The sequence below is a fragment of the Podarcis erhardii genome (assembly GCF_964252035.2).
Source record: "Podarcis erhardii genome assembly, chromosome: 13".
Classification (NCBI taxonomy): Eukaryota; Metazoa; Chordata; class Lepidosauria; order Squamata; family Lacertidae; genus Podarcis; species Podarcis erhardii.
Genome location: NC_138502.1, coordinates 37,819,028 through 38,354,694, shown reverse-complemented (window position 1 = coordinate 38,354,694; position 535,667 = coordinate 37,819,028). Strand labels below are relative to the sequence as shown.

Genomic DNA, 535,667 nt, shown 5'->3' with positions numbered 1-535,667 from the left:
CTCGACCTGAGACCCATAGTCATTAAAAGAGGTGAGGAGTCGCAGAAAGGTTGATGCCCTCTTTCCTCTCCTTCCCGATTCTCACTCCACCACTCACGCCAGCGCTTCCATCGCCCCAAGCTTCCCACATGCAGGCTGGATCCATCAGCCAAAGTATCTCCCATTGCTGTCACAAACTTCCGACCCTGGAATTAAGAAAAGGAGGCTGCAGTTAGTCTGTTGGGAGTGACAAAATGTAGGTCAGAAGAAGTTGAGTTCACATGGCACCAGCTTCCAAGTTACTCCTTTTCCCGTTCGCACAATGGATTTATTCTTCTGGGTTTCTCAGCTCCTTGCCCCATCCGACCCCCCCAGCCCCACCTGTCCTCTTTCGGTTTTGCTGGATTCTGGGAAGGAGAGATAGGTGCCAGGAAGTAAGCCTGGGAACATATTTAGAAGGGGACAGGCAGGGCTGTGTTGATTTGGGTGAAAAGCAGGTCTTGTTGAGGGCAAGGATGTGATGGAATGAAGACTCTTGTCACACGCAAATAAAATCAAATTGTCTCAACCCACAGATTTGCCTGGCTTCTCTTAGTCATTCATTTGTCTCTTCTTTTTTTGCTCTTAGCCCAATGACAACTTTAACACAACGCCGCAAATTGCTATTGCTGGTGAAATGAGAATGTGGAAGCAAATCTACCTATTTCCGGAACTGTGCTAGGTACAGAAAGGAGCACCTAAAATAATATGTGGGATGGATTACTTTTTCCAGTGAGGAAACACACTAAAGTGTTGGGGGGGGGGATGGATTGGGAAGAGGCACTGTAGAAGTTTATAAAATCATTCTCGATTTTATAGCCGGTCCAGTCCCCAGAAAGTAACAAGAGGTAGTCTTAAATGCTCAATTTTAGTGGTTGCTCGACTGCTTTTATGCCCATGATTGTAAATCTAAAGAGAGAGATTTGGATTTTTTTACCAAATGTTCAATAGGTTCAGAATGGACAGGATGAACTGGACAAAATAGTACTAGACAGAGTTGACAAAGGGAAATGTTGAGGCAGCAGTGACATCTAGGGGCATTTTGTGGGATTTCATCATATCCAAACACCCTGAGCATTCTGTTAAACAATATTTGCATACTTCTGAGTATTTGAAACTAATATAATATAATATAATTAATATAATAATATACATTACAATATATACAGAATTATTTACTGATTAAAATATTTATAAAGTATCAGGGAGGTGTGCAGTAATATAAACCATTTAGAAAAACTTTAAAAGCAATACAAAGCCACCACAAAAACAATTGGTTACCCGAGTATTTTTTTAATTTAATAAAATATGCACAGGCCTTACGGCATAAAAAAAAAAGGTATTCAGGAAGTGGCTGAAAATAATAAAAAAAATGAGATTGCAGAATGCCTTCACAGCATCAGTGACACAGGGGTATGCATACCCCTAAACAACTTGTGAATGTTTGTACTTTTGTCCATTTACTGTATTTATTTTCCCCAGTTTGAACTATAAAATGGTGATTTTCTTGAGTCAAAATGGGGGTACCCCTAAACATTTTTTTTAGAAAAAAGCACTGATCATACCTATATACAATTACTGTATTCTTCCATGTATAAGTTGAGGTTATTTGATTAAAAAATTATGCTAAAAATGGGGGTCGTCTTATACACAGATAGTGGAGAGGTGGGACAGGTGATTGGTGGCTGCCGCGAGCAGGAGATTGTCAGCGGTGTTTGTGTGGGTGAGACAATGTCCGATGGCTATAGGTTGCCACGGCAATTGGGCGGGCGCTTGGCGCTTGGTTTTGGCGTGCAGACGATTGGTTGTTTCGTCGATGTGCGTGTGATTGGCAACCCCCCCAAAAAAGCTCCACAAGTCTGGGAAATCCCCCCGAAAAAAGCTCAGCAACTGTGGGCAATCTCCCCCCATTTTCTCTATTTGTACTCCCAAAAAAGAGGTGGCATCTTATACACGGGGGCGTGTTATACAGTGGTACCTCAGGTTACAGATGCTTCAGGTTACAGACTCCACTAACGCAGAAATAGTACCTCGGGTTAAGAACTTTGCTTCAGGATGAGAACAGAAATCGGGCGGCGGCAGCGCAGCAGCAGCAGTGGGAGGCCCCATTAGCTAAAGTGGTGCTTCAGGTTAAGAACAGTTTCAGGTTAAGAACGGACCTTCAGAACGAATTAAGTTCTTAACCCGAGGTACCACTGTACACAGAAAAATACGGTACATCTTTATTGCAGGTGGTTGGTGGGGTAAAGGGAGGGAAGTCAAAGGAGAGCAACTTGCCTAAGGTCCTGTAAACGAATTTACAGCAAAACTGAGAATCAAACCAAGGACGTCTTGTTTTATAGCCTCAAATGCAACCTTTTGCACATTTACTCAGAAGTAAAATAATAATAATAATAATAATAATAATAATAATAATAATAATAATAATTAAATGTCAAATGTTAAAAACAATACAGCATTACATATTAAAAACTTCCCTAAACAGGGCTGCCTTCAGATGTCTTTTAAAGATAGGATAACTGCTTATTTCCTTCACATCTGAAGGGAGGGTGTTCCACAGGGTGGGCGCCAGTACCGAGAAGGCACTCTGTCTGGTTCCCTGTAACCTCACTCTCACAATGAGGGAACCACCAGAAGGCCCTCGGTGCTGGATCTCAGTGTCCGGCTGAACGATGGGGGTGGAGACGCTCCTTCAGGTATACAGGACCAAGGCCGCTTAGGGCTTTAAAGGTCAGCACCAACACTTTGAATTGTGCTCGGAAACGTACTGGGAGCCAATGCAGATCTCTCAGGACTGGTGTTATGTGGTCCCGGCGGCCACTTCCAGTCACCAGTCTAGCTGCCGCTTTCTGGATTAATTGCAGTTTCCGGGTCACCTTCAAAGGTAGCCCCACGTAGAGTGCATTGCAGTAGTCCAAGCGGGAGATAACTAGAGCATGCACCACTCTGGCGAGACAGTCCGCGGGCAGGTAGGGTCTCAGCCTGCGTACCAGGTGGAGTTGGTAGACAGCTGCCCTGGATACAGAATTGACCTGCGCCTCCATGGACAGCTGTGAGTCCAAAATGACTCCCAGGCTGCGCACCTGGTCCTTCAGGGGCACAGTTACCCCATTCAGGACCAGGGAGTCCCCCACACCCTCCCACCCCCTGTCCCCCAAGAACAGCACTTCTGCCTTGTCAGGATTCAACCTCAATCTGTTAGCCGCCATCCATCCTCCAACCGCCTCCAGGACCTTCACTGGTTCTGATTTAAAGGAGAGGTAGAGGTGGGTGTCATCTGCATATTGATGAACACCCAGCCCAAACCCCCTGATGATCTCTCCCAGCGGCTTCATATAGATATTAAATAGCATGGGGGAGAGGACAGAACCCTGAGGCACCCCACAAGTGAGAGCCCAGGGGTCTGAACACTCATCCCCCACCATCACTTTCTGGACACGGCCCAGGAGAAAGGAGCAGAACCACTGTATAACAGTGCCCCCTGCTCCCACCCCCTCTAGACGGTCCAGAAGGATGTTACGGTTGATGGTGTCAAAGGCCGCTGAGAGATCCAGCAGAACTAGAAAACAGCTCAGTAAGTCTCAGTGAGTTCAGTGAGGCTTATTCCAAGACAAGTAAAGCCACCCCTACTGCCCTGCGATCATGGGGTGAAGGAGGTTGGGATAAAAATGTGCGAAACAAATCTTTTTGTTTTGTTTTTCCAAATAATATTTATTCAAGTTTTAAAAGGTTACAAAAAGGAATACAGAATACAAAAACAAAACATATCCAAGAAAAAAAATAAAAATAAAAAATAAAAAAGCAAAAACAGCTAAAAAGAAAAAAAAAACCATCAAAAAACGACAAAAGAACAAGTTAAACCTTGATATAACTCCCTTTCTTAACTTATCTCCTTGACCTCCTCACACCTCCCCTCTTTGTATTCTAATTCAAATAGATATTTCAGCAAATCCTTCATCTTTATTTTTATCTTTATAACTTATCTTAATATACTGTAATTTTCCATTCTCTCATTCACCTATTAGCCATCCACTTTTACTTTATTTAATCTTATTTCTCCTTAAAACTTATATATCTGAAATTATTCTCTTAAGACGTTTCCCCTAGGGTCACAAAGATTCCATTCCACGATTTTCCCATATCTCATTAAAAGAATTTTTTTTAAAAAAATATCACAATATATACACTTTAAATTCCCAATTTTTCTTTCACCATCTCCCCTCCCTGGTCTCGGCCCCTGCCAACAGTTCTCCAAAAGTCCATCAACCCGGAGATCTTAAGTCCGAGGCTCTTAACTCTCTTTCATGTCCCCTCTGCCGATCTTTTTGATAGTCTTTGGTGTTAAAGAACAAATCTCGGGGGAGCTCCAACCCAATGGTAGTCAAATTCCTTCTTAGCGAGTCTGCCAGACTTCCATAGTTAAAGGCAGGGCCCATAGAATATTCCAAATCTTGTTTCACACTCCTGTGCGAAACAAATCAATCTTTGTCAGCTTTGTAACATTGCTGGGCGTCTTTGCCAGCCTGCATAAAATGGACCATTCTGGTCTCATGGCCATGTGTTCCTCCTACTGCTTCACTCCCAAGGATGACAGCCAGCTTGTTCAACACAGACTTGCGCCTTTTTTATTTTGGATAGTGATTTTCTACAACATGTGCTCTGTTTGGATCACTCGCTGCTCTATGACATCATCGGGCTGGAACCTCTCAAACAACAGTTGCCACCCAAGTGGCGGTGGTGGTGGTGAAAAACATGGCACTGGTGGAGAACCATTGATGTGAACTCTCGTGGCCCTGCTTCCACCAGCTGTAACACCTGAGCTGCCTTGGGGGAAATGGAAGCCCTGATCTCCACTCCATCCCCATATTTCTGGTCCTAGCTGTACCTCCCCATTAATGGTTCATCTCATCCTAGGCCCTCAAACGCCACCCAACAAGATTGCTGATCCCTACGGCTTCTGACCAAGTGAGTTGTGGTTCTGAGGGACTGGAAAAGGTAGCAGTCTTCCCTTGGTGCTCCTCCTGTTTGATTCTTTCCCCCTTCACTCGCTCTGGATGAAGGGCTATTGAAGAAGTGCTCATTGATTTCTTTTCCACCTCCAGTGAAGAGGACCTTGTTGTGTGGCCTTCATCTTTTCGGTTGACCTTTGACTTATCCCTGCTAATGTGGAAGGAGTACATCTCCCTGCTGTGGTTCCTGGAAAATGGATGACATCATCAACAGAGTTAGCAGGTAATAGGGGCTCTTAAATGTTACCCTGTGGGATGCAGGCGGCACTGTGGTCTAAACCACACAGCCTAGGGCTTGCCGATTGAAAGGTCAGCAGCTCGAATCCCTGCGACGGGGTGAGCTCCCGTTGCTCTGTCCCAGCTCCTGCCCATCTAACAGTTCGAAAGCATGTCAAAGTGCAAATAGATAAACAGCTACCGCTCAGGCAGGAAGGTAAATGGTGTTTCTGTGCACTGCTCTGGTTGGCCAGAAGTGGCTTAGTCATGCTGGCCACATGACCCAGAAGCTGTACGCCGGCTCCCTCGGCCAATAAAGTGAGATGAGTGCTGCAACCCCAAAGACATCCGCGACTGGACCTAACAGTCAGGGGTCCCTTTACCTTTAGGTTTACCCAGCTATTGATATACTCCTAACTAGGGTGATCAACTTTCTTTTTGATAATACTTTTTATTAGTTTTCTATTACAGTCCAATAATAGCCTCATTATAACAATGTCAAATTATAATACAATTACTAATACAATACCAATCATTCAGATACCAAATTATATAATTTGCGTGGCCGCCCACATGCTAGAATTGATGGTTTGATGATTTTCTTTATTTCTGTGCTCCAAAATCTTATTCATTTCAATTGCACTCCAGTCAAGATAACAGTCCCTTATCCAACAACTGCAATATGAACAACTTCCATTTGTATTAACACATTAAATGATTTATGAAACTACAGGTGAGGCACTCAAACTATATCCTTATATAGGAGCTCCTGCCATCCTGGTTGTGAATGTATATGGTAAAAAAGGTAAAGGACCCCTGGATGGTTAAGTCCAGTCAAAGGTGACTATGGGGTTGCGGCGCTCATCTCGCTTCAGGCTGAGGGAGCCGGCATTTGTCTACAGACAACTTTCTGGGTCATGTGGCCAGCATGACTAAACTGCTTCTGGCACAACGGGACCCTGTGACAGAAACCAGGGTGTATGGAAATGTTTACCTTCCCGCCACAGCGGTACCTATTTATCTACTTGCACTGGCGTGCTTTCGAACTGCTAGGTTGGCAGGAGCTGGGACTGAGCAACGGGAACTCACCCCGTCTCAGGGATTTGAACCTTTTGTTCAGCAGGCCCAAGAGGCTCAGTGGTCTAGACAAGCAGTGAGGTAGCGGGGAATGATACTATGAGCAACTATGAGTATATACAGTAATTCTGACCTCACTCACACACGAAAACAAAGATCACCACAGCCAATCACAAACAAACAATCACACCCTAGGCCAACCCCAACCTCTCTCACCACCAAAGGAACACAAGTGAACAACACAAGCATGCTGACACCAAACTCTACATACATTAAGCATAATAGAAACACCGCTACCCGACCCCACCCCATCCATCTCCCTTCCCTCCACCCCCTTTCTTTTTCTTTCTTTTTTCTTGTCTTCTCCCCCTAATGCCTCAACAAATGAAACAGATTTGTAAAAATGTTACATGGAGAAAAAAAAAATACAAGGCATTACACTCACACTGTAAAACAAGAAAACCCTAAATAAAATATTGGAAAAAATAGAAAAAGAAACGAAGACAAAAATGAACAATTCCAAGAATAGAGGGGGATTATTTATGACAAATCCCAAGAGTCCCTACGTACTTCCTTCCACTTGTCGCTTATTAAGGGTTATTTATGACATTTTTTGATCCTGAGTATTACAAGGATAAAGAAAGAACCGCTTCTTATGACCTGTGAAACATGAGGTTAATTTTGGGAATAAATTACAGGTCCCTTACTCTATGTGCTGATCTAGATCAGTGGTTCCCAAATCTCCCCATCTCCCTGAGGGTCTTGGCAGACCACTTAACAATGCGGTCTGTCAAGTAATGTGCTGTATGATTTCTAACTGTATTTTGACAGACAAGCTGTGGACTGTCTGAATGAAGCTTATGAAACCAAGGGTCGCCTATATTGCCTATACCCTTGTTGTAGTTTTTGTTGTTGTTGCTGGAGGGTTTTTGCTCATTCGTGGTATCCTCACCGCTAATGGCGTAGTATTGTGTTTTCATTCATGTTTGTCACTGGGCTTATTTTTCCTTCCCTGACAGTAACCAACAAGACAAAAACGAGCAAGCTGAGGAGGAGAACAAACTCCAAGAACTAAATGAGCAGGTCAAAGAGATCAGCGAACTTCAGGAGCCAAATTTCAAAGGCGATAAACTCCCAGAGGTATCTGATCAGGAGAACACGCCACAAAACTTATTTGACCAGACCGAAGAGAGCAGTGAACTTGCGGCGTCAGATCTTGAAGAAATTAAAATCCAAGATCTATCTGAGCAGCTTGACGAGTACAAGCCAGAAAACCTAATCGAGCAGGCTGAAGAGAGCAGTGAACTTACGGAGCCAAATGTCGAGGACAATAAAACCCAAGAACTAGCTGAGGAGCAGGACCAGGAGAACAAGCCACAAGGCCCAGATGAGCAGGCCAACGATGATAATCCTCAGGATCTAAAGGGCAGGGTTGAGGGACGTGCGAAAACATCACTGCTGCACCTCCCTGGTAAAGAGCCCTCCCTGTATCCTCTTTCCAGGATACCAGATTTTTATTTGGCAGAACTGCAGGATGGACTACAAATCTCCCCTGCCTCTCAACAGGATAGACTACAAATCTCCCCTGCCTCTCAACCTCAATTGGATGAGTAAGTAACATTCTGGCATTGTGGCAGAAAACTTGTGCTTCACATTAGATTCCTTAAGTTGTCCCTAGCACTGCCAACTTCAGCATCCAGCACCATCCTTTGAGTGAGGAACGTCCCAGACGGATTTACATTAATTTCTTATAAAGAGAATTATGTGAAAATGATGTATAGGTGGTATTTAACACCAGTTAAGTTGGCAAAAATGTACAAAACAAGAGGAAATAAGTGTTGGAAATGTAAAGAAGTAGAAGGTACGTTTCATCATATGTGGTGGCAACGTAAGATTATTAAAAAATTATGGGAAATGATATATAATGAATGGGGGGGGGGAGTTAAGAATAACCCTTGTTTTAAAAAACCAGAAGCCTTTTTATTAGGTATTACAGGAATGGATCTACCTAAAGAATATAAGAATTTGTTTATGTATGCAACAACGGCCACCCGGATATTGCTAGCCCAACATTGGAAAGAAGAAGTCCCCACCAAGGAAGATTGGCAAATTAAGTTAATGGAGTATGCTGAAATGGCTAAATTAACCAGGAAACTTAGAAATCAAGATGACAACAAATATAAAAAATGGGAAATGTTTATTGCATATTTACAAAAGCAATGTACACAAGTTAATACATTAGCAGGATTAAAACAACAACACTTGTAATGTTATAGACAAGGTTTAAAATTGGAGGTAATCAGAGATAAAGACTTTGTTGAGATGCATGAATGAAAATAATACAAAGGAACTGGGATGGAAGGGGAAGGAAGTTGGGGGATTCAAGTAATCCCATAATATGGATTCAATACTGACTGTGTATATAGTTGTTTGAAATGTTTTAATTTATGCTTCTTTCTTTAATGCAAGGTTTTTGTTTTTGTGACAAATATTTTTTTATATAATATTTTTATCTTGTTAACCATTGCTCTCTTTTGGTAAAAGTAACATGAAGGGCTGGTATTCACATCTTGGGGTGGGACGAAAGTGTTCTGGGTGCCAGCGTAAAATGGCAGAGCTATAAGCAGCAAACAAAGAAGGAGAAGAGGTGACGGTACTCTGTTCTGGTGAATACTGTCAAGGCCATCTTTAGCATATGCGCCACCAGGGTGCAAAGATCTGCCCAGCGCCCCCAAATTTAGTTAATTTCGTGTGAATGGCGCCATTGAGAATGACAAGTGCCACCGCTGAGTCTGACAAATGGCGCCGTTGTGAATGACAAGCACTGGCGTGGCGTGGCTTTGGTAACTGAGTGCACAAAGTCTAAAGTCCTTTAGTGAAACAGTAGCTATACATTTCGGTAATACCTAGGTATATATGTACTTTGTTTTTCTAGCTTGATCAAAATTATTATTTCATAACAGGTAGATAGTTAAGAGCTTAGGCGGATTCAGCAGCAGGTGCCTGGTGCCCCCCAGAATTCAGCGCCCAGGCACCTTGCACCCCTGGATAAAGATGGCCCTTAGTACAGTGGTGCCCCGCAAGACGAATGCGTCGCAAGACGAAAAACCCGCTAGACGAAAGGGTTTTCCATTTTTCGAGGCGCTTCGCAAGACGAATTTCCCTATGGGCTTGCTTCGCAAGACAAAAACGTCTTGCGAGCCTTGCGATTTTTTTCGCTTCCTCCCCCCCCTTTTCTAGCCGCTAAGCCGCTAAGCCGCTAATAGCCGCTAATAGCCGCTAATAGCGCTAATCCGCTAATCCGCTAATAGGGTTGCTTCGCAAGACGAAAAAACCGCAAGACGAAGAGACTCGCGGAACGGATTCTTTTCGTCTTGCGAGGCACCACTGTACTATCACAAAAAGAGGTTTTAAGAACTCCAGAGACCCTGCATGAGCTCAGCCAGTAGCTTTGTATGGGTGTTAAATAGGATGAGGGACAGAACCATAGCTGTCAACTTTTCCCTTTTCTTGCGAGGAATCCTATTTGGAATAAGGGAATTTCCCTTTAAAAAAGGGAAACGTTGACAGCTTTGGACAGAACAGATCCCTGAGCAGCCGCCACCCAGCTCAAATGCCAGGGGGTGAGCTAAAATTCCTCTTTTCTGGGCTGAACTGTAAGCTGCTGAGCGAGGACCTGGGAAGGAAGCCAGTGGGATGAGCGAGGACCTGGGAAGGAAGCCAGTGGGTCAGAGCTGCAGCAGAAATTGGGAGGAAAGAGTGAGCCAAATAAAACACAGGGAAAGCTAAGCAGGCCTCGTTGCTCAGGCATCATCTAATTCTAACAGGAAGCTAGTTATAATCCTGTAAAAGAGGCTCAAAAGGCCACCCATTCTTAACTTCTTAGGCAGACGCTCCAAAAAATAGCAGAACCATCCAAGAATATTGTCCGCAGTTACTGATACCAAATGCTGCTGAGAATCCAGAATCAGCAGCGTCATTCCTCCCCTGCCTTTCTCCTGAAGTAGGTTGACTAGGGAAGAAGTTGGCTTCCCTACCAGAGGATTGCAAGCTATGGGGTAGGAAAAGAAGGGTGTTTTCCTCCTTTCAGAGTTTCCTCAATTGCAGCCTAAATTCACTAACATCTAAGATGACCCTCTGCTCAGGCAAAGCATTGCCCTCGCTATAAAAAGACAGTTTGAGAGGAATAGTTTTTGTTATGTATTCAGTGGTCTGTGTTTGCCTGAGCTTGAGTCTGGACGAAGGAATCTGAGCACCTGCATTCTGATTCGATCCATGATGTCCAATCACAGAACATTTCAGAATTTGGGCCTCTGCCACTGGCCCTTGAACTCTAAGTCATGATTCGCAGCTTGGAAGTTTAGACAGCCAATCACACTGGGAGTGGGAGTGACCCAGGCTTTCAGGAATGTATATAAGCAGTTGCTTTGCCCCTGTTTCCCAGTTATGTAGTTCAAGAAAGGTTCTTGCTGCTATCAATGTGTCTTGCCTCGTGGGAACCCACCAACACTTCAGTATTCTTTTTCTTTCTTTTTTGCTTTGCAAAAAAATAACAACATTTGGTTTTACATATTGGAATTTACAATCATGCCACAACACATTTAAAAGTACAAGATTCCCACGAATCTCTGGATTTCCCACCTCCCCCTTTGTGGGTCCCGTTTCTGCTGCGTCTTTTATAATAATCCAATTTTTTATAACTCCGTTATATTCATAGTTCTCGTTACATTACAAGTGTTATTAAACTCACGCTAACAATTTTAACTGTTTACAGTGATCTAAGGTAAAGTATAAATTCCCCCCATTCCTTATTAAAGCTTTGATTTTCCTGATTTCTGATCTTTCCGCTCATTTTTGCCATTTCGGCGTAGTCCGTCAACTTAATCTGCCATTCTTCCTGTTGAGAGGAATAGTTTTCATTCATGCCTGTGACTGGACTAATTCATTCCTCCTCCCTTGCTACAGAATTCCACAACACCAGGCTAAAGATGGCAAACTCCCCGACCTGAAGGAGGAGGTCGAGGAAGCTTCAGAGGATCTGATGGAGAAACTGACACTACAGCCTCAAGACAAAAAATTAAAGCCGCCCTCTATTACCACCATTGTGGATTTAAAACCGCAGGCCAAAAAGAAGCTGAAGGATTCCCTCTCCTACGTCTCTGCTAGATCCACTTATTCCATGTAAGAAGAAGTAGAGAGCTGGGACCGAAGATGGCCTACAGTTCATGTCTGAGCTCAGAAACCCTCCAAGTGTCCCTATTTTCCAGGGACAGTCCTGGATTTACAGACGCCGTCTTGGTTTCTGATTTGATCCTGGGGTGTCCCACTTTTCCTTAGGATGTCCCTGCTTCCTTCAGTGGAATGTTGTAGGATATGGTAGGCTGTCCCTCTTTTCGTCAGAAAAATGTTGGCGGGCATGGAGTTAGGCAACTCACTGAACCGAGGAGATAAGTAGCTACACTACCTTTAGAAGACATCTGAAGGCAGCCCTGTATAGGGAAGTTTTCAAATGTTTAATGTTTTATTATGATTTTATATCTGTTGGAAGCCACCTGGAGTGACTGGGGCAATCATTATTATGGAATAGGTAAAGGTAAAGGGACCCCTGACCATTAGGTCCAGTCGTGAGCGACTCTGGGGTTGCTATGCTCATCTTGCTTTAATGGCCGAGGGAGCCGGCGTACAGCTTCCAGGTCATGTGGCCAGCATGAGTAAGCCGTTTCTGGCGAACCAGAGCAGCACACGGAAACGCCGTTTACCTTCCCGCCGGAGCGGTACCTATTTATGTACTTGCACTTTGACGTGCTTTCGAACTGCTAGGTTGGCAGGAGCAGGGACTGAGCAAAGGGAGCTCACCCTGCCGCGGGGATTCAAACTGCTGACCTTCTGATCAGCAAGTCCTAGGCTAACCCACAGTGCCACCCACGTCCCTATGAAATAGGATGTCCCTATTTTCATCAGAGAAATGTTGAAGGGTATGAAGCTGTAATACCCTCCTAAAGAAGGCCGTCTTCTTCTTTCAATGATATAGATACACCAAGTATTTATCAGAATTAAGTTCCAAAGTGTCCTATTTGAAGACAGATGGATAGAAGGAAGGAGAGAACATTCTCTGATGTGCTGCTATTTTCCATAGGCGATCTGTACGGAATTTGCCAGTGCCTGCAAAGGCCCCACTTCAGAGACCCCCTTCTCCCAAAGTAAAACCTCAAACTGTTGATAAAGGAACTCAGGTAAGACGAGTATTGACTTCTGCCAGACCAGTGAGATCACGTGGGTCTACGCAGCCAATCCAGTGCAATGGGCAGGCGGGTTGTTATTCCGTAGTGATGCATGGCATCGTGGCATGTTCACAGTTCAGGAAATCAAATCGCACAGCTCAGTGCGGCCAATAAAGTGGCAAACAATATGCAGTTGAAATGCCACTGGCAGAATTTGAACACATATTGATAATGCTGGGTAATAAACGGGTGCTGCTTTTAATGGCCCCATAAGCAGCTGCCGCGGTGGGTCCAGGCCCCTTGCATAATTCTTCTCTGTGGGGATGTGTTGGCTGCTTGAAAAGTTTGAAGCATAGCCCCCCAACCTGTGGTGAGGCGGTGCTCCCAACCATCCCACTGTGGCAGAGCTGGGGGTCCCATGGTCCTCCACCAGCCAGAATGGCCAATAGTCTGGGATGCCTGGGATTTCCCAGTGACAATTATTCACACATAAGAACTAGTCACACCATCTAGTAATATGCAGATTGGGCTTGCCGCATGGTCCTGGCCCCCTTCTACTCCTCCCATGTGTTCACTGTGTGCACAGTTGTTGTGGGAATGTTAAGGATCGTAGGAAAGGATATATTGAATAAGTATTGTCCTTCCTTTACTCACACTACTAAGTGACGTAGCAGAGCAGATTCCCCTCAATATAGCTGGAAGCTAGTTTGCAGATTCGTTTGAATCTCTTAGTTAAGATTATTTCCTGGTGTCCCCTTTAATCTCTCTTAGAAGAATAAGGACACAAGAGTTGTTTCTGAGTAAAGTAACAAAAAGTTTACTCACATTTCAGTTCACGATTTGATCCCCGAAAGGCAGGCTTTACTTAGTGGTTACATAAAGAAAGAGACTGTGAGTTCATCTCATATGGAGACTGAACTCATGTGCTGCTGGCTGAGAGCCAGCAGACAGCAAAATTGCATTTAGATAACAAAATGGCTGCAGGAAAGCAGCACAGCAGCAAAAGAACAGCAAGACAGCAAGATCAAGACTGAGAAAAGGGCTGCATGACTCGGCCAAAGCCACACCATCTCCTCACATGCAGGGGGAGAATGTTCCAGACCAGTGGAACAGGAAGTTACACTGACTGGATGTCCCCCTGCCTATGTCCACTCTAGGGAGATAAGGAATGTTGTCTTTGACTGCTCCAATGGATGACATCCCACAGTTGTCTCCTGAAAATTGTTACTATAAGGACCTCTAAGATTGACGGTAGTAGCCGCTGTCAACTAACAAGAGTTCTTCATATATTTCAACAGCGGGATAGTGATCAACATTGTTTGTCATCTTGGAATTGTCTTTTCTCTTGGATTGAACAGTGCAAGCTGATGCTCATGCGGAAATTGCAGGTGCTTCCGAGGACGCCGTCCCCTCAGAGACGACATGTACAGAGAGCAAAGCCCCCAACCGCTGATAAAGCGACCCAGGTGGGAGCCGAAATCTTTGCATATAACAAGGTGGATCCGGGGCCAGCCTATTGCAAGGCAACTGCCTCAGGCAGGAGGAACCACAAAGGTGTGGTGTGCTCCTTGGAGACTGGATCTGTCACCTCCTCAGCAGCACCCCCATACCTTCTTCCCAAATAAGAGGTGCTCCTGGTCTCTTCTCACCCCTAGGGAGAAAATGATGAGGGTTGCCCTCTGGGATCTCCTGGGCTCTGCAACCCCCAGCCATGTAATTCAGGGCAAGTCCCTTTTTTTCCTACAATGACCTTTGATTTCCTCTTCAACCAGTGGATAAGGATGATTTGATTCCCTCTCTTGTTCCTGATGTAGATATTCACCTTTCTTTCCTGGCAATGAAGGGCACCATTTTGTGGTTCACCCCAGGTGCCAAAATGTATTGGGCCAGCCCTGGATGGCTCTAACCCTAGAAGCCCCACCTTGTTAAGCTGCCTTCACTCCATGCTCCCCTCAGTGTCCTATAGCAGGTACCTTCCCATTGTCAGTGAATTAAACCATGGGACTGGTGCTGTTCTGCCAACAGAAGAACAGCCCTGGCTTTCCTAATGGCTCGTCACCTGCCTTTTGTTCTCCTAATGTCTCATCTCCCAGGCAATTACCTCATCAGGAAACTGGCCTGGTTTATATTTTAACATTTGCTGAATCCAGGGGTTCAGTGTCTGGCACCCAGAAACTCATAACAATGTTGCCAACCTGTTGTACCTTCAATTCCCGTTACCCTCCCTCTTTTACATGCAGAAAGCAGGACAGGTAAGTTATTTTTGGAGAGAAGACGGAACTCAGGCTGCTTCAGTGATATCAGAGAGCCACAAGAACTTGTTGACACTTCCTTCCAGGAAGAGCAGTGTTAACTCATCTGTCCTAAGAGCCATTTTCTTTTTTACCCTCTTTTGTGGCAGAGTTTATTTGCATGCATGATATAGTTTGCCAGTCATAGGTTCCATACTTCATTATATATTTTTTTCAGCTTAAGGAGCAATTCAAACCAAGATCTATTGGGATGAGTGAGTTTGGATCTCTGGCTCAGTCAGCTTATTCCCAGCATAGCTTGGGCTATGCCGGGCAGAGGGCCTTCTCGGTAGTGGCACCCTCTCTGTGGAACCCTTCAGATGTATTGGAAATAAACAACTATCTGGCTTTCAGAAGACATCTGAAGGCAGCCCTGTTTTTAATGTTTGATGTATTATGGAGTTTTAATTATTCTGCTGGGAGCTGCCCAGAGCGCCTGGGGAAACCCAGCCAGATGGGTGGGAGAAGAAGAAGAAGAAGAAGAAGAAGAAGAAGAAGAAGAAGAAGAAGAAGAAGAAGAAGAAGAAGAAAAAAAAGAAGATGATTCCAGGTCAACAGACATTATGCTGATGTAACTCCCTCTTTTCAGCTCAGCTGGGACTCGGCCACTTCAGCTAAGACTAGTGAGCCTTTTGCTGGTGTAAGCCCTGAAAAATGGGTATTCTGAGGGAGGGGCAGGACTGGGCATGGGAGGCTGGACTTACGCTGGATCCTGATTTGGTTCAGCTCAGTCATGTGACTTCAAAACAGGGCAGAACCTACGGCAGTGGAAAGGGTGCTGTTAAGGTCTGTTTTAAAGGCTTGTTTCAGCCCCCTCTGCCAAACCTAGGCTACATCAGCAAGCAGTAGCTTTCATTCCTGAATGGAGGTTAAAATAGGGGTAATTTATGCTGGTTTAGCTGAAGACAGCATAAGTTCCGCTGCTTTCTATATACTTATGATCACACTGCAGGACCATTCATCACTTTTGGCAATGCTAATTCGCAGTTAGGCATGCCAGAAGGTATTAGTTTGCATTCCGACCTGAGTTTGTCCCACACAGACCTTTTTTGCTCTGCTGCAATTCGGCTTCTGATGAAGAGCACAGTCTTTGTCTTCCTGTCCACTATGGCGGACATTTACACAATTAATCACATAATTAATTGTGTTAATATTACATCATTCCACACCATTCATTACAGTGCAAATGAAAATCAATGCAGCTGGAAAGGGGAATTTGTAATAAATTACAAATTGTTTGAGGACTGAAATAGCAAGAGCAAATGCTGATACTTGCTGAATCGATTTCCATTCTGGACACAGGACAAATAATTTCTGCTCCTGCTTCTGTTGAATTCTCCGACTTCACTAAATGCATTTCGTGATGCAATACTGATAAACTTACTTTTAGAATATTTATCTTCCCCAACTAACTAGAAGTGCAACAACTTCAGCTGCTGTTTTGATAAGACTACACACAGAGAAACACCAGCTTCCCAAAATTTCTCTCTAAGCTTTGGTTGTCACGTTTCAGATGAGATATCTTAAAGCCAAGAGATTTCTCCTTAATCTCAACCCCATCACTCCTTAACTATCTGAGATTGCTAGGTGTAGCTCTGAGCATTTGCTGTAGCCACAACCCTGCCCTCCTCACCAACAGATTAACTCCAACTATGGGAGGTTGGAGAAGAGACCGCCTGTTTTGATGAAAAAGAAGAAAACAGGGGAAACAACAATTAACAAGACTTTTCCAAGAAAGACCAGGCCATCCATCTTGCGAAAAGAAAATGACAGCTGTTATGACAAGTAAGAATCCCTGGAATAGTTAAGACCAGTGCTTTTTTTTTCTGGGGGGACGCAGGGGTACACATACCCCTAAACATTTTGTGAATCTTTGTACTTTTGTCCATTTGCTGTATTTATTTTTCCCAATTTGAACTATAAAATGGTGGTCTTCTTGAGTCAAAATGAGAGTACCCCCTAAACATTTTTTATTTCTTGTTAGGAAAAAAACACGGGTTAAGACAAACTTCTCCACCCTTCCTCCATCAATTTATTTGGACACTTTCTCTGTATTGTTTTTTGGCACTTGCTAAAAGTGAAATTGTTTAGGCAAGCCTTCCCAGATATGTAAGAGGCATGCAAGGAGGTGGGTGGCAGAATCAACTACCATTTAGATGTAAACCTGGATTTATTTTTAAGGTCAGCTTGTTTTTTATTTTTATTGATAACTTTAATGTATATTTTATATTCAGTGTAAGCCTCTTAGAGGTTTCTACAATTAAGAGGTATACCCATATTAGAAACGAATGCCTATTTAATTCTATTGCAACTCATCTTCTCCCATATTTATGCAAGTCTACCAGCTCGGCTGTTCAGACTGGGAGACTCTCAAGTTTAGTGGTGATTTCTCATCACTTTGCCTCTGATCTTGTCAATTTCCTCAATCGAAGCAAAAGCACTTAAGCAGTATAAGAAGAGGAAAAGCCCTGCTGGATCAAAGGCCATCTAGTCAAGAATATGTTCTCCCAGGGGCCAAAGAAAGATGCTCATGGGAAGCCAATAAGCAGAATTTGAACACATTACCACTTGTCTAAAATCTTGTTTGAGGTGAAGAGTGTAAGAAAATATTTCCACTGGTTGGTCCGCCTCTTGCTCCTTTATTGGAGGGACTCAGTCACCAGTGGCAAACTTGAACAGTAAGGTAGGTAAGGAGGCACCTGGCTTTGGGAAGGAGGCGGGAGGGCTCTGGCAGGGTCCTAGAGCCCTTCCACCTTCCCAAAGCTGGGAAAGTGCAAACTAGGCTTTGGGAAGGAGCAAGGAGGACTCTGGGACCCTATCTCTTCCTTCCCAAAGGCCAGCGCCTCACCTACCGGGCTTTGAGACGGTAGCTCCCATTCCGTGCTCACCATTCGCAGAGCCCTAAATCCGCCCCTGCAGTCACTCATGGAAGTCTGAGTTACTGGTAATTAAGCCACGCGGGTGGTGCTGTGGGTTAAACCACAGAGCCTAGGACTTGCCAATCAGAAGGTTGGTGGTTCAAATCCCTGCGACGGGGTGAGCTCCCGTAGCTCGGTCCCTGCTCCTGCCAACCTAGCAGTTCGAAAGCACGTCAAAGTGCAAGTAGATAAATAGGTACCGCTCCGGTGGGAAGGTAAACAGCACTTCTATGTGTTGCTCTGGTTCACCAGAAGCGGCTTAGTCATGCTGGCCACATGACCCAGAAGCTGTACGCCAGCTCCCTCGGCCAATAAAGCGAGATAAGCTCTGCAACCCCAGAGTCGGCCACGACTGGACCTAATGGTCAGGGGTCCCTTTACCTTTACCTAGGCAGTGGAAGACAGGAGTGCCTGGGGTGCTCTGGTCCATGGGGTCACGAAGAGTCAGACACGACTAAACGACTAAACAACAACAACATATTTCACCCGGAGCGGTGGGGTTTTGCAGTCCTGTGCTTGCTCCCACACCACTTCTGGTAGTCCCTGCAGTTTCCACCCACATAATGAAGAGTTGAGTGCAAGGTTATATGCTCTGCTAGCAATTCATCCCCAGGCATTGCCAGCATGCTATGCAACCCATAATCTGTCCTAGGTGGGATCTAGAAACATATTTTTTTAAAAAATGCTGTGAAAATGCTTTTTTAAAAACACGTTTTGAAAAATATATGGAATTTGCCATATATATGAAAATATATGGAATTTGCCTCACCATCGCCATCTAGGGCCAATTTGTATAATGCACTCAAAACATTGTATTTGCAACTGTATGGCTGAGTCGTCTATCACATTGTAGACGGCAGCCCTTCACTGACATTAGGCTTAAAGGAAGGAGGGCCAGATTTAGGTTTGATGAGGCCCTAAGCTACTGAAGATAATGGGGCCCTTTATATGTCGAGCTGTCCTTTGTCAACAACAAATTGTCGCTGTTTTTTGTGTTGAATAGATGCTATATGGTGATTTATGGACCTAATACAGGCATGGCCAAACTTGGCCCTCCAGATGTTTTGGGACTACAACTCCCATCATCCCTAGCTAACAGGACCAGTGGTCAGGGATGATGGGAATTGTAGTCCCAAAACAGCTGGCGGGCCGAATTTGGCCACCACTGACTTAATAGGTATCTAAAGCCATTTGCACATGTTGCCATGCAAACAGTCCATGCAGAATGTAGGCACCCTATATATAGAAATGAGCAAACCAGTGATATTTCAGGGAGCAGGCTAGCAGGCGGGGCCCATGACTTACATCAGAGGAGCCTACACAACACAAAACACTGTTGCTGTGTGTAGGTTTTCTTTTATTTGTTTTTTATTTTATATTTTGGAAATGTACAGCCAGTGGGTTTTTTCCTTTAATTTTTCTGGGGCCTCCCAAAAGAGTGGGGCCCTAAGCTACAGCTTGTTTAGCTTATACGTAAATCTGGCACTGAAAGGAAGCAACCATGAATTGATGGCAGCCATGTTGCTCCAGGTACCATGTAAATGGGGTGGGGTGGGGTCTTTAGGTGGCTTCTAAGTAACCACTTAGGGACGCGGGTGGCACTGTGGGTTAAACCACAGAGCCTAGGACTTGCCAATCAGAAGGTTGGTGGTTCGAATCCCCGCGATGGGGTGAGCTCCTGTTGCTCGGTCCCTGCTTCTGCCAACCTAGCAGTTCGAAAGCACGTCAAAGTGCAAGTAGATAAATAGGTACCGCTCCGGCGGGAAGGTAAACGGCGTTTCTGTGTGCTGCTCTGGTTTGCAGGAGCAGCTTAGTCACGCTGGCCACATGACCCGGAAGCTGTATGCCGGCTCCTTCGGCCAATAAAGCGAGATGAGCGCCGCAACCCCAGAGTCGGTCACGACTGGACCTAATGGTCCCTTTACCTTTACCTTAAGTAACCACCATTTCTGCCTTCCACAGTATCTGCACGGAGGATTCCATGACTATTAAAAAGGGCAAGTGAGTATTCCAGACCCTTCTGTCCTGCCTTGACTTGACTCCCGGTTCTTTTATCTCTACCTTCCCTTGTGCATGTCAGGAGCTCCTCCTACACTCGAGTAGGACCCTGGCAGAGACACATGCCCGACTGGCATGTTCTCTCCCTCCTGGCCATTCTTTCAGGAGCTTCAAAAGCTTTCTTCAGCCCGAACATCACAGCGACCGATGCCAACAGACATCGGCACACTTAGGGATCCGCACAGTTTGTACAAATTGCGTGACAGACCTCAGCAACTCAGCATTTTGGCTAATTGACTTTATTTACATATAAACGCACATGGAGCACTGCAACATGGCTCCCTCTCTCTCTAGCATCAGACAGCAAAGAGAAAGAACAAAGGAGAATAGTCCCACTTCACAGAACACAGTAACACAAACATCCTGTCTCCATCACTTGCCACTCTGTGTAGTCAAAACATACACTGTCATGTGATAGACAACAATCCCATGACTGCAATCATGGAGCAGGAATTCTAACAGTGCAGGCCTGTTGGGCCCACCAGCTTTCCTCTGTTCTTCCTTTCTGCCATCTTGGTTCTGCCTCTTTCACAGCTTGTCTCCCTGTCCATTTCCACAGGAATGCAGGAAAATGCAGCTGTCCCTTCTGGGGATTGAACCTGCAACTTTGGCATTATCAACACCATGCTCTGACCAACTGAGCTATGCCCACCGTCTTCCCTCAGCGGGCTCAAACCACACTTAACTGAAGCCCAGAGATTCCCAAGGGGGGGAAATGGGATTAAATTGTGGTTTTACATTCAGTTCCATCCTAAAGCTGTGGCAGGAATCACCAATGTGTTGTTCACAGGTACACAAGCACCCACACAAATAAAATAAATACCAATTATGTTACAACTGGATATGTTTCCAAGCGCAATTCAATGTGCTGGTTTTGACCTATAAAGCTCTTTATCGCTCCAGACGCCAACACCTTAGGAAATGCCTCAACTTATAGGAACACTCTTGTACTCTAGATTTTCAACTGAGGTTCTTCTCCAGGTCTGCCCTCTGAGGGAGGCTCAGAGGGTGGTGACCAGGGAGAAGGCCTTTTTAGTTGTGGCTCCCAATCTGCAGAATGCTTTCCCAAGCAAGGTCCGCCTGCTGCCTTCACTGACATCTTTTTGGCACTAGGTATAGACTTATCTCCCCACCCCCACCCCCAGACATCTGATAGAATGAAATGATGTTATTGTAGTTATTAGTTTGATTCTGATCCCTCAGGGATCAACAAATGGGTCAAAATTAAGCAAAAATCATTTTAGTAATTCTGCATGTGTTTTGGCAGGAAAGCTAAAGCTGTCTACAATTTCCACATAACTGTTTATGAAGGGGAGAATGAAATGGATTCGATGTGTAAGGCGGGACCTAGATGGGAAGGTAATTCATGTGTTTTTTTCTTTTCTTCATTTTTGATAATTTTATTAGTTTTCAATTGCAATCCACTAATAGCCTCATTATAACGATACCAATTTATAATACAATTATTAATATCAATAGTTCAAATACAATTATATAATGTAGATAAGGTGGCCCCCCCATGTGCAATAATTGATTATTTGCTTTATTTCTGCATTCCAAAATCTTATTAATTTCAGTTACACTCCAGTCAAAATAGCAATCCCTTATACAACAACTGCAATATGAATAACTTCTAAACATGTTGACACATTAAATGAATTATAAAACTACAAGTGAGGAACTCAAACTATGTCCTCGTTCTTCCTGTGTGTGGCAATTATTCTGTCTGTAGGTTTTTTTTCTGTCCTTGTGATATGTGATGTCTTTCTTACCCCTGGTTATTGCTGTTCTCCAGGTAATTAATGTGTTCTTGCCCTGACAAGAGAAATCTGTGTGGCTGAAAAACCTACAGATTTCCTAACAGAGAAACATTTACTCTTATTTTGATTTATAACTGTTAAGTTGTGGGTGAACACATCAGACGACACAGCGATTCTTCAACAGCTCTTGTTTATTTACAGGCCAGAACAGAACAGAACTGAACTGAAGGGTTCAGTCAGCCTGCTTATACAGAGCTCCAGTACAACGTAACTGTAACAATTTTCTAAAACTATCCAATCACTGAATGTCACTTTCGATCCCTTATTTGCATAACTATCTACAGTATCCCCCTGCTGCCCCAGGGTGAGAACTTCAGTACATAACAATAAGCCTACACAGTCCCAAGGACATAGAGTGGGGAATAAATCTCCACCTTTTGTATTTTTACCCAAATGTGCTTGGAGAGATAGTGACAACATGAAAGCAAATCAGAGCTACATTAAAGTGTACGGTGCTTTTATCTTTTTAATTCAAACATCCTGAGATGTGGTAAGCTTCCTGACATCACAAGCTTCAACCATTTCCCAGACCCATTTAAGTGCCACCATTTTGAAATGCAAAAAGTACACAGAGTGATAATTGTGTAATTCACAGTAGTAAGTCTTTCCCCTCTGACCTCACTGTTTACCATTCCCCTCTGCCCCCAAATGCTCTGGGTCTGGATCTGTGTGTATGTACACACACACATTACTGAAACTCAGGAGAGCATTTCATGCGCGTAACCCACAAAAGACTATGTGATAAATATGTTAGCGGGTGGCGCTGTGGGTTAAACCACAGAGCCTAGGACTTGCCGATCAGAAGGTCGGCAGTCCGAATCCCCGCGACGGGGTGAGCTCCTGTTGCTCGATCCCTGCTCCTGCCAACGTAGCAGTTTGAAAGCACTTCAAAGTGTAAGTAGATAAATAGGTACCACTCCGGCGGGAAGGTAAACAGCGTTTCCGTGCGCTGCTCTGGTTCGCCACATGACCCGGAAGCTGTACACCGGCTCCCTCAGCCAGTAAAGCGAGATGAGCGCCGCAACCCCAGAGTCAGTCACGACTGGACCTAATGGTCAGGGGTCCCTTTACCTTTACCTTTAAGACTGGTGATTTCAAGCCCCATTGATTTGGGTGGGGCCTAAACACAACCTGGACTGGATCTAAGCTGATGCATTTGAATACAGCACAGGTTTTGTGTTCTAATTTGGGGGGGGGGGCATTGATCCATCTAGTTCATTATTAGCTACCTTGATTGGCAGTGGGTCTCCAAGGATTCAGACGGGTCTCCCAGCCCTGCTTGGTGATGCTGAGATGCTGAACCTGGGGCCTTCTGCATGCAAATACTCTACCACTGAACCAGGATGTGGATGGCGCTGTGGTCTAAACCAATGAGCTTCTTGGGCTTGCTGATCAGAAGGTCGGCGGTTCGAATCCCTGCAATGGAGTGAGCTCCTGTTGCTCTGTTCCAGCTCCTGCCAACCTAGCAGTTCAAAAGCACACCAGTGCAAGTAGATAAATAGGTACTGCTGTGGCGGGAAGGTAAACTGTGTTTCCATGCGCTCTGGTTTCTGTCATGGTGTTCCGTTGCGCCAGAAGTGGTTTAGTCATGCTGGCCACATGACCTGGAAAGCTGTCTTTACCTTTACCTTTAACCTTTTTCCTCTACCACTGAACAATGACCCTTCCCCCAAAGTTTTTTGCCTCTTGTTCTTTTTCACAATCAGTTTCAGAAACCAATGCACTCTCATCCTTACTTTCCAGAGTCTGCATCCTCTTCAGGGCTCTCCAAGGCCTGCACTGTTTTCAGCACACTTAAGTCTGGAATGATTCACACCAGCGATCTCCTCTTGACTTTGCACACCTTGGGCATCCTAGTGACCAATGCTGAAATGTGTCGGACACTTAGGCATGTCAAGGTGACCGGTATGTGACAACCTTCATCCTCAGATCTATGGTTTTCCCTGGCGGTTGTTTTACCTTCGTCGGATGCAATCTTGGGGAACTCTGATATGCCCAGATGCCCTGTTGAAATCCGACTGCTATATGAAAACAGCTACATGCACTGATTTAAGGGGGTCAGATCCAGCTCCTGCACAGTTGACGGTGGGGTGAACAGACTGAAGGACAATTTGTGTTCCACAAGAACAAGTTTCTTTATACCTTGGCCACCGAGACCATATAATGCTGGTCCTGAAAGACCTACATTGGCTCCCAGTACAGTGGTACCTCAGGTTACATATGCTTCAGGTTACAGACTCATCTAACCCAGAAATAGTACCTCGGGTTAAGAACTTTGCTTCAGGATGAGAACAGAAATCGTGCTCCAGTGGCGCGGCAGCAGCAGGAGGCCCCATTAGCTAAAGTGGTGCTTCAGGTTAAGAACAGTTTCAGGTTAAGAACGGACCTCCAGAACGAATTAAGTACTTAACCCGAGGCACCACTCTATGTTTCTGAGCACAATTCAAAGTGTTGGTGCTGATCTTTAAAGCCCTAAACGGCCTTGGCCCTGTATACCTGAAGGAGCGTCTCCACCCCCATCATCCAGCCTGGTCCAGTTCCGAGGGCCTTTTGGCGGTTCCCTCCCTGCAATATGTGAGGTTACAGGGAACCAGGCAGAGGGCCTTCTCGGTAGTGGCACCCACCCCATGGAATGCCCTCCCATCAGATGTCAAGGAAATAAACAGCTATCTGACTTTTAGAAGACATCTGAAAGCAGCCCTGTTTTGGGAAGTTTTTAATGTTTGATGTTTTATTCTGTTTTTAATCTATTGGGAGCTGCCAGAGTGGCTGGGCGGAGTATAAATAATAAATTATTATTATATCATCATAAGCCTAAACCGGAAGACTTTACAAATAGCAGGGTGGCAGATAGAGAAACAGCTGAGCTGCTAAATGACCTGCAAATCTCCATTTTGAAAGTTCTTTCGTCTCCCAAACTTCATGAAGTGTGGATGTAAATGAAACTCTCTCCTGAAGGGAGAGTAAACATCTTAAGGCCAGTGAAGGATGGAAAGCAGGCTGTGGGGAGAAACTGCTTCTAGGTCTGCTTGGATTATTTCATATTTTCTAAGTTGTTGAGCCTGTGCTGGACAATATATGGATAATTTGGATGTATCTGTGATGCTTATGTTCTGTTTTTGAAGAGTTCTGCAAGTCAAAGTTTGAATAATATTTTTCTGGGCCTGGACAATGTTTTCTTCCAAAGGAGCCAGTTTGTATGCTTCCAATCACTTCAAACTGCACAGTATTAATTTCTGTAACAGAAACACCTGAATAGTTGCACAAGACTAGGTTTCGATGTGATGCGCCTACACATACTTCAACTCAGCTTCTGTGTCTTTCTCCATTACAGCATCTGGGACTCTGGATTTCTCTGAATTCTTGGAAGTTGTGAACAATACCTCGCCTTTCACAGACACAGAGGGTATGATAAAGGAAACTGAGGGAGCGAGGGGAAAGATGGCCGCTTTCCTATTGTTGCTCTGTATGTCACTCTCTGTCTGCATTCCTGTCAACTGTTTCTCTCTCCTCCTCCCTCTCTGCACAAACTAAAAGTGTTATGTACTGAAGTTCTCCCCCTGGGCCAGCAGGGGGATACTGTAGATAGTTTTCACTCATGTCCACATATGCAAATAAGGGATTGAAAGTGACGTTCAGTGATTGGATGGTTACAGAAAATGGTTACTGTTGCGTTCTAGTGGAGCTCTATATAAGCAGGCTGGCTGAACCCTTCAGTTCAGTTCTGTTCTGGCCTGTGAATAAACAAGAGCTGTTTGAAGAATCGCTGTGTCGCCTGATATGTTCACCAACAACTTAACAAAAAGATTTATCCATTGTTGCAGTTGCTGATGCTGCTTTACAAAAACATACTTTGTGCCAATCTGGGGGTCTGGCCTTTTGGGGGTCAGTTTTATTTCAGTGGCAGAGCTGAAGTTGAAGGCTGAGCTGTGGGTTTCTCTGCCCAACACCAGCTTACCTGGATGGGACTGAATTTAGGTGGGATAGCAGCAAGGTGGGGGGTCACCTCAGCAAATTGGTAGGAGCACCATATTGGCTCCATTGATCTGCCCAGGCAGCCTAAACACCAACACCACCTGGCAATTAAAGGTTGAAAGTAATTTCTTTTTTCTTTTTTCTTTTTTGAATTTGCATTTTATTTATTTGTTAACATTCTTACATTACATCGGTAAACGTCATATTACATTACAGGACTTACTATAATGTAATTTCCAACATGTATACAAATTAATATATAAATTTTATATACCTAGAAAGAAAAGGAAACAAAAAAGAAAGAACAAAGAGAAAAAACAAAAACAACCCCCCCCCAATCATATACATACCAACACATTAGACTTCCTGTCTTTCCCATTGTATATTCCTTTTTTACAAATGAATGTACTCTTATTATTGTATATTTCTTTACATATTATCTAATACATTCCTATATCAATATGTGCTCTTAGTCTTATTTCTCAACTCAGTCTCACTCCAATGTCAATCAAATGCTAGCACAGCGAAACTTTACTGTATTTTTGAACATATGTTTTATATCTATCCCACTTTTCCATAAATTTTTGTTTTGAATTGCTTCTCAGGGTATTTGTTAACTGCTCCATTTCAGCAAACTCTTGTAGCTTGTAATGCCAGTCCGTTATTGTCGGGGCTTCTTGTCCCTAAAGGTTGAAGGTAATTTCAGGCTCAGTAATTGTTCTCCTTTCTCTCCCATGTGCATCCTTTAGATTTCCAGACTATTCTTTGGATTTTCAGGAAAATAAATAAAGGTATGGTGGCTGTTGATGACTTGGAAACAGTCTTGATAGGCCTGGGAGTCAACTTGAAAAACGAGGAGATACAACAGGCGCTACGATGCACTGAAGTTAGTGAGTATCTCAGTGCGCACCAAGAGAACAAGTTGCAGAAAGGATATCGCACATGGTAGTAGCCTAATAATAATGATAATAACAATAATAATATATTATTATTTATACCCCGCCCATCTGGCTGGGCTTCCCCAGCCACTCTGGGCGGCTTTCAACAAAATATTAAAATACCGTAATGCATCAAACATTAAAAGCTTCCCTAAGCAGGGCTGCCTTCAGATGTCTTCTAAAAGTCTGGTAGTTGTTATTCGCTTTGACATCTGGTTCCACAGGGAGGGCGCCACTACTGAGAAGGCCCTCTGCCTGTTTCCCTGTAACTTCACTTCTCACAGTGAGGGAACCACCAGAAGGCCCTCGGTGCTAGACCTCAGTTTCTGGTTAGAACGATGGGGGTAGAGACGCTCCTTCAGATATACTAGACCAAGGCCATTTAGGGCTTTAAAAGTCAGCACCAACACTTTGAATTGTGCTCGGAAACGTACTGGGAGCCAATGTAGGTTTTTCAAGACTGGTGTTATATGGTCTTGACAGCCACTCCCAGTCACCAGTCCAGCTGCCGCATTCTGGATTAGTTGTAGTTTCCGGGTCACCTTCAAAGGTAGCCAAATAAAACTTGTGGAGGTGTCTGTTGGTCAGTTCTTCATCCAAACTGGTGCTGGAGCTGGAAAATTTGGCTGGTTTTCCATTTCTTTTGACGTCAACAGAAGTTCTTGTTTGATGCTTCATATTCAGTTGTGATTCCTCTCCAAGTTCTCTTCTCACTTTTAAACCATGAAACAAATTCTAGGCTTGGAGGGGTGCCACTCCTGAGTCCCAGCCCTTCCCTCTTGTTTTGCCTGACTTGAAAATATTTGCTTATTTAAGACACATGCAACAACACGCCCTTCTGCAAAACCATGACGAAGGCAAATATGTCAACAATTATCCATGGATCACTACATTAAAATTAAATAAAAATAAATGTGCCCTCCAAAATTAATTATTTGAACAATCATAGGCAAAATTTTAAAGAAACCTATTATCTCAAAATGTCTTTTTTACATGATAAGCTGAAACGAACTAGACCTTTCTCAGGAAACATACATTAACATACATTTTGTTCCGTTTGTAGAGAATGGGAATGTGGACATTTTGAGCTTCCTTCAGACTGCGTGGGGACTGCAAAGAGGCTTTGAGGAAGAAGGTGGGTTGCCTAGTGCTTTGGCTAAACGATATCATTTTGACATAGTATGGTTTCCATTTATAACTTTTATAGCCAATGATACTGAATTGGGGGGTTTGGACTAAATGATCCACAGGGTCCCTTCCAACTCAATAATTCTATTAATGTACATACCTACAATGACTCATGCACTGCTGTGGAGGGGGTATTTGCCTTCCCATCATGGAGTCTCCTTTTGTCTGCCCTAGGACTAACGAGAGCACGGGCCCCCAAGATTTTGACTGCCTGGGGGCCTCCACAGGGTTTCATCTGGCACTGCTTGGGGGAGGTAGGGTGCATGGGGGAAAACCCAATTGCAGTAGCAGCAGTCCTTGCTCTGGCTTCTCCTAGAACAGGACAATCTAATCTGGCCCACAATATCGATTTTTATTTTGGTTCTGTGATAGGAATTTTGAAGTCTTAGATATATGTTAAATGTTCATAAGTGTACCAACCAAGCACGTACATAGATCAGCACAGGAAGACCGACCTGAAACCATTTTGATTCCCAAACTGAGCAAATGTTTTCTCTGCAAGGTCAAAGTGGGAAACCTCCCCATTGTCTCTTTCCTCACAAATCCTGTCTTAAGGGCACATTTAAGATATGAATAGGATGTGAGCCTGTGACCTGGCCCAGGAACTAAGTATTTATCATTACAAAAGACTGGCCAGGCTCCCCAGGCAATCCAATCAAGCAAGCAGGGTATCCAATCAAGTAACCTGCCAGACAGGAGATAAACAACGACAGGAGAAAAACAACATTCAAATTTCTGTTTTAGACCACCTTTGTAGGTATGATGTTTCTGGGGGTGGTCTTGATCTACAGGGTGGCAATTTCAAAAGTCTATATAAGGCCTTGCGCGCCATTTTTCTGGGTCCCTCCTCCTCCTCTCCTGCGAGTGAGGGGAGCACCCTGTTGCAACAGATCAATAAAGATCAAGCTTACTAGCTGCTTTGCTTCTCAATATTCTCTGGTTGGCCTCTGTTGTTTTCTCCTACCAATAGGGAACCTACGTAAGGACTCTATATGGACTCTAGGATACCCCATAATGGAAAAAGGGCGGGTTTTGTTTACAACAGTTCCCTGCGGCTTGTTCATCCTTCCCATACTTGTTGCTGTTTCCAGTAAAGATGTTGCATGTCATGCTCTGAGGATCAGCTTTAAAAATCAGTATCAAGGGGGTGTTTTGGAAGTCAGAGATGTAATGACATAGCACCATGTTTGTGGAAGCCTTCACGACGAATTATCTTTCTGCTTCTCCTCAACAGGTTTGCAATATGAATGCGACGCCATGGACGCAAGCCCTTTCCAAGATGTGACTGAGCTTGTCAATGCAGATGCTAGATGGAGAAAGAAATACTGCGATGAGGATTTCATCGCTGCCAAGTGCCTAGTTCCCCTGATGACAATGTCATGTTCAAATAAAGACCTTGTTTTTGCCCCGCCAAAGAGAAGGTTATCCTGGAAGTCTGACCAGAAGAGGCCCAGCACTGTCATCTCATCAAAAGAGGGAGATAAAGGCAGTGGCATCAAGCTAACAAAATCCCAGTTGGATGCTACTGACCTGAGAAGTACCAGATCTACATCTTCTGTGCATAACACAGAGGGAGGAGATAAAGACCATGACACCATGGAGGTGACAGAGGCACAGACAGGCGCTATTGACCAGACGAACACCATCCAGGAAGAAGAAGAAGAACAATAACAACAAAAAGAAGTAAAGCCATGACATCATTGAGGAGACAAAGTCCTCGTCAGACTTTAAGCCCTCAAGTAAGAGTGCTTTGCATCCTCAAGGCACCTTTCTATCCAAGTGAGTTTATCTGAGAAAAGATCTTTGGTTTCCTGTTTGGCAGAAATTCTATTTAGAAAAACTCCCCAAACCAGATACAGTTACTCCTCCTGATCAAGTACAGGGGAATCTTTGGAGTATTTCTCATTGCTTCCTTGTGCCATGCCATGTTATGCGCCGCTGAAGCCTATTTCCAGAATGGAAGCCAGGATCGCATGGGGAGGGGACTCGATGAACGACTCGTTGGCAGACTTGAATAAAGTCTAGCGGACCTGTTTCTCCAAACCATTCTCTTCTGCTTCTTAAAAATAAACAAAAACCTTAGCCTATTTATCGCTGCTGCTGCTGTCATCTTTTTGCAAAGTGCATTTGAAACCAACACAGATCGACATCAAGACAAGTGCCAAGGTTTTTGAAGCCTCTAGATTACATCTCTTTGGTGATCACTCGTAGCCGAGTAAGATTATCTTCCATGAATATGGTCTTAACAGTGTGTCCATAAGTGATTGTGGAGGCCAATCCTTCCATAGTGGGTGTTAAGTTATGTTCACCCACAACTTAACACTGGCGACGAAGGTGGGATTTCTCCAGATCAGCTCTTTACTTGCAAGCTGGACAGAACTGAACAGCAAACAGCTCAGCCGGCCTGCTTTTGTAGGCAGCCGGCTGTCAACATTGTAGCAACAACAACCCAGAGTTTCCCGCCTAAAATAACTGACGTGGACCTGAGTGAAAACTATCTACAGACCTGAGTGAAAACTATCTACAGTATCCCCCTGCTGGCCCAGGGTGAAACTTCACTACATAACAGTGGGGACATGGGTTTCTGGGCGGGAGTTGATCACGGTGAGGATTTGCCAAATTCCCTTTCTTCCTGAGTTCCTGCTTCTTCAAAGTCCATGACGCATTTGGTAGAGGCTATTCTCCAATTGGAGTGCTGTCAGGTCAGTGTTTCCCACTTGTCGGTGTTTATACTACGTGTTTTTAAAATTTGTCTTGAGGGCGTTTTTAAACTTCTCAACCTTTACCTTTACATATTATAGTGGGGGTTTTTAACCAGTGAAAGGGGAGATGGGAAAACAAATCACCCCATAGTCCTCTGTCCCCATGTCTCATCTAAGCAAACCAAGCCCAATACTTCTCTTCTTTCCTTTTAACCACTTCAGCTTACAGGTACCTATGGTAGAATTGTTACACTGCAACTTGTTATCTACTGAAGTTCTCACCCTGGGCCAGCAGGGGGATACTGTAGATAGTTTTCACTCAGGTCCACATATGCAAATAAGAAATTGAAAGTGACGTTCAGTGATTGGATAATTACAGAAAGTTGTTACTGTTGCTTTGTAGTTGAGCTCTATATAAGCAGGTTGGCTGAACCCTTCAGTTCTGTTCTGTTCTGTTCTGGCCTGTGAATAAACAAGAGCTGCCTGAAGAATCGCTGTGTCGTCTGATATGTTCACCCACAACTTAACACAACTGAAGCACAGTTCGCCATTCCCCATAGCTCTGCTGGCCAGAAACAGTTTCTTCCAAGACTATCCCAAATTCTTGGAATATTGTAGAATTGTAGAGTTGGAAGGGACCACGAGGGTCGTCTAGTCCAACCCCCGGCAATACAGGAATCTTTTTGCCCAATGTGGGGCTTGAACCCACAACCCTGAGATTAAGAATCTCATGCTCTACTGACCGAGCTATCCTAATGGATGGCAATGTAAGACCACACTTTTATATTCTGCATTCAGTCTGGATCTGCAGGATCAATTAACAACAGAGCTTAGAAGTCCCAATTCAGCCATGTAAAATATGTGCTGGAAGTGTGTAAAAATGAAATCTGTTGTTGTTGTTTAGTCGTTTAGTCGTGTCCAACTCTTCGTGAGCCCATGGACCAGAGCATGCCAGGCACTCCACTGCCTCCTGCAGTTTGGTCAAACTCATGCTGGTCCAACCATCTCGTCCTCCGTCGTCCCCTTCTCCTTGTGCCCTCAATCTTTCCCAGCATCAGGGTCTTTTCCAGGGAGTCTTCTCTTCTCATGAGGTGGCCATGAAGATCCATGAAGATCCCTTCATGGATCACTGCCTTGCCGTGGCGAAGGGGCTTGAATAACTCAGAGAAGCTATGAGCTATGCTGTGAAGGGCCACCCAAGATGGACAGGTCATAGTGGAGAGTTTTGACCAAACGTGATCCACCTGGAGCAGGAACTGGCAAGCCACTCCAGTATCCCTGCCAAGAAAACTCCATGGACAAAGACAACAGGCATATTAAACAAAAATGAAATCTACTCACTCTAATTGAATACAACATGGTGGTTAACCCTAGCAAGCCTACTGTGAGGAGGAGACAGCCATGCTGCCCCGATTATGCAAGTCTTCACAGGAAGCCCCAGCAGCAATCAATCAAGTCAGTCTGGAGGCCACACCTCTCTTGTTAGCATGCAGAGATAAATCAGAAAAAGCCCTAGTGGGAGGTGCAGGCATGATGAGAAATCAGGAAGAGGAAAGTTGAGAGAAGTGGGATAGGAATTGTTGGGGTGTGTTGTATCCCACTCACAGTGTGGACAGTTTTGCAGAAAGAGAAATAAAAAAGGGGAGCCCTCTCTAAAGAAAATCCAAAGAAAGGTGAGAGAAATACCAGCTACAGAACATTGGCAAGAAAAACTGGTGGAATATGCTGAAATGGCGACGTTAGCTGAAAGATTTAGAGACAAGGACAATAGAGATTTTAAAAAGGACTGGGAACCATTTATGTTGTATTTATGGAACCAATGTAAAGAAATGGACTCACTAGTAGGTGTTGAGTAAACACTTACATTTAACAAAAACAAATACAGAAATTACAAAGGTGATGATAAAATGATAAGAACATAACAATACTTAATTTAAAGAATATAATATTAAGACATAATAAAGCAAGCAGGAGAAGTTACCGGTACTATGAAAAAAAACCCAGAAGGGAAAGTTGAGGGAAGTCGCCAGCAGGCTTGGGGAGAATCCGGGAACTGAATTTGTTGTTAGTTGATATGATGTTCTTATGATAAAAATGTAAAACTTAATAAAAAAATTTAAAAAAAAACAACAAAAGTCAGAGGAGAAGGTGGGTTGGAAGGGAGAGCCCTCACACTTTGTACAAATATGAAGGCAACAAGAAGAGATTTCGAGTCGGGGTCTGGGACAAAAAGTTTTAGTGGTGAACCTATAAGAGGAGATTATAGGTTCTTATAAGTAAGAAATTAGGGGTAGGAAGCACAATAAAAGACAATTCCAGGGGAGGAATCGATCTCTGGTAGCAACAACCCCACCCAGTAGACTCTGAAGTTAGAGTATTGTTATATAGATTTATAGGTGCTAGGATTTAATTAAGGTTTGGTGGTATCGAAGCTAATAGCCTAACTCATGTGCATTTAAGATGTGTGATAGGACCACTTCCGCCTTAAGGAGGAGGTGGGGTTGCGGGCTTCACATCCCCTCCACGCGCGGTGGGTGGAGGCCAGCCCCGCGCGATTGGGGGGATTCCCGGCCGCGTCACCCTCTGGCCAGCCAATCGGCTGGTTCGGGGGCATGGCCTGCCCTATAAAGGCAGGATGTGGCCGGGGATCTCCCTCTTTGCCGCCCGCCAGCTGTTCCTGTTTTTTCCTCTTCATGGACTCGTCAGACCTCGCGCTTTCTTACTTCAACGTGAACGCGGGAATTATCGCTGGACTACATTCCGTTCCTCAAGAGGCTTCAGAACCAAAGTGTGATCTGATCTTATTCCAAACCAAAGTAGCACGCTATCTGAGGCATTCCTAGCAACACCATGTCTTTAGCCTTGTTATGCTAATTTAGCACCTGTAATGAAAAACAGCAATAATAGTAATACAGTGGCACCTCGGTTTGAGAACAGTCTGGTTTAAGAATGATTTGGTTTGCGAACTCTGCAAAACTGGAAGTAATGTCCTGGTTTGCAAACTTTACCCTCGTCTAAGAACAGAAGCCGAACGGTGGAAGCGCACCGGCAGCAGGAGGCCTCATTAGGGAAAGCGCACCTTGGTTTAAGAACGGTTTCGGTTTAAGAACGGACTTCCGGAACGGATTTAATTCGTAAACCAAGGTACCACTGTAATAAAAAGAATTGTTGTATGAGTCAACTGAATTTCTTATAAAACTACATTGGTATTGTTATAATGAGGCTGTTATTGGAATGATATGGGTGGGGGCTATTGGGTTGTTCTTATTTTTATTATGTATATTGTGGTTTTATATCTGGATTATTCTGTGAACCACCCTGAGACTCCCTGGGTATAGGGCGGTATATAAATTCCAATAATAATAATAATATGGTTTGCATTGGAGGTATGCGCCAAGCTAAATCTTTTATTGTTAGATGCAGAAGGAAGAGTTTCCTCCACTGAAGGAAGGTGCGGCCTTCATAATAATAATAATAATAAATTTTATTTATATCCCGCCCTCCCCGGCCGAAGCCGGGCTCAGGGCGGCTAACAACACTAAAACAGTGCAACATTATAAAAACATTATAAAAATTAATTAATTTTGTAAAGATTGCCAAGGAAGGAGTCAGGCTGTGCCCTGACCAAAGGCCTGGTGGAACAGCTCTGTCTTGCAGGCCCTGCGGAAAGATGTCAAGTCCTGCAGGGCCCTTGTCTCTTGTGACAGAGCGTTCCACCAGGTTGGAGCCACAGCCGAAAAAGCCCTGGCTCTAGTTGAGGCCAGCCTAACCTCTCTGTGGCTGGGACCTTCAAGATGTTTTTATTTGAAGACCGTAAGTTCCTCTGTGGGGCATACCAGGAGAGGCGGTCCCGTAGGTACGAGGGTCCTAGGCCGTATAGGGCTTTGAAGGTTAAAACCAGCACCTTAAACCTGATCCTGTACTCCACCGGGAGCCAGTGCAGCTGGTATAGCACCGGATGAATGTGATCTCGCAGCAAAGACCCCGTAAGGAGTCTTGCTGCGGCATTCTGCACCCGCTGGAGTTTCTGGGTCAGTCTCAAGGGCAGCCCCACGTAGAGCGAGTTACAATAATCCAGTCTGGAGGTGACCGTCGCGTGGATCACAGTGGCTAGGTCAGGGCGAGAGAGGTAAGGAGCCAACTGCTTAGCTTGGCGGATATGAAAAAATGCCGCCTTTGTTATAGCTGCAATCTGCGCCTCCATGGAGAGGGAGGTATCGAAGATTACACCCAAACTCTTAACGGACGGTGCTGGCACTAATTGCACCCCTGCAAGAGATGGGAGTTGCCCCCTCAATCCCATATCGTCCTGTCCCAGCCAGAGGACCTCTGTCTTCGAAGGATTTAACTTCAACCGGCTCCCACGTAACCATCCAGCCACAGCTTCCAAGCATCTGATCAGTGTGTCTGGGACCGAGTCAGGATGGCCATCCATCAACAGAGAGAGTTGGGTGTCATCAGCATATTGATGGCAGCCCAGCCCAAAACTCCAGACAAGCTGGGCGAGGGGGCGCATAAAGATGTTAAAAAGCATCAGGGAGAGTATCGCACCCTGGGGCACTCCACACACCAAGGAGTGACGGGATGACAATTCCCCCCCCCCCCAAGCGCCACCCTCTGTCCCCAACCAGAGAGAAATGAGCGCAGCCATTGAAGGACTGTGCCCTGGATCCCCACGTCGGCAAGGTGGTGGTCCAAGAGTTCGTGATCGACCATGTCGAAGGCTGCTGACAGGTCTAGAAGAATCAGCAGCCCCGGCCCGCCTCGATCCAGCTGCCTGCGGAGATCATCTGTTAGGGCGACCAGAGCCGTCTCAGTCCCATGACCAGTGCGGAAGCCGGACTGGAATGGATCCAGAGCCGATGTTTCATCCAGAAACCTACCAAGCTGTTCAGCAACCGCTCTCTCAATCACCTTACCCAGGAATGGAAGATTCAAAACCGGGTGGTAATTGGATAGATCTAAGGGATCTAATGATGTTTTCTTTAAAAGCGGGCGCACCACTGCCTCCTTCAGTTCCCCTGGGAATGTCCCGGTGCCAAGGGACAAATTGATGATATCCCCCAGGGGGGCCTGCACCTTGTCTGGACACGCTCTAATCAGCCAGGACGGGCACGGGTCGAGAGGACAAGTGGTGGGCTTTCCAGCTCGGAGGAGTCTGTCCACATCGGCTGGGGATATCCGGTCAAAGTGGTCCAATACTGGACCCGAGGACAGTCGAGGGGCCTCCAGTTCCTTTATTGTATCCAAATTGGCAGGGAGGTCATGGTGGAGCAACAGGACCTTCTCCACAAAAAAGCTCGCAAATGCCTCACAGCTGTGTGTCAAATTGTTATTTAAATTGGGCTATCCTTCGAGGGACGTTAAAGACCGAATTATACTAAATAATTGCGCCAGGCGAGAGCTAGCGGATGCAATGGAGGCCGAGAAGTAGGACTTCTTAGCGGCCTTCACTGCCATCTTGTAGGTTTTCATAAAAACCCTATAAGATGTTCTTGAAGCTCCGTCACGGGCACCCCACCATACTCGCACTAGCCGTCTGCGGTCCCGCTTCATTTTCCGGAGCTCCTCGGTAAACCAGGGAGCCCGGTTTCTGCGGGGTCGCAGAGGGCGCTTAGGTGCAATCTCATTGATGGCTGCCAGGATCTGGGTATTCCAGCCCTCAACAAGCTCAGTCAATGAGTCGCCAGGGGGAGAAAGGTCCCACAAGGCTTGACGGAATCTATCAGGGTCCGTCAACCTCTGCGGGCGAGCCCATATCGGCTCGCCACCTAAGCAGGGTGGGGGTGGAACGTCAATCCTGGCTTTCAGAGTGTAGTGATCAGACCATGGCACCTTCATCGAAGGAAACATGATCACATCTATACCGACGCCAAAGATCAAATCCAGCATGTGGCCTGCTTGATGTGTGGGGCCCGAAACAAACTGGGAGAGCCCTAGTGTCGCCATGGAAGACACCAGGTCCAGAGCCTGTGAGGAGGGAGTGGCATCAGCATGGATGTTGAAGTCCCCCAATACCAATAGGTTAGGGAACTCCAAGGCCCAGCCGGCCACCGCCTTCAGCAGGCCTGACAGGGTGGCTGCTGGTGCACTAGGTGGCCGGTACACCAGCCAGACAGCCAAGCTCACCTCGGAGCCCCACACCAGGCCAACACATTCAATGCCGGGGATCGATGGCGATGGTAGAGCCCTGAAAGAACAATCTTCCCGGATTAATAATGCCACCCCTCCCCCCCGGCCCACAGTCCGTGACTGGTGGAGGACGGAAAAACCCGGGGGCGCCATCTCTCGTAAGGTAACAGTGTCCCCTTCACGCACCCAGGTCTCCGTCACACAAGCCAGGTCGACCCCCTGCGAGATGAAGAAATCTCGCAGGGTGGCGGTTTTGTTGCCTATAGACCTGGCATTGCACAGCACCAGTGACGGAGGTGAGTAATCCTTGCTCACCCTACCCTCGTCTCTCGGGATGGGGCGCAGATTGGAAGGGGTACGAGCATATCCGTATCTCGATCCCCTTCACCTATGACATCTGCCCCCACTGCCATACCTCCCTCGCCCCTCCACAGTAGGAATCCCAAGCCTCATACTCGCCTCCATTTACAAAATATAAAAGCAAACAAACAAAAAACAATTACACCAAAACAAAACCAATCCCCACCCCACTCAAACAACCATCCCACCCCAACCCAAAATAAAACGAAACAAAATAAAAATATATGGATAAAAACCACCATTTATGGTGGTACAACAAAGTAAAAAGTAAAAACACTTTTAAAACACTTTTAAATATATAAAAACATTTTAAACATTTGCTGCTGCAGCACCAGTGTCCTTAAAGTTGTGGCGGTGGTGAGTGTGGGCCCCGCCCCCCGGGCCTGGTGGAGAATGGGCTTGCAGGGGGAAGAGCCCTCCCCACAAACTCACGGCAGAGTGGCAGCAGCAATGTCCCGAGGCCTCCTTGGAGCCTTATATGCTGAGGTGGAGTATGGGGCCCGCCCCCAGGCCCAAGATGGAGAATGGGCTTGCAGGGGGAGCGGTCCTCCCCAAGACTCACCGGCAAAGCGACAGCATAGAATGCTTCTCTGCATCCACCTTACTCTGATCAACTGAATATGTAGACAGATATAATAGAATTTTAGAATTGTAAGGGACCACAAGGGTCATCTAGTCCAACGCCCTGCAATGCAGGAACCTTTTACCCAATGTGGGGCTTGAACCAACTGAGCTATCCCAGCTTTGATAATGGAAAAGGCATTAAGCTAGCATTTTTGTAAGGAAAGGTTGCTTATAGGCTAACTCTGCTTCCCTTTGCCTTTGTAAATAGACTATTTATTGTCATCTAACTAGCAGTCTAGGTCACTTGAGGCGGGGGATGAGGTTCAGGGTAGAAAATGTGATGGCATTTCTAAACAGGAAAAAGGGATTGTCTTGGCAAGGTAAAATGGTTAAGCAACATGGAAGATGTTTAATCAATGGATACTGGTTCCTTTTTCCCAAAGCACAATGAGGTCTTCTTCTTTGGAGGTTTTCCAACAGAATCTAGAAGATCATCCATGATGTTCTTGATGTCTTGGTCTTCAGTGGGTATACGCGTTATATGGAACTCATAAAGACCCTCCTGGCTCCATGATTCTATAGCTACAGGTTCAGAACAACGTCAAGTAGCCGAGTCTCTCTTTCACCTCCCAACTCAGGATGTTATTTTCTACTACATGGGTCACCTTTTACTCTGTGACATCACTAGATTGGAACCTCTCCATGCAACAGTTGAGGTCAAAGTAGTGGGAGAGAACTTGGTGTGGAGGAGGGCTGCACATCCATCATCTGAGAGCCAATTCCACCAAACTCTCTTGGCCCTCCTATCCCTTTACTCGGCACCAAACCTAAGACCTTCTTCATGGTGCCAGCAGAAGATCAGAAGTATAAGAACTTCCCCTTGCTCATGTTGACTATCCTGGCTGTGTTACATCCTTTTCTTTCCATTCTGGCTGCCCAGTAATTTCCAAGAGGTTTGCTAATCCCTGCAACTTCTTGACAAGTGGATTAGCAACAGAGGCATTTTGTGTAAGTATTTCTGTATGCATCTACGAAGGAGCAGATTCACAGCTTGGGAATACTCCTGGATCCTTTGCTGTCACTCAAGGCCCAAGTGGCCTCTGTGGCCCAGAGTGCCTTCCATCAGCTTCGGCTAGTGGCCCAGCTATGCCCCAATCTGGACAGGGAGAGCCTAACTACGGTTGTCTATGCTCTGGTAACTTCAAGCTTAGATTACAGTGGTACCTCAGGTTAAGTACTTAATTCGTTCCGGAGGGCCGTACTTGACCTGAAACTGTTCTTAACCTGAAGCACCACTTTAGCTAATGGGGCCTCCTGCCGCTGCCGCACCGCCAGAGCACGATTTCTGTTCTCATCCTGAAGCAAAGTTCTTAACCTGAGGTAATATTTCTGGGTTAGCGGAGTCTATAACCTGAAGCCTATGTAACCTGAAGCATATGTAACCTGAGATACCACTGTATTGTAATGCGTTATACGTGGGGCTGCCTCTGGAGACAGTTCAGAAACTTCTCTAGTGCAGAATTCAGCGGCCAGGTTGCCCACTGGACCAAGACGGGTTGAGCATATTACACCAATCCTGGTGCGACTGCACTTCCTAACAATTAGTTTCCAGGCCCAATTCAAAGTGCTGACCTACAAAGCCTTAAACGGTTCAGGACCGAAATACCTCAAGGACCGCTTCTTTCCATATGAACCTTCCTGGACCCTGAGTTCATCTTCTGAGGCCCTCCTTCGAGGGTGGCAACACGAGAACGGGGCCTTCTCTGCAGTGGCTCCTCGTCTGTGGAATGCTCTCCTCAGGAAGGTTCGCCTGGTGCCTTCATTATACACCTTAAGGCGCCAGGCAAAAACGTTCTTTTTTAACTGGGCCTTTGGTTGATCTGATGGCTATCCTATACCCTTTTAAAATGTGGCTGGTTTTTTGGGGGGAGGGTTATTGGGTTATAGTTCTTATTTTGATTTAAAATATTGTGATCTTTTCTGTGAACTGCCCTGAGATCTCTGGGCATAGGGTGGTAGAATGAATGAATGAATGAATGAATGAAATCTACTAGTGGACAGCCATTCTGGCTGAAGGGCTGGCTGCTACCAAAAGCTGGATTATGGCTTCTATTCTATCCAAGGGCAGCCCATCATATTTCGCCACCTGAGGTGAAATGGAAAGCTTCCACCCCCTGCCCAAGACTCGGTTACCAGGGTTGAGTGGTGGCGGCGGCGGCTTCTGGGTTTTGGTAGCATCTTGTGAGAGATCTGTGAGATCTTGCGGAACTTGGAAGCCTTTGCCACTTCCCCTTGCTTCTCTGAAGGCAGCGAGCATGAGGGGTTCTGCCACCTATAGATAAAGTGGGAAGCAAGGGTAGTTTATGTTGAGCTGTCATAAGAGGCCCAGAAGATCTTGTTGAATGGTCTCTTTTAATTTGAAGGTTCATTATTGTTCCACAAGATGTGTACAGTAGTACCTCGGGTTACATATACGCTTCAGGTTACATACGCTTCAGGTTACAGACTCCGCTAACCCAGAAATATTACCTCGGGTTAAGAACTTTGCTTCAGGATGAGAACAGAAATCGTGCTCCGGCAGCGCGGCGGCAGCAGGAGGCCCCATTAGCTAAAGTGGTGCTTCAGGTTAAGAACAGTTTCAGGTTAAGAACGGACCTCCGGAACGAATTAAGTTCTTAACCTGAGGTACCACTGTATTTCTTGAAGGGCCAGAGCATATAACGTGACCTAGTTTTACAGCTGTGAAGCAGTATAGCAGGTGCTGTTAAGTTGTGTTAATTAAGCTGTTGGGTATAGTATATTAAGAGCAGCATCTAGCTCTCTCAGTATCCTGGTGGATGGCTTGGTGTTTGGGTCATGCTTATTGATATATTGTAAAAGGAGTTTTTGTTTTTGTTATTAAATCCTAGCAAAAGAATATTTTTGCGTTCCTTGTAATGTGTGGTCTCCCCAGCACACCTTCTACAGCGTAACTAATCTGTGAATAGCCAACAGATCCTGCTAGGTTTTGCAGGGCAAAACCTTGCCAGAACCCAGAAGCTACTGCCACAACTTCTGCCCACTTCTCTGGTGGCAGTGGCATGCCTGCAGGGCACCCATGGGGCACCACCTCTTGGATTCCATCGCCTGAGGCAGTTACCTCAGTCTGCTTCATGGACGGACTGGTCCTGGTTCCATCACCAGAGACCCAGGGGCATCTTCACTTTTGCGTTGTGCCTTACTTTTTAAAATTGTTGTTATCTAGGATTCATTGCACAACAACACTGATGTAGAAGGAGCTGCGCTTTCCACCCCAGAAGAATGGAGGCCCCGCTCAGCCCTGTGAGCAGGTGACTTCAGCCTCTTTAATATTGGTTTTCTTTTGCCTTTGGTTGTATTTTTATCATGGTTAACAATTTCAACAATGTTTTTATAGAATAAACTGCGAAATTCTGCAGCATGTTTGGCAAGGCTTAAAAAAAAGAATCCTAAGTATTCTTTCAGTTTGAATTGATATAGCTTATCCCTACTCCAAATTGTCCTTATCCCCCCCCCCCACTGCAACAGTAGTTGATGTTTATCAAATGTTTATTCAATAGGGAACAGTACTCTTCACACGGTCAGAGGTACTCGGGTTTGTGTTATTAGTCCTTGCATGCTCCAGAGCTGATCTTTGCCTGGCGCTGAAAAATAGACCTCAGACCTGCACCGTGTTTCAAACTGATCCCATAATGGAACATAAAGCAATGGAAAGGCTTCTTAGGGATGGAATATGTTGGCTACAGCTGAAATGTAGTGTTAATTCAAAACGAGACTTTTTAAAATACATGAAATGTACCTTTCGAAACCGTCAAATTACCCAACCACACCACTGCAGGCAGCATCCAATGTACTACGTTCTCATATTTCAGATGATTGAAAGTCTCAATTGTTATGTACTGAAGTTTTCACCCTGGGCCAGCAAGGGGATACTGTAGATAGTTCAGGTCCACATATGCAAATAAGGGATCGAAAGTGACGTTCAGTGATTGGATAGTTACAGAAAATGGTTACTGTTGCGTTCTAGTGGAGCTCTATATAAGCAGGCTGGCTGAACCCTTCAGTTCAGTTCTGTTCTGTTCTGGCCTGTGAATAAACAAGAGCTGTTTGAAGAATTGCTGTGTCGTCTGATATGTTCACCCACAACTTGACACCAATAATATCCCATGTTGAGATAGAGCAGAACTATTCTGCTGGTGGAATCTGTTCCCTAGTGAGGGGTGGCAAAACCAGAGGAATGGTACATACACAATGTAATCCATGTCTGCGTCTGGAATCATTTCTTCCTTCCATTGCAGCAAATCCCAAGATCTAAACAAGCCAGCCGAGGAGAACAAATCCCAAGATCTAAACCAGCAAGCGGAGGACAACAAAACTCAAAATCTAAGTGAACACACCGAGGACAACAAATCCCAAGATATAACTGAGCATGGGGAAGATGACAGCAAATCCCTGAATGACCGGAGCGAAGGTGGCAGCAAATCCCCAAACCCAAATGATCTGAGTGAAAATGACAGCAAGTCCCAAGACCCAAATGATCAGAGCGAAGGCAAACCCCAAGACCTTACTGAGCTGTCCGAAGACAGTAAATCTCAAGATCGGAAGGATCAGAGCGATGAGGAGCTCGTGACACCATCCAGGACGTCGGAGCCGCAGTCCCAAGATGGGAAGGAGAATTCTCAGAATCGCAGCTCTCTGTCCTGGGGAAAGACTGCGACAGATTTGAAGGATGATCTTTCCAGCTCTCTTACTACGGAGCCGAGCACAGCTGCTCACCGCTCCTCGCGTGGCTTCGACAGGTAAGCGGAACAACGCTTCCCTCCTTTACTTGCAGCTCCAAGTCGAGTCTTTCATGTTGGGTGAACTTTTCAAATGCCCTTCGGTCATACAGCTACGTGGGGCTTGTCTTTTCAGTTTTGTGGCCTTAACCTTCAATTGCCAAACACTTTTAGTAGAAAGGAATTTCTATGGTGTAGTGGTTAAGAGCGGTGGACTCGTAATCTGGTGAACCGGGTTCGATTCCCCGCTCCTCCACATGCAGCTGCTGGGTGACCTTGGGCCAGTCACACTTCTCTGAAGTCTCTCAGCCCCACTCACCTCACAGAGTGTTTGTTGTGGGGGAGGAAGGGAAAGGAGAATGTTAGCCGCTTTGAGACTCCTTCGGGTAGTGATAAAGTGGGATATCAAATCCAAACTCTTCTACTATGTCTTTCAATGCCCCCGAGAATTGATTCTATCTAACCTCTAATGGATTACGCATCAATATTAGGGGGGTTGCGTTATGGTCGTGTTACCCAGTTGTACCATAAGTTGTCATTCCTGAGGTCCTCCAATCCCACTATACCATAGCGGTCACATCTGTGATGGGTCTCGATTTCCCTTTCCTTTTTAGCAAACTCAAAATCTTAAAGCAGGGAGATTGGGACGAGCTGCAGAGTTCACAGGACGAAGAGCTTCCTTTCTCCTTATGGAAGACAGATGATGAATGGAGGGATCACATACCTACCCAGCACACTGTAGAATGCAAGCTTTCCTACCACAACCACTGCTGCTTAAGCGCAACTGAGTAAGTTGATACAGCAAGTTGGAGTTGAAGGCAGACTCTGGGTCTGAGAGCTTGTCCACACTTCCTTTTGTGCCATGTTTCTACACACAAGCCTTGGGATTTCTTTCTTTCTTTCTTTCTTTCTTTCTTTCTTTCTTTCTTTCTTTCTTTCTTTCTTTCTTTCTTTCTTTCCTCCTCTCCCTTCCTTCCTTCCTTTCTTAAGGCAGGGAACCAGGCAGTGGGCCTTGTCGGTAGCGGCACCCACCCTGTGGAACGCCCTCCCATCAGATGTCAAGGAAATAAACAACTATCTGACTTTTAGAAGACATCTGAAGGCAGCCCTGTTTAGGGAAGTTTTTAATGTCTGATGTTTTATCACTTTTTTATTATTATAATTAATTCTGTTGGGAGCCTCCCAGAGTGGCTGGGGAGGCCTGGCCAGATGGGTGGGGTATAAATGATAAATGATTAATAATAATAGTAATATAATAATAATTCCTTCCTTCCTTCCTTCCTTCCTTCCTTCCTTCCTTCCTTCCTTCCTTCCTTCCTTCCTATCTCAGTGCTTTCCATGAGAAAACCTGCAATTTACCACTGAATTGGAATAAATGGCAGTGTCAAGAACTTGAGTCATAGACAGGGCACTTCCCCCCCTACATAGTCCATACACAATCTAGATCTAGTGCATACATACACACACACACACACACACACACACACACACCCTGAAAAGTGCTTCTCAAGAAACTGTTTTCACTGCCAAAACAAAAGCTCACCATGGATTGATTCTGCAATACCCTGCTGTTTGCCCATGTGAAAGCAGATGTAGGGGATCCTGGCAAGAGTGCAGTGGCGTAGCGTGGGTTGTCAGCACCCGGGGCAAGGCAAGTAATTTGCGCCCCCTAACCCATGGATTTGCGCCCCCTAACCCGTGGATTTGCGCCCCCTAACCCTAACCCCCCAGATGTTGCGCCCGGTGCGGCCGGCCCCCCCTGCATCCCCCACGCTACACCACTGCAAGGGTGTATGCGTATTGACACCTGCCCAGCGGGTTGGTGGGGGGTATATCAAGATGGCAAACCAGCACTTCCTTCTTCATTCACCTAGAAGCATGTGCAGGGAGGAAAAGGAATTGGTAATGTTATGTAGTGAAGTTTCACCCTGGGCCAGCAGGGGGATACTGTATATAGTTTTCACTCAGGTCTGTAGATAGTTTTCCCTCAGGTCCGCGTCAGTTATTTTAGGCGGGAACTCTGGGCTGTTGTTGTTACAATGTTGACAGCCGGCTGCCTATAAAAGCAGGCCGGCTGAGCTGTTTGCAGTCAGTTCTATTCCAGCTTACGAAATAAAGAGCTAGTTGGAGAAATCGCTGTGTCGTCGGCTATGTCAACCCACAACTTAACACTGGCGACGAAGGTGGGATTGATGGACATCAGAGCACAGCCAGATGCGGCCAGCCTCTGAACTGAGCTAAATCACTGAGCTGAATCACAGAGCGAAATCACTGAGCGAAATCACTGGACAGAACCAATTCAGAGCTGACTGTTCTGGCTAGAGCACTGTGTTCCATCCATCGCCCTTCACGCCGGCATCGGAATCATGGCTTCACTTGTGCCTCTACCGCCGTTTGCGCCAGCCTCTGAATCATGGGATTCCTACCTCGCTCGGTTCGACTGCTACCTCCAAGCCAACGAGCTGACAGCAGTATCAAAGGATCGTAAGCGGGGCCTATTCCTCAGCCTCTGTGGGCCTGAGGTGTTTGAGACGGCCCGAGCATTGGTTGCGCCCGAAGCAGTCCAGGCAACACCATGGGACACGATCCAAGAGAAGCTCCGCAACCTCTACGCACCAAAGCCGTCCAAGATTGCTGCCCGCCATGCGTTCTACCACCGGAACCAGGCAGAGGGGGAGTCAATCAACAACTACACCACCGCCCTGCGACAGGCTGCAATGCACTGTGAGTTCCGAGACTTAGACGATGCCCTGATGGATCGAATCGTCTGCGGGGTCCGGGACATCCATCTGCAACGGCGTCTCCTCGCCAAGCCAGACCTCACGCTGCAGAAAGCCATTGAGGAGGCTGTGGCCTCAGAAGCTGTTGAACGCTCCGCCCAGGAGATCCGCAAGTGCAGCAGCCCGCGTCTTGCTAGGGAGCCAGTTCCGGTGCATCATGAAGAGGCCAGCAGTGATGAGGCATCCTCCAGTGAAGGCGATGATGTGCACCAGACAAAGCGGGAGCACAGGAAGTTCCAACAGAAGTCCAAGGGCCAACCGGAATGTGCCGGCTGCGGAGGCAACCATTCCCGTGCCAAGTGTCGATTCAGAGACGCCATCTGTAGGAAGTGTTCCAGAAGGGGCCACATCGCTAAGGTCTGCCGATCGGCTCCGTCTGACACCCCCCCTTCATCGACTCGCAAGTCCAAGCCTTCCCTCCAGTCTGCCAAGGAAAGTTGTTTCGCTCTCACCAACTGCCGCTGCCCGTCTGGAACCACGATTGGCCAAACCGACTCGCCTACGCGACGCAAGCTGAATGTCACGGTGCTCATTGAAGGAGCTCCATGTGACATGGAGATCGACACCGGGTCTGCCCTGTCCATCGTGTCGTGGAGCACCATCAAAAGACTGGTACCCAGAGTGTCCAAAAGGCAACTCAACTCTCACCGCGTACACCTGAGAGACTACCAGGGAAACGACATTCCCGTGGTAGGCGTTGGCCGGTTCCGGATTGCCTTCAAGGATTTTTCGGGCCTGCTCCGGTTGGTGGTGGTCGAAGGTCAGCGGCCAAGCCTCCTAGGGCTAGACTGGTTTGATGCCCTCGGCCTGGAAGTCACCGGCATCAACTGCATCTCTAACGCAGAGACTGAGGGTCTGGTCAAAGACTTTGCCGAGGTTTTTGACGGCACCTTGGGGCAATATACAGGTACGCCCATCTCCTTTAGCCTTGATCCACAAGTCGCCCCCATCAAGCTAAAGCCACGCTGGGTTCCCTTTGCTCTCAAGGCTAAGGTGGACGAACAACTGGACAAACTGATCGCCCAAGGAGTTTTGGAGCCGGTTGACCACGCCAAGTGGGAAACCCCCATCGTCACGCCTGTCAAGCCAGATGGGTCGGTGAGAATCTGCGCTGACTACAAGTGCACGATCAACAAGGCACTTCAGCAGCACGCTTATCCGGTTCCTGTTGTCCAACACCTGCTGCATTCCCTGGGTGAGGGTAAGGTCTTCGCTAAGCTGGACCTTGCCCAAGCCTATCAACAACTGCCAGTCGATGATGCCACTGCTGAAGCCCAGACGATCGTCACCCACCGGGGGGCATTCCGTTGCCGCCGGTTGCAGTTCGGGGTGAGTGTGGCTCCTGGCATCTTCCAAAGCCTTATGGAGCGTCTCCTGCAAGGGCTTCCGGGCGTGGTACCATATTTTGATGACGTCTTGGTGTCTGCAGACTCACACCAGCAGCTGTTCGAGCGCCTCCGTGCCGTGCTGACCAGGTTCCAAGAGGCCGGGCTCAAGGTAAAGAGGGAGAAGTGCCAGATCGCCGTTCCACAGGTAGAGTTCCTGGGCTATCTTATCGATGCCTCCAGCCTTCACCCGACCACATCCAAGATCCGCGCTATCCAGCAGGCCCCCACCCCAAAGAACAAGACGGAGTTGCAGGCATTCCTGGGGCTGCTGAACTTTTATAACATGTTCCTGCCCCACAAAGCCACAGTGGCTGAGCCTCTTCACCGACTCCTTAGTACAAAGACGCCTTGGGCCCTGGGGTCATCGGGAGACGGCGGCCTTCAACGCGGTTAAGGCTCTCCTTTCATCAGACAGTGTGCTGGTACAGTACAGTGAATCCAGGCCGCTGGTCCTTGCCTGCGACGCCTCACCTTTTGGCATCGGTGCTGTCCTTAGTCACCGTTTTCCAGATGGAAGAGAAGCACCACTCGCCTACTTTTCCAGGACACTATCTCTGACGGAACAGAATTACAGCCAGCTCGACAAGGAGGCATTGGCACTTGTGGCTGGAGTGAAGAGGTTCCATGAATACCTCTATGGCAGGACTTTTGACCTCATCACTGACCACAAGCCACTCCTGGGCCTCCTCGCCGGTGATCGTCCAACTCCACCGATCCTCTCGCCACGCATGCTGCGATGGACTGTTTTCCTGGCTGCCTACCACTACCGGCTCATCCATCGCCCGGGGAAATCGATGGGCCATGCCGACGCCCTCAGCCGTTGCCCTCTTCCAGCATTTGTGGAAGACCCGGCTCCAGCTTCATCGCTCCTTCTGATTGAGGATCTTCCGGCAGCGCCTGTATCAGCTGCCACTGTGGCCTCCGCGTCTGCCCAGGATCGCACCATCAGCCGGGTGCTCAACTGGGTGTGGAGGGGGTGGCCACAAGGGCCTTTTGCATCAGAGTTCCAGCCCTTCGCAACCAGACAACATGAACTCTCAGCTCATCGCGGCTGTCTGCTGTGGGGAGACCGCGTCGTGATTCCCCAGGGACTCCGTCAGCGCGTCCTGGAGGCTCTGCACGTTGGCCACCCGGGAATTGTCAAAATGAAGGCGTTGGCTCGGTGTTACGTCTGGTGGCCTAATATGGACGATGCCATCACTGCCTGGGTGTCCGCCTGTCAAGCGTGCCAAGAGTCGAGGCCTGCACCACCGGCAGCTAAGGGACACACCTGGGAGATGCCAAAGACACCCTGGTCGAGGGTGCACATTGATCTGGCTGGCCCCTTTCACGGCCGGACCTTTATGGTAGTGGTGGACGCCTATTCCAAATGGCTGGAGGTCGCCCTGATGCCCTCCACCACTACCGAAGCTGTCATCCGGGTGCTGCGAGGCCTGTTTGCAACGCATGGGTGTCCTGATGTCCTTGTCTCTGACAACGGACCACAGTTCACGTCAGGCACGTTTGAGCGGTATCTTTTGGGACTGGGCATCCGCCATGCCCTAACGGCACCCTTTCATCCATCCAGCAACGGGCAAGCGGAAAGAATGGTGCGCTCGACAAAAGAGGCACTGGCGCGCCTGGACCGGGGAGACTGGCATGAGCGGGTCGCCGAATACTTGTTCGTGCAACACATCACCCCTCATGCGGCCACAGGGAGGAGTCCTGCTGAACTGCTTATGGGCTGCCGCCTCAGGTCACCACTCGACCGGCTACACCCGGACTTTACCGTGGCTGAACCCCCAGGCTGTGCCAACGCGCCATGGTCATTTGTCCCAGGAAACCAGGTCTTTGCCCGGAACTATGTGGGGGGACATTCCTTGGGTGCCAGCCACAGTAGTGGGAGTCACTGGACCTCGCTCGTACCAGGTGGCACTCGAAGACGGATGCTTGTGGCGACGGCACATAGACCAGCTTAGGCGCAGGGTTGGGGACTTGGACACTACCGAGGTGCCCCCAACTGCGCTTGCGGCTCCAGAAGAGACACGTACAGATGGCGAGGCCCCACCTACACCTCCCTCGCAAACTGCCAGCGTGGAGCCGAACCAAGCCGCTTCAGAGGGTCTGCCAGACATACCACAGACTCAGACCACTCCACTTGCGGAGGCTCCACCCACAGCAGCGGATCCAGGGGAGTTGGTTCCAACGCCACCTAGGGTCGCACCACAGCCTCAGCAAGAACTGTGTGGCCCTCCGGACTTGGCTACCAGTCCCCGGCGGTCTGGCAGAGTTCCCAAGCGCCCAACTTATTTAAAGGACTATGTTGTTGGACATGTATCACTGTTGGTCTAAGTATGGGAAATGTAACCGATATGCTTTTGTGCCTAATTGAACCATTACGCGTAGTGCTGTATATAAGGAAACCATTACGATTGTAACTAACGCCTTATCTCGGTGGGGAGGGGTGTTATGTAGTGAAGTTTCACCCTGGGCCAGCAGGGGGATACTGTATATAGTTTTCACTCAGGTCTGTAGATAGTTTTCCCTCAGGTCCACGTCAGTTATTTTAGGCGGGAACTCTGGGCTGTTGTTGTTACAATGTTGACAGCCGGCTGCCTATAAAAGCAGGCCGGCTGAGCTGTTTGCAGTCAGTTCTATTCCAGCTTACGAAATAAAGAGCTAGTTGGAGAAATCGCTGTGTCGTCGGCTATGTCAACCCACAACTTAACAGGTAACCTAACCAAAGGGAGGGATTTCAAATGCTGGACCGAGAAATCTTGGATTGAGAGAAGCTGTATTTTTTGCAGTGCAAATGGGTTAGCATGCATGCAGATTCAGCCTTCAGCCTATGTGTTTCCAAAGTCCTGCCACTTCTTTTAAACACCCCCCCCCCAAAGTCCTCTAGTCCGTCTCTGAGGCCTGGGAGACCTTCTGTCAAACACGGCACGGCACTGGGAGCCAGTGTGGTGTAGTGGTTAAGAGCGGTAGACTCGTAATGTGGTGAACCGGGTTCGCTTCCCCGCTCCTCCACATGTAGCCTCACTCACCTCACAGAGTGTTTGTTGTGGGGGAGGAAGGGAAAGGAGAATGTTAGCCGCTTTGAGACGCCTTGGGGTAGTGATAAAGCGGGATATCAAATCCAAACTTCTTCTTCTTCTTCTTCTTCTTCTTCGTCGTCGTCGTCGTCGTCGTCATCTCTGAGCTTGGTTATATGCTTGGTTGGAATCCTGAGCTGTATCAGCCCTGAGGCAAGCCCTCTGTGGCCTTCGAAAGAGAAAGAGAAATTCAGGGGGCAGCCTAAAGGCAAACTCCGCCCCCATGATTTATTTCCCAGTACGTTTCTGAGTACAATTCAAAGTGTTGGTGGTGACCTTTAAAGCCCTAAACGGCCTCAGCCCAGTATACCTGAAGGAGCGTCTCCACCCCCATTGTTCTGCCCAGATACTGAAGTCCAGCACCAAGGGTCTTCTAGTGGTTCCCTCACTGTGAGAAGCCAAGTTACAGAGAACCAGGCAGAGGGCCTTCTCGGTAGTGGCACCCACCAGGTGGAACGCCCTCCCACCAGATGTCAAAGAGAACAACAACTGGTAGACTTTTAGAAGACATCTGAAGGCAGCCCTGTTTAGGGAAGCTTTTAATGTTTTATATATTACGATATTTTAATATTTTGTTGGAAGCCGCCCAGAGTGGCTGGAGAAGCCCAGCCAGATGGGCGGGGTATAAATAAATTATTATTATTATTATTATTATTACTTTATTACTTTATTACTTTATTACTTTATTTATTTCCTTCCTTCCACATTTCCTGTTTCCCACAGGCAGATGATCAGGCACAGCCCAGTGAACCCTACAAAAGGACCGTGTTACCAAGGCTTCTTTCTGAAAAAGCGGCGTGCAAAGTTCAAAAGATGTAAGGTGTGTGGTGTTCAGGTTTGGAGTCCCACTCTGTTCTGGTCTCTCCCCCAACTGGGTTGTACTGGTGGTGGTGGTGAAGGAGACATGTCAGTGTGATGTTGTGCCAGCACATCTTCTACATTACTTCAGCCCTGCCTCTACGTCCCCACCGATTTCTCCCAGGTGAAAAATGGGATGGAATCGAATTTTCTTCACTGACCTAAGGGACTGAGGAGGTCAGCAGCTGAGGCCTTCAGGCCTGCCGGTCTTTAAAGCTAAGTCCATATTGCTGTTCCCCTATACCAGGTCTCGTCCTCAGCCGAGAGGATGCAAAAGGCTGGCAGGAAGGAGGTGAAAGAGAGCAAGATATTCATCAAAACTCAGCCACCAAGGACCACTTCACCCAGTTTAAGGTATCTGGGCAGGTTGGAATATGCACTGCACAGGTGTTGGACCAAATTACTCTTGCGGTCCCTTCCAATTCTATGATTCTATCTGACGCAATATGACAGACAGGCGTTTAACAAATTAATTCACCAGTGGCTTTGACAGCCACTATTAGCTGTGAAGGAACTTCCACATTCAGAATAAGTATTGAATAGCAGTACCAGGGTAGATTTCATTTAAATCAGGATTTAAATCACTAGACAGTTAGATTTGATTCAAATCACTAGTCAGTAAGACTTGATTCAAATCTTTTTTCTTTTTTTGTTAGAGAGATTCATTCTTGCTGGTATAATCTTAATATTTACAACTGGATGAAGGTTTCATTTTTTGGAATAAATTTTCAGATTAGTTTTTTTTTACAGTTATATCAAAAATTACTTATTTGGTTATACTATTAGACATACATAGATAATTATGAAATTATTGTGAGGTTTAATAAGTTAACTGATTATATCTGGACAACTATTCTGCTGTACTTTATTGGAAGGAGAAAAATAATCATTTCCTTAATAACAATTTATTTAACTAAAACAATAGCATCATAGCATATGGATCCATGTTTGTTAACTGATGTGGTTAAACAATTTTTTTAAATAAAAAAACTTAGACTGAGTTTTAGCACACATTAAAAACTTAAATCCTTATTTCCGGATGAATAGCCTTTGGACTATACTGTAACTTAAATAGAAAACTATCTTTAAAAAGATTTTTCCTCCAAATGCATTTTATTTTAAAAATCCAATTTAAATTTTAAAAATCTGATATATATATTTTAAAAATCATTGATTTTTATCCACCCTGATCAGTATGAATATCAAATTCTTCTGGGATACAATGCATAAGGGATAACTGAAAAATCATTCTCAGCTTGTGGGCATCAGGCTAATAATCACTATTGGAAACAGAACGCAGTGCAAAAAAGACTGACCTTTTTGGCTTAAAGCAAAAAAGACTGACCTTTTTGGCGTAAAGCAACAGAGCTTGAGTTCTGGCATTTCTAAGAGTGAGTCCCAGAGACATTTGACTTCAGGCCAGTCTGCATATTATGGGCACTGCAGAAGATTGCTTTTCCATTTTAACTTCCCCCCTCTTTCCAGGATTCTCTCCAGGGCATGTTCTTCCTACAGTGGTCCCTCGCAAGACGAAAAGAATCCGTTCCGCGATTCTCTTCGTCTAGCGGTTTTTTCGTCTTGCGAAGCAAGCCCATTGACGGCTTAGCGGATTAGTGCTATTAGCGGCTTAGCGGATCAGCTGATAAGCGGCTTAGCGGATTAGAAAAAGGGGGGGAGGGGAAAAAAGTCAGAAAAACTCACAAGACATTTCGTCTTGCGAAGCAAGCCCATAGGGAAATTCGTTTTGCGAAGCGCCTCCAAAACGGAAAACCCTTTCGTCTAGCGGGTTTTCCGTCTTGCGAGGCGTTCGTCTTGCGGGGCACCACTGACACGAAATCCTAACCGAAATCCCCCTACCAGGCCTACTTCAATGCCTCCCTCTTGCTCCCAGTGTTTTTGCCTGGGTGGAATGTGTTTACTGAACTCTCAAAGTGCCTCTTGGGGCGTGTTCACATTACCGCCTTAGATCACAGTGAAGTTGCTATTTTCTCCAGTGCATTTCGCAGTGTTTATGTCTCAGCTGTTCCCATCAATGCGGCTTAAGTAGTGTCAGATTTAGTTCTGTTTGGGTACACACCAACGGGCACTGATTGGGCAGGGGATGCCTTAAAAAAGGTGTTCACACCTTGACTGGAGATGAATTAGGAGTGGCTTAAGGAATTCTTTTTTAAAAAAAAATATTAGTTTTCAATTACAATAATCCATTGAAAGCCTCATTATAACAATGCCAAAACATAATACCATTAATAATGCTAATCATTCAAAACCCAAATTATACGATAAGGGTGACCCCTCATGTGTTAGAATTGATGGTTTTATGATGTTTCATAGCAGGGGTTGTGAACACAGCCTTAGTGACCTGGATAGAAACTAGACTACTGTAGAATGTATGAAAGAATGTTCTTTCATATGTGGTGGACCTGTAAATGGGTTATTGGGAAATAATTCATAATGAATTGCAAAAAACAGAGTCCTTTTTCTTTGGGATAATTCAGACAGAAATTCCCAGGTGTCAAAAAGGTTATTTATGTATGCCACTACTGCGGCCCATGTTTTGTTAGCTCAAAAATGGAAAACTAGTGAGGTCCCAACCAAAGAAGAATGGCAACTGAAACTGACAGGATATGCATAGCTTGTAGACCTAACATATAGAATAACATATATAATAAGAGAACAAGAAGAACATACGTTTAAAGAAGATTGGAAAATGTTTATTGAATATATGGGGGGAAATTGTGTACACTTGAAAACATCGACACCATTAAGATAAATTCAGCAGTGTGATTAGGTTTTGATGGATGTAATAATGGAATACTGAATGGTTTAGTTTATGTAAAATATGCAGGGATTTATGCAAAAAGTATCACGGAAAGAGAAGAAGGGAAGTCATTGATATTTTAAGGTTCTTTAAATGAATACTGTAAAATGTAAAACAGAAAACTTAATAAAAATTATTTTAAAAAGAAGAAAAAAGAAACTAGGCTACTGTACAAAGGTAAAAATTGCCTCTAGCCTCCCCCCATTATGGGGATGTTCATTAAAAGGCAGCCCTGATGAATATGTAGTTCTGTGTGGTCTGAAAAAGGTTCCCCATCGTTACAGCAGGGTGACCCTATTGGCAGCGGTGGGACTCACCATGTCATTTTTCAAAGTTTGAGCGAATTTTCTACTTTCTCAGTAGGATGGTAGGTAAAGGTGCATATTTTATTTTGTCACGGTTGCAGTTTTATTTCTTCGTTCTCTGTTGCAATGCCCGATTGAAACAGCAAAGATTGACTTGATGTCGTGCAGACTGCTGGAAATAAGTTGTTGGAGATTGTTTAATCCTGCATCTTGCATAACGTGAAGCGTCGGCCAAGGCATCTTTCGGACACCGGGCGTGAGAATCTCCATGCCAGGACTACTGCTTCTAGAGAGGCAGCAGACACTGGCAAGGAAAGATTCTGCAGCAGCAGCAGCAGCAGCAGAATGGAATATTCCATTACTGGCCAGCTAGTTGAGGCCTCTGCCGTCGATAAATCTGAGTTCATCACTGTAAAAGGGAGGGAGGGAGAGACCCAAAGTGTTGTATTGATTAGTGCATGCATGTCTCTTGGCAGGAGGAGCAAAGTTTTGTACAATCTCTACACGACCTTCTGTGATGAGGGAGAGCTGTTTGACACCTGCCTTGCCCCAGGAGCAAGAGGTAATGCATGAATTGGAGGAATTGATGGCAATCAGTATCCGGATGATACCCAGCTCTACCTCTCTTTTAAATCAGAACCAGTGAAGGCGGTGAAGGTCCTGTGTGAGTGCCTGGAGGCGGTGGGAGGATGGATGGCGGCTAACAGATTGAGGTTGAATCCTGACAAGACAGAAGTACTGTTTTTGGAGGACAGGGGGCGGGCGGGTGTGGGGGACTCCCTGGTCCTGAATGGGGTAACTGTGCCCCTGAAGAACCAGGTGCGCAGCCTGGGAGTCATTTTGGACTCACAGCTGTCCATGGAGGCGCAGGTCAATTCTGTGTCCAGGGCGGCTGTCTACCAGCTCTACCTGGTACACAGGCTGAGACCCTACCTGTCCGCGGGCTGTCTTGCCAGAGTGGTGCATGCTCTAGTTATCTCCCACTTGGACTACTGCAATGCGCTCTGCGTGGGGCTACCTTTGAAGGTGACCCGGAAACTGCAATTAATCCAGAATGCGGCAGCTAGACTGGTGACTGGGAGTGGCCGCCGAGACCACATAACACCAGTTCTGAGAGATCTGCATTGGCTCCCAGCACGTTTCCGAGCACAATTTAAATTGTTGGTGCTGACCTTTAAAGCCCTAAATGGCCTCAGTCCTGTATACCTGAAGGAGTGTCTCCACCCCCGTCGTTCAGCCCGGACACTGAGATCCAGTGCCAAGGGCCTTCTGGCGGTTCCCTCATTGCGAGAAGTGAGGTTACAGGGAACCAGACAGAGGGCCTTCTCGGTAGTGGCACCCACGCTGTGAAACACCATCCCTTCAGATGTGAAGGAAATAAGCAGCTATCCTATCTTGAAAAGACATCTGAAGGCAGCCCTGTTCAGGGAAGTTTTTAATATTTAACGCTGTATTGTTTTTAACACTTGATTGGGAGCCGCCCAGAGTGGCTGGGGAAACTCAGCCAGATAGGCGGGGTATAAATAATAAATTATTATATTATTATTGTCAGCAAAAAAAATCTGGGCAAGGGGCACTTGAATTTCTTTTGCCTATGGTTTTGTGAATGTGGGTTGTCGCCCTGCGCACGCGCATTCTCCTTTCACTGATGATGTTGCCAAAAAGGCCAAATTCCAGGGAGCGCTATAGAGAACACACAAAATTGGCATCTAGAATTTGAAGACATTCTGGATCCGGCAAGAGGGTGTGGGGACAGGACAGTGGTGAAGGGAAAAACCGGATCCACAGTGTTGTGGGTTTTTTTTCAGGACTGTCCAGGGCCTGCTCCATTTTTGGTGCCATCAAGAAGGGAAAGATAAACATCAGCAACCTCCTCCTTAGTTTGCACACGCTGGGAATCCTGTTGACCAAATCCGAGATGTACCAAGCTCTCAAGTTCATTCCGATGGATGGTGCGTGCTCTCACTCCCAAGCCTGTGGTTTGTCGGCAACAGTAATTTTGCATTCCTTGGAAACAAATGGGGAGGTGGGTGTTTGGATTTTGTGGGGATACGTATTGTTACTGGATTGGGCGTTGGGCTGAATGACCTCTTGGGGGCTGGGCCTTCCAACTTGGGGATTCTTGACTAGAAGATTCCTCCAAATGGGTTTTATACCGGTGCAAGTTGCCTGAGGGACATGGGTGGCACTGTGGTCTAAACCACAGAGCCCTAGGGCTAGCTGATCAGAAGGTCGGCGGTTCGAATCCCTGCGACGGGGTGAGCTCCCGTTGCTCGGTCCCTGCTCCTGCCAACCTAGCAGTTCGAAAACATGTCAAAGTGCAAGTAGATAAATAGGTACTGTTATGTACTGAAGTTTGCACCCTGGGCCAGCAGGAGGATACTATAGATAGTTATGCAAATAAGGGATCAAAAGTGACATTCAGTGATTGGATAGTTTTAGAAAATTGTTACAGTTACGTTGTACTGGAGCTCTATATAAGCAGGCTGACTGAACCCTTCAGTTCAGTTCTGTTCTGGCCTGTGAATAAACAAGAGCTGTTTGAAGAATCGCTGTGTCGTCGTACCGCTCCAGCGGGAAGGTAAACTGCGTTTCTGTGCGCTGCTCTGGTTTGCCAGAAGCAGCTTAGTCATGCTGGCCACATGACCCGGAAGCTGTATGCCGGCTTCCTCGGCCAGTAAAGCAAGATGAGTGCCGCAACCCCAGAGTCGTCCGCGACTGGACCTAATGGTCAGGGGTCCCTTTACCTTTATCTTTAAGTTGCCTGAAGTGTGGCTAGTCAGAATTTGTTAGTTGCCTTGGCAAAGTGGCCCAGAACCACTCCGTTGTTAGGGATGCTTCTCAATACCTTGCCTATTGGATAAAGAAATTGCCAAAGGCTCTTCTGGCCGGGGAGTATGGGAGCCATTTTGAAGATGGGCATGTGTCTTTCTTCCCCTCCCCTTTCCTCTTCCTTTGGCTGGGAATAATGTCATGAAGTGGTGTGTGTAGACTGGGCAGAGACAAACAGAGAGCTGGGATGGTTCTGGAAGCATCTTACAGATGCTGGTTGACTGCCCTGTAGGAGCAGTGAACTTTGAGACATCTGACAGAGCATTCAGTACTGTTCCTCCACTTCTGATCAACCTGTCTATTTGTAAGTGAACACAAAATCTAAACAGCCTCAGCCCAGTATACCTGAAGGAGGATGTCCACCCCCATCGTTCAACCTGGACACTGAGGTCCAGCTCCGAGGGCTTTCTGGTGGTTCTCTCACTGTGAGAAGTGAGGTTACAGGGAACCAAGCAGAGGCCCTTCTCTGTAGTGGCACCCACTCTGTGGAACACCCTCCCTTCAGATGTCAAGGAAATAAACAGTTACCTGACTTTTAGAAGACATCTGAAGGCAGCCCTGCTTAGGAGGTTTTTAATGTTTGATGTTTTATCGTATTTTTAATATTCTGTTGGGAGCCTCTCAGAGAGGCTGGGGAAACCTAGCCAGATGGGTGGGGTATAAATAAATTACTACTGCTACTACTACTACACTCTTCTAAGCCTCCATTGACTTTCCAAAGGAAACAAAATCTGCATATGCACTGCGCCCCTGAAACCTTTTACTGCTCCGAGAATGTGCACAACAATTTGAAAACAGCTAAACCAAACACAATTTACACCTTTGCACAAACAAACTAAAAATTGATTTTTTTATCCAAATTTTTCAGCTTCACATTTTAGCTTTATTAGAAATACTAAATAATAATTGCACAACCATCAAAATATATTTTGTAGCATCCAAAACATTTTTCTTCAACCTGTTCCACTCACTTCTGACCATCAGCACAAATATCTGTGCACTGACACATGAATCTTCCCTACAGGGGGGGAAATAATCCTTGAGACTACAATTTGATATTAAAAATTTCATTGATGACTTTGTGAGAAATGGATCAAAAAAAATTCATGTGATTTTAGAAGATAAATGGCAGCATCTGGAGGCACATGACTGAGGTTCAGTTGCGGAGCACATTTTGTGCTGCGTACTCCACATCTCTTACCAATTTATCCTGCCTCTTTTTCTCAAAATAGTGCATGGGAATCTGGATTTTGCTGACTTCCTGGACATTTTGAAGACCACCCCATCCTTCACAGAAAGAGAGGGTACGTGGAGGGGAAATTGTGGGAATGTTGAGGAAAGTAGGAGATATATTGATTAACTAGGGCCTTGTGGGACGCGGGTGGCACTGTGGGTAAAAGCCTCAGCGCCTAGGGCTTGCCGATCGTCAGGTCGGCGGTTCGAATCCCCGCGGCGGGGTGCGCTCCCGCTGCTCGGTCCCAGCGCCTGCCAACCTAGCAGTTCGAAAGCACCCCCGGGTGCAAGTAGATAAATAGGGACCGCTTACTGGTGGGAAGTTAAACGGCGTTTCTGTGTGCTGCGCTGGCTCGCCAGATGCAGCTTTGTCACGCTGGCCACGTGACCCGGAAGTGTCTCCGGACAGCGCTGGCCCCCGGCCTCTTGAGTGAGATGGGCGCACCAACCCCAGAGTCTGTCAAGACTGGCCCGTACGGGCAGGGGTACCTTTACCTTTACCTTTAGGGCCCTGTGGGACTTGACATCTTTCCACAGGGCCTGCAGGACAGCTGTTCCACCAGGCCTTTGGCCAAGGCACAGTCTGACCCCCTCCTTTGGTAATCCTCACAGAACTCTAGCCCAATGGTTACCATTAATTTGATTCTGAATTGATTTTAGAATGAATTGATTTTAGGATGCATTTCAATTAATTGATTGTGATTTTATGTAAACTGAGTTACTTTTACTGTTAGCCACTTTGATCCTGGCTTCGGTTGGGGAGGGCGGGATATAAATAAAAATTTATTGTTATCATTATTATTAAATATTATCCCATCTCACTCACGCTAGTGAGCAAGCAGCAGAGCACATTCCCTTGCACATTGCAGCAAGCAAGTTGATGGATTCGTTAGAATCATTTGAGTTAAGCACTCCAGTCTGGCTTGTCCAGCCTGGATTGTTCCTGGTAAGTTTCCCCTTTTATTTAAAACAATAATAACATGACAGTCTTGTTTCAAAGTAAGAGTAAAGTTCACAGTTCACAGCAGTATTCTGAAGGCAGGTTTATCTTGTGGTTTCAGTTACATTTGTAGAGAAAAGAAGTCTGAACTAGGCATCAGACTTTCTACCTCGTGGCTTCCATCCTCTGTAAGGATGAGCTGTGTGCTGCTGGCTAAGAGACAGAAGACAGGGAGGACTTCCTGTCATACCTGTTCTGAAGCATCCTCCCCCTGTATGTGACCAGATAGGGCCCAAGCGTGAAATTTCCTAAACTACTACTTGGCAGGGAGAACTAGGGCAAATATAGCTGGGGGTGGATTATTCTGCTTGCCCGAATAATCCCCCCACTGGAATATATTGGAATTAAGTGGTTCTCTTGTGCACACTAATAGACTTTTTATTCCTTCTTTTCCCCTGCACTTTCTACAGCTCTCAAGAACGCTCTGTTCATTTTCAAAAACATTAGGAAAGACATGGTGGCCATTGATGACTTAGAGACCATTTTGGCTTGCCTGGGGGTCACTCTGAGCCCCAAGGTTATACAACATGCAGTGGGATCCGTCCGAGTTACCTGTAAGTATCCACCAATTTCAGTGTGTGCTGCAGTAGGACAGGGTGGGTTGTGTGAATGCACTGAATGTTTCGCTGGTGGGCTGCAAATTTCAGCCAGGCCTCTGTAGTCCTTGAGCTCAGCAAACGTTCTCCTGATCCAGGGTCAGAAAAGAACTTTGGAAGTTCATTAGTGTTAATTTACAAGACCTCAAACTCTCTTCCAGCTCAGATTCATGCCCAGTCCAGAGAGGAACATCTGGCTTTCCTGGCCTCGCCTCTTGAAAGTAACAGAGTTACATCCCTCCGTAGTATTTAGCACCGAGCCAAAATTTCCATCTGGAATATTTTTCTTCTGCAACTGGAAAGTGAGACGGAGAGGGCAAAAGAAAGAAAGCGAGGAAGGGGGGTTGAATAAAATCTAAAGTTTTTAGGGTTCAGAGAAAATAGAAAAATCCTGCAGTTTAACATAAAAATATACGAAGGTCTACTATCTCCTCCCATAGAAGCCTGCCTGCATCTAAAGATCAACTACAGAGGCCCTCTTGTTGATTCCAAATCCACATTTGCTTGGAATAAGGAAGAGACCTTTTTTTTTTACCGTTATTGCACTCAAACTTTGAAACTCACTGCCTGGGGAAGTTTGTTTCTCCTCCCCCCCTCCCCTTATTGGCCTGCCACAACATTAAAAGTATGGTTTCTTAAGTATGCTGAGAGTTGGTAAAGGTAAAGGGACCCCTGACCATTAAGTCCAGTCGCGGACGACTCTGGGGTTGCGGCGCTCATCTTGCTTTACTGGCTGAGGGAGCCGGTGTTTGTTCCGCTGACATGTGGCCAGCATGACTAAGCCGCTTCTGGTGAACCAGAGCAGTGCACGGAAACACCGTTTACCTTCCCGCTGGAGCGGTACCTATTTATCTGCTTGCAATTTGACGTGCTTTCGAACTGCTAGGTGGGCAGGAGCAGGACCGAACAATGGGAGCTCACCCTGTCGCGGGGATTCGAACCGCCGACCTTCCGATCGGCAAGCCCTAGGCTCAGTGGTTTAGACCACAGTGCCACCCACGTCCCCTATTCCCTTCACAGAGCTACCATTCCCAAAGTTTTCTGGGAAGAGGGTTGACTCTGGAATTCACAGCTCTGTGATGGAAATAGGTGCCTCCTATTTCCTGCTGTCAGAACCCTTTACAAACAACACTTCCCAGAATTCTTTAGGGGAACCTGTGGCTGCTTTAAGTGCAATGGCACTGCCTTTACTATGTAGTGCAGATGGTCCCGGAATCTGACACCCAACCCTGCAAAATACAGATAGCCAAAGGTTAACAAGTTCCCAATTGCAAATCAGTTGCATCAACACCAGCTGCTGAAGAACTCTCCTCAGCCTGCTGGTCTGGAAGATCAGCAGGACTGGACAACACTGGTGGACCTCACTGGGAAAAGTGGAACTGTGGCTGAGAGGGGCCTTCTCCACATTGCACCAGGCTTGAAAACAGGAGCCCTTAAGCATGTGGGTTTAAATGGGGAGAGGCTTTCCTTTGCAGGACCCATTTCCTTTCATTCTGTTACAGGGGACGGGAAAATAAATATCTCAGAATTTCTGTCACTTGTGAGAGGACCACGAGTTTGCCATAAAGGACTAGGTAAGTGATCGTTGCCCATAAATTGGACTGGGGTCTGTCTAAAGGAATTTCGCAAGGCTCCTCTTTGAAGCAGAATAGGCATAGCGATTGAAACAAGTGTTTTCATAGGACTTTCACGGTGTTCAAAGTACTTCAGAAACATTTGCTTCTTGTAGAAAAATCTGTGGACATACATACGTTGCCGGAACGCAACTCCCGCCATTTTTGAACATCGGTCCTGCTGGGTGGGGCTGATGGGAATTGGAGTCGAACAACATTTGGAGAGCCAAAGGTTCTACAGCCTTACAGCGACATTGTACAACTGGTTGGAATTATTAACCTGACATAGTAGAATAGGATGGGGGGGGGGGAGAGAGAGAGACAGGACTTGAGGGGGAAAGAAAGTAACATACTTGGCTTAGTATGTGTAAAAGATTTACCCACTTTTAGAGTGTCATGAAATTCTACTCAATATTGAGCCAGAGCAGAACTTCAACATATAGTTAGCAGAGTAAAAACTTAAAACACGTGGCAGGATTCCCCAAAAATTGACCAGAGGCAATTACCGTATTTTTCGCTCTATAACACGCACTCGACCATAACATGCACGTAGTTTTTAGAGGAGGAAAATCTGTAGGCATGCCACCCGTAGGCATTCCCTCCATAACACGCACAGACATTTCCCCTTACTTTTTAGGAGGAAAAAAGTGAGTGTTATGGTGCAAAAAATACGGTATATTTCATCCAGCAGAGCTTTACTGCTACTGAAGGCAAATGAGCAGAATGGTCACAAATCCAATACATTCCGGATTGGCACTGTCCGTAAGAAATCCAGTTGCAGTAGTCTTAACTTAAACTTACAATAACATCTGTATTAGTCTAAACCCGAATACTATGTACAGAATATCACATCAGAAGGAAAAGAGATAGAAAAAGAGAATGAAATCCTGGCTCCTTCTGGCCTTACTTTTATAGTCAGCATGACCTTGAAAGAGCTAAGAGAACCAGTTTAAACCAGCCGTACTCTGCTTCTCTGAAGGAATAACCCAAATATCATGAACCTTCTGCTTGTTTCTTTCACGCAGAGAAGCTTCCAGAACCCTCTTGAATTAATTAGAATAGGAAAGATCTCTACACATCAGAGCAATACTTTCTGCACTAAGAAATGCAAACTGACATAGAGAGGCATACCTTCCTTTGTTTTCTGTACGAGTCACTGATCTGGACTTTTATGTCCTAAAAGGAGGTAACCCTAGAGCAGTGACTACTGGAAAAATGCAGTGGGTAGGTTCCGTTAACAGAAGATCATTCTCCTGTGTCTGCATGGAGTGTAAATGGCCTTGGCTCTGTATACTTGAAGGAGCGTCTCCATCCCCACCGTTCAGCACGGACACTGAGGTCCAGATCCAAGGGCCTTCTGGTGGTTCCTTCACTGCGGGAAGTGAAGCTACAGGAAACCAGGCAAGAGGGTCTTCTCAGTGGTGGCACCCACCCTGTGGAACGCCATCCCGTCAGATATCAAGGAGATGAGTAACTATATAACCTTTAGAAGACACCTGAAGGAATCCCTGTACAGTGATACCTCGGGTTAAGTACTTAATTCGTTCCGGAGGTCCGTTCTTAACCTGAAACTGTTCTTAACCTGAAGCACCACTTTAGCTAATGGGGCCTCCTGCTGCTGCCGTGCTGCCAGAGCACGATTTCTGTTCTCATCCTGAAGCAAAGTTCTTAACCCAATGTAATATTTCTGGGTTAGCGGAGTCTGTAACCTGAAGCGTATTTAACCTGAAGCGTAGGTACCACTGTATAGGGAAGCGTTTCAATGTTTACTGTTTCATTATGTTTTTATATTTGTTGGAAGATGTCCAGAGTGGCTGGGGCACATTAATAAATTGTCATTATCATTATCATCATCCTTCTCATTATTAGCCCAGTCCTGCCAGAGCACTAAATCTTGATGAGCTGCAGCAGGCAGCCTTCTCTGTGCACACACATTTTCGGTTCATAGGAGACTGGTCATTTTAATTTTATTTACTTCTCGCTGAACTCTTAAGAGCTCTCTCACGGTACATTGATGCGCCCCTGCCTGCACACAGTTTAGAAGTTGTTGTGCAAAATGTTTTTGTTTCAGAAGTACAGTGGTACCTCGGGTTACAGAAGCTTCAGGTTACAGACTCCGCTAACCCAGAAATAGTACCTTGGGTTAAGAACTTTACCTCAGGGTGAGAACAGAAATCGTGCGGTGGCAGCGGTGAGCCCCATTAGCTAAAGTGGTACCTCAGGTTAAGAACAGTTTGAGGTTAAGAACGGACCTCCAGAACAAATTAAGTTCTTAACCTGAGGTACCACTGTATATAAGGGTTATTCTGTAGAGGCCTTGTTTCAGCTGAAGCTGCAGAATCTGATAGGGTCCTCTTTGCTTCTCTCTGCTACATCTGTAGATGAAAGCTCTACTTGGGGGTCTTCCCGGGGCTTTTCTAGTAACACGGATGATTCAGAGACCCAATGGAGAATGCTGCCTGCTCACCAGCCTCTCTTCTATAATCCTGATTACGACGCCGCTCTTGCCCAGCTACGGAAAAGGAAAACCAAATCTCAGAAACCTGCTGAGGCTGAGCAGACCAAACCCAGTACTGCAATTCCTGATATCCGTGTGGAAGAGAAGACCATTGAGTGGCCAAAAGTCGGACGAAGCTTTGGCTATACAAGTCAAGACACTCTGTTTCCTCTATCCTCCACCTTATCCTTGAAAGATGATGCCAGGATTTCCGCCCAGAAGGCAAGAAAGATATCATTGAGCGCAAGCCAAGAAGAGGACGTTCCTTTCTCAGTGATCAACTATGACGCAATCCAGAAGCAGAAGAAGAAGAAGAGGCTGTCCTTCAACAAGGATCTTCCAAGGAGGTATGACTTTGAAGAGATCTTCCAAACATCGGATTCCGAAAGTGAAGGCAAACCATCAGAAGCAGTATCCGACCAGCAAGGTGGGTTCTGAAATGCTGTCCATTCAATGCAATACATGCTTGAACTTGCACATTTTGAATCAAATGAACTGGAGGGGTGGGTTGTCATTTACAATATGGGATTTGTCTTCTAATGAATACAGTGGACACTCGGGTTGCAAATGTGATCTGTGCAGGATGCACGTTCACAACCTGCAGTGGCGCATCTGCGCAAGCGCAGGTTGTGATTTGGCGCTACTGCGCATGCGCAAAGTGCGATTTAGCACTTCTGTGCATGTGCTACCACTGAAAACCAGAAGTAACTTGTTCTGGTACTTTTGGCGGGTGCGTAAACTGAAAAAAACGCAACCAGAAGCGGCTGTAACCCAAGGTATGACTGCAATAGGGAGCCAGGGTCAAGGACTGCACATTTTTTTAGCCTGAATGCTGCTAAGCCGCTATTCTGCATGGCTTCTAGGGAAGCCAGATGCTTCCACACTATAAATTTAGTGCCGTGCTTCATTCACTCACTTTTATACAGGGCATCTGCACGAAGCTTTCATCCAACCATTGTTATCCTGTATTTCCACTGTGGTTCTGTTCTTTCCTCTGACTGTGCGACCCATCCATCTTTCCAAAGCATTTGGGTGATGCATCAGTAAAAGAGACCCAATAACATCTCAGCACACATTTCTATGTACACAGTGGCGGAGCTTCATGCTCTGGCACCGGGGGGGCGGCGGTGAGCAGGCGGGGACAGGGTTGGCGCACATCCCGGGGGTGTGGCGCACCGCCCACAGGGGTGTGGTGCCCAGCACGGGCGGGGTGGCTGCCATGATGGCACCCCACTGGGATGCAGTGCGCTTCCCCCCCCACACACACTCCTCTTCCTCCGCCACTGTATGTACACATCCCATTACGTTCTTTCCAACCGCTCAGCGTGACATGGCTGCTGTTTGCAGAGCCAACAGAAACTCAGCAAACTTTCATTATAACCTTTGGTGACGGTGCAATTTTTAAAGCCCATTTTTGCTTTCTTAATCTTTTAATTATTATCAAAGTGCTTTTTTCATAAAAAACCTAATAATATTAATATAAAGTTTTATAAATATAGGAAAACCAAACAACCCTATTTCTGATCACTGCTGAAATGGCAGTAACTGGAATGGTTTAAAAAATAAAAATATTCATGTTGTGGCATTATTGTGCTTATAGCATCATGGGTGCTTCCTGACAGCGGATTAATTTGCAAGTGGACCATTGAGATATTGCATATGGGGTTTATATCTCTCTTGAGTTTTACCCAGAAAGGGTAAATCCAGATTAAATTAGGGACAGGGATAAGTTATGGCGTGTAGATCAGAGTTTTCCAAGCTGTGTGTTGCAGCATGTTAGTGTGTCGGTTGCAATGTGTAGGTGTGTCTCACAAATGCTCCCGGTACTTCTCCCGGAACTGGAAAGAGAGCAGGCAGCTCTTTACGGTTTGCTAGTAGAACTGAATTATTGTGCCACGAAATGATGCACGTCTAAAAAATGTGTCGCCAGCGTGGAAAGTTAAGAAACCTCTGATGTAGATGCTGCAAACAGCCACGGTGGTGGCAGCGACAATTTGCAAACCCGAGAAGCATTAATCCTACCAAACCTGCCCCCCAGATATCTGGAACCACACTCTTTAATATCATAATGCAAAACAACAACAACCACCCCATGATGGTGTTGTGGTGCTGTTGCATGATGCTGTTGTGGTGACGCAGGTGGCGCTGTGGTCTAAATCCCTGAGCCTCTTGGGCTTGCCGATCGGAAGGTCGGCGGTTTGAATCCCTATGACAGGGTGAGCTCCCATTGCTCTGTCCCAGCTCCTGCCAACCTAGCAGTTCGAAAGCACACCAGTGCAAGTAGATAAATGGGTACCGTTGTGGCAGGAAGGCAAACTGCATTTTCGTGCGCTTTGATTTCCATCACAGTGTCCCGTTGCGCCAGAAGCGGTTTAGTCATGCAGGCCAAATGACCCAGAAAGCTGTCTGTGGGCAAATGATGGCTCCCTTGGCCTGAAAACGAGATGATGGGACAACCCCTTTGACTGGACTTAACTGTCCAGGGGTCCTTTACCTTTACTTCCCAGAACACTGAGCAAATTCTAGGGGCTAGACCTCCCAGGTTTACTTTCCTTCGGACAAGAGACCACTGGAGACCAATGTCTTTGTAGTTTTGCTTTATTTTCAAATATATAAGTAGAGTATAGTAGAAACAAATAAACACTCCTAAAGCAGGCAGAAAATCAGCGAAGCTTGTTTCGGATTCCATAGGCAGTGCATCTCAGACTGCATCACTTACAGCCAATCAGAGTTCCCTCTCTCCCTTTGCCCTTCTCTTTCTCCTTCTTTGCTGACTTCAAAACAATCAGACTGTTCCTCTGCCTCCTCACACTAGCCCAAAATCTGTTAGGTGCAGGCCACCACCATTTACACATGTTCAATATGTGCATGACCGTGCATACATGCAACATGCCGAACCCGGAGGTGACCTGAAAACATCACAAAAATGTCGCTAAAAAGGGGCAGAATGGGGCAGGGGCATAACAGGGTGTTTGTAAGCTTTTACAATGGTGTTTCAAATATGTGTGATTTCATATACGTGTGGTGCATGGGAACGTAACCCCTGCATAAATGGGGGGGGGCAGTTTTGCCTGTATTACATGCCAATAACTAAAGACAGAATTGTAGAGCTGGAAGGGACCTTGAGGATCATCTAGTCCAACCCCCTGCAATGTAGGAATATGCTGCTGTCCCATACAGGAAATCAAACCTGCAACCTTGGTGGTATCAGAACCACGCTCTAACCAATGGAGTTATCCAGGTATTCCCATCAATTCAAGGCCCATTTAACTTTCTTTTCTTAATCCTCACCCACTGAGGAAATAAAAGCTAGCCATTTCCTCTCCCCCTTCCCTTCTGTTATCGTGATCAACTTAATATGTCATTACCAAACTTAATATGTCATTACCAACCAGAGTCAGTAATGTTATGTGTGGCAGAGGAATAAGCTGTGTTAAAGATGAGGAAATGCAGAGCAAAAAAAGTTATGCCTCTTCACTTCAGAAAACAAGCAACGACACGGCAGGGGGCTTTGCAAAACATTTGATCACGTGGGCAGCCAAGATAACCTTACAGTGGCGTTTTCCTGACAATTCTAGACATTATACTTGCTATGAGAAACACTAGTGTCGTATTGTACTGGAATCCAGCATTGCCTGAGCTCTGTGAGTGCAGCTTCCTCCCGATTGAAGTGCAGAGTGTTTGAGGACCAGGACATTCACACTGAAACCAAAATGCTTATTTACGAAGCTATTGTACTACCAACCTTACTGTGTGCTTGTGAAACGTAGACCACTTGAAAATGACACCTCCAACTCCTTGAAAGATTCCGTCAATGGTGTCTTCAAAAAGTTTTAGATATCACCTGGGAAGACAGGCGAACTAATGCCAGAGTACTGGAAGAAGCAAAGATCACCAGTGTCAAAGCGATGATTCTTCAACATCAACTTCGTTGGACTGGTCATGTTGTTCGGCTGCCTGATTATTGTCTTCCAAAGCAACTACTCTAGTCCAAACTTAAAAATGGAAAGCGTAATGCTGGTGGTCAACAAAAGAAGTTCAAAGACTCTCTCAAGGCAAATCTTTAAAAATGTAGTATAAACACCGACATCTGGGCCTGCGAGCGCTGCAACTGGAGAACAGCCTTTACCAAAGGTGTCAAGGGCTTTGAAGACACTCAAACTCAGAACGAAAGGGAGAAATGTGCTAAGAGGAAGGCACGCTTGGCAAACCCTCACCAAGATCAAGTCCTGCCCAGAAACCTACCCCCCCCCCCCCCCGCGGAAGGACATGTGGATCCAGAATTGGCCTCCACAGTCACTTACGGACTCACTTTTGAAAACCGTGTTTATGGAAGGCAATCTTACTTGGCTACGAGTGATTGCCAAATAAGAAGAAGAGTTGTACTGGTATTTCTCACAGCAAATGCACAAAGCAGAGACATCTAAAGCATTTCTGTGTCTGTGAATCTGTTTTGTACCCTGGACAAAAAAGGGCTCTCAGAGATGCGTTTAATGGTGTACGTGCACATGGAAGGGAGTCCCACACTTTGCATGTTTGCTGCAGGAAGCACTAGTGCCTTTTCACACATCACACGGGTCAAACACATCAATAGGAGTATAGCATCTAGATCAAGGGAAGTAATAGTGCCACTGTATTCTGCTCTGGTCAGACCTCACCTGGAGTACTGTGTCCAGTTCTGGGCACCACAGTTCAAGAAGGACACTGACAAACTGGAACGTGTCCAGAGGAGGGCAACCAAAATGGTCAAAGGCCTGGAAACGATGCCTTATGAGGAACGGCTAAGGGAGCTGGGCATGTTTAGCCTGGAGAAGAGGAGGTTAAGGGGTGATATGATAGCCATGTTCAAATATATAAAAGGATGTCACATAGAGGAGGGAGAAAGGTTGTTTTCTGCTGCTCCAGAGAAGCGGACACGGAGCAATGGTTCCAAACTACAAGAAAGAAGATTCCACCTAAACATTAGGAAGAACTTCCTGACAGTAAGAGCTGTTTGACAGTGGAATTTGCTGCCAAGGAGTGTGGTGGAGTCTCCTTCTTTGGAGGTCTTTAAGCAGAGGCTTGACAACCATATGTCAGGAGTGCTCTGATGGTGTTTCCTGCTTGGCAGGGGGTTGGACTCGATGGCCCTTGTGGTCTCTTCCAACTCTATGATTCTATGAATCTACATTGGCCTCTAAAAGTGCCCTCACCAGAGAGCCTCAACCAGTTTTGACTTCCTAATGAGTGTATTTGCATGATCCCTATGTTTGTAAATACAGGCCGGTCTTCAGTTATTGTTCAGCTTTGTTTGAAGTGCACCCTTGAAACCTCCTGGCTTTGCACCTAAGAACAATTGCAAGTATCCATTGGATCATCCCGACTTGGCCCACATAGCATGAAGTGAGTGCTACCCTCAGTTGGTGCAGAGTTCAGGTTTCAGTTCTGTGTCAAAGTTGCCTTTTCAAAGGGTGCAAAACACCACTCCTCATGAACAATCGCCTTTTCATGCGAAACAAAGCCAAGTGCTACAAGAACATAAGAAAAACCTTGTGAGGGCCTGAGACCCGGGCTCGGCCTTGGAACCAGAGGAGTCTCAGTCCGCACCGGATCCTTTGCCTCAGGCGGCATCTGAACCTAGTCTGGGGCCTGATTCTGAAGAGCCCCAGTCTGCACAGGTTCTCCTGCAAGAAGCACCAGCTGGGCCGAGTCAGGGGCCTGAGCCTGCCCTGGCTACAGATACGGGGATGACCTTGTTGCCTTCAGCTGGGCAATCACTTACAGCTGCTCCACTACCAGTTGGGTCAGGAGAGGCTGAGGCGGCCTCTGGGTCCAGTAACCCACCGACATCTCCTGAGCTGCAGAGACTGAGGTCTGAGAGAAGGAGAGACCTGAGTACTCACAGAAGGAGTGCTCACCTTCGGGCGAGACAGGGAGGTGAGTCACCGGGGGATCAGGACCGGCCGTTACCCCAACAAAGATAAAAGGCTGTCGGGCCCCGCCCCAGGTTGCGGGAGCAACATTGCTGTTTGCTAGAACCTGCCTGAGACCCTGTGCCTGACCTTGCCTGGTTTCCTGCCTCATGTCCTGCTTTGGCCCTCGTGGAACCCTTGGATTGGTTGGTGAAGATCAGCATGGACTTGCCCATGGAAGGATCTTGATTAGCACTGGCTAACATAATTTGGAATCCCAGTCTATATTTGATCCAAGTTCTACATGGATGCTCCTCAGGACGTGCCCAAAGGGTATTGTTTTTGTCTGTTACCTTTCCATTAAAATAATAGTAATGCCCAAGGAACCTAACAACAAAATTCAATACGTTACAAATAAGTAACATCACGATAAAGCCATATAAAAATATAAATGGAGTATATAAAAGGGTTGGGGGGGGAGAAAAAAATGGCACACAATTAAAAACATGGTGAGTTGTATTCACTTAAGTTGTAATCAGAACAGACCTATTGAAATTAATGAATAATGGCGAACTTAGGTCCATTGTTTTCAGTGGGTCTAACCCAATTAACTTAAAATACAGAGGAAAAGACAGAGAGGGGAACTGCCTTCTAATATATAGCCTTTTGCTTTCTGGTTGAATACGTGGGCTTAGAAAAATCTACAGTGGCACTGAAAAGTTTTTATTATTTTAGAAATTTGCCTGCCGTATCCCAAAGATTTGGAGTGAATTGCAGCCTGCTTCCCTTTGCTCTTGCTGACAATTGCGTCCCCACCTATGGGGGCTGGTGCCCAATTTCTCCCCTGCATCTCATCCACCCTGAATGGCCATTTTAGAGACCCTAAAGTAGCAGTGAGCAAACCCACAAGCTGCGTGTGGTCCTCTAAGCCTCTTTGGCAGCCATACTCTGAGCCAGGCATAGGCAAACTCGGCCCTCCAGGTGTTTCGGGACTACAACTCCCATCATCCCTGACCACTGGACCTGCTAGCTAGGGATGATGGGAGTTGTAGTCCCAAAACATCTGGAAGGCCGAGTTTGCCTATACCTGCGTCTGAGCCTTCGGTGCCTGGGTGGGGCTGGAGAAACACTCTCACCACCTAAGGAGAGAGAGAGAGAGAGAGAGAGAGAGAGAGAGAGAGAGAGAGAGAGAGAGCAGGCTTTGGAAGGCATGGCTCCAGGGCCCAACAGGAAGTGGTCATCTTTTGAAATCCCAAAGAAAAAGAGCTGGAACTGATTCTTACTTGAAGCGGGCATTTCTGCAAAGATTGTAGGTTTTGTTGGTGTTTCCTAGCACTCCTCTGCTGCTGAAGGGGTTGAAATGGAACCACAGCAACTTCTTTTCTCGCGGCCCTTTGCTGTCATCTATTGCCTTGGGAAATGTGTCCACAAGTTTCTAATGGCGTTGGGTGGTGGGCAGAACACAACCTTGCATTCCATTGGCCAGCATTCACTAGGGATGACAGCAGAATGGGCCTCTTGTTATGTAAAACTCTGCTTACCTCACATAGCGGGTGGAGAGTTGCCCCATTACTTTAGAGGGCCCTTGTATATATAATTTTGTAAATTCATTATCACTTTTAAAATTTGTCATCATACATAAATCATAATCATTTTACTAATAGGATTCTCAGAATCCCTGAACTTCCCTCCAGGGTTTCCCCAGATATTCTTTTCAAACTGCATCCATATTTTCTTAAATCTGAATTTTTGTCATAGTTCTCGCTTCATTACAAGCGTTTTTAAAATCCTGCTAATGTTCTCAATTGTTTGCAGTCTTCTTTCAAGTAACTTTTAAAACTTCCTCATTCTTTTCTTTATTAAATTTATTGTCCTCTTGATCTCTGATTTTCCTGGTCATTTTTGCCAATACCCATCGTCTTTATCAGCCATTCTTCTTTTGTAGGTAGATTGTCCTCCTCCCATCTTTGGGCAAGCAGCATCCGTGCAGCTGTTGTAGCATACATAAATAATCTGTTCTGATCCTTAGGAATTTCTGGACCTAAAATTACTAGTAAGAAAGCTGTAGGGGTTTTCTTGTTTTTGTTGTTGTTGTTGTTGTTGTTGTTTTTTACAAAAGTTATTTTAAACATTTTTTTCAACTCGTTATAAATTATTTTCCAATATACTTTTTTTTTTTTTTTTGCATGTCCACCACATCTGGTGTAATGTGCCTTCCTTCTTTTTACACTTCCAACATGTATTTTTGGAATGTTCTATACATTTTTGCTAGTTTAGGAGGAGTTAGGTACCAGCGATACATCATTTTCATATAATGAGTTATGACGCTTCAGGTTACAGACTCCACTAACCCAGAAAGAGTACCTCGGGTTAAGAACTTTACCTCAGGACGAGAACAGAAATCGTGCTCCAGTGGCACGGCGGCAGCGGGAGGCCCCATTAGCTAAAGTGGTACCTCAGGTTAAGAATGGTTTCAGGTTAAGAACGGACCTCCGAAATGAATTAAGTTCTTAACCTGAGGTACCAGTGTATATTATTATGCTTTGTAGTATGTTTGTATTATCATGCTCCGTAAAATATCTTCTTAATGTTGTATACCACCCTGGGATCTTTTCATAAAGGGAACAACAACAAAGACTGTCTCTGTCTACATGATCACCACCACCCAAAAGCAGACACAGAAATGGTGGGAATCTAGGTGAATGTGAAATCTTGGTGGGGAGAAGTAGGCCTGAGAAGGGATAATTTAGAATACTGTACAATGGTTGGCAGAGTTAAGCATACCCTTCCCTCTGTCTCTCCTCCTCTGCTCAAATCCACCCCCTTGTGAAGCTGCTTGTTCTTTAAAGAAAAACAGAGCCAGGGCTTTGTTACTTGGACCTGCGTGTAAAGGTATGGATGGATGGTTAAGTCCAGTCAAAGGCGACTATGGGGTTGCCGCGCTCATCTCCTCTTCAGGCCGAGGGAGCCGGCATTTGTCTACAGACAGTTTTCTGGGTCATGTGGCCAGCAGGACTAAATCGCTTCTGGCGCAACAGGACACCGTGACGGAAACCAGAGCCCATGGAAACACCATTTACCTTTCCGCCGCAGCGGTATCTATTTATCTACTTGCACTTTGACATGCTTTTGAACTGCTAGGTTGGCAGGAGCTGGGACAGAGCAACGGGAGCTGACCCCATCACACGGACCCTCACCCCATCAACCACCGACCCTCCGATCGGCAAGCCCAAGAGACTTAGTGGTTTCGACCACAGCGCCACCCGCGTCTCGCTGGTTCTGTGTATAGCATGTAGTTTGCCCCTAACTAGAGTCTCTCTTCAGCCTTGCAGAATGCCTTCGATATCCTCAACACACTTGCAGACGATTACATGAAAGGCAATGAACTGCACTCCACCTTTCACAAAATGGGAGTGAGTGTGAATGAGAAAGAGTTCCAGGACGTGCTGCAGAAGGCGGGTTTGGCAAGTGAGTCTCTCCAGGGCCCTTTGGGCTTCGCCTGAGGCAGGCTTTGGGCTGGTGTGGCAAGTGTGCGGTGCTCCTTTCCGTTCCAAACTTGCCTGAGCACCTCAACTCCCTCCCTTTCTTCCTTCTGGTTTTTATTTATTTTTTTAAATCTAAAAATCTGTGTGTGCTGCTGCAGTGGCTCTGTTAGTCTGGCAGGCCTCAAAGACCATCAGCCAGCAGTATAATTTATTTACTTTGAACTACTAAGGGAGGCCACCTCCTGTGGAGGACTTAGAGAGAATTGCTTTCTCTCCCACCACCCTTAGCTTGATTGTGGGGCTGGGGCGGCAGGTCCAGTCTCTGTTCACCAACCTTTGTGCTTCTTTGGGACCCGGACACAGAGAATGGTGTTGGGTGATGAAGGCAGGTTCATACAGTTGTCTGCCAATCCCTGTGAACAAACCCTCATGATCTCATGCTTAAAACTTGACATTGCAGAAGATGGGATGGTGAACTTCTCCAACTTCGTGTCTGCCTTGGGGAAAACAAGCCGCATCACTGAATTCGCAAGTAAGCAGACCAGATCTTCCTGCGTAAGCTTGGGTTAAATGTCTTTCCAGGGGGACGAAGGATGCTTGCTCTCACCCCTTAGTTACACCAAGAGCCAAGCTATTGCCAGTAGTGGAATATCCAAGCCCCACAGAATGATTGCCAGGGGTCGTTTTTTTAAAAAACCAGGGCAGATGTTTTCTCCAGCACTGTGACAGTGTGGGGGAAGACAAATCCTTAGAAGAAACCAAGTAAAAAAAAATTTAAAGAGGCTGATGATGAATCCTCCAGGACAAACAAACGTGTTTAGATCACCCAAAGAACTTCCTTTGCTAAAAGGACTGTACAGTGGTACCTTGGGTTACATACGCTTCAGGTTACAGACTCCGCTAACCCAGAAATAATACCTCAGGTTAAGAACAGAAATCGCGTGACGGCGGTGCGTTGGCAGTGGGAGGCCCCATTAGCTAAAGTGGTGCTTCAGGTTAAGAACAGTTTCAGGTTAAGAACGGACCTCCAGAACAAATTAAGGACTTAACCCGAGGTACCACTGTACTTGTTCTTGAAGGTATAGCTGATGTAGGATTCTGCTGCTGACATCCCATAGTCTAGTGGGAACATAGAGGCATGGAAGCACTGACCTGAACCCTCAGTATCTGCCCCTCTTCACAAGTGAAAAAAGCAGGATGGGGGGCTTCGTCCCGTTTGCAAGGGGGCCTGCTGAATTTCCTCAAATATTTTCGCCCCATGCTTACCTTTGGTTGCTGCTGTGGTGATGCTTCCGTTTGTTTGTTTGCTTATTTATTTACTTAAAATTGAAAAGCTTGTTCCCATCGCTGCATGTGGACTCCAAAGCTCCAGCATTCCCAGCCAACACCGTTCACGGACGGTGGTTGTTGCAGGCCAGGAATATACAGCCCTCTCTGGGGAGTGAGAACCAACACACTGTGCGCAAGGTGTGTTCTTGGGATAAAGTTCTAGGCTGAAGTTCAGCTGAGACATCAGGTGTCCATGTCTGCAGTGTTGAAAGGTGCCATTCAAGCCATCGACAAGATTGAAGGAGGCAAGGTGGCGGTGCACGACCTCCCGGCCTTTGCGAAATGCATGGGGGTCCACCTGTCTGACCACGATTTCAAGCAAGCTCTGAAACACGTATCTGTGGATGGTAAGTACAGGAGGAAATACTTTTTCATCCGTACTGCTGGAATACCCAGCCAGCACTGCAGCAGGGAGGTTTTCTCTGTCTTGCAATGTCTTCTGCAACCGCCCAGTCTACATCAGGGGTAGTCAAAATGGTGCTCTCCATGTGTGGTTGGACTACAGCTCCCATCACCCCCCATGCCACCTGGGACCAGTGCTCCCCCCCCTAAAAAAATGTTTAGGGGTACTCTCATTTTGACTCAAGAAAATCACCATTTTATAATTCAGATCAGGGGAAATAAATACAGTAAATGGACAAAAGTACAAAGAACGTAGGGACATGGGTGGCGCTGGGGGTTAAACCACAGAGCCTAGGGCTTGCTGATCAGAAGGTCGGCAGTTCGAATCCCCGCAACGGGGTGAGCTCCCGTTGCTCGGTCCCTGCTCCTGCCAACCTAGCAGTTCGAAAGCACGTCAAAGTGCAAGTAGATAAATAGGTACCGCTCCGGTGGGAAGGTAAACGGCGCTTCCATGTGTTGCTCTGGTTCACCAGAAGCGGCTTAGTCATGCTGGCCACATGACCCAGAAGCTGTACGCCAGCTCCCTTGGCCAGTAAAGCGAGATGAGCACCACAACCCCAGAGTCGGCCACGACTGGACCTAATGGTCAGGGGTCCCTTTACCTTTACCTTTACAAAGAACGTGCATTGCCTCATATTACACAGCTGACAGCCCACAGTAACTTCCACATTGGCATGAGGCCGTGCGCACAAACATCTTCCCGACATTCATTGGTAAAACACCACACATCCACATTCCATGCTGCTTCACACATTAAACTCTCGCTTCCGTCTTGTGACTCAGGAAACACCATGACAGGAAGTGAGGCCACCATCAGGAGTAGCAATGGAACTAATGATTCACCATGCTAGGGAAGAAACTTAAAATTTATTTATTTATTTTTAGTTTCTTCTCCTGTTAGATTCACAAAATATTTAGTGGTAGGCATACCCCTGTGTCCCCCCAGAAAAAAGCACTGCCTGGAGCTAATTAGAGTTGTAGTACAATAACATCTGGAGGACCTTGGTCTACATCAGCCTTTCTCAACCTGTGGGTCCCCAGATGTTGTTGAACTACAACTCCCATCGCCCCTAGCTAGCAAGGCCAGAGCTCAGGGATGATGTGAGTTGTAGTCCAACAATATCTGGGGACCCACAGGTTGAGAACCGCTGGTCTACATTAACCTCCCATTCTGCCCCAGAGAAACATTAGCCCAAAATGATGTCCAGCTTGGCCGTTTTGCTTCCTAGAACTGTTGGAAGGGGCATTGGAGTTCCTGCAGGATACAGCTGTGGCATTGCTGACAGATGGCCATTCTGCCTCTGCTTATATACCTCCGGCAATGGCGAGCCCATCGCTCTTGAAGGCTGTTCTTCCATCCAAGTGCTTTTACTGCTATGGCAATTCTCCTAGAGTTTTGCTAAAAGCTTACTTCCCTGCAGTTTCCACCCACTGGGTCTTGCCCTCCCCTGTGGAACATCTGAGAGCAAGTCTGCTCCACCTTCAGCAAGACAGCACTTCAGATATTGGAAGGTTGCTTTCACACTCCCCTTAATTTCCTCTTCTCCAGGCTTAACAGCTTTTTCAACCATTCCTCTTGGGATTTAGTTCCCAGGCCCCTCATGGTCCTCGTCACCCTTCTTTGGGATGTAGTCCAATTTCTCTGTGTCCTTCAACTTGGCCCACACCAAAGCCCTTTCTCCAAATTCCACCCCATGACAGTCAACTGGGGAGGGAAGCATGTTATATAGGTATTATATTCATCGCCCCACCCCCTTTTCCTGTCCCCTCCTACTGGTTTAAAAAGGTAAACTTTTTTAAATATATACTTTATAAATTTGATTTGTAGGTGATGGAAAGGTAGTTGTGAAAGACTTCATGAAAGTCTTTATCAACACTCCACACTTCTCTGATCTGACAGGTAAGTGAGATTTTCAGCTGGGGAGGGACAGAGGATATGAGCATAGCTGTCAACATTTCCCTTTTTTTAAGAGAAATTCCTTTATTCCGAATAGGATTCCTCTCAAGAAAAGGGAAAAGTTGACAGCTATGGATATGAGGCACCATCGATGCTCTGTTTGAGCTGGGATATCGTAATTCAGTTCACCTATCTGCTAGGGTTTGCAGTAGTATAGTTACCAGTTGTTGTTGTTTAGTCGTCCTAGTCGTGTTTAACTCTCCGTGACCCCATGAACTAGAGCGTGCCTTGGAAACTCTCACTTTCTTCTCAAAGCTACTCCTTTTTTTATCTCCATGGAGTTTTCTTGGCAAAATACTGGAGTGGTTTGCCAGTTCCTTCTCCTGGTGGATCACATTTAGTCTAAACTCTTGGCTATGACCTGTCTGTCTTGGGTGGCCCTGCACGGACCTTTTTGGAGTTATTCAAGCCCCTTCGCCACAACAAAGCAGTGATCCACGAAGGGGTAGTTACCAATTAATTATTACTAATTCAGTGTTATTTATTAAGTAATATTATTATTAACTAACTCATCAATTTTATCCACTGGATGACTTGCACAAAGTGACCTTGGGCCCAGTCACTGTCTCTCAGCCTAACCTACCTCACAGGGTTGTTGTGAAGAGAAAAATGGGGTGGGGAGAAATATGCACATGACCCTGAGACCTCCTTGGAGGAAAAAGTGCTATATAAATGTAATAAATGAGCAAATAATACGGTAAGGTAAAGGTAAAGGGACCCTGACCATTTGGTCCAGTCATGGCCGACTCTGGGGTTGTGGCGCTCATCTCACTTTATTGGGCAAGAGAGCTGGCGTACAACTTCCAGGTCATGTGGCCAGCATGACTAAGCCACTTCTGGCAAACCAGAGCAGCGCATGGAAATGCCGTTTACCTTCCCTTCGGAGCGGTACCTATTTATCTACTTGCACTTTGACGCGCTTTCGAACTGCTAGGTTGGCAGGAGCAGGGACCAAGCAACAGGAGCTCACCCCGTTGCGGGGATTCGAACTGCTGACCTTCTGATTGGCAAGTCCTAGGCTCAGTGGTTTAACCCACAGCGTCACCCGCATCCCTTTAATAATACAGTAGGCCGGCACTTAATCCAGGGCCATCTTAAGTATACCCAGTGCCATAGTGTAAAGCTCCCTCCCGGTGCCCCCAACCCCATTTCCCAGAGTTGTCCACCTTTTTCCTAGGGAGAACAGCGCTGCCGGCGGGGCTGGAGGAGGTGGGCAGTGGCTGAAGGGCAGTTCCTCCGGTGGGGAAGAGGCAGAGGCTGGATGCGGCGCCTCCTGGCTCAGCTGGCCACTTTGTGCCATGGTGGCCATGGCAGATGGAGGCTCCGGGTGCGGTACTGCTTCAGCGCGGCATGGCGGAGGCAGGCGAGCTGATTCCGGGAGGCGCCACGTCCAGCCTCCACCTCTTCCCTGGCACCCTCCAGAACTTGGTGCCCTGGCGCCCCGTGCCACTAGCCTCTATGGGTAAGACACCCCTGACTTAATCATTACGATTCAGAATATTCCTGTGGATACAAATTATTTCAAGACTACCTGGGCGGGAGGAGGACTTTAGATTTGATATCCCGCTTTATCACTACCCAAAGGAGTCTGAAAGCGGCTAACATTCTCCTTTCCCTTCCTTCCCCACAACAAACACTCTGTGAGGTGAGTGGGGCTGAGAGACCTCAGAGAAGTGTGACTGGCCCAAGGTCACCCAGCAGCCGCATGTGGAGGAGCGGGGAATCGAACCTGGTTCACCAGATTATGAGTCTACTATTCTTAACCACTACACCACACTGGCTCTCTGATGCACGGGCGGGGGTTTGTTTTGTTTTCTTATAGAATCATAGAACTGTAGAGTTGGAAAGGACCACAAGGGTCAGTCCAACCCTCTGCAATGCAAGAATTTTTGCCCAACGTGGGGCTCAAACCCACGTCCCTGAGATTAAGAGTCTCATGCTCTACCGACTGGTTTTGTTTGAAGTAGAGCTGCATTTTTCAGCAAACGGTGCCATTTTCCCCAACAGCCTTTTTTAGCTGAAAAATTATGTATTTTGCAAGGGAAAAAAACAGATTTTCTTTTTTTTTTTTTTTAAGCAAACTATTCTTCAGATATTTGATACAACGCAGCGTTGTGCATCAGATTAAGTTGTGGGTAATATAAGGACACGGGTGGCTGTAGTGAGCTGTGGGTTAAACCACAGAGCCTAGGACTTGCCAATCAGAAGGTCGGCAGTTCGAATCCCCGCAACCGGTTAGCTCCCGTTGCTCAGTCCCTGCTCCTGCCAACCTAGCAGTTCGAAAGCACCTCAAAGTGCAAGTAAATAAATAGGTACCGCTCCGGTGGGAAGGTAAACGGCGTTTCTGTGCACTGCTCTGGTTCGCCAGAAGCGGCTTAGTCATGCTGGCCACATGACCCGGAAGCTGTACACCAGCTTCCTTGGCCAATAAAGTGAGATGAGCGCCGCAACCCCAGAGTCGGTCACGACTGGACCTAATGGTCAGGGGTGCCTTTACCTTTACCTAATATATAACTGCCTCCTGTAGCTATTAACCAGGGCAAGGACACGTTTGCTAGCATCTGTTCTTGATAACTTTTTGCCCCATTTCATTCCTGTGGGGGAACCAATTGAGTAAACACCATAGGGTAGAAAGAGATAGACGCAGGCAACAAGACAGTGTTCGTTCCAGTCAGCATAAGGTTTCCTAAAAATTAGGGTGTTTAGAGGCAGGTCTTTCAGGACCCTGGACAGAGCTCAGGGCATGGAGATCTCCTCCCATGACAAGCTCAGGGTTCATTCACACTTTCATTTGTGCCTTGATTTTTAGGCGGGGGTCAGGTTTGTCCTGCCACTGTCCCCAGGAAAACCTACCATTCGGAACAGACATCCATCTGCAAAAAAACAAATTGACATTCGTTCCAATTCAGCAGTAAACCGCAGTTTTCCCCAGGGAGAGTAGCAGGGCAAACAAACAAGTCTCAGTCTTGACTCAAGATGATTTGAACGGCTAGCACCACCCCATTCTCCCTAGGGGCCCAGGATCAGGATGTCAAGCTCGGGGGGGGGGGCACGTCTTGGGCTCCAAATCAGTGGTGGGACTAGGGTCCAACCCCCACTCCGATCAGTTCTGCTGGCCGTGCACCCTCTGCGTGTGGGTCACTGCCGGACTTCAAGGTCTTGACATTCACAAGTGTCATAAGTGACGGAAGACTGGTGTGATGGCCTTTTGTTGCCTTGGAAGCCAGATCCCAAATCTTTGTGTATCTGTGTGTGTGTGTGTAAACAAATATATATATATATATCACATCACACACACACACACCACGCCTATCTGGCTTAAGGTTACCAGATATTTTTCAATGAATCCGGGGACACTTCTCAATTTCAATAGGAATGATAGGATTTTGTCAGGGGACTGATTTGTAAATCCAGGGACTGTCCCCGGGAAACGGGGATGTCTGGTAACCTTAATCTGGCTGGGTTTCCCCAGCCACTCTGGGCAGCTTCCAGCAGAGGACTAAAAACAGAATGAAACTTCAAACATTAAAAACTTCCCTAAACAGGGCTGCCTTCAGATGTCTTCTAAAAGTCAGATAGTTGTTTATTTCCTTGACATCTGATAGGAGGGCTTTCCACAGGGCGGGTGCTACTACCAAGAAGGCCCTCTGCCTGGTTCCCTGCCACCTCACTTCTCGCAATGAGGGAACCGCCAGAAGGCCCTCAGAGCTGGACCTCAGTGTCCGGGCTGAACGATGGGGGTGGAGACGCTCCTTCAGGTATAAAAATATCCACTGCTTCTACATCAGATACCCAGTGAGAGGTTCCCCTACATCTCCAGATGACTTCTTGCATGCAGCTTTTCTCTCTCCCCCCCCCTCCCTCTCATTCCAAGCTACAGTTTTCTTTCCCTGAGTAGTTATGCAGCTGCCTCCTCTGAGGACATCTATTTTCTGTACATCTGCTTACAGTATGATGGAATTATTCAGTTGCACCAAAAACATGGACACAGGATTGGAAGAAGGCCAGGCCAGGCCAGGCTAGGCCATAGCAGCCTTCTTTGTAGATGAGTGCTTTAGACCAGGCACATGCAAACTTGGCCCTCCAGATGTTTTGAGACTACAATTCCCATCATCCCTGACCACTGGTCCTGTTATTTAGGGATGATGGGAGTTGTAGTCCCAAAACATCTAGAGGGCCGAGTTTGCCTATGCCTGTTTTAGACTCACTGAAGACATTCCTTGTTCCATTTAGTTCTAAAATACACTAGCAGATCAGGAAATGCTGGATTAGATTATCCTTCTAGCTCTTTGCTTCTTGGAAAGGCCTCAAAGTGGGTGCAGAGGTTCACTTTTAATGTTTTGGCCAAGGGGCCATTATACCAGTTGCTGGTTAGTGTGAGTAAAACTCAACATTGCTTTACCTCTTAGTGCTGAAGGGCATCATCAAAGCCGTTGACACCCTTCAGGAAAGCAGAATCTCCCTGGACGAACTCAATCCCACCCTCAAGAGCATGGGCATTCGCTTAAACCCACACGAGTATGAACAGCTAATCACGAGGACATCTTCTGATAGTGAGTATTACTGGGTGAGGACATCTCTTGGGAGGGTGAGGCCTTGGTCGTGCCTTCTCAGTTGCCTGCTGTTGCCTGGCAACGGGAACCACGAGGTGCCTCAGGCTGCAGGTGTGTGAGGGACATGATATAGAAAAGAAGAAATCTTTAATAGAGAAAGAGTCCAGTGGGAGAAAAGGTCCCAGGACTTGCTATCCCATCGTTCGATGAAATCTCTTTCCCCTCTGCAGAAACTGGGAAAATTGATATTGGGCAAGTCTTGAAGAAGATATCCAAATTGCGACGCTTCACAGAAATGGAAGGTGAGGGGGAAGGCACAGGTTAGGAACACGGTAGTGGTGGGTGGGGAATTACGCTATTAGAGGGGGAAACCTGTGTTGAAGTTTTCTTTCAAATCCAGCTTTTTGAAAAGAACAGATTTGGAGCCTGTTTTGTATCATGCCTCTTGCACCCCTACCACCAGGTGTCTCTTCCCTGGCTTCCAGGCCTACTGAGGGACACAGAGTACAACACAGTCGGACGGAAAGGCTTTGTGACTGAGTTTTTAAGGAAGGCTCCTCCTCTTTCTTTCTTTCTTTCTTTCTTTCTTTCTTTCTTTCTTTCTTTGTTGTTATTTTCCGCACATCTGGCTGGGTTGCCCAAGCCACTCTGGGCGGCTTCCAACAAATAAAAACATAATACAGTGACACCTCAGTTTTCAAACATCTCAGAAGTCAAACATTTCGGTTTTCGAATGGCAAAAATCTGGAAGTAACGCTTTTCGGAAGTTGAACGTGCCACACGGCTTCCATATTGAATTTTCCGTAAGTAAATGCTTCCAGAAGTAAATGCTTTGGTTTCAGAAGTCGAATGATCTTCTGGAACGGATTACGTTCAACAACCAAGGTACCACCATGAAATGTAAAACGTTAAAATCTTCCAGACACAGGGCTGCCTTCAGATGTCTTTAAAAAGTTGTGTAGTTCTTTTTTTTTTTTAATAATATTTATTAAGAGTTTCCAATTATGACAATATAAAAAAAACAAAACATCCAAATTTAAGATCTTATTTTCCGTAACATCTTTCCAGGACTTCCCCTCCCCTCCCCCTCTTATATTCCAATTCTTACAAATAAATTCAGCAATTTATTATCCCAAATTTTAACCTTATTATCATTAACCCAATTTAAAAATATTTTCCCATCTCCTAAGATCGACCTATTCCCTTCCGCGCGTGCCCCCCTTTAATATACATAATAGATTAAAATATAATAAAATAAAATATGATTTTGCAGCCTTTGGATTCCAAATTTCCCTCCCCCTTTTCCTGGTTGCGTTCCCCATATTGATCAACATCTGATGTCTTCCTGGAGCTCCCACATTTATTTAAACCATATTCCTTTACCAGTCTTCTTTAATTTTAAATGTCCAATCTTGGAAGGAGTCTATCTCAAAAAGGCCCATTTTTTCCATCCAGATTTTTATATACTTGGGAGTAAAACTCCAATTTTATTTCTTAAACCTTTCAAATCTGGATGTCCCAAATGTTCCCTCTTCCAACTTTGTCCAATTCTTATTATTCTTGTTGTTCTTGTTAATCTCTCTCCTCTTTCTTTTCCTGTTTTCCTGCACAAATGTTCTAATTCCAAAAGCTTCTAAATTCCACTGCAGAGGCTCTGTTATTCAGGAACGAAACATGATGCCAAGTCCCTTCCATTTTTCAATAGATAAGTCTATTGTCTACTTTAGTGTGTAAACCTCTGTAGCCAAAATAATGTTCCATTTCTGCAGTTTCCCAGGAGATAAAAGGTTCTGTCAAATTCGATGCCAACAACTTGTAATATCCCTCGGCTCCTCTAGGTGGATTGTAGTAACTCAGTTCCCTTCCAGATCACGTCCACCAGTCAAAGTAACTTATTATTCCTTGTTTTAAACATTTTGTATCCAATTTGTAACAAATATAACCGGCAAAGTCCTCGTAACAAAGTTCTCATTTTTGTTCTTCTGCTTTGACAGCTCTTTGACAGCTGTCAAAACCTCTCCTTGTCTTCTCCCGGCGCTCTAACTAAAACGCTCCCAGGTTCCGGGGGGGGGGGGTTGCTTTTTGAATAAATTCCACTTTTCTCCTCCAGCTCAATCTTATAATTTTCCATCGCGAAATTTCATAACTTTATCAAAATAAGGTTGCGCTCAACCTTAGATGTTAAGTCCTTTACTTTAGCTCCTCTACAACAGGGGGGGGGGGGCTGACTTCCTTTTTATGCCTCCCCCGCTCGTTCCGAATTCTTTAAAAATTTCTCGCCTTTTTTAATCCAAGTTCCGATTACTCACGGGTTATGCTTTTAAGTCCAAATTTCCAATGGAAGAAGTCAGCGCTCTCCGTCGAATGGCATGCGGCTTCGCTCGGCAGGGGAAGCGGAGGACTCAAAGCACCCCCCCCGTCACCCGTTCCGTAGCCTTTAAAAAGGCTCCTTCGCGGGTCGGGGGGGGGCTCAAAAGGTGCCAGCCGAGTCACCATGTCCATGGGTTTTAGCGCCCATGGTTTTTAAGGGTCCCCGCGTCGCCGGCGCGGCAGGACCCAGCCCCTACCGAGCAGGCTCCCTCCGGAGCTCGGAGGGAGTCCGCCATTCGGCGATGGCGCCAACCCGGAAGTCCCAAAAAGTTGTGTAGTTCTTTAAGCTCCTTGACATCTGATGGGAGGGCATTCCACCGGGTGGATGCCACTACTGAGAAGGCCCTCTGCCTTGTTCCCTGTAACTTCGCTTCTCGTAGTGAGGGAACTGCCAGAAGGCCCTCAGAGCTGGACCTCAGTGTCCGGGCTGAATGATGGGGGTGGAGACGCTCCTTCAGGTATACTGGGCCGAGGCCATTTAGGGCTTTAAAGCTCAGCACCAACACATTGAACTGTGCTTGGAAACATACTGGGAGCCAATGTAGGTCCTTTAGGACTGGTGTTATATGGCCCCAGTCACCAGTCTCGTCGGCACATATTTTATTTTGTTTCAGGCCTAAAAGTTGCATTTTGTCACTCAACAGTTATATCCAGTTCTACAATACTAATGACTTCCTGCTCACCCATCATCAGTGTTTGTCATCAAAATTTCAAAGAGTTCCATTTTATAATCCCACCATATCCAGTTTTATCCTCTTTAACAAGTTTCTTAATATGTTTGGCTATTTCCCCCCCTTAAGCTTCAAAACCCTGCTGTGGCCTTCAGATATGGAAAATACCTTTTTTAAACAGACTAGAAAGGGTCTCTGGTCCTCCTTAAAAGATTCTAAAATTATGCCTCTTATTATCAGTGCCGACAGTTTTGCCATCTTCTGTTCTTCCTCCCTGTAGTTCTGAACAATGCCATCAAGACTTTTAGCCAGTTCCAGGATGAGAAAGTGAAGGTGTCAGATGTGGAGGCCTGCTTCAGAACCATCGGGGTCCATTTAACTAGACCAGAACTAAAGCAAGCCATAAATTCTGTGGTAGTTTCCGGTGAGCATTCATTCTTACACATGTTACTCATTTTGCCAAGGACGTCCCGAGTTCACAGGACCCAAACCCGGGAGAGCAGGTGCGAGAACAATTCCTTCCTCTTTCAGTGCAGTCGTACCTTGGAAGTCGAACGGAATCCGTTCCGAAAGTCCGCTCAACATCCAAAATATTTGGCAACCAAAGCACAGCTTCTGATTGAAGTCTGATTGATTCTGAAGCCCCGTCAGACGTTTGGGTTCCAGAGAACATTTGCAAACCGGAACACTCACTTCCAGGTTTGCGGCGTTCGGGAGCTAAACGTCTGAGTACCAAGGTGTTTGAGATCCAAGGTACGACTGTAATTTGAAAGCTACTTCACATGTGACATTTTTCATATGTGGCTTGTGAGTAGGGCAGAATGCACAGCTGCAAGTTTTAACTTTGATTGATGGGCCCGCTTCTGATTGGTGAAGCTGTGTGACATAAAGGCTGTCAGATAAGTTGGTTCCTCTTTGGGGGAATCATAGAATCTTAGAACTGTAGAGCTGGAAGGGGACCCAACGAGTCATCTAGACTAACCCCCTGGAATCACAGCGAAAGAATCCCTGGCAGATGGCCACCCAGCCACAGTAATCCAATAAACCTTCAGAGCCCAAGCCTCTTTCCCCTTTCGTCCGAGAACAGAAGGCTTGGGTCCTTCTTTCTGCCGAGCCAAGAAGCCCTGCTCATCCCTGGAGCTTTCCTGAAGATATAATAGCATAAGGACTCCAGGTCATCTTTAGTCTCTTTACGTTAATCCAGCCATTCTCAAGCTTAGGTCCTCAGATGTTGTTGGACTACAACTCCCATCATCCCTAGCTAGTGGGACCAGTGGTCAGGGATGATGGGAGTTGTAGTCCAGCAACATCTGAGCACCTGACCTTGAGAAAAGGCTGCATTAAACTTTATAATGAGACGCCTTGTGCTTTCCTCAACCCATGCGCCTTCCCTACAAATGTTCCTGGCTCACCAACAGGTGTCCTCTGCTCAGTAAGAGGAATTGTTAGGGATGAGAACTGGGCCAGGCTCTGGCCTGAGACTGGGCTCTGTCTGCTGCTTCCTCCCTTCCTAAGCCCATCTTCCCGCTGCAATTTCCCCCTTCTCTCTACCTCTCTTCTTGGCTGCCTCTGACTCTGAGGTGGGTGGAAGGCCAGTAAGGTATTGACCGCCACCGCACCAAGCCACTTGTGACCCGATCATGTTTGCACCCAGTTGAGATGTTCTGGTACAATTACAGAGAATGGAAAATAAATATTAGACGCCCTATCCTTTTAGGTTTTAGAGTGAGTGACGTAACGTAGAACAGAGATACAGTAGGTAGCCTCTCAGAGGGCAAGGAATTATACCACATTTATGGGTAGGCCCATCTCACCCAAGGCTATTGTGATAGAATTAACCACCCCAGGACTCAGCTACACTTGTCAATTGTATATTGTTATGTGTTATAAACATGTGACACCAGGTGGCGCTATAGAGCAGTGATCCGTCACCAACGGGATTTTCCATTAAGAGCTTTTATAACGTGTTTTTCTGTAGCATTTTTAAAAAACATCTGTATAGATCCAGCCCCAGTGGAGGCTGATTGTGAAATGAGGTGAGAGGAGTAAGATGCAGGGATACAATCTTTAGTGGGTGGGTACTTTACGTGTTACGGTGCTTTTAGACTAGTCATAATATTCCAGAAACATTATCACCTTGCGCCTACGACAACCAGTGACTGTAGGGCAGTGTGATTCTCTCCATATTACAGTCTGCTGGGAATGCTTGTGATATAGGCTATCCTCTCAGGAGATGGAGGTAGATTGCATGACACTGTTTGGTCTCTCTTAACCAGGCACCCCCAAACTCGGCCCTCCAGATGTTTTGGGACTACAACTCCCATCATCCCTAGCTAACAGGACCACTGGTCAGGGATGATGGGAATTGTAGTCCCAAAACATCTGGAGGGCTGAGTTTGGGGATGCCTGCTCTTAATGATTCCATAACTGCTCTGCTTCTTCTGTAGCTGATGGGACTGTGGTTGTCAAGGAACTGACCACAGCAATGAAGTCAACCAGGCGGTTTGCAAATTTTTCAGGTAAGATCTTGGGCATACACAAATGTGTGTAGAGAAGGCACACCTTAGAATGTTTGTTCTTTCATATGTGGTGGACCTGTAAAAGGATAAAACAGCATTGGGAAATAATTTATAATGAATTGAAAAAAATGTTTTAAAGCACCTTTCCCCCCAAGCGTCCATTTGGTTGGGGAGATGATGAGATTTTGGGATCTGGGTGGAGGTGGGAATCTTCAGTCGTTGCAACCGTGTCATTGGGGCAAGATCTACTGGGAAGCAGGGCCGGCTTAGCTATAGGCACTAAGGGTGCGGGGCACCCAGGCCTTGGGCTCTCAGGGGCGCCAGGCTGAGGGTCTGGGGCCGAGATTTGGAGTCCGGGCATGGAAGAGCCAGGCCAGCCAACAGCTGCTGCTGAGCAAAGCACAGCCCGTTGGAGCAGCGCAGGCTTTTCTGCTGCGGACGATGAGGCGCTGCTGGGATTGGCAGGCCGTCGAGAGGCCCGCCCAGCTCACACACACTGCTCACACAAGGTGCGTAGCTTCCCTCCCAAGCATTTGCGGAGATTGCTCTCCTCCCGCCACCAACAGTGGCATGGGAGAGAATTGTGTGCCCCCCCCCAAAAGCTCCACAACTCTGAGCTGCCCCCCTAAAAAAAGCTCAAGAACTTTGGCCTCCCCCCCCAAAAAAAATTGGGGTGCTGGGCAGTTCTTTGCACCCCGGCGCAGCATATACTAAAGATGGCCCTGCTGGGAAGATTTCCAGTGCTCACTAGGCCGGAGCTGGGTTTGTTTCTTTGAACTAAGAGTCGCCCTGTAAGTTATTACAGTGGGACCTCGGGTTAAGTACTTAATTCGTTCTGGAGGTCCGTTCTTAACCTGAAACTGTTCTTAACCTGAAGCACCACTTTAGTTAATGGGGCCTCCCGCTGCTGCTGGAGCACGATTTCTGTTCTCATCCTGAAGCAAAGTTCTTAACCCGAGGTACTATTTCTGGGTTAGCAGAGTCTGTAACCTGAAGCGTCTGTAACCTGAAGTGTATGTAATCCAAGGTACCACTGTACTGACTTGACCCCACAGCCCACCCTGACCCAGGGTGGGTTTTTTCTTAGCAAGTGGGCCGCAAAGGGTGTCTCCAAGCGAGAGCCTTCACTCTTAACGTGACTTTTAAATGCTGCTGCTGATGTTCCCTTCTGCAGGCGTCATGGAGAACATCTGTGCTCTCAAGTTAATAAAAGAGCACAGCGTGGGGGAGTCTCCGGCTGTGGAGGGCACCACCAGCCGCTTGGGCCTGCGCATGGCTAACAGGTTGATTGCTCAGGTGCTGAAGTCGGTACGTATGACAGGTAAGTGGTCAACCGAAGTGAAGTGGCTAGCCATTGTAGATAAGCTTTGTGTGAAAATCGCCTCTCAGTAACTATCTGTTGATGCTTTTGAATTATGGTGCTGGAGGAGACTTTTGAGAGTCCCATGGACTGCTAGAAGATCAAACCTATCCATTTTGAAGGAAATCAGCCCTGAGTGCTCACTGGAAGGACAGATCCTGAAGCTGAGGCTCCAATACTTTGGCCACCTCATGAGAAGAGAAGACTCCCTGGAAAAGACCCTGATGCTGGGAAAAATTGAGGGCACAAGGAAAAGGGGATGACAGAGGACGAGATGGCTGGACAGTCTTCTCGAAGCTACCAGCATGAGTCTGACCAAACTCCGGGAGGCAGTGGAAGACAGGAGTGCCTGGCGTGCTCTGGTCCATGGGGTCACGAAGAGGCGGACACGACTAAACGACGAAACAACAACAAACTACCTGTTCCGGGAGTCAAGAATCTTTCTCAGCCAAGGGGCCACCTTGCCTTGTGGGCAGCCTTCTGGCAGGTTCATACCAGTGTGGGCAAGTCTAGAGACAAAAGTGGGTTATACGTAGGGCTGCCTCTGAAGACGGTACAGAAACTTCAGCTGGTGAAGAACTCAGCGGCCAGGTTGCTCACTGGAGCAAGACGTTTGAGCATATTACACCAATACTGGTCCAGCTGCACTGGCTACCGATTAGCTTCCGGGCCCAATTCAAAGTGCTGGTTTTGACCTATAAAGCCTTAAATGGCTCAGAACCGCAATACCTCAAGGACCGCCTCTTTCCATATGAACCCTGATGTTCCCCAGATCCCTGGCTGGGGACTGGGAGGGATAAACGCCCAATGCCTAAGCCAAGGTCTCCCTACATCTGAATCTTAAAGTTGTGACCAATTTTAATCCCATAACACAGTGTTGTGTGTCTTTATTCCATGCGGGAGCTTACCTGGGGTTGGGGGGGTGCTCTCCGCCTGTCCACGCAAAGGTTTTATTTACAAAACAAAGTTGGTAAGACAAAGGATGTATCAGGAGGTAATATTCTTTCAGGAATCGGTTAACTTGTTAATTTCACTAAATATAAAGGTGTTGCAGGCATTAAAACAATCTATGGCTTTTTAAATGTGCCTGTGGGGGAGGGTTTGGTGTTTGTTTGTTTTTTGTTACGTTATATATTTCATATTTGTATACCGTAAAGTGCCCTGTATGTAAATTTAATGAATAATAACAGTAGTAATACAATGGAACCTTGGTTCTTGAACTTAATCCATTCCAGAAGTCTGTTCGACCCCCAAAACTGTTCAAAAACCAAGGTGCGGCTTCCAATTGGCTACAGGAGCTTCTTGCACTCAAGTGGAAGCTGTGTCGGAAATTCGACTTCCGAAAAACGTTCAAAAACCCGAAACACTTACTTCTGGGTTTGCGGCATTCGGGAGCCGATTTGTTTGTCAACTATGCCATTTGAGAACCAAGGTATAACTGTATTGTGGGCATCTCTTTCAAGTATTGCAGAGCCCCCATCTGTTTTGCCTTTTAGAGCAATTATTATTATTATTATTATTATTATTATTATTATTATTAATATGGCAACGTTTTCAATCAATCCCCTTCTTACCACCTTTGTAACTTGCAGAAGCTGGGCAGCCACATTTCATTAATTTCTTGAGGGTTTTGACGAGGAATGATCAACTCAGAACAGTGGCAGGTAAGAACGTCGTCACAAGTGGTCGTTTAATGAACGTGGCACAGTGGCGGGTCATGGAGCCTGGGCCCGCAATACCGCTTACCATCAATGGTGGGCGACATTGCAGCACAGTGGCATTCCGCTGCTCCTGCAGTGTCTCTTGCTGGGTCCCGAGACAAGGAGAGGCGTAGTTCCCTCTCCAGCCAGCCAGGGAACATTTGAGTTGGCCAATAGCGGCCGGACCAAGGGGTGGGCACTTTAGGGGGACAAGGCTAACTGGTTCCCTCAAGGACTTCACTCAGGTCTGTTCCCAGAGTAAAGAATCCCAACCTGGCACTTTGGACTTGCTGGATCTCCCACCTACCCTCTTTATAGTTATAGTTATATAGTTTGTTTTCTGACCTTGCTATGGATGATGATGATCAAAATTTATTATTTATACTCTGCCCATCTGGTTGGATTTCCCCAGCCACTCTGGGCGACTCCCAACAGAATACAGTGGTGCCCCGCAAGACGAACGCCTCGGAAGACGAAAAACTCGCTAGACGAAGGAGTTTTTCGTTTCCTTAGCCGCTTCGCAAGACGCATCTCCCTATGGGCTTGCTTCGCAAAACGAAGCTTGCCCCGCAAGCTCCAGGGATAGCGGGGAAGCGCAGCGCGTCTTCCCCGCTGTCCCCGGACCTCTTTTGAAGCAAGGGGCAGCGGGGAGAAGATTGCTTCTCCCCGTTGCCAGCCCCGCAATCTCTGGGGACAGAGGGGAAGCTGCGCGCCTTCCCCTCTGTCCCCGGACCTGGTAAAAGCAAGGTGCGGCGGGGAAAAGATTGCTTCCCCTCTGTCCCCAGAGATTGCGGGGCAGGCAACGGGGAGAAGCAATCTTCTCCCCGCTGCCCCTTGCTTTAAACAGGTCCAGGGACAGAGGGGAAGGCACGTGCCTTCCCCTCTGTCCCCGGACGTTCTCCATAGGAACGCATTGATTGATTTTCAATGCATTCCTATGGGAAACCGTGCTTTGCAAGACAAAAAACTCGCAAGAAGAAAAAACTTGCGGAACAAATTAATTTCGTCTTGCGGGGCACCACTGTACAGTGGACGCTCGGGTTGTGAACATGATCCGTGCGGGATGCACATTCGCAAACCGCAGCATTCGCAACCTGCAGCAGTGCGTCTGTGCATGCATGGGTTGCGATTCGGCGTTTCTGCGCATGCACAAAGCGCACTTTAGCACTTCTGCATGTGTGCGACCACCGAAACATGGAAGTAACCCATTCAGGTACTTTTGGGTTTCGGCAGGTCCGTAACCTGAAAAAACGCAACCTCAAGCGTCTGTAATCCGAGGTATGACTGTATTTAAAACACGATTAAACATCAAACATTAAAAACTTCCCTAAACAGGGCTGCCTTCAGATGCCTTCTAAAAGTCAGATAGTTGTTTATTTCCTTGACATCTGATGGGAGGGCGTTCCACAGGCGGGCGCCACTACCGAGAAGGCCCTCTGCCTTTTTCCCTGTGACCTCACTTCTCTCAGGGAGGGAATCGCCAGAAGGCCCTCGGAGCTGGACCTCAAGTGTCTGGGCTGAGCGATGGGGGTGGATTACAATCGGTTGCAGTATTTGGGACCAGGGAGGAATTTGTCCTTCAGGTCTGTTCACATCATCCCTGACCATCAATGATGTTGGAGGACCACAGGCTGGTTACCCCTGGTTTACACTAACTGTCATGGCTCCCGCCCAGAGGCTTATGGGTGTTGTGTGTGGGAATGAGTGCTGGGGAATTATTTGGCATCAAATATATTCACTGAAGGGACGCAGGTGGCGCTGTGGGTTAAACCACAGAGCCTAGGACTTGCTGATCAGAAGGTCGGCGGTTCGAATCCCCGCGATGGGGTGAGCTCCCGTTGCTCGGTCCCTGCTCCTGCCCACCTAGCAGTTCAAAAGCACGTCAAAGTGCAAGTAGCTCCAGCGGGAAGGTAAACGGCGTTTCCGTGCGCTGTTCTGGTTCACCAGAAGCGGCTTAGTCATGCCGGCCACATGACCCAGAAGCTGTACACCGGCTTCCTCGGCCAATAAAGCGAGATGAGCGCCGCAACCCCAGAGGCAGCCACGACTGGACCTAATGGTCAGGGGTCCCTTTACCTTTATATTCACTGAAGAAGAGTTCCCGGCAGTGTTCAGAACCCAGGAGAAGGAGATGGCCGTTGAACCTAAAGCCACTACCATCAGCTAGCATTGTGGTATAGATCTATGCCCTGTAGATAGAGCTTTGTCACCTAGCTTAACCTGCCCTCTGGGTTGCTGTCTGCCTGATCTCTTCCTTTCCCTTCCTCTTGAACCCTGCAGCCTTGACGGATGGTTTTGAATCCCTTGCCAAGGTGGAAAATGGGAAGATAGGCATGGAAGGATTGCAGGTGGTCCTGAACAGCTTCAACATCTTCTTGTCCCCAAAAGAGGCATTGGACGCGTTGGCCCTTTGCAATGTTGATGGTAAGTCGCTTTTGTGGCCAGTGGGGGTGTTTGCGAGGTGAGGCTGGTTTGGAAATTATTATTATTATTATTATTATTATTATTATTATTATTATTATTATTATTTATTATTTGTACCCCGCCCATCTGGCTGGTTTTCCCCAGCCACTCTGGGCGGCTTCCAACAAAGATGAAAGATACACTAAAAGGTCACATATTAAAACCTTCCCTGAACAGGGCTGCCTTAAGATGTCTTCTGAATTGTCAGGTAGATGTTTATCGCTTTGACATCTGATGGGAGGGCGTTCCACAGGGTGGGTGCCACTACCGAGAAGGCCCTCTGCCTGGTTCCCTGTAACTTGGCCTCTCGCAGTGAGGGAACCGCCAGAAGGCCCTTGGAGCTGGACCTCAGTGTCCGGGCCGAACGATGGGGGAGGAGACTCTCCTTCAGATATACTGGACCGAGGCCAGTATATTCAGTTGCAAAAGGGGCCATGCCATTGCTCCTAGAACAAGTGTCTTTTTGTCTTGTGTTATGGAGAGTACACTAGTGCCGTTAATAAAGACATGCAAATAGCCGCTTGCCTGGTGGTTTATGGCAAATAGGAATTGCCTACAGGAGAGTGGGCAAGGAATACTTTGTAATATTTCACCCACCCCCCACTTTCAGGCAAAAAGACAGTGAGTCTGAAGGACTTCTTCAAAGGAACAATCTATACTGCAACTTTTATTACTCATCCAGGTAAGCAAAGACATGTCTGAAAATAGCAAATATGGCTTTGAAGACTCACAGGTGCAAGGTGCTAAGATTGTGGTTGGTTTTCTCTTCTTTTCATTTTTTTAAAAATTAAAAGTTTCACACTTTTAAAAAGTTTTTTAATCAAATATTTTCTTGTGTTACAAAACAAACAAATGAATGGGGGAATGTCTTCTCTGCTTTCAATTCATAGAGTCTTTTCCCCAGTTCATTTACATGTAGTGTGAGATACTTTTGCCATTGACATCTTGCGCAAAATCTGAGGCTAGGTGCCTCCACACACCAAGCCATACCCAGAAAGAATTGGCTAACATCACAAAAATAAAACTCTGCCACACTAACATTAGATATCATGGGGGTACTGACAGCGTCAATTGGAATGCAATCAAAACAAGAATTAAGAAAGGAATGGAAGTGTGTTGAAGAATATATTGTACAATATTACTCCAATGGAAATCTTTGGATAAGTACTGATTTGAGTTCATTAAGCTAAGATGCAATGATTCTAGAATAGAGGATTGATTAATGTGATGAATAAATATGAACACAATGATAGAGTTTTAATGTAGCGAGAAGGAAATCATTCACGTGGGTGAGGGAAGTCACATGGGTATTTGGGAAAATGGTGAATCGGGTATAGGGTTAGATGTGGGGGAAAAACCTCAAGTTGGTTATGAATATTCAATTTATTTACGGCTATTAGCCCATAAAATATGTACAAACATAAAAGCACAGAAGCATAAAAACCAATACATCTAACAACAGAAGGGAAACACCACGATGCAAGGGTGGGTCATTGAGCAGTGACAAATAACAGCTTGGGGCCCGGAAAGATCCAAGGGACGGTTCACAGAAGGGAGAACTGGAGACGAGATCCGTCATGCACTCTCATCATAACTGTCCGATTAGTTTTGTTGTTGTTGTTGTTGTTTGGTGGTTTTTGTGTGTGAGATACCCGCATTCAGGAATCTCGCCACCTGCAGAGTTACAGAAGGATCTGTATCCTGCAAAAGCAGTGCGGCATGTGACTCAACAGGCCTGCCAACCAAGCGCAGTAAAGCAGGACCCAGGAATTTAGTCCTGGCTATGCTATGTAAGGGACAGTTGAACATTATATGTGGAAGAGATTCAACTGTTTTCCCGTCACACTCGCATAGCGGAGACACCAAACCCTTGGAAAATCTGTGGTTCAGCAGGTTCGATGGAAAAACATTGAACCTTGCACGAATAAATGCAAGTCGGTGTGGTACAGATGAAAGAGATGACATGTATGATGGAAGGCCAAGTGATGGGGTTATTCCGTGATACCTGGGGGAGCAGACACCCCCACCCCTGGAGAGGTTGTGTTGATTTTCAATGTCTGCTAATCTTTGCTCGATAAGGCTTTTGGCTGAGCGTAGGTTCATCTTTAAGGAGTCCGCTGGGGAAATTCCGATGCTCAGAAGTTTGGCATGGATTTTTCCTACCCACGGGTTAACAAAGTCATCCCGCCAGAGGCACTGAAAGAGGTAATGGTCGGGAAGCCTATGCCAGCTGGACAGCCAATAGCCAAAGACTCGCTTCCAGATGACAGTCTCTAATGTTGCAATCCTTAACTCCAGATGTATGGCTGCATTGCTCACACACATGGGGAGTTTCAGGAGGTGACGGAGAAACTGATTCTGCAATGTCCCCAGCAATGTTAAATTGGACCCTGGTTATGACTTTCTGTGATTGGTTTTCTTAAAATAATAATAATAATAATTGAAAGAATTTGTGGAGTCTGGAACTCGCAGCCCTTCTTTCGAATGTCAGAGATTGAACCCTGAAAGGAGAAAGGGGCAGGCTGCAAGAAAGGACTGCAGCTCGGGGTAGAACATCTTCTTTGCGTGCTGAGCAACCCAGGTTTGACTGCCGGTCCCTGGAGACAAAACTGAGCTACATGGTCTGACTCCTTATAACTCGGCTTCCTGTGCTGACAAAATAGGTAGTGGAGAATGTGTAAGGGACAATAGAGGGAATAGGAAAGGACTGGCGAAGGCTTTGCTGTTGACTGTAAAAACATGACTTGCCATGTTCATTGGATCAGACCAAAGGTTCATATTAGTGTAAAGGTAAAGGGACCCCTGACCATTAGGTCCAGTCGTGACCGACTCTGGGGTTGCGGCGCTCATCTCGCTTTATTGTCCGAGGGAGCCGGCGTACAGCTTCCGGGTCATGTGGCCAGCATGACTAAGCTGCTTCTGGCAAACCAGAGCAGTGCACGGAAACACCATTTACCTTCCCGCCGGAGTGGTACCTATTTATGTACATGCACTTTGACGTGGCAGGAGCAGGGACCAAACAACGGGAGCTCACCCCATCACGGGGATTCGAACCGCCAACCTTCTGATCGGCAAGTCCTAGGCTCTGTGGTTGAACAAGGCAAATCTACCCTTTGTGGCCTCATTGTGCAGAGCTGTTCTCTCATGTCATATTGACTTTGGAGTGTGTTTTTTATAGAACTTCAACTCACCTGTATGGCTCTGAACAAGCTCAAGGGCAACCATTTTAATCTCCATGCTCTTGAGTCGACCCTGAAGACCCTGGATCTCCCAGAGGCCAATGAGTTACTGCAGGAAGTGATGAAGACCGCCAAAGCCGACAGTAAGCCTTCTGGGTGGGGTCTGGGTGGGAAGGTGGTATTCTCTTTTGAACAGTCTCTTGCAGACTTTTTGCTTGAAGAAAAAGACAGTTTTGCAGGGGCCAAATCTTGATTAGGTTGGTACAGGCTGGGATGATTTGCGCTTTTTTTTTCTGATTTACACTTCGCCTTTTAGGTCACAGCAGGGTGAATTTCAGCGAATTCATGAGGGTTTATACGCTCTTACCAGAACTCCTGGAAGCAACGGGTAAGGACAAACCAGCCATTTATTTTATGGCTCTCTGCCAACTGAGAGATCTTTCCTTGTTGTGGTACCTAGAACCGTTCATCAGGTTCCGGGTCAGCCTTGCCAAACCTGGTACCTTCCAGAATACAACTATCATCCCTGCCCCTTGGCTGGAGCTGGTGGGAGTTGTAGTCCAAAACATCTGGGGACCAGGAGGTTTGGGGAAGGCTTTCTCAGAAAACGTGTTTTCGTCGTCATTCCCTAGCAATCTCAAGCTCAAAGCTGATGCTCAGTTCTGTGATTCCGTGCCCTGATAGTCGACTTTATAAAATGCAAATCAGCCATAGGAGGTTGAGAGTTCGTCTCATGGTTGTGTGTGTGTGTGTGTGTGTGTGCGCGCGCACACGTGCTTAACCCTTTCCTATCAATAAATGGCCAGGCTACTTCTCCACCTGCAGGGAGGAACTCCTTTGTTAGCCGCAGATTTAGGCTTGCTTCCAAATGAATGAAAAACAGCTAACTGCATCTTCATCCCTCCTGCCGTTGGCAGTGCTGACGGATACTATGAATGCCATGAGTAATATCAGAGGCGACCAAGTCCAGGTGGATGATCTGCCCAAAACCTTGGGCAATGTGGGAATCAAATTGACACCAGAGGAACTGCAGCAGCTGCTCCACTCAGTTCCAGTCACAGGTGAGACCAGGACACTTGCTTGGAGCCATGTCGTTTCTTTTTGCATTGTAAGCCTGTGGGCAAGGACTGTCATTTTCCCTCCTTTTCCCTCGCTGATTTAATGAACCACATTGCCGTCAGTATGTCCAGTGCCGGATTTACGTATTAGATAAACAAGCTATAGCTTAGGACCCCACTCTCTTGCGGCCCCCCCAAAAAATTTAAAGGAAAAAACACCTGGATGTACATTTCCAAAATATAAGATAAAAAACAAATAAAATAAAAACTACATACAGCAACAGTGTTTGGTGTTGTGTTGGCGCCTATGATGTAAGTCATGGGCCCCGCCTGCTAGCCTGCTCCCTAAAATATCACTGGTTTGCTCATTTCTATATATAGGGTGCCTACATTCTGCATGTGCAAATGGCTTTAGATACCTATTAGGTCCATAAATTACCATATAGCATATATTCAACAGAAAAAACAGCGACAGTTTGTTGTTGACAAAGGACAGCTGGACATATAAAGGGCCCCATTACATTCAGTAGCTTAGGGCCTCATCAAACCTAAATCTGGCCCTGTTCACATAGAATCTAGGCTGATATCTGCAGACCTCTGGCTGCTACAGGTGCCACATAATACACGTTCCACAGTTATAAGAAATCAATATTTTAGTCTGACAGCACCTACGCTTTGGAACGCCTGCCTTTTGACACCATTGTACACTTTCCGGTGCCTCCTAAAAGCCCAGATATGTAGAATGTTTATATGTGTTTTAACCTGCTTTTAGCATACTGTTGATTTTAATTATTATTATTACAATGTTTTAAATAGCTGTTTTTAGTTGTTCTTAACTGATGCTTTTATTGTTTTGCTGTTTTCTTTTTCTAAACTGCTTTTGGGGCATTTGTTGTTGTTTTTTAAGAAATCGGGCGGTATTTAAATTTTATGAAATGAATGAATAAATAAGAACGAGATTTCCCACACGCATAGGTATAAGTTACCCCTCTCAACTTCTCTGCTATTCTGTTCCTTGCAGGCGACAGGACTGTAGCCTTTGATGAGATTATTAGGACTATAACTGGTACGCAGTCTATCTCAGAATTTGATGGTAAGACCACAGAAAACAATATCTTGATTGCCCACAAATATGTTGAGTGAATGTGCAGAGGAGGGAAGAGGTTAATAATAATAATATAGTAGCACCTCGGGTAATGTAAACTTCGGGTTGCGAAAGCGGCAAACCAGGAAGTGTTTCGCCGCACGCGCATGCACAGAAGCGGTCTACCATCGTGTGCGCATGCGCAAAAGCAGTCCCTCTGGTTGCAGAAACCTCAGGATCCGACCGGAGCTCCGGAACGGATCCCGTCCGCAATGGGAGGTGCCAGAAGGGTACGTTTTTAAGGTTTTACTGTCCAAATTCAATTCCAACTACAGTGGTGCCTCGCAAGACGAAATTAATCCGTTCCGCGAGTCTCTTCGTCTTGCGGTTTTTTCGTCTTGCAAAGCAAGCCCATTGACGGCTTAGCGGCTATTAACGGCTTAGCGGCTATTAACGGCTTAGCGGCTTTAAGAAAAAGGAAACAAACTCGCAAGAACTCGCAAGACGTTTCGTCTTGCGAAGCAAGCCCACAGGGAAATTTGTCTTGCGGAACGACTCAAAAAACGGAAAACTCTTTCGTCTAGTGAGTTTTTCGTCTTGCGAGGCATTCGTCTTGCAGGGCACCACTGTATTTTCTTTGCTACGTATTTTGTGGTGTTAAATCTCAGCTGGGGCTCTCTCACCCAAAGAGTGTTTGCCCCCAGATTGGGTCTTGGCTTCCGGGATTCCAACATTTACAACAGAAGGGATATGATACCTTGCCCTTACTGTTACCTTACCGTCGATTCATGTACCGGTAACTTTATTGCAATAATCAGTGTGCAGAGAAGTAGAAATACATGCTTCTGAGAAATTGTGACATGTGCTCTGATGCATGGAAGGGGTGTGTGGGTGTGTTGAGACTGTCTCTTCCATCCTTGCATCCCTCCATATCCCCATAAGGGCATCCTCCAGGGTGATACAGGCATGCTCTGCCATAGGGTTGCACTGTGCGGCTTGCAACCGCTGGTCTTTTCAGGTGAGTTTCTCCCCTCTCGGCTTTTCCACCACCTCTGCCCCTGTGCGGTCAGTCTTCCCTGCATCTCACAATTACTTTATCGCCCCTGGTGAGTTCCATCATTGACCATCCCCTCTTGTTTGCTCAAATGGGGGTCAATGCCAGCTGTTCGCCTTTCAAGGATGTGCCCCCTCCCGGTTCTCGCTGCCTAAAACCAGCCTGTTGCAAATCATCTTACGGTTGTCTCCGGACTGCCGGTGGTGAAATGGGAACGAACATAAAAACGAGCGCTCTTGATCCTTTACCCTCCCAGCTTTAAAGAAGGCTTTTAACGCAATCAGCGAGCTCTGCAAAGGGAAGATCAAGAAGGAAGAGCTGCCAGTTGCCCTGGAAATCCTGGGTATCCGACTATCAGCCGAGGAACTTCAGCTAGCTCTGACATCTGTCTCCACTGATGGTGAGATTTTAATTAATTTTCTATATTTGCCCAAAAGCCTCCATGACATCATTCCTAACAGTACAACCAACGTGGTTGTATTTCCTTGTTTCTCCGGCTAATATCCTAGGGTTCCATCTCCATTTAATCTTCTCCCTTCAGACTTAAGAAACTGAGTGCAGGGTAGGACTCTGTGAAGGGGGCAAGGGCACGCAAATAGGAGTAGACTAGGTTGACAAAACCTACAACAGAGAGCACTATTGGCAGAGGGCCCAGTGAAGTAGCGTGGGAGTCTCTGATGCTCCAGAATTGCTGCAGCTAAGCAGGTGTGGAAAGGAGACCACATGTGAGTTCAGATACAAGTTTAATAAGTAAACTGTTGCAGGAGGGACAACACCTGTATTGCACCATCTAAGGGTCCTTCTAGGGGACATGGGTGGCACTGTGGGTTAAACCACACAACCTTGGCTTTGCCGATCAGAAGGTCAGTGGTTCGAATCCCCGTGACGGGGTGAGCTCCCATTGCTCGGTCCCAGCTCCTGCCAACCTAGCAGTTCGAAAGCACGTCAAAGTGCAAGTAGATCAATAGGTACCACTCTGGCGGGAAGGTAAACGGCGTATCTGTGCACTGGTCTGGTTCGCCAGAAGCGGCTTAGTCATGCTGGCCACATGACCCGAAAGCTGTACGCCGACTCCCTCGGCCAATAAAGCAAGATGAGCGCCGCACCCCCAGAGTCGGTCACGACTGGATCTAATTGTCAGGGGTCCCTTTACCTTTACCTTTAAGGGTCCTTCTAGACTGGCTCTCTCACCATTCAGCCTACCACAATCATGGACATTTTGCTCCGGCGGGAAGGTAAACGGCGTTTCTATGCACTGCTCTGGTTCGCCAGAAGCGGCTTAGTCATGCTGGCCACATGACCCGAAAGCTGTACGCCGACTCCCTTGGCCAATAAAGCGAGATGAGCGCCGCAACCCCAGAGTCCCTCGGCCAATAAAGCGAGATGAGCGCCGTAACCCCAGAGTCGGTCACGACTGGATCTAATGGTCATTTTGCTAGCACAAACAGCACCTCCCTTTGGGTGGGGCACATCAGTTTTCTCCAGGGCCCAGTATCCTCATCACACCATAGAGCTTCACTTCGCCACTGGGATTCCCGGCATCTTCAGTGGAAACAGCACACACAGCTTCAATTTCCATCTGCAAATGCTTGGACATCACTCCAGTCCTTGGTGGGAAAAGGTCTTTTTTTTTTTAAGCCATGAGCTGATGTGTGGTTGATTGAAGGGGCTGTATCCCCTTTCGTGGCAAATGCCAGCTGAATGGCACCTTTCCTATGTGATCACTTGTTTATTTGTCTGTTTGTTTCCCCTTTTCTCTCAATCCGTTGAAGGTTCAGGGAGACTGGATGGGATTGAATTTCTGAAGGTTTGGTTCAATTCCCCACACTTTTTTGAATTCATAGGTAAGCATTTGGAAAGTGAACTTGGGCCTAAGCTCCATCGAGGTTGTCAGGCTGTGAAAGTGTAGCCTTTTTAGGCTTTGCCCTCGGGTGGGAAGAGCTTTGCGCCCTGGACAGGGAAATGGGAATCAAAACAGACTCTCATGGAATAGTTTCAGAGAAAAAGCTTTATTCTACCATACGGGCTGGTAGAATCATAGAATCATAGAGTTGGAAGAGACCACAAGGGCCATCGAGTCCAACCCCCTGCCAAGCAGGAAACACCATCAGAGCACTCCTGACATATGGTTGTCAAGCCTCTGCTTAAAGACCTCCAAAGAAGGAGACTCCACCACACTCCTTGGCAGCAAATTCCACTGTCAAACAGCTCTTACTGTCAGGAAGTTCTTCCTAATGTTTAGGTGGAATCTTCTTTCTTGTAGTTTGGAACCATTGCTCTGTGTCCGCTTCTCTGGAGCAGCAGAAAACAACCTTTCTCCCTCCTCTATGTGACATCTTTTTATATGAAGGAGCAAGTGTGATAGATTCACAAAACAAGCACGAGTTCACAGCCATTCTCACAGAGCATATATTCCCCTTCCAGTTCCCTCCCCTTTCTCCTCCTCCTCAGGAGTCCTGCCCCATGTTGAGTTTCCTGAGCATGAACAGAAAGCCCCTGTCTTTGGGACTCTTGGCGCCCTTCCCAGGAAAGGGGGATGAGAAGCCAGGGGGGTCAAGGAGCCTTGCAGTTCAGCATGTCCAAGATGTGTTGCAACTAGAGTGAGATAAGAGTCAGTTCCCAGGCCTGAGTATTCTTGGCATTGACAGAGTCTATTCATTAGCCTTTTTGAAGCTCTCTCGTACTGATAAAAGTAACGTTTTGCCTATGCAACAGCATCTTGTGAGAAAGCAGAGAAGAGCAGAGAAAAGCTGTTTTGGGTTTTTAGAAGAGAGAAAGGGAATTTTGGACAGTTTGAGGCCTAGGGTGACTTCGGGCCTAGGTGGGGCACCTGTCCTCACCTCCTTCATTAGCTCTGCCATCGGGAGGGCAGGTGACAAACAAGTGGGGAACGAGGAGAGAAGAGCCTTGGCTCTGTCAGTTTACTGCTCCTTCCTCCTCATCCCTTTGCTTCCCATTCAGCAACAGTGACATTATAACGGCCCTGTTTCTCAGCCTCTGCTCCTCTTCCGTACAATGCAGTGAGTGATCTGAGCCTGGAGTCAGAGGAGAAAATTCAGAGGGTTTTGTTTTGTTTTGTTTTGTGCATTTAATGAGAAACTCCCAAACTTCTTCAGCCAATATCCAAGCCGAAACACGACGATCCACAATGTGCACTTCTCTCAATTTTTCAATGCCGTTCTTCAACTGAACCTATGTACAAAAAGGGGGGTGTAATAGGGGGAAATGTGCTCTCTTTTTTTGTAAAAGTTATTTTAAACATTTTTTTTAGTTCATTATATATAATTTCCCAGAATGCTTTTATTACCTTACACGTCCACCACATATGATAAAAGGTCCCTTCTTTTTCTTTACATTTCCAACAGATATTTGTACCCGTCTTACACGTTTTTGCCAACCTACTAGGGGTTAAATACCAACAGTACATCATTTTCCTATAATTTTCTTTCAACGTACAGCATGCCGTGAATTTCAAATCAGTTCTCCATAACCTCTCAAAATGCTGACAGATTTTCATGAGGATTTTTAAAATTACAAAATGGCAAACTCGTGTAGAAATGTGGCGAGTTGAATTACTCAGTATGGTGAGTAAGGGGACTGATGGCAGCCCTTCCTCCCTCCCTCCCCATTCTTGTCCTCCTCCAGCACTGCGGGATGCCATGAAGCATGTTGAAAGCATCAGAAACAAGAAGATGACAGTTCAGCAGCTAGAGGGAAGTCTGGGTGGCCTGGGACTGTACTTGCCCAATAAAACTTTCAACGATATAGTCAAATCAGTCAAAACTGACGGTAAGAAAGATTTACCTGTTGTCCGTCCTCTTAAGCCCCTCTCTGTTCCTAGACGGTTGACACAGGCATTGCCTGGGCCTCACTAAGATTAATGAAGAAGCTTTTACAAGATAACATGAGGAAAAGCTGTGTATTGTGTAGGGATAAATGGGTGGGTGAATTGATGGATGGATAGATGGATCAATCAATCAATCAATCAATCAATCAATCAATCAATCACTGAATACCTTTATACTTATCTAGTCACAGGCCAGTTCCAACTTGTTGATGAATAATGATCACATTATTGCTTTGATGCTATTTAACATAATCATACATTTGAAATGCGGGTGGCGCTGTGGTCTAAACCACTGAGCCTCTTGGGCTTGCCAGTCAGAAGATTGGTGGTTTGAAAGCACGCCACTGCAAGTAGATAAATAGGTATCACTGTGGCAGGAAGGTAAACGGCATTTCTATGCGCTCTGCTTTCCGTCACGGTGTCCCATTGCGCCAGAAGCTATTTAGTCATGCAGGCCACATGACCTGGAAAACTGTCTGTGGACAAAGGCCAGCTCCCTCGGCCTGAAAAGCAAGATGAGCGCCGCAACCCCAGAGTTGTGTGCGATTGGACTTAACCGTCCAGGGGTCCTTTTTACCTTTTACATTTGAAAGGTACTGGTGGAAAAGCAATGGCCAAAGCAGGGCTTATTCCACAATTCTATGTAAGAACATTTTAGTATTCGGGATTCATTTTCCTAAAAAACAAAACATAAAAACAACCCTGCACATTTTTAGCTCATGTGCTTGCAGAGACAAGCTTGAAACTTGTGTGGTGTCGTTTCTGGAGTCTCAGAAGCCAGCAAGGTGTGAGGAGAAAAGCAGTGTGAAATAAAAACTGGAATGTGCCACTCATGATTCTGTCATCTGCTCAGGATGGGCAGTTGATTCAAAAATCCTTCTCTAAGGTGCACCAAAGGTTTGAAGGCAAAAAGAAAGGATTTTGGATTGGATTCTCTCCCCTCCCCCCCCATTAGTTTACCTTTAGCTTCCTAGTAGTAGAGAAAATAGAACATCTCTCCCACAATGCAGTCAGATTCTCTTTAATTTTGCAATACAGTCGTACCTTGGTTTTTGAAAGCTTAGTTCTCAAACATTTTGGCTCCCGAACGTCGCAAAGCCGGAAGTGAGTGTTCCGGTTTGCAAACTATTTTTGGAAGCCGAACGTCCAACAGGGCTTCCGATTGGCTGCAGGAATCGGAAGCCACGCTTTGTTTTCCAAACGTTTTGGAAGTCGGACAGACTTCCGGAACGGATTCCGTTCGACTTCCAAGGTACGACTGTACAGGGATTCTTCTGCCTACAAAATCAACCCAGTCATGGTCTTCCTGCACACAATGGGCAGAGTGGGAGGTGGAGGAATTTAAAACTTGAAACTAATAGTGCCATCTCAGTGTGATATTTCATCTTTTGCTAGCCGTTGAGTACGGATTCTGGCTTTAGCTGCATGATGCAAGAAAGGACCTAAATCTCATGCAATGTACTTTCTTTATCCCAATATTTTCCTTGCACGTTAAACTAAAAAAAAGTGTTTCCCCCCTCTCCAGAGAATGAGCAGATCTATTTCAAAGACTTTTTGTTAGGATTGGGTGAAACAGAGGATTTCACTGAACTGGAAGGTAAGTTCAGTGCTCTTTTCTAGACTTCTTTGGTGAAACGGATACATATATCAAATGTCCTTATTTGAGATGTAGATTTGAGCACCATTTACCCCAAACATCCTTTTCCCTTACTGCCTGCTTCAGATTTCCTCCCCAGATGCCTTCTTGCATCTTCCTCTGTCTGTCTGTCTGTCTGTCTGTCTGTCTGTCTGTCTGTCTATCTATCATCTCTATCCTTTTCGGGTTCATACATTTCACTAATTTTACAATCATTCTGCCATTTCAAAACTTGACTTCCTTCCACCTCTTTCTGCGGTTCCTTAAATTTGTTTTTAATCTTTTCTGCATATCCAAATTCATTTACTCCTTTAAATATATACTCTTATAAAACTGCAGGTTATTACAATAATCCTGCCAACTTTTTTATCTGTTTATAATTTATCTGTAAATATTCAACAAACCATTTCCATTCTTTTATAAAATTTATATATGTTGTTACCTTGATTTCTTATTTTTATTCTTTCTTATTCTTCCAGTAAGTTTTTGCCATTTCTGCATATTCCATGCGTTTCTGTATCCATTCTTCCTTTGCTGGGACTTCTGCTTCTTTCCATTTGGGGGCAAGTAAGATTCTTGCTGCTGTTTTAGCATACATGAATAATCTTTCTCACCACTTTCACTCTTTCTCTCTCGCCCTGTTGCCTCCTTCAGCCTTGAAAGCACATAATGAAGTATGAGACTGGAGGACAATTTGAATTAGCAGCTGCACAGGAGGAGGGGGAATAGGAAAGCCAGATGTGGTTGTTATATGATGAATTATGCAGAAATTCAATATTTTTAAAGAAAACGTAACAGAAGGGGAGCAAAGCATATTCATGCTGAAGTCAAGACAAACTGAAAGTAGGGATGCTTGAGGATTTTGTTTGGTCTGCATTTTAAGAATGCTTCCCGGACTACCATGCAGAATACTTGTCCTTCGGGGGAGTATTTTGGTTTTCATTTCTCAATATAGTTCTCAACTCAAAAAAGTATCAAGACACAGTCAAAAATTCGTATTTTAGGGTAAAATGCACAGGGCGGGGGGAATGTATTTTCATCCAGGTTTATTCAAAGCGGAATTATGCATAAATGGGAGGGATCAGACACTGAGATCCAGTGCCGAGGGCCTTCTGGGGTTCCCTCACTGCAAGAAGCCAAGTTACAGGGAACTAAGCAGGGGGCCTTCTCGGTAGTGGCATCCGCCATGTGGAATGCCCTCCCATCAAATGTCAAAGAAGTTTTTAATGACTGATGTTTTAATGTATTTTTAATCTTCGTTGGAAGCCGCCCAGAGTTGCTGGGGAAACCCAGCCAGGTGGGTGGGGTATAAATAAATGATGATGATGATGATGATGATGATGATGATGATGATGAATGTATGCTAAACTGGGACAGACCAATAATAGGCTGACCCATCCCTTGCAAGATGATATCCAAGCAGCCCTGAGTATTGTGGATGACAGGGTCAGGCTAGATACATTTGTACTGTGATTATGTACATTTCTAAATTAAGAAGAAAAAGATACCACTTTGACTTCCGAAAGTGTGCACAAGCCTCAATTCAGAGGAATCAATATGATCCACAACAATCCAATCCAATGTTTAACATTATGCTCCCCACACGTGATCTGAAATCTAGGGAAGCAGGGGAGTGATGCAGTTATTCTTCCCTACTTGGAAGGACAATGCAGATGGCTGGGTCATCATATGGTTACACACACATTGTGGTAGACTCACACATAGTAAATACCTGCAGTTCCCTGTATGCATACAGTCTTAGCTCAATTATGGGTAGTCCATCTTTGCTTAGAGTACTGCCAGCTTGCATTTCATGTGAAATTTGGCCCGGTCTAGGCATTTCTTGGGACACAGGTGGCGCTGTGGTCTAAACCACTGAGCCTAGGGCTTGTTAATCGGAAGGTCAGCAGTTCGAATCCCCGTGACGGGGTGAGCTCCCATTGTTTGTTCCCAGCTCCTGCCAACCTAGCAGTTCAAAAGCACATCAAGTACAAGTAGATAAATAGGTACCACTCCAGCGGGAAGGTAAACGGCGTTTCCGTACACTGCTCTGGTTTGCCAGAAGTGGCTTGGTCATGCTAGCCACATGACCCGGAAGCTGTACGCTGGCTCCCTTGGCCAATAAAGCGAGATGAGCGCCGCAACCCCAGAGTCAGCCATGACTGTACCTAATGGTCAGGGGTCCCTTTACCTTTACCTTTTTAGGCATTTCTTAATGCATCTGATGTGAATGTGCATATCGTTTGGTAGTCCTTACTTTTTAACATGCCATGTGACTCTTGTTTTTACTGCAGCAGGCTAACAACAAGACAACTCCTCTAGAACTTCCCACTTTTCTGTCGCCCCCTGGGGTAGCAGAAGGAATAGATGTGTGGGCATAGGCCCGTCCAGATGTGCTGGCCTCTGTTGTTGCCCTTGGATTGGAGCTTTGTCTTGCTTCTCTCCAGCCTTACAGCGCGCCGCCACCATCATCGACATAGGGAACAATGGCTGGATGCAACCAAAGGAGCTGCAGTCCACTCTGGATACTTTGGGCATCTACTTGAAACATGAAGAGTTCCAGGAAATTGCAAAGGAGCTCATGAATGGTGAGTTTTGTGGGCAAGGGGAAACTGAGCATGCGTTTTGGTTTTGCATGCTCAGTCTCTGCTACACAATGGAGAAAACACGATGTCTATGGCAGGCTGAGCCAGATAGCTATTCATGTTCTTCCTCATAAAAAACCCCCCTCCCTTCCAAAAGAAGTACTAATATCTAGGACTGAGGCAAGACGTGTGGACTTGCTTAGCCAAATCAAACCATCCTAGCAATGATTAAGGAGGTTATGGAACAGGGGTGGAAGATGTTCTCCCATTCCGAGTGAGGGCAGGAAGCATCCCTGTCACTCCGATTTGACTTTGCAATGCCATCGCCAGTGAATGGCCTCATCCCTCTGAATGCGCATGAACTTAAAGATGCACAGCACCAGTGGCCCATTTCTAATTTGTTGTTGACAGGAAGCAGTGTTCAGGCCATTCTCCTGAAGATGTGTTTCCTGCTGCACCAGAAAATCATGGCCACAATATTTTTTTAAAGTCATGTCTCTACCACAAATTTAAAACTGGTTTCAAATTTAAAATTTGAAAACTGGTTTTATGTTATTAAGGTTTCGCTTTTCAGCCCCACCCCCTAAAATGGTGAGTGCTGACAAGTTTTTCTCCTTTTCTTTTTGAGACCCTAACCATTTCAATTGCCCCCTTGTCTTGGGGCAATTACAGTTAAACAGTTCTGAAAGGAATTTATACGTGGAGTGGACTTTTCCCAAGACCATACAAAATGCCAGTGTGACCCTTTTCCAATGGAATGAGCCAGCGTTTTGGCAACTGCAGCTTATAAAATACTGTTGATTTGAAAAAATCCTTTGAAATTTCTACCCTGTTTGTCTTGCAACAATCGTGTTGGGTTACCCATTCTAGAATTGAGTTCCCCATTCTATATACTGGGGAACTGGGGCAGAGAGGTACTTGCTCACAATGAATTCGGACAGGGTCACAATACTGAAGTGGGAAAAGGGCAGGTTCATAGGCTAGGTGATATGTTCCTCATAATCAGGAAACCATTGCAGACCGAGGGAGAAATCGACTGCTCTGAATATTATTGGCCTTCAGTCTCTGTCTGCTCCAGGAGCAGGCAGGATCCTGACTCTTAGCAACCCAACCTCTTCTTGCTTTTTAATGGCCCTGTTCTTCTGTCGCTCAATTGTTTTGTCCTGTTTCATCTTTACCTTCCAGACGAAGGGATTGTAAACGTCAAGGACTGCCTGATAACTCTGTCCAAGAGGCAACGCTTCAAGGACTCTTTGGGTGAGCGTCTTAACGACAAGGGCATAGATATAGGAGAGGGTGTGAGGTTGGTGCTAGCGATGGGCAAGCCTCAGTTTGGAACTGTGCTCAACAAGCTGAGCTGTTCCTGACCGCCACCAAGAAAATTAGCTTGGTTTTTATTCTGAGTCCAGTTCAGAAAGCATGAGGAGAATAACAGTGTCACAGTCCCTTCCCTTTTTTACTGTGAGACGTCTAGACCCTTTAATGTTGCTTCTGCTATGGCAGCAATGACTGTTTCTGCTGCCAATAATAATAATAATAATTAATAATAATAATAATTTTTATTTATACCCCACCCTCCCCAGCCAAGACCGGGCTCAGGGCAGCTAACACCAAATATAAAAACAATTGATTAGAAAACAGCTTAAAAACAAAATTAAAATACAACATTAAAACATTAAAATGCAGCCTCATTTCAGTGGAACTCAATCAAAAACTTTTTGGGGGATAAAAACATCAAGTCTTCACCAAGGCTAACTATCCAGACTGGTCCTACATGAGTCAGAAAAAAGCCAGGGAAGTCCCCAAATAGGAGTTCCAACACAGAAGGAGAAAGGAAAAAAGAAAGCAGGGGAAATCAGATTGATTCCGATGCAGCTGTAAACATATTACTCAGGAACTTTAGTTTCTAGGATGTCAAATATATTGAAAAAACTACATTTCTAAGAGTCCTTGACTCTGGGGGTGCTGCTGTAGCAGCATTCCAAGTTGAAATATAAACTTTGTTGTGATTTCAGCGATAGGCTCAAATTGTGGAAATGGCATCTTGCTGTATGGAAAATGTGGCAATATATGGTTGTTGACTATCACTTGCATGTATGAAAGGGTAAACCTGAGCCAGAAATGAGCTCAAGGTACCATGGGAGGAACTCAACAGGCTCCTAGCATCTTTGCCGCTTCTTTTTCTCTCTCTTTCTGCCTTCCTGGAAGAAGCCAGTAGCTTCATGGCTCCCAGCTCAACAAAACTACACATGGGTAAACTCCCTAACTAGGAAATTTACACAGCCTGAATATCTTTGCTCACAGAAAAAATGCATAGTCCCTTTGTAATTAAACCAAGTATTTTTTCTTTTTAAACCAATTGGAAACTTTTCTTCTTTCCTTTGCTGCCTATAGGACGGAGACATGCATAGGCTTATTTCTGTGACTACTGAAACTCTTTTAAGTACAATCTTCACCTGCTTGCAAAACAAGGTGTTGATTTATTCTAGCCTAAGTATTTTCATGTGGAACACTTGTTTCAGATGGGTGTGGGCAGATATACGATGTAAACAAGACTTAAAGGTGCCTGGTGCAACCAGTCATTGTGCAAACTGCTAGGAAATAGTTAGAATCTCTTCCAAACCTCTCTCCAACAGAAAACAGATTTTCATCACGAGACTAGTATCCCTGTTAAATACCTGTTTCAGTCCCTATGAACACAGTAATTCCATATTTGATCTTTCTTCTGGCAGCACTTCAATCTGCTGTTGTGAACTTCAGCAAGATCAGAGGTGAAAAAGTTGACGTCAGAGACTTGGAGTCCATTATGGAAGGTCTGGGTATTAACTTGAGCAACACTGAGTTCCAGAATGCCTTAAAAGCCATCCCTGTAGATGGTAAGTACAAAAGTTGTCTTCGTTCCTGGTCCCCGTAAGGCAAAGCCTTGGTGGTAGTAGGAAGTCAAGCTTAGATATGAAAATGATGTACCATTGATATTTAAAGGTAAAGGTAAAGGGACCCCTGATCATTAGGTCCAGTTGTGACTGACTCTGGGGTTGCGGCGCTCATCTTGCTTTATTGGCCGAGGGAGCCGGCGTACAGCTCGGTCATGTGGCCAGCATGACTAAGCCACTTCTGGCAAACCAGAGCAGTGCATGGAAATGCCGTTTACCTTCCAGCCAGAGTGGTACCTATTTATCTACTTGCACTTTGATGCGCTTTCAAACTGCTAGGTTGGCAGGAGCTGAAACAACGGGAGCTCACTCCATCATGGGGATTCGAACCGCCAACCTTCTGATCAGCAAGTCCTAGGCTCTGTGGTTTAACCCACAGTGCCACCCGTGTCCCACACCGTTGATATTTAACACCCACTAAATTAGCAAAAATGTATAGAACTGCTTCAAATATTTGTTGGAAATATAAGGAGAAAGAGGGCACATTCTACCATATGTGGTGGACATGCAAAATAACAAAAGCATTCTGGAAAATGATATATAATGAGCTGAAAAAAAAAAGTTTAAAATAACCTTTGTAGAAAAAACAGAAGCTTTTCTACTAGGAATTGTAGGTTCAGAAATACCAAAGAAGCAGAAAATCGTGACAATGGCAGTGCGGTTACTTTTGGCCCAAAGATGGAATTAAGATAAAGCCCTGACTAGAGAAGAATGGTTGATAAAGATGATGGATTACGCCAAAATGGTGAAAATGACTAGGAAGATCAGAAATCAAGAAGAAACTTTACTAGGGAATGGGGAGAATGTTCTTCTCACTCGAGGGGACTGGAATGCTAAAGCAATGCAAATAAATAAAGGAAAACAATAGAATGGGAAAAACCAGAGATCTGTGGTTTAACCCACAGCGCCACCCGCGTCCCTGGCACCCACGGTACATTCTTGTAATTCCAAATATGCTTATGGGCCCAAATAAGTAAGCAAAACCCTGCCTTGAAAAGCATTACATGACTGGATCTTAGCAGAGCTCAGGGAGCCACTTCTTTCTTATCAACCTGAATCCCATTGCGACTCTGCTCAGTATGGCCAGGAACTTGTTTTTCAGGACAGATGGGTCAGTGATTGTGAGTGTGCATGGCAGGAGAGGATTTGTTTCCTATTGGGCTGAGTAGCTTGACTCTCTTGAGTCATCTAGAAATACATCTCACCTATAGGGTCCTCATCTCCTTTGTATGGTGAGCTTTACTTTCATTCATTGATTTAACTTTTAAGGGTATAGGGGAAATGGTTTGACCATTCTGCCTTGTGGAGTGGCAGGAGTTTGATTGAATGGCCTCTTCGGTTCCTCTTTCCAACCTTTATGAAATGTTGGTTTTGCAGAATTCGGAAGGGTGACTTTCAAGGACTTTCTGACCAGCGTGGTGAACAATGAGCGTTTCTCTGAATCTGCAGGTTAGTGGGGTCTTCTGTGCAGCTTGCAAATGATTAGTTAGAGGGGCCTGAAGATGCATAGTCAAGGTCAGACAAAATTCAAGGTCCACAGCTGCAAATGAAGATCAGAGTGTGTGGTCAACAGAAGGAAGATGCTCCACTCTGCAAAATGCAACAGTCCAGCTGAGGCATAAAAGGTAAAGGTAAAGGACCCCTGACAGTTAAGTCCAGTTGCAAACGACTATGGGGTTGTGGAGCTCATCTCACTTTACAGGTCGTGGGAGCTGGCGTTTGTCCACTCTGCAGACAGTTTTTCCAGGTCATGTGGCCAGCATGACTAGCCCCTTCTGGCGCAATTGAACACTGAAGGCGATTGGGCCAGATCCGGCCCCCAGGCCTTAGTTTGCCTACCCATGATATAACCTATTGTAACTGCCCTCCTGGTTATTCTCCACCTCTCCTCTACCCCATATTTTGTCGGGAATCAAGCCTTATCAGGAGAAACTGGCAACTCTCCCAGGCACCCGGCATGATTCCCTGTTGACCTCCCTGGCTGCATTCCCCAGCAAGATCCAGGCTAGGTCGCAATAGGCGATCCTTCTCAGCGTGAGAAGAACACACCCCTCTTTCCTGCCCGCCCTGGGCAGGGGAAAGAGATAGACAGAAACGTATTTACATGCCTTTATTTCTGTCTTTGCAGCATTACAAAAAAACGTGACTGCTCTCTTCAAGCTCTAGCAGTATAGAGACAAACACTTCCTGGATAGTAAAAAACGGAAGAGCTCATATTACACTCTGAGCTAATTCCGGTGCTTCGCACTGTGAATAGACTGTCCCTCTGATTCCCACGGGCAGTCCCAACATTCCCATCATGTTTACTTTTCAAGCTAGCACTTTGCAGCTGCATTGCATCCATATCGTAACATATTTGTCGATACATTGTGAAGTTATTCCTAAACTTGCTTATGTATGGGGCCAGGACTCACATTCAGGATGGGGTGGGAACTGTTTGCAGTGTCCCCCGTGTAGAAGTCTCATGGAAACGAGACTTAGTTTCCTGCCTCTTTAACTTGGTGACCTGCTTTCCTCTTTGCAGCTGTACATAACCTCTACATGCTCATTAGCAAAATGGATGGTGATAAAGTCGAGGTTTCTCAGCTGAAAGACATACTGGCTCCCATGGGCATCCTGTTAACCAAGGACGATGCTAAGGAGGTGCTGAAGAGCATGTCAGTCAAAAGTAAGAAAACCTTGAGAGCAATTTCAAATGGGCAGAGGTGGCACACGATTGTAGCCCTGCCTAGGTTGTGCCCACCTGGGATTTGCAGGTCTGAGGGGGCTACAGTGTTTGAGTGCTCTCCCCATGAAGAAACCCTTTTCTAAAGCTAGCACAGCAGTGTCACAGCTCAGCTAAAACCGTTATTAATGATTTACTAGCCTTCTCAGTCCAAATATGGATTATCTCCTATTCCTACCCAGCACTGTCAGGGTCACATGCAATATAGAGTTTGATGGCCTAGAGTGGCTCAGGAGGCTCCACCCACATTCCTTCCCTACCTACTGGGTTCGGAGTAGTTTTTCTTATCTAGCTTTCTGGCAATCCATAATAATATAATTCTTATTTATATGTCTTCATCTGACTGGGTTTCCCCAGCCACTCTGGGTGGCTTCCAATAGTCCTCTTCCTGTCCTGTTTTAATACTGCTATGGAATGTGGGGGGTGCCCCCCACTAAACCCTAGATATTAATAAATGGTAGGATTTTGATTATTTGGCATATTGCAGGCAAGTGGGAAAATACAGGCTAAGCTTCCTTTCCATGCCAGGGCTTCACTTGGGATAGAGACATTATTAACCTAACAAAAGGTGTTGATAGCCCATCTAAGAGGAAACTTGGGCCTGGGCAGACAGAAGTTTGTCATGGTAACTGTGTGAAGTGATAGGAAAAGAGTCTTTTAGCAAGGTGTGCTGGGAAGAAGAAGGAAGAGAACAAAGAGAGATCCATCTTGGGCAGGCTGGCTGAAGTCTGGCTGGGGAGAGATGCCTTTGACTCCAGTGCTAGCCCAGTCTGAGATGACCAACTGTGCTGCAAGATCTGGACTTCCTGCATACAGTCTGAAGGTGTAAATAGGTGAATAAACCATATTTCTTAAAAACTACAGCAGTCTCTGCTGTGTCTTCAGTTCTCCAAAGGAACACAAGCTCTGGGTGAGCACCTGGAACCCCCTGGAATCTTGCTACCATTCTGCAGAGCCTGAGGGTGGCACCCATCTTCTGTAACAATACCATTTCCTTGCTCACTGTCTTGCCTTTTATTCCACCCTGCTCTCCATTCTCCACTGGAGGATTGCTCTGGTGGAGAAAAGTCATCTCTGCAAGGGCAAGGAACAGCTGGTCAGACTTGTGAGGGGTGACTACCAAAGTGCTGCTGACGCTGCCACTGTTTTGATGACCACCCCCAGGTCCCCAGCAGTGTGTTTCCAATGGGGTTCGTCCACAGAGGCCTGCTTTTCAGGCAACGGTGCCAGCTGTGGGACCTTGAACTCTCCTTCCTCAGAGTGGGAAGACATGATGCTCAAAAGCAAGTTAATGTTGCCAGCTGCGGCTGCCATTCAGATCGTTCTTCGGCCTCTGAAAACCAAGGAGCCCTCTAGGATGGCATTGCTCAAACCTGGGGCCTCTGTCGGGCCTTGATTGTTGGGGAGGGTCCTTCAAACAGAAGTGGTTTCCCCCTCCAAGCTTGGTCACGTAACCGTGAAGGTTCCTTCTGGTACAGTGAAAGGGACGCATCCAGCTCCACCCATTTTCTTCAGATAGCTAAGGATCACTGCATAGTTCAGGCATGGGCAGACTCAACCCTCTAGATGTTTTGGGACTACAACTCCCATCATCCCTAGCTAACAGGACCAGTGGTCAGGGATGATGGGAATTGTAGTCCCAAAACATCTGGACGGACGAGTTTGCCCATGCCTGGCATAGTTTCACCTGTTGCCCATCTGTGCCAGGCAATCTCAGGGGAGGCTCCTGCTCAGTCTAATGCAGGTGTGAGGGACCTTTACCCTCCCCCGATGGTGCTAAACTACAATTCCCATCATCCCACTGGTATCAGAAATGTAGGCAACACTATCATAATATCCAAAGCTTGTTTGTAGTCCTTGGACTCATGGCCACAGACTGCAGAGACATCTTTGCCCCGTTCAGTTATTTTTTTGCAACGAGTTCATTCTCATTTCTGCTTTGTCTTGTAGGGGATGGTATGGTGAAACTGAAAGAATTTATGAACGAATTGCCCAATACCCGGCGATTCTCCACAGCTGTAGGTAAGAGCAAAGCTTGCCACTAGCACCACATGTGAGTGAAGTTCATTGGGCATCCAGAGACTGAAAGAAGACTATTCAATGCTTCGTTGAGACTCCTGCCTGTGGATGGTTCATTGTGTTGACTCTTGTCTGTGTTTAGAGATGGAAGGAGCTATGAAAACGATGAATAGCATCAAACAAGGCTGGGTGGACACTGGAGAGTTGGATTCTATCATGCGCAGTATGGGCCTCAATTTACTTCCTGATGAAATCGAGCAGGCATTGAAAAATGTTACACCAAACGGTAAGGCTTTTAAAAGCCAGTGGCTTTGATCAAAACTGACTAGCCTGTTAAAATTGCAAACCAAATCATAATCGGAGAGAAACCCAGTAAATCTGTCATTTTTTCCCTTAAGCACTTCAAGCTTTAATCAGCTAACCATTAGATAAATGAGCAGAAGCTTTGGTTGATTAATAGTAGAAGACAGTTTAACTGGAGAGTGAAATCAAGGGCACCCGTGTATATTTTCAAGGTTATTTTTATTTCTGAAGTATTACTGTAAAATGGAAAGAAAGCAAAAATACTAATGTTGACTTTTCCTTCTGGCAATCTTTTAATCAACAGGAAGGTGGATGATTAACCAGCTAACATAATGACTGATGGGAGTTGTAGTCCAAAACATCTGGAGGGCAGTGGGTAGGGAAGGCTGAACCAAAATACTATTTCGTTGGATGACATCCCCACACTTCTTTTGCTAATTTGCAGATCATGGGAAAGTGAATGTGGAACGTGTCTTGTCTGCGTTGACCAAGACTCGACGCTTTTCCCAAGCGGAAAGTAAGTGAAAATAGAGCAGTGGATTACAATACTTTGTCTGGATATAGCTCTGGGAACATCCCCTATCCTCAAACCTGCTTTCCATTCCTCAGCAGAAGCTTTTGCAGCTCTGTATTCTGGAAACTTTCTTGTGGGTTCAGAGCAAACAGGAGCCACAGTGCACCTCTTGAGAAAGACAACAAGGATTCTTCCCTACGGTTATGCTTTATTTAGAGCTGGGGTGGGAGCAGTGGTGTAACATGGGTTGCCAGTGCCCCAGGCCACATCAGAGGGGTCATCCGTGTCACCCAGGAGATCGCAGCCACAGAGAGAAGAGTCGTTCCGTTGTCTGGAGAGGTCACTTCCTGCTCTGCAGGATAAGCCATTTTGACCGGAGCCCAGCTGTATTGAGGCAGCACCGGGTGTTGAAATTTTGTCTTGCCAAGGCTTCAGTGCTGGGCATTCATGACCTTACAAGAGGGTTATGTCTCTAAGGATAAGAGATATGGAAGGAGAGCTTGAACCAAGTAGGAGCTTGGCAGAAGACATGGTAGGTAAAGTATTCCCAAGCCACAATGGTAATGCAAAGAGCAAGCTTGAATGCTATATGGGGGAATTATAATTCTCTCATCAGGGGCCCAGACTTGAGGCACTAATGAGGATTTCAGCCCCCTCTCCCTTTGGCAGTTGGGGACTGTTTGTCCCTTCAGTGCAAAGAGCTAAGGGGAAATCCTTACGTAAAAATAAAATAAAATCCTGTTTTTGTGTTTGTTTCTTTTAAACCTAACACCACCAATTGCAAAAGATTTTAAATGGGCAGTTGCTCAAGAGCTGATTTCTCCTGGTCTTACGTTCAATTTCTCCTCCTATCTAAGGTAACAAGGTCCCAATCGAAAACCTGGATTCCATTCTTGAAAGCATGGGGATTGTTTTAACCAAAGAGGGGATGCAGGAGGTCCTCAAGCAAGTTAAAGTTGATGGTGAGAATTGATGGATTCCAGATTTGAGATTTTAAATCACGTGGGCAAAAAGGGCGGGGAAGAGAGGCATCTGGAGAATGGCAAGGTGGTAGGTTCATGAACCCTAAACAGTTAGATTCTGGAAACTTATTGCTTTCTATTATAGTAGTAAAAGACACTGAGGTCTGGGACATCCTTTGCTACGTCCCAGATCTCAGTGCAGTGGGGTTCCCCCAATGCCTTATACCAGGGGTGGGCGGGCTTCAGGCTTGTGGAATTTACTAGAACTGTGAGGATAACCAACAAGAGCCAGATGTAAAATGCTGGCTTGGGAAAGCAGACATAGGCTATGTTACACACTATACATTTAAAACACATTACTTCCCTCAAAGAATCCTGGGCACTGTAGTTCATTAAAGGTTTCTGGGAATTGTAACTCCATGAGGGGAAAACTGCAGTGCCCACAATTCCTTAAATTGTGTTTTCCCCATGCACTTTAAAGGTATAGTATGTATGCAGCCGTAAGCTAAGAATTAAGGAGGCTCAGCCCAGTCTGTACCAGAATCAAGCTTTTGCACAAAATCCCACTCTACCTACAAAGTGTCTTCATCTCTGTCACTGTGTGTCTCCTTCTGTTATTCCTTGCTTTTGGTTTGGTTTTGTTTCTGGTTTTAGAAGCCGGGGTGTAAGAATTGTGCTTGTCTAAAAGGTGCCGCACATGTAACTCTGCGCTTTTTTGACTCCCTCACAGAGGATGGGAAAGTGAACCTCAATGAATTTATGAATAGCCTTAGTGAAACGCAGCAGACTCTTGAAGGTGAGTGAGGTCTCTGATGCCAGGAAGACTCTGCTATGGGTGCCTACCAAACATGAACTTGGATTTTCCTTCTCTTTCCATTATGGTACTAAAATAAATGGTAGAAATTTAAGGTTATTTTGAGCCGAGGCTTAGCCCCCGAACCTATTTTCAGTTGTTAAGCTTTCAAAATGTGGTTTTGATAGCATGGGGTGTTGTCTGTACTGTTTGAATGAAGGGGAGGCAAGCAAACCAACCAACCCCATCGCTTTTCTCACAACCATCACCAAATGAATATATCTTTTTCCTCTGGCTGTCTCCTCTGAACAACCCTTTAACTGGCTCAGCCTGTTTCCTATACTAGGTAAAGCATAGCACTTAAGCACATTGTGAATAACATGGACTGAGACCAACTTTTTCCAATACAAACAGGTTAAAAATAGGTAATTTGATTCCCCCCTCCCTTGATTTGATTCCTTCCCCCTTGTTCCCGATGTAGATCTTCACTCACCCCTTCTTCCCTGGAGGAGAGGCGCCATTTTGTGTTTTGCCTCAGCTGCCAAAATGTCTTGGGCTGGCCCTGAAGGGAGGGCATATTCTCGCATGGCAATTGGCCACAACAGCTAAATGAAACCTTCAGGTTCAGAGGTAATAAGTATGCCACTGAAGACTAGTTGCTAGGTCTACAGTGGAGCAGCGCTGTTGCCTTTGTGCCCCCACGGATGGAGGTTTTTAGGCAGAGGCTGGATATCATGAATGCTTTAGCTGAGATTCCTGCATCACAGGCGGTTAGACTAGATGCTGGATTCGACAGGCCTTTAGTCTGGCTCGTAATAATGTCCCTATGGCCGTAAAGACCTCCTTGTGAACTTCCCAGAGGTGCTGTCTGACCATTGTGGAAAACAGAATGCTGGACTAGGTAGAACTTTGATCTGACCCTGCAGGCTTATATTACACTGTTAGGTTAACTTCTTGGGTTTTGCAGAAGCTTGACCTTTTTTTGGCAAGGCCTTGTGGATTTCCCACCAACTTCTGAAAGTCTGGCCTTTGCTTCATTGTTTCCCCTGACTAGGTGACCAAGGGGATATGGTTGCTATGGAAGAGGTAGATTCCGTTTTGTCCAACTTAGGGATCCACTTAACCAAAGAGCAACTCCAAGAAGCCTTGAAGTATGTGACTGTGAATGGTGAGTGAACCTTGTTCCCTGATCTCAGGCAGGGTGGGTTTTTTTGTTTTTTGGTTTGCCTATGTTCTACTCAGACACTGAATCTTTCTCCTCAAAAAGTCCCTCAGCTCTTGGGAGGTCACCCTCAGCAAACTGGTCCCAGAGGCTGCGAGAAACATCACAACCCACTGGTACACTGGTATTCCGCCTGGCCTTCAATTTGAACTTAGCCTGATCTTTTCTTCCACTTCCTTCCCTCCCCCTCCCCTTTTTATGAAGATTACCCACTCTGGGATCCCACAGCTAATTCTCCCCTGGTCTCCTCGCTGGCCCAAATAGGACTAATTTAGCCAGCTAGCCCTGGTGATCATCTAATGTTTATTGGATGGATTTTCCCCCTAAATTGATTTTTGAATTCTGAATTTATTGTTATTCACGTTTTATACTGTATTTTATGCTGTTTACTGTTGTATCAATTAAGTGTTTTAAATTTGTTGTTAGCCACCCTGAGCCTGGTTTTCTGAACCAAGAAGGGCGGGGTATAAATAAAAAATTATTATTATTGGTATTATTACATGTGCCTCTAACACAGAGTGTGACAGCTTTAACTGTGGGCCGATCTCTGTGGAGATGGACAGAACTTACTTTTCAGTGAAAGGTCAAGCAGGAGTGTTCTGGTTAGAATCTGGCATTCTGACATCACCGGCAAGTTTCCCAGTGACTCTTTCATCATAGGTGAGGGTTCACAGATGAGGAGAATGTCTTCAGGTAGAGGCTGCCTGTGTGAGCAGTCAAGAGCCACTGTCTTAAAGATCCAGGTCTGTCACTGAGTTTGTCCTCTCTGTTTCTCATGGAAATTAGCAAACTCCTGCCTCTCAGACTGGGGCATGTAATACCTGGGATCCGCATCAGTAGCATAGGCCATTGAATCATCACTGTGTTGGACCAGGGTACTGAAATATAGCAATTTTTATTTGCGTATGAGAATTTCAACACATACCTTTCTGTTTGGCCACTTTCTGCATTGCAGATTGTCTTATCTCTCAGTATTTTGTCCTTGCAGAACATGGGAAGGTGAACATGAGTGAATTGATGGCGAGTGTAGTCAAGAACCAAGCTGAGGGTAAGTGGGTTGCGTTGGTTGGATTAGAAGTTTGTTAAATTTAACTGGAAGCCTTTGAAGAGAGCACTTGTTTTCTGACAGGGCAGAAAGCCCCAGGCAGGCTTTAGATGATGAGGAACAGACCAGCGTCGAAGCAGATGGGATAAATGGTCCATGGACAAAGCACACCTGCGCACAAGACTGGTTTCATTCTGTGATTCCATAGGGGTGCAGAATGTGGTAAGAGAGGCTTCCCAAAGCGATGCCTGTAAAAAGTGGAGTCTCTCAGGCCCTTTTGGGTCAACACTGGGTGGCCAATCATAGAAGGGACCCCAAGGGTCATAGAGTCATAGGATCATAGAATCATAGGGTTGGAAGAGACCACAAGGGCCATCGAGTCCAACCCCCTGCCAAGCAGGAAACACCATCAGAGCACTCCTGACATATGGTTGTCAAGCCTCTGCTTAAAGACCTCCAAAGAAGGAGACTCCACCACACTCCTTGGCAGCAAATTCCACTGTCGAACAGCTCTTACTGTCAGGAAGTTCTTCCTAATGTTTAGGTGGAATCTTCTTTCTTGTAGTTTGGAACCATTGCTCTGTGTCCGCTTCTCTGGAGCAGCAGAAAACAACCTTTCTCCCTCCTCTATGTGACATCCTTTTATATATTTGAACATGGCTATCATATCACCCCTTAACCTCCTCTTCTCCAGGCTAAACATGCCCAGCTCCCTTAGCATCTAGTCCAACCCCCTGCAATGCAGGAATCTCAGCTAAAGCGTCCATGACAGATGGCCACCCAACCTCTGCTTAAAAAAACCTCCAAGGAAGGAGAGTCCACAACCTCCCAAGGGAGACCATTCTGCTGCTGAACAGCTCTTACCGTCAGAACATATTTCATGATGTTTAGTTGCAGTCTCCTTTCTTGTAACTTGAATCCATTGCTTTGATTCCTACTCTCCAGAGCAGGAGAAAACAAGCTTGTTCCCTCTTCCATGTCCTTGAGATATTTGAAGATGGCTATCAGATGCGGACATTTCAGAAAGCAGCTGAATAAGATTTCTAGGGGGGTCATAGAGAGGGACATCAATGTTCTGCATGGCTCCTTGTACCCCCATGTTCTGTAAAACCAGAAGATATTATGCAAATCAGCAAAGAGTGCACAATAAATAGAATCATAGAATTGCAGAGTTGGAAGTGACCGTGAGGGTCATCTGGAACAATCATCCACAATGCAGGCATGTCAACATGCGGTCCCCCATCCAACTTTGAAACCACCCTAGACCCTGCTTAGCTTTGCAAAACGTGCTAGCAGTTTTTATTCTGCACCATGCCGTACAAGAAAAAATGCATACCTTTGGGCACTTCACACAGCTCATGGAATTCTATTCTTTGTGATACGATACAGATTTCTAATTTTCTGAATTTGTGTTTATTGCATGGGCAGCGTTCGAAGCTTTGTTAACCAAGCAGGGAATTCCAAGGCCCTGTAAATGTTTCCACGTTTATCATTTCTCTTTTAGAGGATCGAGTTCCTGTCGATAACCTGAAAGCTATTCTGGCCACCATGAGCATTCAGCTAACAGACGATGAGCTCCAAGAAGCTCTGAAATCTACAACTGTGGATGGTGAGTCTTTAACGCGCTTGCTCTCCCACCCCTCTTGGAAGTAAAACAGATTAAGAGTATCCAGTTCAGGAAGAAAATGCACATTCCCCTTTCAGCTTCTTTTGGGTGATCTCACAAACTCTGGCTGAGACCCACATAACACTCAGTACAGCTGTTTAAGACGAATAAGTAACATTTCTCCCCCTGTTTAAAAGCAATACAGTGGGACCTCGGGTTACAGACGCTTCAGATTACAGACTCCGCTAACCCAGAAATAGTACCTCGGGTTAAGAACTTTGCTTTAGGATGAGAACAGAAATTGCGCAGCAGCGCAGTAGCAGCGGGAGCTCCCATTAGCTAAAGTGGTGCTTCAGGTTAAGAACAGTTTCAGGTTAAGAACATACCTCCGGTACGAATTAAGTATGTAACCAGAGGTACCACTGTAATGAAAAGCAGCCCTAGGGAGGTTTTGAGTTTCAGAGGGGTTAGGGCTTCTTAGCATTCCCCACTCTGACCTACTTCCTCCTCAAACTTCCCCCAGCTACTTTTCACCCGATGAAGGAAAATATACAGGTACCTGCATCTTCCCCCCCCCCCCACCCCAGATTGAACTGTAACACATAAGCAGGCAATATTAAATGGGGAATGGTGGAAGGCGGAAGGGTTAAGCATGTCCCATTGGTCCTCAGCCTAAGACTGCTGCCTCTGTGATAAAGCATGCTAGGGGGGGGGGTGCAGGCAATGGAGCACCATGGGTCATTTGTGCTTGAGAAATATCCCATCCCAGATCTTGAAATTTCTGTTATATCTTATGATACACGTATGAAATATACTCAGTCGCAAAGTGATTTCATGCTCTTTATTCAGCTCATAGTGGTGAGGAGGAATGAATGAATGTCCCCTCAAAGTATCTGCTTTATATACATTATTTACACAATGGGCTGCACATGATTGGCTAATTCCGGAATTCTACTGTAAGCCAATCAGGTTGTGGACTCACTTCAATCTGGAGCATGATTGGGTAGTTCCTGCCAACCAATCATACTGCTGCATTGTTCTAGGACCAATCAGACTGCTGCATTCTGAATCCTATTGTTCTAGGACCAGACTGCTGCAGTTTGGATCCTATTCGACTCAGTACATAACTCTCACTTCTCTGTCTCCTCCCTGCTGCATCTCTGTCCTGCCTGCCCGGATGCAGACTCTGCAGTTTATTTGCAATCCGTTCAGCTCCTAGCAGCGCCCATTGCAAAATAATTGTACTTCTGCTTCCCCGTCCAGTTGAGCCGTCCTCTTCCCCCATCTTGTCTTCCAGATGATGGCAAAGTTAACCTGAATGAGTTCATGGAGGGGGTGAAGAATGTGCAGCTGAAAGCAGGTACAGAAGATGAGTCTCTGGGGCTTTTTAATGATGGTGGGCTGGAGGATAATGAACATTTTTCTGTACAGCTCCGAGCACCTAAGGCACAAGATTAACAATTTTGTAATAGAACGTAAGAATTGCCTCCCTGGCTTAGCCTCGCAAGTGAGGCTGTGTGCACACCTTATATTAAAGCACATGCTATCTCATCAAAGGGGATGCGGGTGGCACTGTGGGTTAAACCACAGAGCCTAGGACTTGCCGATCAGATGGTTGGTGGTTCGAATCCCCGCGACGGGGTCAGCTCCTGTTGCTTGGTCCCTGCTCCTGCCAACCTAGCAGTTCGAAAGCACACCTGTGCAAGTAGATAAATAGGTACCACTCCGGTGGGAAGGTAAACGGTGTATCCTGGTGCTCTGGCTCGCCAGAAGTGGCTTAGTCATGCTGGCTATATGACCCAGAAGCTGTATGCTGGCTCCCTCAGCCAATAAAGCGAGATGAGCGCCGCAACCCCAGAGTCGGCCATGACTGGACCTAATGGTCAGGGGTCCCATTTCCTTTATCTCATCAAAGAATCCTAGGAACTGAAGGGTGCTGGGAATTGTAGCTCTGCGAGGGAAGGGGTAAACTACAGCTCCCAGGATTTGGGTGGAATGCAGCGGATGTGCTTTAAAAGTACTTTAAATGATTGTTGTTCACAAAAGTCCACAACTCACCAGCTCAACCCCTACCCCCCCATTACCCTCATGCTAGTCTTTTGTGTAAAAAAAAAATGGTTGATGTTCTTGTCTAGGCACCAAGTCAAATTCTTATTCACCAGAGGGTGACCTGGTTAAGTTATTTTTTACAAGCCTGTTCTAATGCAATAGTATAGCCTGCAAAGTACAGAACATGGATCATTGCAGCTGACTAATTCCTGCTAATTGAACCAAGGGATCCCGGCTGAGAGTGATAGCTTGAGTCCCACCTCAGAGCAGAAAAGCAGCCTCCTTTCCGAAGAACAAGGGAAGAAAGATTTAACAGGCAGCAGTACTGGTGGTAAGCTGTATGTGAGGAGGTTTTCAGTGCATTTAGGGCCTACATTTTGGAGAAATGTCCATCAGCAAAGATGCGTGAATCAGGAAGGAAACAGACATTTATGCAGCCATTCTGACCTTGCATTTAATGCACTCCCCCCCCCCAAAAAAAATACTTTTATCCCCCGTGTCTAGAGAGCTAAGAATTGTTTGGGAGCGAAACAGGCACATAATGGGCTTTGTTTCTCTGTTGGTTTAAATGGTTCTAAACCACACTTTCAAAGAAAATATAACAAGGTGGTGTATCAAACTATCGTGACTCGGAAGCAATTTTTCCTGCCACTTAAAACTTTCCATGAGATAGGGTGATGGCCGCCAACCTGGACTGGCTTTGAAAAAGCATTAGACATATTCATGGAGGATAAGACTATAGATTTTTTATAAAGATTCTATAAGGAAAGCAGCAAGCAGCAAGAAATATCAAGTAAAAGTATCGGAGAGGAGATCAGTGTAAATGAAAACATGAGACTTATGGTTTTGTTACATGTGATTTTTTTTTTTTTTTTTTTGGAGTTGTCTGCTTATTTTGGAGTTGTTTGCTGTAAAGGATGTATATTATGTGAATAAAAAAAATAAAGGATTTGAGAAAATAAATAAATAAATAATAAAAAAGACTATAGATGGCAACTAGTCAAAACAGTTACGTTCTACCTCCAGTTGCCGGGAAATCACAAGTGAGCAGAGTGTTGCTGCGGCACTCATTTCCTTGCTTGTGGACAAGATGAGCCTTCAAACTGACTCAGTAGCACTCCTCGTTCTTATTTCACTCCCAACTAGTGCTAGGAGCCAGAACTCACCATGAACAATGGCACCCACCTGAGAGGTGCCAGAACTGAGTTCTGGCAAGTTCCGGCTTAAAAAAAAAAGAAGGGCAAAAAAGCGTTGCTCCCACACCATGTAAATCGTCCTCTCCAGAAACCTGAGGTAAAATGTTTTGGCTAAGAACGTGAACCGAAGAATGTACTGCCATAAGAGTGAGGCAACTCTCATGACCTTAAGCCCTATGTGGGCGGCCATGTTGTTTGCAGCTGATGACAGCCTGAGCTCGAAGGAAGTCGTGGAGGGCGTCCGTCTGACGCAGCCATCTCCCACGCATGAAGGTGAGTTGAACTGAGGGGGAAGGTTTGAAATGGACATTTTAAACATGGCAGCATCTCCTTATTTCTCTTCAGAAATGGGCAGGCAATTTCTCCCCACTGTAGGACACCCTGCCCACTGCTTGTTCATCTGTCTCTTTTCATGCTCCTCTGCACCATCCCAGAAGGATGTGTTTTTGTTTTTGTTTTTTTTTTGCATTTCAAACCATTCCTATAATGGCTTAAGTGTAGTGAAAGAGTAACAATCAAAATACAGTACACTAAAGCATTTTTAATTTTTTTAAAAAAATGCCCAGAGTTTTCCTCTGTACACAGGGGATCTGCAGCAGAACAGAGGTTACCAGCCGGCTTGCTAATATCTTTCTGTGACTGACGTATGTAGGATCTCCACCCCATGCCATTCCAATCTGTTCTGCACCCAATTGCAGGAGAAATGGTGGACGTTCAGGACCTAGGCAACGTTCTGGCCATTGAAGGCATCCAACTCGCAGAAGAAGAGTTCCAGGAAGCATTAAAAAATGCCCCGGTGGATGGTCAGTATGGGCTTCGGGAAAGGAGTTCTGTGAAACGGCCGAGATAATTTGCAAGCTCGGGTGGTCTGGCGTCCCGCCCCGGACAAACCCCACAATCTGAAAGTCGAGGGTTCTGTAACAGAGGCATAGTAATGAAAATGTGCAGGGAATGCGCTGGTGAGCAGAGCGCGATCCTGCTGGCTGCAGGAGTTCTGCTTCACCACTGCATTCCTCACAAGGAACGTGCTGGCAAAGCAGCACCCTGCAGGATTGAACCCAATAGCTGCTCGCCAGCAAAGGAGTGAAGGGTTCCATCCTACTGGCTTAGAGTGCGCTGGCAAAGCAGACTCCAGCAGGACTGAACCCTGCCATCGCCTCCTTCAGGTGACATCACCTGTGATGTCAGCTGATGGAGAGGTGGGTATGGTTTTTTTGGGGGGGGGGGTGGCCTCAGGGGCCAACTTGGACTCCCCAGTGGGCCAAGATTGGCTCACAAGCCAGAGTTTATCCCTGTGTTAGAGGGGTAGGTACTAAGGAGGGGGCCTAGAATGTGGAGGAATCTCGTAACTATGGCAGTTTTGAAAAATACAGAATATCATTTGAAGCCCAATACAAATACATATGCAAAGAGGGAATTTGCATACACTTCAGGGAACATATCATGGCAACTAGAGAAATAAACTCTAGGCCTGTAAATTCATCATGCCCCATTACTTTCTTAAGGAAAGGTGAATAGCTGACTATTTACTGGGGCTTTCTTCTTTTTTAAAAAATTGTAGATATATTGGAATTTAAGTTGGTGCTTTCAGCTTTTTATCTGAACCCACAAGGACTGGAACTGATATTTTCTGATTGATGGACCTCTCTCCCAACATGTTTGCTGGTCTCCATTTAAATTTGGAGCGGTGCTGGATTTAGGGCAGTGCAAGTGGTGTCCCCCCAGGGCGCCAAGCTGAGGGGGCACAAAATAATAATCATAATCGTAATAAAAAAATGTGTACAGATACCTACTGAGAAAATCCATAAAAAGCGACTGCGTGCCAAAACGAATTATTGCGAAAATAATTAAGATTTAGAGGGGGGTGGGGCAAATTTTGTTTTCGCTCAGGGCACCCTATTATCTGCCCCTGTTGGGAGCCTCGCTGGGGAGCGAGGTCTCCTTCTGATTCTGAGATCTTTTTCCATCAGCTGAAGGGAAAGTGAACCTGGAAGAATTTATGAAACAGGTGAGAAAGAGCCAGCAACATCGCCAGAGCGGTGAGTCAATAAGATGTTTGAGAATGCACTGTGAGAGGGGAAGGGCCACACCACAGAAAAATGTTTGCTTTTTGTGCTCCATGTGTTCTGGAGTCAGAATTTTGAGATCCTGTAAAATATCAGTGTTTAGCTCATGAGTCTTGCATGTCGTTCTGGACGGGAACAACTGTGTAAGGCACACAATAAAACATCAGTTTTTATTTATTTTTGTCTTCTGATTTTGCCGCAAAACCTACACTCATGTAGACTTGAAGATACTGTAACATCTCTAGGTCCTATTGTCACCTTCCACCCCTCTGGTTGTGCTTCACATACAGTGCTGGATTTACGTATAAGCTAAACAAGCTGTAGCTTAGGGTCCCACTCTCTTGGGGCCCCCCAAAAAATCTTAAAGGGCAAAAAACCATGTACATTTCCAAAATATAAGATAAAAAACCAATAAAATAAAACCTGCATAGAGTTTAGTGTTGTGTAGGCTCCTATGATGTAAGTAATGGGCCCCGCCTGCTAGCCTGCTCCCTAAAATATCACTGGTTTGCTCATTTCTATGTATAGGGTGCCTACATTCTGCATGTGCAAATGGCTTTAGATACCTATTAGGTCCATAAATTACCATATAGCATATATTCAACACAAAAAACAGCAACAATTTGTTGTTGACAAAGGACAGCTGGACATATAAAGGGCCCCATTACCTTCAGTAGCTTAGGGCCTCATCAAACCTAAATCTGGCCCTGTTCACATAGAATCTAGGCTGATATCGCACAATTATCGGCTTATTTGTTATCCTTCCAAAATGTGATCTCCCTTTTGCTATATTGGGGAAAAACTGCTCTGAATTTATCTTTGCTTTTGTTTTAACTATGGTTTAAGATTTGCTGACAATAAACAAGGCATAGTTAAGTTGCAGGGCAGAGTTCATGCACAAAGCTAAACTGTGGTTTAATAAACCATAGTTTAGAGTTACAATATGTGCAAACCCAGTGAATAACTGGGTTCTCATTTAGTAGGGAAGAGCCACAATATAGAGAGAGATCTAAATGCCACTCTGGAAGAATGCTTCTGGACATGGATGCTTTAGTAGCACTCCATCTTTGCTGTTCTGATTTAAGCTACGTTAAACTAATTCTGCTTCTAGACATCTGTTTTCCAAATAAAATCCTGTGGCAGGAGGGATTTTCATTGGGATCAGTGTGCAGGGAAAGGCTTAAATAATCTTCCCTTCCCTCCACTTCTAATCATGATCCCTCCTTTTGATAAATTTGGGTAAAAAGAAAGAAAAGAAAGGATATGAAGGTAGTGCTATTTGGAAAGATAAAGGTTAAAGTGAAAGAGTTGATTCCTATAGAGGGGAGCAGGAAGAAGAAACGGCTAAAAAACAATCTATACAGGCCATAACAACCCAGAAAACTATTAAATAGCTGTGAGAAGGGTTAATGGAATGTGTTTCTCCCTTTCGTCCTGCGTTTGTGCTGCTTCAGAGTCTACAACCCCTTTGGTAAAACTAGAAAACAAAGCAAAGACTGGAGAAATAAGCCATTGTTTGTTTGATAATCTGTGCGACAACTCAGGATTATCTTGTGGTTTGTTAAACAAACCCTGGTTTTAGTGTTATGTGAATTTGAGTGTTCTCTTGTCTATCCATCCCCTCGCTGACTCCATTCCCCTTTTGCCCTCCAGAAGAAGAAATTTCTGTTCTGGATCTTGGATCCATTCTGGCCCGCAAGGGCTTCTTTTTGAGTGACAAAGAGCTCCAGGAAGTCTTGGCGAATGTGGATGTGAATGGTCAGTATTATTCAAATGCTTATCCCTACTTTCCATACAGTGGTGCCCAAAGCAGCTAAACAACAAATAAAGCAACCCTATAACATACAAAACAATATGCAGAATATCTGATGCTCAGACTGTGGGGTTTCATTCTGAGAGAACTGAACCTATAAAAATACTCGCAAGGCAATTAGCGCCCAACCATTAAGTACTTTTTCCATTGTAGGGTTTAATCTTCCTATGCTAGGAGGCAGATTTGCACATCGGGTCTTAAATCACAAACAAGAGTACACATGTCCTCTGATGTGTACACTAAAGGTTAGCCTCAGAACTGTTATGTACTGAGTTGAATAGGATCCAAAATGCAGCAGTCTGATTGGTCCTAGAACAATAGGATCCAAAATGCAGCAGTATGATTGGTCCTAGAACAATAGGATTCAGAATGCAGCAGTCTGATTTGTCCTAGAACAATGCAGCAGTATGATTGGTCTGCAGGAGCCACCCAATCCAGCTCCAGATGGAAGTGAATCCACAACCTGATTGGCCTACAGGAGAATTCTGGAATTAGCCAATCACGTGCAGCCCATTGTGTAAACAATTTATATAAAGCAGATACTTTGGGGAAACTTCCATTCCTCCTCACCACTATGAGCTGAATAAAGAGCATGAAATTCACTCTCGACTCTGAGTATATTTCAAGAACAGTGAATTTTTAGCCTAAATGCTGGCTGGTAACCAATGAACCTCTTTCAGAAAGCAGTGTAATGTTCTCCAGTGGCCAGTCCTGGACAACAGCCATGCTGCCATGTTCTTGACCACCCAAAGGGTCTGTAATGTTTTCAGGGGCAGTGATTTAAATCATGACAGTGGCTATGGGACCAGTCTATTGCTGTTTCTTTTTCTCTACATTACAGAGGATGGAACTGTAAACCTCAGTGAATGTCTCAAAGAAATCCAAGCGCTCCGACGGTTGTCATCAACCAGTAAGTTGAGAGCCTTAAAACCAATCACACTAACAAATCCATTGTTTGAGGTGTGTGGGGGTGGGGTGGTCTGGACATACCAATAGGTTACTGTTCTATTTGTGGACTCTATATGTGGCACAGTTTTCATATCACCCTAGACATAGTTCTGCTCAGTAGAGTTGATTCCAACATTCAGATATGAGCCATTGGGTGCTGAATATTCAAGCAGTTCAAAGGCATGTGGAAACTGGTCACAAATGTATTGCAGATGTGAAATTGTAGACTTGCGGAAAAATGAATACAATCATTGTCAGGGACAGGTGAATAATAACTCGCAAGGTGCCAGTGAAGTTAACTATTCAAAGAAACAAAACAGCTCAGGTCTAATGAGCCCAGTTACTCTCTGCAGTAGATGTTGTCCCAATGAGACAGTTGCGAGGACTAAAGGTCCCTGTCTTCCCATAGTTCCCGAAGCCTTCTCTTCCCCTAGGTACTTCCCCAGCATGGGATGCGGGTGGTGCTGTGGTCTAAACCACTGAGTCTCTTGGGCTGGACTTAACCATCCAAGGGTCTTTTACCTTACCTTTACCTTACCTACCTAGCAATTTGAGGCTCCTTCGTCTTGTCTCTTTTTGCTCCTTCATTCATTTCTCTCTTGGTGAAAGTCTTTAAGCAGAGGCTTCTGGACAGCTCTAGCTCTGGATTTCCTGTGTTGAGAAGAGGGTTGGACCATGATTCTAGAATTCTGTGACTAGCAGCCCCAGAATCCCTGGGGGGAAACGGACACTATGCACATCATTTCTGCCAGGGAGAAGTCCCACCTTGACCTTTGTGGGGCTTTCTCCCTGGTAGAAATGATGCACATAGTGTTAGTTTCCTGCTGGGGATTTTGGACCTGGTAATTCTGGTTCCTGGCAGGAAAAGATTCTCTGCCAGGACCTGCAGAGGTCCTCTGCTGCATTCCCATGCTGTCCCTCAAGTAAGTTTTTAGGCAGGGCACTTCATGTACACCCTCTGAGCAGATAACCTGTGGACCCGCTGGGACCACATAACACCAGTCCTGAGAGATCTGCATTGGCTCCCAGTACGTTTCCGAGCACAATTCAAAGTGTTGGTGCTGACCTTTAAACCCCTAAATGGCCTCGGTCCTGTATACCTGAAGGAGCATCTCCACCCCCATCGTTTAGCCCGGACACTGAGATCCATCGCCAAGGGCCTTCTGGCGGTTCCCTCATTTCAAGAAGTGAGGTTACAGGGAACCAGACAGAGGGCCTTCTCGGTAGTGGCGCCCGCCCTGTGGAACACCCTCCCTTCAGATGTGAAGGAAATAAGCAGCTATTCTATCTTTAAAAGACAACTGAAGGCAGCCCTGTTCAGGGAAGTTTTTAATATTTAATGCTGTATGTTTTTAACACTTGATTGGGAGCCCCCAGAGTGGCTGGGGAAACTCAGCCAGATGGGTGGGTTTTAAGTTGTTGTTGTTGTTGTTGTTGTTGTTGTTGTTGTTGTTGTTGTTATTATTATTATTATTACAATATATGGGACACTCACAAAATCTCAACCCTTTTGAGGAGAGCATTGCACGGCGAGGACAGTGTTGTGATCTTGAGCACGTTTTGCACAATTCTTTGGGCGTTCGACAAAAGGTTGTTGCCAACACTGTCGCCTCTTTTGCAGAGAAAAGGGTTGCCATCGAAAACTTGGAGGAAGTCTTGGATGAAATGGGTATCCAGTTAACCAACAAGCAGCTGTATGAGGCGTTGAAATGTACTCCAATTGACGGTTGGCTTCTTTGATTCTTTGGTTTCTTTGATTCTTTATATCTGGCTGCTGCTGAGTGCTAGACGAGCTTGATTTAACTCAGCAAGGCAACTCTTCTGATCAGTTTTGTTTATGAAAGGTTGGGGGAACAGTCAAATTACTTGTGCTGCAGCCACCGCTCAATGGCACATGGCAAAATGAACCTGAGGAGACAACCAAAAATAGCTGTGGGTGCATCCTTCAAAATCTGCATTACATATAGTTTAAGCATCACGTACAAAAACGACAATGGTTAACAGTGGCTTCTGGGCAGGTGCATGGGAGACACAAACATGAAGGACACCACTCTGAAACAGGAGTGAAGTCATGTTCCTTAGATGTACTTCAGCTGCAAGGCTCATCATCTCTGACCATTGGTCATGGTGGCTAGAGCTGATAGAGGGGGCACAGGTTCCCCACTCCCTGCTACCTGTTCCAGGTAAAGACTATGAAAAATATACAGAAGCACTGATTTTTATTCATAGTGGCAGAGTAGTTGATATTCACTTATGCCAAGTCAAAATATGGGGTAGAGGACTTCCTTGTGACTGTCTCTCCCTGGTCAGCAGGTAGCCTTTTGGGAAGGAAAAAATAAGAAATAGAAGAGTCAGTGTTCCAAATAGAAGAGTCAGTGTTGCTACTGATGCCCCTCCTACCACAGATCGTTTTTGCCCCATAGCTGGCAACTTGTGGGGGTTGCAAAGTTCCTCAGAGGGTTGCAACTCAAGACCCTGCCAGTTGCTTGATCCCTATCCTGTCTGCTTTGGTCTCTTGGTTTTTTTGTTGGCTTTTTAAACGGATTATTCTTAGGGCAATTTTTTTAAATTATGCATTGGCATGTTCGCTTGTTGTTTATTCAGATAGGTCAGGGTTTCCGAAACGTGGGTCTCCAGCTGTTTTTGGACTACACCTCCCATCATCCCTAGCTAGTAGGACCGGTGGTCAGAGATGAATGGGAATTGTAGTCCAAAAACAGCTGGAGACCCAAGTTTGGGAAACCCAGCGATAGATATTAAGACTTTGGGACTAATATATGTGCCACTGGGGGAGGAGAAGAGTTTTTGGCCCAATTCGTGCCCCTCACGTTGGCATGTTAAGAAGGTGAGTTGAGCTTGAGAGCTGTCTCTGTGCCAAACCAATAGTGAAACTGCTGTTCTGGCTCCCGCTACTGCCACCTTCTGAGCTACTAAACACTTTAGCGCCTCGTTCACAACCTCTTTTTGTTCCTTGCAGCGGATGGGACAGTGGATGTGGAAACATTTAAGAGAGGGGTGCATTCGGTCTTGTCAAGCCAGCAGACTGGTGAGCTGAACCGTAATATTGAAAGAGGGGTGGTTACAATGCAGTTGGGTTAAGAAATTATTATTAAAAACACCGATCTTAATTCTGTGCACATCATTCATGACAACAAATAATTAATAAATAACTATAGCACTCTTCTGACATTCTGGAGCCTCAAAATGGGGAAAGGGAGGAGCCTTTGGACCAAACTACGTTTCGTGAATAACATGGGAAATATCTGGAATTAACTTTACACAATGGAAGTGATGGATATGAATTGCTACTGAGCGTTCCCTCCCCTTCTGTTCAAGGCAAAATGGTGGATGTCAGCAAACTGGATTCTATCCTGGGTGCTATGGGGCTTCGCTTAACTCAGGTGGAAGTTCAGGAGGCTATCAAAAGGACAATCAATAGTGAGTATGCATCACTGGGTTCACCATTGGATCATGTCCCTGGAAGTCCTCAATGCCACCAATGCTTCACACCTGATACTCGAGCTACATACATATTCCATGTTCACGTTCTTTTTAACTTTGGTAACCCAAAGCAGCCAGGAGCAGTCTGTGAATCGGTATGGAAGGAGGGAGGCTGGACTATGGCCCTTTCCCCCTGTTCATTTTTTTCAACTCAAAATTCTCCCCCCTGGGTTGCTTTTCACCCTCAGGGGGAAAATATATCGACATCATCTCTTTCTCCCATGCTTGGAAAAGCAACTCAGGGAGGGTGCTTTGAATTTTTGCGGGGTGGGGACTACATAAAGCCAGGGATGGGGGGTGGAATAATCAGCCACTCACTGCCCATCCTCCATGCAATTAGGACGCTTCCAAGGTGCTTTTCATGTTTAACTGCCTTTTCTCCTTCATGGACATTTATGAAAGGTCCCCATGTTGTCAGCATCACCATCAAATTGCAATTCTCCCATATTTTCTCACAACTGCTTTCATCTTCCAGGGATAGAAATACAGTGGTACCTTGGTTGTCGAACGTAATCCATTCCGGAAGACCGTTTGACTTCCGAAACGTTCGACAACCAAAGCACAGAGGGCGTTCTCCAAAGTCAATGGAGAAAAACATGTAGCAGAAGCCATTCAACTTCCAAAAAGCTTTCGAAGATGGAAGCAATTACTTCTGGGTTTTTGGTGTTCGAAAACCAAAACGTTCGGCTTCTGAGACGCTCGAAAACCAAGGTACTGACAGCATATGAATTAATATAAGAATTCATCCAGGGATATGGTGGGGGAAGCATCAGCATGGGTCTCTCTTCCCCATCCCAATTAATCTTTTTGCCTTACAGAGGATGGTACTGTGAATATGAAAGACTTCATGTGGGCCATTCAAGACCTCCCCAGTATTCAGGGTGAGTTTTCACCTTCACATGGAAAATGGAGAGGCAGTGGTTATTTTCCAGATTAAGACTTGCAAGCTTTTTAACCCACCCAGGCCCTTAAGGTGGGTCTGCCTTGACCCCAAGCGTTCTTCTCTCAGCTATGGTGCCATGACTCCTCACCACCACCTCTCTTCCTTCTAGCCAGAGTACGTTCAGGGCCGTCTTACCCATAGGCACTAGGGGTGTGGGGCACCCAGGCGCCAGGCTCTCAGGGGCGCCAGGCTGAGAGTCCGGAGCTGAGAGTTGAGTCCGGGGAAGAGCCCACCCATCGGTCAGAGTGCCGCAGCGGGCTCTTCTGCTGCAGGTGGCTCTGCGCCGCAAATTCGGGGGCGACCGAGCCAACAAGACTCTGAGGCGGCCGGCTGGCTCCTCCCTCCTGCCTGCCTGGGACTGGGCAACCTGGGGGGACGCGCGTTGGGCGGATCTTTTCACCTCGGCCCCGCATATGCTTAAGACAGCCCTGAGTATGTTGCATGTTCATTGATGCCACTCGCTCTGTGGACCAGGGAGGATTTTCCCTTACTGGAAACCATAGGCATGATAAGAAGAATCAAATCTGGGCAGAGTGGGGTGATGTAAAGCCCCGTTTTCAATCTTCATGAGGACTGCAGGCATTTCAAGGAAGGCAGAACAGAAAGCATCCACTGACACATTGTATTGCCTCTGTTTTTCCTCTCAGTGGGGTGGACAGATGCAAAAGAGGACTGGGCCCCTTCCTGCACCTTTAAAAGATGGGCCGAGAATGGCATTTGGGCAGGTGCAATTTGTGTGGCAAAGCCATTTCTGAGCTTGGGAGGAGAGGGGGTTGCGGGCTACCCCCTCCCACACACGTGGGGGCTGGCCTTTTGCCCCCGCGAGATCCAGGGAATCCCTGGGCGTGCCTTCGACCCGGCCTGCCAATCAGCGGGCTGGGGAGGCGTGGCCTAGCCTACTTAAGGCCAGGCACGCCCAGGGACCGCCCTCTTTCCCCTTTCCAGCTGAGCGGTTTTCCCATCCCACCCACCCTTAGGCTTAGCTAGCTATGACCTTGCTATGGACTCTGGTTGGTCGCCGCAAGGGGCCTGGTAGGAATTTTTCCAATTTGGCGCACTCTTAGCCTTTTGGTTTTTTCGCCTACCTCGTAGCAAACGTCACAACATCCGCGGTATTGGCGGTTAGGTATTGGCAGGGGTTAATTGTTATGCAAATGAATGGGGGGGAAGGAAGCGCCATCACCTTCCCCCAAGGAAAAGGGTAGTCCGGTAGAGGACTCGGGGGGGGGGCGTTGCCTTGTCCGAAACCTAGGGAGGTAAGGGCCTCCGGCACGCCCCCAAGCGGTGACACCCGTGGGATCCTAGTTGGCGTACTTCAACCGGACTCCCACGGCTTGTGGATAACCCTTCCCGGTCTCCATGCCGGGTAGTCGATAGGAGCCAATGCCTAAGGCCAATACCTTTCAATTCTGTAATCAATAAAGTTGTGGCCTTTTTATGCCCATTAACCTTAAATAATGTGCCCAGTGTCTTCATTTCACATGGGAGAGGGGACTTGCCACGCAAGCTATACCTGTTGAATTTCCCACTTTTGTGTGACTATTAAAGGCCCAGGAGCCCTCTTGCATCTGGCCATCTTATCTCCTAACTATGCTAGTCAGAGCTGCTGAAGCTGGGAAAAGGAATAATGTACGAAGGGGGGGGGGAATTCATTAAAAGGGAGGAAGTAGAAATATCCACTCTTGGAGGAGGAAGCTGAGGATTAAAACTGATGTACGGCTACAGTCTAAGGCGCATGTAGTTGGAATAAAAATAGGCATTACTTCTGATGGGTTGTAAATATGCCACTGCCAGTGGCGTAGCATGGGTTGCCAGCTCTGGGGCCATGAGAAGCAGTGGGTGGGAGGGAAATGGACAGAGTGCAAATGCACATTCAATTGCCAAACAGCGTCCGTGTCACCACGAAGATTGCAGCCCCAGAGATAAGAAAAGAAGAGTTGTTCTGTTGTCTAGAGAGGTCACTTCCTGGTTTGTATGGAGCCCAGCGATAACACACAGCTGTACTGAGGCAACACCAGATGTTGAAATTTTGCGCTCCCTAACAATTTTGCGCCTTGGGCAACTGCCCCTATGGCACGCACACACACACCTGCTATGCCACTGACTATCGCACATTTAAATTTACTGTTTGTAAACTGAGACAGAAAGCTAACTGATGCTAGACAGTTCCGTGAATAACTTTTGATCTTGTTCATCCAGTGTACAACACCGGAAACACAATGGGTGCGTCCAGGCTGCCACTATTTTGGGGGTGGGAATGAGTCACATGCTGGCAAATTTAGGTTACACAGTTAAAGTTGATTAGGAACTTTTGAACAACAAACTTACTTCCTACCCTAAACAAAACTTTTTTATATAATAAGGAAAGTAACAGGAAAATGCAGTGGAAAGCTGTAATGTTGTGTAACCTTACCCCAGACTTTGGACAAACAGGTCATATGGAAGTGTCCGAAACCTCTTTCTTTCTCTTCCTCACTTTGGATTGTGTTTTCAAATTGTGAGCTGTGTGGCATAAGGTGGAACAGAAATCTAGATCACTGGTCTGAGTTCTGCTGCATTAACTTACTCTACTTCAGTGTTCTTCATTTGTAAAACGGGGTATTATTGTTGTGGGGCCAAATGAGGCACCAGATGGGATTAGTTTTCCACAGTTTAATATGGTGAAACATCTATTTCTTTTCCTTGAAAGATGAAAAAGTGGATATTAGCGACCTGGACACTGTCCTAGGTGGCATGGGAATCTTCTTAACGCAGGAAGAACTGGAGGAAGCGCAGAAGATTGCAATGATGAATGGTGAGTGTGTCCCATGGTCTTCTCATCTTCATTAGACCATGGAACTAAGAGTTCTAAAATATGACTCCCCAAACCTTCACATCTGCACATCACACAGGTTGATGCAGCCGTTTAGTCTACAGTCTGGATGACTCTCTTGTGGCACATCCATCGACAACTCTCTGATGGGATAACAAGGCCACAAATCCTGCCCAAGTCCTTAGAGTCCACCCATCACCCACCATACTCTAGCACAGACTTACTCAACCTTAGGTCTCCAGCTGTTTTTGGACTACAACTCCCATCATCTCTGACCACTGGTCCTGCTAGCTAGGGATGATGGGAATTGTAGTCCAACAACATCTGGGAGTCCAAGGCTGATCAAGGCAGTTCCATAGGTTTGCCATTCATTCTGAATTTTTAATAAAGTGATTCATATTTCGGGAGATCTGTCCATTATTATGTGGTCTGTTATTATAATATTTTCTACAGACTACTGTGAACAAATAGATTTCAGTCACTACTGCCTTCAGTTTCAAAAGGCTGTTTTCAAGGCAATATTTTGGGCCTTGCCCTTTGGAAATTTGTATCAACCCTTACATATCAGTTGGCATTCAGAGGGTGAGGCAGATTGCCTGTTTTTAGCTGAGCTAAGGCTATTTTATCTGTTCTTGTTTTTTCAAATGACTGTTGTTTTATAACGGTCTGTATTTTTATTTTAAGTTACCAGTACTTTAAATGGCACACACTTTCTCTCTCTCTTTCTGTCTATCACAAAACACACACATACATACACAGTCAGTTATAAAATATATGGCATATGGCTACTGACTGGGGCAACCCAGTCAGAGGGACAGCATATAAATAATATTTTTATTTTTTATTACTTGTTGCTATAATCTGTCTTGGGGAATCTGTTCCTCCATGTTAGTGAGGTAGAAATGTGGTTTATGTTTATATTCTATGCACTTTTAAAATGTGTTTGGCGGGGCTATTGGGTTGTTGTTTTTATTTTTATTATGTGTTTTGTGGTTTTATATCTTGATTTTATTCTGTGAACCCCTCTGAGACCCCCGGGTATAGTGCGGTATATAAATTCAATAAATAACAGTAACAAGAATATTTGTGAAGAAAACTGCAATGCAGTTCTTTAAGAGGCATTTTTCCTTTTAATCTGGAAGGAAACCGTGTAAGGCTGTGCTGTCCCCCTTCTTTCTCTGCAATGGGGTTTTTAAGTACATTGGCCTTTCTCAAGTCCTTCTCTCGTTTTGCCTTGCAGAGGACGGGACGGTGAATTTGAAAGAGTTTGTAAGGGCTTGCAATGTCACTCTAGCCCGCTCTGAGATGGAGGGTGAGTTTGTTGTTGTTGTTTTACCTTTGGTGATGGAAATATAGAAGCAACAGGTTGGGAAAAAGCCCATTTCTTGGACTTGGTAGCTTTGCAGCCTATGGCAGTGCTTAGTGCCCTCCCAGCTTTCTTGCCTCACTTCTGTTCTACAGCCTCCAAGAGACGCTTTTGGGCTGAATAGCGGGGTAAAATGCTAATAATAATAAAAATAATAATAATAGTTCATTGCCACATAACTGCCCCATAAACAAATCCGGACAAATGGTCAGTAGAGACTCAGCATAGTCTATCCTTTGGAAGGAAGGCTAGGATATAAATTTAATCAAGGAAATACAGTGGTTACAATCGCTTCAGGTTACAAACTCCACGTAACCCAGAAGTAGTTGCTCCGGGTTGTGAACTTTGCCCCAGGATGAGAACGGAAATCGTGGGCCGGCAGCAGCGGGAGTCTCCATTAGCGAAAGCGGGCCTCAGGTTAAGAATGGTTTCCGGTTAAGAACGGACCTCCGGAATGAATTAAGTTCGTAACTCGAGGTACCACTGTAAATATAACGCCGTGTACATTTTGTGCAAGTAAATCAGAAGGAATGCTGAATAAACAGGTTTTCTGGAGAGAGGTCCACGCATTCTGTTTGCCATCGGGGGTGTTCCTGTCTACCACTGACGGTTTATGCAAATCTCCTTTTCTTCACAGGAACCTATGTGGGTAAAAAGTTACATGCAAAGTCCATCAGGTTTCCAAAGGTGACACAGAGGCACCACCAAGAAGCACCAAGCAGGTTAGTCAGGGCTCACGAATGCAAGCTCCCTCTACCTAACTGCAGGGCCCTGCCCCACATCTCTGGCTTTTCTGAGAGCCCCCTGACCCTCAGGAAAAGGGGGTGCAATGGCAAAGAATAGTAAAGGTAAAGGGACCCCTGACCATTAGGTCCAGTCGTGGCCGACTCTGGGGTTGCAGCGCTCATCTCACTTTATTGGCCGAGGGAGCCGGCGTACAGCTTTCGGGTCATGTGGCCAGCATGACTAAGCCGCTTCTGGCGAACCAGAGCAGCGCATGGAAACGCCGTTTACCTTCCCGCCGGAGCGGTACCTATTTATCTACTTGCACTTTGACGTGCTTTCGAACTGCTAGGTTGGCAGAAGCTGGGACCGAGCAACGGGAGCTCACCCCGTCGCGGGGATTCGAACCACCGACCTTCTGATTGGCAAGCCCTAGGCTCTGTGGTTTAACCCACAGCGCCACTCGCGTCCCTAATGGCAAAGAATAGGAGTCGGGAAATTCTCCTTGCGCAAGCACCCTGCGTTGAATGTGGCCCGTTATCTTAACTCTGGTCTTAATGTATTTACCGCCTTATTTAAATGAACTACAAGTATTGACATGAAAATAGTATGGGAAAACTGATCTGTATGGTTTTAGTGGAGGATAGATCCTTCTTGATTTTTGGAATGACCATTATCCCCCTTTAATCCCAAGTTGCCTGCCTCTTCTTAAGTTCCAGTACCTTATTCATTCCATTAATGGATTCTCAAATGAATGACATTTTTTAAAAAAAACAAAACCCAGACAACCTGCTCTTGAAAGCTCAATCGGAGCAAACCTCAATTTGTGGAAAACCCAAACAGATGATGCAGCTTTTAAAAGTGGGCTTTCGCAAGGAAAAAATTTAAATAAAAAAATGCTCAGGCACAGGGCATTAAAGCACAGACCTCTGCTGAGGAAGAGCAGGGCATAATTATTATTATTATTATTATTATTTATTATTATTTGTACCCTGCCCATCTGACTGAGTTTCCCCAGCTACTCTGGGCGGCTTCCAACAAAGAAAAAAAATACATTAAAAGGTAAGTTTGGAGAAGCCATGAGTCGGCTAATCAACGTTGTGCTTCTTTCTTTGTATTTCTGGCAGAATTCAGTTTTCTGAGGCTCCCAGTGACATGGGCAAATCCAGAGCAGCAAGGAACCTGACCAAACCACAACTGGAAGGTAATTCTCCTGTTTGCAAAACATAATTCTGGGCTATCCAATCTGGAACACCTTCAGATATGGTGGACCATATATGACTCCCATTTTTCCTCACCATTGGCCATGCTGGCTGAGTCTCATGGGAATTGTAGTTCTTAACATATGGAGGGTACCACATTGGTTACCCCCCGATGCAACTCTTAAGTCTTCTTAGGACCCTGGAGACAACCTACTCATAGGTCTGAAAGCCGCTGTAGATTCTTCTGCTAGGGCCAATTTATACTACAAACCCAAACAGCTCTTTTTTATTTTGCTCAGAGGTTGGGAAGGTCAAGACCAGAGAGGTCCTAGGTGTGGAATGTTGGACTTGAGTGACAGCTTTATATCCCACAAACCTGAATCTGAATCATATTAACACTGGGCCCATCACCTCCTGGCAAAAAGAAGGGGAAGAAATGGAGGCAATGAGAGATTTTACTTTCTTGGGCTCCATGATCACTACAGATGGTGACAGCAGTCACGAAATTAAAAGACGCCTGCTTCTTGGGAGGAAAGCAATGACAAACCTAGACAGAATCTTAAAAAGCAGAGACATCACCTTGCCAACAAAGGTCCATATAGTTAAAGCTATGGTTTTCCCAGTAGTGATGTATGGAAGTGAGAGCTGGACCATAAAGAAGGCTGATCGCCGAACAATTGATGCTTTTGAATTATGGTGTTGGAGGAGACTCTTGAGAGTCCCATGGACTGCAAGAAGATCAAACCTTTCCATTCTGAAGGAAATCAGCCCTGAGCGCTCACTGGTAGGACAGATCCTGAAGCTGAGGCTCCAATACTTTGGCTACCTCATGAGAAGAGAAGACTCCCTGGAAAAGACCCTGATGTTGGGAAAGATGGAGGGCACAAGGAGAAGGGGACGACAGAGGACGAGATGGTTGGGCAGTGTTCTCGAAGCTACCAGCATGAGTCTGACCAAACTGCGGGAGGTAGTGGAAGACAGGAGTGCCTGGCGTGCTCTGGTCCATGGGGCCACGAAGAGTCGGACACGACTAAACGACCAAACAACAAGAACAACTACTTTACTTTCAGATTCATTCAGGTTTACAGAGTTGTTCCTGAAGGCAGGCTTAGGTATAGTTTATAACAGATAAACTATATACTAGATAGTAGTGAGTCATGAGAAGACTGCATCCGAGCAGTTATCAGTTAACACTCCTAGCAGCAACCGACCAACCAATCGACAAAACTGCCTTCAGGAACAACTCTGTAAAGCTGAATGAATCTGAAAACAAAGTAGCTTATGTTAATATGATTCAGATTCATGTGTGTTTTCTTTAAGAGGGACAGAAAGGGATTGTCCATCAGGAAGGTATAATTATTGATAGGACTCAAACAAGTTAGCAGCCCCTCTTGTCGCTCCATAAACTCAAACAGGGGATCTTTTAAACTCTGCTAAATTATATAAATGTTCCCACATGCTTCCCAATATCATTTGTTTTGATTTGTTTCACAAATGTATTTTACTGAATTTTAAAATACAAATTCAGTTATAAGAGAGAAGGATTAAACATGCAGACAAACAAGCTAGGGAAATGCAAGCAAGAACATACACGCATTGCATGAAAGACTTGCAGCAGTCAATATCGTCATGAAACAATTTCCAGGATTGTAGCAAAGCAATGGTAGATTAATCAGTCAATGGAGGGACACAATCTAGACAAAGTTAGTACAGATTCATTTTTATTGAAAGCAATGAAACTTGCTATTTAGACCACTGGTCTTCAACGGGTGAGCTGAAACCCTGCTGAGTCACATCCTTATCTAAGGGGGGGGGGTGCAATAGCTGCAGTTACACCATACAAATATACAGGTGTTTTTCCAACCCCATTACACGGGGGTTATGTTCTGGGCCCCCGCAGACATAAATGAAAGTGTGAGCCATGAGGACTCTCCAGCAGCTTTCTCCCGCCACTTATGGGTTTGTATCAAATTATTTGTTTCCCAGCGCTGCACCTATATGCATTTGCGCTCGAGTTGGTCACACGTAAGTGGGGAGAAGTCTGTGTGGTAAATAATTAAATGGTTCCCCAAATGCATGTCTGTGTTAAAGGTGGGTTCTGGGTCAGAGAAGCTTGAGGACTACTGACTTTGCTAGTGAACTAAGGATAGAATTTTATGTAAACATGGGGTTTCGAATGCAGAAGTGGGGAGCATTCAAAGGATAAATTTGGTGCTCAGTCCTTTTCACGGATTCTCTCTCTGAGCAAATCATTTTTTGGTCTCCCCCTGAGTCTTCCCTCTTCTTTCCCCCACTTCAAACTTCTGTACAGCATTCCGCAATGCTTACGATTCCTTCAGCAAGGACTTTGATGGAACCATTGACCTTGGAGCCCTGCAGAGCACGGCCTATAACTTGGGAATCAACTTAACCGAGGAGGAAGCCTTTGATGAGCTGGTGTACGCAGACACAGATAGTGAGTGCTGTCTGCAGCTGAAGCAAAATATTGGGGGGGGGCAGCTCTCTTTTGGGTGGGGTGGGCAGCTCAGAGACCAGGGAAAGCAGGAACAGCTGCCCGAAGGACTTCCAAGGAGAGGGGAGAGGAGGCTGAGGGAACACTCCAGAAGGAGTGGAGATGGGCAGGGTATAAATAAATTATTATTATTATTATTATTATTATTATTATTATTATTATTAGGTGTTCAAGAAAGGTTGAGAGGGTGCCAGCTCTGCAGGCAAGGGCTCCTGAGCCCCACAGGGGTGATGCAGAAAGAATGTAGTTGGTTAAGGGAGCCATGGGCTCAAAAAGGTTGAAACCCTTTGTTATGTGTTATAATTTAGAGTTACTTGACATTTTCAGAAGGTAAAAGCAAAATTATTGGTTTTCCGAAAGCAGTTTATGTGCTTCTTCATGAAACGTAGACTTACCAAGCTAAATGTGGTCCAGTCACAAATATAATAGCAGACCCCAAAACTGAAGAAATTTGCAAAAATAAAGTCTTACTTCCTAAAACGACATACCCTTCTCCAGCATGCGCAGAACTGAGTCACAACATGCAAGTGAATGAATGGAAGTCTGAGAGTGACAAGGTTGCCCAGCAGCTACTACTGTTAGGAGTAATTCATTATTGTGATTCACTGTCTCAGGCTGTCTAATCAGCTCTTTATTGTGTGTGTGTGTGTGTGTGTGTGTGTGTGTGTGTGTGTGTGTGTGTGTGTTGTCCTGCAGGAGATGGAAAGGTGAATTTCACAGACTTCCTTAACATCATCACAGACAGCAACCGCTTCATCCAGGCCGTAGGTGAGATAAAACATGTTGTCATTTAGGGTCACATCAAAGAAGCGTTTTCAAACTTTGTATGAGAAATCGCGTTGGCAAAAACGTAGCTCCACAGCGCCATCTGGTGCCACAGCGTTATAATGTGTATAAAACACTTTTTCTTTACCAATTTAGCTGAGTCCTAGGACTGATCCCTGCTCTCTCTGTATGAACTCTGCAGCATCTTGGGAGTTTCTGTGGGAAGATGTCTGTAGCTACACAAGGCTAATTTGCTGGTGGTGGCCATTAAGATGGATATCTGCGGCGTTGTTGTTTTCTGGATTAAAATCGAAGCCACTCACCTCTCCTTCCTTTCCCCAGCTGCAGCAGTTATAGCCATGGCTTGAAAGGGTTGAGGAAATGGGAGCTTCTCTAATCGCTCTGTATCCCCCCCATTCCTCTCAGCCCCCAGGAAAGGTGACATGGAGACTGTTGACGCCCGAGGGATCTTGTTATTTGAGCTTTTGTCAAAGCTTGTGGAGACTTCTATGCTGCCAAGGAAAACCACTGTGAATATTGTCAGGTGAGAAACTGGGGCAGGGTATGTGTGTGATTGATTGATTGATTGTTTATTTATTTATTTATTAGGGAGCCAGTTTGGTTAGAATGCTGGTTTTAGGAGATCAGTATTCAGATCCCTGCTCAGCCATGAAACTCACTGAGTGTTGTTGTTGTTGTTGTTTTTGTATTGTTTATTTGTTTGTTTACTACAAAAAAATTGTAATATACGGTAAGGTTAATTGCGGGGAATGGAATGTGAATTTGAAATAACTGGGAAAGTAATCAGCAAGAAGCGGAAACTATGGACACATCGACGATGGAGTGCAGAAAACCAGTTTTTTTAGGGGGGGTGTATTAAATTTGCTTTGGTAAAATTTGGAAAATTGATAAAAACGATTTGGCAAAAAAGAGGGAGGAAAGAAAGAAAGAAAGAAAGAAAGAAAGAAAGAAAGAAAGAAAGAAAATGTCTCCTTCTTGAGTCATTCATTCATGTGTTGGTTCATTGGCTGTCAGTTTCTGGCCTGCAGTGGGGCAGCGGCTCTTAGGTGAACAGCTCTCCTTGGAGGAACTGTGGGATAGACATTTTGGGTTACTGGTTCAATGAAGTTTGGAGTTTTTAATTCCCCCACTTTCAGATGAAGAGTGTGCAACCTCTCACATATCCAGTGGAGTTTTCATTGCCTCAGGACCTTAGCTAGATTTCCAGGCTCATCCCTAGTGAACAAACAAGAAAATATGCAGTAAAGATAAGCCTGTATGATATGCAACAGTCCACACAAGTAAAATATGTTTTCCTATGTATAATATTCAAGTCCACGCAAGTAGCCCAGGACTACAGAGTTCAGTTCCTTCACATTCTTTAACGTTTAGCCTTTGTCTCAGTGTTGTTCCTTTGCTTGCCTCCTAGCTACTACCGGCAAAAGTTCCTGGAATCTACTGGCAAGAAAGCTTGGCGCTCCGATAGCATTACTGAGGGCAAGTCTGCTCAGAAGAAAGGTCCCATGAAAAAATCCAAATCCACCTCCCTATCTGCTTTTGCTGGCGCTGCCCGTATCTGCGTCATGAAAGACAAGGAGTTGGAGGAGTATGTGGAACAGCTCCGAGGTGAAAAACGCCTGTGTAACCAGTTTATGGCCGATAAAAGTAGCTGCTAAGAACAAAGTTGGGTCTGTCAGAGAGAGGGGTTCAAAAAAAGATTCTTAGCACACTGACGATTGGTATGAAGCACATTAAAACTTGGTTAGATTTTACATCTGTCCTTCATCCACCTTTAAACAAACGTTCTCCATGAAAATACTTAGGCTAGAATAAATCACAGACACTTGGCTTTGCAAATAAGCAATGATTTTACTTACAGAGGTTTCCGCAATTACAATAAAGAAGTCCCCACCCATTGGCTGTAAAAGTAAGGAAGAAAAGGTTCCAAACAATTTGAAAAGAAAAGTACTTGGTTTCATTACAAAGAAAAAAGAACTTGGCTTCATTACAAAAGAAATCATGTAGCATTTGCATTTGCTAAGTTATTCAGGCTGTAGATATGTGGCTACTTACTTCTTCCAGGAAGGTCCTCCAAGGTAACTTGAGCTCATTTCTGGCTCACGTTAACCCTTTCATGTATGCAAGTGTCATTACCACAGGGTCATGTACTGGGAAACAGGAAGTGTTGGCCGTGAAGTGCTGTGCTGACCACTAGCAATCCTGCTCTGGTTTTGCTTTACTGTGAGAACTAGTTTTGGGGTCAGGTTCTCATATTCTCAGATAAGCCATTCCTCCTTTTTTCGGTATTACTATTTTACTGAAAGAATTTTTATTATAAAGAAATAAAGTGATACAGAAGAGAAGAGCGAGAAAAGAAAAGAAAAGAAAAAAATGTGAGGAAAGAAACAATATACAGTGGTACCTCAGGTTAAGTACTTAATTCGTTCCGGAGGTCCGTTCTTAACCTGAAACTGGTCTTAACCTGAAGCACCACTTTAGCTGATGGGGCCTCCTGCTGCCACCGCGCCGCCGAAGCATGATTTCTGTTCTCATCCTGAAGCAAAGTTCTTAACCTGAAGCACTATTTCTGGGTTAGTGGAGTCTGTAACCTGAAGCGTATGTAACCCGAAGTACCGCTGTACAAAAATGCACTGTAATGTACTCCCATAGATTCTTATATAAATATATACCGTATTTTTCACTCTATAAGACGCACCAGACCACAAGATGCACCTAGTTTTTGGAGGAGGGAAACAAGAAAAAAAAATATTCTGAATCTCAGAAGCCAGAACAGCAAGAGGGATCGCTACGCAGTGAAAGCAGCAATCCCTCTTGCTGTTCTGGCTTCTGGGATAGCTGCGCAGCCTGCATTCGCTCCATAAGGCGCACACACATTTCCTCCACATTTTTAGGAGGGAAAACGTGAGTCTTGTAGAGCAAAAAATATGGTATATCATTATCCTAATACATATGTAGCATTGTTAGGATGTGGTTACCTGGAGAAGGGCATAACTCTGTTGCTGTTGATTTACGTGTAATGCACATAGATGGTGCTATGCATTTATTATTATTATTAATTGATTGCACTATTATCCCACATTTTCCTCCAAGGAGCTCATGGTGGTGTCAATGGTTCTCCCTTTCCTCGTTTAATCCCCACAACCACCTTCTGAGATGGGTCAGGCTGAGAGGCAATAAGTGACCCAAGGTCCCCCAGTGACCTTCATGGACGAGTGGGGCTTTGAACCCCGTTCTCCCAGGTCCTAGTCCAATACTCGAACCACTACACCACGCTGGCTCCACAGGACAGGTCTGTGCCCCAAGGGACTCAACATATAATTTGCTAACTGGATGAATGGATGCACAGTTCGATTCCATGCATTTACACTTTGTTACAGCAGTATATTGGGCCTAGGGGTTGGTGCTATAGGCTTTGTAGAAAAGGTGGGTTTGGGGGAGGAATTTGATGCAAGAAGGGGTGCATCATGGAGGTGTTCTCTGGGAAGGCATTTCTGGGTGCAAGGGGGAAAGGGCAGGGTTATTTGAGGGGGCAGGAGACCTCCCCACAGCCCCATGGCCTTCCTGCTCGATCCAGACCTAGCTTTGCTTCCCTCCTACCTCAGGAACTCCCTTTCCTAACATTTGGTTCCCTTTTTCCTTTCCTGTTTTGCCAGAAAAAATCGCCCCATCAGAGAGCCCCTATTCTCAGGTGCCCATCTTCCCCTTGATCCCCAACCAAGATGGCCTGACGCCGGGAAGGCCAAAGAAAAATCTCCAGAAGCTGGAACAGCTGAGGAGGCAGGAGCCCCTCTCCTCTTTTGAGGACCACTTCTTCCATAAGAAAAGATGGCTAAAGCAAGAGGTGAGAGCAAGACACCCTCTGCAACAGGCTCAGACCTAGCAGCTGTTTCCAACGTCACACACAATGAAACTCTGGAATACACATTAGTCTGTGTTCTCCATTTTCAAGGAACAAGAGGTTCCAGCGCCTCCCAGTTTAGTTTAGTTTGGATTAGTGGGCACTGAAGATTTACATCAGGTTGTTGTTGTTGTTTAGTCGTCTTAGTTGTGTTCGACTCCCCGTGACCCCATGAACCAGAGCATGCCTTGGAAACTCACTTTATGTCCATGGAGTTTTCTTGGCAAAATAGTGGAGTGGTTTGCCAGTTCCTTCTCTAGGTGGATCACAGTTAGTCTAGACTCTCGGCTATGACCTGTCCGTCTTGGGTGGCCCTGCATGGCATAGCTCAGAGCTTCTTGAAGTTATTCAAGCCCCTTCGCCACAACAAGGCAATAATCCATGAAGGGGGTACGTCACCTTATTTCCCCCAAATACAGCACAGACCTAGATGGATTGATTTTTTTTAAAAAAATATGAAACAGATCCTAATGATTTTTGTTCATTGCCAATCACACCCAGCTAAGTCTTACTAGATCTCAATCTCTATAATTCAGAACTAATCTTTTTGCTGAGCACTAATACATGTGCATGGGCATCTTCCCAAATTGGGGGGTGGGAATGTGCTAACACTTTTTGTGCTGCCAGTCAGAGGCGTGCAGGGCGCAATATTGAGAGGGGGAACAAACAGGCACCCCTCACAGTAGGCTCCTTCATTTGAGCCCTGCTTTGCACCAGAAGGAGCCACACCTTGGCTGCGGTGCTTGTGCCTGGCGCAGCAGCTCTGTCCCCGTATCAGGCCACCCACCCTCCTTTGCTGTGAGGCATCTTGTGCCCACCTACAGTAGCTGAGCAGCAAAGCTGCCACCTGCTCTCGATGGCCAGGTTAGGCCTCACCATGCTACAGAGAGTAGGAAGAGAGGGGGCAGCAGTTTCCTCACCCCTCTCCTACCCTGAACTGTGGTGTGTGGGACTTAGCTGCCGCTGCTGGTCTTTCCAGGCTTGATGGTTAAGATTTTGTTTTCTTTCTCCTTTCCTTTCTTTCATTCTTTTCTGTACAGCCTAAAACCAACAAGCCCAAAAAGCTTTCCCTCACTCTCACACCACAGCTGACACATGGAAAGCGGCGTTTTACTTTCGACAATCTGGAAGAGATCCGACAGGAGGTATGCTAGTCTCTCTCTCTCTCTCTCTCTCTCTCTCTCTGTGTGTGTGTGTGGTGGTGGTGATTTTCCAGCAAACATAGAAAAATGCAAACAGGAAAAAGGAAACGTATAGAAATGATAACAAGATCCCCAAAGCTGTCCGCCTGCCCACATTCCCTGCAACAATATAGATTATAAAAAGACCAGGAGTTGCCAAAAGATTTCCACTCTAGTATACTGCTCCATAGATGCTCATGCGTTGAAGGTGGGCAATAAGCTGTGTTCTTTAGTCCTTACATGAGAAAGAAAATCATCCCAAATGAACCAACGAGTAGGTTGGGTTCTGTCTAAGCCACATGTCCATATGGTGGAATCCTAACATGTCCAAGTAGAATGGAACTTTCTCCTGGCAGAGTGGCAACAGGATTGCTGCCCGGGTCCCGCCGAAATCAATGGGGCTTCAGCTGGATCCATGGCTAACTTGCCCCACCGATTTCAGTAAGCTGCAGTGAGCACAGTCTACGCATGTTTGGCAGCCTTTCTTCCTTCATATCTTCTCCCAATGTGTGGACAGTGTGCTGTTGGAGCCTGCAGGGGGACACAGTGGCAAGGCAGGGCTAGAGCACACTCTACTCTATATAGAGGGAAGAATGCCTGACTAGGGAACGCCGATTAACTTCCCGCCTGCATAAAATTTCCCTTGCCGTTAGCCATTACAGTGGTACCTCTGGTTGCGAATGGGATCCGTTCCGGAGGCCCATTCACAACATGAAAAGAACACAACCTGCAGCGGTTGCGATTCGCCGCTTCTGCGCATGTGCATGACATCATTTTGCACTTCTGAGCACACGGTGAAACCCGGAAATAACCCTTTCCGATACTTCCGGGTCGCCATGGGACGTAACCTGAAAGAACATAAGATGAAGTGGACGTAACATGAGATACGACTGTACTGTTCTGACAGCTTCATCTCCCCTTCCAACCTGTCTCCCGCTCAGGTGAAGAAAGCAACAGACGCCTACCGGATGGCAATTGCTCTCCGTGAGCGCAACAAGTCCCTGAAACTCTGGAAGAGAGTGCGCGGCGCAGAGATTGGGCTGGATTCAGGGAACCCCAGTTTCTACCAGACCTTCTCCACGTACTCCTGGTCGTGGAACGTCTGCCAGGAACTACTGACGCCCCGAGAACTCCGAGAATACGACAGGAAAACGTATCAGGACAGCTGCCGGTCATCCGCTGCCGGGGAAAAGCTGATCAGGGCAGGCGGGAGGCATAAAGGAAGCAAGAAGTAGCCCCCCAGATGTTGCTTACTGTGGCATCCTCCTCTTTCACCGGAGGGCGCTCCGTAGGATGATCTCGGGCTGGCATCCGGGACGCAACTCCCATGTTGGGAAATGCAGGGCTTCACCTTTGTACACTGGCAAAATACAGTGAGAAATTAAGGTAGAAAAGGCAAACCTCCTGTGTCGTGGCTTCTGCTTTTCTCCTGTTCCTGAGTCTTGCCCAACTAGGAGGGAACGGGAAAACAGGAAGTGGGTGGGAGAAGCATTTGATCTTGACTGCCAAGAGCCATTTCGTGATTCATACAGAAGTCTTCCGATCTGCATTTTTACACATCTCCATATCATAGAATCATAGAGTTTGAAGAGACCACAAGGGCCATTGAGTCCAACCTCCTGCCAAGCAGGAAACACCATCAGAGCACTCCTGACATATGGTTGTCAAGCCTCTGCTTAAAGACCTCCTAAGAAGGAGACTCCACCACACTCCTTGGCAGCAAATTCCATTGTCGAACAGCTCTTACTGTCAGTCCATAGATCCCCCACCTCTTGTAAACAAATAGGGATCCACTTTTAGACTGAACTTTAAGCAAACCCTGACGTTCTGAATTTCAAACTTTGGGATTTCCACACAACCCTTTGCAAGAAATTCCCGCAACTCAATCATCCTGATTCATTTTTATTGAGAAGTACTTAGAATCATAGATTCCTATTGTACAAGGGCAGTCCTCATACCTTGTTAATCCTTCCTAGAAAACTGTGAAGTGAGCCATTGTCGTTCTTATTTTGCTGGCGAGAAATTATGCCTTGTATATATTCTCAAGCACAGGCTAGGCAAAATAATTGCTTTTTCTCTAGGAATGAGTCTCAGAAAAGGGAGGGGGGAAGCTGCAGTCCTTGGATAACAGGGAGGGACCTTTGCGGTAGGAGAGAGGCTAGAAAAGATTAGGACCTAACGACACCTGAAGGAAAGAATATAGCCATAGTCCATGATGCTCATTTGTGTTGCTCCAGCAGTCCTTTGCTGAGGTTTCCCTTTAGGTAAATGAAATCCTTTTGGGCATCATCAAAATGGGGGAAAGTATGAAGCATTGAGACCTAGATGGCAGCAAGGAGTCATGTCCCCACCCCCCACCCCAATCTAACTCAGCCATATTTGAAAGCTGAGTGAGACTGATATTAGGTCTGGGTTTACAGCGTGCTTCTTTAAAGCTTCTGCACCACACAAACCTGAATTTTACAACCTAGGTAATTTAGACAAAGCAACACATGTGTATGCTTTTGCACAATTTAGGTTGTATACACATTACTGCTTAACTCTGGCTCCACTGCACGCCTGCTGCTGGTATATGAAGCTCAGTATACACATAGGGTGGGGATGTGGGTGGCACTGTGGGTTAAACTACTGAGCCTAGAGCTTGCCAATCAGAAGGTCGGCGGTTCAAATCCCCGCAATGGGGTGAGCTCCCGTTGCTCGGTCCCAGCTCCTGCCAACCTAGCAGTTCGAAAGCACGTCAAAGTGCAAGTAGATAAATAGGTACCGCTCCGGCGGGAAGGTAAATGGCGTTTCCGTGGGCTGCTCTGGTTCTCCAGAAGCGGCTTAGTCATGCTGGCCACATGACCCGAAAGCTGTACACCGGCTCTCTCGGCCAATAAAGCGAGATGAGCGCCGCAACCCCAGAGTCGGTCCCAACTGGACCTAATGGTCAAGGGTCCCTTTACCTTTACCTTATACACATAGAATTGCCATATTTCAAAAAGTGATAATCTGGACACAAACGTTGTTGAGCGTTTTTTAGTTTTCCCAAAGTTGTTGAGCTCTTTATGGCAAAATCGCAAGTTTTTGAGCTATTTTTAATGAACATTGCCAAAAATGACACTGCCGGCATGAGCTGCCATATGTCCAGATTTTCCTGGACATTTTTTAGCCATTTCTATCCAGACACTGCTTCTGACTCCAGTACCTCTGCTATGTCCGTGAAATTCCAGCAACCCTACATGGCATTACCAGCAATCCATACCTGCCCGGTAGTTTATTCAGAAATGCTGCTGCTTGATGCATTTTCCCTCAAATCAGCTTCCATCCGATTTGAAAACGGGAGCCACATTCACTTTGCAGTTAAGCTGAGATGTGTATGTTTGAGACAGCCATTGCATGTGTGCAGATGACAGCTTCATGAATAGTTCACAAGTGTTGCAGGTATGGGAATACCAAGCAGGTAATGTGCATCAGGTAGAGGCATTTCAACCCCCGGCCTAGGACCCACGTTCCTATGGGACCGCCTCTCCTGGTATGCCCAGCAGAGGACCTTAAGGTCCACAAATGACAATATTTTGGAGGTCCCAGGTTGCAAGGTGGTTAGGTTGGTCTCAACTAGGGCCAGGGCCTTTTCAGTACTGGCCCCTACTTGGTGGAACACTCTGTCACAAGAGACCAGGGCCCTGCGGGACTTGACATCTTTCCGCAGGGCCTGCAAGACAGAGCTGTTCTGCCTGGCCTTTGGTTTGGACTCAGTCTGACCCTTATGTTTCCCTCCCCTTATGGTTTTGATCTATGGGCTACTTTTAAAATGAGGCTGCATTTTAAATTGCATTTTAACCTGTATTTTAAATTGTGGTTTTTTTTCTTCCTTTTCCTATTATGTTTTTACTGTAATTTTACTGGTGTTAGCCACCCTGAGCCTGGCCCTGGCCGGGGAGGGCGGGGTATAATGTTGTTGTTGTTCTCTTTGTTTGTACAACAACATGCAAATACAATGAGGGAGGAAGTGACTTCATTGTGCTTCAAGCCGCTGCATAACTATTCTGCTTGTGGTAGTCAAGGTAGAGGGGACACCAAAGGAATGCAGGGCACTGAAGCCGTACCTTCTCATTACAGTGGCACCTCAGGTTAAGTACTTAATTCGTTCTGGAGGTCCGTACTTAACCTGAAACTGTTCTTAACCTGAAGCACCACTTTAGCTAATGGGGCCTCCTGCTGCTGCCGCACCGCCGGAGCACGATTTCTGTTCTCATCCTGAAGCAAAGTTCTTAACCTGAAGCACTATTTCTGGGTTAGCGGAGTCTGTAACCTGAAGCGTATGTAACCTGAAGCATATGCAACCTGAGGTACCACAGTACTGGAAATCTTGCTTGCTTCCTCCACTTTCCCCATCCCGCCTTAAGGGGTAACAAACTGCCTTTTTTTTTTTACGACTGCATAATCGCAGTTCACCACCACAAACAAACATTCTGATTTCTCAGGGCCAATGGACTGCGCTTTCCTCCCAAGGCACGTGAGGCTACAATCCTGTATCCACTGCGAGAAGATGGGATACTGGACCTTTTTCGGCTTGACCCAGTTCAGTTGCTCTCTTTGATGCAGAGAGACTTCCCTCCTCTAAGCGGAGGGAAATACAACAATCTACTGAGAAACGCCATTCACTCCACGTGCCGCTCTGTGAGTTTCTAGCTCTGCGAGTCGGGAAGCTTAGACGGGGTCGTATAGTTCTCATTCTGGTCCACCCGAGGAAACGCGCCGCCGGGAAAATTAAACGCAAGCCCGACTGCCCTCGCGCATGCGCATTCCGCGTCTCTTTTTCCTATTCCGCGCAAACGGCAGAAGCGTCACACTGCGGTCTGCTTCCGGGTTCAGTTCCCTCCCGCCTTAATTCCTTCCTTCCTCTCGTGCTTATGGCGGCGCCCAGCCAGGACGGGAGGAGAAGGAAGCAGTTTGGGAACCGCTTCCTCACCGACCCGGCTCGCCTCTTCCAGCACAACGCCTGGTAAGGAGGAGAGGTGGGGGAAATGAGGACTGCGGTGCCAGTTTTTCCGCATTGTACCAATCTAGCTGCCATCAAAACCAAGGAGGAAGGTCCCTGCCCGCGTGGAGCTTGCAGTGAAAGGGGAGGTCGTGCACTCTCCTCCCTTGGAGGTTTTTAAGCATGGCCATCTGTCATGGATGCTATAGCTGAGATTCCTGCATTGTAGGGGGTTGGGCTAGATGACCCTCGGGTCCCTTCCGATTTTTGTTGGCAAGTCTTCTCTTTCATTTCAGAATCTGTCAGTCCACCCGCCCACAACCCCAGATTAACACAGTTGTTCAGGACTATGTTGCCCTAGATCTTCGAGGCCAGTTTGTCTGCTGGTTAATAGTAGTAGTAATAGTAGTAGTTTTTATATATTTATTCATTAATTTATGGATGGATGGATGTATTTATTTATTACTTACATATACCCTGCCCATCTGGCTGGGTTTCACCAGCCACTCTGGGAGGCTTCCAACAAAAGGGTAAAGGTAAAGGGACCCCTGACCATTAGGTCCAGTCGTGGCTGACTCTGGGGTTGTGGCGTTCATCTCGCTTTATTAGCCAACGGAGCCGGCGTACAGCTTCCAGGTCATGTGGCCAGCATGACCAAGCCGCTTCTGGTGAACCAGAGCAGCGCACGGAAACGCTGTTTACCTCCCTGCAGGAGTGGTACTTATTTATCTACTTGCACTTTGACGTGCTTTCAAACTGCTAGGTTGGCAGGAGCTGGGACCAAGCAACAGGAGCTCACCCCGTCATGGGGATTCAAACCGCCAACCTTCTGATCGGCAAGTCCTAGGCCCTGTGGTTTAACCCACAAAATACATTAAAACATCAGTCATTGAAAACTTCCCTAAACAGGGCTGCCTTCAGATGTCTTCTAAACATCAGTTAATTGTTTACAGTGGACCCTCTGGATACATAACTTTTGGGTGCCGTGCGCAGAAGTAGCGCCTCCGCCTACGGACTTTTCAGGTTGCGGACAGACCCCCAGAATGAATTTAATTCGTATTTGGAAGGTCTACTGTATTTCTTTGAAATCTGATGGGAGGGCGTTCCACAGGGCGGGCGCCACCACCAAGAAGGCCGGCCGTCTGGTTCCCTGTAACCTCACCTCTCTCAGGGAGGGAACCGCCAGAAGGCCCTCAGAGCTGGACCTCAGTGTCCGGCTGAATGATGCGGGTGGAGACGCTCCTTCAGGTATACTGGGCCAAGCACTTTGAATTGTGCTCGAAAACGTAATGGGAGCCAATGGTACACTTGCAGGCAAGGCTAGCTCGGCACAGATGGATTCCGGTGTCTAGGGTTAACAAAACCAGATAAATACTTCTTTGCTTCCTGCAGGGATAACGTGGAGTGGTCTGAGGAGCAGGAAGCCGCAGCACAAGCGAAGGTCCAAGAGAACAGCACAGAGTTTGTGCCACAAGATCAGCAAGGTATTATTAGTGATATCTCTAGCCAGTCTAGAAGAAATGAGGTGTGATTAAGCCCCACTGAAGTCAACAGAGCAAATTAGTCTTAACGTTACGCTGGAGGATCATGCCCGTAGGTTCGTTGTATGACTCATATGCCAGTTTTGTGCCATTGGGACTTGTGTTTGTGAAGCAGAGTTCCAAATCGCTATTAACTTCGGCATTCTCACAAGTCAGCCTCAAAGGTTTGTGCTTCTTGGAACCCTGTGGGTTTGTTGCCGTTTTCCCATTTTACACATAGGAAGGCGAGATAGATGTGCTTGCCCACTGAATCCATGTTTGCTAGGTATTGTGCGTAAGCCTCCCAATCCAATGGATCACACTGGTTATTTTGAATATTTGAAAACTGACAAAGAGTTAAGTATGCCAAGACGCCCAGTTCGAACATCATTTGAAGCTTGCTAAATCTTTTCTTTTTTTTCTCCCCCCTCCCCCCCCCCGCTTATTACATAACAGAAAAAGGGAACAATACTGAAAAGGGGGTACAACTTAAGAGGGGAGGGAAAAGGAAAGAAAATTGACACGATAAAAATTATGATTACAATTTCAAGTTGCAATAAAAGTAAAAAAATCTCATTATCTTTTATACCCAACTTTGAAGCGTGCTAAATCTTCATGTGTAACACACCGTCACAGAACTCACATGGAGGTTTCCACATCTGTATGCAAAATAAGCTTGCAAAGCAAGCAGGGGGAGATTTTAGCCCACCCTTCTGCTGCTTGTGCATTTTGAGGTGCCCAATGAGTTCCATGTTTGTTTATTTTTAATTTATTTATTAAATTTGTATACTGCCTTATACCCGTAGATCCCTGGGCAGTTCACAACACAAAGTTACGGTGTACAGAGCACAAAATACTTAATAAAAATAATCGAAGCACAAAATACATAATAAAAATAATCGAAACATAAAGGTTAGTACAGATTTGACTATCCTGTGTATAGAATGCCACCCACCCCATATTTTTAGTACGCAGGTTTCTGGAAATTATCTCCCAACAGCTACTGGAAGCCGGCTTGACCTAATACCACAAACCATAGCTTTTACAGGTCTGGGTATGTTTGTCAAAATAGATACGATGGTGGCAACCCATCATATTTGTCTTACCCATTCAGGCATAAACTGGGGGGTGGGTGCAGGTCTGATCTTAGCATCCAAAGCTGTAAACAGTTAAGGGGAGCTGAACTCTCTGTGGTCGGTGACTCAATCTGTCCTATTCCTCAGCTTAGCTCTGATAGCAGAAGTGAACCAACCTGGAAAGCGTTTGGCGTGATGGACTGTAGGAAGGGAGAGTTTTGGCTCCCCTCACCCACACGCCCCTTTTGATATTAAAAATTAGACCCACAGCCTGCTTTTTGAATCAATCTACGGAGGAGGTTTTTGCAAATAGGATGTTTGGAAACCTACGTCACTGGGAACAATTACATAGCAAAATACGACTTCTGGGATTTGCTTCCTTGGAGTGAGTTTGATGGAAAAAATATTTAGCTGGCTTAATTTTAAAAAAAACCACTGAGAGTTTCTTCTAGGTTTAAGGTGTTGTCTCCTAAACTGCAAAGCTCCTTCTCTGGTCAAGGACTTGGACTGGAGTTTTTCTCACTTGTACCCTTCTTTGCAGATGCTTATGAGATCAGTGCCAGCAAGTATTGGAATGACTTTTACAAAACCCACGAAAATGGGTTTTTCAAGGACCGGCACTGGCTGTTCACCGAATTTCCTGAGCTGGCTCCAAACCAGAATGCCAGTACGGTTGACGTGTGTGCCTCTGAGGCTGCTGCTGCGAAAAACACAAAAGGCTCAGGCCTTCGGGAGTGCAATGGACTTAGTTCACTGGAGACTGGGATCTTGGAACGTCAGGACTCGGAGATAAACAGTTGTAACTCCACCCAGCAAACGCAAACAGAAGTGGCAACGCAGAAACTGGAGGAACAAAAACTAAGAGACTTCCCAGGGTCATCTGCTACTTACAGAATACTAGAGGTAACTGCACAGTGAATCAGAACCAAAGCATGCTTTGTTGGGCCTATAGTTCCACTTAGCTCAGCGTTCTGCCTCCGAACAATAGGCTTTGGGGAGGCTCACAGGTGGAGTTTAATGGTGATGTTTACCCTGTGCTATTGATCCACTCCTCCCCCCCCCCATGTAGTTGTCAGGAGCTCAGCCTACACTCGAGTGCTGGAGGTCTTTAAGCAGAGGCTTGACAACCATATGTCAGGAGTGCTCTGATGGTGTTTCCTGCTTGGCAGGGGGTTGGACTCGATGGCCCTTGTGGTCTCTTCCAACTCTATGATTCTATGAGTAGGACCCTGGTAGAGACACATGCCTGACTGGCATGTTCCCTCCCTCCTGGTCAGTCATTCAGGAGCTTCAAAAGCTTTCTTCAGCCCGAACATCACAGCGACTGATGCCAACTGACACCAGCACACTTAGGGATCTGCAGAGTTTGTAAAACTTAAGTGACAGAACTCAGCATTTTGGCTAATCTACTTTATTTACATATAAACACACACGGAGCACTGCAACATGGCTCCCTCTCTCTCTAGCATCAGACAGCAAAGAGAAAAAGAACAAAGGACAATAGTCCCACTTCATGGAACACAGTAACACAAACATCCTGTCTCCGTCACTTCCCACTCTGTGGAGTCAAAATCTATACCGTAATGTGAAAGACAACAATCCCATAACTGCAATCATGGAGCAGGAATTCCAACAGTTATTGGATATTAGCTGGGAACAGGAAAGGTTTTGCTTCTATGTTTATGTGGTTAGTGGGCTCCAGTAGACACGTTGGCCATATAAAACTTCTTTGATGCCATTTTGTTAGAAGGGCTTCCCTTTCTGTGCATACAGCCATGATGCCTTTCAGTTTCACTGCATGATCACGAGTTTTGTAGTTTTGAGAGGCATAATTTCAAGATAATTGCAGGGGGTGGTGATTAAAGAAGTCTGCAACTGGCAGCCCCTGGGCCAGACATAGTCCCTGAGTGATACCATATGATGCCCCTGTGTGGAGGGGAGGAGGGCATAGTCATGGGGCCTGGTGGCAGTCTGTTTCAGAGTGGGGTGGTGTCCTGGCCAGCCACACCCCATCATTACCGTATTTTTCCATGTAGAAGATTAGGTTTTTTTTATTAAAAGATCATGTTGTAAATTTTGAGCTCATCTTATACATCGTTAGTGCATGGGGGGCCGTGTTATATGTTGCCGGAAGCCAGATAGCGTCCGCGGCTATTGGGTGTGTTATTGGTGGCTGAGGAAAGGCCCAGGCTTGATTGGAGGTGTCAACCCCACCCCACCCCCAAAAAAGCTCAAAAACAACTCTGGGCACACACACCCCTCCGTTTTCTTAATTTGGATTCCCCCCAAATAGGGGGTGTCTTATACATGGGGGCATGTATACCTGAAGGAGCATCTCCACCCCCAATGTTCTGCCCAGATGCTGAGATCCAGCACAAAGGGCCTTCTGGCGGTTCCCTGGCTGCGAGAAGCAAAGCTACAGGGAACCAGGCAGAGGGCCTAGTGGCGCCCACCCTGTGGAATGCCCTCCCATCAGATGTCAAAGAGATAAACAACTACCTGAGATTTAGAAGACATCTGAAGGCAGCCCTGTTCAGGGAAGCTTTTAATGTCTGGCATTTTAATGTATTTTTAATCTTTGTTGGAAGCTGCCCAGAGTGGCTGGAGAAACCCAGCCCAGATGGGCAGGGTACAAATAAATTATTATTTTATTTTATTTTATTTTATTTTATTTTATTTTATTTTATTTATTTATTTATTTATTTATTTATTTATTTATACACGGAAAAATACAGTATTTCAAGGCAGCCCTCCTGTAAAAAGCTAGTTGCTGACCCAGGGAGAAATGTATTTGATATTGGCATTAAATGAGAGCATAAGGGGAGAGGCTTGAAAATATTCACTATGTTTGCTTTATTGGCAGGTGGGCTGTGGAGCAGGAAACACTGTTTTCCCCATCCTCCAAACCAACAAGTAAGAGAGACGGCAAGCAGATCATACGCTGAGGTTTACAAACCAATAAGATGGTTTTTTAGACTTGGTATCTAAAATGGTTCTGTTTCATGTTGCTTTCATTGGGATTCCCAATGTTCCCACCATGGCAAAAATGACCCACCTGTGACCTCGTCGTCTTCCTTTGCTTCCACCGTGCAGAGGATTTTTGACATTGAGGTACAGGCATCCCCCTCACTCATGCACATTCTACTCATGCATGATTGTGCATATGCATGGTGCCGGGAAATAATTCAGTTCCAACCCGGAAATGGCCAGAGAGAGCCAGAAAGTTCTCGTGGCTCATAAGGAAACCCTTGTAAAGAGAAAGAAGGTTCTTTTTATCATAACTGGTGGTCTTGTAGTAAAGTTAAAGCTTACTGGGAAATGATATATAATGAAATGAAAAGGATGTTTAAAATAACCTTTGTTAAAAAAAAACCCAGAAGCTTTTATTTTGGGAATTATAGGGACAGAACAACCTAAACTCTATAGAAACTTATTTCTGTATGCGACTACAGCAGCAAGAATGTTACTCGCCCCAAAATAGAAAGAAGCAGAAATCCCAGCAAAGGAAGAATAGATACAAAAACTTATGGAATATGCAGAAATGGTGAAACTTACAAGAAGAATAAGAAATCAAGATTACAAGTTTTAAAAATAAAAGAATGGAAATAGTTTATGGAATATTTACAAACAAATTATAAACTGTTAAGAACATTGGCAGGATTGTTGCAATAATTTGCAGTTTCATAAAAGCATATATTTAAAGAAGATGAATAAATTAGCCAATTAATTTAATTTGGATATGCAGAAGATATTAAAAATAAATTTCAGGAACTGCAGAAAGTGGGGGAAGGAAGTCAAGTTTTGAAATGCCAAAATGACTGTAAAATTTGTGAAATGTATAAACCTGAAGAATGCATATTTTTTATAAACCAAAAAAACACACACCAAAACCCTCTAGGAAGCCCCAAAGAGAACACAGGTACTGTGGGGCTTTGTTTACACTGTTTGGACTTCTGGTTCTCTGTCCTGCAGCTACATATGATATTCATTCCTTATGATCCCAGCCATTCTATCTTTCATAAACAAGCATTTTCCCCCCTTCAAATCCAGATAATATCATTTTCTCTTTCATGCAAAAAGTCCGTAAGAAATTTCCAAACCTTCACAAATGTCGGTAATGATTTTTCTCCAATTAAACCTGTTAACTTTGCTATCTCAGCCAAGTCCAACAGTTTTATCAGCCAATCCTCTATAGTGGCTAGGGCTGTATCTTTCCATCTTTGTGCAAATAGCAATCTGGCACTGTAATCTTCCATAACCCTTTTCTAACTGTGTATCTGTTAGCCCTAAAAGAAACAAATTCTGGCATTGATTGAATATTAACCTTTAAAACGTATGTATCCACATCCAATTTTTTTTAGCCTTTTTATATGTCCACTAAGCATGATAAAATGTCCCTTCATGTTCTTGGCATTTCCAGCAAGCATTTGAAACATCTTCGTTTATTCTGAATAATTTCTCAGGAGTTAAATACCAATGATACATCACTTTGTAAAAATTCTCTTTAAGATCATTTGTTGTTGTTGTTGTCGTTTAGTCATTTAGTTGTGTCCGACTCTTCGTGACCCCATGGACCAGAGCACGCCAGGCAATTCTATCTTCCACTGCCTCCCGCAGTTTGGTCAAACTCATGCTGGTAGCTTCGAGAACACTGTCCTACCATCTCGTCCTCTGTCGTCCCCTTCTCCTTGTGCCCTCCATCTTTCCCAATATCAGGGTCTTTTCCAGGGAGTCTTCTCTTCTCATGAGGTGGCCAAAGTACTGGAGCCTCAGCTTCAGGAGCTGTCCTTCCAGTGAGCACTCAGGGCTGATTTCCTTAAGAATGGAGAGGTTTGCTCTTCTTGCAGTCCATTGGACTCTCAAGAGTCTCCTCCAGCACCATAATTCAAAAGCATTTAAGATCATAGTACAGTGTAAATTTAAACCCCTTAGTCCACATACGTTCCCTGTTCTGTTTGCCTTACCAGTCTTCTCTGGTTTATTTCAGCGATCCGGGCTTGTTTGTATATTGCTGTGACTTCTCCAAAACAGCGGTAGAGCTCGTCCAGGTAAAAAAACAAACAAAGCTTAGTAAGAGAAGATGTTTTAATTGTCTTGGCTAGGTGGGAAATGCAGCTATATTTCTAAAAGTACTTGGCCTTTGATGTTGTAAGTTAATACAATTTTGTTGTTAATGTCAGCAAGGCTTTTGCTCTTTGACTCTTTACCTAGTAACTGGTGAGCAGAGACCTCGCTGGAGAACATTGGTAGGAGCTGGGTGGAGGCCTTACTCTTTGACCTCTGGGAGCGGCTATCTTTATTTAATAATAATAATAATTTATTTATACTCCGCCGATCTAGCTGGGTTTCCCCAGCCCCTCTGGGCGGCTTCCAACAGAATATTAAAATACAGTAGTCCGTCAAACATTAAAAGCTTCCCTAAACAGGGCTGCCTTCAGATGTCTTCTAAAAGTCTGGTAGTTGTTTTTCTCTTTGATATCTGGTGGGAGGGCGTTCCACAGGGCAGGTGTTACTACCGAGAAGGCCCTCTGCCTGGTTCCCTGTAACTTGGCTTCTTGCAGTGAGGGAACCACCAGAAGGCCCTCGGAGCTGGACCTCAGTGTCCGGGCTGAATTATGGGGGTGGAGACGTTCCTTCAGGTATACTGGGCTGAGGCCTTTAGGGGCTTTAAATATCAGCACCAAAACTTTATTTTATTTGCAGTATTTCTAGCCTGTTATTCGTTCTTTCAATCCCGGAGCGGGGAGAAAAGCAATAAACACAGAAGATAGCAATAGACAAAAATTACAAAATCATATACAGTCATACCTCGGGATAAATACGCTTCAGGATAAGTATTTTCGGGTTGCGCTCGACGGAAACCCAGAATTAATGGAGCATGTTACTTCCGGGTTTCGCCGCTTGCGCATGTGCAGACGTTCAAAATGATGTCACGCATGTGCGGAAGAGGCAAAACGTAATCCACGCACGTGCAGTTGCGTCTTACATTCTGTTCAGGATGTGAACGGGGCTCCGGAATGGATCCCGTTCACATCCCGAGGTACCACTGTATGCAGTTCTGTCATAAATAGGCAAAATGACAAGAGCATAAATTAATATTCCCAGTTTAATGAAGTACCATGCTGCAAGTTCAATATATGATGCATACTTTGTTTCAGATGTACAGTGGTTCCCCGCAAGACGAATACCTCGCAAGACGGAAAACCCGCTAGACGAAAGGGTTTTCCCTTTTGGAGGCGCTTCGCAAAACGAATTTCCCTATGGGCTTGCTTCGCAAGACGAAAATGTCTTGCGAGTTCCTGCGGTTTTTTTCCCCTCTCCCCCCCCTTTTTCTAAGCCGCTTATCAGCTGATCCGATAAGCCGCTAAGCCGCTAATAGCGTTAATCCTCTAAGCTGTCAATGGGCTTACTTCGCAAGACGAAAAGACCGCTAGACGAAGAGACTCACGGAACGGATTAATTTCGTCTTGCAAGGCACCACTGTAGTGACAACAACTACTACTACTACTTATTGATACCTCACCCACTCTGGGTGGCTCCCAACAGAATATTAATAATAATAAAGCGATAAAACATCAAACAGTAAAAACTTCCCTAAACAGGGCTGCCTTCAGATGTCTTCTAAAAGCCAGATAGATAGTTGTTCTTTCCTTGACATCTGATGGGAGGGCATGTGTTTCTTTTGCACGTTTGGCCTTGAAGGTCAAGATAAAAAGCTCCATTCAGCCAAAAAATTATTTAAAAGACTTTTTATGCCACCTTTAAGAATCAAAGCTTTCCTCAAGTCATTAAAGTGATGGTGGCGATGATAATAGATAAAACAGACATACACCCAGCTCAAAGCAGGACACAGAGGCAGCAAAGAACGCAGCAAATAAAGATTCCTGCAGGCAAAAGCCAGTGAGAACAGGTGAGCTTTCAGATGTGTCCTAAAAACAGTGCCCCATCCCACATACCACCCAATTCAGGCTTCCTCAAACTCTGGCCCTCCAGATGGTTGGGACTACAACTCCCATGATCCCTAGCTAACAGGACCAGTGGTCAGGGATGATGGGAACTGTAGTCCCAAACATCTGGAGGGCCGGAGTTTGCCTATCCCTGAGCTAGCAGGACCAGTGGTCAGGGATGATGGGAACTGTAGTCCCAAACATTTGGAGGGCCGGAGTTTGCCTATCCCTGAGCTAGCAGGACCAGTGGTCAGGGATGATGGGAATTGTAGTCTCAAAACATCTGGAGGCCTGAGTTTGAGGTAACCTGAAGTAATTGAACTGCACTTTGTGACATGTAGGGTTGGTGTGGGCAGGCTGCCGATTCTCGGCTTAATCTGCTCCTCAGGGTTGTGTGGCGAGGGTAGAACGTGAAGTGTGCTCAAAGAATACTTGTGTGAACATACAGGCCCATCCGGAATATGACACCTCTCGCTGCTTTGCCTTTGTCCATGACCTGTGTGAGACCGGGACTCCCTTTCCGATGCCAGACGAAAGCGTGGACGTTCTGGTTCTCATCTTCGTCCTTTCCGCTCTGCTCCCGGAAAAGTACGTATGTCATTCTGCTGCTACTGTGTCTGTACTTGCCTAATATGTGGGGGGGGGGGGAGGTTGCAGGGGGAGGGATATTTTGCAAAGTTGCATTTTGTATAACTGCAGCAAATCTAGAGCACCTGTAAGCACATGGGTTAACTATGCTGAATACGGGCAACAAAATTACAGTAATACCTCGGGTTAAGAACTTAATTCGTTCCGGAGGTCCGTTCTTAATCTGAAACTGTTCTTAACCTGAAGCACAGCTTTAGCTAATGGGGCCTCCTGCTGCCGCCGCGCCACCGCTGCACGATTTCTGTTCTCATTCTGAAGCAAAGTTCTTAACCTGAGGTAATATTTCTGGGTTAGCGGAGTCTGTAACCTGAAGCGTATGTAACCTGAAGCATATGTAACATGAGGTACCACTGTAGTTTAATGGAAGCTTTATTTTGCTTTCTCTAGTTATTCCGAACTGTTAGATTACAGTGGTACCTCGAGTTACAAACGCCTCAGGTTACAAACGTTTCAGGTTACAAGCTCCGCTAACCTGGAAGAGTTACCTCGAGTTGAGAACTTTGCCCCAGGATGAGAACGGAAACCATGTGCCGGCGGCACAGTGGCAGCAAGAGGCCCCATTAGCGAAGTGAAAGCACGCCTCTAGTTAAGAACAGTTTCAGGTTAAGAACGGACCTCTGGAACGAATTAAGTTTGTAACTAGAGGTACCACTGTACTAGCATGTTTCAGTGGCTGCTGAGTCTTTTCCCTCTGTTTTTCTCCCACAGAATGCAGTGTGTAATCAACAGACTTAGCAAACTACTGAAACCTGGCGGAATTATTTTATTACGAGATTATGGCCGTTACGATCTAGCCCAACTCCGCTTTAAAAAAGGTAAGGGGAGGGAACAAGCAGTATTGCCATTTAGTAAAGGAAGCAATCACCCCCTCTGCATCTCAGCGGTTACAAGACAGAAGTACTGTTTTGCGGGGACAGGGGTGGGCGGGTGTGGAGGACTCCCTGGCCCTGAATGGGGTAACTGTGCCCCTGAAGGACCAGGTGTGCAGCCTGGGAGCCATTTTGGACTCACAGCTGTCCATGGGGGCACAGGTTAATTCTGTGTCCAGGGCAGCTGTTTATCAGCTCCATCTGGTATGCAGGCTGAGACCCTACCTGCCCGCAGACTGTCTTGCCAGAGTGGTGCGTGCTCTAGTTATCTCTCGCTTGGACTACTGCAATGCGCTCTATGTGGGGCTACCTTTGAAGGTGACCCGGAAACTACAACTAATCCAGAATGCGGCAGCTAGACTGGTGACTGGGAGTGGCCGCCGAGACCACATAACACCAATCTTGAAAGACCTATACTGGCTCCCAGTACGTTTCCGAGCACAATTCAAAGTGTTGGTGCTGACCTTTAAAGCCCTAAACGGCCTCGGTGCAGTACAGTGGTACCTCGGGTTACATACGCTTCAGGTTACAGACTCTGCTAACCCAGAAATAGTGCTTCAAGTTAAGAACTTTGCTTCAGGATGAGAACAGAAATTGTGTTTCGGCGGTGTGGCAGCAGCAGGAGGCCCCATTAGCTAAAGTGGTGCTTCAGGTTAAGAACAGTTTCAGGTTAAGTACGGACCTCTGGAACAAATTAAGTACTTAACCCGAGGTACCACTGTATACCTGAAGGAGCGTCTCCACCCCCATCATTCTGCCTGGACACTGAGGTCCAGTGCCAAGGGCCTTCTGGCGGTTCCCTCACTGCGAGAAGCCAAGTTACAGGGAACCAGGCAGAGGGCCTTCTCGGTAGTGACACCTGCCCTGTGGAACGCCCTCCCACCAGATGTCAAAGAGAAGAACAACTACCAGACTTTTAGAAGACATCTGAAGGCAGCCCTGTTTAGGGAAGCTTTTAATGTTTAATAGACTATTGTATTTTAATATTCTGTTGGAAGCCTCCCAGAGTGGCTGGGGAAACCCAGCCAGATGGGCGGGGTATAAATAAATATTATTATTATTATTATTATTATTATTATTATTATTACTTGAGAAACAAAACCTCTAGCCTTCACCGGGAAGTTAAGGCACCAACACGGTCCTGCCACTTAAAGAAATGGAACGTGTACTTGTGAGAGAGTGACAGACATAACTTCTGCTTTTAGGTACCGGGGAAGGATGTTGTTGTTTTCACACAGGCTAACTTTTGGGCTTCTAAGCCCACCTTGTTTCATCCCCACACAGCAGAACGAGGAAGTAATTTTAAGCCAGGCGATGCCCCTGTTTGCTCTTGCTGTACCCTCGGTGAAATGAATGAATCTTTATTTGCGTCAGCCATTGGCCATAGCGAAAAAACAACAATACGATATACAAAAAATAAAGGGTCAATTATATAAAATACATTTTAGGTTTTGAATCAGTAGTCAAAGAGTGGATCTTATTCTAATTGCCCCAGCTAAAAACCTTGCAACCTTTGAGATGTGTGTGCAGCATATTGAGGATGAGCTTCTGATATGGACAAGGAGCAGGGAAAGCAAAGGGCTGGGGAAGGCTGCTCAGCGGTGGGGTTTTTAACATGCAGTCCGCAAACTTCTTCTGTACATTTAAAGGAGGGGGAATTGACACAAATATACAGCTGCAAAATGGGAGAATGCAAAACCCCAAATTTTCAGTGTTCAGTTGGTAAGGTGTTGAGTGCTTGTGAGCATGTTGGGGAGCAAAGTACAGGTTGGCTTGCTCCCTTTCAGCCAGGACATCAATCATAATTGATGTACACCTTGCCAGGCCTTTTTCCTCTTCTTTCTGAACATTTTGCAACTGCTGAACCACATCTCTCCATGCCTGAGTATTAACCAAAGAGGGTAGATGTCTTTATCAGCCTCTTGGCCATTGATAGTTTATTGCTGTCATCACTGTATTCCAGCTGCACTGGCTCCCGGTAGAGTACAGGGTCAGATTTAAGGCGCTGGTTTTGACCTTTAAAGCCCTTCACGGCCTAGGACCCTCGTACCTATGGGACCGCCTCTCCTGGTATGCCCCACGGAGAGCCTCAAGGTCCATAAATAGCAACACCCTAGTGGTCCCGGGCCCTAAGGAAGTTAGATTGGCTTCAACCAGAGCCAGGGCCTTTTCAACTGGCTCCGGCCTGGTGGAACGCTCTGCCTCATGAGACCAGGGCCCTGCAGGATCTGATTTCTTTCCGAAGGGCCTGTAAGACAGAGTTGTTCCGTCTGGCCTTTGGCTTGGAGCCAGTTTGATTCCCTCCCCCTCTTTCTTTTTTCTTTTTCTTTTTCCTTTCTCCTCCTGTGATGAGGCTGTATTTTAATGTTTCTATATTTTTAATGTTGTATTTTAATCTTGTTTTTAAGTTGTATTCATTCAACTTGTTTTATTATTGCTTGTTAGCCGCCCTGAGCCCAGCCTTGGCTGGGGAGGGCAGGGTATAAATAAAAATTATTATTATTATTATTATTATTATTATTATTATTTTGGAGGTGGAAGCAACAGTGAACTGAGTTGCAGTCAAAATTCTCATTCCTTTCTTTCAGGTCAGTGTCTGGCTGATAACTTCTACGTGAGAGGAGATGGCACCAGAGTTTATTTTTTCACACAAGGTAACTAACTTGCAGGTCCTACCACACTCTTTATCAATTGGCTGTCACTGATATAAAGACTGAATCAGCTCAGGCTAGGTCTCTGGCCCAAAGCAGGCAGGAAATGATGTTTTAGAAGATGCTGCTTCAGGTGGCAGGGAGAAGAAATGACCCCAGGATGGATGGATAACCTGATGCTCTGAGCCATTTCCATTGTGGCCTTTCTACATATGTGGAGCAGTGATCCTGAGAACTGGACACCAGTTTCTTAAAAAGCAAAAACCCTGACGATGTGATAAAAAAGGGCTCAAGACTTACATGGGCTTGATTCAAATGCCACAGCCAAAGAATTCTGTTTGTTTGTTTGTTTGTAAAATGCTGCAGGCTCCCATATTTCATATCACCGTTCCTGGGTTTCTATGACATCTGAATTGGGGAAAAACTATGGTTCATGCGAAACATGATTTGTTGCCACTGAGCAGTGAGGATATTTCAAACACTTGTATCAATCATATCAACACGTACAGGGTTCTTAAGTTATTTCTGCATGGAACCTCTGTCTGAACGGGGGTGGAGGTTTGTTGTCGCTGGTCCTGTCTTGCAGGAGGTGGCTGCGCCAGAGGGTCTTTTTATTCTGTATTTCTTTTCCACATAAGATATTAATTTATACCTGCCAGTGTTCAGACTGGAACCAGTCAATGAAATCACATTATATTTATCTTTATTTCTGGGCTCAATTCATGGTGCGGTTTGTGGCCTGGAATCAGAATTATGTCACACATCGCCTTTTGCCATATAAGCTTGCCTGATGACATTTTTTAAAAAATCCTTTTGCAGCTATTATGGCAAATAATGATGATCATAACAATGATTTATTATTTATACCCCGGACATCTGGCCGGGCCTCCCCAGCCACTCTGGGCGGCTCCCAGTAGAATATTAAAAACACGGTAAAACATCAAACATTAAAAACTTCCCTAAACAGGGCTGCCTTCAGATGTCTTCTAAAAGTCAGATAGTTGTTTATTTCCTTGACATCTGTTGGGAGGGCATTCCACAGGGGGGCACCACCACTGAGAAGGCCCTCTGCCTGCTTCCCTGTAACCTCACTTCTCACAGCGAGGGAACCGCCAGAAAGCCCTCGGCGCTGGACCTCAATGTCCGGGCTGAATGATGGGGGTGGAGACGCTCCTTCAGGTATACTGGGCCGAGGCTGTTTAGGGCTTTAAAGGTCAGCACCAACACTTTGAATTGTGCTTGGAAATGTATTGGAAGCCAGTGTAGGTCTTTCAAGACCGGTGTCATATGGTGTTATATAATGGACTGAGCAGAACAATTAATATCTCCATACATCTCACTACGACATGCCATGAGGCACAAGAGGATGTATTGTATCCTTGTTCATGTTGATATAAAAAACAAATTAATACCGTAGTCCCACCAAAATGATCATCCAATCCTTTCCTTGCTTGACAATTTCCTTCTTCCAAGAGGTATTCACCTATCTTTGCCACTGCTCAGTTCGATAGGCAGCAAAACCTTTTTACTCTTTCGGTCTCTTTAAATTATCGCTGGTTTTATTGCTATTTGTTGTCGTTATCTTGTTTTTTTCCATCTTGATCACAAACCGCCTTGCAGCGTTATACTTTAAAATCGCATTTCTTTCCTGTGTCCCTTAGATGAGCTGGATTTGCTGTTCTCCACAGCGGGCTTGGAGAAAGCCCAAAACATTGTGGACCGCCGCCTCCAAGTGAACAGAGGGAAACAAATCACCATGTACAGAGTCTGGATCCAGTGTAAATATCGCAAGCCAAAGGGCGACAAGGAATCTCTAGGAGAAAGGAGCAGCTTTCATCCTAGTGGCTGCACGTAGCGAGACTCGAACCTCTCCCCTGGCAGTTGCCCCTATTACGCTGGGGAACTCACTGCAAACTTGGTAAAGCAACAGGACTGCATGGTGCTTATATTAGCGGCACAAAGTTTACTGGCACAAGCCCCAACCCGGAGCAAAATTTTTAAATTTGCAGGGTGGGTGGGGAGAACCTTCTTGAGATGCCAAGTACCTGCAATTAACTGTAATGCAACTTTGTGGCTTATAGGGGTCTGGAGTCTGAGTTCCTTGGCCTCCTACTGAATTAGGTGGGTTTATTCCTGCAAAAACAGTATGATGGCACCTCCTTCTGCAGTCCTAGCTGGAGAGGCTGCTTCTGGCCACTTACTTGACCAGGAAAGAGGGAAGTCCCTTGCCAAATGGTCAGCTCTTCTTTTCAGAGCTGAACAAACGTTCTTCAGATGCAGGAACGTGCGTCAGACCAATGTCTCCCATATATGCAGGTCTGGCTGTTTAACTAAATCTAAACAAGATCAACATGGGTTTCAGAGCATTGCATCAGTTTCAAGGAGTTTATGATAACCATGCCTTCTTATACCTACAGCATAACTTTTCTACATTGGCGGTGGGTGGGGTGGGGAAGAGTCTAAGAGTCCTGGGAATCTTGCAGGTTTCTAGAATAATTTCAAGTTGTTTTAACAAATATTCACTGGCATAAGTGATACTGCATCACCCTCACTGATGATCAACAAGCCCGCTAGAAAAAAAATGGAACAACCCTCTCCAGCCTCCAAATTTTATAAAGTTAAATTATAGTATATTTAAAACAATTCTGAATTTAATGCAAAAAGAACATGTTAAAGCCTGCCTGTGTAATCTCCAAAACTGAACCAGACTTGTGAAAATAAGCTTAAACAATTAAAAGACCTTTTTAAAGATTTTGCATATGAAGCTATGCTTTAGCATTACATCAGGGACAGCCAATGTTGTGCCATACGGATACTGGACTGCCAACTCCCATCAGCCATAGCCAGTGATCAGGGATTATGTCCATTGGCTGAGGGACACAAAGTTGGTTTCATGAATGAGCCTCAGTTGTGTACATTGACCCCCATCCTCTTCTGTGCTGTGGCAGGAAGGTAAGAAGTCTACAGCTTCCAATTCTGGCTGAACTTGGAGTAACTATTTACAGATAGGTAGCCGTGTTGGTCTGCCATAGTCAAAACAAAACAAATTCCTTCCAGTAGCACCTTAAAGACCAACTAAGTCAGTTCTTGGTATGAGCTTTCGTGTGCATGCACACTTCTTCAGATACACTGAAACAGAAATTTCCAGACCCTTCTATATAGTGAGAAGGAACCTGGTCTGAACAAAGACCTTGGATTCTTATCTCATTATACATGACAAAGCCATTTTTCACCTTTTCACCCCTTGCTTTTTCCTGTAATACCTATTGCAGTCGTTAAGAGTCGTCAACAGGCTCATCACAGCTATCTGCCAATCACCCATTCCCACCACCCTTCTGAGTAATACCCCTCCCCACCTTCTCACTATATAGAAGGGTCTGGAAACTTCTGTTTCAGTGTATCTGAAGAAGTGTGCATGCACACGAAAGCTCATACCAAGAACTGACTTAGTTGGTCTTTAAGGTGCTACTGGAAGGAATTTGTTTTGTTTTGGAGTAACTATATTAGCCTACTGCTTAGTGCAAACGTGCAAGATGGAAATGTGATTTATAACCCTGGCTTATTCACTAACATATAACGGGGAATGAAGTTAGTTTTTTAAATGCAAGCAGATTCTCTGATCACCTGCTCGTGAAAAACGGGGGGGGGGGGACCATAATGAAAAATCATTCTGGCCAGTTAAGAGCCCTAATTTTGGATTGCACCTGTACAACAGGTAAATTAAGTTTTGAACTGCTTATCTGCTTTCCATTTCCTTCAGACACTTCATAAATTCACTCATGTCTCCATAGTACAGCCAGTAGTTGATGGAAACTTCTCTAACTTTGGTTCTGTGAATTCAGATAACATGGTAAACCACGGCTTGCCTAAACCATGGTTTGCAACATCAGCTTCAAATGCTAGCTTCTTGACCCCAAAATGAACAATTTTGTGAGCAGGTTCCACTAAGGAGTTTGTCTTTAAACATGGTTTGCTGTTCCGCACACTAGATTCAGGCTTGTGCCCTTCCCACTTGCCTCTCAACAAAGTGACCATGGGTCAGATGTCACAATAAACCATGGTTTACTCTTATGGGGGTCATCCTAGTTGAATAATTGACTTGTTAACTATCCTTGCCCTCTCTTATTTCAGCATGTTTGTGAGTTTCTGTTGTTTGTTAACAGCATTTTAGTCTTATGTCTGAACCCTAAACTATGGCTAGTTTTAATTATGGTTGAAAGAAGCCATTTTCATAGTCCATTCTTTGAAGTTGACTTTTTTCAAGCAAACTAAAGATTAACCACAGTCTGTAAAATGCATTCAAATTTTGAAACTGGTTAATCAAAAACAAATAAAGGCTGTTAACCACCATACCCAGAAGAGAGAGATAAGCCATAGGCTCACCTACTCATTCCTTCCACAAATATACTGTGGCTTAATGTGATTCCAAATGGGTAACAGTGGTTAGCTGAAAACGTAAGAGAAACGTTTGTGCCCTCTTTCTGTCTGCATTAGTGGAGATGACTGTTCTTGCACATACTCTCAGGGAGCAAGCCATGGGCAGGTCAGCAATAACTCACACGGTGTCAATGAAGTTAAGTCTCTTTATTCAAAGAATAAAAACAAGCTCAGAGACCAGGCCTAGCGAGCACAGCAACTCTTCCAAGTAGATCTTGCCCCAATAAGTCAGTTGTGAGGTCCCCACCTCCCCACAGCTCCCTAAGTCTCCTTTCCCAGGTCCTTCCCAAGCTACCTCGGGTTCCTTCTTGTCTCGTGTTGCTCCATTGTCTTCATCTCTCTGCATGTTCTGGTAGACTGGGGAGAGGGGAGCTGGTCGCAGCAGGAGGGGGAGACCCCTGGCTTCTTCAGCAGCCTGCCTCATCTCTGCCTCTCCCTCCTCTCTAGCCGCCTCTTCCGCTCCTGGTTCTGGACTGCTCTCTGCCACAGCCTCTTCCTGCTCACTAAACCCTGTTGCCTCTTCAGCTTCTGACTCCTCCTTCTCCCAGTCTGTTCCCTCTTCTCCCTCTCACCACTCATCATCATCATTCCACCACCAATCCTCTGGCCCTCAGCCTTCTTCCCCTGAGGGTTCCCTTGGGGGTGCCCCAGCTGGTGTCTCCCACTACTCCTCTGCATCCAAACCAGTTCATGACACATACTTAGCACTGTGTGAATTCCTCCATTAGCTTAGGTGTGGGAACCTTTCTACCCTGAGGGACCAGATTGTCATCTTCCCTAACCCCCAATGGGCAAAGTTTGACAGGTGGGCAATGACATCAAGTGACCTTTTTCCCCCCTTGCAGAGTCTTCAGAAGCCCCACTGAAAGCACCATTTGACACAATCTTGGACTGGTGCCAACAAATACCCAATGTGGGTGTGGCTTGGCCAAAATGGCCTCAGGCTAAATGGGGAGGACTGGGCATTCCCCACCCCTGCCTTAGCAATAGCTTTAAACAAGCCACTGTTTCACAATTATATCTGAATCCCACGAATTAATCTAGTCTTACGTTGTTGGGCTTTCTCCTGGATCCAGCAAATGAAGAAGCCATACACACAAACCTTTGTCCTTTGAAATAAACCCCAGCACCTCCACATGCCTGCTTGTGATTCAACCTGGTTTTTCCCCATGATGCCTACACCTTTCCAAGGCAAAACATCCATCCATCTCCCAACTAATCCTGTACCCACTTACCTGGGAGCAGCCTCCATTGAACTCGCGCTGATCGGCTTTTGAGATACATCATGTAGGACTCTTGTGAATTGCTAAACCACCTCACGCCTTCTGTACACTCACATTCTCTCCTCCGGATCAGGAAATCCCCCCACATGCTCGCTCACCAATCAGCCCAAACGCTTCCGCATCCTTCACTTCCTCCCGCAATGCCACTGATCAAAAAACACACCGGTTGAACTGTATATATATCTCGCCTTGAAGCTTCCGAAGAACAAGAGCCACCACCCCCCCCCCTTTGCCCTTCTGCAAATAACACCCCCAGACACAGAGCCCCATCCCTTTGGAGACAAACCCACCGCCTGCACTTGACCACAATGCAGAAAAAATACCCGCCTACCTTAAGTCCCTATTATACAAAGGCGGCCACGCCCCCCTCTTGAATTACAGGTGAAACACCTTCCTGTGTGTACCCCAGCACCCCCTCGCCCAGTATATGGGTCCATTCTTCGTTTTGCTGCGACCCCCCAAGAAGAAATGAAGTCTCCATGCCATGAACCCCCCCCCCCCTTGATGAAAGCTCTGGCTCAGCAATTTTTTTCCACCTGTCAGGCCGGACACGGTCCTGGATTCTGAAACAATCCCCACGGGGTGGGGGGCGGGGTGTCCATCCGCTTTTGGCAAAAGCCCCGCTTAACCTGGTGCCCGCAAACAAGGCACGGTTAAAGAAAATTTAAAAAGCAACATGCAATGCAATGCAATGCAGCCCGGGCCCTCCCATCGCCCCACCCCGAGGTTTTTAGCACCTCCTTGCACTGACCTCTCCCCTTCCCCCAACCTTTTTCTCACCACCACCGACTCAACCTCCCCCCCCCGCCCCACCTCGCGCACCGCGCACCCGCACACCAACCTCCCACCCGTGCAAATCTCGCGAGACAACACGTGCTTTCACAAGTGGTTCCCCCCCCCAACACCTCTTCTCCTTGCACCAATCGATCCGGGGGCTGGGCTTAAAAAAAAAAGCCTAAGTTAAAGGGGGGCGGGGGAGAAGGGGGTGTATAGGCGAGAGCTGGGGGGGGAAGAAAAAGTGAAATGTGGGGGGGCTGCCCCGCCCCCATTGATCGCAACTTGCAACCAACCCCCCCACCTGAATCGCATTTTGGGGGGTAAACGGCCCCCCTCTCCCACCCACCCACCCATCCCTAATCCCTTCCTCGGGGGAAAAAGAGGAGGAGGAGGAGAGCCCCAACCCTCTCGGGAACGAGGCTACCTTTGCCGGGCGGGGAGCCTACGCGAGGCCGGGGATTTTACGGCCTGCCTGCTCGCTTCTCTCCCTTCTCGGTCTCCGCCGAGAGGGCGCGGGAGGAGCAGCTGCTCTCCCACCGCCACCTTCCTCCGCTGATCCCTCCTTCTCCATCTCCCCGTCGTCTTCTCCTTGGGGCAAAAAAGGGCCCTGCAACCAACCAACCAACCAACCGGCTGGCCCAGGAGCGAAGCCCAGCCGAGCCGCCGCCGCCGCCACAGGTGAGAGAGACCGCGCGTCCCGGGCATCCCTTGCCTCGGCCCCACGTTGCGGACGGGCGCTGCGGGGAGAGAGAGGCTCGCTTCTCCCCCGCCGCCCTTCCATGCAGGCCGTGGCCGGCGGGAGAGCGGGCGGACAGGCCGGCCTTCCCCTGGTAGGCCTAAGGAGGGTCGGGGAAGAGGTGCAGCCGCGGCGGCGGCGCTGCTTTCCGAGGGAGGGGTAGGTAGGCCTTGCAGCTGGGGCTTCTCCTTCACCCCCAGCTCCGTTGCCGTTACACTTTGCTGACATTTTATTTTTTTGAGGGGGGGGGTCAACAGTCTTTGTAGGCCTCGCCTCCCCCCCAGCCCTATCGGTTGCTATAGCAACGCCGCGGAAGAAGGGCGAGTGCGGCCCCCCCCCCGTGTCCCAACCTCGGGAAAGGGGCCCGGGTTACTATGGTAACGTTGTGGGGGGACGGACCCATACATAGGCCTTGGGGTGTGTGGGTATTTCATATTACTGTGGGGTTGTTTTTATTGGGGCGACGTGTGTGGGGGGTTTTTTTTGGGGGGGGGGAGAGGTAACGCGCGTGGTGGCCGTTCTCTCGTGTAGGCCTCGAGACTGGCCTACGTTGCCTAATTAGAAGTTGCAAGCCCGGTGGGGGCTTAAAATAAGGGCGAGTTGTGGGGGGGGGGCGAGCGCGCCCGGGCTGTTGCTATGGGAACGTTCTGGTCGGTTGGGGAGGGGGGGCGGAAGAGCCTCCCTCTCGCGTGCTGGGGGTGGGGTGGGGGGGCTCCGTTGCCTTGGTCCCTTTCCGTGGTTGGGAGAGGGTCGCGCCCACCCGTGTCAGTGAACGGGGCGCGGGTGGGTGGGTGGGTTGCCGGGCCTAGAGGTCTCAGGTACCGAGCCTCCTTGGGCCTGGTCGTGAGGGGATTGTTTTGTTTTCCGGTCCAGGGGAGAGTGAGATGTCAGCGGCCTCTGGGGACGGCAGGCCCCCACGGGTGGGAGTCGCCACAGCTGGAAGTGTGGGTAGGGGTTGTTACTGCTTTTTTAAAATAAAAATGGGGGGTTGATAGGTTAGCAGGGGTTAAAGCAGGAGGGGAAAGGGATGCTGTTCTGTCACTCCCCATTGGAGTAAAAGAGGTGGTCCCCATCCCATAAGAACAAGTGAGTAGGCTTGGAGTAAGGGGGTGGATGCTTGCCTGGGTGGAGAACACTTATGCAGCGGGTGGGGAGAGCCATTGGCTCCTGTTTTAAGTACAGGGGTACCTCGGGTTACATATGCTTCAGGTTACAGACTCTGCTAACCCAGAAATAATACCTCGGGTTAAGAACTTTGCTTCAGGATGGGAACAGAAATCGTGCTCCGGCGGGGCAGCGGCAGCGGGAGGCCCCATTAGCTAAAGTGGTGCTTTAGGTTAAGAACAGTTTCAGGTTAAGAACGGACCTCTGGAACGAATTAAGTACTTAACCCGAGGTACCACTGTATTGTGAATTCCAACAAGGTGGTGGTCTCAGGTCCTAAACTGTAGGGCCATCTCTTGAGAAGTCAAGGATAAAGCGAGCAGGATTGGAGGTTACAAAGTGAAATAAATGTGTCCGCTGGAATAGCAAGAAGTAGAAGTCAGGGCGAGGGGGACACTCAATTGAGGGACGTTATGTATTCGTTTATCATTTCATATAATGCCACGAAACAACAGTTTGTTTGCTTTATCGTCATTCCGCGCACCCGCACACATACATGCTTGAGAGATGCTCAATTCCCACTTCAGGGAATTTAACATGCCTTGAGGGGAAAGTGATCAGAAGTCTGTTTAAAACATGCACAAATGCCTTTCTCAGATGCCCGCCCACTTTAGGGGTTCAGAAGTCCCTGAGGTGACAAACCCACCTTTGTATGGCTGCTTTAAACTTGAATGCTTTTAATAATTATGAATGCTTCATTATCTTCCCAGCTGGTTCCTTTGTAGCTTATTGAGTTGTTTTAGAAGCCTTGTTGGGAGATTTTGGAACGTTTGTAAGCGTACTTGATTAGAACCATTTTCTTCCTTCTAATAGATAGTATGATAAAAAATAAGCCTATTTGGACGTCCCATCACTTGCACTGATATGTATATTTCAAAGTAAAGTGTGGCTAAGATTGTAGCCATATGGTCATATTGCTGACATGTTCTTCAGACTATCACCAGTGACACTACAGCACTGCCATCTTATTATAAGTCAAAGATGGGGAACCTGTGGCCATCCATATGTTGTTGGACTTCAGTGGAGTTCTCCATCAGCCCTAGTCAGCATACCAGTAGTTAGAGATGATGGAAGTTGTAGTGCAACAATATCTGGAAGGCCATAGGTTCCACACCCTCTCTATAAATATATAACTAGCCTTTCCATTTTAAAATATTTCCGTGGCTGATAGCATGATAACAAGACTATTGAACAGCTAAAAGGAGGTAGCAGATAACAGATAGCAAATACAGTGGTACCTCGGGTTACATACGCTTCAGGTTACAGACTCTGCTAACCCAGAAATAGTACCTCGGGTTAAGAACTTTGCTTCAGGATGAGAACAGAAATTGTGCTGCGGTGGCAACAGGAGGCCCCATTAGCTAAAGTGGTCTTCAGGTTAAGAACAGTTTCAGGTTAAGAATGGATCTCCGGAACGAATTACCGTATTTTTCGCTCTATAAGACGCACCAGACCACAAGACGCACCTAGTTTTTGGAGGAGGAAAACAAGAAAAAAAATATTCTGCATCTCAGAAGCCAGAACAGCAAGAGGGATTGCTTCTTGCTGTTCTGGCTTCTGGGATAGCTGCGCAGCCTGCATTCGCTCCATAAGACGCACACACATTTCCCCTTACTTTTTAGGAGGGAAAAAGTGAGTCTTATACAGCAAAAAATACGGTAAGTCCTTAACCCGAGGTACCACTGTAAAATGCTAAAGAGAGATGGGGAAATGAGGTTCCCTTGGAAGGGAGTTTCAAAATCTGGGTGCAGCTGTATCCCAGCCAAACACAACTGTGATGTTGGCAGGATTCAGAAGAGAGTCTCCCCAAAATATCTTAATGAGCGGGAGAAAGCAGTCCTTTAAGTATCCCGGCTGCTGTTAAAAACTCCCTGACTAGTGATTTTTAAAAATTCCACTTGATGCTTTTTCTTCTGCTGCAGTCTTCTAGAAAAGTGATAATGGGTACAAAATGGAGAGCAAACAGAACAACTGATGTGAAGTCAGTAGCTGGTTCCCCCCTCCCCTTCCTCTTTCTAAAGGGTATTGGTGGTCTTCAGGAATGTTCCTTCTAAGCATGTGCTAGGGGTCCAGAGTGATTCAGTGTTTTAACTTTTAGTTGGGGAAATGAAAGCGAATAAATAGTTCTGGAAACAATGCCTTTGGAAAAGTATGAGTCATAGGGTCATATGCACTTTGCTTTTCTACTGTTCTGTCAATCAATTATTAAATAATTGCTCTGTTTAGGGGCTATAACACAACCTGAACCATAGTCTAGGGTTATGGGAACTGGCCTGGCCTCCTTCAGGGCTTGCACTTTTCTCCTCCTATCCTTTGACACAATCGCAAAAAGGAGATTGGAAGTTTCTATTTCGGCTTTGCATATGAACCCTAAACTATGGTTAACTTTATACTTTGTGGAACCAAGCCATCTTTATAAACGATGGCATGAAGTTGGTTTTCCCCCCTCTTACCATATTTAAGATTAAACATACATTATTTTAATTATAGTTTAGTATTGCCTCTGAGCCAGTCTGAAATGTTTCAAGAACTCTCAAGAACTCTTACTATACACATACGCTAGCTCTGTTGGTAGAGCATGAAATCTTTAATCTCAGGGTCATGGGTTTGAGCCCCATGTTGGGTAAAAGATTCCTGAATTGCAGGGGGGTTAGACTAGATGACCCTCGTGGTCCCTTCCAATTCTACAGTTATATTATCCGACCCATGTTGTGGCCTCTGTTTCTGTTTTGGTGTTTGGTTGCGTACTCTTCAGCAGTCAAGCTCATGGTAGATCTGTCTAGGAAGATGCTAAAGGGAATTGAGAAGAAAACAGACCTTGTCCCTTTGTTATCCATAATTTTTTTTCATTTCTGTGATATTTTTAGCGTAACTTTTGAGGGGTTGGTCTAGAAATTGCAGGGTAGAAGAATGCATGGTCAAGGCATCTCTACACTGAGGAAATGACTGTTTTGCCTGCAAACGCATATGTATATTTCTGACTTTTGTAAACAGGAATGAAATATTGTATTAGCTATATTTACTAGTTAGGTTGACCGTGAACTTTTTGAAACACAATACATTTGTTTCACTTGTTTGACTTTATTGTTAGTGTATGTTTAATTGCTTATAAGGGACCAGATATTGTTAACCAACTTCAGAGGAAAGTTACTAAGAGTGGCTTCACATGAACACAGAGGAGAACCCAACAGCAAACTGAAGAATTGTGCCACACTGATGACGGACCAGAATCTCCGAGATACAATATTCATAGGAAAATAGGCTTCCAGTATATTTACAGTCCTACGTTGGTTGCCAAACGCCTTGGAACTCGTAGATTTCGGCTTCCAAACAATTGAAAACCTCCTGCAGCCAATCGGAAGCTGCTTCTTGGTTTTTGAATGGTTCTGGGAGTCGAATGGACTCCTGGAACGCATTCTGTTCGAGAACCAAGGTACAACTGTATATGGAATAGAAAGGCCAGCCCCATGTCCTGTTCTCTATTAGTGTTTTGATGTGAAATGTGGTTAATGAAGGGAGATTGTCCAGTACTTTTGAGCTGCCAGTGGAAACACATGTTGCTACTTTGGCAGAGTGTGATTTGCAAATGCAGTATCTTCAGTGTTCTCTTGCTCTTCATAGGAAAGCATGGGATAGCAACAACATGTTTCTCAGAATGAGGAATATATTAGGGTCAAATAGGTCCTTCAGAAATGAACATACCCAGTCCTGTATGTGTGATACGGGACTGAAGCAATTAAAAATATATATAGTGCATCTCAGCATGTTAGCATTTGCCTTTTCTCTCTTTAGGAGTGGTGAATTGCTATTCATTTCCCCTTACAATCTCAGCTTCTTGATTACTGAAGATCTTACGCGGTTGCTACTAATGATATTATGTTAAAAATGCTTGTTCTACAGACATTTACTAGGGTAAGAGAGAAAGGAATTTTGGGTATCCAAACTGTGCTCTTGATCCAGGTGGAGAAGGATAATTAAATCACATTCACTTGTGCATAGTAAGGGAAGAGTAGTTAGCCCATACACAAAGAAACCACCCAGCAATGCCGGGGAATAGTTTTATTGGCAAAATAAGAATTGTTACCCACAGTTCTGGTTATAATGACACCATTTAAAACAACAGTGTTGTATCACTATATACCCCTTTATGTTTGATTGGTTAATGCTATTAATGTTTCCTTATATTAATGTTTTGACTTCAACCCAATAATGGCAAGCTTTAATTATTTCTGCATTGGATACTTATACACTGTGTTGTCTATCATTGTTGGCAGATATGATGGAAGAATTGCATAGCCTGGACCCACGACGGCAGGAACTGTTGGAGGCCAGGTTCACTGGAGCTGGCGTTGCAAAGGTTGGTATCAGCACAGCTCACTGACCAAAAGCATGTGCACAAAACCTTTCATTTGATGCTTGGTGAACGTCTAATGATCTAGAGTGTCAACTTTTGGCATCTTTTACTTGCCGTCATGCGGATGGAGAACACTGCTGAAGCAAAATGTATGTATGACCTCTAAATGTTCAGAAATCAAACATACTTCAAAAATAATCTGGCATTTCATGACCTCTGCAGCTTGTTTTGGAGTTGATGTGAAAAGTTCATAATATATGAGCAGTGAGCATTAGTAGAAGTTGAATGCTTTTTATCAGTTGAGTAATGAACTTACCTGGGAAGCTTGAGAAGTTACCTTCTCACACAATGCTAGACATTCCTATAACTAAAGTTTCTTTTCTGTTCTTATATCAAGTATCTGCTTTTGGTAACTTCTTTCATTCTTTGTTTTAAATCCCACATCAATGTTGATGGCATTCTCTTCTGTCAGCCATCTCCAGTTCTCTCAGGTTTCTTCTGTTTTCACTAGCATATCATAACATCATCCAAACTAAATGTTCAAGACTGAATTGCTCTGTGTTTCATCTTATTTTTATGGACGGAGTTGCATGTTGAATTGGTTGCAAAAATGGGATCCTGACATTCTTGGGATTCTTAGAAAAACAGCCCTCAGCGACAATAACAACTATAATTGGTTTTTAAAGTGCCTTAGGTTTTATAGGTGTTTCGGAAAGATTCAAAAACTACAACCCCCGCTCTTAGTCTTACAGTATAATGCAATACAAAATAAAAGGAAGAGGCAACAACAAAATAAAAGGTAAACTGGCACCAGTTCTTCATAGTTCTAAATTCTTACAGTCGATACAGATTACCGTATTTTTTGCCCTATAGGACGCACTTTTTCCCCTCCAAAAATGAAGGGGAAATGTGTGTGTGTCCTATGGGGCGAATGCAGGCTTTCGCTGACCGACCCCTCTCGCTCTCCAGGCTTCAGGAAGCTATCTGCAAGCCTTGGGAGCTCCGCGGGAGTTCCTGTCGGGCTCCCAAGGCTTGCGGATAGCAGCCTGCATCCTGAAACCTTTCCCCTTTATTCCTCCCCCCCCAAAACACTAGGTGTGCCCTATGGGCCGGCGCGCCCTATGGGGCGAAAAATATGGTATATAAATGCAAATGTTGGTGAAGGGTGAGTCTGGTAGTCCTCTGAGGCTAGAGGAGAGCCTGCATGCGATAATCCTTGGGTGGTACTCCTACTCAGAGTAGACCCATTGAAATTAATTGACATAACTAATTTAGATTCATTGATATCCGTGGGGCTAATCTGAGTAGGATTTAGTTGAATTTAACCCCTTGCTATCTCTGCTTATCCGTGACAGCTGCTTCTCACCCTAAGCAGGTAGCAAATAAGTCTGTGTTACATAGTTCCCATCACAGACATGTTGCTAGCCTGCCAATAATAGACTGGAGCAGGCATAGGCAAACTCGGCCCTCCAGATGTTTTGAGACTACAGTTCCCATCATCCCTGACCACTGGTCCTGTTAGCTAGGGATGATGGGAGTTGTAGTCCCAAAACATCTGGAGGGCCGAGCTTGCCTATGCCTGGATTGGAGGATTGTTGAAACAAAGTTTTTGTAGACCATATTTGATTTGGAACTGTCATCACTCGCTTTGGATTTCATTAAGTTTGATTTTATGTGCAGCCAAGTTTAGCGTATTCATTTTTGCTCCATTAAATCTTGTCATGAGCTTATCATTTGGCTGTGCAGTATTTCAAGAAGTTTTTTTTTTAAGCTTGCGTCTTGGGCTTTCTTAGTGAAAACATTTGGGAAATTAATAAAACAAGACAGTCTTGTGCCTCCCCCCCCCTCAAAAAAAAACAGCTGGGAATTGGGGGACAGTCAGGAATGTCATGCAGTTTTGGTTCACATGACTGCAATGAAGGTGGAATTGGCAACGCCTCCTTACCTCTTTGAGGGACAGTTTCTTATCTTAATTTTAGGTCTAATTTTGAGGTCCAGGTTGCTCCACTTCAAAGAAAGAAAGAAAAAGATTCAAATTCCCGAGATGGCCAAAATGGTACTATTTTGGTATTTTATTAATAATAATGGTGTATACATTTTGTTGTTATTATTTCAACTTATTAGTTGCTTGGCAGTAAAAAGTCTCCAAGCAATTTACAAAATGAGAAAGCAAAATGCAAAGCATAAAATTAGAAAAAGAGCAATCCATTGCAGTAAAAACCATACAATACAAACACAAATCAACCTAGCCACTGTGTGTGTTTTGGAGCTTCATGTTCCTTCATGTAGTTATTCTAAACTTCTTCAAGGGAAATATGATGAACTAAATCCCCCAATTTCTTTCAAAGATCTCATTGCTGTTGGTTCATGTGTATAGTCTCTCAAGTCTTTGTAACTCTTCTGTTATTAGTCTGTGCGCTGACTTGCATGTCGACATTAACCTTACTTTAACAATTAAATTTGCCAGCCAATTCCATCTGATACTCCCAAACGTAAAACATTCCCACGGTATTACAAAGGTATTATGGGAAAACTTTATGTTATTAAAAATACACAAATTGTTGTTAAAAAACAGATAAGTCCACCATCTTTTGAAGACTTTTTGAATGAATAGGATATGGTTGGTGAGATAAGCTTTTATCTGTGAACTGAAAAGGAACTTAGGGAGAACTAGCGCTATTTGCCGAGCTGAGCCTTTCCCCTGATGTATTAATCTGCAAGAATTTTTTTGGTTAGTTATGTGAGGCCCTCATATTACATCTGAAGTAACATTGTCAAGACACAAGTATACCACCTGATTGGAGTTTAAGGCCAAAGTATTCATGTGTGTTTCTCTGCAACCAGAAGGACATTTTTATTCAGTGCTTGGGCATCTGGTGCAGTTCTACTGTATAGTTTGTTGTGTAATTGTAGCCAATTCTTCCTTGTATATAAAGATAGGAATTGGCACTTAGGTGAGAATATTCCTGTTGCTTGAGACTCCTGTTGGTAATGGGAGTCATAGGTATTTATGCTCTGATGACTACCCAGAGATTAAGGTTTTTCTTTTTCCCAGGTCCACTGAAGGGTCCTTCAATTTTTGTATCTCTATTCTCAACAAAGATTTAATAGGCATGCCACCTTCCTGTTTGGTGTACTGTTTGATCTTTTTCTTTTAAATTATTTGATTTGATTTTAATACTGTATAATTATTGCATGGTTGTAGCCCATCCTGCGATCTTGTAGTAAAGGGTGGGCAAGAAATCTGTTTAAATATGTAACACCCTTCCCCACTAGGAACAGATGGCAGTGGTGCCCAACATAATGTCAGGATGCAAGTGTCCTTGTGTCACCAGTGCTCCTTAAAAGCTTTTACATCAATTTTTACACAAACAGGTTTAACCAAGTAAATGCAAGTTTTGTTTCATCCTAAGCTTATAGCATGGGGAGGCAAACTAAGGCCCGGGGGCCGGATGCCCAGTCACCTTCTACGGCCCATGAACGGTCCGGGAATCAGTGTGTTTTTACATGAGTTGAATGTGCCCTTTTATTTAAAATGCATCTCTGGGTTATTTGTGGGGCATAGGAATTTTTTTATTTTTACCCCAAAAATATAGTCGGGCCCTCCATAAGGTCTGAGGAACAGTGGACCAGCCCCCTGCTGAAAGGGTATGCTGACCCCTGATTTATAGTCTTTGGTTCAGGTGGTAGGTACCCTGGAAATACTTTTTGCATCCAGTACCAGAATTGGATATGGGAGCACATGTGCAAAGAAACCAGGAGCTAGTTAGCACCAACAGAATTTCCTGTGATAGGTTTTGGCACTATGCTGTCCAGCATTAGAACTGAGATTTTTTGTAAATGCACCAAAGAAAGAGATGATTACTTTAATTTCTCATTTGTAGACAGTTCATTGCACTGAAAAGGGATGCAACAAGTCTGAGTGAGTGAGTGTGTGTGTGTGTGTGTGTGTGTGTGCATGCACGTGAGAGAGAGAGAGAGAGAGAGAGAGAGAGAGAGAGAGAGAGAGAGAGAGAGATGCTTTTCTGGGGAGTTATAACCATTTTCAGCATAAGTAAATAATACTTCCGCTTTTTTGTCTATTTCGCCAGGGGCCCCTGAACAGTGAATCTTCCAATCAGAGTTTGTGCAGTGTGGGCTCACTAAGTGACAAGGAGCTGGAAGTAAGTGAACCTGGTGTTTACTGGACAGCCTGTCCTGGGGTCAAACCAGAAGTTACCTGATTACTGTCAACTATATGAAAATAGTCAGGGTTCCATTCCAGCAGGAGAAAATATGCCACCTTTTGGACTCTCTAATTCCCTGCTATGCAAATAGCCTCAACAAAACTCAAACAATTTAGCCCTCGGGAAGGTGCAAGGCAGTGATCTTAACTCTCAAGTGCCTTGCAGTCTTCCTTAATGGAGTTAATTCATTTTTGGTGTAATACCTGCTGTTAGTGGGGGTGCAGTGGTCACTGATTTCATGTTCCATGGTTGTATTTAAAAGTATCAAAGAGGGGAAACATAACCCTCTGTATTTACAAACTGAGAAGTCTGCCAGAGGGTTTTGAATTTCTTAGTGTGCTTTGATGCTGAGATATCTGCAGAAATTGATTTGGGATTTGTTTTTCTCCCCCTTAAGACTCCAGAAAAAAAGCAGAATGACCAGCGCAACAGGAAGAGGAAAGGGGAATCCTTTGAGACCAACCAAGGTAAGCTGTGCTTTAGGCCCCCTAATTAGGATCTCCAAACATTCAGTAATGAGCACGGTTGTTTGAGAATTCTCTTTTCCCTTGATATCATTGAGTCTGACTCAAAGGTGTATTGGGCAGCTTGTTATGATCTTGAGCTTGGAGCAGCACCCTTCCCTTCAGGGAAAATTTGCCGTCTGCATTATAAGACAAACATTTTTAGTCCTGAGGCAGTCTTATTGCAATGTTCACCTGCATCTGTTTCACTACATGCACATGTCAGGTTTGGGCATGGTTTTCCAGTGGCTGGTTGGCAAAGATAGTCACTTGCACTGATCTATCACACATGATTTTCACAAAACTTGAGGCACTGAAGTACTTCCATGTAAAAATAATAATAATGGTTGAAATAGCCCTTAGGAATCCATCAGAAGTTGGTATATCGGAGAATGTAGACCTAAATTGTGAGGAAGAGTAAAAAATTTCTCTTTCTGGTGCTTCCTTTCTTAAGTGGTCATTTTTGGTGTTGACAAAGCATCCAGAAGCACCTCCTCCCAAAAATCATATGGAGCAATCTTTGCATAGTCTGGAATCGTGGCCCATACTGATGACACTTCCTTCTCTGGCCCCATTATGGTTGCTCCTTATCCACCCACTTCTACTATGTCTTCCCCCATCCATCCTCAGTTTCTTTTATGTGCCTCTTCCTTTTTTATAATAATTTTTATTAATTTTAACGTATAAATTATAGTACATACCACAAAACTTCACCACATATACAATCTTTTTTTGGACTTCCATCAGCACCTCTGCTGATCCACCGTTTTGGCCACTTCTTATGCATTTCTTAAATTCATATTGCCTTTAATTATCTTAACTAACCATCCTCCCCTTTATACATTTTTGCAATAGTTCCAATAATTCTCCTCACAAAACTTCTTGCAAACCTACAAACGTAGTCTGATAATCACAATTACTTTTCAAATAGGCTGTAAATTTATGCCAGTCTTCTGTGAATTTCTGGTTCCGCAGATTTCGAATCCTTCTGTTAGTTTATCTAGTTCTGCATAGTCCACTAATTTCATCCTCCATTCTTCTTTCGTCGGTAATTCTTCTTGCTTCCATTTTTGTGCCAATAATATTCTTGCTGCCGTCGTTGCATATAAAAACAGCTTATATTCTTTTCTGTTTATATCACTTCCTACAATGCCCAGTAAAAATGCTTCTGATTTCTTTATAAATGTATATTTCAACATTTTTTTTCATCTCATTATATATCATTTCCCAGAAGCTTTTCACTTTTTTACATTCCCACCACATGTGATAAAATGTCCCTTCTTTTTCTTTACATTTCCAACATTTATTGCTAACTTTATACATTTTAGCTAATTTAACAGGTGTAATATACCATCTATACATCATTTTCATCACGTTTTCTTTTAAGGCATTGCATGCAGTAAACTTTAAACCTTCTTTCCATAATTTTTCCCAATCACTCAGCTGTATATTATACCCAAAATCTTTAGCCCAATGAATCATAACCCACTTTACCTCCTCATCCTTCAAATGCCATTCAAGCAGCGATTTTTGTGCCTCTTCCAAGAACCTTTGAACTTATGCACACACATTCTTTGAGCTCTTGTCAGTTGTACCTCTGTTGCCACTCGCTCCTTTTGCTGTTCTGTGTATGCTCGCATGCACACATTTCTTTCTCCTTTTCTCCAACATGCTTTTGGGGGAGGGACAGAGAATCTTTGAGAATAAGTGTTGCATTTCAGATAGTCCCTTGGTAACCATCCCTGAACTGTGTCGTTTCAGAGGTTGGTCCTAATTGGTATTTATTCTGCATCAACACAGAGGCTCTGTCTCCTTCTAGTCCACTGCTCTGACACACACCATCTGAAGTGTGAGGAGGGAGTCCTCCTAAAATGTAGTTGTCATTTACATTAAAAGTACATGCACAATCCTCACTTAAAGAAGGAAGCCAGCTGTGCAGGATCCTTTTTTCCCCTCACAAAAACATCAACAGTCTTACATGTTACAGCACATGGATAGCTGAGTCTGGAAATTCCCTTATAATAAACAGGCACATCCATAATCTTTGGTACTACCCAATTCCCTTCTTATCTCAAAACCAAGACAGTTTTTAAAAAGAAGAATTAAACCCTGAAGCATGAGAGTATTTTGATTCTGAAGGGTTAATACCACCTGTTGTTTTTTTTCCTTCCAGGCAAAGTCACTCCAAGGGGACATAAAATTAGTGATTATTTTGAGGTAAGCCAGTTTTACATGTAACTTTTCAGAAAATGATGTCCTTGCAAATTCTTTCCATGTAGGTTAGAGACAGGGACTCTTCTAAATAATATGTAAACTTCTTAAAGAGGGAGGCCCTTGCAGTTAAATGACTAAATTTTCTAGGGAACTGTCTTCTTTATATTTTTAAAATAGTTTTAGGGCAAAAAAAAAATCCAGATCTTAATTGTAGCTGTTCCCTTGCGTGCATAGTTTTCTGTGCCCCAGTTTCTATGCACCTGTGCAGTGTGCTTTGCTCTGTGAAACTTTCACAGTGTTTCTATGAACTTTTTTTGTCCCCTCCAAATTTTAGTTTGCTGGCGGAAGCGGTCCAGGAACAAGTCCTGGAAGAAGCGTGCCACCTGTTGCACGATCTTCGCCACAGCATTCCTTATCAAATCCTTTACCTGTAAGTATTCACTTGAAGGGACAGAATGTGGGCATTTGTGAGTAATGTGGCACCCTGAAAATGGTATCATTTCTGTATATTTTTTTATTAAAGCTCATTTTGAGCTTTAAATTTAAGCAACATTTACAGTCCTAATAGGTGGTGGTTCAGAAATCCTTGGTGGTAGTGCAAAGCTCCCAGGGTTTAGGTGGTGGGATCTGAATGCTCCCTTTAACATTTCCTCTACCTAAATTCTTACTCCTGCTGTCTTTGCTGTCTGTCTAACCCAGTGTTGGGCTCTGTTTGATTAAGGTGTGTGTGCAGTAGCTAGGCAGCAGGTAATCTTTAAAGGAGGAGGCTCATACATACGAACAAGATGTGGCAGGAACTATATTTCTAGAAGACTGAAGGCCAATCAAAAGTTGAAAACCACCATGACTCAACATTTCAAGGGCATAGGGCAAGATAGAAATCTTCTTAGCATTGCATTTCCTTCTCCTGCCCATGTAAGATTTAATGGCAGTGTCTGTTATCCATTGCTGTAAAAAACTACACAGAAATGACAAGTGTGTCTACCTATGTGTGTGATTTTGTCATAAGGTAGCTTGAGCTAGAAGTACCATTACTAATCCTAGGACAAATAATTTAACAAAGAGGTTTGGTCTGACCACATCACCATACCTTTTTGTGAGTTTGCAATTTTTTTTAAGGATTCTAAATTGCTCAGGAACAAGTTTTAGAAGAGGCAGGTTAGGGAAGTTATGGGTCTGCTCCAGAGGGGAATGGGAATGAGACTACCATGATGGCAAATGGAGGTAGATATGGAGGCAAACAATGATATACAGTGGTGGGGAGTGCTTGTTACATCAAAGCCCTTGCTCCCTCTTCTTTGCCTGCTGTGCATCAGAGTTGGGGGTTGCCAGTCAGTTCACCTGGTGCTGGTAACTGCCAAGTCTGTCCAGAATAAAACATCTGTTGTCCACAATTTAATAGCAGGGGCTGAGTTGGCATTCATAACTGAGAGCTGGGCAGATGAGCTTGGTGGCCCTATGCTACTGCAGCTACATATGTCCACCTGGGTACTTGCTGCAGCACCATTCAGGTCAGAGGGGCGGTGAGAGAGAGTCAGAATCATCCTCACTAGGAGGACAGTCCACACTGTGTCTGAATTTGAGGGATTGTTTGTGGCATTAGGCGGAACAGGGGTTTTGTTGGTGTGGCATCCACCTCACTGCATTACAGCCTTCCTAACTGAGCTGACAGAGGTAATCTGAGACGTGGAAAATCCATGGTTCTAACTATGGAAAGGGGGCATACAAATAAAATGATGAAGTTGATGGGGGGGGGGGAATGACAACTCCTAAATTGTGGGATTCCCTCCCCACATAGGTGCATCTGGCACCTTTCTTGGATATGTTTTGTTGTATGCTGAAGTCGCACCTGTTTACCCTATCTGTTGACACTGTATTTTAAGACCCCCTCTAGTTGTGATTGTTATTTGTTTCAAACTGTCTTCGAGCTGCATTTTATATTGCTGTAACCCACCCTGATCAGAAGGTCAGCGGTTCGAATACCCACGACGTTGCTCGGTCCCTGCTCCTGCCAACCTAGCAGTTTGAAAGCACGTCAAAGTGCAAATAGATAAATAGGTACCGCTCCAGCGGGAAGGTAAATGGCGTTTCCGTGCGCTGCTCTGGTTCGCCAGAAGTCATGCTGGCCACATGACCCGGAAGCTGTACGCCGGCTCCCTCGGCCAATAAAGCGAGATGAGCGCCACAACCCCAGAGTCGGCCACGACTGGACCTAATGGTCAGGGGTCCCTTTACCTTTAACCCACCCTGAAACCTTCTGGTAGAGGGCACATAATAAATCATTTTTTTATAAACACACCTTATAAAACCAAATCTAGTACTTGTTTTTACAGTTTACTCAGCTAGAAGAATTGAAAAGGAATTGTTTATTACAACCTCAATTGCACATTTATCTTCTGCAGGATATAATATTCTCAAAAAGTCATTCTGTACATGTAGACTGAACAAGTGTGTAATTGTTATGTGCATGCGTGTTGACAAATGGCAGGGCCGGCTTTTACCTTCATCCTTTTTAGGAGGTATGGTGTATTTTTTCCCAATGTTGTATACATATATCATTGGAAGGATGTCCTGTTTTCTGTTTTTATAGGAAACATTTGCAAGATTTGGGTTTGTTTTTTTCAGGGCCCAAGCTGAGCATGGTAGAGATGAGCACACTTTACTGGGTCTAGAGGATCTAGCCTGGACTAGCCTCATTTTCCCCCTCATGGTGAAGTGCTGATCATGCTTGAAGTTCATCCAAGCTTATTTCCCTGTATCTGTGTGTCTGTATAATATGCCTAGTTTTTGTAAGAAGCGTTAGAGCCAATCAGAAGCAGTGTTAGAACAAGTAACAGTGAGCTGTTGTTCCAGGCCCTCCTCTAGAATGATAGGGAACTTCAGCTCTCAAACATCATTTGAGAGACAGAGGTATGCCACGCTATCTCAAAAACTACAAGTCCCCTCCTGTGCAGGCAGGAGGTGTGAACAAGGATGTGGCAACCAAGAAGCACCATTAAAAATTGGGTGCAGTGGTAGTCAAGTAATGCTGATAGAATTTGCAGGTTCCCAAATATATGAGAGTAAATAGACCCCATGTTATTTCAACGTATAGGAAAACTGGCAATGTTCTAGACGTCATTCATGAACAGGGAAAAAGGACTAAAGCATATTTGTTAATGCCAGTGAACCTAGATCTGGCTGTTCGTTCAAATCAAGCAACCAGTGATGTAAGACAATTAAGCAAAGGGAACTAAAAGAAGCTGAATGACACCATTCAACCTTACATGTTTTAAAGAGTTGAGGCCTTTCTTTGTCACTTCTTCAAAAGAGACAAATCTGGGGGCAGGGTGTGTGTGTGTGTGTGTGTGTGTGTAAGTAAGTAAGTAAGAAAGAGGAGGGCCCATGTTTCAAGTTTGCACCAACCCAGACAAATTATGCTTGGCAGTCTCTTCCATCATATTGTGATGCCTTTTCCCCTTCTGTCCTCATTCAATACATAGAGATACGTTTTGCCTGGACAAGAGGAGACGGGTGGGGGGCAGAATGTGATAACAACACTCCTTTACCTGATAGACTATTCTATAGGAAAGGGTAAAAACTTGTTCTTTGCTGCCACAGAGAGCAGGACAAGATCTAACAGGTTCCAGTTAAGAGAGGGTACATTTTGGTTTAACATTGGGAGAAGCTTCTTAACAGTAAGAGCAATACAGCAATAAAACTAAATGTCTGTGGTGTAGCATTTGGAGGAGAGGTGTTTGGGAAGCCTGTGAGTCTGAGGCTCGGTACTTTTCTTCCACATAATACCATAGGTTTCCATTGTGCCCAAAAAGGTGCAAAGGCATTAGGGACTGTGTCTTTTATTTGCCTAGTAGTAATGGGGCCGCTTTTGGTAGCTAGATCACACGCTTCCTCGCTCCCTCCCATTGCTTCTCCTCGCTGTTTCCAAACTGCCATATTTTACTAATGCATAGATCAGATTTGTTATCTATGACCCTACCTCGCCCTCCTTCTTTTCTCTTCAAAGTATCTTGTGGTTTTCTTTAAATGTATTACAGCGGCGAATGGAGCAGCCGCTTTACGGGGTAGACAACAGCGCAGCCAAGGAACTGCAGGAGGATCACTCTGCTCTGCCAACGCTGGTGTCGGCGATGCTGGCGAAACAGCGGCTAGAGGGCGAGCAGCTGGCCCAGAGGGGTGCAAGCCTCTGTTTTCCATTTTCTTCGGTGAGCATGGTCTTAATGGCCACACTCAAGGGGGTCTGAATGGGTCTGACATGGGTGGATAGCATCCAATCCCCCCACACACATCTGTATGGCCCCCTTATTAGAATCTCAGTTTTCTTTCTTTTTCTTCAAATTCTAGTCGTCAGTGGTTGCAGCTTGTGACAACAAAACTAGCTAAAGGTTTTAGCTTTTCTTTTCTTTTCTCTAGGAAGTACTCTTCCCCCAAACCCTACTTCATTGACCCCACCTTGAGGTACTCCTTTCTCTGGGGCCTCTTCTCCCTCCCATTTTCCTTGCTTTACCTCTCTCCCATCCCTTCATGGTGATGAAATGGAGCTCCAGCTCTTCGTGGTGATGAAATGGAGCTGCCCATTTCTAAATGGAACACAAATTGAAGTTTAGAGAATTGTGGCTTTTCCAGTTCTCATGATTTGAAAGACGTTTTCGTTCGTTTAATGGTTTCAACTTCAAGATAGGGTAGCATAGTCAGTTCTTTTGCAGCAGTGGCTCAGTAGCCATCACATGTAAGTTCGGCATGTTGATTAAACTAGCAAGTAGCAACTAAAATGGGCAAAATGGCATTGTGACGTGCTTCCAAGGTAGCTCTTGGCTTTGAACAATTACATCTTCAGATTGTGAAATGTAACCTAATCTTATTTAGAAGGCCAAGTGTTTCAACTTTGAAATGTTTATTTCTCATGATTCACACACCCCTCTTTTCTGCAGTGTCTCCTAAGATTCCACATTGAAATGAATCCATAGAAAGAATCTGTTAGCCTGTACAGGCTTATTAATTGCAAAGCAAATTGCATTTCTAGGGTTGTCATTCAAGCCTCTTAGCTCCAACAGCTAAATCTTTGTGTCACTGCCCCAGACCCCAGGCATTTGCCAAAGAAATGCATTCAAGACTTTACAAACAATTCATTTTCTTAAAAGCTATTTGGCACTTTTCCTGGAAATGATCTCTAATGTGCTTTTTAAATCATCTTAACTGTAGGTTGGGTCCAGATGTAGTTAGTTGTTCATTTTGTCCCATTGCAATCAAGGGGATTTAATTAGTCATGACTAGCTTATCTCATTGATTTAATGGAAATAAAATGTGACTTAATCAGGACCTAGCCCCGTGCATGTGATCAGACAGACTTTGAAACATAAGAACATAAAAAGAGTCTGCTAAATCGAGCCAGTGACAAGCGTCCTATTCTCACAGTAGCGGAACAGATGCCTATGGGAAACCAGCAAGCAGGATTCAAGCACAAGAACACTCTTCCCAACTGGTATTCGGTAGCATTGCTGCCTCCAGCAGTGGAGACCATAGCCAACATGGCAAGAAGCCATTGATAGCCCTGCACTCCATGAATTTGTCTAATTCTCTTTTAAAGCCTTTGAAGTTGGTGGCCATCACTGCCTCCTGTGGGAACTGCATTGTGTAAAGAAGTACCGTTTTTTTTGCTCTATAAGACTCACTTTTTCCCTCCTAAAATGTAAGGGGAAATGTGTGTGTGTGTGTCTTATGGAGCGAATGCAGGCTGCACAGCTATCCCAGAAGCCAGAACAGCAAGAGGGATTGCTGCTTTCGCTGCTCAGCAATTGCTCTTGCTGTTCTGGCTTCTGGGATTCAGAATATTTTTTTCTTGTTTTCCTCCTCCAAAAACTAGGTGCGTCTTATGGTCACTTTCTTTTTTCTGTCCTGAATCTTCCAACATTCACCTTCATTGGATGTCCACAAGTTCTAGCATCTAGAGCATCTAGAGAGAGAGAAAAACTTTTCTCTGTCCTCTTTCTCCATGGCATGCATAGCTTTATAAACTTCTATGATGTCACCACTTGCTCGCCTTTTCTGTAAAATAAAAAACCCCAAACACAGCTACCTTTCTTAATAGGGGAGGGAACCTGCAGCACCCTGGCTCTGTTACTGCTGATGTTAATTCTATTTCCTTGGAAATATGAAACCTGCTGCCTATCAGAATTGACAGCACTCAACTAGGCAAGATAAGATTGCTTTCTATAACCTTAGGTAACAGCTGGGAAGAGTGTGTGTTTGACATAATGCTTTGCCATCCTATTAATTTACAGCCCATGTACTTCATTTACTCCTTTTCTTGCAGGCCCAGCAAGGCAGTCCTTCTTCAACGGGTTCAGGGAACACAGAGCATTCCTGCACCTCCCAAAAACAGATTTCCGTCCAGCATAAACAGACACAGGTATAAAACCAGTGAACAACGTACTGTAATGTATGTGTTGTATCTTGCTTGAGTCAAACACATATCATTGGAGAAATAATGGAGGGCAATGAGGTAGTGACATAGCTATGCCAGAAGAAGGCTAATGTTTATTCCATTATCAATTGTTTCCTTCTAAGTGCCTTCAGCCTTAGGGATATTGTTGGCTTATTCAAAACAATGTGTTTTGGTCAGCAAATTTCCAGAGGAGATGCTGTTTTTCTTGCCTCCAGCCTCCCACCATTGTCATGTTCTTCTTTTTCCCCCCAGTGGTGGACAAAGTTGTCTTTTATTTTGCTGTTCATTTGTTTATTTTAAAATGCTGCTGTCCTTCAACCCTAACTCCTTTTGCAAAATGGGTATTCATGGTGCACGCTGTCTGAACAATTCTGAGTGCTGTGATCTGCATCCAGCGTTTCCAACGAGTATAGGTTCTGCCATTCTGGAGGTTTCACATGCAGCACCATCCCCAAAAGAAAGAATCTGCCTGCATATGGGATTTCCATGTGTTCTTCAAAATTCCTGTTCATACTAAGAGGCCTCTGATCAGGGCAACCATATAAAACGGTGGCTTTCAAACCTTTAGGACCCTTACACATGGATTTTTCTGCTGAGGATCCCATGTGCATCTGTCCCTTTAAATTGTAGATGAGTCTGGGATGTGCAAGAAGGGGTCCCCAGCCTTTGGGGCTACACCATTGCACTGTGGAGGTGAGACAGCTGCCCAGAACTCACCCTTCTGGTTATATAACGGAGGGGGAATTTGGTATTGGTGGACAAAGCTGCCTTTCAGGGAAATAAGTACCCAGATTCTGATCTTCTCATTGAAGACAATAGGATCTTGTGAAACCCAGCTGTGGTTTCAGTTTTAAAGTTTTGTGGCAGTGTTGCATTTTGAAAAGGTGACCAACTGAAAATAGGTAGAAAAAGACCCAATACCCCCTGAAAGGTAGGCTGCTTTTCTGAGGGGAAAGTGGCTTGCTCAAAGGCACACCATTTTGTATGGATGTAGCATGCTTTGGGAGGAACGTGATTAAAATGTTCATAGGCAATGTCTGCAAAAGGCATGTCAGCTCCACACACAATCCTACCCACCCTGCCTCTCATACCCTTTATAGATTTAATGTGCTGAGCGACAGTGGTGTGATTCTGTTTTCCCCACAAAGTTTCAGGGAATACAAACTATGCCGTAAGATAGAGGTGAGGAACCTGCACCATCCAGATGATGGTGGACTACATCTCCCACCATCCCAAACCATTAGCCTTGCTGTCAGGGGTTAATGGGGGTTAACATCTGGAGGACCACAGGTTCCCCGGCCTGTATGGCTTGTCGCTTGCTTTCCCCCCCATGACCCCACATCACCAGGATTAGAATGGAGTTCTGCCAGCTTTGCTACACTTGGGAAATCTCAGCCCTTTTTCCCCCTTAGGGACTAGAGAAGGCTTTTATGACAGATGTGAAAAGATTTCAGCTCCAGTTGTACCATTTGCCTGATGTTTTGGTTTGCTTTTTGTAAGGGAAAACATTTTCTCCATAATTTTAGGTTGTTCCATTCATTGGTCACGAAGGAACAAAAGACTAGTGTTTGACATGCTTTTCTGTCCCTAAAACACCCAATCACCTTTTGGGTTAGGGTTAGGGTTATTTTGGGGGTGATTTTTCACATTGAGCTCTTTCCCTCTTCCTCCTGCAGTCTGATCTCACGGTAGAAAAAATATCTGCACTAGAAAACAGTAAGAACTCTGACCTGGAAAAGAAAGAAGGCAGGATAGATGACCTATTGAGAGTAAGTACGCCTGTAAACTATACTAAAAATAATATATTTTTTTAACACATAGAGCAGTAATGTAAAGTGAGAGAATGTATCTATAACATAGGGAACTTGTTAGTAATATGATTAAATTATAGGTGGGCTAGGATTTCTTGAAGCACCCAACCATGTACTTGCCGAACCCGATTATTCCAATGAAGAATTTGTTTTCTATTCAAACAAAGAACCTTTTTTTAAAAAAATAATAATAATTCTTATGACTATACCACTTAATACAAATGTGAAATGACTAAAATTCCTCCATGGCCCAACAGTTGAACACTGTGGTGCCTTCTATGTTCTCTGGTACTATATTTTGACAACTATAGCATCTTCATCATTTCCCTCTCTGCCTGCATGCCGTTCAGGTGAGATTTTGGCTGTTCTCTGTTTTGGCTACCTGCTTAGCATTAATTCCATTTTCAGGCAAACTGTGACTTAAGGCGACAGATAGATGAACAACAGAAAATGCTTGAGAAGTACAAAGAACGGTTGAATAGATGTGTGACAATGAGCAAGAAGCTTCTTATAGAAAAGGTAAGTTTTGGCTTCCAAATTGCCCTTTACAACCTTCTCACCTTTGCCCTCTTCTCTCCTCCCAGCCCTTCAGTTCTGTGCATTTTGTTGGAACTTGTATCCTGCTGTAACTTGCATACTTGGGGGTATTGATGAACACATTAATTAGAGTAAAGTTTGCACAAATGTACTGGGCCCACGAGGACATTGTTTTATTGTATTCATATGGACATGCATGCAAAGGTATATTATACTGAGTCAGATCGGCTTGAGTCCACCCTGGCACTTTCTGCAAAACACTTCCCCTGCTTTTGAGCTACAGTCCCCCTCCACATTTTTATTGTAGTATAACTACCACCATCTTTTATGAGCATTGCTTTTGAGTATGCCCCTTCCTAGTGACCTCCGCAATATCCTGGAGACCCACTGAAAATCCTAATTCAGACCTTGTCACATGGAGGTACATTTAGAACAAATGCTCACCATCACCAAAAGTTATTTTTGGGTTGTGGAGTCAAATTTGTAATGACATTTACAACACCAGAAAGGTGAGCAGTGAAACTTGCCAAACCTCAAAACCAGGCAGTGTTGCATCAGGAAGACAGTGTGGCTTGGGCTGTGACGTTTATTACAGTGGGGTAGCCATTGAGAACATCTCTTGCTGTTTAGAATTGATGCATGGATAAAGAGCCACTTTTTCCCCTCCTCCTTCAGCTCTGACCTAAAAGGCCCTGCTTGAATTGTATTCAAAAGGCTATAAGCTACCATTCATTTTGATGGAAATCTCCCGTTTTGTTCCCTTCCAGGCATATGCATGCAACACTTTTGGTTTGAATGTGTGTATGTAGCCCTTTTTCTTTACAAAGAACCAGTTGCAAAGCCACATGTAAGGGACCAGATGCAGGTCACAGGTTTGCACATGACAGACTATTTTCTACACTTGAGGAGTGTTAAACTTTGCATTGTTCGTGTTTTCGGTCCTCATTGACTGACTAGCAGTGTGGTGAACCCCAGTTGTGGCAGTGTTGATTCATACTATCCTTCTCTCCCTAGTCAAAGCAGGAAAAGATGGCATGTCGAGATAAGAGTATGCAGGATCGGCTGAGACTGGGTCACTTTGCTACGGTGCGGCACGGAGCGTCTTACACTGAGCAGTGGACAGATGGCTACGCTTTCCAGAACCTTATCAAGTAAGTGCCGTAACTGCAACTTCTGCCTTTTCTCATGGCGGCAAAGTGTACAGGCAGTTACTTGACTTGTCCTTTTCATGAATCCATGTGTAACTAAGGTGCTTCTACAAAACATGTACATTTTTTAAAGAACCCTGTTTGCCAGGACTCAGGGCAGGTGACATACTTAACAATAGGGTCGCCATATTTCCAAAATCCAGACAGTTGTTAATTTTTTTTGGGGGGGGGGAGGGATGTACTTTGCTAAGTAATAGTATTGCTGCACAAAGCCATGAGCTGTAGAACTGCATATACAATAACACGTCTTAAATATATGTTGAGATACACCTGTGTTTACCACTGATCAGTAGATGCCCCAGTAAACATTGCCTCATGAAGAGACATTCTAACACTTAAATATACAGTATCATAAGGGGGTGAAAACCAGGAGTAGCAGGTGACAGCCTGCAAATTTGGTAGAGTAAGTCAAGGCATGTGCAGGCCTCCATCACACCTTTATAAAACTTGCCATTGCCCCCTTCCTGATAGAGTGGTATTCATGTGATCACAACAGTTGCATCACTGACACTTGTCCCAAGTTTTATACATTGCAAAAATTCAGGGTTGTATGTTTTCTGTAACATAGAATATGGTATGTTGTAGCAAATATGACCAGAAACCAGCACTTCTAATATGCTTGCCCAGGAATGCAGAAGACGAGCCACTTCTCTATGTCATGTATTATATTATGTTCTCTAATTTGTGTGCATGTCCTGCTTTTGTTTAGGCAACAAGAGAGGATAAATTCCCAAAGGGAAGAGATAGAAAGGCAACGGAAAATGTTAGCAAAGCGGAAGCCACCTGCCATGGGGCAGGCCCCTCCCGCAACCAATGAGCAGAAGCAGCGTAAAAACAAGACAAATGGAGCGGAAAATGAAACGTAAGTGCCACAAAAAAAAATTCAGGTTGCTTTCTATGAAGTTCTCAGGTTTTCCACAGTAGATCTCCCCAAAACATACAAAATTATTGGAGCCTTTTTTCTGCAGTCCACCTGTTGTTTTAAAATAATTAGTAGTTGGTTTGAAAGTGTTGCTGTTAACATTTGGCTTTGCCTCAGCCACAAACTTGCTTCTATTGGAAAAGGTACTTCTGTTTGCGCAAGTACACACACTGAATTCCACATCATTCAAAGTAAGTACAGTGGTACTTCTAGTTGCTTTCCGCTCTTGTTACTTTCAGCTTACAAACGCGGCATTTTCGCCATGTGCACATGCGCAGAAGCGATCTACGTGCATGTGCAGAAGCGCTTGATTGCACCGCGCACATGCACAGAAGAGGCACTCTAGTTGTGGACTTTTCAGGGTGTGAACGTCACCCTGAAACGGATTAAGTCTGCAACTAGAGGTACCACTGTACCTTTCATAAAGTGATGGACGAAAACTGGTGTGACAGATATTGTACTCTGCCTAGTAAAAGCTCAGTTTAATGACACTCAGGACCACGTCCTTACAATCTGCCCGTGTCCCTCTGCTCAGCACCTCTCCTGCAGAGAGAGATGCAAAAGTTCTTTGAAAAACATAGTGATTAGCCTGGAGGAGGAGGTGGAAAAAGCAAGTGCTTTTGGCGGGGCGGGGGCACTTCTGAAGTGAAGCAGATGAAGGAGGCTTAGAATAACAGAGAGTCAGGCAGCTTCTTAGAAGGGCTACATTGTGGGTCTTCCTTAAAAGAGCAACATCTGCTAGGTAGGGGGGTGTTTCTCTGTAGATGGGTGAGGGAAATAAGTCGAAGACGGAGGATCTGTGTGAATGAGAGGAAGGGGGTGGATAGATAGATGTCTGGGGTGGTGTTAGCACCCTGTGCTGGCATTTGGCCTCCTACACATTAACCCCAAAGGCATGCATCCCTGGGCAATGGGTGAAGGAGGTTCCCCACCTGTTCCCTAGTAAGTGTGGAGTCTTAGTTGGGGCAGTCCCTTAATGCTTGGAAGGGCAGAGTGATGGATGCCAAACACAAGAGGAGCATAAGATTTTTAAGTGAAACATATGCGATCAATCCTTGGCACCTCTGTTGCTGTTTTTTTAAGACATTCATAGCAGAGCTGGGAAACACACTTGCCTTGATTGCCTTGGAGTGCTGGTAGTCATACTAGACAATATTGGGCTGGATTTGAACCAGTGGCCTGACTCTGCTGTATTCAGTAGGCATAGGAAACCCCAGTAAAGTGTTACAAAAATGAAAAGGTGAAAACAGGAATGGGTCCCAGGCCTGTCTTTTTTTTTTTTTTTTTTTTTGTCACCTGCCTCTATCCCACTATTTGTTCTTCAGAGTAATCTTTTGGACCACTTATTTTGTGCACGTGCAGGTTAACGTTAGCAGAATATCATGAACAGGAGGAAATCTTCAAACTCCGGCTAGGACATCTTAAAAAGGTAAAATATTGTATTGCAAAATGACTTCAAAGGGGCAGTGGTTTCAGCTGCCATCTTGTGTTTTGTGTCTGTATGACTCTTCAGCAGTCTAACACCCCTTGAAGTGACCAAAATACTAGCTCTTATAAACAACATTCTCGCTTGTGCACATTGCAGGAGAAGATTGGGAGCGACGGGCAAGCTCTTTTCAGGGGAAGCTTGTTTTCTTTTTACTGATCGTCTCATTTTGCTTAATCAGATGAGCTTGATCAACACACTGTTGGAAAAGCACTGATTTGAACAGGTTGATTCCCACAGCAATGAAATAAGAAATAGAACTGTCCGTGGCATTTGTTCCTTTCCAGTGCTTCAGTTCTTAGCCCAGTAGCTGTGAAATAGACTAGAGCTTTTCCACACTGCTCAGACAATCCTATTCTAGTAGCTCTGTATTCTGTCCACAAAGGACTGATCTCCTGAGTCATTTTGCCCTGATTGTGCTGAGCATGTCACTATCATCTAGTCCAGAGAAGTAAAAGTCTAGGCCTGAGGATTGTTTCACAAGAAAAGCATGTTTATTGAGATGGAAGGTGTACTTACTATAACTGGTTCACATTGAATCATCTCAGCAGGAGGCGACAGGAAGGAACAAGATACAACCCTTAATTTTAGGAGTTGAAAGCCATAGTAGTCATGTACATTTTCTGAACACCATTAGAATCTGTAAAAATGATTAACTTTTCCCCTGCCTACAACTGCTTTGTTGTTCAAGACAAACATGTTCCTTTCATCAGGTATACAGAGTTTAAATTTAACTTTTGGTATAGCTGTTTAAAGTGATGTTTTTCTTTGTGTAGGAAGAAGCAGAGATCCAGGCAGAACTGGAGCGGTTAGAGAGGGTTAGAAATCTACATATCAGGGAATTGAAAAGGATACATAATGAAGATAATTCACAGTGAGTATTGGGCATAAGAAAGCTGCCCAAAGTGGCTAGGCACCAAATCGCTACAATATGTCTTTTTTGCTTAAGAGTGTGTAGCGGATTTGCCACTTAATACCAACAATTAATAATGTCGCGGATTAATACTTTGGTTCATGAGCAAGGAACATGTCTCCTCTGTTACTCACTCTCTTAGCCACCCCACACCTGAGATCTTCTTAATAGTATAACAGACCCAAGGGATCACCTCACCCCTTGTTAATGGTTTGGGATTCTTCAGTACCTAGAAGAACTCTCCCCTCCTGGTTATACTGAGACCCATGTAGCCTGTATTCCCACAAGAGCTACCTCTCCCGGTTCAGTCACAGCCCTCCCAGAACACTCCTGTCTGTATACCTTTCCCAGACCCCCTACCCAGTCTCCGTATCCAAGCTGCGAGGTTCTGTCCTCTCGCTATCGATAGTCTCAGTGAACCATTTCTCCTTATCTCACTCCCTAACTCACAACTCCAATCAAACCCTATCTCTTAACCTGAACCTTTGTCCTATCATCTTAAATCCAGCCCCATCAAACTCCCTCAAAAACTGCTCCTTTTATTGCCCCCCCAAAGTTCTGTTCCTCCCCCCCTTTGTGGCTAGCTGACTCTGTCACCGATCAGAGAGAGGCTCCAGTACTCTGGTGTCTGTCACAGAGTGATATGTCTAACAAGCAAAAGCACTGAAGAAATTTGGACGGTTCTGTAGACAGCATGGTCAGGAATGATAAGAGGGCCTCAGGTTTTCCATACCTGCTATAGACAAACCATATTGTACCCTTAGGGTTGTGTTTGTTTCAGTTTAATGTCCCCACATGATTCTTTAAATAGCTCATGGCAGTCAACACTTTTAAAGACATCATTTACTTGTCACCTTTAACTTCTGATGCTGTACGGGTCAACTCGGTGCTAGCTGTTTTAGTAGTAATACAGTGTCATAAATGTTTACAGGGGAACATCACAAACAAAAAAGGAGCCTACATTCTAGATTGTGCTTGACCTATCATTAACAAATGCAGTATCTGTTTGAGATTTGGAGTAAGCTCTTCTAGCCCCTTTACATTTCCACCTGCTGCTTGTGGCTGGCTGACCATAGGTAACGCATATCCTGCCACACTGTCTAGTGCAGCGTTTGATATGATCAAAATACAGGCCTCTGTATTCCCTGCTCTTGTAGGTGCCCTACTGCCGTAATCTCAAAGCTCCTGATCACTCACCAGTTGTGCAGTGGCTGTAGTGCCTCCAAGCAGCATGTAAATCTAAAAGGTGCATAGCTCTACAATTTGTTGGGTTACAGATTGTGTGAGAACTAGTATACCTGGCTCAATACCAAGAGAAACTCCCTTTTGCCCAGGATAATCACTATTCTGAGTTATTCAGCTGAGGATCATGATATTACAGGTGCTGCATGAATAAATAAAATAACCTCTCCTCTCCTCTCCAGATTTAAAGACCACCCAACACTAAATGACAGGTACTTGTTGCTACATCTCCTGGGCAGAGGCGGATTTAGTGAAGTATATAAGGTAAGTTAGATCTCCTTTGGCTGATTGGCTGTCCTAAGTTGACTCCTTGATAAAATGACTCTGAAGCCAGTGTCTTAATTATCTGGCATCTCAAGAAATAAAGGTGGGGCAGACCTCTGCCTGAGATCCTCACCATTCAGCATGAATTGATAAAGGGCATGTTCATGTGCTTATCACAACTGGGTGGCTTCCCTTGTTTTTAAATTTGAATCATATTCATCTCACTTTGGAGGTGCCAGGTTTATAAATGCATTCATATGAACTTGCAAACACTCATGTACGTTCATATATATATATGCATTCATATTGGAGCAATTACATTATAAGCAAGCATACTAAGGGAAATTCACATCCTTATTGACAAAAAGAATCTGATTGGGGAACAGCATTATGTATGAAGTTATTTGCCTACTAAAATACTATGTGGGGGTGTCTCAAAGAAAATGTTCAACATCCATACAAAATCATTTAAAATCAGTTTGGAATTGCTGACTTTTTCCCCCAGTGCAAGGAAGTGAAATTTGTTTAGGGTCGAGGTGTCAGCTCTGATAGTATTCTGAATCAGCTCTCTCCTTCATCTTCCAGGCATTTGATTTAACGGAACAGAGATATGTAGCAGTAAAAATCCATCAGTTAAATAAAAACTGGAGGGATGAGAAGAAAGAGAACTACCACAAGTAAGTAACTCTGGATGTTGAACTGCAGAGAAGGTTGGGGGGGGGGTTAAAAAAAAGGCATAACTTCTAAAATGACAATGTGGTTAGTAAAAGAGGTTCATTGCTTCTGTCTGAAAAACAGCTGGTGGTTCTATTCTTGTGAACAAAAAAAACCTCCTTAATTTCTGCCCATGTTAGCACAATAAATGGTTGAATGAGCAAGACTTGAAGGGAGCTGAAACTGCTTTGGAAAAGGAGAGGGTTAAGAGCAGAATGTTTAGGGACTCTGCAGAGAAAGACCCTTGAAAAAGAACAGGTTACACTTCAGCATCTCTGTAGGTTCCTCATTGTCCTGGAATCAGAACCCTGGCAGTGAAGTTATATTCTCTTGCCTGAGCTGTTGCTAGAAATATAGTGAAATGCAACTGTGCGATAGCATTGGGTTTTGGTGGTCAAAATTTCCATTTCTAGTGATTTTACAAAAATGTTAGGTCTGATTTGTTTGATTTTTTTTTTTAAGTTTTGTCATTGTAAACTGCCCCAAGTTTTAGGTAGATAGTTGAGAATAAGAAAATTAAATTAAATAAGGACGTTTTCCTTGCTGTTACAGGCACGCATGTAGAGAATACAGAATCCATAAAGAGCTGGATCATCCTCGTATAGTTAAGCTGTATGACTATTTCTCGCTGGACACTGACTCGTAAGTGCTGCTCTTTTTGCAATTCTGCCATAAACCCGGCTACTTGAATGACTGTGTTTGGGAATCTTGGGTCTCCTTATTGCTCAGAGCTCAATGTGAAAGTGGGGTGTGTGTCATGTAAGACATTCTGTGTCAAGGGTTTAGAATACAAAGGGGTCTATAAAAGAGATCAGTTGTGTTGTTCAGGGTACCCCTCACTCCCCAGTATGTATTCCCTTTCAATGTGGGATGAATTCCCACGCAGCAAGGAATTGAACGGGGCAGAGGGCATCCTGTAGCCTTGCTGCCCTGTTAATTGCCACGATTGAATGTGCAGCAGTGTGTGTGGAAGGAAACAAAGCTGTAATAGGTTTTGTAACTATTACAAAAATTACAAAAACTCTCCCACATTCGAACCACCGGACCCATAGGGAATAATGACACACTTTCAGTCAAAATAAAGTTAGCAATGATGCTGTAATTGCAGATTGGTTTGTGATTTTATTTATTTTGTGTTAATTTACTTTGCTGTCTAAATTATCAATGCTGCTTTTAATGGATTCAGTTTTGTGATGCCTTGAGGCCTTGGCCAGAAGGCCAGGATGTAAATCGGTAATTGAAAAGTTCCTGTTTATCCAGAGAACAAGATCTTAAATCTCTGATAAAACCCTTGACCCAATTAAACAAATTGAAGTAAGTTAAGAGTATTGTTTTCCAGGATAACTGACTGGTGTAACCCTATCACAGTGAGACGAAAGTGGTGTTTTGTTACAAGCCAGCCCCTAGTTGCAACTACAAAATACCTGCAGATAGAAAGGGAGGAGACTTTGCAGCACTGTTATAATGTCATGAGCCAATATGTTTGACTTCACTTCTTTCAGGTTTTGTACAGTGTTAGAATACTGTGAGGGGAACGATCTGGACTTCTATCTGAAACAGCACAAATTAATGACTGAGAAGGAAGCCCGGTCTATTATCATGCAGATTGTCAATGCATTAAAATATTTAAATGAAATCAAGCCACCCATTATTCACTACGATCTCAAGCCAGGTATGTTGATAGTGGGTCTGAAACAGCACGAGAAAGTTGGGCAGGGCACTCTGTATTCTGCAAATTTCTGTTGTGAGAATTGCCGTGTTCATTGGTTGTGTAATAAGCAAGCTTCCAGTGCCCATAATTGCATGATCTTATCATGTATATGTAACAGGGTAAGGAATGTGAAGCAGAGCACAGGAATAAATGAACAGCTCTCTTGATGGAAGGATATAGAAAGTGGTTGTGTGCTTTTTATTTGTTCATAAATGTTCTAAATTAGGGGGGTGAACAGTAAGGTACCCAAGTTTGCTGATGATGCCAAATAGTTCTGTGTAGTTGAAACAAAAAGGGATTATGAGAACTTCCAAAAGGATATCTCCGAAATGGGTGAACAGATACTGAAATGGCAAATGCAATTCAGTGTAAGCAAAGTAAGGGATTCATATGGGGGGGGGGGATTCTAACTTCACGTATTGGGGGGTCTGAACTGATGGCGACTGACCAGGAATTGGGCAGGTAGCTCAACGAAGGCGTTGACTTGTATGTGACAACTGAGAACGGCGAACTCCGTGCTTGGAATCGGTAGGAAAGGGATTGAAAACAAAGCTGTCGGTATCTTAATATCGGTATACAAATCTACACTGCGATAGCCCTTGGAATATTGTGTACAGTTCTGGCACTTCACCTGAGAATGAATATTGCAGAGCTGGGAAACGTTCAGAAAAGGACAACCAAAGTGTTTGTGGGGTTGGAGCAACTCCGGTGAGGAAAAGTTACAGCAATGGGAAGCTTTTCAGTATAGAAAAAAGGCAGGGGTGGAAATGACATGATAGCAGTGCTTGCATAGTGTAGAGAAAGTGAATAGGAAGAAGTTACATTCTGCCTCCACTGTTGGGAGAATTTGCAAGTGGGAGAATTCTGTTGCCCTCGGGAGCTGCTTGGGGTCTTCCCCTAGGCATCTGGTTGGCCACTGCTAAAACAGAGTGCTGGACCAGATGGGCCTTTGGCCTGATCCAACAGGGGCTCTTCCTAAGTTTTTGTGTTCATGTCAGAGCCTTCAACTGCAAAGAGCAATTTCTATTCCTATGCTCTGCTTGTGTCATGTTGCGTTATGGGTAAATGTTTTAAACAGGAGGTGGGAGAAGGTTGATGGATGGGAGATGGTTGCCTTAGGACAGGGGCTGGACCTTAACAGAGGAACCCCAACCACTCTGTTACTGTTTAGGAGAGGGGGGTTCTGATATGGTCGCTTTTTGGAGGTGGTCTGTCATCCTGGCTGAAAATAAATAAGTGTATTTGACCTCGTTCTGAATTCTCATTTGTAACAGGCTGCTGCTTCAGCAACCCCCTCCCACCCGCCCGCAAAATGTAATGGGCATATTCACTTAGAAATTTTGTTTGTTTTTTTATTCTCCAGGTAACATCCTCTTGGTAAATGGTACTGCATGCGGCGAGATTAAGATCACTGACTTTGGCCTCTCAAAGATCATGGATGATGACAGTTATAATTCAGTCGATGGCATGGAGCTCACATCGCAAGGGGCTGGCACTTACTGGTGGGTGCCCTGGTCTGTTTCTTGCACTGAACTACCCATAATATCGTAGAATGTGAAGAACAGGTTATTCAGCTGAGCGGGCCAAGTCATATATTTTTTACGGGGGGGAAAGCTGCTTGGAATTGCCCCTGCACCTATGGTGGAGCCCACCTTGAAAAACTGTGTTAAGGTGAACAGCTCTTCCAAGTGCTTGCGTCTCATGCCACCCAAAAATATAATCTGTACATCCTTACACCACTAATAATTATAATAAAAACAACAATCTGACTGGGTTGTCTCAGTCACTCTGGGTGGCAATAGGATTACACCCTTGTAAATGACTGGAGTTCACTCCTTTGGTAACTTCTACTCAGAGGCATGGAAGGTTGATAGTGAGGAAAGATACGGATTTCTATATAAATGAATACGGCTAGTCTGCAGCTGTTGATTTCTCTGTCCCCTAGGTATTTACCACCTGAGTGTTTTGTAGTTGGGAAAGAGCCTCCAAAGATTTCAAATAAAGTTGACGTCTGGTCAGTGGGAGTAATATTCTACCAGTGCCTCTATGGCAGAAAGGTAAGCAAAATAATTTGACCGCTGCTGAATTTACTGAACTATTGAATCATAACTGTAAACTGAGTTTTTTGTTGAATTCTGTGGTGTCTTCGGCACAGAGTTCAGGTTCCTGAGACTCACTTAAGTTTCTCGTTTAATTTTTTTAACCACATTTGTTGTTGTCATGACTTGAAGGAATTTTTCAGCGTGTGCAAGGAAACTTCAGTAGAAGCTCCAGTGCTCAGGAAACAGAGCTTTTATAACTTCAATTAAATAATTAAATTTTGTTACGCGAAGGTCTCCAGGCAACCATATTATACCACCAAACAACAAAAAGCACATGAATTATAAACATCATTTTAGTCTATCAGAATCCTGGGGGAAATATGTATTTACCTGGAGCCATAAAAATATCAGTGAAGGCGCCAGGCAGAGCTCACCGAGAAGCATATTCCACAAATGAGGAGCACAACTGAAAATGCCCTCCTTTGTCACCAACCTTCAACCTGGAGGTGGGCCAATATTGCCTTGTTCTCCTCCAGTCATTTTACCTTAGCACTGCACCCCCTAAATGCAGCATTGATTTAATTAATATTATAGGTTCTGCCAACTGATTTGGGATGGGGTGGTTTGGGAAGTGAGAGAGCCGATGCTTATAGGAAAAGGAGAGGGAAGCAAACTGGTAAGGAGCAATGATTGAGATGCATGTTGAGTGATCGGAAACTCTATGGGATGAATAAATCTTACTTCCTGACTGAGAACATGCTCATACTGGAATTTTGCTACCTTTTTAGCAAAAATCCCTTACACCACAGTTTTTGTACACCACAAAGTAACCTAATGTGCTTTTTAAAATAATAAAATAAAATATGGCTACATTTCTGTGAAACCTACTGGATCCCTCTTGTTGAAATGTGAATAATGACCGTGTTCTAACATATGCATGTTGCACTCTTCCCCCTCTCCCCTCCCCAGCCTTTTGGCCACAACCAGTCTCAACAAGATATTCTGCAGGAGAACACAATTCTGAAAGCAACAGAGGTGCAATTTCCTCCAAAGCCAGTGGTAACGCCAGAAGCAAAGGTAAGAGAGTGTTTCTATTTGGTATCGGCAAAGAAGCTTGGGGAAATGTAGTGGCAATCTGTACTTGAAGGACACCTTTTTAGCTTTCACTCAAATGGCAGCATTCAGTAATGGGTGACTCTTCCTATCCACTTGCAGAAATGCTTCATATTTCTACCAGGAGAGGAGGGCTCCCTGTTTACTCCTGTTTCCACTGAGGTTACAGGGATGTCCACAGCTTGTGCTGAGGAAATTGTAGAGCTATTTTCAACAGATCTTTACTCCCACCCCCCTTTCTGTTCATGACTAGGATGATGATAAAGTCATACCTTTCATCCCAAACGCCTTGCGAGTTGAACGTTTTGAGTCCCGAACGCTGAAAACCTGGAAGCGAGTCTTCCGGTTTGCTAACGTTCTTGGAACCCAAACGTCTGACAGGGCTTCCGATTGGCTGCAGGACCTTCCTGCAGCCAGTCAGAAGCTGCGCTTTGGTTTCTGAACGTTTTGGAAGTCGAATGGACTCGTCTCTTCACTTTCACTCCATGGTTCTGTTGTCAACTCACCCAGTTGCCTGATGGGTAAAATTGGGGACCAGCTTACTGCAGCAGGCTGAGGGAGGGAGCAGAAATAAAGGGTGGGAGAAGTCCCTGCTACTGCTTTTTATGCCATTCCACCAGACTTGAAGAGTGGTGCCTGGTAAAAGCTTAGCCTGGGAAGATCCTTCCATGACCATCTAGACAATTGCAGGAGTGTTTTACTCACAATTTATTTATCTAATCATTTTTTTTCAATTTTAAGTAAAACCAGCCTGCTTCTGCTTCTGGAAAATAGCTACCAGTACCAACTTCTCATGCCCATTTTCTCTTTTTTCTGTTTGTCTTCCAGGCATTTATCAGGCGCTGCCTGGCCTACCGGAAGGAAGATCGAATAGATGTTCAGCAGTTAGCATGTGACCCCTACTTGCTCCCTCACATCCGCAAATCTGTATCAACAAGCAGCCCGGCTGCGGCTGCCATTGCCTCAACCTCTGGATCCTCTAATAACAGCTCTTCAAACTGAGCAGGAACAATAGGCCAAAAAGATATATATAACCGGAACTGCAGAAAGAAAACCGAGAGAGAGTCAGAGACGTTTTGAGAAGCAGCCTTCGGGATTGGCAAGGAATCCACAAAACGGCCTCCAGAAACCGGTGCTTTGTTTTCCTCTTGTGCTCTTGTCCCATCCGTAGAGCAAGGCATCATTGATTCTCGGCAAGGTTCTATGGCGACTTAAGTCCAACTTAAGTGGCCAAGGAAGAGGAGATTGATTGGTCTCGTGCTGAGCAACGGCAAAGGCACTAACCGCTCTGGGCAGCAGAGAGAAAAGATGGCTCCATGTACTGTGAACTTCCAAACACCACGGACCCCGGGTGCGGTTCCAAAATGCAGGGTGCACACACACACTGTGTGGAGAATTGCGGACTTGGCAGCAGGGTAAAGAGGCTGGACTTGGTCCACTGTCAATATTTAAAAATATGTTCCTCTTTTTTAAAAAAAACAAGACGAAAAGCAAAATAAAGTTTAGGCTACATCTCATTTGGGGGAAAGGGGGGGGGAAACCCCACAGAGCTCAATGCTGTGAGGTTCCATTGAGGGAGCGGCATTGGACTCTTGAGCCCTTTGCAAGGGAGCCCAAGTATCCTGCCTGTTGATAGCACCAGCATTAGCATGCCATCCCAAATAATTTCAGTTTTAAATAACCAACTTTTATTGGGGGGTTTTTGGTTGGAAGGTGAAATAACTAGCAGGTCAATGTGGCAGCCCCCTCTCCCTTTTCTTTAGATTGGCCTCATATTCTGTGAAGGAGGAGTACAATGTAATGCAGAGGGTGCGTTACAGCTAGGAACATAGGTTTCTGTCCTCGCTCCAGCCCCCCAGAAAACTGCTTTTTGGCAGGTACTTGACGGTTATCCCCCTTCAGAATAAAACTAAGCGTTTCTAATTTTTTATTTTCCCCCAATGTTTTCCTCGTGTGGTGTTCGGATCCATTCACTAAAGTCTCTTTTGGGTGATGGCATTCTCTTTTAACACACACAAGGATGACAGAACTCTAGACAGATTACCTCCCTTCCCCTCTTTCTCCCTCCCTTTATTTTCATTTTTTTAAAAATCTTTCTGTACTGTCTCAGAAACACCACCTACATTAACACCCCAAAAGGACACTTATCCTGAAGAACAGCTAGATTTTTTTAAAATCTTAAACTTTGTGTTTCCGTTTCTTTATCAGAGTTTTGAGTTTGCTTTTTTTCCCCTTTCCTTTTTTACATTACTGCTCTTGGTCCTTGACTCTCTTTTTTTTTCACCTTTTAAGAAAGACATGTAAACCAAAGAAGAATCCAGTTGCTTGAATCTTGTGGCAGAATGCTACTCCTGCACGTGGCCAAAACGTTGTTTGCTGAAAACCTTGAAAGCCGTACTATATGGTCAGGTACCCTGGCCAGGACTTCGATTCTGCACCCACAAGTGATGATTCTCAACCCTCCCTCCTCAGCTTCCTGCAGATTGGGGTGCAAGTAGAAGTAGCAGAGGCGGGGCGAGGGGGACCAAGCCATATCGAGATTTAGGGGACTTGCAGGAGAGCTGAGCTGGGAAGTGGAGGCTGTATGTGTGTGTGTGTGTGTTGGTTTGTTCGTTCATCTCTAGCTACTCCTGCAGATCAGGTGGAAAGGACCTGGGTGGCCGAGTGTAGCTGTCTTGTGTGTGCCTCACCCTCCTTTTTATCCAACGACTTAATCACCAGGATGGATGAGGTACCATTTGATCAGGAGGCGAGCCTGTGCCTCTGTTTAAATGGCGTTAAATGAAGTTGTGCAGGGAAGTGAGGAACTGTGATGTGTCATCATTACAAATGAAGGCCCTGCAAAAAGGCTCTTGAGATAATGCTTTTTTAAATAAAGAAAGAAATCTCACCCCAAACAGGTGCCATGAGTCCACCTTCGGGGACAGAAGGGTTTTCCTCACTTGTTCCTGAGAATTGAGGGTGTAGCTTTTTTCAGTTCCTCTGGTGGAACAACTGATATTTGGACTCCTTCTACTGGGCAGAAAGTAAGTGAGCTCTAGGGCCAGAGGGAAAGGCGAGCATACCATTAGGCTATTGTTAAGGCTTCTGGTAAAGTCGACACACAGACACACACAAACACCCCACCCCACAATTTGCCTCTGAGCATGAGAATAAAACACATAGCCAACTTTTTTGTCTTTTCATCCCCACCCCAACCTTCTTTTCTTGTCCTAGGAGAAAACCAGGTCTTATATTAATTCCATTTAGGGTTTTTCTAGTCCACGGTTACTCGTCATTTTTTCACCAAAACGCAGCTTGGGGCTATGTGTGAGCTGGCAAAATGCAGGCGCTGGTGTCTTGGCTGCCACAGCAGAGTACAGCTGCTGTCTGCTTGCTGAGCCCTTGTCTCAGCCCGTTTGGGGTTGGGCTCGTGTTATATTTCTGCAGCTAAATTCAAGACTTGAAGCATGCTGTCCTAGAAAGCGCTCGGTCCTAGCATTTTATCCTCCCGATTGCCGTTCTGGGAATTTAGCCTAAAGCAAGTTTTCACTTCAGGCAGGTTAAAACTTGGATTTACCAGCTTGTGGTGGAGCTAATTGTTGATCACTCGTGGAGAGAACCCTGTCCCAAGTGAGACTTAAAAAGAAGTTTTAAAATTTTGTTTTCTAAAAGCCCAACCTGCCTTTGAGCCATAAATTGTATTTCTTTCCCTCTCTCCACCCACCCGCCCCAATTTACATAGTGACTGTCAGCTGTTTCAGTCACTATTGGTTGTGCCTGGGTGGGAGCCTACATCTTTTCATGGTGTTCATCATAGAAGCAGGATAGATCTCTCTGGATGAAAAACGCAGACTGTGACTTTCCCTTTTCTTTTCTCTCCCCCCCCCCCTTTTTTTTAAGCTGTTGCTGAAATGGGTTTTATTTCAGGTAACAAAACCTTTTTATTGCCACACTGTTCATTTTACTGAAAGGAAAGAGGAAATGTGTATGGATTTGTAACTTGAAACTAGGCCAGACTGTTTTGGCTTTGCCCAGCAGACAAAAATACGGATATTAAACAAGTTTTAAGAAACTGAACTTGATGGTTTGTTGCATTTGAACTGCTGGTTGGTGCTTATGCTATGGGGCAGAGACACGTGGCACAACCTGAGGAACCAAATGTGTATCACATTCGTTAGGATAATGCAGAATGATCAAACAGCTTATTAAAGGTAAAGGTACCCCTGCCCGTACGGGCCAGTCTTGACAGACTCTAGGGTTGTGCGCTCATCTCACTCTAGAGGCCGGGAGCCAGCGCTGTCCGCAGACACTTCCGGGTCACGTGGCCAGCGTGACGAAGCTGCTCTGGCGAGCCAGAACCAGCGCAGCACACAGAAACGCCGTTTACCTTCCCGCTATAAAGCGGTACCTATTTATCTACTTGCACTTAAGGGTGCTTTTGAACTGCTAGGTGGGCAGGAGCTGGGACCGAACGACGGGAGCTCACCCCGCTGCGGGGATTCGAACCGCCGACCATGCGATCAGCAAGTCCTAGGCACTGAGGTTTTACCCACAGCGCCACCCGCGTCCCCAAACAGCTTATTAGGTGCCATAAAATACTGTTACCCACCCACAAAGGGAACAAAAATACTCAATGGAGTCATAGTTCTGGCAACACTTTCTGTTGGATCATTTGAGTTCATAATTGATATAATTACAGTGGTACAAGTTACATACGCTTCAGGTTACAGATTCCGCTAACCCAGAAATAGTGCTTCAGGTTAAGAACTTTGCTTCAGGATGAGAACAGAAATCGTACTCCGGCGGCACAGCAGAAGCAGGAGGCCCCATTAGCTAAAGTGGTGCTTCAGCTTAAGAACAGTTTCAGATTAAGAACGGACCTCCGGAATGAATTAAGTTCTTAACCCGAGGTACCACTGTAATTCTACTTCTTAAACGCTCCAAAATTTGGCAGTTTGCAAATACATGGAGTCTTGGTCTTGCATATAATTGTAAACAAAGGGTGGAGGAAACCTTGGCAACAGCGACGCCAGGAGCAAAAATAATTTCCCTGCCATCAGTGATTGCTCGATGATAGAACATTGATTTGGGGCTATTTGCATACGAGAGATTTAATATGGAACTCCAAAGGTTGGCTTCTTTCTCTTCACTTACAAAATGAGAGCCTAGGTTCTGTGAATCTATATAAAAGAGCAATAGATTGAAAGCAACCATGGTTGTAGCAGTTACTCTGGGTTTCAAATTTTACTTGCATCACGCCTGGGGTAGCTCAGTTGGTAAGAGCATGAGACTCTTAATCTCAGGGTCTGGGTTCAAGTCCCATGTTGGGTGAAAGATTCCTGCCTTGGACTAGGTGCCCCTCATGGTCCTCTACAATTCTATGATTTGTGATGGTATGTGGAATCAGGCCTCATGCCGATTTCTTCTATTTTGCCTTGCCAGTGCAGATTCTTCCTTTTATCACTAGAGGGCAGAGTAATCGCAAATACTATGTGAGAAATTTGTGACTTGTGAACACTCTTACCTTGTCCTGCAAGAAAGACGCCTGTGAGTCCAAAGCACGCACTCACAGGGAATATTGTACACATAAATAACTAATTCACTTTTGTTATTTAAAGCATTTCTACCTTGCTATTCCTTGAGAAGAGGCCAAGGTGGCCTGCAAAAAAAACAACAGTGGTGCCTCGCAAGACGAAAAGAATCCGTTCCGCGATTCTCTTCGTCTAGTGGTTTTTTCGTCTTGCGAAGCAAGCCCATTAGCAGATTAGCGCTATTAGCGGTCTAGCGGCTTTTAGCGATCAGCTGAGAGGCGGCTTATCAGCGGAACAGCTGATAAGCGGCTTAGCGGCTTAGGAAAGGGGGGGGGAGCGAAAAAAACCTGCGGGAACTCGCAAGATTTTTTCGTCTTGTGAAGCAACCCCATAGAGAAATTCGTTTTGCGAAGCGCCTCCAAAACGGAAAACCCTTTCGTCTAGCGGGTTTTCCATCTTGCGAGGCGTTCGTCTTGTGGGGCACCACTGTAAGTTAAAGCATTATCAAGGGGAAAGATCCAAAAACGGGGCATGGTCGGCCAATTGGTGTCAAAGAAGGACAGAACTTTTTTATGTATGCAACAACAGCAGCAAGAATACTCATCGCAAAGTATTGGAAGACACAAGATTTACCCACCCTGGAAGAATGGGAGATGAAAGTGATGGACTATATGGAACTGGCGGAAATGACTGGCAGAATCCGAGACCAAGGTGAAGAGTTGGTGGAAGACGATTAGAAAAAGTTTATTTACAGAAACATTGCAAAATTAAGGAATGTTAGAAGGATATTGGAATGAAGTAATGTGGTTTTAGCCGAAATGATATAAAGGATTAGGTAAACATTGATTTTTTTAATTGGAGAAAGAAGAGAATGTAAAATTACAGTATATTAAGATAAATTATTAGGATAAAAACAAAGCTGGAAAGGATTTGCTGAAATATCTAATTGAACTAGAATACAAAAAAGGAAGGTGTGAGGAGGTCAAGGAAATAAGCAAAGGAAAGAAAGTTATGTAAAAGTTTGAGCTTTTTTTTCTTTTTTTCTTTTTTCGAACTGTTTGTATTTTTGTATTGTATTTTCTGTATTTTTTTAATTTTCTTTTGTTTTTTCTAATTTTCTCTTTGGAATCTTTAAAATTTGAATAAATATTATTATTATTATTTTTAAAAAAAGAAAGATCCAAAAACGTAAGATCTGTGGCCCTGTTCCATTAAAACCATTTCCAGCATTGTTCATTGCTCAAGCCTTGCATCTTACTGATCAACCTCGGCTACTGTCATGCATAGATTTTGTTTTATGATTTGCATCACTCAGTTGCCCCCAAATACAGGGATGCATCAGAAATTGGTTTTCTCAGAGGAAGCTGTTGGTCATCTCAGCCCGAGTAATTGCTCCGGGCTTGCTTCTTTCCAGTCCAGAAACATGCCCAGAAGAGTATTGTGCAGAAGAATGGAATCTTCTATGGCCGTGTCATTTTCACTTCTAAATTATAAAAAATAAACATTTTGGAGTTTAACCATGAAGTGACCTCCAGTTCAAAGCCTGGAATATATGTGTCTCAGCTATCAGAAGTTTAGAAAACACTGATAAAATTTTATTCTGCAGGATCGCTTCATATTTTAAAGGGTGCTTTTTTTCATCAGATGTATTATCTGGTTTGTAGTATTGTAAGACCGATATAATAATAATAATAATAATAATAATAATAATAATAATTATAATTTTTTATTTACACCCTGCCCTCCCCAGCCAAGGCTGGGCTCAGAGCGGCTTACAAGCAATAATAAAAATAAGATGAATGATTACAACTTAAAAACAAAAATAAAATACAACATTAAAATAATGGAACATTAAAATATTAAAATGTAGCCTCATAGCAGAAGGAGAAGGAAAAGAAAGAAAAAGAGAGAGGGAGGGAGGGAATCAAATTGGCTCCAAGCCAAAGGCCAGGCGGAACAACTCTGTCTTACAGGCCCTGCGGAAAGAAATCAGATCCTGCAGGGCCCTGGTCTCATGAGGCAGAGCGTTCCACCAGGCCAGAGCCAGAGTTGAAAAGGCCCTGGCTCTGGTTGAAGCTAATCCAACTTCCTTAGGGCCCGGGACCACTAGGGTGTTGCTATTTATGGACCTTGAGGCTCTCCGTGGGGCATACCAGGAGAGGCGGTCCCATAGGTACGAGGGTCCTAGGCCGTGAAGGGCTTTAAAGGTCAAAACCAGCACCTTAAATCTGACCCTGTACTCCACCGGGAGCCTGTGCAGCTTGAAAAGCACTGGGTGAATATGCTCCCATGGCAGAGACCCCGTGAGGAGCCTCGCTGCAGCATTCTGTACCCGCTGGAGTTTCTGGGACAGCTTCAAGGGCAGCCCCGCATAGAGCGAATTACAGTAGTCAAGCCTGGAGATGACCGTCGCATGGATCACTGTGGCCAGGTTGGGGCGGGAAAGGTAAGGGACCAAGGTAAGAGGGAACTGGTGGCTCTCCAGATCTTCTGCCATTCAACTGCCATCGTCCCTATTTGCCATGTTGACAGGAGCAGGTGAAAGTTGGGATTCAGCAACATCTAAAAGGGCTGCAGGTTCCCCATCCCAAAGATCTAACAGTATCTTGGATGTTCACTGAGCTCCGTCAGTGAGGTAAAAGCTGTGCAGAAAAGAGAGGATCCATTTCTGTCAAAGGGGCATGCAGCTTGCAATAGACAGATGTGCACAGCAACTCATTCAAAATGCGAATAGCATATGCTTTTATATTCCTTCAGCTGTGGCAATTCAAAGCAATTCTATGTGGCAGGCATGTGTTTCACAGGGAGCTGCTGATCACTATTCTACCAAGAGTGGCAAATTTGAAACAGGTCCATGAATACCCATCTCATTGGAGAGGAATGACCAGGTTGCATCTTTTCCCCCTTAGCTAATTTTGCAACACCCTGGAAGAGCTGGGTCTCCAGTATGAACGATAAGAGAAGAAAGAACTTGGTCCACCAATAGCCATCTTGTTACTTCATCTTTACCCGATTTACACCAGAAATTTCCACTGCAGTCTTGATCTTGGAAGGTGGACGTCATCTGAGAGGGTGTTGGATCATGTATAAATAGGCTCTGAGCACAGCCCTAAATCCCTGTCCTGGGATATACCTAGGTGTTGACAAGGTTCCCAACTGTGTCTTGCTATTTTAAGTGGCTGCTAAGTTGCTTTCTAAACTGACCCCTCTGCATCTTAGCAATGAAAATCCAGGAAGATAACTCTGTTAGGGTCACCGAGGGCTCTTCTCACCCATCACCGATGTTATCCAAGCCAATCTAGTTTTCTTCTGGGGTCATGTTAAGTACCCCCTCCCCAGTGCTTGTCCTTTTAGCAGAAGCACGAAGGAGTGGACAAGGACATCCCAGGGTAACTGTTGGACATAATGGTTTTGCAAATACCAGCTCCGATCCAAGGGGACACAAAATAACAGTAATAGTAATACCTATATTTATATGAATACCTACTGAGATCCATAAAAAAGCAACTGTACCAAAAGGAATTATTGTGAAAATAATATTTCGGGACGGCACCAAATTTTGTCTTCACAATATTATCAAAGTCCACCTCTGCAAATACCATCTCTTCTAATGATGTTTTTATTAACAGGGAATATTTCTAGTCTTGGAAGATGTTGGATTTCTCCAGAATGTGTGCATTGTATGCTAAGAGCTGGAAGTATCCCAAGGCAGCCTTGAAACTTAAAATAAAAAATAAAAAAAAATAGCTGCCTAGATCTGTATTCCCTCATCCGAATTCTGCCGGGTTCCGCTGCCACTAGTCAAAGAAAGTAGTGACGGGCTACATACTAGCCTCACTCAGTGTAACCTACAATCATGTTCATAACTGGTGTTTTCTTTGATACCGTTTGCTAAACCCGACAGCAAAAACCAGAAACATCCCTTCCTATTTGTGTGGTTATCCAAAAAGTCCAGGAAACATTTAGTACAATAATCTTAAGCAGAGCTTGGGTGACCCTCTGCCAGGGATTAACAGTTCATCCTGGACAGAGGGATTTACATATAAGCTAAATAAGCTATACCTTAGGGCCCGACTCTTGGGGGGCTCCCCCCAAAAAAATTAAAGGGGAAAAAATGGATGTACATTTCCAAACGCTGGTGGTGCTGTGGGTTAAACCACAGAGCCTAGGACTTGCCGATCAGGTCAGTGGTTCAAATCCCCGCGACGGGGTGAGCTCCCGTTGCTCGGTCCCTGCTCCTGCCAACCTAGCAGTTTGAAAGCACGTCAAAGTGCAAGTAGATAAATAGGTACCACTCCAGCGGGAAGGTAAATGGCGTTTCCATGCGCTGCTCTGGTTCGCCAGAAGCGGCTTGGTCATGCTGGCCACATGACCTGGAAGCTGTACGCCGGCTCCCTCGGGCAATAAAGCGAGATGAGCGCCGCAACCCCAGAGTCGGCCATGACTGGACCTAATGGTCAGGGCTCCCTTTACCTTTCCAAAATATAAGATAAAAAACAAATAAAGTAAAGCCTACATACAGCAGCAGTGTTTTGTGTTGTGTAGGCTCCTATTTGTTATGTGCAAATAGCTTTGGATACCTATGATGTCCACAGATTACCATATAGCATATATTCAGCACACAAAAAACAGCGACAATTTGTTGTTGACAAAGGACAGCTGGACATATAAAGGGCCCCATTGCCTTCAGTAGCTTAGGGCCTCCTCAAACCTAAATCCGGCCCTGGGTGGACTAAGGGAGTTGGTAAGAGATCCCTGCACTGCAGGGAGTTGGGCTACTGGGTGACGCTGGCGTCCCTCAGAACTCTATGGTCCTGTGAGAACGCGCGCAGGCGCAGCTGCCGCTCTTTGCGAGGGGACGGGCGGACCTTTCAACCATAGAGTTGCCCAGCGGGATAGCTGGGCGCAGCAACCCCTCGTCGCCTGACTTCCTGTCTGTGTCTGTGTGTGTGAGGTGACGGCTGTACCGGAAGCGCAGGGCCGCCTACAACTCTCGGGCTTCTCTCCCATTCTCTGCTCCTCCGCAACTTCTTCGCCTTGGCGTCCGGGGACGACGACGACGACGCGGCGCATCTCCTGCGAGGACTGCTTGCTGAGGGGGCCCGGCATCCTGAGGGGCGAGAGATACCGCGCAGCGCAGGCCTTTTCGCGCACGAGGCGCGCGCGTGCTGCGCGGGCGCCTTTACCTGCCAACAGGTGTTTCGTTTCCCAGAGCCACCCCCGTCCGGCCCGCGCTCCCCCCCGTCCGGCCCCGGGATGGCCCTCAACAAATCTATGCACGCCAGGAACAGATACAAGGACAAGCCGCCGGATTTCGCTTACCTGGCGTCCAAGTACCCGGAATTTAAACAACACGTGCAGATAAATTTGTCCGGGAGGGTGAGGTAAGGTCTCATTAGCATATGTATGTATTCTGTATAATACGGTATAATATAGTAATATTATTAAAAATATTATTATTTATTTATTTGAAATCAATTTTTAAAAAAAAGTTTCAGGAGAGTCTTTATGTATGTTACAGTTGCTGCCAGAATTCTAATCGCAAAAGGCTGGAAGGGAGAGGATATTTCCATCTCAATTAGAATGGCAAAACAAAATGAGAGAGTGCGCTGAACTGGCAAGATTATCAGCAAGGTTAAGAGACGTTACAGATAGAAAATTTATCAGAGAGTGGGATATATGCAGAATATATGTAAAAGAACATTGTCAAAAGTTGGCAGGTCTTGATTGAGCTTGGGTGTGTAAGTAGGATAATTTTATAAAATAAAATTTATAGTAAGTCAAATAACATAAAGTAAAGTTTAAGTGCATATTTAAGGAACTTAATTTGGGAACTCAAGGGGAAGATCCGAGGTCTTGTCAAATTTAATCACAGATGGATGTACAGTGGTGCCCCGCAAGACGAACGCCTCGCAAGACGGAAAACCCGCTAGACGAAAGGGTTTTCCGTTTTGGAGGCACTTCGCAAAACGAATTTCCCTAAGGGCTTGCTTCGCAAGATGAAAATGTCTTGCGAGTTCCTGCGGGGTTTTTTCCCTTTTTTCCCCCTTTTCCTAAGCCCTAAGCCGCTTATCAGCTGATCCGCTAAAAGCCGCTAAACCGCTAATAGCGCTAATCCGCTAAGCTGTCAATGGGCTTGCTTCGCAAGACGAAAAAACCGCTATACGAAGAGCCTCACGGAACGGATTAATTTCGTCTTGCGAGGCACCACTGTACAAAGCAAGTACTAGTTAAAGAATGAATAATTGTTTATTGTTTATTTCGTATTTTGCCTGTAACATCTATTGCATATTTCTGTTATAAAGTTTTCAACCTATAAAGCATTTAAAAACTGGGCGGGGGGAGAAATGAAATCATTTTTATTTAATTTTACAAATATGAATTTATAACATTCCAAATGCATATCCATATATAGAGAGTACTCTGAATCTTGAGACTCCCCCCTCCACACTCCATGGGTCCTGTTGTCAACATTTACAACTGCATATTATTCCATACAAAAATAATGGTACAGTGCTACCTAGGGTTAAGAACTTAATTCGTTCCGGAGATCCGTTCTTAACCTGAAACTGTTCTTAACCTGAGACATCACTTTAGCTAATGGGGCCTCCCACTGCTGCCATGCCCACCACTGCACAATTTCTGTTCTCATCCTGAAGCAAAGTTCTTAACCCGAGGTAATATTTCTGGGTTAGCGGAGTCTGTAACCTGAAGCGTCTGTAACCCGAAGTACCACTGTATTATTTTTATAATATAGTAATATTATAGAAATAATGTTTTAAATAATATCTATAGAAATAATATTATAAATAATAATTTTATTCTTGTCAGTAGCCTAATATAATGTAACATAATTATAATTATATTAGGCTGCCAACAAGAATCGCACTTTATGCCAGTAGCAAAAAAAGTAAGGTTTTTTGTTCTTTTTTGCCCTGCATCCAAAAACTTGAGCCACTTGGGGGTTGGAGGTGGAGGAATCACAGAATTATAGAGTTGGAAGGGAGCCCCCCCCCCCCCCGGGTCATTTGGTCTAACCTGCTGCAATGCAGGAATCTTTTTACCCTACGTGGCATCCAGAGCCACATTACTGAGATTAAGTGTCTTATGCTCTACCAGCATAAACTCGAGTTTATGATATGCGTCATGTTCATTTGCAGGCACAGGTCTAGTTCAGCCTTGGAAATAAGCCCACAAATGCTACTACAGTCATACCTCCGCTCTTCTTACAGACATTCAGCTTACAAATGTGGTAAACCCGGAAGTGTTTACTTCCGGGTTCACCGCCCGCGCAGAAGCGCTCTATGCGTGGAAGAGGCGCTCTAGTTGCGGACTTTTCGGGGTGCAAACTGCACCCCAAAACAGATTAAGTCCGCAACTAGAGGTACCACTGTAGATCACTAAGAGACTAGTAGCTTGCAGTTTCCATTCCAGCCACAGAGGAGGGAAGCCCCTTCCTTCGCAGAGAGGTTTGACCACAGCGCACCAAACCGAGCTCCTCTTCCTATGGTCCTCATTGGTGCCTCCAAGTGGATATCTTTATTCTCTTACCACCTCCACTGAAACAGCTTTTTAACCTCTGGAAACTTACTGGCCCAGCCAGCTTTCGGTACTGGGTAGAGTGGTGAGATAATCAAGCTTGGGTTGAACAACAAGGCCTCAGAGTTTTTTCTTTTCTTTTAAATTCCCTGCTATTCTTAATTGCAAGAGTGAACATAGCCAAGTCTGGCATCTGTAGTGCGTTCCACACTATGTTCCTTGATGCAAAACAGGAATTCTTCAGCTTACGTATTGTCTTGTGCCTTTCAGTGTGAACTTCAAGGATCCAGAAGCGGTGAGAGCCTTAACATGCACCCTGTTGAAAGAAGACTTTGGACTACAAATTGACATACCTTTGGAAAGGCTCATTCCGACTGTTCCCTTGAGGCTTAACTATATCCACTGGGTCGAAGATCTGATTGCTCAGCAGGACGCTGCTGCTAAAGATTCAGCTACATGGGGAATAGACATAGGTATGCTTCGTGTTGGTGACTTGCAGATCAGTCCTAAGTCCCACTACACACGTGGGCCGCTTGTGTTGTCACAATATTGCCATAATTTAGCCTTTGTCCTGTAAGTTCCCAGCACAAAAGTTGAGAAAGGGGGGGGGGTGCTATTACAAAAAGCACAGAGCAGAGCATCAGACACCCCCCCCCAGCATATAATGGGAGCGGACTGTCTATGCTCCCATGATAACCAGGCATCCAGCCCACTCCCATCAATGGGGAGACATCTCTATGATGTCCCCCTCCCCATACAAAACCCACCAGGCAAAAATGACACCACAGTGCCCTCCCATGTAATTAATTGGGGTTGTTGTTTATGTCCAGGAGTCCTGAGAGAGGATGCATATGAAAGTTTAAAGAAAACAAGTGTTTGCAACTCTTTTTGTGTAAACTTGTAAAGTTCACACAAAATGTCCTTTCTGCTTAGTTTTGATCACCAAAGATTTCCCGCATCAACGCTCATGCATGTGATATGAAGCCACATTTGCCTTTGTTACTTTCTCCCTTTCAGGGGTTTATGTCCTTCTGTGGGTGTGCTCTGACAGGATGTAGATTTAGTCTGAATCCATTGTGAAGGAGTAAGTGCTTTTTGACCATACAGTCCAGTGGATTATTTTTCATTCATGCCACTTCTGTAGCCGGCACAAAGTTCTTTTGGGGACAGTGTTGTGGCAAGGCAGGGGTGGTTAGAGCAGGCATCCCCAACCTTGGCCCCCCAGATGTTTTGGACTACAATTCCCATCATCCCTGACCACTAGTCCTGTTAGCTAGGGATCATGGGAGTTGTAGGCCAAAACATCTGAAGGGCCACAGGTTGGGGGTGCCAGGGTTAGAGGTTTTGCCATATCCTGCCCAGGTTTCTTCCCCAATTTCCCACTTTGCTGGTGGAGTTTTGTTGGTGTATCTTCAGTGGTTGAGGTTTATGTGGGGTTATGCTGGTGCAGCAGGGTTTTCATCATACACCATGGCTCCCCAGCTAGCACATCCGGGAATAGGACTGCACCCTAACTTTGATTTTTCAAGATTGTTTCATTGACATCCTGTGAAGTGCAACAGACAGTTTTCGTAGCAGAACTGCAAAGAATAACACTGAATTGGATTGAAAACTCTGTCTGTCTTTGGTGTGTCAGTTCTTTACTGGCCTTATTTTGCCTATTTGTGAAGTATCAAGTGTTGCAAGGTATTTTGTGGAATAGGAAATACTCTTCTCAAACAGTGACACTAAGTAGATAGTAATTTAGCATGTTTTACCTAATAGTACTTGCTGGCCAACTGGTAAAATTCAGAGAGAGAGAGAGAGCCTTAGAAAATGCATTCTGGGTTGTATATTTTGAATGCTCTTTAGTGTTTTAACTTTTGCACTTTTCTTGGGTGTGTTGCAGGAACAGGTGCATCTTGTATTTACCCATTACTTGGTGCAACTTTGAATGGATGGTATTTCATTGCAACAGAAGTGGATGATGTGTGTTTCAGCTTTGCCAAGAAAAATGTGGAGCAAAACAACTTATCCAACCTTATAAAAGGTATCATTGTATCCCTCTTGTCCCAATCTTATGCTGCAAAGTAGTTTGCATACAGGCAAAATTATCCATGCATTGCATTATTTTGGGGCTGTTCATTTGGGTACAGAAGCCGAGAGTTTTGTTTATACAGTGGTACCTTGGTTCTCAAACTTGATCCATTCCAGGAGTCCGTTCAGCTCCTGAAACCAAGGCACGGCTTCCAGTTGGCTGCAGGAGCTTCCTGCACTTAATCAGAAGCCGCGTCGGACGTTCGGCTTCCGAAAAACATTCGCAAACTGGAACACTTACTTCTGGGTTTGTGGCATTCAAGAGCCGATTTGTTCAACAACCAAGCCATTCGGGAACCAAGGTACCACTGTATATAATGATTCCCCCACCTTGAATTTTTGTTGGAGACTAGTGCCAATGGAGAAGAAAATCCCCAAAATTCCTAACCGCCTTTCCAATCAACCCAACCCATAAAGAGCAGAGAAAGAAAAAAGGGGGAGAGGTTAAAAGAGAATGGAAGGGGGTGGCTGGCAGGAAGAGGGCCAAGAGGAAGCGTAGCAACAGCAGAGATCTGGTGTATTACTCCTCAGAGTGGATTGCTTCTTCAGCTTTTGCTACTGAAGTGGATCTCCAATCACCGTTGGAAAAGTGAGCAACTATTTTATGAGGTCTAACAATAGTGGCATAATAGCATTTGTATTGTGAATGTCCATGATGCGGCCAACATGTTGTGCTATGGTTATGATATTGAGCTTTCCACCTTTATAAAAGTGGGTTGCCTTTGTCTTTTTTTTTTTTTTTTTAATAATATTTATTAAAGTTTCAAATGTTACAAAAAGAGAAAGAGATAATTCCAAATTAAACAAAAACTTAATAACACATCACAAAAAAGAAAGAAGAGAATAGGATTTTTTTTTTAAACAAAAACTTAATAACACATCACAAAAAAGAAAGAAGAGAATAGGATTTTTTTTTTAATAAAAAACAGAAAAATAGAAACAATTAAAAAACACAACGAACCTTCCCATAACTTATCTTTCATTTACTTGTTTCCTTGACCTCCTCGCACCTCCCTTTTTTGTATTCTAGTTCGGTTAGCTATTTCAGCAAATCCTTTTCATCTTTCCCAATTTTTATCCTATAATTTATCTTAATATAATGTAACTTTACCTTTCCTCCTTTCATCCATTAACAATCTATTTTTACTTAATCCTTTATAATATTTCTGCTAAAGCCACATAACTTCATTCCAGCCTCCTTCTAACATTCCTTTATTTTACAATGTTTCTGTAAATAAACTTTAAATTTCTTCCAATCTTCTTCCACCGACTCTTCTCCCTGGTCTGTCTTTTTGTTTGAAGTAGCACATAACGCTTTCTAGAAGCTCGGTTGAAAGTAAGCAAATGTCTGGTTTTCCCCCTCTGTGCTTCCTTTTTTTTGCAGTGGTTAAAGTACCACAAAAGACACTCCTGCTGGATGCCTTGGAAGAAGAGTCTGGGGTCGTCTATGATTTCTGCATGTGCAACCCTCCTTTTTTTGCCAACCAGCTGGAAGCAAAGGTATGTTGATTGCTGATCCTCTGCCCTGGGCTTCTCCTGTTTGTGTTGACACATGCTCATTCTGGAAAGGCCCCTTCACAGTTGAAACGCTTGAAGTATAATTTGATGCTGTGTAGGAAGACAGTCGGGAGAGGCGGAAGGACCTAAGCTTCTGTAAAGTTTTTCATACAGTCAGTTTGCATGGCTACGGAAGCAGTCTAAGAGGTAATGATGCCCACTTTCATTCTTTGCCAGGGAGTAAATTCTCGTAATCCCAGAAGACCCCCTCCCAGCTCTGTCAACACGGGAGGGATCACTGAGATCATGGCTGAAGGAGGAGAGCTGGAATTTGTCAAGAGAATAATCCACGATAGCCTGCAGCTTAAAAAAAGATTACGGTAAGAATTTAATATTTTTATTGTTTATATGCCACCCATCTGACTGGGTTGCCCCATTCACTCTTGGCGGCTTCCAACGAAACAAAACAAAACAAAACAAAACACAATAAAATATCAAACATTAAAAACTTTCCTATACAGTGCTGCCTTCAGATGACTTCTAAAAGTTTATTTCCTTTACATCTGATGGAAGGGCACCACTGCTGAGAAGGCCCTCTGCCTGGTTCCCTGTAACTTTACTTCTTGCAGTGAGCGAACTGCCAGAAGACCCTCGGAGCTGGATCAATTAAAGCAAATAAAAAACTTGTTGTTTATAGCCAAAGGTCATCAAAATCCGACATTAACAATAAAAATTAAATAATTTAAAATACACACATAATAACAAGAATATCAGTATCTTCACCGTAGATTAAAAACAAAAAAATTAATCCTCTCCAGTCTTCATAGGAAATAAAATAAAATAATCATCATCATAATGTTGATGATTTATACAACTGAAACCACTGATTAAAATATATTTGTGATGTGGCACGAATTCCAATGCTTGGAATAAAGTTGTTGGGCTTTGGTTTTGAGCAGCTGTTTTGCTCTAGTAGGAGGAAGAAAAGGTGTGCTCTTAACGTTATTTCCAAATCTTGGAGTGTAGTTCACCCATGTCTGTAATAGAGTCTGCAGTTGTTTCTCAAAGCATTTTCCTTTTTTAAAATTGGCAGTCATGAGACCTTTTGTGTTATGAAACTTGAACCCCCTAAGAGGCTAGTTTTGAGAGAGCTTAGTCTGAATTTTAAACGCTTTGGTTCTGAAATGTCTTTCATTACTGCAGGTGGTACAGCTGCATGCTGGGGAAGAAGTGCAGCCTGGCACCCCTGAAAGAGGAGCTTCGGGTCCATGGGGTAAGCATTTCTGTAAACACACAGCAGCTATCTGTATTACATCTGTTCGCAGCCGCACTTTCCATTTGTGTGAAATACTAAACGGTTTTTCCACTGGCAGGCTGCAGAACCTGGCACCCCTATCAATCTAACACACTACAGTGGTGCCCCACAAGACGAATGCCTCGCAAGACGAAAAACTCGCTAGACGAAAGAGTTTTCCGTTTTTTGAGTCGTTCCGCAAGATGAATTTCCCTATGGGCTTGCTTCGGAAGACGAAACGTCTTGCGAGTTCTTGCGAGTTTTTTTCCTTTTTCTTAAAGCCGCTAATAGCCGCTAAGCCGCTAATAGCCGTACTTCACAAGACGAAAAAACCGCAAGACGAAGAGACTCGCGGAACGGATTAATTTCGTCTTGCAAGGCACCACTGTACTTGAAAGGAGGTCCCACCGACAGCAGTGGCCCTCAGATCCAGGCAGGTGTGTGTAAGACACCAACCTTAGTCAACACAGCAGAGTTTGAGAATTTAATACACAATGGACAAAAGTAGCAGCATTCCTCATCCATTAAAACCTGTTTTTTTTCAGAGGTGTGTTCTCACCAACAACCAATATGGGGTTCACTGCAAGACGTGTATCTCCCTTCTTCGGCTGCATGCAGGGTTCCTCAGACCAGCCCAGCTGCGGCTGCCGGACGGGCTGTCCTTCGGAGCCCCTTTTGCAGACGTTCTAGTACTTGGATTGAAAATGCAGCTGAAAATAGTGGTAGCCTTTTCAATGCTCCACCTGTCTGATAAACAGCAAAGATGCACCTCCCTGCAAGGAGAAAAAGAGTGTGCCAATCCTGTTGTGCCAGCTTTCTAACTACAGGGAGTTGTTTTCTGTGGGAGAGCACTCAACACTGCATCTGTAGCCCAGTCAGTCCTGTTTATGTTTGTATCCTGCTTTTTCTTCCACTGAACTCATTTTAATCACAGGAATCCAAGGTGTGCCACCATGTAGGAACTAGCCTGACCTAGACTTGCTTAGCTTCAACAAGGTGGCTGCATCTTACACCTAATTCTTCTTATAATGCTTTATTTGGCTTTTACCTCTAATTGGAAAATCTGCTGCTTGTGGTGGTGGTGGTGTGTGGCTTTGGCAGTAGAGTGCGGTGGAGCTGTGAGCAGACTCACGCCTCTTCCTTTCCCCCGCGCAGAAACATCAGGCAGCGGGCTCAGGAGAGCGAGTTCCCACGCTCTGCTGGACCCCTAGGACCCCCACTCCTCTGTGGGTTTTTTTTGGGGGGGGTCTCCTAGCCCTGGCGAGACACGGGTGGCGCTGTGGGTAAAACCTCAGTGCCTAGGACTTGCCGAGCGTATGGTCAGCGGTTCAAATCCCTGCAGCTGGGTGAGCTCCCGTCTTTCGGTCCCAGCTCCTGCCCACCTAGCAGTTCGAAAGCACCCCTAAGTGCAAGTAGTTAAATAGGTACCACTTTATAGCGGGAAGGTAAATGGCGTTTCAGTGTGCTGCGCTGGTGCTGGCTCGCCAGAGCAGCTTCGTCACGCTGGCCACGTGACCCAGAAGTGTCTTCGGACAGCGCTGGCCCCCGGCCTCTTAAGTGAGATGAGCGCACAACCCTAGAGTCAGACACGACTGGCCCGTACGGGCAGGGGTACCTTTACCTTTACCTAGCCCTGGCGCTTGCCCCCAAGTCTCTATCCACCAGAACCGTGTCGTCCTTTAAGCAGACAACATGGAGCGCACCGCCATTACCTCTGCAGCGAACCGGAAGTCTGCCTTCAGAGCATTTCCTGGCCTCCAGATTAATCTGCCCCCTTCCTTGTTCCTGCTCCATTCTACTGCACTATAGACCCAGCCTCATTTAGCTCCCTGTGAACTGGACAAGAAGTTATTTGTCTATGCTGCCCATGATCAGAGACTTTGGAGGAAAGGGCCGCAGACACATATCTGTGTGTATATGTGAAATGCTGTAATTTTGAGCTAAAAGAGTAAAATGCCAGCATGGGATGTTTTGGGGTCCCAGCTTGAAATACAGTAGTACCTCGGGTTACATACGCTTCAGGTTACATACGCTTCAGGTTACAGACTCTGCTAACCCAGAAATAGTGCTTCAGGTTAAGAACTTTGCTTCAGGATGAGAACAGAAATCGTACTCCGGCGGCACGGCAGCAGCAGGAGGCCCCATTAGCTAAAGTGGTGCTTCAGGTTAAGAACAGTTTCAGATTAAGAACGGACCTCCGGAATGAATTAAGTTCTTAACCCGAGGTACCACTGTAATTCTACTTCTTAAACGCTCCAAAATTTGGCAGTTTGCAAATACATGGAGTCTTGGTCTTGCATATAATTGTAAACAAAGTCGTAATGAGTTACTGAAGGAAATAACTCCCCAAATGTAAAACTGGCTTGCTGTTTTTCTTTGTGTGCAGGTTCCTAAAGTCACCCACACCGAATTCTGTCAAGGTCGTACCATGAGGTGGGCGCTGGCTTGGAGCTTCTACGAAAACGTCAAAGTGCCAGTAAGTGCCCTTGTGTCTTTCCCGCAATTTGTTATCTTGTGTTATCGCTTAGGACTCTCCCTTAATGCGTCGCAAGCTCCTGAGTTTCCAAAGCAATTTACATAGGCCTGGTGGGATGGGGTGAAGAAGACCTCTGTTTGATAAACACACATTCAGATCTCTGATTAGTTGTACAAAATTACTTGAGTGATTACTCGAGTAATCAAATTTCTGTGCCCCCACCTTTTGCTTCTTCCTTAGTTTCTTAACGTCAACTATGTCAGTGAATGTACAGACTGTAACTATCAGATTCAGATGTACGAAATTCTCTTGGATCATAGTACATAACTGGCAGAAATTGAATTACGTGCTTTGTTCAATATGAGTTTAATTTTTTCCCCAATTGCTACTGAACAGTTCATTTTTTTCCTCCCTCAGTCCATATGTAATGTATTTATTTTGCAATATTTGTGTTTTTGTGTTACACGTTCTCCCATTTCCCCTGTTTGGGGATTTTCTTTCGTTCCAATACTAATCATTCTAGCTGCTGTTGCTGTACGATGTAGTTCTTGGTTTGGGTCCTAAGAAAGCTTAACTTACAGAAGTTCACAGAAGGAATATTTCCTATTACCTCTTCTCTCTATAGCCACCTGTGCCCCCCAAGATGTTATTCGGGGGGGGGGGCGCTCCTGAACATCATGTGATGTAGCACAGAGTGTTATTGAGGTGTGGGGATGGGAAATTTTCCTTCCATGAACCCCCTTAAGTCACCACATCTTGATAGTAATTATTTAAAGGTAAAGGTAAAGGACCCCTGACAGTTAAGTCCAGTCGCGAACGACTCTGGGGTTGCGGCGCTCATCTCGCTTTACTATCCAAGGGAGCCGATGTTTGTCCGCAGACAGTTTTTCCGGGTCATGTGGCCAGCATGACTAAGCCGCTTTCTGGTGAACCAAAGCAGTGCACGGAAACGCCGTTTACCTTCCCGCTGGAGCGGTACTGTAATGGTTCTAGGGGTTGCTCGTGGGTAAATCGGCGCCACGCTTGGCTGGGTTACCTGGGTGAACCCTTTCTGTCCGGACAGCCACCCATCCGTGGCTGCCTCAATCGCTGGCAGAATCCCTCAGTGGGCGTTTCTTGAACTTCTTCCAGCAAAGAAGCTCTTTGACGCCTAGTCTCCGCCTACTCTCCCTGCACGGAAGTCTTCTGCGCAGGGAGGGTGTGGGCAGCGGAGGACCCGTGCTCTCCCCGCTGGTCTCCAGCAAGGAGTCATGGAGCCCCCTCGCCGATTCCCCCATCTGCCCCCCTTCTCCACTGGTGCTACGCTGATTTCCTTCCCCAGCAGATGGGCTGCCTCTCTCCCTCCTGGGACGCTCTCCGGCATCCCTCTGGAGCCCTCCCTCCTCCTCTGGCTCCAATGGCAGTTCCCTGACAGGTACCTATTTATCTACTTGCATTTCAACGGGCATTCGAACTGCTAGGTTGGCAGGAGCAGGGACCGAGCAACGGGAGCTCACCCCATCGCGGGGATTCAAACCGCTGACCTTCTGATTGGCAAGCCCTAGGCTCAGTGGGGACCACAGCACCACCCGCGTCCCTAACTATTTACACATTTTCTATTCATGTTCTGAATACTGCATTACTATTCTTTAGGTTTTTAATTATTCCATTTACTCTTTCGCCCTCAGTCGCCTCCTTCTAAGAAACGAAAGCTAGAGAAGCCTCGGAAACCAATCACATTCCTAGTCTTGGCATCTACAGCCAAAGAGTTAGCTACTAAAGCTTCCTCAGTGGGGATTGATGCTGTTGAAGGGATGGCAGTAGTTGCAGCATGGATTAGAAAAATCCTCACTGACCTGAAGGTAATAGTAAACTGCAACAATTCTCCCTTTGCTTTCCTCTTTTAAATGCAATGTCATTTCAGGAAGCGGCAAATTTACACCAGCGAATCACACTAAAACTCTGTGCGTGTTTGCTTGAATAGGTGCAGCACAAATGCATTCCCTGTGGGAAAGACGAGATCAGTTTGTTCCTAACAGCTGTAGAAAACTCCTGGATTCACTTGCGGAGAAAGAAGAGGGATCGTGTCAGGCAGCTGCGCGAACTTCCTCGAGCCTCTGTAGATTTCCTCCAAGCCACAACAGAAGGAAAGAACCTGAACGATGCAAGTAACATCACAGAAGGCGACCAAGGTGGGCCTGCTGGAGGAGACAAGGAAGGACTTGCTGAAGATGACAGAGGTGGGCCTGGGGAAGACAATGAAGGTAGGTCCACAGATGATGGAAAAGACAGATCCACAGAAAAGGCATTGGCGGGACTTGGTTGCAGCCTTGAGTCACGAGAGGATGGCAGACTGAATAGCACGCCTGATACTGAAGAAGAAAACCTCGAGGCACATACCAAAGAAAACAGCCAAGCAGAGGAACCAGCTGTTGTTTTAGCAAGCTTAGAAGATTCCAGTGATGGAAAAGAGGAGAGGTCCAAGGACTTTGGCACTGGTTGCCTAGGTATTGAAATTGGAGAGGGTGCCAACGTCTCTGGTGAATGGTTCCTTTTCAAGTGTATGTTAGTTGTGAAGAAAGAAGGGGATGATTCTTTAGTAGAAATGCACTGGATTGAGGGGCAAAACAGAGACTTAATGAACCAGCTGTGTACCTATTTAAAGAACCAAATTTTTCGGTTGGCCACAACATAAGGATACACGTGAATGAGGAACATTATGTTAGCCTTATTTTGGTAACCATGGCTTTTGTGTTAGGATATATTTAAGGACATCTTTGCTATGAAAAGTGGCTATTTTTAAATCACTTGTGAAGCTTGAAGTTCTGGAAATTCATAAACGCCTTGGAAATAATTTGTGGATAGCATCCAGACTAAACTAGGTGCACTTAGTTCTCGTTGAAACCAATGTGAAAATTCAGTCATGACTTTAAGTTGCACAGACTTCAGTGGGACCTAAGTGCAAACTAGCATAATCCTGGACCCTACGCATTTTGTGTAACAATTTTTTAGCTGTTGAGATAACATATTAGAAAGCAGCACTGTGTCTGCCTTAAAAAGGTAATGTTGTTGTGGATTCTTCATTGGCTTTTCCATGTGCTTAGTGGAAATTTTCCACAGTTGTATCTGTCCTGTTTCCCTTGACAAGTGATATTATTGGCAACCATGAGTCAGCAGCTGTGTTCACAAGTCACAGTAAAGTGGGATGATGAACAATTTAACCTGAATGCCTACATTACTCCTGCTTTGTTCCTCTACTGATAATAAGCAGCAAACTATGACCCTTGGCTAACCATTACATTTGAAATCAAAACTCTGGTTTGTTTCACTCAACCCCCCCCCCCCCGTTTGGTAAGCCAAGAACCAGAACGGCAAAGGGTATTCAGGTACAAGTTACAAAGAATTATGGGATGGGTTGAAAATATATAAAGATGCTTTAGAGACTTGGCAAGCATGTGTGACATACTAGAGCCAGGTGAAACATCCTAAACATTTCAGGTTGGGAAGCATCTGAGTGCCGTAAAATGGATATTATAAAGAGAGCAAAATTGACTGTTGTTAAGCTACATGATGATGATATATTGATATTTTATATTAAAAAAATCACATAATAAAATATTTTTTTAAAGCTGCTGTTCTTTTTTCAGGTGAACAAATTGTGCAATGTTGCACCTGTTTCTTCAAGCTCCCTACTGCCATCTGGTGTACAATTCATGCAGTTCTAGTCATCCCTCCAGTTTGCTCTGTGCTTGCTGTGATTTTATATATATATATATATATATATATATATATATATATATATATATATTTACAGTTGTTTCTTCTCTCTTACCTTGTGAGCATTGGGCCTAAGCTGGATTCTTCTGCAAACTGTGTTGTAAGGAACTTTACTGCAAGAACACACCATTGGGATGGAGGCTTTCTCTTAAGTAAGGGAGGAAAACATCTCCCTCTGGGGATTTAAACTTGCCTGGGGATTTAAACCAGGACTCAAACCGAAAATCATGATTCTAGAACAAGAATGGAAAGCCAGTAACTCCCACCAGCTCCAGCCAATATGGCCAGGGATGATAAAGAACAATACAAGTTCTCTGCTGCAGTACAGGAAGCTGAGCAAAGGAAGTGTATTCAGAGGGACTGGGAAGGAAAGTGGTCAAAGTCATCTTTTCTTGGTGGCACTGGCCTACAAGCACCCAGTAGACAGAATTGATACCAACGTTCCCACCATCTTTTACTGTCCAGAGAATGGGGCCAAAGGCCGATCTTCTTGTACCGTTCTCTGGGCTCAGGCTAGCCAGCAGCAAAGAAACGAGTTTGAGTGATCAAGGGCTTGCTTTGTTTGTCAGACATCTGTATTCTCAGAACAGTTGGGTTTGACTTGGGATAAAGAGGAGAACAGAGAATCGTAGAGTTGGAAGGGACCCTGAGGGTCATCTAGTCCAACCCCCTGGAATGCAGGAATCTCAACTAAAGCATCCATGACAGATGGCCAACCAACCTCTGCTTAGAAACCTCCCAAGTGTCATGAACTGGCAGGATGACACAGAGGAGGAAGAGGATCCCGTCAAGGAGTGTAGCCAGGACTGGGACAAGCAGGGGATGGGGAAGGAAGTACAGGGTGACAGAGGATGGCGAGGGGGTGGGGGTCAGGGCACAGGAACCAGAGCAGCAGGATCCAGAGCCAGAGGGGCCCCTGTCTCCAATATGGTGGGCTCTGAAGCATAGGGAGCAGCAAGAGGGGTGCTCTAGGAAGCTGAGGCAAGCAAGAGCCCACAGCCCAGCTCACTAGCTGGCCAGGTGGAGCTCACTAGCTCTGGGAGGAAGTGTGTGATTCCTCAGCTGGAGAAGGCTTGGAACAGGTGAGAATCACATGCCTCATCAAGCCCAGGTGCTGCACTCAGCATGCAACATACAAAAGGGAAGCAGAGGTGCTGTGTCTGTTCAATTGGCTTGGATGTTCCTGGACCTCTGCAGGGCTGTGCTTTGGGTTTGACTGGACCATATCCTGTTGGACTTCAGACTTGGCCTACTTGGATTGAACCTGGCCTGTGTTTCCTGACCTTTTGGATTTTCGACTTTCCTTGCGTGGATTGGTTCCTGGTCTTTGAACTTTGGACTTGACCTACTGACTTGCCACCAGGTAGGCCAGGGGTTCGGGACACCACAACCTCCTGAGGGAGTCTGTTCCACTGTCCGAAAGTTCCTTCTGCTGTTTAGCTGGAATCTTCTTTAAGCCATTGGTTTGAGTCCTACCCTCCAGAGCAGGAGAAAACAAGCTTGCTCCATCTTCCCATGACACAGCCCCTGAGATATTTGAAAATGGCTATCATATCTCCTCTCTGTCTCCTCATTTCCAAATGAAACATACCCAGCTCTCTCAACATGGAGACTTCTGCTTGCTTCCTTGCGCATTGGACCCATAGTCTCAGTATTAGTTACATCTCCCTCTGACCCAACACCTCTTTCAGCTAAGAAAGATTATATAATGTTTCAATATGCAGCTGTAGCTGCCAGGATTCTGTTAGCACAAAATTGGAAAACCCCAAATACCCCGACCGTTAAAGATTGGCAAATTAAATTATTTGAGTACATGGAACTGGCAAAAATGACGCAGAACATTAGACAGCAAAAAGGTATAAGGTTTATTGACAATTGGTCTAAATTCATAACATATATGGAAACAAATTCTAGAGATATAAAAATCACAGTAGGTTTAATATACCCCTTGCGATGTGTTTACGTTAAAAAATGAAAAACTGCAGAATGGATTTAATATTCACATAACCCAAAACCGAGATGGAGGGAAGTCAAACGTTATCTATTGTTAATTAATGTTTGTCTTTTGGTTGGTTTAGGTGTTTTGATTTGGTTGATGTCTTCCTTTTTTTCCTTTTTTTGGTATGTGTTGGCTATTTTTTTTTCTTTCTTTGCTGTTGTTTGGTTATAGAAAATGAATAAAAAGAAGTTAAATAAACCATTAACTTGTGGGTAGCATGGACTGGTAATCATGTGAACAAATTCCTGTTCTCATGCAAACTTTGGGAATTCTGCCAGCTGTGCACTGAGGCCCTTTGTCTGAAATTAATTCATTGCAAATGTACCTGAAAATTTAACCTTGGTTGCCTTGAAGAAGTGGTTGCAATAGTCGCAAGCAAGTACTGTGTGCCATGACTGAATATCCTCTGATCCATTGTTAGAACTTGGCAGGTCCTGTTGGGTGACATCTGGATTTGTCATGCACTTTGTGGTTCTGTACTTGCTACTTTACACAGATGCTATACTACAATATCCTCAGTCTTTGCATTCAGACTGGGCCAATACAGTGTATCTTTTGCCTGATGTTTCGGGAGAACTGCTCCGATTTCGTTAATCATTTGCAGAATACCATTGTGCATCTCTCCTGGAATTGCCTGTCTACTCTTCTTTGAGCATCCTGCCATTTTCTACAGCTCTGTCTTTCTGAAAGTCCTTGACTGGCTTGGGGGCCTGTTTGTGCATGGGCTGTCCTGTCCTTATGCTTTCCCTTTGGAGAGTTAATGAACCAGCACTGTTTGTTGTCTGCTATTTCAACTGCCGTGCTTGCGGATGCAGGTAAGCATCATAGGAACACGTGCACCTGTTTTCCCATGTCTTCCTCCTCTTTCATTTATTGCGTGTCTGCCGAGTGTTAAGGCATGAGATCTACCACTGAGATCTCTCTTCTGGATTTGTATTTGATTAATAAGGCAGTATTTTTTCAGGTTCAGTATCTTAACTCAATGCCATATGAGGATGTCATTGCTCAGAGGAGAGAATTTTTTAGTATGTTCCTGAGTAGTTTGTGAGCCATTTTCACTGCTACCAGCTGAAGGTACACTAGTGAAATTCTTGACACCCTGCTACAATGGCAGATAGTTATTTCTTTTGCTTGAAAAACACTTGATACAGTGGTACCTTGGGTTACATACGCTTCAGGTTACATACTGTCAGGGCTGCCTCTAGGTCCCAGCTCACAGAGGACCAACGCCAGGCTGATATTATGTACAAAAGTCTTTATTGAAGTATAATTTCCATTTTAAAGCCAGAGCGTGCAACCTTACGTCTAGACCCTAGATCGGCGAAGTCCTATCTGAATCACTTCCCCTTCCACACCAGTTTAAGATCCTAGCCCTGCTCCACCTTCTGCGCTGCTCTCTCCTCCTCTGGGTCCTCCTGCCCTCTGGGGCATTCCCCTTCCTGGACTCTTCCGACGCTGAGTCGCTTAGCTCCTCCCCTTGCCTCCGGCGTGCTTTAGGACCCGGTTCCCAATCCTCACTCTCTGCTGTCCCGCGCTCCTGTACATTTGAACTTGCTTCTCGCACCAACCCAGTGACCTTTCTCCTAACCGTTACACTACTTCTATCACTGCTTCCCTCTTCCGTGACACTGGCCGGATCTGACCTCCCCTCCGTTGTACGACTCTCCGAGGGAGGCGTGGTCAGCTCTGCCTCGTCTTCTCTCCCTGGTGGGGGAAGTACTGGTCCCGATGCCTGGGACCCTTCCCCCCCACTCTGCTCTGGTGGGGAAGCTGGTCCTGATTTCCAACTACTACTCTGGGATTCCCTGCTCCCCCCTTGCTCCTGGGGCGTTCCCCTTGGGACCCCCCTACCCCTGGCCACTGGCGCTCCCTTCTGTGAATCTTCCGTTTCGCTGGAGAGGCTCATGGAATCCCTCGGACCACTGTCTCCTCCTACACTGCCCTCTGATTCCTCGCCCTCGCTCTCCATCTCCCATCTTCCCTGTGCCTCTGCTCCTGAGCCCCTGACACATACGCTTCAGGTTACAGACTCCGCTAACCCAGAAATAGTACCTCGGGTTAAGAACATGATGAGAACAGAAATTGTGCTCCGGCGGCGCGGCAGCAGTGGGAGGCCCCATTAGCTAAAGTGGTGCTTCAGGTTAAGAACAGTTTCAGCTTAAGAATAGACCTCCAGAACGAATTAAGTACTTAACCCGAGGTACCACTGTATTTATTTTTCCCCACCCCTCAAGGCAGATGAACGAAAAAAGCTTCCATACTTTTCCTAGCTGAAAAACATCAATTTATGGAGGAAATCATTCCCTCCATCAGGTTAAGATAGCCAGCTTCTGTGCCTCCCTTTCTCTGTTGTTGTTCTTAATATCAACTAGACATTTAGCGGTTCTTGGTTGTCCCTAGCCAACTTTTTCTCTGCTCCTTTCTCCGGCACTGCGACTACATTTCCTGTTCTGGTGACAATCTGATCTTCCAAGCGTGGTCCTAGCCAGCCCCTTCTCTCTTTGTCTTCCTTCTCTCTGAGAAATGAATTATTAATGGTGCATTAAATGGAGGCTGGCCGGGGGCCAAGGGATGGTGCTAATCAGGAGCTAATTGAGGAAGAAATGAGATACTCTTCCCAGCCGCCCAAGCATGGGGTACGCAGTGGCCTGTTACCAAAGGTGACCGCTTCCTAATGCCTAAGCTCTGGGGAATGGCGCATAAACAGCCAGTGGGGCACCCTGAGTGCAGCTGGATAGAAGGCTGCTCTGCAGCCTTCCATAATTCCTCTCCTTTCCTTCCCTCTTCCCCATCGCTTGCTGTCAAGGCTTATTTGAGGCAGGGGCCGTGAAGACTTTGCCCTGGAACCTGCCATTGGTTGGAACTAAGAAATTTTCACGCCTCTGAGCAAGAGCCGAATGCCATTCCTTTTCTGCCCAATGACCAGAGTCTGTTTCCGCACGTCAGGTGTTAGAGATGAACTATGGGGCAAGGAAGCATAATGTGTCTTCAATAATAATAATAATAATAATAATAATAATAATAATAATAATAAATTTATTATTTATACCCCACCCATCTGGCTGGGTTTCCCCAGCCACTGGGTGGCTCCCAACAAAATATTAAAAACACGACAAAACATCAAACATTAAAAACTTCCCTTAACATGGCTGCCTTCAGATGTCTTCTGTAAGTCAGATAGTTGTTTATTTCCTTGACATCTGATGGGAGGGTGTTTCACAGGGCGGGCACCACTACTGAGAAGGCCCTCTGCTTGGTTCCCTGTAACCTCACTTCTCGCAGTCAGAGAACTGCCAGAAGGCCCTCGGAGCTGGACCTCAGTGTCTGGGCTGAATGATGGGAGAGGAGACACTCCTTTAGGCATACTGGGCTGAGGCCGTTTGGGGATTTAAAGGTCTGACCCACAACACCTCTTTTTAAAGGAATTAACTACTGCATACCCTCCAAGTGTCCTGATTTTCCAGGGACAGTCCTGGAATTGCAGAAGCCATTTTGGTTTATGATTTGACCCCAGAATGCCCTGCTTTTCCTCAATTGGACGTCCCTAGATTGTAGGGGGATGCTATTGCTTACCTCTAATTTGTATCATCAGAGCTGCTGGGATTCTAGCCTGTCTGAAAAGGAAAACTTTGGACAGATCCTGGCAGAAACAGATGACATATTTATTGAAGGAGAAGAGGAGTTTGGATTTGATATCCTGCTTTATCACTACCCGAAGGAGTCTCAAAGCGGCTAACATTCTCCTTTCCCTTCCTCTCCCACAACAAACACTCTGTGAGGTGAGTGAGGCTGAGAGACTTCAAGAAGTGTGTCTAGCCCAAGGTCACCCAGCAGCTGCATGTGGAGGAGCAGGGAAGCGAACCCAGTTCCCCAGATTACGAGTCTACCGCTCTTAACCACTGCACCACACTGGCTCTCAAAGGCAAAGGGCAGAGCTAGCTGACGGATCATCTTGTCCCTAACTGGTATCTCCCAGCTAGGCCTTGCTACATCCAGCTTCATCATTACCTAGGTCAGCTTTTTCAAACCTGGCACTCTCCATGTTACGGACTTCTGACACTCATCTACCCCAGCTAGCTGATAGAATTTGTAGTCTAAAATTTCTGGAGGGCACCAGCTTGGGGAAGGCTGGCCTAGACCAAGAGTTGCTCAGTACCCGATTGCTCTCCGCTTTTGTGAAGTCTGCAGTTGCTATCTGCTATCGCTGGCATATGTCACTTACCTCAGAAATCTATCCAATGAGATCATCAGAATTCCACTGTTTTTTTCAACAGACTGACCTCTCTGCATGGGGTAATTGATGTTCAGAGCATATCCCCTTTTTATTTATTTTTAATGTTATCCAAGGATAATCTTCCTTTTAGGTCGCTCATGCCTGATACACCCAGATTTCCATTTTAGCATCATGAGAAGAATGGAGGGAGCTACTCGAATGCCCAGTAGTGGCTGTTCAAAGTTATGATATAAAATAAAATTAGGTTTATTCTGCAGGGAAACGGCTATTTCTGGAGCAGTCGTGGAATCGGCTTGCTTGACATTTTCTTAGCCCCGAAGGCAGAGGTAACCTTCAGGAAATCAAGAGCATGTTCTTCACAGCAACAGCAAAGTTGGGGAGAGGGTTGAAAGAAAATTAGGGAGGGTGTGGATAGATTGGGTTTTGAGTTGTTTTGCTGTCTTGAAGTGAGAATGTAGCCATGCTCCACCCTCTCTTCCTCTAGGCATGTCCTTGAGAGTGTTCCTGATTGTAATCCCCTCCTCCTTCCCTGTTAATATAAAATGTGAACACTTGTTCTGTGTGGAGTTAGACTTGCTATTAGTGAGGTGACCCTCTCAGGCTGCTGATTTCGGTGTTGTGAAAGGACAGCAGATTGTCGGCAATTCAGTTTGTTAGTGTTGGATTTTTGCTGCCAGGAAAGCAAGACAGGTGCTTGGGTTTTCTGCCTCAAGGGCCAAAATAACTTGGCCAGCTTTGGGTGCACTGTGATCTGCGCATGTTCATGTTGTTTTCTGCTCCACCTCAGGCAAGAAAATGTCATGGGAATTGGGATAGGCTTGGGGAAGAGGAGCTGCAATTCAGAAAACATGGTGAGAAGATCGGAGGGGACAACCCAATTTCCTCAGTCCACATTCCTGATTAAACTGGAGTTACTGGAATTCTGCCATTCTAGGCAGGAAATTGCCTGTACTTTCCATTGGGTAGACCCTGGCACAGGACCAATCAGAATGGAGACCCAGTGTTGGTGCATGGCTCTTGCAAGTGTCATATAAGACTAGACCCACCCAATTGGGACATCTATCTACGCAGGGCTTGATTTATATTAAGACCTTGCTATTCCCCCCAAAACAGAGCCATGGCCTAAAATATCTGAAATATTAAACAAAGAGTTCTTCTGAAGAGCTCTTGCATTGCACAGGGCTTTCGACAATACTGCTGGATGATTCAGTCCTGTAAAATTCAAAAACTTGCATGTCCAACAAAGCCATCCCATCAATCTGGCTTACTTCTCTACTAGGGATGTGCAAATCTGTCAGTGTTGGTTTATAACTTTTCCAGTCTTCGATTATCCACATCAGTTTGCATTTTTATTTAGGAAATGCCTCATGAAAACTCAGCAGCATTTTAGTGTGAATTTCATCATTTTTTGCAGGCGACATATTTATTTGCTGAGGAATTTCCCCCAGTGTGTTGTTATTTATCCTTATATGTTATTTTCAGTAATGTATTCATTGCCATGTATGTATTACTTGGCCGGAGAATACATTGCAACATTCAGAGGGGTGTGAATTAGATTGGTTTGCATTTGAATGAAAATTGATGCAAATTTCTGCCCCATTGCCACTACCCTGCAGACCGCAGGTATCCACCGTGGAGCTGACCAGCCATTGGACTCCAGTTCCCATGAGCCCTCGGCCAGCATTGCCCTGTGGTCAGGGATTATGGGAGCTGGAGTCCAGCAACATCATTGGCTGCCCTTGTACTCCATCTTAAAAGCTCTCTTGCTAATATGTGCATGGAGTTAATTTTCTTTAAAAAGTTGCAGCAAAGTGTGACCTGGAATGAGGCAGCGGCTGAGAAAGGAAAGAACAGCCACCCCAAAATAAGTTTGTAGTTTCTCAGTCAGCATGCCTGATCGGATTGGGAAGGGTAGGAATAGAGGTCAGCTGTAATGAAGTCTTCTGGCATTATTGATTGTATCAGAGGGAAGCTAAGCTTTTCTCCTCGCTGCACCATTCTGATAACAGCTTTGCTGAGAAGAAAATAAAAGGTACCAGAGAGGTTTGGAACATGGAGGGAAGGAAAGCAGGAGTTTGTGGGAGAGATCCCCACAGTATACCCACACAGCTTGCCTATTAGAGGCCTTCCTTTGTAAACAATCCTAATTCTGTGTAAAGGGACCGAAATTCCGCATTTAGCTTGTATTATCCGTGTCCTATTTGTTTATATATTGGTTGCGGGGATGGGACTGAGACTAAGGCATTGGGAATCAAGATCTGCGAAACAGGAAATTGTGCATAACTCTGAAAGCTGCCCTCGCTGACTACTGGAAGCCATGCCCCTGACATTCATATCCTCCAACAGTTCTCCGATGAAAAGAAGGGCGTCCTATTCCATAATAATAATACAGTTGTACCTTGGGTTAAGTACTTAATTCATTCCGGAGGTCCGTTCTTAACCTGAAACTGTTCTTAACCTGAAGCACCACTTTAGCTAATGGGGCCTCCTGCCGCCACACTATTTCTGTTCTCATCCTGAAGCAAAGTTCTTAACCCAAGGTACTATTTCTGGGTTAGCGGAGTCTGTAACCTGAAGCGTATGTAACCTGAAGCGTATGTAACCCGAGGTACCACTGTAACAACAATGTTAATAATAATAATATTATTTATACCCTGCCCATCAGGCTGGGCTGCCCCAGCCACTCTGGGCGGCTTCCAACAAGTTTATAAAACATTAAACATTCGAAAACTTCCCTATCCAAGGTTGCCTTCAGATGTCTTCTAAAGGTTGTTTAGTTATTTAACTCCTTGGCTCAGGCGGTCACATATCTCCATACTCTCCAACAAAAATAGGGGAAAGTGGAACATTCCGGGATCAAATCAGAAACCAGGACTACTTTTGTAAATCTGGGACTGTCCCTGGAAAATAGGGACACTCGGAGGGTCGGGGCATTTTGGCCAAAAGTAAGTTGGAGTGGAGCCGGACATTCTGCCCCTGACATTTGGTTTTTGAATCCTCAGCATGTGTGCTGCAAACAATGAGGACTTAGAAAACTACCTTTTCTGTTTCCACAAATGTTTAAATCCTGTGGCAGCAATATCCCAACCACTGGAGGCTGGTCTGTTGGGGCAAAGGGGGTGCTTCTCCACCCCACCCCCCTTGGCTGCGAGCCCTGATGCATCTGCCATTTTGCTTGCATATAATTCAAGGAAGGACACTGACTGGGAGCTTCTTGCTGCTTCTTCGTCCCAGGGTTGCCATTAACAAGGAGGAAGAGGAGGCTGAAATTAGAATTAGTTGTCTCTGTCTTGTCACTGGTTCTGGCTCCACTAACAGTTGGCCTTCCTCTAACCCCTGGTTGGCAGGGCTTACCTGTGCCTCCTCCCCACCCCCAATATTTTATTCAAGTTGGCACCCCTGGGCGGCTGGGTGAGTGGGCAGAAGGAGCAGCAATCTGTTGAAATCGGGCAGCTCAGTTGAGCGAATTTTGAGGAGAGATGGTCAGGGTGGCTCTAGAGATCTCTGACCCCTCTTGCCCTGTGTGTCAGGTGTGCGTGCAGGAGCCAGGCCCAGTGACCAATAGGACTCTGCAGGACTGGGGCCTTCCTAAGTTTGTTCTGGAGAGGCAAGGCGCAGCCACACAGGTGAGGCCAATTGGTAACTCACAGGACCTGGTGGCAAGGCCGGGAAGGGATATAAGGTCACCATTTTCCCTTTGGCTTTTTGCCACAGCAACACGTTCCCTGCCTTGCTGCGTTTGACTCCTTGCTTCTTGATCCTTGGACTCCTGACTTCGTGACTCCTTACTTTATCCTTGGACCCCTGACTTCGTGACTCCTTTCTTCTTGATCCTCGGACCCCTGACTTCGTGACTCCTTGCTCCTTGATCCTCGGACCCCTGACTTCATGACTCCTTGCTTCTTGATCCTCGGATCCTTGACTTCTTGACTCCCGGCTCTCTGACCCTCGGACTCTTGGCTTTCTGACTCCTGGCTTCTGGACTCCCGTTCCTGCTCCTACTCCGCCATCTTGCCCCTGGTCCCGACGTCCCCAGCCGGGACTTTGATTGCCCATGATCCAGACCGTGACACACTGTATGCTAGTTGTTTAATTTGGCACACCGAGATGCTAGACGTTCTTGAATGGAGGCCTACCTCAGTTCACACTTGAGATGTGAACTGTTTTAACAGTGAATCTCTGTCCTCAGGGAGAGGTTAGGGAATCTCTGGTACTCAATTTCCCTCACCACATCACAAGTCCCAGGATTATGTGGGGGCAGCCGTGAGAGTTACAAGCTGGTATCAAAGTGGTGTTTTGTGTGTGTGTAACTAAGCCAAATGAATTCATGAGACTTAAGAAACCGTTTTTAATTATCCACCTTCAAAGCAGAGCTTCAAAAGGAAAACGGGTGGGTGGCGGGGAAGAAAGTAGGCTGGATTTTAAATATGCCTGAATTCTTCCTTTCAGTCCTGTAGCCTAGACTTCTTGACCACACTTCCTCAATCTCCTGAGTCACTAGCATTAGTAGGTTTCTTTCTGTCAAATAAGGTGCCTGGATCACAGAAGGAGAAGTGTCCCCAAGGGAGTTGCCTTAACCTGAATTGGTCCCTCCTTCAGAAGCTATGAAAGAATTCCTCTAAGCCAGTTAGCAGGCCAGCAGAACATGAGATTTACATGAGATTCTGTGTAAATAAGGAGTTCATACAGGAGATCCATGAGGTATCAGTCATGGGAGCAAATTGTACAGCAAAAAGTGCAGACCCTCCAAGTGTCCCTATTTTCCAAGTACGTCTTCGATTTAGAGAAGCCATCCCAGTTTCTGATTTGATCCTGGAATGTTGTGTTTTTCCTTCGGTGTTGTTTCTTGTTTAGTCATGTCCAACTCTTTGTGACCCCATGGACCAGAGCACGCCAGGCACTCCTGTCTTCCACTGCCTCCCGCACTTTGGTCAAACTCATGCTGGTATCTTCGAGAACACTGTCCAGCCATCTCGTCCTCTGTCGTCCCCTTCTCCTTGTGCCCTCAATCTTTCCCAACATCAGGGTCTTTTCCAGGGAGTCTTCTCTTCTCATGAGGTGGCCAGATTATTGGAGCCTCAGCCTCAGGATCTGTCCTTCCAGTGAGCACTCAGGGTTGATTTCCTTCAGAATGCATAGGTTAGATCTTCTTGCAGTCCATGGGACTCTAGTACCATAATTCAAAAGCATCAATTATTTGGCGATCAGCCTTCTTTATGGTCCAGCTCTCACTTCCATACATCACTACTGGGAAAACCATAGCTTTAACTATATGGACCTTTGTCAGCAAGGTGATGTCTCTGCTTTTTAAGATGCTGTCTAGGTTTGTCACTGCTTTTCTCCCAAGGAGCAGGCGTCTTTTAATTTCTTGACTGATGTCACCATCTGCAGTGATCATGGAGCCCAAGAAAGTAAAATCTCTCACTGCCTCCATTTCTTCACCTTCTATTTGCCAGGAGGTGATGGGACCAGTGGCCATGATCTTAGTTTTTTTTTGATGTTGAGCTTCAGACCATATTTTGTGCTCTCCTCTTTCACCCTCATTAAGAAGTTCTTTAATTCTTCCTCACTTTCTGCCATCAAAGTTGTGTCATCTGCATATCTGAGGTTACTGATATTTCTTCTGGCAGTCTTAATTTTGGCTTGGAATTCATTCAGTCCAGTCTTTCGCATGATGAATTCTGCATATAAGTTAAATAAACAGGGAGACAATTTCCACTAATAACAGAATAATTAAGCTTTGGGGCTCAATGCAAAATGGAAACCTCCAGAATTTGCTTTGGAAGGAGTTCTCAGGACTCTAATCAAAGATTGTTGTTGTTTAGTCGTTTAGTCATGTCCGACTCTTCGTGGCCCCATGGACCAGAGCACACCAGGCACTCCTTCTTCCACTGCCTCCCGCAGTTTGTCAAATAATCAAAGATACCTAGGCAATAATTCAATTCTTGGAATGGGCTTTATTTGTGACTGCAAGCGGCTTAAACAGTACACCCGAGCATGTGAAGAGTGCATGTTTGTTATTGCGTAATCTCCAACTTTTTAGAGGGCTTTAATTCCTGCAGTTACGATTCTGAAAAATTAAACCTTAAGGAAACCCGCATGCTCTTTCTCTTTTTCTTACATACTCTGCAGTGTGTGTGTGTGTGTGTGTGTGTGTGTGTGTGAGAGAGAGAGAGAGAGAGAGAGAGAGGGAGGGAGGGAGGGAGGGAGGGAGGTTGCTTGCATAAATATTTATTCAGCTGATGTACTTTCAAACATAAAGTTTTATCTGGAAATTTCATTTCGGCGATAAGTGTAGATAATTTATTTATAATTAATGGAGACCTCAAGTCCCATCTTAGCACAGCCTCTGAGCTTTCATCTATAATTGGGACGTATAGCCGCCTTCCAGAATCCAGCTTTCCTTATCGGCTCTCTTCTTAGTTTTTCTTTACCCATTCAACAAATGAACATGCTTCCATTTAGCTTTGCATCAGGCGCTGCGAAAGCCTTTGAAAATGCTCGTTGTGTAGGGAAACGAGTCCTGGAAATGTTGGGGGAGGGGGTTCTTTCCTTTTTTAAAAAACAAACAGATTTTGTAAACCCACGAAACCTTTCTCGCTGAGACTTCCCCCAATATGTGTCCTCTCTGCAATATAGCATGAAGAAATGGGTCACTCACATATATGCATGCACTGGCGATGGAGGAGCCCCACCTTGTGGATTAGTCTGAGCAGACTTGGGAAGGCAAGGGTGAAGCCTGGTCAGTGCTGGATTTATGTATAAGCTATAGCTTAGGGTCCCACTCTCTTGGGGGGCCCCCAAAAAATGTACAAGAAAACAAACAAACTGGATATACATTTCCAAAATATAAAAGAAAAAATAAAATAAAGCCTACATAGAGCAACAGCGTTTTGTGTTGTGTAGGCTCCTCTAAGTAGGCCCCGCCTGCTGGCCTGCTCCCTATACTATCACTGGTTTGCTCATTTCTATATATTGCGTGCCTGCATTCTGCATGTGCCAATGGCTTTAGATACCTATTAGGTCCGTAAATTACCATATAGCATATATTCAACACAAAAAACAGCGACAATTTGTTGTTGGCAAAGGACAGCTGGACATAGAAAGGGCCCCATTACCTTTAGTAGCTTAGGGCCTCATCAAACCTGTTGTGTATTGAGTCAAAGGATTTTATATCTGTATTATTATTGTCTGTAATTGCATTAGGGTAAAGTAACTGCCTTTTGGTTCCAGAGGGTACAGCTACTATTGGTTCATTTAAGGCTGCTGCTGTATTTGGATCCTCTGTCTTATTGGTTGCCTCCAAAAGGCAGGACTGTGATTGCCTGATATTGTTCCCTCCAAAATGTATCCCTTCTAGCTAGTTCCCTGTCCCTATAAATGTAGCTCTCCCCTCCTCAGGCCTTAGTCTTGTTGCTTTAATAAAGAAGTGTTACTAGAGAACTGTCTCCAGCATAATATGTCAAGAGAGCTGAAATCACAAACCCCACGTCACAACAAAACCTAAATCCGGCCCTGAGCCTAATAGACCTGGAGGTGGGGAATGAATAGCAAAAAACACTGCAGGCAGGCAGAAAATAGCTGTCACTCTTTGCTCCTAGCAATGCTCCCTGAGATTTACCTCAGTTTGACTAGAGTCCCTGAAGAGGGAGCTCAAACTCTGAGACCAGGCAGCTCTAGCAGATGGACAGACCCTTAGCACCCACTGCCCCAGACCTGGCCTATACAGAAGACCTCACAGAAGCTAGTGTTGCATGTCCTCCCAACAGAATATTAAAAGCACGATAAAACATCAAACATTAAAAAAAACTTCCCTAAACAGGGCTGCCTTCAGGTGTCTTCTAGAAGTCAGATAGTTTTTTATTTCCTTGACAACTGATGGGAGGGCGTTCCATGGGGTGGGTGCCACTACCGAGAAGGCCCTCTGCCTGGTTCCCTGTAACCTCACTGCCTTTGTATGTGTAAATAAATTAAAATTAGTGACGGTACTTTTTTGGGGATTTTCCTTTGGCCACTGTTATTTTTTGCGTGTCCCCTTTCCAACCCTTGCCAAAAAACCGCAGTTTGGATTACCAATGTTCTGTATTTGCACCGTTTAAGTTAATTTGGCAGCTGTCAACATAAATCTTATTGGGGGTTGTTATTTTTTACTCCTGAGTTCTTTGTTTTGTTCCTCACATAAACATTAAAAGAGCTAAGAGGTAGGTGTCATTTTTTCTTTTCAAGAATATATTTGTCATCGGGCATGTACCTTTATCATTACAACCTCTCCAACATAGTGTTTGCATTTTATCTCGTATAAAATAGCAGGTATGTTTATAACCATCTAGGCAGAGGTTTTGTTTTCTCTGACGTGGGCTGAAACGGCAGTTTTCTCGTCCCGTATTGGTTGCATCAGTTGTGCTATTTAGGGAAGATCACATATTTTTTGGAGGCCCTTGGTTGTGTTTTGGAAGGTTGTTGGTTTTTTGTGTGTTTTTTAACTGCTCTTGTCACCTTCTAGAAGCTTTCCTGAATACTAATGGCACATCCCTGGCCTTGCTTTCCCTGGTATGTTTGCCTCAAGGAAAGAGAAAGTGATTGTCTGCTTTTGTCAAAATTTTCCCCAGGGCCATCCATTACCTAGCAAAGGCCCTGAGACTAGTTTGAAGGTGACTGCCACATGCATTGTGTCCCCATGACTTTCATTAAAAATAAATAAATCTGCCTGTACCAAACAGCTCAGGAAAACTGAGGGGCATTGTAATAAGACAAGCGTCAAACATGTGAAAGTCTTTGCGCTTATCTGAGATGTGTAAGACGGCATTACACATCTGTTTCTAAGTGATGGTGGCCTCATAGACTATTTAGTCTCACAGGAGTGTCAGCTTTTGGTGAACTGGTTGTGGTGTAATCAGGCCTTTTTTTCATCCGGAACATGCCGGAGCCTCTCAGGTGGGCGCCATTGCTATTCTAAGAGAACCAGGGAGGTGTTCATAGTGAGTTCTGGCACCTCTTTTCCCAGAAAAATAACACTAGGCAGAATCACTAGGTTTGTCAGGTGCTGGAATGTGAGCCTCTCCTCATTACTACACGTTTTTAATTTTGCGGTTATCCTGACTAAGAAATCTGCTTAGGGTCAAAGTGTGCTAATCCTTAACTCTCGGCTGTCTGTGTCATGCCTTTATTTTATTGTCATTCTCCTTGAACTCTACTGAGCTTTCTAACTGAAATATACTCAGAGTCGAGAGTGGATTTCATGCTCTTTATTCAGCTCATAGTGGTAAGGAGGGAATGAAAGTCCCCTCAAAGTAACTGCTTTATATACATTATTTACACAATGGGCTGCACGTGATTGGCTAATTCCGGAATTCTCCTGTAGGCCAATCAGGTTGTGGTTTCACTTCTATCTGGAGCTGCATTGAGTGGCTCCTGCCAACCAATCATACTGCTGCATTGTTCTAGGACCAATCAGACTGCTGCATTCTGAATCCTATTGTTCTAGGACCAATCAGACTGCTGCAGTTTGGATCCTATTGTTCTAGGACCAATCAGACTATTCAACTCAGTACATAACACTGACCAAATATGATCAGGCCAGTAGCCCTTGTAATTCTTTGGTTCAGAAGAATTTTATTATTTTTGGTATGGAGGAGGGTTCAGCTGCACAAGCTACAACCCAGTGTGAAATGGCACAGCCTCAACAAGGATTTCCCGCCTCAATGAAAAGCAGGCTTTGGTGTATAGCTACTTAACACATCCCCAACAACAAGGCCTAAGTATGCACAAACTGCATTTGATCACACTTATCCTGTGTCAGTTTTGCCTCTTCCTACTTCTGCTTCCATCAAAGCTTAGGTTGGAAGTTCCCCAGGTGTCTTTCTTTTGTGTTACTCTTCAGTGGATCATGTACGTTGATCAGTGTATAGATAAACAATCCTAGTACAGTGGTGCCCCGCAAGACAAACGCCTCGCAAGACGGAAAACCCGCTAGACGAAAGGGTTTTCCGTTTTGGAGGCGCTTCGCAAAACGAATTTCCCTATGGGCTTGCTTCGCAAGACGAAATGTCTTGTAAGTTCCTGCGGGTTTCCCCCCCTTTTCCCCCCTTTTCCTAAGCCGCTAAGCCGCTTATCAGCTGATCCGCTAAAAGCCGCTAAACCGCTAATAGCGCTAATCCGCTAAGCTGTCAATGGGCTTGCTTCACAAGACGAAAAAAACGCTATACGAAGAGCCTCACGGAACGGATTAATTTCGTCTTGCGAGGCACCACTGTATATACTAGGCATCTATATCAAATCCTACGCTAGTGTAAGTAGCTGCCTTAGAAATCACCTGCCTTGGGAAACTGTGCTTCGGGGATGGCAAAAGCAGCTAGACGACTTGCGCTTTCATGAAAACAAACACCCACACAAACCACAGGGTTAGCGGAAGCAATTGGTTTGTCTCCAACGTGTGGGTGAGTAATTGTGGATTTGAAGGTTTGCTCATTCAGAGCCTTGATGCCCATAGCAACAACAGCCTCCAAGTTCAACTCTTCCCCTCAGAACCATCAGTAGAGGCTTCCTGTGGTCAGCTGATGAGTGTGTCTTAGGTGGTTGCAAATATAATGTCAGAAAGACAAGATCTCGGTGGCTTCCACCATCTGTGGAACTCTGTTGGGTGAAGAAGGAACATAATTAAAATCACACAGCCATTCAGTATTCAGGGGAAAATATATGTATCTCCATTGCTGAACCGCTAAAGCAAAATGCCCTTAGTAGATAGCAGCCATTTGGTGACTTTCTCAGAAAGCTCTAACTTCAAGCGGTGTTTTCCAGGTAAAAACACTTAGCCCAGGAGAAAGAATGTGAGTGCAGACCCGCCAAGGGTCCCTATTTTCCAGGGACAGTCCCAGATTTATTTAAGTTGTCCCGTTTTCTGGTTTGATACTGTAATGTCCTGCTTTTCCTCAATAAAGGTAAAAGTAAAGGGACCCCTGACCATTAGTTCCAGTCGTGACCGACTCTGGGGTTGTGGCGCTTATCTTGCTTTATTGGCCGAGGGAGCCGGCTTACAGTTTCCGGGTCATGTGGCCAGCATGACTAAGCCACTTCTGGAGAACCAGAGCAGCACACGGAAACGCCGTTTACCTTCCCGCCAGAGCGGTACCTATTTATCTACTTGCACTTTGACGTGCTTTCGAACTGCTAGGTTGGCAGGAGCAGGGACCGAGCAACGGGAGCTCACCCCATCGCGGGGATTCGAACCGCTGAATCCCCACGATGCCAAATCCCCTTCTGATCGGCAAGCCCTGGGCTCTGTGGTTTAACCCACAGTGCCACCCGTGTCCCTTTTCCTCAATAGGCCATCCCTATTTTCATCAGAGAAAGGTTGGAGGGTTTGGTAAGAGATGTCCCTATCTTGTTCTGTGGACTTGTAATGTACTTTTTTATTTTTCAATAAAGAATATAAAACACCCCCCCCCCAAAAAAAAGCAAAAGAAGAAAGATGGTAAAAGAATCATTTTACCCCTTCAAAACTATGATTCATGTATGGAGATTTAACCGGATAATATAGTGAAGTTCTACGTACAATTAATTGACTAACCATTGCCTCTAACAGGGTAACGGCCCAGTTTATGACTGATCTCTTAACCATCACCATCTCGAATGAAAGATGAAGTTCCCACAGTCCTTTACGCCAGACGCCGTGTGGCATACTGAAGTGAGTTTTTCTCATCCAGGTATCGATCGACTGCCCCTTTGCACAATAGTTACCAATGCATCTGCTTCAGAGCTGTGATTACGGCACTGCTACAGACAAGCTGTTTGGTGGCGCTTATTGAGTCCGCTAAACGCGATTGGGGATGTGTGCTGCTGTCCCCCTTACCTGCTGCCTTGAACACGCGGGTGTCCCCAGCTTCCCCTCTGGTCAATCTGGTCGTGATGAGTTTATATTGCTTTCCGATCTCCACGGAAATTGCAAAGGTCATTAAGTCCCTGACAACGTTCACTTTCACTGAAGCATATGACTCAATGAGCAATTAGAGGCTTAGTGGCAGCGAGAGCAGCTGACTTTAGCTCCTTGGCAATGTCCAGGCACCCAGCGCTAGAGGGAAGAGAGACCAAAAGGAATGGATCACTGCCTGGTGGGAGATTTCATTGGGAAGAGAAAAAGACACAGCTAAGCTTTTTTTTCTGGCAGCACGGTGGGAAAGTGATGGGAAAAACATTTATTGGCTTCATTTGTATGTGTCAGGCTGCTCTCAAAGGCACAGGGCTGCATTTTTAGCTATATACCAAATCTCCAGGGACTATTGACAAGCAGGTATAATAGCTGCTTCACAAGGTGTGTGTGTGTGTGTGTGTGTGTGTGTGTGTGTGTGTGTGTTTTGAGTAATCAAGAAGTTAAAACTGTTGGACTCGCCATTTTTTCTGAGCAATGGCAGGCCTTGCCAGGGGTGCCAACTTGAATCAAAAACAGTGGTACCTTAGGTTACATACACTTCAGGCTACATATGCTTCAGGTTACAGACTCCGCTAACCCAGAAATAGTACCTCAGGTTAAGAACTTTGCTTCAGGAAGAGAACAGAAACCATGTGGCGGCGGCGCGGCAGCAGCGGGAGGCCCCATTAGCTAAAGTGGTGCTTCAGGTTAAGAACAGTTTCAGGTTAAGAATGGACCTCCGGAACGAATTAAGTACGTAACCAGAGATACCACTGTATAGCGGGGGGGGGGGGGGCAGGTAAGCCCTACCCTGAATAATCCATCACAAGTCGTGGCACAAGCAAACCATTTGAATGGCAACACCCACCAACTTTGGGGGGGCGGCCATCTCAAATATTTTATTGGGGAGTTGGCTCCTATGGTGCTTGCTTACCCCCCGTGTTTGGTTTCCTTTCAAAAACAGCAAGTGGAGGCTTTTCAGTGTTTTGTAGTAATCAATTTATTGGCAAACACACAGTTTGAACATAGGCGGACTTGGGTCTTTTCCCCCCAACTGGAACTTGCCAGAACTCAGTTCCAGCACCTCTCAGGTGGGCATTATTGCCATTCTAAGAGAACGAGGGAGGTGTTTATGGTGAGTTCTGGCACCTCTTTTTCTAGAACAATAGCAGTGGGTGGACACAAAGCTTTAAATACTCCAAAAAGACAGCCAAAGTCCATTGCTCCTGCATCAGATCTCCGGGGAGACAGCTAGTACCTGAAGACACTTACAGAGCTCTAGCTCAGTCGCTTTCCCTGTGCCTGTCTCCATATCTAATCATAAACTGCATCACTTTTCTTCAAACAGCAAACACCAGGATTTCTTCATCCTTAGTTGGGCGTGGGGAAGGTGTGGCCTCTTCTGTGAATAGTTGTCCTTTTTTCCCTTTCTACACAGAACATTCCCCCAAATGGCCCTCTATTTGAGAAGCAACTGTCTAAACATCCAGTTACCATGGCAACGTAACACCTGTAGTTTACCTAACAAAAGGATGTGCTTATCCGGACACTTTGACCAACCATTAAGCTGTCCCTCAGCCCCATTAAATTTTTGATGTCCAACCTCCAAATGGGCAATAGTGCTTTGGTCTTACGAGGCTACAACTTCACCTATGGCAGAGGAATGGTGTGAAAATGTGCTGAAATCTACAGCGATGAAACATGCAGCGCTCCATAGGAGTGGCACACCACTTGTTGGAATGCAGTTTGGTGTTAGGCACTTGAGTCTGGAGGCTCAAGGCGCAGAAACTACAGTGGTACCTCAGGATAAGTACTTAAATCATTCCGGAGGTCTGTTCTTAACCTGAAACTGTTCTTAACCTGAAGCACCTCTTTTGCGAATGGGGCCTCCTGCTGCCGCCATGCCGCCGGAGCACGATTTCTGTTCTCATCCTGAAGCAAAGTTCTTAACCCGAGGTACTATTTCTGGGTTAGCGGAGTCTGTAACCTGAAGCGTATGTAACCCGAGGTACCACTATATGTGCTAACTTTTCCTGTGGCAGAGAGAAGTCTATACTCAGAGGCAGAAGCTGGAGCTGGAGAGGAAGGACTTCAAGAGGCAGAGGGGAGTCAGGCTGTTGAAGAGTCAGGGATGTCTCCTTCTGCTGCCACAACAAGCTCTCTCTCGGTTGCTCTTCCAGTACCAGGAGAGGCATGAAGAGGGTGGAGGAGAAATTAGCTTCATGCAGGCACAGTCTCCAAAGAATTGGGGGGAAACCCTAGAGAGGAGGGGACTTAGGCAGTTGTGGGGAATCTCCACAACTGCTTCATGGGGGCAAGACCTGCCAGAGGAGAGTTGCTGTGCTCATTAGGCCTGAGAGTCCGGTGCAGATCCTAGTTTTGCTTATGAAGAGTTAACTCCAACTTGCTCAGTGTGATTTACTGCTGGCCTGCTCTTTGACATAATGGGGACTTGCAGCAGGTGTGGGTGGGTTTATGTGACTATTGCTTTTTCCTCCCATGCTAATGGTGTATCCAGTCGGACATAATATAGGAAAAGAAGTTAGAGCAGGTTTTGAACCAGTGGGATGGGTCTCGACTACCTAAGCTGTATGACAGACTTAGGCTGTGTGTGCACAGAATTTTCAAGTGCTTTCTATGCACACAGAGTGGGGATGTTTTGTACATTGTTCACAACATGTCATCCATATCCAATGTGTATTCACTTAATGTACTTCTTTGATGTGATTAATAGACTAAAAATGCAATATAAATTATCATTGCTCCATTGTGGACATCAGGAAGTGCATTGTGTACATGTCTGGGAATTTTACACTGTTCAGCTCTCAGTCTTGCACTTTCTCTCATGCATTAGTCTTCTCCCCTCCCCTTTTACAGAAGACATTTTTAAAACTGCAAAACTGATGTCACAGGCACCAGATGTCTTCCATAGTTGGGTCTTCCCCATTCCACCACAATGAAAAACTGCATCATTTTCCTCTCTCTCTCTCTTAAAAGCTTTCCCTGGAACAGACGCGGGTCTATTTACGAAATAGCAAGGCTGCCTCCATCCCTTTCATAATGATATATGTGCCTATTTCCTCACATGTGAGTCTCCAGCATGCTGATGCAGTGTGTCAAAGTAGGACAGTTTCTGGAGAAAGCTGTCTTCTGGAAGAACGAATGGCACCATTTTGGTGGGATTTGGGATCTTTAGCACCGAGTTCTGCTTTTGTTCATGCTGCTACTTTTCCAAATGGTGTCCCATAACCTTCTCTTAATCTACACACCAAACTGGAACCTAATTTAAGAAAGCCACACACACAGCCTAACAGCCTTATCTTGGCAGGGATTTCCTTAAACAATAAAATTAACAGCTGCAAATAATTACGTGTGTGCCAGGTGGCACGAGCTACTGTTGCTAAGCTAGTATTTAAGCCTGTATGTGTTGGACACATGCTTTATTGGACATTGGGACTGACACATCTAATAAGATGAAGGCATCCTGAATATACTCTTGGGAGAAAAAGAGTGTAAGAACTAACTCTTACATTATGCTGTGGCATACATATGCTTACCACCAGGGCAGGCCAGTCCTAGCCATGTGTCTGCAAGGAAATATTGATCACATGTGCACTTAACGTTTTCACTTTTTTCCCAACAAAAAAAATACTTGTAATTAATGGATACATTTCAAACATAGAACAGTATGGAAAACTGGCAAGGAAAAACAAGGGAAACAAATTTGGATACAAACTTTTTTATTATTAACAAAAACACATTGCCAAAATGAAAATGGCACTTACTCTGTTTGCAGTTTCAGGCAACAGCGCTTGACAAATACATGTTTATCTTCTTTCTAAGTTAATGCTTATAAAATATCTGTATTTATAATTATGTTTTCCCCTTCATTTTCACACAGACACACAAAATGCATATATATATATATATATATATATATATTTATATATATATATATGGTTTTTGGTTTTTTTTTAAATCACATGTGAAGCAATCCAGAGGCAAAATTAGAGTTCTGATTATCACAAGTGACATGGCTGAAGAGGCATTACCCATTGCCTTAAAGTATGCCCTTAATTCTTTTGCCATTATCAAGATCTAAATCCGTATCAACAGTTATTCAGCTTCTAAATAAAGCTTGAATTCTGGGTCAGTCTTTGTAATTGGTTTTTAGCTGTCTTCATCAACCACTGTGTGTGATTAATTTGGGAATATGGCAAATTTAAATATCATGATTTTTAATTTTTTTTAAAAAAAATAGGGACACGATCCTGCTTTTTGTACTCTTGGCATTTGAAACGGCAGTTTGGGCACTCATTCACAAATAGATCTTTCAAAGCAGGTGTCCCAGCTGCTGTTTGAAGCAGGACTGAAATGGTTAGACACTGTCTGTACCTAGGTAAAAAGGTAAAGGGACCCCTGACCATTAGGTCCAGTTGTGGCCGACTCTGGGGTTGCAGTGCTCATCACGTTTTATTGGCCGAGGGAGACGGCGTACAGCGTCTGGGTCATGTGGCCAGCATGATTAAATCGCTTCTGGCGAACCAGAGCAGCACACGGAGTGCCATTTACCATCCCGCCGGAGTGGTACCTATTTATCTACTTGCACTTTGATTGCTTTCAAAATGCTAGGTTGGCAGGAGCAGGGACCCAGCAATGGGAGCTCACCCCGTCCCGGGGATTCAAACCGCCGTCCTTCTGATTGGCAAGTCCTAGGCTCTGTGGTTTAACCTACCTACCTACAAATGTCTTTGCGAGTAAACTCCTGAGCCCTACCATTTTACCCCATTTTGCATCTTTGTCCGTTAATTATTCTTGCAGTGCTCTTTCTACAGGAGGTATGTAATTGATTGCCATGTCTTCTGACTGAAATTCAGGAAGTGGTGCTCGGCTGCTGAGGACTGGTGCTAACAGTTCAGTTCAACTGGAACTCTGCATATGTCCCAGGACATAGAGCAAGCTTGTTTTCTCCTGCTCCAGTGGGTAGGACCTGAACCAATGGACCAAGTTACAAGACCTGAACCAATGGACCAAGTTACAAGAAAGGAGATTCCAACTAAACATCAGGAAGAACTTTCTGGCTGTAAGAGCTGTTTGACAGTGGAACAGACTCCCTTGGAAGGTAGTGGACTCTCCTTCATTGAAAGTTTTTAAGTAGAGGTTGGATGGTCATCTGTTACAGATGCTTCAGTTGAGATTCGTACATTGCAGGGGGTTGAACTAAATGATCCCAAGTTTCATCCAACTCTATAATTCTATGGTTCCAACTAAGCGCTTATTTCGGTTTTGCTTTGAGCAATGTGTGGCTGTATTTGCGAGGGAATCGGAGAAAGCGACACTGGTCGCAGCGAAGTATTGTTCCATGGGAAGCCCTAGTGGTTCCTGAAAAAACTACTCTCCATAGTAGCAACTGTACGGAGAATTTTTCCCCACAATAACGCACGTGCACAGCGAGAAGGGATAACTTAAGTGCAAAAGCCTAATTAAGTTCAGGAAGCTTGCTTTCTACAACTGCACTCTCAGTTCTGTTTTGTTCAGTTTTCCACTTGGAGGACTGTTCCACTTCTTTAAGCTGTTCTGGAATCCTCCAGAAGTTTACTCCACACTGCTCCGACCTTGTTGATGTCTGCAGGAGCCAAACTCTTCTGCCGCTTATCTAGATCCATACCCTTGCCTCCATTCCCTGCTTCTCATCCGTGCTTGTTATTCTTTGGTTGAAACTTCATGTGGAAAGCACAAGTCTGGGTTACCCAAAAAGGGAGCTTGTATCTGTTTTTGAACTTTCCGCAGAACTCAGGGGTGATTGGACTTAGCTGAAGTGACCAATGAAGGCTGCCCTATATTCTGCCACCCAATCATCACTTGAAGATGGGAGTCCCTTTCCTGAATGTTCATGCATGTTAAAAAATGCAAGCATCTTGTTATCAGACACCCACATATTTCATGCCTAGCCTTTGCTCTCATAACCTCCAAGACTCAGCTACATGGGTCACATTGAAACTCAGGGAACTGCTTGTTTTTACTCTCCCTTCTTCTGGACTGGTAATTATTAGCACCTCTTTCCTATTTCTGTCTTTCTCATTTCCCTAATCTGTCTCTGAGCTTTTTTGTTAATCCAAACCCTAGTCATTTGCATTTGAGCATTTCCCCTCAATGTGCTTAAACCTCTACTGCATTTTGCCTGGTTCCCTAGCACCTCAGTTTAAGGCAACCTCTTTGCCTAAGTCTAGATCTTTATGGCCCAGTTTGGGTAGCCTGTGTCAAGTGTAACAGCTAAACATGTTGCAGATCTCGGGTTCCTTCGGGTGAGCTGGCAGCAGCAGCTGGAGGAAGATGGGCAAGTGCCTTGGAATTTGGACAGCCAGGAAGCTGTGCAGTCATCACCAAGACCAGAAACGACATGACAAGAAGGCCCATCTGGGTACTGCTTTGAAAGCCAACCCTTATGGGGGAGCTTCCCATGCCAAAGGAATTGTCCTGGAAAAAGTTGGTGTTGAAGCCATCCAACCAAATTCTGTCATCAGGTAGTGTGTCCGAATTCAGTTTATCAAGAATGAAAAGAAAATGACATCCTCTGTTCCTAATGATGGTTGTCTGAACTTCACTGAGGAGAACGATGAAGTCCTGGTTGCTGGGTTTGGTCGAAAAGGGCTTGGTGACATTGCTGGTGTCCACTTCAAGGTTGATAAAGTAGCCAATGTTTCTCTGTTAGCATTGTACAAAGGCAAGAAAGAGAGATCAAGATAATAATATCTGTTATGCTGCATGCAGCTATAATAAAACTTCCCATTTGACAATTAAAAAAACAAACCAAAAAACCCTCTAACCATATTGCAAACTCGTTTTCACTCTGACAATGCCTGTGCTAGATTGCTGCCATGTGTTCTATGTGGGGCTGCCGTTGAAGACAGTTCGGAACATGTAGCTGATGCAGAATTCAAAGGCCATATTGTTGACCAAGCATATAAAATATTTTCTGGCACGATTAAACTAGCTACCAGCTAGTTTTCAGGCCTAAATTCAAAGTGCTGATTTTGACCTATGAAGCCTTCTGTGGGCTCAGGATGCGAATACCTCAAGGAAATACCTCTTCCACATGAACCAACCTTGACTCTCCATTCATAATCTGAGCTCCTTTTCTATGTGCCCCCTCTGAGAGAGGCGCAGAGGGTGATAACACAAGAACAGTGTTTGTTCAGTACATGCTTGTGCCAGAAAGGCATGCCAGCATCTTTATTGGTTTTCAGGCATGAGGCAAAAACATTTCTATTCACCCAAACTTTTGACTCTTTATCTGGAGGCTATTAGGTGCACTTGTGGCCTCCCCCCACCCTCATATTTTTAGTGTTATTTTTCTAGAAAAAGAGGTGCCGGAACTCACCACGAATGCCTCCCTTGTTCTCTTAGAATGGCAATGGCACCCACCTGACAGGTGCTAGAACAGAGTTCCATTGAGTTCTGGCTGAAAAAAAAAAAGCCCTGGTTAGAACTCCCTTCTTAAATACATTATAGATCTGCTTTCTCTGTTTTTATTCTACTCTGGTTTTTTATACTTGGTGGTCATGCTCGTTTCACTTTGTGTATTGCTTTTGGGTCCCTTTTTGTGAAAAAGTGACTAATACATTCAGTAAGAAATGATAATGTAAAAGCTGGGCTCATAGATATCCCCTTCCCATTGCAAGCACATGATCCCAAAGCATGCCTTTGCAGCATGCTTCTGTTTTCTCCCAAAGTAGAAAGGGACCTCTACCCTCAAGCTACATCACTGCCTTTATTCTCTCTTCTAAGTCTTTGCATTCATGTTCTCGGCCTTCCTCCCACACACATCTGCTTATATACCATCCCCTGTACTCGGAGCAGTACCCCTATTCAATCCACCAAGCCACTTTTCTATTGTTCCACCTTTCCCTGGAAAGTTGCTCCTGAATCACACTCCTCTCACCTTGCCTGCACCTCCATTTTCTTCTGACACATTCCCTCCCATATCTCCAGGTAACCGTACTCGGCCACCATGACCTTGCCCTGCTGTTTAGAAAACTGACTGCCATTGAGTATGGCTAGCTATTACAGGCAGTTGTATTAATAAGACACTTGTTGTCGGGTGCATGAGTGTTTAAAGCAATGTAGGCTGACTCACGGCCATACGTTTATGGTTTACGTGAAGAACTTTCTCCTGACTGAGCTGAACTCGCTGCCAAGCAGTCTCATTGGATGAGCCCCTTCACCTTTATGAGAAGCAAGAAACATTCCTGCTCGATGCTTATTACTACTGAGTGGTGGTTCTTTCTCCTGGAGCCTTCAGATCATTTCGCAGAATCACAGGGAGGGACGAGAGAGTGCCTACCCCCAGACTGTCACCTGTAGGAATAACGGAGACGACAGGAGGTTGGATGCAGGTGAGCTGTGCGGAAGCACGCTGGCAAGCATGCTCCAAGCAAGCTGCTGGCTAGCTCTGCTGAGGCTCCTTTTATTAGCAGAAGTCAACAATTGGAAAGCGTAGCGAAACCACCCTGAACTTAACAGAGTTCCATCTAAGCACATTTCCAGCATTAGCAAATACACATGTCAACAGGTGTTTCCCTCAGATGTTCCCCCCGAAACTTGATTACGTCCACATTCCTGGTCATGCTCCAGCCAAACGATATGTCTAACAAACAAATTGTGAGAGGACAAAAGGTCAGGGGGGAAACCCTGTTTTCTAGCCAAGAAGGCAAAAGGTCAGGGAAAGCAGGCGCAAGGCTCCTTGACATACTGTTGCATGTCTGGTGCGAGGTTTGCCTTCGCAAAGCGGAGCGTTACCTCTACAGTCACCCAGTGCAGCTTCTGTGTTGCTGCCCAATATGGAGCTCAGTTCTTCCCAGGAGTTACCACCTGCAGGGAGACTTGAATTCCAGCCTTCCTACTGGAGCTCTGCTCTGAACCATTATGCCACTGTGGGAAACCATAGGCCCAAGTAACAACTACTTCCTCCTCCTCTTCTTCTTCTTCTTCTTCTTCTTCTTCTTCTTCTTCTTCTTCTTCTTCTTCTTTATTATATTTATTGAGTTTATATACCGCTCTATACCTGGAGGTCACAGGGCAGTTCACAGAAAAGATCACAGCATATATAATCAGAATAAAAGCAATAGCCCACTAACCTCCCCCCTCCCCACCAAGAGCCTTATTTTAAAAGGGTACAGGATGTCAAACAAATTAACCAAAGGCCTGGTTAAAAAGGAACGTTTTTGCCTGGCACCTAAATGAAGGTGCCAGGCAAACTTCCCTGGGGAGAGCATTCCACAGGCGGGGAGCCACTGCGGAGAAGGCCTGTTCTTGTGTTGCCACCCTCTGGACCTCTCGAGGAGGAGGCACACAAAGGAGGGCCTCAGAAGATGATCTCAGGGTCCAGGCAGGTTCATATGGAAAGAGGCAGTCCTTGAGGTATTGCAGTCCTGAGCCTTTACTGGCTCTTTACTATACTCCTTTATATTGCCCATTCATTATTATTTGTGCTCACAGTATTGGGGTGGTTATGCACAGTCCTGCTATGAGCTCTGTTTGTGTCGGCAAAAGTTTCGGACTGGGCGTACTGCTTTGTTTTGGATCAACGCGTCCCCTGTAACCGCCTGCCTGAAATCCTGCAATATTTTAGACACAAACGTTCTGGTTCGTTCTGTGTCCCGCTTTTGTTGTGCTATAGTGGAAGAGTGGAATAATGCAATAACACTGGGGAAGCACTGCAGGACAACTAATAGAGTGGAATGGCCTGAGGATGGTCCAGTATAAATTAATCACATTGGGGGGGGGCAGTCTGAAGGGGCCCTGTGACTGGATTGCTGCACTTTCCTTCCACGTTAAAAACTTCCCCTTCCAGTTACTGTACTTTAGTTCCAGGTTTGTTATTCATGAACTCTGCTTCCCAGTCCTGAAAGCCTCCCATGTTCTGGGACAACTGTCCTAGGTCCCTGAGACATCTTCCATCATGTCCTTTTGAGCAAATCAGATCTTTCATAACTTCTTGATCGGGATCGAGGTAGCCAAATCTGATATGGGACTCCAGATGGCGACTTACAGCCTCCATACACGCATTCTTTCCCTCAAAGAATTTTGAGTACTGTAGTTTGTTGAAGAGGCAAGGCCAGCCCCTGAGGCAAATCCCAAAATAGCATCCTTCTCCGTACCAGCAAAGGAAGATCTACATCAGGAACCAGGGGTGGGGGAGAGAGAAAGATCAACATTGGGGACTGCTGCCTCCGTGGATCCTGCCGCCTGAGGCGATCACCTCACCTTGCCTGATGGGTGAGCTGGGCCTGCTGTGTGAGGTAAAGTACAATGTTCAGAATTCTTTGAGAGAAAGAATGTGCTTTGACTATACTTTAAAGGTATAGCATATACCAGTGCTATTTTGATAGAAAAAGAGGTGCTGGAACTCACCACAAACACCTTCCTCGTTCTCTTAGAATGGCAATGGTGCCCACCTGAGAGGTGCTGGAACTGGGGGGGGGGGAGAGCCCTGGCATATATGCAGACTACTGTGAATTTTCCTGACTTTCCTATCCTGCTCCCATCCTCTTTCACACACAACACTTCCCACTAAAGTCTACGAAACCCTTCAATATTGGGTTTAGAATGGCATGCAAACTGAAGGATGTTATAGAAAGGTTGCCTTTGTGTTGCGTTTTGGTTAATGAATCGCTCACAGAGAACTTCACTTTCTCTGGGAATTTATTAGACAAGGAATAGGGATCCAGACTAGGCTTAAGATGTTCGGAGAGCACTTTGAAAGAGCAAAGCTGCATACAAGTAGTGATTGCAGCAAAATACTAGCTCTGTCATCTCCCCCTCTGTAAATAAGTCGGCTATAGCACTGCTATCAGCATCTTGACAGCTAAGGTATGAGATCCATTAGAGCATCTGTAATTATTTATAGAGGAGGAAAAAACATATTGCATTGATTTTTATTTTTTTTAAACAGAATTGCCCAGCAAAGGAGCACTCCCTGTTTCTAGGGAAGAGTTCATAAAAAGTAATAATTATCTTAGTTATAATTGCCAGCAGAATGAAAGCTTTTCACTTTCCCCCCTGAATGTTATTTCACTCTGTTCAGTGAACTATATAGCACTTAACCAGCAGAAAATGCTGAATGGCATTTAACAATTCTGGGGAAGTCTAAGTTGTCCAATAGATATTATATAGTACAGATTTGGGGGCACACATATTTATGCACAATTTTTTTTAGACAAGCTACATGTTACATGGACTGCAAGAAGATCAAACCTCTCCATTCTGAAGGAAATCAGCCCTGAGTGCTCACTGGAAGGACAGCTGAGGCTCCAAAACTTTGGCCACCTCATGAGAAGAGAAGACTCCCTGGAAAAGACCCTGATGTTGGGAAAGATGGAGGGCACAAGGAGAAGGGGACGACAGAGGACAAGATGATTGGAGAGTGTTCTCAAAGCTATTGACCTGAGTTTGACCAAACTGCGGGAGGCAGTGGAAAACAGGAGTGCCTGGCGTGCTCTGGTCCATGGGGTCACGAAGAATCAGACACAACTCAACAACAACAACAACATGTTACATCTTACCATTTTTGGTGACGTCACAGAATATGCTGTGGTTGAGCTCTCAGACCAAAAGCTGGAAGCTGTACATGAATTAGAGGAATGCAACTAAGAATCCTACACAATGTCATATACTGCTTAGGTCCTATTACTGCACAATGTCATGTTGCTTAGTGTCAGGTGTGTGTGCAGGAGCCAGGCCCTGGGACCAATAGGAATTTGCAGGACTGGGGCCTTCCTAAGTTTGTTGTGAAGAGGCAAGGCGCGGCCGCACAGGTGAGGCTGATTGGTAACTCACAGCCCCTGGTGGCAAGAGCTGGGAAGGGATATAAGGTCAGCATTTCCCTTCGGCTCTTTGCCACAGCAACACGCTCCCTGCCTTGCTGCGTTTGATTCCTTGACTCCTTGCTTCTTGATCCTTGGGTAGGCACAGCTTTGTGGTTCGTTGACCATCTCTAGTGACTCAGTTGGAAGACAGAAGCTTCAGGCTAAGAGGCAATATTATAATTTATGGAGTATCTAATTTTTTTTCTCTGCACTGCTTTTAGTCTGGATGCCACTGAATGCTAGTTGGAGAGGGGCAATAGAGAAAGAGGACTACTGTGCTGTGCATCCCTGGTTGTAAGCTTCTTGGAAGCATCTTGGTTGGACATTGTGGGAAACAAATGGTGGACTACACAGGCCTTTGAGTCAACTCAACAGGGCTTCTCCTACAGGAATTTCACCAGTCCAGACTCTGCTCCCCCTCTCCATACCCTGCTTTCTCGCATGCTCCAGATCAGGTAGGTGGCAGTGCTGCTTGCAGAGAGTCAGTGGGAGATTTTGCGTGATCTATAAGCCAACAGTGGTGAGCTAAATCAGGTGGTGAGGAGGAAAGCAAAATAACAATTGGCCTGGGTGGTAATGATGGATATGAGAAACCTTTTCCAGATAGCAGTCCATTTTGACAGGTGGGTGTCAATCACCTGGTGAAGTTAGGTAACCCAAAGTTGTTGTTTTTTTGGTTTTTTTCCATTTGGGGTTGTAGCTCAAGCCATACCTGCAGAGGAACATATTTTGCATTGCCGGCTTCGGTAAAACATTGGAGGTTTTTAAGCAGAGGTTGGATGGCCACCTGCCATGGGTGCTTTAGTTGAGATTCCTGTATTGCAAGAGGTTGGATCAGATGACCGGCAGTGTCCCTTCCAACTCTACAATTCTATGTACTGACAACAAGCCTGCTATGGGCAGGGATTGGCCATGCTACAGGATTCCTCAACAGGAACTCCACCGCTTTTGATCCCAGCAGGTTTGCTGTCAGTACTGATCAACTGAATGGTGCTGACAGCAAGCTTCACTTGCCAAGGAATAATCAGGAGTGTACTTTAAGGCTCCCTGTTTGCTGTCAGATTCATCTCTGCCCACCCCATATATGGCATCAGGAATGGGAGTGGTGAGTGTAGTTTGGGGAAAACGGCTGTGTGCCTAACTGGGACCCATGCCATGCCTCACTAGGCCCATGGAATTGAGGTTCCACACCTCTGATGTATTTATTTATAATTTTATTTATCAAATTTGTATGCCACCCTTCATCTGAAGACCCCAGGGCGGTTCAACGCATAAAAATACAAAATAGAAACACAAAATACAAAATAAAGAAAGAAAAAATAATGCCCCTCCTTCCCACAAGCACATTTAAAATGGATGTTACTCAGCCAAAGGTCTGGTTAAAGAAGAATGTTTTTGCCTGGCACCTAAAGGTGTATAATGAAGGTGCCCGACAAGCCTCCCTGGGGAGAGGGAGCAACTGCAGAAAAGGCACATTCTTGTGTTGTGTTGCCATCTTTTGGGCCTCTCATGGCAGGGGAAAACAAAGAAGGGTCTCAGATGATGACCGCAGGGTCTAGGTAGGTTCATATGGAGAGAGGCGGTCCTTTAGGTATTGGTATCCCAATGTAGGGCTTCCAGCCAGTAGGGTTACTGACCAAAAGAAAAATTGCTCTGTCTTTTGTGTATTTAACAGCAGCTTGATCTACAGGAATAATCAGGTGATGCTTATCATGGCAATGAGATAGGCATTATCACCTGCTAAAGTCTAGCACAGGGGTAGATAGGGAACATGTGGCCCTCCAAATGTTGCTAGTCTACAACTCTCTTCATCTCTCACCACTGGCCATACAGCTGTTGAAATGCACAAGAATGGAGGCAGATAAAAATATAAGAACTGAAAGCATCAGTAAGATGGCATTCCCTTCCTGATTGCATGCATGGAAATTAGATTCCAAACATGAGCGGAGCAGTCTAGCAAATCTCTGCTGGACCACCAAACCCCTTGAGGTATTTCTATTTGGGACAGTACATGATGCCCCGAAGAAAGGATCTCTCCAAAAGTCTGGAGAGAGGGAGTCCTGACTCCAATGAGCTACAACTTGCAGGGGGTGAGGAACAAAAAATTATTTCAAATCTGCTGTTAGCCCTTGGAATGCGGCCTTCTAAAAAACCCCTATCCATCAGATAAGTAAAACTAGTGTGCAGATTGAGTATCAGTTTGCTTGTTTCCTTGGGCGGAGGGGCATGTGTGATGAGCTTCTGTTTTTATAGCTGTCCACCCAGTGGCTTTTAAAGCCTTGAACTTTCGGATGCTGGAGAGTAATTAATAATAAAGCAGCTCTGCAAAAGGAGTCAGCGAAAGGAGTTTTAAATAAAACATCCAGTAGCCAATTTACCCTTACTTAAAAAGCAAACACCCCCTTTCCGGGAACACAAAAGGGCAATATAATTGTATATATATCTATATTGCTTTCCTGCCCTTGTAGGGTAGCTGGATTTCAGTGCCAGTTGATTTCTGTAAAACGTGGTGTGCCTGGATGGGGAAACTGTTGGTTACTCCCAACTGCGTTAAATGCTAGAAAAGAAATAAAAATTAACTATAGCATCCGAGTCAAAGCTTTCTGATCGCTGAACATGGTTTACTTGACTTGCCAAAGGTGGTTGTTGGGTCAGTGTGAACAGCAAACAACTCTGGAGGTATTTGCTTAATTTGAAGTGTTCCAAAGGCCGTGCACTCATGAAAGGGCTTTCATAACAGATGCTGTTCAACGTTATTAAGTGGCCCCAGTCCAGGACAGCTGTTATAATGTGAGCCTTTCATTGCCTCCAGCTGAACACTACGGGATTTCCACCCCTAAACAAGCCACCCTGAGCTGTCAGTAGTGGCCTCTGTGTGATATATTCAGGCCTCCTTCTAGAAGTGCTTGTTACCCGTGTTCTTTTTCTGGGATACTGTTTTCCAAAAGCAGGCTTTTCAAAAGTCTATTACCCGCCCCTCCACAAAGTTCACCATCCACTTTTTCCATCGTTCGGTTCCCCTGCCCCCTGCAGCCAAAAGCATCCATGCTGTGTATTTGGTTGCCTTCTAAGAGCAGTGTGATACACTGGCCAGAATGTTCATCTTCTTGCCATAAAAGGTTTCGCTTTCGAACACATGTGTCAGAGCTGCCCAAGGTCCCAGCTCACAAAGGACCAACGCCAGTTCTTGTTATATACAAAAGTCTTTATTGAAGTTCAGTTTCGATTTCAAAGCCGCGGCGTGCAGCTCTACGTCTCAATTCTAGACCGCTGAAGCTCCGTCTGAATCTCCTCCCCCCAGACACCAGTTTAAGACTCTAGCCTTGCTCCACCTCTTCCTTTGCTCTTTCCTCCTCTGGGTCCTCCTGTCCGCTGGGGTCTTGCCCTTTCTGGACTCTTCTGACGCTGAATCCCCTGAGTCTTCCCCCTGCCTCCGGCGGGCTTTAGGACCTGGTTCCCAATCCGGGTTTTCTGCTGTCCCGCGCGCCTGTACATTTGAACTTGGCGCGCGCGCCCAGCTGGCCACCTTCCTTCTGACCGTTTCACTGCTCCTGTCACTGCTTCCCCCCTCGGGGGGGGGGGTAGCTGGACCTGACTTCCCCTCCATTCCCTCACTCTCCGATGGAGGCGTGGCCACCCCTGACTCATCCTCTCTCCCTACTGGAGAAGGCGCTGGCCCTGACTCATGGGACTCTTCCTCCCCACTCCGCTCTGGTGGGGGAACTGGTCCTGATCTCCCGCTGCTGCTTTGGGAGTCCCCGCTAGCCCCTTGCTTCTGGTGTGTCCCCCCTGGGACTCCCCTTGCCCTGGCCATCGGCGCCCCCCTCTGGGAATCTTCTGAATCACTGGAGAAGCTCATGGAATCTCTCAGGCCACTGTCATCCTCCCCTACGCTGCCCTCAGATTCTTTCCCTTCGCTCTCCGTTTCCTCTCTCCCCTGTGTCTCTGCTCCTGAACCCCTGACAACATGCATATCAAGTTGCTGAGGAGCTGATCTGCCGGCAACCCTGATGTGGATGCGAAGCTGGCAGTGACACCATCCTGTCCCTTAAAAGATAATGAATGCATAAGACATCACCTTGCCGACAAAGGTCCGTATAGTTAAAGCTATGGTTTTCCCAGTAGTGATGTGTGGAAGTGAGAGCTGGACCATAAAGAAGGCTGATTGCCAAAGAATTGATGCTTTTGAATTATGGTGCTGGAGGAGACTCTTGAGGGTCCCATGGACTGCAAGAAGATCAAACCTCTCCATTCTTAAGGAAATCAGCCCTGAGTGCTCACTGGAAGGACAGATCCTGAAGCTGAGGCTCCAATACTTTGGCCACCTCAAGAGAAGAGAAGACTCCCTGGAAAAGACCCTGATGTTGGGAAAGATGGAGGGCACAAGGAGAAGGGGACGACAGAGGACGAGATGGTTGGACAGTGTTGTCGAAGCTACTAACATGAGTTCGACCAAACTGCGGGAGGCAGTGGAAGACAGGAGTGCCTGGCATGCTCTGGTCCATGGGGTCACGAAGAGTCGGACACAACTAAACAACAACAACAACAATGCATATGTTGTGTGGTCCTCACCATTGCAGAAAGAAAAACATGGAAGGGATGTTGGGCACAGAGGTATGGTTCAGAAGGCAGGCCCCCAGAACCAAGGGGTAGAAACTTTTGGGAAGCAGATGTCAGCTACATGTTAAGAGAAACGTTGTAATGGTATGAGTTGTTTTGCCAGTGGAACATATGGCCTACTCAGGAAGTGATGAGCTCTCCTTTGCTGGCTGGCGGGCCACCTGCCAAGGGATGCTGTAGCCGCTGCATTCTGCGCTCGTGATCCTAAATTGAGTTGGACTGGATGACTTTATAAAGGTACCTTCAAACTCTGTGATTCAGATACAAATTCAGAATTCAGAGCTGAACAATGTTAACTTATTATCAATAATAATATTGAATAACAGCAGACTAAAATTCTGCAGGGAAAGCTGGGGTGTGCTCATTTTGGGGAATGCTACAACTGTTGAATTTGACCTGTGCTTCACCTATTAAATGCAAAGAGCAAAAAATGGACACGTTCCCACCTCCTTTCAAGTGTAAGGAAGAGCCTTGACTCCTGGATGAGACAAAAAGAAAGGCCCATCTTAGCCCAGTATCCTGCTGCCAAAAGAGGCCAGCCAGATGCTTCTGGGAAGCCTGCAAAAAGGATCAGGTTAACAGCCACATCCCAATGATGTTTCCCCCAGAAACTGAACACATTGACCCTTAAAACGTTCCTTCAATGGTGTTTATTGACCTATCAGGCTGCTGTGCTGATAGATCTATCACCCTATACAGGTCTTTCCAGAAATAAGTTCCACTGAGTTCAGATGGCTTTTACCCAAGCAAGCAGGTACAGGATTGCAGCTTTTAAAAAGCGTTCTAAGCCTATGCCGATAAGCACATTTTGTCACAGCAAATACATTTTTGTCTCATTTCAGTTGGGTGAGACCCTCTCAGCTCCATTGGGAAATGACAGAAGGCGAAAAAAACCCATCCCCTTGCTTCACCCCTTCGTAAGTTTATTTATCTCTCCTTACTATGTCCTCTGTCAGGGCCGGTCCTACCATTAGGCAAAGTGAGGTGGCTGCCTCAGGCAGATTTTTTTGAAAGGGCAGCAAAATATTAAGTTATTTAATTTATTATTGTTGGATTTATTTATTTTTATGCCAGGGAGAGGGAAGAAATGTCTGCCACCAAAATAACTTAGCTGGCCTTGCACCTTGATGGGGTATTGGGGGGGGGGTCAATATGCTGTGATATCTCAGGCAGTAAAACATCATGATCTGGCCCTGCCCTCCATTCTTAGCTTTTCTGCCATGTCTTGTATGGAAAATGCTGTTCCAGCTCACCTGTGAAGCAAAGTGAGGCAACCGTGTTCCTAATGTAGATCTTCACTCACCTGTTCTTCCCTGGTGGGAGTGGGAAGCCATTTTGTGGCTTGCCTCAGGACCCAAATGTCTTGGGTCAGCCCTGTCCATAGGAGCAAATTCCTAGGGACCCCAATAAAATTATTTGAGTGAGCTGGTCCCCTCCAGGTTGATGGGCATTGCTATTCAAATGGTGTGTGTCTTGTGATCAATTATGTGGGGTGGGGCTTACTTGGGCACCCCAATATTTTATTCAAGTTGGCACCCTTGGCCCTGTCATTCACTCTCTCACACACACGTCTAGTCTAAGACATTTTGGCACCTGAGGTGACCACAAAATTTTTTCCCTCCCTCCCACTACCAGAGAAGAAGGGGCGGATGAAGATCTACATCAGGGAGAATCAAGTACAGTTGTACCTCGGGTTAAGTACTTAATTTGTTCTGGAGGTCCGTTCTTAACCCGAAACTGTTCTTAGCCTGAAGCACCACTTTAGCTAATGGGGCCTCCCGCTGCCAGAGCACGATTTCTGTTCTCATCCTGAAGCAAAGTTCTTAACCTGAAGCACTATTTCTGGGTTAGCAGAGTTGTTTACCTGAAGCGTATGTAACCTGAGGTACCACTGTAAACCTTACCTGACACATGAAGTGGGAATCAAAGGCTGATGTTATGGGATGGGAGGCACTCTGAATCATGCCAGGCGGGTGCAAAGCCCAGGAGAGCTCAGAGGACGGCCCCTGCCATTTCTTCCCTAGAAAGTGATCAGCAACGCATCCCATTTGCCAAGAGGCTGTTGGGGAGGGCACTGGGGGATGGCTGCTGAACTGGTGGCAGGTCTGGCTTCCAAGCAACACGCCACAGCCATCGCTGCCCCTGTGACAGCACACGAGGCATTCCTCGGAGGCCAAAATCCACTGCCCCTGTGTATCCTGCTGCCCAAGGCGGTCGCCTCACCTTGTCTCATGCGTGGGCCGGCCCTGCACACCGAACCCACCCCCATCCCCTTGGTGGTCCTCCCTTCCAGTGCACCTGCTGGGTTCCAGCTGTCAAAGTAAGCTGCAGCACATGGGGGCATGGGGAGACAGGGGGCCCATCTTGCCCCAAGGGTGCCAACCTGAATGAAATATTGGGGGGGGGGGGCAGGTAAGCCCTGTGCTGCGTAATCAATCACAAGACACGGGACATGCACACCATTTGAATGGCAATGCCCATCAGCTTAGGAAGGGGGGCTCTCAAATATTTTATGGGGTGTGGGTCGACGAAGGGACTTTGGCCCCTCGGAGTTGGTTCCAATGTTTTGTCCTTTGCCTCCGGCGGCGAAAGGTCTTGGCTCCAGCCCTGGTTTGGTTCCCCTGCTATTTATTTTTGGTGACCCCCCCCCCCGGGGTGATTAGGCTAAACAAGCAAGCAAACACTCCCGGATCCTTGAAGGCAGGCGAGTGATGCCTCTCTCCGCCCCCCCTCTCTCCCCCCCCCAAGGAGCCAGCAATGCAAAACCTTTCCACCCCCCCCCCCTTGGGCGCTAATTGGTGCAGCTGTCGCGGGTCACGGCTCTCCCCCCACCGCAGCGCGAGGCGAGGGAACGGCCGGCAGCTACGCCCCCCACGAGCCCGGGATGGCGCGCGTGCGCGTCCCCAAGGGTCCGGGGAGGCTGGCGCGCGGCGTTGGCACGCGCACTCTGCCCTAGAGCGGGCGCTGCGCCGTTGCTTGCTGCTGCTACCTGCTAGCTGCCCGCGAGGAGGAGAAGATGTTGCAAGCCATGCCCGGCTGAGCAGCAGCTGGCCAGGTAAACTGCATCGGGGGGGGGCTGGGTGCGTGGGGTGGGGGGGAGAAGGGGTGGGTGGGCGGTATAAAGAGGTGTGTGCATCTAAGGCGCTTGCAGGGATTCTGCCCCTCTCCGGAGAATCGCGTTTGGCTGTGCAAAAGGCGAAGGAGGCGGAACCGGTCTGTGCTGCTCCGTTAACTCATGGGCAGGTGTGCGTGGGGGAGAAGAGAAAAAGTGGGCTTTAGGAGCACGCAGGAGACTTCTGCGTGCCCCACGCACCGGGGAAACGCTTTCGAAAGAGGGAAGGAGGGCTAGCCCATCTTAACCCACCCACCTGCCCTCCGTCAGAGCCTTGCATCTCCTGCCAGTCGCTGCTCCTACCTGTCAGTCCCTTCCATTCATTTTCTCTGGCTGTCATTCATTCAGCCTTTATTGGCATAATTTCGACAATAAAAATTCATAGAAGAAAGGGAGGGGGAAATCCATAAAACGTGGGTAATCCGGACGGAAAGACTCGGTAGCCACCATTAAGTAGTTTTAATTTTAACTTTAAAAATCTCGATTTAAATAATCCCGAAACCGTTTTAGTAGTTTTGGGAATATCATCTCTCAGCAGATATTGGATTACAGATTCTTTGTAAACAGATACTTTAAGCTTCGAAGGAGTCTGTTTGTCTCCACTTTCCACCTTCCCTTCCTAATTCCTTCCCCCCTTCATGTTTTCCGCCTCTATTTCTCTCCTTGATTCCCCCCCCCCCTTGCAATTCACTTTCTTGCCTATTTCTCCTTCCGTCCCTCTGTTCCATCTATACCTGCTCTCACCTGGTTTTATCTCTCCAAGTGATCCGGTTTCTGTAAGAGAGAAGCAAAGGGAACTTTTGGAAAACCCTCCTCTATCCCCCTCAGGAGTCTGGATGTGGTGAGGTTGCCCCCCCCCCAAATGGTGTTGATTTTCCTGTATTTTTTTTATATTTCGTGAACAAGGTGTTAGTGTGCTGCAGGCCAGCAGTCGTGTAAAGATGCCTTATTTAACAGGAACCAAAAATCATGTTTCAGGAGGTAGAATGCCCTTTGCAGAAGAAGGGTTGTCGGTGACCCAGGAATGGTCATTTTGTAGGAAAACTTTGTATTGGGACACTTTTTTAAAAAAACTTGACTGTGGTTTCAAGGGATTTCAGATACAAACCATGGGACTATGAACTGCATGACGCATGACTTTAGCCAAATGGAAGAATATGTTCAAAAGTAAAGAGGAGATAGTCCTCATTTGTTGCTACTCCTTACAATACCATTTTTAGTGAATGTTAGGTGACTGAAACTTGGTTTCTCATTCTTCATTGTAAGCTTCTGATTATTGGAAACCTAGTTAGTGGCCCAGGGTATGAAGACTGCATCACTGCATCAGAACCAACACTCCCGGACAAGGTGAGCTGTGTAAGCTGCAAGCTTTCATGCTTTTGCAAACAAAATGCTTCCTCTGTCTCTAGTTGATGCTTGGTGCAAGAATATGCAGGCTTTTGACATAACAGATCTCTGCCAGGCAACGGAAAAGGCAGATAATGCCTCATAGTGCACCAAGTGCTGCTGATATACGACTGTGCAGTCTTTTGAGCTACACAAGCAGTTCAGCAATGGGAAAGATAAGCAAATTGCCCTACTTTCTTTTGCTGTAGATATACACACAACACAACCTTTTTGAGTTACTCAAGTCTCAGCAGCTGCACAGAACTTTTAGGATGTGTTGTATTACCAGCTTAAAATGCAAGTTGTTTGTCTCAATTTGGATGGAAGCTGGTTGGGGGGGGGGGAATGCACAAAAATGCAGCATTTTATTAGAAACAGCAGGATTGATGTGTACACCGCTTCTCAAATTAAGTGATGGGAGTGAACTCGATGCAGAAAAAATGGGATTGGGTTTGCACCCTTAAGTTAACCTTTTTTGTGTATCTAAAAGACCCTGTGTGTCAGCAGAAGCTGGATCAATAATATATGTTTCCTTACATATCTTCGCCAAGCAGACCACCTTGTGAATCATTTAACTGAAAAGGCTCAAAATCGTTTACAATGGTTGAAGAAGTTTTAATAATGTTTCAGTGTGATCATTACAGAGCTCTTTAAGTGGCCAAACCCAGCATAATTTATTTATTTATTTATTTTACAGTAGGCTTGTGCTAACTTTGAAATATGCATAGTAAAGTATTCATTAGGCACCCGACAGAATTCTTCACTAGGTTGATGAAGAATTCTTTCTCACTTCAGTCGTTTCCACACTTTAGTCCGGTGAAATTGGACAACGAAAGTAGTTGGTTAACACCATATAAACTTTCAAGTTAGACACAACTCTTCATCCCCACACCTCAACAAAAAATAATCCAGTTTAAATTACTAGCTGAGCCACACTGCATCATTTGAACTCTGGAGTTAACCCAACATCAACCATTTTGCATCAGCAATCGTTTGCAAATAGTTTTTGTGTGTTTGTGTGTGTTTGAATCTATCAGGCTAACAAAAACTTTGCTTCCATTCTCGATGTGTTCTCTTTATTTGGGTCACATCCTATGGTTGGGAATTCTCCACTACCCATTAATCCTATTAAAAAAGATGGGACAATGATTCCCCCCCTCTCTCAAGGGCACCAGTAGGGTGACTGTTAATTGTACAATAACGGTTCTGGTACAGATAGAGATTGTTCACAGTGAAGCTTTGACACTTTTATTAACCTTCTAAAGGAGCTTGTCCTTGATTGGGAATCGTAGGAGGATATAGTCCTGTTTGCTTCAAAAGTACCTTGCAACCACAGGTTTTTGCAAACTTGTCACTTTACTGGACATTAAAGCACCCAAAACCAGCTCTCAATGTTAAACATTTTGGGGTGCTCCCATATGTGAGTTTTGGACAATTTACACCAAGGGATGTTAACAGGGCAGGATCTTCTTCCGGCAACCCAGCCAGATGGGAGGGGTCTAAACAAAATAATAATAATAATAATAATTCTAGGGGCCTCTTTTCTTGCAACAAATCAGACAAGAAAAAGGAAGGGATAGTAAACATCCAAACACTTTCTTAGATCCAGTGTTTGTTTTTTAAATTACAACAAGCTGCTGAACAAGAAATGGAGCAATTCCTCAAAAAATGTGATGGATTTTTCGGGGTTTGAATAAGGCCTGTGTGTCTCACTTTCCCAATACAAAATACAGTTGTCTGTTGTTTGGATGTGTAGTGTACATATGAGATCTTTAGTGCTTCAGTAGTCAGCACATCTCTTCTTTTTTTTTGTATTTTGTATTTCTGCAAATGCGTAACCTGAGCCCGAGTCTATACTATATAACTGCAGGTACCTTAGTTGGGGGTGGAATGTACTGAAACAGGCCCCCTTGCAAACCTCAGTACTGACCAAAGCTGTGCAGTTTACGTTACTGAGAAAAATGGGATTTCTGTGCTAGAACTGTAAGAAGCTTTCATACAAATTCAGTGGGGCATTTGTGTGTGTGTGTGTGTGTGTGTGTGTGTTTTAAAAAGCAATTTCAGATTCCCCACCCCCAAAATTCAATATTGAAATAAAAAGCAACAGCACACCCCAGCTTCTTAATTTTTGTTTATTATTGTTAAGTCAATAATATTTGTATGAGCATGCCAGATCCAGATTTAGATGTATTGGTATTTAATATTTGATTTGTTGCTAAAACAGCATTAATCATTTGTGGGGGGCAGAATATCTATTTAAAAAACCTGAATATCCCAACAGATAGCTTCTTTCTTGTCCTTTGAATCCATTTATCTGACATCATTCTGTGGTTGGGTTTTTTTCCTTTTACATCTTGTACGGCAACAAATAAAATTATCCGTAAAAACCAAGTATTAAAGAATAAAAGGTTTGACCACCATCAGTAATTTTTCAGCTCCAGAAGTTCCGTTAAAAAAGTTATTACAGTACATGCAAACACAATCACGATCGGCTTTTAAAAAATACAGACCAATTGCTGTTCCTTAATGGAAAACCAAACATCATTATAAAAAGTAGGTGTAGTTACGATTTTGTTGTGTTTCTTGCATCACCAGGTCTGTGTGTAAAGTTTCCAGCTGTATGGCAAGTAGTTTTGACAAAAGGGATGGGTGGGTGGGAGCGTTATTGCCGCTTATACCGGATTGATTTTGCTGAATGATTTTGTTATTATCTGAAACCATGGATGGCACTTAGGAACATAGGAAGTTGCCTTATTATGAGTTGGGCCAGCCTGTTTTGGCTGTCAGTGGCTCTCCAAGATTTCAGGCAAGGGTCTCGTGCAGCCCCTAATAGACTCACCTTTCAGCCACATAGATAATTTCAGACTGTGGACATAGGGTGGTAATGTGTATTGATTGCTTTGCTTACTTTAAAATGGGGTTAGCTAACTCTGTTTGATTTTGGGCAGGGGGCTTCAAACCTTTTGCTCCTTCTGCTGGGTGGGGGCCCTGGACTTCAGCCCCATAGTCGTGCTCTGAGTGCAGCGCTGAAGAGATCCTTCAGGCTGGGCTTCCTGTTAGAATCTCATGAGAGCGCGCTGTTTGAGAGCCTTGGCAGCTGGTCCATAACGTTTATAGTTTTTGTGCCCATAAAGTAATTACGCCTTTGGCAAATTAAGCTCAGTGATCGGAAGTGGGGAACCAAGAGAAATAATCTGCAAACAGAAGAGATCAGCCGTCCCCTTGTGTCTTCAGATACATTATTCAATTAATTTGGCTACTTATGCAATGTAGATTAGCGCTTGCGGTGGTTTTATATTCCCTTTAAAAGGGCATGGAATGGACTATTTGAGGAGTGGTGTGCAGTGTGTGTTGTGTGCGCATACGTGCGCATGCTTAGAAACCTTACCCATGGATCTGAAGTGAAATTTGCAGGTTGGAAAGAAAATATGCAGCACAGAAGTACAGAATTCCTGCATACATTTTTCCAGCTGTGTGTGAAAATTGAGGTAGTGTATCTCTCTCCCCCTACACACACACACACACACACAGAGAGAGAGAGAGAGAGAGAGAGAGAGAGAGAGAGAGAGAGAATATGCTATTAGCAACTAGACCAGCAGTGAATTTCAAGAGACGCTGTAAAAGTTTTGATAACACTAGTGAAATTCCTCAGAGGCATTTCTCTCATCTCTGCTTTAGAGATACCTGGTCACGGCACTTAACAGAGGTGTGTGAGTGAGAGAGAAAGAGGGGGGGAAATGACAGCACTTGCTATTCACATGGGAAAGAGGTGTGGGACAAGACATACAGTGGAGTGAAAAACAGTTAATGCTGTGATTATGGGGAAATGATGGGCAGACCAAGGAAGTGGAGGGTTTTCGGAGAGCAGCACATATGCAAATATCTACCAGGGATGGAAGCAACCGCACTTGAATTCAGAGATGTAGGTGCTGTTCCAGACAATTTGGCATGTTACTTTGATGCGCTGGACACACTCAATAAATGATTATGGTAAACAAGAGGGTTTTTTTTATTCCTGAACGTGTCCTTTGATAGAAACCAGTTGTGAGACAAGAGCAGTCGAGGGTCCCAGCTTCTTCTTATCAAAAAGTGAAAACTACTTGGGGGGGATCATTGAGGCACATATATTTGCTTGCTTTAATCTACTGCAATGGTATATGCAGGTGTTCTCTCCCTCTCCCTCTCCCTCTCCCTCTCCCTCTCCCTCTCCCTCTCCCTCTCTCTCTCCCCAAGAGCTGAACAGTTGTCCTTTCAGAAGCTGATGCTGAACGGCCTGTACTGTTTGCCTGAGACAGCTATGATAGGTGTTATAGTTGAAAACAAGATCATTATAAAGTTTGCACACTTCCATAAACAGAGCCATTACTTAGTGTTGCTAGGCTCTCAGCAAAGTCTGCAATAAAAAAAAAGAGATGTCTTCCAGCTCCTATGTTAGCAAAGTCCTTCCTGGAATTTGTCCCCACCCTTCTTAAACTTTTTTCAGTTTGGTACCCATTTTATACTCAAAACAAGCTGTTCCCTGGTCTCAGCCTTTTGCAGTACACAATCCAGGCATTGAGACAGGGCATGCCTTTTAACTTGCTGTCTTGTGTTTGAGTACATTTTTGAAAGTTTGCCTACCTCTTTCCCGCAAGCTGTGATTTTATATGAGTGAAGTAGCCCTTGGTGTTCCTCCTCCACACCCTTCCCTGAGTTAGAAACATCTTACTGTATTTCTGTGCTCAGAACCTGGAAGGAAGGCTTGAATCGTACAAAACAAACAGTACAACTCTGGAACAGTGCAGAGGAGCTGGCCAGGCACTGTGTTGCCTAATTTTAGACTGATTGAAACATACAAAAACTGCTGCTCAAGCAGCAATTGCAATTTCTTTATCCGCTGTCAAGAATTATGTCCACGATCTTGAGAAATGTCAATTTGCATTGGTGAGGACAAATAAGAACTTCTTTACACAACGGTCATAAAGAACGCCTGTATGTTTCAGAAACTTCTTGGAAGTCTGCCGGGAGGCGTAATAACCAGAACCGGTAATATGCCCTCAAGCTGTTTGTCAAGGAATCAAAGGAGGAAATGGCCTCAAATGTTATCCAATCTGAGTGCCAGCCTAAAGGCAGGATCCTCTGAGCAACAGCAACCATTTCCCCCACAGCTGAGGGCCTTTTTATCACAAGAGTTTTAGCCCATAGCAGCTGCAGGAAGAACAAGGCTGTCCTTGTGGACATAGTTGCAAACAAACTCTGAGCATGAAATTCATCTCCTAATATTAATGTTGGTCCCCAGATTGCAAGTGACGTAAAGAACAGAATGCTACACTTGAATAAGGGATTGAGGAGGGGATGGGGAGGGTGGACTTGATAATATGACGCCTTGAGCGGGGATAACATTTTGCACACCCCCCCCAATTTCTTATTTTCACTATAATTCTGTTTAGCAAAGTTACTTTTTTATGGATCTTCTCAGTAGGTACCCAAATAAATATAAGTTGTTGTTGTTGTTGTTGTTGTTGTTGTTTTGCTCCGCCTCATCTCGTCACTTTTTTTGGGAGGGGGGGAATTGTTTGCACTGCCCTAAATCCGTAATGCCTGTAAAACGATGTGGAACATGTATCTTCATATGGCAGGGATTGAATGCTAAGCCAGACATGTGTCTATATTTGCAGAACGTAAACTGCACTTGGAAGTACATACAGGTCCATTTTCTGGCTTGTGTTTCTGACCACAAATCTACCCTCCCTCCAAATTGAAGTTGAGGATTGTAAAGAGGTAGGCATGTGCCCATCCCTTGAGGTGCTGCTTGCCTTGTGCAACTGTACTGTATTACTGCATCTCATGTAGTACCACAGAGTATTTTTTATTCCCCACCCCCTTTTGTCACACCTCAAAAGCATGGGGTGGGGACACCCACTAATAAGCAGCCTCCCACTGTAATAACTGCTGTGTGGAAAGGATTCTGGACTAATTTTAGAGGAGGAAGTGCACGGTATTACACAACACGCGTTCAGCAAGTGATAGTGTGCCACAGCAGCAAAAAGCCATCAAGTGAAGAGGCTGCTGCTTGCTCTGTGTACCAAATCTTGTACCAATCTTGAGCAGTGAGGCCTTAGTTAAAAACGTTTTCATCTGACACATTTAACTCCCTCCCCCTTTTTTTTGCAGCTGAGCTTTTAAGCTTAAAAGCAACAACAATAAAAAACACCCATCATTTTAATACATGTACACATTTGCTAGGTTCACAAGCAGCTCTCTTCGTTCTTCTTTATGCCACTTTCCAGCAATCTGAATCTCTGTTAAAGATAAACAGCCAAACACATGAGACAAACAAATGAATCTAAAATTGCTTACTGCATGTACGTTGGGAATGTGGTTTTTCTTTTACCTTTAATGTAGGCGAGGATTATGACAGGTTTCAGTGTATATATTTTAATCCTTGTGCAACAGTGGAGGTTAGTGTTCCTTTTAAGCAGAGGTAGAGCCATTTGTTGAAATGGACCAACCCTATGATTATTTATTTATTTATTTATTTATTTATTTCTTGTACCCCACCCATCTGACTGGGTTGCCCCACCATTCTGGGCAGCTTCCAACAAAGTACAGTAAAGGAACGCACCAAAATATCAAGTGATAAAAGCTTCTTTGTATGTGATTGGGACAGACCCAGGTCTGAACAAACTGATACAAACACATGGGTTAAAATTGTTCTTTTGCCATTGTCCAGTTATAAAGCCTCCATGAACCCAAATGTGCATACTGTGTGTATAGACTGGGCCAGGCTAGAAACATGGCCCTGGAAATATGTACTGACTTGGGGATTTTCCAAGTCGGGGTCCCTGTTTCTGGAGCTGTGTACAATTGAGGTGCGGTTTGAAATGCAAAATGCAGAAGGTAGTGTTCTATTCACCAGGCAAGGGTAGAGAGCAGATTTGGGATTGTTGCTTTTAAAGGGTTTGGGGGGGGGGGTATTTGTACCAGTGATCTCATGCAGCCAGGTGCAGCTTGGGAGGCCTTACATTGTACAGTCCTACTCAGTTCTGTGCTTCAAAAGGTTTTCTGTGTGCAGCTCAGTAGGCTGGGCTCAAGACTCACGCTCCCTGACACTTTTCATTTATTCAAATACTTTTGTGCCACTTAATAGCCCTGAGTGGCTCTCAAAACGCCTTACAAAAGATTATCCCCCCCCCCCCCCGCGATAGTGGCGAAATGGGGGGCAGGCTCTCTGCTTGAACAGACTTTCTCCAGAGCCAGCCCAATCCCCACATATCCTGGATAACCCTGTTGTTCCTCAGATCCCTGGCTGGGGACTGGGAGGGATAAACGCCCAATGCCTAAGCCAAGGTCTCCCTACATCTGAAGCTTTAATAAAGTTGTGGCCAAATTTTAATCCCATAACACGTTGTCTTGAGTCATTATTCCACGCGGGTGTCGCCCAGGGTCGGGGGTGTGTGTGTCTCCGCTTGTCTGCACAATAAAATGCTGTGCATACGAAGGCAGGGTTATTCTTGGTCTTTGTTCATCCTTTGTGTCATGCCAAGCGCCTGCTCCCTCCACGGTTCTCTGAAGGAAAGGAGTGGGCCTAAGTGGCTGGATCTCACTTGGCCTGTGATGGAAGCCATCTTCCTTTAACAGCAGTTGGCAGGCAACGTGTCCTCTGAGGCAAGAGAGTGGGGCTGCGCGGCTGGATCTTGCTCAGCCTATGATGGAAGCAGTCCTCGCTTCCAGAGTGTTTTTCGTTTCAAAGTCCTATGCCGCTCCCCCCCCCCCAAACATTTACACAATATTCAAGAGAACCAAAGAAGTTGCTGATTTCTGTTCTGCCCCATGTTCACCTCGCACAGCACCTTTTCCAACCTGCTGCCGTTCGGCTTCTGACAAAAACTACATTGTTCATCCTGCTGTGGTGGAATTTTACGCGATTAATCGTGTAAGTCATTTCATTATTCCACACCATTCGTTTCTGTGCGGAGGAAACACAATCCAAATGGGTTTTAAAAACAAAACGAAAACAACCATCAATTATGTATTGTTTGCAGACAGAAAACAGCAGTAGCAGTGAATCCCAATTCTGTTCGCTGGACCGATTTCCATTCCAGACATGGGACAAATAAGTGAACAGCTTCTGCTCTCATTTCATTATTATTATTATTATTATTATTATTATTATTATTTTATTCTTAAAATAATTCAACATTAATACACATACAAACATACATTTCATACATACTGCTCCCGTTTCTGTCAAAAGTCTCTGACACCCCTAATCAAGGGTACTTTACAGTGTCTCTTGTGAAAACATAGTTCGAAGGTACATGAGCAAATAATGAGCTTTCTTGAGGTAATTTCACCAACGAGGAGGCAGTGATTAGCAGAATCTTGGGACAGTTCGGAGCAGGTTAAGTGATTTGAGCATTGGTAGGCAAACTAAGGCCCAGGGGTCGGATTCGGCCCCATCGCCTTCTAAATCCAGCCTGCAGACGGTCTGGGAATCAGCATGTTTTTACATGAGTAGAATGTGTCCTTTTATTTAAAATGCATCTCTGGGTTGTTTGTGGAGCATAGGAATTTGTGTTGTTGTTGTTTTTCAAAATATAGTCCGGCCCCCCACAAGGTCTGGGGGACAGTGGACTGGCCCCCTGCTGAAAAAGTTTGCTGACCCCCTGTGATTTGAGTGTGTGTTCAGTGTAAGTTTAAATAAGAAGAGACTTTTATATTTATTTAGTTTTCATGTGTTGTTAATTAGGGTTGAAGTGTTTTGTGTGGTGCAAAACACGAACCCCATTTCAGCAGTGCTTTAGAGGGGAGTGTCCCCCCCAAATGAAATCGTAGGAGGAAGATCACACATCCCTTTGTTCCCTCAGTAACTTGGAGAAGTTCCCCCATCTTCTGGCCTCTCCTTGTGAGGATGGCACCTCCGCAGCACATTAAGACACCCTTAAAAGGTACAGGTAAAGGACCCCTGACAGTTAAGTCCAGTCGCAAACAATTCTGGGGTTGCGGCACTCATCTTGCTTTACTGGCCGAGGGAGCTGGCATTTGTCCGCAGACAGTTTTTCTGGGTCATGTGGCCAGCATGACTAAGCGGCTTCTGGCGAAACCAGAAGGTAATATGGCTTTCTTTGCCCTCAGTGATGCTATATAGCCATATTTGATTGGCTACATTAGCAGTGTGACATCATCTGGCCCGCTACAGGATCCCTGATTTGCTAGTATCACACAGCTAGGGAGAAGAGAAAATGGTGCCAATGGACCATCAGAGGAGAACAGCGTCGTTGGGCGTAAGATACATTTGAGAGTTTGTCCTCCGTCCTTTTGGGCAGATTACCCCTCTTTCCACCAAACATTATCAAGGATGATAATTCGGTTTGGTCGCGGCAGTTTATTTGCTGTCTCTCTGGATTTTGCATTGGGGTATTTTCTGATAAGGTTTTATCTTTCAACAGCAACAACAACAAAATTATCCTGCCTTCCTGTAGTTCAAGCAAATAAAGCTTCAAAAACGTTTGTATACACATTATGCTGGGCCCCTGCTGTGGTCTTCAGCACATGGAATGCAAAAGCTGTATTTATATTGACGTATTTGATCTATTGTAATGTATGAGGGCTGCCACAACCAGATATCCTGTTTTTAATAGATCCCCCCCCCCCATTTTTCTGTCTCTCTTTATGGCAGTCCTAGAAATGAGAGAAATCTGTGACAGTTGAACCTCATTTATAGTGTGGACATGCCAAAGAACTTAACTTGCTGGGTTGATTATATTATTATTAATAATAATAATAATAATAATAATTTTATTTGTATGCTGCCCATCTGACTGGGTTGCTCTAGCCACTCTGGGCATCTCCCTCTGGGTTAGCAGTGACACAAAGGGGTTTTGTTAAAGGATATTCCTGGGACGAGGGGCAGTGAACTCGTAGATTATGGTGTTTTATGGGTATATGTATGTATTACCTGTTTGTGCAGAGGTGAAAGGTAAACGATAATAGAAGTTTAACACTGTCACACTCCCTTGTATCAGCTGTTTATTTCCAGGGGAATTCTAAGTCATGTGTCCTTTGAATCGGTATTTATTTCTGATTAGTGTATTTTATGGGGCTAATTATTCATGGTGTGAAATGGAGACTTTGTTTTCTTTTTCAAATCTTTATTGGTATATAACAGGGAGGGAGTTGGTTTGTGAGTGGATGGAGGAAGAGGGTAGGGTGAGAGGAAAATAAAATAGCCCCTTTGGGTTGCGGCTGAAACCTAAAAGGGCCTGCACTTTTGAAGTTTTAATTTGCCTTTGGGGTGACGACTTTGTTCCAAGTCTTAGGAAATAAATACCTCCTTTCGGTGTTCAGATCTGGACACTAGATTTCCAGCAGAATGTGTTCACAGGCTGTAAAAGGATTTGGAAGAGAGATGCAAAGATGTACACTTTTTCAGAAGTGAGAAGTCAGTGGCTGAAGGTGTTTGGCGTTTAACCCAAAATAAAGTAAACTGAATGATGGGGGAAGGGATATGCTGACAGTTTCCTCAGGCATCCTAAAGGGTTTCTGACAAAGTGAGGGAATGATGATTCAACCTATTCACTGAGGAAAACGCAAGGAATAATGGATTTTAAATTATATGGAGGCAAGATTGGAGCTGTTTTCACAAGTGCTGTCCAAACTGGGTTTTGCATGAACCATATCTTTCATACCAGCATCAGCCTGTCATTGGCTGGAATGCATGTTCTAATTTGAAAATGGCTCTTTCTTTCTTTTTGGCTTTCTGTCCTATTTTAACACCACCCATACGTGCACATAGATGGCTTAATAAGAAATACTCAAAGCTGCATTTAAGTGTTATGTGAAGATGCTCTGAATATTTGTTTTCATTTATTTTCTTTCATAAAATTTATGCACTTACTATTTTAAATAGTACATGCTAAATTGCATCGAAAGCCATGTACCTGTGTTTTCGCCCCTTCATGTTCTCAGCAGATGGGGGTAACTTAAACTGGGGGGAAAGCACCTCCCCCATGACTAATTTAACCATTAAATAGATCCAGGAGGGAACACACTTGAAAGTTGGTGTTGCAGCTTTCACTAACCTGATGTTCGGCAGATGTTTTGGACTACAACTCTTATCATATCTGATCTTTGGCCACGCTGGCCGGGACTGATGGGAGATTTCGTTCAAAGCATCTGGCGCTCTGCTCCTTTGAACCTTATATAGGTAAAGGGACCCCTGACTGTTAGGTCCAGTCGTGGCCGACTCTGGGGTTGTGGCGCTCATCTCGCTTTATTGGCCGAGGGAGCCAGCGTACAGCTTCCAGGTCATGTGGCCAGCATCACTAAGCCGCTTCTGGTGAACCAGAGCAGCGCACAGAAACGCCGTTTACCTTCCCGCCGAAGCAGTACCTATTTATCTACTTGCACTTTGACGTGCTTTAGAACTGCTCAGTTGGCAGGAGCAGGGACTGAGCAACGGGAGCTCACCCCGTTGTGGGGATTCGAACCACCAACCTTCTGATCGGCAAGTCCTAGGCTCTGTGGTTTAACCCACAGCGCCACCTGCGTCCCTGAACCTTATATACCTCTAAGCGGATTTGCTTTCTTTCTAATCAGGTGCATCTCAAGTGCTCCCAATAAAATTAGAATGATTCTGGATAGAGATTGGATTTTCTGGCATGCATGTTTCACACATTAGCTTCCATACATTCCCATTCTTTCAGTCAATTCATTGCTGTTCCTCTGGATAGAGGCGACCACTGAAATGTCACCAGTCACCACCACACACACAAAGTGCTAATGGGCTTTCACACCTGCAGTGATTGTGAGTGTACAATGAATTATTTTTACTTACTGTATTTTCTGTGTTTAGAGCAATACTGGGTTAAATATTTTTTTAAAGTACTGGCTGGCATTTTGACATTGACAATGTGTGGTGTTGCAACCGCCCCCCCCCCCAAACACCCACATGTGCATGAGCAGCACAAATTCCACAAGAAACTCTCATCTCGTGACACCCTCAGTAATTTTAGTGACATGGGGATGGGGAGAAGCTCAATTATTGCAAAGCTTATTTTGCAGCTTTTTCAGAGTGAATGCGGGAACTAAATTGACCTCTTACAGCTCTGGTTTTCCTCCATGCCTTGGCCAGTTGGTAGGGGGTGCCACTGTTGTAAATTCTGATTCCTACCCTTTCAACGGCCCTTGACATTTAGCTAGTTCTGTTTGGTTTGAAAAGGAGTCAACCTGCTGCCACGATTGCGTCAGTTTGGTTCTCCAGGTTTGTGCTTCCACATAGACTGTTCCGGCAGAGCTTCCACAGGAGTAGCTTTGCTAGTCTGTGGCAGCAAAAACAGCAGAGAATCTTGTGCTACATTAAAGACTAACCTATTTATTATGGCAGCTTTTGTGGTCTAGAGTCCAATTCACCAGATGCATGAATTTCAGATAAATCTGCTTGGGAACTCTTTATCTAAAAAACATCAGTTTGTGTCAAGTTACTGCAATGTCTGTATTCTGGATATTTTGTGGTAGCGTAGCAAAACTTTAACTTTCCCCTCTTTTTCTTAAAAAGAAATTACAGTGGTACCTCAGGTTACATATGCTTCAGGTTACATATGCTTCAGGTTACATACGCTTCAGGTTACAGACTCTGCTAACCCAGAAATAGTGCTTCAGGTTAAGAACTTTGCTTCAGGATGAGAACAGAAATCGGGCTCCGGCAGCGCGGCAGCAGCAGGAGGCCCCATTAGCTAAAGTGGTGCTTCAGGTTAAGAACAGTTTCAGGTTAACTACGGACCTCCGGAACAAATTAAGTACTTAACCTGAGGTACCACTGTAAGGGGAACTACTGCACTATTTTGACTTCAGCAATCTACTGATGGCTTGCCCTTTCTCCTGTTTAAAGTAATACTGTAATAGACTATGCTTTCTGAACCACCACCTCTGTGGTATAATCCCCCACCCTACCCTTAATATCTGACCTCTGTTAGTTTACACAGCTCTCCTCTGCTCCTTGAGAAACAGAAAGTGTTCAGAGAGAAGGGAGGTGGGGAAGAGAAAATGTTAGCTTTTTTTTTTTTTTTTTTTTGGTCAAGAGAGCAGTTATTTTGCATTCATTTGAACTGTTGAAATATTTAATCAACACAAAAGATTGACTGTGTGCTGCCTGGAGGCAGCATTTTACAGCATTTGGGAAAGATTTAAAAAAACAAAACAGGAAAAAGGCAGGTCAAACCTTGGCATTCTCTAGGGGCAGATTTGGGCCTCTGAGCCCCAATTGCAATATAGCACTGAACTTGTGGGAAGGTTTGGTGTCCTTCGACTGTATCTGTAACATGACACCCACATTTATTTATTTTCTCACATTTATCTTCATATCTATCTACCCTCATACCCTTGAGGCCCTTTTTTGCAGCCTTTGATGCACCCCACCCTCCTGCTGCCTTCTGAAAGCAAGGTAAGGAGGCAATCACCTTTGGAAAGGAGGCGTGAGTGCTCTGACAGGGCCTAGAGTCCTCCCTCTTCCCTCCCAAAGCCTATGAAAAGTTGGCCTGTCCTGATTTAGATGGTTGCCTTATCTTAGAGAGGCACCCCAGTCCTCTCCACTTGCCATGGTATTTGTGGAGGGCAGTTACACCTACACAGCTCACCACTGGTATTTTAAATTACATTCAATAATTCCTCAAAAACACTTACATTTCTGGATAGTTTATGAAATATACAAACAAACAAAAATGGCAAGGAAAGCTCTTATAACGTACTGAGATTTGCAATTTAATCTTCCGTAGATCCAAACAGCCTTTGAAACTTGCTGTGATATCCCCGACCCCAGGAATAGGCTTGCGATGGCACTGCTGGTCTCTGTTTGTCTCCCTTCTTAAAACCCATTTCTTCCATGAAGACCTCATTTATCCCACAACTTTCACCCCCAACTAAAATGGAAGTCTCTGAATGTGTAGATGCCTTTGGTCACCTTAAGCATTTATTATCCTTGCCTTTCTCTTTCTCTATGTTCTCCATTTTCAAATATTGAACTGTAAACTCCTTGAGACAGAGAACAGTCTCTTTTGCTAATCACATAAAGTGCCATACGTTAGTGGCTCTATATAAATGAATGCACCATCATCGTCAATTTCTTCAATGTACTGGTTGGAACTGGTGGTCTTTTGGTACCCTTTAGGCCTCTTAATCAATTTGTACGACCTAAAGAAGAAGTACTTATTTCCCTTCATGATTCCTCCAGTGAACGGCTTGATGGTTTTGGGACGTTCTTGAATGCTGTGTTTCAGCCCACGGCTAAGCGTGCAGAAATAATTTTTAAGAAATAAATGGCTCAGCTCCAAATTTTCAAGAGGTATTAGAAACCTCTTCTGGGGCCTTATTTTTCAACATCATTATGAAAGAGTTTTAAATCAGAGATTAAAGAGCAGCTGGATTAATCTTCACTAGAGTAAAGAAAAGATTTCACTTCAGGGATGTCTGGAGACCTCAGGGAAATGTTGGCTTAGACCAAAGAGTATGGAGTTGGGGGGGATTACTATAAGGATCTTGTTAGGCTGAACTTGGCAGCTGCTTCACTCCCAGTGAACCTGTTTGATATATACAGTGGTACCTTGGGTTAAGAACTTAATTCATTCTGGAGGTCCATTCTTAACCTGAAACTGCTCTAAACCTGAGGTACCACTTTAGCTAATGGGGCCTCCCGCTGCTGCCGCGCAATTTCTGTTCTCATCCTGAAGCAAAGTTCTTAACCTGAGGTACTATTTCTGGGTTAGCAGAGTCTGTAACCTAAAGCGTCTGTAACCCGAGGTACCACTGTACTGTTGCATGCCACCCCAATTTCTGAGTGGTTCAAGATTCCATGGGTTCCAGGTGCTTACTCAGGGTTCATTTTTTTCTGGAATGAGGGACAGTGAGACTGTGGTGTCTTTATGATATATGGCTTATTTACATATACAACCTGAGTCTACGATGGAGGGGCTCATAGGATTAACACCCCAGAGAGTCTTGCTTCTCCTATAGCCACAGCCTTGGATTCTACCAGAAATCAGGCATGGGTCTGTTTCTCAGCTGCCAAGCCTGCAGCCTCCTCTTGCTTCTGGCTCACGCACCTCAACTCAAATTTAGCTATTGTCTTTCCAGCTACCAGAGAGTTGAGGGCCTCGGCCCAGTATACCTGAAGGAGCGTCTGTACCCCCATCGTTCAGCCCAGACACTGAGGTCCAGCTCCAAGGGCCTTTTGGTGGTTCCATCACTGCAAGAATTGAGGTTACTGGGAACCAGACAGAGGGCCTTCTCGTTAGTGGTACCCACCCTGTGAAATGCCCTCCCATCAGATGTCAAAGAAATAAACAGTTATCTGACTTTTAGAAGACATCTGAAGGCAGTCCTGTTTAGGGAAGTTTTTAATGTTTGATGAATGAATATGTGATTGTTTTAGTTACATGTGCTTAAGCTTAGTTACAGGCTAGGATTCAGTAGGGCATGGGAAATGGGGAAATAAACCAAAGGTTTCATAGAAAATGTGGTAGGTGAAAAGATTTTTGCTATCCTTCACTTGTAAAACAAGCCTTTTAAGGAGACATATTTCTGCCTCTGTATTGGCATTGTTTTTAAAATGTTTTAATTGATTTTTTCACTTGCATGCTTACTGCCCAGGCTCCTTTGGGAGTAAGGGCAGGATTAATAATAATAATAATAATAATAATAATAATAATAATAATACATTTGAGAAGACCAACCAAATGTCAAGGTCCAATAAAGGTGGCATTGTAAAAATAGCAAAATCTGTGCTTTGGACAGGAGGAAGCAAAATGGGCTTGTGGTTTCGTTCCCATATGTTGGAAAGAATTTATGTGTGTCCTCAAACTGCCTCTTGTAAAAAGTAATAGTAGCCATGTCGACCCATATGAAAAATTCCAACATCGCTATCAGTCCAAAACCTTTATAAGGGCAACCAAAATGTTACAGAATAGTGTGCAATTTTTCAAGTCCCCCAGAATTCTTCATCAAGCTAGCCGGCTAACAAAAAGAAGGAAAGGGAAGAGATAAGAAGGCAAAACCGTCGTGGTGTCATGAGATCACTATTAGTCAGCTGATGTCTTTGGCAAATGGTCCATTAAAATGTGTTAATGCAAGTTGCTAAGAGTGGTCCTTTTTTGCAGTTCAGATCCTACTCCAGGTTCCCTAGAATGTGGTTATCTTCAATGGGTGTACCTTGTCTCTAGTGTACACACATGTGCAAATGCATGCAAATGAACTGTAAAGCTGAGGTCTGTATTTTGAAATTGTTAGCGTAGGGTAAGCTAGTTTCTGTTTCCCTAGTATATTTTAGCAACGATCACCTTTCGTTGCAGCGGAAATGAGTAGTATGTACCTTAGGCGGAGTAGAGTCTTCAGCACTGTTTAATATTGGTGGCTGTGGGTGGGTGGAGCACCCAGACGCTAATCTTTGATTTCAGGAAAAGGGTATTAACAAGTATGTCACTATTTCATCGGCAGTATATTGGAGGCTATGTTCATGTCTTCATAACGTGCCAGACTCGCCAACCTTGCAAGCAGCTGCCTTGTATGTGGCACCCTTGGGCCATCTCTCTTTCACAGCCTCCTTTGTAAAAACAGGTCAGGAGGGAGTTTGTGGGCAACAGCTTCCAAGAAAGCTGGATAAAGAACAGACAAGCTGTAAACAGTGAGGCCTTAGCTGTGGAAACACCCCCCCCCCCAGCTTTACCTAAATACAGGAAAGTGCTTGTATGCAGGAAAAGAGGGTGTGTTTCAGAGGGTGCACAGAGAGGTTACTGAGAAAGGTGACAGAGATGCTTTCTACACTGGACTCAAGGCCTTTGCTGTGTCCACAAGAGCTGCCTTGATTCCTGTAGAAAAATAAATCACTGGGGGCTCAGCCCCTTTTCAGAAAGCTTGTGGGTCCAGTTCTCTTCAACCAGAGAAAGAAAACCGGAGAAAGATTTGGAAGGCACCCTTCTTGCTAGAAAGGGTGTTTTGGGTTGTTCTCAAGAGGGCCATTCGGACAAAATGGTACTCTTCCTCTTAAGGCTCTGCATTAATAGTTTCCATGGTTTTGGGTTCCTGATCTTTTAACTCTTACTAGCCACAGTGAGGTAAATTTGGGGTACCATTGAATTGGGGTGTTGATGAGCCCCAGATCCTTTCCCCCTTTCACTCTTTGCTTACAGATCAACCATAAAGTTCAGTGCAGATGAGTCCCTACCCACTTGCTATCTTAATTTGCCAAAAAGCAGTTTTTTACATTAACATACATATGGAAATTGGTGTCCAGAGTGCATTATGCCCCATATGTCAGAACAGAACATTCCTTCGCCTTTAATGGCAGTGGTGTTGCTAGGTACTTAAACACCACTGCCATTAAGGGTGAAGGAACAAGCTCTGGCATATGGGGTATAATGCACTAGGACAATTCCTTTGCAGCCATCACTGAATGAACAGGAGAAGTTCACAGTAATTCCCTAGTAATATGGTTTGAATCACAATTAAAGTATCAGTATCAAATACTTTTTCACATAGCACATAACGAAACTATGGAATTTGCTGCCTCGGTATGTAGTAAATGCCACCAACTTGGAACACTTTAAAAGAGGGTTAGACAGATTCATGGAAGGTAAGGCAGTCAGAGGCCTCCAGGTGTGGTGACTATATTCTGCCTCCACAGTACAGTCGTACCTTGGAAGTTGAATGGGATCCGGCCCGGAAGTCCATTTGACTTCCAAAACATTCAGAAACCAAAGCATGGCTCCTGATTGGCGGCAGGAAGCTCCTGCAGCCAATCAGAAGCTGTGGAAGCCCTGTTGGAAGTTCGGGTTCCAAAGAATGTTCACAAACCGGAACACTCACTTCCGGGTTTGCGGCGTTCGGGAGCCAAAACATCCGAGTTTGGGATCCAAGGTATGACTGTATACCAGTTGCTGGGAATCACAACTAGACATCTCGTTGGCCACTGTGAGAACAGGATTCTGGATTAGATGAGCCATTGATATGATCCAGCAGTGCTCTTCTTTTGATCTTAATGCCATGTGTTAGGAGTGGGGTTTATAATGGATTGTCCAATACAGTGGTACCTTGGGTTACATACGCTTCAGTTTATCAGGTTACAGACTCCGCTAACCCAGAAATAGTACCTCGGGTTAAGAACTTTGCTTCAGGATGAGAACAGAAATCGTGCTCCGGCGGCAACAAGAGGTCCCATTAGCGAAAGTGGTGCTTCAGGTTAAGAACAGTTTCAGGTTAAGAACGGACCTCCGGAACGAATTCAGTACTTAACCCAAGGTACCACTGTAATGTAACATCCTTCTTTAAGCAGTTCTGTTCTGCTGCAGGAGTATTCATCCGACATAAGTTCTAAGAAAGACATAGAATCATAGAACTGTAGAGTTGGAAGGGACCGTGAGGGTCATCTAGTCCCACCCCCTGCAGTTCATGAATCTTTTGCCCAAAGTGGGGCTCAAACCCACGACCCTGAGATTAAGAGTCTCATGGGTGCATGAGAAGTCCGGTTAACTAGGCTGGAAGAGGGCATCCCAATAAAAAGAATAGTACCTCTTGTTGCTTGTCTTGTGAGGGACACACTGACCCTATGACTGAGACAAAGCCCTGTGTAGATACATTCATCCCATCAGCTTATACACGGCCAGTCTTTTTAGACTATTCCTTTGATCCTGCAAGATCTTCAATGGACTGGGAAAGATGCATCCTGATTGCTTGGGGGGGGGGAGAGAAAGGACAAGCCACATAGATTCCACAAGAAAATAAGACAGAAGTAGGAAAAGTGCACTAAAGAGGACAGGTAGCTGTGTAGGACCTCAGGGATTCCCATCATTTGGTGTCCAAATAACTCCATTGTCAGTTACAGTACTGGCTTCACTTACTGGCTAAAAATACCGAAAGCTGAAAACAGCCAGGCTGCCTCATCTCACAGAAATCACTTTGAAAGGTACCTGCACATTTTGCTTCATAACTTTCTTTCTAGGAGGGCTAGAGACTTATTTTTTAACAATGAAAGTTCAGAGTCTTGGGCTGTGGGCCTCGTACACCTGTGCCCACCTTTTAGTGTCCCTGACCAAGAGGGAGTGTCATGCTCAGTGCACCTCTTAGGTAAGTTCTGGTCTTTCCAGGATAAAGGTTACCTCACCATGCCAGTGCATACTTTTGTAACTTCTAGGGCCAACAACTATAATACACTAAATATTAAGCTGACCTTGATCTCTCCTTGGAGGCTACTTTCTGGTGCAGAGAGCATATTGCATATGTTCTGTGCCAATTTCACTGGCTGCCTGTGTGCTTTGAGGTCTAATTAAAGGTCCTGATTTTGACCTTAAAAGCCCTTTGCAACCCCAGACCCATCTATATACGGGATTGATTCTCCCAGTTTCAGCCCAGGTGCCAGTTGGGGCAAGCAAATCAGGCCCTAGTCTGTGTGTCTTGAGAAGCTGCCTGTATTGCTTTTTAAATTTTCTTAAAATACATTTTTATTTTGTATTGCTGGTATTTGAGATTTGGGAGCTCCTTTGAACATTTGGAAATGGTATAAAATGTTTTTTTAAAAATAAATATTATTCCTATGTTAGGCTGGATGGCTGTGGCTGAGAGAGAGCAGTTCATCTAAGGCCACTTTGGGAGATTAATGCTGACCTCATAATTCAATGAGGAGCCGCCTTGCTTGTGGCTAGTGGAACTCTTTACTGTTATCCTAACACTCCAAATATCCATGAACCTACAGCCTCCAAGCACTGTAGCCTTTTGTACGCCTCTTATAAAATGAATTTGCATCATTGCCAGGTTCAGAAACATTAATTTGGACTGATATTGTTGCAAGCAAGGTTCCATAAGTATGGTTGCTTGTGAAATTATGGGTGAATGTGGGCTAATTCCTAAAGCAAAAGATCTTTCTTGCTGAAGTTTTCCTAAGAAAAATGAAACAGCAGCATACTTTGCTCCGTTTACAGAGTACATCTTTGGAAATAAGCACTGAATTTACTTATTTATTTTGGTCTCACATTTGAATATTTTGCTCTGGCAGCTGTCAGTTGAACTCCATTGATCACAGAAAATGCTGGTTGAGATGGGGAATTGATGTTTTGTAACTTGAACAAGGAGTGGCTCTTGAAGCCAACAAACGGTAGCTGAGTCCCATTATTGGGGGGAAATAACGGGTGGGGGTGGGTGGGTCAGAAGGGTTCTTGGACTTAGCAGATTCCTTCACAGCTGTTTGTGGTTTTGTGTGTGAGAATACTTTTTGCAGCTGTTGGATCCCTCTTGCTGCTTCATTTTTGTCTTCATGCACTGGGACTTTGTAGTGCTGTTGCTGTTCTCCACCCCCACCCCAGTAAATTCCTGTTTTGCATGGTGGCATTTTGGGGTGGAGTCTCTCCCAGTCTCCATAACAGCATTGTTGAGAGAAGTTTAGTGGTCTTTGGGGGTAACAGAATGGACAGGAAATCTCACAAGTGATGCTGCCCCTTAAAGTACCAGTGCCATCATTTTGGTTCTTGGTTACTACTACTACTACTACTACTTATTATTATTATTATTATTATTATTTATTTGTACCCCGCCCATCTGGCTGGGTTTCCCCAGCCACTCTGGGCGGCTTCCACAAAAACCAAAAATACACTAAAATCACACATTAAAAACTTCCCTGAACAGGGCTGCCTTAAGATGTCTTCTGAATGTCAGGTAGTTGTTGATCGCTTTGACATCTGATGGGAGGGCGTTCCACAGGGCGGGCGCCACTACCAAGAAGGCCCTCTGCCTGGTTCCCTCTACAAATATCTAGATCAGCAGCCTAAGTTCTGATTAGTCCAGATGTTAGCAATTGGGCATGACTACACTATCCATTGACTGTTAACCCACCCCTGCATATAGTTGCACTTCTATCTGCTATGGTTAATAAGCGTTGATAGACCTAAATTCAGTGCATTTATCTAATCTTTTAAAAATATGTTTCTACATTCATAGCATCGTATGGATTCATAGCATCGTGTGTCTGGTCTTTTGAAGAAGTGGCTTTTTCAATGTATTTGTTCTGCAAAACAAGCCTTGCAAAACAAGCCTTTTCATTTTACTAGATAACCTTCAGATCTTTTGTGTTTTCAGAATACTCTAAACTCCAAAGTGATAGCATCGTTTGTTTATCTATATTAATAACGGTATTTGTAAGCTGGCAACTCCTGAGAAGAATATTGCTCTAAACTAGTAAAAGTAACACTATCTGGAAGAACCTTGTTCATTCCTGGGCATTCACAAGGAGGTTGATGGAAGTTTGTAAGTTCCTTGCACACCGTTGTACAAAATTCTCAAGAGGAGTTTAACCTTGAAATCTCTTAGCCATATAGAAGATGTTGTGGGTATGCAACAAGAATAACTCTTTTTACATGTGGATCATAGAATCATAGAACCTTAGAGCTGGAAGGGATCCCAAGGGTCATCTAGCCCAACCCCCTGCAATGCAGGACTCTTAGCTAAAGCATCCATGACAGATGACCATCCAACCTCTGCTTAAAGACCTTCAATGAAGGAGAGTCCACCACCTCTCGTGGGAGTCTGTTCCACTGCTGAACATCTCTTAATTTCAGAAAGTTTTTTCCCGAATGTTTAGTTGGAATCTCCTTTCTTGCAACTTGAAGCCATTGGTTTGAGTCCTACCCTCCAGAGCAGGAGAAAACAAGCATGCTCCCTCCTCCATGTGACAGCCCTTAAGATATTTGAAGATGGCTATCATATCTCCTCCCAGTCTCCTCTTTTCCAGGCTAAACATACCCAGCTCCTTCAAGCGCTCCTCAAAAGGCTTAATTTCCAGACCCTTGGTTGTCCTCTGCACACGTTCCAGCTTGTCAGCATCCTACTTAAATTGTGGTGCCCAGAACTGGACACAGTACAGTGGAAACTCGGTTGTTGAACGCTTCGGAAGTCAAACATTTTGGCTTTTGAACGCCGACAACCCAGAAGTGAATGCTCCAGTTTCTCCATTTTTCCTATGGATTTTGCCGACCAGCAATTGCGCCTCGGTTGTCAAACATTTTGGAAGTAGAACGGTCTTCCAGAATGGATTATGTTCGACAACTGAGGTTCCACTGTATTCCAAGTGTGGTCTGACTAAGGCAGAACAGAGTGGTACTATTAATTCCCTTGATCTGGACACTCTACTTCTGTTGATGCCGAAGAGGGTAAGAAGAACAAGGAGTCTGGAAATTTCAGTCACTGCCCTTTTTTTTAAAAAAAGCCTAGGAAAAGATTGGGAAGCCTCCTGCAAGGAAGATTGTCATGTGAGTTTTGTCTGCATGGCAGTGCTTCAAGAGACAAAAAGCAAGTGTGAAAGAGAAGCCAGGAAGGGCGGGTGAGGAAAAATTATCAACTGAGTCACCACTGATAAGGCACTCTGCTGCTTTCCTCTCTGTCAGAGTCTAAAGCGGTATTAAGTGTGCTGTTCAGAGAGAACATCACTGGAATGCTAATCACATTAAAACGGCGTGACTGGTAGGGAAGGCAAAGGAGAGGAAAAAGCTCGTTACTAACTCCAGATGGCTTGAAAAGCGCAACCCACTGCTGCTAAGAGATGCTCAATTAGCGATTACTCCTTTTAATCAGGAATGGCGTTGAGTTGTGCTGCTTGGGGAAGCTTTGGAGGTGCTGAGTAAGGCTGGCATTGGCATCTTGTGGTTTTGCTAATCGCACATTCCACATTAACAAATAATATCCTAGTGCCTTATTGAATTGCCTCCTTGCCACACTTGCCCTATTTTAGTTTGTTTGTTTGTTTGTTTGTTTGTTTGTTTATTATTGGAAATTTTATTGACAACACAACATAACCCCCACCCCCCAATACAGAAATCCACCCTCATTAAATACGACCATAACAAACAATAAGCTTAACAGAAAGCCACTGCCAATCACTGTGGACAATACTGAGCTAGATGGACCAATGGTGTGAGCTGGTATAAGGCACCTTCCTGTGTTCCTAAGATTCTACAAGGCAGAAGTTCCAAGGCTGATTGTGCTTCACCACCAGTTCTGCCTACTCATCCAATCTCCTCTCATTTCCTATATATAAAGGTAAAAAAGGTAAAGGACCCCGGGACGGTTAAGTCCAGTCAAAGGCAACTATGGGGTTGCTGTGCTCATCTCGCTTTCAGGCCAAGGGAGCCAGCATTTTGTCCACAGACAACTTTCCGGGTCATGTGGGCAGCATGACTAAACCTCTTCTGGAGCAACAGGACACTGTGACAGAAACCAGAGCGCATGGAAACACTTTTTACCTTCCTGCCACAGTGGTACCTACGTATTTATCTACTTGCACTGGCATGCTTTTGAACTGCTAGGTTGACAGGAGCTGGGACAGAGCAACGGGAGCTCACCCTGTCATAGGGATTCAAACCGCCAACCTTCTGATCAGCAAGTCCAAGGGGCTCAGTGGTTTAGACCACAGTGCCACCCACATCCCGGGATTCCTATACATAAAGGTAAAGGTAAAGGACCCGTGACAGTTTAGTCCAGTCGCAAACAACACTGGGGTTGCGGCGCTCATCTTGCTTTACTGGCCGAGGGAGCCGATGTTTGTCTGCAGACAGTTTCCCCAGGTCATGTGGCCAGCATGACTAAGCTGCTTCTGGCAAAACCAGAGCAGCGCATGGAAACACCTCTTACCTTCCCGCTGGAGCGGTACCTATTTATCTACTTGCACTTTGATGTGCTTTTGAACTGCTAGGTTGGCAGGAGCTGGGACTGAGCAACGGGAGCTCACCCTCTCGCGGGGATTCGAACCACCAACCTTCTTATCGGCAAGTCCTAGGCTCAGTGGTTTAGATCACAGCGCCACCTGTGTCCCTATCCCTATACATAGCTTCACCTAAATAATGCCATCTCCCAACAGCTCTTTCTGTTTGCTCCTATCTGTAAGAGTGCTTTGTAAATCTAAAGTATATGTTAAGGTTAGCAATGGTTTATTAAACTATTTTTATACTACTTTACATTTTTTAAACAAAGAAACAAACAAAATCTAAGTGGTCCATCTATCTAATTTTTGTTCCTTTTCTAGAGAGTTCAGGATGGCATATTGTACAGTGTTATCCCCTTGTATCCTGCGAGAGAGGTTAACATGAGTACAACCGGCTCAAGGTCACCAAGTAAACTTTGTCTTGGAGTGAGGCTTTGAACACTGGTCTCGCTGTCTATCCATTGCACTAGCCCAGCCTTCTCTAACAAGGTGCCCTCCAGACAGGGGACGGTAGGAGTTGTAGAATTTTGTCCTTTATGCTTTCTGAACTTTTGTCCTTTCTGCTTCCCCTTGTTCCTTGTCCTCCTATCAGTTACCTTCAAGGGTGCCTACTGTTTGTCCCAAGGCCTGGCAGAGCAGCAGCATACACTGGGCAATTACCTACAGATGCCCCAGGTTCCCCTTTCTCTTCCAGATTCTACTTTCTCCTCTTCCTATCTGGAACTGCATCTGAATATCACGGATGCCAGTAGAATAACCTGCAGTATTCTAACTGTCTTTTTATATATCTATCTATCTGTGTATTTGAAGCCAGAAACAAAAAAAATTGAGAGGAAGGGGGGAGTTTGGTTGTATTGCTGCTGCGCCAGTGAAAAATGAGTGCCTTCTTATGTAGGTGTCAACTAATGACACCAGCTGGGAATGTTAATGGAGGCCCAGCAGGCAGAACTTGTTTGCTTTCCAGCAAATAATCAAACCTGACACTAGCAAGGGAGACATTTGTAGGTTCCTGGGAGGGTGTCTCCTTGCTCATTCCCCTGCTCAGAATATCTGCCTTGCACTGAATGAGCAGGTGGAGTTCAGCATAGCCTAGAACTTAAGAGGACTTGTTTCCTGTATCTTGCATAAATTGGAGGCAGACTTGATAGTTTTGACTTACCCCATTAACCTGTAGCAAGTAAGAATTGCCTGCAAGCAAGCAGGCAAGAAAACCTTGTTTCTCTTCTCCTCCTCACACCCTTAGGCCATAAATAAGTTGGGGAATTTGGAAAAGCTTGTAGAAATCTTTGCTGGCTAGTAACTATTGTGGATTTATGTGTAAGTTTGGTTGAGAATATTTTTTTTCTTCTTGTCTTGGAATACTGGGCCTATGACACTAAAGGTGTAGTTTCTCGTTCTCAAACGAGCCTCGCCAACTTGAGGAATCCTGCAGATGATCTCCATGACTGAGCTGAGATATAAGGATTTGGATAGTCCCTGAGATTCTTCCCACTTGGTTTAATTTGGAAGGGCCAGTTTTTTGTGTCAATCTGCAAGACAAAGCCTCTGTCCTATTTGCTTTTTTGTTTAATTTCTGTCCCACAACCTTCAGCAGACACTGCTCTCATCAGAGTGGCTAACAGTAGATGATAGCAGAAAAATCAATTGCAGAAACAGGGAAGCTGGCTCAACTTAAAATGTGATTTCTCTCTCTCTAGGTATTTTAGAATACTCTGCTAATAGATACCTAGCAGGTACCTTCTGTTTCAACTTCTAAATGCTTGCTGAAAACTTTTCTATTCTGTCGGGCTTATGCATGCATTTTCCCTCAATAGTTTGCTAATTTCTCATTTTAACGTTTTAATATGTTTTCTATGGCATAGTTTTATGTGCAATTGTTGTAAACAGCTCTGTTTTTTTTTTAAAATGAATAGCAGTATAGAAATATATATTTTATAAATAAACAAACAAACAAACAAAGGAGGGCCCCTTTCTTCTCCTCCTTGCTTGGAGCATTAAGCTGCTCTGGATAAAAAGCAAAGCATCTCTCAAGTCCTGTGTGCAGAGACAGGAAAATGCTACGGGTGGGAAGGAAAGGCGAGAGCTCTGCCTAAATCCTTAGAGATTCCAAGAGACTGAATGTCAAGAGGAAAGGCCCTGTTGGAGTGGAGAGAAATGCCAGCCTTTTGAGTCTGTTGGAGAGAGAGGGCAGAAACAAAATTCAGCAGCTGCACAGAAACTGGTGCTGAGGAGACCTTTTGCCATCGGCTGCAAAGGCACTGTCATCTGAGCAGAAGATTGCCAGCCAAGTCTCGTGTCTGTGAGGTGTGTCTGCCATCAGGGGAAAGCAGCCAGCTGGGCCCAGCTGCTACAAGACAGAAGCAAAACCAACCACAGCCAACGCCATGAATGAGTGTGCACACCCATACAATTTCTCGCTCTGTGGAATGTTGTAAAAGTGAACAACAAGGGGCATCATCATCTCATTTTCTGTCTTCAGACTATGGCATCCACAAGATGGAGGTAATGGCAGACGTTGGCTAACTCAAGGTTTGCAGAAATCTGTAGGTAAATCCCTAAGGGCAGAACCCCTCAAATAGTTCATTAAGGTGTGCTCAGTCGCCAGAGAATACTGATGGACGGGGGTGTGGAATGGAATGCAGAGGAATCACTGGATTCTGAAACATCAGCAGCCCTACACTGCAACATTTTCCTGCAGATTCTACAGGCAGTGGCCATTTTAGTCGCGCCCAATTGTTGTGCGATTACCAAGGCCTGGGTCCTTTTGGACCCGGAAGAGGGCAGAATGGGGGTAGAATGGGGCTTATATGTTCTCTGCTGGCATCCATAGGGTCCGAGAATGTAACCCCGCATCACCACCTGTACTTTTTATACTCTGTGATTTTAAACAATAAACACATTTGTAAAGTTGGGTTATGAGTCAGAAGCAGTAGTTTAGATGTAGTGAGTGTTATTTTTTCCTAGAAACAGAGCTGCCAGAACTCACCCTGAACACCTTCTCTTATAATGGCAATGGTGCTCACCTGAGAGGTGCCAGAATTGAGTGCCAGCGAGTTCTGACTGGAAAAAAAACCCTGGATGTAGTTATGTTCTTTGGTAACTGATACACCATACTAATGTTTGCTTATCCTAATGCTGATTTCTTTGTCCGAAATAAAGCTAATCCATATTGTGAAGTGTGGTTGAAGTAGGTGCTGTAAAGATTTCGATACACACCCAGGGAAGTATTGAGAACCAAAGTACTTACACCCTACATAAAGGGAATCGTTCCTGGGCAACTTGCCTTCAAGCTGCTTGCCTGTTTTTACAAAGTGGTAATGGTACAATGTGTGTGTGGGGAGGGGGAAGTTGGCCATTTGTACGTCTTGGGCTCTGGCACATGACTGGCCTCATAACGCTAGACTGTAAATAGTACTGGGTTAGGAGAAAGCTGCTTACTTGTTGCTAGACTCGATGTTGCATCGGTGACCTATGGAATCTCTGATAAGCTACCCAGATCGTATCTAGCAAGGCAGTTAACACCAGTGTGGAAAATAACTGTGTAATCCATCTCCCTGTTGCCTGTCAGCTGGAGGAACACTCTGCCTCTCAAGATTGCTCCGCAGCCGGACCCAGCCTTGCTTCCTTGACTGTACTAAGCCTGCAACGCTACTCTGGTACACACCAGAGTGCTGATGCGCACATGGGTCGCACACATCTAATTTTTCCATGTGTGCTTTTGTTCATGTTCATCCACACCTGAGCACTTTTAGTTAAACTCTCAATAATTCCTGTCCACACTAGCAGGTGGTGTTTAATGGGATATATTTGCACTGTTTGTTGTTGTTCCTTCCCCAACTTCACTTGGTATTTTCCCCACTTTCCCTGAGTTCCAGAAACTCGAGCTCCGTTACGGCACAGGTATTTGTCTATCTGTGTGGGTGGCCGATTTTCCATTTCTGTTTTTGAGGTATTAGTTTTCTTATCTATTAGACTTGTACAAAACAAAGGTTAAAGAATAAAAAACCCACGTGTCATTGCTAAACACACCAAGGAGCACCTCTGGAACAGAAGTAGGGCATGTGGAATCTTTCTGCGTTCTCTGCAGATTGGGAAAATCTGAATTAAATGGAGGGAATGTGCAGGCTGTCACTTAGGGCTTATCAGGTGCGCTAACTCCAGGGGGCCAAGGTATCTTTTCCCCCTCCTCAAAATCTCTGGGCAAGGGGCTGGGTCCCTCCAGTGTTGAGGGGTTGGAGGAGACTCCTGATGGTTGGCCTTCCAGACCGTTGGTGACCTCCAGTTGCATGTGTGATGTGCATCATCACGCATCCAGCACTCTGGGACATCCCTCTGATGAGTCCAGTGCACTGGTGCTGCATGTGAAATCACATTTATGTGATGTCACACATGTGCAACAGGCCCCCACAATGTTGGGCACAACTCAGCGCCTCGGGCTTATCGACGCTTCCTCTAGTTCTGCTGCTTCCCCCTGGGGAAAACTGCTCTTTAGTGCTCAATCGGAGCAAAGGGCAGTTGGATTTTCTGCAGATTGATGTTTGCTCTGAATCAACATTAAAGAGCGGGTTTCCCTTGAAAAGGAGCGGGGCATGGGGAAACCCACTCAGACCTATGCCTAGAAAGTGTGGGTCAAGCAGAAAACTGCTTGCACACATGCTTTCTTCTAGGCACGGCACAAGCAGAAGTGTGGGTGAGCCCTTGAATAAGAACAATGTTGTTTGGACTGTGTGGAAAAAAAACCACACACGAATTGCGTCAAATCTACTTTAAACTGCAATGGTCCAGTGCAGCAGTGGGGGGTGATGTACCCTGCCGGCTATGAGAGCCCTAGAAAGAAATAGCCCTGTTTTGGAAGGGGAGCATTTTTGCTTGTGCACTGTCCTAGGTTCAATCTCACACCTCTTGGGTTAAAAAATCCAGGTGGCAGAGCTGGGAAATAGATCTCCTTGGCCTGTCCCAACTGAGGCTTCTTCAGCTGGGTTTCCAAATCACAGGCTGCTCAGTTCAACAAGGCTTTCACCTCCTCTCGATAGGATACTATGCCGTGTTCTGCTTCAGCTGCATTTGAGAGCTTTCCAGGTTTCCTTCAAGGGCTTCCATCTGATGCTGGGATTGCTGTCAGGCCACTCTGACCTCTCAGAAGTGCTATTAGTTGCTCCATCTTGGCCACTTTACCGGCTTGCAGTTTCTCTCCACAGGAAATGTTTGCCTTGCATTTCCATTGTGCTCAAAGAGACTTGTAAGCAGTGGTAAAATCATACAAGTTAACAGTAAAATGCAACAAAATACAGTACAATACAATGAAACGACACAAAGGAGCAACAGTAGTAAAAAGCGGCAGGTAAGCAGGTGTGGTGCTGTGGGATGCGGGCGGCACTGTGGGTTAAACCACAGAGCCTAGGACTTGCCGATCAGAAGGTTGGCGGTTCGAATCCCCGCGACGGGGTGAGCTCCCGTTCCTCGGTCCCTGCTCCTGCCAACCTAGCAGTTCGAAAGCACGTCAAAGTGCAAGTAGATAAATAGGTACTGCTCCGGTGGGAAGGTAAATGGCGTTTCCATGCGCTGCTCTGGTTCGCCAGAAGCGGCTTAGTCATGCTTGCCACATGACCCGGAAGCTGTACGCCGGCTCCCTCGGCCAATAAAGCGAGATGAGCGCTGCAACTCCGGAGTCGGCCACGACTGGACCTAATGGTCAAGGGTCCCTTTACCTTTACCGGTGGAGTGGTCCTGTTTTGGACCTGTTCAGCCAGCCTGAAACAAGATCCATGCATCTTCAGGAGGGTGGGGAGGAAAGGAAAATAGCACTTTTCTTTCCTCCTCCCCGATGCCAGCCTTCTCCTGCGATATAGCTCATGGAGAAGTCAAAATGCTAATTGATAAATATGAGTTCATCCTTTCTTGGCTGAGGTAGCACTCTTGCAAACGCGGGTTCACAGTTAACAGTTTGATTTTAGATCTGCATCATCGTTATTATTCAGGGCTTTTTTTCAACCAGAACTTGCTGGAACTCAGTTCCAGTACCTTTCAAGGTGAGCACCATTGGCATTATAAGAGAACAAGGGAGGCGTTCATGGTGTGTTCCAGTGCCTCTTTTTCTAGAAAAATAGCCATTATCATCATCATCATTATTTCTGTTCCTCCTAAAAAAGTTCGGGGCAGCAGGTGTTGAAATGGTAAAGCAATACTATTAAAAGTAAAACCATATTTAAAATATATAAAAAACATGCAAAACAGTCAGGTGCTCTCACATCTGGGAAAACTTTCTGACAGTAAGAGCTGTTTGACAGTGGAACAGTCTCCCTTGGTAGGTTGTGGGCTCTCCTTCCTTGGAGGTTTTAAAACAGAGGTTGTATGGTTGTCTGTCATGGAAGCTTTAGCTGAGATTATTTCATTACAAGGGATTGGACTAGATGACTCTCGGGATCCCTTTCAACTCTATGATTCTTTGAATTAACAATGGGCTCATCCAGACTTCCACTTGTCCTGCTGCTTTCCCCAGGGAAAACTGACTCTTGATGTCTATTGGCTTTTCCGTGGATTGACATTTGCTCCGATTCAGCGCTAAAGAGCGGGTTTTCCCGGGGAAAGTGGCAAGGCAAATGGGAAAACCTCCCAGGTCTGTTCTTCTTATGCACAGAACAAGTAGAAGTGTGGACAAGCCCAATTCCAAAGTTGGCAGAACAGTATCTATCAACTATTGAACACCTGAGTGAACAGAGCTGTTTCTAAGTTCTAACTGGATGTTAAGAATGAGGGACACAGATACACCTCACCAGTGGAACAGGGAACTGGCTCCAATAAGACTGTGCCACAAGTCAACACCAACCAAGGAACCACCCTTGGTGGCACTGCCAAAAAGGCTTTGCTTGCCAATCTTGGGACCTAAACTGATTGAAACTGGAGGAAGCACTGTTTTTTGTACTTGAATTGTACTGACACCTTGAATTGAGCCCGCTACCTCACTTGCAGCCACTGTAGTGCTTTCAGGACCAGTGGAAAGCTTCTGTATAAATGTTTTAAATAAGTAATATCCCAGCCCCAAGAAACCTCAGCCTCGTTGCTCAAGATAGATTGCATCTCTTTTGGGCAGGAGGCAAGTCGCTTAAGGACTCTCTGTACAGCACCTAGCATAGTGTTGATGCTAATAAGTGTGTGTTTATAGAAGTAGGTAAGTGAGCCTCTAAGATGAGCTGGGCTAAAGGTGAGGAGTGCTGAGAAATATTATCACTATCGGTGAGAGCAAGGTGGAGAGTAGAACTTTAAAAGCCCTGAGTCATACATTTTAACGCCCATCTAATCATTTCTGGATTTATGTGCCGGTCACCAATGAAGGTCACACATCTTTATTATGCTGATGAGAGCAAGCCAACTCCAGCAGGTTCCAAGCGAGCTGATTGCCATCTTGCAGGAGGTCTGAGAGATTTAATTTCGGGAATGAAGTGTGTGTATGTATTCTTGTAGCAGCTGAGCCAGAGCATTTGCAGGAGCCCAGCTTGCATGGTTGGCTAAATCAGGTTGCACGCCCACCGTCTATTTTAAGCATCAAATGGCGTGGATGTTGGGAAGTGCGCCAGCGCCATCAATTGTAAAAGTACTGTAGCAATCAAAAGGTTCTGTCAACAGAAGTGCTTGCAGTTGACTGCATTCCTGGCAGGAGGAAGAAGGCTTCAGCCCAACTGTTCCTTGTCTCCTTAGCTGAAAGAAATGCTAAGTCATATTTGTGTTTATGGGTGATAGTCACATACTGTGAATGGTTTGCAAACACCCTTATGGTTTCCTAAGTGGAAGTTGTATTTTGCCACCAAATTAACATTTTGCAGCGAAAGCGGCTTCAGCAGGGTTTTCAGAGCTGATTCGTGATAATCCACCCCTGCTTCGGTTAACCTAGGTTCTTGTGAACACACGGTATGTTTTGTACTCATTTGAGAAACAAAAGCTCACACCTTTTTTAAAAATGAAGCTCTATTCTATACCAGTTAACCCTCTTTTATCATCCGTGTGTTTATTATAGGAGACCTTTGCATCTTCAGATTAGCTTGCTTTTCTCATGAAAATAACATTGGGCAGATCACTTGTTGTGGAAATAGTAGCATTAATAGTAGTCAATTACTGCTAGTAATTGTTGGCACCTATCACACTTCTCTGAAATCTCTCAGCTCCATTCACCTCACAGAGTGTTTGTTGGGGAGGAAGGGAAAGGAGAATGTTAGCCGCTTTGAGACTCCTTAAAGGGAGTGAAAGGCGGGATATCAAATCCAAACTCTTCTTCTTCTTCTTCTTCTGTCTCAAGAGACAGTGGAGTCCGCCTCCAGGGGTGAAGTCAAACCACTGTGTTAGCAGCACCGAAGTGACCTCTCTGGAGTGCAAACCTGGGCAGTGTGTATGCAGGTCCAGATGACAAGACTCCCTTCTTGGTCTTGCTGATGTGGTCCAAAGGAAAGGAAAGCAATACATTTGGCGCCAGCTTGCATGCAGGAGTTGCTGGAAAGAGGCCGTCCAACCGTCTTAGGGACTCCACTTGTGTAGGGTTTACTCCTCAATCTTTGCTTCTCCTGAATATATCCTGCAAGGCAGCAGAGGTTTAGGATCAGAGTTTTCCTTCTTCTAGACAGGTTGCCTTCCCAGGTTGATGAGCCCTACCTGCCCCTCACTTCCATCTGTAGCATATCACTAATGTGTCCATTTTAGAGATTTAGCAAGAGAGGTCAAGAGCAAAAAAATGGTGCAAAGTTCCAGTATGTTTTGGACTCTCTGCTGAAGAAAGAAGGAACTCCAGGCTGTGGCATTTGCTTCCGTAATGTTAAATAGGAGTAGTTTGCCATCTCTAAATATAAGACTACAGGTGTCATGGCAGTGAATGTGTGTGAGGAGCTAGAGTCATGATCTCCTGTTTTATAAATCTGGTCTTGGTCCTGTGTTGGGGCTTGAGCAACGGTGTTCACAAGAGGGCAAGTCTTGACCCAATTAGAAAATTGGGTCACCAGAACACCAGAGTTAACCTCTGGCTCTGGCTTAATGGCTGGTCGGTTGCTGGGAAGCCTTTCCACCCCTATTGTCATTTATTCTACTTAATGCAATGGTTTTTATTCATTAATGTTGTTTATTGTAGATTTATGTAATAAATGAAGCAGTGAGATTTGTCAGGGCGAACATAGCGAAGCTCCAAGTTAAAATAACATAATAAAAATTCTAACAACAAAAAATAAAAAGGCATAAAACCCGATAAGATATTTAGCTAACATTTATTTGTTTTGCTTTTCAGTAAAAAGATTTGCATGGTGCAGGGAAAAGAAATATTTAACAAAATTTATATACTGCTTGATTGTAGTAAAACCTCTAAGCAGTTTACAAGAAATATTAAATTATCAATAAGAATCAACGATCAAACTAGATAACCACCTAGGTTCTAAGTGGGAGAGCATCTATGAAGAAGGTGACATGCCAAAAATGGAATTGTTCATGGATTGTAAACTGTGATGAGAATTATTATTTTTTGTAACCTTCTGACAAGTAACAAGTTTGTGTCTGGTCTGCTGTACCAGGCTGTATGTCATCTAGCACGCAAATTAAAGATAAATAAACCTTCTTTCCCTCTTTGGCAGCTTCCATGAGATACTCGTGCCTTTTGGTCTTTAGCTCTGCTGGGTTTATGTTTATTTTTTGCTCCTTTAGGATTTTCATTAGTAAAGTTGGGAATTAATCACATTTGTTGAGCAACAGAGCATTTGCCGCTTCCAGTTTGTTAGATGAGTTGGTGAAATGTGGTGACGGCAGCAGGGAAGGCTTCCATATAAACCAGATTCAGCATTCGTTTGTAGATGTGTTACAGAACATAATGTGTTTGCCAATAAAACCTGTTGCTGTGAATTGAGGCCAAATATCTCTAAGTAGAAAGTGTGTTTTGTCTCCTTCTCTCACCCAGTATAGGCGATAGATATGATCACGCTTCTCACCAAGCGAAAGCTGGCAGTCAAGGCTGTTGTGGGTTGTCACTTTTTATTTCCTGATTGGAAAGAATATATTTCCATAGCACGGAGCAGCAGCACACCCGTGGGATGAAAATAAATCTACTAACTTTCTTTCGAGTGTTCACAGCTCATTCTTCACCCGCTGTATCAGCTTGACTTTGCAATAAATAAAAATACACATCAGAAAGTCTAATGCCATAAATCAGTCACACGGGGACCTGTGCTTTCTCTTTCACTGAGTTCTAATGGAGAATTTGTGTCAGTGAAGGATTTCCTCCCCATGCAAATACAGTGGTACCTCAGGTTAAGTACTTAATTCGTTCTGGAGGTCTGTACTTAACCTGAAACTGTTCTTAACCTGAAGCACCACTTTAGCTAATGGGACCTCCTGCTGCCGCTGCGCCACCAGAGCACAATTTCTGTTCTCATCCTGAAGCAAAGTTCTTAACCTGAAGCACTATTTCTGGGTTATCGGAGTCTGTAACCTGAAGCGTATGTAACCTGAAGCGTATGTAACCCGAGGTACCACTGTAGTAGCTCCAAAAGAGTTGTCTTTGAGAGGTCTGGAGCAGGTGTTGAAATGGTTAATTTCCCCCTCCCAGTCTTCTGCAGCCCTGATAATTATCAACCTACCGGTGGCTGCTATGTGCATTCCTTATGCCAAGATGCATTTAACTTTGCTGAGATCAGAAGCTTTCGTTGTAGTTTTAATAGCGACAGGGGTTCCAAAGAAGATGACTAAACTATTTATGTATGCGACAACAGCAACTAGAATATTATATGCACAGAAATGGAAAGAGCAGGTTTCAATGAAGGAAGAGTGGCTTTTGAAAGTAGTGGACTGTGCAAAAATGGCAAAGCTGACAGCAGAATGAAGAGATCAAAACGAACTTTTTATAGAAGAATGGAGGCCTTTTGTGGACTATTGGAAAAAAATACCATAGTCAAATGAAATCATGGGCAGGATTTGAGATAAAAGCAGTGGAAGAAAAATGATAAAATAATTGTAATAGAGAAACTTTTGTAATAAATAAAGATATAATGAGTAGAAAAGGTGGGGTTGGGAAGTCATGAATCAGTGAAATGATTTGATATGAAGATGGTTGTGAAAATGTATAATAATAATAATAATAATAATAATAATAATAATAATAATAATTTATTATTTATACCCCGCCCATCTGGCTGGGCTTCCCCAGCCACTCTGGGCAGCTTCCAAAAAAATATTAAAATACCACAATACATCAAACATTAAAAGCTTCCCTAAAAAGGGCTGCCTTCAGTTGTCTTCTAAAAGTCTGGTATGAGAAATGAAATGAAATGATAAACAAATTGTATAGCAAAGGACTCCTTTGTTGGTGATAACCACCTAACTTAAATTCATTAGTTGGACTCACACATCAGTAGGTTCACTTTAAACTCAGGACTCAGTTTGTAATGTGGTGGAGTCTCAGAATCTGCAGGGTATTGAAACCCAATGTGTGAAGTAGTAAAGGTGCCTCTGAACATGTGCAGAGTGCACCCCCCCCCCGCAACTCTGAATAATCACATGTGAACTTAAGCAAAGGCAAATGGGGCATACATTTCAAGTACATTTCCAAGCAGTTCAAGGGGTCTTCGTTTTTTCTAGTGGCAAATATCCGCGTGTGACCTCAGGCGTGGCCTTCAGGGGATGACATGAGATGACTTCCCATCCATCTCCCTCTCTCTTATAGGTCTGATGTCAAGTGCATTCTGCGTGTTCTTGGCAGGCAAGCGATTGCTACGGTTACAAATGAGCACCAGTTGGCACCTGTTCTGCCTTGTAACCAAGTCTAAGGACTGTCGGGTTTTTCTTGCAAGCACCTTAGCTCAAAACTTTGGACTTCTTGCAAGCACCTTTGCCTGGGAAAGCTTCTCTGGCAGGGGAGGAAAAGTGGCCACTGGTTTTTAGTTCACAATATTGGAACTTGCATGGGAGGAATTCCGATCGGCAAGACAAAAACACGTCAGGAAATCTTGACCAGACCTTTGCAATTAGGGCGCTGGCTCTTTCTCCCTGGCTGTCCTTTGCTTAGACGAAGCGGAGCAGGCAGCAGCAATCAAGGGGTGGAAACGGTCAAATTTGGCATCGTTCACGGTAAGACTTTGTCCTCCTGACACAATTAGGCTAAAGATACTGAGATACTGACACATCCCCTCTTTTAAACCCTTGGCTTGAATCGACTGGGAAGTCTGATTTTAACAGCTCCTCATAGCTAGTCAAGAAGATGACTATATTTTCCTTTGCTTCTCTCTCCCCCCCCTTTTTCTTCCTTCAAGCTAAATGACCAGAAAAGTTGCCAGTTAAGAGTGCTACTAAAAATAGAATTTAAGACCAGTTTTCTCTTCTGCTGGATTTTAGCATCACAGGGAGTTTTTGCTGAGGGTCGTGTCTCCTGATCTATAAGCATGCTCGCCTGTTGTCATGTACCAAGGTGAATGAAGCTTTTTAGAGAGCTGGAGGAGCCTCTTTAAACACTGCTGGGTCAAGCCAAGGACCTGTCTAACTTCATAATTCTGTTTCCAGCAGTTCAAGGGGGGTCTTAGATTTTTCTAGTGGTTTCCAGAAAGGACAGGAAAGTGACAGCTTTGTCCTGTTTTTCTCCAGCAGAGGTATACTCTCTGTGAACATGGAAGTTCTATTTAGCTGTCATGGTGAACGTATTTGTCTAACCTGTTGTTACTTTTAAAGCTGTTAAATCTAATGGCCATCATTACCTCTTCTGGCAGCAAATTTTTTTATTTCATGCATTGCACAATTACCTTTTTCTGTTCAGAATTTACTGCCTGTCAAGTTCACTGAGTGACTGGTACTGTTGGTTTGTAGTGTTATGAACGTAAACAAAAAACCCACTCCCCTCATTCCCTTGATAATTGAATGAACCTCTAGTATCTGCCTTCAGAGTTATTTCTCTTCCCCCCACAAAAAGCCCCATGCACTCCAATGATCATTTGTAGTATACTTTAAATTAAAAATTGAAGGGGAAACTAAATGGGGAGTATTTGGGTCCTAGAAGTATGCATGGTTGTGAATCCTAAGGGTTTGAGTTTTACATCACCAGCTACCACTATGTTCCTTAATTGTGACACATGTGTTACACATTAATTGTGACACAAGAATCTGTTTCCCCTGGCATTGTAAGGGTTTGAGGGGCTACAGTCCTAACTTCACATACCTGGGAGTAAGCTGATTATTTTGCCTGCTGTGCTGTTGGTTGATGTTTGGATGCCTTAATTTGTTACGTTTGAAAATTTTATTATTGCTATATGGTGGTTTGTTTTTTAATGTACCCCGCCTTGGTGCATCCATATGGATGAAGGGAGGGCTATAGATATTTTTCATAAATAAACAAACTGAAAACAAGCCCAGTTCTCTGGGCACTTTGCAAAACTTAAAATACAAAACACAGCTTTTAAAAGCTTCAATAAAGCTTCCATTTCAATATCAAAAGGTTCAAAAAGCTGCAGCATTGATCCTCGGGCAGAACATTTTCTTGAAAACCTCCAGAGAAAGAAATTGCACAAGAAACTTATTCTACAGTAAAGTTTAAGAAGCTTTTCCTTATCTTCCCTCTAGTTCTGTCTCCCCGCATCTTTCTACCAAGGCGCATTTCTCTCCTCCTCTAAATGCACACAGAAAACCTGCTTATACTTTTCTACTGCTGGACCTGGGTTGCAGCACGTGCTCAGATCAGAAAGGTGCCTGCAGGCCTTTCAACAAAATGCCGTCTTTATCCCACTGGTTGACCAGAGACGAACAGGCTTGGAATTATTTGAATCAATACAAGAACCTGTCAATCTTTTTTAACCAGGTGTGTTAGTGCAATTGGGGCACACTGCCAAAGCAATCCTTCTTTCATAGCATATTCAATTTACAGATAGTGGGGAGGAGAGAAAGCACATTTTAATTTTTCTTATCCTAGCTCCTTTCCCTTTCAATCCATGCATATACCTGCTATTTTGCTTCCCTGGCCCTGTCTCTTTAAATCAGTTTTCCCCGGCCCAGTGCTCTCCAGGTGATTTTGGATCCCACTTAGCCCCAGCCAGCATGACCAGTGGTCAGGGACAGTGGGAGTTGAAATATACTCAGAGTCGAGAGTGTATTTTATGCTCTTTATTCAGCTCATAGTGGTGAGGAGGAATTGAAATTCCCCCAGAATGTCTGCTTTATATACATTATTTACACAATGGGCCCCACGGGATTGGTTAATTCCGGAATTCACCTGTAGGCCAATCAGGTTGCGGATTCACTTCCACCTGGAGCTGGATTGGGTGGTTCCTGTGGACCAATCAGACTGCTGCATTCTGGAACCTATTGTTCTAGGACCAATCAACTGCTGCATTCTGAATCCTATTGTTCTAGGACCAATCAGACTGCTGCCTTTTGGATCCCATTCAACTCAGTACATAATAGGAGTTGTAGTCAAAAACATCTGTAGGGTACCAGGTCAGCCTGGATAGCTCAGTTGGTTAGAGCATGGTGCTGATAATGCCAGGGTTTGCAAGTTCAATCCCTGTATGGGACAGTTGCATATTCCTCAATTGCAGGGGCTTGGACTTGCAACTCTACAATTCTATGTTTTCCATTGTCCCTTTCCAAACAGGTTGGGGAAGCCTGCTCTATAGTTTTATAGGTTCCTCGTTCTGCCTTTGTCCGAGTGAAAACATTTCCTGACTGTTGCAAGTGATGCAGTGTGTGGAACCAAGCAGTGTTCAGTGCAGGCTGTGCAAGCTCATTCAGAGCAAAGCTTGTGTGATTTAACAGGAGTGAACATACTTGCCTGGGGCACACACACTGAAGATGTGGACCCAGACCATGTATTTATTTACTCATGTTCTCTGGTCACCCTCAGCCATTGTTTGGCTGTAATTTGATGAGTTGCTTTGGAGTCCTAAAGCGTCTTTCACCTTGGCCTGTGCAGCTTAGAGGGAACTTGTTAGAGTCTGGAATCTGAATTTCAAGGGCTTGAGGTCCATGCATTTGTGGTCCTCTTCACCTGAGCTTTCTGACTTTATTGATGTAGATTGGTTCTGTGCAGCCTTGTAAAAGAGCCAGTCACCTGGCTGCCTGTGTGACAAGTAATTTTCCTCCAGGCAACTGGGGAGTTACCCCTACGGTACTCTTTTCTCCTTTCGACCAAATACGTGCAGACTGTTTTTGTGGATTGGTTTGCAAGGCTGGCTTTTGTAGTCCAGGATGCTTTCAATTAAATTCAGCAGGCAACACACCATACTTGCAGGTGAATCAATATGGTTAAAAAACAAACGGGGGTCAATTTCTCAGTAGACAATTTCTCATACAAAGTAGAACATCCTACTTTGGGGGGGGGACCAACCCCCCCCCCTTTTCCTCAGTGCTTACGGTATATTCTTAGTTTGAAAGTTATCCTTTTTAAAGAACAATACCTTGAGTAACTTCTAACAAAATTAGTAACAAAATAAAAAAGATTCAAGAACCACTATAACTTTATCATGCAATTTGAGGTCTATTTGTTTGTCCTCCTTTCTATCTGTTTTTCCTTCTTCGGTTTTTGTCTTTCCCCCTTTCCTGCTTTCTGTCTTTAAAAAAACCAACAATTAGTGTAGTTATAGTCCATGAATTTAGAAGAAACTGTGAACAGAATTTGGAACAGATTTAATAAAAGTTCTATGCCTGTGCAAATCACTCCAGCAGTTCTTCTTCCTATTGTATTGGTAATGTAGGGCACTTAAATGTTGTTCAGTGACAGAAGACATACTTTGCATGCATGTAGTAGCAGTTTCAGTCACTGATGTTATTGGTTTAAGCCTCACGCAGCAGTTCTCAACCTGTGGGTCCCAGATGTTGTTGGACTACAACTCCCATCATCCCTGAGCCTTGCTAGCTAGGGGTGATAGGAGTTGTAGTTCAACAACATCTGGGGACCCATAGGTTGGGAAAGGCTGGGAGTTGTGGAAGAAAGGCAGGATTGGGAAGAACCACTACCTAAGAATCTGGGGGATTCCTGCCTTAGCCCAACCTTTCCAAATGCCTGGAGTAGCTTTGTAACTACATTCACAAATTTATCTTTAATAAGGTGAAGAATGACTGTGAATACACTCTTGCAATCAATGGGAATTAAGTTGCATTGATTTCTGTGTGTCGAAGCATGACTACCCTGAATCCAACCATGTATAAATAGATAAATATGCATAACCTACCCCCCACCCCAGTACAGTGGTACCTTGGTTCCCGAACTCAATCCGTTCTGGAAGTCCGTTCACCTTCCAAAATGTTCGCAAACCAAGGCGCGGCTTCTGATTGGCTGATTAGTCCCAGAAACAATGCTGACAGCCAAAATGGATGTTTGGCTTCTGAAAAATGTTCGCAAACCGGAACACTTACTTCTGGGTTTGTGGTGTTCGGGAGCTGATTTGTTTGGGAGCCAAGCCGTTCGGAAAGCAAGGTACCACTGTACTGACATGGAGAGGGATTTAGACTGGCCGCCGAATCAGTGTTTAGCTCACTGATCTGTACATACAGATGACAGGTCTGTGAAATCTGGCTGGAGTGGACTTAACACCAGTGCAGAACCTGCTGTGGCCATGGATAAAGCATTCTGACTGTTGCAGGAAGATGACCCTTGGGGGTCCCTTCCAACTCTTCGATTCTGTGAGTCCATGATTCATCAGTCTTAGATTGCTCACCCAAATAGTGTCAATCCCTATCCTCAGGCTATTCCGGCTCCCAGTAGTTTTAGTAAGCTGGTTGCAGCCTCTGCAGTGACTCTAATTTACTTGCTTAGAACATGACGATCTGAGAGCTGGAGGTAAATCCGTCACCCAGCAGGGGTGGCAGAGGAAAACGCCAAGTCTTCTGTGGTAGCTGTAACTTAGATGTAATTGAGTAGGATGACACACTTGTCCTGAGGCTGTATTTGTCTCCAGCCCACACAGGCCGGGCATATTCTTTTGGGAAGGGGATGCCTGAGGAGTGAAGTTTGCAACTCCTCTTGACCCTTTGCTGCTGTCTTCGATACAACTTGTAGTGGAAAATGGCTTCACTAGGGTACAGTTGCAATAGCAAAATGTTCCAGATTTATAGCTCTTTCACGTCTGGAGCTTAATTTCCAGACGGGCCTCAACTCTCAGCACTTGTTTTCCCTGCTGACAAGTAAAAACTATGCATTGATCATTCCCAGATATTAGCAGGGTTAACATTCTGAAACAGTGTCCACCTGTGGGACAAATAATTTAACTGGGTTTAAGGTAGAGGTAAAAAACCAAAACAATGTTGATTGACAAAATTATTTCTGGTGCCACAGTTGCAGCAAGTTGGGGACAGGATCCTTGTTTTAAAATAAATAAAAACTCACCCTGGCTTCATCACATGCTCAGAACAAAGGTGGACAGGTAGACCTAGAGTAAGGCTGGAGACCTTAAGTTTTTGTGTTACTGGGGAGAGCAAGGGGAGAGGACTGCAATAACACATTGCCCAGACTGTGAGGTTAGCTGGTTTGTGAAGCTTTTTAATATTTCTAAACAACTGGTTGTCCCTTCTGCATCACTTCTAGGGCTAAGAGGATCATGGGCTGCTGTTGAGATCTCACAGCTGGAAGGACCTGTAGTCCTTCCCCTGGACAGCAATCCAGGTACCATAGGGAGCCTGGATTTCCCCCCGCACTGCTTCTCTAGACAGGATGATGAGTAGTAGAAGTTGTGGTTGCCAATCAGCCAGGATGCTTCCCCAACCATCATTGCTGTGTTCTGCTAGACAATCTCTATTGGGGTCTACAAAACCAAGGAACTCCTCATCCTGCCAGATTTTGACAGGTTCTGGCGATAAGGTGCAGTGGCGAGTACTTTTTAATCGAAAGTTGCAAATCTGAAGCACTGAGCCAGCTCCTCCTCTGTGTGTTTCCCTTCTGCAGTGTCAAGTCCAGATCTGACTCCAAACACACCTTAAGAAATGAGTTACTCTGCCTTCCTTGTGCAGAACAAACTGTATGGCACTCTTTTTAAAAAGTGTTTCTAATTCACAGCTTTTTCTTTTTTCTTAATTTAATTCTTTTTTTGAATTTTTAACAAATGTAACAACACATAATTCCCTCAATGTTTTGACTTCCCACCCTTACCTCCATGATGTTTTTATTCCCACCCTTTTTTTAAACTGCATTATGAAACATACTTTTACCTATTACATATTTCCTCTTTTACAATTACTTTTTCCATTTCCCTTATGTGCTCATACTTCAAATCCTGCCCGCAATTTCATTTGACTATAATACTTTCTTAGGTAATCCAAAAGGGGGCTCCACTCTTCAATAAAAAGTTTTGTTGCTTTGGTCGATTAAAATTAAAATGGACTGTGTGGAAATGGAAAAACTGACAGCAAGACTAAGAGTTCTAATTGACAGCTTTTTCAACTTCCAACCCACCAACACAGGAAGTCCCGAAAAGAGATGTTCTCAAGTTTGCGGAGCTGACATTATGCTGGCTTGATAGGATGCCAGACTAGCAGAGGCAGCGAATAGTTTCAACAGCGATCAGGACAGTGCCTTTTGTACGGTGTTGTGCACAACAGAGCGGATAGATACTCATAAATGGCTCCATCCTGGAAGCAACCCGGCTGTGTGAGTGGGTGGAGCAGCAGCAGAGCAACCAGTTATTTAGCAAGAGGTGTGGTGGAATCTGCATCTGTAGAGATCATTAAGAGCCGTTAAACAAGTGTTTGGTTGGATTTGTTTTCAGCGGCATCGAATCCTGTGGCAGGAGTAACCAGAGAACCTTTTGCAGTTACTTCCAGCTGCCTATTGGAGGGTTTCCATAAGTGGAAGAGGGATGCACAGTCCTTTGACAATGGTAGCTGTTATTTAGCTGTATTCATGCTTCAGCCTCAAGGACACGGGTGGCGCTGTGGTCTAAACCTCTTGGGCTTGCCGATGAGAAAGTTGGCAGTTCGAATCCCCGTGATGGAGTGAGCTCCTGTTGCTCTGTCCCAGCTCCTGCCAACCTAGCAGTTCGAAAGCATGACAAAAAGTGCAAGTAGATAAAAAAGTACCGCTGTGGCAGGAAGGTAAACAGCATTTCAGCACGCTTCTCTGGTTTCAGAAGCGGCTTAGTCATGCTGGCTACATGACCCGGAAAAACTGTCTGCGGACAAACATCGGCTCCCTCAGCCAGTAAAGCGAGATGAGCGCCGCTACCCCAGAGTCGTCTGTGACTGGACTTAACTGTCAGGGGTCCTTTACCTCTTTTTTATGCTTCAGCCTCAGGGAAGTGAGCTTGATTTGACGCACTTGACTCATCCGTCTAACTTGATGGCTTTGTGGTTCAGTAATTGAATGCAGCAATCCTTTAAACTTAACTCTGTTATGACCCAAGCCTCTAGTACAGTGTTTCCCAAACTTGGGTCTCCAGCTGTTTTTTGGACTACAACTCCCATCATCCCTTGCTAGCAGGATTAGGTGTGATGGGAAATGTAGTCCAAAAACAGCTGGAGACCCAAGTTTGGGAAACACCGCTCTAGTACAAGGGTGGCTAGCCTGTGGCCCTGCAGATACTGTTGGTCTCCAACTCTCATCAGCCCCAGCCAGGATGGTTGTTGGCCAGGGATGATGGGACTTGTTGTCCAGCAACAACCAGAGGACCACAGGCTAGCTACCCAGATACCAGAAGCATACTTCTTTGTAAAAGACCAGCTTTTCTTATGTCCACCACTGTGTGCAAGGCTGCTTGAAAAAGGCGTTGAAATTAAAACTCAACACCTTTAGCATTCCTGTGCACTTGCACTGCACCTCTGGGGTGAAGGAAAAGCGTTGCTAGGAAGTGGGCAAATGTTGCTAGGTTTGTGCATACTCTGTCTGGTGACAAGCTCCTTTGATGGCACACCTGCCAGCAATATGAAGTGTGCAAGCCTAGCAACAGTTTCTTTCCCCTTCACTCTGTGTGTCCCAATACGGCTGTATCCAAGTGCAGTGGCTGATCTCTCTTTATTTGGCATTACTCACACTCTTTGCTCTGAGAAAGACTAGGGCTGGGCGATATCTCGATATATTGTCCAAAACCGGTTTAAAGTCCACACTGTATTGTGATAGAGGTTTCATAATTTTTGACCTGGCAATATATCGTGAATTGTGTGTTTGTGTGCTATGCAAAAATCATAATGCGGGAAAAACTGTGAAGCCAATGCTTCTACATAGCTCCATCCAGAGGTCTGTTCTTAATCTGAAACTGTTCTTAACCTGAAGCACCACTTTAGCTAATGGGGCCTCCTGCTGCTGCCGCGCCGCCAGAGCACAATTTCTGTTCTCATCCTGAAGCAAAGTTCTTAACCCGAGGTACTATTTCTGGGTTAGTGGAATCTGTAACCTGAAGTGTATGTAACCCAAGGTACCACTGTATAAGTATATCACAATGTTTTTTTTAAAAAAGGTAAAGGACCCCTGACAGTTAAGTCCAGTTGCAGATGACTCTGGGGTTGCGGCTCTCATCTCACTTTACAGGCCCAGGGATGTGGCCAGCATGACTAAGCCGCTTCTGGTGCAATGGAACACCGAAACCAGAGCAGCGCACAGAAACGCCATTTACCTTCCCGCCACAGAGATACCTGTATATCTACTTGCACTTTTTGGCATGCTTTCGAACTGCTAGGTTGGCAGGAGCTGGGACAGAGCAACAGGAGCTCACCCCGTTGTGGGGATTTGAACCGCCGACCTTCTGATCGGCAAGCCCAAGAGGCTCAGTGGTTTACACCACAGCGCCACCCGCGTCCCTAGATCACGATGTTTTCTTCTGTTTTCCTTGCTGTCTTTTGGACCATCTGAAAACAGACTTTTGAGTGCTGGTGGTGGTCTTCGGAAGACATGATTGTACTGCTCTCCAGTTGTACTGGAGACATAATTGTAATGCAGCCAATAAGACTTGGATGGAGGCACCATTTCCCATAGTGTACACCAGTAGTTTCCAACCCCATTTTTGGTTGGAGAACCCCGCAATGTGTTGCTATGTCCAGCAGAAACCCACCCCCTCTCTTTGCCTCTTAAAGGTTTTTTTTTTAAAAAAAAAAATTACAGCTAAAACTGGTACAGTGGTACCTCAGGTTAAGTACTTAATTCGTTCCGGAGGTCCGTACTTAACCTGAAACTGTTCTTAACCTGAAGCACCACTTTAGCTAATGGGGCCTCCTGCTGCTGCCGTGCTGCCGGAGCACAATTTCTGTTCTCATCCTGAAGCAAAGTTCTTAACCTGAAGCACTATTTCTGGGCTAGCGGAGTCTGTAACCTGAAGCGTCTGTAACCTGAAGCGTCTGTAACCTGAGGTACCACTGTAATAAGCAATTTATTTAAAAATATAAGGGGAAAATCAAGTGCCTGGGGAGGTAGATTGTAAAATTCAGTGGACGCTCTCCCACCTTGCCTAGCAAATCTTCAGAGAACTCTGGTTGAAAAATGTAAGTGTGCATGCACAGGTACTTTTGCTTCTCATCAAACAGACACTGCTGGTTTAAAGTGCCAGGGGAAAAAAGAAACATATTCCATTCAATGGAGATGAAAGTGAAATGAGCGTCTACTCAGCAATCAGTCTTCAGCTCTTTGGGAAAAAAGAACATGTCTTCTATCTAGAAAACTTCATGCTGATATGCACATTTATATACAGTTTTGGGCACAGTGATCTTAAGACGTTCAAGGCAAAATGTTAGCAAAATATAGACATAGTCTATTTATATACTGCATTTCCCACAGATTTGCGCTGAAAGTAGTTTACCAAAAAAAATAAGCTTAAATACAGTAATGCATGCATGGCCGCTGACTTGTGATGTCTCTCAAACAGGATTATCATTAGCCACATTTGTGAAGGATGGATCTGTCAGTGGGAATTAGATATGAGAGTAATAGGAAAACTCGTGCAGCTGGCTGAAGAGCTTTTTGCTGAAGTGTGGTGTGCTTCACAAGCGGAACCTATGCAGTCAGAAGTAAGTGCCACTGACTGCTTATGACGGCTTGCAGTGACGCTGATCCTAATAAATTGGGTATTATTCTATGCACTTCTGGTTCCTCCTCCCCTCCTATGTCTATATGCACAGCTGCTGACATTTTGGGGCTCTCCTTCAGGGCATGGCTATGGGAACTGTCACAACAACCTCTTGCACTTCAAAATTTACCACTACACCACTGTATCTGGCTGGCTAATGTTCGAAACAGACTCCTAGGCTTGGAATGAGATCCTTTAGGATTAACTATGAGAATTATTACATTTCTAGAAATACAAGCCAAATCGCACAAGGAAAGCTTGCAGGACAAGCAAGGAGCCAAGCTAGATAGGACACTGGAGATCTGAGAATTAAGATCTCATGGCAGGGAAATTGCGCCGGAAAAAGTGTGGGATGAACTCATAATTAACGGAAAGATGTGTAAACACTCAGCAAGCAAATCGGGATCAACGCTCATGGTCACATAGCCACCTTGTAAACAAATTGGAATGAATGCTCGGGGAGGAAAAATGAGACACAGTCTGACTTTGTGCAAGCAAAATAAGCTGAATAAACAGGTCATCTGCGGACGAGCCCTTAAACCACAGAGAGGCAGATGTAAACACTGGAAGCCTGTTCTGTTTTGCATCACTGAAGACTTAGAACTTACTGTTGGGGGCGGAGAAGCTGCAAGTCTCAGGTTGATGATTTTTGTGTGGGCCAAAGACCAGTATCTACATGGGAAGGTGCAATTGCATAATATTTTCTATAATATTTAGGGAGAAGGCTGAATGAATTGGCCTTTGCTCTTCCCCTCCCACCTGGTAAATAAAACCTTATAGGCATACACTAAATGGTTAAGGAGTTGTCCAAGGTTCTAAAAATACAGCCTCCTTGGGCTACCAAGAATTACTTTCCATAACTTTCCCCTTAAAAGTGTGTGTTGGTGTCCCCGAGAGAGTCTCCCCTCCCTTATCTACTTGAGCCCTGTCTATAAACCAGACCCGTTTCAGATTTATTTGTGCCATTCTGAATTCTCGCTAGTGTTTGTCACTGCCATGCACCTGCTCCACCTTTTCCGCTTTATCCTCCCCCCCTTTTGCAGCATTGTGTTTTATGGCATTATTAAGATTTAAAATAGAAAAAAGACCCCGGGTTATGGACTGTATTACGAGAGCTATAAAACTGACCTCAGGGGATTATAAATGAGGTGGCCAGCCTCTCTTCCTGACAGCTTGCTTACTGTTTTCAGATTTACTGTCAACCCAACGTGGTTTGGGAGTTGTAATTCCTACAACTGGCCTGTTGTTCAATGGGAGTGTGTGTTTAAAGTTAGTTGTAGCTAGAGAGCAAGAAAGGAGTGAATTATCCACTGTAGCAGAGAGCTTGGAAAGAAGAAACCAATTCTGACTGTGCAGATAAAATATAACTGAATAGAGTTCTACAGGATGTGTTGCTAGTGTGTGAAAACGGTCCAGATCCAAGGATCCTCAGGTATGCACCTCCAGATGGTGGAAATGTCAGCCGCCATCTTGGCTCCCAGGCATCTATCTTCACTTGGTCCCAAGTGGCTGATAACAAAGTGCAAAATGCGCCTGTCGAAGTTCGAACTGCATCTATCCCCCACCCCAGTCTATAATGAAAAGACATACCGTATATCATATGTATCATTTATCAGACATGCAGCTCATTAATATTGTTTCATATATTTCAGGGCTTCCATCCTAGTGCTGGCCAAACTTACAGGGCTAAGCCTCATTGTAGTATAACACAAAAACTCTGTACTGTAGAGTGTTTCTGTCCAGTGTTCCAGTTAACCAGCCATGCCACTTACAGGACACTCCATTCCAGTCCTCCTCCCACCCAATTTCCCATCCTTTATCAATAGTCTGTCAGCTTTCCCTGCCCAGTGAGCGCACTCGATCCTCATTCATCTGCTTCAGGGGTTCTCCCCCTTAGGATATTATTTTCTCTCCTTTTTGTACTTCTGCAAGTCCATACTCATCTCTTCCCCATTCCCAAAATTGTATTTTATAGGATTTTTTAAATTGCACAGCAAAAAACAAAAAACCAAAACCTACTCTGGGGGTAATACAGACAAAATTTGTACACACAGTATATATTTGGCCTGTAACGCAAATATTGTAGCAAAGAAAAGTTAGGGGGAACCTAAAGCTGACTTTGTGATCCACACTCACCTCTGAACTTCAGAAATGTAGCAAAAAAGGTATTGACTGTGCAAAATGAGATGCTGGATATAATCTCCCTTGGACTTTAAGATCTTATATTGAAACTCCCTCGAACTTTGTGATCTCCCCTGCACTTTAAGCTCTTACATTGAAACTTGGTATGCATGTTCATGACACAATTCTGCATTCAAAGTTTGAAGGCTGGCCTGATCTGTGGGACTGTTTTTAAGGGAGTGGCAGGAAATATATATTCTATGCAGGCCCGTGTAAACTGTTCATCTTGAAGAAATGACAAGGCTTCCCAGCTGGAAAGTCAGATAGAAAAGAACCCAATCAAACAGCAAACAATGAAATACAATTTTGTGCACATGTTGTTGAGGGGGTATAACAGCGGATAGCTCAAACTTATTATGAAGGGATGCTTCTTCAACTATGTGATTTACCTGTCTGTTAGGCTGGGGAAATGGGAGACAAATACCCGAGCATGTTCAGATGCTTGGGTAAAAGGGAGCAGTGTTTTCCAGAGGCTTAGCACTTGGCAAAGTCATATAAAAGTGCAGAGTGAATATCGCAGGCTTGGTATCATGTTGCATTTTGTTTGTGTTGGGGTGCGAAATGGCTCTCTGTGCTTACACTTTTTCCTGCTGTGGTCCAAGCAGCCCTTGCTTGGAAGTAGGGGTGCTTGAAAAGGTATTAATGCAAAGTGCTTTTTTGAGTTGTCCCGGAGTGTGACTTCTGACCTTCTTTTATTTCAAAGAGATTTAGACATCTGTCAAGGATCTCTTGCCATCCATCATCCACATCCAGTGTCCCTTTTGCTCCTTCTCTCTCTCTCTCCCCCCAACCCCCTCCCCCTCACATTGCTGCTTGTTCTGACAGCTGCTGCTGGAAGATCTTCCTTTTTTATTTTAAAACCCCGGCCACTTAAGGTCTTGTTAAGGGACAGAAGTTTGTCTGCTTTAGCTGAGGATTTAAAAAGAAGAAAGAAACTTGCCTAAAGCATCTTGGCTGCCGTAGCCTCCTGCTCGGGAATGCAGTCGTAAAAAGTGCGGCTGTAAGCGAGCCATGTGCAGAGTGATTTCCCTAACCACTAAATAACCGCAATAGCTATCTACACAGATGGGTGTAGCTCGTCTTTCATAGAATCATAAAGATCATACAGTTGGAAGGAATCTTGGAAATAACCCCCTACGATGCATGTTTAGCCTGGAGAAGAGGAGGTTAAGGGGTGATATGATAGCCATGTTCAAATATATAAAAGGATGTCACATAGAGGAGGGAGAAAGGTTGTTTTCTGCTGCTCCAGAGAAGCGGACACGGAGCAATGGATCCAAACTACAAGAAAGAAGATTCCACCTAAACATTAGGAAGAACTTCCTGACAGTAAGAGCTGTTCGACAGTAGAATCTGCTGCCAAGGAGTGTGGTGGAGTCTCCTTCTTTGGAGGTCTTTAAGCAGAGGCTTGACAACCATATGTCAGGAGTGCTCTGATGGTGTTTCCTGCTTGGCAGGGGGTTGGACTTGATGGCCCTTGTGGTCTCTTCCAACTCTATGATTCTATTCTATGATGCAGGAATATCCAGCTGCCCCTTACGGGGATCAAACCTGCAACCTTGCCATTACCAGCACCACACTCTAACCAACTTAACTATCTGACTTGGTCATAGCGTAGCTTCCAAGAAACCACGAGTCTCAGTATTGGACCTCAGAGCTGCTTGCTGTGACCTCACCGTTAAATTGCATTTCTTGTTGCTTTTTTTCCTCTTTCCATGGCTACATAGGCAAGGGTGAATTTGCCCTGCTGTGTATTCTGTGTACTTCACAAATTCCCGAATTAGAGGCTGACACTGGAAATATGGTCCAGGGCTGAGCCCCACTTGAGGTTCAATCTCAAATTATACATGACATTAATCACATGCCATTGTTCCCTGACATATTATTTTCATATATCAAGAAGCAGACACAGGTATCATTTCCCTATGGACCAAATGCATCTCAGGGGGAGGAGTCTGTTCAGAGGAGAAAAGTGGACCGCGAAGAAAGGGTCAAAATGTACTGGTCATCGGCTGGAGACTGCAGTATTGGCAGTTGCTTTAGAAAAGGACATACAGTCGTACCTTGGATCCCAAACGCAAGTCGAACGTTTTGGCTCCCAAATGCCGCAAACCAAGAAGTGAGTGTTCCGGTTTGCGAACGTTCTTTGGAACCCAAACTTCCAATGCAAATTCCGCAGCTTTTGATTGGCTGCAGGAAGCCGCAATTGGAAGCCACACATTGGTTTCTGAACGTTTTGGAAGTCGAATGGACTTTTGGAACGGATTCTGTTTGACTTTCTGAGGTACCACTGTATGTGTATGTGTGTGTGGTTAATATTATATACAGTTTAAGGACATACAGTTGTGTATGTATGTGGGTATGGTTAATATTATATACAGTTTAAATCTAAGATACAGAGATGGTACTTCTAAAATTGAACAAGCCTTGCAATAATGAGAAACTCTCCTCCTAAACCCATTGGCAAGACTCAATTTGTGGGCAAATCTCTTCCAGTCAGTTGTCCCACAGAAAAAGTTTTGTTGGAATGAGTGCCTGTGTACACACAATACATTTAAAGCATATTTCATGCCCCCCCCCATCCTCGGATCTGTAGTTTGTTAATGGTGCAGGAAATTAAAACTCGGGGGGGGGATAAACTACAGTTCCTAGGATTCTTTCGGGGAGGACGTGTGCTTTAAATCATAGTATGTATGCACACAGCGCCTGGCAAGGCACATACAACGCAATGTAGCTCCACAGAATGACTAATACCATGGTAATTATCACACCTAGAGTTCTCGTTATTAATTCTGTTCATCTGTTTGGGGAGAATGGCAGATTGCTGAATTGCAGTGCCTAATATTCCAGGAGGGACAAATGGGCACCGGAGAGATTAAGTGAATGAGATGAGCACATCCACAACATTTAATGGTTATTTAAAACTCTGTAACTGGAGCTGTGATGGTGGGCCAAGCTAATTTGAGTGGCCGTCTATCCTTTTTTTAGAGAGCAGTGGCCTTTTGAAAGTATTTTGTCCAGATAACTTTCCAATTTTAATTTCTGCCAATATTAAAAATAACCTGGTCACCTGTGGGAAAGCAGTTAATGAAATATAGCCACCGGAAACTCAGTTGCACACCATAGCACATCTGGGTCAGAGGTCGTGTGAGACTTTGGCAGGGTGCAAGAGCTCGCTGGCGTACCTTGAGTCTTGGAGCCCGTATACAGATTTAACCTGTTCAGCGCAGTTTTAGCCAGTGCTGAATCTATTCCCATATTACTTTCCCCCACAAATTTCACTAGTGTCATAAAGTCTCATAGACATCAATCATGCTATTTGCTTGCTTTAAACTCTTGCGCCATCTCATCTCAGAGATCTCAAAAACATCATTGTCGCATCCTCTTCATATAATTGTGTTATTATTATTATTATTATAATTAATGATTCAGTTTTATACATTTAAATAATTATACAATCATTTTAACATTTTGAAACTCGACTTCCTACCCCCTCTTTCTGCTGTTCCTTAATTATTTTTTTTATATTTTCTGCATTTTCCGAATTAACTTACTCATTTATTCATTTACTTTAAATATATACTCTTATAAAACTGCAGGTTACTGCAATAATCCTGCCAATGCTCTTATCTGTTTACAATTGGTTTGTAAATATTCAATAAGCCATTTCCATTATTTTATAAAAAGTTTGTCATCTTGATTTCTTATTCTTTGATTTCTTATTCTTCCAGTAAGTTTTGCCATTTCATATTCCATAAGTTTTTGTATCCATTCTTCTTTCGCTGGGACTTCTTCTTTCCATTTTTGGGCAAGTAACATTCTTGCCGCTGTAGTGAATAAATTTCTATAAAGTTGGAGTAGTTCTGTCCCTATAATTCCCAAAAGGAAGGCTTCTAGTTTTTTTTACAAACATTATTTTAAACATCTTTTTCATTTCATTATATATCATTTCCCAGCAAGCTTTAACCGTACTACAAGACTACCACATATGATAAAAAGAACCTTCTTTCTCTTTACATTTCCAACACTTCATATAATTGTAGAATTGTAGAGTCGGAAGTGACCCTGCGGGTCATCTAGGCCAAACCCATGCAATGCAGGGATCTCAACTAAAGCATGTATAACAGAAGACACCCAACCTCTGCTTAAAAACCTTCAATGAAGGAAAGTCCACTACTTTCCAAGGGAGTCCGTTCCACTGTCAAACAGCTCTTACAGCCAGAAAGTTCTTCCTGATGTTTAGTCAGAATCCCCTTTCTTGTAACTTGAAGCCATTGGTTCGGATCCTACCCTGCGGAGCAGGAGAATACAAACTTGCTTCCTCTTCCATGTGACAGCCCTTAAGATATTTGAAGGTGGCTATCATACAGTGGTGCCCCACAAGACGAATGCCTCGCAAGACGAAAAACTCGCTAGACGAAAGGGTTTTCCGTTTTTCGAGGCGCTTCGCAAGACGAATTTCCCTATGGGCTTGCTTTGCAAGACGAAAACGTCTTGCGAGTTTTTTTGCTCCCCCCCCTTTTTCTAAGCCGCTAAGCCGCTAATAGCCGCTAGCTAAGCCGTTAATAGCCATGAAGCCGCTAATAGCGCTAATCCGCTAAGCCGCTAATAGGGGTGCTTCGCAAGACGAAAAAACCGCAAGACGAAGAGACTCGCGGAATGAATTAATTTCATCTTGCGAGGCACCACTGTATCTCCTCTCAGTCTCCTGTTATCCAGGCTAAACATTCCCAACTCCCTCAACTGTTCCTCATAAGGCTTGGTTTCCAGACCCTTCATCATCTTGGTTGCCCTCCTCTGCACATGTTCCAGGCTGTCAGCATCCCACATGATGTTCTGCTGCGCACCTGCTCTCAGCTTGTGGCACCCCATGGTGCGGATGTTATAGGACATTCTGTGAGAAGGTCGTGGATCAGCATTCCTATTTTGGGGCAGTCTGCATGCTCCCAGGGTGTGAGGTTCAGCTGGAGTGGTCGTATTTGTGGGAGCCTGCACTCCGTGAACCCAGCAATACATGTAAATAACATTTTAAAGACATCTCCCTCAAAGAATCCTGGGAACTGTGGTTTAAGTGTGCTGGGAATTGTAACTCTGTGCTTAGGATTCTCTGACGGGAGGGCATTGCTTTAAATCATGGATAGGCAAACTAAGGCCCAATCGCCTTCTAAATCCAGCTTGCGGACGGTCCAGGAATCAGAGTGTTTTTACATGAGTAGAATGTGTGCTTTTATTTAAAATGCATCTCTGCGTTGTTTGTGGGGCCTGCCTGGTGTTTTTACATGAGTAGAATGTGTGCTTTTATTTAAAATGCATCTCTGCATTATTTGTGGGACATAGGAATCCGTTCATTTCCCCCCCAAAATATAGTCCGGCCCCCCACAAGGTCTGAGGGACAGTGGACCGGCCCCCTGCTGAAAAAGTTTGCTGACCCCTGCTTTAAATGTATGGTGTGTAGGCAGATATTCAGTAATGGGCATGGGAGGTACATGGGAGGTACAGGATTTTTGTTGGGGGGAGAGACAAAATGTTGTTGAGCTTTCGGGGGGAGATCTTCAAAAAAAGTTGAGTCTCCCTAAGCTAAAAAAAGGTAAAGGACCCCTTGACGGTTTAAGTCCAGTCAAAGGCCACGATGAGGTTGCGGCATTCATCTTACTTTCAGGCTGAGGGAGCCGGCGTTTGTCCACAGACAGCTTTCCGGGTCATGTAGCCAGCATCCCACCCTCTAATCCCAAACTGGTTTCAATAATCAGATGCTGTGTGGCAGAGTGGCACGATTGAATTCTGCTTTCCAACAAAATTCCACTAAGCAAAACCAACCAGTTCCACCCAGTTGATTATTTGCTCAGTGCTAGTGCTGGGCTTGCTGCTGTATAATGTATGGAACAAACTTTAGTTTGAAGAGGAATCAGGGAAAAGATCAGCATTATTTTTAAATATTTATTGTTTATTACAGGGGTTCCCAAACTGGTTTGTGGGCCACCAGTGGCCCTCAAGCTTCATTCAGCTGGTCCATGGCCTATCTGTGGATTTGTGTTTGAAGACAGGAGATGGCACATCATTCGCAATAACTGTTGATTGTATTTTTATTTCTTCTTTTATTTATTGTATTTTATTGTCTTATGGGATGCAAATTTTAATACAATATATAAGAAATAAATGAAGCAATAAAAATGTGATTAAAGTTCATACAGAATCTAGCACAGAACGTTAGAATTTCTACAACAGGCAGAAAAATAGTTACACGGTCCACAAATAGCGGTTTTCAGGTGGGGGGGGGGGTAGTTTGGAAACCACTTAAATCTTATATTTGTTCCTCACTTTCTAAGTCTCAAAGGGAACTTACAGAACATTTTACAATGTAAAGTATGAAATACCATCAAATAAATATGAAATAAAACATAAAAATATGAAAACTGTTTAACAACAAGAATAAAATGGGCGAGTCCTATGATCATTCCTGCCTTCTATATTCAGTCATGATCCATTGAAGGCACAATACAAATAATACTTAGCATTTATATGGTACATTTAAAGGCTTTTTAAGGCTGTTTGCATAATTGCAGTAATTTTTAGAGCACTCTTGTAAGGCGGGCAACTTCTGTCTTCGTATTTCAAATGGGAGGGGCAGTGGTGGGATTAGAACCGGTGCTCAGGTCCTGTTTGTTACCAGGGTGTTTCAGCCACGTTCCTTTGCTGTTTTGCTATTCCTCTAGGCAAGCGTGAACTCCCTTCTGGAGATAATCGCCTTGCAATTGTTTTGTATTGTCACATACTGTGGAATGAAAGAGGAGTAACTTTCTCTTTCCACGTGCATCGCTAAAACCTCTGAATTGCCCTTTGAACACATCCAGGAACCCAAAGCGGGTCTGTTTCAAACTCACTTAACCCTGGAATGACACTGTGTAAATTCGGGCTGTAGACAACATTTGGAGTTGCCAAGGAACGGGGTCGTTGCAAAGTTAGATGATCTGATGTCTCCAGTGATTTCCCCTCCAGAGAAAAATAGACCTGTAAAGGCTGCCTCGAAGTTCCACCATGTAGCAAAGAGGGAGCGCTGAGGTCGAGACCAGTGAAATAAAGATGCTGTAATGCTTGCAGTTCTGCCTGGCAGTGATTTCAGCTGAATTAAGCTGTATTGTAGGCAAAAGCGAAGGCAGTTAACTCCATCTAGAGGACGCTTCTATGTACTGCTTGTTGGTTTTGTAGCTAGATCACCAGCACAGATGGATGGGGAAGACTGAAGCTGTTATGGTGACTTTTGCTCCCTAAATCCACTGAGTGTGTCTCATCAGGCAGATCCCAGTACCTATTTTAATTCTTTTTCTCCTTCCCGTTCCCACAGGGATGAAGCGGCCCCTGAGCCCACCCCACTCCCCAGGGAGGAGCAGCATCTTTGGGACCCTCACAGATAGCTCTGGTATAGGGTGCGCACCAGAGCAGCGCACAAAACGGGAGAAGAAGCACCAGTCGTTCACACTCTGTGAGGTGTGCAATATCCAGCTCAATTCAGCAGTACAGGCCCAGATCCACTACAATGGCAAGTCTCACCAGAAGCGCCTCAAGCAGCTCAACAAAGGCAAAGGGCTGCAACGCCAAGGTAAGGCACCGCCTTGGGACGTGGGTGGCGCTGTGGTCTAAACCACTGAGCCTCTTGGGCTTGCCGATCGGAAGGTCGGCGGTTCGATTCCCCCGTGACGGAGTGAGCTCCCGTTGCTCTGTCCCAGCTCATGCCAACCTAGCAGTTCGAAAGCACGCCAGTGCAAGTAGATAAATAGGTACCACTGTGGCGGGAAGGTAAACGGCGTTTCGGTGTGCTCTGGCACTCGTCACGGGCTTCCGTGCTCCAGAAACGGTTTAGCCATGCTGGCCACATGACGCGGAAAGCTGTCTGTGGACAAATGCCGGCTCCCTCGGCCTGAAAGTGAGATGAGCGCTGCAACCCCATAGTTGCCTTTGACTGGACTTAACCATTCAGGAGTCCTTTACCTTTTGTTGTTGTTGTTGTTTAGTCGTTTAGTCATGTCCGACTCTTCGTGACCCCATGGACCAGAGCACGCCAGGCACTTCTGTCTTCCACTGCCTCCCGCAGTTTGGTCAAATTCATGCTGGTAGCCTCGAGAACACTATCCAACCATCTCGTCCTCTGTCGTCCTCTTCTCCTTGTGCCCTCCATCTTTCCCAACATCAGGGTCTTTTCCAGGGAGTCTTAGCTTCTCATGAGGTGGCCAAAGTATTGGAGTCTCAGCTTCACGATCTTTCCTTCCAGTGAGCACTCAGGGCTGATTTCCTTAAGAATGGATACGTTTGATCTTCTTGCAGTCCATGGGACTCTCAAGAGTCTCTTCCAGCACCATAATTCAAAAGCATCAATTCTTCGGCGATTAGCCTTCTTTATGGTCCAGCTCTCACTTCCATACATTACTACTGGGAAAACCATAGCTTTTACTATACGGACCTTTGTCGGCAAGGTGATGTCTCTACTTTTTAAGATGCTGTCTAGGTTTGTCATTGCTTTTCTCCCAAGAAGCAGGCGTCTCTTAATTTCATGGCTGCTGTCACCATCTGCAGTGATCATGGAGCCCAAGAAAGTAAAATCTCTCACTGCCTCCATTTCTTCCCCTTCTATTTGCCAGGAGGTGATGGGACCAGTGGCCATGATCTTCGTTTTTTTGATGTTGAGCGTCAAATCATATTTTGCGCTCTCCTCTTTCACCCTCATTAAAAGGTTCTTTAATTCCTCCTCACTTTCTGCCATCAAGGTTGTATCATCTGCATATCTGAGGTTGTTGATATTTGTTCCGGTGATCTTAATTCCGGTTTGGGATTCATCCAGCCCAGCCTTTCGCATGATGAATTCTGCATATCTGAGTTAAATAAGCAGGGAGACAATATACAGCCTTGTCGTACTCCTTTCCCAATTTTGAACCAATCAGTTGTTCCATATCCAGTTCTAACTGTAGCTTCTTGTCCCACATAGAGATTTCTCAGGAGACAGATGAGGTGATCAGGCACTCCCATTTCTTTAAGAACTTGCCATAGTTTGCTGTGGTCGACACATTCAAAGGCTTTTGCATAGTCAATGAAGCAGAAGTAGATGTCTTTCTGGAACTCTCTAGCTTTCTCCATAATCCAGCGTATGTTTGCAATTTGGTTTCTGGTTCCTCTGCCTCTTCTAAATCCAGCTTGCACTTCTGGTAGTTCTCAGTCCACATACTGCTTGAGCCTTCCTTGTAGAATTTTAAGCATAACCTTGCTAGCGTGTGAAATGAGTGCAATTGTGCGGTAGTTGGAGCATTCTTTGGCACTGCCCTTCTTTGGGATTGGGATGTAAACTGATCTTCTCCAATCCTCTGGCCACTGCTGAGTTTTCCAAACTTGCTGGCATATTGAGTGTAGTACCTTAACAGCATCATCTTTTAAAATTTTAAATAGTTCAGCTGGAATACCATCACTTCCACTGGCCTTGTTATTTGCAGTGCTTTCTAAGGCCCATTTGACTTCACTCTCCAGGATGTCTGGCTCAAGGTCAGCAACCACACTACCTGGGGTATACGAGACATCCATATCTATCTGGTATAATTCCTCTGTGTATTCTTGCCACCTCTTCTTGATGTCTTCTGCTTCTGTCAGGTCCTTACCACTTTTGTCCTTTATTATGGTAACCTTTGTACAAAATGTCCCTTTCATATCTCCAATTTTCTTGAACAGATCTCTGGTTCTTCCCAATCTGTTGTTTTCCTCTATTTCTTTGCATTGCTTGTTTAAGAACGCCTTCTTGTCTCTCCTTGCTATTTTTTGGAAATCTGCATTCAATTTCCTGTATCTTTCACTATCTCCCTCGCATTTTGCTTGCCTTCTCTCCCCCGCTATTTGTAAGGCCTCGTTGGACAGCCACTTTGCTTTCTTGCATTTCTTTTTCATTGGGATGGTTTTCGTTGCTGCCTCCTGTATAATGTTGCGAGCCTCCATCCATAGTTCTTCAGGCACTCTGTCCACCAAATCTAAATCCTTAAACCTGTTCCTCACTTCCACTGTGTATTCATAAGGGATTTGATTTAGATTGTATCTTACCGGCCTAGTGGTTTTTCCTACTTTCTTCAGTTTAAGCTTGAATTTTGCTATAAGAAGCTGATGATCTGAGCCACAGTCAGCTCCAGGTCTTGTTTTTGCTGACTGTATAGAGCTTCTCCATCTTTGGATGCAGAGAATATAATCAATCTGATTTCGATGCTGCCCATCTGGTGATGTCCATGTGTAGAGTCGTCTCTTGTGTTGTTGGAAAAGCGTGTTTGTGATGACCAGCTTGTTCTCTTGACAGAACTCTATTAGCCTTTGCCCTGCTTCGTTTTGATCTCCAAGGCCAAACTTGCCAGTTGTTTATATGCCTGTTGTCTTTGTCCATAGAGTTTTCTTGGCAGGGATACTGGAGTGGCTTGCCGGTTCCTCCTCCAGGTGGATCACGTTTGGTCAAAACTCTCCACTATGACCTGTTCATCTTGGGTGCCCTGCTCGGCATAGTTCATAGCTTCTTTGAGTTATTCAAGCCCCTTCGCCACGGCAAGGCAGTGATCCATGAAGGGGCCTTTACCTTTTACCTTTACCTAAGGCACCCCCGTCTACACACGCATCCTCCAGAAAGTGTGAGTCTGAACTGTGATTGTCTGAACTGTGATTGTCATTGAAAACATTGCCACAACTGCAGTATTTCCTTAAGGGCAACCCCTGTGAGGGGCAATCTGTATGATAACAGGTGTCTCCCTCGACCTATATGACAGTAGTTATCACCCCCTGCTGCCCAAATATCTCTTATTGTCTTGGTGCGCCTTAGGCAGGACCAGCCTGGGGTAGGCCTCAAAACGGCGTCTCTCCCTGCCAAGGAAAAAGGGGTCAGGGAAGTTCTATATCAGGAACAAGGGAGCAGGGAAAGAAAGATCAACATCAGGATCTCCTGCCCTGGGTGGACCCTGCCGCCTGAGGCGGTCGCTTCGCCTTGCCTCGTGGATGGGCCGGCGCCACCCTTATTCCTGGAACACCCTCCCAGAATACTGATGTGGTACCATTTCCCTTTCATTTCCCATCTCAAAAGTCACCTTTTCCACTGGCTTAACCCATTATGCTCTCATCCTCTGCCTGAAACTGAGGACCCTTCTGCTAATTTGGGGTAACTTCCAGTAACATACCTGCAAATTCAGGTTGCAAAATTATAACTGATTTGGGAGGTCTTGTGAAACAAACTTGCTTTCCCCAAAGGTCAGACTTTTCACAATAAGAAAAGCAAAGAGAAAATGCCCTGGAGAGTGTGGGATAACACTTGATTTTAGCGTGATAGTCAGCTAACCTCCCCGCAAACAAATTGGAATGTTAATTAAATACCCTAAGAAATTAGGATTAATGCTCAATAAACAGGCCATTTGGAAGTTCCCCCAAAGTAGATTTATATTATTTCCCCTCTTTGCACTCACCTCAGTCTGCCTCCCGTCCCTCTTTTACTTCCTCATGCAAAAATTTAGATTGTTTGCCGCTCGGGACAGTAACCTGTCTTTTTGTTAAGTCATTAGTAGATTAATCAGTGATGAAAATGGCAAATATTTTTGAGCCTACTTTGGCTTTCAAGCATCATTAGGAGAAACATAATTTTAAAATGATGGCCTTTCTTTCTCATTAGTCATTTTTGTTCATTAAATTTTAAATTATCTCACACTTTGTATTAACTTTGATATCTTAGGAGGGCACCTGTATTGAAATATTGGTAATATTGCAAACTGTATTTGAATGTGACAGATAAATTGGTTAAAGAGCTGATGACTTGTCAACTTTTAAAAAAACAATCAATTCGACTGCCCTGAATATGGGATATATATGACTGTCCAATTTGAAGAAATAAGTATAGAATGAGTGTGCTAAGAGATGACGTTAACTTCTTCTGTAAACCAAATACAGCCTAATCTAACTGTGTGGCTTCCACATCCTTCTCCTATGAAAATTTCCACCTTCCTTTCCTTTTTGTTGCAATCCATAGTTACTGTTGTGCCTTCATCTTTTTTTTTTTTTTTTGGTAAACATAGCTTAACTCAGACTTTAGTTTGCAAGCTATTTCTAGTCATGACTGCTAACATTGGTTCAGAAATAATGCTAACTATGATTGGCTTGGGAAAATGAACAAGAAGAATAGAATGCTCCTGAGCAAGGGAAGAGTGTTTGCTAGCCGGTGGACTGCTCCTGATCTAATCATAGTTAGAAAGTCAGGCAGCCTTGCATCTGCACTGAGCCTAAGGAGATGCCACGTAGAAAGCAAAAGAGGATTGTTTTGAAATCAAATGTATATTCTAACCAGTGTAGGTTTTACATTCAAATTGCAGACATGGGCAACACAAAAGCTGTCTTAAAAATTGCTTGTGATGATGGAGTGCTGGGTTTTGGTTTCTCTCCGTTGCAGTAGACACGTGGAGTGAACTGTGCATTATGCCCCTTTGAATGGAACATGTGGTTGCATGGAGCCAGTTCACGGAGAAATCAAATTATAAAGAGAAAGAGGGGAAAGCAGGGGCCAGAAACATGCTCCAAATGCTGTTGCGATCACTACCGCATCACCACCCTCGTTTGCTTTCTGGTCTTGGTTTAAAAATTTCACCACCAGCCGCATTGCTACTCATCTTTGCCAACTTCTCTGAGCATGAATTTAGAAAAGGCAAAGCTGAGCTTGGGGGTAGCGTGTTTGCTTGCTTTTGCTTGGCTGGCATCTTTTTCAACAGGGGCATCAAAAGCAGCTCATAAAAATGCTACACATTCTGCTGTGAGTTGGAGGGAATGAATACGATTTGCTGTTTATTCACCTGGGTAACTTGTAAGCAGTGAGTATCACCAAGCTGCTTTCAGCCTGGGGTGGGAGGAATTTAGTAAGTGGGTCAGTGTTGCTTCTTTTGAGTAGATCCCAGTTGGAGCTTATAGGACTGCTGTTGCAGTCGACTCGGTGGCGGTCCCATTTCACTCACTGCTGTACCTGAGCACTGTTTAAATTTCGTATGTTTGCATATTTCCTGCCATCTTTCCCCCTTCCTTAAATAATCCTCACTTTCTTTCTCTTTCAAACAGCAACAACCCCATATTTAGATTTATGTTCAGCAGTTACAGAATTGCAACCCAAAACATCTTAAATCATTCATATCCAATTACTATATTCTTCCTTTTACTATATTCTTCCTTTTACATACAGGGCTAGCATCAGAGGTAGGCACCATTGGGTACCTGCTGAGGCCTACATCTCTGCAGGGCGACTCCTGTTCACACACATCCTGGCCTCCAGGCTCCGCTGCTTTTCCTATGTGCTGTTCACTGGCCCTCTTTGTGCCTGCAATAAGTAACAAGAATGGAGAGGCAGAGCATCATCCTTCACTTCCCCTGCTCTCTTCCACTGGGCAGCTGAATGGGCAATGGGGACATTAATGAGAGGCTACTCAAAGAGGTGGTCCCATTGAGGGCCTCTTTCCCAACAGGCCTCTAGAACTTGGTGCTGGCACTGTTTATATTAATAAATAAACGACCTCTCTATTTATTTAGCTCACCGTGAACACGCCATGTGTTCCTTAACCATTCATTCTAATTCATTGCTCCTAGAACTGAATTTTATTAGCGTGCCAAACGATAGATTTTAACACCTTTTCCTCCTCTCTTCCCTGTTTTTCATCCAGTGAATTAGTAGATTTAATGGCCAACCCATCACTTTTGACTTGTCAACCCATCACTTTTGGCACATCTACTTTTTCCCAATATAGAGCTCAATGAACCCCATTTTCTTAACGTTGGGCATTTTTTAAAGGGTATTCCAATCAGAACTTAGAGTCTTTGGGCTAGACTTAGTTGAAGCTACCTACTCTTTGTCTGAAAAGTTCGGAAACTTCAACTGGTACTGAATTCAGCGGCCAGATTGCTCACTGGGACAATATGGTTTGCGCATGTAATGCCAATCCTCAAGGACCGTTTCTCCTCATATGAACTGACCTGGACCCTTAAGTCATCATCCGAGGCCCTTCCTCATGCCTCCTCTGTGAGAGGTCTGGAAGGTGGCAACATGAGAGCAGGGCCTTTTCTGCGGTGGCTTCCTGCCTGTGGGATGTTCTCCAAAGGGAGACTCGTATCTTTAAGCATCAGACGAAACATTCCTCTTCTCCCAGGCCTTTGGCTAATTAAACAATCCACGGCCTTTTAAACGGGGGGGGGGGGTGGATATGTTTGTTACTATGGTATGAATGTTTGTCTTTTTGATGTTTGATTGATTGAAGCATGGTATAGAATAACAAAGAACAACAGTTCCCCATCTCAGCTCTCTGGACTGGCAGCCTCTGGCATGATCTACCTCAGGCATTGGTAGCCTTTGGCCCTCCAGATGTTTTGGCCTACAACTCCCATGATCCTTAGCTAACAGGACTAGTGGTCAGGGATGATGGGAATTGTAGTCCAAAAAATCTGGAGGGCCGAAGGTTGCCTATGCTTGACCTTACCTGTACCTGGACTGCAGCATAACTTGGGAATCAATTGCAGTAGAGAAGCTGCATTGTTGGAAGCTTGCCTTGCAGTTTCCCAGTTTTCTAGTATCCGTGTGAATTCTGGAGGGGGCAGCAGAGCCATACACAGCACAGCCAGACTTGCTCACCAGCATCTCTGCTTTAAGCGCTTTGATATGGCTGCTACTAAAGGGATCACAGGAAGCCTTTTTTTCAGGGTATCTGAGGCTAGTTGCAGAACTTGTGGGTTGTGCATAGCTCACTTTCTCCCCCCATTTCTAACTCAGGATTTGGTGGAGGGGGCGGTTGAGGGGAAAAGCATGTTCTTTATAGCAATACTTCTCAGGCTACTTTCTCTACACTATAGTGCTGATAGAATGGGTTATTGCCACATTATGTGGCAGCAGAAATTTAGACTGAATGGGAAGAAAGGCTCTCATTTTTTGTAAACGAAGACATAGTGCTTGAAGCTACTTCTATTTTGGGGGGATGCTTCCATGCTTGCCTTTTAGTCTGTAGTTACCATCTTCCCCACATTTTAGGGAGAATTCATTAAACATAATTAGAAACCCATTGTGTTCCAGGTTTTCCTTCCTGGTTGCAGCACCAGCCTGGCCAGTGCAGATTAGAAATAGAGTTGTTTCATGATTATTGTGTCTTTAATTAGAAGATTCCTTCTCTAGATGGAATAATTTCTGCTGCATCTAATTGCTTCCTGTTTAGCACATCCCACCTAACTAATTACTGTTTACCACGTAATTAGTCAATTTATGTTCTCTGCAGGGAATGGATTTTAATTACTGAGTTGTTGTTTTCCATTTATTTTCTTTTGCTGTTTTCCTTGTTCTTTTCCATTTATTTTATTTTGTTGATAAATCAGGCCAATTTTTTATATAAAAAAGGAACCCAATAATAAAAATCTTTCTGCTCCCAGGGAACAGGAACTGGCTATTTACAGGGTGATTAAAGGACACTTGATCAGTAATACTAGACTGCACTGATTAGAAAACAGCAAAAACAGAAGTCACAAGGAGAAAGTTTCTAATTAAAGTTGTAGGGGATCTTTGCAGTATAGAACTTGTTTACATTAGGGCAGTATCCATGAGGATTAAAGTTTTCAGATAATATAAAAATTCCCCCTCTTTCTGATGTTAGGCACCTGCAAATTGCACTATGATATTGGGCCAGCCCAATTTCTGATCTAGCCTGATTATGGATTACAGTTCTTTAATTCATAAATGGCCTTTATGTGACTTGTTGGTACTGGTGTTGCTGAGGTGCAAGGTGCCAGAATTTCAGTTCATGATTTTGTCATATTTCTTCCCATTGCTCCTCAGTCTGCCCTCCTAAGTCCGTGGCCCCAAAAAGTCAGCAAACATCCACCGCCACCTCAGCTTGAGCTCCCCAATCAGCCTTGCCTTGGGCCCTGTCAGTTTGCATCTGATCAAGTCCGCAGTGTAACATTTGGGGGGCAGGAAGGATGTTCTCCTTAGGGCTTGTCTACACTGCCATCTATTGCAGCGATGCTTTGCAAGGCCTGAACAACCTTTATTTTGCATTTGACCATCTGCTTTTTTTAAAAAAAAAAACTGGTGCTGAATTAATCAGACCCGTTATTTATTCAGAAGCGGGTTATCTCTAGGTAACTCTTTCCCACCTCTCCCAGGTTAAATGAGATGCTATGGAAATCATACAGCCACAACTGAAAGCAGCAGCCCTGCAGTTCCTCACAACCTCTGAATTCAGTCCCCACAAAGTGTGGCGAACCAAAATATGACACCATCGCATTGCAGGCTCCCTTGCCTCCTCAGCGCTTTATTGACTGTCACTTGTGAAAGCAGGGAATGTCACATTTTTAGTGAATGCTGGGTGGGGGGTGAGAGGCGGAGGAGGAGCCATGGGGCTGCCACTCTTGGTTAGTCACATGATTTCTGTAATGTCTACTTTCAGTGCAAGCCAGACGTCATTATAGGGACATGCCGTTTCCACCAAGCTGTATCTCTGACCTGTACCACCCAGTAACATCTATTAAGAGACAGTGCCTAATGCGATGTGATATTGTGCTCAGAGCTTTCCCTGCCCTTGCTCAGCTTCATTGGCTGGTGCTGGCAGGGGTCAGGGGAGCTCTGAGTGAGACGGTGTCATGTCGCACATGCATCTTTGGCTAGACGTTACTGGGAGGATGAGAGTTGGCAGCAGCTCTGTGTCCCCAGTTCTGTGTGCTTTTGCCAGAGTGTGGCGAGGATTGCAGCTTGCTTGACTCAGCTTAGTCCTTCCAAGGACTAAATGCCATTTCCCCACTTGGTTTGGCATCCTTATCTATACCATGGGTAGGCAAACTAAGGCCCAGGAGCTGGATCTAGCCCAATCGCCTTCTCAATCCGGCCTGCGGACGGTCTGGGAATCAGCGTGTTTTTACATGAGTAGAATGTGTGCTTTTATTTAAAATGCATCTCTAGGTTATTTGCAGAGCATAGGAATTCATTCATTGTTATTTTTCAAAATATAGTCCGGCCCCCCACAAGGTCTGAGGATCAGTGGACTGGCCCCCTGCCGAAAAAGTCTGCTGACCCCTGTACAGGTAACTCACAACTTACGTGTATTTAACTTGCGCACATCCAGCTATATGTGCTTGGCAATTAAATAATTATTAAAAAATCAAAAGCTGGGGACAGGTGTCCAGGTAAAAAAAGACTTCGGCAATCCCATCCGCCAGTGAACTCCATGTTTTTTGACCATACACAATTTTGACTTTACGTGTGATCCCTGGAACATTAACTCTCCCATAATTCGAGAGTTGCCTGCATTCCTTTCCCTTTTTAAATTTTCTTTGTTTGGGGATAGTGTCCTTTCTGTGATAGCCAAAGTCCAGAACAGAACTAAGGGAAAGATCTGAACATGCCAAATAATTCCATTTTCCTTAACTTCGGAGGAGGAAAGCAATTCTTGCATTGGCTTTGCTCTGCTTAGCCCTCTCCTCCCTGCTCAGTCTCCTCCTCCTCCTCCTCTGCACCAAAATAAGAGCAGGAAATTATCAGCACATGATTTTGAAAATTGTTTGCTGATTTCCTGCTCTTATTTTAGTGCGGGGGGAGGAGGGGTGGCAAGCAATTTCGTTTTGCATTGTGGCAGAGGGAGAGTTTTTGGCACAAACAGCAAAGGGTACAGCTGGGCTGCAAGGGAGGCTGGGGGGGGGGGCTCATTTGCCTGTGATGGTTGAGCACATCCGTGATGATAATGCCAGCTGACAGGTTCAGCTAGAGAAAGGGGTTTTTTTTCAGGGGGGGAGTTCAAAAAATGTGACTATGGCAGTTTTTTGTGAGCAGAGCTATGGATTGGAGATGGTCAAACAAAAGCCGTTGGTGAAAGTTACCTTTTCCTCCAAGGTGGGCTACCGTTGTTCCAGGGGACAGGATAGCTCTGAAAGCGTGCTGGGAAATTCTCTGGTGACGACAAGAATAAATGACGATGTCTTCCCCCCAAAAAGCCTCATATCAAGCCAGGGCTAGTTCAGGCCATGTTACTGCCCTAGGCAAAAAAATAATAATTGTTATCTCCTCCCTTCCTGCCCCCCAACCTTTTCTTATATACGTATGGCATGGTGGGAGGGGAAGCTGGAGAATTCTGACAAAAACCAATGTGAGCAGAAACTCCCATTTCTAAATCAGCTTCCAGAATCAAGGCAGCTAGCTGGCCTCTCTCTATTTATTTTGAGTGTTTTGAGCTTTGGACCTTTTCATAGTGAAACAGTCATTGCTCACGAGATGATTGGACTGCATTTGGTTCGAGCAGAAAGTTCGAAATCCAATTCTGGGGGTATGCCAAATGTTTGCCCTTGAACTTCCTCTCAAATCTCCCAGTTCCTTCCTCTCAACCCCCCAATTAACTGAGCCACTGCATCAGTGTCACACACACCCCTCCATGTCATCCCTGTTTGAGTCATCACAGCCAATCAGAAATCATGTAGGCATCAGAGCACCAAACCACTGATGGCAAACAAAGTTGTAGTGCTGACTGATCCTGCTGCCAAGGGAGGTAGGCCAGTACTCTGTGTCTTGCAACGCTGTACTACAACAGCTTTTTAAGCTGCAGCTTGGCACCATAAAACAGAACCCGTGCGACTGGTTGCCTCAGCGTTTGGGATGTGTGTGCTCTTTCAGGGCAGCTGACCTCATGAACACTCTCACTCTCCTTCGGAGGGATCCATGAAAAATTGCCAAAAGGAGATCCCTTTTCATCTCAGTCATCAGAAGCCTGAAAGCATGCCAGGCGTAAAGCATGCCGTACATTTAAAGCACGCCCCCCCAATAGTCTTGGGAGCTGTAGTTTGTTAAGGGTGCTGGGAGTTGTAGCTCGGTGGAGGGTAGACTGTGGTTCCCAGGATTTGGGAGGCGGGGGGGGGGGATGTGCTTTAAACATACGGTGTGTGTAGCCAACGTCTGTAATCCTTTTCAACATGTATGGATCTTCCCTTTTCCGACATATTTGTTGCTGTTGTCAGGCATCCCCAAATTTGGCCCTCCAAATGTTTTGGGACTACAGTTCCCATCATCCCTGACCACTGGTCCTGTTAGCTAGGGATGATGAGAGTTGTAGTTCCAAAACATCTGGAGGGCTGAGTTTGGGGGTGCCTGCTGTTGTTGTTACTGCTGCTGCTGCTGCTGTTTTGGTTGTTTGCATATAGCGCCCCAATGCGACTATATCCTTAAAAATAAACTAAAATGCAATGCCCTTGGTGCCAAAGCTATCTATGGGGATCAGTACAACAGTATGAGATTAAAATGCTATCAAGAACAGCACACAAGTTCCCATCCCTTCTAGAAGAGAAAACAACACCTCTTCTTTCCAGGGGTCTCCAGATATCAGTTGGGCTTACAAGTCAAGCACCTATTTGTCCTTGTGGCCATTCAAGGTAAAGGAAGGGGCTTCTCTTGTTTGTTCCAGAGTTTAGAGCAGGTAAGAAAGATAATAGAATCATAGAATTGTAGAGTTGGAGGGACCCCAAGGATCATCTAGTCCAACCCCCTGCAATATGCAGCTGTCCCGTATGGGGTTTGAACCTGCAACCTTAATGTTATCAGCACCATGCTCTAACACAGTGAGCTACTCTTGCTTTTTCTATCTTCTTCCTTTTTATTTGGGAGTAGATCTATATACACAGAAACAATTTTCCTGACTGCTGCTTCCCCCAATGTTTAGAGGATCAAAAGTGAGAATTGCGTAGTGCCCAAAGCATTGGGAGGAAAAATGAATATTTAGTTCTATTCACCAACTTTGAACTTTTTGTTTTCCTTTTTCATCATTGGTAGCAGTCATCTAATTTCCATGATGATAAATAAAACATGAGGTGAAATACATTAAGTAAGTTAAATATGCATTAAGGGTCTGGATGTAAAGGAGTTTAACTCAGCTACATAAACCAACAGCAAATTATAGCCTGGTCCACTTTTAGAACCAGGCATTGATGCTCATCCCATACAAGCCGCCAGACAGATGACTGACTGTCCAGTGGCATTTTTGCAGATTATAATTCATTGGGGCTGCATTTAATTCCTCTCAGCTTTTCATTGATTCAGTATCCTGATACCAGTTAAGTTCGAAGGTAGCGAGACACATCCTGACACTGGGGTATCTAAACCATCTTTATCCAACCTGGTGCACTCCAGCCAGACTCTTGCTTTTTTCTAACCTTCTCCCAGCTGCTTCACAAGTTAGAGCAGAGCTTTCCAAACTTTTCACGTTGGTGACACACTTTTTAGATGTGCATCATTTCGCGACACGGTGATTCAATTTTACTAGCAAGCTGGAGGTTGAACTAACCCCTTTCCAGCCCCGGGAGGAGTGCGGGGAGCATTCGCACAACACACTTGCACACCGCAGCTGACACACTAACATGTCGTGACACACAGTTTGGAAAGTTCTGAGTTCGAGGAAGCTCTACCTTCCTCCCAAGCCCACTGTCAGATATAGTAGGAATCTCTCCAGATTTTTCTTGTCCTGTTTAATAACCACCGCTTCTGCCCCACGTTCCCTGAGCTTATCAAAGAACTTGAGGATGAGGCAGAGTCTTGTCCAGTTTGCATGGAGGTGCAGCGAAGTTTAGAAACTGCAGGTGCTTCTTCTGCTCTTTCTTAATCTTTTGCAAATCTCTGCACAGAACAGGACACTGCCTGTTTGGAGTTGCTTCTTCTCTTTTCTAAACTGCAGTGCAAAGATGGGCTGCTGCTGGGGCTTCTTCTTGCCAGAGGGTTCTCTGCGGCATAATGGCAAGTGGAACTGTGGGCATCTGCTTCTCCCCCTTCCCTGGAGGGAAACAATGGCCAGTGGGCCGCAAACAATATTATATCCATTTCAGTATATTATAAATGCTTCTGTATGTGAAGGTATAATTACTGTTGTTGTTTTTAATTTCAATGTATGAAACAATTGGCAATTTAAAGCAGTAACAAAAATTAAATTAAGACAAAAATGAAACCAACATTTTGCAGTATTTTAAATCAATCCTCAATATGTTTAACCCTTCTTTTAGTATTCCATCTCTGCTCCCGAATTAGGATCAGCAAGGAGTTGAGAAGCGTCCCCGCTTTAGCTTAAAAATTAGGGTCCAAAATTCTAGAATGGTGGCAGTGCTTTCCCCCCCCTAAAAAAACAGTTTAGGGGTACTCTCATTTTCTTATTCACATTGAAATACTGCCCTGCAATGAGGCCAAACTTAGATTCAAAAAATTTTTAGGGGTATGCGTCCCCCTCGACCCCTCAGGAAAAAAAAGCACTGAATGGTGGTATTCACTTTCTAGCAAGCACTTTGCTAGGGCTTGTGTAATGTAGGAAAAGATTCCATGTGAAAAGGAATTTTTGGAGCCCATTGTTTCTTTTAAAATGCTACAGCAGTTTAGAACTGTATTTAACATGCTAACAGTCTCAGATGCCATCAGACTGTGCTGCATGCCTGACAAGCAAGTGAACAGCCTCTGAAACTTGGAGAAGGGCAAACACCGTGGGAAGCAGCTGATCCATTCAACTGCAAGCAGATTTATCCTCAAATATCTGTGTGGTGCAGCTGACTAGCACAGAATCTCTGTAGGGAAAATGAATATCTATGCATTGGAGGGACTTTGGGGTGGGTGTGTGGGAGGATCAGGGATTCAAATTGAAGTCGGTGATGTGTGTGAAATCTTTAGGTTATGCCGGTCTTCTTTGTGTCATAGGGGTGTGATTCTTTTGGTTTTCGTGTGTGCTGAGAAATGTAAGAATTGCATTGCTGAGTCAAACTGAGATCCATCGGGTTCTGTTCTCTGTCTCTGCGGTGACCCACTGTCACTTGGGTAGTCACAAACAGGACCTGGCAGATCACCATTCCCTGTTGTTTGTCCATGAATACCTTGTAATCAGAGAACCCTGACTCAGGAGATTTCACCCATTCCTATAATATTGCTGCATTCACATGCAACATTAAACCGTGGTTTAGCACCATGTGCACAAGCTCGAGCAAAAACTCAGGCCCACCACCGCGCCCCTTGTCCTCCTCCTGCATGACCAGAAGGAGGACTACTTTGCCAGTGTTCACTTTCGCAGAATCTCAACAAAGAGTAGCAGACCTGCCTTAAGGAAAGTGCTGAAGGAATAGACCCAAATTCTGACTTCCTTGGGGGCTCAGTTTCTGCCCCTCCCCAATTCACCTTCTGGAATAGTTGATAGGATAAAGATTTTTGCAGTGCCAGATGTTCAGATGAAAATGTGTTTCCAGTTTGTCTACCTTGCTAACACATGGTAGGCCCATGTTGATCAGGGTGAAGTAGAATGATCTGGGCTTTTACCCCCCCCCCCCACCTCAGTGCACAATCCAAGTGGATATTTGGCGAGATCTTTAAAGATAGAAATTGTCGTAGCCATTGGCTAACCCTGAGCAGCGGAGACTTATGGGTAAAGTACAAAGCTGTCATTTTTCATTCAGCCTCAAAGACTGAGCTGTTTTATATGCCCAGATTGGAAGTCATGTGCAATATACAATCTGGTGATCTGCTCAAGCCCTGCTCTCTTCTTGTCACTTTTTCTCAGGCTGTAGAAAATGAAGGGGATGGTAGACCTTGATAGAAATGGAAGAGGGGGCTATGGGAAGAGGTGGAATAAATGGATAGGAGGAGTGGCTTTTTCACAATTATTTTGTGCAAGCAGACAATAAGAGATGCACACACACAAAGAAATTGAGGAGCACGTCATTAAAAACATTAAAACCACCAGCAAAATATTATTTAAATACCATCCAGGGAGGTGATTGGACCTTTGGACACCAATGAATAGAAAGTGCACTAGGAGGAAAATGAGATTGCAGAACAGCTAAATAAATTATTTGCATCTATCTTTATATTGGAAGATATAGGGACGATCCCTGTTCCTGACCTAAGTTTCTCAGGAAGATAATCTGAGGAACCAAGGCAAATAGTGGTGGCAAGAGACTAAGGTTGCATACACTCTATATATTTAAAAAACATTCCCTTCTTCCACCCCAAGATTCCTGGGAACTGTGCTTTACTCCGGACAGAGTTACAATTTCTAGCACCTTTAACAAACTACAGTTCTCAGGATTCTTGGGTGGGTGGGTGTGTGCTTTAAAAGTATTGTATGTTGTTGTTGTTTAGTCGTGTCCGACTCTTCATGACCCCATGGACCAGAGCACGCCAGGCACTCCTACTTTGGGAGACTCTACTTTCTGCATTCCTCAATTGGGAGAACTGTCCATTTATTGCTAGGGCCCTCCAGATGTCCTTTTTATTGTAGGTTTCTGATTATTTGTGCTCATGATAGTATATGGGTGATTATAAATTTTCAGTCCTATTTCCAGTCAGTCCATGTCCCATTATGTCCTGCTAAATTCTTATAACTTTTAATATCACAAATGTTCTGAGGGGACCAGAGCACGCCAGGCACTCCTGTCTTCCACTGCCTCCCACAGTTTGGTCAAACTCAGGCTGGTAGCTTCAAGAACACTGTCCAACCATCTCGTCCTGTCATCGCCTTCTCCTTGTGCCCTCAATCTTTCCCAACATCAGGGTCTTTTCCAGGGTCTCTTCTCATGAGGTGGCCAAAGTATTGGAGCCTCAGCTTCAGGATCTGTCCTTCCAGTGAGCACTCAGGGCTGATTTCCTTCAGAATGGATAGGTTTGATCTTCTTGCAGTCCGTGGGACTCTCAAGAGTCTTTTCCAGCACCATAATTCAAAAGCATCAATTCTTTGGCGATCAGCCTTCTTTATGGTCCAGCTCTCACTTCCATACATCACTACTGGGAAAACCATAGCTTTTACTATACGGACCTTTGTCGGCAAGGTGCTTTTTAAAGAGTACGTTCTACAAAATGCCATTGATGCAATCATTATAATATGCATCAATAATTGTGTGCTTCTGGTAGATTTATACTTGACTCTCCACCCATCATTCTACTTCATTAGTTGTTCCACAGCGCTTCCCCGATGCTATCATATTATTGCTGTCTGGAGTATGATATATGTTCTATAGTGCAACAAAAGCGGGACAACCTCCCCACCCCCTCAGAACATTTGTGATATTAAAAGTTATAAGAATTTAGCAGGACATAATGGGACATGGACTGACTGGAAATAGGACTGAAAATTTATAATCACCCATATACTATCATGAGCACAAATAATCAGAAACCTACAATAAAAAGGACATCTGGAGAGCCCTAGCAATAAATGGACAGTTCTCCCAATTGAGGAATGCAGAAAGTAGAGTCTCCCAAAGACCGTACTGGAATCTGTGCTTTTTAACTTGTTCATAAATTACCTGGAGTCACAGATAAACAATGAAGTAGCAAAGTTTGCTTTTAGTATCATCTTGAACAAAGATGATTAATACCATGTGAGGAGTTCTGAAAGGATCTCTCCAAACTGGTTGAATGGGCAGTAAAATGACAAATGCAATTCAGTGTAAACAAGAGTACAGTGATATATTGGGGCAAAAATGCTCATTTCTGAACTGGCAGTGACTGACCGGGAACGTCAGAGTAGAAAGCTTGATGAAGATATTGAGCCAACGTGCAGCAGCTGTGACAAAGGTGAATTCAATGTTAGGGGTCATTAGGAAAGGGATTGAAATTAAAACTGCCAATATCACAGTGCCATTATACAAATCCATGATGAGACCATTCTTGGAATACTTTGGGTAGTTCTGGTCTCTATGCCTCAAAAATGGATATCGTGGAGCTGGAAAAGCTTCAGAAAAAGGCAACCCAAATAATCAAAGGGCTGCAGCAACTCTACTGTTTCGGAAGGTTACAACATCTGGGGCTTTTTATTTGAAAGAAGTGCAAGTAATAATGGCCCATGATAACTGTGTGTATAAGGTTATATATGGCTTGGAGAAAACGAATAAGAAGTGTTCCCCCCTCTCTCTTATACTAGAACCCGGGGCCATCTGTGAATATGAATGTTGAAAGAGTCAGGACAGACGAAGAAATTTTCCACAGAGTGCGTAGTTAAACTGGGAGTGACCTAGCTAAGCCTGGCAGGGCAGCTTACTCTATGGCATTAACCCCTTCATGCATTAATTAGAATTAAGCATGTTGGTTTTATGAGGCTGGTTATCCCATGCCATCAGCCCCAGCTATTTTGGCTAGGAATGATGGTAGTTGTAAGCTAGCAATATCTGGAGGATATTGTATATTGGGATAGAGCATTGCAGCTAAGAGAGAGTGACTTGTCTACGACAATCAGATATGTTCATGGCAGGGGTGAGATTTGAATCGGGAACGTTTTGGTTCATGGTTCAGTTTCTGAGCCACCATGATACAGCAGCTTTCTAGCAGGGATGGTGTTGGGGAGACTTGAGAGATAATGTGAATCCTTCCTATAAATAGTTTCTTTCTTTCTGCATATGTGCTGGAAAACTGTGGTTAGAATGTCAGCCTTCAAGCAGCTATTCATCACCTTTTAAACCTTAAGTGATTTGTGAAGGGTAAATGATGGATGGGTGGTGATTGGATACAGCTCCTCAGAATGGACGTAAGGAAAGAAAAGCTTGTGTGTAACATCTGGAGAGGGGGAAAAATGCTAGTGGACAGGGAAACCTTACGCATGAGTGTCACTTTATTTCAGATATTGTGGCATAAAGTATCCTTCAAGAGATACCAAAGGAGCAAATAAGTCCATTAGGCACACTCTGGAAGGACTCCGGAAAGAGTGAGTATGGAGAGGATTGGGAATATGCTCTCATTCCACAAAACAAAACAAAACAAAACAAAACAAAACAAAACAAAACAAAACAAAACAAAACAAAACAAAACAAAACAAAACAAATAAAGCTGCAGAAAGTGATGGAGGGCATGGAATTCAGGTTCCTGAGAATCCCACCTTGGTTATTTATTTTTAATTAAAAAATTCAGGCAGCAAAGAAAGTATGGTCGTGGCTGCTGAAATTTCAGCCAAAGAGCTGACTTGAGTAAAACAGAGCTTTCCAAAACTGTGTGTTGCGCACAAGATGTTGGACACAATATCATGATGGCTGACTGGGAACAGTTATGGACCGACCACAGGTATGAAGTTTATGGCATGTAATGCCTTAAGAGAGAATATAATGAAAATGATTTACAGGTGGTGCATGACACCAGTCAAGCTTGCAAAAATTTATCATTTGCCCGATAATAAATGTTGGAAATGTAAAGAGATGGAAGGTACATTCTTTCACCTTTGGTGGACATGCCCAAGGATTAAGACTTTCTGGGAGATGATCTATAATGAAATGAAAAAGGTATTTAAATATACCTTTCTGAAGAAACCAGAGGCCTTTCTCCTGGGCATGGTCGGCCAATTGGAGCCAAAGAAGGATAGAACTTTCTTTATGTATGCTACAACAGCAGCAAGAATACTTACTGCAAAGTAATGGAAGACACAAGATTTACCCACCCAGGAAGAATGGCAGATGAAGGTGATGGACTACACGGAACTGGCGGAAATGACTGGCAGAATCCGAGACCAGGGAGAAGAGTTGGTGGAAGAAGATTGGAAGATATTTAAAGCTTATTTACAGAAACATTGTAAAATTAAGGAATGTTAGAAGGATGCTGGAATGAAGTTATGCGGTTTTAGCAGAAATGTTATAAAGGATTAAGTAAAAATAGATTGTTAATTGGTGAAAGGAGAGAATGTAAAGTTACATTATATTAAGATAAATTATTAGGACAAAAACAAAGAGGGAAAGGACTTGCTGAAATAGTTAACTGAATTAGAATACAAAAAAGGGAGGTGTGAGGAGGTCAAGGAAACAAGCAAATGAAAGATAAGTTATGGGAAGGTTTGATTTGCTTGTTAATAGTTTGTATCTCTCTGTTTGTTTGTTTGTTTGTTTTTCTTTTTCTCTTATTGTGATGCATACCTTTGTTTTTGTTTAATTTGGTGTTTTCTCTGTCTTTTTTTGTAACCTTCAAAACTTTAATAAATATTATTAGAAAAACCCAAAACTGTGTGTTGCGACACTTTAGTGTGTCGGCTGCATTGTGGAGTATTGTCATGCGAATGCTTCCTGGGATCCTTCCGGTGCTGGAAAGGGGTTAGTTTCCCCTCTGGTTTGCTAGTCGCGGAATGATGCATATCTAAAAAGTGTGAAACCAACATGAAAAGTTTGGAAAGCTCTGGAGTAAGATTTCCATTAGTTTGGAGTGGGGCCTCTGTCCTTTGCACAGACATCTACTCTTGATTAGCAACCCGGAATAAATTGTGCAAATACCATGTAAATATGATAACGTTGCTTAATTTATACGGGTTGCAGAATTCACTTTTCTTGCCTTGCAATTTATTTGTTTGTTTAGCATAACGAGTGCATACTGCTTGATCCTGAAAAGGGACTGACGCAGGGGAGCCAAACAGATTGAAGTAGGGGAGAACACTTCCAGAACTGGGAATGTCATGTTAGAAGACACAGAGATGCAAGTGGTATATGAAAACAAGATCAGCCTTGTGGAATTGATCGCGTGGTCCCTTAAGGTGTTTCGGTTAACTCAGCCCCCCATCTCTGTAGGTCATGCCATCAAACACAGGTGAGCTCTCTGTGACATACAGGCAGCAACATCTAAAAATAGGAGAATAGCGCCTGGCTTCAAAAACAGTCAGAAGCTGCCAGGCAAGCCATGATCAGTTTGTTGTGAGCATACATGCAAAGGAATCGGTGTGTAGCTGCTTCAGATGTGTACATGCTTAACAAGGGAAATTTTGTTTTGGCAAAACTCCACATTGCCTGGCATCCTGCCTTTAACTGTAGCAGTCCATGATGGTCCAGAGGAAAGGAGGGAAGAAAACCAATTGGACGCAGCTGAGGTACCAGATTTCAGTGTGGATTTTTTTAAAAAAAAACACAGATTATAGATAGCGGATGTATTCCACTTAATAAAGAACGTAATAAAAACTGCTTTTTGTTAGGGAGAACAGTTCTCTCTCACACCCACACATTCATTTCCCCCTAGCATCATGAGGACTAGATCCCTCTATTTGAAGGGGGGGGGGGAAAGAACACTGTCATCAGTTTGCTTAGGAATCTATTAAGAATCTACAGACCATAGAGAAGTGCTTTGGGGGAGCAGCCTACTCCTTGCCTAGCTAATGGAATGGAAATCGGTTATCATCCCGAGCGGTTTCCATGCCAACCTGTTCAGCAGAGCAGATACCATTGAAATGCGATGGATTAAAAAGCCCCTTGCTTAACTGACCCTTGATACCTGTTAAGGGCTAGTGTGATTATAATGAGTGCTAATTACACACACTTAGATCAGAGCTGTTTGTCTTGCTGTGTGGATATGAAGGCGGCATCTCAACTTGGTTTCTCATAGAGGAGAGGGCCTTTTCTGGCAGAGCTTGTTTGTGTATGGATCAGGTTTTGTAGCTGTTAACCTGGATTAAATTATTACTTGCTCTCTGCACCAGTGTTACCCTGCAAGGCTCGAGTTGCCTCTACGCTTGCACATACCTGAGTGGAGTTCTTTTTATGGATGCTTATTACTATTTTATCATTTGTATAGCATTGTCACTGTGTGAAATGCAGCCAGAGCTCATCTCACGGCCTTTGGGGTGGAAGGACACTGCCTCCATATTAATGGAACACACGTGGAGTTGAGGAACAGGCAAGCTCCCTGCTTTCTTCCCAAGAAATGCACACAAAAATACTAGGAAATGCATTTAGGAAGGGGATAAGTTCAACGAATTTGATCAGCATGATAGCAAATTATATGGTGAGGAAAGGAATCTTAAAAAAATAAGAGGGCAGAAATGTCCATCTTACTTTATAATTGGGGTGTGCATATTACCATTAACTGTGTTTTGAATATAGAGCAAATCCCCAAGGAGTAGTTGTGCTTGTTGCAACAAAAACATCCCAAGAGCACTGTGGCTGTTCAGTTGCTTCCACACCAGCCCTTTTCTCTGAAACGATTGTCCTTTGTTAACTCCCTTTTTACAGAGCATCCAAACAATATTGTCAAGCTGTTGCAGTCCAGTATTTTTTGTTGCAGTCCGGAGTTATCCTCCTGCGTCCCGCCCAGCCACCCCACGTTCACGATTACTTAACAGTTGTTTTGTACATAATAAAACAAAATTGCGACACCAGCCATCTAGTGTGGAAAGGACAGCACTATTATGGCTATTGAACTCTTCTTGATTCAGCCTGTTTCTCCTTCTTGACAAACACAGCTGGTTCCAGGTGAGCACTGCTGGTGAAATTAGTGGTTTTATTCATAAAATCATATAATTGCAAAGTTGGAAGGGATCATGGGTCATCTAGTCCAACCCCCTGCAGTGCAGGATTTCTTTGCCCAAGATGGGGCTTGAACCCACAACCTGAGATTGAGAGTCTCATGCTCTACTGCAGAGCTTTCCAAACTTTTCATGTTAGGTAAAGGTAAAGGGACCCCTGACCATTAGGTCCAGTCATGGCCGACTCTGGGGTTGCGGCGCTCATCTTGCTTTATTGGCTGAGGAAGCCGGCGTACAGCTTCCGGGTCATTTGGCCGGCATGACTAAGCCGCTTCTGGCGAACCAGAGCAGCGCACGAAAACGCCGTTTACCTTCCCGCTGGAGCAGTACCTATTTATCTACTTGCACTTTGACGTGCTTTCGAACTGCTAGGTTGGCAGGAGCAGGGACCGAGCAACAGGAGCTCACCCCATCGCGGGGATTCGAATCTGCCGGCCTTCTGATCAGCAAGTCCTAGGCTCTGTGGTTTAACCCACAGCGCCACCGCGACATGCTTTTTAGACACGCATCATTCCGCAACACAGTAATTCAGTTTTACTAGCAAACCGGAGGTTAAACTAACCCCTTTCCAGCCCCGGGAGGAGCATTCTCGTGACACACCTACACGCTGCAGCCAGCACATTAACGTGTCGTGACATACAGTTTTTGAAAACTCTCCTCTGCTGACTGAGCTGTCAGCAGCTGAAACTGACATTAGGGCAAAAATTTTAGTTTCTGCTGCCACAGAGGGCAGTTTCTTCATTGTTTCATTTATAAATAGCAATCGTACTATTTCGTTATAAGCGGAAATAAAAGAATTTGAGGAAACCAGGAAAGTCTCTCCCCACCCTCAATTGCAGGAACAGAAAATTACCAATTTAAAGGGCAAAACCTGGACACTATTCAAGGGGCAAGTGAGCAGATGTTCATCACAAATCCGCCAGCCATGTTCATCTGGAAGCAATAAAACGGGCTATACCTACGAGGATAGAACTTCTGATTATTGTTGCAGGGATGCTGAATCAAACTTGTGGGTGAACCAAGGAAGGTTCTAGCCACAGGCAAAGGCATTGCTGGATTGGGATCACTATTGTATTAAGCGCTTGTGTGGAAGCCTCCGTTTCAATTCTGCTTCCAGAGACTTGTGGGAAAGCATTAAAGAGCCATACTATGGAAGCAACCAAAGAATGATTTATTGTCAAACAAACTTTTGTGGGCCGGAGTCTACTTCATCAGATACACAGAGTGTAATTCTCAGCTGGGCAGATATATACATAAGTGTGTGTGTGTATTAATATAATATTAATATGATACTATTATATAAAATATTAATATTACAATATACTATAACTGTTCAACAGTGGAAAGGTCTCCCTTGGGAGGTTGTGAACTCTTTTTCCTTGGAGGTTTTTAAGCAGATGGTGGACGTCTGCCATGGATGCTTTAGCTGAGATTCCTGCATTGCAGGGGGTTGGACTAGATGACCCTTGCGGTTCCTTCCAGCTCTATGATTCTGTGGTGTGTGTGTGTGTGGAGGGGGCATTATTGGTTTGTTTTCGTTCTTATTATGGCTATTTATTTTGTGCTTTTCGCCTTGTATTTTTATGCTGAGACCTGTGGATGAAGGGCAGGATGCAAATTTAATAAATAGTAATAATAAATAAGGGATGCGGGTGGCGCTGTGGGTTAAACCACAGAGCCTAGGACTTGCTGATCAGAAGGTCAGCAATTCAAATCCCCACGACGGGGTGAGCTCCTGTTGCTCGGTCCCTGCTCCTGCCAACCTAGAAGTTCGAAAGCACATCAAAGTGCAAGTAGATAAATAGGTACCGCTCCAGCGGGAAGGTAAACGGTGTTTCCGTGCACTGCTCTGGTTCGCCAGAAGCGGCTTAGACATGCTGGCCACATGACCTGGAAGCTGTACACCGGCTCCCTCGGGCCAATAAAGTGAGATGAGCGCCGCAACCCCAGAGTCGGTCACGACTGGACCTAATGGTCAGGGTTCTCTTTACCTTTACCTTAATAATAAATAAGAATACATACAGGTCGTACCTTGGTTTTTGAATAGCTTAATTCTCAAACGTTTTGGCACCCGAACCCCGCCAACCAATCAGAAGCCAGGCTTTGGTTTCCGAACGTTTTGGAAGTCGGACGGACTTCCAGAACGGATTCCGTTTAACTTCCAAGGCACGACTGTGTACGGAGAGTGTGAGTTCTAAAACAGTAGCATCAAAAGAAAAACAAGAGGCACAGTAGGTCTGTGACATTTTTAAACAAAGCTCAAATGTATGCAAGTTAACCACAGGGACCGTTCACAACAGCAGAAGCTGGTGATAAATCGTAGCTTTGATATGCTAGTTTTACAACTGTAGTGGGGAGGGGGGGGGAATCCATCGTGCCAATTAATAATAGAAAGCAAAATATAGAATAGACGTTCTCACTGAGCTAGAAATTGGTCGTGCCTGACTTCTTGCAGGTTGCCTCTGTCTTAACAGCACAGGTAATTCATTCATAGCCAAGGAATGTTTGCGTTTCAGCAACCTGCTCGGCATCCACATCCGTTAGCTGGTTGGGCGGCTGCCTGATTAGGGGAAGGGGACACTGGATGGACCAGTGGTTTTCATCTGATAACAGAGAAGTCAATGCTTCTATTTAAAAAGAAAGCCCCCCCCCCAATCTGAGAGCAGTGCTTTATTTGCTTATGCTCATATGTATTTTAAATCTAAGAAGATATTACTTTCCTTTCCTTGACTTTTTAAACAGCTAAGGAAAAATGAAAAATCTCTCTCTCTCTCTCTCTCTCTCTCTCTCTCTCTCTCTCTCTCTGTGTGTGTGTGTGTGTGTGTGTTTGCTAGCAAACACTGCATTTTTGTTCAGTAGGTTTTGCACTTCCTAACACTCAAGATTTCAAGCTGTTAAGAATTCCCTTAGCATTTTGTGCCCTCTCTGATGCTCCCTTTTCCCAGTTGTGCTGTACAGAACTCTTTGAAGCCCTGGGTACAGCAGATCCATTCGCAGAAGCATGTTCAACTGATCGGATAGATTAGGTTATTAACTCTACGGAACACTGTCCTTCCTGAGCATGCTTACTTGGAATTAAGTCCCACTGTAGACAATGAATCTTACTTCCCGTTAGGCATGTGCAGGATTGCACAATATTTTATTTAGTTAGAGAGGTGCATCCTGATTAATCTGGAAGCAGATTTTTAAACAAACAAACAAACAAATAAAGCAGGTACAGTGATAGCTCGGGTTACAGACACTTCAGGTTACAGATGCTTCAGATTACAGACTCCGCTAACTCGGAAATAGTACCTCAGGTTAAGAACTTTGCTTCAGGATGAGAACAGAAATTGTTCTCTGGTGGCCTGGTGGCAGCGGGAGACCCCATTAGCTAAAGTGGTACCTCAGGTTAAGAATAGTTTCAAGTTAAGAACGGACCTCCAGAACGAATTAAGTTCTTAACCTGAGGTACCACTGTATTATAACAATCATCTTGGAAGAGGCATTCTAGAAGGCAGGAATGCCTCTACTGTGGGGTCTGCTGTGTACAAGCACTGTGCAAGTCAAATGCCCCACATACCTGCGACTAAGCCTCGTTAGACTCAGTACCATTTACTTCTGAGTAGACATGGTTAGCATTGCACCGCAAAGCACTTAATTGATTTGATTGACAGCTTTAATATTTAGCATGAGGATAGTGTTTCTGAATCAGAATGCGGAGCATGTGAGAATGAAAGACAGGGCCAGACCTCTTGATTTCTACTCTATATTTTCTCAGTCTGCAGCCATATTTCCCCCCCCAAAAAAAACAGCAATTCTGTGCATAAGTTTGTATCCGCTTTTAGAAAGCAGAGACTGATTCCTTGGCCTTTCCATGATGAAAGATAGCATATCTCCCTCTCCCTGCCCCCACCCTGGTTCAACACCTGAGTCTTTATTCTGATTGCTGATTCTCCAGTTACCGAGCCAGCAAAAGGCGGGCGGGGGGGGGAAGAGCAGGGAGAGGAAGAGAGACATTTCTTTCAGCTTTATTAATTTGGGTCCTAATCTTCTTCCTGATCAAACTGCTCCCCTTCCTATGGCCCCTGGAATGACTAAGCGAAGAAAATTTGCTTGGGGAAGCTAGTGATCTTGGTTGACCCTAGAATTAGGTCTACCAAAATTACTTCTTTTTCCTCTCCAGAATGGATCAGTCAGTCAGTCTCCTCCAGATTTGTTAGAGAGGTCTTAAGAAAGTGTGTGGATGGATGCACGGACAGACAGCAGGGACTTCGCAGCAGGCATTTCTGAGCGGCAGTTAAAATAAAAGAACCGTATGCAAGATGCTTCAATGATACTCAAGAGAAACACGCACAACCCAACCAGATGCCATATTTTCAGATACTATTTTAGGTCTCTTGATAGGTTTAGCATCTTGATATGTTTCCAGTTTCCTTACCCCACTGGTAGGGCTGTTCCAAGCAGGGTACTACAGGACAAGGTTTGCTGGCAAAGCTTGGCCACAGCACCTTTAGTCACACTTTGGCTTTTAGTACCACCATCCTGATATAGCAGGTGATGCTTTTCCTGGCATGGAGACAGGTCGACGGTTGGGGAAAGGTTTACCTGTCCATGTCAGGTTACTGTTAAAGGCCCAGGAACAAGATCAGTGATTTAGTGGTGGAGCACATATTCCAGGTTCCAGGCCCTGGTAGGAGCTTCTTAAGCCCCCGTGTTAACACTGTTCCACCTCTCCACCCACAAACCTGCTACTATTACAAACCTTTTAACAAAGTGGTCCTTAGGATGCTGTGTGTTTAAAAACATTCCTTTTGTCATTTGTTCTATATAACACATTGGAATCATGACAATAACTGTGTGGGTGGCTAGGCAGGACCAGAGACACCACAGCAGCAGCTGGATAGCTCAGTTGGCTAGCGCATGGTGCTGATAATGCCAAGGTTGCAGGTTCAATCCCTGTGTGAAACAAGTGCATATTCCTGCATTGCAAGGGGTTGGACTACCACTGGGAGCCGCCGCCGAGACCACATAACACCGGTCTTGAAAGACCTACATTGGCTCCCAGTACATTTCCGAGCACAATTCAAAGTGTTGGTGCTGACCTTGAAAGCCCTAAACGGCCTCGGTCCAGTATACCTGAAGGAGCGTCTCCACCTCCATCATTCTGCCCAGACACTGATTTCCAGCGCTGAGGGCCTTCTGGCAGTTCCCTCACTGTGATAAGTCAAGTTACAGGGAACCAGGCAGAGGGCCTTCTCGGTAGTGGCACCCGCCCTGTGGAACACCCTCCCACCAGATGTCAAAGAGAAGAACAATTACCAGATTTTTAGAAGACATCTGAAGGCAGCCCTGTTTAGGGAAGCTTTTAATGTTTAACAGACTACTGTATTTTAATACTGTACTTTGGTGGAAGCCACCCAGCGTGGCTGGGGAAACCCAGCCAGATAGGCGGGGTATAAATAATAAATTCTATTCTATTCTATTCTATTCTATTCTATTCTATTCTATTCTATTCTATTCTAGATGATCCTCAGGGTTCCTTCCAACTATGACTCTGTTTCTGTGTATTCTTGCACAAGAGTAGTCTCTCTCAGTGTAGGCTGCCCTGGAGACTCAGCAGATTTTTACCCCAAGTGCAGTAGGAGAAAATGGCAGTCGTTTGTTTCTACGTGGAAAAAAAATTAAAGGGGTGGATTTGGCGACACCATTAGGAGTGGTGCAAAACTAGGACCTTGTAACTGAGGGATATCCTGTATAGTCCTAACAGGTGTGAGGTTACAGTGATTTGCCCAAGGTCTCTGAAGTTGAATCCACACCATCCATTTAAAACACATGGCTTTCCACAAATAATCCTGGGAGCTGTAGTTCTGTGGGGCCTGGGGAGTAAACTACAGCTCCCAATAGTCGTCAGAGGAAACCACAGTGGTGCCTCGCAAGACGAAAATAATCCGTTCCGCGAGTCTCTTCATCTTGCGGTTTTTTCGTATTGCAAAGCATCCCTATTAGCGGCTTAGCGACTATTAGTGGCTTAGCGGCTAAGCGGCTATTAGCGGCTTAGAAAAAGGGGGGGAAAGCGAAAAAAGTCGCAAGACTCGCAAGACGTTTTCGGAAACGGAAAACCCTTTCGTCTAGCGGGTTTTTTGTCTTGCGGGGCACCACTGCATGTGCTTTAAATGTGATGCAAATGTGACCTCAGTGAGCATTAAGGCAGAGCAGAGATTTGAACCCAGACCTTATTCTACCAAATCTAAAGCTCCATTTGCTGTGCCAAGTTGACTCTCTGCTTGGTTCCATTTTCAAACAACAGTCCATTGACTGTTGTGACCTGACCTGACCTGAAATTCTATAATTTCATACAACATTGAATGTACAAAGTGCTCTTCTCCTCTCATTCATCCTTGGATCAACCCTGTGAGAGATTCCAAAGCCCATGTTAGAACAATACCTATATTAGGCTAACCAAAATATCGCAAAACAGTGTGGGGACTTTTAAGTTCTCCAAACTCTTCAGTATTTCCATTTTACAAATGGAGGAAGAAATGAGGTTCTGGGTGTGGGCGAAAAATCCCCAAAGTCACCCACGAAGCCCATGGCTGAATAGACATTTGGTTACTTCATGGGATGTCATCAGTTCTCACGTGGGCCATTGGCTCAAAGGCACTGCTGCCCAATTACACAGCGGAACTCATTGCCACATGATCTCCAGTCATTAAAACAACAACAAAAGGATGAGCAAGTTGAGCTTTCAGATGGGGAAGGAAGGCCATCAACAGCTGTTAACTGCTGTCTAGTTGAACTGAAGTGTCAGTGAATGCTTTTAAAAAATCACAAGGTCATATGAAGTCTTTTAGAGTGTGCGTGTGTGGCTGAAAGTTGTTGGTTTTTGTTTTCGTTTTGCTTTGGGCAGCGTTTCTTAGCCAGCTTTGTTTTAGTGGCGAAAGAATACTGTCTGTGTCTTCTTTCGCCTTTCAAAGAAGCTAAAAGAGTGGTGGGTGTTTTCTGACCCCCCCTTCCTCTTTCATCTCCCGCCCCCCTCCCGCACGCTTCCCCCCCACCCCACCCCACCATCCAATTTCGATGTTAATACCTCATCTTTGTTTGCGCGGACCTCTGCTGAGAGCAGTTACGGAGGCTAATTTTTCCATCTGTCCTGCTTGGGCCAGCGACTGGGAAAGCGTGGCTGCCGTTCCCTCCTTTAGGGCACTGATCAGCCGAGCGTTAAGCTTTTAATTGAGGTGTAAGTGTATCGGCTCAAGGGGGAGGCAGTGGTCGGCGGGGGGTGGCGCGCTGGCGCAGCAGTTGCGCGCCGCGCGTCTCGGCGAAGCAGCAGCAGCAGCGCACAGCGGCGCTTTGGCGAACCCGAAGAAGCGGCCAGCTCTCCAAGCTCCGTTGCGATGCTGCTAGGTGAGTGCCGCGCAACTTTCTTCCCACCGCCTCCTGCTTTTGGATGAAAACTGTGCCGATTGCATGTGTCTCTGTCCCCTCTCCTCCTCTCCAACCCCGCCATCCCAATGGAAAGCAGTGTCGTGTGAATTTAGGAGGTGAGTGTTTTTCCTTTCCCCGGTGCGTGCGCGCGCGCGAGTTGGTGTGATTGTAGAGGTTTTGGCAGCCCAGGAGGGCATCGGTGCCCTCACCTGCTTCGCCTTATTGCCCCCAGAGCGGGGTCTTTATACAAGGCAAAAAAAAGGCTCAAGGGGAGTCCTTAGGAAAGGTTTAAGTGGCATCCTGTAGGCAGAGAGGGTGGAGGTTTTTTAGCCGGTTGCGGAGAGGTTGAGAGCGCTTCCATCGGAGTTTTTTGAAACCAGGACATTGCTATAGCAGAATCTAAATCAAGGTGTGTAACTCTGCACTGTCTAAGGGTCCTAGGCAAAAGAAGAGGAAGGATATTGGCTGTTATACGCAAATGAGCACCTTTCCCTGAGCTGTTTGGCGAAGCCTAGGTGTTCCCTACTTCTAAGATGCGTATGTTCTCCTTGAGCCTACCTTTTGTGCATTTCACGCAGCCATCCTTTACATGTTAAGGGCAACCCAAGTTGACTTTCCCACTGGCGGCGGCCGCTGTCTTCTTGTATCACTTTTGTGAATGTTCCTGCATCACTTTTGATGGCAAATTGCCAGATCCTTAAAAAGCCTTTTGCAAGGCGATTGATTGCAGGGTGCAGTGGAGTTTTGATCCAAGTACAGGTGAGAATATTGGTTAGATCAAGTCTGCATGTTCAGATCGACTAAAAATTAAGCGTCTCACATATGTTTGTGGGTGTTTCCGTTGGTCCTAAGTGATGTTGTGAGCACCTTGGACGCTATCTTCAGAATCCATTCTCTTCTGTTTTCCCTTTCGTCCCCGTCCCCCCCATATTTTGGATCTTTGTCCCCTTTCCTTTCTGCACTCTGCCTTATTCCTCTTCCCATTTTCTTAGGCTTTAAGCTAGCGTATTAGTTCAGGGCACAGTCTGCATGATAGAATGAAACAGGGTGAGGAAATGATTCAATTGCAAAAAAAAAATGGGTGCAGCATCTTTAAAAATAACTGCTGTTTATGCATGATTCTAAACTAAAATCAGATCAAATATTAATTTAATAATCCAGGCCAGATTTAGAAATGCACCATTTTTGCCTCATCTAGGATGAATTCAATTTTTAAAAAATCAAAAATCTAAGGTGGAATATATGGGAAATATCTGTTTCCCCCCCTAGCACGGACAAAAAGAATTCTGCTAGGAGGAGCACAGGAATTCAATGACTGCCTTTATGTCCCTCCATTTAATAACATGCTTTCCTCATAAAACAAAGTGAGCTATGTCACTTTTGATGCACCCTTGTTTTCCAGAATCCTCTTTTGTGAAAAACACATTCATACACTCTCAGTCAGTCTTTCCCCACATCTTGATTACAAGTAGGGTTTGAGTGGGGCTTTTGTTTGGCTAAACGCAGGTTCTAGTCCTGCTAGAGAAATCAAAACGAAAGCAGACAAGGGCCACCAGTTTACCCTTTGCTCTCCTGCTTTCTCTGCAGCTCCGGAGCACTTTGCAGCATTTCCTGGGCTTTTTTTTCTGGTGGGGGCTGTTATACATTGGTGATGGTAATTGCAATTATTTATTGATTGCTTGGCCTGGGATGGAATGCAATTCCGCAGCATGGATTAGTGCGTGTATATGTGCATGTGTGCACAAAAACCTGGGAGGTGATAAAGCACGGGTGGCAAAAACACGATTAAACGGCTTGGGATCTTGGGGTCCGTTTTGGATTCCTCTGCTTTTGGTGGCCAGATAGGCACTGCTGAATGGGCAGCATCTAAGGAGCTGCAATGCACATTTCTCCCCCCATACATGTGCCAATAGGGGATTGTTTAGCAGGCTTTGCACCAGTACCACCTTTAGTTTTCGCTTGTGTGGTTGATATGGCTTTTGTGATATGATATTTCAGTCCATCTCCTTGCTATACTTGTTAGTCTTGAGAGGCCGTTGCCATTCTGAACAGTGTACGTGTATTGCATATACGTTACATAGAGAAAGCGAAATAAAAATCTCTCCCCCCCCATCCCTCTTTCTGTGCTCATTTTGCTTGGATCTGTCCAGTTGTTGTATACGCGTGTGCCTATTTATAATATCACTGGGTCTAAGAAAGTCAACCATCTTCTTCATTTGGGCCCTTTTGGACGGCGCTATTTTTCACTGGCAGCGTTGCATGTCAGCTGTCTCGCATGGATCGCTTTAATTTCTCGAATAATCTGAAATGTAATCCATGCCGCCCGCCCTTGTCTCAGCCTTTCCTCATATTCCTGGGATGCGGAACCATTGCTGAGATAATATATCTGGAAATATTTGCCAGGTCCTGTTTGCTTTGGTTTCCTCTTTGCTCGCTTGTTGTCGGGAAGCATATCAGAAAAACAGATACAGTACCCCAGATCTTTGGAAGAAAAGAAAAGAACATAACCTGCAACATAACCTGGGGGGGGGGCAAGGAATGCACATTTCCCCCTGCTGAAATGACAAATTCAAAATGGGGGAATTTCCCCTTTTGTTGTATTAGATTTTTAAAAACTTATTTAAAAAGACCACAATATAGCATTGATGACCTTTGCTGGGGGGGGGATGATTTGTGGTGAGCGCATTTTAAAAGATAGTCTTACATTTGAACAAAAGGTCTGTATTTTATCACACACACAAAAGAAACAAAGTGTGATTTTCTTTTATAATTTTTTAAAAATTGAAAAATAGCTTTGGGTTCCTTTTCTCTAGTCTGTATGTATAATAACGTATTTTCAAGCACTGATTTGCTGTGCTAAGTGTCCAGGAACAGGATGCCAGGCGGAGAGGAGGGGATATGAATTCAGCAATCTGACAATGCCTCTGGAAACCTATATTTTCCCCAACAGAGAGCTATGTGCCACCCCTGGTTTATACACCAATCATGGATACAGCAGCAGGATGTATCCATCAGTCTCCTGTTCTTCTGATCTTTTTGATCAGGATGATTATATAGGGGCATGTCCAAATATAAAAGTTTGCAATGTGCTGTGCTGCGGTTGCTAAAAGGACTGAAGAGGCATGGGGCACATTGCAGAAAGCGATATTGATGCCCTTGCATTTAGACCAGTGGTGCATGCGTGTTTGAAATAACGTTACTGATCTAATCAGCCTTTCTCAAGAAAGCTAGAGAAATCTGCAGAAATTGACTATGCAACAAGGGTCCAATGACATCGTTTAACAAATTAATATAAAATGCGCACTAAATGAATGAAAGGAACAAAGTAGATAACCTTTTTGTCTTTAACCAGGCCAGATTAATTTGCTGCATTGGTATACATGCTTAAGAACCCATTGGTTAGAATAGTAAGGTAGCAGAATTGTGTTTGTGTGTAATATCTAGTATATGAAAACACGCTGAATTGCAATGATTGAAAAATTGTCATTGCTTATAAAGCCTTTTTTTTAAAGAAACAAAGAAGCTTTTCCTTTAGCAAGATCAAGGAAAAAAGAACAGATTTTGCCATATGTTAAGGAGATATTCCGATGAAATGCAATCAGGCAGCTCAAAAAATAATATTAATAATAAAAAACCACATATTTTTATGTATATCAGTGTATTGATACAGTGGTGCCTCTTTCTCCATGCATTTTCTGAGCACCTATATATATTATCATATCATATCACATATATATATATATATATATATATATATATATATATATATATATGCTCATATATCTCATATATATATATGAATGAGAGAATACCTGCCCCTGGCCATTGGGAAGGAGATGCTCAGAAAAGGCCTGGATGAAACCTCAGGAGCTGTAATGAAAGGAAAGAGAGAAAAATAGCTAGCGGTAGCTTGCATGAGTGGGAGCTCTGCTTGCTTTTGAGAGGTTCTGCTCTTGTGCAGTAGCTTTTCTCACAGGCCTTTCCTAAGGGTCCCTTGACCCCCCCAGGAGTAGCTTTGGGGACCAGTTTCAAGGGGCTGTAGTGGGTGAAGAGGGCAGGAAAGTCATGTTGCATGCACGAGTACATAATTTTTAGATACACAATCCCATATCTTCTCCAGAGTTCACTATCACAAGATGTGAAGATGGCATGAAACATATCGGGCATGCATTCTCCCCCCCCCCATGCCCATGCATTTTAATCATGTAAGAAAGTTGTCAGTTTGGCTCCCAGTATTATCAGTTTCCTTACTCATTTCCAGAAATGAGCGTCCATAATTGTAGACATTCATTGTCTGAAACAGAGCAGGGCAAAAAACAAACAAACCACAATTCCTTTGGATATAAAACAGCATTGAAAGTTAATTTGTGATAAAATTACAGTGGGAAATATTACAGGTTTGGGTTTCCTTAATTTTGTGTGTGCGAATGGCTTGAACTGATTTGAAACTTTATCTGATTAATATAAATTTTAGGGTTTGCCATAAAGCCTAATGAATTATCATATGGGGATAATTATGCAGTTTTTTTCAAAAGGAAGCCCCACTGAACCCAGTGGGAATTACTCTCAAGTAAGTTTACACAGCATTGCAGAATAAATCTTTTAAAGTTTACTAGCATAGAATTTGATCAAAGTGTCCCAGATCTGTTTTCTTTGTCAACATATTTTGATTGTAATGTTGCAACATTCTCAATTCCTGCTTGTTGTTTTCCCACGTCTAATAATGAACTGTTCCCTTTCTCCAAGAAGGCAAAAAACTTCCTTGTTCCCCCACTCCTTTCAGGGGCACTTTTAAATTTATTTTCACATTACACATTTCTATACTACAATGTTTTGCATCTGTAAGCAGTGTACATAAAAACAGTCTTCTTAATATTAGACAAAACTGTCATTTATATAACCCAGTTCTTCAATACTAGATGATATTTTTGCTTGACCTTATTTCGGCTAAAACCATTCCCCCAGTGTTTCGCACCCAACAGTTTATTCTGAGAAGGTAATATTGCTTTTTCAACCTTCCAAATGTGCAGTGCAGAATAAATGACTATCTGCAAAGTCAGAAGCTTATGCAATGTTGGCAACTGGCTGTTTGCAAGGTTACGTTAGTAGTTGCTGCACACATTTTCATCACTTGTAACCAAGCTATGTACTGAGGATTATGCTCGAAGAAGAGGTGTATTCTGAAGAAGAGGTGTATTTTATTACAGGTGTATTCTGCAACATGTTCTTGGTGGATTCATTACAGTGGTACCTCGGGTTAAGTACTTAATTCGTTCCGGAGGTCTGTACTTAACCTGAAACTGTTCTTAACCTGAAGCACCACTTTAGCTAATGGGGCCTCCTGCTGCTGGCGCGCCGCTGGAGCACAATTTCTGTTCTCATCCTGAAGCAAAGTTCTTAACCTGAAGCACTATTTCTGGGTTAGCAGAGGCTGTAACCTGAAATGTATGTAACCTGAAGCGTATGTAACCCGAGGTACCACTGTATTCTATTTTATTAGTTGTTCTGTGATGCTTCCCCAGTGTAACCATGACATTGCTGTCCAGAGGGTCTACAGTGCAGCTAAATCAGAACAACCACCTTAACTTAACCTCACCCACCAATATTTGTGGCATGAAAATTATGGGATTTCAGCAGGAAGTTACAGGATGTGCACCAACTGGAAATGAAGCAGTGTGGCTGTGATTCCAGCATTCAGGAGGGTGTACTAGATTGCTTCTTTCACCTCTAATATCCAATGATTCTAAACTTCTGCTGCAGGTGGAAGGAATACTTTCTACCTTCTGAGGTTTCCCAGAACGTCAGCCTCTGGACACGCGACTGAGCATTCACACAAGCTGCTCGATCCATGAGAAGGGGGCTGGGGACAGAAAGAAACAAAGGCTTGGGACCTTAAAATTCAGTCCTACGTTCCTCAACCAGTCCCCCACTCTCTGCTCTCGTTGAATCAGAAACTCTCCTGTAGCAATTTGGGCAGACTTCTTCTGTGGAGCAGCAGATCTAGGGGGATTAGCATAATTCTTCTGTCTTGTTATACAATATGACTTTGTTTTCTGCATAATGCTGTCGGAATTAACCATGCTTCCAGATATTCACCCTCCAGCATTTTCGGAAATTTTGCAGCAAAGTCCACAAAGATGAAGTTGTAACTAGGAGCATATGTGATGGTGTTTGGCAAAAATGAGTTTTGAGCTGCTTTGCCTAGCCATTATGCATCAAACGACCTTGCCTAAAGAGATGATTTAGGAGACTAGGGGAATAAATCCTACTGTCCAGGCAAGGATAGTATTCTTTTTCATATATATATATATATTATTAAATTTTCTGTTTTATCATTTCAAATGCTCATTTTACATCCTTAAGATATCAGTGACTTCCCTTCTTCTCTTTTCATGGTTCATTTTACATATCTTAAATCCCTGCATAATTTACTAAAACTATACCAATGAGTTTTCAGTTTATTACATCCATCAAAACATATTTGCACTGTTGAACTTATCTTAATGCTGCCATCATTTTGGGCTGTACACACTTATTTTCCATATATTCAATAAACATTTTCCAATCTTCTTTAAACGTATGTTCTTCTTGTTCTCTTATTCTATATGTTAAGTCTGCAAGTTGTGCATACAGTATTGTTACTTAAGTTGCCATTCTTCTTTGGTTGGGCTTTCCATTTTTGAGCTTACAAAACACCAACCTCAGTTGTTGCATACATAAATAACTTTTTCTGGGGATTTCAGTCTGAATTATCCCCAATTCTGGTTTTTTGGGAAAGTAATTTAAACATTTTCCCCCCAATTCATTATAGATCATTTCCCAGGCAAGGATAATATTCAGAACTTTCTAACGTTATATCAAAGAAAACTATTTTCTTCAGAATCTTTGAATTGCTGATATTGCCAGAAATTTAGTATTATTTAGAGAATTGTCAGTGTTTCACTATTGCTCTTCCTAAGCCTACAGCTGTTTGCAGACCATATATTTAAAGCATGCTTACACATTCTCCCCACACCAAGAATCTGGGAACTGTAGTGCTGGGAACGTTAGCTCTGTTGGGGTAAACTACAATTCTCAGGATTCATGTGCGGTGCTTTAAAATATATGTGATTTTTACAGCCTTAGTGTTGATTCAGGTTATCCATTTAATAGTTATCTTAACAAATTTAGATCAGAAGTAACAACAACAACATTTTAGCTTAGTGGGGTTTTCACCTTTTCTTAAAACCCCAAAGGGAATATCTATTGGAAATGTTTCAACATGAACATCTGGTTGCTAATTGCAGCCACTCAACAGGCACCCTGAGAAAAGGTGTTTTATAAATCTGTTGACTAGCTCCTAGCAATCTCCTTTAGAACAGAGATACGGTAATTTAGCTTAATAATAATAATAATAATACCCAACGCAAGGACAAGAGCTATAATATCTGAGTGCTTGGCTCTTGTATGATTGATTCCTTTGGACCATCCAGCACAGAAATGGCGTCTAAGCTGCTCAAAGTATTTTGCCATTGCCATTGCAAAGTACGGTATCTTTCTCTCTACCTTCTCCCTTCTCTTTCCATCCAGTAGTTCTTTTGGCTGTAACAAACTGAGAAAGTTATAATTTACAGATTAAACCCTTCCCAGAATGGGAGCTGTATCCTCTATCTTTGATCCAGGAAAGAAAGGAAAGGGTATCTTTCTTTCTTTCTTTTTTTACTTTTTCGTGAAGCACAGTCTCTCCCTCTTTGCCTCCCCATCCCCACAAAAACAAATTGGTAGAAACAGAGACCAACATTGCTGCAGGGGTTAGAAGAGACTGAGCTTGAATTGGACAATTACCTCTTCCTTTTTCCTCTTTTTGAGTTTCCTAGTTCTTCCTGCCCCAGGTCAAGATTAAGCTTGCTCCCCTCTCTTGATGAGTTCCACATTATGTACCTGTCACAGAGATGCATTCTTTAGCACAGATGAGTCAAATTTTTGGTCCATTGGTTCCTGTGAATGCTGAAGGTTTTAGCAATGTGTTGGGCCTATCAAGGACACTAATCTCCTTTGAATCCTGGGGCACCACCCAGGTGCTTCAAATCCGGCATCCCAAACTCTGTCTACCTTACTTGTCTTGTTGTGAGTGGGGAGCTTATCAGTGGAATGTGAGGCTGCAATCCTATACCCCTCACCTTGGAAACTCAGTAGGGTTTGCTTCCAGCTATATTTGTAAAGATTGCTCTGTTGATTGCAGTTAGGACCACTGGTTTCAGACCAAAAACCTTGTGGTTCTTGCTTTTTTTGTAGAATATTTGGGAATGTGGGGGCTTCACCTTGGTCATCTAGGCACGGGGAAAGCAGAATTGTGGACGCCATGGGTTTCTCCAAGGTTCTTGGGAGTTATAGATTGGCAAAAGCTCACAGAACGCCAGTTTCTAGCTTCCTCATGGAGATGGTAAGGTGGTTGGTATCTATCTGTCTCGGGGGACAATGGAGGAGTGCGCCTTTGGAGGTGAAGTCAGATTGTTAGAGAGTTACAGTGCCTGCTATGGCTGTAGAGACAGATGTGGGAGAAACATGTTCTGTTGCAACTGGGGCAAATGAAAGCATCTGGTAGGGCTGCTGCAGATACACCATGGCAGTGTGGTGTAGTGGTGTAGTGGACAAGAGCGGTAGACTCGTAATCTGGTGAACCGTCTCTACTTCTCCACCTGCAGCTGCTGGGTGACCTTGGGCCAGTCACACTTCTTTGACGTCTCTCAGCCCCACTCACCTCATAGAGTGTTTGTTGTGAGGGAGGAAGGGAAAGGAGAATGTTAGCTGCTTTGAGATTCCTTCGGGTTGTGATAAAGCAGGATATCAAATCCAAACTACTACTACTCCTCCTCTTCCTCTTCTTCTTCTTCTTCTTCTTCTTTTGTCTGTACTTCTCCCAGTAGTCATTCTTCCTCTGGCCATTGCCATGGTACTATGAAACCAATGTAAGTCTTTGCAGACATACATTCAAACTCTTCTTTTTCAGCTCGCACAATCCTTTAGGGACTCAGATCCCAAGTGAGCCATTTCTCTTTGGGATCCAGTAATGATGTTATGTCCTTCTGCTGAAATTTACATAAAAAGAGTCCTGGTGTATCTGACTAAAGGTCCAGTTGGTTCAGCAACATTTCCCCAGCAGTGGAAATCCAGAAGCAGAGTCTGAAAGCTTTGTGCAACACTGCCCCCCCCGCCGCCCCCAATTTGGTATGTAGAGGTTTAATGCTTCTTTGCAGCTATCCTGGCTGTTTATAGACAAATTCTTGGAATTATCCCCCCTTTTAATATTCTTTCAAGTCACCTAAGCCATAACCACATATTGTAGTGCAAGGATCCTCACACTTTCTACCCCCAGTGCTCACTGGAGACCCCAGAAAATCCCTATTCTGGAGCCTGATAATACATTTCCAGATCTCTGTTCCAGGGCACTTTTACAATCATGATGGAGCACGGCAGACCCTCCAGGTGTCCATATTTTCCAGGGACAGTCCTAGATTTACAGAAGCCGTCTCAGTTTCTGATTTGATCCTGGAATGTCCCTCTTTTCTTTAGGATGTCCCTATTTTAATTGTAGAAATGTTGGTGGGTATGGAGTTATGCAACCCCTGAGCCAAGGAGATACGTAACTATGCAACCTTTAGAAAACATCCGAAGGCAGTCCTGTATAGGAAAGGTTTTTAAAAAAATGTTTAATGTTTTATTATGTTTTTATATATGTCAGATGGGTATGGTATAAATAATAAAATTGTTATTGTTATGGAATAGGACGTCCCTCTTTTCATCGGAGAAATGTCGGAAGGTATGAGCATGTGCTTTGCATGAATAAGGTTGCAGTTCCAATCCTTGGCCTCTTCAAGAAGGCCTGGGGAAAAGACCCCTGGTCTGATACCATTGAGAGCTACAGTCAGGTAGCATGGGCAGATTCTGTGCAAGGCAGCTTCCTAGTTTACCTGTGTTCACTTCCGCAACCTTCTTGCAGTTTCTGTTTGAGGAGAAGTCACCCAAGTCCATACTGGGCAGATGGGGATGCAGTCAAAATGGAGTATCCTTGTCAGAAGCATTCTTTGTTTCAACACAGCATCTTCTCTATGCTAGCTTGACAGAATATGGCCAGCAGCTCCCGTAGCTACCCTGAAGTTGCTGTCACCAGCACGGATCACTGAGCCGGCTGCAGCTGGGGACCACGTGATTCAGGCTAAAAACATATTCTGCCTCTACGAAGCTGGCGTAACCAAAAGGCTCCCCAAAATCTGTTTCCTGATGCTCAAGGTATAGGGGCACAGTTTTCACAGAATGGTCTGAGAATTTGGGAGATGTGGTGGCCCATTATTAAAAAAAGGAGTGGACTCTCAACGTGATATGAGCACATCATGTGGCAGAGTAGCAGTTCCGCGCCTGGCGTCGCTGTGTCCTATTTCGTTAAACTCTTTTGTGACAAATTGCAAAGGGTAAGGCGGGGGGGGGGTAACAGGGGAGGAGAGGTTGGTGTCGTTCTCTTAGTGCCTTCAAAAATAATAAATGCTGTTTTTAAAATGCATATCTAAGCCATAACATACCTAAGATATTAGAGACCTTTTTAAACAGTTACAGCAAGACTGGTGTTGGTACAAGAGCACCCAAAATCAGAAAAGAGATTCAGTTTCCCATAAATCTGTGTGTCTTCATAGCGAGAATTTGGAATCAGGCAGCAGTTTTCTGTTCCGACCTGTATTCATCACAATTGCCTCATTACATCTGTATTCACATACATATAAAGCATTCTTGTACCACTTGAACAGCTCCCTCCCAAAGAATCCTGGAGACTGTAGTTTGTTAGGGGGCTGGGAATTGCATGTCAAAGTGCAAGTAGATAAATAGGTACCGCTCCGGCGGGAAGGTAAACGGCGTTTCCCTGTGCTGCTCTGGTTCTCCAGAAGCGGCTTAGTCATGCTGGCCGGAAGTAAGACATGACCCGGAAGCTGTACGCCGGCTCCCTCGGCCAATAAAGCGAGATGAGTGCCGCAACCCCAGAGTCAGCCACAACTGGACCTAATGGTCCTTTTTAACAATTGTCAGAACCTTTAAACTACCGTTCCCAGGATTCTTTTGGGGAAGCCATGAAAGCTAAAATATTGCTTTGAATGTGTGATGTTGAGGTGATGGAGTGTTTTGGGACTGGGAATAGGTTGTGCTCCTTTTGTCCTCCATACAAACAACATTCTCTAACCTCCTGATCAGTTTTTCATACAGCCAAGCCAAGGGACATCAGGCTGTCATTGTGTTGGGGGTTTATTTTCCCTACTCAACAAGGCTACAACCTGGGGATTTTCTTCTCAATGTTTTCATGTTCTCAGGGGTCTTCTTGCAATCCTTCTCGAAGGGCAGCGCTCTCATCAGAACAGTGATGCTCAGACTGAAGCCTCAGGAGTCTTGAAGCGAGTGGTGCAGTTATTTCTTGAAAATGATACTTTTCTTAATGTTTCTGTGGGCAACCCAAATAATCAAGTACTGCACACCTTCCAAGTTCTGCTCCTTCTCCCTGTGCTATCCCCCTCTCCCAGTTGCCTAGGCTCCAGTAGTGGCCACTTCAGCTGCCAGTAAGCAGCAGAAAGAAGAACCACAGAGTGAAAATATGGCAGCTTCCATAGCCGGATAGAGAGGTGTGTGTGTTTGAGAGAAAGAGTGTCACGATCCGGTCTATGGGCGATCGAAGGCCTGGGACGTGTCGGGACTGGGGGCAAGATGGCAGGGTGGGAGTAGGAACGAGAGTCCAGAAGCTAGAGGTCCAAGGGTCAGGAAGCAGGGTCATGAAGTCAAGGGTCCGAGGGTCGAGAAGCAAGGAGTCACGAAGTCAGGGGTCCAAGGATTGAGAAGCAAGGAGTCAAGAAGCCGAGGTCCGAGGATCAGGAAGCAGGAAACGAGTTGCTGTGGCAAAGAGCCGATGCCAAATGCTGACCTAATATCCCTTCCCAGCTGTTGCCACCAGGTGCAGTGAGTTACCAAGCGGCCTCACCTGTGCGGCAGCGCCTTGCCTCTCCAGAACAATCTTAGGAAGGCCCCAGTCCTGCGAAGCCCTACTGGTCACAGGGCCTGGCTCCTGCACGCAGTCCTGACAAAGAGGAGCATTTACAAAGGGCATCTAGGCAGGGGCTTAGTTTGCAGAGTTCCATGCCCCTTGCCTCTTAAATTCTCTGATTTATTTTCAACAGACGAAAACTGGGAGAGTAAAGGGGGTCGTTGGGCTGTGCGTAAGACAGTTGTGATGCATCCTTTGCAGGCTTTGCAGATCAACGCATTGGGAATACACTTCTGATGGGAGAGGGGGTGAATGGATGAAATGTGGGTGTATGCGTTTTATTGTGACTTTTGTCTTGTTCCTGCTTACTTTAAAAAAAAAAAAAAATCAACGAAGTTTTCCAGTGTCGGCTTTGCAAAAAAATAATAATAATTACGGTATGCACCTGTCATAAAGGAGGTGTGTCAGAGAAAGGGGGGAGTTTTCAGATCCTTTTGAGAAGCAAGTTTTGCCTGAGCTGTTGTCAGAAAAAGGCAGAATCTGCCCATATTTTGAAACCTTGTTGTGGGGCCAAAATGCATGTGGCATGGGGAGATCCACAGTTGATCTCCCCATGTTTTGCTTTAACGAAGGAAGGCTTGGAACTGGGGGGTGGGTTACTTCAGATTGGATTGCAGCAGCACCTCAGGCAGTTTAATCCTTCTCCTGTGGGCCGTTTTGTAATCAACCTCTCCCCACACAGCTGCTTTCCAACTCTCACCTGTGTCTCACCTGCTCTTGCCAACGTGGGTGGTAAGGCAGCAGGGTGGTTTGGAGCGGGGGGAGTCATCACAAGAACAGCCTGAGAAGAAAAGGGTCCCCCACTCAAAAACCAAAAACAAAACCCCTCTCACAACAATACAGTGGTACCTCGGGTTACAGACGCTTCAGGTTACAGACTCCACTAACCCAGAAATAGTACCTCGGGTTAAGAACTTTGCTTCAGGATGAGAACAGAAATCGTGTGGCGGTGGCGTGGTGGCAGCAGGAGGCCCCATTAGCTAAAGTGGTACCTCAGGTTAAGAACAGATTCAGGTTAAGAACGGACCTCCAGAACGAATTAAGTTCTTAACCCAAGGTACCACTGTACTTGATTCCAGATCTCCCAGCTTCATTTGTAGTTTGATCCCAAGATATTGCTTGAAGCAGGAAACTGATTTTCTTACTTTTTTGCAGCATATACAATATTTTAACAGTCCAATAGATGTCATCATCTTGTACCTATTGCAAGCTTTCCTACCTAGCAGCTTATAGTCCACCCCGATTTATCCTCCATTCTTCCCTGATTTTCAGCTAGAAAAATCATTTGAATGCTTGATTCCCTTTTCTCACTCCTTTTGACCCCTTGAACTGAGCCCAAGGACTCTTGTTTTCCGTGCCAGGGCTCCCCCTGGAACATACAACAAAGTAGGACCTTTACTTGAGCCTTTGTGCATCCTTATCTCCAATGGAAGAGGGATCATTTCTTCCACGCTCCGATAGGATCTTTTTCAGATGCTCCTGTCTGAAATAGGGTTCAGTTTTTTGTACGGGGAGAGTTCTGTGCTTCTTGCGATAGAAGCAAAAAAAAATAAAAAAAAAATATCTAAATTCTGGACTCAAGGAAAGCAGTAATCTGTGAGTTGTGTGCAACCTGTGATTATGCATTATTATGCATGGTTGATTTTGCTTTTGCTATTATTGATGTCTTGGATCCCACAGCCACTTCAGATGCTGTGATTAGCAGAGAATTGGGCTAAAACGTTTAAAACAAGAATACGTTACGGGGCAACCATTGGAAATCCTGTTCAGCCTCCACCACTCTGGGCTAAAACATCGCCTTTATACTTTTGGACTTTGCAGCCGTGAAGGCTAGAAAGATGCTTTTAAAAAGAATGGATTGAGGCTGAGATTCTTGCTGTGCACAGATTTCTGCACTTTCGTGGTGGAATTGTGACATCCGCAGTCTTGTGTAATGGGCAGTGAACATAACATCTGTTCTTCCTGCCAAGCTAATGCACCCAAGGGGCAGTGATTTTCAGCAGATAGATACTGTGGTCCCAAATACTTTTCAGGAGCATGTTCCGAAACAGGGCCACACCGCCCTCCCTCTCTTGAAGATAAAAGCAGCCAAGTTAAGCAGATATGTTTAAATTCATGGCGTTAGTCAAGTCTATGATGCTACCCTGTGATGCTACTTGCATACCTGGAACAAAGTTGAAAAGATATTCTTCACGGCAGTATAAAATGTCTTGATGTTAAACATATGTTTTAGGAATACATTCTCAGTGAATGTAAATGTTAAACTTATGAACCCATTTTGTGGGTCAGGGTTTTTTGAGTGCAACTGTGAGAAGCAGTATCTTCAAGGTCAAGGAAAGAGTCATGGGGTGCTTCCAGGTATCAACTGCCTCAGCAACAGCAGGGACTACAAGGGGAAGTACATCCAAGTCAGGGGTCAGCAACCAAAGGCCTATGGGCTGGAAGCAGCCCACAGAGGTCGTTTGACCGGCCCACGAGCCACCCCAGAACCGAGCTTCCCACTCAAGCGCTGCGCTAAACCAAAGCATGGGGACTCGCTTCCGTGGTGCTGGAAATCACATATGTGTAGACACCAAAAATTGTGGGCTTGTGTGCACGCACCATCTGACCCATGGAGGGATCTCTGTGGGACCGATCTGGCCCAGGCAAGATATACCTTGCTGACTCCTGATCTAAGTAATAATAGGTACTAGTGAATGGGAGAGGGGTGGCTATGCCACTGTTTTTGAGCACCCTACGGAGGGCTGCCCTAACGATACGATATGATGCAATACGATAATCTTTATTGTCATTGTCCCATACAGAACAACGAAATTGAAAATCTACGTCAGACATTCAGAAACCAACAAGTCTGCTATCCCAGCCTGGTTAGCCCCCTAGAAACTCTGACACCCCATAATTAAATACAATATACTCCCATAGAGACTATCTTACACTGCGTTTAAAACCAAAATCGTATTTGAATAGAAACTGTTTCTCAGGCGGCTAGTCCTAGTCTTTATAACCCTGTACCTTCTTCCAGAAGGCAGAAGCTGAAGGAGATCATTTCCGGGGCGCGCACTCTCCTGCGCAATCTCTGCAGCTTTCTTATGGCACCTGGAAGCATAGATTTGATCCAAGGTGGGGAGAGTGCACCCAATTATTCTCTCTGCAGTCTTTACAACCCTGGACAACATTGTATTTTCCCTGACCGTGCAGCTCCCAAACCACACACACAGACCATAAGTTAATACACTCTCAACAGTACAATGGTAAAATGCCAGAGTGAAGTGGAATATGGAAGCAGCCTAATCTACATCTTCTCAGTTTTGAAATGAGGCAGTCCATGGTGCTGCCCATAAGATGCTGCTTATTGCTTCAGGGGAGAGGTCCTTCTCAAATGTGTGCTTCTGGACAGCAGTAAACTCTTGGCGCAGAAATCTGTGGTTCGGCAGGCATGGGATGAAGCTTAATTCAGGTCCTTCATTCCTACTCCATGCAGAATTTGGGGCATGCACTTCCTTAATATTCCTTAACTGTACTCAAACCTCTGGAGGTTCAGATGCGCACAAATTTTTGTTGGCTACTTTAGTTTCCTAAATCATTCCGATGCTAACTATGGGATAGAATCCAGCAGGAATCTCCGTGGGCAACTCCCCTTGAAAGGAGACCTGCTCAAGGGCACTACTAATCTCTTGTGCAGCACCTGTTCATTACCCTGTTCGTTTTGCGCGAATTGTTTTCACTGGGCCCTGCCTGCAGTGGTTTACTCCTCCTTGTCCCCCTGCCTTGAATCTAGTTTTGCATGTTTTGGAGCACAGATTAGCAACCCTGATGGACAACAAATGCCAAATAAAATAGAGGTTAATGATACGGCTTTAGTACACCTCGGCACTGATCAACTTCCTCTGCAAAAGGCTTCTCCAATGTTTGTTCACAATGCATAGTTCTTTGTCTGATGCCTTTGGCCATTCAAACAGATAGCTAACTGGAAAAGTTGTACAAGATCTGTCAGTTCCCTAATCCCTTTCCCTCTTATCTTTCTTTTCCAGTCAAACCAAGGAAGTGATAAATAGGCCTTCTTTTCTAACTTATATGTAAAAGGCTGCTTCTCCTCCTTCAAGGGAAAAAAAAGTTCAGTTCTTCCTCCATAGTGTTTGGTTCCCCGGCCCAGGAGCAAGCTCTGGTGTCGCCTGGGAAACATCCGATTCAAATAAGAAGTGTAAGTGGTATTTCATTGAGCACTGGAAGGACGAATTCAGCTGGTTGCAGTTTCACTATGAACGAAAGCTATGTTCTGCAACAAGTGCCGCCAGGCCCTTGTGAGAAACAAGCACCTCAAAGCTGAGAAGGCCTTCAACGTGAGCACAGATAACGTCCAGCGTTGTGCCTTCCTGGATCATGTCACCCCGGGGGCTCACTGGCAGGCCCTGGCAGTCATCAGGGAGCAGTTGGCATTTGAGACAAAGGTGCAAAGCCGCCAGGAGCTGTATTCAGATGTCAAAGCGAAACTCAGCCCTATCAAGGTAGCTGTCTTCACCGCAGTCAACTGGATGGCCAAGAAGGAGGTTTCCAATGAGAAATACTCCTCTTTGCTTGAGCTGAATAAGCTCAGTCTCTGCCCAGCACTGCTGACCTGTGAGCACAGCAGATACAGTCGTACCTCAGGTTACATACGCTTCAGGTTACAGACTCTGCTAACCCAGAAATATTACCTCGGGTTAAGAACTTTGCTTCAGGATGAGAACAGAAATCGTGCTCTGGCGGCACAGCAGCAGCAGGAGGTCCCATTAGCTAAAGTGGTGCTTCAGGTTAAGAACAGTTTCAGGTTAAGAACGGACCTCCAGAACGAATTAAGTACTTAACCCGAGGTACCACTGTACTGCCATTCCACCGGCATCCAAGCAACACAGGTGCATATCTCTTGACTGCACGCTGACTTTTTGTGTGTACTGCTTGAAGTGGTCTCTCTCTCTCTCTCTCTCTCTCTCTCTCTCTCTCTCTCTCTCTCTCTTGTGTGTGTGTCAGAGAGAGAGAGAGAGAGAGAGAGAGAGAGAGTATACACATTCTGTATTCCAGAAGTGTCCAAAATCTTTGCCTAGAAAACCCAGATTTTGTGATTGGAATAAAATGTGCAACAAAGGTTTCTTGGCATTAATTTCTTTTGCATAATTTATTGAGCTTCAGTTTATTTAGGGGTTTTTTTACTTACTCGGGAAACAAAAAAAAGCGGGGTGCTGGCAGTGATAACGTTTTAACATTTACTTTGGGGTATTAATCCTTGTAACGACCTTGTTAAGATTAGGCCAGTATTGTCTCCATGTTCTTTAAAAAAATCTATTATTAGTATTATTATTAAAAATGTTTATTACAGAAAAAGACTGTATATACACACACACGAATTCATATATACATAATCTCCATATTCTTAATCAGTATGCCTTGCATTGCTAGAGAGGAATGGGAAAATACAGAGTTTAGCTTACATTGCTAGAAGGGTTAGAGACGAGGCGTTGTATCCATTGTTAGTCACACTCAGATTAGCCCTACTGAAATTAATGGACCTGGTTAACTAGGGTATATTAATTTCAATGGGTTTGTTCTAAGTTGGGGTGAAAACCACTCTCTTGATGCTACTTTCTGCACATCGCCCCAATGGTAGGATTGGAACCACTGTAATACAGTTCACCCAGTTCCCATTCTTTGGATCCGGTCCAGGAGGATACCGTAGTCGATGGTATCAAAAGCCAACAAGAGATCAAGAAACAGGGGCAAAGTCACGTTGTTCCTGTCCTCCTTTCTATAGAGGTTATTCATCAGAGCGACCAATGCCAATTCAGTTCCATGGCCCGGCCTGAACCCAAATTCGAATGGTTTTAAATATGCCTACACCAGAAGCTTTTAACAGTTTCATAGAGAGGAATTGCTAACTGTAAAGAGTCTTCAAAAATGAGACTTTTTCTTTTTAAATAAGAGGCCCATAATAGTTAAATACTGAGCTCTGTAATGAGAAAAGCAACTTAAATTAGCATAAGAGACTACAGAGGTTTCCTTTTTAAAGCAAATTCTTTTTCCACATTCTCAGCTAGTCCATGAACATAGTCACCCAGCCAAAGCAACGAGAGCTCAGAGGAAGAGGAAAAAGGGGGGAAATCTTTTAATTTTACCAGCATTTCATGCCTATTAAAATCAAATTAATTTGCCTGATCTTGAGCGTTTGCCAGTTGTTTTGCATAAATAAGGGTCTCTGTTTTATGGAAGATAAACATGCTAATTAGATTTCTCTCTATTTCACTCACACACACAGATGTATGTGTGTGTGTGTGTGTGCGCGCACACACACACACACACACACACACACACAAACTATCCTGCAGACTGCTTTTTTTAAAAAAAAAGGAAGGAGGGGGTAGGGTTAGTACAGTAATTAAAATATTTTAACAAAATGGAATGAAACTGGTGAAATGAGCAATAATGGCCAGTCTTTGGTTTGCAAATGGAGACAACTTCATACAAAATTGGACAATCCTGCTTTTGCATGGTAGTGAGATGCACAAGGCTGGCATGCTTTCTGAAAGTAATTACCCCCCTTTAAAAAATAAAAAAATCCACAGTTCACCTGGATATTTTGAGCCTGTGAAATAAAGATCAGTATATTGAGAAGGGAGAAGAGTGTATTGTGTCTCCTAATGTCTCCTGTATGGATCACAAAAATGGGGTGACATAATGTCTTGCCCCACAGGGATCACTGCATACCCCAAGTAGTGTTTCTCTATCACTGCAGGTTGTGTGTGCAAACTGGTATCATCCTCTGCTAGATATAATTGTCACAAACCAAAGAAGGTTTAGCTGGCAATCATAATTTTTGCCCTAAGCACGGCAAAAGACCTTTCAAAGGGGAGGCAACATGGTCACAGGACCCTGTGGCATAGGGCTCATCCAGACCTCATTTTGTGCCACATTTCCAGGCACAGGTCCGTGCTATAAAGCCTATGTCCGAGTGCTTTTTGGGGGAAAAACCCAATTTGCTGTTTGCTCTGATTCAGCATTAAAGAGTGAGTTTTCATGGGGAAAGCACCGGGTTCGGGGCAGGGGGAGCGCTTGGACACGGCAGGTGCCTAGAAAGCACAGGGCAAAATGTAAGTGTGGATGAGCCTATAGCTGAAAATCATCAAAGAAAGCAAAATCAGAGATACAAAAAAGAAGAAATTTCTCTTTCCTGTTAACAATCTACATATTTTTAAGAGGCTCACTTCATTTCTAAAGAACCCGAGTTGAAACTTGTTCTAAGCATTCATATATGCATTTCCCCACACACACTCTGTCCCCCTGAACTTTGGTCCTAATCTCACTGATGCCAGACAGTCATTGCCAAAGTCCTACACAGTGAAGACAAGCTTAGGCTGAAGATCTCACCTTTCATTTGGTTAGTGGTAGAAGAGACGCTGGATGCACTGGAATGAAGAAACCTTGGTTTTTTTTTAACACCACTAGCTCCCCTCATGAAGGCCAAACTTCCAACATGTTCCTTGGCATCATTCAGCTTCCAGACAGTGAGGGCTACACAGCAGTCAAGGCGTGCCAACCATGAAAGTTGCATGGCTGAAACTCTGGAGGTTCCTCCCTGTTAACCCACAGACACTTTGGTGTGGGATCTAAGGTGAAATCCAGCTTTCCTCTTCTCACTGAGATACACTCCCTCTCTCACCAGTGGAGCGGTCTGCTGCTGGCCTCAAAGGAAATCTTAGATATAAGATTATGCACCAAAGTCGTGGATGCTGTCTACCCGCTGTGTGCCAGCTTCACAGCAGAAAACAATCGTATCCAGCACTTGCAGAGTGTCTTTGAGTTCTGTGAAGTAAACATGGGCCATCCACTGGAGTGCCATCTTGCCAGCCGTGGAGATTATCGATGCCTCTTGGCCAGCCTTGTTGTGTCCGCTGGAGGCCGAATCAGAGAGATATCCACTGGCATTTGGTCTCTGTGGGGAGCTGAAGAAATTCAGTTCCCTCGCTTTCACTAAGCTGCTTCCAGACACCTTGCCCGTTTTCCAGAAACTGAACAAGTTGTTCCAGCTAAAGAACTTTGATCTCTCCATATTGAAACCTGTTGTCTCTGCCACCAATATCAGCCTCCAAAACCAGATCAAAACTAATGGCTACAACTTCAAAGGGTTCCTTAATGAACTCAATGAGCAGCACCACTGTGAGGACCAGAATGTACGGAGTTGGTTCTGCGACGAAGGTGTGGAATTGACTGACTGTTCCAGGGCACGCTTGACAAAATTTGAACATTTCAAGGATACTTTCTTAAAGTGTATGTGGTGCAAACTGCAGGATACATTCCCTAGCCCTTCTCTGGAAATGATAAACACTTTCTCCACCATATTTCACCCCAAATGCTATCCTCACTTTTTAGAGGAAATTGGGAGCTGTGGTGCGGATGAACTGAACTTCCTTTTGCAGACGTATTCCTGTGTGGTGAGACTCGAGCGAGCACTGAACGACTGTCCCTTCTTTAAAAAGGTAGCATTTAGCCTCAACCAGCTTTCCTACAAAGACCTTTGTGCTAAGCTGGTCTATTGGAATTCTGAGATGCATGAATTGTTCCCAGACTTTGCCATCATGGCTGCAATAGCTTTGGTGATGCCTTTTGGCTCTGCATTGTATAACAAAATCAGCAAAGGAATTCCCAGTGGGGCTTTTCAAAAGAAGACCAGGGCTTCTCCAGCATTCCCATTGATCGACCAACCCTCAACAAGTTTGATTTCACTTTAGCCATTGAGTATTATGAAAGCATGAGAGGAATGGACTTTCTAATGGCACAGGCCAAGTAAGGTTTAGAAAGGGATGTTAGGAACACAACTTGAACTGAACCACAGCATTCTGTGAAAGTGTTAAATTTTGCCAAAATTACTTGGACTGAGGGGCAGGTAGAGAATGGAGTGCCTTACATTTTTAACTAAAGTACTTAAAGGTCACTGTGCTTTTTCCTACCTACTTTTTTCCTACCCAGCAAACAATCATCTTACCCCATTCTTAACTGCATTGAGTTTCAGGTTCCCAAATTCTGTGTATAACTAGTCCCAATATGAGTTTCCTGCATTTGGAAAGGGTCTGTTATTACTGAAAAAAGAGGGAAGGATGTGTCTTCTGGTTTATCCCCAGTTCTCCTAAGGTCACTGTTTTCCTGAGTTTACAGAACCCTTTCCTGTATGTCTCGCAAGTTGCTCTAAGTAAGTTATGACTTTGGCCCTCCAGGTTTGCTGAAGCACATCTTCCATCGGCCCCAGCAAGCATGGCCAAGGACCAGCAATGATGGGAATTGTAGTTCAGCAACATCTGGAGGACAAAAGGTTCCCCACATCTGGTAGAAGTCGTCAATAAATCTGTTCCCTTACTGGAGAGCAAGAGATACTAGTTACCCCTTCTGCAAAATTCTGGAAGGTGAAAGAGACACCCACATAACCTTCTAGGTGTAGGTGGAGAGGAAGGATGAACTCGTCTATAATTGTCTCTGTAATTGTCACTGATCTTTTTCATGCTGGGAGCAGAACCCTTGGGCACTTCCAGGCTATTTTTGGATGGGATTTGATCACATACTAGCAAATTCAGGTTGCAGAGTTTTAGTTGATTGGAAGGTCTTAGAAAACAAACCCTCTGCCCCCTAATGATCAGATTTTTTTATTTTGCAACAAGGAAAGGTAACAGGAAAATGCAGAAGGAATGCTTCTTAAATAACGGAGTCATCTAATCTCCTGTAAACAAATCAAGATAAGTAGTCAATAAACAGGTTGTCTGGAAACAACCTTACTCCAGGACTGGGACTACTCATGACCTAAAACAGCCTTTCCAATTCATTTAAATTTATTTGCTTGTAGACAACTTAGAGGACTTTCTACAACCAACTGGTGTTCACATTTTGTTAAATAAATAAAATTGTATTAAATCCCACTCTCCCCCCCCCAAACAAAAAAGAAGTCGATCAAAGAGATTTACAGAATTATTATTTTTTAAAGCACAAAAATAGCAAAAGCCTGTCCTTAAAACTCAATTGGCAGACTAAAAGCAGTACCAGAGAGCAAGAACACAAAGAGCCAAAACTAGCAGTCAATAAATAAAATTAAGGAACAACGCAACAACAACAACAACAACAACTTGCTTAAAGAGAGATGTCTTCAGTTGCCAGCAGAACACGAATAGGGAAGAGGATAACCAGTGTGGTGTAGTGGTTAAGAGCGGTAGACCAGTGGCGTAGCGTGGGGGGTGCAAGGGGTGCCGGCCGCACCGGGCGCAACATCTGGGGGGGCGCACTCGCCGCCTCCAGAGTCGCCGAAGGGGCTCAGCTCCTTTGGGAGGAGGGGTCGGGCTGGGCGACCAGGGGGAGCAGCAGGCGCCAGCAAGGAGGTCCGGAGCCGGAGCCTGGCCAGGATCGCGCGCAGGACGGGGGCGCAAGAGGGAGGGGAGAGTCGAGCCTGTCCCCCCCCGCGAGGACTGCTGCAAAGAGGCGGGAGGGAGAGGAGGCCCCTTGGGAGGAGCGGGCAGGTGCTGGGGCGGCAGCGCTGGGCGGGGGCCGAGGGGTGGGCGCCCCCCTGCGCGGGCATCGCCGCGCCGCCGCCGCGGGCTTGGCTGGGCCGCCGGCCGAGGGGAAGCACCAAACAAGGCCAGGATCCAGGCCCGCCCCGCTCTCCTTATTTGGCGCCCGGTTCCGGCTCCCGGGTGGCCTCCTCCCACCCGCTCTCGCTACCCGTGGAAAGAGAGACGGAGGCGCAGCGGAACCCGCAGCCTTTGCAGGCGCCGCCTGGCCGGGGGAGGGGAGCGCGGAGGAGCCCCGCGGGGCCTGGGCCCGGCCAGCCGAGCCTCCCGAATTGCGCCCCGCAGCCAGGATCTTGTGGCGAGGAAGGAGCCCAGTCTGCGCCCTCCTTCCCCACAGAGCTGCAGAGGGAAATCAAGGTTCTCCTGCTAGTTTCTCTTCTTCTCTTCCCCACACTGCGTTGCAACCGTGCCCCCAGTGGCGGCAGGTTAGGGGTTAGGGGCGCAAATTACTTGCCTTGCCCCGGGTTATGGGGCGCAAATTACTTGCCTTGCCCCAGGTGCTGACAACCCACGCTACGCCGCTGCGGTAGACTCGTAATCTGGTGAACTGGGTTCGCGTCTCCGCTCCTCCACATGCAGCTGCTGGGTGACTTTGGGCTAGTCACACTTCTCTGAATTCTCTCAGCCTCACTCACCTCACAAAGTGTTTGTTGTGGGGGAGGAAGGGAAAGGAGAATGTTAGCCGCTTTGAGACTCCTTCGGGTAGTGATAAAGCAGGATATCAAATCCAAACTCCTCCTCTTCTTCTAACCATTCCTCTTGCCATTCATGTTGCAAATCCCACCATGCTATATCCTGTCCTTTTTCTGCCATTCCAGCCCCTTTCTTTGTGGGGCATGCCAGTGTAGGCAGTCAGACTTTGGCTCAAAGGGGATGGCTTGAGAACGTTGCCGACAGGGAGGAAGTGTGGTGCATGGTCCAGGAGGTTTTGGGGTCAGTATGATGGCCAAGGATCCTCAGATGGTTTAGCAGAAGCTGTGGTGTGCTGCCCCCAATAGAAAGATGGTGTATGAGTTTGTGTTTGTGTGGGCATTTGTGTGTTTCCAGGATGCAGCTGAGAAGAAGAGGCACCCCATCACTCTCCAAGCAACCTTCGCCTACCTGGGAGGGAAAGAACAATGATTCTCTTCTCTGGAGGTGGGAGGAGGGGGTGGGAAGAGAATGACACAGCTTAGAACGACACATCTATTGCCTGTGAAAGCTGATGGTCTGGAGGCAAATAAACACCAGCCCTAAAATCACAGGAGTTGCAGCCATTCAATTAATAAAATTCAATAAAACTGTAAATCCAGTTATGGAGCATGCTGGGCAAAAATTTTAAAAGTCTTCCGCTCTTACAAAGAAAAAGCAAGCAACACCTCCCACTCATGCAAAACAGTTGCCACCTGGTGAGTAACACTAAAGAGGACACTCCAAAAACAAGGCAATATGAATTGGGGGTGGGTGGGCTTTAGTGCTGGGGAACAGGGGGAGATTCTAGAAAATTGGGTGGAGGCCACTCACAGGAGCAGCCATCTGATTTTCCAGCTATGTTCCCCTTCAGCCCCCATGCCATGGTGCACCCCATTAAACAGGGACCCCCCGCAACTGTTCGAGAGCCTTTCTCGGTAGCTACCAGGGTTGGGAAGGTCACCTTCATCTCACTCCCTTCTGTATGTTAATCTATAGATCCAAGTCAGTATACTCTGCTCCAGCTTGCAAAATAATAATTATATATATATATATATATATATATATATATATATATATATATCCCGCCCTTCCCCAGCCGAAGCCGGGCTCAGGGTGGCTAACAACAGTAAAAGTAATACAGCATTCTAAAATCAATTCATTCTAAAATCAATTCAAAATCAAATTAATGGCAACCATTGGGCTAGAGTTCTGTGAGGATTACCAAAGGAGGGGGTCAGGCTGTGCCTTGGCCAAAGGCCTGGTGGAACAACTCTGTCTTGCAGGCCCTGCAGAAAGATGTCAATGGCAGCAGGGGGAGCCTTTGAGGGGGCATGTGGGAAGCTGCCAAGGAAAGGAGAGGGTGGGAAAATCACTGCCCACCAATTTCTCCCACAAGCAGATCTCCGGATCCCACCCTGAGTCTTCCTGGAGCAGAATGTCAGTCCAAGCACCAGTGCAGTGCTCACACCTGGCCTCATTCCCTTTCATCTGCCATCGGGCTCAGCTTGCAATAATCGGAGAAAAGGATGGTTCCTACTAATATCAACCTCCTTACCCAGCAGGCTCCTTCCTTCTTTGAAGCCGAGCAAGGAAATGGCTCGTCTCCACTAAGATTGTGTCATTCTATCCAGGTCTCTGAAGACCTCACCGTTCTTGTTGAGGCAAATCCTTTTAATTGAGTGTCTAAATTAACTGCTAAAAATACATCCCACAGCTGCTGCATTGGAATATCGCTGACAAGAAATTGCAGTCGGGGAGAGAGAGGAGAGGACAGGCTAAGAAGCACAGGCCTGCTTGAAAAATAACCCAAAAGGTTAACCTTGTTTTGAATGAGACCTAGAAATGGGAAGTAGAGAATCACCCAACAGCCATGCCCACAGGCAGAATGGCTTGTTCTGTTTATTTAATATATCCAACTCTTCCTCCAGGGCAACTGGAAAAGTGTTGGTCGCTTCCTCATCACATTGTGAAGAAGGAACAATAAGAGTCTGGTGGGACCTTAAAAGCTTAACGTGTTTTTGCAGCCTGAGTTTTTGTGGACTAGAGCCCATTCGGTCCTAAGTTGAAACATGTTATGTGTGCAATGCACACTCCTGTCCCTATACAGTACATAAGGTAAAGGGACCCCTGACCATTAGGTCCAGTCGTGACCGACTCTGGGGTTGTGTGCTCATCTCGCTTTATTGGCCGAGGGAGCCAGCGTACAGCTTCCAGGTCATGTGGCCAGCATGACTAAGCCGCTTCTGGCGAACCAGAGCAGCGCATGGAAACGCTGTTTACCTTCCCGCCAGAGCGGTACCCATTTATCTACTTGCAGTTTGATGTGCTTTCGAACTGCTAGATTGGCAGGAGCTGGGACTGAGCAACAGGAGCTCACCCTGTCGCGGGGATTCGAACCGCCGACCTTCTGATCGGCAAGTCCTAGGCTCTGTGGACAGCGCCATCCGCGTCCCTATACAGTACATACATGCGTGAAAATAGTGGATAGAAAAGTTTGCCATCAGGGCATACTGGATCAAAAGGGCATGGAAGGTGGCGCTGCAGTAAGTCTGACACATTTCTGTGTGAAACCAAAATGGAGGATAAGAATCTTGTTCACAGCAGCAGCAACTGATGACAATACAGTCCTTATTGCTATTCTAATTTGCCATCTGAAGTCAGCCCATTATAGGTGACAAATATACCTTCAGTCTTGAATGAGTCTGGCATCAATGGAATCTAGTTGAATTTTACTGAATTCTTTTTAAAAAATAAATAAATTTTTATTAAGATTTTAAAGATTACAGAAAAAAGAGAGAAAAAAATAACAATAAAAAAAGAAAAAACAATACATATAAAAAAAAATCATCAAAAACCAGAAAACAGAAAAAGAGAGAAAAAAGAAAAAAAACTAAGAAACAAGTCAAACATCACTTGCTTACATTCACTTATTTCCTTGACCTCCTCACACCTCCCATTTTTGTATTCTAATTCAATTTGTTATTTCAGCAAATCCTTCCAACCTTATTTTTATCTTAATAATTTGTCTTAATATACTATAATTTTACATTCTCTCTTTCACCAACTCATTTTTACTTAATCCTTTATGTCATTTCCACTAAAACCACGTAATTTTCTTTTCCCAACATCTTTCTAGCAATCCTTAATTTTGCAATATTTTTGAAGATAAACTTTAAATTTTTTCCAATCTTCTTCCACCGACACTTCTCCTTGGTACTGAATTCTAGTCCCCCTTTGAAGTCTTCTTGTTGCAGTAGCTAACTTTGAGGTCAGCAGCCTATCCTGGGAAGTAGACAGAGTTCATTCCATATTGTTGGTGCACTATCCAATCGAATCTACCCTCCAAGCACATGTTACTGAATAACTAAGCTATTCATTATGTCTGGATGTCTAACGTTTTCTAGTTTGTGTAGTATATGTACTTAATTCTTACTCATCAGACACATATGTCTTATAGTCTGATTTATTGGGAACTAGGACTGAATCTCGTGACCTTGCTAACATGTGCTGGAGTTCAAAATAGTAAACACTCATGTTTTGAGGAAGCAAGACGTGTGCTGTAATCATTCTAAAAATGAATACAGTGATTACATCCAAATGTAAAATTTTGCGCTTACTGCAAGAATATACCGTATTTACTCGAATCTAATGCTCACCCTTTTTGGCCAAATTACGTTGCGAAAATTGAGATGCGCATTTGATTCAATGGCACCTTCACATTTCGCCAGTAGATACTTTTTTGGGTTTCAAGGTTCTGAAAATTGAGGTGTGCATTAGATTCGATGCCTCATTAGACTCGAGTAAGTATGGTAGATTGCATTTTGACGTAGATGTGAATGGCAACTGCGAAGGTAAAAGGAATGCATCTTATATAGTGAGCAGGGTTATCTCCCCTTTTCTAATAGACTTTTGTCACATAGAAAATGGGAGGCATTAACAAAAAAGGCTCTGTCTCCTCACCACTGCTGGGTTCTATATGTTACCAGTGCTAACGTTGGGAAAGCATGTAGCTCCTTGACAGCTCCAAGTGGCAACCAATTTGGCAGAACACAAACGGACACAGTGGACGTGATGTAGTGCTGCTGACATGTGGATGACATGTGAATGCGGCAGCTAGACTGGTGACTGGGAGCGGTGGCCAAGACCACATAACACCGGTCTTGAAAGATCTACATTGGCTCCCAGTACGTTTCCGAGCACAATTCAAAGTGTTGGTGCTGACCTTGAAAGCCCTAAACGGCCTCGGTCCAGTATACCTGAAGGAGCGTCTCCACCCCCATCGTTCTGCCTGGACGCTGAGGTCCAGCGCCGAGGGCCTTCTGGTGGTTCCCTCGCTGCGAGAAGCTAAGTTACAGGGAACCAGACAGAGGGCCTTCTCAGTAGTGGCACCCACCCTGTGGAACTTCCTCCCACCAGCTGTCACAGAGAACAACTACCAAACTTTTAGAAGACATCTAAAGGCAGCCCTGTTTAGGGAAGCTTTTAATGTTTAACAGACTATTGTATTTTAATATTTTGTTGGAAGCTGCCCAGAATGGCTAGGGAAACCCAGCCAGATGGGCGGGGTATGAATAAATAAATAAATAAATAAATAAATAAATAAATTATTACTATTCTGCACACCCTAAGGGAATATAATATAAACACTTCTCTGGGACTGGATGGCAGGCAGACGAGTGAGTCAGAGGAGGAAAAGGGTGGAGAATTGAGGGAACCCTGAGAAGCGCAGCAGGAGAGTCAGCGATACTGCATTGGATTGGGATGGTTGGGTATTGGGGCTGAAGGGAAAAGGGATACTTGAAGAAAACAAAACCTGGAGAGGAGGGGTGAGGAAGGGAAGGGATCTTTTTCCTCTTTGGCAATCACTCGTAGCCGAGTAACAGATAGGTAGCCGTGTTGGTCTGCCATAGTCAAAACAAAATAAAAAAATTCCTTCCAATAGCACCTTAAAGACCAACTAAGTTAGTTCTTGGTATGAGCTTTCGTGTGCATGCACACTTCTTCAGATACACTGAAACAGAAGTTTCAGGAAGGATGTCAGAGATGGGTATCATGACAGGAGGCAAGGTCCTGGAAACAAGGCAAAATTGAGTGTAGTGACATAAGGCGAGGTTGATCTGTTGGAAGAAATAGGAGTAGCAGGCGAGTCCTCATATAGCCCAGACTAGATAAATCTGAACTGAAAGCTTTCACAGAGATCAGCCTTACCACCTGGCCTAATTTGGCCTATTGCTCTCCAAGTGCCTCATTTGCTGGTTTGACTTGTTACCCTATACTCCAGCTAGAGCTTTTTGGTGGCATACAGGCTAAATGCATGCCTAGTATCTCTTAGGCTCCAGGTTTAAAACTTGCTGCAGACATGCTATAAAGTAGCCTGTACTCTAGCACTCCTGTTAGATTTTTCCATCATAAAAATTTTGCACCATAATTCTGTAAGAAAGAGAGAGAGGGATGTTGTTACAGTGCCAGTGTCCTAATGATGGGTAGGCAAACTAAGGCCCGGGGGCTGGATCCGGCCCAATCACCCTCTAAATCCAGCCCGTGGACGGTCCAGAAATCAGCGTGTTTTTACTTGAGTAGAATGTATTCTTTTATTTAAAATGCATCTCTGGGTTATTTGTGGGGCCTGCCTGGTGTTTTTACATGAGTAGAATGTGTGCTTTTATTTAAAATGCATCTCTGGGCTATTTGTTGTTGTTGTTTAGTCGTTTAGTCGTGTCCGACTCTTCGTGACCCCATGGACCAGAGCACACCAGGCACTCCTGTCTTCCACTGCCTCCCACAGTTTGGTCAAACTCATGCTGGTAGCTTCGAGAACACTGTCCAACCATCTCGTCCTCTGTCGTCCCCTTCTCCTTGTGCCCTCCATCTTTCCCAACATCAGGGTTTTTTCCAGGGAGTCTTCTCTTCTCATGAGGTGGCCCAAGTACTGGAGCCTCAGCTTCAGGATCTGTCCTTCCAGTGAGCACTCAGGGCTGATTTCCTTCAGAATGGATAGGTTTGATCTTCTGGCTCCATCTTTGGGTTATTTGTAGGGCATAAGAATTCATCCTCCCCCCCCCCTTCAAAATATAGTCTGGCCTCCCACAAGGTCTGAGGGTCTGGCCCCCTGCTGAAAAAGTTTACTGACCTCTGGTCCTAACCATCAGAAATGTAATAGGATTTGTTTTAATAATAATAAAAAATTGAATCCCTTTCGCCTGCCTACACTGCAAGATGATCTCAGTGACAGTGATAAGTGTCGCTTGCTTACATATTTACATACAAAGGAAGACAACAGAAAAAGCTTTGAGTGGGCATCCAAGAAGGAACAGCACATCACTGGTGGAGGAATACAATAACTTTGTTTTGTGTGGTTCAGGAATCCTGCAATAACATTTCTAATTCAGCCACTGCATTGAACTAAATTATGCACATGGGTACTCCCCCCCCCCCCCCCCGCTTTGCTCAGATTGAATTTGCTTTATTACCAACTACATTTTGGGTGCTTTGATAGAACTTGCAGAATGTGGGATTTTGTGGTCCCCGTTTCCACCTCCCAATTCCTCATGGAACTATGAAGAAAGGAGTTTGGAACTGTACTTAAACATGGAGACAGGAAAAGTCATGTGTCACCGTAGATTCCAGGACAAGAAGATCAGAAGCCTCTGGCTTTTATGAATTGTGCAAATTGAGCAAGGTTTTGCGTATGCATGCTTCATTTCCCATAATTCTACATTTGTTAACACTGGGAAGCAGGCAAGGAGTTATGCAAAGTGCTGGAATTGCTGTTTGGTGAGTCTCTGGCTTGGAAAATTTTGATTGAGCATTGCCACCTCTGCCGTGTTGTGGAGAGCCTGTGGGATGCTGGGCGATAGCCAAAGAGATCAGAGAGTGATCAGATGCAGGTGACAAGATACAGAGAACAAGGAGCTCCTAAGTAAGTTGCCATGGTGGAGTAGGGCCAGACCAAGACATTTTGGCACCTTAGGCCATGGGTAGGCAAACTAAGGCCCGGGGGCCGGATCCGGCCCAGTCACCTTCTATACCCAGCCTGGGAATCAGCGTGTTTTTACATGAGTAGAATGTGTCCTTTTATTTAAAATGCATCTCTGGGTTATTTGTGGGGCATAGGAATGTGTTCATTTTTTTCTCCAAAATATAGTCCGGCCGGCCACAAGGTCTGAGGGACAGTGGACCGGCCCCCTGCTGAAAAGGTTTGCTGACCCCTGGCTTAGGCGAACCACAAAATGGCATCCCCCCCCCCCCGCTAGGGAAGATGGGGTGAGTGAATATTTACATTAGGGACATAGGCGCTGACTCCTGGGTGCCCAAGCACCCAGAAAATTGCCCATGACGGGACCAGGCACCACAAATTGTGTTGGCAGAGGCACACTGCACGGTGTGTACGTGTGACGTCAGTATGTGGGGGACAAATTTTGGTGGTGGATGCACAGGCACGCTGCAGGGGGAAAGTCCAAATTCCCATTATGATTCTTCTAGAAAGACGTCCCCAGATGTTGTACACGTGGTCATTTATAACTGACCAGTGAAGAAATCCAACAGAATAATGAAAGCAGAATCAGAACTGCAAGCAGGAATTCAAGCCCATTGTAGGGGCTTCCCTGGATTTAGGAAATGGTTTACGTTGTAAATACTGTTTAATTGTGACCAGAGAGACAGCATCGAACTAACCTTTCAGGATCCAGATGTATGGTATAAATTTTGCTCTCTAATTCATGTTTGCCAACAGAGAGCTGTTACTAGAATTAAAAGGTTGTCCGACTTCAGACTTCTTCTATTGATCCAAGTGCTATACAGTAACACAGAAATGAGGGTCAGAGTAGGTTTAAATAGTGGTACTACTGGTGCTTTAAAATGTTTTATCAGTACAGTGGAACCTCAGAAGCCGAACACCTATAAACTCAAATGTTTCAGCTCCTGAACGATCGGAAACTGGAAGTGATTGTTCCAGTTTTCGAATGATTTTCGGAAGCCAAATGTCCGGTGTGGCTTATGCAGCTTCCTGCAGCCAATCGGAAGCCGCTCCTTGGAAGTCAAACATTTTGGAAGTCAAACAGACTTCTGGAATGGATTCCGTTCAGTTTCCAAGGTAAGACTGAACTGTTACTGCAGGTTTATCATGGCCTTTGGCTAGAACAATAAAGTTTTTAAAATTGAAAAAGTAAAACAAAACAAAACACATGTTCCACAAACTATGTAAGTAATGGTAGTCCCACCCTAGAGATTTGCTTTAGTCAATGGTGTTAGGCAGAAATTTCCTTCCAAACCTTACAATATGCCATATTTTTACGTGTATAAGATGCCCCCCATGTATAAGACGCCCCCTATTTTGGGGGACTCCAAATTAAGAAAACACCCCTCAGCACTACCCGTGTATAAGGTGAGCCCCAATTTAAAACCTGTTTTTTGGTTAAAAAAACCAAACAAACATAGTCTTATACTTGGAAAAATACAGTAATTATGTATACATTCACTTCTAGCTAGTATTCTGCTTTATTGTGTGGGAGAGCCATGTTAGTGTGTTGGGATTGGAGTTGGACTAATGCTGAGGAGACCTTTCTCCCTTGAGCTTAGGCCGCTCAGTATCTCTCAGCCCATCACTGCCTCACAAGCCAGTTGGGAGGACCAAAAGGACAGGGGATAACCTTGAACGGGCAGTTGAGGTGGGTGAGGTAATATATAACAAATTATTACATGCTTGTTTGTCACTTTAAAACGAATAAATGAGAAACAATTTTTTTTTGGGGGGGGGAGTTGTTGCCTGCTGTTCTCCAGATTTCCCTTCTGGGTGACTTTGGTATTAATTTGATCAGTACATGCCTGACGAAGCAAGCTGTAGTTTACCCCCCTGGAGTCAGAGCTGGTTCGGGGAGCAGTTCCCTCTACAAAGACGGGAACAAATTTGTCCAATCTGCTAGAAAGAGGCCACTTGTGCCTTCCAGGCATCTTTGGGCCCGTTACACTACAATCTGTAGAAAAATGTGCACACTGAGATTTTTATTATTTTTAAAAAATATATATATATTATGGTCTTTGATCCATTCTCTTCCTACTCCTTCTGGTTTAACACTGGAAAATAAAGTTAAATAAATAACAGAAGAATTCACCTACCTATGGAATTAGGGGGTGAAGAACAGAGCCATCAACTGGTGGGAAATGCAGAGCGTATGCTTTGAAGTGTTTTATTGCCAGTCATGATAGAAGCTGTGTATTGAAAGAAGAAGGGATAATAATAATAATAATAATAATAATAATAATAATAATAATAATTATTATTATTATTATTATTATTATTATTATTATTATTTATTATTTGTACCCCGCCCATCTGGCTGGGTTTCCCCAGCCACTCTGGGCGGCTTCCAACAGAGATAAAAAATACACTAAAATGTCACATATTAAAAACTTCCCTGAACAGGGCTGCCTTCAGATGTCTTCTGAATGTCAGGTAGTTGTCCATCGCCTTGACATCCGATGGGAGGGCATTCCACAGGGCGGGCGCCACCACCGAGAAGGCCCTCTGCCTGGTTCCCTGCAACTTGGCCTCTCGCAGTGAGGGAACCGCCAGAAGGCCCTCGGAGCTGGACCTCAGTGTCCGGGCAGAACGATGGGGGAGGAGACGCTCCTTCAGATATACTGGACCGAGGTCATTTAGGGCTTTAAAGGTCAGCACCAACACTTTGAATTGTGCTCGGAAACGTACTGGGAGCCAATGTAGGTCTTTCAAGACCGGTGTTATATGGTCTCGGCGGCCGCTCCCAGTCACCAGTCTAGCTGCCGCATTCTCTATTAGTTGTAGTTTCCGGGTCACCTTCAAAGGTAGCCCCACGTAGAGCGCATTGCAGTAGTCCAAGCGGGAGATAACCAGAGCATGTACCACTCTGGCGAGACAGTCCGCAGGCAGATAGGGTCTCAGCCTACGTACCAGATGGAGCTGGTAAACAGCTGCCCTGGATACAGATTTGACCTGTGCCTCCATGGACAGCTGTGAGTCCAAAATGACTCCCAGGCTGCGCACCTGGTCCTTCAGGGGCACAGTTACCCCATTCAGGACCAGGGAATCCTCCACACCTGCCCGCCTCCTGTCCCCCAAAAACAGTACTTCTGTCTTGTCAGGATTCAACCTCAATCTGTTAGCCGCCATCCATCCTCCAACCGCTTCCAGACACTCACACAGGACCTTTACCGCCTTCACTGGTTCTGATTTAAAAGAGAGGTAGAGCTGGGTATCATCTGCATACTGATGAACACCCAGCCCAAACCTCCTGATGATCCCTCCCAGCGGCTGCATGTAGATGTTGAAAAGCATGGGGGAGAGGACAGAACCCTGAGGCACCCCACAAGTGAGCGGCCAGGGGTCTGAACACTCATCCCCCACCACCACTTTCTGAACACGGCCCAGGAGGAAGGAGCGGAACCACTGTATGACAGTGCCCCCAGCTCCCAGCCCCTCAAGACGGTCCAGAAGGATGTCATGGTCGATGGTATCAAACGCCGCTGAGAGATCCAGCAGAACTAGGAAACAGCTCTCACCTTTGTCCCTAGCCCGCCGGAGATCATCAACCAGTGCGACCAAGGCAGTTTCAGTCCCATGATGAGGCCTGAATCCCGACTGGAAGGGATCCAAATGGTCCGCTTCTTCCAGGCGTGCCTGGAGTTGTTCAGCAACCACTCGCTCAATCACCTTGCCCAAGAATGGGAGGTTTGAGACTGGGCGATAGGTTTGCGGAGGTTTGAGACTGGGCGGAGGTTTGAGACTGTAGATTGCAAGGATCGCTGAAGGGTGCCCTGCATTACTCTGAGTATTTCACATGCTCTGCCTTCACTTGAATAGTGCTGCCAATATCTCTTGTGCATTACACCCCCACCACCACAGGAGTCGGTTGGCAGATGTTATTTGACAGAAGCGAAAGTGATATACCCAGCATTAGAGGTATAAGAGGTATAACCCCAGTTGGTCCCCTACACAGTTGTGCCCCATATTTCATTCTGTGCATCTTGAGTTGTATTCAAGTGAACCCATTAACGTTAAAGGACCTAAGTCGGTCGTGCCCATAAATTTCAGTGGGGCTACTCTGAGCAGAATATACGTTTGCTACAATCCTTTGTTAGCCAAAAGTGGGAGGGAGGGAGGGAGAAGAGAAGATAGATGCCATCAAGGTCATTCCCTTCTTCGTAGCTCAGTTAGGCCATTTAAGCCATGTTTGCACTGGGAAATCTCAGATTCAGGCCTTACACGGGTGGAATTTGAACAGAGAGTATTCAGGCCAGGAGGAGGACTGAAGGCCAAACTATACATTCATCTACATGGTTTCTGTTATGTAAACAGTGGGTATGAGGAAACCCTGAGCAGTTTTGGGACTGTAGGATGTGGGGAAGGGAAACCCCTCCCTCCCCCAATCATGGCCTTGAGTAAAATAACCTCTCTAACACTATAGTTTGTCCACCCAAGATAGTGCACCAATTTCCCAGTTTCCCCAGTTCCTGTGGAGGGTTGCAGCTTGAGCATTTCTCCTGTCAGAAGCTGGAAACTTACTACTAGAAACCTGAACATGGTGAGATCTCCTATTTCCTCGTCAGAGGAGTTCCTGGATGAGGCCGCAGGCTGTCGCTGTTCAACATTTTTTGTTGTTGTTACATTAAAGGTAAAGGTACCCCTGCCCGTACGGGCCAGTTGTGTCCGACTCTAGGGTTGTGCGCCCATCTCACTTAAGAGGCCGGGGGCCAGCGCTGTCCAGAGACACTTTCCGGGTCACATAGCCAGCGTGACGAAGCTGCTCTGGCGAGCCAGCACCAGCACAGCACACGGAAACGCCGTTTACCTTCCCGCTATATAGCGGTACCTATTTATCTACTTGCACTTAGGGGTACTTTCGAACTTCTAGGTGGGCAGGAGCTGGGACCGAAAGATGGGAGCTCACCCCGCTGCGGGGATTCGAACCGCCGACCATGCGATTGGCAAGTCCTAGGCTCTGTGGTTTAACCCACAGCACCACCCGCGTCGTTGTTACATTACTGCTGTGCAAATTGCTTGACTCCATAAAACATAATGAAATATGGCCAAACACGTTTTGACCCTATGGCTCACAATCACCACACTGGACCTAGAGACCTGAGGCATACTTACACTCCTACCTGAGTAGACTCACTTCTACCTGGCCTGGCCCCAAACTCAGCACATAGGAACAGAGCCCGATGGATCAGAACAGTGGCCCATGTAGTCCAGCATCTGTTCTTACTGTGACCAACCAAGATGCCTGTGGGAGATTTTTAAGCAGGACCTGAGCACAAGAGCAGTCTCCCTTCCTGTGGTTTTCAGCAATTGGTATTCAGAAGCAGATGAAGTTGTCCTACAGGTTCTTATCATTTAAACAAAAACTGAAAACACTGTTTGCGGATAAACTGTGGTAAAGCTGAAGAGTCAAATTATCTTTTTCCCCCATTCTTTTTTTATTGTTGATATAGACTAATGTTTATTATAGTTACTATTTTTTATGTTGATTGTATATCATGGAGGTTGTTGTTAGCTACACTGTGCTCCTATGGGAGGAAGGGTAGGATGTACGCATTAAGAAATGGTAGTAATAAGAAAGTTTGTATGGAGCAGGAAAAAGGGAGCTACAGTGAAGCTTGGGAAACCCTTGAGATGTGATCTCTCCTCCCCAACCCAGACTGTGCTGGCCTTGTGGATAGATGCGACTGGCCTCTGAATAGTTTTCCTAAATTGCAATCCCTTCCCTTCCATTCAAGGGGTCTTGGACCAGAAGGCACATTTTGAATTTTGAGAGAGTGGGCGCCAGTCACAAAATGGCTACCGTGGCATAACACAAAATTAGAAGTACAGTGGTACCTTGGGTTACATACTCTTCAGGTTACAGACTCTGCTAACCCAGAAATATTACCTCGGGTTAAGAACTTTGCTTCAGGATGAGAACAGAAATCGTGCAGCGGCAGTGCAGCGGCAGCAGGAGGCCCCATTAGCTAAAGTGGTACTTCAGGTTAAGAACAGTTTCAGGTTAAGAACAGACCTCCAGTACGAATTAAGATCTTAACCCGAGGTACCACTGTATAGTAATTGCTTCTCCCTCCTCCCCGGGACAACTTCAAGCTTGCCATGGAAGTCAGCTGTGTCCTGCTGGTTCAGATTGTGCAGATCACACAACATTGATTTCCCCACTCTACTGCACAAAATACACAAAGTGTTGCAGCTGTATTTTCTAGTACCAAGAAAAATACACATCTCTTTCTCTCTGTCCTCCCTCTCTCACACAGCTAAGCACAGAATGCAAAAAATTAAAATCTCTCCCCTTTTTTCTGCTTAAGTGCATCTCTCTCAATCAGACACATAGAGCATGTTTGAGCAACCCATTCACCCCAATTCAGAAAAGCCTCTCGACAAGCAAAGGAAACAACAACAACATTTTTTTATTTATACCCCAGCCATTCTGGGTGGCTTCCAACACACATAAAAATAACAATAAAACCTCAAACATTAATAGTAACAATCTGATCCAATATAAAAGTCACAGTAACAATAATGTAGAAGTTCACAATGCCTCCCATTAAATAAATATTTACCGACCTGGTGCCCAAGGGCACCAGCGAATGCCTTTGGAGGTTTAGGGTTGGCAATCGCTGCTCTATTCATATGTATGGAAGCTGGAAAAGGGGCAGGAATTAGGAAAGGCCTTGAAGGACCTTGAGAGCCCCCCACACCTTGCCAAATGCAGCAGAACGTTGGGGCAAGGACAGCAAAATTAAATGACCTTTAGGGCAGAAAAATATGTTGTGTTTACCTTGTATGCAGTGGCCTCTCTATGGTGCAGGTCAGCAACAATTTGTGTTTTACAAAGGAACAACATACTGGGAAAGGTTCAGAGAGGAACTTTTAAGAAGGACACGCTGGATCTAAGAAAGAAAACTGTTTAAAGGGAAGACAGAAGAAGCTGGGTATGGCCAGCCTAGAAGAAAGAAAAGCAATAAGATATTATGTTGGCCATTTTCAGTTATGGAAATAGATGCTAGTTAAAAAGAGCAAGGGGAAAGCAGCTGCTCACACTTTCCCTTTGGATGCGTGGCTTGAATAGTTTGTGTATATATCCACCCAAGACAGCGAAGTACATTCCTTACAGTTAATTGCTTTCCTTTCCTTACGGAGTATGTAATCCACCAAGTGATCACTTTCCATCTCTGTAGCTAGCAGGACAGCAGAAGTGGGCAGTTACAGGGCAAGCAATTAGCATCAGTATGGTTGCACTAATCTTGCTTTCAAAAATCTGGTTGCTGCATGGCCAAGACCAAGGCCAAGACTGTGTAAAATTAAAATTTAAAGCAGCGTCTCTGGAACTTCTAAAATGGCCTTTTTCTGAATTAAAAATTGAAGGCACACTTCACTCCATACCCTCCAACATTTCTCCGATGAAAATGTTGTTGTTGTTTAGTCGTTTAGTCATGTCCAACTCTTCGTGACCCCATGGACCAGAGCACGCCAGGCACTCCTGTCTTCCACTGCCTCCCACAGTTTGGTCAAACTCATGCTGGTAGCTTCAAGAAAACTATCCAACCATCTCGTCCTCTGTCGTCCCCTTCTCCCCAATGAAAATAGGGATGTCCATTAACACCTCCCTCGTTCTCTTAGAATGGCAAAGGTGCCAGAACTAAGTTCTGGTGAGTTCCAGCTGAAAAACAGCCCTGGGGATGTTCTATTCCATACCCTCCAACATTTAGCCAAGTATTTAAAGGCCTGTCACATGGAAGATGGAGCAAGCTTGTTTTTTCCTGCTCCGGAAGCTAGGACCAGGACCAATGGCTTTGAGTGACAAGAAAGGAGATTCCATCTAACATCTGGAAGAACTTCCTGACAGTCATGGAGGCTTTGGTTGAGATTCCTGTATTGCAGGCGTTCGGAGTAGATGGCCCTTGGGGTCCCTTCCATCTCTACAGTTCTGTGATTCCAGGTGAACACAGAACAAAAGACACTGTCTTAAGTTATTTATTTATTTATTTCCATTTCATTTATTAAATTGGCAACCACCCTTCATCCTTAGATCTCATGGCGGCTCACAGCATCAATTACATTGAGTCAGACCCTCAGTCCTCCTAGCTCAGTACTGCGCGCAGAAACTGGTAGCAGTTATTTAGGATTTCAGGCAAGAGCCTTTCCTAGAGATCAGGTGCCAGGAGTTGAACGTGGGATCTTTTGCATCTGCAAGGTAGCCAACAGCAGAAAGCGATTACAAATGGCATGACAGAAAAATCACACGCATTGAGCAGCTTATTCTCCTGTGCGTATACGTTTATTGGGCTTACTTATTTCATATGGCAAACTAAAGGTAAAGGACGACTATGGGGATGTGGAGCTCATCTCACTTTCAGGCCAAGGGAGCTGGTGTTCGTCTGCAGACAGCTTTCCGGGTCATGTGGCCAGCATGACTAAACCGTTTCTGGTGCAATGGGACACCATGACGGAAACCAGAGCGCACAGAAACGCCATTCCCACCGCGGTGGTACCTATTTATCTACTTGCACTGGCGTGCTTTCAAACTGCTCGGTTGGCAGGAGCTGGGGACAGAGCAATGGGAGCTCACCCCGTCGCAGGGACTTGAACCGCCAATCTTCCGATCGGCAAGCCCAAGAGGCTTAGTGGTTTAGACCACAGCACCACCCACTATCCCTATATATGGCAAACTAGCACTTCTCTCGCACCACCCCATTTGTGAACGATGCAACGTATGCAGGTCTCTTTCTCATTCTACTCTGTTTCCTCTTAAACTCATGGTATTTCTTATCTCCCTTCTCTTCTTGCCTCTTAGGTCCAGCCAGCCACAATAGCTCCCTCTTGACATCGCTCCCCATCCCAGGACGGTCCCTGCATTCGCCACTGGACATCAAGCATTTCCTGACCTTCCGCTTCAATGGGGCCCCCCAGCTCAACCTCTTCCCCAACTTCAACACGGTGAGTTTGTTACTTGACCTGGTCTAAATGTTACTGAGGAGGAGGCATCCTGCTCAACCAGAGAGGTTACCAGAGAGCTTTCCCCATCTGCGGAGGGCTAACTGCAAAACTGTCCTACATCTCCTGGGTCAAAACGTGCAACGGAATCGCCGCTTGCCCCACCGTGTGATTGCTGATGTGTCCCTGCTTTCTTCTGGCCTCCTTTGCTTGGTTCAGTTTCATAATTTCTCCTGGTGATCTGCTGACTTCAAGGTCACCCAGAACACACATGCTCAGGGCTGGAGTTATGTGCGGTATCTATAGAAATACTGCAAGTGCAGGATGCCTCCACACACCCGCTCACGCCCATCAAGTTATGCCAGCCTTCTTTCGTTACAGTTGGGAAGCTTAAGCTGTCCGACTACACTTAACAAGGGACGTGAAGGTCACTGAGGATTGTTATGATGCCATGGGAATGGTCATTTGATAAGGTTGCCACTGTTGGGTGGTCTTTTGGTGGTCAGGAGATAGCTGGGGATTCCCAGAAAGGTGTGTTCAACTCACTTTTCTCTTCCATTGATTTCCTGGAAATTTTTGTGCAGTGTTTCCTTTGCAAATTTAGTTTTCCTTGTGTTATATGGAAGGTGGAAATAATAGAAGATTATCAACCCCCAGAAAGTCTAAAAATAGGGAGAAGGTGCTCTCCAAGCGGAGTCATGCTTCCATTTTCTTGAGTGTCTTTCATAAGGATAGGAGTAGCTGCTGTGCTTGACCATACCAATGGCCCATCCTGTTTCCCAGTGGACAGATGTTTCCAAGAAGCCTGTGAGCAATGCATGAACTTAACAGCTCTCTCCTGTTTTTGTCCCTAGCACTTGATATTCAGAGATACTGTGAACATGGAGGTTTTATTCAGCAGTCATGGCTAATGGCCATTGGTAGACTCGCCCTCCATTTATTTATCTGCTCCAGTCTTAAATCATCACATATTTTGATAGAAAAATCTGTAAGTGCTGTGTGAAGAAGTATTCCGCCAATCGGTTTAATTGAGTGACCCTAATTTCATCCATCTCAAACACAAATGCTGATTTTTTTTTCAATTCCCAGACAAAGCAGAGCACATCCAAAGTAGTTGGGTGGGAGACTCGCATGCCAGATACTCCAAACAGCCGGCATCCCCTTGGTTTCTGAATCATGACAGATCACAGAATTTCATCTTTTTCTTAACCCCCTCACCCCTTGCTCTCTAACATCTATTTGAAACCACTGGGTGAAACTAGTCACAGATATGAGATGAAGTGATGACATCTAGCTTTATTTTACATGCTGTCAGGTCTGCCTCTAGATCCCAGCTCACAGAGGACCAACGCCCGGTGGATATAATATACAAAGTCTTTATTGAAGTTTAGTTTCCATTTCAAGGCTCTGGGCGCGCAGACCCACGTCTCGACGCTAGACCGGCTAAGTCCCCTCTGACTCACTGCTCCTCCCACACCAGTTTAAGATCCTCGCCCGGCTCCACCTCCTACGCTGTTCTTTCCTTCGCTGGGTCTTTCTGCCCTCTGGGGTCTCCTCCTTCCTGGACTCTTCTGACGCTGACCCCCCTTGGTCTTCCCCTTCCTTCCGGCGGGCTTTAGGACCTGGCTCCCTACCCGGACTCCCTGCTGTGCCGCTCGCCTGTACATTTGAACTTGGCGCGCGCGCCCAGCCGGTAACCTTCCTCCTGACCGTTTCCCGTCTTCCTGATGTGGGCGTGACCAAACGTGACTCCTCTCCTCCCGCTGGTGGTGAGAGCACTGGTCCTGATTCCTGGGACTCCCTCTCCCCACTGCGCTCTGGTGGGGAAGCTGGTCCTGATTTCCAACTGCTGCTCAGGGACTCCCCGCTGGCCCCTTCCTCCTGGGGCTTCCCCCCTGGAACCCCCCTCGCCCTGGCCATCGGCGCTCCCTTCTGTGAGTCCTCCGATTCGCTGGAGAGGCTTGTGGAATAACTCTTTCCACTGTCACTGCCTGCTCCCCCCTCGTACTCCTCCTCCTCACTCTCCATTTGCTCCCCCTCCTGTGTCTCTCCTTCTGAACCCCTGACACATGCCTTTTTTGACCACACTCTAGGGAGGCAGGGGCGCAGGTGGCGCTGTGGGTTAAAGCCTCAGCGCCTAGGACTTGCCGATCGAAAGGTCGGCGGTTCGAATCCCTGCGGCGGGGTGCGCTCCCGCTGCTCGGTCCCAGCGCCTGCCAACCTAGCAGTTCGAAAGCACCCCCGGGTGCAAGTAGATAAATAGGGACCGCTTACTGGCGGGAAGGTAAACGGCGTTTCCGTGTGCAGCTCTGGCTCGCCAGATGCAGCGATGTCACGCTGGCCACGTGACCCGGAAGTGTCTCCGGACAGCGCTGGCCCCCGGCCTCTTAAGTGAGATGGGCGCACAACCCCAGAGTCTGTCAAGACTGGCCCGTACGGGCAGGGGTACCTTTACCTTTTTACCTAGGGAGGCAGTGGAAACCTTGAACATTGTCAGCTCTTAGATACTGGACTATGCAGCAAAACAAGATGAAACTTAATCCAGATTAGATAAAACAATTGTTGGCTTGGGGTGGAGAATTTGATAATCCAGGTATAGGTGTTCAGTTCATTTTGAATGAGGTTGCACAAGTTCACAGCCTGAGGTGCTACTTGAATTGGATGGTCCGTTGGGGCAGTGAGTAGCAGTACATTTTTACCAGCTTTGGCTGATGTGATTTCCTGTAACAATTAGAGCTGGCCATAGTCATTCATATTGTAGCACTCGCCAGATTGAACTACTGTCAAGTGCTCTGTGTGGGGTTGCCCTTAACACACCTGGAAACTTAAAACTGGTGCAAGTTGTCTGGGGCCAGACAGTTGGCACAGTCTGTTGCTGTTTGTTCTGCCCTGATTACTTACTGGTTTCCAGGTTCAATTTGAGGTGCTAGTTCTTACCTTTAAAACCTACATGACTTGATACATGGATACCTTTTGGACCATATAGTCTTCTGTTCCTCCTTTTCCCATGCACCCAATGTAACATCTGAGGTCCTGCTCTGTTCCCCCCCACTGAATTTAGTACACCAGCCATTCATGAGGAGCATGGTCTCTTGGGTTGTAGTGGTGAGCAACTAAGGAATGTCCTTTCCACCAAGGTCCACCTGACCCCATGCTGAAACTTTAGGTGCCTGGCTGGAGCCGTCTTCTTTCTAAAGGACTTTGGTGTCATCTAACTGCTGGTTCAGTTTCCTTTCTCTCTGTTCCAGTGGATTCTATGTCCACCTTTTATTGATCTGCCTGTTGATGTGGTTCCTTTGTTGGGTCTGCTGTTGTCAGTGGCTTCTGTTACTATTTGTTTTTCTGTTTTGTGTTCTTGAAAATTGGTTATTGTTTTACTGTCACTATTTTTGCAAGAGGGATTCAAGCACCTACCTACTGCAAATTTAGATTTGCACAGTTCAAGTGGATTAAAGTGCTCTGTTACCCCAGCACAACAAATCCACTTTTAAAAAGAAATGGACTTTATACAGTTTGAAAATGACAGGGAAATGCATTGAAAAATGTGGGGTTACATATGAACACCTGCAAGTAAATCGGGAGGGATGCAGGACAAATACTTCCTGTCATATACCTGATCTGCAAACAAATCAGAACATATGCTGAACAGAGACCAAACATAATCTAGCTCATGGGTAGAACAACTAAGGCCCAATCGCCTTCTCAATCCGGCCCGCAGATGGTCCGGGAATCAGCGTGTTTTTACATAAGTAGAATGTGTCTTTTTATTTAAAATGCATCTCTGGGTTATTTGTGGGGCATAGGAATTTGTTCTCCCCCCCCCCAAAAAAAAAAATATAGTCTGGCCCCCCACAAGGTCTGAGGGACAGTGGACCGGCCGCCTGCTGAAAAAGTTTGCTGGCCTTTGATCTAGCCCCTCTGCATAAGCTTAACACAATCTATCAGGATGAATGCCAAATAAACAGGTTATCTGAAGGAGCCCTTAGCCACTTCTGTTTCTTCTGAGGGCCCCTCCAAACATCCTTTTTATTGTGCATTCATAATGATTTGTGTTCATGATGCTATCAGGGAGGTCACACACAATCCTGCTTTCAATACTGTTGGCACCTGCAGAGGTTTTATGACGGTCATGCTGCTTCATTTCCAATCAGTGCCTATCCTGTAGATTTCCTGCTGAAATCCTGTAGCTTCTTATGCCACAAATGTTCTGGCTTATTTTGGTTCTCCTTTTGTTGCGCCATAGTGCCTCCACACAGCAACAATGTGGTAGCATCAGGGAAGCATTGCAGAACAAACGAAAGCAGAATAAATCCCCCACTATGATGTACTGTCGTTGTGTCCTGAACACGTTGCAGAGGACACTCACAATAAAATACCAGTCTGGAGGGGCCCTGAATTAGAATGTGAGATATAAGTTGAAAGAGAAAGAAGGAAGGAAGGATGGAAATGTTGCTTAATGGAACACTGAGGACCACAACATTTGTGTTCCTTGCTTGCTCTGCTTCTGGAAATCTGAACTGCATTCATTCTGCCTTCTTCCTCTGCCTAATCTGCTGCAAGGACATACTGAAGATTTTTTCTGGCAGCTGGGACTCCTATCTAGATGTTAAGGTAACGATATAATGTCCTTAAGCGGTGCCCTACTGTTGCTGCATACCGAATTGGAAGGAGGCTCCTGCAGGATCATCTCCTCAACCTCCTGTGCCTCAAGGCAGAATACCTGTTCCAAGCAAAGCTGAATAAACAAAGCCCCTGATCGTTCTGATTGCTTTGCTTTGCAAAAACATTCCAAGCTAATCAAAAATAATTTGTGTTTTAAGGTTTCCCAGGGCCTCCTCCCCAGATTTTGTGATCGTGGTATGGTACCTCCCCCTTGCAGCCTTCTCCCTTTTATTCCTCTGACCACTCATTGGCGTCCCATCACCAGCCCTCTGGCTCTGAGCCTTCTTCCCTTGGGTGTTTCCTAACTGGTGCCTCCCAGCACTCCTTTGCATCCAGCCAGTCCATGATGGAAGGGAATCTAAGGAACTCACCCAAGATTTCTTAAAGGAAATCAAATGTGAAATTGCTTGTCTCCTAACGAAAACAATATAAATTAGCAGCCACGCAATAAGAAGGCAGGTTCTTTTATGGATCAGTAATTGGTTAAGGAATAGGAAGCAGAGAGTAGGAATATATGGAAAGCTATCTCAGTGGTCGGGACGCAAGTGGCGCTGTGGGTTAAACCACAGAGCCTAGGACTTGCCGATCAGAAGGTCAGTGGTTCGAATCCCCGTGACAGGGTGAGCTCCCGTTGCTCGGTTCCTGCTCCTGCCAACCTAGCACGTCAAAACTGCAAGTAGATAAATAGGTAGCGCTCCGGCGGGAAGGTAGTAGATAAATAGGTACCACTCCGGTGGGAAGGTAAATGGCGTTTCCGTGCGCTGCTCTGGTTCGCCAGAAGCGGCTTAGTCATGCTGGCCACATGACCTGGAAGCTGTACGCCGGCTCCCTCGGCCAATAAAGCGAGATGAGCGCTGCAACCCCAGATTCGGTCACGACTGGACCTAACAGTCAGGGCCCCTTTACCTTTACCTTTATCTCAGTGGTAAGAGGTGGGGTCCCCCAAAGATATGTATTCTGACCGGTGCTTTTTAACTTGATCTGGAGTTATGGTGAGCAGTGACATGAGGTGGCCTAATTTCTTGATGACATCAAATTATTCAGGGTGCTAAAAACAAAAAGAGGTCATGATGTGCCCCCAAAGAATCTGTTAAAACTGGGTAAATGGGCAACATTATGGCAAATGTGATTCAGTGCCAGTAAGTGTGAAATGATGCACTGTGGGGGCAAAACATCCTCATTTTTCATAGGTGCTGATGCTGTCCAAGCTGAAGGTGTGTGACCAGGAAAGAGAGATTGGGGTGGTGGTGGGTAGCTCAAGGAAAATATTGACCTGCGTCAAGCAGCTGTGAAAAAGGTTGAACAGCATTCTGAATGCCAGGGCCTCATGATAATTGCTTCCAAATTCTTCTTGATACCCACAGTGAAGAACCCAGTGAAGGCCACTTCTCTCCTCACCGATGTTGCCATGAAAAGTGGGGAATGGATGGAAGCAACTACTCTGGCTAATTTTGAGCTGAGCCTCAATTTTGGAGTGGTTGGCCTTGACTCCTAAGTAGCCCAGCAGTTCTGAACTGGGAAGTTCGTCTTCCAAACTTCGTTGGCATCACTTTTGCTTTTCTTTTATTTCAGATTTCCACCCACCCAGCACTAAAAAATAAAATGGTGGTGGTGCTTATCTGATCTATCGTTAACTGGTATGCAAACCCATCTCTTGATCCTGTCCCACAAGCTGCAAACTACTAGCATACAGAAACCTTCCAAGCTTCAGTGGTTCTATGGAAACTATTCATTTCCAAACAAACAATTCCATGCTAGGAAGGTGTCCTGAAGTTCTCTCAGATGTGCAAAGCTCTTGAAGATTTAACAGCCACTTGCAAAAAGGCACAGTTTGAACCCCTCCTGTCTCTCTCTCTCTTTGCTTACCCATCTCTGACCTCCAGAGACTTGACAGGAAGTTCAGCGCCACAGTCTCTATTTATATATCGGTGGGAACATCCCAGGGATAAAACAGAAGTAATTCGAGTCAATCCAAATTGGTTATAAAGCAGAGATATAGGATTTTATTTTTTATTTTTTAAAACCACTCGGAATACACTGCCCTCAAAATACACTCTTCGGTTTTCAGACAGTTCTCTCCCTTAGCTGGGAGGTGCAGAAAGATCTTTCCAGCAAACCTTCTGGAATAAGCACATCAAGAGCAGGAGAAATTGGTAGGTAGGTACCAACTGCAATCTGTTGGAACGCACCTGATGTTTTAAGTTTTTCCCTTCAAGGTAAATTAGGAGAGCCATTGCCTGTGCTGTGCTTTCTTGAATCGGGATTTTGCATATATAGGTAGGGAGAGTGTAGCTGCCTGCCTGGTTGTTTTAAAAATGGGAGTGTTTGGATTCTCAAGCAACCGTGAAGCATCAGCAGTGCTTGGGATTCATTGGCTGAACAGTTTGTTCTCCAAGGGGGAGCGGGACAGTATGTCAGCTCCCGATTGAGCTTGCTGTTAGGGTCAAGGAACTAGACTGGGAAATCTCAGCAGGCTTGCATGGTCCCATGGATAGGCTATTGACACTTCATTTGGGTGCATAGTTTGGGCACCTTTAGGAAAGGCTATGAGCATCCCTGTTGATCCCATATCCCGATGGCACACTGAATTGGACCAACCGATCCCAGTAGCTATCTTGATCTCTGATGCTAGAACTCAGTATTGCCTCAAATTGCCAACAGTGACCAGAAATGATGAAGCTTTGCAAAGAGCATATTGGTGATTGTTGGTGAAACCTTGCTCTAGGTCTCTTTGCTGCATGTTCTGTAATATTGTGTCTGTGTGTGTCTGTGTGTGCGCGCGCATGTAATTGTGGAAGGGGCCCTTTTATGCATTGCATGACTCTTTTGGACCAAGCCACCCAGAAAAATCTGTCAGGCCACCTCACTTCTAGCTCCCATGTTGTAAAAGCCTCCTCATTCACCCTGCGGCTTTTATGCTGAATTGCTGGACTGATTGTTGATGATTGCCTTTGTCTGCCAATTTGTTACTCATTTGTTTTATTGCGTTACCCCTGTCATAAATGATTGACTTTTAGAATGGGGAAGCTGTACATCTAATTTTGTGGGAAGTCGATTGATACAGTTTTGTAAATAAATTAAATATAAATAAATTATGGCAGTCGCGACCCCAAGATGTGCTGATAGCCACTTGCTGTGATAATAACGGGAATTACTATCATCAGCACCACAACAAATAAGGCACTGTGTGGAAATTAGACAGCAGTCCTGGGCACACTTATCCAGAAGTACCATGCGTAGGATTTTGGCCTGAACATACAGGAAGAGCCCCCTGGCTACTTATAATCTAAAGATGGCTTTTAAAAAGGATGAGACAAATTCATGCAGACGATTAGCTATGCTACAAGTGAAGCATCCATGTGCAGAGGGGGCATACCTCAGAATTTGAGTTGTTACTTTTTCTTTCCCTTCTTTGAGAGCCAGTGTGGTGTAGTGGTTAAGAGCAGTAGATTCGTAATCTGGGGAACCAGGTTAGCGTCTCCGCTCCTCCACATGCAGCTGCTGGGTGACCTTGGGCCAGTCACACTTCTTTGAAGTCTCTCAGCCCCACTCACCTCACAGAGTGTTTGTTGTGGGGGAGGAAGAGAAAGGAGAATGTTAGCCGCTTTGAGACTCCTTAAAGGGAGTGAAAGGCGGGATATCAAATCCAAACTCTTCTTCTTCTTCTTCTTTGCTTGGCTCTTGCTTCTGTTTTGTTTTTTAATGTCCTCTGTTTTGGGTCAATGGAGGGATTGTACTCAGATGAAGGTGATGGCTGGCTGTTGAAAGGTCCCGTGTAAGAGGCAGGGAAGGGAAGATCTCCCAGAGTGGGAAGCTGGGAGAAGAAGCTCCCAGGTGAAATCTTAACCCTTGTCTTAACACAGAAAGAGGTGGAAGATCTACCTGTGAGAGAATATTTTGCATTCTTCTTCCTCTTTCTTCTGTCTTTGTTTAGATCAATTAAAGTTTTTTATTGTATTTTATTATGGAAAGCCTTAATAAAATATTTTTTTAAAAGAAAAGAGTATGAGTCGTGGTGGTGGAACGGTAGGTCCATGCTTACTGATGTGTCAGGGGCCACCTTTTAGGGGGAAAATGCTGGGTTGTGGATCTTTGGTTCTGTCCCGCAAGTCAGCTCTTGTTTTCCAATTGTGTGCTGCCATGGATGCTTTTTTAACTGGAGAAAAGAATTGTTAACTGTTATGTACTAAGCTTGGATCCTAGAACAATAGGCAGGTAGGATCGTAGAATGCAACAACTGATTGGCTTGCAGGAGAAAACCAATCAGGCCCCGGGAGGAAGTTAATCAGCCTATTAGGCTGGTAGGATCATAGAATGCAACAACTGATTGGCTTGCAGGAGAAAACCAATCAGGCTCCGGGAGGAAGTTAATCAGCCTATTAGGCTGGCAGGATCGTAGAATGCAACAACTGATTGGCAGGAAAAGACCAATCAGGCTCCAGGAGGGAAGCAAAATCAGCCAATCAGATGGGACTCATTGTGTAAATAATGTATATAAAAGCCTAAGGTGTGGGGCGCAATCCAATCACTGTTTACAAGCTGCAATAAAGAGCATGAAATCACTGCCGGACTCCGACTCTATTTCACTAACCATCGAGGGTGAAATGGAGTAAATGAAAAGAGATCTCTCTTCTCCCTCACCTCCTGTGATCAGGTGATGGACCTGCCTCCATCTTGCACGGCATCCCTGCACCAGGTGGTTACTGCTTTGAGCACGCCACCTTCAAGATTGGGACAGAAGGTTCCTTTGATCACTCAAAATTCTCTGATCCAACACCAACACTGTCCTTCCTGCCTCTGAACCTGCATGTGCCTCGTCATTTTTATTCCAGATGAGTGAGTAAAAATTTCATCATGAGCATGGGAAGGCACCACTTCATTAATCACCTTCTGTTGCCAGTTCTGCTCCCTTTGGGGATGGAATTTAGGGGTCCAGATAATGATTCCCTTGTCTGCACGCTTTGCCTGCTAGACTGATGCACCTGTCTGGACAACTAAATAGCTTTGTTGAGAAATACGATCACCTTCAAACCTCAATCTCTCTCCCCTCTTCCTGACAGCCAGCCTCGGATAAGATAATCTTCCAGAGCCACAGGGCTAAGAGAACAATACGTGCATTATAGATTATGGTTGTGCTCAAACACACACATTATTTTTATATTAGTTTCCCCCACCCCTTCCCTTCCCCCCTTTCTACCTCCCTGTTCTCTCCTCTAATCCGTTTCTACGTTACTTAATGCAATCATTTTTTTTGAACTTAAAGTAGATTTTCGAACACTATGGAAACAAATGAAACCAAGAATTGCAGCAAAATGCAGTAGTGGATGTAGATTCCACCCTAGGTTGCTGCAGAAGTTCCTGAATCCAGTTGGCTATTTAACCTAGGTTTTTAAAGCCCTGCACATTACTTTTAAGTTATCAGAAAACCATGGAAGACTACATGGCCAGGCTCCAGTTTCCTGGTATTGCATAAATAAGTTCCAGAAAAAACGAAAATAAAAAAGCCAAAAGACTAGGGATGAGGAAATGTTGGTCTCTCACAAGTTTCTAATTTTTTCCAGTCTTGAGTTTAGTTTACCATATTTCTGCATTGCTTTGCCATTTCATTTGATTTTTTTTAAAAGTCATCAGCATTTAGTGTGCATTTCTCTTAATATATAAATCTTTGCATGCAATTTTGCCTAATGTGCACAATATTGCAAGCAGTTTCCCCTGATATAATGCATTGTATCTTTTCACCAGGATATGCATTTTTATGCACACGCCCCTCTAAAATATGCATTTCTGTACATTTCGGGGGTGCTGGAGAACCGCGTTGCAAAATTTGTAGAAGTGCAAGTTTCAAAAGATCGACGCTTTTTGGTTTGCATTTTGTGACAAGAATCATGATTTAAATAGGTTTGTATTAAAATTCAAAGCTGAACTGAATTTCTCTCTCGTTCCTGCTTGTGTCACCTTAAAGACCTAACAAATTCATTATGGGACTTCACTTTGGGAAACGGCTTACCAGGTGAGGGCAGCTGATGGGTCTCAAACCGTTGGTGAGTTAGGGACTTCCTCTACATGTGACGACAGGCTCTGGCAGATTGAGCAGACAAGACAAATAGTGGGTTTCCTTTTTTTTGTATTTTTGTTCAAGAATACCCACATTAAGGTCATAGGCGTGGGGGGTCTGTCCTGGAATAGAGGCAGACTGTATTGATCTGTCTTTTCTATTCACTGGGTGGCTATTGCAGTGTATAAGGAGTTTATTTGCATCTGTTCCATCAGTTATGACTGATAAACTCCTTGTTTCCTCAGCAACACACAGCTGGGGAGTGTTTGTGGTATTCTAGGGTACGTTCTCAACTCATAGGGGGCAACAGTGAGGTCCAATAAGTCGGACAAGCACCTTGCAAGAACTGTGCGCTGCAGAACATTTCCCCCACCATGAGAATCCTCTTCCAATATACAGGGGTTCTGTGGCAGGTGAGTGTGTGATTTTCGGCAAAAAGTTAAATGTGGAATGGCTTCCCTCGTGGCAGAACATTTTTTGAGGTGTGTTGCTCTAGCCTTCTGTCTCTCTGAAGCATCGGCTGACTCGTGTCTGCTTTTCTCCACACCCTCCCTTCTAGATGGATCCAGTACAGAAAGCAGTGATCAACCACACTTTTGGTGTCCCCAACCTACTCAAGAAAAAGCAGTTCATCTCTTGTAATATTTGCCACCTCAGATTCAACTCTGCGGTAAGGCACGTCTTTACGGGAGCTGGGACAGGCCGGGGGGTGGGGGCGGACAAGCCAGATGTGTCTGGTGGGAAGGAGGCCCACTCCACACCCCAAATTCTACAGTTCCTTGGAGTGAGTAAGGAAAGAGAGCCTTGGAAAGGGTACTGGGGTGGCTTTTGGAGACCATTTCATATGGATGCTCCATTTGTGTTGGCTTGGAAAACAACAGCAGCCTCTTGGAAACAAAAGCACATGACAAAGTTCACCTTCTGAGGAGCCTCAGTCAGATGCTAACTGGTCCAGTTGGGTAGGAGCCACAACTTGAAAATACCCTAGTCGGAGTCAGACTTCCTTATAAATCATCATCATTTTAACTTACATTTGTAGGCTAGCTTTAGAGCACTAAAAGTAGCCCTCGTCAGTCAGTCTTTCCAGCAACTCTGTAAGGTAGGTCAGTAATATTATTACACCCTTATTGCATATGGGAGGCTAACACTAAGGCATGGGTAGGCAAACTAAGGCCCAGGGGCCAGATCCGGCCCAATCGTCTTCTAAATCCGGCCCGTGGATGGTCCAGGAATCAGTGTGTTTTTACGTGAGTAGAATGTGTGCTTTTATTTAAAATGCATCTCTGGGTTATTTGTGGGGTATAGGAATTCGTTCATCCCCACCCCCAATATAGTCTGCCCCCCCCCAAGGTGTGAGGGGCAGTGGACTGGCCCCCTGCTGAAAAAGTTTGCTGATCCCTGCACTAAGGGGTCATCCACACTTCTGTTGCCCCGCAGCTTCTCCCTGGAAAAACGCATGGTTTAGCGCTAAATCACAACAGCGGTATTCGGGTTTTCTGTGGCCTGCCCTTTGTTCCGATTTAGCACTAAAGAGCGGGTTTTTCTAGGGGAAGGCAAAACTGCTTGGACTCATGCTTTCCAGACACGGGGCAAGCAGAATTGTGGACAACCCCTAGATAAGAGCTTGCTTTAGGGCATTTGTTGCCTTTTGTCAATGGCAAGATTTGAACTCGGGTGTCCTCCTCTCTTTTCACCACGCGTCCTGGGACTTGTGATCCCAGGCCCAGATCCCCAGAAGGAAATAGATATAGTCCATGCGTTTTTGAGAGTGGCTTCCTCTGCTGCCACCTTAACATGATGCAAGCGTCTGGCCTTTGAAGAAGAGGGCAGCAGTGGAGATGGCAGAGTGGAGAATCGAGGCGAGGTTGTTTGCCCTCCTCTGTTTCACTCCCAAGAATTCAAGGGCGCTTGCAGAGTCAAAACACTCCTGCATCATCTTACGCTCTTCTGGCAATGCGCTGTTATTTGGCTCTGGCGAAAGGAAGGAACTGCAGCAGGGAGAGGAGCCAAGGAATATTCGTACTGCCAGTAGGCCACAGTCGACCTGCCAGCGCTCCTTTGCCCCTGTAAAAGCTCCTGGTTCAGGGTTTCTCCCTGGTCTTCTAATAAGCTACAAACCTGTCTTTGTGTAGCTTTTCCTCTCCCTTTTGCTTTTCCTTACCCTAGACTGCTCAGGCCCGGGGGGGGGGGGGGGGGCTCACAATTCGGCTATGTCACTTTTGGCTCTGTGGTGATTGCTGGTCATCCAGCAAAAGCAGTGTGTCCTTCTTGCCTCAACCTGCCTCGCCACTCTCTCACACACACACTACCCCTTGCTTTTTGCTATAAGCCTCCCATTTTATACCGTGACAACTTTCACCCCCTCCCTCCCTCCCTCCCTCCCTCCCTCCCTCCCTCACACTGCGCACCCATATAATTCAATTCCTGGCATTGTTCACTGCCTGGCAAAGTGGAGATAAGGCACATTGCCCCTGATTAAATGCAACCCACTGCTTGTTTCAAAAGGAGCTTTTGGGCAAAAGGAAATAAAAATGGGAGGCGTCATAAAAGAACGCATACGGCGAACAGCTTCAACATACAAAATAAAGTAACATAGCTAAATCTATATCCTTTAGGAGGAGGAGGAGGACGTGACTGTCAGCTATTGTCACTTCCCGGGGTGCATGTCTAACATGCAGTGTATGTTCACAGGCGGGCAGGCCAGAATATGTGTGTGTGTGTAATAGGGTATATTCTTTCCTTTATCCTTCCCCACCTTTCTGTGGGAAGGTTGAATCAATTAGCACACACTTCATGTCCCCCTGCCTGTGCGATGCTGATAATATTTTTTTTTAAAAAAAAGACTACAAAGGGATATTGAGTGACCACCCTCCCCTGCTCCCCCCCCCCCCAAAATGCTTGTGTGTTTAGCAGTCAGAGACAATTCTCCCCATTGTCGCCAGAATGAATAGCTCTGCGGCAAATTCATGGAAACTTAAAATCCAATCTGAATTAAAATGAGGGTGCTGCTTGGCGGTTCGTCCTCGTTTGCATAATGTTTGAGGTAGGAGGGGCTGTTGCAGACCCCTTGCACACAGAATGAGGAGGCAGGCTATGGGGAATTCTTCCGAGTGCCAGAGTTTCCTACCACTCTCCACCCCCCACTGTAAAAGTTGTGGGAAGCATCCCTAAGGTCACGTGTTATGCTGTGCTCTTTTTTAAAAAAAGCAAGTTTGGGTCAATTTCACTTTTGGAGAGTAAGGGCTCACTCACACTTCTTCAGGTTTTCTGCCAATTGGCATTTGCTATGATTCAGCGATAAAGAGTATGTTTTTCCTGGGAAAGCCGCTGGGCAAACGGAAAAGCTCTTGGGCCCATGTTTCCAAGCCGTGACACCCTGTCAGTTTTGTCTCCCTCTTCTGGACCTTTCCTGCTTTTCCGCCAAAGACATTTCCCTCTAGGGATGGGGAGGGGATGTACACAGAATTGTATGTAGGGATTAAATACTCACGTTTTGTTTTTGCTGCCTGTGGTGTTCTCCAGCACCCCAGAAGGAATGGGTGGCAGGTGCAAGATAAATAAATCCTCCTTCTAAGTGTAGCTCCACCAGGTAAGGGCTTGTCCAAACTTTCAGTTGTCCCACTGCTTTCCCCCAGAAAAAACCCTCTGTGTATCACTAAATCAGAGCAAATGTCAACTGGGTTTTCTGCAGATTGACTTTTGCTCCAATTCAGCAGTAAAGAGAGGGTTTTCCTGGAGAAAGCAGCATGGCAAACCACTTGGGCCTTTGCCTAGAAAGCACAGGACAAGCATGAAACCTCTCGGACGCTTTTTAGGCCCAGGACAAACAGAAATGTGGATGAGCCCTTTAAAAAGGTGGTAATTCGCGCCATAGACTTTCTTTGAATTTACATACAGTGGTACCCTGGGTTACATACGCTTCAGGTTACATACGCTTCAGGTTACAGACTCCGCTAACCCAGAAATATTACCTTGGGTTAAGTACTTTGCTTCAGGATGAGAACAGAAATCGTGCTCTGGCGGCGCAGTGGCAGCAGGAGGCCCCATTAGCTAAAGTGGTGCTTCAAGTTAAGAACAGTTTCAAGTTAAGAACGGACCTCCAGAACGAATTAAGTACTTAACCCGAGGTACCACTGTACTGCAGAATGGCCTTTGAAACCACCTTTCCCTCTCTCATCGCTCCATATTTGCCATCTTGCAGAATCAAGCTGAGGCGCATTACAGAGGCCACAAGCATGCCCGGAGACTCAAAGCCATTGAAGCAGTGAAAAACAAGCAGAAGACTGTGGATGGCAGCGGCAGCCAAGAAAAAACAGCTGCTGACTTTGACACCGCACTGGACCTCAGCGGAGACACCGGCCACAGCAATGCAGGTACCAGTGGTGGCCCACAAAGCCCTGCCCTCTGTCCTGCGTTATGTTCCGAGATTGTGGAAATGTTCTCTCTACTTGGAAACTGGGTGGGGTGATAACCTGGACGCATTTTTAAGGCAATATAAGATGGTACGTGGGGGTTATTTAGTTAATCTTGGTCAAATTAGACCTGGCGTCGAACATATCCCTTTGCCTCCTGCCACAATGGGAGCTAGTGTGCTGGACTAGGACCTGGGTTCAAATCCCCACTCAGCCATGAATCTCACTGGGCAATCTTTGGCCAGTCACTCACTCTTGGCCTAGTCAACCTCACAGGGTTGTTGTGGAGATTAAATGAGGAGTGGGAAGAACCATGGAAGCCACCTCGAGTTCTTTGGAGAAAAATGTTGACTATAAGTGCAATAAATCATAGAATTGTAGAGTTGGAAGGGACACTGAGGGTCATCTGGTCCAGCCCCCTGCAATGCAGGAATAATCCGCTGCCCCATACGGGGATCGAACCTGCAACCTTGGCATTATCAGCACCATGCTCTAACCAACTGAGCTACCCAGAGAAGTTCATCAATAATAATAAATAAATACAATGAAGTAGGGGGGTGTTTTCCCACTGAAAATCCCTCCCCATGCGCTGCTAGCCATTTCAAAAGGGAATCTGCAAATAGCAGCTATGAAGGAGAGATGATTTTCAGTAGGAAAATGGCATTGGCAAAAGTGTTGAATCTCTTTCTCATCCACGGTCCTGATGTGGAGTGGGCCCTCCTCTGTGCAGCTGCTATTTTGGTTATGGGAGAGGGAAAATGACACCAGACCTCCTCTAGAGTAAGTAAAAAGGTAAAGGACCCCTGACCATTAGGTCCATTCGTGACCGACTCTGGGGTTGTGGCGCTCATCTCACTTTATTGGCTGAGGGAGCTGGCATACAGCTTCCGGGTCATGTGGCCAGCATGACTAAACTACTTCTGGCGAACCAGAGCAGCGCACAGAAACGCCGTTTACCTTCCCGCTGGAGTGGTACCTATTTATCTACTTGCACTTTGACGTGCTTTCGAACTGCTAGGTTGGCAGGAGCTGAGACTGAGCAACGGGAGCTCACCCTGTTGCGGGGATTCGAACCGCTGACCTTCCGATCGGGCAAGCCCTAGGCTTAGTTGTTTAGACCATAGTGCCACCCGCGTCCCATAGAGTAAGTACTACATCCCATTCTGGGAAAAGCAGGTCTCCCTTGAAGAGGTCATTCCACATATGGTTGAGAAAGCCCCTGCCTCACCACCAGAGGGGTACCGAGGGCCTGGCGAAACCGGTCTCCACCAGGTGGAGGGCGCAAAAATCACCTGCCAGGTGTTGGAGTCAGTGTGACAGTGTGACGCGGCAGCTAAAAAAGCCAATGCAATTCTGGGCTGCATCAATAGGAATATAGCATCTAGATCAAGGGAAGTAATAGTGCCACTGTATTCTGCTCTGGTCAGACCTCACCTGGAGTACTGTGTCCAGTTCTGGGCACCACAGTTCAAGAAGGACACTGAGAAACTGGAACGGGTCCAGAGGAGGGCAACCAAAATGGTCAAAGGCCTGGAAACGATGCCTTATGAAGAATGGCTAAGGGAGCTGGGCATGTTTAGCCTGGAAAAGAGGAGGTTAAGGGGTGATATGGTAGCCATGTTCAAATATATAAAAGGATGTCACATAGAGGAGGGAGAAAGGTTGTTTTCTGCTGCTCCAGAGAAGCGGACACGGAGCAATGGTTCCAAACTACAAGAAAGAAGATTCCACCTAAACATTAGGAAGAACTTCCTGACAGGAAGAGCTGTTCGACAGTGGAATTTGCTGCCAAGGAGTGTGGTGGAGTCTCCTTCTTTGGAGGTCTTTAAGCAGAGGCTTGACAACCATATGTCAGGAGTGCTCTGATGGTGTTTCCTGCTTGGCAGGGGGTTGGACTCGATGACCCTTGTGGTCTCTTCCAACTCTATGATTCTGTGATTCTATGATTCTATGATTCTTCCCGTGACACCTGGAGTGCCCTCCTCCCTCTGACTTAGCACTCCAGCACTTGCTTTGTCTGAAGAAGGAATCTGCCAGCATCTCCAGCAGGAAAAGCTACTGCTGCCGCCTCTGCCTCCGGAGGGAATGGAAAGGGGTCCTTGGAGTGCATGGCTTTCAGGCAGAGAGCAGTGCTGGTACCCCATCCTGCCCCAAGGAAGTGTGTTTCTCCTGTCCAGGCAGCCTCACCTGCTTCTCAGATTTTTGGGGGCAGCAAAGCTCAAGGAAGCTCAGGGAGGGCCACCAAGAGCCCAAGGAATCCTAGGGCTACCTCTGCACACCACTGATCAGCTTTAGAGGGCAGCTTCAATTAAAAAGAGGTTACTCTGAAGAAGGATTGTAGCTCAGCAGTAGAGTACAGTATCTGCTTTCCCAGGTGTAATCCCCAGCATCTCCAGGTAGGACTGGGAATGTTTGGTCTGAAACCCCTGGAGACAGTGCCTGCCAGTCCTTGTAGAAAGTATTTTTCAATATAGGCCAATGTTCTGAGTTCCTATGTTCCTGTCTCTGCGGTGGCCAAGATCCAGTCTAGAGAAAAAAGCAGGAAGGGAGGAAGCCGCGACATCCTCCGAGGGAAAATAAAAACATTTCCTTCTCTTTTGTTAGCACAATCCAATGGCCTGCTGGGATTGAATCAGCCGGCAGCAGAGCCCTGCAGCCTCATCCTGATGTCCCCTGTTGAGGAGTCACCTGCCGAGCTGGCTGGCGGAATCCTGTCCCTCGTCTCCCCACCTGTTTCGGAGCCGTCGGAAGGAGCTCCAGACACTGCAAGTGTGTCGTCGTCGTCTGCGGCACCTGGAGCGGAGACTCCAGCCACTGAACTGGGCAGAAGCACCAGCTCAGCGCCAGACGCGGAGAAAGAGGGGAAGAAGAACAAGCAGCACCTATACTGTCCCACTTGCAAGGTGACAGTTAACTCTGCCTCTCAGCTCGAGGCTCACAATTCTGGTAAGAAGGAGCCTTTTGTTGGCTAAATCCCAGAAAAGCTGGGGCCAGCCTCCACATACAAGTACATGTGTTCAGAGCCGATTGCATGCAGCCCATGGAGACTCACTTCCCCCTCTGAAATGTGTTTGTCCAGTTATCTAGCTACTGATGATGGGTGAGAGCTCATCCCATAGCAGCAGTAGGAGGGAAGATATTTTTCTCATTGCACAGAAATAATTATCTGTACACAGCCTCAGGGTCCTGCCTCATTGCCCCGGTATACATGATATCTGAGGATGGTAAAATTGCAGACCTATCTTTTAAGGCCACGCTTTCCCAGATTCCCCCCCCCCCCAAAAAAAAAACAGAAACTAAATTTTGCCCCAAGGAAACCCAGATGTTGTGCTAAAATGAAAGGTTTCTGATTTGCATAACTTTAGGCCGATCCGCTGATAATAAACCTGTGTTCAGAACCTGAATGTTAGCTTGGCACCGTTTAGTATTTTGTGGCATGGAGCAGTGAAGGAGACGAAACGAAGATGTTAGCAGATAGTTGCCCAGTTTGTACACAACGTTCTTACAAGCGTTAAGAACAAACCTTGGCTTCTGCTCGCGGTTTGTTTGGAGAGAAACACAACATGGGTGTGAGTTCCTACGTAACAAACCAGGCTCTTGTCTTGTTCCTACCTTATTTCCTCCCGTGTGTGGCATTGGTCAGTAATGGAAGTGTTTGTGCTCATTAAACCATAGTTTAATGATCTATGGTCTAACGTTACGTGTGAACAAGCTCAGTGGATATGGAGTGGAAAATGTGACATTAAGGCCGTGAGGGTGAGATAGGGTAAAGAAACCTCCTGCCTTCAACACAGGAATTTTTTGCTGACTTTGAAATAGCCACTCACCTGGTCTCCTCTGGTGAAAGTTTCCTCCAAGTGGCTAGGTAGAAAACTTGATAACAACTGCCTCTTTTTTTATTTTTATGTCACCACTTACTGCATGGTTTGGTGAGGCTGGGCTAGTAAGTTTCTTTTGGAGGGGGGCGTTATTTGCAAGGGCACTGACTGCAATACTTTCAAATACCATTATAAACCCACAGCATGTCTAGAGGGGAAAGCTGAGGTCCCAGATTCTATTCAGACAAAAAACCTCTGGCTTTTATGGCTGTATACACATTACTCGTTACTCTGGCTCCAGTGCACTCCCACTGCTGGTATTTGAAGCCAAGTACTCATGACGTTAGCCACAATTCCTAGGTATCCTGTAGTTTCTTGAGAAACACCCCTGTTTGATGTGCTTTCCCTCAAACCAGCTTCCATCTGATTGGAAAAAGCAAGCTTTCAGTTAAGCTGAATGAAGTGTGTACATTTTGGGCTTCTGTTGTGCATGTACAAATGACAGCTCCTCTGATGTGTACAGCCGCATAAAAATGCAACTTGAAACACAGTAGGGGGGAAAAGCAACTTTACTGCCTTTTAAGCCGCTGGTGTGTACATAACCTATATTTCAAATCAGAGAGAGAGCAGCTTTGTGTCTCTCTTCCTGTACCCTACCGTGCCACCTGAGATCTTGCTGCAAGCCTTACATAATGTAGGTTTCTTTTAGCATCTCCTCCATTCCATCTAAAACTGTTCCACGTTGCAGGCTTGGGCTTTTTGTCATGTTTAGTAACATCTATTTCTCCCTCCTCTCCCCCGCCCCCCGCCCCCGTCTCTCCTGATGAAGGATTTTTATGAACTCGGGAAGCTTGCTTGCTTCTTTGTGACTCCTTAGTTGATCCAAAGAAAAGTTGCTTTTAAATTCTATGCAGAACTTTCTCTTGGTGAGATAACAAAGGGCATCCAGCATTGCTCTCACCCTTAATTTTTCAGGCTGTCATTTTTGATGCCTTACACTTTCAAACAGGACAAGGAATTGAAATAATCAGAGTAGCTAGAAATAAACAAAACAAAAAAATATGAATTCATTTGGGATTTGTCTTTGCTTTCCTGTTCAACTTCAGCACAAGGGAAGATAATGCAGTTTGTGATCCCTGGAGCGTATTTGAAATATCAGTGTGATTCAGGCTTAATAAGATTAACATATATAATATACAGCACAAAAAGAACATCTAAACATACACCATAGTGTTTGTTTTAAAGAAATAATGGGTAGGGGACACTTCAGTTTTGAATTTAACAGAAAGCAATGCATAGAACTATTCCTATGTTCATAAAAGCTGGCACTAAACCATATACCCTTGACTCATGGCAGATAAGGACAGCTGTCCTTGGAATATATGGCACAGCCTACTGCTTTTTTTGAAAAAAGAAAAAAGCCAGGGCTACAAATTTAGAAATAGGCTTGGAGCAAGGGAAGGAGCTCAAAAATCCTTTGTAGTTTTCACTAACACACACACATGCTGAGAAAACTACAATAATGCCCTACATCAGGGGTGAGGGGTAGAATCCCACTGACAGGCCAGATCCTGGGCTCCCCCACCCTCAGGTGGCTACATTGACAGGTAGGTGGGGCTGCCCACTTGACAGTCACCTGAGGTCAACTGGCTCCCTTTTTCCTTTGCAGCACAGCTTGAGTTAAAGCCAGGATGAAAAGGAAGAACATTCCTCTGCAGATGTGGTTTGGAGTTAAACCACACCTGCAAAAGAACTCAGGGAGGCTGACCAGCTGTGACTTCAGCCCTCACTTTTGCAAGAATCAGCTATACAGTGGTACCTCGGGTTACATACGCTTCAGATTACAGACGCTTCAGGTTACAGACTCTGCTAACCCAGAAATAGTACCTCGGGTTAAGAACTTTGCTTCAAGATGAGAACAGAAATCGTGTGGCGGTGGCAGCAGTGGGAGACCCCATTAGCTAAAGTGGTGCTTCAGGTTAAGAACAGTTTCTGATTAAGAACGGACCTCTGGAACGAATTAAGTACGTAGCCAGAGGTACCACTGTATTCCAAAGTTCCAGATTGGGCCTTGCACTTGGTAGCAAGTTTAAAAGTCATTGAGTACAAGCCTCACCAGCCAAGGAACAATGGGAGAGTTCTTGTTAGGGTTCCTGATTGTTCTTGGTCTTTACCTCCCGCGATACTTGACATCATGTTTGACATCCGATGTGGGTCAGGTGGGCATGGCTTGGGGGGGGGGGAATGGCCTTTGGGGCCAAATGAGGACCCCTGCCAGGTCTTATTTGGCCTGCAGGCTGGATGTTCTCCTTTTCTGTCCAACACTCTCCTTTGCGAAGACTCTCGACAAGGCTAAATCCCAGAGTCTTTGTTTTGTTCAGCTTGTAGCCGCTGCTAGATGAGAATTACGACGTCACTCGGGGAGACTGCCTAAGGTAGCACTTCTTAAGGGCTAGTATTTCCAGTGTGGCAGCAGCTGCCTTCATTTTGGTATCCTTTGACCCCATACATGCCTCTTATCCTGAAACTCCTCACATTTCCAAGACCCAAGGAGTGGTCGCTGCTTCTCCTTGAACTCATGCGCTCTCTCTTTTTCCCCCTCCCCCAGGAGCAAAGCACAAGTCAATGCTGGAAGGCCAAGCCGTTCTGCCAAGGCGAGGCAGGGGCAAGATCCACTCTCGAGTAGGGCACAAGCCCAAGCGGATTGGCAGCAAAGGCAGCCTCAGCATCCAAAACAAAGCCTTCCAATGCCAGGTGTGCGAGATCTTTGTCAACTCAGAAACGCAGCTCAGTCAGGTAAGCAGAATGGTCCGGGCAGAAAGAGAGTTTCTCCTTCAGCTGCTCTGATTGGCTGTACTGTTATGACGTGGGTCGTGAGACCGATATTCCTGAGGCCAAAATATTTCCGGAAAAAAATCCACAGTTGAAACTTGCTGATTCAGAGCTGTGCACGGCTATTGCTATTTCCCCTCTGTGGCTGCTTTGCTGGCCTTATTTTAGGGTTTCTTCTCCTTCCTAAAGTGATCCCAGCCAGGCGGGGATCATGTAAACATTAACTCAGCCATTCACATTTCATGACTTCACTGAAAGAAAACAAATGTACTTCAGAGTTAGGGCAATAATGCTGCATTTTGTGATCTGAAATGGGAAAGAAGCGCTTTGAACCTCCTTGGATGTTATGTTGCTCCTGAAAACCCACAGTGGAAGTAAACACGTTAGTTTTCCATTTGCCACATAACTCTTGGTTTTAGCTACAATAGACAAACATTTCTACAAACCTTCTGAGATTTTTCAGTGAAGTTTCCAGGCTGGGTTTCCCCCTAAAATTCTAGAGTTGGAGCTGTTGGAAGCAGAATCTTTAACCTGGACATATTTAGCTACTGTAATTCTGAAATTTAAAAGGATTTCCACCATATTTGAGAGCTTTTTTCAACTTCAGTTGAATAAAAAGTGAATAAGAAATACTCTAGGTGAATATTTTTTTGGGGGGAGATGGGTGTTCCTCAAAATTTTTGAGAGAGGTGATCCCCCTGCACTCTCTTTCTTATTTACAGATTTCCCCCAAAATTTGTATTGTGGAGTTTCCACTGAAAAACAAATTGAATGAGGAAATTGGTCCCCTCACCAAGTGATAGCATCAGGTTCAAGTAAAGGACAGAGAGTAGCAATCATTTTTGACAAAGGAATAAACTTTAAAACCCAGTTGATACTGAAAGACAAGAATAGTGGATGCATATTTATTAAAGGGACAATGAATGGTAATAATAATATTTTTTTGTAAAAAAAAAACCCTGTTCTATATTTGCATCAAACTAGAAACAACTTGACTTTTGTTCAGAATGTATGGTTGTAAATTCAATAAATTTGCTGAAGGAGAAGCCATACTAGGGGGTGACTTCAACCTTAATGTACAAGGAGTTGAGCAAGGGTGCCACCTGGAGGAGCTTTTTAAAAGATAGGCAAAAATACCCTCAAACTACTACAACTCTTCCAAAAATGGGGCTTATATGATTAAATGGAATGAAGAAAATATATTTTAAAAATCAGTTTTTGTGGGGATGATTAAGGAGGCAGGAGAGGATATATTATTTAATCATATCCTTCCTAAATTGTGCTAGCAAGTTCTATATTCTAGCCGAGTTCCAAACATCCCCCTTTTCAAATTACGCAGCGATCAGCTTGTTGCTGACTCATCTGAGTCTTACTGTTAAAGATTCCTTCCTGGTAAAATCCCTTCTAATCCCTCTTTAAAAGAATAAACACAAGAATCTGTTTAATGTTAATATAAAAGTAGCTTACTCACAGATTCATTCAGGTTCACAGACATATCCCTGAAGGCAAGCTTAGGTTACATAACAACTAGAACTATTCCATAAAGAAGTTAGTAAAAAGAAGAAAAAATCTAAGTCAAGGGTACACAGTACGGTCGTACCTTGGTTTTTGAACAGCTTAGTTCTCGAACATTTTGACTCCCGAACACCGCAAACCCGGAAGTGACTGTTCTGGTTTGCGAACTATTTTTGGAACCCGAATGTCTGATGGGGCTTTGGTTTCTGAACATTTTGGAAGTTGAACGGACTTCTGGAACGGATTCCGTTCGACTTCCAAGGTACGACTGTATTAAAAAAAGTGATGGCACTAAAACATTCTCTCATAAAACATCTGCACAGAATTTGCCTCCTTTTATTCTAAATTATGTACATTGCAATCACCTAATTAAAAAAGGTCTCCACAATTTATTAGAAAACTTAACCTGTACCCGTCCTGTGGAATGCCCTCCCATCAGATGTCAAGGAAATAAAAAAACGATCTGACTTTTAGGTAAAGGTAAAGGGACTCCTGACCATTAGGTCCAGTTGTGGCCGACTCTGGGGTTGTGGCACTCATCTCGCTTTATTAGCCGAGGGAGCCGGCGTACAACTTCTGGGTCATGTGGCCAGCATGACTAAGCCGCTTCTGGCAAACCAGAGCAGCGCACAGAAATGCCGTTTACCTTTCCGCCGGAGCGGTACCTATTTATCTACTTGCACTTTTGTGCTTTTGAATTGCTAGGTTGGCAGGAGCAGGGACCAAGCAACGGGAGCTCACCCCGTCACAGGGATTCGAACCGCCTATCTTCTGATCGGCAAGTCCTAGGCTCAGTGGTTTAATCCACAGCGCCACCCGCGTCCCTTTGATCTGACTTTTAGAAGACACCTGAAGGCAGCCCTGTTTCGGGAAGTTTTTAATGTTTAACGTCTGATGTCTCCACCCACAGCACATGAACAGCAGGCGGCATAAGGACAGACTGGCAGGGAAGCCAGCAAAGCCCAAATACAGCCCATACAGCAAGCTGCAGAAGAATACGGCCCTGGCAGTGAGTATTCTGAAGGTACTTGTCACTCGAGGTGCTGACCAACTGCGCGGCTTATTGGAAAATACCTTTAAAGAGCAGCTGGAGCTATGGGTTTTCTCTGGGGATCCTGGTCCCCCTTCTTGGTCTAGGTGCTGAACAGTCTGCAGCACAACTTCAGGCATTGTTGTCGCTGGGAAGTTAGAGAAAAGTAATGGCATAACATGGGAGGAAGGCACTATTTCAGCCGTAGAGCACCAGCTTTTTAAAAAAGCTGAGCAGTCAGCTTTTGAAATCACAAATGAAACCGTAGGAAGGCCGATTTTATCCACATCTTTTTGAATACATTCTTTTTGGGAGGGGATCAAGTGTTATTAGGTGTGGTGGGTGGGCTGCTAACTGTAAACTGTAAGCTGAATCCATGGTCCAAGGCAACAACAGGATTTTGGGGACATTCTCAGTGTTTTACTAAGGTTTTTAAATACTTAACATCTATAAAGAACGGTGCCGGGGCTTGAGTTTGCTTCGGAAGGTACAGCATGACCCTGGAAGCCAAGTCCACAATCTCGGATGTGGTTCGGGTTGGCCTTACTGCTCAGTATGGCAGAAGTGCCCTCTGTGCATGCTCAGGAGCATTGTTTGCCTTTACTGCTATTTCACACCTTCCAGAGCTGAGCCAAGGCTTTCAAAATAGATTCTGGGCTTGGGGCCTAGTAGGGCCCGACTTAAGTTAACTGCTAGAGATTTAAAGTCGTGGTCCACTGTGTCCCTCTCTCCTTTTGCAGCTTGTAGATTCACGTGGTGTGTGTCTCTCTCTTTCTCTTTCTGTGTGTCTCTGCCCCCGCCCTCCTTCTCTCCCTCCCACAGTCCAAACTGGCTTTGCAGAAGCACCTTACGAAGACCTTGGCTGCACGGTTCCTGCCGGGCCCCCTCACCCCAGCCACCATGTGTGCTCTCCCCAGCCCGCTAACGCTCCGACCAGCTGCCGCTACCCTCTTCCAAGCTCCCATCTTTGGACCAGCGCTTTTCCGAACCCCCCCAGGCCCTGTGCGAGCGGCTACAGGCCCTATCGTCTTTGCCCCCTACTAGAGAACTTTGGCACGGTTTTTTGGGTTCATTTAGTTAACCAATGTGGGGAAGATCAGGGGAGAAGCAGTACAGGGAAGGAGGGCATCTTAATCAGGCTGTACTCTGAGCAGAGGCAAATCAGAAACCTTCCACTGCTCTAAGCGCCAATCTTTTCATCTCCATTTCCGCCTATGTCATTGTTTCGATTACACATTGGGGGAAAGGAGTATTCCCCTCTATCTGCCTGTGTTGTCCTCCCTCTTAGTTTCAGGCAGGCCTGCCATGCGCCAGGTTTTCAGGCATTGGATGATCTACCTAGGAGCACAACCCACCTTATCCAGGTGAGCAGGTGAAGCTTGTCAAGAACATTTGGTTCATTAGAAATCTGGACATCTGGAGGTTCCATTTTACACAGGGTTACTGCCATCCAGGAGCCATGTGAGATTCAGTGTCAGGGGTTTGCTGGGTGGTGAATAACTGAGGTCCAAAGAAGATGTGATGTGGGATTGGAACTACTCACATTTTCAACAAGCAAATGTGGGGGGAGGCCAGGTTTAGATGGGGGGGGGGCTTTCCCTGCATGCCGTAGCCCTGATCGAGATCACTTCCTCCTCCCCCCCCCCCCCCCGGCTGCTTTTTCAAAATAAAGAAGACATAAGGAGTTCCTGTCGCAGAACCTTAACGCCATGTCTGCTTGGTCCTAAGACTCTGGCATGTAGGTGAATGTTAGTATGTCTCCCTTTAATGAGAGGTGCTAGAATACCCCTGTACTACTGAAGGGACTGAGCTAGTTTGTTGAGTAGAGACATTAGAGGGAGAAGAAGGGTATGCACAAAAGGAGTATTTCTCATACGAACAAAATTAGTCACACACACACACGCACACTACAGATTAAACCCTCCCCACCATCTCAAGCCTTAATGTTTAAAGTCAGGTGGCAAAAATATTTTTTTTTAAAGTTTTCAAAATGACCAAATGGTTTTCAGATTAGGAACTGAAAAAAAAAGCCCAGATTTTGGTTCCTGCTTGGGTTCATGTGTGTGTTTAAAAGAGAGACAGAGAGAATGTGAAGGAGTATTGCATAGGTTGTAGGTGCAAAATGAGCCAGAACTTTGGTGTTTTTCGTTTTTTGAAACAGTATTTTTATCCACAGCTTTGGAAAGTGAATAGGATTTAGATGTGTTTTGGAAAAGGAGTATCCAAGAGCCAGGAGTTCTCAGCTATTAGGACCACTCATACTTTACATGGCACTTGTGTTTTTTCACACATGCAACAGTGTCTGGTGTCATGAGAGTTGCAGCATGTGAAGGGAAGGTTATGTTCTTTAAACACATAGTGAACGTACACCAGGAAGTCATGAATGTCCCATCACATGTCCATGAGTGTTTAGAGATGTTAGACTCCTCTTTAATGTTTTACATATTCATGTCTGTGCAGTATGGATCATCCCCCAAAGTAGGGTTCAGTTGGACACTACTGGTTGGGGAAGGAGGTTTGTGTGAAATAGGAACGTCAGGGAGCATTTTCAATAGATCTTGCTGGTGGTGTCTGTGTGGTGGTGGATACCCAGATTTCGGCTTTTGGTTGAAGAGTTCAGAAGGTAAAAGGCTGCTCTTGGGAACAGCTTACCAAGAACCAGTTCCGATGTAACGTTTTTGCATCTATCACAGATCTTGCAGCTTTTTCCTAGAAAACACTGTGAGCTGAAGTCAGATCCCTGGATACTTCAGGTTCACTCTAAACATCAACTGCTGAGTTCCTAGAATCAAAAGACTAGAAATAATTGTAAACTACTGTCCTTTCTCCTATGCTGCAAGATAGGATGGGATCATCCTTCTGCTTTCCCCTGCTCTTTACTGCTGAATCGGAGCAAACATCAGTTGGGTTTTTCCGCAGATTGCAAATTTGCAATTCAGTGTTAGAGCGGGTTTTCCTGGGGAAAGCAGCGGGGCAAATGGGAAAAAAAGTTTTCAAGGACAAGTGAAATGTGGATGAGTCTGCTGTCAGCCTGCACAATCCATGCCACAGGCTGGAAGCAAGTACCTTCAATGCACAAAGCTCTCTGTTCCTTTAGTAAGGGAAGCAGACTGCATGCTGGAAGGAAAATAACAGGAGATCCCTCCAGCATCAATGGCTGCTTGCACACATTACACTGAAATCACATGGCTGGGGAATGATTCCCTTTTGGTTGCTTACCAGCTACCACACTTCTGCGCCCAACAACGGAAGCAGGAGGTGAATTGGTAAAATGCCCCGCCACCGGGCAGGAAAATACAAACGACCAGTTTACCAAGTTGACATTACCCCTGGGTGAACTGAAATGCAAGGACATTCACACTATCAGAAGTTATTATTAAATTTGCCAGACAATAGTGTATTGAAAGAGTGCCCTAAAACCTAATAGCCACTTCCTCCCCTTTGGTTGTCTTAGGGCTTGGAGCATCAGCAGACCAAAGTGGTACTTCTGCCACAAACTGACAGGTGCATCAAGAGAGGGTTCCAGGAGTCCTACCCACCTGGTCCCTTCTTCCGTGTCCAAGTCTAAGCCTACCTTGCCACTCCATCCTGTGCCCTTCTCAGCCAAGTGGTAGAGCCCCACAGCTGCTTCCCTCTCTGAATGCCACCTCCTTGTGTAGCCCATTCCTGTCTCAGTTCTTCAAGCTGTCACGCAGTGGTCTTTTCCAGCCCTGCCGCTTGAGCTCCTCCAATTGGAGGTGGCAGAAACTCAACTTGGGACGTTGTACTCACCAGGCATGTTCTCTGCCACCACTTAAGCAGTGGCCCCGCTCCATCATGTGTTGGGTGGTTCTCCTGGCTACACTTTTGAGAAGTCTCTTTTTTGCTTGGGGCACCACAGATTCTAAAGGCTGGGGGGTGCCAAACAATGAGGGCAAACAGCAAGTGCAGATGACCCTGGGCTTCGTGTCCAGGTTACGAACTTCCCAAAGGAATCTGGCCTGGCTTCTGCTGGGATTCCGAAGAGTTGTCTGTACAAGGTTCTGCAAAGCAGTGGCATTTCTTTGCCGCCTCGGGTGGTGATATTCTGCTGCAGAGGTTTTCAACCTTTTTGGGTCCACAGCTCCCTTGAACAACTAAATTCTTTCTGCAGCACCCCTGTGGGGGCTCAGGAGCCTAGTTATGCCACCCCTTGCCTGCAGAGCCGGCAGCCCTTTGCCCCTTTTCAAATACCATTGAATGTTCCCTCAGCCTCTTCTCTGCTCCCCTCTCCTTGAGAGTCCTCTGGGCAGCCACAGCTGTCGCCCCTGGTCTCTGAACTGCCCCCCCACCTCAAAGAGAAGTGCTGCCCCACAGGGGCCCAAGGAGCACCCCCTGGCCAGCCCCAGAGGCACCATTCACCTGGGGAGCTTATAGCCAGGGCTGCTGCAGTAAATAGATGTGCAAGCCTTTGGGAGGCAGAGATGTGAGAAGGCATCAGAGGAGGGAGGGAAGGACAGAGGCTAGTGTAGCCCGCGGCACCCCTGACCATCATTCAAGGCACCCCAGGGTGCCACAGCACACTGGTTGAAAAGCACTGTATCTACTGTGTTTAAGAGAGCTGTCAACAGACTTTAGTCTTCTAAACCCAATAACTTGAGGGCACTCCTGAATGCAAACATATACCCAGCAGCTGTCCTGCAAGGATAATTATGGACCCTACTGGAATAAAAACAGCAAGGTTGCTGGCCATAATGAAGCAACGAGCCATTCTAATCTATGCAAAAATACTAATGGAGTGGCTCAGTTCTTCTTGGGTTTCTTTGCCTGTTCCTGGTTCCTGTGCTGTTCTTGTTTCTACTGTATGACAAGAAGGGAGCCCATAGCACACATGCACACACACACACACACACACACACACACACACACACACACACAACACCATAGTTTCCTTGCTGCAGTGGTCTCCTTGTTGCAGCTTTGAAATGTAGCTTCCTGTCCCAGGGGGCACTAAAACCCATTTCCATTTATGGCAGATAACATCAAAAGTGTAAAATAGGTTCGTTCAAGGAATCAGGACAGGTTCGCCGTACTCCAAAAGGAGTTACGGTTGCTATAACAAGCATATTTAAAGTCTCAGGGTGTAGGTCTCACGGGTTCCTTTATGCTTCAGAGAATGCACACAAAATGACATTTCTCTCCATTTGTGTGGCTTTTGCCATTTCCCAAGCCAGTAGATGAAGCTCAGCCGGCAGCCTGCCATCTGGCAAGAAGTAGCAAGTAACTCTGATTTGCTCCCCACTTCGGTGGCATTTTGAGAGAGGACTCTCCAGTTTCAAGAGAGACTTAGGCTGGATCTAGATGCATCAAATAAATGTTTCAGTTAAGCGCATTACAAACTTTGTATGAGAAATCATGTTGGCCAAAACGGTCATCTGGTGTCACAGTGTTAGAATGCATAAACAACATATATAAAACATTTTTTTCTTTGCCAGTGTAGCTGAGTCCTGGGGATGAGGACAGATATAATTTTGGTAGAGGGCAGGGGCCAATCTGTAAGCATCTTCACTGTGTTCAAGACAAGTGCAAGTCTTTCTCTCCAGTGCCAAGTTGTGTGTGTGTGAGGGGGGGATAGTTCTGCAAGCACACTTTGAATTATGCCAATTGGCTAGTGCCCGTGACTTCACCAAGGCACACACTCCAACCTCCAGATCAGGCCTTGTCCACACTTCCACTTGTCCACTGCCTAGAAAACAAGGATCTGAGCAGTTTCCCACTTGACCTCTGCTTTCCCCTTTGCTTCATTCATTTCCCAGGGAAATCTCACTCATTAGGAGTGCCGACATCTCTAATGAAGTCAGGTGTGAGGCGGGAGGGCACAGTTTGGGGAAAACGGACTCACAAACCAAATTGGAACCTGTGCTATACCTAGTTAGGCCTGTAGAGATTCCACCACACCTCCGTTAGAAGGCAGAGAAAGGACAGGTTTGGTGATAAGAGGGCTAGCAGATTCTGCGAGAAAGCAGGGAGAACTACTACATTCAGGACTGGGAGGGCTTGTTGCAAGCCCTAGAAAGTTTGAAGAGCCATGACAGGTATACACTTTAACCTCATTTGGGGATTGAGTCTGTTTTGGTGCTAAACTGGACAGGGCACTTCTAGTTTGCAAACGTTTAGAGAGGAGCTGATATGCTGGGAGCTGGAGCTGGTGATGAAAATATCACCCCTGAGAACAGGTACCCTTGGCCTCCAACCCTCTAGCAATTCAGCAGACTCTGTAAACAGACTTATGGGTGTGGGTACTATTTTTATAGTACCCACCTACCCCTTAACTGCAGTCACAGCGAGTTTGCCATAAGAAATGTGTTTTTATTTCGTCCATTTGCCGTTATTTTTGGTTCATGCGGCAGACCTGTACTCTTGCTTTGTTTAGGCAATGTTAAAACCACAGCAAAGTCATGAGATTCCAGCCCTCTGCTCCCAAAGTTTGGCACCAAGGAAGAACGCCACCTTCACCCCATGGCACTTACAAAGAGAATGGGCCTGATTTGATTAAGGAGAAGGAAACTCATGTGTAGAATGAGAGGTTCTCCTACCTAAACTTGGATGGTGTTAACAAACTATGTTTCTGTAGCATGATACTCTCAAAATGGATTGAAAACACAACCCCCAGCTACTGCCCAGCATTCTTTATTTCCTGTTGCATCTTCTTCCATTTCTGTTGGATGTTACCAATGCCCTTCTGTTGTAGAGTCCCCTGAATGTTTACTTTTTTGTAAGGTTCTCAGTTTTAGCTGATGCCACCCTTCCTAATTTCAACAACCCACTAGCTTGTCCACTGGGCTCCCCTCTGCTTTTCTTTCTAAGTCGAGGCACTCCAAAGATAACGCCCATCGCTCATGTCTCTTTCCCTGTATTATTCTCAGTCCTCCTGATATCTGGCCTATCACTGTGCTTTCCGTTCCAGGTTTTACAATGGTGTATCACTGTGCTTCCCTTTCTGGAGATACAAAGTAGGTTAAAATACTTTACTGGGCCAACCTAGGGCTGCTTCACTCTTTGCGTCTGTAATGTGCACAACAGAAAATACATTGCAGGTACCTATATTTTTGAAAAACAATGTGGACATGTGACACACATATTTTAAACAGTGTGTATACACACTAGGGAGCCACAGTTGGCGTTAGCTTCCCACTGTCTCTCTCTCCACACACTGACTCACAAGGTGTGAAGACATCCCTAGGTTGGCAAAGGAGTATGAAAACTTTTTGAGTTTCAAGCAATTCCTTATCGGGCAGATAGAGAGCATGCAAATTACCAATAGGTGAAATGTTTGCATTCCTGATAATGGGCTGTTTATTTACAAGCTAGAAAAATCTGCATTGCCCATACTGGGCTGTTTGTAAAGCTACATTCCAAAAATGGCTGGAGAAACGTACACCTAGCAACACACATCTCACCAAGCGGTCAGCATTTGCAAAATAGGGCATTGGAGCTGTAATAGTAGCGAGCAAGAGATCTCTGCTCATTAAACCACTTCCTTCCCTTTCTCTCCCTGAAAAAGTGTTCTAGGTTCATCTTCAGTCTATGTGGTTCCAGGTTCATCTCCATTCTGTGTGGTTCTAGGTTCATCTTCATTATGTGTGGTTCTAGGTTCATCAACATGCTTCCCATCCTCATGGTTCAGAATTGTCCTATAACAACTCAATTGCTGTGCCTCTCTTTCTGAGTAGCCATACCTAGGCTTGCCAACTGGTTATCCCTATGGCTGTGCTTCCTTTCCTCCCTTTTGGAAATCTTCCTGCCCATGCCCCGTGGTTTGTTTCTCACGCCTTCTCTCTTCGCTGCCCTGCTCACAATGGTAGGTCTGGGGAAATGTAGGGAGTTACATGCCAAGCGCTGGGCGCACTTCGAATCCCAGCTGTGCTGCCTGCAGCTTCTTTCGCTACCTTAATATTTCGCGTAAAGCCATAAGACCTTCTGACTAGACTCTCAGCCTAAAGGCAGCTGCCCTCCGCTGCCCACTCCGGCGCTGGTGTTTCGAAACACTCGGCACTTTAACCCCGTTGAAGCCATTCCTTCTGCTAATAATAATATAGCAAGAGGCTGCTTTAGGAAAACAATGTGGACGCTTTCTTCTGTCGCCCCTTTTTTCCTTTGTATCCAAAGCATTAATGCCTTTGAACATAGCATATAATGTACTCCAGGTAGTAGGTAGGGCTCCTAGGCCATAGCTCTCAGTAGTGTGTGTGCCCCCACCCTACCCCAAAATGTAAATTTTTCTTCTTTAAAAAAAAAGGAGTGATGCGTAACCATGTTTGATCCTTAAAAAAACAAAAAAAGTGAAAGGAAAACCCAACACAAATGTAGGGACTTGGGCCAGTACGTTGTTCCCCCACTCCACCCTCTGATGGTTCAATGTATATTTTTGATGTACTATATATAAATATAAATATATAAAAATGTTGAGATTTAAGTAAAAAAAAAATATTTTGATAACCATTGCTCTACTGTGTTACTTGGTCAATAAATGGAACACAGGTGAATGAAGAACAACTCTCGGCTCATTGGTTTGTTGTTAGATGATGGGACAGAAAGAGCTGCTCAGGCAAGACCTTAACCAACAAGCTGGACTGTCATAGCGTGATCTGCAGCCGCCTCAAAAAAGTGTCCTGAGCCTTTTGAATCCCTTCAGCTCATTTCCATGTATTTGTTGCGACTTTGCATTGCGTTGAGATTTGCCCCCGTTTTCGCTCTGGCTCTGCAGCAGGTTGAAACAGCGTCGTAAAATGGGTAGAGAGAGCTCAAGTCTAAGGTCTACACAAACGAGTCTACACAAGTCAGCAAAATGGGGCTGTAAATCTGGACTGCACCACTTCAGATTGTAGCTGGGTGGAATCTCTTCCCCTATTATACAAAAGAAATATACATCTGGATATGGAAAACAACATCTAGGATGAAGGGTGCAATTCTAGGTTTAACCCTTATATGGGGGGGGGGCAATCTGCTCCTGCAGAGAGTTGCTGAATTACAACTCTCAGATGTCACCCCTACTCCACATCTGTAGTGTGTGTGTGTGTGTGTGTGTGTGTTTAAATTTCTAATGTTACAAATCTAGCAATAAGTAGAAGGGAGTGTCTGTGATGGTCTCAGATCCTCTGTAGCCTTTATGTAGTTCAGTGCATCTCTGAGTTCAGCTGCTTGTCCAGATTCTACCATTCTTGAACAGGAACAAAGTGCCAGGGCTGCTCACTGGTTACAGATTTATTTGTTTTTGGGTGGCCAATTATATTTTGCAAAACCAGTTGGTTTACATATATTTGCATATTGCCCAAATAAACATACAGCCTAACTATCACCTTGGTGGAAGACACCAGTTTTCAGTGTGCAGGAAGAAAGTGCAATAACCTAAAACTTTTATTAATAAAAGAAGTAATAATATATTCTGCATTCCTCATCATAGTTTTACACACCAGAGCTAAAAGGATTCCAATACACTTATTAGCCGTTATCATAACCAGCTATCTCTGGACGACTATTATACCTTCGTTCTTGACTCCAGCTAAGTAGTGATCTTTCCATGGATAGTGCTCAGTGGAGTTTACTTCCAGGTAAGTATGTATAGGATTGCAGTCTTAATTTGATGCCAGCTGTCCAAGAAATTGCTTATAACTGTTCCTAAACCTGATTGGGAAAGCAGGGTCACTATGTTTGGAAAAGCCATTCACGAGATGTCCAAAATCAAACCCATCCCATGTACTGGAGTGTTTTAAAATATATATACAATCATAGAATTGTAGAGTTGGAAGGGACCCTTCATCTGTGCAGGAATATGCAGCTGCCCCATAAAGGGATCAAACCTGTGGCCTTGACATTATGAGCACCACATTCTACCCAACTGAGCTACCTATTTAACCAAAATCAGCTTTCCCAAAGCGTTAAATCCCATTCCTGGGATGACACTTTTCCCATACTTCTGTTTGTTTGTTGAATTTATATACCGCCCTACACCCGGAGGTCTCAGGGTGGTTCACAGAACAAAATCAAAATATAAAACCACAAAATATATAATTAAAATAAAAACAACAACCCAATAACCCCCTCCCCCCAAAAAACACAAATGGGCATTGGATGTCAAATCAAACAAAGGCCTGGTTAAAAAGGAACGTTTTTGCCTGGCGCCTAAAGATGTATAATGAAGGAACCAAGCAAATTTCCCTGGGGAGAGCATTCCACAGGAAGGGAGCCACTCCAGAGAAGGCCACGTTCTCGTGACCTCTCGAGTAGGAGGCACAAGAAGAAGGTCCTCAGAAGATGATCTCAGGATCCAGGTCAGTTCAGGCAGTCCTTGAGCTATTGCGGTCCTGAGCCGTTTAAGGCTTTATAGGTCAAAACCACCACTCTGAAATTGGGCCTGGAAACTAATCATTAGGAAGTGCAGTCAACCAGGATCAGCCTTGAACTTAAGGCATGTCACTGTTTGCTTTTCTTCCATCTGCAATTACTCAGCATTTTCTTCTCAATAAACAAATACAAGCCTTTCTGCAGATATTTCCTGTTAGCCCAGAAGTCTGGGAGATAACAGATTAGCTTGGCCATGAGCTTGCTCCCATGTTCAACAGCACATTCCACTGTCCTCATTGCCCCCATAGCCCTGCAGCTTCACCCTACAGCACTCATCCTCCCTTGGTGGGCAGAAGGAGAAGGAAGGGAAGGGAACTGAATCAGGGTCACCACTCAAATGGGGTCGGTCAAGGAAAACTCCCCTCTCTGCTGCTCATGCTGCTCTTCGGGACCCAAATCAAAAGCAAAAATTTGGTACCCTTAACACAGGTTTCCAAGGCTAAAATCAAAGCCGCTTGGAAAATAAGAATGGCTCCAAACATGGTTGAATATTCAACAATGGCTGGGTACACATTACCACTTCCTCTGACTCCAGTGGCACTTCCACCATTGGTGTCTGAAGCCAAATACACAGCTTAGCTGCAATCCATCCTTATCCTGTAGTTTCTTGAGAAATACTGCCGTGTGGCGTTTCCCCCTCGTCTCAAACCAACGTCCACCCCACTGGAAACATAAGCTGAGGTGTGTACACTTGTGAAAGCCACTGCACATTCAGATGACAACTTCATTGAATAGGATACTTTGCTTTGGGTGCAGGAAAACAGATCAGGTAACATGCCTCAGGTTAAGACATCCCCACCCTCTCTCTGTAAAAATGTGGACTTGAACCTCAGTGAGGAGAAAGCAACCTCACTGTGTTTTACGCCACCAATGTGTCCCTAGCCCGTGACTGCAACAAGGCTGCTCTTTTTTTATCGCACAACACACCTGTTGGCACTTGACACAGGCATGTGGTGTCAGCTTCAGACATCCCCCCCCCCATTCAAGTCAAAAGTGGCGTCCAATGTGTACTTGTGGTGTTCTCCTTTTTTAAAAAAAGAGGGGGGAACATGCAAAGAGAGGAAGGAAAGGAGTGGCTCATCAGGAATCTGCTACTGGGTGTTCCCTTTTCATGTTGGCTCAAGGTAAGGCCAGCCCTATGCGCATGCAGGTCCACGAGATACAGTGGGCACAGCACCCGAGTCACCCGTCCACGGAACCACTGCTCTTGTTCTTGCGGCTGAGCGGAAAGGCGGACTTGCTCTGCGGCTGCGTCATCTTGCTGGCAAGGTAGACGAAGGGCTCGATGAGGGTCCGGCGGTCGGCGACGGAGATTTCCCACAGCTTCACTTTCTCGGCCTTGGCCCAGTGCTGCACTGCGTCCTGGTCCACGCGTCTCTGCTCCTGCAAGTCGCACTTGTTGCCTAAGACCACGATGGTGACCTATTGCAAATGGAACAAAACGACAAGTTGACATGAAACGAACGAGAAATGCACAGATCTGCATGTAAGCAAGGCTGGTGGGCCCTTCCTCAGTCACCAGATTAAGGATGCAGGATAGAGGGGCAACAAGTTACAGGCGAGTTTCATTCTTGTATAGCCAGTGTGGTATAGTTGTTAAAGAGTGTTGGACTAGGACAGGGGTCAGCAAACTTTTTCAGCAGGGGGCCGGTCCACTGTTCCTCAGACCTTGGGGGGGTGGACTATATTGGGGGGGGGAATGAATGAATTCCTATGCCCCACAAACAACCCAGAGATGCATTTTAAATAAAATCATGCATTCTACTCATGTAAAAACACCAGGCAGGCTCCACAAATAACCCAGAGATGCATTTCAAATAAAAGGACACATTCTACTCATGTAAAAACATGCTGATTCCCGGACCGTCCATGGGCTGGATTGAGAAGGTGATTGGGCCGGATCCAGCCCCCATGGACTAGGACCTGGGAGACCGGGGTTCAAATCTCATTTGGCCATGAAGCTTGCTGGGTAACCTTGTGCCAGTCAATGCCTATCAGCCTAACCTGCCTCACAAGGTTGTTACAGGGATTAAATGAGGAGGAAGAGAACTGTGTATTATTATTATTATTATTATTATTATTATTATTATTTATATCCTGCCCACTCTGGGTGGCTCCCAACAGAATATTAAAAACACGATAAAACTTCAAACCTTAAAAACTTCCCTAAACAGTGCTGCCTTCAGATGTCTTCTAAAAGTCAGATAGTTGCTTATTTCCTTGACGTCTGATGGGAGGGCATTCCACAGGGCGGGCGCCACTACAGAGAAGGCCCTTGGCCTGGTTTCCAACCTCACTTCTCGCAGTAAGGGAACCGCCAGAAGGCTGTTGGCATTGGACCTCAGTGTCCAGGCTGAATGATGGAGGTGGAGACGCTCCTTCAGGTATACTGGGCCGTGTACACTACTTTGAGCTCCTTGGTGGGACATAAAGGCAAAAACTAAATAATTTCCCTTATCAATAGTTTCGTCAGGCTCAAAAGCCAAGGGGAGGGAGGCAGTTTCTCCACTTGAGTACTGGTGTTTATAGTAGCAGCTGTGCCTTGAAGCTCTGAAGTTGGTGGGAATGACTCCTAGGGGCCTGAGTCAATGAGCAGGACAGGAAGCCTGGGGTTGTGGCGCAGGAAAGAGTCTGACTGTTTTGTTGCTTGTTCAGCAATAGCAACCTAACCTTCCCCTGTCAGGAAAGTACAAGATGTGCTCTCAGCTCATGGGACATGATAGCTAGACCTAGCTCAGGGTCAGCTCGAGGTTTTAGTGGCTTTTCTTGATCAGTTTGGTGCCGTGGGGAGAATACACCCTCTCCTCTAGCTACACCCTTTCCCCCTTTGGCCTTTCTCCTAAAAGCTTTATTTATGAATGCTCATAGCAAGATGACTCTAGAGCAAAGTTTCCCAAACTCTGTATCCAGCTTGGGTTTTTTTGGGACTACAGTTCCTATCATCCCTGACCACTGATCCTGCTAGCAAGGGAAGATGGGAGTTGTAGTCCAAAAACAGCTGGAGACACAGGTTTGGGAAACCCTGCTCTAGAGTAAAACAGGGTTTAAGGAAATTATGATGGGCTAAACAGAGGTTAAAAATACCCCGTGTGCAAGTCACCAGAAAAAGTTTCTTTTAATGCCCTTTTACAATCAATAACCCTTCAAAACTCTTGTTGCCTTTGGTGCCAAGTACACCTTAAGAGACACGGGTGGCACTGTGGTCTAAACCACTGAGTCTCTTGAGCTTGCCGATCGGAGAGTTGGTGGTTCAAATCCCCACAACATTTACCATACTGCTTTTCACTGCTGTTCATATTTCTAACCCTACTTGGAAATTTATTAGTTTATTGTATCTCTCTAAATCCTCCCCCAAAATCCCCACTCTTCCTATATCCTTCTCTCATCTTGGACCTTTATTCTCACTGACATAGTTGCAAGTTCCACATATTTAATCAAGCAATATCACTATTGTTCTTTAGTTGGAAGTTTTTTTGCCCTTCCATTTTTGAGCATATAATATTCTAACCACTAGCAGTGAGATGCCATTTTTAAATGTCCCCTGGGGCAGAAGTGAGAGTCCCCACAGAACACCAAATGAAGAAGATTTTTAGTGGAACGGACGCTCACGAGAGGTGGTGAACTCTTCCTCCTCAAAGATTTTTAAACAGAAGTTGGACGACCCTCTGTCATATATGATTTAGGTGAGATTTCTGCACTAGATAACTATTGGGGTCCCTTACAGCTGTACAATTTTGTGATTCTTAACCTGAATTATTCTACCGGACTGCCATTCACTCATGTGATTTGATTACAAGTTTTACAGTGCAGAAGGATTTCTTAAGAGCTAAAATGTCAAAACTCAAAATAAGAGGGCAAATACTGTCTATTTTACGGAGTGGGTGGATGAGGGGGTGAGGAAACAGCAGTATTTTTTGTCCTTTTAGCTACTGCTTACAAGCTAACAATACAGGCTCTGCTGGCTATTACATGTAATTATTACACATTTTTCTCTGGCAACTGCATTCAAATCAGTTCAAGGTTTCATCATGTTTTTCAAAAGGCACTGTGGCTGAAAACTTTTTAATGCAAGTTTAAAAGTGCTTATTGGTTTTTCCCTCACGTGTTAAGTTTATGGCCCTCAAACACAGCTGTTATTGTTTTTGAAGGCCTTGACCCAAATATTCCCAAAGCTTGCCTGACCTGAGAGACTAGCCAGACCTGAGCCCCAGAGTGCATTCTTTGCTCCTCTCCTCAGCAACAGTCCTCATGTTTTTCCATGACTCACTTTAAATCGAGCCGCGACCTTGTAGCGAGAACTGACCCGTCGGTTGAAGACAGTCCCTTTACAGCACGCAAGAGAATCTGTGGCATCTCTCACACACCATATAGTTAAAGCACATGACCTCTCATGCCCCTCGCAGAGCTATAATTACCAGAACCCTTAACAAATTAATGTTCCCAGGATCCTTTGGGGGGAAGTCACATGCTTTAAATATGTTTTAAATCATGGGTAGGCAAACTAAGACACAATCACCATCTAAATCCAGCCTGTGGACGGTCCGGGAATCAGCGTGTTTTTACATGAGTAGAATGTGTCCTTTTATTTAAAATGCATCTCTGGGTTATTTGTGAGGCCTGCCTGGTGTTTTTACATGAGTAGAATGTGTACTTTTGTTTAAAATGCATCTCTGGGTTATTTGTAAAGGTAAAGGGACCCCTGACCATTTGGTCCAGTCGTGGCAGACTCTGTTGTTGCGGTGCTCATCTCGCTTTATTGGCCAAGGGAGCCGGCGTACAGCTTCCGGGTCATGTGGCCAGCAGGACTAAGCCGCTTCTGGCAAACCAGAGCAGCGCACGGAAATGCTGTTTACCTTCCCACCGGAGCGGTACCTATTTATCTTTTTTTTTTTTAAATAATATTTATTACTTTTAAACACTACAAAAAAGGGGGGGGGAGAAAAAAGACAAAGAGAAAAAAAAGACAATACAATACAATATAAGCACTTTGACGTGCTTTCGAACTGCTAGGTTGGCAGGAGCAGGGACTGAGCAACAGGAGCTTACCCCATGGCGGGGATTCGAACCGCCAACCTTCTGATTGGCAAGTCCTAGACTCTGTGGTTTAACCAACAGTGCCACCCGTGTCCCTGGGTTATTTGTAGAGCATAGGAATTCATTCATTTCCCCGCCCCCCCCAAAAAAATATAGTCTGGCCCCCCACAAGGTCTGAGGGACAGTGGACCGGCCCCCTGCTGGAAAAGTTTGCTGACCTCTGCTTTAAATGCATGATGTACAGGCAAGCGCACTTGAGATTGAGGGGGCCGGGGCCGTGTGACGTAAGCACGCCACGTGCGCACTTCATGGTGCGTACTGACATGTTATGCGTACGCCTTTATACACCTTTAGGCGCCAGGCAAAAACGTTCATTTTTAACCAGGCCTTTGGTTGATCTGTTTGACATCCTGGATTATTGTTTTCCTTTTGATTTTATATATTGTGATCTTTTCTGTGAACTGCCTTGAGACAGTGGTGCCTCGGGTTACAAACACCTCGGGTAACAAACACTTCGGGTTGCAGACTCCACTAACCTGGAAGTAGTACCTCAGGTTAAGAACTTTGCCCCAGGATGAGAAAAGAAATCGCGCGGCGGCAGCAGCAGCGGGAGGCCCCCCATTAGCTAAAGTGGTACCTCGGGTTAAGAACAGTTTCAGGTTAAGAACGGACCTCTGGAACGAATTAAGTTCGTAACCAGAGGTACCACTGTATACAAATTCAATAAATATAATAAAAGCCAGAGATCTCTATACCAGGAGTGGCGACGTTATGGCTGTCAGAGGGACTTCGTTATCCCGCAGCACTGGCCATGTTGAATGGGGCTGATGGGTGTCCAACTACATCTGGAGGGCCACAGGTTGCCCACCTCCCACTTGAGGACCCCCCCCCCCACCTTTCAGTGTAAGCGCACCAACCTCCTTTTTATCCTTGCTTTTGTCTATCTCCTTCTTCAGAATCTCCACCCTCTTGAAGGACTCCTTGCTGTCGATGCTGTAAACCAGCACGTATCCATCCGTGCAGGAGAAGCAGTGCTTGGGCAATTCCAGCCCATCCCTCAAGCCTCGAGTGTCATAGAAGCGCACCAGCTCTCGAACCCCCCGGTCCGTCTCGATGGAGCCCACGTAAATGTCCTCTTGGGTTTCGATCATCTCTGAACCTGCACACAGCCAACGGGACAGAGGGCAGCAATTACTGGACACGCGGAAATTGTCGGGAGTGTTGTCTCAGAAGGATTCGTTCTCTCCATACTCGCAGCAGCCAGGGGCAGTGCTTTTGTTAGGCCAACCAGAACAAAATAACACGCAAGCTCTTGAGTTCTCCAGAACTCTTCCATCAGGTAAACTAGGAGTTCTGGAGAACTCATAATCTCGTGTGATATTTTGGCAGCTGGCCTAATAAACTTAGTACCCTACTATGGATTTAGGGCTTTATTTACAAATTGAAGATATCATACAAATGTTCACAAAATATTGTGTAATTACCGTATTTTTTCGTGTATAAGACTAAGGTTTTTTTACCAAAAAATTAGGTTTAAAATTGGGGCTCGCCTTATACACGGGTAGTGCTGAGGGGTGTTTTCTTAATTTGGAGTCCCCCAAAATACATGGGGTGTCTTATACACAGAAAAATACGGCATACACAATTACCTTATAGTTTGCATAATTTTAAAAATACATATAAATACATATAAATAATGTAATTCGTTTAAATACAGTTATTTGCACCATGCGAAGCTTAAAGATGAGAGAGAAGAGCCTATTTATATCTAATTGGGAACTTTTCCTCTTTTATAGCAACTTATAATTATTCCAATTCTAGGAACCCCCACTTCCTTTCTTGACATACCAAGTTACTAAATTCCACCTGGTCATTATTTCCATACAATGTTCCTTTCTTTAATTTTTCTTATGGGCCAACACTGTTACCTTTACTTTTTACAGTAGCCAGAGAATCTTTTGCTAACTCCCTGCCCCACCCAAAAAAGCAAATGTCTCTGCAGTTGCTATCTACATTTGGAAGAAATCTTCCATTAGTGCCTGTGAATAATTTCCTCCAAATGCAAATCTCAGTTCTAGAAGAGGGATTTTCCATATGGAAAAAGCTATGTTCTCTCTCCACTCCTGATCTGGTAACTACCAGCCCTACTAAGCTAATGGAATTTGCCTTTAAAAACAAAACAGCCACTTTGTACTGAAGGCAAAGATGCATTTAATGTCATATACAGTTTGGCCCCAAATAACTGACGCATAGTGCCATCGGTGCATCTCTATGCCAGGAAAAAGCTGCGCCTGTTGGATTTCTGCCTGCCATGCAGCTGTTAAACACAATTGGACCTGTGCTAGAGCAGGGAGAACCAGCCCTTGGTCTGACTGATGGCCATACTCTGTGTCAGGGACCAGGGCTGTGCCCACACTCCAATTTGCCCTGCATCGGGTCTGTTCCCACCACTGCTTTGGAAAGCAGTGCAAACATTATGTTATACACTATCCATAAAGGTAAAGGTAAAGGGACCCCTGACCATTAGGTCCAGTCATGGCCAACTCTGGGGTTGCGGCGCTCATCTCGCTTTATTGGCCAAAGGAGCCGGCATACAGCTTCCGGGTCATGTGGCCAGCATGACTAAGCCGCTTCTGGCAAACCAGAGCAGCGCACGGAAACGCCATTTACCTTCCCGCCGGAGCAGTACCTATTTATCTACTTGCACTTTGATGTGCTTTCGAACTGCTACGTTGGCAGGAGCAGGGACAGAGCAATGGGAGCTCATCCCGTCGCGGGGATTCAAACCATCAACCTTCTGATCTGCAAGTCCTAGGCTCTGTGGTTTAACCCACAGCGCCACCCACGTCCATACATGCTCTCTAATTTCTTAGCATTTTTGTGTGTTTTCCCCTCAAACCAGCTCCAACCCGAATTGAGAAAAAGAACGACCTAGGGCTTATCCACACTTACAGTGGTACCTCAGGTTAAGTACTTAATGCGTTCTGGAGGTCTGTTCTTAACCTGAAACTGTACTTAACCTGAAGCACCACTTTAGCTAATGGGGCCTCCTGCTGCCGCCATGCCGCCGGAGCATGATTTCTGTTCTCATCCTGAAGCAAAGTTCTTAAGCCGAGGTACTATTTCTGGGTTAGCGGAGTCTGTAACCTGAAGTGTATGTAACCCAAGGTACCACGGTACTTTTTGCCCTGTTCTTTCCAGGCAGAAGACTGTGATTTAAAGATCTGTCTCCAAGCACCCAGGTTTATTTTGCTCCAAGCATGCCTTACGAAAGCCGCTCTTTAAAGCTGAATTGGAGCAAATTTCTGAGGATTGCTGTTTGCTCCGATTGAGCTTTAAAGAGTGGGTTTTTGTGGGGAAAGCTCTGGAGCAAAAAGGAAAAGAAAGGAAAAGAAAGGGTCCTCAGACATGGAGCTTTTAATTGCGAACCATGCCTGGAAAGATCGGAGGAAAGATAAATGTGGATAAGCCCGTAGCTGCACTTTAAGCCAGTAACTTGGGAAGACAGGTGAACTAATGCCAGTGTACTGGAAGAAGCAAAGATCACCAGTGTTGAAGCAACGATTCTTCAACATCAACTTCGTTGGACTGGTCATGTTATGCGGATGCCTGATTATTGTCTTCCAAAGCAACTACACTATTCCAAACTTAAAAATGGAAAGCGTAATGCTGGTGGTCAACAAAAGAGTGCCTCAAGGCAAATCTAAAAAAATGTAGTATAAACACCAACAATTGGGAAACACTTGCCTGCGAGTGCTCCAACTGGAGAGCAGCCTTTACCAAAGGTGTCATGGGCTTTGAAGACGCTTAAACGCAGGACGCAAGGGAGAAACGTGCTAAGAGGAAGGCACGCTTGGCAAATCCACACCGTGATCAACTCCCGCCCGGAAACCAATGTCCCCACTGCGGAAGGTCGTGTGGATCCAGAATTGGCCTCCACAGTCACTTACGGACCCACTGTCAAAACCGTGTTTATGGAAGACAATCTTACTCGGCTACGAATGATCGCCAAAGAAGGAGAAGAATGCAGCCTGAGTGCAATTGCTATGTGGCCCAAGTTTTCTGCAGCATTTGGTTTGCCCCATATTCACGACTGGTTGAGACAGATTTGCCTGTTGTGTAAGACTCCAAAGCTGCCTCACCTGTCTGCAGTTTTTCTGCCAGCAGCACTCTACTCCTTCCACATTTTTCTTGACACTCTGCCTCTGCGTTTTTTTGTCAATTTTGTCAGCTGACCAGCCTTTCGGCCCTTTACCCACCCTCAGTATAGACTCCAGGATTTTTTTGGGGGGGTAGGGGTGGCACTCTCAACAACAGTATCCTTTGTGGGGGCCCTTAACCTAAAAGAGGTGGGGTTTGCAAACTGAGCATGATCTTGTGCTGCATTTGATCTTCTTAGGTGCTCTCTACAAAGTGGAAATAGTAATACTGCTAGGGTAACGAGCCCTCTGCTGGCCTTGGCCCCTAGCAAACACCCAGCCATCTGTATTCTCCTGCCTGCCTAACTAACACAACATCGAATTCCCCCTCTCCCTGGGTCCCGTGTAACCCAGTCAAACTGAACTTCCACTTTGCTCACGATTCTGCACTGCATGTTAACTTTCTAGTGGCTATATATTTAATTCTTCAAGCTGCATCGCTAGGCAGTGTGCAAAGAATCAAAAATAATTTTTAACCCCCTACAAAGAAAACAGAGTGAACGGTACTTAACGAAAGAACTAACCCGCTGAGCTGTGGGTCAGACAGAAAAGTGGGGTTCTGCACCCTCTCCAGAAGACCCGCCAATGAGAGAGAGAGGGACATTCATTCTGGAGCTACAGAGTAACTGATAGAAACACATTACTTCTTGCTGCTACTTTTTTGTGAATCAGGGCCTGAGAAGAGCATTGGAATTGAAGCCAGGGGGTGGTAAAACAGGTGACACTCCCCAAGAAACATGGGACCCTGGCTAGGATATTTTCTCCCTGGCCACTTAAAATCACTCCCAATGATGGGAAGGCCATACATAGGTAAGCAACAGACGCTTTTTAATTTTCGCAACGGCTCTGTACAGTAAATTAGCCTTAAAAAATGGTTTTGGCTTGAACAAGCAGGATAGTCATCCCCTCCAACATTTCTCTGATGAAAATGGGACGTATTATTATTATTACCATTATTATTATTATTACCACCCCACCCATCTCTGGGTGGTGTTCAACTTATATAAAAACATAATTAAACTTTAAACAAAAACTTCCCTATATAGGGCTGCCTTCAGATGTCTTCTAAAGGCTGTATAGTTCCTTATCTCCATACCCTCCAATATTTCTCTGATGAAAACAGGGAAGTCCTAAGGAAATGCAGGACATTCCGGGATCAACTCAGAATCCGGGATGGCTTCTGTAAATCCAGGACTGTCCCCAGAAAATAGGGACACTTGGAGGGGGTCTGGATTTGCCTTAAAAACCAGTTTAAGCCTGAACAAGCAAGGCTAGTGAGCTGTGCCCAGCTGAAAGCCAACACTCACCGACCACATGGTTCCCATAGAGGAGCTGCTCCAGGATAGAGGTCTTCCCAACGGACGCTTGCCCACATACTACCACTTTACAGCTCTTCCCCATCTTCTGGTCGGTGGGGGAAGAGGAAGAATGCAAGAAGCTGCAAATGGAAGGCATGCGGTGAAAGCATACATACGCATACAAACACCCACACATCTCTGTGTGGGCGCGGGAGCAAAGGAAGCACCAAAGGACATCGGTCTGTCTAGCTCCGTATTGTCTATGCGGACTGACAACAGCTTTCCAAGGTTTAAGGCAGGAGTCTGTCCCCAGCCATACCAAGAGGAGCCGGGGTCTGAACCTGGAACCTACGGCATGCAAACACTCTGTCGCTGAGCTATGTGCCTGAGGCTGTTTTTTGGAGTTTCAGGGAGGGACTTCCAGCAGAACAGCCAGGCTGCCTGGAGCCCAGGTTTGTACCAGCAAATTGGGGGAAAGGGCGTGAGCAGGAATGCAAGCAGCCCTAAAAGGATCAGTCTTCTGGGGAAAGACACACTGCAAGGTCCAGCAGTCTTGCTTTCGACTGACCCCATCAGGAGCTCTAGAAACTTATCTCCAGCTCTGCAGATCCGATTCACACATTTTATTATTTGAGGAACGTATCATTCCAATGCTGCATTGTATCAAATATTATCCTGCAATCTGATTTAATCACGTCCATGCGTTTCTTTTCTCTCTCTTTTTTAATTATTAAACAGTTTCAACATAACAATTTATCAATCCAGGCATTCAATTACATTATTTTTCCCTTCCCCTCCCCCATCCCTCCCTCTCCCTCCCACCCAGGACTTCCCTCAGCTCCCCTCTCTGGTTTCTTTGCACATATTATTCTCTGCATATTATAAAATTGTACATATCCTTGCCTTGTCTATCATATATTTAACTAATAAACTTGTGGATGTTTTTTTTTAAAATAATATTTATTCAAATTTTAAAGATTACAAAGAGAAAAAATAAAAAATAAAAAATAAAAATAAAAAAGACAGAAAAAATACAAACAATTGAAAAAAAAACAGATCAAACCTTTACATCACTTGCTTTCATTCACTTACTTCCTTGACCTCCTCACACCTCCCATTTTTGTATTCTAATTCAGTTAGATATTTCAGCAAATCCTTTCCAGCTTTGTTTTTATCTTAATAATTTATCTTAATATATTGTGATTTTGCATTCTCTTCTTTCACCAGTTCATTTTTAAATGGGCACAAGATGTTGGACATAACATTATGATGGCTGACTGGGAACAGTTATGGACCACAGGCATGAAGTTTACGGCATGTAATGCCTTAAGAGAGAATATAATGAAAATGATTTACAGGTGGTACATGACACCAGTCAAGCTTGCAAAAATTTATCATCTGCCCGATAATAAATGTTGGAAATGTAAAGAGATTGAAGGTACATTCTTTCACCTTTGGTGGACATGCCCAAAGATTAAGACCTTTTGGGAGATGATCTATAATGAAATGAAAAAGGTATTTAAATATACCTTCCAGAAGAAACCAGAGGCCTTTCTCTTGGGCATGGTCGGCCAATTGGTGCTAAAGGAGGATAGTACTTTCTTTATGTACGCCACAACAGCAGCAAGAATACTTATCGCAAATTATTAGAAAACACAAGATCTACCCACCCGGGAAGAATGGCAGACGAAGGTGATGGACTACATGGAACTGGCTGAGATGACTGGCAGAATCCGAGACCAAGGAGAAGAGTCGGTGGGAGAAGACTGGAAAAAATTTAAAGTTTATCTTCAGAAATATTGTAAAATTAAGGAATGTTAGAAAGATGTTGGAATAGAATTATGTGGTTTTAGCAGAAAAGATATAAAGGATTAAGTAAAAATAAAAAAATTAAAATAAACTTGTGGATGTTTATTCAAAGCCTGCTAAGGAGTCCAAGTCATGTGTTTCTTGCCCATTGCAAGCATTGCACAGAAAATAAAACTTTTCATTGTTGTTGCAAAAAGGTCGCTATTTTCATCTTGCATACATTTTCTACGTCACATAGAAGTGTCAAATTTCACTAGACTTTTGCCCCTCTATTCCTAATCCTTTTTACTCCGTGCCCAGCATAGGATTCACCTTGCATCAAAGTAGGCTCTAATTCACAAAAGGTTATGCCAACAACGAATGCACTCCTCTTCAAGGCACTGCCAGACTCTTTTCCTTTTGCGTCATACAGATTTGCTAACCAGAAAGCCTGGACTGGTGGCTGTCCCCTGTTGGGCCTGTGCACAGGTCCGCTGTCACATAAACGAGTGGCATAAACCCTTGGTACGACGTGAGCATGCAATTCCACACTGATCTTGCTTTTCTAATTAGTGCATCCTGTTTTGAGAGCTTCATCTGAGAAAGTTTGGCTGATCCTGATCGGCTGATCAGCGCACACCTGCATGGGGCTATATAGACTTACCTTCCCAAGGCGCCTGCTTTCTGCCTTCAGCTTCAGCCTGGAGAGGAACTGAGGGCCAACAAGTCAGCGGAGCTAGGAGAAGTGGCAGAAAGAGAAGGCTGCAGCCCACAGCTCCATCTAGGGTTGCATGTGAAATGTTGCTATGCTATGCTCAGCAATTGCCAAGGGCGCTTCAGATGCAGAACACTTAAGACAGCAGAATAAATTGCACAGTCCGGAAGAGTTGCACAGTGCACAGTGTCCGTTTCTGTGCGATGGGGGAAATGGTGGAATACTACAACAGAGAGAATGGTTATGTGCTGTGATCACACTTTTTTCACAATTAACTTATGAATTCTCTGCCACAAGGTGGATAGCCACTGGCTGCTTTCTCCTGGGAAAACTTGCTGTTAATAATAATAATAATAATAATAATAATAATAATAATACAACATTATTTATATGCCACCCTCCCCAGCCGAAGCCAGGCTCAGAGCAGCTAACAACAATAAAAGTAACACAGCATTCTAAAATCAATTCATTTTAAAATCAATTCAAAATCAAATTAATGGCAACCATTGGGCTAGAGTTCTGTGAGGATTGCCAAAGGAGGGGGTCAGGCTGTGCCTTGGCCAAAGGCCTGGTGGAACAGCTCTGTCTTGCAGGCCCTGCGGAAAGATGTCAAGTCCCGCAGGGCCCTAGTCTCTTGTGACAGAGCGTTCCACCAGATCAGAACCACTGATGGGAGTTAGATCGGATTTACCACTGAATCAGAACAAACAAGAATGGTGGGGTAACCTAAAAACCTCTTGGACCCATGCTTTCTAGGCACAGCACAAGAGGAAGTGTGGGCGAGCCCTGAGATGACTCAAAATACATTAGTTGAGAAGGATAGGTTTATTAACAACCATTAGCAATAAAAAGCCACCATTAGTTATGCTAGCTAAAGGAAAATCTCGTGTTCTAAAGCTCTATAGCAGGGATGAAGAACCTGCAGCAGCCAGCCACTTTTTGGACTACGGCTCCCATAATCCCTGACCATTGACCATGCTGGTTGGGGCTGAGGGGAGTTGGAATCCAACAGCATCTGGACAGGCCACAGGTTCCGATTAAAGCTTTGAGTGCAGTGGCGTAGCGTGGGGGGTGCAGGGGGGGCCGGCCGCACCGGGCGCAACATCTGGGGGTTAGGGTTAGGGGGCGCAAATCCATGGGTTAGGGGGCACAAATTACTTGCCTTGCCCCGGGTGCTGACAACCCACGCTACGCCACTGTTTGAGTGGACCAGATGTTGGAAATGAGGACTATAGGAAAGTTATCACTGTCATATCCTTCTGGTGTGTTTCTCAGGGTGATTGAATATATTTATATAAAATGTTAGTTATGTACTTCTACAGAGGTTTTTTTTCTTTAAAGTGATGAATCCAGCCGAGTTTAACAAAGCTCCTTCCTAAGGAAGCATAAATAAGGACTGAGGGAACCCAATCTCAGCAACGAGCCCCCGTAAGTACAGGCCAGCCTCAGGTTTTGTTTTTTTCTTGTTTAAATTGTTCTTTTATTGATTTTGTAAAATTCAAAATAAGAAATAAAAATATTTGCACAGACTTACAAACTTGGTTGCATGTGAACATACAGCAATAAAGCAAAACAGTTGCAACAATTATCATTTTTTACTTGTGGACTGACATGAGAGAGAACGAATGCCAGAGCATCATATTATGATGTACAACAACTTGTTAATAATAATAATTATTATTATTATTATTATTAATAATAATAATAATAATAATACGCAACCCATCTGGTTGGGTTGCCCCAGCCACTCTGGGCGTCTCCCAACACGCATAAAAACATAATAAAACGTCAAACATTAAAAATTTCCGGATACAGATCAGATTTGGATTGGTGAGCACGCGCAAATAATAATTATCCATCTTTTTGAGTCGCTTTTATGCTTATTCCTCTCACGGGTTGAGGGGGCTCCTCCCGCCACACAGAAAAAAAAGGAGGAGCCGGGGTTCCCTCTTGGCGGATTCCGATCCTTCCTCTCCTTGTTCAGCCAAGCCGGAAGTGGGCGTTCTACCCGCCACGACTCGTTCTCCGGAAGTGGACGTGTGAGCTTCCGTTCCCGTCCTCCTTTCGCTCTCGCTCTCCCGCTCTCTCTCTCTCTCCCTTTTCTCTCCCTTCCCGGCTCGCCGGCCGTTGATCGCCTGCAACAAGGAAGCCAAGATGGCGGCGGCGGGAGGAGGCGAGTGCGACGTGATCATGACGCCCGCGGCGGCGAACCTGGTGGCGCCTTCTCACCCTGAGGGGCCGGCGATGTTGAGCGACGAGGACGAGGACGCGGGGACGCGCAGGTAAGAGCCTCCGCCCGAGGGCCCCCTCCAGGCACACTCCCCACACGGGGGGGGGGGGAGACCCATGGAGGGGGAGGGGCTGCCTCGGTGTGCGGGTGGGGGAGGGGAGAAGGCGGCGAGGGGCGGGGCCTGCACTGCAGGTGAGGGGGGGAGTAAGTGGGGGTTGGGGGGGCGCGCGAGAGAGAGGTGCATTGTCGTCAGCTGTGCCCCCAAAGGACCGTAGGATAAAGCCAATTAATTGTGTGCGTTCCCTGAAGGTGTCGCTGGACTACAACTCCCATCATCCCTTAGATGGCCAGGGGGGTGATGGGAGCTGTAGTCCATCAAGATCCCGGGGGGGGGTGGCCAAGGTTGAGAGAGGCTGGACTGTGTGGTCCCGTGGGCTGCTTCTGAAATGCCAGGTGCTGGGAGGGTGAGTTATGGGAGGGGGGCTACCCCTCAAGAGTCTGCCTTGCAAGGAGAAGGTCCCCGGTTCAGTCCCCGCCGGCAGCTCCAGGTTGGGCTGGGGAGAGGCTTCCTGGGCTGAAACCCCAGAGAGATGCTGCCAACCAGTGTAGGCAGTACTGAGCAAAATGGGCCAGCGGTTCTGACTTGGTATAAGGCAGCTTACTATGTTCCTAGAAGGTTCCTCCTTCAATTCTCCACTTATTAGGCTTTGTCAAAGCCTCTTAACTGCATACCGTTAGGAGTAACATGTTGTGCAAGAGGAGTCCTTGGTCCCATACAGTAAAGTGGTACAGTGGTACCTCAGGTTACATATGCTTCAGGTTGCATGCGCTTCAGGTTACAGACTCCGCTAACCCAGAAATATTACCTCAGGTTAAGAACTTTGCTTCAGGATGAGAACAGAAATCGTGCTCCGGCGGTGAGGCAGCAGCAGGAGGCCCCATTAGCTAAGGTGGTGCTTCAGGTTCAGAACAGTTTCAGGTTAAGAACAGACCTCCAGAACGAATTAAGTCCTTAACCCGAGGTACCACTGTATTTGAGGTTTTAAAGTGTGTATGTGTGAGGGCTTAACAGTAGGATTTAGTCCTCAAAAGAGCCCAAGGCTCGGCCCAGGAGTCTTCATCCTCTTTTGAGCCTGACGTGTGCGCTTAAGGCAGAGTTCAATGGGCCTTGTTCCCTAATGCTGCAGTTCTAAGTGTATTTAGGATTGCGTTATTATTTATCAGAGTCCTTGAAGTGCTTCACATACCTTCACAAGCCAGGGATCCTTGGCATATGACCCAGTATTGCTGTAGTGTAACTGTATTTGTTTGGTTCTTTTTTATTTGTTTAATTTATGTCCCACCTTTCCACAAAATGGTGCTCAAGGCAGCTAACGGTGCTCATAGTGGGTAAAAGTTTTAGAAGTGTTGGGGTTAGGGATTGTGGCAGCATACACATCATATGCTTAAAACACATACACACCGCTGCAGCTGTAAAGAATCCAGGGGTCTGAAAGGTGGTGGGAATTGTAGTTCTGTTAGGGGGTGACTACAGCTCCTAGGATTCTTTGGGAGAAGTCATGTGCTTTTGACAGTGTGATGAGTGCAGCACGTGGTACCCTCTTGGGTTGGGGATCGATCAAAGCTGTTCTTCCAGTGGGAAGTTGACATACAACTTCTATAAATGGAGATGAACACCATATTGGTGATTCTGGTTGGTTTGTATTAGTTCACTCATTGCAGAGGACTAATTGGGGTTCCAGTATAAAATATTTGGTGGGACACTGCATTTCCCCATCTTGTTGATAAAAGTTGCAAGTCTGGTGTTAAGTGGAAGCACTCAATTGTTTCACAAAAGTGGCTAGAAATCTGCTTCAGTAGAAATGAGGGTTTAACCTTCCACTCATTCCTCACTTATAAGCCTGGTTGGATTACAGCCAGGTCTATTCTTTGGGGAGAAAAATAAATATTTTAAACTTATCTTGTGGCTCAGTCAGTCACTAGTCCAGAGGTGTATTGTGAAAACCGATTGCCCTTGAGTTGTGGTTTGCGGAGAGTTTTGGATAACAATTCAAGAACTTGTGATTTGTTCTCTGTGAGGGAATGGCTAGATCTCACACTTTGCATCAGGTCCAGGAAACCTTTGGCCCTCCAGATTTCGCTGGGTTACAACTCTCGCCACACCTGGCCTTTGGCTGTGTTTGTAGGGGTGATGGGAGTTGTCATTCAGCAACATCTGGATGGTCAAAAGCTCCCATGTTCAATCCCTGGTATCTCCCAAGTAAGACTGATGGGGGTAGTATGTATCTGAAATGCTGGACAGCAACTGCCTTTCAGTGTAAAGTAGATAAGAATGAGCTACATAGACTAGTCATCTGATTAAGTATAGTAGCAACTTCCAGGGTAACTACTGGAGCGGTGACCTTGTCTGACCGAATGAGCAGGGAGATGTGACAGAAGGGGGGGAAATCCTTTTCTGGCTGCCTAACTTAACTGAATGAGATTTTTGTGGGGAAAGGAAATGGCACGTGTTTCTTTGGACTTTTTTCCTGCCCTACGGTCTTGGGGTGTGTCACAGTTATTACAGTAATGAGAGATAGGGAACGGTTAATTTAGCTGTCCTGCTCCCAGTTTGACTCACAGCACTTGTGATTAACCATTTTGCAAAAGGTAAACAATGTGGTTTTTCCTTAAGGGAGTCTGGTAAAATGGGTTAGACTCGAGTGAGAAAGAGTGATGTGCCCTTGGTGAGCTCATGGCTTAGGTGGGGTTTGAATGTTAGCTTCCCATAGGCAAAGCCAAGGCTGATTCTCCAAAAGTAGCAGCAGCTACTAAACCACCCCCACCCCAGTCACAAGGAGTACCATATGGTCTCTTGTTACCCACACACAGGTCCAGAGGAGATGTCTGGAAGCAATGGGCTGTCTTCAAAGAAGTTGTCCTCTCCCTGTGCGCGCACACTCCCCCCCCCCAACCACACACCCAACTTTGGAGATTTGCAGGGCATAGGGATAGAAGAGGGTGAAGAAGTCCCATCCGTTGTGCAGGTGGAAGTTCATGTGCTAACAGAACAACTTTGTTAGATGCTACCCAATGGCTCTGCCCTTAAACTTTCTAACAGTTAACTTTGGCATACCAGGGCATGAGGTCACTGTTTTGATAAAAGAAAGGAGACAAAAACTTTCTTCCTACCCGCTTTAAACTACCCCTGGTACTGTTGTTGTGTGAATTTTTAAATGGTATAATAGGGGGTGCTCTGTGGTTGCTTGGAAGCTTATTAGGGGTTTCTTTAATGAGAAGAGTATTAACTGCAGAAAACACCAAACTGTTTCCCTGTCATTACTGGTCTCTTCCTTTATGTGCAGATGCAAGACAGTATTTAACAATACTGTACTCCTTTTTAAACAAAGCAAAACTGTCACCAAGTAGACCTTGCCAGTGCCCTACATGTGCTAACTGCTTCCCCAAATGCATCCCCCAATCTTGTTCTTCAGCAGGTAACTCAATATAGAAAGGGTTCTCTGAAACTTGAAAGCCACAGCAGTACAACATGGCTTGGGTGATCCTGGTTACAGCCGCAAAAGGTGATATTATGAATGGCTGAGAGTCACATTAGGTTACAGTGGTGCCCCACAAGACGAACGCCTCAGAAGACGGAAAACCCGCTAGACGAAAGGGTTTTCTGTTTTGGAGGTGCTTCGCAAAACGAATTTCCCTATGGGCTTGCTTTGCAAGACGAAAATGTATTGCGAGTTCCTGTGGGGGGGGTTCCCTTTCCCCCCCCCCTTTTCCTAAGCCCTAAGCCGCTTATCAGCTGATCCACTAAAAGCCGCTAAACCGCTAATAGCACTAATCCGCTAAGCTGTCAATGGGCTTGCTTCGCAAGACGAAAAGAACGCTATACGAAGAGCCTCACGGAATGGATTAATTTCGTCTTGCGAGGCACCACTGTATTAGTACCTCTGGAATTCCCTGCAAATGCTCATTGGAAAAGCCAATATTGTAAGCAAGTTCAAAAAAGGACAAGGTGGCAGGGCTTCTTTTGCACAATTTGGTAGGATGCTCAATATATCTAGCCTAACACCTGTTCCTAATAGTTGTGATTTAAACAGACTGGGGTTGGGAGCAGAGGTCTCTTCTTCAACATCCTGAGGCATCTAGCTATAAACCCTGTCCATGATCCAGCTGAGCTCTTCCTATTTTGATAAACACATTGGTTCCTGCTGTGATCCAGGCCTTTGCTCTCTTTGTGTTGTGTCATAGAATTATAGAGTTGGAAGGGACCCTGAGGCCAAGGATCATCTAGTCCAGCCCCCTTCAATGTAGGAATCTCAACTAAAGCATCCATGGCAGATGGCCATCCATCCTCTGCTAAAAACTTCCAAGGAAGGAGAGTCCCACTCCTCATGGGAGTCTATTCCACTATCAAATGTCTCGTTTCAGAAGTGTTTGGGTGTTATACTTTGAGAACTATGGGAGAAGAACAGAACCACTTTTAATCTAGCCAGCACTGTGGGATGCTGAAATGTTTGTGGAAGAGTGCAGAAGAGGGAGAGAAGTAACTTGGGGAAGCTGACTTATAGAGCATGTTATTGGCATCGCATCTTGGCAGAGATGGCCCAAGCAATAAATAGTCAGTGTCAAAGTTATAAAAATACACGGGAGTCAAAGAGATGACAAATATTGTCCATTGACCTTACTTCCAAGTCACCCTGCAGATGAAGTTCATCTGTTCACTGCAGAGCGTGGAACGGAAATAGCTTAGAAGTTACCCACTCATTATATTTTGCCCCTGGGTGGTGGCTCCAAGAAGGTCCTTGGAGTGTATATCAGAACTGTATCTAGAATAAGACTTATCTCTTGAGTAGTCTTTAGTCTGCAGCATGCCTTGGAGACTGGGGCAACTCCCCAAGAGACAGCATGCAAGTTGACAAGGAAGCTAGAAATGTGTTCATCACCATTCATGTGGAAATTTCCAGGCGTAACTTGGGACTCTGGAAAAACCTGGATGGTTATTTTTGTTTGCACAGGAGCACAGGAACAAGTGAGTTATGTTGCAGAAACACATTTGGACTCTGCTCATGAAGCCTGTCCCTATCCCTTATGACTTTCTCAGGGTCTTTTCACATGCTACAAGGAAAGGCATGCCTATTCTCTACATGGTGCCATAGCAACTCCATAGAAGGTGTGAAGGGAAAGTGTATGTCTGAAAGCACAGGGTGAGAGCACTGCCATGGATCCATGATTACTTGAGAAATACCATGGAAGCGTCCCTCTGCTATGTTATGAGGCCATGGCGTCTGGTATTCTGGAGCTCTTAACAAGAAGAGGAATAGCTATCAAGATTTGCTGTCAGTGTAGCTTTGTACAATGGTGCCTCGGTTCTCGCACAAAATCCATTCTGGAAGCTCGTTCGTCTTCCGAAATATTAGAAAACCGAGACATGGCTTCCCACTGGTTGCAAGAGCTTCTTGCATTCAGCAGACACTGCGTCTCACGTTCGGGTTCCAAAAAACATTTAAAAAATGGAAGAATTTACTTCTGGGTTTTTGGCGTTTGAGAACTGAAATGTACGATAATGGAGGCGTTCGGGAACCGAGATTCCGCTGTATACTTAAATGGTAAAGCACCATAACTATGAAGACGTAATGCCTATTTTCTTAAATACAGTAACCCAGCAGGTTACGTTCCAGGGATTGTGCCCATAGCCAAAATTGCTTCATTCAAAACCCATTGCGTTCAAAGGTGAGTGGGGTTGCCAGAGTCATTTCTGCCCCCTTCATTTTTATTTTTTGATTTGCCATGTATGAGCTTTAAGGCTTTCTTGACAGAAGAGAACTGTTCTTGTTCTCTGCTTTGAGAGTGCCCTATCCAAGAATTCTCTCTGGCCAGACCTATTTAGAGCACAAGGACTCAGCAGCTCCTTGAGTCTCTTATAGTTCCTGGATATTTGGCAGCTTACTAGTTTCCAGGAAAACGAAACCAAAGGCTGCTGAATTCCTAGGGAGGCAGTGCAGTGGTGTGCTGCAGGCAAAGTGATCTGTGGCACGACCTTAACAGGAAAGAGAATCTCAGTGGTGCGGTTTTGAGGTTGCAGTTTGTCAGCAGCAGCCTTCCCGGTCCCTTTCCTGCCCTGCCCATGTGTATACGAAAGAAATCTGCAGAATGAAGTGCAAGCCATGTGGCTCAGTGCCTGCTTTTTGAACACCTTGCTGGAGCAGGCAGACTACTGTTTTCCATGTTAAACACTAGAGGGCACCAGCGCACAGATGGATATTTTTTCTCATGCCACAATAACCTGCATTGTGTGTTGTTTGGCCTGTCATCATACAAGTCAGATCTGGATCAGGCACAAAAATCATCTCTGGGCAGGCCCTACCTTCGATCCCAGCCTCCCATATTTAATTTCCTCATTTTGCAATGATTCAATTTCCCTGCACCTTAGGTTGTATCTCCCTGTTCACGGAGTTCTGCAGGAAGAGAGAAACAGCCACTGCATGCCCGTGGTGCTTGCTAGATGCAAAAGGATAATTTTGTGAGCCACAGCCTGAAAGAAGAAAGGGGAAACTCTAAGGTAAATAGGATGTGTTAGGCCCCAGGCATGAAAAAACGCGAATCCCTATTATTGCTTCATGCCTGGTCTTAAGTTGAATTTTGTATGTGGAAAAACTGGTCAGACTTTTTCCTGTTTTCTCAGGAAACTCAACGCTTTCCATATAGATTTTTTGGCATGAGAACATATCCTGCACATCTGGTGCAGAATCCTAGCACATTGCAGAAAAATATGCAATACACTCTAGACCTCACACTTGGTTCATGCAGGTTTCCCCAGCCAAACCTGTTGCTCTGCTTTAACTGAAAGTGTGACCTGGAACATAATCTAGCATTCTCCTGCAGTTGCACATTGTAAGAAAGGATCAGTGGTGGGCAAGCTGTCCATCTTAGGAGCTTGGCCACCCTTAGTGATCTCATTGCCATCTGTAGAATGCCAGTTCTACACAGTTTGAAAGTCGCATATCTGGGACACCTAAAAACTGTGCTGAGGGAATGGCAGCTTACATAAATTGTCCTGCATATGCATATATTTTGCATATACTGCCTGATCTAGTCTGCTGAACTCAGCCTGACATAAAAACAAAAAACTCTGAGGCCCTGGGCAGTGGAAATACTGCTCACCCCTGACCTGAGATTGAACCAGGATGAGTATGTACTCATAAGGGAATTGTAGAATTGGAAAGGACCATAAGGGTCACTTAGTCCAGGGGTCAGCAAACTTACCACGCCTCGGGCCGGTGTCTCCAGCGCCGATTGCACGGAGGGCGGGGGAGCGCATGCCCATATGCGTGGGCACATGCTATTTCTGGCACACTTCCGGGTCAGAGAAGCACCAGAAATAGCTTGTGCGCATGTGCACAGGCCTCCTCTGACCTGGATGTGCACTGGAAATAACCCTTGCGCATGCGCACAAGCTATTTTCAGTGCTCTTCTGACCCGGAAATGGGCAGCCGCGCCGCACAGCGCTAGTAAGAGCGGGTGGCAGGGGTTGCCGCAGGCCGGATAAACGAGTCCCTTGGGCATTATCTGGCCCATGGACCTTAGTTTGGGGACCCCTGACTTAGTCCAACATCTACCGTGTGTGAATTCTTGCCCTACGTGGGGCTCAAACCCACAACCTTCATGCTCTGCCGACTGAGCTATTCTCACCATCTGTCTTCTTCAGTGGTATTTCTGTTTAGCGGGCATCTGAGAGTCTTTCCTCAGCCTTGATTGAGCCATTAACTAATGGAAACCATGGAAAACAGAGTGAGGATGTAATTCCGCCCACTTCCTTTTTTGATTTTTCAGGTCTTGCATTTTTTGCTGCTGCGTTTTCGAATTTCACCACAGCCTTGGGGACTAGGTACTGAATATTATTTTAATCGAAGCGGGACATCTCTCTTCTTGCAGGTGGAACCAGAAGCTGTGTGCATTTTTTCCAGCTTTTCTCTTAACAGTTGGATTCAGTTGCTTATCAGCTCTTTGTCCCTGAAATGGCCTGTTGTTGTTTTTTATCTTGGTTTGTTGTTCCATCTGGCTGCGAGGGGCCGAGTTTCACACCTGCTTTGGTACTGTGTAAGTGTACTGGTGTGTGGTACCCGAGAGGTATGGACATCTTAGTCCTTCCTGGCACAGCTGTGCAATGCCTAGGACCTTAGCAGTGGTGGGTGGTTCCTTTTTTTAGATGCTTATTGTAACTCTGTCCCCCACCCCCAGGGTTCACCAGAGAGGGACGCCAACTCGTCGCCCAACAAAGAGACCCATTCAGAGAACTGGATTGTATTTTTAGCCGAGCCAGATTCTTTCTCCAGCTTTAAAAGTAGCAAATGGGGGAACGCAGCCTACATCAGTGCGGGCCTTGCAGAATGACCTCATTCAGGCTTTGGCATCTGTTCGGAGCAGAAACAATCACTCATGATATCAGGAGATCAGAATTTCCCCCCTTGTTGTGGTAGTAGGAGTAGTTCGTAAACAAGTGCAGGGCTCACTTCTGAAATATATCTGATGTGTGTGTTCTCCACATTGATGAAACATGGTGGACCTCAGTAGCTGTAGTTTTGGTGTGTGAGCTGTGAGCTTCTGTTGATTTGTCTGCTTCGGATCCTTCAAAAAAGCCTAGTGCATTTTGCTGTTTCCCCCCCTGCTAAGCTTCCTTGGTGCAAAAGGCTGTATATTCTAGCAAAGCAACAGTGAAAGCTCTAATAGAGCAGTCAAAGCAAAACCCTCTTTGCAAGGACTTTTACTGTTTCTCAGAAGCTTACTGGAGATTTTTAATGAGAACATCAGTAACAACCTCCTAAAAAACAGCTTGCCTGCCATTATTGATCTCCCTTTGGAGATATGTATCCACAGGATATTTTAAGGAGCGTTCTAAGGCAAATATGTATAGGGCAGATTCACAGAGCCCCACATGCTTGGCCTAGGGCCCTGCATGAATTAATTATACATCCAGAACAGGACCCAGAATCCTGTTTAATAAAGTGGCATTAAGCCACAGTAGCCCATTTCATCAGACACAATGAGAAACTGGTTGATCTAAACCAGGATTTCACATTCCAAACCCAACAATCAACAGCATAAGCAAATATATATTAAGATACCATGCATCACCCTTTAATGCACAAATTAAATATGAGTTATTACAAAGCTATCTAATACTTCATTAATTAATAAACAAGAATGAAGGAGTTCAGAATCCGATTGGACTGTTCTAAGTGCAGACCACACAATAACCTTAAGAAGATGCTTAATCTAATATAATAAAACCAGTTCCCTTCTCTGAAGTTCCAACTATTTTCTTTTTGAGTAATTAACTTCCAGCCATTTAATACTTCTGTAATTTCCCCTCTCCTCCATTCCTGCAGTTGGCTTTATTACTTCTAATCATCCCCAAGGTTCCTTACCCAATCTTCTATATTACTGTGGACCCTCCGGATATGAACTTAATTCATCCTGGGGGTCTGTACTTACCCCAAAAAGTCCGTATCCAGAGGCGCCGCTCCTGCGCATATGCATGGCACGATAGAGTGCTTCTGCGCATGCACACACAGTGAAACCCGGAAGTATACACTTCCAGGATTGCCGTGTTCGCAGGTACCATTGTATCTTTCCATTCCCTAACATGAACAATTACAAAATTACAAAAATTTACATGGCCCAGGTCCAGTAAGGAGATTGTATTTGCTCTTTCACATAATTTAGCAAAGAAAATAACTATTTATTTGAGAACATCGGCAACTGTGACCCACTACCGCTTTTCCTTACTAAAGTCCCACAACAAATGGATAAAATCCCCTTTATCTCTATTGCCATGTCAACATTTGCCACCACCTGTTGTATTTGAAGAGTCTTCTACACAGCGGAATGATGAGCAGTACGTGCCACATACCTTACTTTACTTTATTTACACTTCAATGCTGAGAGATTACAAACATGCATCTTGCCTCTGCGAGAGCAGAGAAGCAACTCCTCTCCTCGGAAACACCGAGAGAACAGTGAAAAACAGGAAACCAGTGTACGTCACATCCAGTCTCCCATTCCCGTGGGAAACCCAACAGTACTCTGACTGTGGAATGCAAAACATTGTCCCGTGACAAGCATTTCGCTGCACAGTGAAGAAAGCAGAAACCAACACCACCATCCCCCAAAAAATCACCTTTAGGAACTTCCAAGGAGTCTGGTGGCACCAAAGGCCCATCTTAATACAGCATTTTTAATATAAATAGTAGCAACCGAGAAGGTGGCACCTTTACCAAACAGTAAATTCAACGATGCTTTACCACATATCCTGGTTCCATTTTTTTCCTATAGTGGCCACACTCATTGCCTTCTAATCCTAGTACAGTCATACCTCTTGCTGCATTTGCTTCATGCTGCAGGTTTTCGGGTTGCAAACGCGGCAAACCTGGAAATGCATACTTCCGGGTTTCGCCACATGCGCAGAAGCGTTCTGCGCGCTTCAGACATGTACAGAAGCGCCGCTCTAGTTGCGGACGTTTCGAGGTGCGAGCAGCACCCTGAAACGAATCATGTCCGCAACTAGAGATACCACTGTAGTATCTGTTAAATTCTAGAGAACATCTTTATTCTTTAGGAATACATTTCAAATTATGTATGTCCTCTAATGCATATCTCTCCCCTTTCTATTTAAATAAGCTTTTATCTGGATAAATGGGGAAAAGACTCAGCTGGCATGGCAGCTTCCATACTGCTTGTTCACATGTGGTGATCTGGGCCCAATCTTGATATAAATCTAACCTGCTGAACAAACCAGTTTTATTGTGGGGAAATGTCTGGGATATGAAGTGGGACCAGTCCATTAGTTATGACGTAGGAGCGTTGTTCTTGTTGTTGTTGTTTTAAAAGCACCTTCAAGAAAAGATAAGCACTTGCTGTTACTCCTTTGGCAGTCACCTGATTGGGTGTCCAGAATTTCAGGGTGTTTTTTTTTTTAAAAAAAGACCAACTGTAGTTCTTCATGTGCAGAAAGGTTTCAAGAGATGGTATCAGTATCTCTTTAAAAGAGGCTATGAACCCGAAAGCGGGGGAGAAGGTTTGAGTGGGTGGAGCAGGAAACACGTCTTGTGATTTCTACATTGTGGCAGTCGTCCATTTCTCTTGCCCTTGTACGTGCCCACCTGCAGTCCATAATGGGGGACATACTGCCGGCACAGGTTTACCATGTCACCTGCTATTTGTAAGAACTAGGCCTAAACCTCCTAATATTCCAACCAGACTCACTGGTCTGGTTCTGACAAAATAAGCTACAGTGAGCCTTGGACTCAAATCTGTTGCCCTCTCCTCTCCCATTTCGTGCCTGTGAGGAGGAGGTTGGAGCTTTTGCTCTTGACTTCAAACAAGCCACAGTTCCGTGTGACAGTCCAGACCTGACAAACTGGTTTGTTCTACATTCTTTTTAGTGAGAACAAGCCAGGGTCAGTCGTATGTTTCTTATCCAGGCTTGTTCTGAAACCATTTTCCAGTGTGTTGATGTGGGGAGCTGACTTTTGTTTTCAAGCCAGAAAAGAATGATTCCAGTCTCCTCTGTTAAGTGAGCCCAACACCCATCCATAGAGTGGGAAATCCTGGTTTCAAATTATGTCTTAATGTGAACCTTGTTTTCTCATGTCTACCTACAATAAATAACAGTAATTTTTTATTTTTTTTTAGTGAAAGTGAGGGGTTTTGGAACTTTTAAATTTGTTCTTTGACTGTCCCAAACCTATTGAACTGCCTGTGCCACTCCTCTTAAACCACTGTATTATGTATAAGCAAGGGACGAATCAGGGCCATGGTTAGCTTCTTGAGCCAAATTTGATTGGCTGCAGTAAACTTGAGCTGCACATGTCATGGCTTTCACCACCCCTGAGCCCCCTGGGGAGATGAGATGTCCTTGGCTTCTATTGTATTGGCAGAATGGATGAACCATGCCATTCTAGTGAGAACACCCTTGGGGGAAGGGAATCCAGAGGGGGTGGCCAGTGTTGGGGCCAGAATGAGGTTAAAACCATGTTAACACACCCCAACACAACTCTCTATTGTTTTCCTCTTTTCTCCAAGGGGCTGTCCTAACATAGCTGGCATTGTCCACTCCAGAGTGCCTTTCTCTTGCCTCTTGCCTGGGAGTAGTGAGGAGGTGGCACTCTGCTGAATAGATCTGCTTAAAGCTATCTCTCCATTATGGTTTGGGTCCGCTTTGCAGCTATTACTTGATTAGCCCATTGAAAACATTCTGGTCAACTAAAAATATTGCCTGTGAGTATGTCAGTTTGGGCCATTGCAAGAACATAAGAGACTTGCTGTATAAGACAACGTCCTTTCAGACCAGCATCCTACAAGGAAGGGGGTGAAGCTAGCAGCCATCCCGTCACGTTTTGTCCTCTGAAATTAGTATTCACTGGCATATTTTCTTTCAACTTGGGAGGTTCTTTATAACAATCAGGAGTAATAGCCACATAGGCCATTTTGTTGAGGTCTTCACAGTAGAAACAAAGGTACAGGTGTAATTTCCTGATTCATTAACCACATTCAAACCCCCCCATGTGGGAAACCTGTGGCCCATGGGCCTAATTAGGGCCCCCCATTCTAACTAATTTGGCCCACCAGGCCATTTCCCCTGGCCATGGCCACCTCTTACCCGATGTCATATGACGTTAGGTGTGAGACAGGTAATGGTACGGTTGCAAAGGAACAATCGAGAGACTTGCTCAGCTTGCATAGTTAATAATAATAATAATAAATTTTATTTATACCCTGCCCTCCCCAGCCAAGACCAGGCTCAGGGAGGCTAACACCAGGTATAAAAACAATTGATTAAAATGCAACTTAAAAACAAGATTAAGTACAACATTAAATTTCAATAGAAACTCAAATCAAAAACTTTTTGGGGATGAAAACGTCAAATCTTCACCAAGGCCAACTATCCAGACTGGTCCTACGTGGGCCAGAAAAAAGCCAGGGAAGTCCCCAAATAGGAGTTCCATCACAGAAGGAGAAAGGAAAGAGGAGGAGGGTTTAGTTAACATATGAATTCCTCCCACAGCACCAATGGTGGCCACAGTTGGTGCAAACCAGATCTCCCTCTTAACCAGGATCTGAAACTCACTTTGAACCATGGTTAGGAGAGAAGACAGTGGGGAGAGCACCTACTTGCATGCCTCGTTCCCAGCCACGTGACCTCATTTTGAAACATGACAAGGCCACACACAGTGTTTCTAAAGCATTCCATAGGATCTCAGTTTCGTTGAGTTGTGCACCCCTGGTTTAAGGTGATCCATTCCCCGGGGCCTCTTAAAATCATTCTCAGCCATGTATCCTTGGTGATTGTCTAGAAATGGTGCACAATTCTTTTGAACAACAGCTTTGGGTGGCTTTCGTGCTTCTGGGAGGAGTCTCCGCCATTAGCGCCATGGTTAGCTGATTGCATGACCCTCTATCCTGGGGTTTCCCAAAGTGGTTGATATTGGGGTCAGTGGGACTGTGCAGGATGTAAATAAAGACCTGGGCTTCCAAAAGAGCCTAGGGTGGAAAAGAAGCTCAAGTGGTGTAGTATGAAAAAATGCATTGGGAACTACGAGTCTCTAAAACAAAAGGCGCAGGCATGTACAGAGTGCATATCCCTTGCCAATGAGGAACCTGTATTTAATCATTTGCTTTCTCAGTATAACAGTATTCCTTATTACTTACATATTATGAGTCCTAGCAATGGAGACTGAGTAATAAATGCTGTTTATATATTGACATTCTTTATTTCATTTACGTTCCTAAGAATTTGGACTGGGGTTGATGACAACTTCAGAAGCTCATCAGGGGGTTAATTAACTCAGACGTTTGGAAGCCCTGCTCTGTCCTGTTGTCTTGTCTATGCTGGATCTTGCTGCCTCTTCTTGGTTGTGATAGCTTGTTTCTTTTCAGAGAAGCAGAGTCCTTCAAGGAGCAAGGAAATGCCTTTTACGCCAAGAAGGACTACAATGAAGCGTTCAACTACTACACAAAAGCGATAGGTGAGGAGAGAGAGAGAGAGAATGGCTTTCTTGGTTTGTTAATAGGAGAATTGGTGCAGCGTTCCTGTGGGTCTATTTGGTTCTGGCCACCAGGGCCTTGATTTCCTTCGTCCGAAAGCTCATGCTTCTGCTCTGATTTGCAATACTTAGCCTCAGTTCAGAGTAGGCAGTACATAGTCAACAACAGAATTCCACAGTTAGATCCAACATCCTGGATGCAGAGGTCCTTGTAACACCTGTGTAATGGCAAGGTTTCTCTTGTGCACCAAGCAACACTGTGATTCTCAATATCATAGTTGAACCATATTTGTGTAAGCAAGCTGTCACATACCTGACAGTGTCACATGCAGAAATGTAAAAACTTCAAAGTCCTGAGAATCTCAGCCTTACAAACTAGATTTTTAAAAGTTGCTGAACATGGTTTTGGAGGCAGCTTGAAAAATATGCTAGCAGTATTGGGCTGAAATTTCAGAGTGGATCTTTCCTGGGTCTTAACCCCCACCCCACCCCACCCCATTTTTTGCCCTCTGAACTTTCCTTAACTTTCCTGCTGATTCCAACCTCTGTTCTCTCCACTTGCCCCTCCATTTCTTTCCTTTTCTTTCCTCATTGTTTATATGCCCAGAGCAAAGGCACAAACATTAAAATGAATGGTTTCTACTAAGTGCCATTTTGCTGGGAGTGGGGAGAGAAAAAAATCTATTGGGGGTTGGTGGTGAGGGTTGCCACAAGATCTAAAAAACTAACCTATCGATTTTTATCGAACTTTAATTGTTAAAGAATAATAACGTGCAAACAAAACCACAGACCTCTGAATTTCATTAGGGATCCAGAATTTAGCTTACCAGTGAATGGTGTTTGCTTTCTGCTTCCATCTTATTGAAAGTGCAAGGATTTGGGGGCAGGGTGAGGTGGGGATTTCTACTCTGACTTTGTTGTACTTAACGCTTCTGCTCCCTGTCCTCCAGATGCATGCCCCAGCAATGCCAGCTACTATGGGAACCGAGCTGCCACGCTCATGATGCTGGGCAAATTCCGGGAGGCCCTAGGGGATGCCCAGCAGTCCGTCAGGATGGACGACAGCTTTTTGCGGGTATGTTATTCCATGCGGCAAGACGATATCACCATATAGCACCAACCCTGGCCGCCAATCCATTTCCAAGCCCAGTTCAGAGTGCTGGCTTTGACATATATAGGCTTAAACGGCTCAGGGCCATAACAAGGACTGCCTCCTCCCAATATGAGTCCATTTTGGACCCTGCGATTATCATCTGAGGCCCTCCTTCGTGTGCCTTCTCTGTCAGAGGTCTGGAGGACAGCAAAGCAAGAACAGGGCCTTTTCTGTGGTGGCTCCCTGTTTGCGCAATGCTCTCCCCAGGGAGGCTAGCCTGGCACCATCATTTTGTATCTTTAGGCATCAGGCGAAAACTTTTCTCTTTAACCAGGCCTTTGGCCTTTAACTATCTGTGGCTTTTTAGAAGTGGATGGAATGTTTCTGATGTATGGTGGTACCTCGGTTTATGAACTTAATCCGTTCCGGAAGTCCATTCTTAAACCGAAACCGTTCATAAACTGAGGCACACTTTCCCTAATGGGGCCTCCCGCCGCTGTTCGGATTCCATTCTTAGACGGAGGTAAAGTTTGCAAACCAGGATGTGTGGGGTTACTTCCGGTTTTGCGGAGTTTGTAAACCGAATAGTTTGTAAACAGGGCTGTTCTTAAACCGAGGCACCATAGTAGTTTTCTTTCCTCTTGGTTTTAATGTATCTATGTGGGTTTTACTGTCTTGTCTGTTTTAAGTTGCTTTTGGTTGCCGTGGGCAAGATTAAACAACCCACAAATTTATTAAATAATGAAAATAATATGTGCATCTCCCCTGCTGATGATCCACATTTACACTGCATGCTGTCGAGATTCTCCCAGTCACCACCTCCTTTCTGTTCTCAGGGACACCTACGGGAGGGGAAGTGTCACCTATCTCTGGGCAACGCCATGGCTGCCAGCCGCTGCTTCCAACGAGTTTTAGAGCTGGATCATAAAAACGCACAAGCTCAGCAAGAGGTATGGTTTTCTCAAGTGAGTTTGCCTGAAGAGAGGGATACTCATCTGGCAGAACTAGGGTGGTTGTCCCGAATTGACAACCTTGGCTTGCTTGTATCTGATAGCGTCTAAGGATGTCTTAGCTTGATTCTTAAATATAGAGATTCTCGAGAGTGTCTACAAGGTATAAGGCAGGTATTTGTGGAATTCAAGATATGCAGAAAAGCAGCCTGCAATCTTCTTCTTCGGAAGGGGCGGAGGGGTTGCAAATATCTTGAATAAAAATAAATAAAACCTTAGAATTATTTGCTGCATAGGCTGTTAACAATGGAAACTGAATGTGTTCTTGCTTTGCGTTGCAGCTGAACAACGCCAGAACTGTTCTAGAGTACGAGAAAATTGCCGAAATTGACTTTGAGAAACGGGATTTCCGAAAGGTACAAACGAAACAGCCTTGCAGTTGACCGACCACCGCCTTATCCACACGACAATGCAGTCTTTCCCTGGGAATGTTTTGGAAATAGGGTTGATTCCCTTCTCACCACCCCAGGACTGAAAGATCTAGGGTTGTTTCTGGTTACTCAAGGGAACCGGAATCCAGTCTCCCTTGAATGGCTCATTGCTTGTCCCTGTGTGCCCCCTGCTCATGCTCAGAGTGCATCTTAAGACAGAGTAACTTTGCCCCTTCGACCCCGGTGTTAAGGCCTCCGTATATCCCGGTGAATTCCTAGCTCACTTGTCTCCTAATGGCTGAGAGCAGCTGGCTCGCCAGGGACAATCTCAAGTTTGTCTTAAGGAAGAACCCTGCCTTGTCTGAGATTTGAGCCAGTTCTCCCCGGGCTTCTCTGTCCCTTGGGCAGCGTCAAACGTGCCCTTTGTTTCTGGAGAAGGAGCATCTCCTTCCCATGGCCTTCCATCATTTGGAGAGTCTCGGCGCTTCCCGCTGCCCCCAGCAGTGATGTCACCTATGGGAAGGGGCGGGGGGGGGGAGCCGAAAACCCAGCTGAGCCTGAGGCCAAACAATGGTCCCCTTCTTGTGCAGCTGTCACTTCTTTGGAGCAGCAAGAGAGCCCGTGAAGTCACTCATTGAGGCCTGGAGCTAGAGTTAGCCATTTGTCATAGTAGCTTCGCCCCACCCTCCCTTGTCTTAACACTCCAGGCCTGTTGGGTTAGTCTGATGGCTGTTGCAGCAGGTTGGTTTCCCCCCTGTTTCAGGAATGCTTCTTGTTACCTCGAAATGCAAGTAAAAAAAGTCAATCCTTTATTAGGCATAGCAAACCACACATTATCCAACAAACACCGTATACAAATTGTGCAAAATACGAATTCAGCATAACAAGGTTTGTCCCAGTCAGATCTTTAACTCCAGAGAGAATCAATTTGCATAAATGATACAATATAACACTACTACATCATCGATCAATTAAGAACCACAAAATCTCTCTATAATGGCCCAGTCTTTCTACATGGACATCACTCAAAAATTCAGCCACCATTAAAGTAATTTGATCATTCCTGTCCGACAGCAGGTCCTGAACCATTGGTGGCATAGAATTGAGGCTGTTAAGTTGTAAGGCCTCTAATAATTGTCTTCTGGCATAAATGCCAAAATCACAAGAAAAGAAAATATGCTCCAAAGTATCAGGTTCCTGTTTACTACATTTGCAGAGACGCTCTGCTCCTGGGAGAGCTAAATATCTTCCTCTTACTATCATTGAGGGAAACACATTAAATCTGGCTAGCATAAACAGCCCCCAGTCAAAAAGTTAGTGGTTTACGAGGGGTCCTTTGGCAGACAAATGAGGAGCTCAGAGATCTGCAGCTTCCCCATCTACTCTTCCCCATTTTTCTTCTGCCGGGTTCTGCTGCTGGAAGAAAATAACCTCTAAGGACGGACTGCGGGGCAGTAAGCCCACAGACCCAGAGGAGAATTCAGCTTCTGCTGCCCATGTGTTTATTTTGCACATAAAATAGAAGCAACAGCAATTTTTTTCTTTGTGTGTTTGGAGCAGATCTGGGTTACCTTTGCAGTGAGAAGAAGCTAGTGTGTTCTGCATTCCATCAAGCAGGGTTGGTGCTCCACCCAAAGGAATTGGTTCATTTTTACTCCAAATTGCCTGGAACCCAGCACATGGGGCCTGTTCTAGGTTATTCAAGTCCCTTGGTCTGACAGGCATGGAACTGACTCCTGTGCTTCCTTGTTTTCACTGACTGTTTCCCTCCCTCCAGGTTGTCTTCTGCATGGATCGTGCTCTGGAGTTTGCCCCCGCTTGCCACCGGTTCAAAATCCTCAAAGCGGAATGCTTAGCATTGCTGGGTCGCTACCCTGAAGCACAGTCTGTGGCCAGGTGGGAACTGCAACCGCTAGAAACAGGCTTGGTGGGGAAATTCCCTGTGCTGCGTAGGGATGGGGGAGGAATTTGTCAACCTCAGGTTCCAAAGTGGAGTTCCTTGATCCGATCCGGGCAGAGCAGAACCTGGACTGGATCATGGATCCACTTCAGAATCCACATTCCCATGGATTTCTTTAAAAAGGAGAAGTTCAAACACAGATAATCCAGCTGCCCTCTGCCTGAGGCAAGCTAGCATGTGGGGCTCCTTGCTGTCATACACTCTTCATGCAATGAAAGTAAGCCCTCCCTTGGAACAATGGGACTTGGTGTTTGCTTGCTCTCGTGGTGAAATGCAAGGAGATTGCTGGGGGCTGCCATGTTTTCCCCCTGAGAGTGATGGAACATCAAGTCTCATTGCTCCTTGGGGGACTTTCTGCCACTTGTATTAAAAGCTCACGACAGCGACGAGCCCTGCATTCTAGCTGGTCCAGCTCTGGGCTTTGAACTTTAAAGAAAGGCAATAAAAAGCTTTTACAAGAACACAGGCAGCACAGCAGCCCTTGGACCGCTTTCGGAGTACTTTTTTAACCAGCGTTTCTGCATGGATTTTAAAGTATTTTCCCTTTTAAAAAAAAAATGCACAGAAATTGGATTTAGTCCCATCTCCATGCAAGAACAGACGGACCAGACTTTAATTGGTCTGTTTATCCCTAATCCTGTGTAGCCTGATTTGATTATCAGCTGGGTAAGTGAGCAGGTTTCGCTGGTGCTTTTCCTCCTATAATGTTCCTGCTGCTTGCGTAAGTGGTTCTGTTCTCAGGAACTCTCAAAATTTGCCTTCCCAGGGTTGAGGGATTGTCTTCCTTTTTGTTGCAAGTCAGAGTTACCTTGCCGATATCTTTTTATTTGGTGGTGCTGGAGCCTCTGGCTATGATGAACTAAATTTCCCTAATGCCAGAGGGGATGGGGCAGACAGAAGAATCTCTGGATAGTTGGGACTTGGGTGATAGAGTGGTCCAGAGGAATGAGGGGAAGGAAGGACCAATAGCAGGAGCCTCTGAGAAGGAGAAAAACTCAGATTGGCCTGAAGGTGTTGGTGTGAGGTGCTGCTGTGAAATAGCTGGCCACGTCCATGTCTCTCAGGAGTGTTGGTTCCTCTGTTGAGGGGTAGGGATGTGACCAGGGTGGATTTGATTTAAATCAAGTCGATTTAAGTCACTAGTCAGTAAAACCTGATTTAAATCTTTTTTTTTTTACAGAAAGACTCATTCTTGCTGGTATAATCTTAATATTTACAACCAGAGGAAGGTTTCATTTTTGGAATAAAAAAAAAATCAAAGTAGTATTTACAGTTATATCAAAAATTACTGATTTGGTTATACTATTAGAAATAACATAGACAGATAATTAGGAAAGATTGTGAGGTTTAATAAGTTAACTGCTTATATTTGGACAACTTTTCTGCTATACTTTGTTGGAAGGAGAAAAATAATCATTTCCATAATAACAATTTAAACTATTTAACTAAAGTGATAATATGTATCTATGTTTGTTAACTGATGTGATTAAATGATTTAAAAAACTCACATACACCTAAGACTGAGTTTTAGCATACATGAATAACTTAAAACAAATCCTTATTTTCTGATGAATAGCCTTTGGACTATAATGTAACTTAAAAAGGAAACTATCTTTAGTTTAGTTTAGTGTTCTGGTCCATGGGGTCACGAAGAGTCGTACACGACTAAACGACTAAACAACAACAATCTTTAGAAAGATTCTTCCTCCACAAGCATTTTATTTTAAAAAATCTCGTTTAAATAAAAAAAATCCAATTTAAATTTTAAAAAAACCCAATTTAAATTTTAAAAAACCCAATTTATTATTATTATTATTAATCATTGATTTTGATCCACCCTGGATGTGACCAGCTCTCCTTTGGTGACCAACATTTCTGTGACTCTGCCTTTGTCTCTGTGCTTAGCGACATCTTGCGAATAGACTCCACAAACGCTGATGCCCTGTACGTCCGAGGTCTGTGCCTTTACTACGAAGACTGCATTGAGAAGGCTGTGCAGTTCTTCATCCAGGCACTCAAAATGGCTCCCGACCACGACAAGGCCTGCCTCGCGTGCCGCGTAAGTATGAAAGGAAGCAGCCAGGCTGGCTTTTGCTTTTGACAGACCTGCGGGCGATGGAGGGGGCGGGACGGCCTTCACCTATGCTTGGAGGCAACAGCGGAAAGATCACTTGGCAGGTGGCATCCAGGAACTAGGGCAACCCTTGCGCTGCTTGTTCCTTTCGAGAGAGGAAGTCGGAAGATACCTTTCTCCTCCCCCCCCTTTTTTTTTCTTTTTCTTTTTTTCTCACCATACCTGTTATTTTAGGCATGCACACTTACTATTTCACTGATAACATTAAGCCTGACTAAAACAGGCCCATTGAAATAAAGGAATCTGACTAATACAGACCTATTATGAACTGGTCTTTGACCGTAATAATAAAGAATTACTATTACTATTATTACAGACCTGTTAACTGGTCAACCCATATTTAAGGGTAACGTTAAATACAGCCCATTTCTTCCTGTCCCCTCGTTTCTTGGTATTAAAGATAAAGGGACCCCTGACCATTAGATCCAGTCGTGACCGACTCTGGGGTTGTAGCGCTCATCTCGCTTTATTGGCTGAGGGAGACGGCGTACAGCTTCCGGGTCATGTGGCCAGCATGACTAAACCGCTTCTGGCGAACCAGAGCAGTGTACGGAAACGCCTTTTACCTTCCCACCAGAGCCGCACCCATTTATCTACTTGCACTTTGACTTGCTTTTGAACTGCTAGGTTGGCAGAAGCAGAGACCGAGCAACAGGAGCTCACCCCATCGCGGGGATTCGAACCGCCGACCTTCTGATTGGCAAGTCCTAGGCTCTGGGGTTTAATCCACAGTGCCACCACTAAAACCCGACAGCAGGACACCAAAGGAGACCCCCCGGGGGGGGGGAATAGTTGGGAGTTAACACAAGGCGGAACAGCGCTTTTCAAATGAGAAAGTGGGTGGCTCTTAAAAGAGCCTTTGGGTTTCTGTAGAACTTTCCCAGGCAACCGAAAAAAGGGAGCCCAGCTCACTTGGAGCTGGTGTACTTGGTGACAGCCTTGGTCCCTCGGAGACGGCGTGCTTGGCGAGCTCTCCAGGCAGCAGGAGTCGCACGGCGGTCTGGATCTCCCGGGAGGTGATGGCGGAGTGCTCGTTGTAGTGCACCAGGCAGGAAACCTCGGCTGCGATGCACTCAAAGATGTTGTTGACAAAGGAGTTAATGATGCTCATGGCCTTGGGCGAGATGCCCATGTCTGGGTGTACCTGCTTGAGCACCTTGTAGACGTAGATGGAGTAGCACTCCTTGCGGCTCTTCTTGCGCTTCTTGGCCACGGGAGCGGACTTGACCGGCTCAAGCACCTTCAGTCTTCTCACTCAACTGCAGCCTCAAGCAAGAGTGATGGAAGATACCTTTCTGAGGTCTCCAAAGAAGGGTTTAAGATCACCAAGGCTGTGTGCATTTCACACCAAAACATGCTGCTAGGCAACTTCAGTTCTGCACCAAGAAAGGTTGAATTCTGCAAGCTGTATAAATTATGCAGTCTGAGTAAACTTGCATATTTTTGCTCATGGTGCATAATTTATTCTGCACATTTTACTATCTTTCATAATTCTATGTTTGCAAATCCTGGGGTGTTGTCAGGGACACTGACTTCCATACCTTGAGAATCTTAATTGGACACCTCTGGCTTTTGATTTTTCAGCAGATATTTTCCATATGCTTTCAAGCATGTATTCACAACCAGAAAATGGTCAGAAGCTGAGTTTCTTGGCACCTATTATTACATTATGCCCTTTTCTTGTGCAAACATCTAGTCCTGGCCCTAGTATGGTAATGCTCATGAACAACCTTGGGTAACAAATGATGGATTTGGCTACTTAACTGATGATAAGAATGCAAATTCTGTGGGACATAACGTCAGCAGGCAGTCCTATCCCAGCTATGAAGTAATTGCAAGTGGATCCAGAGTACAGAGCAAGTTAGTGTGTGTTTAATATACATTGTTTTGTGTGCTGTTGGCATCAGACTAATCATCTTTGCTGTTCTTGGATTTTAAAAGGCCTGCAATGTTTTGCCAGTTAAACAGTGTAGATTAAAATCTTCAGATCAGTTTAAATTGGTGCCTCACAGCTGTTGGGAGCCTTAACTGCTGATAGCTCTCAATTATTATTATTATTATTTTTAAAGAAAAACACAATACAGACTGGGAGCTAAACAGATGATCAACACAAATTAGGGGATGCACAAATCTCAGGTGTGTTGATACATTGCTGAGAAAGGAAGGCAAGGACTTAAAGGAGAGCGTTGGTTTCAGAACAGTCAAAATCAGTATTTTATTTTGTGTGTGTGTGTGTGAGAGAGAGAGAGAGAGAGAGAGAGAGAGAAATACAAAGTCGACGTGGTACCTTCCTTTATGCCACATGATTATCTGTAAAATGACATACTTGTTATGATAGAAGTTTTTTGTTGTTTTTAATTAAGTAAGTTGATATATTGTTATATCATCCAACCCTAATGGCAACTATGGTAAGCGCCAACCCTCCCTTCTCCCAAACAGTATGAATCATTTTGCCCCGGCCTCCCTGGGCTTCTTTTATGGTTTCCCTGAAATTCCCACCCTCCAGGCCTCGCAAATTTATGCCAGTTAGTCAACTGCAGTTTCTTGAGTTAGGTGACAGGCCTGATGGTGATGGGTTTGGGGTTTTTGCTGCTCCAATTCTTCAGTGCCTGATGAATGCCTTCTCTTCTAGAACGCCAAAGCGCTAAAAGCGAAGAAGGACGATGGCAACAAGGCCTTCAAGGAAGGGAACTACAAGCTCGCCTTCGACCTTTACACAGAGGCCCTTGCAATAGACCCAAACAACAGGAAAACAAATGCCAAACTCTTCTGTAACCGCGGGACGGTTAATGCAAAGGTAAGGAGGCGTAATAAAGTTTGGTGGTGGTTCTTTTTTTAATCAGATACAGTCGTACCTTGGTTCTCGAACACCTTGGTACTCGTATGTTTCGGCTCCCGAATGCCGCAAACCTGGAAGTAAGTGTTCCAGTTTGTGAACATTTTTCGGAAGCTGAACGTCCAATGCGACTTTCACTTGACTGCAGGAACTTCCTGCAGCCAATTGGAAGCTGTGCCTTGGTTTTCGAACGGTTTTGGGAGTCAAACCCTGACTCTCTTTTAACCTCTTTTACATTTATTTTTCTTTATTCCTTCTCTTTATGATTTTATTTTATTTAGATCAGTGTTTCCCAACCTTGGGCCTCCAGCTGTTTTTGGACTACAATTCCCATCATCCCTTGCTACTGGTCTTGCTAGTCAGGGATGATTGGAGTTGTAGTTCAAAAACAGCTGGAGGCCCAAGGTTGGGAAACACTGATTTAGATCAAAGTCTTAGTTTGGGGGGGGGGAGGAAATGATACTTGATCTTAAATTTTGTGTTTTTCTCTATAAGCACTAATATTTTTCTTTTCAAAAAAAGGGAAACAGGTCTAGGATTAAACAATCTAGTCAGTAGCTAACTTTGTTGGAAAGCAACTTGGGTAGGATAGAGAGAGTTGTACAAAGCCTACCAACAAATGCTGTTCCCTCCACACCTCTTCTTTGCTTCTGGGTGTCTGTGATTTGTGTTAAATGCCCCACCCACCCACCATCCTTCACTTCCTCCCAAGAGAGCCCAGGGCAGCAAACGCCAAAGTGGTGAAACAGTACAATTGAAAGCATCTAATGCTTAGCCAACTTGGCAGGTGCTCAAAGTGTGCCCAGTGACTATACGATTTGTTTCCGGATGATTGCTGTCCCATCACCATCCCTGCCCCATTAGAGGAAGCTAGGTTTGGCTCAGATGTCGCCAGTTCATGACTGCAAATGGGGCAGTTGGGGTTGCATTATGATGACGACTCTGCATCTGCTGTTGAGATGAGGTGGGAGAGACTTTAGAAGTTTAAAGCAGCTGCACAACATGTTGATTTTGTATATTCTTTTACCAACACACACACACACAAACACACAAAACAGAACAGATTTTTGGAAAGGAGAGTTCAACAAAACCAGGAAGAAGGTTATTGCACAAGAACCGAAGAGTGGTGTTGTTAACCAACGGGCTTTCTTGTTCCTTAAGGAAACTGTTCACTGTGATTCTTGGGAAGCCAAGGAGAACCTTTCAACCCACTGATAAGTTGAGGAAGCTCTTGGGTACTGGGCTTCTTGCATTCTGAAATTGTTTAGAAATTGAGAGCCAGTGTGATGTAGTGGTTAAGAGTGGTAGTCTCGTAATCTGGGGAACCGGGTTCACGTCTCCGCTCCTCCACATGCAGCTGCTGGGTGACCTTGGGCCAGTCACACTTCTTTGAAGTCTCTCAGTCTCATTCACCTCACAGAGTGTTTGTTGTGGGGGAGGAAGGGAAAGGAGAATGTTAGCCGCTTTGAGACTCCTGAAGGAGAGTGAAAGGCGGGATATCAAATCCAAACTCTTCTTCTTCTTTAAAAACTCTCCGGTGTGTTTCTCATAAACTAACACTAACATAAGAAGGGATCTGCAGGGTGGGCACCTGTGAAAATGCATTCAAGCTAATGAATAGCGTAATGTGGATTGCTGAAATGTTATATGGAAGCTAGCTCAGCCACTCCTCCCCGCCTCCCCTCCCAGATAATTTTTGGTCCTTTGATTCATCCTATGTTTCATCCACACGTTCAGTGATTGATCCCCTATCTATCAAGCAGCCTAATGTTTCTGGGCTATTCAGTGTGGTCGTATCACGGTGTGCATCTTTATTTTGTTACCCCCTAGTTTGCTTTTCATCCTTTGAGGAGTGGTATCATCATATTTCTGGGCAACAAAAGTAATTAAAAACATTTTTGTTTCTTGGCTTGGAAAAAAAAAAGGAAACAGCAGATCCAGGTTGAGGAAAACTGTTTGCTGCCTTCCACTCTTAGAGACCGAAATGAAAATTAATGCAGAGGGGTCCGTTTCCTAACCTTGCAGCTTGTCTTGCAGCTTAGAAAGCTAGATGAAGCAATAGAAGACTGCACGAGTGCCATCAAACTGGACGATACATACATCAAAGCCTACCTGAGGAGAGCACAGTGGTGAGTGTGTGTTGTTTATATTAAATACTGCTGATGCCTAGTTGGTGATGCCCAGTTCCAGTTCTCATTCCTGATATCACCATTTAAAAAAGATCAGGTGAAACACAGCCAGGAAGCATCTCTCCCTGAAACCGTGCTGGATTGCTGTCCAGATGGTGTTGGATGAGAGGTGGACTGGTGATCATGTCTTTGCATAAGACAGGTGTTCATATTAGGTAAAAGGGAAGCATCACACTTTTGGTTCCGACTGCCTTGATAACAATAGCCAGTTGGATTAGGTCAGCGGTTCCCAACCTTTTTTTGGCCATGGCCCACCTAAGCATCTCTCAAATCCTGATGCCCCTCCCCTGTGACATATAATTCTTATTCAAAAAGTGAACTATTCATGTGGAGGAAGCCTAAAAGACCATTAACTGTTAATAACTCATTCTCGAATTGCCCCCCTGTAGAGCATGTGGTTGGGAACCACAGGATTAGGTAAATCAAGCTTGATGTGACTAGGAACGTGGAGAAACGTCCAAAGGCCAGTATGTTTCCAAGCACAATTCAAAGTGTCGGTGCTGACCTTTAAAGCCCTAAATGGCCTTTGTCTTGTATACCTGAGGGAGTGTCTCCACCCCCATTGTTCAGCCCAGACACTGAGGTCCAGCTCTGAGGGCCTTCTGGCGGTTTCCTCACTGTGAGAAGTGAGGTTACCGGGAACCAGGCAGAGGACCTTCTCGGTAGTGGCGCCCGCCCTGTGGAACGCCCTCCTATCAGATGTCAAGGAGATAAATAACTATACAACTTTTTGAAGGCACCTGAAGGCAGCCTAGCCTTGTATCTGGAAGTTTTTAATGTTTGATGTCTTACTGTGCTTAACGTTTTAATTTGTTGGAAGCTGCCCAGAGTTGCTAGGGCAACCTAGTCAGATGGGTGGTATACGAATAACTATATATAAATTGTATACAGATATTGGGAGCGGGTGGCACTGTGGTCTAAACCACTGAGCCTCTTCAGCTTGCTGATTAGGTGGTCGGCGGTTCACATCCCCACGACGGGGTGAGCTCCCGTTGCTCTGTCCCAGCTCCTGCCAACCTAGCAGTTCAAAAGCACGCCAGTGCAAGTAGATAAACAGGTACAGCTGTGGCGGGAAGGTAAACGGCATTTCCATGTGCTCTGGCTTCTGTCATGGTGTTCTGTTGCACCAGAAGCTGTTTAGGATGGCCACATGACCCAGAAAGCTGTCTGTGGAAAAACGCTTGCTCCCTTGGCCTGAAAGCAAGATGAGCACCACAACCCCATAGTCACCTTTGACTGCACTTAACCATCTAGGGGTCCTTTACCTTTACTTATACAAGTAATAAATTGTGGTGGTTGTTTTGTTGGTGGTGCTGTAGTCAGATGGGTGGCATATGAATACAGTGGTATCTCAGGTTAAGAACAGTTTCAGGTTAAGAACGGACCTCCAGAACGAATTAAGTTCTGAACCCAAGGTACCACTGTAATAATATGTTGTTGTTTATTGACTTGTATAAACACTTGTGGTCTCACTTTTAAGATCACCGTTGTTGCTTTTTATCCCACTGCTTCCGCCAAGAAGATTAGGACCTGGGAAGTAGGGTAGGCTGAGAAATAACATCAGACAGGAACCTGTGCAGTGCAAGGCTGACATGTCTATTTGGTGTGGGGTTCTCAGTCCTGATCAGCTGCTTTTATCAACTATACCACAATACTACATTGGCTTTTTGTGCTGGATTTTTATACCTGGTTCCTATTCACATCAGAGTTGCCTTGCCAAGGGCAGTGGGTGACTTTGCATCTAGATTAGATTAGATTAGATTAGATTAGATTAGATTAGATAAATTTATTGTCATTGTCCGTATATACACAGTATACACAACAACGAAAATCAAACACCCAAGACCGGATTCACATACACATTTGCACGTATCTCCAACACTCTCATCCTATTCAGACATAATCTATTAAAACATACATAATCCAGAATATAACACAACCTATTAGAAGCATAGCATAACCTAAAACCTATCTCATTCCTTACTACTCACTGCTTGCTATTTCTTACAACTGGCCCTGAGATCATTATTTAGTGCAATCAGAGCTCTTGGATAGAAACTATTCAGAAGGCGTGTGGTTCGTGTTTTCATTGTCCTGTATCTTCTGCCCGAAGGCAACAGTTCAAAGAGGTTGTGAGCAGGATGGGTGGGATCTCTCAGGATATTGTGTGACTTCTTCAAGCTGCGAGACGTGAAGATCTCATCCAGGGTTGGTAGTTGGAGCCCAATAACATTCTGGGCAATTTTAATTATTCTCTGTAAAGCTTTTTTATCCATTCCAGAGCTGCTCCCATACCACGAGCTTCCTTCAGCTCTGAATTTGGGGCTGGGAAGGAATAGTTTCTTAAACCCCAGGGCACAGGTTGGCGAGTGACTCATTTGCCTCTTTCATAAGCTGTTGCCATTTAGATATCACTAAATGTGCTTCCCTTGCTTATAGTTACATGGACACAGAGCAATACGAAGACGCTGTGAGGGATTATGAAAAGGTTTACCAGACGGAGAAAACAAAAGGTAAAAATACAGCATGCCATTTTCAGAAGATCTTGAAAGCTCGCATCCTTCACCGTGATCTCTTGCTGGTACAAAATGCAGGATACTCAAAATTCAAATCTCTGACCTTCTTAAACTGGTAAAGAAATCGTGTGACTTGGTGGACTATTTGGTTTAAATGGGTCTTGGAGGGTTTCCTGATGTTTCATTTAACTCTCCCTCTTCCTCCTTAGACTAGTAGGCATGTGTGGATTCCCCCTATGCCCACCCTGATAAGCGTCCACTCAATTCCATCCCCAGTTTTCCTGACTTGCATCTGACTCTTGACTTCTTCAACTGTATGTGTTGTGATTTGCAAAGGAAATTGCATCAAAGAGGGGAACATCCCATGCATGCAAACTCTCATTTATAAACCTGGTGTTTGGGGTGGGTTAGGGCTGCTTTTTGAGACTTCCCCTTCTCTGTACTATCTTCTAGAACACAAACAACTCCTTAAGAACGCGCAGGTGGAGCTGAAGAAAAGCAAGAGAAAAGACTATTACAAGATCCTGGGCGTGGACAAGAACGCGTCTGAAGACGAGATCAAAAAGGCATATCGGAAGCGGGCCCTGATGCATCACCCAGGTACAGAGAGATCCTCATTCAGAATCCGCTGGTTCCCAGACCGTGGGAGCTAGCATACTATGAAGGGAGCTGAAGTGTGCCTTGCAAAATTAAGCTTCCACACCAGATGCTTACAGCACATTGTGCTTAGCAGGCATAACATCCTAAGAGAGAGGGAGCAACAGGACTTTGGCCAAACTTAATAGACTGACCTGTGGGGGGGAGGAGCGTGTATGTTGGGGTGGGGCGGGACTCTTCGTAATTGTGTTTATACACTGAAAATCAAGAAGACTTCTTATTAAAGAAAAAGAGAGGACGAGTAAGGATGTGTCTGGATTAACAACATACGAAGCCCTGCTGGATCAAACCAGTAGCTCATGCAGGGCACAAATTGCAAAGCTCTTTTTGAGCTCCACTGCAGAAGGGCAGGCTAGAAATATAAGAAATTCTTAAGAATTAAATCCAGGGAAAAGAGTGGCACACTTGTTAATGCACAGGCAGCGGAGAAGAGAAAGATTGCCTCAATTCCCATACAACACAATAACTCATGTCCCCCTTTTGGGTCTTTCCCTGTTCTTTAACTGACTGTGTTCCTAAGACTCTGTATGCCCATCAGTTCTTTATTTAAAGGTCTGACCTAAGCATATTTACTTCTAAATATGCACCAAGAACTACTTTTGCCTTATTTTGTGAGTTCCAACCACTTTCAGCTGCGATTTTGCGTTGCCCCTTTCTGCCTCTTATTTACTCAAAGTGTGCTTCATTGGCCCATATATTACATGAATAGGTTTGTGGCATTCATGTCTTCCAGGCTTCAGTGCCTTGAATGTCCCTTTACGTGACAGGAAAAACCAGGATACTTTTGTGTGACAAACATGTGGCAGAATAAATGATCAATCACGCAAATCTGCTTCAGTTGCGTATGTATCAAAGGGCCAGAAAATGGGCTTCTCTTGTCTATAGAATTTGGATTGCCTTGACAGAGAACATCATCTATTATTAGCACAGAATACGCACACCTGGGCTTTTGGGGTGTATCCCTCTTTTCTCAACGCAGCTGAGATCTTTCCTTCTCTCCCAACCTTGGACAGATCGGCATAGTGGTGCAAGTGCTGAGATCCAGAAAGAGGAAGAAAAGAAGTTCAAAGAGGTCGGTGAAGCCTTCACCATCCTCTCTGATCCGAAGAAGAAGGCCCGCTACGACAGTGGGCAGGATCTGGAGGAAGACGGCATGAATATGGGAGGTGAGTGCTGAGCCCAGGAGTCCATCCCCCTCGGCTTCTTTTTCCACAAGGGAATCTCTGGGATGGGATCAGGTGGGACAATATTATCAAAACCTTTGCAATAGTTGTAGTGTGTGTTTTTCCGAAAGCATTAGTAATTTTTTAGTCTGACCATAGGATCTGTTGGTCCCTTCTCCCCAGTAAGTCTGTCTCAAATGACATCTGGCAATTTTTGTAAAAGGCTTAAACAAGAGGGGGGGAATAGATTCTCATAAAACTGCCATGCAGAGGGAAGGGAACCATGCTATGAACATATTTTTATAGATTAGTTGTGCGCATGTAGGATGCTCATCAGGAACTTTTTCTCACCTGCTCTTACTTTTCCTTTTTCCATCTCCACCTTCCCTAAATAGATTTTGATGCTAACAATATCTTCAAGGCGTTCTTTGGAGGGCCAGGAGGCTTCAGTTTTGAAGGTAAGTCCCGAGTTTGTGCAGAGAGAGGCTGTAGGCTTCAACTCTGGTAGCGCCTCTTGAATCTACATCTCCAGGCCCCTGGGAATTTAAGAAATCCATTAAGTTCATGTGGACTGGTTTAGGGCCAATTCTGTGGGTAACAGAAACGTATTGCAATTGTGTTCCTTAAACCACACAGTTCTCCCAAGTCCTGGGTGGAATCAAGATTTAGGCCCCCTTGTTTGTTTTAAAAAATATATCACTTAATATTTCATAAATCTCCAAGCCCAAGGCATGTGGCCTGGAGTTCAGCTGTGGCTCCTTCCCTTTCATTCAGCCCATCATTTATCTTGTTGCCCTAACCTTTTAAGGGCTCCTTAAATGCTTGTGAAGCATTCTTAGTAATTGCTGGCACAAAGTTTATGCAGTGATTAGACTATGTCTGTTGAGCATTCGTTTTGATTTGAGGTGTTTACATGTCTTCCCATTAATCATTAGTTCACCCCAGTGCATTTCCCCTCACTTTTCAAACTGCAAAAAGTCGGGGCAAGGGGGAGAGTTAAGAGGGCACCAGAGTGCTTTAATCCGCTTTAAATGTGCTAACCTAAAGTCCAATTTAAATGTGCAAACCTAAAGTCCAGTACACACTTAAATCCCCCCTGCAAAGTACTGACAGTCTGTATGAACCTAAGACTTTTTTTGTTTTGTCAGTAGACTGTGGTGCCCATCCTTCTAAGCTCTTGAGTATCCAGAGCTGTGCTGTCGCTCAGCTTCTAGTGGGGAGGGAGCAGAATTGTGCCCCAGAGGGATGCCAATTCTAAATCCGTGTCTCTGTGTCTTTTAGCTTCTGGACCAGGGAATTTCTTTTTCCAGTTTGGCTAAGCTGCAGAAGAGTCCCATCTCTACCGAGACACACCTACTTTGCCAGACCTGCTTCTTTTAACCTTGAGTTATGTTCTCCCTTCATCACATCTCGACGTTTCTTAGGGCCGTGGCGTTTTCTCTGTTGGAGACCTCAGTTTTTGTGTGTGTGCTTTAGAGTGTTAACGAGAAAACCAGCGCTTGAAGAGAGAAGGGGGAGGGGCAGTGAAGGAATATACTTTTTTGTTGTTTGTTTTATTGTTAACTTTATTAAAAAAATGAGAGAGAGAGAAATAATAATAAAAAAATGATTCCTCCATGATAAGTAATTTCAGACACCCAAAGCTGCTGGGATTGAACTGGTGGAATTCCTCACCTTTAAGGACATAACATGCCTTCATATTTATGTAAGTAAGAAGAACCTAATGATGAGGGGTTTTCATGCTTCGGGTCCATCATCCTGGCTGTAGCCACACCAGACCATATAAACAAAGGTATTCACACACTTAAGGAACACAGGCAAATAGGGAAGTTTATGCCATTACTATCAGTGATATTCATCTTTGGAATAAGGAGATGCCCCCACCCTCACTTTTCAGCACCTGCTGTAATACCTCCAAAGTGTCTGTTTAATTGGGGGGGGGGGGGCTTCTTTGTTTCCAATTTCTTGAGTACTTCAAGGAAATGTTAAGGGCTGATTTACCACGTAGGTGTTTGTCGTTTGGTGACGACCCCTGTAGCACAGCTGTAAACCTGACTGCATTGAAAGTGTATGGTGAATGTCAGGTGTCATGAAAGATCTCTGTATGTGTGCATGTGTGTGTGTGGTTTTGGATCTGCAGTGGCCATTTCGCACATGCAAATCATCACTCGATGTCAAGGGTCACGGTTCATACATGGCACGTGCAAATCCACCCTAAGCGTCGGAACCTGTTCCTTAACCAATGTATGGGATCTTCAAAACCACATTTCCCCCCCTCGGAAATGATTTTTCAGAATTGACCGACAATATGTACAGCCTTGAAGAAGACAAAAATGAGTAAGCATTTTTGGGGTGTGGGGCGTGTGGGGCTTTTGGGGTAAAGAGGACTGCGGAGTTCCTGCTGGGCAGCCCTTGTAACATGCTGTAAAGGTGCTTGTCGTCTCCAAGCACAAATCTTTTGTGCCGAGAGCTGAGTTCAAAATATTCTGCATACATCTTTGTACTCGTGGAACCTCAGATTTTGCTCAGAGCTGAGCTGTGAACCTACCTGATGGGCTGTTTCACAAGATGATAATTTGCAGTTGAAATAGTAACAACCAGCCACCCTAGAATTGTTGGCTGGCTTTTAAAAAAAAACCAGAACAATTGTTATCCATGTGGTAATTACTGTGAATATTGGCCACACCAACTAACTGCGTTCATAATACCTCCTCGTTTGCAGCAGTTGGCTCATTCCTTTTCTTCGCAGTGGCAAGCCATCTTAAGTAGGGGTTTGTCCCTTCCCTGCCCTACTCCAACTTGTGACCCGTTTTCGATCCGTGATATTTTAATTTACTGGTCCATCTTAAGAGGTGTCCTCAGGCCCTGCGAGTTGCCTGCTACTTTTGAAGTAGGTCACCTGCTGGCAGATGAAGGCTTAACAGTAGGTTTTACCTTGATCCCTGGTTCCCAGCCCCAGCCTCCTACTGAAGTACTTGGGAGGAGAATCTCTCTTGGCAGAGGTGCAGTTGATAGCAGGAAGCACATATTGCTAGCTAGGCTGAAGGGAGGAGACAGCAAGGAAGTCAGCACCAAAACTGGGGAGTGGGATCTAGGTGTCTCGATTACATGAGGATCTTTTTGTGTTAACACATGGTCTTGGGAACGCCGTCTCTCTGGTTTAGGCCTGCATGATGTAGTTTTCATTGATGGGCATGTATTTCATTGGCAGCGTATACACATCCCGGAGTCGAATCAAGTGGGTGTTTTGACTTGTGTATACTTGGAATGTTAATCACAAAAGTAGGACAGTTGTGTTCAAAAATTGGCAGGAAAGGATACGAAGCCACAAAATCGCTCTTCATCATTGTCTTGCGCTGAAGCAAATTATACAAGTTGGGTGTTAACCTTCGGTAGCCTGATGCTACTGGACACCTGGGAAAAGGAGGACTGAAGCATCCTCTGGAGTATTCCCCTCCCCACCTTAGATTCTTGGCTGATTAAGATCCCTTTGTCTAGAGACAGAAAATGAGGCTTCCAGGGATGTTGCTATTTTTTCGGTGAATGGGCTGCCTAGCCAGCTGCAGATGGACATCTTCTTAAAGCTTTCATGGGAAGTCACTTCCTTCATGTCTCCAGGCATTTTGAATCCTTTTGCGATCTAAAAGCTAACAATAGGCAGACGTCTCTGGGACCTGACTTTGATTGTGAAGCTGGTGAGTGCCAATTTCAAACCAACTACTGCAGGGTTTTCATTTTCTGTTTTGCCTTTTTATTGTGTGTTTCTGACTACCCGAAGGTCTGCTTCCATTCCACTAAGGAGGCCTCATAGGTTTTTGATTTTATGTTAAAAGTAGCAATCAGGAACTGTAGGATCTGCTTCTAAAAATCCTCCACACCTAACGTGGCATTTTAAACTTTTGCATCTCATTCTTAAGTTTATTTTTGAATTTATTCGCATTGCGTTTAAGAGCTACCAGAATGTTTTGTTGCTGATGGCCCCCATAGGCTCTGCTTTGCCATCTTTATCTGTGTGCAACCTGATAGTGGTAGAGCAGACTGGTTGCAGGTGGGGATTGCATTTCTGAATGCGCTCTTAAGTGAACAACTCCCTGAAAGTAGAGAACTGGCTCGGAGGCGGGCTTGAGCTTTTCTCCCTGCTGCGCTGGCTTTCTTTTGTATCGTGCACTTAAGCCTCAGTGGGAAGGTGGGGTGAGAGGAAAAACCAGGGGACCTTTTCCAAGTAGAGAGACCTGGGGCAGCTTCCACCTTGCTTGTGAGCCTCTGCGCTCAAGGGCGAAGTTTTCTAGGAAAGCTCGCCATTTTGCCTCGACGTTTCTAATTCTGTTTCCCCACCCCACCCCAAAAGACACACACTCTTTTTTATTTCTGTGCACTGCCTTATATTTCCTTGCATGCACTGCATCCATTTTGGAACTTCCGCCTGAGAGAAGGACAGGTAAAACCAGTGTTGAAGCCATTTGGAGCTGAGGCCATTTAGCTAGAAATATTCAACATACTCTGTTTTGCCTCAAGTGTGAGGATCTAGCCTTCCCCCCCCCCCCCCGTTAAAACGTTTGTTGCATGATCTCTTCTAGAGCGACACCCTACTTCCCCCTCTCTCCTCGGGATGGCTTCACACTTGGATTAAGTAACACACTGTCCCACTTGAACTCTTTCACCTTTCCAAAATGAAGATGATTAGCGGAGAACAAAAACTGGTGACTGTTTTGTTAGGCAGGATTCATAATGTGTTTATATGCAGAAAATTTCAAACCAGACTGAAGCAAAAACTGTATGCAATTGATATTAACTTTATTATAAACTGTATATGATGTACAAAATAAAAAATAAACAATCCAGATCTCACTGGTGACTTTTGCTTCCTTGAATAGACTGGACACTGCTGAGGTTTCGTGTGAATGTGGTGGTGTGAAGCTGGATTGAATGAGTAGCAACCGTAGAGCCCATCCCAAGAAATCTTTGGTGGCCAAATTTTAAGTTATACGGTGTGTAGCTGATTTTCCCTTTGCTGGCACTGAGAGTGGGAGAGGACAAAAAAATGATGATTCTTCGGGAGAGTCCTTGACCTGGTCTTCAGATCATTTGCAGAAGGGGAGTATATACTCGGGTGCTTTGGGAAAGTTGGCATACAAATAAAATTACAATAGAGCAAAACCCAAATCTCACCAAGCACCAATTCTTACTCCCCCCCCCCCCCCGGAGATACCCTTCTGGCACGTGAATATCACATGAAAAGCACTCTCCGAGAGACCCACAAACTGCAAGAGAAAGTCTATTGGGGAGTTTGGCCCCTCTTGTGGCTCATTTCCAAGAGAAAATCTCTGGCAGCAAGTAATTGCCAGTTTGGGTACCCAGTGACGATGCCCTTGGCTTCTATCTGTGTAACCTCAAAGTTCACCTAGTGATGGCTTGAGCAAGCATCTTTCTTTTAAGTATAAACTCAGCAAACATTTCTGTATATTAATAACAGATTTATTTAAGTATATTTTACAGTTGCTATGAGTCTTAAGCTCCTATTTGGCCCTGGATCAGAGTTAAAAGGTATTTTTTTAAATAAATAAAAAGTTACACCAGTCAGAACCACAAAGATGTACTACTTTCCTCATAAGTAAAAATAAGGATTTGACTGTGTTCAAGACAGACATATTAACAGAAACTTGACCATTAGATAACCAGTATGTGAAATCTTAATCTGGCACAAGTATTATGCACAAATACAAGTTATGATGATGTGATGGATGTTTCCTGAGCGACAGTTAGCATAACCAATCCCCCCCCCACCTTGTGTAACTAAACATTCAAGTGAATTAGACTTACAATTGTACAAACCGAAAAGACCCATCTTGCTTTAAATCAGTGTTTCCCAACGTTGGGTCTCCAGCTGCTTTTGGACTAGAATTCCCATCATCCCTGACCGCTGGTCCTGTTAGCTAGGGATGATGGGAGTTGTAGTCCCAAAACATCTGGAGGGCCGAGTTTGCCTATGCCTGGTTTAGAGCAAGTTTAAACCACCTGTTTCAAATTCAATCCCGTGCCAGACACTTGCTCATATTACTCTTAGGAGCATTCACATGAACAAAGCAGTAGGTGTGTTTTACTTCCAAGCTGTTCCCACTGTTTAGCTCAGAGCTGCTCTTCCCTCTTTGCCCCAAATGAGGGTCATTATTCAGTGAGGTTATACAAGAATAAGCACTGAGGGATGGGGGGGAACCCTGGTCTTCTAATAGCAGAAATAAGCCAACTCTGGAATGGGAGGTATTTTAGATCCCTAGATCCTGTGCTTTGTACAACTTCAAACAGAAAGTAAAAGCACACACTACAGATTTCTGCATGTACAGTGGTACTTTGGTTTACAAAATTAATCCGTTCCGGAAGTCCGTTCTTAAACCGAAACCATTCTTAAACCAAGGCACACTTTCCCTAATGAGGCCTCCCGCCTCCGGTGCCCTTCCACTGTTCAGATTCCGTTCTTAGACCGAGGTAAAGGTTTTTAAACCGGGACACTACTTCCGGTTTTGTGGAGTTCATAAACCGAATCGTTCATAAACCGGACTGTTCTTAAACCGAGGTACCACTGTACTTGATAAAAAACAGCGTGTTCAAAAGTCATGCTGGAATGCAGTCAGGTAAACAACACGTTCAACAGGACATGTCAAAGTTGCAAGGTAAGAGGAGGATATTTCATAGGAAACTGAAATAAGCAGCACTTCTATTCACAAAATTTAAAAAAAAAATCTTGCAATAAGAGTGGCTGGGAGTTTTATTTACTTTATATCTAAAATAGGCCACTGTCAAGAGTCTAACCATGATCCAGCCGAGTTGTAAAAAAAATACGCCGCACTTGTCTCATACATCTGTAGACCGGCATACTAGTCTGCATAAAAGGCAGATATAAAAACTAAACAGTACCTTTATTTATTCAGAATCTGATGTATCCAGAGGAGAAAGATGGGGAACCTGTGGCCGTTGTGTTGTTGAATTCCAATTCCTATCAACCACTGGCCATTGGTCATGCTGGCTGAGGCTCTATATACTTATCTGAGAATAATTTTATTATTTGTATTTTTATTTATTGAATATACCGCCCTATACCTGGAGGTCTCGGGGCAGTTCGCTGAAAAGATCACAATATATAAAATTCAAAATAACCCAATAGCACCCCCCCAAAAAAAGAGCCACATAAATGGGTATGGGGTGTCCATCAGGTCAACCAAAGGCCTGGTTAAAAAGGAACATTTTTGCCTAGCGCCTAAAGGTATATTATGAAGGCGCCAGTCAAACTTCCCTGGAATAAATCACATTAAACTCAATGGGACAGCTGAGTAAAGATGCACAAGACTGTGCCCTATACCGTAAATATCTGTATAGCACTTGTCTGTGTTCACATGCTAGCAGAAAGGCAGAGGTTCCACCACTGTCTTGACCAACTTAAAAAAATTTTTTTTGGGGGGGGGTCATTTGCTGTACACAAACTGCCATAGAAGTCCTTGATTAAATACACTTCATGTTAGGATTTACGGACGCTCTTGACTTCACAAGAACCCTGTTGGTCCTTGCAGCAGATTAACTGCTGATCCAGTTCTAGCTTTTGAAACCCTTTCGGAAATGAAGTGACTGAAGAGAGATGCTATTAAACCACTGTAACTAAGCTGAGATCTGAATCCAGCAAATCCAAGGCCAATGCATGGGACTTTTCCTTTATTCCTTTCGATCTGCATTTCGCAGAATTCTGGGGGAGCAGTGCGAGATTCCAAACCAGGCAGATTGGGCCTACCTACTCAGCAGAACGTGGGTGGGTGGATGGGTGTGAGAATGGATTGTACCACTTCATACTACAGGTGAATCACAGCTACCCAGAGTGGCTGGGGCAACCCAGTCCAGTGGGCAGGGTACAAATAAATATTTTTATTAAATAATTATTATTTTGAATATACCCCTCTGTAAATATGTCCCCTGCAAATAACAAACCAGCATGGTTCTCGCCTCACTTTTTCCTTGCTCTGCTGGCTTTCTACTTGCAGAGACCGTTGGGGGGAAATTAACTTCTCACACATAAATATTTGCAGTCTGACGTGATATAACCCATTCTACCACTTCGTTCTGTGAGAGCCCTAACAGCACAAGGTCTAGTGGATTTACAAGCAGTGGCCATGCTTAAAGGATGTTTCTCTACCTTTAAAACAAAACAAAACAAATGGTGTTTTTTTATTAAAAAAAAAAACCACCACAAATCCAGTTGCATTAATCTTAATTCACACATATAACAAAGGCGCTAATTATCCATTACCGGCCTCTAGTGGTGTTTTTCCCTGAACGAGAAGAAATTTCTCTGAAGAGACCAGCTAAGCTAGAATTTAACAAGAGTTGGCTTTAGTTGGAGAATGATACAGTGGTGCCCCGCAAGACGAATGCCTCACAAGACGAAAAACCCGCTAGACGAAAGGGTTTTCCGTTTTTGAGGCACTTCGCAAGACGCATTTCCCTATGGGCTTGCTTCGCAAGACGAAAACGTCTTGTGAGTCTTGCGATTTTTTTTCCGCTCCCCCCCCTTTTTCTAAGCCGCTAATAGCCGCTAATCCGCTAAGCCCCTAATAGGGTTGCTTCGCAAGACGAAAAAACCGCTAGACGAAGAGACTCGCGGAACGGATTCTTTTCGTCTTGCGAGGCACCACTGTACTTGGATGTGTGTGGCTTGGGGAGTTGTTTATAAAAAGGTTGCACATTGCTGCCAACGGATAAAGGCTGCGGTAGCAAGAAGGGCCCTTAGATGATGATGCAGGCGTTAAAAGGGGAGCCCCGCTTACTCCCGCCCTGAGTTGGCACCAGTTTCCCCTTTCCATAGTACCCAGAAAAGACACACCTCACCTCAATCTTTTTAGAAAGCTGGAGCATCCACAGGCCATTCCCGTAGGACAAAAGTCTCCCGCCCCCTATTTCCCCAATTTCCTCGCCTTTGTTCCCTGCCTTTTCCAGCTTAACAAACTCGAGGAGGTCAATGCCGGTTTGGACAGCTTCTACGCTGCTGGCACAGCCCAGGGTGATGTGTGCCCGACTGCCTTTCGGGAGGCTGGCGGCTGGCTGAAGCACGTCCACGTCGCCAGGCCACAGAAGCATCTGCTGGTCACTCAGTTCCACGCGGGCACCAGCCGTTCTTGGTGTGATGAAGAGAGCAGAGATGGTCAGAAAGAAGGCTTTTCCATAAGATGACTTAACAGCCTGAGTGGGGAGGGGGAGAGAAAGGATTTCTGTTAGGGCTGCCAGTGCACTCAAAGACTTGTTTCATCAGTTATTGGTTGTGTTTAAATGACTGGACTTAAAATTGATGGAGGCTTTTGCTGTTGTCGTTAAAATCGATGGAGGCTTTTGCTGTTGTCGACTGAAAACAGCCTTGCAAAAAACTCCACAAAAGCTACTAACACAGTGCAAAAACAGAAACTAGCTGGACTTCCATGAACACAAAAAGCTATCACACACACAGGAACACCATCCGAGAAACCACAGGATTGCACCCTAAGATAAAGTGGGACATAAAGCTAGTGTCATCTAATTCACTGTCTAGTTGCAAGTAGCCATTCACCAGTCTGACAAGGTTTCAAAATAAATTTTTGCAAATGTATATCCTGCCCTTCCATTCAGGTATTTGCAGAGCAGTTAACAACGAAACAACAAGCACTGTAAAATCAAAGGAAGGAAGAATAAGGAACGGTCACTTGAAGCATAAATATATTTTTTAAAAAATAAATAAATCTGGGAGATGTGATTGTGGAGATGTATGTAATCCTATTCAGGTACTTCTTCCCAAGTTGGGGCGGGGGGAAGGGGTAACTGTGCAGAGTCTGTAAACTATTTGTTCTAGTTTCCAATTGTCTGCTTACAACATACAAGACACATTTCATATTGGGGACTTCACTGGAATCTCTTATTGGCTTAAAAAAAACAAAACCCAAACCAGAATTTGTGCAAAATCTCAAGGCAAGTTTCGAAAGAGACTATATGCAAGATTGACTTGATTTATGTAACATGTCATTTGTAGGGACTTGAACTGAGTTGTATACTCTCTGCTGAGCTGTTTGCTTTCTTAATTGAATTCTAAAAACCTCTGCTGGGCACCCAGAGACATATTCAGCCCGACTCTTCCACTAGCACAACATAACTTCCTCTCCCCTGCAGCCCCCCCAGGCACTCTCAAAATCCGCTCTAGAAGTTTGGCGGACTTTCCGGAGCAGATTTTGAGGGCATGCAGGGAGGGGAAAGGAAGAGGAAAGCCCCGGAGTGCAAAAGGAATTCTGCACTCAAAGCGCTGGGTGCAACTGCAAGGATACATATGGATTCCCTTGGAAATGGTCCGCTCCCATCTCAAAAGACAGAGGAGGGTGAAGAAGTTGCAGTTCCCAACGCAAGAACCTATGGAAAGCTCCTACAAGAACCACCCCTTTTTCCTGGTCAGAGTGGATGAAAGCAAAGTCGTCACCTCCTGCTGTGCGTAGTCATCTGATCCCGGAGCTTTCCCGTAGTCGGTGAATTTCGTGGTACAGTGCAAGACCCCCGGTGGCCTTTTCACAAAGTAGCCAGTCAAGTCAATTTTTGCTTTGGGGTCTTCGCTGGGTTGTCCAACTGCAAATGAAGGAGGAAAATAATGAGTCTTGCAAACTGATTTTGTTATTTCTTCCCACTTGCTTTTCCCACCCCAATTGTCACTACCGTATTGGCCCGAATATAAGCCGCACCTTGAAAATTCAATGGGGGAAAAGACAATACCCGAATATAAGCCGCTCTCTTAAAATTCCACAGACACTCACACCCATTCTGTTTTACCGTATGTCTGTTTCAGCAGCGATATCATAAAAGCCATTTTTGGTAAGGTCGCAAATTTAAGCCGTACTTTAACTTTTCAGCATCAAAATTTGGAGAGAAAAAAGTGAGGCTTATATTCAGGCCAATACGGTATTATTATTCTTTTACTTAGGACAATCTGCAGGGTTAGGTTAAAGCTGGAAAGCAGTGAGCATTAAACACCCGCTGACAAAAATAAGATCTGGCTCTCCCTTTGCTAATTTTTAGAACTTCCATAGACCAGGCAATATACAGAAACCAGATACTGGCATTTGATTAAGACTATACACTATACACATGCAACGTACATAGTTTTGTAAATTTAATATAAATTTAATTTTTTTTAAAAGAAAACTGCAGCTGTCTAGTTATGTTAAATTTCTCGCAGTTTTTAATCACTGCTTGGAGGCCAGGTGCCTAAAGTGTTTAAGCACAGCCCTTGCTAAATCTTGGTAATGCAATCAAGAATTAATATGCAGTGGGGACACAACTGTGGAAGGGGTCAACTTCAGCCAGTTCAGCATGGATGAGCATTTTTGGCCAGAAGTGCACATTCACGGGAGCAGTGTGGCTGTTGACAAAGGCAGCAGCTTACATCATCTGCCCCCTGGATAATGTTTAGAAGAGGTGGTGGGAAGCTGTGCTCCCCACTCACCACCCCCAGATAATATCAGACTTTCAATTCCCCATAATCCCCGATCATGGGCCATGCTGGCTGGGGCTCATGGGAGTAGGAGCCTGAGAACATCTGGAAGGTCAACAGTTCTCCACCCCTGATCAAGCTTCATGGGCTGCCATTTGTAGGGGTGAAGACACCTGCAAGCTGGCTACGTTGCATTGCAAAGTTTGTAATTCCAGAGGTGTTACAACAGGGGAGGAGAACAAGGGATGCAGCCTGTTAGCCAAGGAATCTGTGTCACGTGAAGCGCTTGCTAGCCTTGGCAATGCAGGTTATCTCCTTAAGTAGCATTGTCCAAATAATTTTATCTTTTCTTAGGGATCCCAATGGAAAGTAGACTGAATGTGTTAGTACGGCAAGGGCACTGCGTAGAATACAGAAACTACATTCGTAAGATTTAACCGAGATGTGGATGCAAACTTTCTAACTGCAAGTGCTGCTGCAGCTTAGCTTAGGAATGTGGTGGTAAACTTGGGAGAGTGCATTCCACCAAGCTGGTTGGCTTCATTAGGGGCAATTTGATGCCAGTAACTAGGGAACATCTTTAAGATGAACTGCCAGTTGTGGCACGTTTAAAGGTGCCCTGTTCCTGGAAATGGAGGGTGGCTAATGGATGGAAAATATTCCCGTTTGGGTAGGGCTGTGTGGCACATATGTTGAAACATCCCATGTGCACACAGGGGGAAAAACATAGCATTTAACATCCATGAAATATTGGCTTTCATTAAATAAAAGGAAGTAAGAATCACTAAAGAGCCTCACCCCATCCATTTTGCGTGGTTCTGTGGTCCAAAAGGGCTGCCTCCCTACCCCACCTGAGAGACTCTATGTTTTGAAAGCAAATGGGGCAATGGCTGCCCAAAATCACAAAAGGTTTGAGGGAGAGCAAATGGATTTATCAGTGGTCCAAACTCAGGTGGTGCTGAAGAGCTGCTCTGCCCTCCATGCGAGTAGCAGAAGCCACGCATCATGCACAAGCTATGCGCATGGGAAAAGTTACCTACCCTACAGGTGCAGGTTGCACAATTCACCTGCTCTTGGTCCACAATGGGGTGGGGTGTTATGTAGCCAAGGGTCCAGGCTTTGGACAGGGCTTCTGCTTCTGCCATCAAGCTAGAAAGCCAAGTTCTTCCAAGCCAGGAGGCCCCACCCAATCCTGTTTGTAGGATCCTATTTTGCTACTAGGTTGGCCCTGCCTTTATATTGGCAAGGACCAGAGTGTCATAAGCCTTGCACAGGGAAGGCAGTGTGAATGAGCTGCATAGTCCTTGGGACGGGCACTCTGGTTCTTTTGTAGACTTTTGTGGTGGACTCTCCTTCATCAGAGGTTTTTAAGCAGAGGTTGGGTGGCCCTGTGTCAGGGATGCTTCAGCCGAGATTCCTGCATTGCAGGGGCTTAAGACCTGATGACCCATGGGGTCCCTTCCAACTCTACAATTCTAGGAGTCTATGACCATGCAGGTGCCCAGCATGGCACTTCTAAAGCTGGTGGTGACGACAGTGGCAGCTCTCCCTGGTCCCAGCTTGTGCCATGAATTTCCCACTACTCTGGCACAGAGGTGAAGGGAGGATGCTAGAGGATTCATTCTAGCACAGTGCGGTGGCTTTCCCTGGGGGCAGAACTAACTTATTTTGGGATATACAATGCAAAAAAGAAAAAGATAAGTGGGACTTGATATTCCATAGTGCAACCTAAAGCTTGCTTCTGGCTCGTAACACCCACAGCCTGCCTATGGATTTGATCCAGGAGTGAATGTGAGAAGCTTTCTGCACAGCCTCCCAAAACCAAACGTTGGAGATGCCTCAAAACAGAACTGCTGAAGCGAAGGAGAGGCGGGAGAGATATCGCCTGCTACTCCCCAATGGGGGCTGATTTCTTGGCAGCGAAGATGGACTGGAGGTCCCTGCATCCATTGGAAGGCTGCTGCTGGTGTAGGATGGGGAAGAGGGGCTGGTCTTATTGGTAACATGGGTGCATGTTTGGAGGCAGGAGCTCAGTGAACATGGGCAGGATTAGGCAGTGGCCCACAACATCTAAGTGCTTTAGATGTTAGAACAGATCCCCTTCGTTCACAGCAAGAGTGAGGAATGTTTGCTCCTACAGATATTGTTGGACTACAACTCCCATCAGCCGCAGTCAGCATGTCCAAGGGCTAGGGATGATGGCTAGCAACTTCAAGAGAACTGCAAAGCTCCCCAAACCTGCAGCACACAGAACATTCTCGAAGGGTGAACTTGTGGGTTCTGCACCAGTGTCTCCCTTAACAATATGCACTCAGAATTAACAGAGTTTTGATTCTGCCTAATTCCTGTTGTTTCCCCAAATGATTTAGTAATTATTGGATTTGACAGGGTGAGGCACAAATGAGTAACGAGACATTCTCAAGCTTTCTCGTCAACAGGAGAACTGGAAACTTGGATATCTTAAAAAAGAGAGAGTTTGCTGAACAAGTATAGGATACCAGCAATTAACCTCAAAGGAAACAACATGGGAGCTAGATAGAAGTTGCTTATCTTATGCTCAACTAGTAGAAAGCCAGGTCTCGTGGGTTGGTTAGTTAGTAGAAGGCAAATCTGACACAAAAAAACAAACATGTTTTGGGGGGACCCACAGTGCTTAGCCTCCTTTCTGAAGACTTTGATACTGGCAAGCTCATCCAAAAACGCCTGCCCGGTCTTCCGCAAGTTCTCTGAGCTCCTTTTGCTCAAAAACCACCCATAATACAAGGGAAGGAAATCCTTTTCCAAACTGGGCTTCAGCTTCTTGAGCTCGTCCGCCGAGAGTTTCCACTGGTTCTTATCCTTCAGCTGCAAGCAATCCATTTTCCACGTCGTCTTGGGCTCCACAATGATGACCTGGTAGCGGAAGGTGTCGGCGATGTCGAAGATCTGATCCAGGCGCTCCCTCTCATGGTGGGTGTCGTCTACCACCAGCACGCTGATGTCGCGCTTGCAGTAGTCGCTTAGGTCTTCGTCGACCTTGCTGTAGTCATCGGGAATGGCGCTCCGGACAGAAGGCTGGATTTTGTAGTTGTCAGCGGAGATGACCTTGCAAGCATCTTTGTACTTGTCGTGGATGGCCTGGGCCAAAGTGGACTTCCCGCTGCCGGGCAGGCCCCGCAGAATGAACAACGTCTTCGACTCCCGGATGGTGGCAATGGTGTCGTTGTCGTCCAGGAAAGGAAACTGCAAGCTCTCGGGGCGCTCCTTGGGCTGGGAAGACATTTTCCTAAATATCTTGGGCAGGAACGTGTGGCTCTTTCGGCCGAAGCCTTTGTTCTGGAAGGGAAGGGAAAGAAAAGGAATAGTTGTGCGCAGTTCAGCCGGAACATTCCAGAGAGAGATACCATCTTTGGGCCCTCAATAATAGGGCCACTGTTTTCAGTCTGAACCAGAGAGGGGATTTTTGTTTTTGTTGCTGCTGCTGCTGCTGGGCTATTCAGATGGGCACAAATGGCCCAGTGATGGCTTTTAAATGATGCTATTATGTCAGCTAAGAACATGCTGCATTCCAGAAGCAGCAGCCCTGTTAATCTGCTGTAGGGAAAAGGGGAGGGAGAGGGGGAAACCACACACCCTATGGCACCTTTCAAAGACTACCGTTTCTTGAGGCCTACAGAACTTCATGCCACAAATACCTTTAATTTATGTACTAATTTTCCTCTAGAGAGCACCTTGCATAGGAAATTCCACAGCTCTTTTTTTTAAAAAAATCCAAGTTCTGATCAGCCCCATATTGTCTTGCGGCCTAAGTGGCCTTTACCAGGGGGTGGGATGCATGGCTGCCAAAATCTTCCCTAGTAACAAAACATGGAAATGGTGCGCTGCATGTTCAGTGTTTCCCTGCCTCCTGCCAGTAAGAGCCAATCAAGCAAGATGGAGAAATGAGCTGTTTTTGGACTACAATTCCCATCATCCCTGACCACTGGTTCTGCTAGCTAGGGATGATGGGAGTTGTAGTCCAAAAACAGACCCAAGTTTGGGAAACCCTGAACTAGGGAATTGGTTCCCACAACAGGAAGTGATTGCTCAACATGCTTGTGGAGGATATTGGTGGCGATCACCCACATTGGCTACGTTCTCCCCTCGTGTCAGATGAGATATGGTTCTGCATACCAGCTGATTGGGATCGCAGGTAGGGAAAGCCCTGCTTCTGGGCTTCCCATGGGCATCTGGGTGGCCACTGTGGTAAAAAGAAGATGGGCCTTTGGCCTGATCCAGTTTATGAGGTAACCCGCTTTCTCCCTCCCTCGATCAATACATACATGTAAGCACAAGCAATTCAGGCTCTGCCACCCAGAAGCATCAGCTGTGGCAGAGGGCATGCAGTTTCAAAGTTTCCTTCTTTAAAAACTTAAAACAAATGAAAAACGGCATGAAACTGAAGATGCAAAATACTTGCTGCCCCCACAGCTGCTGAGGAAGTGAAGATGTTTCCTGTGAGCCTATGACAGGCAGCAGAGGAAGCGAGAGAAGAGCTGGCTCTCTCAAGTGTGACCATTAACACACAACCTCTCTCTTATTCTTCCCCAAAGGGATACTTTGGTGTGAAGGCAAGGACTTATGAGTGGTACTCAAACACAGAAAAGCCCCGGGAGCAGATAATATCTCTCCTGAGCTTCTTAAAGCCAATATTGACTGGTGGGCCCCAGTCCTTGCCAGCCTATTCACCAGCATAGATCAAACAGCAATAATACCAGAGGACTGGGGATTGGCAATCATCGTTCCCATATTCAAGAAAGGCTGTAAACTTGATCCAGCCAATTACAGACCAATCAGTCTCTTAAGCATCATCAGCAAACTCTATGCAACTCACTTACGGGAAAAGTTTGCGGACTGGCTGGAACGGGAGCACATCCTTAAGGAAGCCCAGGCTGGTTTCAGGGCACATAGATCAACTCTAGACCAAGGACTGGTATTGCAACATCTAGTGGAGAAATACACCTCAAAGAAAGGAGGCTCCCTCTATGTAGCCTTTATAGACTTCAAATCAGCTTTCGATTTGATACCCCGGCACAGACTTTGGGAAAAATTAAATGCCACAAACATCGACAGACGTCTTTTGCTTCTTATCCGTAGATTACATGAAAATACTCGGATCCGTGTTAGATGCGACCGTTATGGGAACCTATCAAAGGAAATCCAAAGTTTCCATGGTGTCAAGCAAGGCTGTGTTCTTGCCCCTATTCTATTTAATTTCTATATAAACTCCTTAGTCGGAAAGATGGAGGAAGCAAGTACTCACCCCCCAAACCTAAATAATATACCAATTCCAGTCCTTCTGTACGCAGATGATGCGGCACTTATTTCCTTCTCTTGTGTGGGCCTAAGAAAACTTTTACGAGCTCTTACAGAGTATTGCGAAGCTGAAGACCTAATAATAAATTACACTAAATCAAAAATTATGGTGTTCTCCAAGAGAAAACTCCGACATAAATGGAAAATTAATAACCAACCTATTGAGCAAGTAACATCTTTTAGATACCTTGGAATAATCTTTGACGAGAAGGGATCTTGGTGCCATCAGATTAAGAATTCCATTGCAAATGCGCAAAGATCTTCTAGAGCTATCATAAGATTCTTCTACAGAAAAGGAGGTCAATATGTTCCTGCTGCCTCCCAGGTCTTTGTCGCAAAAATACTTCCACAACTGATGTATGGCACCCAGATATTTAATTGTCAAAAACTTAAGTCCCTGGAATCTGTACAAACTAAATTTTACCGCTCCCTACTAGGGTTACCTACCTGCGTTTCCAACGCAGCCATTAGGCTGGAGGTAGGTCAACTCTCTATTAATGCCAGGATATGGATCTTGAAGATTCACCTCTGGCTAAAACTCATATTTTTCCCAGTGGGAGTGGCTCCATTGACTCTATTAGACCCGTTCCAGTCTAAATGGAGATTGTCGCTTTATGAAAAATTGAAGGGCCTGGGGCTTTCCTCACAAGAACTTATAGCCTCAGGTTTTGAAAAGGCTAAAAGGATGGTGAGCCAGCGAATAGGAGATGTAGAGCTTCAGGATCATATGAGCAAGATAGATAAATATCCAGCTATCCAAGATTATGGAAAAGGGTTTAATCTAACACCATATTTGCTGGATCTACAAATCGCAAAATACAGGCGGGCGTTTACCCTTACCAGATTTGATGTACTGCCATCTGCCTTACTACAGGGCAGATACGAGGGCAAACCCTATGTTGAACGAGTTTGCCCATGTGGTCTGAAAGAGGTGGAAACGGCTTCACATGTGTTGCTACACTGCGACCTTTACGGGGATATTAGGTCACAGTTTATCTCCCCCATCGTCCAGAAATTTCCAGGTCGATCTGAACTTCAGCGGCTGAAAATTCTACTAGGAGATAAAAACCCAGAAGTAACACTGAAAGTGGCCAAATTTTCTGCGGCTGCGATCAAGCGGAGGGCATTAGCTGTAAAAAAGTAAAAGACTTGACCCCTGGACAAGCCCCCTTATCTTTTAAGCCTATACATATATTGCAGTGCATAAATGTGTATATATGTGTGTGTGTGTGTGTGTGCATATGTGTTGCTTTTTATGTATAATTTTACAATTTTTTAAATTGACACCATTATTCCCTTTGTAAACTATTTGTTGTTTTATGTTTCTCTGGTCTATGACCGTAATAAACTCAATTCAATTCTTATGAGTGGTAAGGTAAAGGGACCCCTGACCATTAGGTCCAGTTGTGACCGACTCTGGGGTTGCGGAGCTCATCTCGCTTTATTGGCCGAGGGAGCTGGCGCACAGTCATGTGGCCAGCATGACTAAGCTGCTTCTAGCAAACCAGAGCAATGCATGGAAACACCGTTTACCTTCCTGCCAGAGCGGTACCTATTTATCTACATGCACTCTGAAGTGCTTTCGAATTGCTAGGTTGGCAGGAGCAGAGACCGAGCAATGGAAGCTCACCCCATCACGGGGATTCGAACCGTTGACCTTCTGATTGGCAAGCCCTAGTCTCTGTGGTTTAGACCACAGCACCACCCGCGTCCCTATCTTATGACTGGTGCTGTGTGACAAATGTATTGAGGTGGTGCAAAGGCTGGAAGAAGGGAGAGGAATCCCTGAGAAGATAGACCACAGTACCAGCAGAGTTGGGCAGATTCTGTGCAAACATTGGCCATTTCTTAAAAAATCTGCAGTCTTCCGTTTCTCACTGTGAAGCCTGGTGAAATGGCCAAACTCAAAACGGGGCTGGATGGTAGTGAAAGTCCCACCCTACACACAGCCCTCTTTACCCCCTTCCTGCAATAAGCAGAATAAGAACATTTCTCAGTGTGTGCAGTGTGTAACCTGCCAAGTTCAGCTTTTCTCGGTGCAGAATTTTGATGCTTAAGGTAAAGGGAGCCCTGACCATTAGGTCCAGTCGTGGCCGACTCTGGGGCTGCGGCGCTCATCTTGCTTTATTGGCTGAGAGAGCCAGCGTACAGCTTCCGGGTCATGTGGCCAGCATGACTAAGCCGCTGCTGGCGAAACAGAGCAACACATGGAAACGCCGTTTACCTTCCCACTGGAGCGGTACCTATTTATCTACTTGCACTTTGACGTGCTTTCAAACTGCTAGGTTGGCAGGAGCAGGGACTGAGCAACGGGAGCTCACCCTGTTGCAGGGATTTGAACCGCCGACCTTCTGATCGGCAAGCCCTAGGCTCTGTGGTTTAACCCACAGCGCCACCCGCGTCCCTAAGCTAAATGAGCAGAGCAGGCAAAAATCTGAAGAGAGAGGGCAGAGGAGCAAAAGGTGTGGGCCTGACCAGAGAGAAAGATCATGGCTCAAAGAGAATTTGCAGAAGCAGCCGGCTTTAGCAAAAAAACAAACAAAACAGGCTTCCCCAGGTGTGCCAAATCCTTGGCAGAGCCAGTCCCTACCATTAGGCAGAGGGAGGCAGCTGCCTCAGGCAACACGTTGTTACTTAATTGGTTATTACTGTCTCGGAATTCCTAGGGAGAGGCACTTGCGGGATTTTTCTGGCTCAGGTACTGACATAACTTGGCTAATAGGCTATGACTTGGCGGGGTGCAGTGATGGTTGATGTTCAGCCTCAGGCAGCAAAAATGCCACAGGGCCAGTTCTGCCATGGGGGACGGAAGCAGAAAACAAAGGCGGTGAGCCGCAAGCTGGGTGCAGAGTTTGAGAGAAGATGCAGGATAAAGAGAGATGGAAAAGGGTAGAGTGAGTCTTAAGCTGTTAGAAGTTGGGTGCTGCTGTTAGGAAGAAGGGGTAGCCAACCTGGCACTCCCAGATGTCAGATATCCAGTCCCCACTGGTTCCAGCCAAGATGGCTGATGGCCAGGGATGGTGGGAATGATGCTGCAACAGCAACACCTGGAAAGCACTACTGTTCTTCTGAATTTCAGAGACATTACACACAGTTGTTTCACAACCACCAAAGCAAGCTTTTAGAAGCCTATATCAGGGGGTTGAGACTGCAATTTAAGGATCATGGGGCCTTAGTAGACCACCAGCTTAACATGAGTAAACAGTGTGATGCAGCAACAGCAGAAAAGCTAATGCTATTCGAGGCTGCATCAGTAGAAATATAGTGTCTTGATCAAGGGAATTAATAGGACCTGGTCTATTCTGCCTTGGTCAGACCACACCTGGAATACTGTGTCCAGTTCTGGGTGCCACAATTAAAGAAGGATATTGGCAAGCTGGAATGTGTGCGGATGAGGGAGACCAAGATGATCAAGCGTTTGGAAAACAAGCCTAATGAGGAACGGTTGAGGGAGTTTGGTATGTTTAACCTGGAAAAGAGGAGATAGAGGAGATAGGATAGCCATCTTCAAGTGTCTAAAGGGATGTCACATGGAAGATGGAGCAAGCTTGTCTTCTCCTGCTCTGGAGGGCAGGACTCAAGCAAATGGATTCAAGTTACGAGAAAGGAGATTTATACTAAACACCATGAAGAACTTTCTGACAGTAAAGAGCTGTTTGACCATGGAATGGACTCCCTTGGAAGGTGGTGGACTCTCCTTCCTTGGAGGTTTTTAAGCAGAGGTTGGATGGCCATCTGTCATGGATGTGTTAGTTGAGATTCCTGCATTGCCGGGGGTTGGACTAGATGACCTTCCAGCTCAGCAATTCTATAGCTACATGTCTCCCAGATCCTTGAAGACAAACAAGGCATCTGTGACGCTTTAATGACTTTCAAAGTACAGTGGTGCCCCGCAAGACGAACGCCTCGCAAGACGGAAAACCCGCTAGACGAAAGGGTTTTCCGTTTTGGAGGCGCTTCGCAAAATGAATTTCCCTATGGGCTTGCTTCGCAAGACGACAATGTCTTGCGAGTTTCTGCGGGGTTTTTCCCCTTTTCCCCCTCTTTTCCTAAGCCGCTAAGCCGCTTATCAGCTGATCGCTAAAAGCCGCTAAACCGCTAATAGCGCTAATCCGCTAAGCTGTCAATGGGCTTGCTTCGCAAGACGAAAAAAACGCTATACGAAGAGCCTCACGTAACGGATTAATTTCGTCTTGCAAGGCACCACTGTAGTTATTACAGCCAAAGGAATAAACCATTCACAACTTTTGTTGACTCAGAAAGAAAACCCATCTCTGTTCCAGTGTCCAGTTTCAAGACACAGTGAAGATGCTGCCTGTGTTTGGTCAAGACAAGGGCGTTTGAGTAGCTATTGCACTATTTTGACGAAAACAGCTGCCTGGGGAACAGCGGTTAACAATGGCTTAAAAAAACACACACAGAAGACAAAACAAAACAATAATTGTGGGTGGGAGGGCATACACTGTGAGCACCAATTGTTTTGCGAGTGAAACTGAAATAATAAATGCTTGTGTTAAAAAATGAGGGGGAGGAGGCAAGGACAATGGTACCACACAAGCCAGTCTAAAGAGGAGAACTTGGATGGTTTTCCAGTGCGGAACAATTTGTCCCATTCTGCACAAAACAGGCCCCCTCCTCACTTTCCTTCCATGTACCGCACCACACCAACAAGCAATAAGGGAGGGACCAAATAGCAAGGAGGGCACAGCTGCTTAGCTAGCTCCCCCCGCCCCCACAACCTTTACATTACAGACTGCAGATAATTGTCATAATTTGTTGGGAATCCAAGTTCCCAATCCTGCAATGCAATGCAATGCAATTGTCCTGCACTGTCACACAAGCCAAAACCACTGCCTTATAAGTCCCTGCATTACAAATCTGTATCGTTTTAACGGTATAAATTTTTTAAGCACCTTCTCTACGATCAAACCCAATGCTGTGTACATATAATAATATACAACGGCCTGGATCCATATCTTAGAGATCCTTGTTGGAAAGCCCACTGAAGTCCATGCAACTAAAATAGATGGGACACACAACTAATTTAAGTGTAGCTGATTTCAGTGAATAAAACTTACCAAAGAGACGTCCAATTTAATTAAAGCCTGTTTCTACAAACCCTCCAAGAAACAGCTGGATCATAAGTAACTACTAGAGATACCTCCTACATAACACATTTTCCACATTCCACTGAAGGGTCTACTGTACAAACTGTTACTTGCAGTATTCAAGGTGAACCGAGATTGAAATGCTGCAGCAAAATAAGAGCGTGGGAGGCTGTGTGTGTGTGTGTGTGTGTGTGTGTGTGTGTGTACTTGGTATTTTGTACAAAAATATTAAAGTTTTATACTGGTTTTCTTTTTTATCGTGTAATGAATTTCTGTTTATATTTTTAAACGCAAGTCCATTGGAAACATTTTATGCAAGCGACTATGTAGTAATGCACTGCTATGTAGTAACAACAGAAAAAGACACCAGGAGCTGAAATGGTCTAAGACACTTCTGTGTGAGAAAAAGTGCACTGAGAAGAAGGCTTTGAGCTCTTCATTTTGTGCCAAGTGAAAACTACGAACATCAAATGGAAAGTTGGATGCTAGTTTCTTCTTGCAAGTTGTCACACTTTTGCCAATTGCTGAGTGATGTGTTTTTCATTTTTGGTTACTGGTAGACTGCTGTTCACACATGATCCATCAGCAAGCCTTTTTTAAATGTGATCGAACCTACCTCCCCTCTAATCCAGCAGCCTTTTCTCAAGGATGAAAAGCTCCCCCAAAAGCAGAACACGAACACAACAGCTCTCTCCCTACTTCCGCATCCTGGCAACAGCCTCCAAAACTGGATGGAGGTAGTGCACAGTATTTCACAGCTCGATGAAAATGTGTGGCAACTCCAAGAAGAGTCAGTGAGCACCAGTTCAGACCCTGTCAATGTATATGTGAAGTCAGGATTTATTGCCCCATTTATTGCCCTCTTTACACTTGCTCTGTGTTAAACCACAGAGGCTAGAGCTTGCTGATCAGAAGGTCGGCGGTTCGAATCCCCGCAGCGGAGTAAGCTCCCGTTGCTCTGTCCCAGCTCCTGCCAACCTAGCAGTTCGAAAGCACGTCAAAGTGCAAGTAGATAAATAGGTACCGCTCCAGGCGGGAAGGTAAACGGCGTTTCCGTGCGCTGCTCTGGTTGGCCAGAAGCGGCTTAGTCATGCTGGCCACATGACCCGGAAGCTGTACGCCGGCTCCCTCGGCCAATAAAGCGAGATGATCGTTGCAACCCCAGAGTCGGTCACGACTGAACCTAATGGTCAGGGGTCCCTTTACCTTACACTTGCTTACATTGACTCACATCTGCCATTTTAACACCTATCCACCCAGTTTGGAGATACTCTTTTTAGGCTCATCAGAATCTTGTTTTTGTTCTTACCACCCTGAACGATTTGGTGCCATCCTCAAGCTCAGCTATGTAATGTTTCACCCATCGGTCCAAATTGTTTGTGAACAAGGTAAGAAGCACAGGTACTGATACCAGTGATTGGGGGACCCCACTTCTTAGAGCCCTTCCTTGAGAGGACCATCCGTGTACCCCCTACTCTCTGCTTCCTAAACCTTAACCAGTTACTGATCTACAAAAGGATCTCTCCTCTTCTTCCATGACTGCTACACTGACTCTGGAGTCTTTGGTGAAGGCAGAGGTGTACATAGGGTCCCTTGCAGTGCTCCCCGAGAGGAAAAATCGCTTTACCACATGCCTTTGTGCCACAGTGTGAGAAGGACAGGAAGTTTCTTCTGTGTTTGATCTCACCATAACAGCATACGTCATACATTCCATCGTCTGATAGGTGGTTTTTGTGCCCCCCCAGGACTGGGCCCTTGGCCTCTAGGTGAAGAATTTTACTGAAAGCTTTCTGAAAGTCAAAACGCACATTGTCTGCTAGATCACACCTATCCATATGCTTAACGGCATTCTCAAATTAATCTGAAAGATTAGATAGAAAGCCATGCTGGTTCTGCTTTAGTAAGGCTTGTTCTTCTATACACTTGGCAATTCTATCCTTAATCAAGCTTTTTGCTAGCTGGCCTGTAATTTCCCAGGTGCCTTTTTAAAGAAAATAGTCTTGCATTAGTTACTTTGCACCCTTCAGCTATAGAGGCTGATTTTCAGGAGAGGTTGCACGTTTTTCTTAAAAGTTCAGCAACGTCATATTTGTTTCTTAAAACCTCTTGGGTGGGTACTATCAGGACCCAGCAATCTGATCGTTCTTAATCTGCCAACAAGGCCTTCTCTGGGCACATTTCTCCACATTCGCCCTATATTTATATATAGTCACATTTTGTCACCGGTAGCACCTAAGACCCATCCCTAAGCCACAGGGCCAGCCCAGGGCATTATGCCACTTGAAGCACAATGCCCTGTCGCCCCCTGCTACTGCTGCCATCTCACCACAGATCCATGCTCCTGCCCCTCCTGTACTCACACCACCACAGGCATGGCAAGCATGGCACACACCTTGGGTCCCAATCTGCCGCCTGTGGCGAGTCTCACCCTGCCAAGCAGGAGGGGAAGCCGTTTATTTACAGCATGGGTAGGCAAACTAAGGCCCGGGGGCCGGATCTGGCCCAATCGCCTTCTAAATCCGGCCTGCGGACAGTGTGTTTTACATGAGTACAATGTGTCATTTTATTTAAAATGCATCTCTGGGTTATTTGTGGGGCATAGGAATTCATTCCTTTTTTGCTTTTCAAAATATAGTCCGGCCCCCCACAAAGTCTGAGGGACAGTAGACCAGCCCCCTGCTGAAAAATTTGCTGACCCCTGAATTTTATAGGATTGGAGTAATCTGTGCCACCATATGCTGTTTTTATTCTTAAAAACAATGTAATGGCTGCCTCTAAGCTGGCAGTTCCACACAGGAGTGTGTGTGTGTGTGTGTGTGTGTGTGTGTCTGGTGTGAGTTGCTACTCTGGCCTCGCCTCTGCACCAAGTATGATTGGATCAGTCATTCCCAATGGAGTGATACAGTGGAACTGTCTGCCTTGAGCAGAAGCTGCCCGATGTGTCTCTGTATGAGTCACCGGTCTGGATTTGCCTCCTTCCAATCAGCCTCTACAGAGGGACAGACAATTCTGCCCCATCTCTGCACTGCAGACAATAGGAGCATTCAGTGCCTTAATACGGAGATGCACCAGAATGACCCATTCTCACATGACTCATGCTCTGGGCTTCCTCCAATCAAGAGTCATGCTCAGAACAGATCATGGAAACAATGCAGATCAGCTTCCCTGTGGGCAGGTAATTAAAAATCGCCTCACGTTAAGAAGTAAATACTTAATTTAGGTTGTAGGGTTGCAAAACTGAAATTGTCCCGCATTTAAATTCAGTAAAAGTGCACCTGTCATCAGATTGGTCGATGTGCTTGGTTCAAGATAACCTATAGTCCAATCAAGAAGGAATGTGATAAAAAGTAGGCACTCTTTTTCTTTTACCAAAATGGAAAACTAAATTGGACGCTGGAGCGCTACAACCCATAGCAGGCTGTTTCTTCTTCTGGGACCAGTTTGGAATGCAGAATGTTTATCTGTTGCATTTGCCTAAAATACTATTGCCTAAAATATTCTAAACAAACAAATCTGAACATTTTTTTTATAAAAAAAGGAAAACAGTAAGTGGTAGGTTTTTAGAGCAAACCCAGAGTAACAAAGAACACTGATAGCTCCCATGACTTCTCAGGGTACCTGCACCCAAATTTGAAAAAAACTCATGGAACAATAAACTGTTCTGAGCATGTGCCGAGAGAGAGACAGAGAGAGACAGAGAGAGAGAGAGAGAGAGATTTTCTATTCCAGCTGCCCTGTTGCTCAGCTGTTTGTGTGCTTTAGTTAAAAACAGGAAAACAAAACTTCATCATAAGCCTAAATATAGATGAAATGCTCCCCCCCCCCAATTTCTTTAGCTGTAAATTGCTGTTTTATTGTTTTGAAACAATATAAAAATGCATTGGTTTCTCAACAAATAAGGAAGGGTAGAGTTTTTTAAACTAGGCTATGTCAGCGAAAGAGTTTGGTTCCAACTGTACACCAAAAAAAACAAAAAACCACCCTGAAAATAATTTTGTTTAACGAGTTGCTCGTTGGCGAGGGAAAGCACCCTAGTTTTGTTTCCAAGCAGACTGCTTCTCTAAAAATATCTCAAATTTCTTCCTGTTCCCCCAGGATTTTACAGGTGGAAAGGAAGTATCATAGTACTCTCTTGCCTCCTGCGTGCCCAATAGTATAGCGCTGTCCAAGGCTGCAAAAATTTAGCATTCCTCATGCAAAATGGCATTTGCTGTAGAATGGAGAAGGGAGAACAAATGGGGTGTGGAAAACTGGTGCAAGGGGTTGCACCAACAACTTGGAGTAGATGCTTGTAAATAGTGAAGGCAGCCAAGAAGAGCTCAAACATTAGGTGCTGATGCAAAAAAGAAAGAGAGAAAGTTTTAAATCTCATACTTTGCAGGGGATCTCAAACTTTGGTGCGGATAAGTATGCTCTCCTCACCCCTCCTCACATTTTAGAGAATTTTCACCACTACTCACAGGGTATTTCCAACTTTACTTTATTTATTGAAAAAATAACACCCCCCCAAAGCATCAGCTGTAGTGTAAAATTACACCCCACCTGTGAAGCAATATACAGTAATACAACTCCAACTAAATCGAGGAGGAACAACCCATGTAAACTGATGTTTTCTCTTGCAAACTGATGTTTTCTTTTCCTTAAGTTGGGTTGGCATTCTCCACCATCCTCGATGAAGAGTTTTGTGAAACCGAAGAGAGTTTGAGTGAACATATGTCCGTCGCCAGGAGAAACCAATCTCCATGTAGCTCGCATTTGAGGCTGACAAAGTCTCTTACAAAATCAATTGTATATTCCGTATCCAGCTCTGTCATTCATAATGGTTGCAAACCTGACAAAGGCCCCCACCCTGGCCATAAATCTGTCTGAAAAGGGATACCTTATCGTCCTTGCAAAATGCACCCTGCACAGGTGAATTTTAAAGTCACGCAACAAATGCAGAGCTCTCTTCCTATGCTCAGAGACCTGTCCCCCAGAAGTTAACTTCCACAAGTGTCTGTCATCCACTGCCCAGGCCCATCTCCCTCTGCCGTCCTTTTCCCCTAAAATGAGGCTCATGCTGTAGCTTATGCCAGAAAACAAAACAAAAGCACTTGGGGAAATGCTCCCTGCCCCTGTAGAGTGTCGCCACACATCAGCCACCGCCAGGAAAAATGTGGCATATTGAAAAACGTATTTCTGACAATATGCCTCCCGGACTCACCCCATCCCATACAGAAGTGGTCTGGGCGACCTGCATGCAGAAGGGTGAACGCCCTCCCATCAGATGCCAAGGAGATAAAGAACTACACATCTTTTAGAAGACATCCAAAGGCAGCCCCGTTTCAGGAAGTTTTCAATGTCTGACGTCTTATTGTGCTTTCAAATGTGCTGGAAGCCGCCCAGAGCGGCTGGGTCAACCCTTTCAGATGGGTGGGGTATAAATAAAACAACTACAGTGGTACCTCTGGTTATGTACTTAATTCGTTCCGGAGGTCCGTTCTCAACCTGAAACTGTTCTTAACCTGAAGCACCACTTTAGCTAATGGGGCCTCCCGCTGCTGCTGCGCTGCCGGAGCACGATTTCTGTTCTCATCCTGAAGCAAAGTTCTTAACCCGAGGTACTATTTCTGGGTTAGCTCAGTCTGTAACCTGAAGCATATGTAACCTGAAGCGCATGTAAACCGAGGTACCACTGTACTGTACCTGACTTTTAGAAGACATCTGAAGGCAGCCCTGTTTAGGGAAGTTTTTAACGTTTGACGTTTTATCGTGTTTTTGATATTCTGTTGGGAGCCGCCCATGCGGAAACCCAGCCAGATGGGTGGGGTATAAATAATAAAATTATTATTATAATAAAATTATTGTTGTTATCATTTAAAGTCTAAAACTGGCCCTCACTTCACACCCATCTTACCATTTCCCCCCTCACAGCTCTGGGGAACAACCTTGGTTTCAGCGGTATTGTTTATGTAAAAAGAAAAGAAAGGCGAAAACTATTCTGAGAATAAGGGAGAGGATTTGTTGAACTGATAATTTAGAAACTGGAATACAGAAAGACATCGGAGGAGGAGGTCGGGGAAGTAAAATATATGAAAATAAGGGACTGAAATTATACTTGTTTGTTGTTGTTGTTTGTTGTTTTTTTTTTGTTATTATGGTTGTTATTTGTGTAATATTTGAAAATGTAATAAATATCTTTTTAAAAAAAAGAGAATATCCCCCCCCCCAAAAAAATAAAAATTTCTACAAGCCATCCCCCCCCCCCGCACCAAGCCCAAGACAATGAAAGAGGAAGGCTATGTGTCTATACACGCTTCGGACTGGTCCCTTATAGCCCTGACAAGCACAAGGGCAGGCAGAAACCCAACAGGTAAGGAGGAGACTCGCTGGACCTACTGAGCACCAGGCAGACTCAAAGCTTTGGTCAGGGGACAAAGTCTCATTTTTCCCTCCAGCTGCTCGCTTACCTGCTGCTGCTGCTGCAGACCCGGAGGCGCGCGCGCGCCTCTCGCCCCTTTGCTCCGCCCGCTTCCCCACACTTTCGTTTCCCGCCTAGGAGCCCCTTCATTGCGCGCCCCCCCCCCCTGCTCCCGCCCCAGGACGACGAGCCCACTCACCATGGCAGCGCCACCGAGCGGAGGGTCCCGGACGCAGCGGAATCGACGCCTCGGGAAGGTGCAAGACCGCTTAATGGACTTCGCCTGCGTTTAGAGGGACGGAGCCCCCGCGCAGCTGCTTTTCATACACCCGGGGGGGGCGGGGGGCGAGGCGGGAGTGAGGGGAGGAGGAGCAAGCCACGCCCCCACCGAGTCCCTGCCTGGCACGACAGGATGGAAGGCGCGGTTTCGCGGCGCAAGAGCGCGGAAGCGGAGCGCGGGTCGCGCTGCCCTCCAGAGGCCGCTTGGCTGCAGGTTCCTGCGGAAACCCAGCTTAAAAAAATACTTTCGGGATCCGAAAGGATGAAGTAGAGGTTAGCTAAACAAGCTATAGCTTAGGGCCCCACTCTCTTGGGGCCCCCCCAAAAACATTTAAAGGAAAAAAGAAGCTGGATGCACATCTCCAAAACATAGGATTAAAAACAAATAAAATAAAAACCTACATACAGCAACAGTGTTTTGTGTTGTGTAGGCTCCTGTGATGTAAGTCATGGGCCCCGCCTGCTAGCCCCCTCCCTAAAATATCGCTGCTTTGCTCCTTTCTATATACAGTGGATGCTCGAGTTGCGAACGTGATCCATGCAGGATGCACATTCACAACCCGCAGCTCTGCATCTGCACAAGCGCTGGTTGCAATTCGGCGTGTTTGCACATGCGCAAAGCGTGATTTAACGCTCCTGCGCATGCGCGGCCGCCGAAACCCGCAAGTAACCCATTCCGGTACTTCGTCTGGAACCCGAAAAAAACACAACCTGAAGCATCTGTAACCTGAGGTATGACTGTATAGGGTGCCTACATTCTGCATGGACTGGTTGCATGGCAACATGTGCAATGGCTTTAGATACCTATGAGGTCCAGAAATGACCATATAGCATATATTCAACACAAAAAAGCGACAATTTGTTGTTGACAAAGGGCAGCTGGACATATAAAGGGCCCCATTACCTTCAGGAGCTTAGGGCCTCCTCAAACCTAAATCCGGCCCTGGGAGGGAGGGATATGAAATGCAATCGCCCCAGGCAACTCTGGAAGAGGAGAGCCAGCCAGGATTGCAGCCAAACGTGAAGAAATTGGAAGGGAGGCATCCTACGAAAATATTGCACCCTAAGGGGGGCACTTTCTCGCGCTGCCCCAAGAAAATAAAGCAGCCTATTAAGGACTGGGCATGCTGTACTAGACCGATAATTTTACTTTTTTTAGTAGATTGGTAATGTAAGCGTGGATGGTGGTGGTTGGGAAAGAAACATGGGGGTGGAATCCCGGTCTGAAAGGGATGCTCTGCTTTTTAAGGAAGATACACTATAACGGTTTTGTTGCAAACCTCACTGGTGATACCAATTGCCCTTTTCTCATGTACGTTTTATGATCTTGCAACTCTTAAAACGGCCTGAGCGGCACTTTGATTCTTTAAAACGACAACCCCCAGACTTTGGCTAATTATTTATACCCCGTCCATCTGGCTGGGTTTCCCCAGCCACTCTGGGCGGCTCCCAACAGAATATTAGAAACACGAGAAAACAGCAAACATTAAAAACTTCCCTAAACTTCCTCTAAAAGACAGACAGTTGTTTATTTCCTGGACATCTGAAGGGAGAGCATTTCACAGGGCAGGCACCACCACCGAGAAGGCCCTCTGCCTGGTCCCCCATAACCCCTGCTTCTTGCAGGGAGGGAACCCCAGAAGGCCCTCGGAGCTAGAACTCAGTGTCCGGGCTGGACGATGGGGGTGGAGACGCTCCTTCAGGTATACTGGGCCAAGGCTGTTTAGGGCTTTAAAGTCAGCACCTTTAATATACTAAGTATATTTTAATATATGAAGAAATTACCCGTTTCCTATCCCTGGATAGTTGGATACCGACGGGAGGGAAATGTTAGCGTGCCTTCACTTGCCACAGGCACCTGGAAGAAATCCAGTTTTGCTGTGTGTGTGTGTTTTCTCCCCCTGTAGTCTACATGTTACAATATGGATTGCATGGTTTAATTTGCGGCAGAAAGGTGGGTAGATGGTCTGAAGAGATGTCTCTCTAAGCAGATGGTTACTAGACCAGCTTCCCCCCCTCCACACACAATCTAGTGCCATCCAGATGTTTTGGACTACAATTCCCATCAGCCCTAGCTAGCATGGGCTTTGAATATATCGATCTAATAAATGTGCTGCCTGTTTTCTAACAGTGTATATAGACAATGTGGCCCATTGTCTACACCATTGCAGAGCCTATATCATTATTACTTGAGGAGGGTGCAAGCATTCTGGAGTTCTGAAAACTTTTTGTATTTGGGGAGCAAGATGAGGAAAAGCCACACAAATCTGTGACCTGCATTCCCACCACCTCCATTTGCTACATTTGAATGCCCGCAAGAATTGCAACTGCCCTACTCACGCCAAAGAAGTAGCATGCCAAAAAGAAATACTTGTGGACCCAGGTGCCCACCATTGCCATGATTTACAGTAATAGCTCTTTTTGCAAACTTTGATGCATGTGTGCATATGTATACTTCTCAATGATACGCTAGGCCATGTGGAAGAAAGAGTGTGACTTCTGCACTTATGCTGGACAGAAAGGCATGTTTTGAAGTTTAGATTTCTAAATATCTCTGGTGAACTGCATCGCTCCAAACCGTGCAGAAATGGCTCATATCTCAACGTGAGGCCTTTGTTCAATGTAACTTTTTTTAAAAAACCCACTACCTACTGTACTTCCCTCAGTTGAATGCTTAAAGGCATAACTCCATGCATTTATGGGTGAATCTCAGGCCCTAACCAGTTGAACTGTCTTCCCATCATCTTAAAAAAAAGTTTCTCGTTCCTTTGCTTACATTAGAACTATGGCATTAAATGACTGAAGGATTTCCCTAATCGCTTATCTAGCTTGCAATTAAGATTAATCTCAGTTGCTTAAGATGGTCAGTGAAAACAAAATATATCACTACAGATAGCATTTGAAGGCTTTTTAATGGTTAGAACAGTTCCTTCTTCATGAAGTTACCTAAACAGTAGCTTTTGGGGGTGTCTTACATAAAATGGCAACTTTCCCTACATTCTTAGAGCCCCCTAGAAACTACCCGAAAGCAAAATTGTTATTTTTGAATGCCCTGGAAGGCACCGGAAGTGACTTGGGGAGAAGACATCTGGAGCAAAACAGATGACCATGGAAAAGACACTTCCAGAGTTATAAACCAAGAGTTCCCAAGGGCAAGCTTTCACAGGCCTCATCCGGGAATGTCCTCACCCGACTTTCCTGTGTCGTCCTCTTCTGTTTTCTGACTTCCTCCCCTGCTTTCTCCTTGTGACTTTTCTCCCTCCTCCTCTTGCTTCTTCTCCCCATCCTTGGGTGCAATTGTCTCTCCGCCCTCCGTGCCTGATACCTGTTTCTCTCCTTCAGTTTCAGTTTTCCCAGCCTTTTCCTCTTCTTGCTTTTTTGATGTACGCTCTCCTGTGTCTGCAGCCCCAGCATCTTCCTTCTTCTTCTCCTCCTCCTCTTGTTCTTCTTCTTCCTCCTCCTCCTCCTCCTCCTCATCTTCTAACTCTGGGAAAGAAATGGAATCTCAGAGAAGATCCTACCTAAGATTTCTTAGCTCACTTCTACCCTCGCAGTTTATGGTCTTATGGCATTCACCCCATTTTACAGACTGTGACAACAAGGCAGTTTGCCTGAGGCTATAATCATAGCAAATTTTGTGGCTGGGCCAATGGGGAGACTCGGTTAATGGGTTTCGCTTCCCATTTAGAATTTCTGCAAGAGCTTAGACAGATAGTGTGCCTTCTCCTCGGTGTCTTGATATAATGTGACTGCTCTTTGAATAGAGATGTGGAAGACTCCTGCGTTGGGAGCAGCGTGGTGTGTAAGGCAGACTCAAAAATTCTCTTTTTTATTATTCAAAAAAAGGGATGCAGGACGACACTCAGGCTACTAATATCAGAGTACATCACTAACAATAAAATTTAAGGCTAAACTCAAGTATAAAACCTATGATTAGCCAAGAACAAAAGGAGAGAGTTTATCCATTTGCTGGATAAGAACAAGAAGGAAACTGGAGAAATGCTACCACCTACAGGTTAGTCTTGATACAATACTTCAAAACATCTGGATGAATTTTATTCATATGGGTTATATGGGCCTAAGGATGTTTACACATTAGCCCTTTCCCTTGAAATTGCCGTCCTTTAGTCACTTCTTTTTGAAGAGCATCCAGACGAGATAGTTACCAAATTGCTGTATTATTGTTTAGTGTTCCATTCTCCTACTGTTTTTCAAGAGTTGATTTGTGGTTAATTTTTTCCAATTAAAATTAAAATCTAATTGCAGTGCCTGTTTCTTCAACATGGGCTGCTACTGAGGTTTTCTCCTTTTTTTTAGGGCTTTTGTGCTTTTAATTAAAAGCTTCCTGTTCTCGGGTTTTCGCCATTTTATTACTTCAACAAAGTGGAGGGGGATTTATGATGAATTGCCCCTGAAGTAATCAACATCTGTTCAGGGCAAGGGGCTTTAAGTACTAGTTTTCTTTATCTGCCTCCCTTTTCTATATTTGACCTCACAACAATTATATGCCTGGAAAAATGGTATGGACTATTCTTCAAAATGTGCCCGGGAGGCTCTTGGTGCATTCTGTGTTTTGACACTTTCTAGGTTTAAACTCTGGAATGAAGCACCTTTTCTTGTAGGTTTTTCTAAAAGCGTGCTCCACATGCCGGGCCCACCACTGTACAAACACCCCAAATTACTTCAGACCCAGTTAATCTCCTTAATCGGCTGGTTAGCATGTCTGTGTGTATACACCCTGGAAATGAAGACAGACCATAGGATGCCTGAAATCCTCTATACACAGCTTGGTATGTGAACCAACCTTTCAACTCACGCATCCTTTCAAGCCTCTGTTCTTCTTTCAATTCTTTGATGAATCCTTTGTTGGCTTCATCCAGTGCCTGCAAAAATAAGGTGGGGGTCTTAAATGGGAAACTTGAGTCAGGCCTCAGTCTCTCTTCCCACTACTGCCATCTGCATATGGTGGCATTGCCATGAGATAGGACTATTGGTGGGGGGGGGGGGCACAGACAGGACCAAAATCCTGTTTTGCTTCTTCTTCAAGAGGTTCACACAGAGAAGAGAGACACCTGAAAGTGAAAACCTAGTTGCCTGAAACCCAGCAGATGGCAAAAGGTTAGCAGAGATGATGTTGGGTCAGGTGAGTTGTTGTCAGATCAGGTGAATTGCAGGTGTCATGGCTATGAACTGTCAGGTAATTTACGGGGGGGGGGGTAAATGAATCAGTAATAATGTTTGAATTATGTGGGGCCCCTTTGTAAACACAAGAACCAATGCATAGCTGTTATATCAGAGAAATATCTCTGCTGGGTCAAACCAAATATCTGTCCAGTCTAGCATCCCGTTTCCCACAGTGACCAGCCACATATTTCTAAAAAGTCAACAAGCAAAATATGAAGGCAATCTCCTCCTATAGTTTAACCCAGCATCTGGTATTCAGAAGTATATTACCTCTTAACAAGAAGGTTCCATATAACTAACATATGTCCAGAAGTATATAGAGGAGATCCAGCTGAATTGTGTGCTTAGACCCAAGCTTTCCCAAACTTGGGCCGCCAGCTGTTTCTGGACTACATTTACCATCATCCCTGACCATTGGTCCTGCTAGCTAGGGATGATGGGAGTTGTAGTCCAAAAACAGACCCAAGTTGGGGAAACCCTGGCTTAGATTATCAAAAGGCTTTTGACAAAAGTACCACACTAAAGACTCCTGAATAAGCTTAGCAGTCATGGAACAAGAGGAAAGGTCCTCTTATGGATCAGTAATTGGTTAAGAAACAGAAAACAGAAAGGAGGAATAAATGAACAGTTCTTCCACTAGCAGGATGTAGAAAGTGGAATTTCCCCAAGGATGGGTATTTGGGTCTGTGCTTCTTAACCGTTTTATCAATGATCTAGACCTAGAGTTAGGAGTGAGAAATGACATAGCCAAGTCTGATGCTGATACCAAATTCTTTAGGACAGGAATGTACAGGAATGATAAGGAGCACTACAAAAGGATCTCTCCAGATTGGGTGAGCAGGCAGTAAAATGGCAAATGCAATTCAATATAAGCAAGTGTAAAATGATGCACACTGAGACAAAAAATCCTAATTTCACATTTATGCCCATGAGGTCTGGACAAGGAATGAGACCTTGGGGTTACAGCTTTATGAAGACATTCATCCAGTGTGCGGCAGTTGTGTAAAGGGTGAATTCCATACTAGGAATAATTTGGAAAGGGACTGAAAACAGAACTGCCAGTATTGTAATGCAATACTGAATATCACAATACTCAATAAACAAACGCAGATATACAAATCTGTGCGTACAACCATAGTTGGAATACTATGTACAGTTAGCTACACTTAAAATGGAAGATTATAGAGCTGGAATAGGTTCAGAATGTGGGAATGTTCTGGGGTGCAGGAGAGGATATATTGACTAATTATATCCTTATCCAACTTGTGCTAACAAGTTCCCAAAATATCAGCAGAGTTTATAGACATTCCCCTTTAAGTTCGCAACGGTAACGCTTGCACAGGTTCGCTAGAACCTCTATAATAATTACTCTGGTAATTTCCCCTTTGTTCCCTCTTAAAATACAAGACACGACACAGTCTTTATAAAAGTATAAAAGAGTTTACTCACGTTCTGTTCACAATATGATCCCAGAAGGTAGGCAGGCTTAAAAAGGTTACATGCACTTAGAAACATGCACTTATAGGAAGATAGTACTGTCCTCTCTTGGCTGGGAGCCAAGAGGGCATCCTTAGATGTTTCCTCATCGAAGGAAGATGGCAGAGAGAGAGGCAAGAGGCAAGAGGCAAGAGAGAGAGTGGCTGCCTGCCCTGTGCTTTTATCATTACCTGCACAGGTGAGGCCACACCCACCTCTGGTCACATGCGGAGGAAGTCCGTCCCCAGGAAGTTTACCTGCTTGCTGGACAGACATCCCTCCCCATGTTCTAACATGTACACTCTAGGAATGTTGTCATTGACTGCTCCTGTGTTTACATCCCACATACCCCTTCTCAGGCAATACAACATACACAAAACATAAACAACTTTATTCAACCACCCAGAGTCCCAGCTTGACACGTAGATTCTGGAAACTCTCTCTTGGTAGGGGTTTCGTCAGGATGTCAGCAGTCATCTCTTGGGTGCTGCAGTAGGATAGTTCCACAAGTCCATCCTGGATCATCTGGCGTATGTAGTGGTATTTAACCCCAATGTGTTTTGTTCTGGCCAGGAACTTCTCACTCTGCGTCAGCTTCAGGCAACTTTGATTGTCCTCTAGCAAGCTGACAGGCCCTTTTCTCACCAACCCAAAGTCCTTTATGAGTTGATCAAGCCAGGCGATCTCTCTGCAGGCTTCTGTTGCTGCAACGTATTCTGATTCTGTGGAAGATAATGCTACACAGCTCTGTTTATAACTGCCCCATGAAACAGGTCCATCACCAAACATGAAAACATGACCACTTGTTGATTTATAATCAGCATTATCCCCAGCCCAATCCGCATCAGTATACCCAACCAACTTAGGATCTCTGACGGCTGGTAACCTTAATTTACAATTCATGGTACCCTTCAAATATCGCACCACCCTCTTTACACCTGCCCAATCATGCTCAGTGGGAGAATTCACTTTTCTGCTAAGAATCCCCACAGCATTAGCTAAGTCAGGTCTACATGTGGTAACTAAATACAAAAGTTTACCAATCGCCGACCTGTAGTCATTGTTGTCTGGCAACTGCTTCGAATCCTCCTGATTCTTCAGGAAGTCAGTAGCCATCGGTGTAGCAACTGGATGTGCGTCTTGCATCTGCATGTGCTCAATCAGCTCGTGGATCTTCTGTCTTTGGCTGAGAAGAAATGAGCCGTCCTCTTCTCTTTCCACCTGGATCCCGAGGTAGTACTGGACATCTCCTAGCTCCTTGACCTCCACCTCTTTGCTAAGGTGTTTTACTATCTGTGTATAGTCTTTCTCACTTGCTGTGGCAATAATCAGGTCATCGACAAATGCTAAGATATATGAGAATTGTCCATTATTTGACTTACTGTACAAGCACTTGTCAGCGTCGCCTTGCTTGTACCCAAGTTGCGTCAGCATTTTATGCAACTTCTGGTTCCAGGCTCTAGCAGCCTGTTTAAGTCCATAAAGTCCTTTCTGCAGTTTGCACACTAAATGTGCCTCATGTGGTTTCACAAAACCTTTGGGCTGTTTCATATAAATTTCTTCAGAAATCTGCCCATGTAGAAAAGCGGTAGCAATGTCTATGTGTTTCACTCTCATTTTCTTGGAGGCTGCAATGCTTAGAAGCATTCTTACGCTGCTGTACCTCACGGTTGGTGCAAAAACTTCATCATAGTCTTCACCAAAACGCTGTGAAAATCCCTGTGCTACAAGTCTAGCTTTGTAGCGCTGCACTTCTCCTTCTGACCCCTTCTTAACCTTGAAAACCCATTTACTGCCAATGGCCTTCTTACCGGGAGGCAGCTCAGTGAGTGTCCAGGTCTTGTTCTGATGCAGTGCATCCATCTCCTCCTGCGCGGCCTTCCTCCAGAGACTGGCTTCTGCAGCTGGCATCTCCTGTATCTCTTCCCAAGTGGAAGGTTCTTGTGGAAACGCCGACCCTGCAAAGTAGGACAACCGTAATGGTGGGACACCTTTGTTGGTTCTGGACGAGCGTCTGACCTCTGGTTCTGGGACCGCATCAGCTTCCTCATCCTCCTCCAACGCAGGCATGTCCCCATCTGAGTCCTCATCTTCGTCTCTGGTGCCGCCAGGGTTCTGGTCCTCTGTGTCGCCTGTAGGGGGTGCTGTAACACTCGAAGGCAGATTAGTACTTTGTGGGGTCTCAAAAGGGAAATATACAAGTTCTTGAGTCCTTTCTGACTCATCAGAAGAATCCACAACAGTGTTCTTAGTGTCTACTTTTCCATATTCATCAAAATAAACCGCATGGTATGCATTTGTCTTACCAGTTTGTAAGTCCATAATTCTATATCCTTTGCCTCCAGAGGCGTATCCCACCAGGATACCTGCTTTTGCCCTGGAGTCAAGCTTGTGTCTGTGTTCCTTGGGCACGTGGAAGTAACACGGACTTCCAAACACACGTATGTGCGACAGATTGGGAGCTTTCCCATGCCAAAGTTCAAATGGTGTGCGCTCTGCACCTTTAGTTGGCAGTCTATTCTGCAAATAGACCGACGTGTACACTCCTTCGGCCCACAGCTTCTGTGGCAAACATGCATCCTTTAGCATGCACCTTGTCATGTCCATAATGGACCTAAACTTTCTCTCAGCTATGGCATTCTGCTGTGGTGTGTAAGGAATTGTGGTTACGTGTGCAATTCCTTCCTTGGCCAGGAGAGCCTGCATTTCATTTGAGCAGTACTCACCTCCATTGTCGCTCATTAGCACAGCTGGAGCTCTCTGGAATTTGTTCTTGACCATGGCAATGTATTCCTGGAACTTGTCCACTGTCTCACTCTTCTCTTTGAGAAAATATACAACACAAAATCTTGAAAAGTCATCCAGAAATATTAAAATATATCTATTCTTTCCCAGTGAGGGAACATTCATGGGTCCACATATGTCAGTGTGCACTATGTCAAGCACTTTGTTGCTTCTTTGTTCTGCACAACGTGGAAATGAAGGTTTTACAGCCTTCTCAGTAATACAGCTTATGCACTTTGCTGGAGCTTTGTTGCTCTGCTTTACCTGCAAACCTCTTACAAGATCTCTTTTCTGTAGATCCAGAATGACGTTGGTGTCTCTATGTCCAAGCCTTCTGTGCCACAGGTCCAGATCTGCTTCATCCTTCTGGCTGGAATGTGCCACTTTTGCAGACTGATTCTCTGAAAGATCAAGCTCATATACACCATTGATTAGCTTTGCTTGAGCAAACACTTTGCCATTTCTAGTCACTTTACATTCTCCATTTCCAAATGTGATCTGGAAACCTTTCTTGTCCAAAGTGGACACGCTGATTAAATTGCAGCTCAGCTCTGGTACATACAAAACTCTAGAGATTGTGTTCTCAATGCATTCATTGTTTATATTGCATTTCAGACTCATGGAACCTGCACCTTTTGCTTTAACAATGTTCCCATCTGCAATTTCAATTTCAGATCCTTCTTCATCATTTATCTCATTAAAATAGTCCTTTTTATACGAAAAATGTGAGCTGGCACCTGAATCAATTATCCATTTATTACGTCTATTCTCACGATTCTGGACAGTTAAATTCCTTTCTTGCAGTAGCCATGTGCATTCGCATTTCCCCTTCTTTTCCCCTTTTGGCTGAAAGGGGTGGGGTTTCTTGGCTTTAGGAGCCTTGCAATTCTTTGCAATGTGTCCTTCTTTGTTACAATTGAAACAAATCACTTTCTTAGGCATCTCTTTGGACTTTGTACATTGCCTAGATGCATAACTGCTGTCCTTGCTTCTAGCATTTCTCACTGGAGATTCAGCTCTATCTCTGCATTCTTCTTTTAAATAACCAATCAAGTCTTTAAAAGTCAGACCTTGTCTATGATCCATCAAACTTACAAATGCGCTAAAGCGTGGTCCAAGTGATGATAACAAAAATGCTATCTTTGTATCTTCATCAAAAGCTTTGGGAGTCAGATCAATTCTTTGAATAATCTCAGTAAACTTGTTGATGTGCTCTGTGAATTCCTCTTTTGAATTCATCCTCACTCTGGTTAATTTACACACCAAGTTTCTGAAGCAGTTTATGCTAGATTCTCCATACACGCGCTCAATATCTCTTAAGATTTGAGATGCATCATCTGTACTATTTATTAATGATAGCTGCTCATCACGAAGTCCACTCAAAATTATGTGTCTAGCTTCGCTGTTCATGCGTTTCCAAGCACTTATCTTGGCTAAAGCTTCCTCAGACGATCCCGTAGGTTGAGGGTTTAAAGCTTCCAAAATGTGCTTATAATCTAAACATGCTATCAAGCGCTGCTTCCAGTGTATGAAATTGTGTTCATTCAGCACAGGCATTCCTAGCTTTGCATCACTATCAAAAGCTGCTCTAGCCATCTTAAAATCCAAAAATTTGAAAATTCTTCAAAATTTCAAAATTTCTCAAAATTTTAAAATCAAAATCTCAAAAATCTCAAAATACAAAACAATTCTTCACTGCCTTGGGTCACTGTGAACTCTGAGGGAAGGGGGGGGTGCTTAATCCCCACTGCACAATGGAACAAAGGACCATGTGCTTACCAGGAAGTTAACTCAGAAAAATACTACTCAACTCAAAATCACAATCCAACGCAATCCTTCAAAAATACGCAGAAATATGCAATACTGGGCCCAATAACCCTTTGTGGGAATGTTCTGGGGTGCAGGAGAGGATATATTGACTAATTATATCCTTATCCAACTTGTGCTAACAAGTTCCCAAAATATCAGCAGAGTTTATAGACATTCCCCTTTAAGTTCGCAACGGTAACGCTTGCACAGGTTCGCTAGAACCTCTATAATAATTACTCTGGTAATTTCCCCTTTGTTCCCTCTTAAAATACAAGACACGACACAGTCTTTATAAAAGTATAAAAGAGTTTACTCACGTTCTGTTCACAATATGATCCCAGAAGGTAGGCAGGCTTAAAAAGGTTACATGCACTTAGAAACATGCACTTATAGGAAGATAGTACTGTCCTCTCTTGGCTGGGAGCCAAGAGGGCATCCTTAGATGTTTCCTCATCGAAGGAAGATGGCAGAGAGAGAGGCAAGAGGCAAGAGGCAAGAGAGAGAGTGGCTGCCTGCCCTGTGCTTTTATCATTACCTGCACAGGTGAGGCCACACCCACCTCTGGTCACATGCGGAGGAAGTCCGTCCCCAGGAAGTTTACCTGCTTGCTGGACAGACATCCCTCCCCATGTTCTAACATGTACACTCTAGGAATGTTGTCATTGACTGCTCCTGTGTTTACATCCCACACAGAAAAGGGCAAAAAAATGATAGAGTGGTTGGGGCAACTGCCCTGGAAGGAAAGATTACAACATTTGGGACTTTTTAGTTTAGAGAAAAGACGAACAAGAGGGGACATGATAAGACATATATAACATTATGCCCCGTGTGGCTCGGGAGAAGCTTTTTCTTTCCTTCCCATAATACTAGAACCCAGGAACATCTGACGAAGCTGAACAATGAAAGATTCAGGACCAACAAAAGGAAGTACTTAATTTTTTTAATTGCACAGCATGCAATTAAACTATTGAATTCACTCCCACAAAAATGTACTTTACCTAACAACATGCACAAAATATCCTGCTCTCCCCACTGTGGTTCCTTTGGTCTCCCCCTGCCACCCCCCTTTTTTGCTATGTCATCTCCCCCACCCCCCTCTTGGTTATAGCCAACCACTTACAATAATGATCGCCTGCATAGCAGCAACGTTATGGATACGTTTCGCCTGCTCCAGAGCCTTCTCAAAGTAGGTGACTGCGGACTGGAAATCTTCCAGTTTCACTGTGTGTTAATATTTTTTTTAAAAAGAAGAATAAGAATAAGAAAGAATCAACTTCAACACAAGATATAGACTTCAGAGAAACTTATACAAATAAACATGTGGTATATTGTCAGTTGATTACTGGAACTCTCTAGGATAAAGAATGTAAGATGCAGTCCCCAAACCACAGGATACTCCATCTGCTTTCATTTTATTTTATTGGGGTGGGAGATTGTCATTTAATACTCTTGACCTAAGGATGGAGCAATAAAGGCTCAAATAAAATAAATTTATATGTGTGCAGACTCTCACTGAAGTGTGGTTGGGAAGCAGGATCCATGTCTTTCCTGTCCCCCCTGCCCCAACCCCTGGGCACACATATTACATCTTGATGTTCCAGATATCTGAATGCAATATCTGCATAGGAACTAGGTGTGCAACGTTTACTGTACCATGCACAAACCTAAACTGCAGATTCATGAACCTTCATACCATTTGGGAAAGGGCCACACAGTTTGAACCCACAAATTCTGGACTTTATACACCTCAGTTCAATGTAAACAATATATCCAGCATGTGGCTGTCCGGTGGCCTAGTACTGACTGCCAGGTGTGAAAGAAGGGAAACATGCAAGCTTCATTTCCCGTCTTGCGATACACACTGTAGTCTCCTCCCTGCTAAAAATATTCTAGATACCATCAAATACCATCTTTGGCACTGTAAACAAATTAACGTATTTTTTGCTCTATAAGACTCACCTTTTCCCTCCTAAAAAGTAAGGGGAAATGTGTGTGCGTCTTATGGAGCGAATGCAGGCTACGCAGCTATCCCAGAAGCCAGAACAGCAAGAGGGATTGCTGCTTTCGCTGCGCAGCGATCCCTCTTGCTGTTCTGGCTTCTGAGATTCAGATTCCCCCCCCCCCCTTGTTTTCCTCCTCCAAAAACTAGGTGCGTCTTATGGTCTGGTGCGTCTTATAGAGTGAAAAATATGGTAAATTAAGTGAGTTGGTGGCAATATAAGCATACATACTTTTAAATATGCATAATTTAGTCCAACCATGAGTTTCCTTCAGTAAAATAAAACCAGCATTTTAATCCTGGACTGTGAATATTCCATACCATAGGGTTGCCATACGTCCGGAATTTTCCAGACATACCCAGAATATTGCTGTCGGAAGCAGTGTCCGGGCAGAAATTGGCTAAACTAAAAAAAACACTAAAATTTTTAAAAGGATTTTTCTTTTTAACTTGGGAGCAGGGGATGGACATTTGCATAATTCTCATTACAGGATCCAACACAATGTTTTTGTTTGATTTCTCTCATTCACCCCAGCAATTGCATGCCCTTGTCCAAAGCTCCATTTGGTTTGAGGCACAAGAACCAAAGCATTCAAAATTTTTCCCCCATCAGCATGTCAAGGTCTGAGTGAGAATTCTAGTTCTATACTCTGGATCCGCCAAATTATTTGCTGCTCATGTCAAATGAAATCAATTTTGCACAACATATCCAAACACTGGTGTCCTGAGGAGTGTAGTAGTAGTAGTAGTAGTAGTAGTAGTAATAAAATTTTATTTATACCCCGCCCTCCCCAGCCAAGACCGGTCTCAGGGTGGCTAACAGCCAATAATAAAAACAAGTTGATTAAAATACAATTTAAAAGATTAAGATACAACATTAAAACATTAGGATGCAGCCTCTTCCCAGGAGGAGAAAGGAAAAAGAAAGAGGGCGAGGGAATCAAACTGATTCTAAGCCAAAGGCCGGGTGGAACAAGTCTGTCTTACAGGCCCTGTGGAAATAAATCAGATCCCGCAGGGCCCTGGTCTCATGAGACAGAGCATTCCACCTGTCCGGAGCCAGTGTTGAGAAGGCCCTGGCTCTGGCTAAGGCTAATCTAACTTCCTTAGGTGTAACAGAATCGACTAGAATATAATTTATTCATTTCTGTTCTTAATATGCTATTCCCCACCCACCCACCACTTCCTCTTGAACAAGTGTCTATGCTCTAGGCAGCAAACAGAAATCCATAAGAGATTGTGTCCCTTTAAATGCAGGAGATTTTTAAAAAACAACAACCAGCTGACAAGATGCTAAGCTGTCTCTAGTAGTCATCTCCCAATGTGCTCTCTTTTTCAGGAAAACAGCCTCCCCACCTAGATCCTGGCACTCCAGGCAATTGCCTAGCCTGCTCCTATGGGGGGGGGGGAGTGGCCCTAGAGCCTTGTGGAGCTCACACAGACCCTGCTAGTGAAGAAAGGGTTTGTGCAAAGCGATTCACCTTGTGCTTGTGCCACCAATACACCGCCGTTGAGCTGCCACTCAATGTCTCCTTCTTCCTCTGCACACTGCAAGGACCTTTCGCCAAAGTCCCGAGCCTCTGCCGCTTTGTTGAGCTCCAGGTAGCACCTGCCCATTTCATGGAACAGCCAGGTCTTCTCCAGGTTGCTCTTCACAAGTGGAATCTTTTCTTCCCAGCTTTTCGAAATAAAACAGAATTTTGCAACTAACCGCGGAAATAATTCAGGCCTGAAGAGTAGCTTTCCTGGCTCTTTCAAGACATAGGGCTTCTTCCCTGATTGGGTTACCCCAGCTATGCTGGGTGGCTTCCAACAAATTAAAACACAGTAAGACATCAAACATTAAAAACTTCCCTATACAGTGGACTCTCGGGTTGCGAACGTGATCCGTGCAGGATGCACGTTCGCAACCTGCAGCGTTCGCAACCCATGTCTGTGTGTCTGTGCATGCGCGGGTTGCGATCCGGTGCTTCTGCACATGTGCAAAGGGTGATTTAGTGCTTCTGCGCATGCGCGATCACAGAAATCCGGAAGTAACCCGTTCTGGTACTTCCAGGTTTCGGCGGTCCGCAACCTGAAAAAAACGCAAACTGAAGTGTCTATAACCTGAGGTATGACTGTACAAGGAATGTCTTCTAAAAGTCAAATAGTTCTTTATTTCCTTGGCATCTGATGGGAGGGCATTCCACAGGGTGGACACAACCACTGAGAAGGCCCTCTGCGTGGTTCCCTTTAACCCCACTTCTCACAATAAGGGAACCGCAGGAAGGCCCTCTGAGCTGGATCTCAGTGTCCAGGCTGAACGATGGGGGTGGAGACTCTCTTTCAGGAATGCATTGCGAAAGCCGTTAAGAATGCACTCAGCCCTCCACAGGATCTTGGCCCCAACTTTCTATTTCCTTATAGATGCTACTTAGGGTTGTCAGGCCCCATGAGGCTCAAGGATGATGGGAAGTTATACACCAGCAACATCTGCAGAGCCACAGATTTCCCTTCCCCAAGTTAAGAATTGGTACCCAGCAGGCCAGGGATGGAGACAAAAGGCACTTGGTGGGATGGGGGGTGGGAAGAGATAGCAACTAATGGCACCTCTATTTGTACCCTTCTATTCTTTGTACAAGGGACGCGTGTGGCGCTGTGGGTTAAACCACAGAGCCTAGGACTTGCCGATCCTAAGGTCGGCGGTTCGAATCCCCACGACGGGGTGAGCTCCCGTTGCTCGGTACCTGCTCCTGCCAACCTAGCAGTTCGAAAGTACATTAAAGTGCAAGTAGATAAATAGGTACCACTCCGACGGGAAGGTCAATGGCATTTCCATACGCTGCTCTGGTTCGCCAGAATTGGCTTAATCATGCTGGCCACATGACCCGGAAGCTATACACTGGCTCCCTCGGCCAATAAAGCGAGATGAGCGCCGCAACCCCGGAGTCGGCCACGACTGGACCTAATGGTCAGGGGTCCCTTTACCTTTACCTATTCTTTGTACCTGCCTGACCTTCACAGTTTTCAATGCCCCTCACCCCTCTACACCCCTCACCCCTCTACATTCTGTAGAATCTAGATAATCCAACCCCCCAAAACTCCCATCCCTTCATCCTCATGTAGCAGAAGTATGGGAGAAAATCATCCCCGTGTGTCAAGATGTGTGTGTCAAATATGCCATTGCTTCTTTCAAAAGATTTAGGAGCAGCACATTTGTGGGGCGGCTGGCCACCCGCTGTTGAAGGTCCTTCATCCTCTCCAAATGCTACAACTCCAAAAATCCCTTGAAAGGAAACCATGAGAGTAAAAGCAGTTTCAGTTTACAGAATGAAGGTAAGGCAGATGCGTTAGGAGACCTTCCTTAAATATGCAAGAGGCATGGAGGCCTGACTATTTGTCTTTGGGTTCCACCTACGTGTCAATGGCGTTCTGGAAGTTGCCCATGCGGGCATGCACTCTGCCAATATTGTCCAGGGCTCTGGAGATGGCATCAGTCAGGTTGCTGCAAGAAGAAGCAAAAATGAGTGATCTGAAAGCTGGATTGCTACTTCAAAATCTCCAGAGAGGTTTCTGACCTACCCTCCTTCCCCAGCCCCTGTATGTTGCCCCAGCTGTATGTATTAATTTACAGTTCATTGTCAGTGCTTGTAGCAGTTTAAAGGATTTTAGGTCTATGGACAAAAAGTAAGCTGTGTGTTTGAGAGTTTAAAGAGGATAACGAAGATGCTGGGCGATCCATGCCACAAGCTGCTTTCAATGTAAAATATAGGCACAGGGGAATTTGCCCAAAAACTGTGCTGCAGAGCCATCTTTAAAATGTAATGATGCTTTTTTGGGGTGTGATAGATAAAGCCATTCGAATCATGAATTTGTCCAGAGACGTGGACAACAAGGGAACAAGGTATGAAATAGAGGGACATTGGGACACAGCAGATATCTGCTAGATTCTACTCTAAGGTGCTGAACTAGGAAGAAACGAAAGAAAGCAACTAAGAAAGCAGGAAACAAGTGTATAAGGAGGAAAGGAAGTGGCCGGTTTTAAAAGGTTTTTCACCTACCTCGTAGCAACTCGTCACAACTCCTCGGCATTGGCGGTTAGGCATTGGTAAGGAGGGGTTAAGAGGATGGGGGGGGAGCAAACGCCATCACCTCCCCCCAAAAAGTGAAGGGTAGTCCGATAAAGGACTCTGGGGGGCGTGGCCCTGTCCGAAGCCTATGGAGGTGTGGGCCTAAGGCACACGCCCGAGCGGTGACCCGGGGGAGCTCCTAGTTGACGTGCCTCAGCAGGACTCCCCCTTTATGGTGTTAACCCTTCCTGGTCTTCAGCAAACGGGCTGGAGCCAGTTAGTCGATAGGACCAGTGCCTAAGCCAATACCTCTCATTCCTGAAATCAATCAAGTTGTGGCCTAATTCACCCATTGACCTTAATTCTTGGTGTCCCTGTCTTTGTTTCTCCCTGGTGGGGGGCGGGAATTCGCCACACAAGGTTATTTATTCGCAGTAGGTCAGGGATTCTGGAACAGATCTGTACCTTGCTTGGAGCACCACCTTCCCTGGGGGAGGATATCACTATGGATTTCGATACTCACAATCTGGGAGAGCAATATTGCAAGGAATGGTGATTTGACTTTGATTTTAATGGCTTGCCCTAAATATTTTAGCCACTAGAGAGCGCAATCACTCTATCAGTAGCTTTCATGGCTCACCCAGAGATAATGATGATGATTACAAACTGGAACCCTAGTGCTTGCAATTCTGGAAAGACTCATGGGTCAGAAGAAGGCAACTTAAGGCAACCTAATACTAACTGACAGTATGGGTATTGTGTATCCTAGCTTTCCTTCTAGACAGCATACATATGGTTCCCTATGGTTCTCAGGAGGTCTCCTACTGAAGATACACAGACCTGATCGACTTGAGACCATGCCCTGGGTGAACTAGAAATTCACTTGTTCCTGTGGCTAGTTTTCCTCCCAATCCCCACACTCTCCCCTCTATCTGCCTCTTATTCCAAGCACCCAGTCTAACTAACCCCTGCTTCATGGCCTTCTGATGTAAGCCCTGAGCAGGACAAATAACCTAGCATACACATGAAAGCTTATGCCAAGAACAAACTTAGTTGGTCTCTAAGGTGCTACTGGACATTTTTTTAAAAAAATATATTTCGACTGCATCAGACCAACACGGCTACCTACCTGAATCTTGCAATACTAAACTAACATTCGAAATGCTGGTAAGCGTGTGTCCTTCTAAGTAAAACACAAACAAATCTGCCAGAATCTGTTCATCCTGCTCCTGAGAACAAGCTTTTCAAAGACACAGGCATTTGGAGCAAGGAATAGGAGAGGGGAGAGAAGAAAATGGGGAGAGCTTGTGGAACAGGTTGTTGGGCTAGATCAGGGGTGAGCAAACTTACCACGTCTCCAGCGCCGATCGCATGGCGGGCCGGAGGGTGGGGGAGCGCATGCCCATACACATGCGCACACGCTATTTCCAGCACACATCCGGGTCGGAAGAGCACCAGAAATAGCTTGTACGCATGTGCACGGGCCTCCTCCGACCCAAATGTGCACCGGAAATAATGCTTGCACATGCGTAAATAATACTTGCGCATGTGCACAAGCTATTTCCGGTGTTCCTCTGACCCGGAAGTGGGCAGTGCCGGCAAGAGCGGGCGGTGGCAGCGGGGGTCACCGCAGGCCAGATAAATGAGTCCGGCCCGCGGGCCTTAGTTTGGGGACCCCTGGGCTAGATTCTCCAACTCTGTTGGATTGGGGAAGCTGTACAGAGTACCGGAGCCTCTTCTGCCAACAGGTAGGCCCAATTCTGTCATCTCCAGCTCAGGAGATATCACCAGGCACTGCCTGCATACATTTTTTACACAACCATAAGGGCTAGAAACCCTAAGTGTTCCCCTGCCCCTCTTTTTTCCGGCAGAAACTGAGATTTGAACAATTCAACACATTCTGAACTCCTGTCCTGAAATAAAGAGTACACAGCTATGGCTAAATGATGGCAGCATGGAACGGGCACTCAAGCAGCCTCAAAAGGAGTAGGCTGGCCTTCCTTACTTTTCTTTTGCAATGTCCAGATCCACCTGGTGGCTCTGCAAAGCTGCTGCCATGTTCCCCATCTCAATCTGAGCATTTCCAATGCAGCTGTAGAGGTTTCCAACCAGTTCGCTCCTGTTGGGGATCTCTTCGTCAGACCAGCCTTGGATCTTTTTCAGCACTTGTTCAGCTTTCTGGCAGCTTCTTTCAGGGCTGCCGCTAGTCAACACTTGACGGGGAAGGGAAGACGAAGAAGAATGTGTGTGCTCATATGATGCATGTTAACTACCCCCAATTCATTAGGATATCCCAAATTTGGACACCCTCCCCCTCCAAAATGGCATTTCACTTTACCTATTTTCACTATCCATCTTGTTTGCTAGCACTTACACCAGCTCCTAGCATCTGCCAGGTCACTACTGAAAACAGAATGCCAAACAAGAAGGACCTTTAGCCTGATCCAGGAAGACAATTCTTTCTCGTGATTTGTCTACAGTTCAATGTAAGGAGTCAGATCATTGGTCTCTCTTATTGGTCACCTCTGACTGGCAATGGTTCAGGTACAGGTCTTTCCCGTTCTTGACACCCGAGTCCCTTTTACCTGGGGATACGTTTACCAAAGGTTTATGTAATCTTTATCATAGAGGGAAACAGTTGCTGAAAATGCAAGCAGAAACTCTGGTGGCTTCTGAAATGGATTTGAGGGCTTGCTCCTGGAAGAAGTTCAGAAAGAAAAGGCAACTTTTCTTTCAAGCTATGAAAGTGACCTGACTACATAGACCAACCTGAGTCCATTTTGTTCTATATTTCATTGGGTCCCTATAGAATAAGAGAGAGGCTACATCCAGAGAATCAGCCAACAGGTACTGGCTCTTGTTTTGTTTTTTTTAGCAAGAATTCAAATACACAACACCCTACTTTTTACACCTCCAGGGTCTAAGCTCAGTTAATACAGGAGTCAGGTGAAATTCTGAAGCCTATATATATTTGTGCAATGTGAGAGTTTAGAAAAGTACATTTTCATGCTCAGAACATCCTGCCTAGAGTGCTATAATTCAATTCTTATTTGATGGCGCAAACAAATGTCTCCATTAATATCTGTTATTTTCAAGTCAGCATATTTTCTGCTATATATAGAGGGAATTGGTTGAATCAATGCGACCCCTCAAAGGTCTTAAAATGCTTCGGGGAAACAAATTTGGAATTTACCATATTGGCCAGTAAATGGAATTGTAAACATGTTTCTGACCCCTGTGTAAGATCTTAAGGTGCTACTGGAAGGAATTTGTTTTGTTTTGACTAAGATCTTAAAGACTTCTGTACCAACGACCTTACAACTCTCACTCCTGAATCTATGGGACAAGCATCGTCCACAACTTCACTACAAAGATTTTACCACATGGCTATTGGTGGCAGCCATTATTATCATTATTTATTAAATTTATATATTGCCCTTCATCCAAAGATCACAGGGCAACTCGCAACATAAACTAGGGTAGAGGTTTTCAACCTTTTTGAGTCCACAGCTCCCTTGACTACCTACATTCTTTCTGCGGCACCCCTGTGGGACTCAGGAGCCCAGTTATGTCACCCCTTGCCTGCAGAGCTCTCACCCTTTTTCAAACACCCTCCCTTGTGGAGTGTTCCCTCAGCCTTCTCCCCTCTCTTTGGGAGTCCTCCGAGCAGTCACGGCTGCCGCTCCTGGTCTCTGAGCTGCCCCCACCCCAGGGAGAGGTGTCTCCTCACACGACCCCACAGGGGCCTGAGACTTGTCTGTCTATTCCCAACAAAACAACAACAAACAAACCTATGGTCATGTAAAGCATCATCAATAAACACCCGAGACGTAACCGGCTGTGTTCTTAAATAAATAAGGTATACTATTCATTGTATCAAATTGTAAATTTCAACAGAAGTAACTCATAAACAAATGAACAAGACCCAGTGGATCAGTTCATTCTAAATATAAAATGGAAGAATGGTATAAAGAGGTGTGGGATTATAGCTATTCATGATAAATTAACACGTGCCATTAACGTAAGATGGGGAATACGCAGGAGAAATGATTTTGAGGAGATATGGAAGGTGTTTGCAGAATTACGGAAAGGGGTCAAACCATCGCAAGAGGTGTTGAAATTTTGGGAGGTTGGATAGCTACAAAGGAATGTTCTTGGTGGTGGGGTGCACAGTTTTATTCTTATTTGTTCATAATTATTGCTTTGTCTAAATAAATAAATAAAGAAATGGAAGAAAGAAATGCAATAATAATAATAATAATAATAATAATAATAATAATAATAATAATAATATGGTTTTCTTACAGGTGCTCCCTCATGTTTTCTAACCTTGTGGGAGTATTTAACAAAGAAATGTGGCCTTTTATTTGCATCCCCCCCCCTCTTTTTGTTTCATTGTGCATAATTGTAACCAAATGTTTAAAACAAAAACAAAAAACATCCAGCACATTTTCAGCCGAGCCACCTACACATATCAATGTCCTCCATGCTCTTTAAGATGTATCTGGCGACCTCGGATGGCTTCCGCTTTTGATCTCTTGTCCATCTCTTAAGCATGAGCTTGCGGTCTCTGATCCGGGCGTAGATAGGTTTCTGCTGCTGCCAGAAATCTGTGCGGGTATCGAGGTAGGAAAGCCCTTCCTGGATCAGGCGTCCAACAGTCACCCCTTGCTTTGTGGTGCTTTTGGTCAAGTCTGCAGGGAGACCATAGGCAGAGACAGACAGATTAAAAAACAAACAAAAAGGGAGAGTTTACATTATTTACATATATATAACTGGCTTAGGGAAGATGCCTCTTTAGAGACACATCCTCTCTTTGCTGGAACACACTTTGTGTGGACTTCATATTGTTATGAGTTTGTGGGTAGCAGATTTCTAATCCGTATATTCCAAGTTGGTTTTTTTAAGGGCATAGTTTGCTGTCATGTGACCTAGAGGGAAAAGATGCAGGTTAAAAAAGCAGAGAAAAAAGCCACGGCTGATTTCTGCTTGAATCCAAGGCTTTGGCTATGGGAGAAGCAAGACCCTTTTGGGGTGCTGATGCTGTGAACGCCTCCATAGAAGGCTCAGGTTGTATATATGGGTAAATAAACCATATATCCTAAAGACACCACAGTTTCCACTGTGCCTCATTTCCAAAAGGAAACACAGACCCTGGGCAAGTGACTGGAATTCCTAAAATCTCGTACCGCTCAGAGGTTAGGGAGCCATGCAACCATATTTTCAGTAATGAAGTAGTGTTTGTGACTTGTAATTGGATGCTGCTATAGGGCTAGGTAAACAGCGAATAGTAGCACTGTTTTTATTTTGGTTTGGGAATTTGCCTGCCACTCTTCAGCCAGAAAGCTCTGAAAGCAGCAAAGAGTACAGCCGTACCTTGGATCTCAAGCGCCTGAACAAATTGGCTCCCAAACGATCGAAACCCGGAAGTGAGTATTCCGGTTTTCGAATGATTTTCGGAAGCCAAACATCCAGCACAGCTTCCAATTGGCTGCAAGAACTTCCTGCAGCCAATCAGAAGCCATGCTTTGCTTTCCGAACATTTTGGAAGTTGAATGGACTTCCAGAATGGATTCCGTTTGACTTCCAAGGTACGATTGTACTATAATAAAGAAATATCAAAATGACATAAAACAATAAAACACAATTCAGCATGGGTGACAATTAAAACCAATACAACCTGTGAGGCAGATGCTGCTCACAACTCTTAACATGGTGGTTTATCTTCAAGAATCTTCATTTATTAGGAAACTCTGTGCATTGTTGAAGATTTGGGGACAGGTTCTAGGGCAGGAGCAAGTGATATGGTGCCCTCCAGGTGTGATTGGACTACAACTCCCATCATCCCTGACCACTGGCCATGAAGGATGGGGCTGATGGGAGTTGGTGTCCAACAGCATCTAGAGGGCACCACGTTTGCTATCCCTGTTCATGGGTATTCACAGAGTTGACATGAGGCACTGGCTAAGCCTTGTGAGCACCACCAACATCCCTCATGAACCAAACATGTGTCCAACTGGTAATCCATTCCTAAGGTTTCATATTGCAGGGGAAGACCAATTCAGTGAGCAAGCCATCTTTTGAGGAAGTTTGTTGGTCTTTTTTTTATCGAAGAGCCCAGAAACAAGAGTTTGAAAATGACTGTTTTAGGAAATCCCTTAGAAACCTTGAATTCCTGCAAATACCCAGTCAGCCTCACAGGGGGGTTGTAATTGCTAGACTGCCTGATGACATTTGCAGTCCTGAAACTCCCAAGCCCGGCATTAGCCAAATGAAGTAAACGAAAACCTTCATCCTTGAGCAATTTCTCCAGAAAAGCTTTGTCAACGTAGAGTTCCCCCAGCAGCTGCCGTTCGGTTTTCTCATTCCTCACAGGCTCCTGTCTGCCTAGGTACTTTGCATCCTTCTTAGGAAATTTGACCTGAAGCTTCTGTTTTGCTCTTTTACTCTGCCACATACATAAAAAAGTGTAAGAAATAAATTTTGCAAGGGAAAAAAACTGATCATTTTCACTACAGTACTTCTTGTGGGAAGAAAAGAAGCACGGCAGGTAGAGATCATGACCTGCAACCAAACTGTAACTCTGGGAGGGACACAAACTACAAGCCCAGATTCAGATGTAACATTAAGCCAGATCATGGCTTAGCCCTGGGTAGTGTGGCAGGATCAAAAAGAACACTGAAGTCAAGATTCTCCATCTGGGAACCTGCACTTGTTCACGCTAAAGTTTAGCATTATGTGTGAACCATGTTATTGTGATGCAAGAGAAAGACCAAATAGCTGCAGACTCAAACATCCAGCCCACCCCGCAACAACCTGTATCTATGCCTTGAACTCCTTACCATATCTTCTATTCCCTCCTAATGAAGGGACCAGAGACCCACATTTGGGAAAAGCTAGTGAGACCATACCTCTGCCTGGCGACTCAGAAAGAAGAGGTCTGCTCTGTTCTCCAGTTTCACAGAAGAAGGGCCTACAAACAGAGAAAGCACCAGCCAAGACAAGGGTCAGCAACATTTTCCTGCCGTGGGCCGGTCCACTGTCCCTCAGACCATGTGGGGGGCCGGACTATATTCTGAAGGGAAAAAATGAACGAATTCCTATGCCCTACAAATAACCCAGAGATGCATTTTAAATAAAAGGACACATTCTACTCATGTAAAAACACACTGATTCCCAGACCGTCCGTGGGCCGAACTGAGAAGGTGATTGGGCTGCATCCGGCCCACGGGCCTTAGGTTGCCTACCCGAGCCAAGAAGTCAGGAAGGCCCTGAAAATCACCTGCCAAAAACATTAGCAAGCAATCCCTTGGGAAGCAGCATGCAAACCGTGCAAGATAAGAGGACAGAACTCCTTGATCATTTTAGTTGCCCCTTTCTGTATCTTTTTCAGCTTTGACATTTTTCTAAAAACAGCCTGGACCAGAACGCCACAAAATATTCCAATTGCGGATGAACCACAGCTTTCTGTAAGAGCCTATGATACCTCCTTTAATTTTAACTCTCTCCTAATAACAACGAATTTGCTTTTTTCACTGCTGTAGCACACAAGCCTTTCAAAATAGAAGTTGGAGGTTGAGACTTTTTCTGAAAGGAGCTTCACATGACCAGCTCCATCATCAAAAAGGCTCAGTAATATTGTGCATAGATAAGAAAATAGGATGGCCAATGAAAAATAAAATCTCTACCTGGACTTTGAAGACTCAAAGGATTTTCTGTTGGATTGCTTGTATGTGTAATCTAGAGTTTATTTTACTGTCTGCTTTATAGACAAAATTCAATTCAAATAAAATTAAAGGGATACAAATATGTCCTTGGTTTTGCAAAATACCTTCATACCTTCTCTAAGGTCCTTGCTCTGCTCTGCCTTGCACTCTGCTTAGCTAGTTTAGACAGCCTATTATCTTTGTTGTTAGTTTCTCTTTTATTCATGCATTCTCAGTCAAGTTGAAGCTCAGGTCTAGCAGTCAATTAGATTCCATCCCCTAATAAAAAAATCACATGGCTTACTTCCAACAGAATTTTCAATTGCCTCCTGGGATTTTTGAATGCCCAGCCTGAATTGTGGCAACTCTGGGCGGATCTTGTGGCCTCGATGGTAATAGACCAAAGCAAATTCAAAATCCCCCATAGTGTACAATGCCTCTGCTTTCTGGTATAGGCCCTGAAACAAAGAGGGGAAATGTTGGGGGCAGGGACAGACAACAGATAGACAATAAGAGAGCTATGCATTGTAAACTGGTTCGTGCGAGTAAACAAAAAATACCATCCTCAAGAAATACACCCAAGCAGCTTGCTTGTCCCAGTTTGATAATTTCTGAGATGTGGACAACCTGAAGAAGGGTCTTAGCTTGAAGTCCACTGAAGATACTCCCTTCCAATCCAACTGTCCTTTTGAACCTCTGCTCTGGTTTGCTTGCAACAGAATTTTCTAACCTGGTTAATATGCCAAATGGTTTAGAAAGATAGTTGCAGAACAAAGAATGACATGAAGGTTGGCTTCTTTTATGGAAGTTACTAGTTACCCTTCTTTCCTTCTGGGTTAAGAAAAGAGGGGAGACAGATCCATAACTCCCTCCCACCATCAAACCAGATACTCCACAATAAATTTTGAAAGGGAACCCTTTGAGTTGGTTCAGGCTTTTCCACCTTTTGGTTACTTACCTTGGTAAACCCTTTGTCAGCTGCCAGAGAGGCTTCTGCATCCTTCAAGGCATTTTCTGTATCTCCAAGTCTCAGGTAGCATTTTGAACGGGCAACAAGGCAATTCCTGTCACCTGGCTGGAGTTGCAGGGCCTAGCAACACACAAAAACATGACGCCCAGTCTCAAAAGTATAGTTACAGCTGCTAACTGATCATTATATACCATCCAACATTTCGTGGATGAAAACTGGGGTGTGCTTTTATCCTACCAAGGATCACTTGACGAGCCACAGTTCCTTTACTATTCCCCATTTCTTAGCAATGGATCCTGTATAACAGTGGTAAAAGTAAAGGGACCCCTGACCATTAGGTCCAGTCACAGACGACTCTGGGGTTGTGGCGCTCATCTCACTTTATTGGCTGAGGGAGCCGGCATACAGCTTCCGGGTCATGTAGCCAGCATGACTAAGCCGCTTCTGGAGAACCAGAGCAGCGCACGGAAATGCTGTTTACCTTCCCGCCGGAGCGGTACCTATTTATCTACTTGCCCTTTGACGTGCTTTCGAACTGCTAGGTTAGCAGGAGCAGGGACTGAGCAACGGGAGCTCACCCCGACACGGGGATTCGAACTGCCGACCTTCTGATTGGCAAGCCCTAGGCTCTGTGGTTTAACCCACAGCGCCACCCGCGTCCCTTTACAGTGGTACCTTGGGTTAAGAACTTAATTCATTCTGGAGGTCTGTTCTTAACCTGAAACTGTTCTTAACCTGAGGTACCACTTTAGCTAATGGGGCGTTCCGCTGCCACCGTGTGATTTCTGTTCTCATCCTGAAGCAAAGTTCTTAACCCGAGGTACCATTTCTGGGTTAGCGGAGTGTGCAACCTGAAGCGTATGTAACCCAAGGTACCACTGTAATTTTCTCTACAACTAGCAGAGGTTGGATGGCCACCTGTCATGGATGCTTGAGCTGAGATTTCTGCATGGCAAGAGGTTGGGCTAGATGACCCTTGGGGGTGCCTCCTAACTCTACGATTATACTAATGAATGAATCGGCCTGATCCAGCAAGGCTCTTCTTATACCCTCAGCACACATCGGGCTTCTCAAAGGCTACATCTGGAGTATGTGGGGGGAGCATAGCTGTCAACTTTCCCCTTTTTAAAAGGGAAATTCCCTTATTCCGAATAGGATTCCTCTCAAGAAAAGGGAAAAGTTGACAGCTATGGTGGGGGGGGGGGAGAGAGACGCTTCTTCTCGTATTTGAGGGTCCCAGGTATGCCTGGCCATGTGATAAACTCACCATCAGCTCCCCTCCTCCCTTCATGCCTATTCACGAACCAGCTTCACCCCCTCCCTCCCTTCCCACCCCCATCCTGCCCCACGAGCACGTCAAATTCTCACGTAGGTGTAGCAAGTCAGCGCCTTGGCAAGCTCCCCGCGCCGGCTCAGCATCGTCCCTTCCGCCATGAGGCTGGGGAAGGTCCCCCGCAAAACCTCGCCCTCCGAGTCCCCCATGCCTGGGAGCCGGGCAAGGCCCAAGTGAGACGCGACGCCGCTGCCTAGCAACCTGCAGCCTAGCAACCGCGGAACTTCCGGGAACTCTACGGAAGCTCGGAAGTATCAGAAGCAAAATGCGTAGGACCGCCGGGGGAAGAGCGGCTCTAGTGTACCGCTTTCTGATTGGTTTGCTGATGCCCCGCCTCCTTTTCGGCAGCTGCCACCAAAATTCCAATCTCTTCCTCTCTCTGGTCGTTTGTTAAGTCGGTCATTCGCTTGTTTCCTGGACACACCGTAGTCTTTTCTTAGCATTTTTAAGCCTGTGATTTGCCTGGGTCCTCGACATCTTCTCCAATAGAACACAGCAGGCAGCCGCTGTGACATTCTTTTTTTTTTTTTACTGTATATAATTTTATTAAATTTTCTGTTTTACACTTTAGAATACTCATTTAAACATCCTTGAAATATCAATGACTTCCCGTCTTGTCTTTCCATAGTTCATTTTGCATATCATAAATCCCTGCATATTTTAGCTAAACTAAACCATTCAGTATGCCATTATTACATCCATCAAAACTTATTTACACTGTTGAATTTATCTTAATGCTGCCAACGTTTTCAAGTGTACACAATTTCCCCCCATATATTCAATAAACATTTTGCAGTCTTCTCTAAATGTATGTTCTTCTTGTTCTCTTATTCTGTATGTTAGGTCCGCAAGCTGTGCATATTCCATCAGTTTAATTTGCCATTCTTCTTTGGTTGGGACCTCGCTCGTTTTCCATTTGGGGGCTAACAAAACACGGGCTGCAGTAGTGGCATACATAAATAACCTTTTTTGACACCTGGGAATTTCCCACTGAATTATCCCCAACAAAAAGGACTCTGGTTGTTGTTGCTGTTTAAGTACTTTTGAACTTTTTTTTTTTCAATTCATCATGGATCATTTCCCAATATTCTTTTACCCTTTTACAAGTCCACCACATATGAAAGAACGTTACAGCTGCTGTGACATTCAGCCCTGCCCAATGGCAAGGGGCATAGCAGGAGAGGGAGTTAGGTAAATAACTAGAAAATTCTTAACTAAAAGTAAATAGAATCAGAATATTTGAAATGGAAATGTCCACCAAGGTTGCTTGGATGATGTCGTGGTGGTGCAATCTCACGACGCAACCGGCAACCCGACAGAGTGATAGACTCCCACCCCGAAACTGAACTGTGGTACACCATATGGAAGGAGAAGAAACTCTGCAAACAGGTGGGTAATCTGTTACCCTACCACTAAAAAGGCTCTGCTCATCTCTCTTGCTCAGCCATACACGACTTGTACCAGAGAGCAGTCATCCAGCACCTTGGAGAGAGTGACTAAGGTCAACAATGATAAGGGAACGTCTCTTTTTTAAAAATAAATAATTTTTTTTATTGATTTCCCCAAAACAACAAAAATAAAAACAACAATACAGAAATAAAACAAAACAAATTGACTTCCCTCTCGCCCCTTCCTTGGTTCTATTATTTGTCAACATACTGCATGTCTGTTGTTAAATTTTAACCTATTTAAATCCCTATTATCCATTCATAACAAAATTACAAGTAATCTTAAAACCCTGCTAATGTATTAACCTGTGTACATTGCTTCTGTAAATATGCAATAAACATCTTCCACTCTTCCTTAAATTCATTGTCGTCTCTTCCTCTTAGTTTCATAGTCAATTTTGCCATTTCAGCATATTCAATTAATTTAACTTGCCAATCTTCTTTAATAATAATAATAAATTTTATTTATATCCCGCCCTCCCCAGCTGAAGCTGGGCTCAGGGCGGCTAACAACAGTCAAAATAGTTCAACACTCTAAAAACATTCATTATAAAATTAATTAAAATCAAATTAATGGCAACCATCAAGCAAAATTCTGTGTAGGTTGCCAGAGGAGGGGGTCAGGCTGCGCCCTGACCAAAGGGCTGGTGGAACAGCTCTGTTTTGCAGGCCCTGCGGAAAGATGACAGGTCCCGCAGAGCCCTAGTCTCTTGTGACAGAGCGTTCCACCAGATTGGGATGGGACACCTTCTTCTCACCAATGTTGTGCTAATAAGGTCCATGCGGCTGTTGTTGCATACATAAACAAGTTCTTTTGTGATTTTGATAGGTCCACTCCTATAATTCCTAATAAGAAAGCTTCTGGTTTTTTTTTAAACAAAGGTTGTTTTAAACATCTTCATTTCATCATAAATCATTTCCCAATATTTCTTTATAATTTTACAATCCCACCACATATGGAAAAATGTCCCCTCTGTTATTTTACATTTCTAACACTTGCTTTCCTTAGTTTTATACATTTTTGCTAATTTAGCTGGAGTTAGATACAATCTATACATCATTTTCATATAATTTTCTTTAATCACCACACATGCTATAAATTTTATATCATTCTTCCATAGTTTTTTCCCATTCCACCATCTGAATATTATGTCCCACATCTTGTACCCATTTAATCATAACTGATTTGACCTCTTCATCTTTTGTTTCCACCAGATGTCAAAGAAAAAAATAACTACCAAACTTTTAGAAGACATCTGAAGGCAGCCCTGTTTAGGGAAGCTTTTAATGTTTAATAAGTTATTGTATTTTAGTGTTTTATTGGAAGCCACCCAGAGTGGCTGGGGAAACCCAGCCAGATGGGCAGGGTATAAATAAATTATTATTATTATTATTATTATTATTATTATTATTATTATTATTATTATTACAACAAATGTAACTGATTTGTAAGGAAGACTGTAGAACCTGAAAAAAGAGACAAGGCATGTAGTTTTGTAAACCAAGTAAATCTTTAATAAAAATATATTTTTTTAAAAGCACTGGGGGGGAAATGAGGAACTTGAGAAGGAAATGGTTTTCAGCAAATCCAAGAAAACTTGTTTTAGTTTAGATGTTTTAAAAATAAGAGGGAAAAAGGTGTGTTCTTTGTAATTTTGCAAAACATGCTCATTAACCGCATGAAAGGTGCTCCCTTATGTTCATTTTTAAAATTTAACTTCCTAGTTTTCAAATGACTGAAGATTTTGACAGATTTTTCTGAGACTTTGGGGTCAAATGAAAGTAATTTAAAACAACTGTTGCTGAGACATTTCATCCCAAATGTCAGTGTGCCCCACTTCCCCCTACCACAACTTGTATGATGCCATTCTTAAACATGGCGGCCTCCCCATCTGTCATTTGCTCACAAAGCCCACAATAGCCTCTGTGGCCTACCTGTCTGAGGAGCTAGGAGACAGAAAGGAAAATAAAAACAGAGGAAGAGGTTACAGGTGGGAAATAAGCAGAGATGCTGTCATAATGAAAGGAAACTTTGGCTGCTGCTTCTGCGCCAAAGATGGCTGAGATGGAGCCTTGCCCACAAGGAGAAGGGGCAGTGGGGAAGAGGCGTGATGGATGGCAACCAGGAATCGCCTGGATGTCCTTTGGTCCTTCATCCTGGGAGCTGGAGCTGGAGCTTGATCCCTGGAGGCGTGGCCCTGTGGACCAAGCAGGGTATATTATGGGCTCTCATGTGAATGGGCTCTCACTGTCCATGGATTCCCCAATTAACGCATTGCCACACCATGCTGCTGGGCAAACTCGCAGGGCATCAAATCATTGGTGGCTCCTGAGTTTTGTAATGCTTGAAGTTGTCCTCTGCGTCCATCTAGGAGCTGTAGCCACATGCAAGCTGAGACCGGGAATAGCCAGTGGTGGAGGAAGCCCTGTGTTGTCACAGAGGTTACGTATGAGAAAAGCTGGGGAACGCAGAAGATCCTGGCTTATGTCTTCCAGCAGAGCTCGGGACCACCCCAGTTAGTTGGATTGGTTGGAGTTCCAGATAAATATATAGATAATTATATGTATCTATTTTATTCTAGGGAGGGACGCGGGTGGCACTGTAGTCTAAACCACAGAGCCTAGGGCCTGCCGATCAGAAGGTCGGCGGTTCAAATCCCCACGACAGGGTGAACTCCTCTTGCTTGGTCCCAGCTCCTGCCCACCTAGCAGTTCGAAAGCACATCAAAGTGCAAGTAGATAAATAGGTACTGCTCCGATGGAAAGGTAAACAGCTTTTCCACGCACTGCTCTGGTTCACCAGAAGCGGCTTAGTCATGCTGGCCACATGACCCGGAAGCTGTGTGTGGACAAATGCTGGCTCCCTCAACCTATAGAGCGAGTTGAGCGTGCAACCCCAGAGTCGTCCGTGACTGGACCTAACGGTCAGAGGTACCTTTACCTTTACCTTTATTTTATTCTAAGGTTCGTTATGGTAAGTGAGACCACTAGTTGGTGCTGCCTGGTATCTCAGGAAGGATGTTTTCATGGGATGCAGAAATTAGAGAAAAATATGGGCTAAAAAGGCAAGGAAAGAACCTCAAATGCATTCCATTTTGGTCAACATGTGAGATTTCATAAGATTTCTCAACCTAGCTCTGGTGTTAGTATTTTGGGGGCAACATTGAAGAAGAAGAAGAAGAAGAAGAAGAAGAAGAAGAAGAAGAAGAAGAAGAAGGCAAGAAAGAACATGCCCTAGTTTGAGATCTAGGTGGTCCGGGACAGCAATATGCATAATCCCCATCCCCAGCAATGGGAAAGTCACTTCTTCCTGGTCCAGTTCCACACACCATGTCCATTTCTGTCCGAAGGAAGGAAGGACGTGCGTGGGGAGAATTCATCTTGGCAGAAGCATTCCCAAGCAGAGCCGGATTGCCCAATGGATCAAAATAAATACTTTTAGTATTGTGTAATAAAATTGGTTTATTACTATTGTTGGTTGGTAAAATCAAAAACCTATCAGGAGATAATTTGTGAGGAGCCCAGCGATATTTTTACTACGTCAGGGACTCCACAGGTTCTAATCTGAATCTGTGCCTAACCAAGGGCAAACTTTGGGCTCTCAAATATCAACGGTGTCCCGCACGACCCTAAAATTCAGCACCCCTCCCTCTTGTTCTTCAGCATTGTTTTGGCTCCCTCGGCAATGTGGTGCCCAGTGTGAGCACACCAGTTGTACTATCCTAAAACTGCCCCGGCCCAGCCTTGGGATGTGGTGTTGGCATGGGAGAGAATCATGCCCCTTGTCCTGCCCAAGTGGACCGCAGAGAAACTCTTCCCGTAAAACTATAGGAATATCTAAATCAGGCCTTCCTCCTCCAGCTGGGAAGACCACTGGGAAACCCTTCCCCTGCTACTGAAGGTCACAGCATACCTGCAAATTCTGGGTTTTCCCCTGGCACCGCTGGGCTGCTGCTTGGCCTTTCCCAAATCATGACCCTGCGATGGAAGAAGGACTTGGCATTCTCCTGGCATAGGCATCCACAACAGAAAATATAATCTGGGGATCACAGCTGAGGACCTGCCAAGCTTTCTGTGGACAAGTCAAGCCAGTGAGCCAAGCCACATGCACTAGTGATGGGTGATAATAATAATAATAATAATAATAATAATAATAATAATAATAATATTTCTATGCCACTCATTTCCTCTGAGCCCCAGATCTCCTCCTACCTTTAGAGTTCCTTCTCATGGTCACTGATGGGCACACTTGATCATACTACTAGACTTCTGATCCTGAAGAGCTGCCCAGCCCAGCTTCAGGTCCCCCACCAAGTGCCCCCCTTCTAGAACCCACCACTCTCAACCGACTCTAAACAGCCTCCCCCCAACATTCATTCTCCCTTTCTAAGCCTCCTCCAACCTTCCGTCTCCGCCAGAATTCCACTCTCTCTCTTCCCCCCTCCCTCCCTGCTTGATATACACTTGGGAATTCTAATAGAATCACCTTAATTACCCTATTGCAAAAAGAGAGGAAGTGGTTACAGATGGGAAATGTCCAGGGATCCCAAAATCTAAACTCACAGACCCTGACGTATGTCTCGCAGGAAGACCCAGGGTGCACCTTGGACCTCAACATTTCCCCGTTCCCTCCCTGTGTCAAATTAAAGATTGTAAGCACCTCAGGGCAGGAACCTCTTTCTCAAGGGTCACACGCAGCGATGGTGCTAACAAATAACACAAAATAAATCCCGCTACGCTCCTGCCCCATACAAGATGAAGCCCACAAGACGCCTTTCCCTTAAAACCAAAGGATCCATTGGGGGTCCCTGCAGCATGAAAAGGGGCTAGGGGCGCACAACTGCATTTCTGAGAGGCAGAGACCTGGCAAGCTATCTATAGCTGTCGACAAGTCAAGCCAGGGAGCCAAGACACATGCACCAGTCATGGGTGGCAAGAAGAAGAAGAAGAAGAAGAAGATTTCTATGCCACTCCTCTCCTCTGGGCTTTGTGCTCCTACCTTCACAGTTCCTATTCA

The 535,667-nt window shown here is 45.0% G+C and overlaps 12 protein-coding genes, 1 long non-coding RNA gene and 1 pseudogene across 35 annotated transcripts; 9 read left to right on the top strand and 5 right to left on the bottom strand.

The window, feature by feature from the left end:
* Positions 1-4,715: 4,715 nt before the first annotated feature.
* Positions 4,716-29,816, top strand: LOC309328499 (uncharacterized protein). Its single transcript, XM_081838500.1, has 13 exons — positions 4,716-5,250; positions 7,340-7,930; positions 11,286-11,501; positions 12,457-12,553; positions 13,900-14,007; positions 16,472-16,617; positions 19,713-19,751; positions 21,076-21,167; positions 23,372-23,533; positions 24,963-25,034; positions 26,353-26,493; positions 27,605-27,676; positions 28,964-29,816. Exons 1-13 carry the CDS (start codon positions 5,222-5,224, stop codon positions 29,398-29,400), a joined length of 2,202 nt encoding a protein of 733 aa, XP_081694626.1. The 5' UTR covers positions 4,716-5,221; the 3' UTR covers positions 29,401-29,816.
* Positions 29,817-38,199: 8,383 nt separating this feature from the next.
* Positions 38,200-148,938, top strand: EFCAB13 (EF-hand calcium binding domain 13). Of its 5 annotated transcripts, XM_081837542.1 has the most exons (67): positions 38,200-38,495; positions 40,732-40,816; positions 41,804-42,304; positions 42,898-43,071; positions 50,249-50,345; positions 50,631-50,737; positions 53,983-54,068; positions 55,315-55,458; positions 57,571-57,642; positions 58,982-59,125; positions 60,670-60,741; positions 63,162-63,704; positions 72,493-72,636; positions 73,114-73,185; positions 74,186-74,329; positions 76,213-76,284; positions 80,751-80,894; positions 81,125-81,196; positions 84,216-84,359; positions 86,383-86,454; positions 87,629-87,775; positions 89,407-89,478; positions 91,795-91,938; positions 92,588-92,659; positions 95,156-95,299; positions 95,473-95,544; positions 96,074-96,217; positions 97,236-97,307; positions 98,609-98,752; positions 100,125-100,196; positions 101,998-102,141; positions 103,725-103,796; positions 106,283-106,423; positions 107,606-107,677; positions 109,153-109,296; positions 110,731-110,802; positions 111,878-112,021; positions 114,029-114,100; positions 114,240-114,383; positions 114,846-114,917; positions 115,772-115,876; positions 116,607-116,672; positions 117,724-117,837; positions 118,880-118,939; positions 120,441-120,545; positions 121,840-121,902; positions 122,818-122,922; positions 123,989-124,060; positions 124,486-124,590; positions 125,758-125,826; positions 127,507-127,611; positions 128,508-128,576; positions 130,236-130,340; positions 131,592-131,660; positions 131,951-132,052; positions 132,934-132,996; positions 135,748-135,852; positions 137,111-137,182; positions 137,874-137,958; positions 139,087-139,163; positions 141,473-141,616; positions 142,370-142,441; positions 142,865-142,982; positions 143,868-144,064; positions 146,113-146,300; positions 147,398-147,502; positions 148,480-148,938. In XM_081837542.1, the coding sequence occupies exons 2-67, from the start codon at positions 40,788-40,790 to the stop codon at positions 148,771-148,773; spliced, it is 7,827 nt and encodes a 2,608-aa protein (XP_081693668.1). In that variant the 5' UTR covers positions 38,200-38,495; positions 40,732-40,787; the 3' UTR covers positions 148,774-148,938. The 5 variants fall into 5 exon arrangements, with proteins under 5 accessions (XP_081693668.1, XP_081693669.1, XP_081693670.1 ...); XM_081837543.1 differs by lacking the exon at positions 76,213-76,284; XM_081837544.1 differs by lacking the exons at positions 131,592-131,660; positions 131,951-132,052; positions 132,934-132,996; positions 135,748-135,852.
* Positions 148,939-152,377: 3,439 nt separating this feature from the next.
* LOC309328135 (tRNA N(3)-cytidine methyltransferase METTL2-like) lies at positions 152,378-168,963 on the top strand. 2 transcript variants are annotated; one of them, XM_081838113.1, is made up of 9 exons: positions 152,378-152,525; positions 153,894-153,985; positions 155,639-156,000; positions 157,961-158,010; positions 160,085-160,145; positions 162,493-162,632; positions 163,401-163,507; positions 166,150-166,215; positions 167,874-168,963. In XM_081838113.1, the coding sequence occupies exons 1-9, from the start codon at positions 152,434-152,436 to the stop codon at positions 168,065-168,067; spliced, it is 1,164 nt and encodes a 387-aa protein (XP_081694239.1). In that variant the 5' UTR covers positions 152,378-152,433; the 3' UTR covers positions 168,068-168,963. The 2 variants fall into 2 exon arrangements, with proteins under 2 accessions (XP_081694239.1, XP_081694240.1); XM_081838114.1 differs by lacking the exon at positions 166,150-166,215.
* A 4,102-nt stretch (positions 168,964-173,065) lies between these two features.
* Positions 173,066-210,373, top strand: TLK2 (tousled like kinase 2). Of its 7 annotated transcripts, none has more exons than XM_081837821.1 (22): positions 173,066-173,387; positions 178,884-178,966; positions 183,055-183,126; positions 183,587-183,656; positions 185,866-185,909; positions 186,241-186,336; positions 189,944-190,111; positions 192,220-192,315; positions 194,028-194,120; positions 194,571-194,681; positions 195,714-195,850; positions 196,617-196,769; positions 198,192-198,258; positions 199,092-199,189; positions 200,653-200,734; positions 201,320-201,411; positions 202,001-202,090; positions 202,951-203,120; positions 204,523-204,661; positions 205,105-205,216; positions 206,171-206,278; positions 207,143-210,373. In XM_081837821.1, the coding sequence occupies exons 2-22, from the start codon at positions 178,886-178,888 to the stop codon at positions 207,314-207,316; spliced, it is 2,253 nt and encodes a 750-aa protein (XP_081693947.1). In that variant the 5' UTR covers positions 173,066-173,387; positions 178,884-178,885; the 3' UTR covers positions 207,317-210,373. The 7 variants fall into 7 exon arrangements, with proteins under 7 accessions (XP_081693947.1, XP_081693948.1, XP_081693945.1 ...); XM_081837822.1 differs by lacking the exon at positions 173,066-173,387 and adding an exon at positions 173,802-173,822; XM_081837819.1 differs by lacking the exon at positions 173,066-173,387 and adding an exon at positions 174,199-174,209.
* A 6,383-nt stretch (positions 210,374-216,756) lies between these two features.
* On the top strand, positions 216,757-230,316 carry METTL16 (methyltransferase 16, RNA N6-adenosine). Its single transcript, XM_081837900.1, has 9 exons — positions 216,757-217,211; positions 219,637-219,839; positions 221,255-221,395; positions 222,827-222,942; positions 223,177-223,319; positions 224,143-224,212; positions 226,620-226,709; positions 228,377-228,550; positions 228,673-230,316. The coding sequence occupies exons 1-9, from the start codon at positions 217,084-217,086 to the stop codon at positions 229,381-229,383; spliced, it is 1,776 nt and encodes a 591-aa protein (XP_081694026.1). The 5' UTR covers positions 216,757-217,083; the 3' UTR covers positions 229,384-230,316.
* A 24,575-nt stretch (positions 230,317-254,891) lies between these two features.
* LOC309328250 (small ribosomal subunit protein uS12 pseudogene) lies at positions 254,892-255,392 on the top strand (annotated as a pseudogene). The gene has a single exon. The product of its transcript is annotated as a small ribosomal subunit protein uS12 pseudogene (transcript).
* A 10,594-nt stretch (positions 255,393-265,986) lies between these two features.
* ZNF385C (zinc finger protein 385C) lies at positions 265,987-426,158 on the top strand. 10 transcript variants are annotated; one of them, XM_081837916.1, is made up of 9 exons: positions 265,987-266,007; positions 324,802-325,056; positions 393,238-393,380; positions 404,654-404,764; positions 408,296-408,467; positions 411,111-411,452; positions 414,933-415,120; positions 417,582-417,695; positions 418,524-426,158. In XM_081837916.1, the coding sequence occupies exons 2-9, from the start codon at positions 324,804-324,806 to the stop codon at positions 418,743-418,745; spliced, it is 1,545 nt and encodes a 514-aa protein (XP_081694042.1). In that variant the 5' UTR covers positions 265,987-266,007; positions 324,802-324,803; the 3' UTR covers positions 418,746-426,158. The 10 variants fall into 10 exon arrangements, with proteins under 10 accessions (XP_081694042.1, XP_081694041.1, XP_081694043.1 ...); XM_081837915.1 differs by lacking the exon at positions 265,987-266,007 and adding an exon at positions 268,016-268,145; XM_081837917.1 differs by lacking the exon at positions 265,987-266,007 and adding an exon at positions 276,559-277,503.
* Positions 321,126-335,497, bottom strand: LOC309328303. The gene is made up of 3 exons (XR_014150755.1): positions 335,334-335,497; positions 330,650-330,807; positions 321,126-321,328 (listed from the first exon to the last, which is right to left on the bottom strand). It is a non-coding gene; the product is annotated as an uncharacterized lncRNA (long non-coding RNA).
* LOC309328498 (uncharacterized protein C17orf113) lies at positions 363,911-375,039 on the top strand (the record flags this gene model as incomplete). The annotated part of the gene is given in 6 exon segments (XM_081838499.1): positions 363,911-363,920; positions 370,330-370,443; positions 370,446-370,823; positions 373,521-373,610; positions 374,019-374,840; positions 374,843-375,039. Coding segments are annotated over 6 exon segments (1,563 nt in total). The 3' UTR covers positions 374,992-375,039.
* A 754-nt stretch (positions 426,159-426,912) lies between the features above and the next one.
* NKIRAS2 (NFKB inhibitor interacting Ras like 2) lies at positions 426,913-441,063 on the bottom strand. Of its 2 annotated transcripts, none has more exons than XM_081838300.1 (4): positions 441,047-441,063; positions 438,604-438,734; positions 434,015-434,256; positions 426,913-429,485 (listed from the first exon to the last, which is right to left on the bottom strand). In XM_081838300.1, exons 2-4 carry the CDS (start codon positions 438,695-438,697, stop codon positions 429,246-429,248), a joined length of 576 nt encoding a protein of 191 aa, XP_081694426.1. In that variant the 5' UTR covers positions 438,698-438,734; positions 441,047-441,063; the 3' UTR covers positions 426,913-429,245. The 2 variants fall into 2 exon arrangements, with proteins under 2 accessions (XP_081694426.1, XP_081694427.1); XM_081838301.1 differs by lacking the exon at positions 441,047-441,063 and adding an exon at positions 440,716-441,032.
* Positions 441,064-443,109: 2,046 nt separating this feature from the next.
* On the top strand, positions 443,110-474,915 carry DNAJC7 (DnaJ heat shock protein family (Hsp40) member C7). Its single transcript, XM_081837966.1, has 14 exons — positions 443,110-443,379; positions 457,257-457,345; positions 458,314-458,438; positions 459,293-459,406; positions 459,748-459,822; positions 461,615-461,733; positions 463,703-463,856; positions 466,564-466,728; positions 468,805-468,896; positions 471,396-471,469; positions 471,926-472,072; positions 473,143-473,295; positions 473,688-473,750; positions 474,574-474,915. The coding sequence occupies exons 1-14, from the start codon at positions 443,252-443,254 to the stop codon at positions 474,609-474,611; spliced, it is 1,536 nt and encodes a 511-aa protein (XP_081694092.1). The 5' UTR covers positions 443,110-443,251; the 3' UTR covers positions 474,612-474,915.
* On the bottom strand, positions 464,613-466,235 carry LOC309328497 (histone H2B type 1-M-like; the record flags this gene model as incomplete). Its single annotated transcript, XM_081838498.1, is given in 3 exon segments — positions 464,613-464,878; positions 464,884-465,178; positions 466,219-466,235. Coding segments are annotated over 3 exon segments (351 nt in total). The 3' UTR covers positions 464,613-464,839.
* Positions 474,916-475,650: 735 nt separating the features above from the next.
* Positions 475,651-501,971, bottom strand: CNP (2'',3''-cyclic nucleotide 3'' phosphodiesterase). The gene is made up of 4 exons (XM_081838075.1): positions 501,813-501,971; positions 487,420-488,086; positions 483,767-483,909; positions 475,651-482,511 (listed from the first exon to the last, which is right to left on the bottom strand). The coding sequence occupies exons 1-4, from the start codon at positions 501,813-501,815 to the stop codon at positions 482,059-482,061; spliced, it is 1,266 nt and encodes a 421-aa protein (XP_081694201.1). The 5' UTR covers positions 501,816-501,971; the 3' UTR covers positions 475,651-482,058.
* A 2,814-nt stretch (positions 501,972-504,785) lies between these two features.
* On the bottom strand, positions 504,786-529,410 carry ODAD4 (outer dynein arm docking complex subunit 4). Its single transcript, XM_081837878.1, has 12 exons — positions 529,238-529,410; positions 527,858-527,989; positions 527,204-527,357; positions 526,105-526,166; positions 525,482-525,641; positions 523,663-523,887; positions 521,199-521,406; positions 518,542-518,628; positions 516,626-516,822; positions 514,266-514,366; positions 506,697-506,775; positions 504,786-505,378 (listed from the first exon to the last, which is right to left on the bottom strand). Exons 1-12 carry the CDS (start codon positions 529,349-529,351, stop codon positions 505,062-505,064), a joined length of 1,836 nt encoding a protein of 611 aa, XP_081694004.1. The 5' UTR covers positions 529,352-529,410; the 3' UTR covers positions 504,786-505,061.
* Positions 529,411-535,667: the final 6,257 nt, after the last annotated feature.

What these genes read in the sequence shown, in the direction of transcription:
- LOC309328499 (XM_081838500.1), top strand. Translation starts at nt 5,222, where the DNA reads ATGGATGACATCATCAACAGAGTTAGCAG. An exon ending in CCGCTGATAAAGCGACCCAG is followed by an intron (nt 14,008 to 16,471) that starts GTGGGAGCCGAA and finishes CCTCACCAACAG; the next exon opens with ATTAACTCCAACTATGGGAG. An exon ending in TAGGCATGTCAAGGTGACCG is followed by an intron (nt 23,534 to 24,962) that starts GTATGTGACAAC and finishes TCTCCATTACAG; the next exon opens with CATCTGGGACTCTGGATTTC.
- EFCAB13 (XM_081837542.1), top strand. Translation starts at nt 40,788, where the DNA reads ATGGAGGCCCCGCTCAGCCCTGTGAGCAG. An exon ending in GCGGTTTGCAAATTTTTCAG is followed by an intron (nt 86,455 to 87,628) that starts GTAAGATCTTGG and finishes TCCCTTCTGCAG; the next exon opens with GCGTCATGGAGAACATCTGT. An exon ending in GAAGTATGTGACTGTGAATG is followed by an intron (nt 117,838 to 118,879) that starts GTGAGTGAACCT and finishes TTGTCCTTGCAG; the next exon opens with AACATGGGAAGGTGAACATG.
- LOC309328135 (XM_081838113.1), top strand. Translation starts at nt 152,434, where the DNA reads ATGGCGGCGCCCAGCCAGGACGGGAGGAGAAGGAAGCAGTTTGGGAAC. An exon ending in CTCTTCCAGCACAACGCCTG is followed by an intron (nt 152,526 to 153,893) that starts GTAAGGAGGAGA and finishes TGCTTCCTGCAG; the next exon opens with GGATAACGTGGAGTGGTCTG. An exon ending in CTACTTACAGAATACTAGAG is followed by an intron (nt 156,001 to 157,960) that starts GTAACTGCACAG and finishes CTTTATTGGCAG; the next exon opens with GTGGGCTGTGGAGCAGGAAA.
- TLK2 (XM_081837817.1), top strand. Translation starts at nt 174,330, where the DNA reads ATGTCAGCGGCCTCTGGGGACGGCAGGCCCCCACGGGTGGGAGTCGCC. An exon ending in GGCTAGGACATCTTAAAAAG is followed by an intron (nt 198,259 to 199,091) that starts GTAAAATATTGT and finishes TTCTTTGTGTAG; the next exon opens with GAAGAAGCAGAGATCCAGGC. An exon ending in GATTTAGTGAAGTATATAAG is followed by an intron (nt 200,735 to 201,319) that starts GTAAGTTAGATC and finishes TTCATCTTCCAG; the next exon opens with GCATTTGATTTAACGGAACA.
- METTL16 (XM_081837900.1), top strand. Translation starts at nt 217,084, where the DNA reads ATGGCCCTCAACAAATCTATGCACGCCAGGAACAGATACAAGGACAAG. An exon ending in CAGCTTAAAAAAAGATTACG is followed by an intron (nt 223,320 to 224,142) that starts GTAAGAATTTAA and finishes TCATTACTGCAG; the next exon opens with GTGGTACAGCTGCATGCTGG. An exon ending in ACGAAAACGTCAAAGTGCCA is followed by an intron (nt 226,710 to 228,376) that starts GTAAGTGCCCTT and finishes TTTCGCCCTCAG; the next exon opens with TCGCCTCCTTCTAAGAAACG.
- ZNF385C (XM_081837910.1), top strand. Translation starts at nt 305,220, where the DNA reads ATGGGAGGAATTCCGATCGGCAAGACAAAAACACGTCAGGAAATCTTG. An exon ending in CACCGGCCACAGCAATGCAG is followed by an intron (nt 408,468 to 411,110) that starts GTACCAGTGGTG and finishes CTCTTTTGTTAG; the next exon opens with CACAATCCAATGGCCTGCTG. An exon ending in GCTCGAGGCTCACAATTCTG is followed by an intron (nt 411,453 to 414,932) that starts GTAAGAAGGAGC and finishes CCCCTCCCCCAG; the next exon opens with GAGCAAAGCACAAGTCAATG.
- NKIRAS2 (XM_081838300.1), bottom strand. Translation starts at nt 438,697, where the DNA reads ATGGGGAAGAGCTGTAAAGTGGTAGTATGTGGGCAAGCGTCCGTTGGG. An exon ending in CTATGGGAACCATGTGGTCG is followed by an intron (nt 434,257 to 438,603) that starts GTGAGTGTTGGC and finishes GGCTGTGTGCAG; the next exon opens with GTTCAGAGATGATCGAAACC. An exon ending in AAAGCAAGGATAAAAAGGAG is followed by an intron (nt 429,486 to 434,014) that starts GTTGGTGCGCTT and finishes CATTTGCAATAG; the next exon opens with GTCACCATCGTGGTCTTAGG.
- DNAJC7 (XM_081837966.1), top strand. Translation starts at nt 443,252, where the DNA reads ATGGCGGCGGCGGGAGGAGGCGAGTGCGACGTGATCATGACGCCCGCG. An exon ending in GAGGACGCGGGGACGCGCAG is followed by an intron (nt 443,380 to 457,256) that starts GTAAGAGCCTCC and finishes GTTTCTTTTCAG; the next exon opens with AGAAGCAGAGTCCTTCAAGG. An exon ending in AGAAACGGGATTTCCGAAAG is followed by an intron (nt 459,823 to 461,614) that starts GTACAAACGAAA and finishes CCCTCCCTCCAG; the next exon opens with GTTGTCTTCTGCATGGATCG.
- CNP (XM_081838075.1), bottom strand. An exon ending in CAGAAAGGAGGCTAAGCACT is followed by an intron (nt 483,910 to 487,419) that starts GTGGGTCCCCCC and finishes CTTCATTTGCAG; the next exon opens with TTGGACAACCCAGCGAAGAC. An exon ending in ATGACTACGCACAGCAGGAG is followed by an intron (nt 482,512 to 483,766) that starts GTGACGACTTTG and finishes CTCCCCACTCAG; the next exon opens with GCTGTTAAGTCATCTTATGG.
- ODAD4 (XM_081837878.1), bottom strand. Translation starts at nt 529,351, where the DNA reads ATGGGGGACTCGGAGGGCGAGGTTTTGCGGGGGACCTTCCCCAGCCTC. An exon ending in CGCTGACTTGCTACACCTAC is followed by an intron (nt 527,990 to 529,237) that starts GTGAGAATTTGA and finishes GTGTGTTGCTAG; the next exon opens with GCCCTGCAACTCCAGCCAGG. An exon ending in GAAATTGCTCAAGGATGAAG is followed by an intron (nt 523,888 to 525,481) that starts GTTTTCGTTTAC and finishes GTCTCCCTGCAG; the next exon opens with ACTTGACCAAAAGCACCACA.